This window comes from Agelaius phoeniceus, chromosome Z (assembly GCF_051311805.1).
Source record: "Agelaius phoeniceus isolate bAgePho1 chromosome Z, bAgePho1.hap1, whole genome shotgun sequence".
In the NCBI taxonomy this organism is placed as follows: Eukaryota; Metazoa; Chordata; class Aves; order Passeriformes; family Icteridae; genus Agelaius; species Agelaius phoeniceus.
Genome location: NC_135303.1, coordinates 59,140,000 through 59,645,698, shown reverse-complemented (window position 1 = coordinate 59,645,698; position 505,699 = coordinate 59,140,000). Strand labels below are relative to the sequence as shown.

Below are 505,699 nucleotides of genomic sequence, written 5' to 3'. Positions count from 1 at the left end.
GGCCTGGTCAGGCGGCGGTGCGGGAAGCAGGCGGAACCTCCGCGGGAAGCAGGCGGAACCTCCGCGGGCTGGAGGCCGCCGAGGCGCCGGGGCGGGACCGCGGCCTTGCCACCCACCGGCTCCGGCATCCTGCTTACGGTCGACTGACAGACACACTAGCGGCCGAGGGGGCAGCCCGACGCTTTCCTTCGCGTGTAGCGCAGGTGGCTCTGTGAGCAGAGCCGCGTCTCCCCGCCGCCAGGACAGCAGGCTTTTGAAGGAGGCCCCGGCCGTCCCGGCTCCAACTCAGGTTACTGCTGCCAAAAACATCCACATCTCCCAAACTGCCCGTCTCTTCCAAGAGCACGCCGGCAGCGCTGGCAGAGTGGGTGCAGGCACCCTCTGACATCGGCGGGGACTCCGCTGAGACAGGACGGAAAAGCGTGGCGTTGGTTTGAGAAGGGAGATATGGGTGGGTGCCGACCAGTCGCTTCGAAGAGCTCAACCGATCTCTCTTCTTAAAACAGCAAGCCAAAAAATAAGGTTCTGCTCTGCCGTTTTCTTGGTGTTTTCTGGCCAGGAGCAGGGATCCTTCTGGGGAGCGGAGGATGTCCTCATCTTTCGCTGCACCCTCTTTTCATGAAAGGCAGGTGTGATTATTTTGCATCCTGCCTGATTTCACTTCGCCTTGAAATTAAAAGTGGTGCCAGGAAGTCGTGGCTAACAGCAGGACTGGCTAGCACGTAAAATGGGCAGAAGAAAATGAAAAAAAATATCAAAGATAGGGAGGAAAGAAGATGAGGCACGTGTCCGTGCTGGTATTCTTATCCTAGTGCAAGAGCAGAGCTAATTCCTCCGCTGAAACCGGTGAACTCTGAGCTAAAGGCTTACAGGGAGAGGCTAAGGTGAAGGCTTTTAGCCTGCCCGAAGATATCTCTCTCATCTAGGAGGGAGCATATCTTGACTCCATCAATCTGGCCATTCACCAAGTGCTGCTCGGCTCTGTTTTCCTCAGTGATGCAGCTCTTGATAACGAAGCTTTTTTTTACCCTGTGTCACCAAAGCCCTCTCTAAAGCTATCCTTCACTAAGGCAGACCGCGGCAGAACTAGAAGACAGGTGTATCTAAATGTAGCGTCCGGCAAAGCAAGAGGAAGAAAGGGGACAGTCACCCTGCTCCAGCAAAGCCACGGCCATCTTCCAGGGGTACAGCTTTGCTCGAGGATTGAAAGCGTCTGGGGGATGCAACGAGAAGTAATTTCTCGGGAGCAACAAAACTTTATAGTGACTTTGCGGGCTGAAGAAAAAGAAAAAAAGCCTGAGAAACTATGCTGCCGCGTCGGGAGGGTTGTAGCGACAGCTCGAGTAACCTAGAGTGGCTGCCAGCAGTGCATCGTTAGTAAAACATTACCTCTTGAAATTCTGAACCGGCCTGGGTGATGTCGGGCCGATTACCTGAGGTGTGTTTCTTTGAGTAATTGTCTTAGAGTCTTCAAGGAACAGGTCTCTCTTTCACAAGCATACGGGTGGACCGCAGCCCTGCGGTGATGTATCCCCATAAACGCGCGCACCAATTGGCTACCACTAGCCCGTGCATGCAAGCACTTTTCCGATGGCTTGGGAAGGGCTCCTGTTAAACGCGGGCTTGCTCCAACACCCCCTCGTTTAACAGAAGTCCTACCTCGGAGGCCTACAGGAGCGCAGAGGACAGAGGTGGCAGCACCGCAGCCCCACGTTCCCTGCAGCGGTGCCCGCCGGATGATGGTACCGAGCTCACGGCCGACTCTCTTCCTCCGTTCCCAACCTCCCCCACACCTTCCCGGGGAAACAGCGAATTACCACGGCCCCCGAAAGCAGCCGCATTTGGGAAGGGATGGGAGGAGATTAAACGCAAACAGCTCCTTTCGGGTCTCACCGGTCTCCAGGGATGGATCTATTCTCCCGTGAAAAATAAAATCCGGCTGCAGTGGAGATGAAGAGGGTAAAAGTGAGAAAGGGCCAGGCTAAATTCCCACACATGTCCTACGGGGGGGGGAAAACGCCGGGTTGCTAACTAGTGAGGTGAGGCAAACAATAACAATGACTTTAAGATCCAAGGTTCTAGGGTAGGAGCAGGGCTTTTAAACTTTTAGGACATGATTAAGTGGTAAAACAGGAATAAAATGTTTTGGGGGAAATGTATAGACACGTCAGGAAAGATGTTGAAATGCTGGGTCTTGCCACGCGGGCAATACGGGAATTAGCTTCCCAAGATGCACGATATTAATGTTGCTGCCACCGTACCTCCTAGTTTCTTAGAGGAAGGTGAATGCTTCAGATAATCATCTGAAAGTTTTTTTAAAACCACGTGCTTTCTGGGGAAGCTTGGCTTGGCCAAGAATTGTGGCTACTTTTTCGCTTCTTTACCTCTGATTATGCTTTTCACTTGACTGACCTTAATCAGGTATAAAAACTGTCAAATACAGATTACTTGAGAGTGGGTTTGAAATTAATCTTTTCCTTCGCACCCTGAAAGAGATTATAAGCACACATTTAAAAGCTTTTTATCTTCCCCCACCCCTTCCTTTTCACCACTTCTACCTGCAACAGCTGAGTTGGAGGCAGACAAACAAGCTTGATGTCAAAACCAACTCCCCCGACGGCAGAAGTGGGGCGTGGGGGGCACCGCCGGTCGGGTTCTGCAGCAGCAGCAGCAGCAGACCCCGGGGGGTCTGACCCAACGCAACAGTCTGGAAGGATGGGCTCAAAAAAAGCTCTTCCATACATAGCTTTACATACAGTAAGGCTCTTTCAACCTATTTGTTAATATAGGCCATAGAAGTCGGACTAATAATTTTTACGCTGGCACCTCTTATAGCATCTCGCTAATTGTGCTAAGAGGTGCTGATGCTGGGCAGTGTTTCTTCCAACTCTAGCGGCAGCTTAGCAAGAAATCTTCCCTTTTTCTCGCTCAAATCTACAGCGTACTTGCTATAATAACTCGCAGTCCGATAGAATTGTTGATAGAACTGTCTATCGCAGTAGATAGGAATTGTTGCACTGTTCATTGATTCCTACTAATGAGCCGGTCTAAACCAACATTGGCGCGAAGTAGTCCGTCTGTAAGCGTACAGATGATGCTTTGGCTGGTTCTTTACGTGTTTTTTATGAGCCGCATCGTGGCGAGAAGCAAGAATTGGCAGTAACGATTTGGAGAGGAGAGTGTAGGATTTTTTGCCTCTTGGTTTTATGCTAGTCTTTGCGTAGCTTCTTAAACATAATGACAGGAATGATTAAAAAATATTTCAAAGGGCCTGTGTTTCCCGCTTGCTGCCTCGCGGGGCTAGCTCGAGACCATTCCTCTAGGGAGCTTGACTCGACTTGCCATGGGGACGAGGAAAGACCTCTTCCCGTTTTCCATCTCCCCGCGGTGCGGTCCCCTCGGTCGGCGTTCGCGCCTGCCGCTATGAGCCGGGCTGTGCGGGAGCGAGGGGTCAAGAAGGAGAAGAATGGATAGGGGGCTATGAAAGGGGTGGAGGGAAGCTGGAGTGGGAGAGGTGGGAGGAGGAAGCTTTCCTGCTCGGGCCACTGTTTCCTGCCCTATGGAAAGCGGATCTCGGTCTCATACGGAGTTTCCTCAGCCCCCTGGCTCCACCTCACCCTGATAAGGAGATGTGAGTGAGAGGGGAGTCGGGAGCCGTTTCTCGCTCCTTTTCCATGAGACGCCCAGTCCCCAAGCGGCTGTCATGTGATAGCAAGAGAGCAGGAACTGCGGGGGTCTCGCGACTCGGGCACCATTACAAAACGGCGCCGGAGCGCACCAGCCCCGCCAGCAGCCGCGGCGGTCGCCGCCCCGCTCGCCTCCTCTCCCCGCCGACTCCCGGCGCTCGCCTCTGCCGCAAACTTTTAAGGGGACACCAGACTGAGCGGTGAGAGGGATGTTTTTATTTCCTTCTTTCCTGTCTCTGCAGACGTCCGGGGTAATTTCATGCTCTCGAGCCCTTGGTGCCTGAGGAGCATCAACTCCAGCCGAGTGTGCCAGGCGGCAGGGGGGAAGCCCGGGAGATTCAGCAGCCTCGAGGAGAAAGGCGGGACGCCAGTGGGGCCCGGGACCTCCTTCTGGCACCCGAGCCCCCGAGCCCCCGCGGCCTGGGCGGCAGCTGTCTCTCCCGCAAGCTGAGGGGCAGCTAGGCAAGCGCGTCCCGCGGGGAGAGGCTGCTGAAGGAAGCCGCGCACGGAGCTCGCTGGCCGGCCGCCGGGAGGTCGCTGTCGCGTGTGGCCCGGGCAGGTGGCGCCCAGGATGTAGAGGCGGCAGCGGAGCAGGGCAGTGAAGTCCCCGGATCCCAAGCCCGCCGTGCGCGGTGTTGAGCAGTGCCTAGCCCGGAGCGGCGGGATCGTGCGGCCGCGGGAGTGCTGTGGCGGGGAGGCGATGCCCAGGCCGGGGAAGAGTTCGTACAGCGACCAGAAACCGCCCTACTCTTACATCTCCCTGACGGCCATGGCCATCCAGCACTCGGCCGAGAAGATGCTGCCCCTGAGCGACATCTACAAGTTCATTATGGAGCGGTTCCCTTACTACCGGGAGCACACCCAGCGTTGGCAGAACTCCCTCCGCCACAACCTCTCTTTCAATGACTGCTTCATCAAGATCCCGCGGCGACCCGACCAGCCGGGCAAAGGCAGCTTCTGGGCGTTGCACCCGGACTGCGGGGACATGTTTGAGAACGGCAGCTTCCTCCGCCGCCGCAAGCGCTTCAAGGTGCTGCGCCCCGAGCATCACCTGCCCGGCGGCGGCGGCGGCGGCGGTGCGGGCGGCGGCGGTCCCGGCAAGCCGCCGGCGCCCACCCCGCACATGGTGCACTACTTCCATCCGCACCCGCCACCGCCGCCTCCCCCGGGCAAGGTGCCGGGGCTGGCGGGCTCCGACGCGGCCGTGGCTGCGGCCGCGGCTGCCGCCGCTGTGGGAAGGCTGCCGCAGTTCTCGCCCTACGGGAGCAGCCAGCCCTCGGGCTTCAAGCACCCCTTCGCCATCGAAAACATCATCGGCAGAGAATACAAGGGTGTGCTGCAGGCCGGCGGGCTTCCGCTGGCCTCGGTGATGCACCACCTGGGCTACCCGGTGCCCAGCCAGCTCAGCAGCGTGGTGAGCTCCGTGTGGCCGCACGTGGGGGTGATGGACTCCGTGGCCGGTGTGCCCGTGTCCCCCGACTACGGACCCTTCGGCATGCCCGTGAAGGCGCTCTGCCACCCGCCGGCACAAACCATGCCCGCTGTCCCGGTGCCCATCAAGCCGGCGCCGGCGTTGCCCGCTGCCTCGGCCATCCCTGCTCTCACGGTCGCCGCCTCGCAGATCTGCCCCGCCGCTTCCCCGGCTGCTGCATCGCTACTGGAACAGACCGCGAGCAACAACCCCGAGGGCAAGACATCCCTCCACTCCGTCCTGGTGCACTCCTAAAGCGCAGGGGCTCGGGGGGAGAGAGGCCCCCAAGCTCCCGGGGGAGTGGACGAGGGGATCCAGGGCATGCTTGCAGAAACCCGATCGATCTCATGACTATACCCCTGCTGGTGTCTGTGTTTATATCGTGTACTATCAGATTATTTGAGAGCCAGGTCACAGGTAAGACCTTTTATCGTCGTTAAATGTCATTAGTAGCGGAGAGGAGATGTGAAAAACCACAGCCGGGGCCGAAGGGGCTGGCTCGGAGAAAAGGGCAGAGAACGAAGTTCTCCCCGCCACCCCGCCAGCCTGAGGCACGGGGTGCCATGCATCCTGCGCTCCCCGCCGAGCCCCTGTCCCGGGGCAATCACCCCGGAGGCCCCACGAAACCCGAGCTCCGAGAGGAGAGGTGCTGCAGTCGACCGGCGAATAGGGAGAGCAGAAGGATAAAACCCCTGCGGAAGTTTGCTTCTCCCTCTTCCACGAGAGACAGGAATCCGCTGCTCCACCGTCCTGTAGATCTTGCTGTGAAAGGGGTAGGCAAAGTGGTTACCTCATACCCTGGCGAGCTCCGGGGCCCCACGACATGTAATGCTTGCTGCTTAAAGAGTAAACGTTAAATATTTCGATTAAGTAGTGGGAATTTAAATGACAACGGCCCTGACGGCGAAGGGTTCCTTTAACTAACGATCGCTTGCGCTTCCCCTTCACACTTTTATAACCCATCCTAGAGTACCTTAGAAGGGACTGAAGCGTGATCTGGCCTCTCAGACTCTGTGTGAGTGTCCGAATTCCCTAGTTTCTCATTAAAATAAAAACAGCCCGGCGATTCGTAGACTGTGCTTTTCACATCACCTTTCACTGCTCACAGACAACACTATTTTGTACGTGTTGCTTGGCGTTTCTTCCACGTGAACGTGAACGCAAAAACCTGAGGGGAAAGGGGGGAGGATGGAGAGTGAAAGAGGTGGGGGAAAGTGGGGGAAGACAACAGGAAAATGGTTAAAAAGTTATTCGGGAAAAGCACTTTACTGAAAACAACCTTCCAATAGACGAGAAGTCTGTGCAGAGGGATCAGAAGTCGGAGATCAGAAGTCAGAGATTGACGTGCTGGGCTGATGAATCCTGGCTGGTTTGTGAGTGATTGCTGCCGTACCCTGTCTGCCCAATGCTCGTTAACGCTAATCCATCCATTTGCTTCTGCTGGTGCTGCTATTTAAAATACTCACCTTTCACATTGGTTAAGAAACGTGTGCTTGTAGCGTAAGTTTTCGCTCCCTCTCCCCAAACTGATAAAAGTAGTCAAAAGTTTTTTCGGCGGCAAGACAAGGGGAAGAAAAGGAAAGAAATTTCTTACAGGTAAATTTCCTGCTACAGAGGCACGGCGGTCTCTGCCCGCAGCTCACGGGCGAAGAGCCGGCGTTCGAGCGTGAGAAGAGGGAACCGGCTCGGAAGCCCATCCCACTGCAGACAGTTGTAGTTTTTGCCAGTTTCAACTTGTGCTGGATCGCACCTGCTGCCTTGGCTTTGTCCCCTCATACCGGCGCGCCAACAGTGGCCCGAGACGCCAGGTCGCAGTCCCCGCCCCTGGGGAAGGATATCCTGTGACAGGCTGACCCTTCTTGGTGCCAGAGAAATTTGCTAGGAAAAGAAAACCTGTTTGGCCCTGAGCGCCGTCTGTCCAAAATATTCCCCACACACACTCGTGGGATCTGTTTGACCACTTGAAACTCCCCTGGAGCTATTGAATTTCCAGTTATTCCCTCTGTCCTAGGCATGTTTGCACCTTAGTTTCAAACATTTTAGAATTCCTAGCGCCTAAAAATTACTACTAATAATGTTATGTTAATGAAACACATCGGTATCATGGTTTGTGAATCGGTCTGGAAGGGGAATTGACTCAAAAGTATTGTAATCAGATAAAGAAAAGAAAAGAAAAGAAAAGAAAAGAAAAGAAAAGAAAAGAAAAGAAAAGAAAAGAAAAGAAAAGAAAAGAAAAGAAAAGAAAAGAAGGTGCTTCACATTTTCTTTACTCTGCTGTTTTCCATCTTAGGCAGAGATCCAATTCAATAATCCCACTGCTAAAACCAAGTTGCTTAAAAAAAGCAGTCTGCCAAATAAATCATGAATAGCACTAGCTGTATATTAATTCTATATGTATTTAAATATATTCCACTACTCTTGATGTAACTACTGTGTAGGACTCCAAAGCACACCTTCAAGAACCTTAAGAGTTTTCCCCTGACATCGGTCAAAGGGGTTAGAGGGATGGAGAATTTGGAACAGGAGAAGAGGTAATCCTCCTGGGAATTATTCAAAAGATTCTGGTCAGTTTTAATATTCTGAATGACCTTCTAAATTTCATTGTGGGAAAGCTCTTGTTGGTGTGAGGAGGCCTGTCTGGGTGCCGCGGCGAGGGGCACGCCGGAGGCTCGCTCCGCCCTTCGCACCCGGGCAGTCGGGGCAGGTGCGGGGAAGCCGAGGCAGGCGCCCGGCGCACGGGGCTGTCACGGCGCGGGGGAGATCTCTGATCCGAGGTGAGACGGGCCTGAGGGCAGGGCGCTCTCCCATCGCCCGGAGGAACACGCCGGGATGGAGGGGTACACGGGGATTTGTGAGGTACCCAGCGAATTGCGGGGGGCAGAGCAATCTGCACACACGGGCTCTGCGTTCAGCAGGCTTTGCCCACCACAGGGGCTTTGGGGAGCGGGGAGTTTCGGCCGAGGGTGACTCGCCCAGACGGCGAGTGACTCCCAGTACAGTTGCCTGCCAACACTTCATGTGAACTAAAGATGGGGATATTTTCTGTAGCTTGTACAGTGAAAATTTTAGGGGGTTAGAACCTGCTAATTCCAGATTATCGGGGGGGGGGGGGGGGAGGGAAAATTAACTATTTAACTAATATTTTCTAACTCGTTTATACATCTAGTTTTCCTTATTCTTAAGTACTACATCTCTAAGCATAGCCTTTGCAAAGTTACACAAATTTGTACCAACAACCGATAATCCCAATATATAAATAAACTCAATTCCAATGCTGCTTAAAATCAGATCATAGCAAAAAAAACAGAGAAATGAAACAGCACCCTTTCTTCCAAGCTGAAAAGCAGATGTAAACTGGTGAAGGGTAAGATTTTTCACTAGACAAACAGAGAAACAGCCTTGTTTGGCTAGATTTCGTCTGTCTGCTGTACCAGTACACCTCATGCAGAAACATCTTGTCTTCAGATTGAAGTGCACATGTTCTGCACAGAAAGGCAGTCAAGTCTTTACTGATTGGGTGCAGGTGGGGTGTTTGTAAGCAGGAGAAAGAGATGCAAGGAGGACAAGCAAGCTTAATCTTCATATCATCAGATTGCCAAAGGTAGAAAAGTAAAATTTATTACTAGAAGAATGGAGGCCTAAGAAAAGGCATTCATTGCGCTCCCATATGCTTCTGGTTTACTGTGGCTAGCTAATATAGGATTGTTATTTCTACCCATGGGAAACGATTCCCAACCAAGGTGTTGCTTTGTGTATTTTAAGTTCATAGGGCATGCAAATCAAGAAAGAAAAGCAAATACAGTAAGACTCTTAGAATTAATGTGGCTTATGGTCTAAAAACGATAGCAGTGTTTCAGTGGATATGTTCTGATCTCAGTGATACCTGCTACACTTTGACAACCAGAGTTATAACTGAAATTCTGGACTCCATTGATCCAATTCTGAAGTCTCGCCAGACAAAAATTGATACAGAAAATCTGCCTGGAACTTTGTTGCTGCTGCTTGTGGTAACAAATTTTTCTCTTTATTGTAGGACTTTATTTTAAATCATTATCCTTCAAGTCTGTTTTAAGATAGAGCTTTCCCTGTAAGTGCTGGAAATATGTAATAGTTTCAGTTCTGAAAAGTAAAATTTCACCTCGGCTTCAGGAGTTTTGCTGAATATATGATTAGATTAACCATCTTTAGTTGGACAAACCAGTTTTAATTTCAGACATCTAATGATAAAGAAAAAAAATTACAGCCTACAGGCCTCTATTCTGGACATTATGTACTTATGTAACTCTTTAAATAAAAGAATCAGTGGTCCTACTTCTTTGCTTATACAATGCGGTCCCTGGCATAGCCTGTGAAGAAAAGCCTAATAGTTACAGCACTCTTCTCAGAACCCTGGAAGGAAACAAGCTCAAGACTATTTCAACTCAAAAGGATTCAGATTCACATCTTTGTATCAATAAAAAGGTCAGCTGCAAAACGGCACATAGAGGAAGTTATGTTATACAGCAACAATAAATGTAAGGCTCATGAAGTGTCAGATGAGACACAGAGCCTGGGTGCATCTCTACAAAGGCAGAGTCCAAGTGCCACTGGAGAAAACAGATTAGAGACGGAAAGACAGAAGTAAGGATAGGAATAAAAGGGAAATTTTCAAATCAGGGTGCCAAAGGGAAAGGTGTCAGGTGTCCCAGGAATTCATAATTGTGGTATGCAAAAGGTGAGCTACAGTCAGGAAAGTGAAAAATGTTTGCTAATATTAAGTCATTTAGACTAACAAAAAAGAGTGGTCAAGAAATTGGGAGTTGCTGAAAAACATCCACACTGGGTTACAGGATAACAAAATGGAAAGTGAAATTCATTATTGATATATTCAAACTGCCATGTATGGGGAAAACAATTCTGTTTTATATACATAACAATAGGTCGTAAAGTTTGGATTTTTATGAAGCTATGGTAGATAGCACTAAGAAAATGCTGGTTTATTAGTCATTAGCTGTGAAAACAGAAAAAAATATTGGCAAAAGAACAGAGAACATAACAGAAAATATCATGTTCCTCTTTAAATCTAAATGAAACTGGAATGCACCAGGGACACCTGCGAGTTCCTCACACCTGAGATATACCTGAGGTACCTTAAAACTGTCAGGATATAGAACGAATCAGAGGCAATGATCGAAGGTACCTCTTCTGCACATGTAGCAATCCAATAGACAAAGACTTTTCAGCATGGAAAGCAAGGATATACAGAGATATATGACACAAATTTACAAAATTGTGAGAGACCTGGAGAAGGCTCATTCTTTCTCTTAATACCAGAACTGTGAATCTTCAGGAGGGCTCAAATCAAATGTAAAGATAGGATACTTCACACAGCACATAACTGAATTAATTGTTGCAGGATGTTCAGGGTGTTAAAATTTTACATGCATTGTAAGAATAAGTGAAAAATTCATGTAAAATCACTGACAATTGATCCATAAAAACTCACAATCTCTTGCTCAGATTTGCTATGCTAATAATATATTTCAGAAAGTAGTGTAACATACTTTTTCTGTCCTACTCTTTGTATAGCACCCATTATTTGTTTTTTGTTGGAGACAGGACACTGGGATAGATGAACATCTGGGGTCACCTAGGACAATTGTTCTTCAGTAGAGAGGGGATCAGGATTTGTGACTTTCATTTGTAGATAAGGGTCTGGAATAAAAGCAATTCTTTAATATTATTTCAGTGTACAGTGTATGAAAGATTAACCACATATGTTCTATAAGAAAAATATTTAAAATGGTTCAGGAATGTACAAAGTCCTCATTTCAAGGATAGTGCTGTATTGATTGGAATAATTTGCTTATTTTCTGGTGAAATAAATTTAAACAACTAAAAATGTTCTGCATGAGACACTGAACACTACTATAATAACACTACACTACTATAATTGATATAGTAGGCTGCAAATAGGTACAAATTTAAATGCTCTCTAAGATGGAGAAGCAACTCAGACATCTGTGCCCTGGTACTGTAGTAGTGGTGAGTCTATGGCATGCATGTCTGAAGCATCCATAGTGTTGCAGGCATTGGCAGAAGTGTGGGTGTATTACTTTTGTCTCTATCTCCTTGCTTAGTTACAGGACCAGTGAAAAGAAGCAGCTTTTTGAAGGAGGAAATAGACAAGTTCTGACAATAGAAAAAACCAGCTCTAGTACTGAGTTTCACAGAGTTTAAAAGATAAATTTGACTGCATTTGATATCCAGAATATATCACGGTAACTTGTAGTATTTCTCTAGACTTCACATGGATGCCTAAACTACACTGGGAGAGGTAGCCATTTTTAATGAGATACAAGAATCTGTTTTAAGGCAAAAGATCTGGGAGAAAGCTATACATTGACACTGCATGGCCTGCTTTTATTATGTATTGCTTATTAAAATAATTATTGAACAATAGATATGAGTGGCACAATGATGACCAATGATGCCCCAAATTTTTATGCCAGGGTTATATTAAAGCAGTCATTTGGAAAAGTAAAAACAACTTGATATTCTTTATCAACTAATTATGACCCTTACTGTCAAAAGGGAGGTTTTCGGTAGAATACCAGTGAATAAATTATTAGGCAAAAAGGTCTTCCATAAGTAAGGAATGTTATTTTTTATTATCAGTCTTCAATTTACCAAAAAATAGAATTTTAATTCTACTATACAACAAACTCCCAGCGTGGGTCATTTCCTTTGAGGACGGTCAAAATAATTTAAAGTTAAATCAATTATTAATTATGGATAACGGTGCATAGAGAAAGAAGGAAAAATGTATTTTCATGTATTGCTTGCACCATAGAACTGCTACTGGAAAATGATAATTTGCTGAAAAAATATGCAAGAAAATTTTTAGTGTAATTGTAGTAGCCATTTGTGCTTTATGAAACTGTTGTTTTATGTGGGATGTGTGATTTGGGTTTATCCTCTCCTAAGTCTTGAAATTAGGGTATTTTTAATCCCCATGTGGTCTTTTGACTGTGGCTGGTAAGAATTTGTACCACAACAGATTAGTAAACATGCAAATTACTGTGATACTTCATATGCTTAATAAAATATATGGTTGAAACTGGTAGGTGCTTGCATCTTTTTTAACTACTTATTACTGACTGATTATGAAAAGCTTTCCTGGTACACACAGAAAAAAATGCAACGTGATGTGAGGCATTGCTAGCTGATTATTACTGTACAGAATTTTTAAAGTTGAATGGGACTGTTGGCATAAGATCTAGAAAGAGAATCAACTTATTGCTTCCTCAAATATTTGGGATAGAGATAAAGAAAAAACCATAAAAAGATGAATATTATATATGTCCAAAGTTAAATTACACCAATTACACCAGTAAAACAAATAACAAGTGAATTGAGATCCTTTACTAAGGCTCTGGTATCTTTACATTATAGCTGTTTATAAGCTTTCTTAAAAATGGGAAATTTCCTGATTTATTTGGCAACTTTAAACTTCATTGAAAAGAAACAAACAAACATGTTGAAAACATGGACTTCAATTTGGGATCAAAGTCATATTGCTGCAGATTTTACATTTCAAGATATTTGCTGTTTTGTAACCACCAACATATTTCATCTGCAAATCTCCAGATAAATGAAGAGAAAATATATGGATCAATATCAGTGTATTCGACTGAAGAATTCTAAAGGAAATAATAGCAAATATAAGCCTAAAATGGGGTTAATAAAATCTGCAGGTATTAAATACAAGCCACTATGAAACAACTCAGTGTTTTTCTCTGGTAACCAATTTTTAGTGAAAATATAGGTAATGCAACAATCCAAATATTGAACAGAGCTTCAGTAAAGAGCTTCGTGTGGTGGTGCCTGGCAAGTCATCAGTGTATGTTGAGGAGGACTAGAACTTTGCACAGTCTGACTATACAGTGAAATAGTGTGAACTCATGTAACATGAATTTATGCATTTTAGGTCTTGTAATAAAGGTATCTGAGGAGACTTGCCAGATACAAGCAAATCACAAGATTCCCTTTACTAACGCAACAGCAGAAAACTTATTGAATATGCAGGAATATAAATGAAGGTCAAGAAAAAATTGAAAGTTCTCTTGGATTCATAATACCTTTAGCATGCATACAGTGCTCTTATTGTCCCCTCCATTTCTTCCTTACTTGCACAATACTTTTAAACTTACTGCTCTATTTATTTACTACTCTGAGTTTTCTTAATTTCTTAGTGTAAGCCCAGAATCTGTGTTCTCTGAGTGTGACAGTGAATTTGTTTTAAGTTCTCCTGGAATATGAAATTCCCTATTTATTGTGATATGGTATGATTGTATGCCATTTTTTCACTGAAGCTCTATAATTTTTTCAGGGCAAATTTTTTTTGTAGGGAAGTTAAGTCTGGTCTCAATAGATTCAATTTTCCTAATGTGCCTGAGAAACACCACAAACATACATTTCTCCTAAGAAGGAATCAGAAAATTGTTAAATTCAACCACATCTCTCTGATTTGCTGAAAATTAAAATTGCCTTCCTGTTTAGACGGCCATGAAAAAGAGTTGGACCACACTAGTGGCACTGATTCATTGTCATCAGAGAGGTATCTTGAATGTCCCAGCAGTTTTCTGGAACTCCCAAAAGTAATGAGTGGGCGTTTTTTTTAATTCATGGCAGAAGAAGGCAGAAAGGCATTTGTCACTACTGGCTGTTAAGGGCGTATCTTATGCTAACATTTTTGCAAAGATGGTAGCTGCAAGACTCTACCAAGATTTCACTCTCTTCTTCTGAGGGAAATTACCTCATTGGAACAACAGTCTGAACTTTTTCATTCTGATGTGAACAATCCCTGCCTTGGGATTGTTGTGTGCCTTTTTAATTCAGAGCATTATAGCATCATTTACTGTTGCACAATTAATTTAAGAAAAACAAAATCTCTGGCACTTTTGCATCACTTAAGAAGGAAATGCTCAAGTCAAGAAAGCTGTAGCAGCACAGGCTGAAGTAAATCAATGCTGTCATACAGGTGAGAACATCCTAATTGCCTATATGATAGGTTTTTTTATTTATCAGTGTTACCAAAAATACTACAAGGTCAGCAAAGATAATTTTCTTTAAATGGATCCCCTTGTCCTTTCCGTAGATTTTTTTTTTCCCCCAACAATGCTGTCACAAAAAACCCACCAGACTTGAAATGTAAAAAACTACACTGAGAATCTAAGGCAAGAACATCGGACATTTATGTAGAAAGTTCCAAAGATTGACAATGCTACGTAAAATGCAATACTTCAATCTCAAAATTTTGGAAAGTCATTTAGGAATAATACTTAGAGATGATATGTCAAAGTAATTAGAATTGGACATGAATTGGCTTATTAGTGGAGAAAGATTCACAAAGAGTAGAGACATAAACTCTGCTCTCTCAAAGGATGAAAGGTGTGTTCAATGACTTTTACAAAATTAACAAGGGCACATTGAAGAGGACTTAAAAATTTGATCTTTGTTTTTGCTGCTGAAGACATTTTAACTTTTCAAGTTTCTTTTATTTTAAGATTTCTCATTAAATATTTAATAAGGACACTGACATCCAGGTGATAATTCTCCCAGTAGCCACAGAAGACTAAGAGAAAGGGGTGATTCATGCAGTTTCCATTCACATCTTTGGTGGATATAAAGAAGGATTCAATTACTTTGACCCAGTATGGCCAAGACATTCAGAGACTGCTCTATGGATACCAGAACTTGTTAATACTGTTGTTATGTGTACAGAAACTCTCCTTTTTAGCCCACCAGGCCAAATGATGAAAACACTGCAGTATGTTAGTGAAAAGCACCGCCATAACAAAATAACAAGTAAACAAAAAACCCCCAAAACCAAAACAAACAAAAACCCCAAGCAAATAAACAAGTCAAGCTGTAACATGTAAATTTCTTGGGAACTTGCAAATCAGATGAGAAGTAAAGTACATTTTTTTCAGACTAGACTCTCAGAGCATCAAGGGGTCTAGTCAAGATTGAGTTGGACTTTTTTTCATGCTAGATAGAGTTGTAGACTGTAAAAAGGCACTACTTACAGACAGAGAACATAAAGAAAACCTTAGCTTAGATGGCTGGTCGCAGAGACAGAGATTGTATCTAAACTTCACAAATATAGGGTCAAGCCCCACCTGCAAGATCCTCTTCTCTCTCATGGGAAGAGCCTTTCATTTTGATACTTTTCTCCTAATTCAATTCCAAGAAATTGATAAATGTAAATAACTAAAGGGTTATGAAATACATCATTATGTTCATAAAACTCTGCTATAGTTGCTGGTACCTGTCCTACTTTGAAGAAAGCAATGATAAAATCCACTTACATTCTCATGCAAATAAGCTTTGGGTACCAGCACTGCCTCAGAGACAGTCTGAATTCAGACAGATTTCCTCTTTCCTTTGAGTCTTATCTGAGCCAGATATTTTAATTTTCTTACTGAGCTAAGCTAGCTAATCAGGTCTTCTCATCCCTTTGAGCTCTCTGGTTTCTAATTAGCATTATCCCTTTTCCAAGGGCTATGGAGCTTTGGCTCCTTGGAAGAACTGCCTCATTCTGCCTTGAGGTCCTGAAGCTTGCAGATGGCAGTGCCCAGCCCAAGACATGGATACATGGATAGATGTCAGGTTTGTGTTGCTTTGAACTTAACCCATTTAGGCAGCTGCTTTCAGTTCTAGAATGGACACCACCCAGTTCTTCTTGGTTATGCAGTTATCTATTCTCAATTTTTTTGCTTATCAAGTGTTTCTTGCTGCCATATATAGCAGTGATAAAAACCAGGAAAATGGGGAGGATGAAAGTTTCATGGAAGAAATAAAAGATGTAAAGAGCTTGTTAAACATTCTATCAGCCCCTCATTCTAAGAATTTCCATTAATTGCTTTGTCATCAAAATGCTTAGGGGGACCCTAATGATCTCAAAAGATTCAGCTGGACCACCCAGAGCTGCAAATGGGAAAAGCTGGCACAAGGGCCTCTTGGATTAAACTTACTCCCATTCTAACATCTTGAAAATATTCTATGAGGGGCCTTCCCACCATCATCAAGTAATGAAAACCTTTCTTTGTACTCATCCAATGACTTTAGTGCCACTGTGCTGCCTGAAAGCCAAACCGGAAGAAAATATTCACCTCTAAGACTGACTTGATAGAAGAATTATGTCATAGCAGTAAGACCATTGGAAACACATCTTAAAGGTTTCTGTATCCTGGTGAAATCTAATTAATATGCTACCTGCCTACAGAATTAGTATTTATCTGTGTGTCCTACATCATGAAGAAACATTCCGTGTCTGTCAGGGACTAATTCAATGAAGTTGTTACTGATGGTCTTTACATGAATCTTGCAGTAATAAATCTTCCCATGCAACAGGAATATGCTGTCTTAAAACTTTTGCAAATGAAAAGGGCAGGATGAATTTAGTGACTTAAACCCAGCTGGAGAAAGGAGAAATGACCTCACAAAGTGAAACAAAAAGGCAGGCAGGGAGCAGAGGAATTGGCAGTAGAAATTATGTGTGCCTGCATACAACTATAAATGAAAGAAATTAAACTACATTATAGCCATCAAAATATGTAGCTACATGGATTGTACATATAAAGCCAGAAAAAGATGAAAATTTTGAAAAAGAGAATTCTGTTTTCCATCATAATTCAAATTAAGTGAAATATATTTGTTCCAATATTCCATAATAACATAACCATTTTTCTGGAAACATAAGGGAAATAAAAAGCAGTAACATAATAGATATATTATTTTAAAGTTATGGTCAATAACCCATAAGAAATCATCTCCCACCAGTGGAGTAGAACCAAATATGACAAAACCATTGTGAATTATCTGATGCTTGAATTGAGGCAGCGGCAAATATCAGGCATATGGTCAATTACTTATTTTTCATGTGGTTTGTTGCATCTGATTGTCCATAGTTATGAACTGAAAACCTGCTATGTACCTCTTCTGTTAGTGAATATATGTAAAAAGCTGAAATGCAGGGAAAAGAGATGACCACATTGCAAGGTCATAGACTGTACTTAAGGCAAACATTTTCATTAGTATCTGATGTCCATTAAATTTTACAGCAATCAGCTTGCATTTTAACCTGGACAGTTGCACTTGCTGAGACTGTCCAAGACCATGATAGTTTCTTCACTGTTAGAACAGCAAGTACTTTTAATACATGTTTTGGAGATGCTCACATTAAAACAAAAGTCTTCTTTATGAAGCACTGAAACTGTACTTTTTTATGAGGTGAAAGTTTCCATTGATCTCAATTTTTAGAGACTACAGAGAAGATAATTTCACCACATAAGAGAATATTCAAATGTAAGAAGACTCCCTCACAGAGAGGGACAAGGTTTAATGTATAAAAAGGCCACAGTTTTGCCCTACATCATAAATCCTTCTGTAATCCATAGGCAGAGTATCAGCCGTATCAGAAGCCGAGTCTTCCATGTAGGGACACCAAAAACATATATTCACAGTGTACTCTTAGATGACCTTGTGTTTTAGTACTCCCCTTTTGATTCTTCGTATATCATGAAGATTTCTCTATAAGTACATGAAACAGATTAAATTCTCATTAAAGGCCAATCCAGCCACATGCATAATAGCATTCTTCAATTAAAAGGAAGACTTAACAAACTAATTGACAGGACAAAGCTGTTAAAGCCTACATACAATCTCTTAGCACATTTAGGAAGATTATGGTTTAATGTACAACTCTTTGGCTTTTCTGACATATCTTCAGTGCCTTGCTGAAACCTTCCCCCCCCACCCCTGCACCTGGACTGGAGCTCATTGTGCTTTAAGGAGGGTTATTTTGGCTTGAAGAGAAGAGGACTTTCATGACTTCAAACATGGACATTAGATCAAGTTTTTATCTTCTCACATAATCCTGTCTTTGATGTCACCAGGCTGAGGCCTCTCAGAATAGAAAGAGAAAGCTGTGAAAAGAGGCCCATTTAATTTATACATTTAAGTGATGCTGTTCTAATTCACCAGACTAGCGTTTTCATTGTTTTCTGCTTTGCATCCTAAAGGCAGGCTTACACCAGGCAATTATGAATGGCTCTTCTGAACAAATAATTGAAATTCTCTAGTTGTGTGACATGGTTAAACAATGTCAGGATTGGAGATGAGAGGTCAAATATATTCCCATTGGCACCACTGAAGTTACAGGCTACTCTTTTCACTTGCCTTGAAGGATGAGTATTTGTAATCACTTGTTTTAACACCAGTTAATCAGGTAAGCTGCATGATACAAAGAACAAACATGAAAATAATATTTTGTATTTGCCTTCAATCCAGAACAATTGTCTTGAATTAAAATAACAAATCCTGAGAAGGTGGTATGGAAGAATGCTTTGCAGCATCTCTCTATCTGATGAGAATTAAGCTGGTAAAGATACACGACATTTACAGAAAACTCCTCTTGAAACTGCAGTAAGGAGACAGCTGTAAAAACAGCAATTGATTCTATGTGCAAACACCACTGTTGAATAATTCCACCAAGTTATTGGTGGAGCAATGGCTCTGTCATTGAATATTTTTCCTTTACCTAAAAAAGAAATTGAAACACCTGAGGGATTGATATATAATTTCAGCATTGTTTACCTTGTAAAGCAATAATTTAGTCTTTCACAAAACAACTAGCCCCAAACTATCCACAAAGAAATTACCCACATTATTTTCTAGTGAATTTTGTAATGTAGGAATTTTGTACCAAAGTTCATCAAAACAGTAGAATTTTGTACATATCCTAAGAAAATCAAAACTCTGTGTGTGTGTGTGTGTGTGTGTGTGCATGTGGACTATGGAATTGTACTGCAGAAATACAAGTAATGAGATAAAACACTTTATCACGCTGAAAGTTGAATAGAAAGGTCTTTTTGTTTCAAGAATTCACTAAAGGAATGGACTGACTGGAAGAAAAACAGGATAATCCAGAAGTAAAATATCCCTACCTTCCCAATTCAGAGATATTTATACATAGTGATCATTGCCATGAACCAAAACCAGAGCAATTTGGTTTTCCACTTTCACCAAAATACAATATACAGGATAAAATTTACGTTTTATTTAAAATTTACTTACCTAAGGCATTGTGCCTGTTTCACAAAATACACTTGGTCCAAAGAAAAGTACTGCTAATTCAAGCCATGCAAAACTCAAAACTCTCATGTCTCCCACAAACCCCAAATGTTTTTGTTTGCCTTTTGAAAGTATGAAGTACCAAAGTTTAGTTCTTCTTTATAACAACAAAGCTAAAACTTATTTCTCTTTGAAACACAATCCTATATGGATCATATTTATAATCATATTAATTAGAGAGAACAGAGTTCATAAATGTACCAATTAAAATTATTGGAATTTTATACTACTGCTCCTATTACCACTTCTCACCATTGCAGTCCCAAAACTCTATTTTAATTACATGTTTAAACATCATGTAGACTTAAGCTATTACACATTATTTTCCATTTTACAACGCCTTTTATGGTTATTAAAGTTTATTTCAAGAGATATGTTCTTTTTTTTTTCTGCTTTCTAGTGTGAGGTTAACATGAGTTGTACTCTAATTTATGTTTATTAGTGGGTTATAATTCTGACTGCATCTCCATGAGAAACATTACATACTTCCACAACTACTTTCCTGATGATCATAAAAAAATACTGAACAATGAGGAAAGCCTAAAAAATATCCCCACACTCCTGCAACCAAATAAAAAAAAACCCCAAAAGAAAAAAAAAAACCTCAAACAAACACCCCCCCCCCCCCCACCTCCACTCTAAAATTGAGGAATGGCTGTCTAAATACAACCTAGATTCTATACTGTGTCACTTTCCGTAATTTTTTTGCTGCTGTGGTTTGATATTGGAGTACTATGCCATCTGTGCCAGTCTACGCCAGTGACTTTTGGAACAGAAGGTTAAAAATATTCCCTACAATAGTCAGAATAAATTAAACTCTGGGCAAGGAAATGTCACATCTCTGCTGTTGTTACCATTGACATTAGTCCCAGTGACCTCACCTGGAGCTGGATCAGTCTCTTGTTTTGGTGAAAAACTGTAGACCTGCCAGTTCTACATACAGAGTTGCTTATATATTCTGCATTTCTGGAGCACAGTCACAATTGCCTATGGATTGACCATATTTAAGTAGATTTGCCACTCAGAAAAAGGAGTAGAAATATCCTTTCTCAGTCGATACAGAAAAACATTAGCATCAGCATTATATACTAGTTCATTAGACTGTCCAACATCACATTAAGAAAATAATATAAATATAGTATATAGTGATATGGTTTATTTAATTGTAATTTATGTGATTTCATGAGAGAATTTGATCAAATATAGTAGAATCAGAATTTCTGCAGGTACCATAACACTACAATACCTTGTGCTGCTAGTGACTGGAAACCACTTCAGAGTGGTTCAAAGTCTGCACTCAGTCACACATGGATGGCAGTCCAGGGAATGGTAGAGTGGATGGCTGACAATTTCCAGTCTGCTGAATTTTCCTCTGAGTAGAGCAGCAAAACTGAGAACTGCTAGTGCCTCCACAGACTTCCTCCTTTCCCTCCTAATGGGTGAAACTGCCACTTTTTTCTTGGCCTCAACAAGGTTATTAGTTTCTGTCACATACCCTGGCTACTAGGAGATGTTGCTAACAATACAATCCAGTTTGGATATCTTTTGTCTAGTGGGGAAGAGGTTTTGGGCTACAGTTTCTATGCACAATAAAATAAAAGAGTGCTCAAAGATGGAAAGTGTTAGGACTGAGCACTTTGCTGTGTCCCTTCATCTGGCTGGCTTAGTTCCTGGCCAGCAGAATTTTAGTTACCTAGGGAACATCTCAGTACTATATGTAGCAGGGGACAGCTAATTAATAGCATACTGCATGAAGAGGAGACATTTCACTCACTTTAAACAGGAATGAAGCCATGTCTCATGCAGCCTGAGTGAATACAGCTCCACGCTGTATCATGGAGCCTCTGGAAACCAGGATGCACACCCCTCCAGCCACAGAATAAAGAAATCGAGTTTGACACTCAGTCAACACTGGCTATGTGAGGTATCTTACTGAAGGACTTCGATGTATCCCATTAAAAATCAAGTATTTTCTGTGGGGATTCCAGACAGCTAAATCAGGCGCTCTGGATTCTGCCACCTGACCCAGGCATACACATTTTCCTGTGAAGCTAATCCTACCTATGTATATTTAAATAATACTGAAATACTTATACCTTGTCATACTTCACTCCATGCTCTTTTTCTTTCAGCATACAAAGAATTAAATAAAGAGATGCAGAGATAAGTAATAATACCAGTAAATACTTGAGCAGAAAATCAGTAGCCCAATTTGGGTCAGTATTGAAAAGTTAGGCTGCAGTTTTTCAGTCGTATTTTTCATATTTTTCTCCCTTTGTGCTACTTATTTATGACACAAAAAGTCATCGACATCCAAGTCTAAGTATACCAGTGGAGCACAGAGGAATTATCACTTCCAACAGTTCTGCCAATACAACAACACTCACCTCTGCAGCTATAGCTGCTGGAATTTCCTTTTGGACTCATTTATTTTATTCTATTCTGTTACACAGCAGGTCAGTACTAGGTCAGTAAGGGTAATCTAGACTTTTCACACATTGATTCATGATCTTTTAAAGCTATTTATTTGAAAACAAAATATGGTACACAGTGTCAATTATGAAAATGAACAAAGATCTTTACTTAGACGGCAGCTTATGCCTATCTTACACAGTTGTAAGTAGTTAAAGTAAATGTTGTCAGGGGAGAATTTGATCCCAGGAAAATTATTTCTTTCTGACTTGCTATCATCCTTAGGATTGTATATTTTCTGAACTGCCCATGACTAACATTAGAGTCAGAGTTTTTTAATATAATTTATTACAAAGGAGAGATAGACATCTTACAAACAGAATAAAGGTGTATGCACTAATGATATTTGTTTATCTTTTGAAAATGCTTCTTACTGTAATGTTCATCATATTTCCATAAAAGCAGAATGGTGATGATGTGATTAGATAGTTAAGTTATTTTGTTATTAAAATGATTTTATGAATAGGATGAATAATGTCAACTGGATACCTGCGATAGCCTTGATCTGAAGAGTCTGTTACCTATATACAGAGATCAGAACAGGAATAATATATGTAAAAAAAAGTAAAATTAAAACTGGTTGAAAACTGCCTTAAACCAATTTGCCAAAGGGAGTTTTATAAATGTGGGTAAGGTAGAGTTTTCACAGGCAGGGAGATATACTAGTGACTAGGAATAATTGGGAAGTTGAAATCCAATTAATATCTATGCTTGTGAGCACTGGCAGAGTAGAAACAAATGGGAATACTACTGGGATAAGAGTAAGCAAAGAAAGGTTTGAGATTTGATATAATGGGAAGACAAAGAGGGAAAGAAGGAAAGAAAGAAATTAAAGAAAGAAAAAGAGAGATGGATACTGAAAATACTGTGTGAGAGAATGACAAGAGTTAGACAAGATCTGGAAAGGAGTTTCAAAGCCAGCAAAACACAGAAATCATTGGTCAAACCAAGGTTGTCCCCATGGGATTAACTGCTGGGACAGTCATAACAGTACAATCAAGCCTTCAGTTGACTTAGATCAGTACCCATTTTAAGTAAGACAACATCATAAATTTGATAGAGGGTGCTTTTCAAAAGGGCAGACTCATGAAGCCAGTAGTGAAGACTTCTGAAAGACATAATGTTCATGTGCATCACAAGCTCTTAAACATATGATCCCAAATACCTATGGGAAGTAATAATTAAAATGTCATCTTTCAAATTGTTCACTTATACAGACTACTTTGGCTTCACAGATTTATACATTGATGAGATACCCATGTTTCTAGTTATAGTAGGGCTCAGAAGTGGAACAAGATAGTTTTCAAATGGTCAGGAAAACTGAAATTCTTCCCTTTTAGGAAAAAAAGAGCAGAGAATGATTTAAAGGACTTCAGAAGATTTTAGTCCCAAACACAGTTGAGACAAGTTGAACTGAACTCACAACATTTTGGTGTTGAAGAGCACATCACAAAACCAATAAAGCACAGCACAAATACTTGTGACTAAGAAAGTTTTCCCAATGTAGATAAATTTAGGTAATTTTCAATTGGATAGATCAAATCCCTATTTTCAAATACTGATATGAAAAGGGCATTCCAGTTAAAGAGAATGTACAGTATCAACTCACTATTTGATAACATCTTAAGAATTATTAGAAGTTACATAAAAAAGAAGTTGCAGATCCCAATTCCCCTTAGTGTTAGAGTATGGGTCTTATAAAGGTTCTACAAGACTGTATTTTAATTTTCATATTGCTGTCGGCTTATATAAATACATTGGGGAAGTAGGTGAAATTTTTTTTTTTGTTTTTTGTTTCCAAATCATCCCATATGTTGATTTTTATAGGAATAGCAAAACAACTTGTTTTGAAACTCTGCAAGAGAAAACAAAGTTTTGTGTGAGCAATGGAAGCAGTATAGCTGGGACACTATAGAATTGCTTCCTGCATTCTCTAGAGCCCATGACTCAAATGTGTACTCAAACCATGCAGTTCTTTCAGTTTCATGTTTAATGAAAGCCAAAGAAATTTCATTTTTTTTAGACCTATAATTCTCTGGAAAGGTAGAGGCTTGAAGGGAAGAGGAATTACAGATGGAGAGTCTGACTGCACAATTTTTAAGGTATTTTGTGAAGTAAATTAGAGAATAAAATGATAACATTAATGTAACCAGTACCATACAGCCAAAGACAGCATGGCATCTATTTTAGATTGAACTATTAGGTCATAAGTGGATGAGACTTTATTGATTCCATATATAGTTAAATACTGGAAATTGTGGACCAATTATTATTGACAGGCTCTTAGAAACACAAACTAATTAAAAAATACTCCCCATTCATCAATTCATGGACACACACACACACACAGAAAAAAACCCCACAGAACTGAGAGATTAAACCTTGATTACAGCTGAAGTACAATTTGCACTGATGCTTATGAGTTCTTTGGCTAAATAAAACCAATTTAAATTAGACAATCTAGTGAGTCTTACTTGGAGTAAATCTTTGAGATCAAGAGTAGATTATCTTTCTTTAAATTGATAATAAATAGTAGTTACTGAATTTGAAAAAGAGTAATAGAGCTGTTGAGACATTTAATCTTGAACATAGGATCCTGCTTCTAAGAAGAGCAAGAGATTGTATAACATACCATGAATAAATGCATTTTTAAAAACTATTGAAAGATTGACAGTAGTTCTTATAAAAACTGATAAATATGAATGTGAAAATGAATAAAATATAAGGTCATCAGCAGCTTACCCTATTTTATGAACTTTGATCATGTAATAGAGTTTGCATTTGTTTCTCAGATCTGAATGGAGATGGAATTCAAGATAAGAAATTAATCATAATTAAACTGACTATAACAGGTCTATGCCAGCAAATTCTTAACGACAACAAAGAATGCTTAGCCATAATGAACTGCTTCATTCATTAATTTCCTCATTAAGGAGCCCTCCACTTAATAAGGTCAATAAAAAGTTGATATAATATTGTATTTGTATTCTCTTTTTTATCAATTTCCACTTCGGTGGTATATTATTTGTAAAATGAAATAAATAATTTAAAACATGTAATTGCTTGTATATATTCATATAGTAATTCCCTAAGCAATGCAGTGTTTATAAGTTATCAGTGTGCATAATAATTTGTCATACCCACCAATCTCATGTTCATTTATTTACTACTATTCATTGAGAAACAGATTAAAAAGGACATGCTGCCCCTTCTTCGAAAGTTTTAATAAGGCCACGTAGGCCAAACAGCATATTCCAATTGAATCCTGCTGGTTGCCAGGACTTGAAAATTACTCATTACTCTTCTCCATGATTTAATATGTTTGTATGCATGATTATTTATGAATATATGTTAAGTGACAGATAAAATAACACTTTCTCATTTGGATATTAGAATGTATTAATTGTTCAGTATGTACAGGCTCATAGGAACTTGTTGAATACCATTAATTAACTGAAATGTATGTCATATTGATAAAAATTGGTGATAGCCCTGGGCAGAATAAACAAAGAATGAACTTTTCCTTATTCTTCTCCTTTTCCTTATTCTTCTCCTCTTCCCCCCTTCCTACCACCAAACTAGGCCCTTATAAATACCTATATGACCACTACTCAGAGAATTCAGGAGCTAAGCTTCTGTTTTCCAGAAAAATAGCAGCACACACACTGCAGATAAGCAAGTGAAAAAGCATATTGTTCTCATCTCCACCAAAACCTAGCAGAATCAAAGAATCATTAAGGCAGAGAAGGACTTCTTAAGGTCATCTCTTGGAACCTACTGCTCAACTAGCGCTACCAAACTGTATTTTGAGTATCTTCACAGAAGAAAACTCCACAGCCTCTCAGGGCAAACACTGCTGGTGTTTGGCCATCCTCACAATATAAAAATATTTTTATGTAAGAAAAAATGTAATGGTTTTTAAATTTGTGCCTATAGTCTTTTGTTTTACATCAGGCAGCAGTAAAAGGAGCATATCTCCCTCTTTTTTCATTCTCTCCCATATGCCATTTATACACATGTTTAAGATCTCCCTGAGCCAATCTCTCCAGGGTGGTCGCTTCTAGCTCTCTCACTCTCTCCTCACATGACAGATGCTTCAGTCCCTTTATCACCTTCTAGACCCTGCACCAGGCTTACCCCAGGATGTTTGTATCTCTTCTTTACCCAGAACTCCAGATGTACCTCACCAGTGCTTACCAGAGAGGAAGGATCACTTCACTCAATCTGCTGACAACAGTTGGCATATTGCAGCTCCAGGGGCTGTTTGATCATCTTCAACTCAGTGTCCACTGTCCCTCAGGTCGTTCTCTGCAATGATACTTTGCAGCTGAATAGCCCCCAGAATGTCCTGGTGCATCTTTCTCAAGAGACAAATCTTTCTCTTACCCCCTTTTGCACATCAGGAGATGATTCCCAGCCCAATTCTCCAGCATGGCAAAGTCCCTCTGATGTTTATGCTAATTGTCCCAGTTTTGCTTCCTCTGCAAACTTCCTGAAGGTGCACTCTGTCTCAATGTCCAGGCCATGGATGACATGTGAAACAGTATTGGCCCCAGTGTTTACCACTGTATAAACCACTAGTGATCACAATATTTTGGGCCTGGCCATTCACCCTGTTTCCAATCTGTTTCACTCTCCCTTCGTAGAGGTACTTCCCAAGGTAGTCGCCTCATTGCAGAAGTATTACAGGTTTCACTGGACCTTGAAAGGGTAGCCAAGATGTGAGATAACTCTCTGCTTCTTTTAGCACTAGCAGCAGGAAAAAACTGATAGCAAAAAAATGGTGTCATTGCAATCCTTACATATGTCTTTTGTTTACAATTTCTGTCTAAGACTATAATTATATATTTAAATAATTATATATTTAAATATATAATTATATATTTAAGTAATTATATATTTAAATTTTTAAATTTCATTTTCCAAATAATGTATCACTGAAATGGAAATTGATAAAAAAGAATAAAAAATACTATTAATTGCACTGCGCTTTGGAAGAGCAAAGTGAAGGAGTTTCTACCCAGCACAGACTGATGAATGAACCTTAATGCAGCCAGTTACTTTAATATTTCACAGAATTCAAGAATTGAGTTTCATGATAATTCTGTATGAAAGTCCTTATGTCCTGTACTAAGCAACTCTTTCCTGCACTTCTTTTTAATAATAGGACATTAAACAAATAACAGTAATAATGTTTATAAAGCAAGGTTTTCTATGAAAGGAAAACTGTCTCAAAACACAACTTTTGCAGAAATTATTGGGTTTGTTGCCCTGAAGATAAATTAACAGTCTGAACTGCTTGTGGAAGAACATACTTGACTGGGATTCCAATTCAAATTCTTAATTGCTTTCACATACCTGAAAGAGGAACCTAGCAAATTGATTCTACCATCTTTAACTGACGACTAGATAAAAAGTAACATCGTCCTGCAGTTATAAATAAATAAAAACACACAGATTATAAATATTTTGTGGTTTTTCTCTAAATTGCAGGTCACTGCAAAAAGATATTGAGATAATAAATCTACCGAATAAACATATTCTCCTGGCACACAGCAGGGGCTGGCTTGGGCTCATTTGTCTCCAGTTCATTATCTTGTCTGCATTATTCAGTAGTCTGGTTCATGCTCAATGGGCTTCAAACAACTTTTAACAGCTAAAGTCTTCTTCAGTTTTGACTCACTCTCTCACTTTATAAAACAAATTTGAAAGTTGCTCAAATTGCTACGGTGAATTAATGTCATGAATGCTGTAACTGAGTATTACTTATTCACATGGTATTGTGAATGTTCAACTTGGAATTAGCTAAAATATGTGGCAAATTTCCAAAGTTTACATTTAAGCATTGTTAGATTCAGTTTCATGTATGAATAGCAGTTGCTAATTCAAAAGACTTGTGCTGCATCCTTTATAAATATATATGACTATTATTGTTTTAAAAACATAAAATATATATTACCTTATTTTATAAATAATTATTTTATATACAAAGATCAACAACACATTGAAATAAAACTCTGAACAGCTAAATATTTTTTGCATATATTAACAATTTATTGACATGTAGCAGTACTAAATATCCCCAGCATTATGTATTCCTTAGACATGACTTGGAGATATTTCAATCTTAGGGTGCCAAAGATATTTTTAATACAGTTTATTGGGTTTGCATGGCAAGGTTTTGATATCAGGGTGACTAAAGGCATGAGTGAAGGTGCTAGAATGTTCCTCCATTCTTCCATGTCTGACTGAGCCAATGCCAGCTACAATACCTGTCACAAGCCAAGGTAGAGCCAATCAATGATGGTGCTACTGCCTTTGAAATTACTTATTTAAGAAGGGAGGAAAAAAAACCTGCTGCACAAAAAGCAGCCAAAAGAGAGGAGTGAGGATATGTGAGAGAACAGCTCTGAAGACCACAAAGTCAGTGGAGAAGGAAGGGAAGGAGGAGCTGGGATTCCCCTGAAGCTTATGATGAAAGCCAGGGTGAGGGATACTTGAAGAAGATAGAAAGAGAATGGAGGAAAATCTTGGGGAGCCAGTAGATGTGTGAGGACATCAATTTTTGTACAGTAAATGTAAATGACTGATGCTTTACAACAAAGCTTTGTTGGGATGCGGGCAACTGAAATGTATACAAAATGAAAAGTACATGTTATTAAACAGATGAAAAAATAACACCAGGTTTTAACAAACATATGGGCTGCAGACTTGAGATTTCTTCTTGCAATTGAGAAAAGTACAAAAAATGTGAATGTGCATATAATAGTACTATTTATAAAGTATACCTCTTCACCAAGATTAACTTTGTGCCAAGAAAATTCAGAAGAGTTTTTGGCACTTTACGCTCTGTGAAGACAAAAATCTATTATAGTCTTTTCCAGTAGGGCAGCTAGAGATGATAGATGTGCTTCAATGTCACCAGGATAAATTTAATGGAACATCTGCACCTTAAAACATTTTTAAAATTTATTTTCAAATGTATCATATCCTCACGTGGTAAAACCTGCTTTCTGTGTAGATTTGAATATGAGAAGCTGTGGTGCATTTGCTTATATCATTATTGCCCTACTGGTTAAATAATCCAAAAAGCAATTGTGTTACTACAAAAGTGAATCACCCTCCAGAGGCTTTATATTCCACTGAGTACTAAGAAATTAATTTGAATGGGAATAGGAAAGACTGTGTAGGAGAGTAATAATAGAAATGATCGATAAGGTAAACCAAAAATAGAAGAGGCAGAACAATTAAACATTACTAGACATCAGAATTTATCATACATATAGTTAAAAAATCAATTGAGATGTCCTCATGCTTCACTGATTTGAATTCATTATTTGGTTAGGGTTTTTTTCTTATTAGAAAAAATATGCCTTCAAAATCAAGGTCTAACTTGTTTTAATTTCTGCAATTTTGTAGCTGCTCAGAAGCAAAACAGTGCTAGTGTAGATGTGGTATTTGTTGAGTAATACATGTTCTATTTTAAAGATTTATAGACAGGGAGACTAGAAACCATATCAGCTGTAAAAAGTCTAATGTAATCACACAGAGTTATCAACTTTATGAACTAGGAATCTTGACACTACTTGACACTCATTTTCAATTACCTATCTCTTATTCCACCAGTTGATTGAACAGCACTAGAAAATATCTAAAGTAAATGAATGGATTTTATGAACCCACTATGGCACAAGAAGCACACTTCAAGAAATTGACCCTTTTCACCACCAAGTTGCTCAGAGCCCCACCCAATCTGGCCTTGAACACTGCCAGGGATTTGGCATTCACAGCTTTTCTGCACTACCTATTCCAGTGCCTCCCCACCCCCACAGTAAAGAATTTTTTCCAATGTCTAACATAAACCTCCTTCAGCCCAAAGCCATTTTCTCTTGTCCTACTATTACATGCCCTTGTACAGAAACCCTCTCCTGCTTTCTTGCAGGGCCTCTTCAGGTACTGTAAGGCTGCTATAAATCTCCTTGGAGTCTTCTCTTGGCCAGACTGAACAACCCAAGCTCTCTCAGCTTGTGGTCATGGGAGAGGCGTTCCAGCCCTGTGATCAATTTAATCATCCTCCCCTGGACTTGTTCCAGCAGATCCATGTCTTCCTCAAGTTGGAGACCCCAGAGCTGGATGCAGCACTGCAGGTGGGGTCTCACCAGAGCAGAGCAGAGCAAAGGGGCAGACTCCACTCTCTCATCCTGCTGGCCACACTGCCTTTGATGCAGCCCAGGATACAATTTGCTTCCTGGGCTGTGGGCACACAATGAACTGCTAGTCCACAGACACCCCCAAGTTTTTCTTCTCAGGGCTGCCCCTCAATCCATTTCTCACTCAGACTGTACTTATGCTTGGGATTGCACCAACTCTGCTGCAAGACCTTGCACTTTACTTTGTTGAACTTCATGAGATTTGCATGGGCCCATCTCTGAAGCCTGTCACAGTCCCTCTGGATGGCGTTCCTTCCCTCCAGCATGTCAACCATACCACATAGCTTGGTGCTGTTGACAAACTTGTTGAGAGTGCACTTCATCACCCTATCCATGTTGCCAAGAACAGTGCTGGTCACAATATGTGTTATGAAAGAACATATTCTTAGCCCTGCATATTTATTGGGGATAATGGATTTATTTTAGAATCATTGTTACAGCATTGTTATATTAGGAAGTGAGAGAAGTTTCTCACAGTTTCACCAATCACACAGTGAACAAAAGAATCAAACCAACTAATTCAATTGACAAACCAACTAACTAGCAGAAAAAAAAGTGTAATTACTTCCTGTCTAAATCTGACAACTTGTCTCTAAACCAGAAAGGTCTTGAAGGACCAAATAAAAAGGTTGGGGTACTTCCTCTACTGCATTTAATTTTGGAAATAAATCATACCTACTTTCAGCATGACCTATCTTTTATATCAGGTAGGTGTAACAACCTTTATTCTTTTTCAATCTTATAATATTGATGGGTGATACTGTCATTTAAGACATTTGAATATTTACATTTTTCAAACCACTATTTTTTAAATCTGTTTTTCTACCAGCTGGATGGCATTCAGATCCCTCAACAATTCTTGCTAACATTCCCCTGACCAGTGCAACACAGAATCTTTTTTACAGACATCTATCCAACAAATATGGTAATTTTTTTTTCTTATTCCTATAACTTTACTATGGCCACTTAGTTTACCTTGGAGTTCACAAGTTTTGTCCATTTTCTCCCCCACTACTCTACCCACTCGACAGAGAAAAAATAAAAAAAGGTTTCACAGCTGTTCTATTTAGAAGTGAAATTAATTCCTGAACATACTGATAATGCAATGTGCAAAACTACTACTTTTTTCAGTTGAATTGTTGTATTTTGCTTTTATTTCCTTCCCTCACTGTATGCCTGTTGGACTACCAGCAGACACAGAAAACCAAGTCAAATGTCATGATTTAATAGGAAAAGAATATCAGGCAACATCACTAAGTCTCTGAATAAACATCAATATATCACTATTCACTCATGGCTCACATGTATCTTGAACAGGAAAAGTGGAAAAACAAAATTAAGACATGGGCATAATCAAAGTTATGGGATGGTTTGTCTGAGGAGAAAATAGATGAAGATTCTTCACACTTATGAAGGCCCAGATGAGACAAGATATGCAGCAGGCTTTTCAAACCATAAGTGGCTTCCAGGTCACTTTTGATGATATTTAAACCTTACATCAAAATAGTTACACACAATTCATTAAATTTAAGGACTTTGAAGGATGCTTATATGACAGAACTACTGTTTTAATTACCTGTGAGGTTCATAGTATTTCTCTCCCAACTCCTCTCTGATCCATGGTCATTTATATTAAGTCGGGAGCATTTTTCTCACCTGAACTTTACCAAGATCTATTGAGCTATCTACTCAAACCTAGCCTTAATGTGTGGTCCAGTAGATAATTTCCAGAAAGGATTTAAATTATTCCATTGAGTTGCTCTGGCCAAGTGTGCTATTCTGATTAAACTGTGCGGAGGGTTTGTGTTTCTTCTTACCTTTCTACAAGCTAACATTATATACAGTACTCAAAATCCAGAAAGAAAACATTAAACCTCCTGCACCTCTATCTGCTGGTTCAATCCTATCTACCCTGCCAAATTAGAACAGACTGATGCACTGAGAAGAATTAGACCTCAGTTTTAAGTGTTCCCACCAAGATCCATGGAAGTGCTTCCTTCATTCTGAGCTATCTTGAAATCAACATAAAAGGTTATCTTCCATCACCATGAATACTTTCAACCATTGATACGCCTGCCTATTCAGAAAGGCATCTATCTTGAAAACACGTGCTGCAAAAAGCTCCAGAGATGGCAGTACGAAGAGAAAAGTCACTATACGTGTGGGTTTGTATTTGTGTGTTCAGCAATTATTGCCTAATTTCTTTGGCATGCGCACACTGATAGCCCCTCACAGTATTAGCCTTTTCAAATGGATAAATCTGTTTGAAATGGATTAGCCCTCTTACTTCCCTGTGCAAGACTAATGGTACTGATACAAATGTAAATTAGCTCTTTTCTGTTACACATCACATTCAAAGCAAATGCTTGCATTACAAAGGATATTGATTTGCTCTGAAGGTGTGAAGAGGTTCAGTGGCACAAAATTCTGATCAACACTTGCTGCCATCTTCTGGTTTCCTAAAAATCCACAAAAAGTACTTCTCTTCAAACCCAAAAACTTCTTTGGTACAAAGACAAAATTAAATGCTACTAATCTACTTACCAATTTCCTAAAAACGTTCATATCTCACAGGTACAATTCTACAAAAAACATACATTAAGTTTTGACAACAGCAACAAAAAAGAAATTAGGGAAAAATACTGATAATGCATATTTTGCATAGATGCATAGATGCAACAGATGTTGCATAGATGCAATGTTGCATAGATGTTAAGAAGAATACATTTGGTAAGCTTTGAGTGACAGATATGCTTTACTAATAATGCCACTTATGATACACATGTATAGTCTTTCTAATATATAATATGGACGGGTAATTTAAATTTGTATAAAAACTAGATTCAGCAACAAAACCACCAAAACAAAGTAAAACACATTTTGGGTTTAAGCACTTTTGACATGCAGAGCACAGCATAATTTTGGACACTGAAGGTCAACCTTAATGCAGTACTAGGAGCATTGGAAGAGGAAATCTGGAGAATTCTAAAGCAGCTTCCAAGGGCCAAATTAACTAGAATTGAGCAGAGGCATGAAATGGGAGACAAGGCCCTAAATTCTAAATTGACAAGGCCCTAAATTGAGGTTCAAAACATCAGAAAACATGAAATGGGAGTACAAAACAATGACACAAGGGCTTGCCAGCTAATTATAAATTATAAATTATATATTATATAAATATAATCAGCTAGACCCGCAAATAGACTAGGACCTTTATTTCTAGAAAATAGATTAATTAATGTGCATATACAACCAAGTTAGTGGTCTGGTAATCCAAAATGCATGCATGATAACACACTGCTATTTATAAGCATATAATTTTCTTTAGCATTGTGACCCCTTAAAGCCTACCCTATTCAGTTTGAAAACAATGTTTTCAATAAATCGCCTTTATGATGGGATAGTAGTGTCGTATTGGATGGTTACAGGCAGGACAGAAGAGGCTGGGAGGTGGCATTCTATGTAATGACAATAATAGAACCTATGAAGCTTACAGATGGCAGTGGCACAGATGAGAGACACTAGGTAAGATCAAGGGATTAACAAAGAGTGTGGATGTCATTGTGGGCGTCTGCTACTGACTTCCCAGCCAGGACGATAATGCTGACAAATTATTCTCTGAGGAGCTAAAGGACACTTCGAAGTCAACTGCCCTTGTCCTTATGGTGGACCTCAACTTACCAGAAATCAACTGGGAGCATCACACAGATGGTACAGTCCAGGTACAATCCACAGATGGTACAATAAAAAACCTGTGCGAAAACTTTACGAAAGAGGTTCTGAGCCAGCTGACCCAGAATCAGAGAATCACAGAATCAGAGAATATGCTGGATTGGAAGGCACCCATCAGGATCATCAAGACCAACTCCTGACCAACTATGCACGACACCCCAAGAATCACACCATGTGCCTGAGAGCTTTGTAGAAGCACTTCTTGACACAGAGAGGCTTGGTGCTGTGATCACTACACTGGGGAGCCTGCTCCAGTGCTCAAGCACCCTCTGGGTGGAGAATCTTTTCCTAATATCCAACCTAAACTCCCCCGATTCAGCTTTGTGCCATTTCCTTGAGTCCTGTCATTAGTCACAGAGGGAAGAGATCAATGTCTGCACCTCCTCTTCCCCTCATGGGGCAGTTGCAGGCTACAATGAGCTCTGTCCTCAGTCTCCTCTGGGCTGAACAGACCTCAACCACTCCTCATACTAGCCTCCTCTCAAGGTCCTTCACCATCTTTGGTCCTTCTTTGGATGCTCTCTAACAGTTTAACATCTTATATTGCAGTGTCCAAACCAGCCCCCAGCACTGGAGGTGAGGCTGCCCCAGCTCAGAGCAGAGCAGGACAATCCCCTCCCTTGCCCAGCTGTGATGCTGTGCCTGATGCACCCCAGGACAGGGTTAGCCCTCCTGGCTGCCAGGGCACTGCTGACCCATGTTCAACTTTCTTTGAAATAGGACCCCCAGGTCCCTTACTGCAGGGCTGCTGTCTCATTCCTCACTCTGTCTGTACATCCAGGGTTGCCCCATCCCAGATGCAGAATCTGTCCTTTTCCCTTGCTGAACTTCATATGGCTGGTGATCACCCAGCCCTCTAATTTGTCAAGGTCTCTCTGAAGGGCCATTGGAGTACAAGAGGCCATACAACCATTTTTACAAAAAAGCTCCTACAGAGGAACTACAGGATTGAGATTTGCTATTTGAGCTGAGCAGTCCAAGTATCTTCATTTAGAACCATGGTTCACATTCAGATGTTACTTTGAAGAACGGTTTTGCAAGGGTTTGTCTTCAGGGACTCTCCAGAGACTACAGTATCCATGATTTTTCAAAAGGGGACACAAATATGGCATTAGTCCCTAGGATATCTAGAATTTTTTTTTAGTATCTACATTGTCTTACTTATCCTGTAGACAGAGATAAACATGCAAGAATGTCTTTGCAGTAAGTCCTGTCTTCTCTTTTACATGTGGTACCTAAGATTAAACAACATGGGAAAATCATACAGTCTTTATCTAATTCCATATAGATGACACCCATTCAATGCTAGATGATTACTGGGCTGCCGAGGGTGCTTTCCAAATACCAATTCCACTGCAACAATCCAAGGCCAATTCCAAATGCAACTACCTTTGTATTGTGAGAATTCACATTTTCCATGTGCACCTCATTTAAAAAGGGACATAATTTTAAATTATTAACTGTAACTCTTTTTTGAATATAAACTATCATAAAATCCTTGAGCCTATCAATCCAACACTATGTGTGTTGAAAACAGCACAGAAATCTGTGTACAGCCACCAGATGGTGCCATCTCAACTCCAAGTGTCCTTCACAGAACCACTAAAATGAATAATTTGCTCTGACTCCTGCAATCATTTTGTAAAAAACAAAATGCCAACTTCAAGATCCAGAGTCTCCATTATGGCTAAGACTTCTCACTAGCATTTAAGCTTTGCCACTCTCTTTTCTGCAAAACAGTCCAAGCAATGCACACTTCATAATAAAGAGTAGTATTTCTGGTTTGGTGAGCTGGTTTTGGCTGAGATAATTTTCTTCACAGTAGCTAGTGTAGGGTTATGTTTTAGATTTGTGCTGGAAACATTGTTGCTAACTCAGGGATGTTTACCGCCAAGCAGTGCTTACACAGCGTCAAGACCTTTTCTGCTCCTCACAGCAGCCCAGGAGTATGTGGGCTGGGGAGGCACAAGGAACTGGGAGAGGACACAGCCAGGACAACTGAAACCAACAGAGCAAAGGGATATTCCAGACCATTTGCTGTGGGGAAAGAAGGAAGAAGAGGGGACTTTCAGAGTGGTATCATTTTTCTTCCCATGCCACAGTGTGATGGAGCCCTGCCTCCCTGGAGGTGGCTGAACACCTGCCTGTCCATGGGTAGTGATGAATTAATTCCTTGTATCTCTTTGCTTGTGTGTGTGGTTTGTGCTTTACCTATTAAACTGTCTTTACCTCAGCTCATTGGTTTTCTCACTTGTGATTTTCTCCTTCATCCTGCATCAGGGCAGTGACTGAGCAGGTGGGCAGTGCTTAGTTGCCAGCTGGGATTAAACCTTGATGTTTGGTCAACTGAAAGACGTGAAAAATATTTAGCCATATGCTGGCCTTCAGATCTGACACCACACACTTACCTCCTCTCTTGTCTCTCTTCCTATTTTTCCCCATCAAGAATGCATTTAGCAGACTCAAGAGTCTTACAGATCAAAACTAGCATGCAGACTACTGGTTGACTACTGCTACTACCAACCTTGATCATTACCAGTGTGCCACTGCATTAGCACAATGATATCACCTAACTGAGGTTCAGTAGCACAACTGAAGTGGGAATGCAGTATAGAAGTGCAGGCTTCATTGAAGAGCAGTGCTTAGTGTCTAATTAAAACACAAATAAGATGTTCAGTAATTATATATCATGTATGAACAGAGGCAAAGTTCCACACATTGAGCAGGATATGCAGCATGTTGTGGGTATTAATGCAGCATATTATGGGTATTTGTCTGTGTAGCACAGCAGGAATATGTATTCAACTGGGGTTGAATACACGGAGCTGTATTATAATAAAAAAATAAGAAGATGAGGATGGCCAGTAAGTTCTACGAACTGATTTCTCAATACTAAGGAAATAACATATACCTGCCCTTTGTGTCAAAAAGAGGTCTGTATCATGCAAAATACCAGGTAGTGTGTCCTGAGCAGTTCTGTCAATTGTATCTATATCCTCTGAGTAATTTTATTTACACATTCTCTTGTGCAAATTTGTCATGTCAAATACAGATTACTTGTATTTTTAGTACTCAGAGTTGCCCTATTGGGGTCCTAATGCCATTTCTACTGGAATAAGTGTCAACATATCTGTTTACTTTGCTAATAAGGGGATCACTTGGAATGACACCTAATACCGCTCTTTCAAAAACAGACAATAAAACAAATGCTACTGCAAAACTTTACTGTTTGGGAACTTCAGAGTATGTGAGATGGAGGTGCCACTTTTTAGGTGAATTGCTAAAGCTGCTGCCTTCTTTTCTATGTTTCTTTTTTTCAATTGGAACTCTTTAGAGTTGTTCTTTCCTCATATTTTATCTACACTGGAAAAGTAAGGATCAGGACAGAGCTCTCAAAATCCTGTGAGAAATACAGTAGGAATAGGTTTGATATGGGTCTAACAATTCAAAGGATGAAAGGTCTCAACATTTCAAGTGCTCTAATACTGAAGCAATTGCTGTACTATGTGTGTTCAAACTGAGTAGTTGTTTCACTCATTCCCTTTTCAGTGTCAACTCCAATTATTTTAAGAGTTAGGCTTCAGTGAAACTGCATACTTAAAAAGTATGTAAAAAATGCTTTGATAGGCTTCAGTAATGAACGATCTAGAAAAGTAGTGGAGCAAGAACTAAGGGTGGAGACACAATCTCTCAAAGGGTATAAAACAAAGAAGGGATCCTTTATCTATGAATTTTTTTTAGATAGAATAATGGTTTTCTTTACATATAAATATATAAAGCTGTAGATCCTTTTAAACCCATTTGATGGAAAAAATTAATGCTGTTACTAAAAAAGCATCAAAAGTTTTTGTCTGTCTGAAACCATAATCCATGGATTTGGAATTGTACATCAGCATGGTTTTTTAATTAATTGAAAAAAAACCAACCCAACTATATGTCTGTAGGACATCTCCATATGGTCTCAGTCTCCATTCAGATTTTTTTCTCCCTTTTGCAGGCTCTTAATTTACAACAATTCTACATAATTCCCTCAAACAAAAACATCTCTCCTTCCCTCACTTGCAAACCCTGGATATATGCCTACTCTGAGAAGGACTGATAAACTGCAAAATCTATGAATACTGCTTGTGTGGGAAGATGATGGGGTAAAAAGATAATAGTATGGAAAGCAGAGGGGAAAATACAGTAGCTATTCCCTGGATGGAATGTGGCAAACATACCTGACCTCGCACACACCACAGTTTCAGGGGAACTAAAGGAAGGGTGGAGCAAGACACCATGACCAGGCTCTGTTGACACCCTTGCAGAGGAGGGAGGAACTTGGTGGTAATTTCTAGCTGATAAGCTGCACAGCAGCTGAAAACCAAGTGAGATAAAGAAACATGTCCTGCTGTTGAATCAGCAACTGTGGTGAATTCACTCTCCTTGGACTGACACATGTCCTTGTTCCAAGGTTATATCTTGTACTATACTGAGATATCTGCTGCTGAGGAACAGCCTGTTTTTCTACTGCCATGTTAGACTACAATGTTGATCAAAGCTTGATGATCAGGGTCTTCTCAGTGACAGTATTAACAAGGCTACTGGACTTCTAAAGTTTCTATTTTACCAAATGACTGAATGCACTCCTTTGATGATGACAAGAAGAATATAATTATTATCTAGTTTGTTCCTTGAACTGCAAAAACTGGCTTTAAAATTTAGCTGAAGTATTTTATTGATAAGAAGACCCTGGAGTTTTTATTGCATAGCATGAGCAGGAAAAAAATTCTGATTTTGTCTTTGGGTTTCAATTTAAGCAGTTCATGCTCAGTAAGACTGACTTACTAAGATTACTACATGTTTCAGCAGTAACTATATTGCTGCATGTGTAATTGAAGGATTGTACGACTTACACATTTCACCTTGTCTTGAGGAAAAGTTTGTGTAAGCAGAGTAAACATTCCATCATGATTCAGCTGATTCTGAAGGAGATTCAAAACCAGGTGACTCTGAAAGATTTAGGAAATAAGGCACCCCTGTAGTGTGTGGTTTTGCTGCAGTTATATTCTAAAATTCTCCAAGAAATAGCTCAAAAATTTTGAAAGCCCTGTAAGATTAGGCTTTTGGGTTTTTGGGGACACAATAAGGAGGTTCACAGGTCCTCCTGCTCTATTCACTGCATTTTGTGCTTCTTTGAATTAAAACCATTTTGAAAGCACTATCTGCAACATGGAAGAAACAAGGATAAGAACACTCATATTTATGAACATGAAAATGCATAGAATCATGGTAGTATGCCTAAAGTTATGTAACTTCATCAGATACTAGAAATTAGAAGGTTTTGAGGAGAGTAAGACCAAGGAGAAACATCTTTTACACCGGATTCTATTTGTTGTTGTTGTTGTTGTTGTTGTTGTTGTTGTTGTTGTTTTTCTTTTTTAATGAGCAATTCTACTTTCCTGAATTCTAATACGTGGCTGACAAGGATGCTTGTAATTGTCCTGAAGTGAGGACAACATGTACCCTGAAGATGACCTGCCATCCTGGCAGACCTGTGAGGTTCTGAGTCACCTCAGTAGAAGTCTTAGCAGCCTTCACAGAGAGGACAGCAGAAAGCTGAGATGGAATCCCTCACTGTCTCAGAGAGGTCTGCGGCCTCCAGGCTCAGCTTGCAGAAATTCTATGAGCAGGGAACCCAGAAACTTGGTTGCTAATGTCTAGCCACATGTTAAACAGCTTTGTTACAGGTGTAAAGTGCCATCGAGCACTTTAGAAGCTTCGGTGACAAAAATGGGAAAAGCAAAGTTATTAATTGATTTCAATGGAGACTGTAGGAATGTACAGGATAAGAGTTCAAGTTGTCTCTGTCCAGTTGCCTCTGATTGTCATGTTGGCTCTGATTGTGTCGTGTATGTAGACAGAGTTCCCGAATTTTGTGGAAATGCCAGTGTCAAACCCTGGCTCATGGGACTGGATGGATGCCCCCCAGATGGCCCACTATTTGATGCACTCTGTTCCTTACTTCTCAGATGCTTCTCAGCCTGGGCTTGAAATTACACTACTCCTGCCAGTGCTAGTGAGGTGTGGGACATGAAGAGGAATGAAGGGGAAAAAGATGGAACCCTGTGCCTTGATGAGTCTGCAAATGTTATGGATTTCAAAGTAGGTAAGAGTCAGCAGTAGGAAATACATGCTTATTCGTGATCACCTACTCTAGGCCTAGCAGTTCAGCAGCAGTAAGCAGTTTTTCTCAGGTGGAGAGCTTCAAGCCTTGCTGATTGCTGTGGAAGATTCACCCACACTTTATGGATTCAAAAAATCCATCAAACCACGAAATTTTCTTTGCAATAACAAAATAAAACCTGAATCACTGTGATCAAAAGAAATCGCACTTGACCTAGGACACTCATGCTCCCCTGACTTCAGAAAGCCTTCTCCAGGATATTTGAACAAATATCCTGGAGAAATAGAAGACTAAGAAATTTTACCCATGCCCTAAGGAGCTGTAGACTTACAAAATAAAGTTACTTTGGAAAACTGACTGGTAGAAGATAATCCTGAAGATGCATAGTGCCTAAGTCCAATTTTGGAATAGTAAATGGACAGGAGTAGATTTAACATTCAGCTTTTCTACAACTAAATAGGAAGATATGTGCTTTGAGTCACAAAATAAAGCCTTGTATTCACACTTTTCTCTAGAGATAGCTTATAAGAAATATGTCTGGCTTTGTGTAAGAAATTTATAGAAAGCCAGGTAGAGATTCTATAGAGATTCTCATGTATGTGTATTAGTGCATGGAAACAGTTGCATTTGGCGTGCACAAGCTGCTGATCACATTCTGGTCCAATTAATTATTCCAATTAATCTCTTTCTAATGTAGTTGTGGGTTGTGTTTTTTGTTGTGTGTGTATGTGGGGTTTTTTGTGTTTGGTTTTTTTATTTTTTAGTTTTTTTGGCATTACTGCTGTTTTTCAGTAGAAAAAGATGCTAAACCCAAGAACTGAAAATGCTGGGATTGTAATTTTTCCAAATAATACAAAGTAACTTCAGAGGAACCTAAGCCTCAATAAGACTGTGCATTTTACATCTTCTGTTATCAATCTTCAGTATAACTCTTCCCCCTTTCTTGTGTTAATAAAGAACAATATAATCCCTGATAAAAAAGTATTTCTTTATATCAAGATACTTCTTAACAAATTATTTTATTCTGCATATTGGGTGGATGCAAGGCATTGTTGGTGTGGCAGGTTGTGGTAAGCCGGCTTATAAATCCCATAGTGAAAGGGAACATCAGAAGTGCTAGGCAGTATTCTTTTATTTCTGTAAAAAAGAACGAAAAAGTGTATAATATCTGGCAGCTTTCTCATTTTCTCAACGGTTTAATTTTTTATATTGAATACAAAGGTTCAGCAACACTGACAGAAGGTGTGCAGGAAGTCCAGCAGCTCACTTCAGTGAAGGGCCTTCGGCCTGTCAAGGGCCTTCGGTCCTAGCAGTGAAAGTCTTTGGCATCGGGAGTGCGACTGTCAGGTAGCTAGGGAGCCTTGTGAATGGTCAGACATGGAAGTTTCCTTAAAAAACCTTGTGACTGCAGGGGTCCTCAGCACAGCCACTCAGGGCAAACATGGCCCAGTTATTTCCATGCAATTCAGCTGACACCCAAGCCAGAAAGCCCCCTGGGAGTCAAGCTCTTTGCAGAGATAAATTCAGTTCAGTTTGTTTTAGTCATTATGCCAGTAATAGCTTAGCCATTTTTGAACAGCTCAAGACATGCAGTAATTTCTATATTTGCCTAGCCTGGGGAAGAGAAAAATACTCAAAAGACTGTTATGGATATGCCACATTTAAATCCCTTGGACAAACTGATGGGTTCAGTGGAGAGCAAAAAGATGATTACGGGATTGGAGTACCTCTCTTAGGTTGAGGAAGTCGGGCCTGTTCAGCTTCGAGAAGAACTGAGAGGAGATCTTATCAATGTCTGTGAGTATCTGAAGGAAGGGTGTCAAGAGCACTAGCACAAGAGTCAATAGGCAGAAACGGATGCAAAGGAAGCTCCACCTATACATGAGGAATAGCTCATTTACTGTGCAGTGACCGAGCACTGAGCAGGTTCCCCAGAGAGGTTGTTGAGTCTCCCTAAGTGGCGATATTCAAGAACAACCTGTTTGCAATCCTGTGCCATTTGCTCTGGGGTGACCCTGCTTGAGCAGGGAAATTGGGCCAGATGATCCCCTGCGGTCCCTTCCAACCTGACTCATTCCGTGACAACCCGTACCTTTACGAGAGCGGGCAGCCAGCGTGAGTAAGAAGCGGCTCTAGGAGGGCAAGGCCCGCGGAAGGCGGAGCTGCGCAGCCCCCGCCGGCTGCCGTAGCCTCGGACAAGCCGCGCCCCTTCCTCGCCGCGCCCGCCGCCGGGAGGGGCGGGGGGGGCACGGCTGCACCGCCCCCTCGAGCCGCGGGGCGGGGCGGACCGGCGGGGAGCGGCCGGAGCCGGGGCGGCGGCGCTGCTGCCGGGCGGCGGCGGCCGGGGGTCAGGATGGTGTTTGAGTCCCTGGTCGTGGACGTCCTGAACCGTTTCCTTGGCGACTACGTGGTGAACCTGGACAGCTCCCAGCTGAAGCTGGGCATCTGGGGAGGTACGGGCCTGGCGCGCCGCGGGGGAGCCGCCCGCCTGCCCTCAGGCCGCCGCGTGCCTTCCTGCCCGGCCGGCTCGCCCTGCCGCCCGCTCAAGGGAGGAGGCCGGGGCGGCGTCCCCTGGGCGCTGCTAGGCCGGGCCGGGCCAGGCCACCGGCCCAGCCGACAACTCTGCCGCCTCTCCACCTGCCCGGCCGCTTAAAAATAGCCGCGGGGGCGGTCAGGCGGGCGGGCTGGGAGGTGGTGTCCGCGGAGCAGCCGGCTGCGGCAGCGCGGGGCGGTGGCGGCGGCGGAGCGGGAGGAGCTGCAGAACGGGGGCAAGAGAAACCGAGCGAAGTGCTGGAGGCACACGAACGGCCGCTTCTGTTTTGTTTTTCCATATGGAGCCGCCCGTGCTGTCTCCTAAATGGGGACGGACCTTGGCTGGCCGCGGTGTCTCTGGTGCTTGCAGAAAGTTTGGGAGTTGGCGGGCGGGCAGGTTGGAGGCGGGAGCCTGACCTGGTTCTGGGAATGCGAAACTGAACTGGTTTACGGGCGTTTTCCACGCCCGGAAATAAACCGTGCATAAACGCCAAGGGTTCTGACGGCGTTTAAGTGCTTGTGGGGGTGAGTGGTCTCTCCGCGAACGACAGTGACATCCCTTGCGTTCTTGGCGCTGCCATCTGTAGGTCTCGAATACTTGTTATTTTTAGCTTTAAAGAACCAGGAGTGGATACAGCCTTAGGTGTTAGCAAAGGCGGTGCCTAGCTGTACTAGGCGGGGTAAGCAGTGGTCTGTAGAATTAAATGAACATGCTAGTTCTGAAAGCAGTAAAGTGTTCTGTTTGAATGTGCACTCCTGAGTTACCCTTAGTAAGGTACCTACAAGAAAACAGCACCAAAGGTCTGTCAGACACAGACCATGAAGGGATGCCTGTGATCAGTGCTGGCTCAGTTTTGAATGTGCATCCCAGGTGTCTGCAGCATCAGCAAAAGCAAACACAGAGGTTCAGGGTTTTTTTACAGATGCATTCATACAGTAGGTGTGAAACATCCTCGAGGTAATTGCCTACCTCAATTCCATTCCTAGGTACTCATATACATTAACTAGATTTTGTAAGCTTCTCCTGGAGCTTTTTGCATCATGGACATTTTTGTTTTCATGCTTGTTTTCTGAAATGGCATCCTTATTTAGTTTTATCTTTGCAGTTGTTTTCTTCAGTTAGTCAAGGCGTTCATAGCATCTTTGTGAAGTTCAGTCTCTGTAAGGAGTCTTAACACAGCAACAGCACATGTAACTGCTGGAGACAATGTATTAGTCATTCACTTGTAGCAGTGAGGCTTAATATCGCATATCTCTTACTGGTTAGGTGAGCCTTATTTGCAAGGTTTGACTAATTGCACTTTTCAGCAGAGCTGTGTCAAGCTAATTGCTTGATTTGTGTAATGGAGTTACCAAAGTTTCTTTCTGTTCAATGAAGACAGAATTTTTAATGAAATACATGAAACATTGTAAATGTTTTGGGCAATGTTTGTACATTCCAAAAAAGGTAAAAGCTTCTTTTTCCCAGTTCTCTAAGTTGCTGATGGTTAGTCATGGCAGCTTATGCCTCTGTGAAGCAACTATTAACAGATTAGATTCATATTGTCTCAATTAAAAAAAACCAAAAAACTACCCAAACCAAACAATCCAACCCAAACAAAAACTAAAAAAAACTCCTCAATTTTACTTTGAAGTTTTGATGTTCAGCTGTCATATTTTTCCATGTCTGTGGAACTTAATTTTATTTTTTATTACTTCATCTTCAAGAGGTTCTTGTATTTTAGAGGCTTTAGTATATTTTAATTTAAACTGAATATCTCGTTTCTCAAGTGCCTATTAGAATAAAATTATTTTTTCTCTACATAGCCTGTTGACTTGTTTATAGTGTATACTGATACATGGAGCTACCAATGTCTTGCTATAAAAGGCTCAGAAATGCTGTGTTGTGTTGGTGAGGCATCACCTGTGGAGTTTTTTCCTGGTCTACCACATGATGCTAGTTTTTGACTTAAATTGTGTTTAATGGTCTGTACACCTGCAATATTTCTTTTAATTCAAATATCTCAAAGGACCTAGATGTTGCATTCTGCTATGTAAAAGGCAGCAACTATTAGTAGTAACAGCAGTAGGAAAAGTAGAATACGTTAATATGAAATGCATCATTGATTAGCAGATCCCTAGACTCACAGTATACCTAAAGTCTATGGATAATTTTTTTAGCTTGCTAATTACTAAAATTTTGTAACTTAGGTATTTTTTAAAAAAGTACTATTTTTGCCTTCATATCTTGTGTAAACTTAATAGCTTTTCATGCTTGTCTGTGTGCTCTGGAAGCATTTCCATTACAGCTATGTATTTTCTTACAGTGTTTGCCTTTGTGTCTTGATAAGATTGCTAAATTTTACATAATTCATGTACTATTGAAATTAAATTGTCCTAAATCCATCAAATTAAAACAAAGAAAGGAAAAAAAAAAGGGAAGTTGTTTGGGTTTTTTTCCCCTGTAACAAATCACCACTGCTTTTTGGATGCTAGAGCACTGTGCAAACTATATATATAGAGAGAGAGAGAGAAAGAGAGAGAGAGAATCTTATATTTTAAAAGGCATGTATTTTTTTGCCTCTGAATGATTAAAACCCAGAGTGGTTTATATTAAAAGGCTGTAGGGAGCAAATTGTGGCCTTGTGGTTTTTAATACCTAGCCTGTTTGAATAAAGGCTAGTAATATGTTCATAGGCTGAATCTATGTATAAAACCCAATTTTACATAGTTTCAGCCTCTGTAAATTCAGAGCTTTATTAATGACTTTTAATGATCATGCTTAATATTAACCTTGGTTTTGATAAATGAGGGAATTCATCCTGCACTATTAAATCAGTTCCATGTTCAATCTGTGTCGTAAAGTTGTTTGATGATGCTGCTCCAGAAAATGCATGAACACATTAATAATTACAGTAGTGATTTTATTTTTTTTTCTTGTTAAAAACCCTTCAGATTGAAAGGTAAAAATGTGGACTATCTCAATATTGATAAAAGATGTGCTATCTGAAAACAATAATGGCTGAGAATGTTGCAAGAGCTGAATGACCTGAAATATAAAAGGCAGTGCAGAAAGTTTAAGGTAGCTCAGCCTACACAGGTATAAAGGCTAATTTGAATGTGTAAAGCCAATACTGGAAAAGCCGAGGCTTAGAAAAAAGTGAAAAGGGAAAAAATCATATGCCTAAGGAACTCCACTAATATGAAGCAAGTTAAAGACTACTGTGTTAGGCAGCCATCAGAGACAGCTGTTGGATAGCCGATACTGGGAAGGACACTGTTCTTTAACCTCTTTTTTTGGTGTTCACTAAGAAAGATAGTTTCAATGAACTGTGCTAACAAGCGCACAAGTACTTGGCTTAGATAAACAAAAGGTGAGTTAGATATTTTTGAATGCTCTAGACCTGGTCAAGTTAAAATACTTGAAAAGATGCTTGCAGCAATGTGAGATGTATGCAGTTATCAGTTACCTTTGACAAGAAGTGAAATGCCAGTGACATATCCAGTATTGAGAGACCAAACAATTGTTTTATTACAGTTCATGATGCTATTTTTCAGTGTTTTGGTCAGACCCTCTGTACTGCCCTTTAAAAAACTTAAATTTTGGTTGACTTGGCACACTTGCACGTTAGGTAATGTCTCGAGCATGTCTTCCTGAACACAACTTATTATTTGAGTAGCTGGTGTGTCTTTTTGGGGTAGCTGTGTTAGTAAGATGATATAGGCAGATAATTGGCATGTTTATGAGCACACAAACACTTTTTTTTTTGGCTACAGCTATTATTATAGTGAAGGACAACTACTTTTGTTTATTTTGCCCTGTCTAGGTAGAGCAGGTACAACCTCCTCCCCTCCCCTTACATAACCGTAATTTGAATTCATTTGAGGGATACATAATGTCTAGTAGTTTTTACTGTCTTTCACGATCCATTTTACAATAGATGTCAATAGATGAGGTATTCAGCAGACACTGATCCTCAAAGGCTTGCAGCTTGTCTCTAGAGGGTATGCTTAAGCAGAAATAATTAACAGCACAAACAGAAATGGGAAATGACTAGCAAAAGCAGCTGTTTGTGTTAAATGATCAGAGGTATTCACAAGCTGACAATGTTTTTGGAAACAAGCAGAAATTTTGTTGAAATATTTGAACAGGAGTGTTGGATACTGATCAGATACTAGCTAAGGTATTTGCATTTTCTGATCTTTCCTCTCTCTCTTGTCTGCATTCCTTCCCCTGCCCTTTTATTTAAAGACAGCAGAGAGTGATCTATTAGGTAAAATCTCCAGGATTTTTATGTAGATTAATTTTCTTCCCCTCCTTTATCTTTTGTTTACGACCATAACAAAATTTCTCTTAGGCCTCTTTGGTGAAGTAGTTTACTAGATCTCTTTTTGCAAGCTGAATCCTTGGTAGTAGATGTTAGTCCATGCATTTAAATTAATGAAGTTATTTTGAGTATCTAAAATTGAAATGATAAAGCTATTTTTCTAGAATTTTGACAGCTGCTTTATTTTGTTGAGTTATTCACATTGTCCAGAGATCACTAAATCTAAAAGTTTGCATTATAAAGTAGCCTAAATAAATTCTAGACTTTTCTGTAGATATTTATAACTGTTCTGGATTTTATTATTGTTTTGGCTTGCAGCCTGCATGTTTAACCCTAAGTGTTTATACAACTCCAACTACTTGTACATACAGTTTCTAAGGTTGCTTAGTTGGGTCATTTTTAATCATGCATTGGATGCATTTCTGACATCAAAACATTTAGTTGCTCCCAACAGGGGGACACCAGCCCTGCCAAAAAAAAACCAACCAACCATCACCAAAACTGATAATCAAATCTTGATGTATTTTCTGATTTTTGCAGTTAAAATCTACTGTCAATAATCCAAGGCTAATTCATTAACTGTTTTACATCCTGTAACTAGCATTTATTCCCTGGTTTTCCTGCTTCTCTTTGTGGGGGCTTCTGGTTTTTTTGCCTCCAATCCCCAACAGAATGGTAAAGGTTTATGGTAATGTGCTTAGATCTACATTTCATTGCAAGAGAAATGGCTACATGTGGTAGAGACTAAATTTTGGTAATGAAGGAGAATACTGGCATGGTCAATAACTACATTTCAAATCCTGAGCATCAGAGTTGGTTGCAAGCTTTGCGAGTGTGGTGGCTTTGGAAATATTTCCTATTTACTGCAGGAATATTTAGTCAGTGTCTTGGCCTCTCTCTCAAGTATAGGAAAAAGAAAGATTATATCAATACACAAAATCTAGTGCCTCTTTAGTAGACATTTGTGTGCTTTGATGGTCTATTCGCTGTGATCAGACCATAACAAGGTTCTTGTAAGTAAACTTTTATATTTTAGTGAACATGTTTCAGTAATTTTATATTGAAATTCAGATGCCTGGGGTTCTACTAATTTCTTCTGGTGATTCTGAAGTAAAATATCAAACTTTTTGATTGTAAAATCATGTGATTGTAAAACCAAGTGATTTTTTTAAAATTGTAAAATCATAAGCAAAACCAGTGAAGAATTATGTACCTCACTTCCAAATCCCAGCATTTAATGTAGAAATTTCAAAAGCTTCCTGTTTGAAACATTATTGATTGATCTATTTATTATCTGCCATTATAATGTGCTCAAATAAAATGAGAAATAGTTCTGCCATCATGAAACATTGTTTGTAAATGTTTAAAATAATCCTTACTCACTTTGCAGTATTTTGTTTTTGGAAGCATCTGGGTGGCCAAATTATTGTAGCTTGAGTTATTGTGCCTCTGCGGAACTGTGGCATGTGTTGGACTCTTGATAAATGAGAGGGGAATGTTTACATAGCCATCAGTGAAAATGAAGAAACTCAACCCAGTTAAACTGTTTCATGTAGCCTTACAGTTTCCTTCTGAATGTTTTTAACATGATGCAACAGACCTGCAGAAGTTGCACTTCATGCCTGGTAACTTGGTTACGAACCTGAACCTTTGCTCTGGATACCATTAGAACTACTTGCCATGAATACAACTACAATTAATGATATCTTCTTGAAGAAGCAATCTGGGCTTTTTTTGGTGTTAATATGGTCTCAGCAGAGTAAGCTTTATCAGGGAATAAATTTAGAATGGAGTTGAACCAATGGTATATAAAACTATCACCTTGTTATTGCCTTCGAAGACTATATAGTTCTAGTTCCTAGAGTAGTTAACAGACTACTTTTGGAAATGCTCTCTTTGTTTCTTTGTTTTTTTCCCTTTTCTGTTGTTCTTGGCAATGTGTGTGTATTTTAAGGCTTAACAGGAGTGGCATCAGCTGTCAAAAGCCATCCTTTTGCACGTAGTATTTCTCTGGAGAGGCTGATGTTAGCACATGTCAGATGTATACACTTCTACTGGAAAGTGATTATAAATTGCTGCAATGAATAAATTAAAACATTTAAACCTTCATAGTACTTTGTGAGTGCTATGGGATGGATGGATTAGTTTACCTGATCAGTTCCTCCATATCAGTTCAACAACTCGAGCCAATTCTTCTAGTGTGTACTCTTTTGAGATTTGGGTCCAGTTTCCCAAAATTGGTGGTACTTTGAACAGTTGTTGATTACCATTAGCGCTATATAACTGCAAGAATATTCTTGCAATTGGAGCTCCTATTTCCCCATGCATTTTGCTATTTCTAACATACATCCCGAAGGAAAAGTATTTTTGGTCAATTCAATCTTTGTTTGCAACCTCAAGTTGTATTCCTTTCCAGGCCTGTAATCTGCTTCTGGTTTCTGGAATCTCATTTATGTCCCTGCTCAGCTGTATCAGATGTCTGTTCCATGTGCATGTGTTAATGCTATACAACTAGTTTGAAAGTAACCATCACAGAAGCTCCATTCTTCTTGTAGATTTTGCAGAAGACATTTCATTGGACTATGTGCATGTTTAAGTTATGAGTTTTCTGGTGCAAGTATTCCTTTTGCTATGGCAAGTGTTTAATGTAAAGTATATTGTAAAACTGATCTTGCAATTTAAATTTTCTTTGTTCACAGTATACTGAATTTCTCTCCTTAAAAATTAGATTACTGAAATACTTCCTGTGAATTTTTGTAGGCCTATAAATAAAACTGGCAAGAATAACATCTTTTGAGGGCTAAAATTCCACTCACATTTACTGTTGCTAGATTTCTACAAGGATAGGAAACAGATGGTTGAGGAAAAAGAGGCTAACTTTAGATTTCAAAATGGGTTCTTACAAAATTGAGACAGGATTTTCCAGCATCTTTACTTTGAGTAATTTTAGTTTATTTTCATGGACATGCAAGTGCCATGAGACAATCTTGGATATTATTTTGTGAAATGATTAATCATCTTTCATGGTCTCAATCATCTTTCATGGATATTTGATATGCAGGCTGTGGGTCTCTCCACAGTAGAAGTTTTGGAAGCCATAGGTCATGGACCACTGGGGTGCCCCACTGTGAAGGGGAAGGAGCACCAAAAATTTGTAGATACCTGTGGTCAAAAAGGAACAGCAGAAGTTAGTGTGTCTGTAAAAACTTAAGAAGTCTTGTTAATAAATTGTACACACAGTGTGGAAGTTGGTGTAAATTAGTCCCTTGTAGTATAAACACGTGGTAGTAAGTCTTGGATAAGGGATGGGTGAAAGAGAGGAGAGACACACAGAGATTAAATTGTGGTACAGAGAAAGAAAGGAAGGAGCATTTGCAGTCCTGACTTCAGCATCAGTGCAGCGGATGGAGTGTCCAGGGTCCTGGGGCACATGTGTGTTCAGGTTTGATTCTGGGTACCTTTACACAGTTAAGATTTCTGTGCTGTGGAGCTAATTTGCTTGTTTACTGTGCAAGTGAGTTATCATTTGCAGTTTGTTCTTCTAGACCTTTCTGGAAATGGGTCAGAGATCTTCCCTCCATACTGGATTTAACTTAGGTTGACAGTCTATGCCTACTTCTTGACCTCATTCCTTGATCTATGCTCTATTTCAGGAGCCAGAACATAGACCTTTGTCCCAGAAGAGTTCTGGCTTATGTCTGTATGGCTACCTTTTCCTGCCACATCCCATTCTTTCTCATGACATGTTCTTACCAACTTGGTTGACTCCACTGCTGTCCTTCATTTGTGTTTGAGACGTACATTAGGCCCCTTGTCTTCTAGGCTTCTGTAACCCACTAATTCAGACTTTGGGACTTGCAGTGTGTACTACTTTGCTTATTCCAGTTTTTCTTGTTGGCTTCTTTTCTTTTAGGAGCTGTAGCACTGAAAAATCTGGAAATTAAAGAAAATGCACTGGTAAGCTAGTGAAAATTACAATAATACTTGCAAAAATTATTCCTGAGCTATGTTTTCTGTGTTTAATGGGCTTAATGGGTTTATTGTGCATTTTTTGATTCTTATTTTAGAGCACACTTTCTTTTAAGTGAAGGCTTTCTGACTTGCTTTCTCTGCACTTATATAGATTATTTGATTAATTTGAGATTAAATTTAAAGGACAAAGTGTATACATTTTTTTACCCTCTAAGAGAGCTCTCAGCAATTGCTAAAGGAATGTGCTTAGGTCAAGAGCAATACTGAAAGACCTTTTTTTTTTGCTATAGCTCATGAAGCTAGAACTTTGTTTTTGGGAATGCATTTAGCCTAACATAGCATAACAGTCTAAATTGGTAACCAAATGCTTGCTTATCCATTATACTGACTTTTTTTTTTTGTGGTTGACAGGTAAGTTTGTTAAGGTTATCATGATGCCTTTTCCTGCATTGGAACATATCACAAGTTGCTGAATTGAGCTTAAATTTTCTAAACCTCTTTCTTTCAGAGTCAGTTGGATGTGCCATTTAAAGTTAAAGCAGGACATATTAGTAAGTTTCATTTTATCTTGTACACATGCAGGAGTTTCTATAAGTACTACCTTTCCCTGAAGGTGGCTTTAGGCATCCTAAGCAAGTAATTTCCATATGTTGGTTGATTTATATGTATACTTTGTGCACTCTGAAGTTGTCTCTTCTGAAAAGAAACTTTGAGGAAGCTCCTTTCAATAAAGTATACTGGAGTCTTGTTTAATCATCTCAATATTAATGAGAAAATAGCCCAACACAGCAAAGATGAGCAATTGGGCAGGACTGGATCTTGTTCCTTGTCTTAACAAGACTCCACAACTGAGTTTTACCTTTCACCTGCCTTTTCATCTCCTTCCTTCCTTGTTTCTGCTAAAATAAAAAGTTTTCTTGTTGAAGTGTAAAAGTTTTAAAAGTTTTCTTGTTTTCTTGTAAAAGTGGTTTCTTAAACTAAACTAAGTCTAAAGCCATATGCTTCCTTTAAATGGACCCTGGAATAATGTGTTTTCTGTGACTGATTTAGTATTTTATTAAGCTTTGCACTTGGGAGGAACTTAACCTCATGATCCCTGTGTTCACAAAACCTAGTATTTAGCTGACTGATGATGTGTGAGCTGCCCATGTGCTTTTCTTATTTCTGAAGATGCTGCAGTGGATTTTCAAGGAGGAAGACATTGCTGTTAAGAGGGAGGAATGTATTTCAAGGAAATAAAGAAAGTCTGTAGACTTGATAGTTCTACTCGCAGAAAAACATCTCATTTTTTTTGTGTATTGTGTAAGAAAATACAACTCAACTGAGGCATCTTTTGCCTCAAGAGCACTGGGGTAATTTCTGTCCCGTATAATAATTGTTAAAGAGATTTTGTGTTTAATATCAATTATCTTTGCATTTCTTTTCCAGCCAGCTATTTAATTGTATACTTCAACCTTTTTCTTTTGTGTTTGTAGGTCAACTTAACCTACAGATTCCATGGCAAAACCTTTATACTCAACCTGTTGAGGCAGTCCTTGATGGAGTTTATTTGCTTATTGTGCCCACAGCCAGTAAGTTAATGTATAGGAAGAAGTGACTATGGATTGGTGGGGTTTCAGAATTATCTGGAATGGGTTTATACTGTGTTTGTGAGCTTTATTCTTAGTAGATACTTTTAGCAATTACAGTTAAACAATGGGGTGGAATGAATAATAGGTTTCATAATCTAATTTTTTTGCTATGTAACTGTTATATGTAACTGTTACAAAAACATAAAAATTACAGCTTTTGAAACAGTATCTTTAAAAAATATATATAAGGCTTTTTGGTATTATGCATTTTTACTTTATGTGTTTAGCCATAAAATATGATGCTGAAAAAGAAGCCAAGCAGTTCTTGGAAGCAAGACAAAGGGAATTGCAGAGAATAGAAGAAGCAAAGCAGAAGATAGCTGACCGAGGTAAAGGTGGGAAAAGCTAATGAAAGTGATGCTGCTTCTTTCTTTACTTTAATCCAGAAAGATGCAGATTTTGTCAATGTCTTCTAGATTCTTGTTTTTTCCTTGTTGCTTCAAAACCTATTAGTTATGGTTTTTTAGGTATAATTGCCATCAGTATTGCAGAACCAGCATTCATTCTGAAAATAAAAAGTTTTGAGTGTTGAGGTGATCTGATATAAATTAGGCTTTTGAAATACTGCTTTTTATCACATGTCATCTGACATTTTCTTTCCTCTTTCATAAGAAAGAGTTTGTTTCCAGTGTCAAAGCATTTTTACCAATACAGATTTTTAAAGGTTTGTTACAATTTGTTCTTCTAATCTTTTTAAATTCAACTTCTGGTACTTCCAAGAAGTATGACTTGCTCCCTTAGAGTAGTGGTGGATGCTGGTCATACTTTGAACTACCTGATTCTTCGCTCTGCAGCTAGTAAAGTTAGGAAACCACCTGATCTGAGAATGTAAGTGTTGTAGATTATACAGAGCAAACATGTTTCTATACAACTGGAGTATAATATAATAGAAAACACTTAAGCTAAATGTATTGTGTTATTGTTTTGTCTAATTAAAAAAATATTGGAATGTAAACAAAATATTAAATTGTTTTCCTTTAACATAGATAAAGTAAAAGAAGAGAAACAAGACACTTTTGTAGAAAAGCTTGTTACTCAGGTCATCAAAAATCTTCAGCTGAAAATTTCCAACATCCATATTCGCTATGAAGATGATGTAAGTGCTTTTGTATATCTTACCATAGGTGGTTGTGCACTGTAACATGAAATTGGGAACCTGTCTGATTTCTTCTAGTTGCTTTTTATCTTGAGAGAATACTAGTAAAGTTGTGGACTTTTATTAGTTTGATAAAAAAACCCAAACAAACTGAAAAAAAGCTTGGACAAAATGTAAAGATACTTAAATTCTTAGCCAAATATATGCTTATAGAGTATGAAATAATTATTTTTTTGTCTTTTCCTGTGTTCTATTAGATCACAAATCGTGATAACCCCTTGTCATTTGGGATTTCACTTCAGAATCTAAGTTTGCAGGTAATGTTATTTCTCACTTTTTATCTGAAAAACATGTTAATATATACCAATCGGTGAAGTTGTGCTTTTGTGTGTTGTGCTTTCTGGTAGCATATACAGTGGTATGGTTTCCAATACACTTTACTATATTTGGGCTGTTCATTCTGAATATTTTACTGAAACTGACTTGAGCTCCAAGAAAGGAAGTTACTGCCTGATAACAGGAAGTGGTGGGAAAGGAAAAATTAAAAAAAAAGATGACATATTTTTAGCTCAACTGGAGCTAATTTTTTTTTGATCTGTGAACTGCACACGGTGCTTAGAGTAGTAATCACAATTTTTTTCAGGAAGACCATGTAGTAGGATCAGTATGTTGGTTGCTGAGTTGCTCTGATTCAGTAGTTTTTGCTGTCTAACTGCTAGTTTTAAAGAAAATATGTCCTAAGTGAATATACTTTCTTGAATGAAATGCTGGTTTTGTGAATGCTTATTCCTAGCACATTAAAGGGTCTTCTTTAGGCTCAAACTAAAATTGATTGCTTCCAGAATTATAAATGAATTCTGTCCCTTGTTTATCTCTGTCCAAAGAGCCTGTCGAAAAATATTACTGGTGTAAAGGAAAAAAGTTTCCAATAATGAAATCAGAATCTTAGAGTACCTTTGGTTCTTGTGTGCAGCCTATCAGAGTACATACATGTACATATTTTTGGAGGAAGTAGCCTTTTCAAGCTTTCACTTAAAGTGATGCATTAATCATCTTAAATCAGAAGATCGTATTCCATTATTTTCCATGGCATTTAATTACGATGATGTTACTGTCATTTTTTGTAGTTTGTTTCAGTTGTAACATGTTGGTGAATTATAGATACTGGAGTATTTTTGTTTAATTCTCATTTCAGACCTCAGATAAGAATTGGAATCCGTGTTTACATGATGAAACTGCCAAGTTGTTCCACAAGGTACAGTGTAGACAGTATGCTAAGAAAGACTTGCTAATAAAACAAGCTGCTTTAGAGTTTCAGAAACTAAGATCAAGAAAACATGTAACTGTGTAGACTCTATAGCAAAAGTAACATTCAGAATATTTTTATTCATCCAGACTTTGTGAAATCCAAATTATTAATCTAAAACTTGTGGATACCAATACATATGTTCTGTTGTATTTTCAGCTTGTGCGACTGGATAACCTTTTTGCTTATTGGAATGTGAAATCAGAGATGTTCTACCACGGTGGTTGGGAAGAATCATTGGTAAGATAGTGTGTCTAGTCTTCTAGTTGAAACTGGGAAGCAGAGAACGTGCTTCACATTCAGGCCTACTTCTTTTTATGTCAGTGTCCTGGGTAATTGTTTGTAACTAAAAGCTTTTTTTAGGAAAAAACAGTATATGTTAAGGCTTTTATGTGATGGAAGTATAATGCTCATCTGAGAAAGTTAAAAAAGCCAGTCTTGTGCCAGTAACACAATTTAGACACTTGACAGTCATCTTACCACTGTTCAGTGATTTTTATTAGCTAAATACAGACATATCATTCTGTTAAAAACATAAATGAGTACTTTGAATTTTGCTTTGAGTCAGAGGGATTATCTGAGAACTGTTTAAAAATGCCAATATTTTGTACTTTAAAAACTTTATCTGGAAATAGAAATGCAACTTACTGTTCACTCCATTGCGTGTGTAGGTTAACTTAAAACAGGGAGTTGCCAGCCACAACATGATTCCAGATGGTTATGATTTTGGTAAGTGTTATTTAATTGTAATATTAATTTTTAATTGTAATTTTTACTTCATCTCAGTGGCTGTCACTTTGGCTGTTACTCAAAAATCTTACTAAGGAGTGCAGTTTAAGCCTGGAAGAGTAACTGTGTTTCTGACTGTGAATACTGTATTGTTTAGGTATATAAAAAAAGTCTTGATAAAAGTGAGTCTTGAGTCACGTATCATTCTAATGGAATGTCGTAACATAGATTCCATTGTTAACATCTTTTGATTAATTCCTTTATTTAAGAAGTTTAGCAACAACATACGCACTATGTAAGTCTGGTGAATTCAGATTAGTTTGAGTATGTTTTTGAGGTCACCTGATTTATGCAAACTATCTTTCTTCCATGTGAGGTAGAAATAGTAATCACACAACTTTGAAACATTAATTTCTTTTTTTTTTTTTTAGTGGGAATATTGCAAGTTGTATTGCTTTGAGTATTACTTACTTAAGTCTGAAAATCACATTGCCATCACTCAAAAATGATAATAGTTTGCTTTCCATTGCATGGAATCATGTGTATCTGTGTGACTGTTTAAAAACTGTTCACAAGTCTGAATGGCCTTGAAAGTGGCTTGTTCTCCAGCAGGAAAGTCCTCAGTTCACTATAGCCAGGGTTAAAAAGGGCACTGTCAGTTTTATGCTGCTACCTTCCCCTAAAAGAGTCTCTATGTTAAATGACAGAGAACTATCTAATAATTCCTTCCGGTTCCTTACCCCTCTTTTTTGGTTGCTGGATTTGATTCTTTTTGCAGGAAAACAAGATTAAACATTATAAATTGTTTAAATCTTTATGTGGTAAGTTCAAAATGGGTGTATGTAAAGCTTAGGATTCAAGATGTACTCTCTTAAAATTCAGCAGTGCCATCAGAGATGCTGACCATGGTGGTGTACTGTGGTAAATGCAAATTTGGTCCCATTTGGGACAAGTCTTTAAAAGTCTAAAACTTTGATAGCAAGGTAATAAGCATGAAGTCTAATTTAATCACTTCATGTAAATAAACAAATATTATACTTAAATATACAAACGAGTAAACAAACATTATACTTGTATATAAGAACCATAAAAAAAAGAACTTTAGGAAGCTAAATACAGGGAGAAAATTAATTGAAATGCTACCATATAGAGGTGTAGCTAAAAGTTTCACAGTTTTTTCTTGCAAAAATGCATGTTTCCACTACTATGAACCTTTCAGAGAATTTGGAATATTGGATGTCTAGGTAATGTATCAGTATTTTTGCTGAGATGAAAGAAATCATATTTGAAAAAAATGATTTACACAAACTCAGATAATATAAAAATTCTTACTGTTGGATCAATTGCTGAAACAGATGAAAATATTGAACTAAACAGGGCTTCAAAAGCCTGATATTTCCAAACTGGAACAGATAAAATATTTCTGCCTCACTTTTATTTAGAATGCATATTGATTTTGTTCTATGCCTACTTGGGCTTCAAATTAGAAATATGGAGTGTTTGGTTTTGACCATTGCTGTGAGTATAATTTATCAAAGAGTAAAGCATTTGTAATGGCAACAACAACAAAATCTTAAGAAGTAAGAGTTCCTATAGTGAAATAAATGCTATTGGAACTGTCTTGTACTATAAGTGTATCAGAACCAAAAAAGATCCCATTTGTTATAAATGTAAACTATTTATTGAAACATCTGTATGTAATTCAATGTATAGGAAAGTCTGTGGTAGTGCTCTGCAAAATTTGGTAAATGTTGCCAGAGTGAAACTGAAAATTGAGATTGTATTCTATTTTAAGTTGTGTTGGTGCAGTTCATGTTTTTCAAGTCTAGCATTCTAAAACTAATAGTCTGGCATAATTTAAGATAAGTATATGTATAATTTATTGCAGTCTGAAATAATTTAATTGCACTTTTTATATCAACTTGTATTTTTTAGTATTCCGCCCCATTTCAGCTAAAGCCAAGCTCCTCATGAATCCTCGATCTGATGTTGACTTTTCATCACCGAAAATAGATCTAGATGTAAACTTACAGGATATAACTGTTGAATTCAATAAGCCACAGGTACCAGTTATTTTTCTGAAGTTATATGTAATGTAGTAAAAAAGTTAGTTTGCAAGAATTAAGAAAGGTAGTCTGAAATTTTATAGTGTACTTGTAGAATCTATTAACTTAGTCTTGGTTTTCTTTGAAACTGCTTTTCTCTTCAAAGAGAAGCTTGATAGCTGTTGTTCTCAGAAAGATAATAATGCTCAGTTTGAATTTGTTTGCCTAGTACTTCAGTGTTATGGAGCTTCTTGAGTCTATTGATATGATGACTCGAAATCTGCCATATAGGAAGTACAGACCTGATGTTCCAGTGCACAACAACGCCAAGACATGGTAGGTAACCTTAGACTTTGAAAATAATTCGTTAGTCATTAACCTGAAATAATTACCAAGGAATTGCTTTTTTCTTAAGGAGGTTAGAACTCATTTCATTCTGAAAGGAAGTATTTTGTTAGAATTCTTTTTAAGCTAGTATTGTAGGAAGTTGATGAGGACCTCATCAAACCAAAACTGTGGACACAATATTTGAAAACCTGTGATTGCACTCTTAAAGACCATTATCAGGAACTTAAGTCTGAGAGTATTTTTGTGTCATAAATTTGTTTAGGTGAAAGCCCCCCTGTTGCATGTTAGGTAGCTCTACAAAAACATAGCTATTACCTAAAAACAGGCAAACCTTTGCAACACAGATGGCAGGGATTTGATTTCTTTTCAGAAGATTCCTTAAAAATATATTTTTATTACTCTCACACATGCATGCATAGATTTGACAGCAATCTGTCAACTTTGTATGGGGAAAAGAGAGTAAAATTCTTAGATTTCTCGGCTCAGAAGTATGCTATTAGTCAGGGGATTTCGCTCTTGACAACTTGAATTTATATTAAGTGAGAGTCTGCAAAGCTATAGGAGTCTTTTCAATATATGAAAAGAAAGATAAGCTATACATTTGTTTTTGCTTTTAGGTGGAAATATGTTATTGATGGCATCCTTAAAGTAAATGTTCAACCTAAACTCCAAATGTGGTCATGGGAACATATTTCACATCATAGGAAGCAAGTGAAGAACTATAAAGAGTTGTATAAAACAAAGATAACATCAAAAAAACCTAGTGAAGAAATCTTAAAGTTGTTGGAGGTTAGTAACTTTCTGTTGAAGGCTTAAATATTGTTCATCTTGATACTTGTTCAAACTTAAATGTTAAGATGTTCCTCAGTCGCTTCTAAGTTAAAATAAAATTTTCAGTGGCCATATTTGCAACTTGTCACGACCTTTCTTTGTTAGTAGTATTAACAAATACATGAGGTGAATCTTTAAATTAGAAACTGCAAGAAAAACATCTTAAGCTGGTGTGCTATTCTTTTCCAGGTTTGTTTTAAGTTTTCAGATTGAGTGAATTAACTTTGCACGAATTGAAGTGCTTGCTGTTGTTTCCTGTAAAACTGAGCTGTGGAATGTAACAATTGTTGAATTGTCAAAAATAATGTCTCATCTCTCTTCTAGGAATTTGAAAAGACCTTGGATATTTTTAACATCACTTTAGCAAGGCAACAAGCAGAAGTTGAGGTAAAATTGCATCATTTAAATGAGTCTGTGAATAACTGAAACATAAGGTTGTGGAGATTTTAGGCAGATGCTTTTTAGCTATGGTGATTGAATTGTGTACAATACAGTCTTTCAATTTTCCTTGTTCATGGTTTTTTATTATAAGGTATAGTTAGTTTTTCAGCTTGTAATTAAACAAAAATTAAATAACTCCATATGCTCTTCCTTCAAAATGAACTGATCTTGGATAAATCCCTTTCTGTTTCTGTTGGGAAAGATCTGTGTGGAGAATGTGGCCAAAGGATGATGGAAGTTAAATGGAAACACACCCAAAGCTGTCCCTCCTCACAGCAGCCTAGACTATTAGTTTATTCCTTTTTTTCATGAAACTGTGTTATATTGAGCGATCACCTGTACTATGTTGACTCTTTGAGAAGAGATGCAGTGTTTCTCTTGGCAAGTGTTACTTAGAGTACAGCAAATACAGAATACATTTAAGAAGATTAGTGCAATTAGGCAAGATAATGTGACTTGAGTAGTTACAACTAATTTGTTAGCCTTGGTTTTCCTATGTTAATGTACTGCTTAGTTATACATACAGTGTCTGAGTGTCTTTCTAGGTCACTGAAGTGAAATATTTGTAGTTTTCCTGAAATCTGTGATATTTCTCCATTAAGAATTAAGGCACCTAAAAGTAAGCAGAATAAGAAGTTTACAATCTGAAAGAAGACAGTAATTAATAATTAAACTTTATAAAGCTCAGTTACCGCTTGTGGCAGTGCTTGAAAGCAATTAGATTTTTTTTTTTGTTTTGGTATGTGAAGTATACTAAATATAGTATAAATGCAATTGCTCCAGTCACAGATATTGTGCTTCTAACCCAAAACTGTGAAGAGGAATCTGTAAACTTGATTTTTCCTTCTATTTGTCTGTATGTACACCCCCATTTGAATGCTTGTGTTCCAATTATCCAGACTCTAACAGAACCAGAAGAAACATTCATGACTGTTTGCCTTCAGTTTGTCCAAACTGGAGTGCTTTTCAAGAGGTGGTTTTGGTTTAGTTCTCATTTGATTTTGGAATAGTCTTATCTTGCAGTGTATAGTTTGTCTTGGTTTTATCTTTTTCCTTCAACTTTTTGCAAGTTGATGGAAATTCTGGAATATTTTCTATCTAGTTTTGTTCTTCCTTCCCCCGGTGTGATTTTGCTGCTTACAAAGGTAATGTCATATTGCATTCCTGAGTACCTTCAAATCCTGAGTTTTAAGATACATTTCTGTAACATTTAGAAGTAGGTTGCAAGAAGATGAATTTTCAGTTGTTTGGGCTTTTAGTCTTGCATTTGAAAAATGTTAGAAGTACATCTTGAAAGATGTGCTGGCTGATTATCTGAATATATTTCATAGTATTGAAAATCAGGTCACAGTGATTTTAAGTTGTGTTCTGTCTCCATCTATCTGCCAGGATGCATCTGTTGTGTTGTTACCAGGTTATACCTTTGAAAGATTCAAAGGTCTTAGAAGAGAAAAATCTACTATTACTTCTGTATCCTGACAGTTAGCCTTAGGTCTGCCAGGTATTTAAAGGAGCACCCATTAGATGAGGGCTTAGTAAAGCCAGGCAAATGATCCTGCTGTTTGTGAAGCTTCTCTGTTTCTTAAAAGCATACCTAAGAGTTGACTTTCAAGGGCTTCCTTTTATCTAGACCATGAAATCAAGCTCCTCAGAAATCACGTTCATGATCACAGTGCTGATTTTCGGGCAACTTTGTAACCAGAACTTTATATTCCAAACCTCAGACCACTTTTACTTTTTTATCGCAAGTGTTTGAAGTACCAAATAGTAGCTTCAGCTTCAGTAGCTAAGCATCAAGTCTCTGTATCAGCTTGAGAAATGTTGTCCTTTCAACCTAGGGCAGACTTCTAGGATTTACTTCAGTAAGAACGCAGGATAGAGTCATGGCATCATTTAGGTTGGAAAAGACCTGGAAGACCAAGTTCAACTATTAACAGAAAATTGCTAAGTCTACCAGTAAACTATGTTCCAGAGCACCACATCTACGTGCCTTTTAAATACTTCCAGGGGTAGTGACTCCACCACATCCCTGGGCAGCTTGTTGCTTTGCTTGGCAACCTTTTCAGTGAAGATCCTTTTCCTAACAGCCAATAAAAACCTTCCCTGGCACAACTTGAGGCTATTTCTGCATGTTCAGCTGCTTGTTACTTGAGAGAAGTAACAAGAGGCTGACCTACCTGGCTACACCCATCTTTCAGGTAGTTCTCTCTTTTAGTCAAAATAGTTACCTTGCTGATTAAGCTTTAAGTCTATGACTGCATTGATTACTTAACCAATGTAAATGGAGAAGAGGGAAAGTTTAAGAAGATTCTTCAGCAAATTTTTGTAGCTCCTATACTGCACAGATTTTTTTTTTCTTCATCTTTGCAGAAGTGGTTTCTGTTTGCAGTCTTTCTTTCCCTGGGCTCTGGTGCCTGCTTCTGCCTCAGACATGTGAAAGAGTCATAGCTTTAAACATCTCTTATTCTACATGGCAGTTGTCCTTCAGCACCAACCCCTCAGTATCCCAGAAATCTGTAATCTCACAGATTTAACCATAGTTTTTCTAAGGCCTGTCCATTTTTTATTTGGGTCATTCACTTTGTAACATCTGCTTGCTGATATGGTAACCTTTATAAAGGTTAACCTTTATAACCTTATAACCTTTATAAAGAGGACTTTTGACGACTTTGTTCAAGCTTCTTGTAGCTTTGTGTTGTTAAATTGACATTGTGCATCATCTCTCTGAGATGAGTCAATAGTATAAATCCAGAAGCCTTTACATTTTTGTGGTGAGTTCTGCCTTCCTTTGTCCAATAGGTGTGTAGATGTGACAAGTCCCTACAGAGTACTGATTTATAGTCAGCTGTTTTTTTTCCTAATTGTGTTGCAGAATGCTGACAAGGGATGTGAGAATGTGAATGCTGAGAAGGGATTCCTGTCTCACTTCCACTAGAGTATCTTTAAATGTAGGGCTTATCTGCAACTGATTGTATATTTTTGGATTGTATTAGTCACAAAGAAAGTTAGTTTGTGTGGATCACTATAATTCTGAGAACAAATTTGTCTCTTGGATCACTTGATGTTTGTTTGCCATCCCCATGACAAACTTTCAGTGATCAATTTTGGATGTAGTCTACACTTCCTTTGAGGACCAGTATTGGAATCATCACTGCCATCAGATGGGGCATCCTACACTAGTTGTGGAAATAATGAGTGTGGGAGGAGGGAGGGCTTCCTTACTATTTTAACTATATGTATCACATGCAGGAATAGTTAGAGTAAATACTGTATTATGAGAGTAAATACTTTTTTAATTGCTTTGGGTATCCATCTTGAAATGAAAAATATAGGGCTAATGTAAAATTTGGCCTGTGATGGCTATTTAATTGCTTATATATGTATTTTAAATTATTCTTTAGAAAACCATTGCATATAATTTTGCGAGTATTTTTATGGTGAAAGCTGGAGAGAAAATCTGCTATGTAAGAAATGTTTATTGACCTTTTATATGCTCTGTTCTTTCTTAAAGGTGATTGTTATTATGCAAAATAAAATTGGACCAATAATGCACTGTGTATTTGAAAAAGTGACTAGAAGGGAAACTAAATAAAAGTATTTTGCCTTTTTAATGCTTGTCTAATGATCTTTTGATATGTTAGAGTTGCTCTGGTTCTATATTTTTCTTAGGAAAATGAATAAAAAAGCATGAAGAAAATTACTTACCTGAGTCTTTTTTAAATTTAAGGCAGCTAAGGCTGGATTGAAAATCTACAGACCAGGAGTAAAACAGGATGATGAAAATTCTGGTGGCTGGTTTAGCTGGATATGGAGCTGGTCGGGTAGAAAAAAGGATGAAAAAAACCAAGAAGTAAAGGGTTCAAGTATGATAATTTACTGGTATTCTTTTTGTTACTAGGAATCTATTAGAGTCCTAGGTATCTAGCAGTGGAACTTGTTATCAAATTGTTACTGTATACATTTTCTCTTAGCCTTTTCTTTTGCTGATATAATTGTTAATTGCATGTAACAGAGGTTATACAATTTTATGACTCCTCCATAGTTCCTTCTGAGCTGTGTTCAATACAGTGGAAGTTAATGGAATGTAAACAATTTTACTTGCATTTATTTTAAAATTTGCGTATTTCATGCAATGTATGTTGGATATATGAGGCACCTTGTAAAGATTGTGGAACATAGAAAGTTAATCACAAAGGCTGCTTCTGTTGTTAGCAAGATAGGAAATAGAATAGGTAAGGAAAAAATTATAAGAGCATTTTAAAGCATGCTTTAGATTTGTAAGACTTGGCTTTAAACCCCAGGGTATTTTCTTTTACTAATTCAGGACAGTAATGTTGACAGTATCTACTCTTTTTGTAGAGCTACCAAGCACAGAAAAGTGTACAACAGTATTTGCATTTTTCAGATATCTATACTCAGTTTAACTAACCTCTTGAAATGTGACAGGTCTTGAACAGCTGATGACACAGGAAGAGAAGGCTAAACTTTATGCAGCAATTGGATATAGTGAAACAGCTGTGGATCCAACCCTTCCAAAATCAGTAAGTCATAGCTGGCTATATGGTATAGCTTCATCTACTAACAAAACTCTCCAGAGATGATAGGAAATCACTTTTAAATTACTTGAAGCTTTGTCTCTATATTTGAATATTGTTCTGATACCTTTTAATGAAGTTACTGCATGCCAGTTTTCTGCATCCTTAGATGCAGTTTTAGTATAGCAGTTACAAAGCTTACTTTTGGATATTCTGAAGTAGTAAATAAATTTTTACTTGCTCTAACAAGAATAGGATCATAAATGTAGTGTATTGTAGTTTAAATATTGAAGTGTATTAATATATTATCTTACAATATTCAAAAGCTTTTTAAGAAAATGCGCCAGGGAATCTTAATAAAGGTTCAGGAAGTGCACTGTATCTAAAATATGAGTGATAGTAGATGAGGTAGAATAAGTGATTATATATTATATAAAGAAAGAGATGATTCAAGGATTGTACTGAGAAAGAGCAACATTTTGAACCATTCAGAAGTAGTCTGATAAATCCTCTTATTGTGAGATACCAAGGATGATATGATGAACTGCTTTCTACCTCCGCATCAGAGGGTCTTTTTCACAAAATTTGGTAAAGATATAAAAGACTCATATTTGTAAGATACTCTACTCTTTAGTTTAGCCTGCCTCTTTGTAGACTTTTACACCAGCTATGGTACGAGCTATGCACAAAAGCAGTAGTTTCAAACTTAGTTGTAGCTTTCATCTCTTCATAAATTGTATCAAGATGGATATTAATGTATTTTATACTCCTATGTTGTTGTTTTTTTGGCATGTCTAGTATGAAGCCATGAAGTTCTCTGTGAACTTACTAAGCATGTCGATATCAATAAGAGAAAACAAGCAAACTCCTAAGCTAATAGAATTTGCATTAACTGACTTGAGTACAGTATTTACCCAACGACCAGGTGCACAAGCAATAAGGTGAGCTTTCTCTATCAAACTGGTTTCGCCTCTCATGAAATGATGATGATGACTAGTAGGCATTTTAAGACTGTGTAATGATATTTGTGTCATTCCTTGTGCAGTCTGGAGTGGAGTTGTTCTGTGACTGAGGGATAAATCATGGATACTCTTCCCATGATTGAATTCTCTGCATCTCCAGAGCTTTTTGTTCTAATATGGATATGCTCCTTTTTTTTCTTTTTCAGTTTGCCATTGTTATGTGCAAACAATCCAGTTACAAACTTGTTATTTGTGTTGAAAAGCGACTGTTAAGTTTCCTTTTGAAACTTAACCTGAGCAGGGTGATTTTGTAACCACTTGTTTGTGGGCATTTAACATGATGGAAACGTTCTTGTGTTCCCAGTTCACTTTTGGATTTGTGGAAGAAAGATGTAACTGATGATTTTTCCTTTGTTTTATGCTCTCACAGTAGGTGGTGAAAAGCATCTAGTGAAATATTTCAATTTTATTTCAAATGCACGTAAAAATTCTGGGAGAAGATAACCCTCCTCTTTTAAACCTTGTTCCCTCTACTTTGAGATGTGTATAATATATGTATAATATTAAGATACTATTGATCTTGATTAGTTTTATGTAGAATTTTTTCTAAGGTTTTGTGTCTGTGTTTTCTGCTGGTACTCTTGTGCATCTAAATGGCCCTGACAATCCTGTTGTACTAAGAAAAAGGGAAAAAAATGCATTTTTTACAGTGAAATATTTTTCTTAGAGTGTTTGGAGATAAAAAAAAATTGCAGCTGAGAGCTGTTACAGATGCAGATAGCATTTTGGGGGGAAAAAAAATCCAAGACCTAAAAAGTACCTCTTGGAGTAATTAGATGATTTATCTCTGTTTTTTTTCACTTCTCTGCGCCAGAACCATTTTGTCTCTGCTGTATGTCTGTTTCCCACTATAAATACACCTTCTAGTTCCTGAAGTCACACCAAAGAATTCTCACTTGAATTCTGCAACTTTGCAGAATCTCTTACCTGCCCTGACACCTGTCCTCATGAAAAGTGTATGAAGGAAGTAACTTAGATGCCCTTTTGTATTTAGACAAGGGCAGCTAATAGACACAAAAGATAATGAAATGGAAAACAGATAACACATGGATGTATGTATTAAATCCTTAGAATAAGCTATTTATAGTTAAGGTAGGGTAGAAACATATTGTGCTGGTTTGTGTTTTATTTTTTTTTCCATCTAATTTTTTATACTCTTTCTATGTAATTGTACTTAGCCAGATGGATATTGCATCTGAACAGTCTGCTTACATTTCTGTACAGGTTTGAAACAAAAATTACCTCACTTGAAGTTACAGGCGTGTCTCAAGAAAAGTGTACACCCCGCCTCCTGTCTTCTCGAACAGTCTATTCAGATGACAGTACCTCACTTCTAAGCATAATGTTTGAGACTAATCCTTTGGATGAGAAAGCAGATCAGAGGATTAGAATAGAATCACAACCACTGGAAATAGTATATGATGCAGTAAGTAAGTATTTGAATATGTTATAAATAGTCAAAAATCCTACTTAATAGTAAATTTACCTTTTTTTTTTAACAGATGACAGTAAATAACTTAGTGGATTTCTTTAGACCTCCAAAAGATGTACATTTAGAGCAATTGACATCGGCAACTCTGATGAAGCTTGAAGAATTCCGTGAAAAAACATCAACAGGCAAGTGCTGCATACTCTTCTCACAACACACTCAGACAAATTTTAGATCGTAGGAGTGCTGAGTGTATCTTTCTCTATGGAGATGTGTGCATCCAAGTCATAGCTTTCTAACACCTAAATAAGGTGTTTACCACCTGCTCAGTTAGCACTATTTGCTATCATAATTTCATCTACATGATGCTTCTTTAAGGAGTGTCTATAGTGAGTGGTTCAGAAGAAATATGAAGAGCATATGTACCTTAGCATATGTATTTTTAGCATATGTACCTTCCTAACACACCACCTAAATAAGTTGAATTATTCTATCTTATTGCAGTATGTTTATTCTAGGTATTGAATAATTTAATGTTTATATCTCTTTTAACTTTTGCTACCTGTAGAAATATTTGTCAAATATGCTCCAAAGCCATAGATAGTCTTTCAGTATTTTTTACTTCATGCAGAGTTAAAAGAGTTTGTTCCATCTTCTGTTTTGTTCATCTGATACGTAGAAGGCCTTAGTTATTTAATACTCCTGAAATACTGATTCTGAGATATTAATCCTCTAAGTTAACCTCTGAAACCTTTTCAGATTTCTTTTTTCTCAGGAAATTATGCCTTTGTATAGGTGTTTTTGATTTTCTGACTTCCTTGATGAATATTGATTTTGATTCGGATTGACTCAGTTCAAGTTATATAAACTGTATTTATCTGCTTTCCAACTCATCAGTTCTACAGCCATTACACTAGTTTTCATTTCATCCTGTTTATCTCTAGAGATCTTGTATTTTAAGACATGAATGCAAATGCTGAATACTGTGAAGACTAACACTGAGATCTGTGGACTTAATTTGTTCCAGTAAGGATATCTGAGGCTTTGTAAATCAGAGATGTGTCCAGCACAGTGTCCTGTCTCTGTGGATGGGAGTGGATGCAGAGGGGAGATATTATATATAAATTATTTTTGAAAGGAAAAAACAAACAATGGATGTTTTCTTAAACCTCTTATAATTTCATAACCTATTAATAATTAAATTGTAAATATAAAAAAATCTGAATACTGAAGTGATAAAGATTTTAAGAAAACTCAAGCAAAAAGTTTATTTGATTGCTTCTATCAGGCTAGTACTGGGAGGGAAATCAAGCTTCAATGGTATTTTTATTCATTGGTTCTTCTTTGAGTGAACTGTTTAATTAAGGACTAATATCAGATTAACCAGAATTATGTGGATCAGCTTGCTTGTCTTTTCTTTCAGAAATTTCATGAGCAATATTGACCATATTGATACAACAGTTCATTGTTGATTTCCAAGATGAAATTTTATTTGCTTTATATATAATATGCTTGGTTCTCTGCTCATTAGCACCAAAACTAGTGGTGTTGATCATAATTAATACTTTGTGGAAATATGAAATTGTCCTCTGTGTTTATTACAGTTGAGCATATCCTTACTTTAGAGGTATATCCAATACTGTTTATACCCTCACAAGAATGCCATGTTGTCCAGAGTAACCTAAAACCTTGTTCCAGTCACAAATGAAAAATTTGATGATAATGTCTCAAAATATGCGGTACACTGCTTGTAAAATCTTGTCTGAGTTTCAGAGAATTTCCTGTGAAAAAAGATTTGATCTGCAGAATATTCTGATGCAGGGGAGTATGCTAAGCTCAGAGGTAGAATAAGAAAAATGGAAACATAGAAGTATAATTAATATGTTCAGACCTGCAGTCCTCAAGAGTGAGTTCTTAACACTTCTCTTTGAAGCAATAGAAGGTAGCTGGAAAATATAGGGCAACTGTGAACTGCAAAATCGAAGGAACTTGCTACGCTGGAGTTATGATTTTCAGCATTAAAAAATATTAAAAAAGCTTGGTTTACCAGAGCTCAGTTTATGGATTCTACTACATTTTTTCCCAAATAAAAGAAACAAGAAAATATTTGCTTGACCTTTCTACATCTCTCAAATTCAACTAGCCAGTGGAAACTGATAAAATCCTGCTCTTCTTGTTACTCCAAGTTGTTTTGTCTTGCAAATCCTGAAATGTAGTTGTCATCCAGTACTTTACTGACTAGCCCAGCTCTCCTCTGACGGGGCAACCTTTGATAATGTAGCAGATTTAATTGTTTTCTTACCAGTGGATGTGTTTACTGTCATGTTGTTACCTTCGTAATTCATTGTCTCTACTTCTGTGGTCATCAGCTTGTTGTAAACGGTAGATATTTAATGAGTTGTGGTTGCATCATAAGGCAGTTTCCAGATCTAACTTGGAGCAATACCATTCACTCTTCAGCTGAGCGAAAAAGCAGAATTTGATCTCAAATCTTATGAATGTCTGATTTTCCCAACTTGCATGATTTTTAAACTTAATTTTTGTAAGATCATATATTTGCATATCTTTGGTGTCTCATGACGGAGATGTTTGTCAGCAGTTAGTGTAAACCTGTGTATCTCAGTATCAAAAAACACTAACAGTTTGACTAGTGTAGTTGGATACTCCAAATAAGAAATTCTAGAGCAATTAAATTTCTGAATCTGTGGAACATAGTGGGTTAATTCAGTAATTTCAAAGTTGCAGTTCACATTCCAGTTCTTCTCTAATTTCACCTCTGCTCAGTGGGTAGTATTTTTGAGTTTGCATATGTCACATTGTTGTCTATACTTGTCAATTAGCACTATTTGCTATCATACTTTCATCTACTTAATGCTTTTTTAAGGACTATCTATAATGAATGAAAGAAGAAATATGAGGAGCATATGTACCTTAGTTATTTAGCATATAGAGTTTGTTTAAAATTAGATCTGATTTTCTTTTTGTCACTTTCTTTTAATCCTATAGGTTCTGTATGAATTTCTTTTGTTTGTTTGTATTTAATAATTGTACTATTTTTTCAGGATTGTTGTATATTATTGAAACCCAGAAAGTCCTTGACCTCAAAATAAACCTCATGGCTTCATACATCATTGTTCCACAAAAAGGATTCTATGACCATACGTCAAATTTACTGCTTCTGGACCTTGGTAGCTTTAAAGTATGTATTTACGTAATAAAGTAATTTACCAAAAATAATAATTCAGCTTTTTACCTGATTTACAGTTTCTTAATTTGAGCTTTATGGTCGTGAAGAGTGCCATAGTACTTACACTTACAAGAGTAAGAGTACCTCTTGCAGTTTATTTATTAGGTATTTATTTTAAAGTGCTTTCTAGTCAAGGCAAAAGTTACTGAACGCTTCTCAGCAGATTTGTTCAGTGCAAAAGAATTGCTAGAAAATACTCCTTCCCTAGCATGAAACTACTGTTGATACTTTGGACTGTTATGTGGAAAATGTCTAGTAATTTTTTACATTGCCTTACAATATAAAATAGTAAACTTCTTTGTTACATGATTAAATGGTATTCTTATTTTTCATATTATTATTACTTACCCTTTAATCACTGAATTTACTTTAAAATGAGAAAAGTAAACATGCTGGCAATTTTTAAGATAATTTGGATGAGATTGGGGGTATGTTTGAGATAATGATTTATCTTTTTGACTTTTCCCTTGCATGAGGTAAGTAAAATTATAATTTATCACTATAAAAAAGGAATAGACTTTGAAATAAAATAGAAGGGACTTTGTTATTAGCAGTCTTCTTCTTACTCACTTATGAACTTGTTTACTTCAGGATAAATGATCTTGCATGCATACAGGCAATTTACTTTTTATTTACGTGTATTCTGAGTAAAATTGGTTCTGCCACTTAGTATCTGTTTAGATTGCTGTCTGCTTTTTAGCAAAAATTTGTTTCAAATCCTAAAATCTTGCTAATGAGAATAAGTTTTCTGTGTAATTTCCACATAATTACTTTCTGAATGTGTAATTTCAGCTTGAATTATAGAATGGTTTGGCTTGGAAGAGACCTTTAAAGGTCATTGAGTTTAACCTCACTGCAATGAGCAGAGACATCTTTAACTAGATCAGGTTCCTCAGCCACCTGTCGATCCTGACCTTGAATGTTCCCAGGGATGGGGCGTACGCCTCCTCTCTGGACGACTCGTGCCAGTGTCATACCACTTTCATTTTAAGAAAATTCCTTATATCTAGTCTATATCTACTCTTAGTTTTATGGTGTTACCCCTTGACTTGTCAGAGCAAGTTCTGGTAAAGTCTGTTACCATCTTTCTTTTTGGCCCACTTTAAATACTGGAAGGCTGCTGAAAAGTCTCCCCAGAGCCTTCTCTTCTTCAGGCTGAACAGCACCAACTCTGTCTGCCTTTTTCTTAGAAGAGATGTGTTCTATCCCTCTGATCACTTTTCTGAGTCTTCTGTGGACCTGGTCCCACAGGTTGCAGTACTCCAGGTGAGGAGCAGAGTAGAGGGCAGAATCCTCTCCCTTGCCCTGCTGGCCACACTGCTTTGGATGCAGCCCAGGATATGTTTGGCTTCCTGAGTGCACATTGCCAGGTATCATCCAGCTTTTCATCCACCAGCACTCCCAGGCCCTACTCCATAGAGAAACTCACAATCCCATTGTCAGCAGCCTATATTGATCACAGAACTACTGAATCACTTAGATTGGAAAAGACCTTAGGATCCTTGAGTCTGGCCATTAACTCAGTACTGCCAAGTCCTTCATTAAATGATGTCCCTATGTGCCATGTCTATATGGCTTCTAAATTGCTCTGGATTCAGTGACTCAGCTATGTCCCTGGACAGCCTGTTCCGGTGCACAGTAACCCTTTCAGTGAAGAAATGTTTCTTAATTTCCATTCTAAACCATCCCTGGTACAACTTGGCGCTGTTTCTGGATGTTCAGTTGCTTGTTTCTTGGGGTAAGAGGCTAACTCCTGACCTACATCCTCAGACTCCATTCGGGTAATTTTAAGGTAAGGACTGTGCTCTGCCTCCTTTTCTCCACACTAAAGAACCCCAGCTCCCTTGGCTGCAGGATTGTGCTCCAGATCCCTTCCTAGCTCTTTTGCCCTTCTCAGGACATATTCCAGGACCCCAATATCTTTGTTGCTGTGAGGAACCCCAAATAAAGTATAGTATTCAAGCTGCAGCCTCGCCAGTGCCAAGTACAGGGGAACAATCCCTCCCCTTGTTCTGCTGGCCACACTATTGCTTTTGTCCACCTGGGTACTCACTGGCTCTCATTCAGATGGCTGTCAATCAGCTTGACCCCCTGCTCTCCTCCCTGAGCTATGTCACTGAGCAGAGGGATTCTCTGCTTAGGCACACCTCCCACAGGTGTGCTCACTGCTGCTGTCTGGTGTTGGCATAAGAGTTGGGCACATCCTGGGTGGCAGCATGTTCCCACCAGAGCTCTGATGAGGTGCATCAGTCATGCTGATGATTTGGTAATGGGCTGCTCCAGTCCAGCTGCAGATCTGTGCAATAGGTCATGTTTAAAAAGAATGTGTTGGATTGCTTCAGAAAGTAGAATTAGTGAAGAAGCTTGCTCTGTGGATACTAAAAATTATGTGATCTGGTTGTAAATCCAAGTTATTTCAGTGACAGATAATTTCACCAGCTCTTCTGAGTATTAGTCATTTGTAGGCAGTTTGTAGGGTTGGTACTTTGTAGTTGTTTGTGTGCTTGAGACAGCCTCCTAGATCTAATCATAGATCTAATAGCCGACTTCCTTTTCCACCCCATGCAAGATTACTCTTGGAAGTGTTACACAGAAGAACACGTTTCAAATTCAGACTTCAGTGTGCGTGGCATTTTTTTCCTGAAGTGGATGAGTAATTTTTGTAGTCAATGTGACTCCTAGATTGGTTCCTCTGATTTAATAGAATTTAGAAATACCATAAGAGAAAATTTAGTTGCCTCTCAGGATATGATTAGTAGTTCTGTATTCACTTCGAGTGACATATACTTGAGTGAGAGGTGGGTCGTTTGTTGAATGAGAATGTTTAACACAAAACAAACAATCTTTTCCCTCAGTTGCATACTGGAAAAGATCAAGCCCCAGGAGGAAAAATGGCATGTAAAATTAAATGGCATGTCTTAGTAGATAAATAGGGTTATTAATTTAGTCATTCTGAATTTGCATCTCCAAGTTATTTTTAATGTAGAAGTTACAATGGACTTGGAGTCCAGCTGTACTGAAAAATAAATGCTGTGTCTTAGATGGTAGTTTTTATACCTCTTTTAGTTCCTTTGAATATTGCCTGGGTTTGACAAAACCAAATATGAATCCAAAATTATTAGTTTATAAGGATGAGGACAGACACATTTCATCAGAGATGATCAGGGAGGGTACATACAAATGTGAAATACCAAAGAAGTATGGGTGTCCCAAAGCTGAATCAAAGGACTGTTTACTGAGACTAAAGGAAAGACATTGGTGATGAACAGTCCAAATCATCTTTTCCTCTCTAATGTGTCACAACTGAATTCAACAGAGTTCAGAAATACCTTTCATGTGTCTGAGTTGCTTAATGCAGTAATATTTTATATATAAAAATTCTGAACGATTATTCTACTGATCAAAAAGGGTTTGAGATTTTATACTTTGGAGTGTAAGTCACCTATTGAAGAAAATTATTCTGTACATAGTATATAATATATTTTTATTTGCTTTTTCTTCCTTTCTTTGAGGAAGAAATGGTATTAATACTCTGGTTTTTGTTTTGGTGCAGTCTAGAAATTTTAGATATTTGCGGTGCTGTGATAGTTGTAAGACTCTGTGACCTATAGTGAGGACTGAATCATTTGTTATGGTAGGAACAAGTATGTGTAGAATTAGTGCCTTGAATATTTCTGAAATTGATTTTTACTTTTTTTTTGACATATTTTAAGATGGCAAGCAAAAGTCGTTCTGATTTATCAAAAATCAAAGTAGGACAAACCTCTATTGAAGATATAATGTCCAGAGCTTATGACAGTTTCGATGTCCAGCTCAGTAGTATGCAGTTACTGTACAGCAAACATGGTAAGTATTCATGCAAGTAATCTTTCTTTATGCGACTGAATACAATGTGATGGTGGTTGTGCCTCATATTTGTAGCTGAAGCAGTGGAGAATCTTTTGGAATGTACTTCTCCAAATGTGTGTTCTAAATTCAGTACTATCAACATATGATGTATTTCCAAAACATACCTTTAGGACTTCAGTTCCAATTTTAGCAAATTCATAATAAAATTCCTTTTGTTGAATACATCTCATTTGATTTGTGGCATAGTGAGTGTAAGACTGTCATTACTTTGTTTATGGTATTTTCCTTCAGTGCCTTTGCTTTTCTCCAGATTTAAAGCAGAATCCAGAAGTAGTTGTAGGTTTGATCATTTTTTTGAGAATTGAACTACTTCAATAAGGTATCAAAGGAAACTTTAGTATTTTGGGAACTAGCAACATAGAGTCAATCATAATCAGAGATGTCTTAATAATTTAATTCTTAATCTTTGGGGTTTAATTCAGTTTAATGATTTAACTCTCCAGGGGCGAATACAGAGGCTAAACTCCCAGTACCACACATGTTAAGAATTGGGTCCTTGAAAGTCTACCCCATGGATGCTGTATCTGTGAAGATGAGTATAGGAGAAATTATTAATTAGTCTTGTATGTCTGAAGTTCAGATGTGTAAATACATCTGTTGATAGAACTATAAAGAGATTCTGGCACCTGAATTTCTAGGAATGTGTACTAATATCAGATACTTGAATTCTGTGATGTATACTGAGAAGGAATCTCTTTCAGTATTTAAAGTAGGTTTTCTCTGCTCTTCTAGATGAGAACTGGCGAGAAGCTCGGAAGCTGAAAAACTCATCTCAGTGTATCTTGCAGCCCTTGGATGTAAACCTGGAATTTAGCAGGGCTATGGTTGTTACAGATGCAAGAATGCCCAGGTATGTATTTTCCCAATTTTGAAATTTTATGGTAAATTACTTTTTTGAGGGGAAAAAATAAGGATCTGGTTATACCTGTGCACTTTTGCATTGGCTATATTTAAATATTGAAAGTAAAATACATTTATCTAGAAAAATAGAAAATAAATTAAAATAAGTTTTCAGATACCAAAAAGGTGATAGAATGTTACAGTAGTCTGCTTAAAGTATTTAAAGATTTTTATTAAAGATATTACTGCCTCTTCTAATTCAGTCTTCCTAATAGTTACATTTCAGTTCTCATTGAAAATACCAAGGAGCTAAAAATCTGAATTTAAAATCAGTTCTATAAATACCAAAAATATTTTGAAAAGTAATGTGCTGTCATACTCCCTCTCTTTTGATTTGGCTTATTGTTCTAGTTAGTTTACCTGCTATGGAAACAGCTGTTAATGCCTTGAATTTGCACTTAGGGTTGTGTAGCAAAATCTTGTTAGTTATAGAAATTGTACCAATCAGAAGAAAATAATTAGTACTGTTAATAACGATCAGTGATTGCATGATATAATGCTGCCACCTTCTGGAAACCTGGGAGGCCAGATTTTAATTTTGGTGCTTACAAAACATCTTAATGTTTTCCCTCCTTATTTTTTCTCTGTTAAAGACGGTCAACAGAGTGTTAGAAAGTGAGATTTCATTTCTATGGTCATAATAACAGAATGACATAATTTTAATGTAGGTTTGCAATTCACATCTCTCAAAAATTACACTGGTATAACCTGGATTAAGGGGTGTCTTCTCTTAATGTGTACACGTGTTGCATTATTGCAATACTACCTGTCTTGACTGTCTTGGCTACCTTATGTACTTTGGCAGTTCATGTGTCAAACTGATTCTGGAAAATTCCTGCGTAATTTTTCTCTATATCACATTGGGCACAAATGATGAAGGTTAACTGTAGCTTTTGTGTCAGCAAGAATCCCCTAAACTGTAAATTTTAGTATAGTTGAATAGGGTTAAAAATATAGTTTAGTTCAATATTATGCTCACATCAGTTACATATATATATATTAAAAAAAAATTAATGTACATGTATCTGTTCCTTTATATTTCAGTTTTTATAAGCATACTGTCATGTAAGCCCAATATTATATTTTTTCAAAGATTTTTAAGTAATATTTGGAACTGCCTGCATAGAACAGCATAGTTCTGTTGAGAAAAATGAGTTGAAAGATGTTACTTTTACAGCAAAACCTACCACCAGAATTGTTGTTTAATGTAGTAAATGTTTACAAATTAGTTCTTAGTTTGGACGGCCCCTGCTTTATATTTAGTCATCTGAAAAGCAGATGATTGGGTGTTTCTATTTTTGATTCTTTGATTTTATGTCTTTCAGTGTCCATTGAACTCATTTGAATTCCTTGCAATTTTGTTGTTCAAAACAGTAATGAATTTACTAGGCTTTGTCCTGACTTTGTTTAGAAAGGCACATTTCTATATTGCTACCTTGAGGAGAATACTAATTTAGGTAATTTTGGTAATGACTGCTGTATCAAAGGACTTTCACTGTTCATCTCTGTTATCATCTACTTATACTTCCAAATCATTAAAATAGACTTCCATTCTGGTTGGATATGAATATCTGCATTTCTTTCATTTCTGGTAATAGGATGCTCCTTATGGTTTCTGTTACTTGAAATTTGGAAGCACTAATACGATTCTAGCACTAATTCTGTAGTTTTACAGCCTGTGTAAGGTTTTATATTTTTTTGATATTTGTTTTATCCTGTTGTATGGTTCCTCCATTTTCTGGGAGAGGTGTCTGAGAGTCTGTCATATGGTTTTTGAAGGTGTATGAAGAAAGTATTAGGATAGCAATATTAAGAGCATCCTATGTAATAGCATTCATTATAAACACAATAAAAATTCCAATGTGAAGGAATGTACCGATTTGCAGCTTTGATGGTGGCATTCTTTTAACATTTCTTTCTTTCTAAACGCAACCAGACTGAACTTGAAGGAAGTTTCTGCACAGATATCCTCATCAATTGAAGCACTTAGTTTCTCTGTGCCTCAGTCTCTACAAATGGGGTGTAATTGATTCTCCATATGGAGGTTTCCAAACCTTAAAAGCTTTTGTTTAAAGAGCAGTGTAGAGAGCTCAGACTATTTGCAGTTGTGTGCTTTGTATCTGCTGAGTGCCTTCCTTCTAACTGTATGGGCTGTCTGTTGTACAGACACTTATGAAAAATGTCTTGACAATGTACACAAATTTTTGTTGAGCGGTTTAAGTGCAATGAAAATGAGAATTGCTATTGTATATTTAATTGCTATTGCTCCTCCAACAATGAGGAGCACAGAGGAGGGAGAGGTCCTTCAAGCCTGGTAGTTACACATCTACCTTAACTCTCTCCATAATAATAAAATAAAAAAAAAAGGAAATAAAAAAAAAAAAGGAAGAGTCAAAATCTCTCTCTGATAGAACTGTAATTAAGAATTAGAATAGTAGTTGAGAATTAATCCTGTAAGTTAAGGATGTGAAGAAATTAATAAACTGAAGAAAATGACTGTTTTCTGTCACAGTTTAACATGTACAATTGTGTGCTTCCTTAAGTGTCAGAAACTGTTTCTTCAGATACTCTCATAGTATCAAAGTTAGCTGAGATGGGTTGAAAATATGGAGCTTTTTATTCTCACATATTCTTTGGTCTTTAAATTTTATGACACTTTGAAGACTCAGGTGTGAGTTAAGCACATCAAAAGTGGAAGGAAGTAGCTTGTCTTGTTCCTTACACAGTATGCATCTGGTGCTCCCTGTTACCTGTTGAACAGACCTTTTTATCTGTTCTAACTAGAAGTTGTAATAAAAAACCAATATGTTCTTTGAGCAAATTTTCTGCTTGCTTCTGTTACACTCACTTGTATGAAAAACAAAGTAGTGTTTTAAATCTTTCAAAACTCATTGTGCATGTTTGATGTGATTCTACTTCTTTTTTGGCTAAATTGTATTCTATTGCACTTAAAATATGTTTTACTGTTTTAATTTTTAAAGATGGTTATTTTATTCTTTTATACCCTGCATGTCTATATGTTTATTCTTTTGATTATTATTTATTATCTAGACTACTGCTGTAGTGCGCTTAACTATACATGAGTTCTAGGAAGTATTTTGTATTCCTTTTTTGATCTTTTGAGCCTTAAACATTCACATGCAAAAAACACCTCCGCCTTTTCTTTGTAAAAGACTGTATAAAAGCTCAGTTTTGTGATTTATTGTAAGTAATTAAATTAAATGCGTGAACATGAGGGGACAATTTCTGATTGTAAGGAAACTGTGCCTTACATAACCAAACCAGAAGTGGTTATTAGTACTATTTGTAGTCCTGATCCTCAAGACTTTGTAGCAAATGGAATATAAATTACACTACTAAGTGGATAGTTGCTGATCAAGGAACTTTTCTGTGTGCAACAGAAGAGTTGCATATATATAGATATATATTTGTCTACACACAATACATGCAATGGTTAGATGAAGGATTTTTGGACCCAGAAGATTTTCATGTTTTTCAGAACAAAAATAATGTGAAGTTTGATTGAAATAATTTTAAGATTAATTAACTGTGGAACTTTTGATGTTGGTTCTTTAAAAACAGGTTCAAACTGTCAGGACAGTTGCCTTTACTTTCTATCCAAATATCAGACCAGAAGGTGACAAGTATCTTGGAGCTAATTGATAGCATTCCTAAGCCAGAAAGTGCACCTGCTACCAGTTCTCCTCCAAAAATGACTGAGGTAAGATTTTTAAGAGATTTCATTAAAAACTATCAGAAAAATACCTTCTTGATATTAGCATTCCGGTTTTGAAAGGTTCACAAAAAAGTGATGAACAAGTGTTGACTTCATGCCTCTTGAAAAATTTAGCTTTTTCTCTAAAGCTGTAGAAAATTTTCTTGCTGTTTAATTAGTTTATTGTGAACTTTGGCCCATAATTATGAAATAGTTGTCAAGTGTTTGGATTTAAAATAGAAGCCCTCAGAGTTTTACTACTATGGGAATTAATTAGTAGTTCATAATAATCTTGACTAATAAGCATACTCAGTTTTGTTGAGGATTAGTTTAATTGTACCTTCAAATTTACAGATGTATCATAATGCTGCAGAATTTGGGTTCAGCTGTTTTGTTTAGTGAAGAAAACATTAAAATGCTGGAATTTTTGAAGTTCAAGTATTATGTCATGTTATATGAGAGTTTCAAAAGCCAAACAAAAAATACTCACTGTCTGTTTTATAAACAATGCCTGCCTGGCAAAAGTAGCATTTTTTTTTCAGCTGACCTCAGTGCTTTTCTCATTTCAAGTCCTTTGCACAGTATAGCTCAGGGATGGAAGTTTTCCCTTGCACTTGTATCAATTAGGAGTTTGGAGAGTGGTTCTTGCTCTTTTACCACCCCCTTTCTTTGGTGAAAATGGTTTGGGTCACTGTTCTATAAATTCTTCAGAACAGAAGTTTGTCCCCTTCTTATTTTTCCTGAAAAATATATTTCACCTTTTGAGCTGTTCTTAACAAAACTAGGAAATTAACTCACAGTTACTAATTTTTGACATGACTAGTCTTTGTGATCTGGCTATGTTTAATATATGTGTAAAGCAGTCCTATTATTAGAATGTATGTGAACTCTTTTAAAAGTCAAAGACAAAATTTTGCTCTTCATTTTTCTGTCATTTGTAAATACTTCTAACAATCTGTTATTTAGTAACTCATGAACTTGGTCCTACAGAAATAGTGGTCATCTTTGTATTTGGGGTTTTTTTAGATTATTTGATAATTATCTTTCCATCTTTGTACAAATTATTCTGCACTGTTTTGGAAAGCTGTTACTGCAGTTTGGTATTTTCTGTGGGTTATATTAGCATAATATTTATTAACAGTTAATGCAACAATTCGACATGCATTTCTATTGAAAGTATATATACAGTGAAGAGTATTTTTTTTCATGTGGTTCTTGCCATCTCTTTAGTGGTGCCATTAAAATTTTAGCTAATTCTGACTTAATAGTATACTAATAGTGTACCCAGCCAAAGCCACCTTAGTCTCTGTTGTTTTGTGCAACAAATCACAGACTAACTTTTTTTGAGGGTAGGTTTTGGGACTTTACTTTTACGAGAATAGAATTTGCATGTATAAGATGCACATTGTCCTCTGCTTTACAGCACTGACTATACTTGAATTTAATTATAGAATTTAACTGTTAAGTCTGAAGTATTTTAAATGATCTTGAAGTAATTAGTATTGCCTGTACATTAGTTGTGATATATAGTAGATGAGGTGAGGAAAGACTGTGGACCAAGTATAAATATATTTGTGTTATATGTGAATCCAGATCAAAACTTAGGCTTAAACCTGTCTGCTCAAGCTTCTATTTACTTCAGAACATGACAGACTTTAATTGCTGGTATTAAATTCGGTTAATTTGAGTGGATTTTGTATTTTGATGGTGGCAGGTATACTACCATGTTTTCATCCTTACAGCTGTAATTCTTCTGGGCTTTGTTAACATCCCATAATTTCTGAACTGAAAAGAATGTGAAATCCTTTGTTGTCAGAGTGCTGTTTTCTTTGTTACATTCTGAGTTAGTGGTGGAAGTGTTCATGATCTGTGAAAACAGAAGACATTTTGGAACAGATCCTTCTACATTTTTGCACTCAGCATTTTAGTCCAAGAAGACACTTCAGTGTATAAGTTCATTTTTCATGATTTGTACTATGAAGTCAAATTTCATTTATTTCTCTTTGTTTTCATAGAATGTGGAAGTGTTACAGATGAGACATTTTCACGTATTTCTTAAATACTTAGTCTGTTTATTACTTGTGTATAGCCAGCTGGGGGTTTCTGTACAAGTCACAAACAGGGTGGGACTGCTGTGGAACGTGCCTTGGGCTGTTTTAGTTTTCAGCATCAGTCTCATTACATGGTTATGAGAATGGGAAGATGCCATCAGCTCACATCCCAGGCAGCAGACGAAGAACTTAATGTTACAACTTACTTTATAAGTTTCTTGACCAATCACACAAAGCAAAAGCACATTGACAGTAGTTCTATCCAATCACCATAAGCACACGTACCTTTGGTTAAAACAATGCCTGCTGATTTCAAATACAATACCTGCTTGTAAACCTTAAAACACAATGCACAGAGCTCCATTATTAAGCTTAAAACTTCCTAATATCTTGCCAGATAAACTTTTCTGTAGCTTAGGCAGTTATTCTAGACAAGTGTTAATACACAGACCATTGTTCTATTTGTCCTTGCTTTTCTACTTTTTAAATAATTTTTCTGCTGACCTATCTCATGGCTACTGCTTAGCTCCAGTCACAGTTCTGCTGTCTCTGAGGCCTGCCTTTTGCTTTTTTTTTTGCTTTTCCCAAACCCTCTGATTTTGTGGATTCCCATACTTGTAGACATGAGTATATTCAATAAAGTCAGATTATGTAGGCTGGAGGCAGATGTGGGAATGTTGAGTGTGAGATGAAAAATGTAGCCTTGGAAACAATATTCAAGATGAGTGTTTCTTGGTACCTAATGTATTGATTTGATACTGTGGTGTTGTGAATAATTGTCTGAACCTGAGCTTTGAAAAGTGCAGTAACAAGGGAGAGGAGAAGATGTGGTGGTGCAGGGAAAGAGCTGTTTTAAACTGTGCAGTCCAGAGCCAAAGGCACTCAAGAAGAAAGGGCACAGTGCACAGTTCTCTTACTTTGATACTCTGTGCAAGGCACATCCATAATACATGTGCATGTGGAACTTGCAGGTGAGAATTCTTTACAAACTTAGATTACTGAGATTGCTTTCTGAGACTTGATGATAACTAAATCATTTGGATACCTTTACTAAGAGCATTTAATTCTATCCTGTATGAAACCACGTGGAGTGGAAGATTTCTATTCTAGAGTGCACTCTAGTGGCATTTCACATATTTTCAGTTACTACTCCGAGTTGTGCCTAACTGCATTTCACCGTTGAAGACCCAGAATCATAGATTATCCTGGCCTGGAAAGGACCCACAAGGATCATCGAAGTCCAACTCCTGGCCCTGCACAGGACCATCCCTAGGACTCAACACCATATACTGCAGAGCATTGTCTAAACACTTTTTGAACTCTGTCAGGCTGGTGCTGTGACCACTTCCCTGAGGAGCTGTTCTAGTGCTCAGCCACTTTCTTGGAAAGGGATCTTTTCATAGTGTAAACCTCCCTGACACCCCTTCATGCTGTTCCCTCGAGTCCTGTCACTGGTTCCCAGAGAGAAGGGATCAGTTTCAGCCCCTCTGCTTCCTCTTGTGAGAAAGATGAAGAGTACTGTGAGGCCTCCTCTCAGTACTTTACTAGTTGTTTTTTTTTCCCCTTATGTCTGAGGCAGTGCAATTCAATGAGGCGAAGTGCTAGATTCCACACTTGGGTCACAACAACCCCAAGCACTGCTACAGGCTGGGGACGAAGTTCCTGGAAAGCTGTCTAGCAGATAAGGAACTGGGGGTGCTGGTTAATAGGCAGCTGAACGTGAGCCAGTGGTGTACTCAGGTGGCCCGGAATGCCAAGGACATCCTGGCCTGTACCAGTAATAGTGTGGCCAGCAGGATCAAGGCAGTGATTATCCCCCTGTCCCTTGACACTGGTGGGGCCTCACCTTGAATCCTGTGCTCAGTTTTGGGCTCCTCATGGTGAGAAAGGCTGAGGTGCTGGTCTTTTCTCCAAAGTAAAAAGTGCCAGGATAAGAGTAAATGGCATCAGATTGCCTCAGAGGAGGTTTAGGTAGGATATTAGGAAAATTTTTTCACCAAAATGATTGTCAGTCATTGGAGCAGGCTGCCCAGTGGATGAGTCACCATCTCTGCAGCTATTTAAAAGGCTTGTAGATGTGGCTTGCCACAAAACTATGTCTCTTGCAGTGCTAGGTTTATAGTTGGACTTGGTGATCTGAAGGGTCTTTTCTAACCAAAATGTTTCTATGATTCTACGAAATAGAAAGCAGTCCTGTCTGCTCTAATGTTTTGTGTATCTCTTTTTCTTTTTTCCCCACCCAGCACTTGTGTTATTTTTGTAAAGAGCTGTTGATCTTTATTGTTCTCTGAAGTTGCTCTATTGTAGTCCTTTGACGGACTAGGTTTTGTCTTTTATGATTTTTCATATCATGTGCCATTTCTAACCATCTTTTGGTCTGTGAGGTTGAATCCTCACTGTGTTTTGTAGTGAGTTCTCTCTAGTTAGATGCAAGTGCAAAAGCTGCTGCTTCTACCTATTTTAGGTCTCGTTTCTCCCCATACTTATAATTTTAGTAATGTGTTTAATTTTATTGAATTGCACTTAAGCTAAGTTGTAAATTGCACTTTCCCTAAGTTGTAAAACTTGGATGCAGCATATATGCATGCAGTAACGTGACCAATAAATACAAGAAAAAATTTTATGATATCACCTGTTTCAGGCTACACTGACCCCTGTGCTTCCAGCACCACATTCATCTCAAGGCGTGTATCCTGTTTTGGATCTTCATTCATTTGCTGAGTCAGGTAGTATAATCTATTTTAAAGTCTTGCTTAAGAAGTGGGTCAAGTCAAGAAGTTTTTGAGTTCTTTGAATTTATTATTCTTACTGTAAGCAAGGATATGGGGCTTTGTTTCAAGTTCTTGAGGGCTGAGTAGTGTTATATTCTGTTTAGCTTATAATTGATGCTGTACCAACTACTTGTAGCAATATATTACATATAACAATATATATGTATATATTGTTATATACCGCAGTAAAATTCTGTATTCTTGTTTTTGTCATACCCCCTTCCTGAGGGTATAGCAGGAAAATTTTGTTTGGTATGGTGGGTTTATTTTTGTCGGCATATGTTAATGCAAATCTGCATTCAGGGCATTTGTAGTAATATGAAATTTTTAGCTTTAGCATGTACTTAGTCCTTTGATGATGGTTTTAATTATTTTCTTGTGGTGCAAGATTTCTCTCCTATTTAGGTGGATTTGTTTAAATTACAAGGTAGGGAAATCATTAGAATTTTATAAAACGATTAGAAACTGCTTTGTTTTTATAAACAAACATTTTGATTTGTACTGGATAAAGCAGAAGATTGGCTGTGGGAGAACCAGTTGTGTTCAACACTTCCTTGCTGTTCAAAACAGCTTAGCTAGATCCTAATGTTTCATCTAGTAGTTACATTAGAAAAATAATCAAACATATCAGTATTATTTTAGTATCAGTTATGTTTGTGATGCCAAAACACTCAGCTGGAGAAACAGACTACTACTACTTTCTGAAGTTAATGATTTTTGTGGTTAGCAAACACTAGCAAAATTATTGGTAAAGTTACTATGTCTGTTTCATAGCTTTAAATTCAATGTGTAAAAATATGTATTTGTGCATCTTTATCTGTTTTTATATAAGCTCCTTTAAGTGTCCAAATGTAGAGTCATGTCTTTCAGTTCTTAAAAACTAGGCTGAAGTGAGACTGCATGCTGGCAACAAGTAATTTTAGAAAGTAATAGCTAGATTTAGATTGGAATCGAGTCTGATTTTAAATCTATATACAGTTATACAGTCCTTTTAAGTGATTTATGTTAGTTCTCTATCTTTACTCTCCAAAATCTCAGAGCTGTTTTTAAGCTTTGCAAAATACTTCATGTAATTTGTTGAGTTTTTTTAGAAGGATATTTCTTCCACAGTTACCTTATACTTCAGTGTTTATGTTTTTAGATGAAGAAGACCTTCACAAGACAGTGTAATCTATTTATTCTGGTTATATTTCTGCACTAATGTAAAGTGAATTAAAAGCTTGATAGTTCTTAGGAGTCTCTCTGAAATGGGAGATCTACAGCAGCAAGAAATCCCAAGTAGTGTGGCTGATACTGAGGCCATGGCTCCTGTACTGTCAACAGCAGTCTGATCAGCAGATGAGTTTAGCTGTTAGGTCACATGAAAAGCAAGACAAAGCATCGATTGTGCTGTCTTTTGCAAAGCCAGAAGTAAGAGAATGCTGACAAAGGAATTAGCTAATGAGATCTGAAGTTTATGATGACATGATGGAGGCAGCTATAGGTGTGGTGTAAAGTTATGGAGGCAGGAATTGGGATGGTTATGGAAACAGAATTTAATGTTAGTTGTCAGCTAGATACTTGTATATTTAAGCTTTTATAGATGTAAAAACACTAGGTCACAATACTGTAAAATATTGGCTGTGTAAACTGCATATGTAATGATGTTCTGAATTAATCCTTAGAATCAGAAGAAGAATTTTATGATGCACTAAGCAGTCCTGTGGAAGATGTGCCATTTTTTGAAGTCTCATCTGACCCCCTCAAGCAGACTGTCAGTACAAGGCGAAAAAACCTACACAAACAGGAATCTCTGAAAAATATGACAGATTTCCAACTAAAGTTTGAAGTAGCTGAGGTAAAATTACTTTTAAAAATTTCCCTGAAGCACAGCAGGACTGTATTTTTTTCCATGTTTGTTTTGTTTATAATTCCATGTGCACAGAGATACTCATTCCCCATTTTTCCCTGAAACTATTATGCAGAGTTTTTTCCATAAAAACTCTGGATATGGAATAATTGTGCTTCTGTATCCTTGTTATCACTGAAGTGCTTTGGTTTATCCACTTGATTTCCCAACTCACTTTGTCACTGAATTTTCTTTTACCTATGTCTCAGAAATCACATTACATCTTTGTTTTAGCTAAATAGGTTCATGTGGCATTCTTTCCAGATACTGCTGTGGTCAATGGGAAAACTTCATTAATATTTTATGTTGTAACAAGCACCTTATTTTTCTGTTCTAGTTCTTCCCAGATGCTGTTGTCCACACATGTAAATCTGTAAGACCTTCATTATTAAGACCTTCATATTTAAGACCTTTATTACAGAAAACAGAAGAGTTTTCTGTATTCTTGCTGTTTCAGGCTTAGGGGGGAAAAAAGAGTACTTGATCCAAATGCAAGAACCCCTGCTAACTGTATTAGTTCTAGTAAAAGAGGTGACTTATTAACACTATCGTTAACTTTGTCATTAGATGATCATGACTATGGCACTGTTATTTCTGAAACTCAGTGTATTTTACTTTACATTTATTTTAAAAATAAATCATACCAATTCAGTTAACTTTACAAATTTTGTTTTATGCTAGGGCTTACAGAATGTCTTCAACACCTCACAGCTAGCTTTTAGCATACTATATATTACACCTTTACTACTAATAAAACTGAAATGTAGTGTTTACGTGATGACAAGACCTTATTTAGAACTACGAGTCTAAAATGAGGATGCTATGTTTTACCTTATTTTCTAATGACAACTAACTTACAATCTTTAAGAAAAAATTAATTTGGGAATCTATTAGAAATCACTTCTTTTATCCTCAAAGTTTAAAATCGCTTACTGAGTTTTGTTTTGATTTTCCTTATTTGTAGACAGCATTACATGGAAAGGAAGAATACATATATTTGTTTGGTTGTCAAAATTGGATACAGCAGCCCAGCTACATATTTATTTTACAACAGTATTGTCATGCATTGGTGAAAATGTAGTAAATCCTCTTGCCAGACATTAGCTTGGGAATCTGACTCTTAGTAGGAGAATTCAGAAAAATTCCAGTGAAAGTAGTAAACACTTTGTGCTGACTGAAAATCTAGTTTTGACTGTATTGAACATTGCTGAGTGCTGTACAGATTTTTTTTTTTAAATAATAGTTTGTGTGACTGTTACTTTGGTATTACATACACGCATGTTTGAAGTTTTTGTTATAATAGCAGCAACCAGTACTGCTTGTTGAATTGTTTATTTCTATTCAAGGCATTTACTGTATAGAGTATAATTATCAATCTACAAATAGACATTAACCAATAAGATGTAAGTAAATATATTATATCCTGTATAAAAAACGAAGCAGTTCTTATGCTTCTTATAATCCCTTAATGGTTTTGGGTGTGTGTTTTGGTTTTTTTTTTAGGTCTTAATTAAATTATGCCGTCTTACTGGTGATATTGAGATGCCTGTGCTTCAGCTTGATATTTTGGGCTTAGGCACTGAACTTAAAGTGAGAACATTTGACATGACTGGGAGTGCTTTCCTTCGTGAAGTTGGTCTTCTGTGCCCAGAGTATATTGGTAAGTATTTATAATCTGGTCAAGGAATTTTTCACAAATAACACTGTGAATTTGTCTTCAAAAGCTCTGTAGGGCTTTTGTCAAATAAGGAAGATTTGTTTCCTTACTTAAATGTGGGTCTGAGGGCAAGTAAATCAGGAGCTCATCCACTTATTAGTGCTTTGGTAAATATGTTCTGGTGGTGATGATTGTAGAGATTGTAGATTGTGGACGTTTAATTGTTTGACATCTGCAAAAGAGGGTTTTTGATTAAGCAGCAATGACAGCTATTAGCCTAGCTGGCAGTTTATAGATGAAGAAGGTTTTAATTTTTTTTCTTTTAAGTAATTTTCTGTATTCTTTTTTTTTCTTGTTTTTTTTTAGATGATAACGACAAGCCAGTTTACATAATTACTACATTGGATAATGTAGAAGATGATCTTCTCACTCTGGAATATACAAAGGTTAGGAAAGAGTAGGCTTTGCTTTTCAGTTGTAAGCCTGTCATAAACATCACATTAATATGCACCAGATGTTGAAGGTTATTTCCTTATTTATTGTCGTTTTTAACATCTTGAGTGTAATGTGCAAGGTCTGTCTGCTCCTTCAGCAGAAAAAATTTACATCTTAAGTTGTAGTGGATTTGAAAATAAGTTTTTTTAATGGAATTTACAAACTTCTGATTTGTTTGTTTTATGTGCATTTTTGGTGAAATAGACTGATATTAAGGGACCAGAACTGAAAACTGTCTGTCAGAATGTTCTACAGAAAATAAAGGTATGATAATTTTTTTTTAACATAATTTTCTCAATTTGGGAGGAGAGGCATACTGGATAAACAAAAATTTTTCTTTTAGGTGAACTTTTCTTCTCTAGATGTTCATTTGCATACTGAAGCTCTGCTGAATGCAATGAACTATCTGAGTAATCTTCTGCCCAAACAAGAAACTAAAGTTGTGGAAGAACCAGTCCATGAAAAAACAGAAGAGAAGAAGGATGTTCTAAAAAAATTTAGTAAGTTTCTTTATTATTTTTTCCTCCTTTCATTCCTCTTTTTTCACTTAAGTAAGAAATAAAACAAAGGTACTTTATATTTTTGTAAGCCTGTAAATGATGTTTGATACGAGAAATTTTGCTTCAAATTGTATGTATTTATACGATTGTATGCTTAGCCATTGCAGTTTTCTGACACATAGATCAAGGCTTACATTTGCTATGTACTGGAGGCACTAAGTCAATGTAAATAGAAAAGCCATCTTACTTGCTGTGCAGTTTAAAAACTAAAACAGTACATGTCCTCATTGAAGAATGGTAACTTTTGTTATTTTTTATTTCCCATAGCATCAAAAAAATCCAAATGTGAAGATATTATTGACCTCATTATCTGTGCGGATTTATCATGTTTGCGTATTTTTATCAGAGAGAAAAACCGTAGAATAGCTGAAATTCACATTGAAGGTAGGAACAAAACTTTAATCACAAAAGCACAAAACTTTGTAAGCACTATAGTGTATGGATTTTGTATGTCTTGTTTTTGAGGTCTGGATAGCCAAGTGATCATGAGGAAAGCAGCAACTGATGTGACTGCAAAATTGAAGAACATCAGTATTGTGGATTCTGATGAGAAAGCGTTGTATAAAAAGGTAGGTGTATGCATGTATTGTTGATTTTCTTTTTGAATGGATGCTAAATTAAACTTACTTTTTAGACTCTACTCTCTACTGTGACTTTTTTCAGTCATGTTTTATGTACTTGCTGGGAGTAGTATTCTCTATATGACAGAATAATTTTGCACTTACAACCAATGATTATTAGACTGACACTAATTTGTGTAACTGATATTTAACTGCTCATAGCCTCTTACTGTGTTGGCTTTTGTGAAGAGAATTATTCAAGCTGAGATGTCAACTTACTAGTTTCAGCTATTTCAATGGATTTTAAAATTTTGATTTTTTTTTCATATATTGTTGAGATACTTGGAGTAAAAATGTCTTAGTGGTGTGAGGTACTATGTTTTGTTTTGAAGTTAAGTTTCTCCAATATGTAAGTTTTTACAGTTAAGATAATGTTTTTTTTTCTTCTTAAGGCTCTTTACATCACAGAAAAAGAAGTCTTCAACTTCAGAATGGTATCATATGTGAATGCTACAGATGGCATTGCATATACAAATATGGATGTTGTTGACAATCGTATTTACCTAACTGTTGGGTGTATTCAGGTAGTTTTTGTCAACAAGTTTGTTTCATCTGTTTTGGTAAGTTAAATTTTCCAGATACCGTTTCTTATCATCCAGGTGAAGTTGTCAGAGCAAGAAAGGGATAAGACGTTCCATATGGGGTGGTGTCCATTTGTATAAGAGCTTTTATATACTATTGTAAAAAATGGTTGGACTTGATGGCTTATTTTTCTTCTACATATGTTTGTTACTGTGGAGCACATGAGTAAGCAAAAATGTTTACTATTGTTAATAATAATGTTTGTCTTAGAACATTTGTAACAGCTGTTAAATATACATACCATTCATTATTTAGAACACTGAAATATAAGTAAGAAACCATGAAAATTAATGCCCTTTCCATAAATGCTGCTCATAAATCAATCTTCTGCTGCTCATATGATTAGATAAAATGTAGTTCCTTCAGTCATGTTACAAGGTCATTGCTCTTACCATCTAATTTTCCAAATATTTGGTATAGAAATTTATTTTTATATATGCATAATTTATTATACTTGAGGGAAGATTATCCTATTAAAGAATTTGGACAAAATGTATAGCAAAAATAACATTTTAGGATGGTTTGCTGTTTAAATAACTATGATTTATAGTGTTTTTGAAGTATTGTAATTCTTAATAATTAATTCCTGATGTCTGTATTCCTTTCCTAGGCTTTTATAAATCACTTTCAAGCTGCCAAGGAAGCTTTTACTGAGGCAACTGTTCGAACAGCAGAGAAAGCAGCTACAGGTGTAAAAGGGTTAGCTGAGCGTAGTTCCCGTTTAGCGCTGGATATCAATATCAAGGCACCTGTTGTGATAATTCCACAGTCAGCAATGTCTGCAAATGTCCTGGTGGCTGATCTTGGTCTAATCACTGTGAAGAATCAATTCTTTATTGCTAAAACAAAAACACGATGTGCTCTTCCACCTGTTATTGACTCTATGACGGTGAAATTGAGTGAACTGAAGTTATACAGGTAATGTAATGTCAATATTTTTAGAATTCATTTAATCCTTTTGGGATTCTTCAGGTAGAGAGCGTCAAGGAGTAGTTAAATAAGTCGTTAATGGTTGCTGACTGGCTGACTATTATCTTGGACTATAACAACAAATGAATTTTTTTTTAAAGCAGTGAAAATGTATGGTTTAGGAAAAGGAGCAATCTGCGCATGTTTAAATAGAAGCAAGTCATTGTTCAGGATAAATTGTGTAGTACTATAGAGTTATGCATTATTCATTAATTTGGGACAGGCTATACCTATTTGAATTAGACTGTTTTGATGGGATTTTCAAGCTATGCATAGCAGCAAAGGTCCTCAGTTAGACAGCCTTTAAGAACTGTTTAAAAATGGTCCTTGGTGCAGGGGGTTCATGGAGGGAGCGGGAATGGAAGGGACTTTTCAAACACAGTTGGAGAGTATGGAAGAAAGAAGGAATTGCTCTCCACTGGAGAGCAGGTAAGAGGTCCTGACTTGCAAGAGTTTGTGTGTTGCATGCCTAGTATGTGCCTGATACCTCCTCCCTACAAAGGAAGGAGGTGCACTTGGTGGAGTAAGGCTTCAACTAGAGCTACTTGGAGTAGTATAAAGGTAATTTTATAGTACTATTTAAAAGGATGAGGAAAAGACAGACATGTGTTTTTTAGAAAGTGAAATATGTGAAAGCTGGCAGCATTTTGCTTCTTTTCACAGATCTTACTATGAGCAAGATTCTTTGCAAACTGAAGTACAGTTGCTGCAGCCAGTCAATCTGGAAGTAGCTGTTGAACGAAATTTAGCTGCTGCATGGTATCATGAAGTTCCTGATATTGAGATATCTGGCCGACTCAAGCCTATGAATGTAAGCACTTGTTTCTGAAAGCAACTGTTAAAATATTTCTGGAAAACAGATTCATTTTTCTCTATAAAAGTTCAAGCTCAGTAGTTAAAGTATTGTTTGATTTTAAGACATAGAGATAGAACAGCTTTTGTTGTTTCATAGGTGAAAAGAAATGAATAGATTTTTGGTTCTAATTTAAGGTCTGTATTTCATCTGTGATATTCCAGGCAGACTTTGTACTATGAATTACTGTTGCTAGTTAAAAATGCTTATTCTTTTATCTATCAGTATCTGCCAATGAAGTATTGGAAAAGTTGGGGTTTATTGGTTTGTTCAATAGCAGTGCCAAATTTGTACCTATGACAAACCTGAAGAGTTATTAATGATCTGCTGTGCCACATAGGCACTCACAGATCTATGGGGCCAAATGGGATTCATCCTACCATGATTTAATTTAGCGTAAAAAAAAAGTAAATTGAAATTTAAACAGAATATAATTCAAATTTAACATTAAAAATAGAAAGGTTGTGATGTGTGTGAGGAAAACCAATTTGCCATATTTTGAAATAGAACTCGTAAGTATAACTGTAAAGTACGTATTACTGTAAGGTGCGTTGTGACTAAATGCAGGTAAAAATTTTGGTCAACTGTAAGTCAATCTGTATATGTACGTGTTCTGACATTCCAGTTTCTAAATTGTAACTTGGTAGGGAAAGTTCGTAGATGAAAACAAAATAATGTGTGACTGATTTCTGATTTCTAGAAATTACTGTAAGGAGTTGTGTGAATTTGAGAAAAATGTTCAGCGTCATAAACAGAGATTCAGATGAGATTAATTTGATTTATCTGTTTACTTGTAAGCCCAGATTTTAGTTACCAAAGATTATGTGAACAGAGTTGTTCTGATGTCCATTCCAATCTTTTTTAAAGCTCATTCTCAGTCAGGAAGATATTACCACAATACTGAGGACACTAAATGAAAACGCAGGTGAAAGCTCTGGTGCATCAACAGCTTTGCCTGAATCGAAAACATCAGCTAGTCATTCTAGCGAAATGCATGGTACTTCTCAGCACTCTGCAGGTAATATTTTCTAAAATTACATCATCCGGCATTTTTAGGTATTATTGTCAATATATGGCTTCTGTTGGAATTGCTTTTAAAAATGGATGCCAGATTTATCTGTGTATACCAATAATGTAGAATCACAAAATAATAAAGGCTGCAAAAGACCTCCAAGACCATCAAATGCAACCTTTGACCAAACACCACCATGTCAATGGAACCATAGCACTAAGTGCCACATCCAGGTCTTCTTGAATACTTCCGGGGATGGTTACTACACCACCTTCCTGAGCAGAAACTCTTCCTGATGTCCTGCCTGAACCTCCCCTCTCTCAGCTTGAGGCTGTATCATCTTACCCTGTCACTCATTAGGTGTCTGTGAAAAGAGACCAGCTGCCCATCTTGTTACAACCTCCTTTCAAGTAGTTGTGGGGACCAATAGGGCTCCTCTGAGCTTCCTTTTCTCTAGCCTGAACACCTCAATCTCCTTCAGCCACTCCTCATATAACTTGTGTTGCAGACTGTTCAGCAGTTCCATTGTCCTTGCCTGGACATGTTTCAGGACCTCAATGTCTTTGTTTTTTGAGGGGCCCAGAACTGGAAGCAGGATTCGAAGTGTGGCCTCACTTTCAGTACGGGTTGAGTACAGGCAGGCAATTGCTGTCCTGGTCCTGCTGCCCACACTGTTCCTGATACAGGCCAGGATGACGTTGGCCATCTGGGCACAGCTGGCTCATGTTCAGACACTACTGAGTAGCACTCTCAGGTCCTTTTCCCCTAAGCAGCTTTCCAGACACTCTGTCCTCAGCCTGTAGCACTGCCTGGGGTTGTTGTGATCCAAGAGCAGGACTTGGCACTTCACCTCATACCATTGGCCTCAGCCCATTATCCAGCCTGTCCAGACCCCTCTGCAGAGCCTTCCAACCCTCCAGCATATCAAAACTCCTGCCCAACTTGGTGTCATCTGTGAACTGACTGAGACCCATTTGATCCCCTTATCCAAATCCCTAATATTAAGTTGTTAAACAGAAGTGGTCCCAATATTGAGCTCTGGAGAACACCACTGGTGTTCTGCCAATTGGATATAATTCCATTCACTACCACTCTCTAGGTCCAGCCATCCAGCCAGTTTAACCCAGCAAAGAGTTTACCTGTCCAAGCTCTGGCCTGCCAGCTTCTCCAGGAGTATGCTGTGGGAGAAAGTATTGACTTCACTAATGCACAGGTAGTTAACATCTACAGCCTTTTTCTCTTAAACCAGATGAGTCATCTGGTTGAAAAAGGAGAACAGTTTGGTCAAGTAGGACCTGGCTTTCCTGAACCCATTCTGAAACCATTCTGGACCTGGACCCTGATCCCTTAGTTGTTCAGTTTGTGCTATGTGATCACACTCACGATGATTTGCTCCATAACCCTCCCCAGCACCAAGGCCAGGCTTACAGGCTTGTAGTTCCCCAGATCTTTCTTTTGTAGATAGGCACCACGTTGATCAATCTTCAGTCATCTGGGACCTCTCCAGTTAACCAGGACTGATGATAAATGATGGAGAGTGCCTTGGTGAGCCCCCTGCCAACTCCATCATCACCCTAGGTTGAATCTTGTTTGGTCCTATAGAATTGTGAACACCTGAGTGCCACAGCAGTCACTAATTATTTCCTCATGGATTGGAGCAGGTTTCTTCTACTCTCTGACCCTGTCTACCAGCACAGGTGGCCAGTTGCCCAGAGAATAACCATTTTCACTCTTAAAGACTGAGGTGAAGAAGGCATGAAGTACCTCAGCCTTTTCCTCATCCTTGGTGACAGGGTACTCCTCCACATCCAGTGAAGGGTGGAGATTATTCCTTTGCCTGCTCTTTGTTGTTAACATATTTATAAAAACATTTATATATATACATTTATATATATTTATTTGTATTTATTTTCCTTCACAGCAATGGTCAGATTGAGATCTAGCTGAGTTTTAACCTTGCTAATTTTCTCTGTGCAACGTAACAGCATCCTTGTACTTTTCTTCCAATTGCCTGCTTCTTCTTCCAAAAGTCTCATTTTTTCCCCTGAGTTCCTCCCTATTCAGCCAGGCCAGCCCATAGAGACAGTCTGGTCCTGTGCCTATAAGATTTCATTCTTAAACTACATCTAGACTTCGTGGACCCCTTTTGTTTTAAGGGCTTATTGCCAAGGGACTGTCTGAACCAGTGTCCTAAAAGTCTGCCCTCCAGAAGTCCAAATTTTGTTGACACATTTTGTTTTGTATTGAAAACTGTTGTGTCATGGCTTCTGTGCTCAAGATGGCTCCAACCACAACATCTCCCACCAGCCCTTCTCTGTTTGCAAGCAGCAGATCCAGCAGGGTAGCTCCCCTGGTAGGCTCACTTCTCAGCTGTGTTGAGAAGTTATCTTCACATACTCCAGGAATCTCCTAGACTGCCTCCTCTCTGGTGTTGAATTCCAGCAGACATCTGGCAGGTCACAAGAACAAGGGCTGACAATCATGAAACATCAGCATCACATCATAGAGTAGTTCATCCACCTCCTCATCCTGGTTGGGTGGTCTATAACAGACTCCCACCAGGATATCTGCCTTTTCAGCCTTCCCCTGATTGTCACCCATAGGCACTCAACCTTCTCATTGCTAGCCTTGAGCTCTGTACACTCAAAACACTTCCTACTGTACAGAGTCTCCCCACACCTCTCCTTCCTTTCCTGTCCCTTCTGAAGAGCTTGTAGCCATCCAGTGCAGCACTCTGCTCATCCCACCACATTTCTGTCATTGCTTTCCTGCTGCACAGTGGCCTCCAGCTCCTCCTGTTTGTTACCTATATTGTGTGCATTGGTGTAGTTGCACTTCAGCTGGGCTACTGATTTTACTCCTAACCCTGGCATCCTACCCCCAGGCTCATCTTAAGTGAGCTTGGTCTTTTTCCCACCCCCCTGCAAACCTAGTTTAAAGTCCTCTTAACTCATGCCAACTCATGGGCAAGAATTGTTTTCCCCCTTTGAGACAAATGAACCTCATCTGTCCCCAGCAGTCCTGGTATTACATCAGTTGCCTCATGGTCAAAAAAAGAAAATTCCACTGATCTCACCAGCCTTCAAGCATTGTGTTCATCGGGGGGGTTCTCCTGTTCATTTCAGCATTCTTCCCTGCTACCGATGGGATCAAGGAAAACACCACCTTCTGCTCCTGTGCCTTCAACCAGTCATCCTGAAGTCCTTTCCAATTGCTGTAGGACTTTTTTCCTCAACCTTCTAATTGCCAACCTGTACAAACAGAAGTGGGTAATAATCAGGGGTAATAATCCTCTACTGGGTAATAATCCTCTACTGAATCAGTGTAGAGGATCTCACAGAATGACAGAATGGTTCATGTTGGAAGAGACCACAGCAGGTCATCTGGTCCAACCCCCTTGCTCATGTAGAGTCCCAGAGCACATGGCACTGGATTGTGTCCAGGCAGTTCTTAAATATCTCCAGTGAGGGAGACTCTACAACCTCTTTGGGAAATCTGTGCCAGTGTGTGGTAATCTGCACAGTAAAGAAGTTCTGTTTGGAACTTCCTGTCCATGACTTTCTGCTCTGTCCATCTCACCATCCACTGATCCAGGCAGCACTTGCAAGTTTGCCAGTGAGGATGTTGTGAGAGGCATTATTTAAAGCCTTGTTGGAGTCAAGGTAGACAATAACCACTGCTCTTACCTCATCCATCCAGGTAGTTATAGAAGACATCATGTTGGTCAAGCATGATTCCCCTTAGGTGAATCCATGCAGACTTTTTGTCTTTCATGGGCATAGAAGAGATGGCCTCCAGAATGCAGCACTCCATCACCTTTGCAGGGATTGAAGTGAGGCTGTCTGGCTGGTAGTTCCGTGGGTTCTCCTCCATTGCCCTGTTTGAAGACTGGGATGATGTTTGGTTCCTTCTAGTCCTGAGGCATCATTCCTAATCACCACAGCCTTTCAAAAATGAATGTGTGCAGTCAGCTTTCTCAGCATTCATAAATGTATCCCGTCAGGGCCCTCTATATGCATTCCAAGTAGCTTTACCTCACTTACATCTCCAATGTATTTTCTACTTATGTGTGAGTAGTGGCAGAAGCTCCTCATTCATCTATGGAGGTCTCTTGCCCCTTTGCCTGATTTCTTGCTCACTGGCCTGCATTGGGATGCCAGTTCTTGAGCCTGGAGGAAGTGATTCTTAGGGGAACAGCCCCTGCTGTTCCCCCCTGCTTAGGGGAACAGCCCCTGCTTTTGAGGGCCTGTTCCCACAGATTCTTCCAAGAGAATTCTCTGAAGTGGCTGAAGTTATTTCTTCTGAAGTCCATGGTTGCACTCTTACTTGCTGCCTTGTTCATTCCTCACCCAATTTGGAACTCCACAATCTCATGATCACTATCCAGCCAAGGCTGCCCCCAACCTTCACATCCCCCACAAGGCCTTCCCTGCTGGTTAGTGTGACGTCAAACAGCTACGACATTCCTTGTGGGATCCTCCACTATCCGTGACAGGGAGCTGTGATCAATGCTTTTGAGCAACCTGCTGGGCTGTTCGTGCTTCAGAGTGATGGCTCTGCAGCAGATGTCAGGGTAGTTAGAGTGGAACCAGGGTTTGTGTTTCTGAGGCTGCTTTGTGCTGCATGTCAAAGGCCTCATCCACTTCTTTCTCCTGCTCAGGTGGCCCGTAGCAAACACCCACAACAGTGTCATCCCTATTGGTGTGCCCTTTTATCCTGACCCATAAGCTTTTGACTTGCTCGTCATCCACCACAAGAGAGAGCTTGATACATTCTGGGTGTTTGCTCACATAGAATGTTTTTCCTAAACAGAATATTGCCCTTCATAACAACATTCCAGTCATGTGAGTTATCCCACCACATCTGTGTAATAGCAATTAGGTCTAAGTCCTTTGACTGCACTTCTCGTTCCTCCTGTTTGTTTTCCATACTGTGTGCATTAGTGCACAGGTACATTATAGAAGTATTTGATTATGCAAAGGGATGCCCCCTAGTCTGTCTTGTGGTTATGTCTTCGGATGCTTATATTCACTGAATGTATTCTCTCTTAAGCCTCCTTTTGCTGCTTGAGTGGTCACTGTAGTTCTCCCCTTCCCACACCTTATCTCTGTCAAGCCTGGCCCTCTCCTCATTTCTCTTCAAATCTAGCTTAAAGCTCTCTCAACAAGCCCTGCTAATTCCTGAGCTAAAGCCCTTTTCCCCTCTGAGACAGGAGAACCCTGTTTGGTGCCAGCAGGCTCAGTGTTCTATAGCCTGACCAATGATGAGCAAAACCAAAATTCTGATGGTAACACAGAATTGCATTACCAAGGTATTCATCTGCTTGATTTACTTGACAGAACAGAAGAGAACACAACTTGTGTCCAAGATCCCGCCTCTTGGTAGTACCTCTTACCTGAGTCCCAGGAAGGCAAGCAGACCTGTGGGATGGGTCCAGCTGGCATGCAGGGCCCTCAGTTCCTCTCAGAAGAGAGTTGCAACAATTACTTTTCTTTCTCTCTTTCTTAACCTGAAATTGTGATGTGTTTGGTTGACTGACTTGCTTGGGCAACTCCTCAGGTAGACCTTCACCTTCACTATCATTTACTTCACCTTCAGATTCTGGAGCCTCATACCTATTTCCTAAGGTTACCTGTGAAGGCAAAGGAGATGATTCTCCTGTTGCCCCCAGCAGGCACCTATTTCCATTTACCACTTGTCTTTTAGATCCCCTCCCTCTGTCTGATGACAAGAGGCTCTCACCATGTAGGCCTCACTTAGGAGAGCTCCTGGGCCCTGCCAGGTCTCCCATCTCAGGTTTCCCTGACTCAAGAGCCTGCCAGGCTCTTTGAGGTATTTTGCCGTGCCAGCTGTAGCCGCTGATGCTGCTCTTCTTGTTGCTGTCACTAAATACCTCCTTAGCTGATGAGGTTGGTTGGCTGTTATTGGACCTATTATCTTGACATTGTGGTTTGAGCAATATCTGACAGTAATAATAATGAATAGGGGCAAGTGAGCCACTGAAGTGAGTTTTGGAGCATGACATGTAATGTAAAGGTCTTGTTACCCTGACCATAATGCAAGGCAGCACTTAAGAGTCTCTTAACTGCATTTGTTAACATCCCAACTTTGGAAAGCTACCATTTTACTCTCTTTCCTTTATATGGTGGTTTCCTTGCTGTCCTGATTTAGATCTGTTTGTCTTTTGTAATGATGACACCCCTGAAAGTTGTTCTTATTTGATACATGTCACTGCCCATCGACTCAGCACACAGTAGAAAGAAAAGCAAGTAAAGAAAGCCATCTTTTGTTGAACTCCTTTATTACACATGAAAACCAGCAACAATGGGGCAGATGAACAAATGAGGAGGAAAGTAAATTTGTATTCTTTGTAGCACTCTCGCACACAGTAGTGTTAACTGGAAGTTGTACATTTGAGTTTTAAAGATGGTAAAAATCTCATGTTGAATACATAAGGGGTGAATATAAATTTTATATTCTAAAATGTGTGATTTTGCCAAAAGTAGTTACATAAAGTATGATAAACATATGCTAAGTGTGAGTGGATTTACATGTGGAGAAAAAGCTAAGTTGCTGTCTTTATGGTCTTAAGCGACGATATTTTGTTGTGTTTTTTTCCTTATTTGCAGTCAGGTAATTTTCTAAATATTAACCATTTTTTTGATTCCTAAAAGGTGTAACTGTTGTGACATCAGCTGTGGTGGAATTGCATTCACCTATGAAAATAAAAACAACACTAAAACTGGACTTCAGATTTGACTCTCTGACTTTAGTGTTGTATAGTCCAAATCCAAAACAGGTAAATATAATTTTGGTTACAAAGAGTAATCAGCACCTTTAAGATTGCTTAGAGTCCTCGAAATTCTGAACAAGAATAGCTTAATTTATGACAGAGAAAGTGTATTCTAGCAATAATAACAAATGTGATGGAAATGAGAGAACAGCTATTTTATCTAAATTTCTTGGCAGATACTACAGGAAATAGAATGGTAGTATGTAATAGGTGGCATCTTCTGTCATCTGACTAAAAATCTGATGAAAATTTCTATTAATTTAAAATATAGTTTGGGAAGAAAAATATGCAGAGGAATGAAATATATTAATTAATTACATGTAGAGATGGGTACATGGACACACACAAAATGGTGGAGAATGATTCTTAAATTTGTCAATAGGAATATATTTATATTCATCTTGGTTTAAACTTACAAAACTTGTCACTAGATTTCTGACTAAAAGTTTGTAAGTTATTGTAAACGTAGGTCTCTCACTTATGTTAACTTGCTTTAGAAAGATGATAGAAGGGTAAAGCTTTGCATTTTGAAAATTTCGTCTTGTATGTGGTTGTGGTTGTCAAGCTAAAGATCCCAACATTTTGAATTATTAGTGGGTTTATTTAATTTATTATTTTTGAAAATATCATCAGTTAAAGTAAAAATGTATATCACACCTATTTATTATTTTTGCTACCCATAATGAAATCTACAAATGTTTCATTTAAACAGGTTAACAGTTTGGATCAGAGAGATGACCTTTTGAAGCTTGCAGAGTTTAAATTAGTTCTCATGTCAGCTGCTCTGAAAATGCTATCAGATGGTTCAATGAATGCTTCAGTCAAACTGGCAAACTGTACATTAGATGATAAAAGACAGTCCATCCAGAAGGCTACACCAAGGTCTGTAATTTTACATAATTTACTGTTTATTGGAGTTAGACAGAGTTCATAATGTTTACATTTCATTAGTATTCTGTTAAAACTGCAGTTGTTTTAGTGTAGGAGTTCATAAAGTACTTATTTCTGTGCATGTATGTGTTTCACATGCCTTTTGTTCCACGTCTTTATGAGAGACCAGTGCTAGATACAAAAAATGAAATAAACTGAACTTTAAATATAAATTTAACAAATGTGCATAGAAAACAATTCCACTTTCCACTTTAATGAAGTTTTAAGTAAGACTGAGATGATGTTTCATAAATAGTAACAAACTTCAGTAAAATGTAGTGCTTTTGATATGTAAACCTACATACATACATACATACTTACATGCATACTTGTGATATGTAAAGGAAATATGATGGTTTGTCTTGTTAAATTATTTACCAGTTATTATTTACCTTATTTACCAATTATCTTGTTAATTTAGTTACCAGTATGGGATTCCAGTTAGTTTTAAAGTTACAAAAATTTAGTGCTGCTGTTTTTATCAGTCATGTTCTAAAATTATTTGCATTGCTTTTTAAATTCTGTCTTCTTAATGTATTGCATCTGGAATGAGAATCTTGAGTGTTTTTCAGTATTTGTGGCTGGCTTTTTATTGTTTCCTTAAATGCTTCCTTAATTGTGTTTCAGAATGGTGGAAATGAAACATGGATTTGAAAAGAAAGTTATGGTGGATGTAAACTACAAACAGGGGAGAGATGGCACTGCTCTTGATGTTATTGTTCAAGAGATATACCTTTGTGCAAGCATGGAGTTTCTACTTACTGTAGCAGATATATTTCTAAAGGCTAATGCAGAAAGTGCTGCACAAAGAAATCTCAAACAGCAGTCATTACCTGCAAAGGACCAAGGTATATGCCAGTATACACCTTGAAATAGTTTAAAATCTGCATTTGAATATCAACTCAGTTTTGATATTGTAATACGTAAAAAATACAGTACTCTTTTTATGCTATTTCCTATGTTTATATGTATAGAACGGCTTGTAACCATTGATATTGCTTTCTTTGCATCATGGAAACGATTAATGACCTTTAGTATTTCTTTCCAAATGAAGTCTTGTCTTACTAGAGAAAGAGGATACCTAAGAATGTATGTTTAAAATAAAATGGGATTAATAGAGGAGCATATTATATATATTGTGCTTACATGTGGAATTGGCCTGCCTGATGCTGCTGCCTAGAAATGTCATTTCAGTTGTCCAGTGATGTGCATTTCTTCCTACATCAGAAAACAGATTTTTAGCTTGAGTACCTGACAACAAAAATTGGTCCATTAGAGCATCAGAGCAGAAAATATTCTTTTTATGCTTCCAGGCTCAGATAGTTGTCATCAGAGACCAAAGAGCTCTGGTTCTTTGGTGGTGTTTTCCTGTGCTCTAAATATTGTAGTTGTGTCCCTCTCAGCCAGGTCTTTTGTGATTATTTGCTGATGATCAAAGTCTGAACAGAAAGGAAGTCTCATATGAAAGTGTATTTTTATTGCAAGTGTTTACATTAGGCATCAATAATGCTGCATTATTCTCCTGTGGGAAAATGAGCATTTGCTACTCCAGAGAGCAGAAAATGTGCCCAGCATTTTTGTAAAACTCTTATCAGAGTTGGCAGATGTAGGTATGGAGTGAAGCTATACATTTGTTAATGTCAGAGATAGTAACAGTGGTGATACTTGTCATTTTCATTCAACAGTGGTTATCCTTTTCATTTTGACAGAGAAACTTTGTGGAGTCTTCTGTTGTATCCAAGAGTAATTAGATATTAAGTGGTTTTGTGTCTGCTATGAAGAGGCTAGAAATGTCAGTTGCAGGGATCTACAGATTTGCTAACACTAGTCATGCTAGGTCTTACCCCTGAGTAGTCAGTGCCTCCCTATAAGTTACAAGAATTAAATAATTATTGTAATTATTGTTATTAATTATAAAAAATAATTATATGAATAATTAAATCAACAAGAAAATAATTGAGATTTAATCTTTGAACAATTAAACTAATGTTATTTATTTTTCTGAAGCATCTGTGCAGCCTGTATCTTCAATGGAAATGAACATTGTTGTTAAAAATCCAGAGATTGTGTTTGTGGCTGATTTAACAAGAAGTGATGCTCCTGCATTGGTGGTTACAACACAGTGTGAGGTCTTCATTAAAAATAGCCCTGAAAGGTACAACATGACAGCTGCTGTTAGAGAAATACAGATGAAAGCATGCCCATTTCTTCCAGAAGAAAGGAAAGGGAGCATTACTACGGTGAGTTTGCAACCATGCTGTGTATTTAAAAGGTGCTGTGTAACTTAAAAGGTGCTGTATAACTAAAATTACAGATTACAGATTACAGATAACTTCTGCAATGTTCATTATTAAAATGTATACTACAATATAGTACTAGAGATTTACAGTAGGAGTAAAATTTTGTGGCTAACATTTTGTTGATTTTATTCTCTTTTGTCTGATATGCCTAAAGCATCATCTTGATCTGTGGCATTGGGGTTTGCTTTGTATGACAAGCTACAATGCAGAGCCCCAAGGAGTATAATGTTATCTTTCATATCACATGTAAGCCAAATAAATAGAATTTTGCAAGCATATGCTATGTCAAATGCCATATAATAAATTTGGAGTGCAATCAGTCTAAAACTTTGTGTTAAAGAGAATATGTAAGAGAATAACAGTGTCAGAAAAAAAAAAGGGAAGCGCATATTCAGATATCATTTACTTATTGTATGCTGTTCATAAATTCCTTTATGTTTAGGTCTATAGATCTGTTATAGTAAAGCTGCCTATTTATATTTGGCAACAGAATCAGACTTGTTAGTTACTGACCAGTTGAAAGTCGCACTGACTCCTGGAGCTTCTTACAGCTTTCCTGCCTCTACAACAGACTGTTCCTCAGTTAACTCTGTGATGATATCATTGCATTAAAGAAAAAATTCAAATTGGCTGTATATACAACAGTTATCCGTGTTCTCAGACCACAGATGAATTTTGAAGAGCAAAACTTTTCAGCTCTCTGTAATGCCTGCTTACTTATGGAGTGATGTAGGAAAGACCAAAGCTGTAAGCAGAAAGAAATGGATCTTCCTTTTCATCTGAGTTTCAGGTAGAATCATAGCACCTCAGTTTACTTCCTTGGGTTTACACAGTCTGTATTCCACTAAAATGTTTATCTAGTCATTTCGAAAGTGACGCACTAGCATTGATAGCCACAATGCAAAATTGTTCGACTTCTGATTTTGTGGCAAGCAAATGTGGCATAAATGTTACTTTCTTTGTAGAAAGCTATTGGACATGAAATTTTCCCTCTTACGGGAATATCTTCTGATGGAATCTCTTATCTTAGACTGTAGAAACAGGGAAAAAGACCTGAATCTGACAGGATGCTTGTGTTATAGATAGGGAAAAATACTTCAGAGGACACTAGTTTCAGTGCTTAATACCTTCCTTGAAAGATTCAGAAAGTTCTTCAGAAAAGTCAAAAAAACCACCAAAAAAACCTACATATTACCTGCAGGTAGGAGCATAACTGCTCCTTTTGAAAGTGTGTGTAAGCAAACCTCTGAACCCAGGCTTTTCTGTAAACAATCTAATTTTACTCTGGGAAAGTATACTAGTTTCGAAGCAAACCAGCGGGAGATCCCAAGTCAGAAATACAATTTAATAGGAGAATTAAAACACATTTAATAATACAGAAGCACTGATAGAGTCAGAATACAATCTGACACCCTGTTAGGGTATTGGTAGCAGTCTGATTAATTGGTGGCTGCAATCCTGTTAAGTGTCAGATGTGGTTCTGTTGAAGGCAGTGATTCTGTAGAAGGGTTTGATCTTCCTCTGAAGGTCCAGTGGTGGCTATGGAGCTCTTGTCCTCTGGGAATCCAGTAGCCATTTGGGCACAGCATCTCACAGTGGGACGATGTAATTTTATCAGTCATGCAATGAGGCTTGATGGCCCATTAGCAGAATATATCTGTCCCCCCCGCCCTCCGCCCCAGAGGGATGAGTTGTGGAGGAGATAAAAAACACTGCCCCACCTGGTTTTAACAGCTTATGAAGATGGTGATAGAGTATATACTTTTGGGTACATCTTATATTGTAACCTAAGACAGAAAGTAATTAGGTTGGATGAATTCATCCTTTTGATGACAAAATCCTCAAAACTGAAAGAGACCTTCAGGATCGTTTGGTCAAACTGTCAACCCAGCACTACCATAGTGACCTCTAAACCATATCCCTAAGTGTCATGTCCAAATGCCAAATAGGGAAACTAACCTCTAGATTTAAAATAGCATGAATGATGAGGATTTTTTTGTGTATTTCTCATATGTGTGTTGGTCTAAAGAGAAATCTGTAATTTTTCATTCCTGAATGTAATATAGAGTAAGAAAAAAAGGTAATTTGAGCAATAGGGTAAAAAACAATGTTATGGACAAAACTTCTGTTAGATCAAACTTATTTGGGAAAAGTGTGGTCAGACTAATTCAGGGTATATCTATGCCTCCAGCATCTGATTCAGATATGGACAGAGATGTTGGAAAAGATTGCTGCATCAATATGGTTTGAAATTTTAGTTTTTTGAAAGGCTGACCATCTCAGATGGGGATTTGAGAGCAAATTTTCCTGTCTGCACAGTGTCAGTATAGTCTAATTGCCTCTGAGTCCTCTATTAATAACATTGCACTGGTTTTGTTTATAGCATACCTCTAATTTGGTGAACTTTGGGAAGTGAAAACATTCAGGGACTGATTGCAAAACAAAGTTGGAACTGAGTGATTATGATTCAAACGGCTGTATTGTTATTCAGGAAAACTGTAACTGTGTCATTGCTGCATTGCAACTGACATACGGGTTTTCCTCAAAAGTCAGAGACATGATGGTGCAGGGTATTGAAGGTATCAGAAGACTTTACCCTAAGAATGGAGTTACTGAAGTGTAATGTATTTTATTGTAGTTGACGTTTCAGACTTTAATGATTGAGAATGGCTGAGGTGATGCTTCTGAATACTTGTTTTTTCTTTCATCATGTTACTAATGTTCAGATTTCTCTTAATTTTGAAGAACCAAATATGGGTAAGTTTTCTTTCAGTAAAAAGGAAGAAAACCTTTCATTAACATAAAAAACTTTATTTTTTATGTGTATGATTTCAAAGTAAGTTTCTAAAAATATTTTTCACTCTATATGACATGTGTTTTTACTTTATTGTATAGGTATTGCAGCCTTGTGACTTCTTCTTTGAAATGAAACAGTCAGGTACTAATCCACAAACAGCTGATCTAACCATTAAATCTCTAACAATAGAAGTAAGTAGACTTGTATTATGTTTTTAGTTTTCTACTTCCTACTCAGCAGGCTGTGAAGTTGCTTCAGGAATGACTGAAGTGGGGAATTGTTCCTGTACTTCATTGGGTCACCTACCTGTTGAGCATGTCAAAATGAATAAAATTGAAAATAAACAGCTGTGTCACTATGCTTCAGTTTTGAATCTGTGTTCTATAAAATGCCTGGTGTGCAGAGATAAGTTTTGAAGTGTTTGGCTAAATCATTGAATGAAGTAGTTTAGAAAGCCTCCATCTGGAAATAAGGCAAGGATAGCAAATGTGAAAAGATTGAACTATTGCTTGTGGAAGGGAAGTATGTTCGAATGAGAGTCCTGTAGAAGATGGAAGTGTTTTGTTATTTTAACATACTTACTATATTTTTGTGTCTGAATCTAGCTATTTCTGTACTAGATTCTCATTTCCAGTTATTCCAATTTCTTATTTGTAGGTTTCACCAATAATCATAAACACAGTAATTACTATTACATCGGCCCTTTATCAAACTACAGAACCAACAAAAGAAGAGATTAGTCAAATTCCTCCTGACTTGTGGAATAAGAAAGATATAAAAAATCTGAAAATGTGGTTTCTTGAAGAGACTAATGAGAATGAAGATAAAAATCCTAACACTGAACTGGTTCCCACAGGAGAGTCATTGAAACTTAATATAGAATCTGTTTTTATAACCCTTGAAGCTGGGGTTGGGCACAGAACAGTGCCAATGCTTTTAGCCAAGTCCTCGTTTGTTGGAGAAGTCAAGAACTGGAGTACTCTAATCAACCTACATTCTCGTCTCGAGCTAGAGGTAAGGAATCCTACATAAAGAAATAGAAGTTTTCCTAGGATGCTAAACCTTATTGTCTAAATCTTACATACAAGTTATTTAGACAATAAAAAAAAAAATAACCCATATATTTGGTGACTAAACTCCTGCAAATATGTGTTGTGGGAACATGATGGGAATGAGGGGTTAAGATAGCTAAGTTAGAATGAAAATCTAATGCATTAGATGTAATGTTAATTAAGGGCACAGTAATTGGTGTTATGCAGCCTCACATTTAGACTCTTTGCAAGTTCTTGGAGCCCTGTTGCATCATTGTTAAATGTCGGAATGGCAGCTGGCTAAAAGTCTCTAATAATCTTCAGTTAATGTTACAGTAGAATATGTTGTTTCTATAAAACAGTTTTGTTCATAAAACATCCAAATGGACTCATATTTGGAAATTAGTAACAAAATTCAGTGATTGTTGTAGGTACATTCTTCCTTATTTGTAGTGATTTTGAATTCCAGTGCACCTACCATTTAAGCCAAAATTGTGTTTCAAGTGGCACAATTTTTATCACTTATTTGAAAGGACTTTGCAGTAGAAACTTAGCTGCCTCATTTATTTTTCTAATGCATTTGTTTCATCTTAAGGTAGCAGCTGAAAGTGCAATCTGATTATGAATCTTTTAGATTACCAAAATAATTAATATACTGTAAATGAGCATTTTTAATTTAAGTTTTATGTAAATTCCTAACTGCTTTCTGGATTTTGATAGGTGCATTATTTTAATGAGATGTTTGGTGTGTGGGAACCTTTGCTTGAACCACTAGAAGTTGAGAAGACTGACTTATTCAAGCCATGGACTCTTGAAATCAAGGTATAGTTTACAAAGCTGAGTGCAGATACCGCATTATGATACCTTAAAAAAAACAAATCCTCTCCACCTTTCATTTCTGAGACTCATCTAACAATTTTGTTCCTTGTTGGTTACTGAGAGTTTTTTCCCAAATAGTAAATGAAACCACTTCTTATATGAGGAAAGATCCAGACACTCAGATCTGTTAAATATTGTCTTTCAAGTTGCAAAATTTTATTCTAGTTGCATAAGGTAATCATAACAGCTTTATATCAGTTTGTCCTATTAGGCCATATGCTAATGATGCATTCAGTGATTTTGGAAAGACAAGCCACTGCTCTTGTTCCACAGTAGTATAACAAAACTGTATTGGAAAAACTGATAGTTGTTGATTAGCACATAGAGTACTGTGGGAGTAGTGTTCTTACCACCTAATTTTCATCTTCCATGGAAACAGTCAAGATTCTGGTCTCAACCTAGATAAGGCTTTATCAAACGATGGGAAGTACCTTTTATTTTCCTCCTTCCATCTTAACTGTTTCATTTCATTGTTTCCTGATTTTTTCAAAATTGTTCAAGTATTTTTAACCTGAGAGGTTGCTCAGAACCAAAGATCTACCCTTTTCCTAGGACTATCATTATCAAAAACTTTCTACAGTGATAGCCTCAGAGGGATAAAGACTGTGGACTGAGATACTGCAGTTAAGAAACTGCTATTAGAAATACCCCCAACAATTTTCCAGAAAGGTACAAGACATAGTACAGGAAAGAGGTTGAAGACAGTGAGTCAAACCTCATGTCTTCTCACCTCACCCTGATATGAAATAAAACATTTGGAAATACATAATTTCTGGAAGTGTTGAAGGCTAGAGAAACATATTCCATCAGAGCTTTTTATTTTTTTTTTCAATTAAATGAAAACAAATAGGTATTTGATTTACGGAAATACAAAAAGACTAAATTTGCAGACTGTTTTAACACTAGGAAGGCAATTATGTGTAACATTTTACAAGTGTTGCTCAAGAGGTTAAGATGAATGTTATCAGTATTTACTGCATATGTTAGTAGTTAGTATGTATTTTCTTTACTTTGGAATAATCATAAATTTCATTACTCTTGCTTGAATTTCATTGACTTCCTGAATATATAATCTGTCTCTTTTCTTCTTCTCTCCCTCTTTGATTTTATTTAAGAATAAAAACATAAACAACAAAAAAGGAAAACTGTGGCAGGACATAGAAATGGGAAAGGGAGACATAGAAAGTCTTGAGGTGAAACTTTCTTCTACAGAATGAGTGGTCAGATAAGAATTCTTTAAACATCTCCTTTCAGATGAAGAAGGCTAAAAAAGTGCTGTTTGAATCAGATGATGAAGAAGAAGAGAACTACAAAGTTCCAGAATATAAAACAGTAATAAATGTTTCCTCAAAAGACCAGCTCAACATTACACTGTCCAAGTTAGGACTGCAAATGTTGAGTAACTTGGGCACGGTAAGAAAGATTTCTTAACTAGGTAATGTTAGAACTGCTAGATGAATACTTGCAGAGATCATCTTGGTGAAGTCTTACTCAGTATGTTTATGTTTTGTATTGATTCTTTGCTTTCTAGGCATTTGCTGAAGCAGCCAGTCAAACTTCAGACATCTTCAAAAAAGAACGAGCACCATTTGTAATAATAAATTCTTTAGGAGTTCCCATCACGGTCTCGCCTAGTGATTCCTTTAGTGTCCTTAATGTTGAATTTGGATCAAAAATATTTCATTTAGAAGACAAAGAGAGTTTAAATATGGATTTTGTCAGAAGTAGAAGTGAGAGTGACCAGTTCACAGCAATGACAACACTGAGTAGCAAGAGATTTTACATTCAGATATGTAAGTTCCAAAGTTCATACGTTTTCTATTTTTGTAAATATTTATCATCCTTAATACAGTGTCTTGTACAGGTCAATAAATTTTGGAGGACAACATAACATGAAAGGAGTGTCTCTTTGAATTCTAGATGCATGGCAGCATTTGAAATCCTGCTTTAGCCTTTACAGCTTAAAGTTATATATATAATCATACTTCTTAATTTTTGCAGCATAGGTTTTCTGCTGTGATAAATTATTTATGTAATAATATTTATTGAGTCAGATATTTGTTTGCATTTATATTTTATTGCAGGATACAGCTGCTGAAAATAATTTTTGTTTTAAAATTGAGTTCTGTATATATGTGTGTTTATTCTTAAGTTACTCTTAAGTTGGAAGTTACTCTTAAGATGGATGTTTTTTAAAAAAGATTGTTTTAAATAATTTTAAACAACCATAGATAAAGCTAAAATTAAAATTCAGCTATTTTTAATGTATTTGTTTAAAATTTAAATTGATTTATTGTAGCAATTGGCAATTTTTCAAACTTGACCATATGATGAATTGTTTTTACAATATAATACCTGTACCTTGTTAATAAGCTATTACATCTTGTAAACATTTCCTGTGAGGCACTAATTTTATTTGCAGTAGCAAAACCCACTTAAATATTTGAGTGATGGACTCATTTACTCTTTTCCTAGTGGCAAGAAAAGAATGTTTGCTGTTTCCTTAGTAACACTTCCTTAATACACTGCAAGGGCAGTGTATTAAGATTGTACTTTTTCATGAGGCGGGTGGTTTTTTTATTGTTTAGGTTGAATGACACAGAAAGTTCTATTGAATACACATTTTTGTCTTTCAACTCTTTCTTTATGCTCCTTTTGAGCATTTCATGTCTCTTCTTCTAAATTCTAGGTCCCCTTAATCATTCTGCTGTGGAAAAGATTCCGTTGACTAAAGTGGGTCGATGTATTTACAAAGTGAGACACGAGGAATCAGGTGTTGAAAGGTCCATCGTCAGTCAAATTGACACTGTTGAAGGAAGCAAGATGATAACTATACGTTCCCCTATTCAGGTCATTATATATCCATCCATTTAATTTTTTAATGAATGAAAATAATCCTGTAGTCTTTAAATAAACATTGAAAAAACATACTTTAAAACTTCCCTGAATGGTCCATATAACTTTCTTTATGTTTGATTTTTCAAGAATAAAAACCATTTTCAAAGTGACAGATAGACTGGATGCAGGTAGACATCAATCAGACTTTGGATCAGGATAATTAATTAGTAGTTAACTAATACTGGCTGTAATTTTGGTCTCGAACCATTTGTTTTGTATGAACTAATCAAACTTCTTTTAATCTTACCTTGGTTCCACAAGTTATCCTTCAGTCAGGTTATTTCATTTTCTCCATTCTGTAGTATTGATATGTTATTTTCAGATTTAGTACAGTGTCAGTTGAAAAGTGAGACCTTTAGGTATATATGTCCTTTGATTGCATAGTATTTTTGATAGACATTATATGGTTTATAGCTACAGTGATAAATTAGATATTACAGTTCTATAGAGATAGTGTTCTTGTTACATTTTGCTTGCTTTTTTTTACTCAAAATGGTTCATGACTTGGTTAATAACAAAATTTACTATTCTAATTTTTTTTTCTAGGAACTAATTAATGCCATTAAATTAACCCTAAAATAAATAAAAATAAATAAATTGCAAGAAAGATAACTAAGTGTCCTGGAATGGACATTAAGGATTTAACCTGAAACTTCTGACTTCCCTTACACTTCCACTGTATGGATTTTTGAACCTTGTATCTATTATATTTTTAGGAGAGAACTGTTTGGAAAGTTACCATATAGTTGGAATTTACTTTTCTATGGTTTTTCAGAGTCTTGTGTTTCTCCTTGAAAAGCTTTTTGCAGTTAACATATCTATTTCGTAAATAAAATATAGCATTAAACTACACAACCAGGTCATTTAAAAATATTTGCTGTTTTAGAGACAGTTCTTCTGAAATAATAACCTTGAATGGTGTATGGGTAAGATGAAAAACAAAACTTGCTTTGTTAAGCTCAAAATACTTTGTCTTTACAGTTTTTCCTAATGTGTGTTGCTGGATTTTTATTTTACACAGATAAGGAATCACTTTTCAATCCCTTTAAATGTTTTTGAAGAAGGAAGATGTTTAGGGACTGCTTCACCAGCAAATGAATTCAACATACCCTTTTCCTCTTACAGGTACTTTATTGTATTTTTCTCTTATTGTAGAATATGTCTATACATTTTTGATTATTGTATCTATACAATTATGCTGAAAAAGTTGTTTACACTTGCTACCTAATACTGAAATAATACTGTGGTGTCATTGTTAGGTAGGATCTTTTCAGGGCATGTAGTATAAGTTAAACAGAGCGCTATTTCATTGTTGAATTGGAAGGGTTTTGAAATCAATTTTTATGAATAAGTTAAATTAGCTAAGTTACTTTAAAAATCTGAGCTCATGTACTTTTGGAACTCAGATTGCAATTCACATGGTACACTTCTTAGTGGGTGATGTTTGGTGATTAATGCAGCTTTTTTGTTTTTTCTGAAAAGGCTTCTTTTGATTTTTTTATTTTTTCTGAAGTAAGAGATTTAAAGCTGTACATTTAGACTCTATCAAAGATGTAAAAAAACCTCATCAACCTTAGAAAAACTTGGCATATAGCATAGCTATGTTATTATCACAAGCTAATAACAAAACTGCAATGAGTTTGAATGTAAATTTTAGCTGAACTGTAATGAAGTTTTAGGTAGGTAGGTTTGCTTTGATGGTTTTTTTCATGGTTGCAGAGACTTTTCCCTTCTGTTTTCTCCCAAACATTCTCCTCATTTTTAATAGTGAAAGCTATATATGTCTTTCATTACTTATGTTGTACTGTAGATTCATTAATTCATTGATATATCTAACCATCTGTGTAAAATTTAGTGATGTTCTGATTCCTTGCACAGATGAGTTCCACTAGGCAGTCAGGAAATGTGTTAAAACAAAAAAATCTTTGTTCAGAGCACTTGTATTAAATTAAAGCCATTGCCTTATAAAAGCCATGGGTGTAAATAATCCATGAACTAACGTGGTGCTTTATGTGACTGAAAAGAAGGGCACTTTCTGCGCGTTGGTTTTAGGAGTAAGTTGTTGATCCAGACCTTTAGCTTGGAACAGGAACAGAACAGCATGTGTAAGGAAATTCAGTAGTTTCTTCATAGGAATCTCCAATAACCCTTTCTTTGTAAGGGAAGCATGTGGAGGTATGGAACAAAAAAACTCAGCTGTTAAAATAGTATGAAATTCTGGGATCCAGTCCATCATTTGGTTCCTCCTTTAATCAAGATAGAGGCAGGGAATGAACTACTGCTAAAAATCTTCCTAAATACAAATAATATTAGAATGTCCCTGTTGCATAGTACTTTTTTATAATTGAAATATTCAGTCACATGTTAAGTGTTTAAAACTGTTTTCATTTACAGATCCATACTGAGTTTGCAACCACTAGCCAATGAAAATGGAGTGGGTGGAGAATTTGATATGTGTGAAGGAATTACTTTTGATGAAATTATGAAAAATGTTGACAGTTTATTACAAAGGAAATGCCAATCTGTGAAGTCAACTAACCACTCACTTATCATCAATATTGTTCCTGTAAAAGATGCATTGACCACTTCATTAGGTGCAGAAGACGAATGGGATTTTCCATATGTTGTTCATTTATGGCCTTCTGTTCTTCTCCGCAATCTTCTTCCTTACCAAATAACTTACTCTGTAGAGGTAATTGTATAATGCTTGAATTTTAGTGATGTTTCCCACTTAAAATGTAAAAGCTGGTTGAAATGGAGATTAGAACAAAGGGGATCTGATGGAGTATTTTTAAAGCAAGATCTTATAAAGGCAAGTCTTATATAGTCTAATAAAGTCTGTATTTCCAGAATTGAAATATCACAGAATGTGAAATGTGGTGTTATTAAGCCATACTTTAGATATATATGCAAAAGAAAACTTAACACTGTAAAAGTTGAGCCCTGTGAGAGTCGCTCAAGTGCAACTTCAGCCTAATTAAATAGTGCAGCTTTTTCTGTGAAAAACGTCTCAGGTGGAGCACCCTATGGTAGCATTTTATGTGCAGTCAGTGTTTCAGCAGTAGCATGCTTTTAACAAATCCTCTCAGGCCTGCCTTTTTGCCAGGTTTTGGCTTGAATTGCAGCCTATTGCCGGACTTCAAATTGTTTCCAGATGAAATTAAACAATGGTTTTTAAACAATTAAACAATTAGCACTTAGACTGTTAATAGGCATTTTTCCAGTGCCAGATGAGAGACAGGCTTGAGTAAAATACCTGAAACATGCAGTGTAGACAGATTCCTCAGCACTGTAGGTTTCATTGTATGGATCTGGATTGTGTCCCACTCCTTATTGATGATGCTTAGGATAATGGAAATACAGTTGGGAGACAGATTTTTTTCAGATGTTCTTAATATTTAGTATTTGAACTCAAGTAGTAGAATCTAATAGTAAAACTTCATCACAAATAAATAATTACTAGGACTGGAGACTGTAGTTTATACCAAATGTGTGGAAGTAACAAGCTCTGTATGTCTTTTACAAATTTAAATTTACTGAAGAAAATACTGTGTTGAGGAAATTTGTCATGTAAGAATATTTGTGTGTTTGAATTTGATGACAGGGCTTTTTGATGTTGAATATTGATGACCATGCGTTAAGGTTTCTTTGCAAAATAGTGTTTTAAGGTAGATGTTCAGGAAAGTAGCATAGTTAAATAGTACAAAAGGTATTTTAAAATTGTGCCTAAATAGCTTGCATCCTAATTTTTAGAGCTAACTAAAAACTAAAAGTTGATATAAATTTTGTGTATGATTCATGTAAATGTATCCTGTTTGGTGTCTGATTGTCTTTTTAAGGGCAATGGGAACAAATATGACACTCTACAAGAAGGATGTTCTGCCCAGATTCATAATGCAGTCTTGGACCAAACAAAACTAGATTTGCAGTTGCTTAACTATCTTGATCAAGACTGGAGAAGCGAGTACCATATAAAAAGCAATCTACCTGATATCAGCTTCACAACATTTCAGTGTGTCACAGAGCTGGATAAGACTGAACTGGATATTGCTGTTCACGTGACCTACACAACTGGGCAGATGGTAATAGAAATTCACAGTCCCTACTGGATGGTGAATAAAACTGGTCGAATGTTACAATACAAAGCAGATGGTATTCACCGCAAGCATCCTCCAGATTACAAAAAGCCCCTCCTTTTTTCTTTCCAGCCTAAAAACTTCCTTCAAAATAACAAGGTATTGTATTTTGCAAACCTGACAGCACTGTACTCCCTTATGTTGTTGTATGAAAGCATTTTTACACTTTAAAATGTGTTTACATTATCCTGTGCTCTGTAAAGGGCATGAAACCTATAATATCTCTGTCTAAAAACAGTGTTCTAAATAAGCATGTAGTCAAATATGCTTGAGATAGGAAATTTACATTATCAGAGGTGTTGTTAAGGAAGAGATCCTCACTTCGAAAGAAGTAGTTCACAGAGAAGCTGTTTTCCAAATAAAACAAATTCCTTTTACATTTAAACTGCATCAATAAAAATTCTTATTCCAAGTAAGTCAGAGAAATTGTGTAGGAAATATAAAGCTGCGATACTGGAGCAATGAATGCTACTTGAAAAATTAATACTTGCAGTGGTGGTTGGTAGATTGGTTCTGGGTACATAGAATGCTAAGGTTAAGTTCACCATTTGAGTTTCCCTAGTTTTTTAATTATGAATGTTACTGATGAATGAATGATATGAAAGAGATTACAAGAGTGCATTGATTTTCCTTTGAAATTTTAATTATTTTGGTTTTTAAAGAATCCTTATCTGATTGCTTCCTCTGAATTGTGTTATACTTACAATGCTTCTTTTACATGGGTTATAACTAAGAATGGTTGAAAATACATCTATGAGATGATACTGGCAGTTGTTATGTCTTGATTTTTTTAATAGAAACACCAGTATTTCCATTTATCTTTATGTATACTTTATATATGTAATTTTAAATGTTGTCAGTGACTTGTAAATTGAAAATTAATTCCAGGTGCTTCTTCACAGGCGCAGCTTCGGGTAACTGACAGTGAACTGTCTGATCCATTTTCACTGGACACTGTTGGAAGTCATGGTTCTGTGAAATGCAAGAGTCATAAAAAGGAATATCAAGTGAGTTAAATTTATCTTTCAAATTAATTATTTTCAGGAGATGCAAAGGGGGTTTAAAAAGTGTATTTAAAATAATGTCCTTCTGTTTACAGGTTGGTATCACCATAAACAATAGCAGTTTCAATATTACCAGAATTGTAACCTTCACTCCATTTTTTATGATTTCAAATAGAAGTAATTACACTTTGGAAGTAGCTGAAGAGGGCAAGGAAAAGTGGATTCCCATTGTTTTGCAACAGGTAAACTTAAAACTTAAATTATTCCAAGTTGTGTCACTAAGGGAAAAAAACTGGTTTGAGCATTCTCTGATGGAAAATGTGAACCATATGTAGTGTTCCATGACAATGCTTGACTATACCATGCCTTTTCAATAAATGATCTGTATCTTTTACCATTTCTCAGTATTCAATTAGGACATACTGTAAAGCTGGTTTACATTGTAATTGGAATTTTTTATTCAGTCACCTTGTATCATAAATAGTATGAGAAAAAGACCTCTACTATATTATATTATTACTGTATTATCTCTCTGCAGTGGCACTGGAGCTTCTGTTCAGTTTAGCAGTGGTATGTGGTAGAATATTTTGGTTGACCTGGTATACATGAAGCCACTTAGGTATGAGGAGAAATTCCCTCATGTGATTCAGTTCAGATGATCCAAATGGTTCTTCTGGATCGAGTCTCACTTCTGCTACTAAGTGCTCAATGCATACTTCCTAGAAAGAGATCCCTGACCCTCAGGCCAAGTGGTGTGAAAATGGATTTAGGGCTTTTGTCTGTGCTGCAGAGACTGCAGACTGGGTGTGCATCTTGGCGGTTTGCACTGCAGTATCACACAATTTGTTTTATGTGTTTTTGGGTCTTGGGGCCATCATGCCTTCCTGCAGGACATGTAGGAAAAGCAGTGCTTGTTTGGGGTACTGTTGGAGGTTTCTTAAAGCTGTAAGTGATCTGTAGTGCCTTCTGGGAAGAGTGAATCCTTCCCCTTCCCCAGAGCCTTATCCAAAACAGTTTAGCCTAAAAAATAGTGTGGTTGAAGGCCCAGTTGATTTCCTTTAAAATCCTAGAAATACAAGATTGTTAGGCTTGGAAAAGATTTCTTAAGATAATGTATCAAGTCCACCCAAAAACCTGGCACTAACATAAAAAAATCACCACAAAAATAAATCCCCAAGTGCCACATCCACAATTTTCTTAACACTTCCAGTAATGGAGATTCCACCACTTCCTTGGGCAGTCTATTCTAATGCCATACTTTCTCTTTAGTGAAGAAATTTTTCCTCATAACCACTTTATATGTCCTCTGGTGCCATCTGAGGCTGTTTCCTTTGGTCCTGATGCTTGGGGACCAGCTCCCCCTTTGCCACAACCTCCTTTCAGGCTAGTTGTACAGTGTGATAAGGTGGCCTCTGAGCCTCCTTTTGTCCAGACAGAACAATCCCAGCTCCCTCAGCCACTCCTCCTAGGACTGGTGCTCTAGACCTTTCAACAGCTCCATTGCCATTCTTTGGACACACTCCATCACCTCAATATCAGCATTGTAAATACTCCAAGTGGTTACTAAAAATGCTTGCAAACCAAATTGCAGAAGTTAAAAAAATTATGTTCAATGAGATTCCTAACCAGATCTTTCTATTACTTTTTTGGTACCTTCAATACATGCTCCTTAGCTGTGCATAATATCTTTAATGATACAGTCAATAAAGATATGCCATTTAAATAGCATTATTTCAGTTAATGAAATTGATATGTTGTTCCATTGTGATTTTTGTTAAGTGTGCATAAAGGTTTAGATCTTTAGATGTTGAAGTCGCTTCAGCTTCCCATTATGCTTATCATTTTCAAAATAAGTTTCTTTGCTTTTACTCAACAATAGACTGATTGTCATAAGCCTGCCTGTTTGTTCTATTTCTTAATATTCTTATGTTCCTCTCAACCAACGTTTTTTGCTTGGCCTTACATAGTTTTTGAGTTCTTTACATGTATGATTCCTCCTCTAGTTTATTGATAAAGTTCTGAAATGACTACATCACTATAATAGTGTATGTGTAGTAGTATGGGCAACTTCGTATCTAATTTCTTACTCTTAGGAAATATGGTCAGATGGTATTACTTCTTGTTTTGTGGTTTATATTTGATATATCTTTGCTATTAGAATGAGCTAAACTATTCACAAAAAGTTATAAAATTTGTGCAAAAACTACTCAAAGGTAGTAGTTTTGGTAGTTGAAATAACCTTCTGCATGTATCATCCCTAGGTTTCCATGTTGGCTGTTTTATTTGTATGCCTACAGGATTTTCCAGCTTGTCCCACAAATGTCAGAGTTTCTTAGGTTTCATAATTAGAGTTTCATAATTGTATTGATTAAATCTTAGTCTTCTTTCAGTAATAAAGTATCCAGGGAGGACTAAGATCCTGAGTGATCTTAGGATCACTTCTAAAAACTTGTAAAAAGTTGGATATGGCAGTTTACCAAATAGAGGTGTACAAGTGAACAGAAGAATCTGTATCCCCTTCTAAACCTGTTTTCACATTGTGTCGATATTTTTCCCTTTGATAGGCGGTCTCTAAAAATCCATGTTGTGACAACCTTGGTCTGCCAGGGTTGTTCTTTTGTAATTCAGTCGCCTAATACAATATCCAATTTTCATCTCTTCTGAATGTAGGTAGTATCAAGCCTCTGTTGGTCTGTCTTTGATCTGTCTCTGTTCTTAATCCAGAACAATTTCCAGGAGCAAGTTTACATCCGATGCTGTTGCCAAGATGGGTAGCTCTACTGTTCTGATAGTCTAGATTTTTAAAATTAATGCCTATAAATTTTGGAGTATTTCTCACAATACTCTCTTACATTAGGAAGGAGATCTTCAAAAAATGAAGCAGCTTACTGAAATGTTAATGCATATTTTGGCTTGCTCCTTTCTCCCACTATTCTATTTTTTTTTGTCATTTTAAGTTAAGCGGAGACTTTCCTGCTGATTTTTTTTTAAATTCACTCTTCTTTCTTAGTGACAGATAGCTTGTCTTTTCAGGAAAGAAAGCAATTCTTATGTAGAACTTACCTTCTCTGAGACATCTTCCATGTCCCATCTTTCCCTGTGGAAAGTACTAAATATATCAGAAACCTTAATCACTATTTCTAGAAAAATGCATTGTTCTTCAAAGATTGCAATAGAGTTTATTGGACAGTGATTAGTGTGCAGTGGTTTGCTAAGGACAGTTCTTTGAATTATGCGTAGTGCAAGGCAGTTGATCAACAATTATCCTTATAGAAAGAAGACATTGCTGAAGACTGTTCATAAGACCAGTGCTAAATATAAAGATCCCACTGTGGAAGCAAAAATGTTGTATAAATATAACATCTGGTGAAGCACTTAAAAAGTGTGTGGTAAAAGGCTTGAAAATTACATCATTATGTGACACAATCTCTGGCTAAAGTCTACTACAAAAAATTTTCAGTTCCTTATAGTTGATTCTGTAATGTCTTGTTTAGCCAGTCTTTTTTACTTCTTTGGTTTGGATTTTAAACTTCCATTTACTATTGACTGATTCTTCTTGAATTTCTTCTGGGCTCTGTTAATTCCGTGTTGAGACTTACATGCTGAGTTTTATTATAATTTACAGCACAATTTAAATTTCCTTTGTCTGTGGGATACATGTTGATGTAAATTACACCTTCAATCTTACCGTTTAACTATATTTTTTTCCTTTGTCTTCCTGCTTCCTGTGGTGTGAGAAACAATGGGAAAGGGAACTTAGTGGCATGGTAAGTTGGTGAACTAGCCTTTCACCACTGAAGAATTAATTCTAGGATTCAGATGCAGTTAAATACGGACATCTCATTTCTTAAACTATGTTAGAGAAAAATGGTTCTAAAATTTTGGATGCTGCATGTCAACAGTTTGAAATATGGGAAAGATGGTCTGTCAAAAAAGACTTTGCCTGTTGATAGCTGAGATTTACTATTAGTCATAGCTTGTTCTTGTGGTAGGATTCAGTTAAGAGAGTTTTCATTAGTTACCATTAAAACTTTTGTCTTCTCTGTCTCCTGGTTGTCTCCATTTATCAAGCAAACAATTGAAGAGAGATCGCCTTTGATATTTTTAAATCCACAATGGTTATGATTTCAGCTGTGACTATGAATAGCAGAAAGTGCTCTATGATTTAGCTGCCTAATGCTTCATACTGTGTGTTTTATACCCATATACATATATGTGTATATATGTACTTTTAGATAGATATGAAACGCTTTTAGAAGGACTGCTAGTAGCTGATGTCCTGTGTACTCAAGTTACCCTGGGGTGGCATTTATGCTAATGCCCCATTTTGTTGTCATTCATTATCACTGTAAAATTGATTTTAAAATTTATACTTTTTTTGGAAAAGGTCTGCTAATGGAAGAACAGTTTAATTTTTTTTATTTTACCAAGCTTGGCATTTTCAATGTTGTAGTTATTTTATACTCTAGATTTTATGTACTTTTTCCATTTTAAATATACTTCTTTTTGTGAATATGGAGTCTTACCGTTTCCACTTTAGTTCCTTACTCCTCACTTTCTTCAGTATAGTCAGAATTATTTCTTGACTTCCTTTTAATTTACTGTATTCAGGTAAGTGATAACTTTCAGGGTTTTTAGATAGGGTTTCTGATTCTAATTGATACACTTTTCGATAGACTTTATTAGATGAATTTTGGGCCAATGTGAATGGCATTTAAAGCCTGATTTTGTATTTTGACTTTGAAATTTCCAATTTTTCTAGTGCATTCCTTTTTGGCCTGAAAATGATGCCAACAAACTGCTTGTTAGAGTTGAAAATTCTGATCTCCCTCCAAAGAAGATAAATTTTGATCAGCAAGAAAACTGTCTTTTACTGCATTTGGACAATAAGGTAACATACTGCCTTCCATATTTACATGTTAAGTAAAACAGCATAAATCACTTTTTAATTTTCGTTCTCAAAACTTTGTTTTCCCATGCTATCAACTATTGCAAAACCTTAGCTGAAGAAAATATTATGTTTATGTAAATGCATTCGCATGCTCTCTCTTTTGTGTGTGTACAAACAAATGTAAGTAGGTATTCTGTTTTAAGTGCTTCTCTGGGGAGCAGTTCTACAGAAGCTAAAATAGAGATTGTGTAGCAAATATTCTTTAGAGAAGTATTAATAATAGTTCTAAAGTAACACTGAATAACTTTGACTTCACTAAATTTACTTGTATGTTGCAGATAGTCTCATCTAGCAGTAGTTTTTAAGTAGGTGAGTGGTTTTTGTAGTATAATGTTCTTGAGGCCATGAATGTTTATGCTTGTAATAAGGAACGTTACTCTACTACCAGTCTAAATTTTCACAGTACAGAACTCTTCTGCATAGTTTTAATTACAAATTGTAATACCTGCTACCTAGTATTTAGATCAAGGAGATATTTTGAAGGTATGGTAAAACAGCTTGTTTTACTACATGATAATTTTATCTTATGATGAGAAGAAAAGTTCTTCAAAATATTTAAATTACATTTGCTCTGCATTTACATTGGCTTTGGAAATCCATTCTACTGTTATTTACTTTAAAATTTTTACAACTGATAGCTTGGAGGAATTGCAGTGGATGTTAATCTGACTGAACATTCTACAGTGATTACCTTTTCTAATTACCACGATGGTGCAGCTCCATTTCTGTTGATAAACCATACCAAAGAGGAAATTATTGAGTATGGACAAAGGTATGTATGAAGAGGTTTAGTGTGGATGTTTGCATGGAGACATATGAACTATAGTTTTGTATATTGTAAGCATGCATTCTCTAAAGAAGCCTGTCTTGAGGAAATGGCTGTCAAATTTTGTCAGAGCACCCAAAAATCTCTTGCTTGGTAAATTGAAGGCAGTGAATTGTTAGCAATGTTAAATACTGCTAGGTAGTTTTACAAGTGAGCTGTTTTGTGGTGTCTTTTTATATGAATTTTGTGGCCTTGTGACATTTACATTCCTGGTGGGGAGCAAAGAATGTGCTTTTCTGGAACTGTGCAGGTCCTGACTGTGCAGAATAAGTAGTGAAGAAAATTTAGCTGAAAGAATGGGTTCAAATTATGTGAGATAGGGGATGAGAGGTAGTTACATAAATTTTGCCAAGGCAGGACAAAACTAAGATAATTTTAATGAATATTGGTCTTCTGCAGTGAGTGAATATTTACTTCTGCACCTGTACACAGTTACACTCTTCTCTACCAGTAATGTTTTTGTAACGCTTTGCCACTGTATGCAGACACTGAGCAATGCTGAGAAGTGTATACCTGCATCATTCTTGAATTATTTATTTTTAAAAGCCAAACAGCCTATTATTTTCTCCCTTCAGTCAGTCAGAGCAGTGTTGTTTAAAGATTTTTACTTGGAAGGTGGAAGAGTTAGTCAAATCCTGTTTGCTTCCTGTTTGCCTAAAGAATGATTGTTTGGCTTGTTTTTTCTTTGTAAAGATTAGTAATTTTTATCTTTTTAGATAAATTGTGGGAATCCCTATTGTCAATTTAGTTAGAACAGAGTACAGTGTTTCATATGTGGAAGGGCCTACATTTAGTCCCACCTGCCTGACCACTTTAGGTCTGATAAAAAGTTAAAGCATGTTATTAAGGGTGTTGTGCAAGTCAAGGGCTTGTGGCATCTCGTGCCTCTCATGAAAGCCTGTTCCAGTGTTTTGAGAGAAAATCTTTTTAATGTTTAGTCTAACCCTGGCACAGCATGGATGCAAGGGAATGGTTCAAATAACTGGATCCTAGCAAGCAGAGATGAGCATCTCTCCACTTCCTCTCCTGGGGTAGCCTCCTTTCACAGAGCTGTAGAAGACAATTCTTCAAGTTTTTAAGTATATGTGAGGGGGAATGGACTTAAAATGTTGATCGCAAAGGGGGAAGAAAATGAGTATATAAAATCTACTGTATATACTTTATTTTTAAAGTATATATATGTATATTAAAGTACAAATCCTCATTCATATTGCTGTTGTGAGAATGTTTTTGTGCGTGTTTTTTCATGCATAATGTTATTTTTGTCCTGTTCACATTACTTGAAAATATTATTAGTGTTCTTGTTGAAATGCTAGACTGCAAAGGTCACTGACACAAAATATTCATTGACATTTGAATTTAAAATTACTTTGTTCTAGCTCCCTCAGTGAATTGGAAGACTGCCTTCAGCCAAATAAGGCAGTGTTGTATACTTGGGCAGACCCAACAGGATCTAAGAAATTAAAATGGAGGTGTGGAAATAGAACCGAGGAAATTGCTGCAAAAGAGGTATATTCTTTTTATCAAAATCTTCTTTTAATTGTGTAATTTTATTTTTATATGTCCATTATCAGTGTATGCATGAAACTCGTGTTTAATGAGCATAATCAGCAGTCTCATACATGAGTTCCAAACACAGAACAGTAACAACACTTTGTTTGCCGGAGCTTGCTCAAGTAAGCATTCTTCTGTTGAAAAGTGTCACTGGGTGTGTGTGTGGTGAGAGGTTGTCATAAAACTTTGTAATTACTTCGTTTCCTTTACCTTAAAAAAAAGTCTTCCTCTGTTGTGTTGCTAAGACTGTGGCTTTTTTTTTTTGTGATGTAGAATGATAATAGCATTGTAAAAACTTTTCCTCTCATTTGTAGGACAAAATGGAAGTACTCAGTTTGGATTCTAGAAAAGTGGTCTATTTAATGTCATTTTATGAAGGTTTGCAGCGTATTGTCCTGTTCACTGAAGATGAGAATGTATTTAAATTGACATACGAAAGTGTAAAAGCAGAACTAGCAGAACAAGAAATTGTTCTGTCTTTGCAAGATGTTGGAATTTCATTGGTTAATAATTATACAAAACAAGAGGTGTCCTACATTGGAATTACAAGGTAACTTACTTTGTGTGGAACAGTATAAAATGTTTAACTTCAGATATTTTCACTCTGTGTATTTCATTTTGGCTTGTGCTGAAAGAGCAAATAGAGGTCTGGGTTAATAGTGTTCAAACCTAATGACTACATTTTCCTGCTGCCAAGAGAAATGCTTTCACTGTGTTTTGTTCTAATGCATATGCTAACTGTATTTAGATGTATGTGGTTTTGGAACGTGTATTTGTAATTCTGTGTAGCAGACTTCCCAGTACACTGGACAGAAAATATTTCCTGTCCAGGTAGTTTGAGAAGTGATAAGAGAGTTTTAAGGAGCAAAGTCTGCAAATAGTTTGTGTCAGTGGGTATTGTTATCTTCACTACACAAGCAGCTGAATTCTGCATTGGAAATTTTGATGCAAAAGCTTGTAGGTCCCTTTAGTTTTGGTTGATTAATTATGGTGGTCCATGGCTCTACTGCTTGGGTTTTACTATAATTATACATTTCAGATGGAAGCAGAAAAGAAATTAGGTAATGCTTTGGAAATGTGTGCTATCATATATTTGAACAGAGGCTCTTTGTAATCATTAAGGGACACTTGAATATAATTGCCATAATCCACACACTTCTTTTTATTCAGTTATGAGGTTGACAGAGTGAGAGTTGTTTTTTCTTGATTAATTCTTTGCACTTTACTGAAGAACAAACAAGCGTGAAGTTCTCATACACATAGGCTTCACATAATCATATCCATAATTTTCTAAGAAAATTCCAGTCCTTGCCCTCACCTGAGAAGCTGTGCTCTGATATTTAGGCAGTGGAAATACTTCATTAAAAGTGGCAGCTGATTGCTGAGATTCACAATAGTGTTGAGATTTCACTAAATTTGTTTTTCTTTGAAAGCAGTCATCCATAGTAATTTGTCTAGTGCTTATAGTTAGTTTTATTTTCTTGTCAAACCCTGATGAGATGCCAGATTTCTTGAAAATGGATGGCAGTACTGTTGAAATTGGCTTCATTGTTTTAGGAGCAAGGAAAAAACCCTAAAACCCAAAAACAAAACCAAAAAAGGTGGAAAGAAAAAAAAAGGAGGAAACTCTCAACAATCAAGATAGTACTCTTTTTTGTAGTTGTTGTTTTGAACTTCAGCTCACCTTTGTTTTTTCTGCCATTGATGTGTCTCAGTACAGGCACAGGTATAGGTAAAAGAGGTTAGGTGGCTGTGTCTGGAAAGCTACATATTTTTATAGTCTAGAGAGTAATTTGCGGGAAGAAGTATCTTCTACCTGCCTGATAGTGTTGGTTTGTGCCCTATTTTATGCTTTAAGTTTGACTGTAAGGTGAAGTCAAGCACAGAGCTTTTCACAGAAGCAGTGGGAAGAACATCTAATGCCCTTTAAGGTTGTTTAATTATTTGCATTAATAAAACTGAGAGACAGAGGAAAGGATAGCATTTTTAAAAAAACAAACAAGAAACAAACCCAAAACTCCCACCATGAAATCAGTAGAAGAAACATGTAAAACAAAACCACCTCTTGATTTTAGATGGAAAGACTAAATAAAGAAGCTGTCAAAAATAAGACACAGTGCAGGAGGCATTTTATCTTGACTTGAACTTTTCAATTTGTAGTAAATTTAAAACGCCAAAGTAATTGCAGGACTATAAGCAGAAAACTACATTGAGATTGTAGGACAATGGATGTCAGTGCTACTTCTTTGATGGAGCTTCCTTAGTATCACTACATACCCATCTTCATCAAAGTGGGGAGTTAAACACACTTGTTAACTTTTTTTTTTCCCCATCATAGTGGAGAGACTGGCTTCTCTTTAGTTCCAAGAAGGCAGTGCATGATTTGGGTCGCTTCTGTTTGCTACAGTAGTGCTTTATGTTGTGCTTTCTCATCCCTAGTTACAACATATTAAAAGTCACACTGAAGTAGGTGTGTTCTTTGTGTTCTTGAAGACTTGTTTTCAAAAAGCTAATACTTCTCTTTTGCTTCTTTGTTTTGTTTTCAAAGTTCTGATGTGGTGTGGGAGACAAAACCGAAGAAGAAGTCAAGATGGAGACCAATGAGTGTTAAGCAAATTGATAAATTAGAACAAGAATTCAGAGATTACAGTGAGCTAAGCCCTTCAGAAAATAAGATTATTGAGTTGGAATCGAATGTTTTGGTAATACTGATAGTTCTCTAATTTTGTTGCTTATATGTATGCACAAGAAAAAGATAATATATCAATTTTGCTGTCTTTGATAAAACTTACGGTAAAATTTGAGATGATTGATTTGCCTACTTCATTTGAAAACACTTCTTTATCTCTGTATTAAAAAGTGCAGGAAATATTCCACAAACTTGATATATTACTACAGACTTTTTGTTGTTAGTGCCTGACTTTGAAATTGAGGTGTACCATTTTTGGAGCTTGTAGTACTAAATATGTGTAAAACTACAGTGAGGAAGGTTTGCATTTGGTTCATGTGTTATACCAGTAAATATATTAGTTTGGGGTTGATTTGTTTGTTTTAGCCTGAAATCCTGTATTTTCAAAACAGCTTGTTGTGGAATGATTTAGCTGTCATTCAACCACATAAGATTGAAAAAGAAATTTCAGAAATGATTCTGGGATATAGAAGCACATTATGCTTCAAATGCTCAGTCCTTGTGTATGGATGAGTTCTAGGCACTCATTAGAAATGTGCTGTAGGAAAATAAACACTGGATAGATAAATGATCCAATGTTTATGCCAGTCATAGTCCATTACACTGTTCAGCTTTTCTTCTAGATAGCTATGTGGTAAATGTTAGTAACCCCCAAATAATGCACTACTTTGTAGTTTTATTTCTATTTTTAATTTATGGCAAAATTTGTTTGCTTTAAATAGAGGGAAATTATGACATCTAACTTAAAAGGTTCAGAACTTTTACTGCTAAGGTTTGCAATATTGGTGAACAGTGTAAATTTTCAAGTATATGAAGCAGGATTTTAAAACACTTCACATACTAAATTTTCTCTAATAATAATACAATAGGTATGTTTAACTCCTAATGGAATGAACATGACAATTCAACAGCCAAATGAGATTCCTATCAGAAGAAATTATCTGCCAGCTTTAAAAGTGGAATACAGTTCCTCTGCACATCAGAAGTCTTTCAGAATTCAAATTTACAGGATACAAGTGAGTCATGTCAAAAAGTCGTTGTTACTTATTCTGAAGAACAACTTTATGGAAACTTGGGTTCATTTCTAGAATTTTTTGGATTTCTCATGTTTTCAGTTTAATAGTAAGCATTGGCTTTTACATCAGTGCTTCTCAATCTTTGAAAATACTACTTAAGTGCTTCTTGGAAAAAAAGGAAGACAAATATGACATTTCATAAGAAAAATATTTGGCATTCATCTTACTTGCTTTTTCTTGGAGCATTTCTGTATAACAAGCAAAAAGAGAGGTGAAATTTCTAGTCTTGTTATGCTCAATATTTCAAGAACAAATCCTTTGCAAATCTTTTGTGGACCATTTATTACTATCAATTTGAAGAAGCTTTTCTAAATTATTAGAATTTAATTATTATATTTTGAAAATAGATATATTTTAAGTACAGTAGTGGCTTTTTTCTGCTTTTGGATTGGTGGAAGGCCACAGGTAAAGATCGTATCTCTAGAGTTTGTCCTGGTCTTAAAATATTTCACTATTGAAAAGCTAATGTGATGCACCTTGTCCTGTCCTTACCCCTACTAGATACAAAACCAGATTCCTGGAGCCATATTTCCCTTTGTGTTCTATCCTATTAAACCTCCAAAGTCCATCACCTTGGATTCAGGTTTGTTCTAGTTTAACATAATCCTTCCTTTTAAAACAAAAGATAACTTGCTTGTACTGAAGTTAATAATTTTATCAGATTTTTCACTTTTATCAGATTTTTCACTTTTATCACTTTTATCACTTTTCATTTTTATCAGGTGAAGTCTGCATGAGCTTTCTGACTACAGATAATACAAATAATAAAAGTAGAAGTAAGGAAGCAGTTACCTACAAAGAAGATATACAGAACACTATTTCAACAGTTAGCAATTAACAGAAAAAAAGAAAATGTCTTTGTCATTATGATACCTTTTAAGAGCATCTTTTTGGCACATTACTTAATTGATTGTGGAGAACATATGACATGAAAGTTACTTAATAAATTTAAAAGGAGGTTTTCAGTTCAGACCACCAGTAAAATTTAATGCTGACTAATACATGAGAAGATTGGTCTGTTCATAAGATAAGTTTTGGTAGTTTTGATGGTAGTGAATCTGTTGCACTGTTTCTGTGCTACTTACATTTGGAGTTTTGGGGCAGTGAGGATTCACTTGTCGCCTTTAGTCTTCCACTATTTTCCTACTGCTCTAGTATCATGCAGTGCATATCCTAGTAATCTATCTGAAGTAATCTTAGCTACCAAGAAAAGAAATGTGCCTAAGCTCAGAGTTGTTAAGTGAGGCTTATAAGCTCTCCAGTTGGCAAATTATATTTTGTATGCTTTTAGGTAGCTTTCTCCATTGCTTGGAGCATAGAGCATAGAGCTCAATGTTGCTATACTACGTGATGAGCTGGAGTCTTTCATTAATTTTTTTACACTGAAGTCACTCGGAAAACCTAAGTAATATCAAAAGGGATTCTGGATAGAGACAAAGAATACTGCTTGCAATTTTGTTCAGAAGCTAGTGAGATGTCAGTTGCTCATTCTGAATATGATTGGTTTTAAGCTGCATTGCATGAATCTGCAGAATTCATTTTTGTTTGTTTAGTTTACATTTTCGCATCAGCCATGGGAAAATCTTATTCCATGACTAAAGAAATGACATAAATCTAATATATCAATATTAACTTGCTTTTAAATGAAAATGGTGCATTTTCAGTTAAATAGCATTTTGATGTTCCATTTAATCCTTGTCTTCCTATTACTTTCTGTTCCTGCTCTTTTCCCTGTCTCAGTTGTTTACCAGTCATATCCATTATGTAATCCTGTTGTGCAGGATTGAAAAAACCCTGAATGTATATTACATTTTCATAAAAAAATCTTATGAAATTATGTATGTCATATAACAATCTGTGCTGATCTCTTTTTATTTGACAACTTTACAGCACCTAAACCATTTACTGATGTCAGTATTGTCATGAGAACTGCAGGACACTCACAAATATCACATATTAAGTAAGTATTTTGACATGTTCCATCTCTATTGCTATTGGATACATTATCAAGCTTTAAAATTAAAAATATACAGAGGTAAACATAATGAAAAGTAATTTTAACACAAACTCAGTCTTGGAATCTCAGAGCATTTTAACAGAGGTGAAAGCTCAGTGTCCTTTATTATCCATGTAACTGAAGAATAAATCAAGGATTTTTAGATGTCTTTTTAATGCGTGTTTTTAGTCATCTTTATTTAGAAAGGAAATCTGTGTATAGTTGTGCTATATACAGTGTTAAATGCTGCTATGTGTTTAAAATGGTTTTGGTTATTTGGAAATGTGTTTATATTACACCTAAGTGGGAAGCCTTCTTTTTGCCTGCAATGATGAATCCCTCAAAAACCCCACAAAACAAATAAAAAAAGAAAATCAACAACAAATACACGCACAAAAATACAACACCCCAAAACAAAAACCCACACCAAAATAACCCACCAAAACCAGTACCTGAAGTTGTGTAAGTGGTCTAACCAGTACTAAACTTTAAGTGTTACATGTTTTTGTAGAACACCTTAATAATTATTTTTTGTTTCATGTGCAGGTACTTTAAGGTTCTGATTCAAGAGATGGACCTCAGATTAGATCTTGGCTTCCTGTATGCAGTAGGTGAATTCTTTACACAGACTGATGTGCCAAGTGACCAAGAGGTAGAAACCTTTTGTTGTTTGAAGATAAATAGATTTTAAATCTGTAACAATTCAACTTGTATTTAAAAAAAAATTAAAAATTATTTTTCTGTGTCCATATCAATGGTTGATATAGTAATATGGAGCTGTGAGGTTTTCATTTACTGTTCCCTGTCAGATAGTAGACTCCGTCTTTCATGCTCATCCTGTATGGTATGGAAAGAAGGCTTTAAATGTTGTAGTACAGGGACAATGAGAGGAGTTTGTACATGAGAGTATAAGTAGTATTAGTCAATGTATTGTCATCAGTGAAAAATGACTAGTAGTTTTATATACTCCAAATATTGAAGAAATATCTTTTTCAAATGCATTTACAGCTACAACTTTTTGAAAAGGATGTTGAATCTCTTCAAGAAGAGCTAATGAGTGTGTCATCAATGGATACATCACAAATCAGCTTGTATGAATACTTCCATATATCTCCAATTAAGGTATTCCTTTTTCACGTTATAGACTGAGTTTGCTCTCTGAAAATGTTTTGTCTTGTCCAGGATAGTAGGCAGTGGAAATTAAGATTGAAATGTACTGATTAAAAAAAAAGGCCAAGAAAGTATTTTCATTGTAACCACTAACTTACTATTGCATTCTTATGGCTTACTTTATGAGTAATTTTTTTTCATTTTATTATTTATGAGTTCCTTGCAAAATGCTCATTTGTGTACACACAGGGTATTATGGATTGGAAAATTATATAATTTCTAAAAAACATGTATATGAAGGGTAGGAGATTAGTGTGCAGTTAACATTATTACAACTGTGATAGGACTTTATAGGCTCTATAACAGTTGTTAAGAGTCTCTCATCTATCCATGGGAAGTAGATCAGAGAATGATTTGAGTTGCACCTCTTTGCAGTATCTTGTGAGATGTTAGAAATTATATTTGACAAGAAAAAGTGCAGGGAGGAAATGGGATAGAATAAATGGGCTCAAGTTTTTACTAAGAACTTAGTCTTCAGTAGTTATGGATTGAGTGACAATGATTCTGCAAGGTAAGCTGTGTATCACTGAAATGAGCTACAGTTAAGCTCTGTTATAACATAATGAATGTTGCGTGATATTGTCTTCAGAGAGTCAGAAACAGGCATAACTTCCTTTAATCTGATTTTGAAAATGGCTGGATAGATTTCTACCATTTTGTGCCTGAAAGTCATTTGAGCAATTATCCTGAATGTTGTTCTTTTCTGACTTCTTTGAAACAAATGCTTTGGTTATTTCAGGTGTGCACAAGTAGGATTTTTCCTGTATGCATATTCCAGTAATTATTTGGTACCTGCAAAACTTGTGTTAGTATTTATTTGTTTTCAAGGTTTTATTTTACATTCTTGCTTGGACTCTATGCTGTGTTGTCATTTTCTGTCTGCTTTGATTTTGGGTATAACTTAGACAAACAAAATGTTTTAAAAATGACTTAATAATCTAAATTATATATGAAAGAATCCAGAGACCATCTCTGAAAACAGAAGTAAGCAGATTATTTTCTCAAAGGTAGTTTAAATTCTTCACTTCGTCTTTAAATGTCAGTGGGCTTTTTTTGGCCTACATTATGCATTTGTGTACTCTGTTACAAAGTCAGACTGGTTTCAGCCAGACTAGAAATGTCCTAACTCAAATTTTAAATAATCTAAAAGATTATAAAGATAGAAATATCATACAACTAACAACTAACCATGTTGTTTCCCAATCTCATTTTTATCCTTCAGTTACACCTGAGCTTTTCACTCAGTACGGGTGGAGAAGATAGTAACAAAGAAGAAAGAAAGAATGAACTGATACCATTTCAGTCCTTGAATCTCCTGCTGAAGAGTATAGGGGCCACCCTAACAGATGTACAAGATATTGTCTTTAAGTAGGTTAAAAATATGAATGTAAAAATCACTCACAAAGATTATATCAATATTACATATGTTTAGTTTTATTTTGTACTGTGCAGTAAGGATTTACTTTTTCTCTCTTTTTTTAGGTTGGCATTCTTTGAGCTCAGGTATGACTTCTGTACTACACAGCAGCTTCAATCATCAGTTGTAAGGCATTATTCAAAACAGGTGAGAATAAGAAAATATCAACATTCCAATAAATTTTTATTTTGAAACTGCTACTGTGCACTTTCATTCTATTAAACAAAATAAAATTTACTTTCATCCTTGTATTTATATACAAAGGTTAAATAAATGCATACAAGCCAATTACTCATTAGTAGGATTTTATTGCCTTGCCAGGTGGCATGGATAACAAAACATCTTACTGGAATAGATAGGGGAAGCAAACACGATGGAGCTCTGATCAAACATGATTGGCATTAAAATGCGGATGCAATTTCTTGGACATTAGTACTATTCAAATCATAGTACCTTTTTGGCTTTTGTGTGCTGTTGAAAGCCCTGTCATCCAGTGGAGAGAATCCAACAAAAATACTTTTGCATAAAAGAATTAGTCCTCTCCATCCATCATTAATAATGAGGACCTACTGTAATGCTTTTAAGTAATGTTATTTCTTGGCTGACATAATATGGTTTACTCACTGATTTTCTCATCTTTTTATTACAACTACTTCTACTTCTCTGGACAATTTTGAGGTTTTTATATTTAAGTCATGTTTCTTTCCCTGTTTTAATCTGAGATACTACACTGTTTGCCTTTGTTTTAGTATAATTTAGGAAATATTTTCTCTAATACCTATTCTCATTTCAGGCTATTAAACAGATGTATATTCTTATTCTTGGCCTTGATGTGTTGGGTAATCCATTTGGATTCATAAGAGGCTTGTCTGAAGGAGTAGAAGCTTTTTTCTATGAACCATATCAGGTAAAATTCTCCGCTGCCCTTTTACAAGTAGATAGATAGACATTGTATTGAAAATCTATATTAATACTTTCTTGGTTTTAAATTTAGATTTAGAATTGAAAATTTCAAGTGAAAATGCCTGGAAAACTCAAGTGAGAGTAAAAAGGACAGAGATGTCTACTTAACTATCAAAAGGCCATTTCTTACAGTTCACACCTTAAAATAAGTATTTTGCTTCTCCTTAAAATAAGCAAACTTCGTGGAATTCATTATTATTCTAAAATTGTCCGTCTTTCACAGGAGCTTTTGTGGGTGCTTTCACACTTTATCACTCAGTGTCATCCTGTTTTCCTCTTTGTTACATATAAATCCCAATAAAAATATATAAGGCATACTATTCAAAGCTCATTCTGAGTGTGTCCTTTTTTCTCATAGGGAGCCATCCAGGGTCCTGAGGAATTTATAGAGGGAATGGCACTAGGACTTAAAGCACTGGTAGGGGGTGCTGTTGGTAAGTTTCAGTGCTGTGATGGTAGTTTGCCTAATAGTAAACAATAGAGCCGAGTATTTGTAAATTGCATTAGAGTTTTAATTTGTTTTATATTCCAATAGGTGGATTAGCAGGAGCTGCCTCAAGAATCACAGGTGCTATGGCAAAAGGAGTAGCTGCAATAACTATGGATGAAGATTACCAGCAAAAAAGGAGAGAAGCCATGAACAAACAACCCACTGGTCTGAGAGAGGGTATCACTCGTGGTGGAAAAGGACTGGTTTCTGTAAGGAGGAAAGCAAAAATTTATTAATTTTATGCAGGCAAGAGTACCAGGCACTTGTTGTGTTCCCCAGAGAGTTGTTGGTTTTCAATTTTTTTGAGTTAGTTTTTTTTTAGTTTCTTAATTTTAATTTTAGTTTTGCAGGTGTATAGCTACAATTAAATGACAGTTGTATAGAAGAATGCAATAGGATAGAAAAGAAGGTAGAAACTGTGAGGCAGGTGCCTCTAATTCTGTTGGCTTGTAGTGAATTCTAGAATACTCCCAACACATGTACTTTTAGGCTATGAACCAATGAAGTAGGAAGAAAAATGTTAAAAATGAAAAATATTGTATGGAAGCATATTTGTAATGTCTGTTTTGTTTATCCTGGTAGGGTTTTGTCAGTGGCATAACAGGAATAGTTACAAAACCTATAAGAGGTAAGTTTGGTCTTGATGCATTAACTGTTCACACAATGGTGAATTTTTGATTTTTGATGAGCTGTTGTAAATCAGAGTTATAAAACTCTTTGTCAAGATTTTATATTTCTACTGACTTACAGTTTAAATGCTGTTTACATGAACTTTGTGTGGAGACTACGTAGTTATCAAATAAGATTTGTAATTAAATGGTTAATAAAACTTGTTAAGGTTTTAAGAGAAATTCTGTGGTTTATAATGATTTACTCCTTTTAATGCTTTTAGGAGCTCAGGAAGAAGGAGCAGCCGGTTTTTTCAAAGGTGTTGGAAAAGGCTTAGTTGGAGCAGTAGCTAGGCCCACTGGTGGAATCATAGATATGGCAAGCAGCACATTTCAGGGTATTAAGAAGTAAGTAAAATAAGTGTACAGAATATCATATGGCATGAAAGACACAATAGTAATACTAGTAGTACCTTGTGTCTTCATATCACTTCTATGTTATTTGCATAATAAATAGGTAGCTTTTTAACAAAATACACACTTGATATAATTTAAAAACTACAGACACAAATCTCAGCTATTTGTAGCATTACTGACAAAAGCTAGTTTAAATGTCTCAGCAATCAGACTTCCTTCAGCTGATGATTTTTAACTTTTACCCCAAATAAACAGGAAAAAAGGACTTCTCAGATATGTTCAGTTACTTTATATATTATTACTCCTTTATGAAATTAGTTCCAAGATTACTAGATGATGCCAGTCTCAGAACTATGTTAAGACTACATTTAAATATTGTGACAGTCTCACTTTAATAAATTCATTGATGAAGATTATTCTCCACTGTTATGTGCAATAAAGGAAGAGACAGTTTTGAAGAGGCACTTGGTATCTTTAAATACAATTGTTCAGTGGCCCTGTTCTTAGTGAGTTGGATCACTTCTGTTACCATAAGAATGCCAGTCTCTTGTTTTCCTGTTCAAGTTTTTTGGCAGAGAAATTCAAGAAGAATTATCAGAGAAATATGGTACAGTTCTATTCTATGTGGTACAGTTGTCTTTACTTTTGAAGTTTTGAAGTGCAGTAGTTAGACACTAATTAGATATTTGCAGATATGTTCTGCTCTGTGCCATCTAATTTGATAATTGTTATTCTTGAAAATAGATTTCCATAATGTCTGTTAGTATGCCAAAGTGCATATATAGACAGCAATAGTTGTTATACGAGTACTTGAATTGTATACAAAATAATTTAGTTCCTTAGCTAAATAGTATAGTTGAGTAGAGATATTGATATGTATCTTAAATTTTCTGCTTTGTCAGGGTTGCAGATTCATCAGAAGATGTGATAAGCCTGCGACCACCTCGCTTCTTTGGTGAAGATGGAGTTATTAGACCTTACAGATTAAGAGATGGAACTGGAAGTCAAATGTTACAGGTGAAGAAAATGAAAGATAAATTTTTGACATAAATTTAAACTCATCTTACATAGAAATAAATGCTTTAGAATTTCTCTCTTCCTAAATTCCCATTCACTTCTTTCCTAGTAACTCAGTAGCCAAGAATTTAATTTCTTACACACGTAACCACACTGGGGATTTGGCTGCTGTGGTACAATTTTTGAGGGAGACACCATAAAGTAGATCAGTATATTTATAAAAGTTTATGCACAGAGCATTCTGAACAAAGAAAAAGGTCTGTATGTGCAAATGAAAAGTTTTATGCCTTTAATTTTTTTTTTGTGAAAATGGTTGATAAATACACATAGTTTTTTGAGTAATTTTATAATACGTAGCTTAAACGATGACTTTTAAGTCTCAATTTTGTGTAAAACAGCATTTTAAAGACACTTTTAAGACACTAGAAATAGTTGTATTTATGTCATACTGAAGCCTTTGAAAGAACATTAACAGTTCTGAAATTGAATACTGTTTGCAGGAAGTATATGCTGAACAGCCCTTACTTTTTAATGATTCATCTGCCATTTAAGCAAATTTGACTCAAAAATTACACACAGAAAGGAAAGTAATTTCAGTTGTGACACACACAGCTTACTGAGTTTCTGTTTTTTCTTTTTGTTAGAAATAAAACTTCTTTCTAGAAATGTTCAACCATAACAAATAAAGTAGCAATTAGTGATTGCATAAATTTAAACAGAATTTTAAAAATACGCATGGAAGGATTCACAGTGCTACAAAAATATTGTACCAGAATAACCTTTCTGGAGAAGTAAATGAGAAGGTAGTAGCCTTTGGAGAGCATTTTATGACTAATTTTGACTATTGCTACAGCTGTTTGTTCCATGTTGAGTTCCACTCTTGTTTCGGTTTCTCCTGCATTTCATTAGTTTGTCATTCATTTTCTGGTAAAACAGGATTGATCTGTTGGGGATTCCTTAGCTACGTTCATTGTTCCATTCACTGGTCATGTAGTTCAGCCAACTGTGAAAGTGCTTTGATAATAAATACTATACCCGTGCCTTTCTTGTAAATGAGATGGCTTTAACCTATGCTCTCCAATTTATAACTGGTGTCATTAAGCCTTAACTACCCTCTGCCCTCTGCTAGTTAGAAGCTACTACTGATGGATAACATAAATTTGTTACTAACCTTTATCCTCTTCTTGTTAAGAAAATTTTCAAACATCCCCTTGTCTGTTTTAAAATATATTGCTAAAACAAATGCTAGCAAACAGTCAGCTCTAATGAGCTGGATTTACATTGCTTCTGCTTCTTAAATTGGTACGTTTTTATATTTTGGGTTTTTTTCTGAGAAACCTTTACAAAAATCTGCCAGGTAACTTGTAATTTCAATTTTTCTGTATTGTATGGCCAAGTACAGTAGCTTCCATTATAGAAATTAAAATACATTAAGGCATGGCCTTAATAATGTAATGCCTTTGATATTTCGTGATTTGAGCCACCATTTGAATGTAGGTAAAACTGAAGGATTGGTAGCTTCTTATTAGTTTTGCTATTGATGATTCTAAGGCATAATTGCTCTTGAAGAAATATTTTCAGAGCTCCAAGCAGAGTAGACAGGTCTTCCTATAGGTAGTCAAATAAGAAAATAGAGATTTGCATTTTTTCCCCAGTCATTAAATTCTGCTATAGGATATTTCGTGTCTTAATTTAACCCTTAAGTATACTAATGTTTTTGGTTCTTAGTGTTTGTGGTTCTAGAGCTGTTACTTTGTTTTGCATGAGACTCAGTGTGTTGCATGTCCACTATTTCAAAGAGTTTGAATAGAATAATATTTTCTTATGGATAAAAAGATTTCTCTCCCCTTTTGCAATGCTTCTTTGCATACAGCTGACTGGTCACACAGTGGCCACTGTGTTGTAGCTTTTCAACAGATTGCAGGATTAGGTTGGAATAAAACTTCTTTTGGTGATTTAGAGATTGTATATGCTGATCAAAGGAAATAGGATATTTTGTGTGCTCATACTGTGCCCTACACTTAGGCTGTCACATCTGAATTTCTGTTTTCTGTGGTTTTATTTTGCTTTAATTAACAAACTTGCCAGGCAAACTAGTACTTTTAAACTAATACTTCTGCTTTCTTCTTCCCTTACCATGCTTTCAGAAAAGACAGGCCTACAAAGAGTGGACTATGGCTCACAGTAGTAGTGATGATGATGAGAGTTAGGATAATGTGAATTGTAACAGATATACATGGCCTTTGTCACATTCTTCTGACCTTTAAGTTTTAAATGTTGCTGCTATAATTCCCGCTGAGAAATCGGGGTTTTGTGATACTAAATTCTTACTTTTTAAACTGTGAAAAAAATGTGGGGATAATAAAATGTGTGATGATGAGTGCTAGGCAAACAAGCAAATAATATAATAAAGATAGTCTTACAGATAAACCCAGACATTAGGTAAAATAGTATTGAATAATATGAAGAAATAAGTAATACCATGACTTAGAGTTTGTTTCCAGATGTATTTTATCAGCTGTGTTTAATGTTTTTTGCATTTATATAAGTGTTTAACAGGGTTTATTTACTATTGCTTTAAATGTGTTTAGTAAAACTTTACTGATTTGTACAGTCCTTATTGGTGTTAAAATGCTGTTTGACTGTTTATTCAATTACTCTTTCAAAAGTATTTTGTCTGCTTTTCTTCTTAACAATAAACATGTCTAAAGTATATCTAAAATGGATTCATCTGTTCTGTTCCAACATTATTTCTCATGTTTCCTGGAACTAGGTAGTGTAAGACCACTAAATGGCTTATAAAGGTATTTAATGTATAAAATACATACATTTTTCAAGAAATGTTATCATAAACTTTTAGTTTCTTATTTATCATTTGTTTTACCATAGTTTTTAATACTTAATTTGGGTAGCTTTTGGTATCCTTAAACATGTGAAATAACAGTTTATTTTGGTTTTTATTTTGACTACAAATTATTTGTTTTGTAAGTCAATATTTTTATTTTCATAGCAACAAAAAAAAGTAAAAAATCTGCTCCAGAACTAAACTCTGTGTAAAAACCACAGACAGAGGTAAAAAAAATACCAGAAGTTCTACAAGACATTGTGTAATAAAACATACATAATATGCAAAAGTGTTTAGTTTTTTATTTACCTAGACATTGGGGGATGAGGGGAAAGTGTGAACACTGATCGACTGCAATTTGGTATTATAAATTCTACCAAATACCTTTACAAGTTTCTGGTTTCTTAAAAAGGTATTTATTCTATATTCACGGAAATGCTTGCTCAGTTTTCTTGTTCTTTTTTTTGTGGTTTGTTACTAAATTCAGGTTTTTGTGTTGCACTTTAAAGATACCTTGTAATAGATAATTCTGAACCTGTATTATAATGCAAATTAATTCTTCTGCCACTATCTGGGCAGTTGGCATTGCACTGAAACAGTAAGAGCTTCTGAAATGTTTGCATATTCAATGTGGTAATGTTATGTCTTTCATTGTCTATTGGCTTCCATTTACCAAAACTCTGGGGGAAGTACCCTTAAAATTGTTAAGATTAAGATTCTGGCACTGTGCATTCAAAAACTGCTATTTAAGGTGATCTCTTGGTCAGTTACCCTTTGCCCTTAATGTCACAGAGAAAAAGGGGGACAAACTAATTTTGGGAGATGGTTTTAGCTGAAATTGCTGATGCTTATGAGTGCTACAGGTCATGTGTTCCTATTTGTTTTGTAATGCTGTCTCCTCAAGAGGTTGCCTTGCAGAAACAAATGAAAGGCTCCATTGCAGTGTGTTACTGCCTGAAACATTGTGGAAAGGATTTTGAATATTTCAGGTACAAATCTACTTTGAAGAAAGAAATAATTTTGCTCTTCAGTTCTGAAAAAAGACACATGATGTCAAAAAGTTGAGGAAATTGTTAGGTGTAACATAATGGAAAGGTTACTGTGACATTTAATTAACTTTACTAGGTTTTGAAATATTGGAATAATGTTACTTAACGTTATCTTTTTCCTTTGTGCTGCTTTACTGCAATTTGGTTTTTTATCCTATAAAATTGTTTTTCTTTTGTAATGACCAATCTTGCTAGAAAATGCATTAGAAATGTCATAATTTTTGCCCCAAAAATTGACCTAGGTTTTAAATTTTTTTCACTTAAAATCCTACAAGTTTCTTCAGAACATGGAGGCAAAATTAGTACATGAATGTTAGTATTTCTGGGTCAGATATTAACGAATTCAAGTTACAGTGCAGTATAAATGAATTTGTTCTTTACTTGCTAGATTAAAAGGTTGTAGAATGCTAAATAAAAAAAAAAGCCCAACAAAATGAACAACTCCAGTTGGAGTTTACAAATATGATTATATGCCCTAGAATATTTTGTCTCTTTGGTATAGTTCTATTTTTCTATTTTTGAAGTTTTTGTGTTAATAGAAAATATAGTAATTCTGTGCAAGTATTTTACTAGTTTCTCTCTTGAGTCTAGGCTTCTCTGAACATACATAGAAAAAGAAATAAATTGGATCTGTGGATATGGGGATTTGGGAAAACAAGAAATTTTACTGTCTGGGATACTTACTTTCTCTTTAGGTCTTGGGACAAAAACTATGAAAACTAATAGCAGAAACTGATGTTCTTTCAGGATGGAAGAATGCCCAGAACTAAAACAAAAACACTGAAACATTTAGAGGAGATTTAAAATATCGTAGCAAAAAAGAGAGACCTCATTTTCAATTTTTTTTTCTTTAATTTAATGTATTTTAACAGTTGAACTTTTGGCTACATAATTCCGCCATCCCATTCCTTTTAACTGTTGAACTGAATTTGAAGTCCACACATTTCAGTGTGTCCCTGAAAATTCCAAGTCCAAGTGTCCTCCTTTTGTCTCAGATTGCTAAATTTTGTGCTGTTGACAAATTGATAATGCAGCTTTTCCCAAGAGTTCAGTTTTACTCTTACAGTTACTTGTATAACTTCCTCCTTGCTGAGGTGAATAACTCGCTGTGCTCTTTACCTTTGATGTCATCCAGTATATCCCTTTTGTTCAGGCCTCTCTGGTGGTCTGGTTTTCTCAAGATGCTCTGTAGGCATAGGTCAGTGCCAAGGGATACTTTAGACTGTTTTGGGGATTCATTTAATAGACTGTTTATGCATAAATTGTTATTAGTTATTTCCAGAAGCAACAGATGTGTGAGGTCTTGGCCTGCCAGGAAATAAAGCTGAAAGAATGGGTTTGCTTTTGAAGCTGAGTCATTAGCAGTTGCGCTGTGCAGTCAGTGGTTCTCTGTGTCAATGTCTACCCAACTTCAAAACATGCAAAATATTTTTGTTATTATTATTTTTAATTTTCTTTTATAACTAGTGAGTTTGTGATGATGCTTATACTGTGTTGTATAAGGTTGCTGCACAATTATGTTGCTTCAGAGAAGACAGTCCTTCAAAGCTGTGCTTCATTACCATATCCTCTTGTATTGGAGGTGTTCAGCTTTTGGTTTAGTGATTCTTTTTGGTCTTGAGCTTCGTATCAGGTAGGATGTTGAAATTATTTGAGCAGCCCCTTGTTACTTAGCATTCACACTTTGGTCTGCCAGGAAGAACATCTGACTAGTCAGAAAAGTATGTCATGCTAATTCTTGCTGTCTTTCCCTCACTGTTCTTGGGCTTGATTTCAAATCAAAACATAAATATCCATGTCCTGAAGTACCCTAAAACTGAGGTTTCACTTTGCAAAATTACATTCTTTATGAAGTTCAAAATAACTTCATTTTTAATTGACATTGTCGAGACTCTTACCAGGTATTCATTAATGCTGTCTAGCTTGCTGGTCCCTTTACTCACTCACAGATGTTAAGATCTGTCCTGCTCTGGAAAACCTTGTCTGTCTAGGTTAAAGGAAAAAGCAGGATCCTTACCACTTAAATATGCAACATTTGGGTACTATTGCAGAGCCATTGCCCAGTCCCAAATAGAAGACAGTTATGGGAACCTGTCTGAAACCCGTTGACACTGATTGTTCCAGAGGAATATGGAAGCCTGCATTACTCAATTTCATTTTTACTTGATTGTGACTGAAGCGTAAAGGCAATATTCTTTAATTTCCCTGCTGATGAGTCATGCTTCAAATGGTATGAATCCAAGAGTTGTGGTTGTATTGGCAGGAAACAGAACATCTAGATGTGGTCATCATGATGAAAGTGTAGATCAGTATGGTTTCTCCATCTCAGCTGCTCAAACAAATTCTCCTGTGTATTCAGATCAAAAATTTATTAAGATAATTCTGCCAGTCATCATAGGCAATTTATATTTCTGCTGTGAAATAGAAGTTTTGCATTCTGAAAAAAAGCTGCTGTCCTAATTTTTATTGTCTTGGCTGTAAGATGTTAAATGTTAACTATGACCACAGATTCCCACTGATTTTAATAAAAACCAGGTGGATTTGGGAGTTAATGTTCAGCATGGCTAAACAGAATCTGAATACCGATACTAACACATCATGGACATTGCACATTGCTTTGTGTTTTGTATAATGACATTGCACATTAGGATAATTGAAAGAGGAAGTAGGTAATAAAGGATTATTGGTGGTTATTATTCATAAATGATGAAAGAATTTTGCATGGTGAAAAATTCATGTTTTACATGTTACTTTTTATTTAACAGTTTTTCCCCTTTTTTTCACACTCATTCAAGCTACATCTATGAAGTCACTTAGGAACTGGTTAGAACTTTTAAATGTTTCTGTGAGGAAGACTGGATAGGTAATAATAATACCAGGTTAGCCTGCAGAAATTAGCAATTCCATAGCTTTTGAAAAAGTTACCTTGTAATTTGAGCTGAAAGATGCATTCAGGGTTGGAGTTTCTAGCAACGACAGTGGATTGCCTTCAGAATTCACACATTTGGACAGTAACCAGTTCATAGGGAAATACGCTGGTAGTCCAGATGAAAGTTAATTTGAACATCAAGAGAGAACAGATTTCCAACCACTTTTTAAGCAGTAACAGCCTTTTCAGTATTTTTTTACATACTATTTCATCTGAATGAGTTCAAGAAGGTTGTCAAACATTCTGACTTAAGTATCACACATACTACTGGTATTTTTTAGAACTATTACCAGGGGATTCATAGATTTTAATTTTTGTCTCCACTACTTAATTTTGCTCTGTATCATTTCTAACTTTATCAAAGGTCTCTTGGCTTGCTTCTCATTACATTAAGAAGGTGTGGTGTGATTAGGAATCTCTCCAGGTGCAGAGATACCACTTCTAAGATATTGAGCATATTTGCATATATATGCATAACTGATCACTTTTACAGTTAGATTATTGCAGTGACATTTGAGTAATTGTACTGCAGGTAAGAATTTGCAAAGGAGGGGATCTCTTATTGTGTTACTTCATGCTTTACAGCTTCTGGAGTGTTATTTTTTAATAGATTTGCACATACTTAAGCAGGTGATTAAAATCTTTTTAATTTGAAATACAGACATTGCATTTTAAAGATTTGTATGTGTTTTCTTCCAATGTTGAAACTAACAGTGAACAAAGAATGACTGATTAATGTTACTTTTCATAGTTTTCCATCACCAAACAGTGGTCCAAGTTGCTGTCTTTCTCCAAACAATAGCTACATACCATAAAAGTTTTAAGAACTATTTATGCATCTGTATTGAGTGATCAGTTATATATCGTTTTATGTTTGAGTGGTATAAGGCACTTTGGTAGCAGAGTGCAGTAGTGAGCTTGTTACAAGAATTGTCAGCAGTCTCCCTCTATGATGTATTCCCAATGAATAGGTAAAAGTCTAATGCTAAAAAGGATGAAGATTGGAAATAAAAGGTAGAAAAATACAAAGGCAGAAAATTTAAAAGTAGTTACTGCTTAGCATTAGCAAGTGTTTGTTCCCTTTATAAATAGTCTGTGCAGCATTTCCTTGTGTTTTATTTCCCAATTAACGCCTGTTGTCTACAAAACTATAAACACAGTTAGTTTATGATTTTTGATTCATAGCTAACAATGAGGGCTAGTTATCTCAGTGTGTGCCACATGGCACATGTTTGGAAATCTTATAGAATGAAACACTTTTGTAGAATTTGGTATATGTTTAAATATGTTTGGTATATGTTTAGCTTTTGTTTAAAGTTGTTGCTTGTGCAATAATTAAGTACTGTACTTGCATAATAATTTTCACAATTCCCAATCTCTTACTGTAAGCTGAGAAAATTACAGCAGGGGGACTTGACTAGTTGAAAATTAGCTAGCAATCTAATCAGAAAATATAAAGAGGTAACCCTCCTTTCCTAAGTCCCACTTAAATGGGATTAATATTTGGATTGAGAGCCTTACTTCTATGCTGTGCAAAGCATAATGTTACTTTCTCCAACATGGGAAATCTTCTCCATCCTAATAAGGCTAAATTGCTAAATGCTTTTATGTACACTTTGAATAGAACAGAGATACTGGTTATTCTGTGTGATATTTGTATGTTTGGTCAGTAAGAGTAATTTGTGTCATTGTCAAAGTGTCTTACAGTTAAGTGAAGTGCATTTTATATGTATTCTGAACCACCCTAGCTCTTCCCACACGTTTCTTTAAGTTCTTGTTAGCCCTCTCTTCCATTTCCCTGTCTTTCTTTCTAGGCCACTAATGAAAGGCCATCAGTGTACAGACCTAGACCAGTAGGCTGACCTGTGGATCATGTATCCTATTCATGCTGTTCATCGTCTGTCCATACAGCCTCCTTTGTCTTCTAACCATCCAGCGTGTTATGTACTGGAATGTAGCAGGGGCTACCTTTTAGAGAGGTTTTTTCAGTTATTTATTTATTTATGTCTAAGCAGGGAGATACACATTTCAGAGGCAGAACAACACCTTGATAAAACTTGAATAATATGTTTCCAAAAATTAAAAAAAAAAAAAAAAGCTTATTTTCCAAGCCCTTAGTTCCTCATTTTTTATGCCATTCTTCTTGTGGAATTCTTCCTGCTCCTGACAGTAGCTCTTGCAGCAATAAATGCAAGCAGCGACTTATGTAAGTAGGCGTGTGACCAATAGCTGTGATTTTGTAGCCTGAAAGAGATGGGGGAAGAGGAATAATTGGAAATTTCTAAGAGCTTTTTCAAAAGCTCTCCTTAGGATAACCTGCTACTCAAATATTCATGCTTTTTAGTCGCGAAAGAATCAGTATCTTTGGGGAAGAGATAATTTTTGAAAAGTGTGCAAGTGGAATTATCCACACAGTCAAATTTGAAGTTTTTTACACTAATTAAATGTCTTCATCATTTTACTGTGTTGGGGAACACATATTAAAGGACTTTACTTTCTTAACTGTTTTCTGAACTAATCTAGATATTTTAAAAACTTTTGCATACTTATCTGAAGCTGTATATTTGTAGTTAAAACTTTATTGAATCATACTAGTTTGTTCTAATCTGGTGTTGCTTCCAAGTTGTAACAGCTGGGAAGCATGCAAGCAATTGTGTTGCTATTCCAACCAAGATGCAGCAATATTAATTCGACCACTAGTTTAATCACTTGCTGCTCAGGAAGTCAGAAATCCAATGGTTGCCAAGTCATGTGAGAGGTACAGGGCTTCTGTTTTTAAAAAAATACTTATCTACTGTCATCAATATTTTAAATATATTGCTCATTAGAAGTATTCTGCTACAGTATTCACATTAATTTAGGAAATGGTTTAGTTAATGAGTAAACAAAATAATGTAGAGGAATGCTAAGTACTACCTCAAGTGCATTATTGTTAGTCGCACTGTCTACATGATAATTAATGGTGCTTATATACAGCTAGGTATAGATTTATTCTCAGGGTTAATTAGTCAATGTTTTGGAGGCAATGCAATAAAGTCAGAAAGGAATCTTTATTTTGTTTATTGTCTCAGAAATGTATTAGTTAGCAGAAGTTCTGTGTATATCAAAAGTATACTTTTTAGTCCTGACATTTTTAGAGAAGTTACATTATTCCTTGTCAGTTTTGGTTAGGATTGATTTTTATTTACATAGATGTATTAACTCTAACCAAGTAGTTATGAACATTAGCTATTACAGATGTTAGTTATATTTTGACTTAATGAAAGTAGCCTTTTATTTAAAAGTCTATGCTTTGTGCTTTGTTACAATTTATATTTTTGGAGCATAAATAACGTTTATGCACAAAATTAGTACATTGCTAGCATATTCAAAGCTATAAAACTTCTATCTCTTTTAGAAAATTGAAAATGGAAGATTTGCAAAACTCAGATATATTGCACATGCTATGGTCAACAGTACAGATCTGTTAATGGTAACAAAAAGGTAAACAGTTTTGACTCTGAATAATATGTACTTAAAACAATCATAAAAATGTGCATGCCTTGATGATTGCTGATCAATAACTGCACTGTCACCATATATGTAGACAAAATAATGGGGAAGGCACGCCTAGTGTGCTGGTAATAATCTTCAACAATGTCATTGTTTGTAGTAGGAGAGTATTCAGTGTTATTTCTCTTCTATTTAAGAAGGGAAAGAAGTACTGATTTTAAGATTGCTTTAGCTGGATTTGTTATAAACTGGGTTAGGCTAAAATTACCTGAACTATGGGATTCACTTACAAAGGTGTATTGAAAGAAATAAAGGATAATATAGGAACAGTCAATATCTAGCAGTAGAGTATGGGGCATCCTTCTCAAATACAGCTTGAAATAGTGTTACAGTTTTGCTATGAAACACAGTATTTTAAATGTAAGAGGGAGTTTCAAAATTCACTCTTTTGGAAAGTGTTCTGTGTAGTTAGAGATCATGAGATGAAACCTATTTTGCAATGACAAATTAATTCAGTAGAGAAAGGGTAACATGACAACTTCTAAGTGTTTTTACATTAATTTTTAAAACTACTTTTATTTTCTGGTGCCTAGTGGTGTGTTATTTGTGACAAAGGGGGCATTTGGACAGCTGACATGTGAATGGCAATACACTTATGATGAATTTACCAAAGAACCATTCATCGTTGATGGTCGAAGACTGCGCATTGAAGCCAAGGTACATTACTTGTAGCATGTTTTGTTGTCTTTCTTTGTTACTGTTTATGAAATTGAACTTTGATTTTCTGCTCACTCAGCTGAGTTCTTGATCTCCTTTGTATCTGAGATGTACTCAGAGAAAGGAGTTGAAACTTGTCATGAGTGAACTCCTCAGATAACTAGTCTCTGACTGTTTTAAGCAGCATAGTGACTTGGTGATTGCAGATGAGATTTTTCCTTGAGCTGTAGGAATTTTTTGTTTGTATGCTCCAGTTGATGGTGTATTCATAGTTGGAAAAATGCTGATATAACAAAAGGCTCAGAACATTGCAGAATATTTTTATTATGCTCTCTGGGGCATATAATAAGGTTTTATTGTCTTCAAAACTTACGATAATGACAAATATATTTTCCCTTTCTCTACAAATTGAAGAATGTTGCTCTTAGTTGCAATTCTTCCTTTAAAAAAAATCCTTAAAATTCTTTTCCCTGATAAGCTGGCAAAGGACATAAGGAGAAAGGTGACTACTAATGGCTATTTACAGAGGCACTTTCTTAACAAAAAATCTTAAATTCTTACTGATCTGTTAACTGAACTTAGTTAACTGAACTTCATTCAGTAAGTTTCTCTGCCAGTATTTTGTTTCTGTTTTTAATAAACTGCATATGTGTAATTACACATATTGGTTATCAGGACAGTCTTGATGGTGCAAAACGTCATGCAGTTTTTCACTCAGATTATTTGTTTCTATTGCAGAGAGCATGAAAGGCAGAGCCATATTGGTTTGGAATCCTCCAAACTGGATTTCTGACTGCAAGTGAACTTTTACAGGATGAAATAATTCTTAGCGTTTCTGCCATTTCAGACAATGCTGAATAACATATCCATCTTTACCCCTACACAGCAGTCATTTCAGAATCCATTAACATGTCTGCAGTATGCTCTGTATTGAAATCTATGATTGAAAACTGTATTTTGCAAATAACTCCATACGTTTTTCTTTCTGAAGCTTAAGTCGTTGTTTCCACTACTTGCAAGTCAGTATTGGTGGAATGTCCACTCAAGTAATGACTTGAAGAATTGCAAATTAAAACCTTGGGGAGTAATGGATTTTGTTACCACATATACATTATCTCCCTTCCATTCCTACACACGTTTATAGGCCCTTATCCAGGGACTCCATGGTAAAAAGGGGAGTCTGTTACTGCTGGAGTGTTCACCCTACTGAGCTTTCATGCAGAAAATGGTCTCTCTCAGGGTATGTGCATGTGATGCCAACATACTCAGATGACCTTTCTTGGTTCACATGGCTGTTTGAACCATTATAGCTGCCTTGATAGTAAATAGCATCGTGGTCTTAAAGCCTGAAGTAGCTAACTTCAGGTTTGAATTACTGTTTTGGTTTTGCTTTTTTTTTTAGGAACGAGTTAAGTCTGTCTTCCATGCCAAAGAATTTGGAAAAATTATTAATTTTAGAAGTCCAGAGGATGCTAAGGTAAAGTCAAAATACAATTAAAAATATAGTGGTAAATTTAACTTAAAAAGTGTAACAGAAATAATCTTAACCTGAAACTATGTGTAGTTAAAATTCAGTATTTCCACATACCTGTTACAGACATGGAGATAGCAATAATCTACTCAGTACTGAATTTCAAAAATAGTCAATTCCAACATGAGACTTTTCTATGCATAAATCTTCTGAATTACAGCAGTCTGACAAAAGATTGATTAAACAGTAGTGCTAACAAAAACTAAACAGTCTAGAATATGAATTAGAATAGTATATTTTAATAGACCAAAATTATTTGTACTCCTAGGTGGTGGGCAGGGGTTGGGTGTTACTGCTGTGTTCTTTAAAATACAGGGTCTTTTTAAGAAAATCCTTAATAAAAATACCAGTAGTTTATGTGATGCATGATATTGCAGCTATTTTTATACACATTTTTGGGACATCTTTATTTTGACATCATTCGTTTTGACTGCAACAGACAGTAGGAGCAGTTCAGATCTGCTACCAGAAGGTAGCTACTTGTCAGAGTTCTGCCTTGTTTTTTAACTAGTGTAGCTAGTAATTTTCACCAAAAAAATGCATGAATCTTCAGCGTATTTCAGAGGGGTGTGGTTCCCTGGAATCATGGTTTGAGACAGCTTGCAAAAGTTGCATTCTCTTATTAGTTTAAGTTGCTTTTGCATCTTCTCATCAGTTTAGGTTCTCATCAGATTTTGTCTTTCTGAAGGTAGTTTCTAGTTACAGATAAATGGTAGCAGTTAACTCTTACCTCAGAAAGGTAAGGGCCCTGTGCTGAATTTCACTTGCCTCTAATCTTCGGAAGTGCTGAGGTTTATGTTTTTTTTCTTCTTGGCTGTGTGGAACAGGGGTGGGCAGTGCTGAGATCCATTAGTCTCTCTGGGAGAGGAATCCCATCTATGCCCCTGCTAAATCAGGAACTATTCCAAAAGTGAAATTAGTATACCATATTACATACACCACAAGTCTTGAGTAAGGCAAAGAAATGTAAGAAAAATGAATACACCTTTCACAAAAATATTGGGGTGTTTATTTACCTAGAGAGGTAAATAAAAACACAAAACCAACACAAATGTTCATATGAGGAGATAGAACCTGATACAGTAACAGGTTCTGATTTGTAGTAACCCAATCATCTTTCTTCAAAGCGGTATGCACACCTTTTATGGCAGACCCTCAATATAACTTCATGTCCTACTCTAGATTTCCATCTCACTGCCCCCTCCCCCAAACCTCCTTTTTTTTTTCTTTAATACTCTTGGGAAATTAATTTCCCTTTTATATGAACATTCCTTAAAAGAAACAAGATACAGTTAAAGAAAGCTTTTTTCCTAAGTAACCTGCTGTAAGCTTTTTTTCTAAGTAATCACACTGCTGTGACCTGTTATTGTCTTCTGTCTGTGGTGATCCTTGCTTCTCTGTTGTCATCTGTGATTTGTCTAGAGCTGTAGACAAAAGCAGAGCCAGGATGGGGCTTAAATGTTGTCTTCTTTTATTTTTCAAATCTTACTCCTTGAAATTCAGACCAGGAAACAAGTTTAATGTGACATAGTATCAAATGTTGAATACTGGTGCTTAAATGGCTCCATTCTCATGTTAGAAGGACAGGGGTTTATACTCTACAGAAGAATTTTTAACACTGTGTTAAAACGTGGTTAGGAAAAGAGCAAGTAGTAAAGACAGTGACAAAAACCAGTCCAATTTTCAGCTGCTTTGTCTGTTTTGTACCACAGAAAGATTTTAATTTTTTCTTTTTTCCTTATACAGTGGATCCTTTCCAAACTAGAAGAAGTACGAGAGAATCAGCCAAAATTGTAATGAATGGAGAAGATGAAGAACACTGACAGCTACCTTTTAATTCCTCTTTCACAAACAGAACTGTTTGAATATCATCAACAGAAGCAAAAACAGGAAGGAGGGAAGATTTGTCCAATTATTTATTATGATCAGAACAGTCCATGTCAGAAAAGTAGATGATGTTAGATTAAAAATTATGTAATGATAAAAAATCTGCCAAGTTTTGTCTTGGTTTGCTTGGTTTTTAATGTAAGAATTTCAGATTTCATTTTTTTATATAAGCAGTATAAAGTGAGTTTGTCTTAACCTTTGATACTGAAACTGAAAACTCTGGAATAATTCTTATGGTAGTATTTGGAGCAAGTCTTGCAGTTTCGATTTGATTCTGATAATCAGTAGTTACTTTATGTTTTGGTTTTAATGTGACTTGAGGCTGTGTTGAAATACAAATTTCTCTGTCAAAGGAAATGTTAACTTAATCACTAGTGTTAAAACTCAAAATATAAGAAGGAGGATACTGGTCTGAGAATTGAAATTGAAGTTGCAAGTGGCTGCTTAATTGACAATACTAGGGCTTTTTGTAAATGAAAGGACCAGGTCACAATTAATTTATACAGTACAGTATGGCTTTTGGTGTAAACTTTTTTTATATTCTACTCAAGGAAATGTTGCAGCACCTCTATCAATTATTAAAATGTAACAGTTTACAAAAATGCGTATTGGGGAGAATTAACTGCACTAAAAATATTAATAAAAGCCTACTATTAGATAGTAAGTTAGTAACAGTCTTGCAACTCAAGAAGGAGTTTATGGGGTTATAAGTGCACTGTTGCATATACCAAATATAAATGCCTTGAATTACACAATATTGTGTGCTAAGCAAAAGACTAGTGGAGTCAAATTTATATTAAATAATAAATATAATATGTCACAGTTACTTTTATTAACTTTTCTTACCCAATGAAACTTCTTTGTTTCATACCCAGACAGCAGCATTTTATTAGCTTGAATGTCTGCAATTCTGTTTATTTCTTAGATGTAGTAGTTGTAGTATTGTTGAGTGGCTGTTTACTGCAGTTGATACAAAAAGTACATGAAACAATACAGTGTTACATGAAGGTTTCCATAAATTCCCATGTCAAAGTCTTCAAAATATCTTGTACATATAGAAAGCACCTACTGCCAAAATATTATTTCCAAACAATAGTTTGGAATATTTATAGCTACAGGATAGAATTCTAATATTGCTGGTAATGCTTGAAGTATCCAAATTGTTCCGTTATTGTAAATCTAAAACAACTAGCGTGTAACCTATATTTGCAGATGTTTAATTTACCATAAGTCTTGCCATTGGTGTTGAGTAACCATTTAGCAAGTTACAAAATACAGGTAATCTTGCAATTTTCCCTATAAATTGTAAATGGAATCAAAATATTATAAGGGGATTCAAAGCTATTACAATGATGGTGTTACTCCAATCATTTTGTACACCAAGTATATACCAAGAGTATTAACTCAGGTTATATCTCGCCAAACTTCCATACCTTGCCTTAGATAAGCAGTGGTTTTAGGTGCACTGAATACCATTCTTTATCTGTCTCTTGTTTTTCGTCTGTGGTTTCTGTCTTAGGCATGATAGTTCATTTTATAGCCTCATAATGTTCTTGATAAAGTTTGTAGTCTCCTCTGCATTCCCAGAATTTACAGACTACCTGCTGCAAATTTCACTTGAAATGCATTGTGTGTGTACTTTGTACATTTCCATTTGTGTGTAGCTTTTCCATTTACCTGATTCAAAATATCTTCTCTCCACAGAGCCTCTATTTTAATTATTTCTTACATTTATTTTGCCAACAAACTCTGATTCTCAAATGTCAGCTGGGTCTTTGGTAATGCTAAAGCAATTTAACTCTTAATGTTGAAGGATTTATTTTAAATGTGCATATTTGTGGTTAAACAGCTGATGTTTTGGAAAACAAAACAATTCCCCCCGAATGGCATTTTTCTTATAGACTATAAAATATTTTGATCTTCTTCTAACTAAAAGCCTTAAGACAAGATCTGAACTGTCCACAAGTCAGTGTGGGACTTCTCTTCCATGTCCCTTAGTTTCCACTTGTAATGAAAATATGATTTTCTATAGGTCCCTTTTCTAGTCCGTAACTTTTGTCTTTTGACTTTGTTTTTTTAATAAAGCTTTCTCCATACAGTCATGAAAGAATTTTGCCATTTCTTGGCAAACATCAGTTTTCTCCTTTAACTATGTATCACCCCAGAGTGAAGAGAAAGGTATTTAGACTTGTGCCATTGTGTAATTTTCTGGATTACTGCAGGTTGTATGAGATGTCTACTCTGCTGTGCCTCATTCCTTATTGCAATATGCATATTTTTTTCAACAAGAAGGCTGAATAGGTATGTTAATTTTTATTGAAAGTGTATATGCAACTAGAAAAGGGGATCTCGATAAACATTAAAATGTAGGCATTTGGTTCTGCCCACTGTGGTGTTTAAAAGTGTATCTTGGCCTTTACTGAAATGCTGAAGAACTGCTCCTCTTCTATATGACTGTTATGTAAACTTAAAACATTTGAGAAATGTCATTTGGGTTCTCAGTTTGCTAAGGTTACAATTACCTCTGAGAAATTCGTGAAACATTTGTAAGTCTGATTGTTGTGCTTCCTTTCTGTTCAGCTGCATGGCTTTCATAGCATGGTTCTCTTGGTTTCCACCCCCACCCTACCCTCACCTTCTTAATCTGAATAAAGTGAAACTGAATTTTATTTGACTGAAATGTGATTATTACTTGTTTTCTTTATACACTGCTTTAATTAACAGATAATACCATTCATTACTCAGAATTTCATAGGTCAAGTCAAATCCTGTCTCTGAGAACACATGGTCAAACTTCTTTTGCAGCCATCCTAGGAAAAGAGAATTATGGATTTTAGAATTTACCTTTGGTTTATTATTTTAAGACAAGTTTTTAGTAACTGGATTAACACGTATCAGTTCCTTTTTAAGTTTTTTTGGGTTTTTTTTGAGCTGTGGGGAGTTTTTGGCTCTTGATTTTTGTTGGTTTTTTTCCTCTGTGTTGCTGTATTGAAAAAGACATAATGATGTTGCCAGACAATAGAATCATGGAATTATTTGGGTTGAAAGAGACATTACAGATGACCTAGTTCCAGTCGCCCTGCTCTGGGCAGGGCCACTTTCAGTTAGACCAGGTTGCTCAGAGCCCCATCTAACCGGGCCTTGAACAGCTTCAGGGATGGGGCATGCACAACTTGCTGGGGCAACCTATTGCAGTGATTCACCATCCTCACAGGAAAGAATTTCTTCCTGATATCTTAATCTAAACCTACTTCTTTGTCTGAAGCTTTTCCCTCTTGTCCTGTCACTACATGCTCTTGTCAATAGTTCTTCCTGAGCCTTCTTGTAGGCCCCCTTTAGGTTCATGAGGCTGCTACATCATCTTCCTAGAATCTTCCCCTCTCAGACTTAATCTGCTGAACTCTGCCTTCATAAAAGAGCTGCTCTAGCCCTCAGACCATCTTCCTGGCCTTCCTCTGGACCATCTCCAACAGGTCTGTGTCTTCTACTGAAAGCCACAGAGCTAGCACAGCACTCCAGCTGCACTCTATGAAACTGGAATAGAGGGGCAGAATCCTCTCCCCACCCTGCTGGCCACACTGCTTAGGATGCAGCCCAGAATACATTTGGATTTCTGGCCTGCAAGTGCAGTTGGCTGGGTCTTCTTCCGTCTTCTCATCCAACAGCACCCCCAAGACCTGTTCAAGGTTGGTCTCAATGCATTCTCCACTGAGCCTGTACTTGTGCTTAGAATAACTCAATTCTTGTGAAATCCTCTTTTCAATTTTTTTTTCTCATCATAAAAATCGTGTATGTATGCCATTAGCTATTTGTTATCTTTAGCGTTTTACAAAATTACTCTTGTTGGCAGACTTGGGAATTTTCTGCCCAGTACATGCAAGTACATCTATGCATCAGCTAAGAGATGAAGCTTTATCTAACCTGTGCAACAATGATCTTGGTCACAATTTTTGTTTTTGTGGCTGCAAGAATCTAAAGTTCACTGACCATGCACCCAAGATGTTGTAATTTGGGTTTGATTGTCTTCATGGCAAATCTGGAACAAGAATTCTCAATATTCTTGTTATACCTCAAGGGAAGAGTAGGTTTAAGTCTGCTCCAACAAGAAGTAAAAGAATGTCTTATGTAATTTTTTGTTTTAACTTGTCATGGTACAGCAAAGGCTGAAACATAGTGCTGCCAGCACAGGCATGATGAGGTAATACGCAAAAAGGGGAGAATGGAATTCTTTTTGCCGGATGTCTCCGAATGGATTTTTTATCTTTATGCATGTTCACTTGTTGTTGCATCAAGCAGATTGAGAACTATGTGCAGAGTTTTGTCTTGGTAAGCACCTTCATGTGTGCTTTTGATTGTCAGTTGTGAAGTGTGACAACAAAGCAAACTTGTGCTGATGAGTCCTGCAATGGTAACAGTCTCAACATCTGCAAAACTCCAGCAAAGCCAGGCTCCCACATTCATGGTGCAAACATCCTGCTCACATACACAGCAAATCTTGACTCAGAGAAAACCTCTAAGAGTTTAAACATATTTTCCTGGAAGTCCCAGGGGGCTCAAAACTAGATCAAGCAGTCAAGGCAGTTGGGCATTTTATATGCTTTCTTCTATTAAATCTGCTGCCCTAGAGAAGTATTTCATTGATGTCTTTTCATGTGACTGGAATTTTTAAAGTAAAACTCCATTGTCTATAGATCTTATGACAAGAATTGCTTTTGAATTATTCTCTGAGCAACAATGGTTAATTTATGACAGTAGGTTTAAGTACTTCTTTCAATACTTCTAAAGGAGGGTTCAGATGACATGTTGGATGATATGGATGTGACATGGATGATACACAGATGGGCTGTGGCATAGTGTGCTTTCCATCACCCCCCTTTGGCTGCCTCTCCTTCAGCAAGTAGCTCTGTGTCCTTTGCCTCATCCTCAGGTGCTCTTCACTGTTCCCTCAGCATAGAGAACTGCCATTCACTAGTATGGACACAGTGTTACAGGTCAGTGTCCTTCACTTCCTCAACAACATAAAAGCATTGTTAAGAAGGGGCTTCTGATTTTCTGACACCAAAGAAAAAGTAGATTAGTCAAACATTACAGACTGTTTTCTTCTGGAAACACTCCTTTTTCTGTATTTCAGAGAAAAAAAGGAACTGTGTTGTTTAATATGTGAAACTGCAAACAACTTTTATGAGCAGGGAAAGGTCAGGGTGTGCTTTTCCCAGGACTGAGCTGTGAGAGCTATCACCTGGTGGCATACACAAGAGCACTAACTACTCAAACTGAAATGTCAGTAGAACTTTTTTATTGTTATGTGCAGCACAGAAATTTTATGCCAATAGTAAAAGCTATTGCTATATTACTTTCTCTTAGAAAAATGGCAGTTTGATGTATTTAAGTATAGGAGAAACTTGGCACATCTTTTGAGGTTAATTACTGCTATTATGAGGCTGTTCTACAAACGTGATGTACTCACCAGTGTTGCTGGCGAGCTGATAAGTGCCAGTAACCTCTGCAAGTTTTGCATGGTAAGAACAGCTTTCAAAATTGCCCTCATGTCCTTTATTATTTTGTCTGAGAATTGTTGCCACAGTGAAGGAGAACTGAATGTGCTATTAGAGGTGTTGCCATTTTTACTGGAGGGGTTTGTAGTTGGGCAGAAAATGTGGGAGGTAGGAAAATGGCTGGAAATCTTCTAAAGGATGACCATTACAGCTCTCTAAACCATGGAAAACTACCCATGAAGCTTAATAGCAAGGGGAATGCAACGTGCAAAAAGCAGGTTATGTTAGTGACTTGGAGGAATTCAAGGCCTAGTTAATCACAAGTACCTGTGGATAATCTTTCAGCTCCCATGGCAGTGAATGCTGGGAACATTTGTTAAGTGCCTTGCTCTCCGAGAAGTGTTTTAAAACATTTGAACAAAAATGTAGTGATATGCAAGAGTCACCAGTAATTAATATTTGTAATTACTATTAGAACATCCAAGGACTTGGTCTATCAAGAGTACAGAGAGCTACTTCTGTAAAACATAATAGGCTTACCCTCGTCTTTCAATTACATTGCTCAGAACAAGAATATAAAAATATCTAGCACCCTAAAAAACTCTAACTTGTTATTTTTAAGGCAATACTGTTTCAAATTTTATAAGCTATGATTGTAAATACTAAATTTAAAAAAATCTGAAGAAAATACCAACTGAAGAGCAATGTAGCTATGTACATCCTTCTAAATACACCTGATTATACAGCTGTCAAAAAATAACTCACAGGCAAAAATGAGATGGGAAATATGAACACAATATTTTAAATGTACAACTTGTGAAAACTAATTCTTTAAAACTCTTTTAATCCATATTTCTTCAGTAAATAAAAATCCCTCTTCCATTTCCGTAAATAGTATTTCAAAAGATGCCCTTTTTAAAATGAACACATTTTAAAAAGGGTATTATGAGCAAGCTACACTTTGTGGCTGCAGCTATGCTTTTCTTTAAAACAGAATAAACTCCCTCAGGTTTAGTGGACTTGACAACAGAAAAGACAAAATGAGAATTTTCTGTCTGAGGCACAAGCAGGAAAGATTATCTTCTTGTCTGGATACAGATCCTGATACAGCTCCAAAATTAAGTCTCTGACTTCTTTTGGAGAAGAGAGACAGCTTTGACTTCTTGTTTAAATCATAGTTCAAAGCACAATTTTTGGTTTTGAACAGTTAAAAGTTTTGGGTTAAGGAAGAAAAATGTGGGCAGCATCAAAACAGGCTAATTTTGTATTTAAATACCAAATTACCATAAAGACATAGTCCCCTGTTAGGTTTTTTTCATTCATCTGTTAGTGGAATAAAAGCTGTTTGCAACACTACTTTCTGAAATGTGTGGAGCATGCTTTTTTTCAAAGGTAAAAATTACAGGTCAACAAATTTTTTTCCAAAAGTCTACTGAAATTATGCAGCATATATTAATAGTTCACCACACTGTCATAGTTTGTCAATGACCATGAAAGAAATTAAGATTTCTAAAACACACAGAGTAAATAGGATTCTCTTTGGCTAAGAAGGGAACATGTGTTTTCTCTCTTGCTAATAAATTAATATAACATTTCTAATTTCTGATAGTGGGATTCAGCATAGAATCCAAGGAATCATTTAGGTTAGAAAAGACCTCCAAGATCATCAAATCCAACCATCAAATCGATTGTCAACGACCACATCCAGTTGTTTCTGAGTACACCTCCAGGGATGCTGACTCCACCCACCACATCCTGTTCCTGAAGCTCCCGTGGTGTAAGTTGAAGCTTGATACATGTCTTGCAGAATATAAGCCTGTACTATGTAATAGGATACCTCATCTTTTGGTGATTTAAAGCATCAGTAACATTTGTTAAGGAAATTATTCAGGCTGTTTTTATAATTTGGACTTTTTCTCTCAAATCCATTGAACACATTTTTTCTTTTAATTATTTCTATTATATGGTAGGAAGAACAGAAGCATCTACTGTTATGACCCTTTGCTTCTTTTGCTCCCTGTCCTCCTTCTCTCAGTGTCTCCAGCTTGCTTCCATAACTTTATCTAACTGGAAGTTGTAAACATACTTTTAGGGCTTTAGCATATCTACTAGGGCCCTCTCTTCCAAACAGCTACAGTCAGGAGACAAACTGTTAGCTCTAAATGGAATTAAACTACATTCCAATAGGAGCACTCCGGTTACTACAAACACCTTTTCTCAGCACCACCCCTCTCCCCCATCCAAAACTTAATTAAATAATAGTTCAGCATGCACAGTAATTGGGCTGCTTGAATTGGAAAGCTTTTTTCATGTAATGTAAATCTTCTAAAAACATGTTTTGAAACACTTCACATTACTGTGTTAACTTTGGAAAATAAAAGGAATGGAAACACATACATCCAACACTCATTGAATGCGAAAGCTTAAAGGACCATAAAGGGAAAGCTGCAGCAGTTATTTTCACAATTGCACCCTGAATCATTTGGCAGGTCATCTTACCTAAATACAATATTTTCAAATAAAAAGGACACTCAATAATTCCTGTAGTTGGCACCACTATTCTAAGAATATCTTGACAAGTTGGCACAAATGAGAACATAACAATATGACCAAGGTCACCCAACAAAAACAAGATGAAGGCATTATCATAAATGAACCACACAGACTCAAACACAGAGTAGTAATCAGCAATCACCAAAGTGTTCCCACAGAAGCAGCTAAATAGAATCCATTTGTACATGACCTTAGCACAGTTGTTGCTGACATAAAACAATAAAACCCTTTAACTTTGTTTGAATAATCTTTGCTATTACCCCAAAATAAACATAAGGATTAAGATCTGAAGACAAATATAAATATCAGTCTAGTTATAATGTTTACCAACACCAGTCTCTTCATCTGTGGTGTTTATATAGCACAGTAAAACGAAAGGTTGTAAACAAGAATGCTTCAGACCTAAACATGAGACTTAAAGATGAGGCATTTCATTTCTCATCTGACTGTGCAGTTATTCTAAACCTTACTCTTCCTAGCTCCACAAGTCTTGTAGTTTTAATGGCTGGGTTTAAATTTTAGGATAACATTTCCCGTGCCTTGGTAAAATGTGTGTGTGCATGAGCAGGGCAGGATTTCTCTCTGCAATCTACCTTCCCACCACTAGACGTCAACGTTAGATCATCCAAAACCCTAAGAAGGGTAGAAGTCCTAGGAGGGTTAGAACAAAAGATAGGAGGTGTATTCCAAATCCTACACCACGGTTGTAGCACAAACCTTCCTTTATTTAAGCGCCAATTTCTGTCTCTCTTTTCCTTTCATGGAAAAGCAAGGACTTCTATGTATTCTTCCCTTCCTGCTCCAGCATCCCTCACATTTGGACTTCAGAATAAAAAATACTTACGATGTAACCACTTGCTTAGAGGATGAATTTTTTTATTCTCTTAAGAGTAAGAAAACTCATCCTCTTCAGTGAGGTAGCAAACTAATGTTGAGATTTCATCCGTAAGTAACAGCAAAAGGAAAATTTAATAAAATTGAAAATAAAACTAATTACTGATTGTGACTGATTTCTTAGAAAATGAGGCAATAGTACACTGTTAAATGACATCCCTTTTCTTCAGTGTAAGATTATTTAAGGAAAACGCAGACAAACATATGACAAGAATGGTAATGCTTGACATACAGGAGCAGATTGCCTATGTGTAACTGTTCTGAGTTAAATTTTACCATAAATGCATAATCTAAATATTCCTTGCTGAAATTTAACCCTATTACTTCTCAGCCTTGGCAGAAATAGAAATGTAATTCTTCTGTTATCAGAATAAAGCTCCCCCTGCTCCATACCCTTCCCTCACCAATTAAATTATTTGAAAACTGGGGGAGAAACTTATCTTCATTCTTATTTATATGCAAAACATTTCATATAACTGAACTCTCTGACCTGCCTGCTTGTTGTTAATATATTTTGTACAGCGTTTTTCATTATTTTCCCCAAGGGAAATTCAGTTACATACAAGCTGTGTTGATTTCAGAATTGGGAGGAAGAATGTTTAGAATGCCTAAAATTAGTTAGTTTCATCTCTCCAGCTTAAGATTTGTTGTATACTGCTGAGAGGTACCTCAGCATAGAGACAGGTATAACTAATAAAATCAGAGGGAAACGATCTCTTCTTTATGAGCCAGCATGTGCCCAGGTGGCCAAGGCCAATGGCATTCTGGCTTGTAGCATGGATGACAGGGCCAGGAAAGGGATTGACAGCTGTGCTTGACATTGTGAAAGCCACACCTTGAATCCCGTGCTCAGTTTTGGGCCTCTCACTCACTACAGGGAGGACAGTGAGCGTGTCCAGAGAAAGGGAACAGAGCAGGTGAAGGGTCTGGAGCACAAATCCTGTGAGGGGTGAAGGGTCTGAGCACAAATCCAGCTTTCTACCAGGCTGTCTAGCCTGGAAGAAAGGAGGCTCAGGGGATATCTTCCTTATTGCACTCTACATCCCTTTGAATGGAGGCTATAGTGAGGTGGGGGTTGGCTTCTTCTTCCAAGTAAAAAGTTACAGGACGAGACAAAATTGCCTTAATTTGCACCAAGGGAGATAAATATTGGATATAAGGAAAAAATTATTAACTGAAAGTGTTTTCAGAGCACAGGCTGCCCAGAGCAGTTGTTGAGTCACCATCCCTGCAGGTGTTTGAATGTTGTGCAGAAGTGGCACCTTGAGACATGGTTTAGTGGTGGTCTTGGTAGTGTGAGATTAAAGGTTGGATGTGATGATCTTAAGGGTATTTACAAAATGAAACAATTCTATGATTAACTTCTCTAAGTCTTATTTGTTGCTGTAATTAGGCATGGTCATTACTGCTTACATGAGTCTAAGAGATGCTATTCCCTCTGTCTCCTGTAGAATTCCTGAATTCACAGAATCATAAAAAATGTTTGGGAATTTAAAGATGTGTTAGTTTCAACACCCCTACCATGGGCAGGAACATCTTCCAACCGACCCAGCTGCTCAGACATCCTCCAGCCTGTCCTTGAAGGCCAGGTATGGGAGTTGCACAAACTATTCAGCAATTTCTTTCTTTTATCAAGTCTAAACCCACTTTCTTTAAAGCTGTTTAAAGAAAGTTTAAAGCTGCTTCCCCCATCCTAGTCCAGCTTCCTGAATCTTTCCAGAACTCCTTGATTGCCTCAACTTATCTTTCCAGCAATGTCACTATATTCTTTCATCATCTAGTCAATTAAATTATTGCACAACTATAAGAAAGGATTGCTATTGGCACACAATGCAGCACATTTCCCCCTTTCTTATTATATTCTTTCCATCAATGAGACTAGGCATCACAAAGGAACCTAGGAGAAATCAAGCAGTTTCAATCCTTGAATGCATTTACTTTCAAGTAAATGACTGTTATTGAATGTGGCAGTGTGTTTTTTGATTGTAATGCATTTCTAGCAGTCAGTTTTATAATCTTTCCTATTTCGTACTGTTACAGCATATTTTATTACTGATGGATTGTTCCTTTCCCCCCAGTGTTGTTGGTTTTGCCCTAGCTGTCCACCTCCCCAAAGATCAGCCCCTCTATTCCCTGTTCCTCCATCTATTGAATGTCAATCCCTCCCCAAGCCTGCCCCTTTCTCTAGAAACTTCCCTATCAATTTTGTATCCTCCAAAACCCCATTGGTTTGTTTAAGTTATTCTCCTCCCTTGCAGTCCCCTATTGGTTTAAACATTGTATTCCCCGCCTTGTGTCCCACCCCCAATTTCTCCCAATTGATCAAAGATTGTATCCTCCCCTGGGACCTCCTCCTCCTTATAAGTTGATGTATGGGGGTGAGTTTACCTTTTCTGTCCCTGAATCTCGGGAGGTAAAGTTCTTTGGAAGCCACACAGAGGGCCTCTCCCTGATCCTTGTCCCTACCCTCAGCACAGTGTGCAGTCCACCTGAGCCATAGAGCCGCCGTACCCTGCAGCTGCACCCGGGATCAGGCAGCTTTCCGGGGGCAGCCCACCCGTGCTGTCGGTGCCGGGAGCTGGTCAGGCAGAAGAAATCCGGCACCGCGGCAATTGAATGTTTGAACCTCTCAAATTTCAACAGTAATAGCAAGTGTGAGGCCCTGCACCTGGGTTGGGGCAGTCTCCTACCTCAATATAGACTGAGAGGGTAGCCCTGAGGAGAGGACTACTGGGGGTTCTGGAGGATGACAAACTTAAGTATGAGCCAGAAGCGTGTGCTTGCAGCCCAGAAAGACAACTACATCCGACTGACCAGTGTGGCCAACAGGTTGAGAGAGATCTCTTGAGATCGCGTCCTGGTATACTACATACAGCTCTGGAATCCCCAGTACAAGACCTACCGGAGTGAATCCAGTGAACAGACTTTTTCAGAGGTCTGTAGAGGAAGGACAAGGGCCAATGGCTTTATGGTGAAAGTGGGTAGATTTAGCTTGGACATAAGGGTATTTTATGGATATTTTATGTTGAGGGTGGTGAGACACTGGAACAGGTTGCCCAGAGAATCCGTGGATACCCTGTCGCTGGAAGTGTTTAAGGTCATGCTGGATGAGGCTCTGAGTAACCTGGTCTAGTAGAAAGTGCTGCCATAGTAGGATGTTGAACTAGAGGATGTTGAACTAGAGGATCTTTAAAGGTCCCTTCCAAACCAAACCATTCTGTGATTGGAAGCATTGTCCTCTGTAACTGTTGAACTGGTAAATACTGATGTTTGCCAATACCCCTAGGGGTCAGCAAAAGAATTGTTATAAAATTAATTCATATTTTAATAAATTATTTAGCGAGTGGAATATAAATTGGTTATAGTAAATTCAGCTGGCCTACACTTTTCCCAGTACACTGATAGATATCAAAACCTTTTAACTTAGATCCAATGTAAAAATGAAATAAGCTTTCTTGCCTACCTCTTATTGAGGACACAAATGGTAGTGCTGCATACAGATTTGGTCTGGATCTGGAGCAGTGAATTCCTGGGTCTGTGGAGGACTGGGCATAACCATGTTGTTTCTCAAACATTCTGACTGTTGTAACAGGACAGTTGTGCTTAGAAGAGAGTGTCCTGCAGAACTAGGATGGCCCTGTGCTGAGCCAACTTATTTTTCTGCCTTGAGACTCCTGATCAATCCATCCCCTCTGCCAACAACTTACCACCTAGAGGAGAGTCCCAAAGGGCTGGCTGTGCATGTGTGAACAAAATGGTGGGAAATACCTAATTTACATAAAAGGTGCGCACCATACAACCACTCACTCCCTTCCCCACCAGGGGGACTGGGGAGAAAATTGGAAAGGTAAAAAGAAGACTTACAGGTTGAGAGAAAGACAGATTAATAGGAAAACCAAAAGACCATGCACACAAGAAAAGCAAACCAAGGAATTAATTCTCTGCTCCTGTGGGCAGACAGGGGTTCAGCCATCCCCAGGAGAGCAGGGTCCCACGTTACAGTGACCCGGGAAAATAAATGCCATCACTCCAAACAACTGCCCCTTCCTCCTTCCCCCTCAAATTTAGATACTGACATGGTATTGTATGTTTGGAACATCCCCTTGGTCAGCTGGGGCCACCTGTCCTGGCTGTGTCTTCTCCCAGCCTCCCAACTGCCTTGCCAGTGTGGGGGTATGGAAAGCAGAAAAGGCCCTGGCTCTGTGTTAAACCTGCTCAGCAGTAACAAAAGCATCTCTTATATCAGCACTGATTAGAATGGCTAGAGACCCTGTGTCCTGACCATACACTTTCTCTGTATTTTTGACCTTTCCAGTGGGAAGATGTGCAGAATAATTTTGTTTATGAATTACTGTTCCTTCAATTTACTGAAGGCACAGAACGGACATCATTTTGTAGAGAACATAAAGGGCAATGTCATGAAAAGCCACATTCACAGCGTTTTGACTGGGGTTTATTCTGGCTTCATTGTAATTGCAGCTGCAAAACTAGCTTTGTTATCAGGTTCTTGTGAGAAGAATTATTTCTTAAACATCTACATCTGCAAACCTCAGTCACCTTATGTGGCTGAGTACCACGTAACTTCAGGATTAACCATCAATTTGACAGAATATAACAAAAGGAGTTCGACACAGACAGCTAGTCTCATGCTATAATTCAAAGAAAAGCAAAGTCTTACATTGAAGTGAAACACTACTTAAAGCACAAAGTGATTGTAGTATAAAGCTGGGGGCATATCTTCCTCATTCTCAGTAAACAGGCATGTTGCTAATAAAAAATGCTTGTGGTGTGGATTATAGTGGATAACATGATATGAAAGCAAGGTACAGGAATTTTTATGTTCCTTAAAATGCAGTTCTCAGGATAAATGAGTATGCCTAACACTAGGAGACAGCCTACAATAACCCAGCCAGGATCTGATAGAAGGGGAGATTAACATGAAACACATTCTAAAGTGTTAGAAGCAGCAGAAAGTCCTTCAAACTGGACAGCCGGAGACTCCTGTAGTTTTTTATACTGGGAAGTATCAGCATTTTAACCAAGAGGCAGGTGTCACAGGGCTTTGTTTCAGTGCTTGTGTTTGTGTTCTTGTGTTTGTGATGATTTACCACTAACAAGAAGCATTCATTTTAAGACCAGAGCAATACCAGCTGTTTCAGCCTGACTACTGAATTAATTGAAAGAAATTATTTTTCTAGAAAATTGTGTTAGCAGGCTAGAAAGGATCAGTGTAAAATAGGATTATAATTGGAAATGGATTGTTTGTTTTAGATCTAGTTTTAAATAAAATTGATTATCAGACTTTGATAAAAGTTACAGCTAAGTTACAGATTTTCTGTATTGCATTCATGGTCAAGACAAATAATTGCAACTGAACTGAAAATCTCTAAACCATTGGAAAATTAAGTAAACACCCGAGCTGTATTCACAGCTCCTGCAGTACATAAGAACCAATTCTGCTAACCAGTTCTTTTTTTTACATTGTTGTATCTCTCCCACTGAAGGGTTTTTGAGGATTATTGTGAGTAGGTGGACTTTGAATCAATAGCTCTAGCTATTACTGTAGCTATAGCTCTAGCTCTTTAGGCTAGTCTGATAAAATGCTTAAATGTCCCTCCCTCCCCCCACCTTGTTAAATACTCTAAAGGGTTACTGAATGAGATAAGATATCCCACAAGGCTTGCAGGCTTTTTGCTATTTTGCTGTAGAATCTCAAAACTAAGAAGTCTAGAAAAGGGTTGTTAAATCCTGTCAACACTTTGTAATAACATAAATTTACATTTAACAAATATCTTTTGGCATTTCCAACTGTGTATCATGAAAGGAGTGAAAACATCCTGAAAATTTACATCAAGATTGGAATTTTATAGGAGTCTCACCACTAAGAAGTTAGCCCAAGAGACACAATGGAAATATGCAATTGTAAACACATGAGCAGTAGCTGCTGTACAGAAAGAACAGAAAGGGTTCAAAGTAAATCCATAATCATTAGACAGCAAACCAAGGAACAAAGAGGGAAAATGCAAAACAGCACAAGCACATGTTAATGTTGCTTCTTGGCAGAAATTTTTGTTAATGAAATACAACTCACAAATGAATTCCAGAATTCACTCTTAATTGAAATACATAGAATATAACATGTTCTCTGTAAACAGAGTATAAGCAGGAACAGCAAGAGTTACATGTAACGTGCTATAAAATTTTGATACTCAATATATCCATGCCAAAGTTGCCTTACTTCAGGCTGATGTTTTATTTTTTTCTAGAACTCTACTTTTCCATGACATGGTGCATGGTGCAGAAGACAAAATAAGGGTAAATAGTTTTGAATACACAGAAGTAGGAGAATATATTTGTCCCATTAAAAATAAAAAACACACGAGAAACCAAACTAGACCAAAATTCTCAAAACCTATAGTCCTGGAAAGAAAACTGATCATGTATAATAAAGACAGTGGCAAAATCATTTAACAAAAAAACCTCAAAACCTCTATCTAACTTCAATTGAATACTAAAAACCTATTACTCTCTTTAAAGTGTGTTACATTACTGTCCACTGGGAATCAAATTTAACTCTAATAAAAGGGCACTTGATGATGAATAAGAGGCACCACTGCAAGGTCCTGTTGTTAATCTGTTTTCATCAAAAAGTGATATAAAAAAGAAAGAAAATAATCAGGAGAGGTCTTGAGTATTTCTTTTTCACTTCAATCAGTAATACCACTGGGTAAAAGCAGCCTTCCCCTGTTTTGTGAAAGTGACAAGAAAGAGGGAGAAATGCCAGGTGAATGAGTATATTGAATACAACTCATAGTAAAAACAAATATTTGTCAGACAACAAATGGATAACACTGCAAGTGAAAAATAATTTTTTGAAGATATATGAATAAATTTTATCTCCAACTGTTACATGTAATGCTGTTACTTCAGTAAAGCTTCTCTTTTGAAGGGTTTGAATCTCCATGCTTGGAAACAAATTGTATCTGGTTTGATACCTTGCACCTCTGTCCTATTTCCGAGGAAACAAAATATTAAATAGAACCCCAGGCAGTGCTAAAGGCTGGAGGCAGAGTGGCTGGAAAGCTGTCCAGAAGAAAAGGACCTGGGAGTGCTTGTTGACAGTGGCCAAATATGAGCCATTGTGTTCCCAGCTGGCCAAGAGGTCCGGTGGCATCCTGGCCTGCACCAGCAACATTGTGGCCAGCAGGACCAGGGAAGGGATCATTGCCCTGTACCCGGCACTGACAATGCCTCACCTCAAATCCTGTGCTCAGTTCTGGACCCCTCACTGCAGGACAGAGGGGGTAGAGGGTGTCCAGAGAAGGGCAGCAGAGCTGGGGAAGTGTCTGACACTGGTGTCAGGAACAGCTGAAGGAGTTGGGGTTGTTTATCCTGGAGAGGCTCAGGAGAGCCCTTAGTCTTTACAACTATTGAATGGAGGGTGTAAAAGGGTGGCACAGCATCAGCCGTGTCTCTACATTGTGCCCCATCAGCAGGCTGGGGTGGTCCTGGCAGGGGACACAGCTCGGCCAGCTGACCCAAACTGACCAAAGGGAACTCCATAAAATGTGATGTCTCTCAGATATAAAACTAAGGGAAGAAGGAGAAAGGGAGGCATTTGTTATTTCCAACATTTGCCTTCTGGAGCAACCTCTACTCATGCTGGAGCCCTGCGTCCTGGGAAGGGGCTGAACACTGAACATCACTTCCTGATGGCAAATAACAGAAAATAATTATTTTTTTGCTTTGATTATGTGCATGCAAACTTTGCTTTTGTTTTAATACACTGCTTTATCTTAACTTATGAATTGTTTTTCATCTGATTTTCCCTCCCCTGTTCAGCTGTGGAACAGTAGAGAGGCTTGGTGGTCACCTGGTAACCTGCCAAGATCAACCCTCCACACCTGTCTAGTCAGCACCATGTGCAATAGTACTGAAAAAGCACAAAAAGGATGTTTTCTATCATTGACCAATGCCAAACACTGGCATTCTTACAGGATATTCTGCTTGAATTAGGTTAGTTTTTATTCTGCTGCCACTGTGTTTTTGCAATAGTGGAAATGTGGAGGTATCAAGTGTTACTCTGACTACACATCAATTAATATTGTTTCAACTGCTAAATAGCTCATATTAAAAAAAAAAAGACTCCTTCTTTAGTACAGATCTGCTCCGAAGTAAGGAATTTAGAAGATTATAATAGAAATGGATAAAAGATAGAATCATAGCATATCCTGAGTCAGAAAGGACCCACAAGGATCATTGAAGTCCAGCTCCCAGTTCTGCAAAGGACAGCCTGAAGAGTCACACCATGAGCCTGATGACATTGTCCAAACACTTCCTGAGCTCTGTCAGGCTGATGCTGTGACCATTTCTCCAGGGACCTGTTCCAGTGCCCAGCCACCCTCTGGGGAATTCCTAATAGCCAACCTAAACCTCCCCTTCAGGCCATTGTCACAACTTCAGACCATTCCCTGGTCACCATAGAGGAGAGATCAGTGTCTGCCCCTCCTCTTCCCCCTCACATGCAAGTTGTAACTACAGTAAGAGCTGTCCTCAGTCTGCTCCAGGCTGAATAGACCAAGTGACTTCAGTTGCTCCTCACACAGCTTCCCTCAAGGCCCTTCACCATCCTTGTTGCCCTCCTGTAAATGCTCTCTAACAGTGTAATGTGTTAAATTGTGACACCCAAACCAGCCCCCAGCACTGGAGGTGAGGCTGCCCCAGCTCAGAGCAGAGCAGGACAATCCCCTCCCTTGCCCAGCTGTGATGCTGTGCCTGATGCACCCCAGGACAGGGCTGTCCCTCCTGGCTGCCAGGGCACTGCTGACCCATGTTCAACTTGCCATTGACCAGGACCCCCAGGTTTGTTTCCATGGCACTGCTTTCCAGATTCTCCTTCCACAGTCTGTCCATCCAGGGTTGCCCCATCCCTGGTGCAGAATCTGACAGATGTCATTCATCTAGTAATGCCACATCTTTTCTCAAGAGCATGCAGTTTTCCCAAGGAGAGAAAAAGTGTTTTATTGAAAGGTCACGATATATGACATGTGCCATTTCACATTAATACTATCTATTCCTATAGTAAATAAATATTTGAGGAATTTGTTACATAGTTTTTACCCTCAGAAAGATCTCTGACATTCCCCGATAGTCTGTTCTCTGATTCCAGTTGAGCCCATTCCAGCAATTTCAAGTAGTGATATGTCAAGAAGATGTCAGCTACTTGAGAAGGTTCTATTCAGGAATATTTGTGTCTGTGATGCCAAAGTCTATAATTGAATTTGATCACTTATATTAGACAATGATGATAAAAAGAATCAATTTCATATGTCTATAACCTATTTGTATTAAAGCTTTCTAGGGAGATAACTTTATCTTCCATTCCTTTTGCATTTGCTCTTTATGGATGGCTTCCAGAAAATCAGAAGAAAGACATGTTAAAAAGTTTCACATTCTGATAATCCTTATTTTAATTTTGTTCTAGTTAGAATGGCCCTAGCAAATTTCAGCAGTAGTGCAGACTTCAATCCATGCTCTTTCAAAACCTAGCAAAAAATAACAACATAGGAATAACCATATATAGTAAGCAATGCAGTAACATAATATTGCTGAGTCAACAGACATGAAAAATTAAAGGGATTATTTTTCTATCTTTTTTCTTTTTTCTAGCAGTGCTTAAAAAAATGAATTAAACAGAATTTTCATACTCTTACAACATATTAGTACATATCCATAACAGTAACTCTCTCTTTTCCTGAATAAATTATTCTAATTATCTAACCCTGGAATGTAGACTGATTTCTAGTCACAGAATTTAATCCAACTAATCCTCTGCTTAGCTTCTGGTTTTCTTACAGTATACTATGAGAAAATGCAACCAAATTTAGTAAAGATAGGAATTAATGTCTATAATTTTTTCAGAAGTTAAATCAGAGAAATAGGTCTAGGCATGCAAAAAATATGTCTGTTTTGTTCTTGTCACTTCCTTTTCCTTCACCAATACACTTGCAATAATTTTATCACAAAATCTGCCAGAACTTAATTACTTTTACATCTCTCTCCTCTGTAACTTTGGCTGACATATATCAATGCGTTTAAAACCTACAAGGAGTGAAGGAAGGCAGTCATGCACAGTGTGATCACAGAATATTTCTTGTTTAAGAAACTAGACTTAATACTTATTCCATTTATTCTGGCCTTACATAACAATAGAAAAGCCTAATTTTCATTAGTCACAGTCCATTAAAGAAAAATTGTATGAAGAAAAGAAAACATGTTTCCAAGTAACAATATTCACTAAGTATGTGCTCAAATCAGGGAGTAATTTACTAGTGTGTTTTCTGACTCGGTTTGTACTTGTATTCCACCACTGACTGTAATGGAATTCTTTCAGATTCATCGTGAATTAGGAAAAACATGAATAGGTCTCTGAAGGTACAATATGTGTAGATTCCTGAAAGGAAGGAAACAAATTCAGGGAGAAAAAAAATAGTGATTAGATAACATTCATATCAAATTGAAACAAGCCACAAAAATGCAGCTGGCTAAGAATAGGAAATTCATCCATGCCTTGATTTCCTTCCTTGAAAGTAACAAGGTTCACAGGTCCAAAAGCCTCCATGTACAGCCCTGTGTGTGGAGCAAACTTTTCAAGCAGGAGAACAGGGGCACTTGGGGCACTCCACTACTTGGAAATTTCCTAGGATGAGGAAGAGATTCAATTAGTGAATTCAGAGTCAGGAAAGGAAAATAAAACAAAATCCAAGAATTAAGATGAAAAAGAATGATCTTCTGGCAAGGCAACAAATTAAAATATTATTTAGAAAAAACAAAGAGTTGGACAGAGCTTGCATAAAATTTCATACTTCTGGGTGTAATTTTTACAGTGGAAACTAGCTGGTGTAGGACAAAAGTGACATTAAGAAGCTTTTAAATATGTGATTATTATATAAATAAGAACTACTGAAGTCATAAAGAGGTTCTTTAGCCAGGTGAAGCCTTGCATACACACATACACACACAAAAAATGGAAAAAAAATTAGAAAAGGACAAGAATGTGGATGAGAATGTGGATGTCTAACTTCTACAGTTTAGTGCAAATTCTCTAGATTTCCTCTTTTCTGTCAAAACCACAGACCTTTCCACCTATTAACATATCAAATTTCTGCAGGAGTCAACACTGATACTGCAAGATTAATTTCCTCTCAATTATTTCTGCAGTTCTATCAGCAAATACCTCAATCTCTTGAAAACAGAAAATTCTTCAACTGTAGAGAATGAGAATACATTGTGAAAAGGAGCTTATGCAGTCAATAATTGCAAATAACTATTTCAGATATTTACACCAAAATTTCAGGAGTTCATTCATGCATTCTATCTCATCTTCTTAAATTACTGTATAGAGGTTCTGCATTACAGGCAGTTGGAGACAACATTCAAATGATTCAGACTGTACCATGGAACCAGGAGAAACTCGAAAGATAAACGTCTCTCTTTCCCAGGACTGTGTCATAGAAAGAAAGTCTACATGGGTTTCCCAAGAGCTATTGGTTATCTATTCTCAAACAGCTCTAGACAGAGGAGCAGTTTTGTTTCTGCACTGTTGAAGGACTAAGAGTGTCAATAAAATGAGCCCTCCTTGAAAACTAATTACTGTCCTGGAATGAAATTGTCTCACTTGGTTTCTATACAGAGTTTCCCATCCCTGGTGATTGTTGCTTCTGTCTTCATTACTTCTGACACAAGAAATCCTGATCTGAATAAAGAAAACACGACATCTCTTGCCATCAGCAGCCATATGACATGAAATTACATACTGCCTCATTTTTAAGACACTTACGAACATCAAAATTGAAAATTACAAGAAATACACCATATCCTTGGAGACTCCATGTTAAGAGCATCTGAAGAAAATTAAATTTCTGGCCACCTTAAGTTTTTGCAATATACCACAGGGGAAAAAGAGGCAAACATAATAACGTTCCACTGATTCCTTTCAGGACACAATGGTGCATCTTCATTATCACCCAGTACTTTAAAACAGCATAACATTTACCTAACACTTTCTGCAAAGTTTTTGGCATTCTTTTTAGAATAGAGATGGACATTTCAAAGGTATTTCACAGGTCACACCACCTCTCAAGAATTAACTCTCTTGCAGCCTTGCTAGTGTACTTACAGTATAAAAACTTATTGCAGAGAAGGTTTTGGATTATGGACATTGTTTTTGAGTGTGTGCATTAAGATGTATAACAGCTTCATCAAGTAGAGATCATCCAGAATTTTCCCCTGCTTTCTTCAGCCAGGGATACCTGTGGGCTGACCAGTGAAGACTGAGCCAAAGAAGGGCATCTCAGGGGTATCTCAGCCTTCTCAGCAACTTCTACTGCAAGTGTACATGTTCTGTTCAGTAGAATGCCCAGACAACAGGTATTAAATACTTCTGTTAATTCAGTGTACAAAGATGTGTGAAAATACATCTTCAATAATATTTAGGCCTCAACTGAAAATAATCTGAATAGATGTTAGATGATTCCCCAAAATATATCTTAGTTCATGAGATTAACATTTCACACTTGAGTGTTAAGTTATACTGCACTGCATGTTAGACTGATTCTTCCAAACTTTCCCCATCTTCTTTTCAAAAATAATAAATTTTCCATCACTTTGAATTAACTAATGACTTGAATTTCTAAAATGGTTTGAGCACAGAAAATTCCATATATCTAACAATATCTAACAATCTGCTTTGCTATATTTCCAATTTGTATCTGTAGACACAATTAGTTTAGCTGCCATTGCTATCTAAACTAAAATGAACTCCAGGTTTTTTGATTTTCACCCATTAATAAGGACTGGTTTTAAGGACAATGTCCTTGAAAGTGGGTGCTTTCCCAGTGTGTCAAGCTACTCATCTGTCTAATTTCCTTGCTGAGTGAATTACTTGGATGTTATCTTACGTAGGATTGTAAGGGTATATCGTGTTGTACAGAAAGTGAATGCTGCCAAACATAGCTTGACCCTGCGCTGAGAGACTACATTCTAAACACACTTCAGATACCTCACAGCACAGCTCAAGTAAATATGGCTTTGGATATATACAAGTCAGAAATAATTTCTCCATTTGCCTTCAACCTATGTAGGGTACCAGATATGCTATTTGTTTCAGTACCCAGAAGAAAAGAAAGTGATGATGAATGTAAAACACAAATGTCATTATTATTTTTCTATATTAAAAAATATCTCTGTATTCTCAAACATGGATAAGGAGAATCCTTTGCTAGACTTCTGTTGAAACATCTCTCCTCAAGCTCTGAATATTTTGAATTATCAGCTTCTGTTTAATTCACTAATTTATCAGTTTAAGTACTGAATAGACCCAAAGAATTTTACTTAAGAAGTTAATTTCACATTTTCATGAAAGCAATTTCCTTATTTCCTCTTCATTACTCTGAGATTCTTAAAATCCACAGACATAAAAGCCTTTTCTCTCATGTTGAAACATGGGGAAGCAGACCACTCTGAATTTTGGTTTTAACCACTGAAAGACAAAAGGAAAGAAATTATATAAACTGTCATTGGCTTGCTAAGTAGTGACAACCTCTAAGCAAATCATAGAATCACAGAATCATAGAAACATAGAACCATGCAATAACCTGCATTGGAAGGGAGCTTAAATATGACCTGCTTCCAGCTTCCCTGTGATGGGCAAGAAGGACAGCTTCCACCAGACCAGGTTGCTCAGAGCCCCATCCAACCTTGCCTTGAACACTTCCAGGAATGGGGAAATCACATATTCCTTGGACAACCTGTGCCATGGCATGCCTTACCATGCTCACGGTAAAGAATTTCTTCCTAAAATCTAAATATAAAATATAAACCCACCCTTTTCCAGTATGAAGCAATTCCCCCTTATCCTATCACTATATTACATTACCAGAAGTCTTTGTCCATGTCCTAGGCTGACTATATGATGCTTTTATCCCCAATCGTCTTGTTCTGTTCTCTTTAAGACTTGTTGCAGAGAGTGAAGGGGGGAGAGAAGAAGCACTCAGTTTGTTTTCAGACACTGCACTCACTCCTCCACATTCCTGCTCCTGCACTGTGTTGTCTGTGGATGGACAGACAGCAGGAGAGAGCTCTCCTTTGCTTTTAGTTAGTTTAGCTAGCTGAGGCAAAGAAGTTCCCTGGGCTGTGGGGTTTTTTTTCCATTTTCTTTAGTCCTGTTCAAACCTGCTCTAGACTGAACACCCAGCAGAGCACCGGCAGCTCACACCTGGGGCCGGGCCTGGGCTGCAGCATTTCCAGCGCCCAAGGGACTGACCAGAGACTGAGTGAGCTGAACTGCAACCCAGGGAGGGGACTTTCTCAGTTTGTCATCTCTTTTGGAGCAGCAAGGGGTATTATTGTTTAATATTGTTTAGGTTTTATTGTTTAATAAACAGGCTTTTTCCACTTTTCTCTAAGGAGTTGTTTTCTCCCAGACCAGTTGTGGGGAGGGGGTGATTGAATCTGCTCTCCTAGAGGAGCCCCTTTGGGAGGTCTCTCCAAAATTTGCCCTGAATCAGGACAGCCCAGTCTTCCTGTAGAGACTCTTTAGGTAGTGCTCTAATGTCTCCCTTGAGCCTTCTTTTCTCCAGGCTGAACAACTGCAACTGTCTAAGCCTGTCTTCTGAGGAGAGCTGCTCCAGCTCTTGAATCATCTTCCTGGCCCTCTGGTTAACAGTTGAAGTCTTCCTTATGTAGGGGACCCCAGAGCTGGATGCAGGGTTCCAGGTGGGCTCTCACCAGAGCAGAGCAGAGGGGCAGAATCCCCTCCCTGGCCCTGCTGCCCACGCTGCTCTGGATGCAGCCCAGGACACGTTTGGCTCTCTGGGCTGGGAGTGCCCATGGCTGGGTCATGTCCAGCCTCTCATCCATCAGCACCCCCAAGTCCTTCTTGGCAGGAGTGCTCTCCGTTATTCACCTTCCAGCCTGTGTTTGTGCTTGGGATTGCTCTGACATGACTGATATGCCGAGACAGAAGATGCGTCTCAAATGCCTGCCCAGTTTAGTACTGAATTATGTCAACAAGGAATGTAAGAAAACCCATTTGCCTCTACCCTGTAGATAACTGTTACTTTTAAAATGATAAAAAACAAATGGAAAAACCAACTCCCCAAAATTTTAGCTTGTAAGTTCTGATGTATTCCTGTTGGCATTTTTTTCCAAGCACTCCATATACAATGGGAGAGTAGATGGAGTGAATGAATATTTATTTGTCATGCAAATCAACTTTGTCAAAGGCATTGCAAATACTAGGTGTGGGTTTTCTAATTTTGTTATGACTCAGCTGTGTGAAAGAAATGAGTCTGTGTTCTGGTGCTGTAAGCCTTTCCAGAAAAATGGTTAAAAAACATTTACAAGGAACATACATGACAACTTTTTATGTTTTCTATGCTGAACTTTTTATGTTTTCTATGCTGTTCTCTGAGTTCACATAGTAAACTTTACCTCTTTCATTTTGCATATTAATGTGAATAACATATTGCTTGTGATAGAGGTCATTACTTACAATTTATTGCTTAAAAACCTGTATTTACATAGTACTGTATGATATTTTTTTCTTTTAAAATAACTTACTACATATGTCATCAAAATGAATGACATCCAATTTTAAACCAAAAAGTTGTTTCCACTTATGAGAACAGTACCATATTTGAATAGCAGACTACCATGTTGATCAGTATTTTTAGAGTATATAATTTTATTTTCAATCTATGAATACTCCTGTAAGATTTGATGTCTACAATCCAGACCCTCTTTTTATCCTCTTTGCCTCTACTGCCTTAGATATTAAAAGAAAAAAATGGTAAATGCTGCTAAAAATGAAATGAAATTTTATGAAATGCATTTCATAAAAGTGAAAATGCCATACAAATGCCTTCTAAAGAGTTCTCTGCAGGACAATTGGCTGTGTTTCATGGTTCACTTATTACTTATCAGTGATTCAATTTTGCTTTAATAATGAGAAGACACCATCATAGAACTTTTCAACTGAGAGCTGTGGTAGTAGTAAAATAGAAAAATCCATAGCCTTCTAATAGATACAGTTTACACAACCTGCCTAAGGTAGGACTTTTTTTTGATAGAAAGATGGGAGCAGTGGCCAGAGGGCCATGCTGCCCTTCAGAAGGGCCTTGACAGGGTGGAGAGAGGGGCAGAGAAGAACTGCCTGAAATTCAACAAAGGCAAATGCAGGGTCCTGCACCTGGGGAGGAAGAACCCCAGGCACCAGCACAGGCTGGGGTCTGATCTGCTGGGAAGCAGCTCTGAGGAGAAGGGCCTGGGGTTCCTGGTGGACAGCGAGCTGTCCATGAGCAGCAGTGTGTCCTGGTGGCCAGGAAGGGCAATGGTGTCCTGGGGTGCATTGGGAAGAGCAGTGCCAGCAGGCTGGGGGAGGTGATCCTGCCCCTCTACTCAGCCCTGGTGAGGCACATCTGGAGTGCTGTGTCCAGTTCTGGGCACCTCAGGACAAGAGAGACACAGAGCTGCTGGAGCTGGTCCAGTGGAGGTGACAAAGATGATGGGGGGACAGGAACATCTCTCCTGGGAGGAAAGGCTGAGGGAGCTGGGCCTGCTCAGCCTCGAGCAGAGATGACTGAGAGGGGACCTCATCAGTGTCTGTGAGTGTCTGAAGGGAGAGTGTCAAGAGGATGGAGCCAGGCTCGGCTTGGTGTTGCCAATGGAAATTGGGAAAACGCTATCTTAGCCAGTCTGGCTCTTGATTTTTATCCTTCACCATGAAGAAACTTGGAACTGATCCTGTTTAAAGGGCTGGAGCCATACCTAATGTATGTCTTCATGAGAACTGAAACTTTTAAGGGATCAAAGAGAATAAGCATGACTAACTTAATCACACAAAGTGTAGAACAGAAAGTAACAGATGACTTTTCAAGATTACCAGCAAATATGTAACAATTTCCACACATCAAAAGTGGAACCTTGGCATGGAACAGAACAAAGCAAACTTTCCACCCATTCCTATGCGAATAACCTATCATTGGAGTATTTTACCAGGAGTTGAAATTAATTTACTATTACAGTGACTCATTTTATTTTTAATTGGAGCATAGCTTTTAGAAAAACACACAAGCTGGGATGAAAGGATAATTTCCTGTGTTGTACAGGAAATTAGACCAGAAATTTGCAGCAACATCTCTTTAGTCCTTATGCTAATCTATAATGCATTTTTGTGCCAGGCAATTTTGGGGCTTATTGACATGGTATAACAAAAGAATTGCTGTCAGCTTTTGAGAGACTTCTAAGAAATGTTATGTCTTGAAATTCAGAGTAATGTGTGCTATGTTCCATTTATTTAATTTGATTTGTTGCTAACAGGAACATAGAGCAGAAGCCAGCTGAGCAGGGAAAATTGCATGCATATATCCGGGATCAAAGCGTGGTGGTAAGAATGCCAAGGTTACAGGTTCGACGCCCATACAGGCCATTCATTGCAGAGCTGGACGCAATGATCCTGGTGAGTTCCTTCCAACTCACAGTATTTTGAAATTCTGTGAAAAGGAAAAGGAAATAAACATGACTTTAACAGAGGACAACTAGGAATAAAATACTAACTCATCCAATACTAAGTTTTACTTTAAGAGTTCCTACTCTACTTTCCAGCTCACTATTTGTCTCTGTTCCATTTGAGCTTCCTACGGCTTTATATTTTGGTTTCTGATCCCTTATCCCAAATAGGGTTTTTTGCACAAGAATGCTGTAACATACCCTGTGGTCAAAGGGGTTATAATTGAAAAATCTCTTAGTTCCTCTACTGTGACTTTGGGGGAAAAAAGAAAATAAAGAATGTTGTCACTCTTGTCTTTCTACTAATAATCTTTTTTTTTTTTCTACAGGTAAAGCAGAAAGAAGCTCTTAACTTTCAGTTTTCTTTTTGTTACACCACAGCATCTGTAGCCCTTAATTACCTAGGTTCTGTTCATCAGACAAAAATTGTCCCTTTAAGTAGAAGGAAAAGAAATGCAAGAAAGCAAGGGAAAAGCCTGGTGTTTTGGTAAATCTCTGTCATGTCTCTTTCAGACTAACAAACTCAATGCTAGATATTCCTAGCTTTGCTGTGCTCTTAACTAACACAGGCCTCATGATCTCATGGCTCACAGCTATGAAGAAGGTCAGGACTCCAGCTACCAAAAAGACCTCTCAGATATCTGCTCAAAAACTCACTAAAGCTGTAGATCTCCTATGGGCCTTTTTTCCCCACTGTCTGCCTCCCAGACTACATCTTCCCACACTGCCCCAGGGACTGTGCCCTCTCTGTGGTATGTCTATCACCATCCCTGTAGGGATCACAGAGCTACAGAATGGTTGAGGTTGGAAGAGATCTGTGGAGGTCACCCAGATTAAGGAAGCTCACTTCTATTTTCTTTTATTCCATTAGCCATCAACTGCTTATCCCATAAATGTGTTGGGGGTTTTGTTTTTTGTCTTTTTGTGGTTTTGTCTTTTTTTTAGTTTTTTGTCTTTGTTGTTGTTGTTGTGGTTTTGGTTTTTTGGGTTTTTTTTTTTTGTTTTTTGTTGTTTTGTTTTGTTTTGTTTTGTTGGCTTTTTTGTTTTGTTTTACTGTGGTTTTTTTTGTTTGGTTGGGGTTTTTTTTGTTGTTGTTGTTGTTGTTGTTTTGGTTTGGGTTTTTCTCTTTTCCTTTTTTTTTTTTTTTTCCAGAGCATAGCTTGAACTCATGGTAGTGCAAACGGTTTGAGCACATAAGCGAAGTGCTGAAGTACCTCAGACAGTGGTGGGCCAGTACAAGTGTTTATGTAGAATTCTGAGAGGGTAGCTGCCCTCTAGCACATGTGGCAGAAGGCTTGGAAGATGGTCAGGGTGTTTCCACTGCCACAATGTGAATGAATAAGTAGTGTGAGTGTGAAGTTTCCATCTGTTCTCTTCCACTAATAATGCCATAATGGTTAATATTACTTGAGCTCCTCTCCCAAGAAGGTCTTGACAATGCACACAGTTCTTTCTTTGGACACTTACACTTAGATTTCTGTTTTAAAGAGTGCTTGTCAACATCCAAGAAATTTCACACAAAGTATCTTAGGCAATGTATTCAGAAACTTGCAAATTACAAAAATTCTCTAAGACGTTAAAAATTTCAGATTTGCTTATTTTTTTTTTCAACAACTAAGCAATAGAAGAATTTCAGATTTGCTTATTTTTTTTTTCAACAACTAAGCAAAAGAAGAAAAAGCAGCAGCACAAACTCATAAAAAACAGAGCAGGAGACAAACATACCAGCCATAAAACATACAATTACTCTGTTTTTTTACTGTAATGCCTATCATTAATTCTCAGCTTCAGAAATTTCTGTGTAAAGTAATACTGACTTCCTTCAGAATAATATATTTGCCACTCAGATATACTTATGTTCCAAGACAGACAATAAAACTGAGAGAGGAATTCAGAGGGACAGACCTGTTTATTTAAGAAACAAAATAACCAAGTGGAAAAAAATCCCCAGCAAAATTAGTTTAATTCCCAAATAAAAATGAATTTTCTTCCAAATTTCTAGTATAAAGCTAGACCTTTTGTTTTACCAAACCTGTTCAAAGTAGTACATTACAGAGACAAAATCTCACCTGAAGCCAGTTCCTGAAAGCCAGTGTTATTACATCTTTTCACATCCTCCTTGAAGGCCGGGTTGGATGGGGCCGTGGGCACCTGCTACAGGGGGTGGCAGGGAGGCCACTCCATGACACAGAGGGTGGAACTAGATGCTAGACTTTAGGGCAGCTTGCAACCCAAGCTACTGTGTGATTCTATGGTTTTATGATGTGATCTTTTTCCTCTTTGATGTGAATTGCCTATCTTTAGTTTATTCTGTTTCTTCAGTTAAATCTCTCGTACATGCTAGTCTAGGGGCAAATTAGGCCACTTTTCCCATCTGTTTTTAAATAGCATTATATAAATACTTGAAAACTGTGAGATATACTCTTTAATGTCACAATATACTAATTTTTAATGTTGTGTGTATAACATACTATTTATTTTTACTTCTAAGAAATACAGTTTTTCATGGTACAGCAAGAATTGAAAAAAATAATTCAGGATTTCTTCACTCTATCTGGAAATATCACTGCAAATTATCAGTAAAGGTGTTATGAATCAAGAGACAGAAGGGAAGATCTTTTGTTTAAAGGATACAAAATTTTGTTGAAGCTTCTTTTTCCTGTGATGGGCTGCTGCTCTCAGCTCTGCAGGCCTTTTTCCCAACAGGTCTACCACACATTCTCCTCAAAGCCAATATTCACCAGTGAGTGCTACCAATACAATTTGATGAAGCACAGTGAATAAGGTTTGCACATCAAATTCTATCTTTCCTTAACTTACTCTATTCTTGCTGACCTATAGATGACTTGATAAACACTGCTGTAAATGTCAAAGCCATTGAAATCCATATTTTTTTTGCAAGCAAACAGGGCCTTTGTAGGCTCTACTTGACAGCTACTGACACAACACCTACTCAGAGCCCTTGCAAATAGCACCATGATCACTGCTAGAGTAGAGGGACTTCCTTTCTGTGTTGGCAGTGTGGCCTCTAGGCAGCAAGCAGGCATCTCTTCATGCCTCTCAATTTATCTCCCAGTCAAACAAGATGTGGAAATGGCTTGCCAAAAAATTCCCAAACAAACAAACAACAACAACCAAACAAAACCAACCAAACAAAAATCCACACAAAGATACCCCATCACAAACAGAACCCAAAGCAAACAAAACAAACAAAAAACTCCAAATGAAACAGAAAACCCCCCACAAAATGCAAAGAGAAATCCAGTGTGAGAGTTTCACTTTTTTGCCCTGCAAAATGTTCTGCATCCTTCCAAGAAAGATGCTCAGATTTGCTGAGTCTCCACACGTTGCAAGAATATCTAAATCAAATTAATGAAAAGAATGGTATATATCATGTTTCAATACACATACAGGAGTGGAAAATGGGAATGTTAAAATGCAACCATGGCATTTGATAGGAAATAGACTAACACTAAAAACACTTTCTGAATTTTTTTCTGAACACTGTCTGAATTTGCCAGATTTTTTTTCTTCATTGTAGAAAATTCACTTCAAACAATAATTTTGTTGGCAGATCATAAATCCATAAAATGTGTCACAGGCTCTAGCACTAAGGAAAGAGCAGGCCTAGAGGAGCTTTCCAGCTAGTTCTCTTTCTGAAGTGGCCTATTCATTTTTAACATGACACCAGATGCTGATATAAATGATTTTGGCTGAGTTGCTACTAATTGGTCTTTTCATATGCAATTAATTTCTTTGTTTCTTATTCACTAAGGGATTTAATTGCTGCAAAATAGAAATTTGCCAATTTTCCTTTAGAGAAATGCCCATTAAACTTTCCATTAAAATAAAATCCTCAGATCCTCCATAGCAAGGAGTTGTTCACATATTACTGTAAATGTCTGTAAAATAGTATGTTTCTCTTCTAAGAATAAATATTTTTCAACTGTACATATTCACTCATTTCTATCTTAAAGCCGAAGTATGCAAGCAACACTGTGCAAGAAAACCTAATGACCTGGAAAAAGTTGTCAATGATAGCAGTCACATGGCTTTCACACAGAGAGCATGTGTTTCACACAGCCAATTGTGTGCAGGTATCAAAACTCTCCAGCTGCAACACACATTTATAAGTATCTTCCTCTCAGGACTGATTCAACCTCTGACTCCTCATGCCAAATCTAAAAACACAGACTTTTGTCTTTTGTTGTTTTAAACTTTATTTTCTTAGAGCCTTCAATGAATCATTTTAAAATTATATTTTGAAATTTTTTCTTGCCTTCTGATAAGATTTTTTTTTTCTTATTCTGCTGACAAAGGTCTCTGAGGGATGTACTCTGGTTGTTTTTGTTGTGACTACTACAGATGTGAATTTGCCAGATTGAACCCAAGCAACAGAACCAGGGGCATATGCTTCCATCCAGATTCTGATGCAGAAGCATCAAGTTCTGATAGAGAAGTTGGGGGAAAAAATATATTCAGCCACAGCTGTCTCTGTACAGTGACTTTATTTTAGTCTCTATAGCAAAGTTTTGACACTTTAAATCTCCTCAAGCCACAGCTCAGAGAATAATTGGACTCTGTTCCATCTTCTGCACCCTTAGGAGACTTGTTTTTCAAGCTTCCCTTTGCCAATAAATAATTCTTTTGCTGCAACAAAGGCAGCAACACAATTATTCACTTACTACAAAGGAAGGAACATGGGGAAGAGGGAGGATATTTGGCCTGCAGTACATTGAAGTCTGTTCTGAAAAGCCAGAAAATATTCACCACGTGTACATATCCTTCTAATGTGAACCACTACATCCAATCCTCCACTTCCAAGTACAGCACTAATTCTGGAATCCTCACTTACAAGCTCTACATCATTAATGATTTTTCCCATCACTACTGTCCTCCCTTTTCATTATCAGATCACATCCCTATATGTACTATTTATGCCACTAATAACATGGCAAAGTAAGAGGAGAACAATTTGCAATAAATCCACTGCTGGCTGAAGGGCTTCCTCCCAGTCATTCCTAATGCACTAAACCCAAGCCTTGGGTTACTATCTGCTGTGTGCTTGTGTAACTTTGTGTGTTATGTTAAATGCTACATAGAAATAGCAACTATAAAGTCAGAATATTTTAGATGAAAGGCCATATAAAGTGAAAAATATATATCTATATCCAGGAGATATAGATACGACATTTTGTGGAGAAAGGCTAACAAAGTATCAGCTCTGGGGAGTACCTCAGAGCTGATTTTGGTAGATTTATGGGTGTACCTCTGCTCAAATGTTTGTATCTATGAATACATAGGTAATATTGACCAGGGAAAAAACCCCAATTTTCGCCCATTGCCTCAGTATTCACCAGTATTTACTTTTCTGAAAAACAGCCCAGTCTAAAGTATGGGTGTCCTTCATAGTATTTTCTGAGAAAATATGCTCCTTCTAAAAACCTACCTCAAAGATATGGACATGTAAGAAATTAAAAATCACTACTATCACAAAGGCAACTCAGTTTAGAGACTCAAGTAAGCAGTTCAGCTCAAACTTTCTTCAAAATCCTATATATATATGTACACAGTCCTTCTACCATCTTTTATTTTTCTGTGAGAAACTGTAGAAGTATACACTTTTTAAGATCTACTTTTTCTTCCTTTCTGCTCTTCCCCTTGTGATATTGTTCCAGTTACAGTTTTTTATGTTATTTTTTCCCAGAAGCATCCAAAAGTCAGTTATAATTATAATTGAAATAACTTGAAGGGTTAACTCTGTTTCTAGTAAGCTAAACTGTCTCCTCTAGTGCAAAAGAACCAAAGCAAAATGAAAATGTATGTAACATAATATTTTACTTAAAGAGCAGTATAAAGCCCAAAGAACCAAAAAAACCCCACAAAATAAAGCAAAACAGGCCTATCCCCCGAACAAAATAACATGAAGAGGACACAAAACTTGGAATTAATTAGTAAGTGAGGAGGAGAACTCTGTAACATTTTTGGTAGCTCTGATATTTTATAAGGCAGAGAAATACCTACAGGTTTCTAATAACCAACAGTCACCTGTTTTGAAGAACAAATTAATTCAGCAATTCCACTAGAGAACAAGTAAGTGGGTAGTTGGAACCTAGATGCTAAGAAAACAAGAAAACCCCTGTTACTATTGCTTTTGTACCTGGGTGTGTCTAGAAACTATTTAGGAAGGAGGACTACCAGAAACCCATTACTCTGAATTTACCAAAGAAGAAGTAAAAAGCAACTCTAAACCCAGCCTGTCATATTTATTTAAATTCAGTGGAGTAATGCAAACAATGACGCAAACAACCTCTCCAGTATTGGCAGCAATAAGATGAAATAGATCCCAGTACTCAGTCTTGTCAACAACATGGCATAGTAGGGAAACTTGAAGTCTTTGAAGTTAAAGGAAATGGTCCATGTATTTACAAAACTGTACAGACTCCTACAGGTCTCTTAATAATAATTAGTAACTAGTATTATGTCTCATAAACACACAATTTTACTATGACATGCCAGAAAAGAACTTCATCATTTGAAGCAGTGGCATTTCTGGAAACAGTGTCATTAAGAGTCTGGTAATTTTTAAATACAATAAGGCATCCTGATGAATAGGACCATTAAAAAAAAAAAAAAACAACAAAAAACCTGAACCAAAACAAAATCAACATACAATCAGCAAAAAAAGACTCCCAACACATCCTTAACAAGTCCCACATATTCTAATACCAACAAACATGTCCCAGCTGGGCACGTGCGTATTGCTTTTGTGGCAGGGAAGGTTGCCATTTAAGAAGTGGAAAATATCCTTCCTGACTTCCATGTAGAGTCCTATTAACTCACTTGCATGGCATTTTATACTTGGTCATGTAAAGCAGCAAACAAATTTAAGCCCCCAAAGTGGATACTGAATCACTTTGCTCTGGAAGGAAGACAATGTTCTCTCTCAAAATAAAAGCTTATAAAACAAAAAAAGAACAAGAAAAACTATGCCCTTCCTGGAAGGAAGCAGAAGATCTGATGTCGTGTGCCCAAGTATCTAAGGATATGGTGCTACATGCTACATTTCGTGACTGAATGAACACAGCTCCTTCTTCTGGTGCTTTGAAAAGAGCCTCTCCTCTGCTGACTCTTTGCTTTCATTGCAATTGGGTTGCTCTGAGAAGCTTTCTCCTTTCTCTTATTTATAACCATCCAGCAGCACTAAATTCTCTGAAGTGAAGAATTTCAGGTTTCTACCTTCAACCTCTTTGTGGAGATCAGCTAAAATCACACAAAGGTCCAAAGACAGATACAATTAGACTGTTCACATAAGTCTCATCTCCTTGGAAAATCAAGTTGAGACCTCTGTTTAGGAGTGCCTAGACCCATACTTTGTGCACTAATAACTAAATGTTTATTATGAAGCAGGGTATAATATATTTTGGAATGCTTTGAATTAGAGTCTCTATAAAACAAACTTCTAAAATACATCTAGACTGTCCATAAATTCCATCCCTTTATCACCTGAATTAGTGCCAGCCCAATGAAAATCAGTTTAAAAAGTATTGTGTCTTTTAGCTAAATTTAATTGCAAGTAAAAATGCTTTTAAAAGCACAAAATAAAATTTTTACTATCAGATTACTTTTAAAATAAAGCATCTGCTATAAGAAATGGTTTCTCTCCTAAGGTTTAAAATAATGAAGATGAGAAATGACTGTGTTGTATAATTTTCCAAAACTTCAAATGCCTACATGCAAGGAAATCCACCAATGCCTCTTTGCTATGTTTTCCATTTGTCCACACTATATGGGTTCCCTGTGTACTTCCCAAATTTGATCTTGCTATACTTGTCTTCTTTGCATTCCCCTTTTCTGACATTAGCTGTTTACCTATCCCATAACATTAATTTGGCATTATAGTACTTTCTTAAAAAAAAAAAAATTAGTTCTGCTGACAGTCATGCTGGGGCAACTTTGCAAGACTAAAGGACACTAGATTATTATTTACTGAAAGTCAGAAACATTTTTGAGAAATGCATTTTTCACAGTATTCTGTTTTACTCCCTAGGAAAAAACTTATTGTTCAGACTGCTGAAAAGAATTGTTAATTGCAGACATATGCCCTGTCATTTCACATATGCATTTACAAACCAAACCAACCCACAACAACAGGACTGAATTCCTTTTCTATGATCCCCACCCCAGACAGCTATATAAAAACCTCTTCAGAGCTGGCTTAATGTACACATTTAGAATTTTAGTTTTCTTTTCTTCAATGCAAGTAAATTGAAATTTCTAATGTCACCTAAAGTGGAGAGGGGAAAGAGTGATTTTCCTACAATACAGGCTATATTTTAGTTTGGAAGATGAGGGAAAAGTTTTGTTGAACTAGTATTTTAAAATCTCTGTTGCATCCCTAGTATCTTTATATGAGTAGCAACAGCAAAAACTAATGTAATTCAACAAGCTATGACTGGCTGCCAGAAACAAACACCCAAGAATATATCTGAAAATTATCCTTTTAAGATTGATATATACAAGCAGAATGATATAGTTTCACTTCCTCCATCATCAACTGATTTTTTGTCTACGATGCTTGAAATTTAATTTCCTACAATTTGACTTTGATAAAAAAATCTGGTACAGTGAGAAAGGGCTTTCACTATTTCACTTTTCAATGACTTGCTGTCAAATGATTTTTCATTTCTCTGTGCCTCACTTGTACAGTTCATCTTTCATTTACTTATATTAGTAGTCACAGTTACTCAAGCACTGTTTCTCAAAGAAGCCATTAACTTTCAACTTGCTTTTTAGAAATCTGTATTCTCACAAGAAGTGTTTGTAAAAGTAGTTAATACAAGCTGTCACACAAAAGCACTATCCTCAGATTCTAAATTATGTTGTACTGTAAAGGGCTATTCAACCAACACTCAATTTACCAATTCCTATTCTATGGTACTGAAAAAAAAGTGATATATAGAATATTAATAACAATTCCTCCACCCCACCCCCTCAATGAGTTCACGTCTAGTAGGAAATTTTAGAGTGGTTATAACAAGAAAACAAACAAACAATCAAATGCAAGCAAACAAAAAAAAAAAAGGAGGAAAAAACCCCAACCAAACAGCCCTTCCAGAACTGTAGAGTTTAGAAGGTAGTATAATCATGCCTTATATTATTTATGAACTGTAGGATTCCTAAACATCTGCAGGATTTTCACCTAAAATGTACCCAAAACATGCTATGACACCTTTTAATTTCAAGTTGAGGTCTAGAAAAAATATCCCAAAGAATACACAACCTGAAATTAAGTAAAAATTGCTTTCTCAGTTAAAGGTCAAGCATTACTATGGTACATAACTACTTCATCCAAGAAAAAACTCTCTTACCCTCTCATTTCAGCATCTATTGTGGAAAATAAACAACTACAGCTGAAAACAGCAGTAAGAAACCTCATTCAATACCTTCTGTAAACTGCTTTTATTTCTGAAGGTTAACAAGTCCTTTTGATATTCTACCCATACAGGAGTTACAGATTTTCAGGTATGTTACACTCACAAAGAGACACAGCATAGAACGATCTGTTCTCTGCTACAAAAGCTCTAAAGACAGATATTCAGCAACCAGAGAATTCATGGGCCCTGACTTGGTCAAAGCACAAACCTGAATACAAGAAAAATAAAAATGCAAACAGATAAACAAAATTGATAAAGTGCCATAGGAAAACAAATATTTCAGAGAAAAGAAGGCATGTCATGGAAAAGGCAGGCACGGTGTAAAGTGGGGGTCTATGCATGGTGATTTCTTCCTTGTCACTGGACACACCTTTGCAATACATTATGACAGCAGAATCACAATTGCTGTGTTCATTACTGTTGTTGACAACTGTTTTTCATTACAGGCCTAAGATCCATTAATGTAATGACAATTACAAGACTAACAGTACTTTGCATTATATTCAGTACCTAATGAAAGATCAAAATGCAGTAGTCTTCTGCAAAGTGGCTGGAGTGATGCCTGGTTATTTTCATGTTGTCTCTCAGGGGTTTCTCTGTGTGTAAGCAAAAGGGATTTTGCTTTCTCCATCTCACTGAAGCTGGCCTTGCCAAACTCTTCTTATCACTTAGTGCTTCGTTACCTCTGATAAAGAGCCAGAACACTACATTTTGCTTCTCTCTAACAAGCGTAAAATAGCATTATAATCTTCAGAATCTGAAGACACTGCCAGCACAGCTATCATCAAGAACAACATTTTGGCAGAATAATGTGTTATGGAAATGCATCCAGCTCAGTTCTCAGTGCTCAGAATAAAAAACCTGTGTTGTTTATTAAGTCTTTGTATATTTTTTTAATGGGAAGAAAAAAACCCCAAATCTAAACATGAAATTCAGTGAGAGAGTGCAAAATAGACTCCCTCAAATAGATTCTGATGGTCATAGCTTTTCATCAAAATAAACACATCTGAATCAAGATGAAGTATATTCTCAATCATATTAGCTGCTTCTGTAACTGTTGCCTTCTTGAGGACCCAAAGGTGTTTTACAAATTATTTACTAACCCTCAAAATATTTTCTCATGTGTGAAAGAATAACCCTAGCTCCTCCAGTCTATGAAGTCCAAAATTCATTTTTGTTGAGACCATGTGTTCTTCTGTGACAAAAAATAAAAGAATTTTAATTTACCAGGGTTTTTTTGCTTCTTCTCTATAATCCTAATGAGAAAAAAGAACATAAACAATTTAAATAATGAGAAGTCTTATAATTATTTTTGTATTCATATCAGTCATATGCAATCGTATTTTTTGAATGAAAAGTAAGCTAGTGACTGTATTTCGTTCATATAGTGCTTCAGTGAATAAATTCATAAATTCTAGAGATTTTTTTTTTTCTGTCTTGATTCTCCCTACAGGGTATCCCCTTGAATGGCAATTAATTTCCCAAAGCCAACTTCTTTTTGCTCATAATGGTAATGGGTAAGTGTCTTTATCTTGATCCATGAATTTTTTTCACCATGTTTTCTTCTTGGCCCTGTTAAGAAGATGTGCTGGTTTTGGCTGGGAAGGAGTTAATTTTCTTCAGAGTAGCTACTGTGGGTCTGCACTTTGGATTTCAGCTGGAAACTGTGCTGATAACTCAGGGTGGTTTATTCAGGGCAAGACCTTTTCTGCTCCTCACTCCACCCCACCAGCAAGAAGGCTGGGAATGCACAAGGACTTGGGAGGAGACACAGCCAGAACAGGTCCCTCCAAGTGACAAAAGAGATGTCCCAGTTCGTATGGCATCATGGTCAGCCTACAGAGATGAGGGAAGTAGAAATGATCGTGCTTGTCTTTCAAAGTCACTGTTATGCTTGATTGTGCCCTGCATTCCTGGGCATGTCTGAACACCTGCCTGTCCATGGCAAGTGGTAAATTAATTTCTTGTTTTGCTTTGCTTGTGTGGACAGTTTTTGCTTTACCTATTAAACTAGCCTTAACTCAACTCATGAGTTTTCCAGCTGTTACTCTGCTGGTTCACTTCATCCTGCTGCAGGGGAGTGAGTGAGCAGCTGGGGGAGGCTTGGTCAAACCATGACGGGAGGGGAAATGACAGAGAAACGTGGTGGGCTCAAGAAAGTCAACAAAGGACAACACATATTTACCTTCTGCTGTATTTTCCTCTGATGATTTCTAACCAGGTAATTTCAGTTCTTGGGTGGAAAACACTCCCAAACTTGATCATCCCTTAGGCTCATATTGAAATTTTATCAGTTCTGTTTACCTCTGAGATAAACTTGAAGTACCAAAATGTCAAAAACATGCTGACAAAAATTAGATTTATGAAGTGACATCATTGTCTTATCTGCACTGTAAGCAATTGAAAGAAAGAGGGACAGCACGTGCTATACCTTTATTCTCCATCTGCATTACTTTATACTGATCTACAATTAACTTTACCTGCTATTTTGCTGCTTACTCTCACAATATCCTTCTGAAACTTTCAGTCATCCTTACCAATTTCATTAATACTCAACAGAAAAATTTCTTGTGGCTGCTTAGCCTCTTTCCCACAATACCTGTCAGTTTGTCTATATTTCCTGTTATTCATCATCAGTATGATGTGGCTGAATTAATCCATTCCTGTCCCAGAGAGCTTTAAAGTAAGAGGGACATGGACAGCCTTTTCTTGCTCTTCCCCAACAGGAGGATGGTACAGGAGCAAAATAATACCTGTTATAATTTCTTCGTAAAAGATTGACTGTATTTTTTTTTAAGTTTAACAATTGACTCCATTCTGTCTGAGTTTACTATTTGCTTAATTGCTTTACTAAGCAGTTACTGCTGGTAAAGTAGTATTCCCATTAATAAACCTTCAGTAATTTATACTTTGTACCACTAGGTGTCGAAAATATGCCAACACAAAGAGGGAAGATTTTCTCTGAATGTCATATCTTCAGATGTAGCAAAGCAAGAAAACGCTGTGACTGACCACCTCATCACACTGTATGTCAGTACTGTAGCAGACCATACCATCACATTAATGAACAATCACCCAGCTGCAGGGGTCCTAATATTACCAGTAAGAGCAAGCAAAACCCAGGTAACTTAGGAAAGTGCAGTATGGTATGTATCATTTTATATCACGGCCATTTTTCTAAAATATTTATTACTGTCATCAATTCTTGCTCTATGACTTTTTTTTTTTTTGTATTTGCATCATCCTTTGGGGATTTCCTTTCAAAGCTACCATCAGTCCCTTATTCAAGCCTGTACTGTTCAGCAGCCCCTCTCGAGGACATTGCTGGCACAGCTGTGCTCTCCAGGTAATGTGACCATCAGAAGAAGACTGAAGCAGTTTTTTAGACAAGGAATAAGTAATATTTCCTATTTTTGTATGTAAAAAAGAGAATACAGCCATTCTTTCAACATATTTTTTTGATTTCTCTAATTTTGATGTTCTACTGGTTTACTGGAAAGAAATATGAAAAATGATAAAAAATATGATGGAACATATGCCAAACAAATTTTGGGAGGAATTTATTCTAGTAAAGTGCTGATGTTACAAGGTACACCATGGCCCTCAGGAAGGCAGTTCTGATGCGTCATCTTTCAGAAGTAAACAAAAGCACAATGCAAATACAATTCAGTTTTAAAAACCCATCCAAAAATCCCACCACTAACTTTTTTCACTGCCAGTGGAACCCTTGTATTTCAGAGGAAGACTACCTAACCTGCACTTAATTTCTGGCCAAAATTTTATAAACTCAAAATAAACAGCCCTATCACATAACAGAAGTGCCATCTAGCTCGAATCAAAGAAAAAACATTATGTGACTGTCAGAATTATGTAACAATGCTGTGAAATAAACAGCCCCTCACCCCCCTCCCCCCCCCCCCCATTTCAGTTTTTAAAGGAAGATATTTTTTTCCCAAGTCCCACAAGCACCAAAGGCAGATGGAGCCAAGTTTGAAGAGGTCATAATCTATAATGCAAGCTGGAATTGACAGAATCACAGAATGAACTGGGTCAGAAAAGACCTTTAAGATCATAGGGTTCAACCTATCACCTAGCACCTCTTCATCAACTAAACCACAGCACTGAGTGCCACATCCAGCCTTTTTTAAACATGTCTGGGGGTGGTGACTCCACCATCTTCCTGGGCATACTATTCCACTGCCCAATCATGCTTTCAATGGAGAAATTTTTTTGACATCCAACCTAAACTTCCCTTGGCACAGATTAAGACTGTGACCTCTCATTCTGTCAGTGGTTGCCTGGGAGAAGAGACCAACCCCACCTGACTATAACCACCTTTCAGGAGATTTTAGAGAGTGATAACTCTATCTAAAGATAGATTCACCTCTGAGTCTCCTTTTCTCCAGGCTGAGCCACCCTAGCCCCTTTAGTTGTTCCTCACAGGGCTTGTGTTCCAAGCCCCTCACCAGCCTTGTTGCCTCCTCTGGACACACTCAAGCATCTCAAGGTCCCTCCTAAACTGAGGGGCCAGAACTGGACACAGCACTCGAGGTGTGGCCTCACCAGTGCTGTACAGGGGAAGGGTGACCTCCCTGCTCCTGCTGGCCACACTGTTCCTGACACAGGCCAGGATGCCCTTGGCCTTCTTGGCCCCCAGGGCACACTGCTGGCTCATGTTCAGCCGGCTGTGGACCAGCACCCCTGGGTCCCTTTCTGCCTGGGCACTGTCCAGCCACACCATCCCCAGCCTGTAATGCTGCAGGGGCTTATTGGTTATCCAATATACAGGACTCGGCACTTGGAGTTATTAACCTTCATCTTATTGGACTCTGCCCATCCATCCAACCATTCCAGGTCTCTCTGCAGAGCCCTCCTACCCTCCACAAAAGATTGACACACAGTCCCAGCTTAGTGTCATCTGCAAATTTACTGATGAAAGACTCAATCCCATCATCCATGTCATCAACAAAAATATTGAACAGAACTGGCCCCAGCACAGACCCCTGAGGGACACCCCTGTGACTGGCCCCAGCTGGATGCAGCACCATTCACCAGAACTCTCTGGGCCTGGCCATCCAGCCAGTTCCTAACCCAGCAAGGAGTGCTCCTGTCCAAGCCGTGGGCTGCCAGCTTTCCCAGGAGTGTGCTCTGGGAGACAGTGTCAAAGGCCTTGCTAAGTCCAGGTACACAACACCCACAGCCTTTCCTGCACCCACCAAGGGGGTGCCTAGTCATAAAAAAAGTGTGGTCAAACACAACCTTCCCCTCCTAAACCCCTGCTGGCTGGGTCTGATACCCTGGCCATCCTGTAAGGACTGCATAATGACACTCAGTGTAAACTGCTCCATTAACTTACCAGGTACTGAGGTCAGGCTGACTGGTCTATAATTACCAGGATCCTCCTTCCCACCCTTTCTGTGAATGGACGTCACATTGGCCAGTTTCCAGTCATCTGGAACCTCCCCAGTGAGCCAGGGCTGCTGGTAAATGATGGAGAGTGGCTTCACAAGCTCATCTGCCAGCTCCCTCATCACCCTGGGATGGATCCCCTCTGGTCCCATGGATTTATGAACATCCAAGTGGCTCAGCAGTTCTCTGATTGCCTCCTCCTGGATAACAGGGGGACCATTCTGCTCCCTGACACATCCACCTACCCAGAAGGACAGTTGTCCTGAGGACATGTCTTGCTGTTGAAAACTGAGGCAAAGAAAGTGTTCAGTACCTCTGCATTTTTCTCATCTTTAGGTACTAAGTTCCCTCCTGCATCTAATAGAGAATGAAGGTTGTCCTTACCATTAATGGAGATTTGTTCTTTTGCCATTAATGTATTTATAAAAGTATTTTTTATTGTCCTTCACAGAAGTTGCCAGTTTGAGCTCTAACTGGGCTTTTGCCTCTCTAACTTTTTTCCACATGCCCTAGCAACTGCCTAACATTTCCCTAAACATTTCCTGAGATACCTGACCCTACTTTCAAAGGTGATACACTCCTTTTTTTTCTTAGTTCCTCCAAAAGCTCCTTGCCCATCCAGGCTGGACATTTGCCTCATCGGCTCATCTTTTGGTACATCAGGCCTGTCTGCTCCTGTGCCCTCAAGACTTCTGTTTTGAAGGACGCCCACCTTTCCTGGACTCCTTTGTTCTTAAGGACTACTTCCCAAGGATCCCTCCAAATAAGTCTCTTGAATAGGCTAAAATCTGCCCTCTGGAAGTCCAGTGCATAAGTTCTATTCATGCCCATTCTTTTCTTGCCAAATATTGAAAACTTTTGTTTCATGGTCACTATGACTCAAACAGCCTCCAGCCACCACATCTCCTACCAGCCCATCTCTGTTTGCAAAAGCAGGTCAAGTGTAGTCCCCCCCCGGTGGGCTCACTCACCAGCTGTGACAAAAAGTTGTTCTTCCACACACTGCAAGAACCTTCTAGACTGCCCCTCCTCTGCTATGTTGACTTCTCAACAGATGTCTGGTAGGTTCAAGTCACCTAAAAGAACAAGGGTTGGTGATCTTGAAACATCCTTCATGTGCTTCTAGAATAAGTTATCCACCTCTTCTTCCTGGTTGGGTGGATGATAACAGACTCCCAGTAGGATGCCAGCCTTGTTGGCCTTCCCCTTAATTCTTACCCATAGGCACTCAGCCTCATTGTCATTAGTTTCAATGCCCATGCCATCAAGAGCCTCCCTAATATAAAGGGCCACCTCTCCACCTCTTCTCCTTTCCTGTCTCTTCTGAAGATCTTGCAGCCACCAGTGCAGTGTTCCAGCCATGTGAGTCATCCCATCACGTTTCTGTGATGGTGACTACATCAGAGCTTTGCTGTTTCACCATGGCCTCCAGCTCTTCTTGCTTGTTGCCCATGCTGTGTGCATTAGTGCACATGCCCCTCAGCTGGGCTGCTGATCCCACCCCTACCTCTGGCTTACCACCCTTGGGCCTGCTTCCAGACAGCCCAACTGCCTGCCCTTCCCCCTTCAAACCTAGTTTAAAGCCCTCTCAATGAGCTCTGCTAGTTCATGAGCTAAAATCCTTCTGCCCTTAACAGAGGGATGGAGTCCATATAGTTCCAGCAGGCCAGGTGCCGTGAAAGTTGTCCCACGATCAAAGAATCCAAGATTCTGCCAATGGCACCAGCCTTTAAGCCACTTGATACTTTTGAGTTCTCCTGTTCCTTTCATTCATGCAGTTCTTCACTCAATATAACCAATTTAATTTTAAAGGATTGTTAGGTTAATATTTTATTAATATCCAAGTTATCTACTCTAAGTCAACATATAGCAAAAGAAAATGGGCTATTGATATGATTCACAAAGTGGTATGAAATACATAGGTAAAAAGCAGAGCCATCCTGCTTTACCCCATGGCCTTTTATAACCCTGAATACAAGATGATTCACAAGTTTTGTGCTTCCCATCTGATGTTAAGTAGAGTACACAGTCCTCCTCTTGTATTTTTCCTTCCTTTATGTGCCTTCCTGTGCCTCTTGACATAAACCCTGAATACTGGGTCTTTGCAAATCCCACAATACACAGTGTTTTGTTACTCCATTCCCATAAAACTCTTCAGGGCTCATTAGCTAAAATGAAACTAGGCTTTTGAAGCACATCTTGACAGAGCATCATTTAAAAGCATGCTAAGAAGAGGCTAGGCATTCAAAAAAGAGCTTGAATATGGAGTATTGCAGGCAATATGCATACTTCTGAGATATTAAACAAAAGATAATTGAAATTCAGGATGGAACAGCATATGCAGTCAGATTGGACTGAGTATCTTTCTAATTAAAATAGCTGGAAAATAAATGGACACATAAATTGGAATGTACCTTTTAAAACCTGGTGCATCTTTAGAAAACAAACGATAGTTGTTACATTAGGAATAACAGAAAAGTACTAAAAAGGTAATAAAAAGATGGTAGTACAGAAAGTATAGATAATAGAACAGATAAATAGTGATGCATTATATATCTAGAAATATATAATCATATCTTAAAGCTGTCCATTCTAGCATCATGGGAGAACAGGAGTCTTTGAAACATGGCTATATACCAGCAAGTTCTTGGGATTCTGTTATTACTAGCAAGTTTAAAAACATTATTTGTGCTTAAAAAAATTTAAAACATACCTCCCAAAACATAGGCAAATTGTATTTCACTCTTCAGTGAAATTTCTGATAAGCATTTTCTCAGAATGCATTTAGTGGATGTAATTTCAGGAAATTATCTGCTGAATCATTACTGCCACAATACGGCATTATGTATTCTACCGACCAGGTCACAGACAAAAGGTGACATGCAAATACTTCCGTGAATGCCATACAATTATCCTCCTCCCAGTCACTTCAAGCATTCAATTTTTCCCTCTGCTTCCAAATACTGACTGTCACACGGGTAAGTATAACCTGTTCCTCCAGTTAGCCATGGCCACTGGAAAAGGGTCCTGAAAAGGATCATGTTTAGGCTTTAGGTGACTTACCAGCTCTGCAAAACTCAGTACCCTCAAGCCTCTGCTCTTAAGCCTCTGACAGGCCACATTTCTGACTCTCTACAGAAAAAAAAAGGGCAGAAATATTTAGGAGAATAAAGATAGCAACATTTACTAATTAAATCAGGAGATTCACTGTCGCATGAACAACTAAACCACCTTAACACAGGATCTGCAATGGTTTGTACTGTAGCTGTTAGGCTTGTACCACTGAAAGAAGAAAACATCTTTCTGTAATTGTAGGAATAAGAGTTTGATATGCAGAACTAAATGGAGCTAGTGTGCAAACGTGGATATAACAAAAATGGCTTTCAAATAAATAAATCTGAATTACTGAAAATACATAAGGTTACAACAAAACCATAGGGTTTTAATTACAAGAAACAGAAAAATTTTCAGAATTTTCTCTTGAAAGAAGAGAAAAGCAGCAGAAAGGGATTTTTTCAGAGTTGTCAGGAAGGAAAATCTTTATGATAATTCAGCAGTTTTGGAGGACTACCATGTTAACCACTGTAAACCACTTCTATGGAGGTACTATAATAAATGCTGAAAATAGCTTCACAACCTAATGCACATAGCTACATGAAAACAAATCCATGACCATTTTCACTACTACAAGGCAGTGACAAGAGCTGTGGAAAAACCAAAGGAGATTTAATCTCTATTACTCATAAGAAGTTATTGTTTTCCAGTAGGGACATAATCCAAAAATAAAATGTGTTTTCACTTCTCTTGTTCATTTACCAATAAGCAAGCATTCCTAATATCTGTGCCAGGCAATGTTTTGAAGTCTTATCTGTCACTTTTTACTAATCAACAACAAAAAAGCTATCTTTCCACAGAAGTATAAAGAAACAAATTTGGCCTGGAAGATGAGGTTGGGGAGCAAAAACTGAAAAAAGCATCTCCCTTAAACCCAGCAGCTATTTCAGATGCGCCATTCATATTCTGTAGGATTCAGAACCATCTTCCACACTGGTTACCAGGGAAACAGCTCTCATGCATTCTAAAATCACACATGTTAAAAGAATATTCTTGAGAATTTTTCCCTGCTGATGACAGGGAATATGATTCAGAATATAAGATTCTCCATTCCCAAAGTTAAATTAACAGAGGGAGAAGCTCCAAACATATTTAATAATAACTATCAAAAATTCTGTAGAGAAGAAAAAAAACTTTTAAAAATTATTTATAAGTTCATATGGACTATTGTTATGCATATATCTGAATGTCTGCTTCTGGCATGACACCTACATAACTTGCTACTTCAATGATATTTTTGCTACTAAGTGTAAAGGTGGAAATGACAATATATCTTCAATTAAGCCTTTAAATTATAAGAGTCTTATCAAAAAAATATAATACTTTACTAATACACTAAATAATAATTGTGAGGAAAAAGTGAGGAACAATTTTAAAAAGTTCCATGTCTCACTCAAGTCTTTCACCTTATAGAAGCGCAGGACAAAGTTAGTCATAATTCCATCATTCTAAGTCATTCCAAACATCCTGAAGGAAAGCATGGGAGCAAAATCAGCATTGTCACCAAAAGTTACAACCTCTGATCAAATCCTCTAAGGTTTCCTCATGTAGTATGAGGCTTTGTAAAACATTTCACATGCTTAATGAGCAAAAGCTACTGTCCTCACCCCCCCCAAGAGTCTGCTACTGTTGAAAATATCAATGCTAAAAGTATTTCTTTTATAATTTTATTAAAAAACAGGAAAGGTAGGTCACAGACAATCCAGACACGTGTGTATACATGTGCACTTGGGTGGGCTTTAAATAGAAACAAAACCAAAAACTTTTCAGGAACAACTTCCTTCGATAATTATGTCAGGAAGACTGGAACAAGCATGTGGAGGGTAGGTAGGCCAGAGTACATGCATGTTAAAGCACAGCAATGCTCCTCCACTTTGTGACAGTTTTGTTTATTTCAAAATTATCCTTCATGTTTAAAATTTAGATGTCATACATTGATTTATTTATTTTGGCAAGATCACATCAGTAATTGTTGGTTACAAAAGAAAGAGAGAAATTTGATCTTTACAGAGGCACAGAGGCCATCGTATAGAGGCAAGATTGGAGTTGCAGCAGTGAGGACAGACTGGGGAATGAGTGGCTGGAGTGAAATCCCACAGAAATGAACCTGGGGGTCCTGGTCAATGGCAAGTTGAACATGGGTCAGCAGTGCCCTGGCAGCCAGGAGGGCCAACCCTGTCCTGGGGTGCATCAGGCACAGCATCACAGCTGGGCAAGGGAGGGGATTGTCCTGCTCTGCTCTGAGCTGGGGCAGCCTCACCTCCAGTGCTGGGGGCAGTTTTTGTATGTCACAATACAAGAAATATATTAAGCTGTTAGAAAGTGTCTAAGGGAGAACTATGAAGATGGTGAAGGGCCTTGAGGGAAGCTGTGCAAGGAGCAGATAAGGTCACTTGGTCTGTTCTGTCTGGAGGAGACTGAGGGGAGACCTCACTGCAAGATTGCAACTTTCTCTTTACCCTTACATTACTTACCTTAGTAAGTGGTGGCTAAGAGCTGGCCTGGAGGCCCCACAGCCACAGGTAACCCTGATGACATAACTCCGCCAGCCGAGGCCACTGGGGATGCAGGCAGCTCTTGGCCAGTGAGCCGGGTGGCAGTGAAGTGCAGCCAGTTGGGACCAGCCACGCTGGCTCTCTCACCCTGGATTCCCATTCCATTGGAATGGGCTGTGGCCATGTGAACCTCCAATGTCCAGTCCTCAACTGCAACAGCTCCATAATATATGGGACAAAGACAAACTCCAAGGTACTATCAAGATGCAGATCAGCAGCACTCAGTATTAACATACTTTGAGGTCTATTAAAAGATCATTTCAAGGACTAGTCTGAACACTAATATATCAACACTTGCTCAAAACTGCATAAAAATTTTCATGTGTCACATTATAGACATAGATACATTAATAGAGCAAGCACTCAATTAAAAATTGAAGTTTGCCAGGACAATGTTTTTTCCTTTTTTTTTTTTTTTTTTGCTTTCTTTCATGGAGGCTGGAGCCTATGTGCTCTGGAGGACCTGAGCAATTTACCACCCCAAGTTCTCTCATCTTTGTGAAACTTAGACTCTTAACTGAAATTACAAAACCAAAAGAAAAATCTGCCATGCCTTACTTATGATTTACCTCTGAACCACAAGTAGTCTGAGACTATCCTTCATTAGTTGGATCTTATATTAGCATTTTGTGCTGCTGACCACAGGGAGAATAATTTACCATAGTTCTGTTTACTTCTTCTTACAAATCAATAATATCAGTGTGCCTAAATATCTGATAGTGAGTGCAAAGAAGACAGGGTTAAACTCCTCTACTGTTATCCACTGAAAGGACAGGAGGCAATGGACATACACTGGAATATTAGAGATTAAACATAAAAAAACCCTCATTATTTAACATGAAGGTGACTTAATACACAACTATTCTGTCCAGGAAGGTTTTCTTTATCTTTGGAGGATGTTCAAAACCCAACTGGACTCAGTTCTGAGTAGCCCGCTCCAGGTGACCCTTCTTTGAGCAGGGGCATAGCTGATCAGCTAATCCCCAAGGTTCCTTCCTACATCGATGACTGCTATTCTATGACTGGGTGGATAAAAACACTGCCCAAAATAACACAGCAGTGCAGCAGCAAGAATCTGGAAGCTGACTGAAACCCTCTCTTCAGAGGCAGGGACACCTCATATAAAACTTCCATTGAGCCAAAATATTACTGAACTTGAAAAGGTTAAAAGAGGTCAAAAGAGGATAAGAGAAGAACCCAAACACCACCAGTCATGCACAGCTCTGGGGGATGAACCAAACAGGATCTTATGTAGAGAAAGAGTGGTGAGTACATGAAAACAGTCTCCTAAAAGGCTGAGTGGGATCAAGGCACAACTGCTATGCCTTCATACTGCATACCATCCAATTTTCACGTAGACATTTAGGCTACAGACCACATATTTTTTATTATTCTCCAATAATTTTTTTCCTAGCAGTGTTATTTAGTTCTGATCAAAAAAGGCTAAAGTGCAGACTTTATATCAGAAAAGATAGCAGACAAAGAGTTTGAAGTCTACCAGTAAGATTAGGGATTGCCAGAAAAAAAAAATTAGGGCTATTTAGAAAAAAACCCATAAATACCCCCTAACCCCCCACATAATAATCTTAACTACCTATTATTAAGACTGACCTTATCCTCCTTTCTTCTTTTTCTCCCTGAATCAGCAGCTTCTCAGCTGCTGATTTTCTCTGGTTTTCTCTGATGGATTTGCACTACTACAAACAAAACTTTTTGAAGAAGGAGAAGCTGAATAGAATGCAAGAAGAACCAGTGGACAAACCCAGAGAGTAGTCAAACGGTCTGGCCCTTTAAAGTTATAGCATTACATTGTTTAAAATTTAAACTTGGTACCAAACATTGTAATGGAGAGGTTCACTCTCAAAACAAACCAATTCTCATTTTACATCACAGGTAACAGGGACACAGGATTTCACCCTAACTTCTCCATCAGATCTGAGTCTTAAGGTAGCCAAAATCTTTTCCCCAATAGTTACGTGTGGTTGACCTTTGCTGGATGCCAGGTGCTTACCAAGCTGACCTATCACTTCCCCTTCTCAGCTGGGCAGGGGAGGGAAAATCAGATGGAAAATGACTTGTAGGTTGAAATAAGGCAGTTTGCTAAAACAGAAGTGAAAACTGTCTAATTACAAGCAAAGGGGGAAAAAATTATTCCTTACTTTCCATCAGCGAGTGATGTCTGGCCACCTCCTGGGGAGCAGGGCTCCAGCACATATAGAGGTTTCTCCAGAAGGCAAACATTGTAAATAAAAAGCATCCCCCTTTCTCTTCCTTCCCTTAGTTTTATATCTGAGAGACATCACAAGGTATGGAGTTCCCTTTGGTCAGTTTGGGTCAGCTGGCCGAGCTGTGTCCCCTGCCAGGACCACCCCAGCCTGCTGATGGGGCACAATGTAGAGACACGGCTGATGCTGTGCCAGTGCTGCTCAGCAGTAGCCAAAACACTGCTGTGTTATCAACACCTTTCCAGACACCAATGCAAAGCACTGTGAGGGCTGCTGTGGGAAAATTAACTCCAGCTCAGCCAGAACTAGTATACTACGAAAAATATTTTCATCTAAATATCTCAAGGGTTGGCAAAATCCAGACTCCAAAGCCAAGACTCTCCAGGCTGCTCAATCTGGGGCTCACCACACCATGACTCAGTGTTGTTAACCAAGCTGTACACAGGAAGGCAGCAGTTTCCTAAGGACACCATCCCCAGTTAAAATTTTTATCTCATCTCTTATGAAGCTATACAGTTTCTAGATGAATTAGCTCCTTATGACTTTTAAAGGCATACTTTGCCTACTAGATTCTGTCTTTTCCATTTGCTTTCCTATATCTTTTACTAAAATCACACTGCGATTCTGTTATTTCTTGTTCAAAAAGCTACAAAATTAAGCTTGGCCTGAAACTGCAAGTATTATTTGTATATTCTGCTTCCTGTTCAAACAGCCAACAGTTCAACATAACAATTTCTCCAATTAAGCACATTATACACTGCTGCATATAGCTGGAGAAAGTGGGTTTCACAGTTGTTTCAGTAAGAAAAAATACAAGCAGAATATATATATATTTAAAACTCCTTTAGCTCAGTGGTGCTTTGTAAGTCCTATATTTTTCAAAACCAATGGAACTGTTCTCATGCTCACCTGTTTTCCCGGTGAAAACAGCAAATGAATACAGAAAACTATCTGCAGTGTTTTCGGTTAAAGCAGAGCAACATTGTACAGCAATGGGATATCCTAAAAAGTAAATAGGAGAGAAACAGAAAACAGTAAACACTATAATATTTAAATTGCATAAATGTAGAGCGTTGTACTGAAGAAAAGCAAATTGGAGTGAAAGTTACTTCACAATATTTGAAGACATCAGCAGCACAAACTGAAACTCCTATGGTGTAATGTTTTAACAGACATATATATAAATATTCACAAGACAATCCAGCAGCCATCAATGTAGATGGTTAGAGCAGTCAGACAGATTCCTACATGGTTAACAGGCAAAAGCAATTGCTAAACAGATATATGACACTGAAGGTGGATCACTATTTGGGGTTTTCTTTTTTTTCAAATCGGTTTTGCCTTTAAAAAGTTTTGTAATCCAACACTGAGAGAAGCCTGTTTAAACTTAGTTCCCAATCTGTAGTTTTGTTCAGTCTCCCTGACAACTTTCTGTCAGAAGCCTGATTGGTTATTTGGTGAGGTGCATAATTCATGATGCCAAGCCTTGAGACCCATGGGCGTCGGAGCTGAAGGCAGAGCCTGTAGCAAAGGAGTGTGAGCACTAGCACAGTGTCCTGCCAGCTCACTGTGCTAACAGACTTCTCTGGTGCTGCTTAGAGCAGAGAGACAGCTCCAAACTGGGAGCTTTGACTCCTGAGACCTTTTGCATCAAGCTGTGGGGGCACAAGCAGCTGCCACAGAAAAGCAAAGCTTTCCTGACTGAGGCTGCTTCCCCCTAGTTTAGGATTTTGTATCAGGTAGTTCCAAGTATCTGGTTTTCTTTCAGCCACTGCTGTGGGCTTCGTTTCCACCCATATTCTGTTCCAGAGCAGCAGGAATTCTACTGGATGTGTGTTTGGCATCTGTGTGGAGCTTTACAGCAGTGGCTAGAAAGGCTTAAAGCTGTCAGCTTCATCTGCACTGGAGCCCTCACCGACATCTTGCCGGGATGAGCAGCAGTGAGACAGAGCTGGTGGCAGAAGGCGTGGGGTGGATGCCGGATGCGGGAGGCAGGAGGGAGCAGGCCTACAGACACCGACTGCTGGGCCTCAGCACCACCACCCCTGACACCACGGCTCCTCAGAGTGCCCTGGCACTGCGGGCTGGCCTTTGGTTCCTCTCAGAAAAACCACTCAGGCACCAGGGAAGGGAAGGGGAAGGGGAGGAGGGATGGGAGGGTGCCTGTCGCAGCAGGGCTCTGGGTCCCCAAGCTGTCTGCAAGCTGAAGGGCGGGGCATGTGCCTGCCATTGGTGTCGGCCAGTTTTCATGTTGGAGGGCTCTTTTGGACTTAGCTGTATTTCATTCTTTGCTGATATATTTGAATCTAGCACTGAGCTTACTGTTTTGTGGTTTTTAAGGCATACAGTCTGGGAATTTTGCTCACACCCAGGTCTTGCCTGCAGCAGTAGCAAAGCATCATTCAGGGCAGCTGCAGTGCAGTGACAGGGGCTCTCAGGTGTCCTGCAATTAGCAGCAGCATTACAAAAGGCAGGTTTGATGTTTCTTAATACACAAATCACTGATTTAGAACAATTACTATTATCTCCTTTGAGGACATGGTACTGCAAGCAAGCTGCCTAACTACTGTAGCCACAGAGAGCTGCATGGTGACTTGGGCTTCAATTGGAAATCTTCCTCTGTGCTGAGGGTGGTTGAGGTGGGAACTCCTTCAGGCTAAAGATTTCGTGGCTTCAGTAATTTATTTCAGCCCTTTCTGTTCTCAGGCTAGAATCAATTCCGTAGCTGTTTAAGGACACACTTGCTAATGTAGCAGTATGTCATACTCCATGTTCCAGAGTCTGAGGCTCATTTACAGATTTGCAAACAGTGGAGAATACAGTCTTTATGACCTTCTAAATGTACTGAAGTTCAGTAAAATAAAAACATAATTTTAAAATATCTTTTCAATGTTATTTCAGGTGCAGAAAACCTTTTATTATTTTTTCTTTTTTTTCTTCTTTTTTTTTGTGATGGGGAGAAACATTTATTGCATAGAAGCTATGTACTCAGGTTTGTAATTACATTTTATTTTTATAATTTTATTCTAAAATTAAACAGTTATAGGGTTTTTTCCCCTCAATTTTTCTTTTCTCCATGTATGCATTCAAATTTTCCTTAGAGACTGTTACTTTACTTTGTCTTCCCTCATCATGTTTTTCTCTACTGGTTTATTCTAAAGAAAACAAACCTTCTAATGATACTTGAACTTTTGAACTTCTTGAGTTTTGAGCACTTTTAATAACAAGGAACAAACTTTTGATTTGTGCAACAGGGATAGGTGAAACCATTAGAAAATAGAAATATGAACAAATATTTGAACAAGCATAAGGTGATTTTTTCCCCATGGGCATTTATTTGTGTTTATATCCTGAATATAAAATATTTTTTAAAATCTAAGCTTAGTATTTCTAGGTCGATGGAAAACAACTGTCTCCAACTTTGCAAATATGCAGGAGTAAGTAATTATATAACAATTGCTTCAAAATTTAAAAGTGAAATATTTTTGTAGTTTTTATTCATAGTAAGTTTTTAGAATATTTTCCTGACATAAGGATATGGCAGGTTTTGAAGAATGAGTTTGCTGATCATGGAATTTCATACAAATGTGGCTGTTTTCTGAATGACTTTACTAATTGCTACTGCAAGTAAATATTTGCCTTGTTTAATAGCATTTGATGACCTGTACATACAGTTTGAGATAAGTGTCAGAATTAGGTTTTTTGTTGGAACAACAGAAAGATGTACACAGCAGTACAGTTCCCACTATGCTAATCACTTGGAAAATTTACATCATATCTCTGTTCCCACATTAAGGTTGGCTCTCCGAGGAAAGAAAACAAGATCTAAATTTATTTTTCTGTATATGTCCTATCTTTATCAGCTTTATTCATAGCACCTTTTAACAGGCCAGAGAACTTTCACAGACTCATAGAACTGTAAATGGAAACTGGTGGAAAAGACCTCTAGTGGAAGTGAGTCTAACCATTTGGCTCAGCACTTCCATGCTCACCACTAAAAGAGATCCCCAAATGTCATATCCACACACTTGTTTAACACTTTCAGGCAATATTTCCCAACATATCACACTCTGGTTCATATATTTCTTCATATAACAGCAAGTCAGTACAATGTAGGTAATCCTCTGGGCAATTTATTCTTGGAGCAAATATTTATGTGATATGCTTAAGCTTTCTTCTAATCACTAATTGTCTTTTTTTCCAGCTTACTTACTACTTTCTTCAATAAGCTTGCACTATTTACAGTTTGGTTATTCTGTAGATGAATAATATAATTGTGCAGACTATAAGGCTGTCAATATTTTCTCCTGTGGGGCTTTTCAAGTCAAAATTCTGCCACAACTCTCTTGATGCATGACATGGTTTAACCCCAGCCTGAAGCCAAGCCCCACACAGCCACTCACTCACTCCCCCACCAGTAGGACTGGGAGAGAATTGGGAGGGTAAAAGTCAGAAAATTCACAGGATGAGATGAAGGCAGTTAACAGGGAGAGTGAAAACTGTGCACACAAGCAAAGCAAAACAAGAAATTAATTCACTGCTTCCCATGGGCAGGCAGGTGTTCAACCATCTCCAGGAGAGCAGCGCCCCATCACACATAATGGGGACTTGGGAAAATAAATGCCATCACTCCAAATATCCTTCCATTTCTCCTTCTTCCCCCACTTTATGCACTGAGCAGGATGTCAAGTGGTCTGGAATATCCCTTTGGTCATTTTGGGCCACCTGTCCCTGATATGTCTCCTCCCAGCCTCCCATGCACTTCCAATCTCCTCCCCTGTGTGGCAGCATGAAAAGCAGAAAAGGCTGTGTGTAAGCCCTGCTCAGTAATAACAAAAAACATCTCTATGTAATCAACCTGTGTTCAGCACAAATCTAAAACCATAGCCCCATACCAGCCCCTGTGAAGAGAATTAACCCTATCCCAGACAAAACTAGCGCACTGCAGCTGAAGAGAAATACAGCCACCCAAAATATCCGTCAGCCAGTCGTGTTTCTTAGACCAGATATAAGCATCAAGCTCTTTTCCTTTTAACACCTCTGGCTGATCCACCATTAGTGAGTCATGCCTACTCTCAGACATTCAGGCATATGAACTCACAACAATCTTGATAAGACTGCCAAAAAAAAGGAGTAGGTAAGTGATTGGTGTCAGTACAGTTTTTGTTGAGAGCTAATTACAGTATAAAATTTTATTATACCATCAGGGATGAAAATTCTACTGTCAGCTAAAATGAAAAAAATATGCTTTTATAGGGGTAGATTTGAAATTTTTAAATATCTGATATGATGTAAAAATCTTTATAACTCAAACATCTCACTGTCTCACATGCCTATATTGCTGAAAACTAGCTCAAAAGGTGTGCTCGCATGCAGTTGGGAAAAGTTGTAAATCACCCCTTTTTGTTAAGCTAAGTGAGAGTTAGTTTGGGCTCATGGAGAATGGTCAGAAGTAATTTTCAGTGAATATCTTGTAACAAAATCATAAAACAGCTACAGGTAGTTCCCTCCTTCTTCTGCTTGTGTATTGTTACTCAAGGGCAGAGGCATACACAATAATTTACTGCTCTCTTCTTCTTTTCAATTTTTCATTGTTGTTATGATTCTTGAAGATGAAGATGAATATCTTTAAATCAAGAAGGTACCAAACAAAAAGGCCATGAAGCAGGGCTCTGTAGCAACTACCAGGAAGAGAAGTGATATTTTGAGTAGAGGTAGGAAGCAGAAGGAAATGTTTATATGCTTCACAGGCTTGTATTTCATGATGTGTTTTACATGGAAGTAGCTGGTTGATTAAAAAAGGTAATGAGTATAGGATTGGGGAAGATGATGTTTTAGAAAAAAACATGAGCAAAAATGTGTTAATGTAGGTTCAATGGGGAAGTAAGCAGTTTTTCTATTTTTAAATGTTTGTTTGGGGCTTTTTTGATGGCTCACAGCAGCTTTCTGGGTACTGTTGATATGGAGAAGGGACTTCAAAGCAGAATACTTAATACCAATAATATTTTTGTTTTACTCCTAAATTACAGATACATTTTCCTATTTCTACATTCTATGTATATTTTCATACCTACTATGAGTGAGAGTAGTGGTAGAAGACCATAAAAAATCCTGCTGTCATTCACTCAAGAAGTACTGAAAAATGAGAAATCTCTTATTTTTTCTGAGCCTTCATAGAGCACGGTCATTTTAACCTGTGAAAAATGGATACACATTTTTTTTTGGCAGTGCTTTCTGTCCACTTTTCTTAGGAACAAAGAGTTATGTAGGACACAGACATTCAGACAGAAACAGATCTCAATTGTTATACATTTTCCAAAACTGGGAGATTAAAATAAACTTAATTTTGCTTTAACACCATGTGTGGCTTTCTCTTTAGGGTGGTGGTTTAGTTTCTATGTGTTTTGCTATTCTATTGTTTTGCTATTTTACACTTTGATAAAGTTTTACTTCAGCTGACTTTTTTATTTTCTTTCGTACTTTGTGTACTTTGTGCATGTCATTGCTTAGTAACTCACAGTAGCTGTACTCCTTAAAAGGAACAGATTCAGAGAAACCTTCTTACTGGCCCAAACTAGTTTGACAGGTTCAATGACCCCAAATACTGGTGCAGTGAGAAAATATCCCAGGTTCAACCACCTTCCAAGTGCACACTATTTAACATATTCTTACCCTTCAACAGAAATACTTCGGTTAAAGGATATGAATTAAATTCTAGCACTTAGAATGTGAATAATGAATTGTATAAAAATCACAAGGCAGTCTAATTCTCAAAGGCAAAACTTGTCCTTGCAGTAGGAATACTTTGAAAACAACCAGCAGCAGCTTAAGCTTCTTTCTACCAGAGGTCTGAGACCTATCCTGGCCAGATTTTGCTGATCTAATTCATGGTAGGTTAATCTCATCTGGCAATGTGAAGTTATCCACTATCCTAATGCTGCAAACAAATAAGAAATTATGAGAGCAAAATAAAACTGCTGGTGTACCTTCTCTCCTCTCTTACTCCTGAGAGAAGTAAAAAATACATTATGGATGACCAAATGAGGAAGCATTTTTCATATAATCATTCTTGTGAGAGGATAAGTCCAGGACCTCTCAGAAATCCTAAATGTTTGGTCACATAGGATAATTTTCCCAAGTAAATCCACATGTGCATGCTGATGTTAGTATTTACTAATGTTTTGTTTTGTAAAGATTTATGGTGTTGGGGAATAAAGCAGTTTATTGCACAATAATTATAAGTCTGCAATCCTGAAGTATAAGGAAAGAGTTCCATCATTTTATGATTAAAACCACTAATTAAGATTAATGTTGCATAAATGGTTCTGTATCTGCAGAGAGTTTAAACCCACCATCTCCTGTTAGAGTGATGCTCTAGCAGCAGTCTTCTATGAGATTTAAGTATTTTATAATGCTTGTAAAAATATATTAGTAACGGCAGGTTCAGAGGAGCTTAGAAACATATTGGATTAAATATTGTCTGGAGAATAATACGTGTTTTTTCCGCTGGCAAATATAATGAAGTTTTACGTTTTTATATTTCTTTTCAGTAGTCTAAACTTCACCAAAAATAACTGCATTAGCTCCCACAAAAGTCTGTTTGGCTGGACTGGTTTTACTCTGTGAACTCCACTGACTGTACAAAAAAAGCAGGAGAGCAATTCCACAGGATCGCATCACAAACATGACAGAGCTGGAACAGGAAGCGTGAGTATAATCACTGTTATTCCGTTTATCATAAAGCACTCAGTAAACATTCAAGCAAATATTTTTGAAAATTTATCAGGGTGTTTACTTATGCTCATTGTTGGCAGTGTTTAATTAGTTAAACTACATCTCATTGTAGCACAACAGCACCGTGGTTCCACTCTTCTGGGGTTTCTCTTGGAGTTCCTGATTTATTAAAATTTTACATTAAATGAAAAAAATTTTTTTAAAATTTTTGGCTGCAGGCTATCTGGGCCTGTTTTAATTTTTACTCAATATTTTTCACAATTATCCTTAGTGACAAATGGATTAGAAAGTATTCAATCATACTTACTTGACAGCACCTTGCTATATTCCCTTCAGACATATCCCAGACATAGGCATATGGAATGCCTGCTTCCTAATTTCTTCATATTTATATTTTACCATTTAGGTAAAACCAAGAAGGACCTATAGCATTGCTAATATTATTCTAATGTACTTAAATATCTATTTTTTTGGTGCTACCTTGTCCTTTGGTATTTAAACTTCCCTTTAACTGTTGTACTCCCTACCCTTGGATTCTGATTATTTATGACTAGATTTTTTTTTCTGTGTTGTACTGCCTTTCACTTCCCTTTGCTACTGAGTAAAAATGATACAGCAGTATCTGTCTTATTACTGAATCTTCATTATTAATCTAGTAACTGTCTTAAAAGTTGTGGTTTTTCTTTGCAAAACTCTGTGCTTTTTTATTCTATACATCACTTAAAATTTTCCCAAGCTATTGTAAACTGGCTTCTTCAAAGTATCAGGTACATAAATTACTTCCAGGAACTCTCCTTTCTCTCCAGTAATAAATACCAGGTATTGGGATTTTTCAGTCTGAAGAGGAGGCTCAGGGGAGACCTTGTGGCTCTCTACAACTGCCTGCCAGAAGGCTGTGGTGCAGTAGGGTCAGTCTCCCACGTAATAAGCAACAGGACTAGAGGAAATGCTCTCAAGTTGTGCCATGGGAGATTTAGACTGAGTATTAGGAAAACTTCTTCACTGCAAGGGTTGTCAGGCACTGGAACAGTCTGCCCCATAAAGTGGCTGAGTCACCATCCCTGGAGAAATTTAAAAGCTGAGTAGATCTGGCAGTTAGGGAGACATGGGTTAGTGGTCAACATGGCAGCTGCACTCACTGGTTGGACTTGGTGATCTAAAGGGTTTTCCCAACCTAAATGATCCTGATTCTAAATTGTATGAACTTTCTGAAGAGATACATACATAAATACACACACACAGAAGCATGCATACATACGTACACAGGTACATGGATAGGTGGTTGATACTGTCTACTGTGCAAGTATGAATAAGTGACCCCAGCTTATTGCAAGGACAGGGACAATTCCCATCCAGGGAAATAAAGGACGGATGAGAGGGTGCCAATAGTGAGAGGATGACCGCAGCACCTGCAGCAGCTCTGCCAAGCCCTGCTATCACCTTGTGTCACAGGGCAGTACCTGCAGCCAGACGGACGCCGCGGATGTTTCAGCGGAGACAGCAGCGCATGGATGGTGGCAGCTCCCCAGAGGCGGGAGTCGCTTTGCCGAGCAGCGGGGTGTGTGTGCCTGCGGGGGACACGAGCTGCGTGTGAATTGTTGGTGATGCTGCGGGAGCCCCGGCAGGGAAGCGCGGACACAGCTCGGGGCTGTGGTGGTCCCGCCTGGCCCAGCCGGGGATGGGGGCTGCTGGTGCTGTGCGAGGGGCGAGAGAGAGGCAGGAGCCGTGCGGGCGGCAGCGGAGCAGCGCGGGCTGAGAGGGCGGTCGGGGTGCGGAGCCCGGCTCCGGTGTCAGCGTCCCCGGGACCCCCTCCCACAGCCGCCGGTGTCTCCGGCCAGCCGCGCTCCCCGCGGGCGGCACCGCACGGGCAGCTCTGGCTTTTCTCCTAAAACTGGCACCAGCCCCAGCCAGGAAGCTTCTGGCCCACTTTCTCTTGGCTCCCGTTCCCCTGGGGAGAGGGCAAGGAGGCCAGAGTCAGGAGAGGCCCGTGGCTCTCACAAGGTACTTCTGGTCTCTTGACCACAGCATGCATAATTTCCCCATTATCGTTGTAGTTTGTGAAACCGAGTCCTCTTCAGCCAGCAGCAAAACCATAGCTATATTTTGATGTAAAATATCAAGAAAGTCAGGCTCTTGTAGAAAACACTTTTAAAATAAACTTGTTTAATTTAACACAAAAAAAAATCAAACAAAATACAACTTGTAGTTTTCATTAACAACTATGAAATTACAATGATTTTACAATAACTTCTTGAAAATTCTTTACATAGGTAAGCATTATCTGTAAGACTGTGGCACTCTCAGTCATCACAAAATGCCTGGATATGCTTGCTATGCCAATAGAAATGTGCACATACAAATAGAAAAATGTACTTAAAAGCATTTGTACTTGTCTATGATGAAAGAAGTAAAATTGTGCGGCCTGTCATTGGCTTAGTGTTGCATTCTTTATGTCATTTATATATGCCATTTTCCAAATGTCACAGCTCCCGAATTTACTGCTAGGTAGTATATGCACAGATATATTCTCAACTTGTGTTTTATTTAATGACAGCCTTGAAGTCTTGGCAAATTACCTCAGACTTTACAATTTTTATTTTCAAAGGAACTTTTATTAAGTGGTATGACATATGCCACACTGCTGTTTTCCCAGTGTATTTTTGGTTAAAGTGTAATAGTTTTCTGCCATAAGAAAGTCCCCTCCTGTACCAGTAACTTTGGTCTGTGGAATTCTTCACATTCCAGTGTCTTGCCTGTTCTCACCATAGATCTTAGTAGATGGTTGATGGCCATCTGTCATTACGTATTTACTTCTCCTGCCACTTGAGAAAGGCATCTTCTTACGGAACAGCACCCACATATTTCATACCACATATCAAATCCTGCCTGACATTACAGGCTTGATGTAGTTACAGGCTCAACATCAACAGCCAGTGGTCATATTTGCAAACCTGGGCACTCAGAGGCTCAAACAACATGGCTGAAAACTGTTGTCAGGAATGTGTGTGTGTGATAAGCCTTCCCAGCTCCTTTGGGAGGTTTTGTTTGTTAGGGTTGGTTTTTGTGGTTGGGTGTGGTGGTTTTGCTTTTTTTGTTGTTGCTGTTTGGTTGGTTTTTTATGCATAAAAATGATAGGGAGAAGGAAGAAAATGGGTATCTCTGTTGTAGAGAAATTTTGTTCCACAAAAGCAGCAACATATCTACTCTTCCTGTGAACGCAGGAACATCTGACACCATGACTTTCTGCTATAACTTCCATTCTTTAGGGCCCTGGGTTCACAAGTGACATAGCAGGCCAAGGTGATCGCTGTGCACTGAATAGCAATTTCCATGTACCCATAAGCATTTTAAATAATGCTTGTCAGCCTAAATGAGGGAAATACACACTTTCTTTTAATGCTACACCCTCTATGACTTACAGACCTTCAATTACCAAGTTAATGTTTGGAAATATCAGATAATCAGCTGTAAAAGAAGCCTCTTCTGAGAAGCAGATTTCTTTTCCATATATATATATATGAGTGGAATAGAAGTTTTAATCAAAAGACCACCAGGCAGACAAGGGAAACTATTTCCTCCTAAACTGAGTTGGTCACAGAATTATTAAAAGCAAAGACTAAGTCAGTATGAATAGAGTGCAGAAAATGAATCTGCAGCAGCTAAATTTGTCTGCCCTTTCATTAATTTCCTGTGGTTAGGACCTGTCTTTTTGCCTGCTGTGCAACAGAAGGCTAAATAAAGGTCATACTTGTGGCTCTCCAAGACAGCAAATCAAATATTGAATGACCAAGAGTTCAGGAAAGGTGTTAAGCTGTTTTTGTAACCTAGGGTAAGACAACAATTGTCCCTATTTCCATTAGAAAAACTGAAGAGTTGTTAATTAAGAACTCTTCAGTTAGAATTAAAATGATTGTTCTAGGATACTGAAGCCATAATATTTTCTACTGAGAAGACAAACGAAATAATTAAGTTATGTGTATTTTGCAGATCAACTGGCAAAATAATTTCATCTACATGACTGGGGACATAAGGTTTGCCTTCCATGCCTTGCAGTGTTTCACTACCCCCCTCTGCTGCAATTCGGAAGTATCTGTTTAAACATCCCGAAATGTATGCATTGTGAGAGTGAGTGTGTATTTCTCAACTCCAGAACATCAGAGTAAGGGAGAAAGAGCTTTTAACCTACTTTGCTTTGAACTTCAAAATGTTTAAAGATGTCTCCTAGAGAGATGCTAATAAAGTATCTCAAATGCTTTTCTATTAAGCTTGAACAAGTGAACAGTCAACTAAGCAACTCACAAATTATTTCTCAGTTTACATAAACTTTTCTCTGCTTAGGAAATTTGTTGTGCTCATTTACATTGTATACTATCATCTAGATTAAGCCCTGTATTTACCTTCTAGCTATGTAATGCTTTGCCCTTCTGGTTTTTAATTGAGGATTATGTTTTGCTATCTAGAGTGGAATTGCTTTTGTTTGTCATATTAGCAGAAATAAAATCAGCATGTATAAGTTTGAATATGTATCAAAAGAGAATTATTTAATCCATAACCACAGAATCTTTCACTTGTAGCACCAGTTCTATAACTTCTTACAAGGTATTCCAACAATTTCTAGACCATTAAATAATACTGAAAATCAGTTAAGCTGTTTTTACATGTATGAGTCATAATATTATTTGAACCCTTCCAACATCTTGAAAAGAATCTGAATAATATGATTATGTATATAAGGACAACTGATTTCTTTTTACTACCACCACAGCTTGTTGCAATTCAAGAGGAATAGCTCCATCAGCTAAATTATAGTAATGTAATTTATTTGTACATTAAAAGATTATTATGCAAGGGAAGTATCAAATTTGACTACATTTATATCTAGCTTTTTGCCTCTCAATTACACTCAGGTTGGTTAACTTCAGCAAAGTGAGGTGAAACAGTGAAGTTCTAAAGCACTTGAATAAAAAACTTTGATAATAAATCAGTTAATTTCTTGAGCTAAAATAAATCAGGTCTTATCAGCAATTGTGAGTGTTCTTCTAAAAACATGAGAAAAGTAGTCACCAAGATACTAATAAAAACATTACTTGGCTTTTCCAAATGCATTTGAAATAAACCAAGTATTCTGCAGCATGTGACAACAGATTAATTAACCTCTAGTATACAATAATCACACTTGTGTGCACAAGTAATTGACAATTGTTAAGAGACTCCAGATACTTCATTGTGAGATAAATGGAATTTTATTTTTAGGGAGAGAGTGATTCCTCTTCATAATAAATGTATAAAAGTGCAATATCTTAAATATTTACTGCATGCATGCAAGTATCTTTTTTGTTGTTGTTGTTAGCATCATATAAAGTAATCTTATGCAATAGTCTCTGCAAGAATACATTTGAACTTATTGTCGAATTAATGCATCCCTTCAGTTGAGTGCCAGCCTGATTATTGCATTAACCGCCTCATACAGGACTGCAGGAAAAAAGGCAAATTTTCAGCAACATCTTAGCAAACAGCTCTCTACTGACAATGCAAAATGACATACTAAAATGGCAACATTTGGGCCATGTTTGCCTACTACATTGTTCAAATGATTGTACTCCAACTATGGTGTTACAGTTTTCTGAAATGCATGTCCAAAAGGCTAATTGTATCTTCCTCTGATTACAGGAACCTTCTGAAGCTGTTCTTATTCACAATTTGTCTTTAATGCAGCCAGTATGATCAACTCTGCAATGACTTCCAGAATTGAATCTGGTATGTCAAGAAACCTTCTCTTTGTGGCAAACAGGATAAAGATATCAAAAAATAATCAAGACAAAATGGCAGGAGGAAGAAGATTAAGCAGAAAGTGTGTTCCTCTTCAGCTGTACTACACATCAGCAGTTGAATTTTACCAGACCAATTTACATTTAATTCACAAGGATCAGAAAGTATTCCAGAGTGCACATACATAAAGCAATACTGTATTTTCTTTAGATGGCAATTAATGAGAGTGGAAGAGGAAGCAATTAATGAGTGTGATATTAAATAAATGTGAATGGAGAAAGAAGTGCCTTGGACAAAACACAGTAAACCTTGAATATCATGCCCAGCAACACAGCATTTTAAATAAGATAGAAAACATCTTCTTTTTAGAGCTTACTGGAAAAAAACAAGTTTTGATTTGTTTGGGGTTTTTTTGTTTTGTTTTGCTATGTGTTGAGGTTTTTTTGGTGCTATGAATAAAAGTCCAATTTTTGTATTTTTCTATCCTTAACACTAAGTTTGATTTCTTTCTGATCAGTCATCAGTCCTGACTACAGTTTCATTTAGTCTATGTACACAGAAACTTGTGATTCTTAAAGGGGAACAAGAGTTTTCCTTGTTTTGCAGTTTCCTTTTTTTTTTTTTTTTAGATTAAGTATGCAATCAAGGCCTTTAAAAATGAAAAGTGCAACACTTCCAAGCCAGAATAGCTAATAGTGCATAAAATGAAGGGTTTATAAACTACAGCACTAGGATGAGGTTTTCAGGGAGGAAAGTGTTACTCCCTTTTTTCCTCATTTCTAAGCCTTTGGGCCACACAATTCTACCCCTTCCACTTGGTCAGCTTAGCACTTCTTGGAACCACTGGTCAGCCAAACTGGCTGAAAAGCCCTGAAAATTAGACTAATAAAGCAGCCAAGCAAGAAGAGCAAAAATAAATTGGTTGTTTTTCCACCCAGTTCATTGACAAAGCAGCAGGGCTGACATAAGGGAGAGAAAGCTCTGAGCGGAAGAAAACCAGGATCAGAGGTCTTGGAGGGCAGCTCCTTTTAACAGTAATGAGCTGTGAGAGGGGGTCTGGTGCCTTCGTATCAGATACTGATATCAGATGTGCTCCTGAGGAACTGAGAATTGTGCATTTTGTGGCATTTTTAAAATATTCTGGAACTCCTAGATGTTTGGGACAGTGCCTACAAAGTGCCTGGTAATTGGGTGAGATGATCATAGCATCTGATGTAAGATTTTAATCACAAGTCTGCACAACTTATCACACAGATACAGCTTCTACATCTATTTCACATATCTAAAGGTCACAATGACACTGTAGTTTGTTGGCATTATCTTCACTGAGACACAGACATAAAATTAATCCTTTCCTAGTGACTGATCCTTCTCCCATACATTCTGCAACTGGAAAGAAAAATGAGGAACCATTCACTCTTATCTTTGCTTAGGCAAACGGTTTGCACTCTGTTTGAGGTAAGGATTCTTACCCCAACTGTTTTGTTCACTTAATAGAGAACCAACTAATTTTTGCAACTTGCCTGAAATACTATTTCTTCAGTAATGACGATCTCAGATCCACTGACTGTTGACCAGGTATGAGTCAAACTCCTGAAAAGTAGCACAGAGGCCTCTTTCTGTTACGGCTGTCATGACATAGGTGAACAAAAAGATCTAAGAAACACTAACTACTCTTGCAGTAGTACTGCAATCATCCAAAACGCCTTAAGAAAATTTCCTGTCTGCAAAGTATGAATTTTCTTTTCCTGAGACATAGGTTTTATTTCTTTTCTCCCATGCTTCTGAGTTTCCATTGTACAAAAGCCAAAAAAACTCCAAAACTTTTATAATACTGTCAAATTACCTTCTCTGCTGTAACAAACCCTAAATGTTTTGAACATCTGGCTGTAACAAAGATACTCTGGAAATTGTAATATTTAGACAATGATGATGGAGCATGTATAATTAAAAAGTAATTTTAGAGTAATACATGTCTCCAGCATTTACCAAATAAGAATCATTTTGGGAGAACAATAAGTCCAAATATTCCAGAAAAACTAAATTTCAAGGAATGAAGATGCTATAGTATGAAGATATGGCAAAAAATACTGTATTTTTAACCATCAACATTTTTGAGGGGCAGAAACTGTACAATATTAGTTTTTTAAAAAAAAACTTTTTCCATCCCTCAAGCAACACACAATACATGCACTTATGTGACACTTTAAGAACAGCAAATATCATTTTAAATACTCAAGTTTAAAAATGCCTCTGACATCCCTTCCTTAAAAGAAAAAAAATATTAATAACTGGTCAAATAAGGATTTCCTGCAGCATGGTAAATGAGGAAACCAGTTTAAACTGTATTTTGAGAGCAAAAAAACTTCAAATAATTTACATAAAACTTAATGTATCTTTTCAAACTGTTTTCAAAATCTCTCTTCCTTTCTTACCTGCAGTATGACTACTGTGAAAAAGCTCAAGATAAACCTAGAATAAAATTCTTTTATCATCTAAATTGTGACCCCAATGTATTGACTAGATAGAAAAAATTCTTGTATGACTGACAGAACTCAAAATGCTACAGATAACCAGAAGGCAAAACAGAGGAAATATCAGTAGCTCCACTTCTCAAACTAAAGCTATTGTTTTGCAAGACTTCTACTAAACTAACAAGGCTTTAGTTGTTTAATGTCTATTAAATTCTAGAACTTATGGTTTATGTCAAAAGAGGGACCGCATTTGTAAAAGCGTCAATTTCTAAAATACCATGGTTAATTAAATACCAGGACATTTAAGTTTTCTAAATTACTTATGTCAGTCTCTCCAAAACGTAGCTACTTTACTAATCTCTTAACTAGAGGTAGGTCATGTGTAGGCCTTGTTAATATGCTGTGAACACTTCATTAGTTCACTAATGTAATAGTCTGCAGGATAACTATGCACAGATCTCCAAGAATAGCAGCACATGTAATAAATTAAATGTCTAAATTTTATTTTTTTTCATGTGGATTAACATGTACTTGTTTTCTCCTAATATTTCATTCTTTTGGGAAGAATGTTTAACAAGGAAAGGGTCGTGAGGTTGAGTAATCTGAAAGTCTTCTGCACCTTACAACTCAAGGCTGGGAGTCTAGCAAAATCTATATGCAGCCCTTTTCCCCCATATAGAGTTTTTGCAAATCATGCAGTCAATTCTGACTGTTATCCAGCATTAAAAGTCTCTTCTCCATTTTCAAACTTTAAAAAGTGATTCACAATCATGTGGCATTATGATTAAAAAGTACAGTCCATACACCTTGACAATCAAAAGAGACTGAATTATAAAAAGTAAACTGCCCTTATAGTTGCATTATCCTATATCTGTAAGGACAGCGACAGTTAATTTGTGAAAAAGGCAAGTTCCAGGTTTCTGTAAAACACATATGACAGCTTTCTTGTGCTAGTGAACATTAGAATACACAGGTTCCCAAGACATTTTCCTTCCCTCCTCCCCATTTATAACATTCAAAGAAAACATATCATTTTGGCAAAGTTAAAAGGGTTTCTGTCTTGATGTTTTTGCCTTCAGCTTCATGTTAGAGGCACAAACTTCTGGACTTAAGCACTATAAGGCATAGTAGTAACCACCAATTAAAACAACAGCAACACCACCACCACCACCACAATGGAATATACTACAAGTGGGAACAGCTGTGTTATTTAAAAAGAAAATGTTTTGTAAACTGTCATACTGCAATGCTGTGTTAGGTGATTCATGTAAAGCTTGCCTCAGCATGCCAAATATTTTTTTTTTCCCAGAACATGCTCAAATTATCTAAACATTGCCACAGGTTCAACTTACCTAAAAAATACCAGAAAATAGCCCAGTGGCACACACTCTTGAAAACTTCTGCAATCACAATATAACTATAAAGCATGAGTAAACTTTTGTTTCGTTTTTATACAAAACTTGGAACCACATTTCCTTCTCCCCCACCCAATATCCCGTAAGAAAAAAAAACCAAACAAATTTAAAAACCCCAAACGTTTGTTAGACACCACTGTCTAGGCTTTTTGTTTGGTTGTGTTTGTATTTTTTTTCTTTTGTCTTTTTTTTTCTTTTCCCCTCTTTTTTTTGTTTTTTGCCCCTTCCTTTTTTGGCCACAGTTCCATTTATAGCACTGAATTCAGTGTGGGCAATGTATTCCCAGGTTAAAAAAAGGGATATTATCAACAGTGGAACTGTGAAAACAGAAGCTGCATGTTGCAGCATGTTGCATTTACAGCATGATCAGGACCAATTTTGTTAAGCTGTATGTAACAAAGAATCACTGTTCTGATCCCCTATTCAGAATGTCAGTGTCACTTTTTACAATCTACATCTACCTGCTTTAGTTTCATTAAATAAAACACTTGAACTCCTTAAAATCGTTAACAATAGTGACTTTTTGGTTGTTGTCTTTATACCTAAGGTTTCCACAGTTTCTGAAAGACTGATCTGATGTTTTGCATTTTATGATGGTATTTGTAGGGCAACAGCATATATGCATTAGTACTTATGGTACAATGGTTTGAAATATCTCTGAATTTACTTTTCCAATACAACTATCAGAAAAGTGAAAATAACCTAATGCGAATCAGTCAAATAAAACCCGAAATTTCTAGTTAAAGTTTATGTTCCAATATGAGATATAATAGCATAAGTTCTTGTAATAGGATTGTTTTCTACGGCTGTATAAAGCCCTGACAAGATTTGAGCATTGTTTTGAATGTGAATCATCTCTGTCTTGGTGTCTCCAATTTACTTCTACTCAGGAATGTGCAAATGATTTTATACAGCACGATTCTAGTACCGCTCTGTACTATAGTATTTTGTTTTGCAAATAAAAACAACAACGAATCCCTAGTCAGAAATAAACTGACAAAATTTACATTCTTCTCTCTTAAAAAAGTAAATAAAATAACATTATTTAAAATGTGAATTAGCTATAAGACATACAATACAATTACATAGATACATATCAATACAGCACATTCAATTTGCCAAAAATTAATGATTACAAAGCCAATATGGATGCTGCCATATATATATATATATATATGTATGTACAATGATTATAGCATTCATAATTGCACTATACCTACAACCAGTTTTAAATTACAAGGTGTTTTAAGAGGGAGCAAAAAATACTAACTGTTCTTATTATCGTTCTTTTGAATTTGGGAGGGTTAAGGATGAAAAATATCTCATTAGTATTTATTGTTAACTTTGGTAATCAACTAATAAACCATTCTTTTTTCCACCTCCCATCTGCTGCTATGTGGCAGCCGTTTTTGTATTAAGTGCACTCTAGTGCCAGCTGGCATCATAGATAATCAATCCAATTACATGTCTGAACTCTATACAGACTTTTCTTGCTAGCAATCACGCACCTGGTCAAAAAACCTTCAACCTAAGCTGCGGAATAAAGGCTCATCAATATGTGCTGCACTTTTGTTTGTTAAAAATTGCACATTTAAATTTCAAGAATGATTTTGTCATTGCTTCATTTACATTTATAAATCTCTTCCTAAAGAACATTGAGAAAGGCTATTTTGCATGAAAGCCTATCAAATGCCTATGAATCAATTAACAATCAACCTTATCAGAAAAGATTCCTGAATGTGATCTCTCATCAATAACTTGTAATACAACTGAAGGTGCCTTGACATTATTACAGAAAACAATCTCATGTCATAACTTACAAAATGAGAGATCTAAATTGTCTTTAAATTACTAGACTACGTGCGGGTGCACAGTACACCTTATAGAATATTCACTTACATGTTGGTTTTGGCATTAGAAAATGGTACACTTTCTAGAAAAGGGAACACATGAGCTGAAACTGTGTGTGTTAATCATTTGGCAGTTGATTCAATCAGGTCAGTTCCCAACCCATCCATTTGGCATTTCAATCAGTATCTTATGTTTCAAGCGCATTGGTTTTATAAAAAGCCAGATTTGGCAACATGAATTTTGTACAATAAAAATAATTTTTTTACTGTGGAAAACAAACACTTAAAAAAGCTCTAACATAAGAGAAAACACCCCACACAACTGAGAAAACCAGCCACTGAGGAAAATGTAGTGTCTACGACTTTTCTATTTGGCATTTGTGAATAAAAGAAGAGAGAAAAAAATGGCACATGGCAATTAAAAAGAGGTTCTAACATATTCCATGTACATCCCAGATTGTGTCTTAATTACTTCATAACTGTCTTCTGTGCACCTTTCTTAACTGTAAAACTATGGTTACATTTATTATTCTTAGACAACTGTAATTATGTTTTGCAATTGAAATATTCTAGTCTCAGAAGTGAAGACAGAATGAAGACACCCATGTAAAGAATTTAAAAATCACAGTATCAATACTTTTTGATCCTTCAAAGTACATACTGTAAAATTTAAGTCATACTGATGACTTAAACAGTGATGATTATGTTTTCCTGACCGAATCATTCAACAGAAAATATTTCACCCAGGAATGCAACTGGGGGAAAAAAAAGGCCATTGTACCTTTTAAAAGATAAGGGGAGTAGGAAAGGAGGGGAAGAGAAAGGGTTAGGCAAAGAGGAAACCAGCTTGATTTTGCTTCAATAGCAAAAAATTGCTATCCTTTGTAAATGTACGACTGAGAATTTGAAACACATTGAGTCACATGGTTTTACCTAAAAATGAGGAAATGTGCTGTGAATGTACTTCAGCATCTTTTGTTTTTCCTCCATATACTTTAAATAAAATCATAATATTAACTACAAACTCTGTGGACATTCACAGAGTCCAGGCCGGCAATAAATTAGTATTATGCAAATTGTTTTCACAGATTATAATACAGTCCCTCTTGTATATCTTCAATCATGGAAAGTTGGTTTTGGAGGATCCCCCAGGTACAGTTAGACCAGGTTGTACTCCTTCAGGTTTAACTGTAGGATTGTGTCCTTGACAGCAGCAAAGACGAAGCGGATGTTCTCTGTGTCTGTAGCACATGTGAAGTGAGAGTAGATAATTTTGTCACTGTCTGGATTCAGGTCTACGAACATCTTCAGGATGAACTCTCGTGCTGCCTGTGCATCCCGCTGTGGTCCTGTAAGAGAAATTCAGTTTTCTTAAAGTCAACTTTGTATTTCCACTTCTTTAAAAGAAAATAAGGAAGGCTTAGTCTGTGATCCCCACCTAAAAGAAGATGGGGAACCTTTTACTAATCAATATTATCATATACTGGCTGCATTCCTTGTGGTAGGAACTATTAAAAATAAAGATGGAAAGAAATTTTAGATGTTCACCAAGTCAGAGCTGGTCTTTCACTGCTGACTATCTTTTTTCTTTACCAAGATAAATCACCTGTTTTAGAACAGGTGATTTATAAATGCACAGAATGAAAATTAAAAAAAAATAGCTATATAATTAAATCTTTTAAAAAGTTAGTAGAAATGGTGAATGTCCAGTCTAAACCTACTGTATTTAAATTATACTTCAGTTATTTTGGCACTGCAAGTTTACTAGTTCTATATGGATTTTAGTAGGAAGCATAGAGAAATCATATCCTGAACTGGGTCTGACATTGTCATCAATAGAACTTAATTTATTTTAAGTGATAATAAAATACACAGCTGCTCTCCAGCTGAAACTGTTGCCTGTAAAAGGCTCATGTTCTAACCAATTTAAAGTATCTAGTATTTTAGTTGGTATCTAAATTATGTATGCTAATGATCCTATCATATCTAAATTAAAGTTGTAACTCTCAGAAGGACAGAGTCAATCTAACCAAACTACATTTTCAGCTTAAAAGATCTCAGAAGGTAAAGTAATTACTTCCAGCCTTCAACAGTGAGGATTCATTCATTTTCACAGCCAAAAGAGCAGTGCAGAAGCAAGAACTTAAGCCACATGCTGGTGAATCCTGTTCCATTATTCTAGTGCTGCCACCAAGTCATTGTTCCCTTGCTCTTGTGTTTCTGAAATGTGGGTTTCTACAGAACACAGATTTTCAGTGCTGTTTCCTCCTATTCTCTTCATTAGTTCTGTTGTTACACAGCAATACATATACCAGCATCCAGCTGTTATTTGTAGCTCTGTCCTTCAGTAATCACAAAATCAATAGTTTGGTGCCCAGCACATGTCCACACATGTCACCAACTGGATAACAGACCTTATTTTAATACTTCAAGCTTAAAATTTGTAACACTTCCAATTTGTGCAACTAAAATTTAGGAAGGGAATGTATGAAAGAGAAAGCACATACTTTCTGGTGTGCTGCAAATCTATGTGGAGGAAGAGTAAGCTTTGGCAGTAAACGGTTGTATGCATGTGAACAGATGTACAAATATGCACATACATACATAGATGACACATTTTCTGAGATTTGGGAATATAAACAGATAATAAGTTTTCTGAGGCAGGACAGAGGACACTGGACAATTGGGCCGTGTCCAACACTTCTACAGCTTCTAAAACACAACTGGCTCTAGCCTTTAGCTTGGATACCAGACTCTATTATAGACAAAGAACAGCAATATTAAGTCTCACAATAGCACATATATATGTGAGTATTTATGAAGAAAATTCTTGGGCTTCCAAAGACAATGATTTCATCAAAATAAATCATGTAGTTTTCTAGACAGTTTCTAACAGAATTTTGTTAAACAGTTTCACAGTAGCTACACACACTGTTTTCTCAAGATCTATTGGCCTATTCAGAGATATACCCAAATTTGCGCACCTCTACTCTTACGTTATTTAAACTTTTAGCTGATTTCAAGCACAGAGAGGTATGTGTATGACCTCAGGAACTTAAAAAAATTGAGTGAGTTAATGTCAAATTTAGAAAAGTGGTTCTGGTCTAAGAAACCTAGAAAAGAACTGTCATATGAGTTAGTAGCTTTCTTGCCCACTGCTCTCCCTAATCAGCAGTTTTCAATGACTGGGTCTATATGATACCATGAAGATCTATGTAACAAGTGCTACATCAGTATTTTTCTCTTATTTTCCTACCAACTACATCCTCTTTTTGTGTTTGCCCTCTCTCCCTCTCCCAGCCTGTGAGTCAGTTGTCAAGTACTAGCATACAAAGTGTGTCTTCATATGACACACTGACCTAGGAGCATGGCTTGGCCTCCCTTTCAAAGCTCTTACTAATGCACTGTGCAGCAGAACTCCTTAATTTAATCTGTCCAATTTGCCACCCTGGCCAGCAGTTCTCATTCCTAGGCTACTTTTTCCCTTCTGAAGATGAGAGAAGCAGTCCAGCTAAAAATACCTATTTCTGAAACCTTCCTCAGATCTCCCACTTTCCACATCCCAAATACACTGGGATAGAAGAGGGGACCACCTCTGCAAGCCACAGACTCCATCCTGCCATAAGAAGTAATCACATCAAATTGTAACTTTGTCTCTGGAGTTAGGTCCTGCAAGATCTACAGAATTAGGAAACAAAAGATACTCAAAGACTTGCAGGTCTTCACTCCCACATCCTTGATAGTCCATAAAGGTTTTTTTTCCCCTCATCAATGACAAAGGAGAAGAGAAACAAAGTTTCTACAAACTGTTTGAATTCTTTTTTTTTTTTTTTCCCCTGGAAAAGCATTTTACATGGGCTTTGTCAACATTTGAGAGGAGGTAACGAGCAGACTGTAGGGTCTACTCACCTTTGGGATGTTGTCTAGGGAACCTGTTACACAAAGTAAATTCAAAAGAACAAGGATATTTCTACTCAACTGCCAGATCTCTTCTGTATATTACTATGAAACTAAATTACTATGAAACTACACTGACTCATAAATAATATTATCTGATCCTGCAGGCTTTTTCTGTTCCCTTCCTCTTTAACAGAAAACAAGTAGTACATTTTCCCCATTATTACTTTCCATATTTGAACATGAGAGTTTTAATCTTCTTCTCAGCTTCCCAATCAGCTATTCCTTCCTGGTGGGACAAAATCAATTCTCTCTTTAAAAAAAAAGGAACATTTAGTTCTTTAGACCTCTTATTATATGAGTTTGATTTTTCTCTGTTACCAAGGCCTCCTCCACTCAGTTACCTCAAAATACATAGCTTTTCCCCTCATAAGAACTTCCTGAAAGTACAGCTTTAATAGAAACACTTATACAGCCCACAATTTTTTTTATGGACAAACACATTAACTCCATATAATCAATGTAAAATTAAAGCACAATTTTAAAAGGTACAATAAAAGGGTGGAAGGGGTGGTTGCTTGTTTCTCTGAATGTTACAGAGAGCTTATAACACTTCCCCTTCAGTATTCAATCTTATATAAAAGCAAACCTCAAAACACCAAAAATATAAAAAACTATATGTACAATTAAGGAATATGTTTCTATTTATTTTTAACTCTTGTATTTCAATTTAAACTCTCACCCTAACTTTGGTAAAATGACAAAAAGTGGTTCACTACTAATATGACAATATCATCTAAAAGTCAACAATTTCCCAATAGAGGTTCTGCCATCCTACCCACAAGTCATTACAGTACAAATCAAAATCTTAGCAGCCTAAAAATTCCACAAAATTTCAATCACTTTTTACAATTTTTTAGTATTTTTTAAAGGAATATACCAAAGTATCTATCCGTCTAGTATTTGGTCAAGCTAGCACAATTTGCCAGTACTACAGTGTAAACACAGCATGTCATTATACTTACCGTCATACTCTGGAAAATAATCAACTAGATGGGAGTACATAATTTTCTCCTCTAGTAGATCTTTTTTATTTAAGAACAGAATAACTGAAGAGTTCTGGAACCATGGATATGTGATAATTGTCCTAAAGAGTGCTTTGCTTTCTTCCATTCGATTCTGGAATAAAAAAGAGAGCAGAATTTTGGTGGTCATGAGATTATTTTTTTTTCAAAATAAATTCATGCATTTTCACTCCATTTGGCAAAAGAATCCATTTCTTGTTTTGCCCTTTCCTACAATATATAAGATCCAATTAATTAAATTAAAAGTAATGAGCAAACAGTAAATTAAACCTTCAGGCATCTTCCTTTTGCAAATTCAGCTAGTTAGGCCATAAGTATTCTTTAAAACACTAGTCACGAACTTGAAAGTTGTAACAGGAACATTTGCTAAACCTGATTATGCACAGTTACAATCAGCCACCACACTGGTGGTTATTGAAATACAAGTCATTCATGGTAGAGACATATATAACAACACAAGACAACCAATTCAAGGTTTAAGAACATTATTTATTTTACTTGCCTTTCCCAAATTTTGAATACAGAGTTCAGCAATCCTTAGAGATCAGCTTAAAATAATTGCAAGTAAATTTAAAACCTGAGAATATATTTTGTCAACAACAAAGGTTTATGACATTGAATTTTAAAAAATCGTAAATTATTACCTTTGTTTCTAGCATTGTTGCCAGATGAAGAATTATTTGCACCTGGACTTAATACAATGCTTATTGTTCAGAACCCACTAGCCTGTGGAAGAACACAATGCTTATTCTGTAGGAAGAAAAACTAGAAAACAACCAGCCAGCCCAGTTATGTTAACTTTTACCAGTTCACCAGGCAGTCAGGTATGACTTTGGGGTTGCTGACCAGCAGGTACCACCAAAGAGAATCACAGGACAAAAGAATGCAAGTACAGAGGGAAGGGACCACATGTCAAGGATTTTGGGGAAATTATGATCGTATGTATGTTTATTCTGGGAAAATTAATATGTATGTATGTAAAATACAGTATATAAAGAGAAAATGTCCTGTACTCAGCACATACAGTATTTGGAAGAGCTATCCCCTTGTGCATCTGGCCAAATAAAGAATGCCTGCTTCTTAATGCTGCATTGGGGCTACATTAATTTTAACTGATTTTTGGTAACAATGCCACTGGATTAGCCTTTAACTCTTTAGATGCTCCTGAAACCACTTTGCATTATAGCTGAAATATCAGAAAAGCCTACAGTTATTTCTATTTGTAAAACTTTTGTCATTGTAAAATAATGTTACAATTAGATTAGTTCCTAACTGTTAGGCTGACTTGATGTGGTTAATACAGAGCCAGAGAAAATAAGGTTTTTAAGACAGGAACTAACTTACTCCTTTTAGTATTATTAAAATTTAAAAGCTGCAGCCCCCTGAAAAAGTTGTTTCACCACCAAATGGGCCTCCAGAGGATGACAAAAACATGAATCCTGCAGATTCTGCTGTTGCTGAGCCATACAACAATCTGTCAGATAACTCAGGAAGTTTTGCCGTAACTGTATATTTACTTCCATCAATTTGCATTTTAGAGAGGCCAACATAAACATGAATGGGAACTTGAAAAACCCACTAAACATAAAACAAAAAATGAAAACAAAAAAACAAATACTACACTAATTCAACTTTTCAGTAAAAGCTGATAATTTGGTCTGTTAAACTTTATTGCATGTTGCTGTAGTGCATGAAAATAAATAGTTGAATTTATATATTGAGAAACTAATGCAGACTAATAAAACATTTGCTTTCATGCAGTCAGATCTCATGACTCATATTGATTTCAACACTGCCAGGATTTCACTCTGAAAGGAAAGAACCTCTAATGTAAACACAGCTGAGCATAAAACATAACTCCTTAGACAAACTGTTAATAAGATGCTATTTTCTTCTCAACATTCTATACAGACTTCTTCTCTTAACAAGACCTTAAGAAAAGGCAATGGGAACTACCTAGTATAGTTATATCTGTTATATGGTCCACCTCAAAAAGTTTAGCTTCATGTAACTCCAGAACTACTTGTTGGCAAGTACTTGTGTCTTCTTCACTAGACTAAAAAACCTCAGGTCTTCACAGGACATTGGCTCTGGGCCCTTCATGCTTTTCCCAGCAGATTAGGTGACCATGAAATTATATTTATAATTTGCCTTTGCGAATTATTTCAAAGGGAAATCGAAGCAAACTGGTTAAGGACAGTAAACTGACATTTTGATATGTTGTCATTTATATCTGTTGTCTGCAGATGTTTTGTAGGAATTGAAAAATGGCCTAGAGATTTTCAAGTAAATTTTATCTGCCTGTAAAAAGAAATGCAATTTGCCATTACAGATTAAAATGCAATAATGGTTTCATTAATTTACTATTATTGACTGATTAAGAAAAAATTTGAAGTGATTGATTTTTGACTTCTCAATCTCTGCTTAGCATTCTGCTGTCTTTTGTCTCTCTGTTTATCCAATTACTAAGGGCAATTCAACTTTTATGGTTGTCACAGCAGATAAAAACAATTTTTATGCCAGAGTAAATTCCTCTAACACTGGAAGAATTTATTATCCTCTAAAATTTGTCTTAAACTGGTTTTCTGTTTCTAATGATAGCTCACTCCTTTCAATGCTTACTCTTTTCCTTTATTGATTATATGTGCCATAATATTTTTTATCAGTTTAATTAATCACAAGATCATATGGTTGAATGGGTTTCTGAAAAAACCTTTCTTTAACAGGATGCACTATTTCTTGTGTAAAAGATAGTTTCATGTTACAGTATTTTCCCTCATAGTAGGGATACGATTACAAGGAGTATGGAAAGTGACTAGCACTGGAGATCTGACCTTCTGTCAGATGCAACATGAAGGAAGCTTTGCCAAACCAAGCATTACAGTATGGCTCTTCAAAACCAAACCAAACAAACAAACAAACAAAACCCCTAAAAAAACCAAAACCACAACAAACAAAAACCCAAAACCCAGCAACAATGGGGAGCAGGCAATATTTACTAGTTTGTCCAAGTACTTAATCCCCTTTTATGAGCAGCTCTATCTCACCAAATTGTTTCCAGAAAAATCTTATTTCAGCTCCAACAAAAAATGCTGCAGATAGAAACTTGAATAAGTAATGTACAGAAACATGCAGCTGGATGTGGCTCAAGGCTTTCTCAGTAGCTGACAGCCATTGTCAACAGTGAAGCCAACCTTCAACAGCAATCTCTGTTCAACAGCAGCAACAGCTCATCATGACCTCTCTGGCTTGGCACGTGGAAAATTAGCATCAGGATTACTGTTTTCACCATCCTCAAAGATCTGCTGGCCTGGGTAACTTCCCTGATCAGCTTTTGTCTGCTGTCAATCCCAAATTACATAAAAACATATTGATATCACCAGCTGTTCCTCTATTTTTGTTCTAAGGATATACAGATGCCAATGTAAAATTCTCCATCTTCCATACAACCTGACGAAGCTGTTAGTCCAAGGTAAAAATATCACTATGAAACTGAGTAAGAAATACAGCAGACATACTCCAATAGTGAATTTGTTAACTATAAACAAGTTACATAATCTTGGACAAAGTTATCCTAATATTTAAATAAATATTAAAAAAACCCACTGTACTTACTAATAAACTACATGACTGTCCAATTTTATGACTAGAAATATGTTTCTATGAAAGAAAAATAAAATGGAATGTCCTTCTGTCATGTATTTCTTACATAAAAGATTTTATGCTGGAAAGTTTTTGTACAACCATTAAACATTAATAAAAATACAAGCAGAAGTATAAACCATGTTTCCCCACATTTTTATCCACATGCAAATCTACTCTTCCTTAAATTTTAATGGATTAAAAAGGAGTATACCTCATTCCAATTTTATTTTTATAGGTACACTTTCGATTTTCCTATCAAAATGATGGATTTCTCATTTGGATGTCTCTTTTTTATCTGTTGCTCTGGAAAAATGCAATTACTCCTACAATTAGAGAAATAACAAAATTGAAGTAATTTATAAGTGCTCAACTGTCAGATCCCGAAGAATACCTGCAGGAGTGCTAAAACAGCATCTAAAAGCTGTATCAGCTAGTACCCAGTGAAGGGAAAGCAGCATTTTCCAGCTAACAAGCAGTGCTTTGACAGAAAACACTTAGTAAAATATTAATCTGAAACAACAGAGAAGCACTAGTGGAGTTTCACCCATTACTGCCTTTATGACTATCTAGAGTGGCATCTAGTGGGTGTACTGTAACTCACACACTGAACAAAAAACATAGTAATTACTTTTCTCTTTAAAAAATGTTAGCAATTCAAGCAGTGTCTATTAGAAAAATTAGGATTTCACATATTCTGAGGAACTACATTTTCTTGGAATGCAGTGAGAGACAAGGTGGCAAGGAGGTAAACAAACACACATTTTTCAGTAAACTACTTGTTCTGTGTATGCAACTTCTGTATGCTGGCAAAAATGCTTATATGAATCAGAGGGCATTCAGAGATGATAATGGTAGAAAATGAGATACTGACGCACGAAAGTTTCAGAAAAAGCAGAGGTTAGTATTTCTGAAGGTTACTGTCACTGTCATGGACTCTATTATTTTGGTTGACAAAAACTTTCATTCTGGATGGTTTTTATGTACAACTCTGTATTAACTCGGAATGTCTCTATTACCCAACTAAGACCCCCAGCAATTATTTTCTGTATAGAAGCTGTATAGAAAGACCTACAGCCTATTTCTTGGCTAAATATTTAAGGAAGCTGCTTTGCAAAACCTGGGAAACAGTAGAGGAAATGAGGAAGTGGGAGGTAAGTGCAGAGTCCTTCACTATGTAAAAAAGTAAATACAGTATCAAAATTGGAAGCGCTTTGCATTTTTGCCACCAGTACGAAGTATAATCTTGTAACTCTACTGCTGTAACTAGTCATCTTAGTAAAAACTGCAATGGTTGTATAAATGTTTTGATGAGTAACACAAATGCAGTCAGAGGCCATTTCAAATAGAGCTCAGGAATAATTCCTTTATTTTGTTCACTGTCTTCAATGTTTCTGTAAACTAGACTGAAAAAAACAGCTTCTGGTAGAGGACTGGGAAGAAGTCTCTGTAGATAAGAATTGTATTTTTAAATCACCTGGAAGAAGAACTCTCAACTCTCCAATTGTTGCAAACTGAATTTGCAACACTGCACTTGAAAGTACATGGCAATTTTATGTACCCAGCAGAGACACAGATGAAGCAAGTGACAGTTGAAATCCATTAAATCAACATGTTCAACAACCATCAAAAACCAAACATACTGTCCAAAGCAAAAATGGTCTATAAAGTACTCATAAAACATACTTCAAGTATTGCTGTCAAGTATTTTTTAAAAGCAAAAATGGCTCTTAAATTATTTTTCATGATAAAACATTAATGCCAAAATTGGCTATTTTTATAATACCTACATATATTTGAGAAAAATGAGTAAAAACATTTTAAAATCAAATTGTCCCTGAAAAAAAAGAAAAAAAAAGCAGTCATATCTTTGCCAGTAGCACCATTTACAAGCAACATTTCTGGCAGCCTCTGTATGCCGGTTCATAATCATCCAATCTCCCAACTTCCATTATGAATCACCCACTTCAACAAAAGAGAGAGAGGCTCTGACTTTTCCTAATGAAAATCTTTCCCAGCACTGATAGTTTACATTCAAAAGGTTCTTTATCCACAAGCCAAAAATAAATATGCGTTTGTGTGGACAGGTATGAAGAGATACAATACATCCAGCAATGAGGTAGTTAATGTGCTATTTTCTCCAGTTTCCAAATAAACAATCAATTCTGGAGATTTGATTTCCCATGGGAAAAAAATAATTAAATAAGTAAGTATGAGGATTTTAGTTCTAACTGGGAGTTTCTATTATCCCTCTGCCACACGTTCAATTGTTCTGGATTGTTGGCTGTTGATGAAAAAACCAGCCAAATGAAGCATTACATTTATTTATGATGTAGAAAGACTGAAGTCGTCTGATCTCAGAATTGTTTTCTTTCAGCCGTCACGCTAAGCCATGTATGACTGGCCTGAGAATAAGTAACACAATGCTGGAAGAGAAGTGGAAGCATGCTCAGATTTGAACAGCATGAGAGTTCTGATGAAAAAATGAAATATGTTGTTCAGATAATTGCTTCTTTGCAGAGTAAACATACTCTGAACTGTGCAGCCTCATGCTATTTCTTATTTTTGCACACCTCAGAACAAAGTGTGACTGGAACATGGTAGCAATTTGTCACCTGTTAATGTACTATACAAATTAACGCTACACAAGTTCCCTCTAGGCTCAGCTGTTTTGCAGATGTACTTTTGTTCAGATTTAAAATTTGAGCTCTAAGCCCTATATTTCATGTCAATATTTTAATAAAAATTCAATAAATTTTAATAAATTAGATTTTAACTGCAATATTTTTTAACAAACCAAGCAATATTGATCCTTTCTCTGTGGGGCAATTTACAAACAACAAATTTTTCCATCAAAAGAACAGAGCCTTTATTCAGTTACCTGGAGCATAAAAACATTGCAGAAAACCACTCTACAAAGTTCGTTCCATTTCAATTTGTAGTTGTGGCTGAGATACTGAGGCCCTAATTTTTGTAATATCCTGTTCTGCCTTCATCTGATAAAAATGCAAGACAGTTCTTCAGTGTAAATTAAGTACTGCGAAGGTAACTACATTAATGCAGATATCCACTGTGAAATAAAGTAGGGTTCTTCAGGGGTATTAAAGAAAAACTTATGACATGACTATAAAGATGCTCACCAAGGAAACAAAGAAAAAACTGCTCCTTTCACATGTCATATAAATTTTTTTATAAAATCAAAGAAGAAATTACATTGGAGTGGATGTGTACATGGAAGTCATCAGGTACAACTCCTTGCTCCCAGCAGGAAAAAATTTGTCATCATATAATTTTACTCATGGCTGTGTTCAGACAAGCTTTTAACATCTCTCTTCAGGATGGAGATCCTACCTCTCTAAACAAACAATTCTGCTTTCAGACTTCATGATACAGGAACAACAAATCAGAAACAGTTTTACTGATGGCCACTGTATTTACAGACTATTAATAATAGTCACTTTAATAATCCCCTGTTGGTAATGTTTTCGACAAAACATTTTTAAGAGAAACCTTCTTCCTGGAGTATTTAGCTCCATGAAAGACTCAATCAGATGGTCCCTTCATATTCCAGAGATACAGATGTTCTAATTTGTCTGAGACTGTCTGAGACCCCCTGAACTCCTGAAAGATAACTGCAATGGCTATTGGAAATGTTGCTCAAGCCACCTCCAGACCTACTGGTTCTGTTCACACCTCAAATTACAAAATTTCCAATTTTCACTTAGCCTAATAATTAATTAATTTATCTGAACTGAGGAAATTATATTCTGTCTTTTCTGGTTTTGATCTGAGAACCCTATAAAAATGTACACATAACCACCACAGAGCTATACAAACTATATGAAATCTTATATACCTTAAGACTTTCAGTGCGCTAATAAATATCTACAAGCTTCAATAAACATTGTTCTCTATTTTGCTGTTTCTAAGTACTTAATTAGATGTGCAAAGATAATGAACTCACTTTTTTATAGAATTTCATTTTACAGATATACTGTTATGTCTCTAGTTCTTCCATAACTGCAAGTGGTTACGGTTGTTTTATGAAGCTGGAATTCATTTTTCTAATTATTGCACTGAGACACTGAGATTTGATATGTTGAAAGAAGCTATCTCTAACAAATATTCAAATGCAGCATATCCTGGAAATCTAAAAAAAAGCCCACTTTATTTAAACAAATAAGTTGACTTTAAACTTAAGAAAAAGTTCTAAACTGTGCCATTTTATAAAATGGCCAATTTCTCCAAATTTGCTGGCATAATTCAGAGCTACAATGTGACCCACAAGACATAAAAGATCATAAATCCATTTAACAGAGAGATGATTCCTTAATTTTTTATCTCACCATAAATCCTCTTGGAGTTTTCTGAAAAACTGAAAAGGTCAAACAACTAATAATTTAATTTATAACATGCTGTCCTTTGTCACATCACATCAGACTGATAAAATATTTACTTAATTTACAGTACTATTAATGTAATTAGTATATTATGTCCTCTGGTTCAAATTTTGTCTTAATTTTCAGCTATGAATCTAGACAGACTCTCTATTTTATTTAGGGAAGAATTTGGAACAGTTAGCTATCTCTCCTTTGTGTTTGTTAGAAATATTTCATGACTGTACATCAACTGAAATTTTTGCAGGATGTGTTAAAATATACCATCCTTACCTACTCTTCCTGTTTTGTATTTACGTACCAAAATCAAGTTATCTACAATCTAGAAACACACTTAAAAGAGATGCCATTGGGTCTGAGTATCACCTGTTAGAGAAATCATAGCTAAAATACAGGTGGACAGCCAGGTGTGCTTATCTTCAGGACTGAAGCTCACAACTCTTGAGGTATTTGTCATGGGAGTGCAATGTCATGGGTGTGTCATTTAGAAGTCATCCTGCACCTCTCTGGATAACAGGGAGTCTGAACTCTTGTCTTATTTTCTATATATGTCCACTTACACAAGAGTTACATTCCTCAGAACTTTTAAATCTAAACTCCTTCAAGGGCATGAAAATAGAAACAGTTTCCAGCACTACCTCACATATATCCAGTAAGAGACAATAACAAAGACTCTCAACTAAGTGTAACCTCATCTGATTTATAATCCAAATGTATTTCTCTTGAATAAAGTAAACAAGGAAACAAACAGATTTACAACTGACCATCCATCAGGCATTACATTTTCAAATAAAAATCAAGTCATTATTTCCTAATAAGGAAGGTCATATAACCACCAACACCTCCTTCACCCCCCCCCCCAAATAGAAAATAGTACTTTTAAAGATTTCTATTTACTCATTAAAATTATATTAATGAAAAGCTGTATTAACTAAAAAGGATGACATAAATGATTTAACACTACACTTTTCTCTGTAAAAATGTACTACAGGAAATGAGACTTCAGGCAATATGCAATGGACTAATTAGAAAAAGAAAGTAGGCCACCTTACAAAAATCATAGTTTAATCAGGCCATGAAAGCAATGAAAAGGAAATAGCAGAACACTGTAAATTGTCAAGTCAGATATTTTAATTTCAGTATGAGCCATATAGACCAAAGAATGATTAGATTCCATTCTAGTATTGCACTGATGGCATACATATTAAGAAAGTAGAACATTCACACACACTCCCTCCACTTTGGTGCTAAAATTTCAATACTGCTCCACAATTTAAAGCTAAGCGTAAAAAGTATCTCTTGGCTGGTTACCAAAGTCTTCAAGTTAAACCACTGTCTTCCCTACTGAGCTTGTCACACCTCAGTGAAGAACAAAAATAGCTTTGTGGGTTGAATTTCCTAATTCAAGGTGTCAACAAACATTTAAAGCCATATTTCTGCCACACCCACATTCAGATAAACTATGCTTTGCTTTGTGTGGAGTAAATAAACTCATTCTTCCATTAATTCTGGGACTGCAATGTTTAGAGATACAGAGAAAGGAAAAAGAAGGGAAGAAGGCAGTGTCCTGGCATACCAAGAAAATCTAGACAGACAGGTGATAAGTTTGCTGAAAGCCAAAACTTGAGCTGCCCGGATTGGTGCTCAGCTCTAAGACTGTCTAGATCCTTTCCAGAGTTAAAGTAACACAGGCCCAAGTGTGCTGGAAAGCCTTCTAGGCTACATATGTGTAATTTGAAAACAAAAACTGGTTTGAATTAAAGACATGAATATATTTTAAACTACAAGTCAAAAAGGTTCAGAAGTTTTCCTCTGTTGTTAAAAACATAAATAGTTCAGTAGTGAGGTGTAAAAACCTCATCTGCAAGAAAGTTTTGACTTCCATGAAGCTTATTTTGGATAGTTAGAATAGTGTTTGAAAAGTATCATAACTAATTTTACTTTATGCAATTTCCAATGAATTCTGCTTTGCTTTGTATAATTAAAATGCTTGGTATTTGTGTGTTGACTTTGTGGCTACAAAAGAATAATGCAAACAGAAGAAGATATAACCAGACACTTCCAGTTTGACTTGAAACAAACCAAGTCTGACAGATTTCTCTTTTTTAACTACATGTGTCTAGCTTCCAAATTATAGGAGATGAAGCTGGTGCAGACTACATCAAAATTTCTGGAAATTCAGCTTTGAATGACAGATAATTATACACTTAATGTAAAAACAGTTTTGTTTTATGAAAACACTACCAATGTAAAAATTTCCAGAGCTCCAAGGCATTTAAAACAAATAATCCTAAAGAAAGCTCAATATACAAAATGTATTTGTCCAGGGACACCTGTTTTACTTTATGTCAACCACTGTTTTAAACACTGCAACAACTTGTATCCAGCCATGAAGAAGATATTGTCTCCTTTTTTCATCTAACTTTTTAAAATATGTGCTGAAAGATTTTCATAGAACAGTGCTAATTACTAAAATTCATAAAAGTTCAATGAGTAACTTTAAAAAGCCCTCAGGATAGAAAAAATACCTTCAACATAAAAAATCATCCTTAGTCTTCATTCAAAACTGCATTCAAAATAACGGATAGCGTACTTTGAACCATCAGCACACCCATTTGCTTACTTCTCTTGGTTTTTTGAAACAAAAATACAATATACACCTTAGGCTTTAGGTCAAAGGAACGGAGTTTGCTACCCTGGGGCTGTTCCTTAGGAATTGATAAATTTTGTCTTCATTTACACCACCTATTATTGTGCCTCTGCTCATAATAGTAACTGAACAAACATTTCTCTGTGTTCAACTGTATTCCTCTTCAACACAAAATAGGGACTTCTTTGAATCCTTCATGGAGCAGATCCACTTAGCCCTACTTGAAGATTGAACCCTTCCTCCCCTTTGATACTTGAAGTGCTTCTCCTTTGGGTGCCATTTGTGCATGATTGCTTCTAGATGCATTTAGAAAACACCTGGGACTGGACTAGTAAAACTATTTTTTTTTGAACTCATGGGTTTTGCTGACAGTTGCTTACCTCATTATCTGATTCCACAAGCACTTGATCATATTCACTAAGAGCTACTAGGAACATGATAGATGTGACATTTTCAAAGCAATGTATCCATTTTCTTCTTTCTGATCGTTGGCCTCCTACATCCACCATTCTGCAAAATTAACAACCACATCAACTCCATGAACACCTTAACAGATAAACACCCAACCATAAACACAGCAAAATACAAGAATTTAGTTTAAAACACAGTTTGGTTTGGTCTTCTTAGTGGCTTTTTTTCCAGTGATATTTAATGGAATCTGTTATAAGCATGTTAATCATGTTTGCTTTAAGTCTGATGGGTGTTCTGTATTTGAACTATTGTGAACCTCAAACCCCTCAGAATTATGAGGTATAAAGGTCTCATGAGCAAAGATTTGGCAATGTATGCCCCATGTATTCAGCAACAAACACAAAAGAGATGGTGGACCACCTTTTTCTCCCCCCCATAACAGAATCAAAATCCACAACTGCCCCATTTTAAGCAGACAAATAGAAAACAATACTTATCTACTAAAGGCTTTGACAGCCAAAATCAAAACTCATGTTTGCTTGCAGTGTAATCCCATTTCATCCCATGTCTCAGTGTAAACACAGGTGTCTAACTCGTAATTACAATTCCTTAGTTATTTTTAAACAACTGTACTTGCACTAAAGTAGGGTGGTATCTCTCTAAAAATCAACTAACAAATGGTAACCTTTTATTCCATGATTTACATGAATGACAAGACACACGGTTGGATTTTCAGATTATTACGCATAGTGAAACTTTGATATATATTACTGAAAAGATTAATTGCAGATTTTTTATCAGAAAAAACTACTCTCAAAAATAACAAACCTAATTGGCTTTGATCCCTTTGACATCTTTAACATGAGCTCCTGAATACACGTGGACAATTACATGAAAATAAACTCACTAAGCTCCAATTTTAAAACCAGAATAATTGCTTTCTATGTAGTTTAAATGAATATCCTTACTTGACATTGCTAATGTAAAAGGAAACAAAAGAAGCAAAGCAAGTGGGTGCTAAAACTTTTTTCCTACCTGAAAATGACACTTTGTAAGTCGAATGGATATTCAATGATCCCTGTTGTTGGGACTCGAACTCTGAGCACATCCTGCTGGGTTGGCAGATAGGTGGAATCTGCTATGCGGTCCAAGTCATTAAGATAGCTAGAAACAGGGAGAAACAACAGGAATGCTAGACAGTGACACCATCATCCCACTGAGGAAAAGAGAAAGGAAAACTTGGGAAGGAAGTGGGGTGTGGGGTAGGGAGAAGTGCAACAGGGGAAAAAAAAGCATTATTGGCAGAAAAGAGGGGATAAAATATTAAAAGGTACTTCATCACCACTTACACTTACAAGCTAATTCTAAAGAAAGTTAGCAAAATTATTATGTTTTTTTGTTAATCTCATATAACTTTGCTTGGCTTTCACATGTAAATTCACCAAAGTTGTCAATTACATCATTCTAGGAAATTCAGAGGCATAGTATTGTACAAAGTGTGAAAAACATAAAATTGCTTTGAATCTGTAACATATTTCTTGATATTCGATCTGTATGAATATCAACTCCATAAGACTGAATGAACCTTCCAAAAAACAATGGACTGCTATAGAATAGATAGTGGTCTACAGGAGTCTGGAGTAACTGACTGGTAATAGATCATTACCAGTTATAAAATGACAGGAAGATAAAGAGCACTGTTTTGAGACTAAATTAAAAATTGAAAAGACCAACCACTGACAATTAAAACACTCCCCAGATCTTGTTACCAGAAGGCAGCACAAACTAATTAGTGGGATCTCTGGCACCTGAACTCCTGCATTCACACTGAAACTTCTGATTAGGTTGGTAAGACTGCAGTACTTGAAACACACTCCAGCTGGCTAACAAATAACCCAAAATTGTACAAAATTGCTTGTAAATGTTCAGTAACTATAACACAGACCTATTCCACTTATTGGTTAAAGATGAGTTTCAACCATAAAGCACTAATGTACTGAATGTTTTAATTAGCTGTCAGGAAAAACATCCTCCAAAAAAGGAAGGTACCCATATGTGTGTCCAGGAACTAGACATCTAATGAAGTCAGTGCACCATGAAGCTTATGCCCTCCCCATGGTGGACATGTGGCAGAAGGACTGCTGCAGGAAACCAAGTTCTTTGACATTTGGCTAGTTCACAGCAGAACAGTAACCCTACAGTTAGTCACTAAGAAGATAAACTAATGTAGGGATCCTGTCATTCATTCTAGGGGATGAGAGCAATAGTTTTGTGATTTGTTAAATGATGATGAAGTGTAACCAACTTCTGAACATGTTCTTTTCCTTGTAGTAACTAGTGAAGACACTATTTTTAAACCCACACAAGAAATAATCCAACTTCTTCTAGAGGTTCTGGATTACTTTTTAATAAAATAGTGAGAAGTTATCCTGAACAATGACAGAAACAAACAAGTTTAATTTCTACCTTACAGTAAAAATACAGAAGAATTTGTTAGCTTTGGGAAGAGCCAATTTATTATTGGCTCAATTATAAAATTATCAAATTTCCTTCACTATGTTTCATTAATGGAGTATCAATTCAATAGTCAATACCAATGTGAGAAAGATGTATTGAACACTATCTCAGTTAATCCAGAAGGTACTAGTCTGAAAATATTTTCTGAGAATGCTAATTGGCTTCTGGCAATGAGAAAAGGGCTTGAGAGTCTGAGCACTGGATCTGCCATCAGGGTTTTTTAACACAAAAAGCAGCAGGAACAAGCTCACCACCAATTTGTTGGCAAAAAAGGAAAAAAAAAAGTGAATGAAATCCAAAACTATTTCCATAAGAAAGTGACAGACTCTGAATTAGATTCTTATTCCCTCCCACCCACAGAATAATTAGTTTCATTTTGTGATGAAATATTGAAGGGAGATAAAGAAGCATTGCCAGTCATTACATGCTACAGTGGTATTCATAAGAACAAGATAATTTTAACTGAATAAATTGGCAGGTGGCCCATTTACACAATTGTCTTGTTGTATTCCTTTGGCAAGCAGTCTCCATGGTGAGCCTGGTTACTGCATCTTTGCACAGTGGACAAGTTACTATCTGTAATGCACATCTGGCTCATTTTAGAAAGGTAAATTGTTACATCTCATTTGTGTTTCTAGAAATCAATAAACAAGCAGATGAGGTTTTTTTGGGGATTTTTTGTCCTAAGTTTCACAAACACTAACTTATCCTTAAAAAATACTTACCTTTTCCTTCTCCTCATCCTTTATGCTCAAGTTCTGCTCACTCAGTAACCAAACACAGGGCATTTCCTCTTTCACCTGTAGCCCCCTACAGAGTCTACACAGTCCACAGAAGAGTCCTTATGCATCCTTATAGAGTCTTACTTAATATCTATAGAGTCTTACTTAATATCCTGGATTGCTTCACTTAACAGAATAAAGAATGTTGGGCTCTCTAAGAACTGTCCTGAATTATACATTCAAACCCAGAATCAAGGAATTAGTGTCAAAACCAGTAGGAGTATCTCACAGGAAAAAAAAAAAATCAAAACATAAGGGTGCACCAAAACCCTAAAAGAAGAAAATCTTTTTTACAATCATAATTAGAATATACAGGCTTACAAAAGCCATTTAGAAAACACCCTGCTTTTTTTGTTGTTTTCCAGTTTTTCTGTTTGATTTTTTAGTAGTTGTTGTTTGTTTGTTCTGGTTTTGTTTGAGTTTTGTCTGGTTTTTTTGGAGTTTCTTTACATTTTGTTTTAACAGACTCTTTTAACTTCTGCTGAAAAATTACTTGTGCTGAAATTCGGATTTAAATTAAGTTTTGCACTGTTGTTCTGAAGCAAAGGAACTGGTATTTTCTGTTACTGACAGTTCTGCAGACAATTACACTTCCTGCTACCCCATGGAGATATGTAACTTGGTGTTCTGCTATCAGCTTCAGGGGGATTAAACATGAAAATTTGAAAATCAAACTGAAAGCTCTACCAGCAGCAGCAGCAACACAAAGTTGCCTTCAAGATATTCTAAATTCACTAAAAATGTGGCATGTCTCTTTTAAAATTTACAAAACCTCTAAAATAAACTAAGAATTTTAAAAAAACATCTATTTTCTTTAAGTAAGAACATCTATCATTGGGATTGACATCAGGGTCTTTCCGTTCCATTTTATTCACTGTTTTATAACATTGTCTGAAGACTTTTGATATGACAGAAATAAAATGTCTCTTTTCAGTCAGGTGCAATCTTCCTAGAATATCAATGAGAGCAAATCAACACACATAGCCTCAATACATTATCATAACTTGTGTATTAATTGCAAAACACTACATCTCTACATCCACAGTACTACACAGAGAAAACCTAAGGCACTTTCTCCTTATGAAGCACAAAAATGGATTTTTGCATTTCATTAGATGGGGTGGGGTGACAGTCTGATTATTCTGAACAACTGGTTGTTGAGCTGAGTCACTATTTCAAAATGCTGAGAGGAAATATGTAAGTGAATGAAGCTGACTACATAAAAAGAGGAGACAACTAGAATACAAATAATATTTAAAGACATACCAGCAGCACACACATTTTCCACATACTACTATTCTAACTGTTCCTGTAACATTGAGATTTTATTATTTGGCTTAACATGGTTTATTTATTGTCACAATAAAGACTTTCACTTTTAAATCTTTGTACCAAAAGAATTGGATATTTGACATTTTTTTTTACCTTCATGAAAGCTGGGGCTTAAAGAAATTCCCTGATCACCAGGGAGGGGCAGCATTGCACACATAACCTTTAAACATTCTACAGCTTATCAAACTAATGATTTATTTGTTTTTTAATTACTTTATGAGGCAGCAACTTTAAATTAAAACATCAGAAGTGCTAACTAATGCCAATTGTCTTCTGCTTTCAACTCTGTTGGCTCCAGACCACCCTAGCTGCTCCTCTGCCCATCCCCAGCTGCCACTTCTTTAACTTGTGCAATAGCTTGATAACACATCTCTGTCAATGTTATTTGGAACAGTGAAGAAACACTACTGAAATTGTTCTGATTATAGTTTATTTGATGGATATGTCCTAGGATGTCCAAGTCCATAAACTCCAGCAGGAAAGCAGGGTGGATTTACTTTCTTCATTGACTTATCTGCAACCAGAAGAAAACTTGTGAAACCACAACTATGTGAACTGCATTGAGTTTTTTAATGCAGATGGATGAGGAGTAAATGAAAATTTGATGGGCTTTTGTATGTATCTGCTTACTAATAAACTGATTCACTGTGGTTCTAAAGCACTTAGCTAATGCAGCCCTAAAGTACTGACAACTATACTGCCCTCCTGAGGAAACAAATCTACATACAAACAAGAAATTTAAACAAATAAGAGAAATGCACAGTGTGTTTTAGGGTAGATGCTCAATTCAAAATGGATTAACACATACTGCAATACACAGTCTTACCAATGCACTTAACTCTCCAATGTATACTTCAACTGACTTTACATGCACTCTTGCAAACAAACCACAAGACTTGATATAGATACAATCTTAAAAAAAGGACAGTAGCCAATAATTGCACAGACCAAGTATTTTTTCAGTTTAGTGCCTTCAAACTTTAAAGTCATAATAACAATATGGTTGTTGGAAACATTCTGGAAGCCATCCTGAGGTCTAGTTCAACACTGAGTAACCACCAGCATTACCACAGGAAATTCAGTTGTACAGGTAGTAGCAACTGTGCAAGACATTTAGGTCTCAGCTACATGGTACTCAGAGTTCATTTTCACCAGCTACTGAGAAATCTTGTTTTGATGAGTCACACTGTAGCTATATGGCCTCTCACCCAAACAGCACCTACTCAGCTAGGCATTATAGAAAGGAGATAAAATGAGAAAATACATTGTTCTGAGTAAATTTACAATACAGACCAAGTTTCTAAAGTTAATTATATCCATAATTAGTTTTAATAAACATGAATTTTAGTGGTGATGAGGTAATTGTCCAGGGGGTTGCTATAGTGACAGGCAGAAGGTGCATTACCGAGGTGATGAGTATGTAATGAGCTGCTGGCAGTGAACCTCCCTTGACGGCAGGACAAGCTGCCAGCATCTAGCAACATGTCCGTGATCTGCACGCTGACCAGAAGCAGAGGAAGACTTTTGTTTCCCAGTCAGCACCAAGAGCTAAGTAATTATTTTTAATGCACTCTACATCACCTATGACAAGGTCCAAGCCTGCAGCCAGCTTCAGGGAAGCTGCCAAGCTATGGACGTGCTAACAATGCTGTTGAAAGAAAGCACATGTCAAAGGTACTGTGGGTCCACATTTCCAGATAAACAGCAGGAATAGGATTATGGGAATACACTGACTCTGTACTTTCCTACATGTATTTCCCATATGGAAATCGGGCAAGGAAGTGAGACTCCTAAGCTTAATAAGCAGACCACAATTGTTTTAACCAGTAAAGTTCTTTAATAAATTGAGTACGACTCCCGCCACCATGAACAGGCAGCTCAATACTGAGCCTTACTTTCCTAGGGCTACACCACCTAATGAAGACAGACCATCAAAACTTACTTGAATTTACTTTCAGAAATCAAGATCTTGGAGCACCTTCAACATGGGGCAGACAGACACTTCAAAGAAACACCCTGCTCTAGCTATGAGCTACTACTTACCAGCATCTTTGAGGTCAGATTTTTCCAAGTAATCAGGTGATAAAGAAGCATTTTCTATGGAATTCATAGGATGAATTTCTGTAACATTAAACTTTTTTCTAGTTCTATGCTAGTGTATAGCCTAATTGATCACATGCAGGCAGTAAGGCATGGGCAGACAAAGGTAGAAAGGATACAGCCTTCAATCCATCTCTAACATAACTTCCCTATCTGAAGTTATAAATGAGACTAGTCTGCTCATCAGTACTGTCTAATAACTTTTCCTAAACTCAACAGGCAAAACTGATGTAGCAAGGTGCTGAATTAACACTCACTGGCACACTATCAAACCCTGGGCTTAGGAGTCTGAGAGACACTTTGAGCACAGAAGTCTCTGGAGAGCAGAATGCATCTGAAACACACTGCTGAGGAAAAAGGATCTGACTGGAACCATATCAGAAACATTATGTCATAAACCTCTAAATAAAACCAAACATTGAGATAGAAGTAATTATTGACACTGATAGAAAGGTCAGTATAAAACCAGTAAAGATGATTTGTTATCACCCAACCAGCCAACACATGTCTATGGGGAGAACTCTCATTCTCCCCATAGGGAGGGAGAGTACAGGGAACGGTTTGTTGGTTATTTCAGTATAACCACAGTTACAAGAGCAAGCCTTACCAGCAACATTTCACATGCAAATGTTTTCTCATTGCATTCAATGACAAGAGAGATTTTGGTATGATAGTAACCATAAACATTTACATCTTTTCAACCCTGAAGTTCAGAGGTTTAATGCAAAAAACCATTTTTTTCCTTAAGATTAATATAGTTCATGGGTATGACCCTCTTGAAATGCTCTATTTCATACACAGATAATAGCAGTGCAAGAGAAAATAGAAACCTAACCGAAGTCTATGATAAAGGATAATTTGGCAAGATACTAAATAAGATTTGATATATCTCTGTCCTTTGGAGCCTGCCTGTTCTGGAGTGGGGTGGAGCTATACTCCATACTATTGTTGGGGTTTGGTGTGGTTTTGGGGTGGGGTTGGATTTTTTTAGTTTGTTCTGCAAAACTTTGAGCCAGTTGATGAGGCCACTCTCCTAAAACCCCTAGCACTAATTTGGACCATGTGCTGAAAAACAAAAGCCTTTCTTTTTTTGCTTCTTAGAGAAAACATACAACTGGCTTGACTTTCAACAGCAGATATGCAAAATGCTAAAGCTGCTGTAGCAGGATTTTTCCTGCCTCACAGAGCTGCCAGAATAATTGACACAAGTGTTCTCTATGCTGAGAGGCAGCAGTCCAGTAAATGGAATTGATTTTCAGCATACAAAACTAAATGTAAACAAGTACTGGCTGTGTTCTCAGAACTTCTGTAGAGGTTTGCATTTCTAAGACTCTACACCATTGATGAAAAGTTGAAGTAAATTGCCAGTTTCCAGAACTATCTTAATCTATGGTTTGAAGTGAGGTAGGAAGACATCGGCACAGCATTTTTTTAATCCATATTCCACCTAAGCCCTACCTAGCTGTCTTCCTCAATTTCCTACCTCACTAAAAGCCAACCTTAGCAAAGTCTAAAAAGATAAGTCACCAAATAAACAAATACTCATGCAAATTTTTCTTTTTATGAACTGTGGTGTAAAAATTATACAGTCATTAAGAACATGTTTGGTGCTGCATCAAAAAAATATCCTGAAATAAATACATACTGTATACTGCTTTACATGGTCCCCCTTTCCTTTTTGAATTTCCCAAGTTGTGTTGTATAACCTGCAGTTTTTGTATGGGAAGCAGTACCTTGGTATGCACATCCCATCTTTCTTCAGACATTGCTTTTATTTTTGGGACTATATCTAAAGCATAAGAAAGGATTATCATAGTTCTGCTGCTTGATCTTCGAATTCAAGACTTTCATTTTTATTTGCTGTTTCTACTTTACTCTAAACTGTATGTTAGGCTGTGTAAACTCTAAATACAGAAAAGCAGAATCTACAATTCTGCAACACAAATTGTCCTCAAGTATAGCTTTAGGACTTTCAGGTATATTTTTACAAATGAAAGTAAGCAAGAACTAATAAGCAGTTTATTAAATAATAATGTACTTATGCATCTTTTAAATTACCACTATATGACTATATGGTTTTGTCACTACAGTCTAATGACTGCTACACAAATATCCCAGACAGTTGTTTAGAACTTGCTATCAGTTCAACTTCATAGCAGGTCCCAATTTCAGACATTATTACTACTTCTGAAAGACCCATCATGCTCTAAGACTGCCCTACACCTTTATGAAATGAAAAAATGATTGCTAAAGGCAATGCCAAGAAACGGGCTAAACTGCGTTAGTAAAAACTTAAGATTCATGTGCTGATCTTGCCCCCCTGTGTACCCCCAAGCACGTTGTATTTAACAGAGGCTAATTCCACTGAAATTTACCTGTTTCAGAAAAGTAACACAGAAGGAAGATGATAGTTTTACACGAGAGATATAAATGAATTTTTTAGCCAAAATTTTGAAAATACTTCAAACTCAAATGGAATACTGTCATAGAAAAATTACTAGATAACCAAAGCCTTACACCTCCTGCAACAATTTTTACAGAAGGTGTACTTTACTGAGCAGACATCACTAGGTTTCATATCTTTCTTTCTGGTTAAAATCAGTGATATGTGGTAAATGACCTCAGATTCACACCCTTGAGCTCTTATATTACACAGTAAAGTATGGGAATCTGCATTTCTATACTAACTGTCCAACTACCTGAGCTCACAGTATTTGCAAAGCTGTGCAGCTGCAGGAACCGAGCTGTTAATGGTGACAGCAAATGCAGAAACAAAAGCCTGAAAGATTATACATGCATGAGAATGCAATGGCATGCGTGACTAAAGAAGCAGTACATTATATAATAACAAAATGTGCTATAGATATCCACTGGCATAGCTAACACACTAATGGGAAAATTATACTTAATTATCTGAAGTGTTAGAAAACATACCCATGGAAGGGAAACTAAACAGACATTCTCAGTGCTTGTAGCAACTAGGAAATCATTAGTTGGAGGTACACAGCAGCCAAATACTTCAATTTCATGTGGCTAGAAAAAGATGAAATTGAAAATCTCAGCCAAGCAAGGCTCTGGGACACTTTCTAGGTCTCTTAACTCTTCCTACATTTTGTTAATGAATGGTAAGCCTTTTGTGTCATACTGGAGAAAAATGGTGAAGAATTTTCAAAAATTCCAATTGCAACCCAAATTCTCTAACACAGAAGACTATTGGCTCTCCTTTCCTTAGGCTTTGAGAAGGTATGATACAATCAAACTGTTGAATGGTAACCTTTTTACATTTGGATTAAGGTCTAGGCAGCTGGTACAGTATAATCTGAATTATCTCACCTTATCTCTGACAGCTACTACAAAGGCAATTCTCCATGTTAGTTTACATCTGTCTCACACTGTGAGGCAGCATCTTAAAGGGAAGTAATTTGATGGTAATTAAGTGGCTAAGTCACCTGGTAATGCACATGGAAAGCAAATAACCTCTATATACCTCAGGTGCTCTTCACTTTACTACAGAGAAGTCTAAAAGTTGATTTTAAAACATGAACATCCAAGCTTTGGAGCATCCAATGGTCAGGAAAGAGAACAGAATGAATTTGTTAAGCCTTCAAGAAGTTCAAATCGACTCCCATAATGCAGGAAATTTTCTTTCTTAGACACTACCCCCACCTCTTCTAGGAAACATACGCTGTATGTATTCTTCCAGAGTACAAGCAGTGGGTACAAAAACATCAAAAATGAAGCTAACAATGACAAAGAATGACAAAACAGGTCAAAAGATGGCAGAAAGTGAAAGTAGTATGATATACAGGACATAACAGAAACCTGAAACGTAATTTAGAAAGAGTAAAATAACAGGAAAAAGACTATGTGTAGTAAGGGAATAATTTAGATTGCAAAAGACCTCAAACATCATTAAGTCCAACACTTATCAATCACCACCTTGTCACTTAGACTATAGCACTAAATACAACATCCAATTACTTCTTGAACAACTCTAGGATGGTGACTCCACCACTTCCTGAGCAGTCTGTTTCAATGCTTAACAACTCTTTCCAAGACCAAATTATTCCTGATGCTCAGAAAAATGAACCTCAGCTGGCGCAACTTGAGGCTATGTCCTCTAGTCCTATCTCTTGTTAACCTGGGAAAGTGTCTGACCCCCAGCTGGTTACCTCCTCCTTTCAAGGCAGTTGTAGAGGGTGGTAAGTTCACATCTTAGCCCCCTTTACTCCAGGCTAAAGACCCCCAGCTCCTTCAGCTGCTCCTCACAGGACTTGTGCTCCAGACTCTTCACCAGTTCTCTGGACATGCTCCAGTCCCTCAATGTCTGTCCTGCACTAAGGGGGCCAGAACTGGGCACAGGATTTGAGGTTTGGCCTCAGCAGTGCTGACTGCAGAGGGACAAACCCTTCCACAGTCCTTCTGATCCAAGAAGTAAGATGTGGTCCTGATGACCACATTATTTATGATTCAAGCCAGGATGCCATTGGCCTTCTCAGCCAGAAGATGGCTCATCTTATCTGCTGTCAAGCAGCACCCTGAGGTCATCGTCTGCTGGGCAGCATTCCAGCTACTCTGCCCCTGCCTGTATCACTGCTTTGGCCTGCTGTGACCCAAGGGCAGCACTCAGCACTTAACCTTGTTGAAGACTGATGGCAGAAAAGAGCAATAAAGGCAGCAGACTGAAAATACTATTACTACTACTACTGCTACTACTACTACAAAAAACAGTGGAAAACTACTGAGAAGATGAGAGGCATGTGAAAGGGATGAATGAAGAACACATTTGACATTGACACATACATTTACCAGATATTGGCACATATGCCAACACGAGAGCGGGTGGACAACAAACCATTCTGGTTTATACATCAAGTCAGAAGACAATGAGCACCAAGTGCTTTTTTCTGTCTTACTGCCTTGTGAATCCCAGTAGCTTTAAAGCAATTTGTTTCCTTGCTTTGTGACATTTATAACGCTAATAAATTTGTTTGGGTGTTTTACTGGTAAACACACATACTGTATTTTTGAAAAACCATTTCTTTTGTGTCTGCTGATTTTTTATAGTGGACCCCCTCACCGGAAAAAATTCTACTTGCAAGCATAAATATACATAGAGGCTTTTCTAAATACTCATATACAGTGATTAACAAGTCTAATTTAAAAGATTTTGCAGAAATCCAGAGTATGAACTATAATAAAGTCACCAAATCTGCAAAAACTTATGGTAGACTGCTAAACATGCTGAGCTTAAGAAATAACCAATCAACTAGTACATGTACCTTTTGCAAGACAATGTACTAGGAGCTTTTTTTTTAATAGCTACTTAATGATTATTCCCTACTATTTTTAATGCTACTCAAGAGATCCACTACGACGCCAATTTATTAAAAGTAGATCAAAACTATGGTATTCAGCACAATCTGATCTGAAGTAGCATGAGATCATTATTTCCTACTTAGGAGAGTAATTCTATTTCTAGCCTCTAAGGTAGAGCACACAAAATACATACAGTTATTTCAACTTTAAAACCAGTATCTCATCTGTTGTGGAAACAAAGTTAGGACCTACATATACAAGAAATTCAAAATATGAGATGCTTCACCTTCTAGTTAACCCTGCCACTCATTTCAGTACAGAAACAACCTGAAAATATATTGTTAGTAACGTGTCTCTAAAATTTTCTTATCACTGTTTATGTATCCTGAATTTTTTCTCTTTATGCAATATTGTATTTGTTTCCTTACCACCTAAAACCAAAACACAGTATGGTATGTTTGGGGACAGTGAGAATCTGAACAATACAAGAGAGATGCCATTGTGCTTTGCACCACTCTACACCAAAATGTATGTGCAAAAATGATGGGTTGGGAAGGTAACCAGGACAGAAAACTGCACAGGACAACAGAAACCCTCTGCACAGGGCAAAGGGAAGTCATGGTGTGGTGATAACATTGCAACGGATATGAGGAGACTTATGTCACGCATCCATCGTCTTCAGCTGCCTAAATTCTATCAGCAAGATCCTAGTAAGTTCATCTTGACTAATTCCCTTATTAAGTGCAGTACCAGATAGGGATGCTTAGACTACTGTGCAGATAAATGTCATTCCACACCTGTCATGTCTAATGTCCTGCTACAATGAGCTTAATGGAAGCTCCATTGTGCTTTCCTAAGTGAGAGGCTTCCATTCACATACACATGCCAAATGGAGACTGGAATTATGTCACTGGAATAATTTTTTTTCATAGCTAATAGAGAAATCAATGTATAACCTGTGGCAGTTTTTGCCACGGCTTTAACAACAAACCATGCTGTGTTCTGTAGCACAGGTCAACATCAAAAGGCCATCATCTGTTTCTTTGACAGCAGATGAGACATTTCACCTGAACTGTATGCCACATCACTAAAAAATAACTAAGATTCATGGAGTAAACCTTCTGGCAGACATCAGATTCCAGTGACAAATTTCACATGTTTTTTTAATCAGATCCCAGTCCCAACAAAGGGGTAATATTTCAGATATTTTTTAGTCACATATGCATTTTTATTATTGTTGCTCTAGAACAAACAATTTAACTTGAAGTGCTTTCCTGATTTCTTCCTGGCAGCCATGTTCTTTAAAGTTTAGAATTTGTTTCCATAATAGATAGACAGTTCAGTATAAAACAAATCTCTTTGTTTAGTACTGTTTACCTCACCACTAAGACTGCAAATGCCAGAGAAGAAAACCAGAAAATCTGGAAAATAGAAGTTGTTGGCTATTTCAATTTTTATTAATTGTATGGAGGTCTACTTTGGCTGCACTCCCCAGTATTCACAACTGTCACACTACATGGAATTATTTTTGCATATCTTGCATTTGTGATTATATCATCCCTAGTTTGAATGTTAATTTAAGACTTTGTATGATCACAGACTACCATTTTGTAAAATAAGCACAGATATAATCCTAAAATAGATGTATACCACTCCTTAATTCAATTTATATTCAGCTATGCTTGTGCTGCATATACATATGAACATGTACACAGACATATAGTACAACAAGCTAAAAAGCAAAAATTACTTTGTTAGAAACAGAAAATTATATATAGATGTTCATTGCTACCATGTACTTACTATTTAGTTGAATCTGATAATTGATATTCCCGTCGTCTATCGTAACACTCCTGAATTCCAGGGTCATTCCATAAGCTTCTTATTGCATCTACATATGGGTTCTCAAAACTTGACACCTTCTCTACATCAACTTCTCGAACTAATAGTGCATGAGCCTAATTCAAAACAAACAAAACAGTAAAAATGTACCTCATTTTCTATGTTTGCAGTCAGCTCATATACAATGAACAAGATTTATAATTCTTCACATTGGTTATATCATCAACACGTATGTAAATTTGAAAAATCAAATATGAAGATGATTGTGAAGATGCAAAAAGGAGGTAACTTTTAAGCTAACATCACAGGGAGTGAAGTTGTTCTTGGGAAAATTGCATCTTAGACTTCTTTCTTTTGGGACACCAGCAATTATTACCATAACATTGAAACAAAGGAAAAAAATAAAAATAACAGACAAAACAGAAGGATTCTGTAAGTACCACCAAATTCAAACTGGTCATTAAGATCTGGCTACTGATAGTGCAACTCAGTTGTTTCACAACCAAAATCTAGATGCTGTAGGTGACTGTTCAGTTCAATACACTTTTGACAACAGCAGACATTTTCCATGGCCTTCTGGGAATATAAGAATTTCCCCTTTATTTACCAGAAATCTTGTAAACACTTAATCAATTATTTTTGGAAAACCATGTCTTATACATTTAGGATCTTCTTCATGGGTTTCTACAAGTATTTAAAGCAAGATTCCAGAATACAGAAACTGGAATTTTGTAATCATGACATCTCCACTTGAGAAGATCTCAGTCTTCTACTTAATATCTTTATTATCATCTCTTATTTTTATAGTAATGGGAAAGTAATGGAAAATAATTTCCATTTTCCCAATGCAAAATAATTTCCAAGCTACTAGGAGATACCTGATCCTACAGATTCTACTTCAAAAGAGCTGAGAAAGTTCTAGTAACTCAGCACTATTACTAAGAAAAGTGTTCATATTTTTTCTGTTCTTTGGTTTGTAGGACTACGTTAATGGTGGTTAGACTGGTTAGACCAGTGAGTTGGCATTTCACTACTGTGAAGCACTTTTTTCCTTTGGCTACTTGTGTGCATTTAAATTAAACTGGATTTTACCAAAATGCTGTATATATTTTCCTGAACTACCACAGTGGTTATGACAACAATAGCAGTTAGCTGAATAAACTGAGTAAATAAAAATATTTAATGCCAAAAATGTATTTCACTTTTCCAGCTATAGGAGGAACTAATTCAGTCATCTTTCTTTGGTTTGTCTTTTTTTTTAAATCAGTGTAAGTCTTCAGAATATCCAGTGTAAAACTCCCGGGTTGCAGAGGTTCATGCCATTCCCTCAGGTGCTGTCACTGTCACCACAGAGAAGAGCTCAGAGCCTGCCCCTCCTCTTCCCCTCCCGAGGAAGTTGTAACTGCAGTGAGGTCTCCCCTCAGTCTCCTGTTCTCCAGGCTGAGCAGACCAAGCAACTACAGGCACTCCTCACACGGCTCCCCTCAGGGCCCTTCACCATCCTCATGGCCCTCCTTTGGACACTCCCTAACAGTTTAGTATTTGTGTATTCCGGCACTCAAAACCACACATTAGACTCAAGGGAAGGCCATTCAAAGGATAGTGCAGAGCAGAGCAGAACAGGATAATCACCACACTCTAAAATCCCAGCTACAGAATGACAATGGCACAGCAACTTTGGATGATCCCAACACTTTCTGGTAAATTGAACTTAAATGCAACTATGGATGTCTACTGTAACACTTAGAGACTGAGAATGCTGCAGCTGTCAGACAGTCAGTACGTGCTATGTGGTAATTTACATATAAGGCTGCCAAACCCTCACAAAACCTGTTAGAGCAGCATCTTCCTCACCATGGCCCCATTTGCAACATGAAGATATAAACAACAATGAAGGCACAAAGGGAGAAATAAGGGTATATAACAGCTTCTTTGTTTCCTCATAGTAAAAGGATGACATCTTAGTTGGGTGAACTGAAATCCATCAGAATTTCTAAGTAACATAGACAGAGCCTGTGTAAATCATCCTGTGACATGGATCTATGGTCACCTTAGGAATGCCATTACAGGGCTACTCAAATGTTTAAAATACTAGACAAACAGGCAAATGAAAACAGTGTATACAACTTGCACTCTAAGTATTACACACTTCTCATGACTTCCCATAATTAAATCATATTTTAATGACCCTATGACCAAATTTGTTATTTGCAAAACATCCCCAAGAATTAAGGTATGGAATAAGCAGATGTAAACTGTGCAGGTAAATAGTTCCATGAAGGAAGTAAACTCTTCCATGAAGGCAGGAAATTGTACGCCATTTCCGTGGAACAACTCAGAAGTCTTACATCTGCAAAAATTACTAACATAATTGTAGTATTGTGGGGCATTTTTTCACCTCCATGGAAATCTTAATTACCAAAGTATTTCCAATGTTTTTTCTGTGTCTGGTATATAAGGCAATTTACCAGGGACATAATACCATTTCAGATATATTGGCACTTCAGAGACTTGAGGCTTGATGTAAAATACAGATATAACTCTGGTTTTCAAAAGCAAAATTAAATTGAAACATATTCTAATACTTGAAATTATTTGACTACCTTTAATGAAAAACATTACAGTAATTTCTAGTCATCTTTTTTTGCCTGTGCTGCTGGAATATGAAAAAAAAGACATCTGAAACAAAAAATACCTGTTATTTGAAGAGAGGGGGAACATCTCACTTCCTCTCTCTGCTACACAAGACTTAAAACGCCACAGAGATAATGCACTAATCTCCTCAACTGCAGTGATGACAGAGGCAAAAGAGAAATTTTACCTTCAGATTTTAAATATTAGTTGTCCTTTTATATTTTTCACTGTCTCTAGTTGTTCAACATATAAACTAAAATATGAAGATTTAATAAACAAAAATTACAGGCTCTTTTATCCTCTCTTATAAAAGTTTCATACCTCTAACTCTCCAGACCTCTAGTTCTCCAGATCCCTCAAGACATTTGCCTACTTTCTTTCTTAGAAGGTGAGATCATTAAGCATTACAACTTTTAAATGCTACAACTTTGCTTGTTAATGACTGCATAGGGTGCTACGCTCTTCAAATACTGGCATAGCTACAGAGCTAAGCTGGAAGATGACATCAGTGCAAAACTGAACAGCAGGTTGCAAAAACCTATCACAAAAAAAAATCATAACTAATATTTACATTTGTGTGTGTGGCATTTGCAACGGATTATAAATTAGGCACTTTCATACTTCCTGCTACTAAATGTAGCACCTTACATGAAATTTTCACACACTCGTCCTAAAGTTTTGCAGCTAGTGAATACTTTCCTAATGTGTGCTGTAAAAAATGTGTCATTTTTGCTGTTGAGGATCCTAGAAAAAGAAACAGCTTTATTCTATGGAAAACACTTTTGCTTTGTAGAGCTGGGGAAATTCTACAGCTGACTTTCTGAAATATCTCTATGGATCAACCAACTGCCACATCCTTTCCACTGCTTTAGTAATTCACCCCCAAAGAGCTGGTTTTGTGTTGTTAGGAGACAAGGTATTCTGCCCTGAGATTAGTCAAGTCTGCCTAAACATCCTACTCGTTTACAGTCACTTCTAAAATACTTCAAAAAACCCAAACAAACCCCACACGTGCAATTTTATTCTAATTGTAAACAATAGCTTCAATTACAGGATTAATTTATATATATTTAACTGCTTGATTGGGAGTGTATGACATTAATTCACACATTCAACTTATTCTCCAGGCTTTGCCAAATTCCTTTTTAAAGAAAACAGAGCAATGAGTAAAATACAGTCCATATAAGTAAAGAGAGATCCAAAATAACTGGCAAAAAGTTATTTTTGCTAAGTTAGTACTGGGTTTAAATAGTCTCATCAAGTCATATTTTGAGTTGTTTTCCATTACTTTTACTGACAATTTTTCAAAGGTTTTCAGCAGCTGATGAAATTTTGGGATTAACACTTTGGTTCAGATAAATCCTTAAGATTCCCAAGGATACCATGGAATATACCTGATAATGTTCTGACATTTTTTAAAAATTAATTTTAGCATTTGAATTCTAACACTGATAATCTGAACATAAAACTAAACCAAATCTTTTTCTTTTAGGCATCGTCACTAGCAACAAATTACAATCTCATCAAATCCTCACAATTAATAACTGACAAGGACAAACAAGTAAAATAATCTTCTAGCAATAAAACCTATTTACAAATTTAATTCAAATCTTCAATGACAGAAACTAACAAAAACCGTTTCAGATTTAAACCAGCATAGGCAAGTACTGGCAACAAGCTCTTCTCTCACAACAATTTTTGTAGCTGAAAGGAATTATCTAAATTACTGCTCCATATATAAAAAGATAGTATTATCACCAAGTAATCCTTGAATGTTTACAAAAACACATTCAAGAATGGAGCTCTAAGCAACCTGGTCTAGTGGAAGATCTTGTCCACAGCAGGGGGATTGAAACTAGATGATCTTTTCCAGGCCATTCTATGTATCTACAATAATATTTTCAGAAAGATATCAATGTTATAAGTATTTTTTCTTTTTTTTTCTTTTTTTTTTGGTGTGCTCTTTGTCTTCTTTTTTTCTCCCAAGGACAACTTTTAAGCTGAGATCATCCAACCATTATTGTGCTATAATCCTACAAATAATTATTGTACACACAACATATAACAAAGTATTTCTCCTACTTCATAAACATCTCAGTTTTTAGACCTTTATAATATGCTTCACTGTTTTTAAAGAACAGTGCTCGATAAGTCTTGCAAATAGCACATTTTTCTGCCAAATTTTTGTATAGTGGTTGAGTTGAATTTATGGAAGAAAATGTAGTGGAAACATGGACATGCTGCAGTTTTCACTCCATTTGCAAGCAAAATAACTGGCTATGCTTCACAAGCCTCCAAGAATCTGCTACCTCAGTCAATCACTGCAGTACACAATTAAGTGCATTAAAAAGAAGTAAAATAGAAGGACAATGTTCCAGTACTAGAATTCTCACTTAACAAGCATACCATTGAACAGATCTCCCACTAGACTCACTCCTGTGCCTTGGTCCTGCACTGCAGACTTTTTTTAAGAGCACAAGGAGTAACAGCCTTGCTTGGTCTCATGGATTCAAACACCTAGAACTGAGAAGACAATGCACCTCTTTTCACAGATGTCATGGCCAGTTGATTCAGACAGTTAAGCACCTACTTGCTTACACAAAGAAACTGCAGGAATTGCACTGCCTTTCAGACCTAGAGAAGAACGTATGGTGGGTGATAGGGCACAGGGAAACAAACAGCAGGCTCCTTTTAAGGGAATGTCCAGGTTTTGGCTGGGATAAAGTTAGTTTTCTTCTTAGCAGCTGGTACAGTTTTGGATTTAGTGTGACAATAAAGTTGATGACACACTGATGTTTTAGTTGCTGTTAAGTATGTTTACTCTAAGCCAAATTTCCCATACTCTGTCAGCCAGCAGGTGCACAAGAACCTAAGAGGCAGCACTGCCAGGACAGGTGATTTGAGCTATCAAGGGGATATTCCATACACAATGTCATGGCCAGTATGTGAACCAAGGAAAGGCGGCTGAGAGGCACTGATCACTGCTGAGCAATGGGCTAGGTATCATTCAGCAAGTATGATTCAGCTGAGCAGCTGTTCTGGGCATGTTGTGTTTCTCTTAGGTTTTGTTCCTCTCTTGCTCTCCTTTTCATTCCTATTATTATGATGTTTTATTTTGACTCAATTATTAAACTGCTCTCAGCTCAGCCCATGAGGTTTAATATTTTTTTCTCTGAATCTTCTCCCCACCACGGATGTAGCAATCAAGTGCCTGTGCGGTACATAGCGCTAGACTGGGATTAAACCAGGACAAGGAAATGTGCAATCGTATCTGAATTTCAATTCAGGAGAGAAAGTACTATGTGGAAAAAGAATCCTCTACACAACTCATACTAATTAGAATTGTCAGATGTGATAAGTTAAAAAAAGTACATAAAAGAAAAGCATTTTGCCTCCATATTTTTAAGTCACACTTTTTTATCTTCAAAGAAGCAGAGTGCCCTCTACTGACTAATACATAAGAGCAGAGGCAGTTATTTCAAACTGCTATTTCTAGAAATATCAGAGAACTGGGAGGGTCCCTTTCAAAATAATGAATGATTCCAGCAGGAATTTTCCTCTGTAAAAATTGCAACTAACTTAAATGATCACATTTGTGTGCTGTCCAACCAAGAAGACTGTCCTTCTAAACAATTACCTCACTTCTTGGAAGTAAACTCTGAAAGTGAGCTTCAGACTTACCCTAGGCATGCAAAGATACATGACACCCTATCACCTACTTATTTTGAGTGTGCTCATTAATCTCTAGATGTTTAGAACAATGAGTTGGCAAGACTGAAGTAAGGGGGCAAAATGTAATCTCAGATGAAAAGCTGTTGTTTAGAACAGGGTCATACAAGAATCAATTTAGCCCCAAGATGTTAAAGATAGCAAGCCAACATTATTTTCTCTAGAGAAACCACAGACATATTATACCATAGTGATGAGTAACAATTTGAAAAATGCCTTGAGGGAAAGTTAAAATAAAGTTTTATGCCATGTGTGACCTAAAAAAGTGATAGCTTCCTTATAAATTAGGTACTATCTTCTCTATTCCTAGAAATGGACTGTATTTGTGCTGGCTGGTATCAGATGCCAAGAAGAGCTTATTTAAAGGAGGACGGAAAAACACTGCTGACTCCTCTTTCAAGGCTTCAAGCAAACACCAGTCCTGGAACATGCTGCCAACTCATATATCTTTGGGAAGGAGGAAGAAATAACCAATAAAACACATCTTTGCAATACTGAAAATATGGAAACAAGTTTTCTATTTTTAAGAGCTTGAAAAGCTACTCACTTTGCTGCCTGGTATGTGTAAAATTGATTCATATGTATTTTTCAATGATTAACTTAGCTTATTAACTATTAATATTTGCAGGGAGAGGTCACAGTGGCCTTTTAAACAACCATTTGGGCATGTTATTTACCACCAAAGCACAATTGGATGAGATTCTCAGGAGAAATAAGGCATGTTCTTTATAAAGGTAACATCAGTCATCGCATGAGAGGAAATAGATTTTTGAAGGGTTATGTTTGTGTCCTAATAGTACATTTTTAATAACCTACATGGTTTATTTGAAAGCCTGTGCTTTTAATAAGAATGACATCTATGTGAAGGTAAACAAAATTGAGGGCTTTTTTGAATTAATTTTGATTAAATTTTATCTGGAAGAAGTGGGGGGTGAATAACACAAACACAGTCTATTGAGAAAAACTGTCCTCATTACTAGTATAGCAAGGTTTCTGAATTCAGTCACCTAAGCCTGCTCTTCAATATACTCTGGAGATTCTCCAAGCAACAAGATGAAAATCTAACAGTGAACATGAATGATGAAGTAAACAGTCACATCCAGACAATTACATCGCGTCTCCTGGAGTCAACAGGTTCTACTTAGCCACAAATATCTAAATTTACCCTCTTAATTCTGTCCGTTATTGTTGTTTGTTAGTTTCAGAAATGTCCAAGGCAATTTCCCAGAAAATTTTCAAAACAAATTTATCAAGTTAATTTAGGGAAGCTGTTGATGTAGAAAAGACATGCTGTTTGAGTTATATCCTGCTATCCAGAAAGAACGTTTATTAATAGGCCTTATCTACCCTGTTCACAAGTATTATCAGAGACAGGCAGCTACTTAGGAAATCAGCAGGCAACTACAACACACACACAAACAAATATTTCTAGTTGGAATTGCAGTATTAATTCAAATGCTGATAGTAAGACTGAACTGAATGGTTAACAAAAACAACCTGCAATTAGTCTTTAAACAGAAGAATTAATTCACCGTAAGAAAAAAAGGCAGGATTTTGTTAAAAAAGCTAGCAAAGCCCTCTTGCTTTAAGTTATCACCTGATGCTATCATTAAAATTTGTTTTCTTCAGTGGGCTTTAAACTATCAATATGAAAATAACCCTAATTACTTTTTAGACAGGGTAAATAAGTATTTTGTTTCAGACTTCTGCCATAAAATGAATCACAAATTGGATTAAATATTGATAACATTTAGCTTCAGTGGATAATTATAGTACATTGATTTAATACAATCCCCCACCTGCAGAACACATCTCCAACTAGGAACACTTTTGCATTTTTGCAGGTAGGTCAGGACATTATTAATCAAATAAAAGAGAGCACTGCTAGAGGGGAGGAATCAGAGTAAGCTTTATGCTGGTTTTGCAGCCACCCAACACCTTCTTCAGAAGTGCTGATCACTAAATCTGCAAAGCACCACATCCCCACAATCACTCAAATTTGCATTGATGGTGACTGACTTGACAGCCCACACCACAGCACCCAGCAGTTTGTGCATCTAGGTATGTGACCATGGATGTCCTTCAACAATCTCTGCAATGTTACATACAAAGCAGCAGGAGACTTGCGGAGGACAAAGTACTCTTCCATAATTGTCATCACAAATCCTAACATGGAAATGCTATCATAGGAGGGTAAAAGTTTAAAAGGCTAGAAAGTTGGAGATTACATGATAAGGACATGGCTCTGCCAATTTCTTTGTACACTGGTGAGCTTTCCTTCACACTACTACTTTCACACTATTAATAATATATATTCAAATGACTGATTTAAATTACAGATTTAGTTAAAAAGGTCAACACTGAACAGATAGAGAACACTTAATGATGCATGTTAACCTGGTAACTATTGAATGTAATATGGAATGCTCCTTGTAATAAAGTCTGAATTTTATGATCTAAATGCAGTTATAGATTGGTTCAGGCATCAACATAACAGTGTTAGTGCACCTCCTATTATATAAAAGTACTCTCAGTTGCAATCTGTGAAACCATCAAAACTGGGTTTTAACCAAAATTGACTGGCTGTGGATTATAGTGGATTTACAGTAGCTGAATATTCACTACACTGGCGTCACACTGGTGGCTTTATGTTTAATTGTTTAAAAATCAATTGATGGAAAGCTAGAAAATTCACACTACGGTTCTAAGAAAATACTAAACTTTGTCTTATTTGTGTCATAGGACAAAGGAACCACAGAACTTATGTTTTCCAAAGATTTCAGTGCTGTTTCCCCTGCATCTTCGTTTCAGTGACTTCCTCTGATAGCACATTAGTTGTTGTAGCTGTTAAACTGCTCCACATTGAATTGTTTTAAATTTTAGAATATGGCTTTAAAAACCATCTTAGGTTGCAATGCAAGATGTACCCAGAAGTATGAATTCTATTACCATTTGCTAAAACCAGGTGGAGCAGTGTTCTTTATCTCTTCCACAACCCATCCTCTCTCCCCGGAGATATCTTCTGTTAATGGCCATTGAATCTCACTGCTTGACTGATAAAATGACATCATCCCATTGGGAGATCCTCCACCCAGGGGGAGGAGCCAAGCATTCCTACCTGGATAAAAATCTGATATTTGGAACACCACATTCAGCCTTTTCCCACTGGATTCCCAGAGGAAGATTAGACCCATCTACACCACCACTGGATCTTCAGAGGAAGATGAGACCCTTCTACAGGAACACTGCTTCAACAAAATCACATTTGTCACTCCAAAAGGACTGCAGCCACCATTTAACTGGACTTCTACCAGCACCCTGACTAACAGGATGTCAGGTTCTATTCTGACTATCTCAGTGTTTCTATATTATTGCATTTATTTTAATTTTCCTATTAAATTGTATTTCTGACTTGGGATCCCCCACTAGTTTGCTTTCAAACCAGCACAAAAGACAACAAAATCCACAACAAAAACCCCTTAGAAAACAGGATATCAAATACTGTTGTAAGATTTTTTTCCATACAGTAATCAGTCCTCTTCTTCGATGAAAAATTCAGTCCTATTCTTTTTCAAAATTCAGCTTTTCAGAGGACAGAAAATACTTCCTTATTTAGGGAACCTATTATAGAGAAATTTACCAGTATATACAGAGGTCCCAGTAATTCACCACAAAGAGAAGTATTTATCCAAATGTAAATTTGGATCAGCAATCACATTTACCTTTTCCTAAAACACTAATCACCGAACAGTAAAATCATTCCATACTATTAAGGAAAAAAGTTAGCATTGTGAGGTCAGCAATTCTTTTGCATTTGTTAGGCCACACTCTTTTCAGTTTAAGCAGCAGAAAGCTGGAAGTGTCCACAGTGTTTCCTCCTGAGGGTCAGCATATGACTCAAGTTTAACAGAGGAAAAAAATCTCATAAAGAATAAAACAGTTTGGACAAGAACAAGAAGCTCTGCCTGTGCACCCCTCTGTGGCTGCTGGTCTGCAGAAGCCACCCCAGACTCCTGCACCACAATTATTACAAGTATTGCATAGTGCTGAGAGGTCCCAAATACTGCCTCAGCTCTGACAATCCACTTGGAAAACACCTTAGCAAAGAAAAAAGTTAACTAGGTTTGTTAAAGTACAGACTGTTGACAAGCAAACACAAGTCTAATTAGAATTAAACTGACCCAATAAAGACCAAGGATTTGATAAGCAGTATCATCAAATTGTGTTTATATACATTTGTGGTTGGTGTCTCAGTGCTTTCAGAGATGTATCACTGTTTGTTTTTCTCTCACATAATTTACTGTCTAACAGGAATCCACAAATTCTGTTGTCTCCTTGCAACTCCTTTGCTGTAACTGTAAGCAAAGTCTTTAATCAAGAAAAAATAAATAAATAAACCACTCAATCATTATCAGCCTTCAAATACACACATCCTTCTTCACCTTTACAACTTACAGGATCAATGGCAACATATTTGGTCTGACACTAATACTTCCATGTCAAGAAAAAAAGTAGAACAGGGAGGCAGAAGAAAGAAAATAAACATCAAGATATAATTCTCTAACTTTTCAGCTGTTTTGCAGCCCCATCTTCTGTCCACTGAAATCTAAAGGCAAATAACTCCTGTAATTCTTACTGAATAAGCACTGCAGAAATCACTACTCCTACAAGAACCCAATAAATTAGGCAAACTCTATCAGGGTCTTACAGAGATCTGTAAGTGGTGTATTTATCCCATTCCTTAACTTGTCTTGGATCAGACCATACTGGAAATACATCAGCCATACATAGTACGTGGTTTGAAAGGCTGTGTTACCTAATGACAGGTTTTGTATGTTCAAAATGCCTGGCAATCCTTCTGTGAGCATTACTGTGAATTCTGTGGCCTTAATTTACAGCAAGTCTTACTTCTGTTCATACAAAGTACAGCTCTTGAGTGCATTTTCCTTGCATGTGCCACAAAAAAAGCCCAAAAGAGCAAAATCAGACAACTGATTAAACAAAAAAAGCCAACCCAAAATAATGGCAACAAGGAAGAAGAGACGGGAAAGGAAATGACATTTTTAAAGACAGTATCCTGTGGGCAGTGTCAACTCCTACTCTCAGAAGATCATAGAATTATAATTATAAAAGGAAGACTGTGTACCCTGAAGTTAGGGAAATATTAAAAATACTCCTAGAATATTTAAACTGATGCTGCTATACTGGTCTCCCCACTTTCATACAGAGATTCAGTGGGTGAGGTAAAGAATTTCTTATTTAATAAGAATACCAGAGAAACACAGCTCTAACCATATGGCTATAGATTTTTTACCATTATTTTCATGGTAAAGGCACCACATATTGCCTTGTTTCATGTTCAATCACCTAAAGCATCTTATTACACATAAGGACAGCCCAGTATTAAATGTTCAAGTGATGTACCAGCACTACCCACACCAACAGAAAAACAACTGTTGAACCTTAGACACACACCCCCCAAAAAACCTGAAGACAGATGATGTAAGTAGCCCTTTTCATCAAGAGTCCTTGTCCATAATAATGCTGGTCTTTCCTCCCAACATGAATAAATAAATAAAGATGTTGAGATGTTGGAACAAGTAACAACCAGAACAAGAACTCAGAGGAACAAAATTACTCATCCAAGTGTCATAGTGACAGCCTGCCATGAGCTTGTTATCCATAGGCAAATGGCATCAAATGAAGCAGAAGCAGCTGTTCTTCCTAAACTGTGTAACAATAGAGATGCCTAACAGCTTCTAGAGTGTAGAAGAAGCTGGGCAAGCCCACTGACTCCACACTTTCATAATTAAATTGTGAATTGCGTTTGCAGAATATCAGGGACTGAATTTGACTGTGTACTATATTTGGTAATCCCAAAAGTATGTTGTCTGAGTCAGGCTGCAAAAGAAAAGCTGAAACTGAAGAATCTGGTGAGGGTAATAACCATAAATAAACCAGAAAGGAGCCTGATAGAAGAAAAGACAATTTATGATTGAGAAGAAATCTCCCTTTTTTCATTCCTGCTTCCATTGCCTTTTGATCACATTTCAAAGAAGGCTGATGCCAATCCTAAACCCCAAAACATGTCACCACTACAGTTCCCATCTCAACACCTAAACTTTGACAACAATACTGTGTATCCTAAATCTTTACTTTTCCTACTAACTAAACATGTGTACTTAATTCTAAAAAAAACTTACGAAACTACTTGCCAGAGAGATGACAAATAGTCCATTCAGCTGATCCTTAGACATAAGCATCATCACTTTGGTTACAGTCATATGCAAACACCACACACATTAATATGACTGTGTGAGAAACCAGTAAGTCACTACAACCTAAAAGAAATTGCAGAAACCTTTTACACAAAAGTACTACAGGAACATATTTTACAGAAAGGTAATTCACATCTACAATCCTAACAAGTCACTGTGTTAGATATACCACAGGAAACAAAACTTTCTGTTCAAACTACGATATTGTAGTCTATTCTCCAAATTTAAAACAGACTGATCCTTCTGGGTTTGTATGAACCCTAATTTTTAATTTTCAGAAGTCACACACTATTGAAATCAGTTACTCTGGACAACGTTTACCTGAATGAGCCTATCTGAATCCTAGGGGTTTTTTGGTACAATCTGTATCATCAGCAAAGCCAGTACTGCAACAGTAACTCTGGAAGAGAAAACAAGGTTTCGGGAATTGCTGAACATAGAGGAACAGAACAGACCTAAGGAGAAGTAGAAGAGCAAGACTTGATAGTGTGAATAAATGCCAGACACAGCATATGCGCTTCACTACTTTAAAATGGTGTGGCTGGAAATAGTTCCAAATTCTTAGTGCAAATGAAAACATGGAACCACATTAGAAAACAGTGAATAGAGGAAATAGTGTGAAAGAGGACCTGAGACTGCCATTTCTCAACTCTGCACTGGAGTTTCTCCAAAAGGCAAAGAGAAAGCAGCTCCAGTGCTTTGAATCAAGACCTTACAGTGAACTGTATCTATTGACTTAACTGAAAAATGCATATTTATAAACTAAAGAGGGTGATTAGAAAAAAAAAAAAAAAAAGAAAGAGAAAAAAAGAGTCAAGCAAAACCCTTTGATATAAAAATTGCTTTCACGGCATCATGTGAGATGGGTGAAAGGGCCTTCTCCATCTTCTAATTAAAATCTATGATTTCACTCTTCTGATCAATACAGAGAAAAAAAAAATTGTCTTTAATTAAAACCTGAAATCACTCATTCAGAATAGATTAACATGCCTGTATCATCCTAAAGATTAATGTCTCAGCTATCACTAACATGACTTAGCTGGCAAGAAGAAGACTTTGACATAAACTATCAAGCATATGCAATTGTGTTAATGCAATGGTATGCTGCTGGGGGAAGATAAGACTTCTGCCAGCTTTGCAACCAGAGAGCAACCCTCTGAAATCAGAACTATTAAGCAGACCAACCAGCAAAAGTGAAAGCTGTAGAGCAAAAATTCCAGCAAACAAACTACGAACACACTCATGAACTTGTCACCACCGCATCCTCACCAGTACTGTTTACCTTCTTCACCCAAACCATGTTCCTCTTAATCCTTTCCTCAGATAACCTTCCACTAGCCATTTATTTTTATCCCATACTAAGCTCTTAAAACTTAACAGATATACACAAATAATTGTATATGAACAACTCCGATTGACAGCTCTGTCTGCAATTTTTAACTCTTTTGTCTGATGAAGGCCTTGTAGATGAGTTGATAAACTATCCCCCTTTGAGGAAACACCCAACAACAAATAACACATCACTTGTTACTGCACTGCAAAACTAACACTCTCTCAACTTCTGCTGGAGCACAGCTCAGGAGCCAGACATTTATGCCTTAACTTCCTTTAAAGATGTTAAACTGTTCTGAGTCCTTTCAGAAAGCTTGTAAGTGAACTAGCTTCTACATTCCAGAACATCAGTTTATCACATAAAAAGCAGATCAAACAAACAAAAGAAGAGGTACTGTCTACTGAACCTGAAGGCAAATAACTCCTGTAATTCTGTACTAAATTCTGTACTGTAGATGGGAACAGCCACTTTATTTTCTGGACATAAAAGCTAGATATTTAAATTGAATTCACTCTTTCGTCAGTATGAGAGCTCTTAATGAATCACATTTACTGGATTCCAATGCTGCATACATTTATCATGCAGTTCTTGAGGAAATGAATTTAAAATAATTGCTTTGGGTTTCCTCTTTGATACATTATACAGATATATACATATATATATATATATATAGTTACATTGCAACGGTAGCTCCAGATATGTGCTAGGTTTGTTGCAGCTATACTCACTGATTAATTTTGAAATTAATTTAGGCTATTGCTTATGGAATATATTTTGTCCTTTCTTTAAAAATTTCTTTGCATACTTTTTTGAACAGTGAGAAATACAATACTGGACTCTAATTTTTAATAAATCTATTTTAAGAATAAAATAGGAGGTTCCTTCATTTGCCTTTCCTGCCCATGTAAACATGTAAATCCTTGTAAAAACTAAATGAAGTGCAGACATACTAATTCAGTAATCAGTCCCTCATTCAGATCAGGCTGATTACAGGAACAAAAAAGAGGGAAGAATGGTTTTTATATGGACCTCCTGCTCATCTGTGAGCTCTGTCCTAGTTTGAACCTAGAGTGTGGGACATTTGAGATGTTCACAGATGGCATGTGTTAATGGAGATTGTTAGTTATTATTTTCTCAATTTCTTGGCCCAGGAATGAGAGATTGGAAAAGACTTCTGAGTGATTTTGGTCTTGAGAATAAGGTGAGGTATTGCAATTTTAAAGGTAGATTTATTTCTGTTGAAAACCACATTAAAATAAATGTTCATGAAATTGTAGCAAACTAGATCATTTTGATTTATCACTCACGGGACTGTACAAACTACTGAATTAAGATTTTCTGCAAGAAGAATCCACCAGACAGGAAGAACCATGGAGGCATTTTCCAAATACAGGTGGCAAATGACACAAAGCACCCTTAACTGTTTCACTGTGGAAAATTATGAGAGGAGTGGGTAACAAGGAACATCTGGTGTACTGCAAGCCCCTGCAGTTACCTCCATCACAGCAATCCTTGCCCACCCAAGAGCAACTGAGAAGAAAGATGAAAAATTGATTGTATGGAACATAAATGAGGTAAATACCAAGAAACTTCTGTGGTGTAGATATCCTCAATTTGGATTTACTCATGAGATGGCTACTAGAAATGCTGCCTTTTAAAGGGGAACAGCTAAAACCTAGAGTTTTTTAAGAAATGTAACTGGTCTGCTGACATAAAATATTTTACAATATTTGAATACAGACTGAAATGTATTTGAACAGAAATGTATTCAAAATGCATAATCCTTTGTCAAATTTCTTAAGTGTTCTGATTTCTAACATCTATACTATAACAATATCTGAATAAAGATACTTATCACACATCCTTTCCTGTATGCCTAACATTAAACTTTTTCTAAAGCTGACGGAGGCTGACACTTCCTGTATGTAAATAAATCTATTATTGTCCTTGCAGCTCTTTAAGTGAGACCCAGAGTTATATCAATATTGCTCCTCTTTCACTAAATCAAGAACAGTTACATATTTTTTCCACTTGTATAAAAATTTTTGAAAAACTGAAATCTTTAAATGGTGATTCACTGGTTCATTTTATTAAAAGATTAGAGCTTAAGTTATAGTTCAATAGAATGGGACTAGAAGCAAGACATACTGATTCAAGACAAATTTTCCCTTTTTTTAAAATAATCAGTATGAGAAACTTAAAGCTCTCATTCTTTTTTCTATGTTATTTATTGAAGAAAATTACATACAAGTGTTCATAGTCAGAAACTCTAACAAATTCTGCAGCTGAAGAGGTCCTGCCCATATATATGCCATATACACCTTTTATGACACATTACACAATAAAGAAAGAAGGTGATTAAGTGATTTGTTGCTTTCTGTAACCATTCAGCAGTATTTCGATTTGACCACATATGTGTACCTTACTAAAATACAACTGAAAACATCTACCGCTGGATGACTTGAAGTTTCTCTTCACATTACTTGTTTTTCCAATACTGCTTCTTTCCTTATTAGATAACCCTATTTTGTGAGTTCTGAATATATGAAAATCTTTTCAAGACAGAACATTCTAGCCCTACACCTAAACTGCAAAATAGAGGTTTAACTCTGGAACCATCTTGCTAGAAAGCAAGCCTTTGGTGGCAACAGTGACTTCTTTCGCCAGACTATGAATCACAAGGGGCATTTAAGTCACTCTTAGGCAGTTTGGATGAAATAAATAAACAGTGGTGCTATACTGTTTATATGCATTACAACATCTGTTATGATGAAAACATTAGCATTATATGTATTCTAACAATGAAAACAAAATGCTAAATAGAAAAATACATTTTAAAATGAAAAAGTTTCTTTTCATTGAGAAGTTGCAATTCTATTGAAACTTGGGACAATGAAAGAACAATAGTTATCTGCAATCTTTGAGCATGGATTGCAATTGGTGTGAATCAGTGTAGATTCACTGAAACCACTGTGGCTCTGCCAGGATTTTCTGATCTTCACCAGACTCTTACCCAACACCTTGTATTACATCATCAAACAAGCACCAATTTTTGATGAATATTACTTCAAGCCAGTAAATGGGAGACATGTCATTGGTATGAATCCAGAATCTCTTCTGTCAAATGGATTCTATGTGTTCACAGTCATTCTGGATATATGAAATAACTACCATGTATCTGAAGCTAAAGAGATGTCATTTCATGTAATGTAAATATTTTCAATTAAGGCAATCCATTCTACTATTGAAACCTAATTTCTCCTAGGTATGACATATATGCCAAATAAGAGGCTGGTATTCAACACAGTTAATATTTATGGTATTTATGACTGTCTTCATATTAGGTTAAGAAAAAGTATATAAAGCAATGGATAAAAATGGATCTTGGATAACTTCATAAAGTTATTAAACTGGAATGATGTGTAAAAATGCAGCTACTCTCAAATTTTCAGACTCTTCTTGGGTGGAATGCTAAGTAGAACACTAAGAAATTTCATAAAAGAATAGCATGACTTCAGCAGAATATTGCATCATAAAGAAAAAACATTTTAGAGACATTAAACAAATATTTTTTTCCCTGCAAAAACATGAAATATGTAGAAAGGAGCAAAATACAGGAAACAACTTCCTAGTTGTATTAACCTCTTTAAAGTATGAGAAAAGTGTTAAATATAACTGAAATTGTAAACAGGTAAAAATATATCTGCTTTGTTACAAAATATGATATTTCTTTTTAGAGCTAGAAAGTAAGTGTAGTGTAAGTTTTGCTTCTCACCATTTATCTACAGCAAGAGAAAGTAAAAAATGTTGACAAGAGATCATCACTACTTCTGGATCCATAAATTACGAGGACAACAGCCACAGGCCTCAGAAACAGAAAATCAACAAAAATTCTATGTTCTATGCAAATAAGCAGAAAATTAAATTTGTAGAAAATAATCTGGAAAGAGAACATGCTGTGTCCATATATATTGACTGTAATGTGCTTGATACAGCTGTAACAACTAGCTAATTTGAACTATAAAGCCTGACATTACCTTAAAACAAGTAAATCCATTCAAATTGCACATCAGTCATCTCTTAAAGGCGGCAATATGTAATAATAATTCAAACCCTCTGAAAAAGGCATGGATGGCATCATATTAAGAGAACACTGAATTCAAAGTTTTTCACACACTTCAAGGTCTCCCATACAGAACTCTTTCAGCCATTATTAGTCTGCAAGTTTGTGGGTAAGTGTTATTTTTACAGCCTCATATTTAGTAACATGCATCTTGAAATCATTGGCAGAGGTGTGTCTGTCACACAGTGTCTGAGACAATGATATTTCATCTTCAGTTTTCAGTATCATTAACAGTTGAATTTAAATTAGAATAATTAAGTTATCTAACCTGTTTGCTATGTATTTTGAGTTATTTCACTAAGGGAACAACATGAAATAGCATGCATATAGGGAGTTTTCTTAATTCTGGTCTGTTTTCCAGTTACATTTTTTCTCTCAAAAGGAGGCAGGAAGGCCCTTCACGACTTGAGAAGAAAAAAATTAGGGGTGGATAATGAAAAATTTACAGAACTAAGTTTTCAAACAGACACAGCTTCTCCATAAGCAAGGACAGATATTCTCAGTGGGAAGCTAAAAGTAGTAACGTTAGCTTGGACTTCCTTACAGAACTCTTTGCACACTTTTCAGTTTACTCTTTCAGTAGCTTTATACTCCTGCATAAGTAAAGTAATCCCTTTGAAAAACTCTTAAATAGGAGATACAATTGAAGTGGGAAACATAAACAACCCAAGGCACTTCTGCTAGCCTAGACTACATACATCAGTATGGAGAAGCTCCACTAAAAACTCCCTTTTAAAGAGCAGAACTCCTCCCTACTTTCCTGCAAGCCAGTAAGAAAAGTGCTCCCAATGAAATATTTTCTGGCTCATCAGAAAAAAATAATTTTGAGAGATCAAGTTCTATTTTGTCTTCCAAGTCTGCACATTCCTGCATGCATGTCAAGCCTTGACTTGGAGGATGCAAGTCTGATAGAAGGTTTTCTGCTTAAAAAGAAAAAAATGGGGGCAGCAGGGGGGCGCTACAAAAGAGGTGGCTTGAAAAAAACTTGAGAATTTTCAGCACAAAGAGATGCCAGTTCTGGCTACCATTATACAAAATTAGGTGCATTTGACTTCCTTTTTGACTAATCTGTTGGGTCTGACACTCCCTCTCTCCCATGTCCCTGTCCTCACTCCAATCCTCATGCCCTAAGGTCTTCCCTCCAAACTTATACGCAAATAACATAAAAGAATTTGTTAGCCTGGACAAGGAGCAGAATAAAACAAAAACCACAAAACCCAATCAAAACCAGAAAATATGCAAAATGGAACAAAGCAAAGAACCACACAAAGACAGCAGCTTTTTTTATAATTAAGGCTGAAACAAACTTTCCACTAACTTCACCAACATAAAGTTTCCTTTTAAGCTTTTTACTCACTGTAATCTGACAGATAAGTCTTTGGGAGACAATGAGGGTTTCAGAAGAGATGAACTAATCACATGAACATTTGTTTTCTTGTAAATATTGAATGAATATTTGTAACAATTTAAGAGTTAATGAGTTGTCTTTTGTTCTCCTTTGTCAAAAAACATACTCAGCTAGTTTATGAAACCAGAATACAAAACTCCATGTGAAAAACAGGAAAAGAAATAACTAGAATTTTCTAGGATGCTGATGGGTTGCCTTCTAGCCTCTGATCTGTGAGAAAAAACCATTTCCAATCCTCCAGATCCTCCTGTCTAAAGAGTAAGGAGGATTCAGTAATGCATTCCCCAAGAACTTTCAGGCATAAAACTCAAGTCCATAATGTAAAATTGTGAAGGAAGATTTTTTTTTTTTCCCCTGAAATGCAGTTGCCACATAAATTACGATTCCCAAGGCTGTTGGCAGGATAGGCATCCTATGGCTGACATTATATTGCCTCATCAGTCCCACAGAGGATAATATGAATCCCATCCAGGCCCAGAAAAAAGGGTCTAAAGGACAAATTGTAATCACATGTGAACTGAAAAAAACCAAGAAAGGTAAAACAAAGCAAAGTATAACCATAAAGCATTAGGGACCTTCAAGGGAGGCAGGCAAGCAGGAAGACATCTGAGGCAGAAAGATAAATGGGACTTTCTGGGAATTAGAAGGTAACTACCAAATTGTTCTCATGATCAATGAGGTTTGTTAAAGAAAATTTCTTAATAAATTAGGAGAAAGGAGCTTTGATGTATGAAACCACATGAAGCCTTCTAAAATACCAATTTTTCCAATACCTGCAAATTATCTAAAGGAGGGAGTATCAAGGGTATAAGATATTTTTTTTTCTGAATAACAGAGAACTTGGGAATATGAATCCCTTCTTTTGTATGTTAAAAATATGCTTAAAAGAAGCATTAAAAATATGCTCCAGAAAGAGTTATGATGAAATATGATACAATGGACCTACTCCCCCAAGTAAGAGCAGCAAACACAAAGGTATCTTTATCCAATCAAGATTCTGAAATTAGACAAATTATCTGAGAAAAAAATAAGTTTGCTCATCTGATCCTACAGCAGATCACTCCAAACAAAGAATCTAACCAGGAAAAAGGAGGTTATCTAAATGTTCTCACCAAACAATTTTCAAAACTGCCAAACAGACCCATTTCTCCAGGTCTGTGAAGTTACAGAAGTATTGCTGATCCACTGCAAGTCTTCAAAACCAAAAGTAACTCAAAGTATTAATACTCAGCTATCTGTACAGCACAGCTATAAAAACATGTTCAGCACCATGTAACATTTTGTAAGTATTGCTACAGAATTAGCTCACTTTCAGGAAAAAAAGTGTAAATTTTGAATTTATTAGTGATGTTAATTTTTTCAAATATAAGGAGAATAATGATTCATCATGTAGCATCCTAACCAAAGTTCTGTTTCCTGAGAAAAGAATACCAAAACCAGTAATAACAGAATCAGTTCCCCTATTTATGGCTTTTTCTGTAAGTACTCAAAACTAAATTGAAGCTCAGCAAAAAGCAGTGTGTGTGTGTGTGTATATATATCGAAGTAACATAAATGGGACAGGAATCAATGTTACAAATATTGCTACTTTTGGTTTCCTGCATTATATTTCTTGGCTGAACGTGTTCTGCTGTTGAAACTGCAAGTGTTTGCTGTTTCTTTACTATCAAATTTAGATTCCTTAGAAGAGATAAAATGTGTTTGGTTTTTTTCTGCTCCAAGCAATGACCATTTAAAGCATTGTTTTATTTCTAGTTATCTTCAAAATTTGATTCAAATACTTCCCTATTTTCACATTCATTATAAAAACTGTATGGCTTTGCACTTGGAAATACGTAGCCATTTCAGCAGTTATATTCAAAAACTGAAAATAAGTTAAATCAAAGTGAAAAAACATATTACAAAGGGTATTGCTCCTTTGATGCTTGTTGTATTGTATCACAATTTCAGAAACACGGAAAAACTGCTATGGAACTTAGTGCTTATCACAGTTCCTAAATGTCAATAGTACACATTAGTCTTTCTGAACAGTACAAAATTAGGCAATCCTATGAAGACTTTCTTTTTACAGTTCCTGTTACTTGTTATTCCTGCTGAAAGCAGACACTAAACCTGCACAGTTAAATATAATACCACGAAGTGAAGCATATATTGTATTATATAACATATTAGGTATGATCTAAAATTTCTGAACACTGGAAAACTGCAAGTTTTACAATCCTAAAATAAACTGTGAGATTTAATTTTCTGAAGCATCAGTGGAAGAATAAAACCAGGTATAAATTAATAATTAAAATTAAAACCCTCATATGGAAGGGCAGAAGGGCTAAACTGAATCTAAACTAAGCTAAACTGGTTTGGACGTGGAAAAAAGGGGCTGTAGGTACAGAAGAAAATCTAAAGTAATTGACTGGTTTTGGTAATTCAGCACATGAAATGGGACAGAGGAACCTGTTACAACAACACAGTTTGGAATTATCTAATTCTGGCAGCAGGTGCAGAATTATTTTCTTAACAGAATCCTTCCTTACTGTGGAAGTATATCTTCCGCCATCAAAAGAAAAATGAGAGAAATGTCTTGATTCCAAAACTATGTATAGACTAACCATTCTTGCTTTGAAGTCTCTGGAAACACATTAAGTCTGCTGTCAACAAACGAGAAATATGCAATAGCAACACCTTGTCAGGTTGAAAGCAGAACATTAAAAGTCTCACAGAAGAACTAGGACCCTGGCAAAACCCCCAAAAAATACCCTCCCCTCCCAAACCACCCCCCCCCCCCCCCCCCAATCTAAAAAACAAAAAACACACCAAGAAAAAGGGAACAAAAAAGCAATCAACCAGCCCCCCACCAAAAAGCGACACCAGAATCAAACAAATCAAACAAAGAAATTTTGAACCAAACCTGAGAACTACATTCTGCACCTGGTATTAACTTTTTTACTATCATTTTGAGAAGACCATCAGTGATAAATGGCAGGGTCATATGTTGCTATACAATTAATAACCATATTTTTGCAATCTCTACTCCTCTCCTGTATGACTCCTTCCCTTCCATTCTTTACATATTTTTCATTGCTCCAAGTATTTCCATCAAAGATCTTGTAAGGTGCTGCCCTAAGAGTTTGTCTTAGATCCCATACTACCTATAAACACTCCAGCTTCCAAAAGCATGTCCTGGGGACAGGACATGGGAGACAACTTCTAGTGACATTGGTGTACAAAGTTACAGTACTGCACAGTACAAGCCCAAAAACTTCTATGAGATTTCTAATTACAGCTTTCATTCTCTCTTTCTGTTCTCAAGCAGCATTTCAAACACACTGAACTTATTTTCATAAGACTCTGAACTGAAGGAGTGAGTTCAGTGCACACAGCTTCTGAATTGTGCAGGAGTTAACATTTTTGGAACTTTTCTCCCAAATGTCATGTTTTTATTAACATCAACTAATGGGTTTTTTTCCTCTTATTTCCTGAATATTTACTAATAAGTTCCTAAGCACTACCTCAAATAATAGATGCCTAGAAATACAAAGATTTTGGTAAGAAATTTTCCTGTGTAGCCAACATTGTTTTTTACATCAATCTGGTTCTAACCTTATTTTATTATTGTCTTTTTTATACAGACAATGGTGCTTTCTCTAAGCTTTTAACTGGTCATCATCCAGGATGTTAGATTTTTTTATTTAATAGTGAAATGAGTTAACATAAAGTTATTTTAGCACAGATAATTTAGGGTTGGCATGCTTTATCGAGCCTGTTTGAAAATTACTTTAATCAAAAGAATTAAAGCAGCTCTGAAAAAAAATTCTCACAAAAATATTTATCGGTGAATATATAATCATTGACATAGAGCTTAAAACCAGTCTTTCAAATAGCTTGGAACTTTTTCTGAATGAACTGCAGTATAACATTCTCTTTTAAAAATGCATATGAATGTCAGTATAATAAAGCCAAACATCATAAAACTAAGAGCACTATTAATCAGTTAGCAAAACAAGGTAATTGAAAGACAGAACAGTTCTCCAGACCCACTGAGACAAACCTTACCCTAGCAGGAGATTACATGACAAGCCATCTCATTTGTATAGTAACAAACACAGCTATGCTTCTATAGCCTAACAACTGCCTGGTCACCTGTACGGAACATTTTCTGACCTCTGCCTGTTTGCCATGATTCATGTTGTTGTCAAGCTAAGAGGTAAAAAAAAACAAACTGCAGCAGTGAAGCTGTTCAGTGCTGTGTCACACCTGATGCTCACACAGCTCACTGTGCTCTCCTCTTTAGGGCCTCTCACATCAGCATCACAAATACCAGAGCCTGAATTCAAAACACTGCTTCTGGTTCTATAGGGTTCCCCACTTCTCACTGAAATGAGAAGAACCTGGTGTCCAGAGGTTTATTTGAATCTTAAACACAGCCCATAGAGAGCCTACAGAAAGGCAGATGGAGTTTGTGAACTAAGGAGGTAACTGATAAAGCATCTGCCTACTGTGTTTACAGAGGGGCAAGTATCAAGAAGCAAAGCAGTTTCATTGACACTAGCAACATGTTCGGCAGACATAGCTGCACTGACTTCCTAAGTTCTGCAAGTAATTCAATCAGAGGAACAATGAAATGGCCCCCTGCCTCCAACCCCTGAATGACACTGTATCTCACAATTTATATAACTGGCTTGCTTCATAACAACTATCAGCCACTTTCCTAACTCCCGTGATATGCTGGTTTTGCTTCAGTTTTCAAGCATGTTTCATTAATAACTTAAACTCTTAAGTAAAGTATTACTACTTTTCTTGCCTTCTCCTTTTGTATTTACAGAGATAACAAGCATGACTCACATGCACATTAAAACAGTGCTGTCCTCCTGAGTTACTGACCAGAAAGCTAAATTGCTTGTGCTGCTGTTCATAACTTTAACAAGTTTACGATCAGCCTCCTCATTATTTTTTTCAGCATTAGTGACACAATTAAAATACTATGCCAATTTTGTTCTGCTGCAAGAGCTTAAGGGAACTTACAAAATGCAGAACTGTTGTTCTTCTAGACTCAAGCTCCTAAGGAGGAAGTAAATCTTAAATGCAGCCTGAGACAGTTATCAAGGGAAATATACACACAGAGGCTTTCATAAATAAAGGCTCCTCTTCTTTCTACCTTGAGCAGGAGTTACAATGCCACCACCTTGTAATCAGTTTAATGCAAAAGGGAGCTCCAGAAATTCCAGTCTAGGACCTTTAAGATGTATAAGAATAACTAAGATAATACTACCTTCCCTTCCCCAGAAGATATTCAGTGCGTATTACCAAGACTTTAAAACAAAAAGTATTGCAAATTCTAGATTTGTGTTTGGTTGGTTGATGGCAGGGGTTTGTGTTTTGTTCTTTTTTTGTGTGTTTTTTTTTTAATAATCTTCATTTTACTTAACTCTGGTACATTATGTTTAGTCTCCTTGGTAAGTGGAATAGGAATGAAAAGTCTCCAAAGAAAACAGTCAACTGACAGATGAATGACTACAACATGGCATTTACATAAACTACCAAAAAATTGTGTGACTTTGCCAGGTAACCAGCAAATTCCTCCCTTTTATTCAGTTACTGCCTCAGGAGCAACAACAAAAAAAAAAACCTCAAACACAACAACATACTGAAATGAAAAAATTTACTCATCATTATAGATTTACTTCACTCAAGCTCTACAATAAATATTTATTTCATAATTAGGTGAGGGAAAAGTAATGAACAAAGCAGATTAAAAAGAACACAGTTAGCTGGACAGTGACTCATCAGTAACAACCAACTCTGCATCAAGTAACATCATGTATTCCTAGTTTGCTTGCCATCAAGCATCCAAACCTAAACCCAAGGAGTTGAGTGTTGCTCCTAACTCCAATGTACAATGTATTTCTGGAGAAGGATTGCCATAAAGAGTTGCTGTCTATACAGACTGAAAACACCTTCATCCCATTAGTAAGCACCTCCTTTTTATTTTTTTCTTAGCCCCTTAATTAAAAAGGAAACAGTATTTCAGCAGTTAGATCTTCAGAAGAGGTCTAAAATTAATTAGTTCAGGCAGTATGATTTGAGGTGTAATTTTTTTTCACCACCCCCACAGATAGCAGAGCTAAGCGGAAAGAGTGACTAAGGTAGCACAAGGACAATGCCATAGATTTATATGACTAAGGAAAAACAGTATTAAATTTATCAAGTAAAAAAAACCCACAGAATATTCCACTAACAAAAACAATAGTAACTGAATTTCAGTTACTTACTATTGCAATCTTTCTCTGGATGTTTTCCCCATATTTTTCATTTCAATAAGGTATTCAGTAATACTAACATTTGTTTGTCAGGCTCTTAAGAAAGAAAATCTTCAGAAAAAAGTAAAACTGTGTCTTACAAAAACTCTGCTCATGCTGTTCACCAAAACTTACTAAAGCACAGTCTAAAACTAAATTTTAACTGTGTCCTATACAATAAATACAAAGCACAGAAATAAAACTTCCATTTTCTTGAACGGAGATTTTATTACTGGCAGGAATCTGCATATCACATTTTGTAACTTAGCCTTTACACCAAACACAGAAAAGATGCAGTAGTCCCCTGAGAAGGCATCTGTTAAGTCCCATACCTTGGAGAGGAAAGCAGTCAGCCAGAGTCTTGCCTTTTGACATTGCAAATATACTGACCAAATTATGGTTTGCTCATGCTTATGAAGCCTTCCATTAATAACCTGGTATTAGTCTGAGCAAGTACTTATCAATATGATTAAGAGGACAACCACTGGACTCATGACAATTAACGGCAAGTTTCAAGTACCCTTGTAAAAGATAAAAACTTATGGGCCAGATTGAATGCATTCTTTACTAAAACATGCAAAGATTTCTTTGAATACTTGTTTTTTCCCGAAAGTTTTTGCATGAATACTTCCACTACGCTTGTGAAACTTGTGCTTGGAAGGATACTTGATGTCAAGAGGGAATGCCTTGTAGAATAAATAAGTGGAAAGAACATATTTTTGGTTATAATTTCAATTACACCTTTAATCTTCATTATTTTGCTGAAGAAAGTTTGTAGGGAAGCTTTCTACCATCTCTGTGTAATCTGAAACACAGGTACTGTGGCTCCTGAATAAAAGCCTAAATACTGTTTAACCGCCTAGAATAACTCCTCCTACTGACAATCTGTGTACAATCAGAGGCAAATAGGTTTCCATGGGTAAACTACCCATATTCCTGCTAAATGCATGCAAAACACATGGCACTGGTTCAGCCTGCTGCTCTGCAGTGGTAGTGGGGTGCTGGTCAAATAAATAACAAGAAAGTAACTGTAGATCAAAGTGTAGATCAAACTTGGTGTTTCTTGAGCCAAGTATTTTTTTTTTTTTGGTACTGGAAGGGGCTTCGTTAGCTTGCCTTGTGCACCCCAATGTTAGTAAACCCAAATCAGCTGCCCTATGGACTACAGACAGTGATCGTTCAAGTGCCCTATCTGTATGGCAGTCATATGCCCCACCAACAGTGAACTCACACGGACAAGACAGAGGGGGAGGAGGAAAACACTTCTTCGCTGAGTCAGACTCTGGAGTCTGAGGCTGGCAATGCAATTAAGAAGTATCTTTCAGAAATCTCAATTGTGCTTTCACTGTTCATCTACTAGGCAGGAATCACTTATGTTAACAGCATTTCACTAGAAGAGCTGGAAGAGAGGAAAATAAGGTTTGCCTTCCTAATTGTTATTTCCAACTTCTACTCAGTTGTAAGTACCTATCCTTCAGTTTTCATATAATTGAAACAGTGATAATGGAAAGGTCAAAAAGCAAGCGTGTATTAGATTAAAAAGATCAGAGGTAGTAACGCAAGCAAAAACAGGGTGGTGACAGAAAGCATTAGAAAGCAATATTCACTACAAACTGACTATGCACAATCCTGCAATTTCCAAAATTAGGATTAATTTTGTTACAACTTCTCACAGCAGAGGACAGATTTACTAACGCTAAAAAAAGGTAAGTAAAAGGGAGTCAGTGAAAGCAGAATTAGCAGCTTAGATACCAAAAGCCCCTCCTTATGTTTAGACAATGCTAGTACAATTACTAACATATCAAAAAAATGCTTCAAAATGGTGCCAGACATGTTTTAACAAGGAGTAGATTTTGGTTTTAACTGTTTTAAAAAACTGATGTCAGAAGAGGCAGCATTAGTTTTGTACCATTAAAAGAAATGTACTGGAGCTCATCTTAAACTGTGCTTCTTGAAGCTAGATTGTCTTTTTCCTGCTTGTTACACAGCCAATATTAAAATTAAGAAATTGAAGGTAATGTCTTTATAAATTGCTTTACTTACATGTTAAATGGTAATTAAATCACTATTGTTTCATATCCACAATAGAGAATTTCACTTCTTAAAAGTAACTTTCCCACCATTAAAAAAATGAACACTCAAAAGCAGAACAAAACCCCAGACAATGTGTGAAATTCACATTCAGAAACCAACGAAGGGAGAAAAATTTCTTGACAGGCAACAGTTCACACTTTTAATCTCAAAATAAAGATGAACACATACATTTTTTTACCAGCAAAAATACTTTCCATCTTGATTTTTCTGATAAGTGAATAGTATCGACCTCTATAAGTTAAAATGCAAATAAATCTTCAACAAACAAATCAGGTTGGCAAGAAATGAAACCTGATAGCAAAACTTGAGTTGCTTACTTTAGTTTCATGTAGATCACTTAGTTTAGCTCAGGGTGTTTCTTGTTTTAATCAGTGGAAGATATTACCTGCATCAATTAACTGCATGATCGTATCAACCAGTATAAGCATATATTAAAAATTACCTCCAAAAGGATCTGGTATGGACTTAGTGACATTTTCTAGAATGTTCTATAGTTGCACATGAGGTCTGAGGTCAAACTTAGAAAATCAGCCAAGAAATACTTAATTGAGAGTTTGGGGGAGGTGGGGTGGGGGGGAAGAGATTTGAAAGAAATACTTAAGCATAAGATAGGGATAAATCATCTTTATACCCTCCTGACAGTTGATGCTTTTAGCTTCAGGCACTACTCCAAGTTAAGTTAGAACATCCTCCATGGTGACCTAACCTTCAGCAGCAGCTAGTGGGTCTGGCAGACACTGCTGTGCTTTCTCTACTTTCTCAAATCACATCTCTGTATACGAATACAGAACACTGCAGGGGAGCAGAGGTTACTGTGCAGATCCTGAGGTTGGCCATAAGGAACAAGTATCCAAAACCACTGCAGTCCATTTTCTGAACCAGCTCTCAAGACTGTAGAGCATGTACTTCTGTATGCATGTGCAGCTGCCCAAGGCACTGAGCCACAAACATGATTCCAGCATTCAGTTCCCCAGTGATACAGGTTGTGAAGCAACACCAAACTAGCAGTGACTAATACTTTGGTAAAATGATGTCATAAAGGAAAGAGTTTTGTTTCATTCAGAGAACAGAAAGGGGAAAAAAAAATAGGCAATTACCTTACTCAAACTAGTTTGCTTGAAGTTTCCTATCTTTGAATTAACCAACATTAATGTTAATTTAAATGCTGTGGGATACCATCCAAGATCCATATTTAGACTCTTAGCTATGCTGCTTGCGGTAAGACTGACATTTTCAAGGCCATATAAGCCACTGAAAGTGACACGGACCGAAGACAGGATCCCTACAGCTTACTGCAGGTCACCAGATGTGTGAGAGAATTTCAAAGAGACTGACAGTTCATGGTGATTGAAGGCAGCACATGCTAAGCATGCTTACTGCTGCTCTCCATTTAAGAATCTGTGCTGCAAACTGGATGTGGGTTTGTCCTGGGACTGCTCAGAGCAAGACTGCTACTGCAAGCAGGGTGAAGGGCAGAGAATCTGGGGCACTGGACAGAATCACAGTTAATAATACTGGAAAGGAGGGAGGAAAAGCTCTGCCTTTGAAGAATCTCCCCACAATAGCTCTGAACACTTTTTCCAGCCCTGGTCTTCATTTTAATGTCTAGTTATTAGTACTTCAGGCCTACCCACTGATCTCTATTGAGTACAGGTCTCCATATAACAAGATGATATAAGATGAAAGACAGTAGAGACTGACACTCAGAATGGCAAGATTACCACAGAACAGAAGAAGTATTTTAAGGGATATGAGCCTTTCCCTTATTCTATAATCGGTTGTGCTGAAGAAAAAAAAATTATGTAGTGCAGAGGAGAATACTTAGCTCACTTATTGATTTTATTTATAAATGGTGACAGTGAAGGCACTTGTAACACACTATAAGAGTGGAGATTTATCATTGCTTCTTTCGTAAGACTCATCTGTTGATGTAGTGAAGCATAATTAGGAGATGGGCATGAATACATGTCTGAATTTTGCATGCAGTAGGGTTCTAGTTAAGAGTATTTTTACTCAGCCTTTCAAAACATCTATGAACTCCAATTTCTACTATAAAATTACTTCCTAGTGAAAGCATGCATTACATTTCTGCTCATTTTAAGGATGAGATAGTTACTGTCTCTTCTTTTCTTGTACTGTAAAGAAGGGACGTTATGCATTTCGTGCAATGCTGCCAACTGCAGACCCAAAATTATGGCATTGTTTTTTGTTTTGATTCCTCAGCCACTTGGGAATACTTATTTTTAACAAGAACTGTAGTAAAATTCCCTGGAACTCTGCAGCTGGTATAAATCTGTATCTGCAAAGCAGGTGCTGGAAAATACAACTGTATCAGGAAGCCTGTGTTTCAGAGTCATATCAACCATTTTTCCAACTGTGTTAAATACTGATTCACGTGATTACTTCCCGTGCTGCTAAAGAAAACTAAAACTGTCCTGAGAAGCTCACTGAATTCTAAGAAGTCCGATAGCTCAAAAAGAATATGGGAACCAGGCACAAGGCACAGCAGTGTAAGAGTTCTCATTTAGTACTCTCCCTCACACTCTTCTGCCAAATACAATTGCATAAAATTAGAGAATATGCAAAGTGAAAGAAAAAAAAATCCCACAAACCTTAACACAAGAAGATAGATCTAATTGCCAAATATAAAATAATAAAAACAGTTGTCTAAGGAAATACCTTACTTGATAACTGTTGAGAAATAATTGTGTCATGTTCAAAGATTAATGACCTAATGAGACCATCTGAACACTGGAAAAGCATTACTAAACAAACTCTCTTCAGGGACTAACTCTTTCTTTACAAAGCAGAATCCTGACAACTCAGCCTACATATCAACAATATATTCCTCCCTTTGCCCACATCTCTACCAACCCCTCTCCCCAAGGCGTATTTATTTAAATTTCCTCTCATTGTAGTAACTTCATATGCAAAATCTAATTTTCATCCCTTTCCAAAGAGGAAAGAACTCGTAAAATCTAATTCTTGTGTTTAGACCAGTAAGAAGGACACAATGAAAAATTGCATTAAAATCTAGCAAAGCCAGAATTTGATTGCATTTTATGTTGGCAAGGATTCTATCTGTTTCAGTACATCCAGACATTTACAACACCTGCCTGGGATGCACTCATAAAAGGTTGTTTTCTACTGCATATTCTAGCCAGTAGATGATAAATCAAAAAAGACCTGCTGGATCACAAAAATCCATCCCAGTGTGCCTTAAGAAAGTAACTCTAAATAGTACTGACTTCAAAGTAGAAAAATTAAAAACATTACTGTTGGAGGTTCCTTATTTGTCAGACAGGCAAAACACTACCCACATTGCTGATTCATATGGTATTATCAGACAGCAGTGCACAGGAAGCTCTACAGGAAGACCACAAAAGCTGACGAGTGTCCAAAAAGGGACAGATAGGCAGAAACAAACCAGGAAGAACTTACACACCCCACTGCAATCAGGAAACAACAAAGCTAGTGAGTGAGCAAGCTATAGCTCCTACCAATCATTAATCCTCAAAAAACTACTTCTTGAAAAGGTACACTTTTTTTCTGAAAGAAAAGACATGAGGAAAATTTGAGTAGTTTTCTACAGCAGGGAGCTGCTATTTAAAACATTTTGCAATGCAGTGACAGAGTACACCACTATAGCAACAGCAGCCAGTGCAAGTCATTGTTTATCACACAAGAAGGGCATGAGCTACAGGGCTTTACTGTCATGCTCCTCTCTGTTTAGGATGGTTTTGTTTATAAAAGCTGCCCCAGAAAAAGAACTTTTTTAAAAACAGGGCCTTTCACAATGAGTCTAATAATAATGTCACAAAATTTCTTTTCCCTATCAGAAGTACCAGAATATCCCACAGGTGAAATTAAAAACTTCCATGACTCAACTTGGAAAAATGCTGACTGGTGTTAAGACACTTTTCATAGGACAGGATTTTCAAGAAGTAAGTGAACTATACACAACACAGTATCATTATGAAAATTCTGAAAAGAGCTTCTAAAAATTAACAAGTCTGCAAAAAGACATATCCCCTCAACATCACAAAAGCGTCCTTAGAACCTTCCTGACCTTTAAATACCACCTGCATGGTCTGTGCTCTCCTTCAGGAAAGTTTCAGTTATCTCAGTGTGCAAGCTCCTCTGCAGCATCTGAGGAGATGTGTCCATACATGCATTACTCAATCTTTTCATACACAGTCTTAAACACCTTCCCTTATGAGCAAGTTTGAATCAGATATAGGTAACTCCAACTTTCTTCAATAAAAATCCATTTCATACTGCATATGTAACTGTAGATACACGTCCTAGAGATATTTTCATGTCTTTTACTTTTCATGTCTCAGTTCAAGACCAACAGCTCCTCCATGGCTCATTATCAAAGTGCCACTTAAATTGTTTTACTGCAAGAGTTTTTAAAAGCTCCTTACAAAGTGGCAAGTGGTTGGAAAAAACTCCATCTTTTTCAAAACCAAGACTAAGTTTTAAGGTTAATTTCTCCCCCAAATTCCTACTACGCAGCTAAATTAAAATACCTATAAATTATTTTTGAAAAATGCCACTACATTTCCTTTTTCCTGTGCCTTTCTTATTTGTAGACTGTTTGCTACAGCAGAATTTACAGTATCTGATATGTTTTTGCACTGTTTTAAATGGCTTAATTTTCAATTCTTCATCATAACCCGTTCACCTTTTCAAAGATCAAGGTAGTATTTAAGTGTGACAGAGAAAGTAAAAGAAAGAAAAAGAGGAAAAAATAACTAAAGCAAATCTGTTAAGTTCTAGGGTTATATTTCAGCTTTAAAGAAATCCTTTTTCAATCCAGACTTTGAATAAAAGCAGCTTTAAAAAATGCAAAGGGTCAAAGGAATATTAAAAACATATATTAGGAGTGTTTCAAATATATTCTGTGCAAAATCAGTTTTACTCAATTCCATGGGTTTACGACTGAGGGTAAAACCTATTAGTACACTGTATCTACAAATTGGCTTAGGAGATTAACAACTAAACAGTAAGCCAAATTTTAACACTGACTAGAAGGTCATATTAAGAAAAATGGTAAGTCATCATCAGAAACAACTTTAACTACTACTTTTAATTGTATCAGCTTTTCCACAGTATCATTTGTCTCAGAAACTCATATGTATGTCAGGACTAATGAGGAGAGACATGACAGTTAGAGAAATGTTAGAAAGCAGCTCTTCATAATTCCCATCCCTACAACCCAACATTTAGCTTTTCATGTCATATTTGAAACTGTTCACAGAAGTGATTTGCTCACAATAAATTACTTTCTTACCTAGCTAGTAATTTATGTCCACTATAGCAATCTAAACATTAAACAATCTACAGTCAAGAGCTCTATACTTTCTTGACAAAGATGAAGCACACAACCATAGCCTTGTGATTGTCTGTTTGTTATGTAAATGTTATGAAAAAATTAAAATGTAACGTGACTAATGTCATGCTTTGATGTTCCTCTGCCAACCTACTCTTCCAGAAGCAAAACCCTGGATTCTTGCCTCATTACTCACCTTTATGCAATCACCCAAAGTGAATACAAAATCTAAGAGTAGAGCTACATGGGCCCATAGCCTAAAAACAGGTAGGCATGTGATGGGATTGATGAAGTGTGAATATGTAATCACCTCTTCATGTGCAGACTTTAATCCTAATTTAACCAGGGAGAAAAAAAGAGCAAAATAATCTTCCAGAAAAAGTAGAGGTCAATGTGAATACTTCTACTAGGCAATACATCCAACAATCCAAAACAAATTAAACTTCAGAAACAAAAAAAGGGGGTTGTGGGGAGGAAGGAGGGAAGGGCGGGTTGTGTTTTGATATTTTTTTTGTGGATTTTTTTAACTACTCTTTTGTCAAGCCAAGGCTGAATTTCATTATAAGACAAAACCTGCTTGCACTGTAATTTTTACCATATAGGAAGAGCACACTGAACAAGGGACTGACAAAATCTGGATCAATATATTGTCCATTTAATCTGAAGAACTATTAATTGATTGCAATAAACCTTATTTCAAGCATCTTGTGTGTTACTAGGAATTACAAAGAAGAAACAAGTAACTTTTAGTCATTCTACATAATAAAACCAGAACACAACAGGATCTCAATTCCCCAAAAAAAGGTTATTGTGAGTAAGAAATATTCTTATAAATTACAGAGGAAAATATGACAAAAATACTTCAATCTGAAATTAATTTAGAGAAAAGTATTCGACAAGCTTAGCCTATCTCCTGTAGAAATGAATTAAGTAATTAGGAAACTATGACTTCTAAATATCTCCTTCTTGAAAGTACTTATATATGATTATGTTTATCCATTATTTTTATAAAACTGTATTGTCTAAATACCTATCTTTATATAATGGCAGCTAATCATGAAGAAAGTCAGAACCATTCCAAGAGTACACAATCTCACTACCTTAAAATATATGCCAAACTCCCATTACACATAAAAGTTGCCCTAAGCGAATTTCGTATCTTCGTCATCAGTGAACACACTCATGTGAACATTCCCTGGAGAACAGCAGAGTGTTCATTTATCTATATGTTTATTTTAAAGAAAGTATTTGAAACTCTTCATGGGAGCATTCAACTCTGCTTCTCCAGCTTACTTCTCATATACCATCATCTTCCCTACACATTTGAAAAAACAGCTAGAACTTGGGCTTCTGTTGGGATGAAGTATGGAATACTTAAGCAGAACATAACAAGATGAAACAAGTAATTCAACAATCCATTAGAGCAATACAGATAAATGGAAGTGACCTCTGCTCTAAACAGAGAGCAAGCAAATGAGTGACTAGGAGAACAGAATAAAAATTACTACATATATGGGGAGCTTTTTCCTTGTTAGTTTTAATTTTATTCAAATATAAAGAAGGAAAACAGAAGAAAGTAGGACAAAATGGTATGCCACACGTAAGTACGTAAAGATGCACTGAGGTGAAATGTATGTAAGACTGAGGAGGTGCCAGAAAGAACAGCAAAGAATGAGAAAACCAAATGACTGACAGAAGACTGATAAAAAGATGAGAAAGGCAGTTGAGGAGAGTCTGCTTTCTATTTAAGATCATTGAAATCCTCACAAAGCTTCTTTACTAAGCACTCAGGAAGAAACTGCTTGTGGCTTTATTGGAAGCCCTAAAGTTCATGGATCAATATCCCCATGGGAGGAAATACAGCTATCAGGGACGTGGGCTTTCCCTCATATTACAGCTTCCAGTGAAAAAAAAAGTAAGCTCTCTTCAGTTCCTTTGTCTGAATACATGTAGTTCAATGACCACGATACTTTAAATCCTCTATACACTCTTGCACATTATCTGACTGCAGCTATCTATTTCTTGCTAAAATAATGCCTATAGAGCCTCCTGGTCTTAGAAGCATTTAACTCTTCTGCAAGACTTGCTCTTTATTGGGTAATTTTACTTTTTGGTTTTGAGTGCTTGGAGAAACACCTCAGAGAACCTAAATACTAACCAAGCACTAAACATTGTTAAATACTAAACAAGAACCATACAGGTTTCTCCATCTGCTTGAAGAGCCATTTGATTATATCCATTCTAAAGCATTAAGCATTTTATGTCACTATCCCAAGAACTTAATTCTTGCTTTTTTTGTTAAATAAACCCCCCCTCTAAACTGAAAGACTTTCCTCCCAGTTTGCACACTACTGCTCTAGATTCAGTCCTTCACACTCTGTTTCAGGTGAGGTGTCTGCAGTAAGTCCTTTCCTCCAAGCTATGTTTGTTCAACATCAAATTTCACCATGGGATTTCACCACTTAACATTCCCAACTGTTTACCCAAGACAAAAACTTATGCAATCTCATTCCATTCCTGCTCCTATTGTCCCACTTCTGCCTGTAATTTTATTAGCATTCTCCAGTGGATCTGTCTGACATGGAAAAAACCAAGCTAACAAAACAATTACGGACTTGAAGATAATGCTAGTAAGATTTTGAACTTTGAAACCATTTCTGATATCTGCTCATTTTGACTGCAAGACATTTCCCAAGGGAAACAGGCACAAATACAGACAAAAATTAATCAGAATACACTCTTAGAAACTTAACAGCAAATGTCTACCACAAAACTTGCTTTTATGTTTCCAGCTTCTTGAAAAACTTTCCTGCAGCCTGTTGTTGAAGACTACAGTTACTCATATTCGTTTTAGTGTTATGAATATTTAAGAAGTCTCACAGGAAATTATGGGAATGGGATTCAAGTAAGGTTTCCTGCCTCTTAATCACCATGGAGTGACACCTTCCTGATACTGTCTGCTGGAACAGAGTAACAACTTGTCTTTTGAAAGTTACATTAAAATGGAAAAGTATAGGACAACCATAGTATTTGGTGTTTAGTATAGTAGTAGATTCATTTGTCTAAAAATACAAACTGCAAAAAGCATAAGCCTGTATTTTTTTAATATACATTTGAACACCTGGGGTTGCATGAGTTAGTTTGTACAAACAAAATTTTGCAAAAGATAGGCAATTTTCAGAATCACTTCTGAACATTTCTCTAAAAACTAACACTTTCCCTTATTTCATAAAATACTTCTTACCCTAAAATTCAAAAGCCATACAACAACTTCTAGTTGAAAAATAATTAATGGAAGCACAGTAAAATTTACTCAAAAGGAAACTAGAAAAGTCTATAGGCAACTATTTCCCATGACAGACAAATTCCTAAAAGAGGAGATCACACTCACCCATTATCTTAAACCTCGGAAGAGCTCACATTCAGAAGTTTAAACACATAAAAATGAATGTCTTTCATTATATAATGCTATACCATCAGTACTGAGATATTAGCTTCTAAACACAATTATATTTCTCAATTGGCTTTACTCTGATAATAAATCTTTCAAAACAGTCTAGGTTACTATAATATAGGACAATGCATTTCAATCTCTGCCCCTTTAGTTACATTTGTGACTATGAAGACAAATATAATCTCACAAGAACGGACCTGTGAAATTTAGAACTTACCTATGGCTACGTTGATTATACTAAAATAATCCAATGTAAATGTTGTGATGCTGTACACCACACAAAGAAAACAGCTGCCTACTTAACTGACTGCTAAGGACACTTCAAATTCCAGCAGCATTCAGAGATTCAAAATACTCCAAATTTTATAAATCACAGTTAAAGGTATGAAAATTGGTACAGTAAAAGAAAACCATTTATACTGTAGCCCCGAAGTCTATTGCAGAACATGAAGAACTTGACCCAAAAAAAGGGTAATTTTTTTCTTCAGGCCCAACCACATCAATACCAACTTGACCTGCAATTTTCTAAACTACAGTGTACAACAGCTACTGTGCTAAAAATATTCTGTTACTCAAACTTCAAGATATTCTCTCCAGAGATAGGATTTCCTGATAGGAGATTCAAATTAATAGGAATTTGAATTTCCTGTGTTTTCCCTTCCTGTGTTTTCTAGATTGCTAGACTAATGAGTTTGTTTTCAACAGCCTGTAAAAAAATGAAGGAGCAGATTTATTTGTTGACTGGTGTTCAGTGCTTTGAAGTGAAATGACCTTGTATACAGAGAAAAAGTGTAGTAGACCACAGTCATGTCTATTTAGACACAATGCCGCAGCGCATTTGGTTTTTCCTACATTCCTGAAGGAATTTGTACAGGAATTGCCTTGAGAGCCTGGTAACTGGTGACTTTTATTTTAGTCTGCAAGTAGCCCTATTAGAAACTGATGGGAATGCTTGTGAAGTAGCTGAGCAGAGACCCCTACTTGGAGCAAAGTAATTTTTATGTAGAGAAAGTGAACAGTTCTGGCCATGCATATACAGCTATGGCAAACCTACCTGACTCACTCAGCCATATAAACACACTAGAAAAAGTCAGCACATCCAAAAATAATTATGGAACACATACTCTGTAATATAATACAATGAAAAAAGAATCCTAATCTATCATTAGGATTTCCAGATATTAAGGCTAAGTGACAGTCAACACCAATTTTGAAGAAAAAATGTGCTTTACAGTCAACTAACTTTTCAGGCCAGTATGTTTCATGCTTTGCACACAGCAAAAACATGGAGCCAAAAGACTGGAATGAAAATGAAAACGCAGTTTTAAAACTAATTAGACATTTGATTGTGATTTATAAAGGATGATGGGAAAACAGACAGCACCAGCCGGCAGCTGGACTATGAAATTTAACAGTCAGGAGTCTCACCAAATACAAAATTTTCAATCCTTTTCACATGCATGAAAAACCCCACCCGCCATTAAAGAAGGTTAACAATATTGATTCTGACAGATGGGATCCTCCTGACTTCCTACTGCATCAAGTCACCCTCCTGCAAGATGCTTGTTATTGCAACATTACATCACCAACAAAGTAATGATCATCTGTGATGACTTCAGCAAATGCAAATGAAAAAACAACTCATCATTAGCCTGCTAATAAGCTTTATCTTTCCTACTTATAAGTCAGCTGTTGTAAAACACATATAGCAGTTCAGGTCTAAAAATCAAACTTCATATATTTAGACACAAAAGATTCTATTACTAACCCAAGTTTATCTCATTTTCTCTTTCCTAGTTAATGGATGCTTTTTTTAATTGTAAATGTTGCTGCTCTTTGATATTTTCTATTAATGAAAAAAAAAACCAGAATAAAAGAACTTTTGAGTAATTTATCAAAGAAAATACTACTTTTATTCAGGACTACTATATAATCATTAAATATTCTTTCACAAGATGGAAAAAAAGGTGAGGCATCCACTTTGTCACAGATCTTAAATTCTCCTTTTGACAAAGTTACTGATAATGGATCAACAGTAAAAATGCAAACAAGTTCTCAGGGAACTGTTATCAAACAGTGCCTCCTTGAGCAGGAAGAGATTGGACCAGATTATGCACAGTGGTCCCTTCCAATTTGACCTATTCTGTGACGTCATGATATTGGGAGATACAGACATGTAATTCTGTGGCTTACCATGTATTTTAAGTAAATAGTAAGCATTTCAGTCCTAGTCACAGAATGAGACAAACTATTGTAGTTACCATACTATTAAAATCTGACTATTAAAAAAAATGTTAAAACTGTTAGAACTGTTAAATGTTAAAACTGTTAAAAAATGTTAAAAGGCAGTTAGAGATGAACCTTAGAAACACTTTCAATGTATTTTGTCCTTTTAAACTGCAATAACAGCATCAATCTCAGAAGACTCTGACTGTTTTAAGGTCTTGCGTAGAAAATTTTAATTTAACAATCTATTCACACACAAACCGATATCTTCACCTATTTGTCTAATAATTTGAATTTTTTCCACTTGTAATGTAATAGCAATCCTTAAGCAGTACATCACAAGAATGGTTTAACTGTGCTCTAACCAGAGCACAGCCACATAGCAAAGGACAAGAGTTACTGAAGTCAAATGGCAGCCTGCCATTAAACCTCTGTTCTGTGACAATGCCCCCCAGGCATCTTAAGAGAGGTCTCTTGTTTAAACGCATATTTGTGCTGTAAAAGTAGACAAAAAGGCAAGACAGGAAACGCCCTTTTCTTTGGAGCTTTCAGTATCACTTCTGTGATGTGTCATTTTTTTGAGACCTTCAGTATATTTCCGAAAATAAAAAAGAGGAAAAACTTCAGCTACAGAAATAAACAAAAATCTCACCTTGTTATTTTCACACTTGTATGGGATTTTGAGGGTATCCATGGCCTTGATCATGGCCTGCATTGCTGTAAATATATTCTGGTACACCAGTTTTGTAAAGCCCCTTTTGTCTTCATCAGAGTAACCTGATCCATGAATGATTCTCATCTGCTTGATAAATGTGCTTTTGCCACTCTCTCCTGTGCCTGCAAGACAAATAAGAAGGATATGCTTTACCCAGTGGACACAAACACAACTTTTTTGCACAATGCTGACAGCTTGCTTACTGCAGAGCTCAACAGGGTCCAGTAGTGCTTGGAAGGTAACTACAAGGACCAGTTCAAGGTCAAACAGCAACATCAGTAGCAACTGAAGAACTGAATTAAAATTTGCACTTTGATTTAAAAACTGAACTAATGAGCAAAATGGCACTCCGAAATATACATATTATATATGACTTCGTATTTGAAAATATTTTATTCTTAAAAATGTAATTGTACGAAACTCTAACTTCATGAGACAGTTCATCACAAAAGTTCTGAGAGGAAGAAAATCTTCCTAGGCTAACTCTCAGGACATTACAGTAATCTGGTATTACAAGCAACAGATATATGTGTTTTGGTTTTCTGGCTTTTCTTTCTCCGGGCAACCACAGTCTCAAGCTGCGCCAAGTGAGATACAGGCTAGAATTAAGGAGGAAGTTTTTCACAGAAAGAGTTGATCAAATACTGGAATCATCTACCCCGGGAGGTGGTGGAGTCACCATCCCTCAATGTGTTCAAAAAAAAGACTGGATGTGGCACTTGGTGACATGATGGAGTTGAGGTGTTAGAACATGGGTTGGACTCTATGATCTTAAAGGTCTCTTCCAACCTAGAAATTCTGTGATTCTGTTTGGGTTTTCAGTTTTGTTGTATTTGCTTGTTTGGTTTTTAATTTGTTTGTTTGAGGGGGTATGGTTGGGTTGCAGCTTTTTTTTGTTTTAAGCTAGTATTGGAACAACCAGAGCCCAACAAACTTCAATCTCAGAACCATATGAAATCACTGTTAATTAAAATTTGATTCATATTTATTAATAAGCAGTCATTCCTTCCACTAAATCTTTTTAATGTCTTTTTATACTTTGTACTAAAAGTAATTTATTGATGAAATATGACTATTTGTCAACTTAAAGTTAAGATCTCTGTTGGAAACTTCACAAAGATTACAACACACAACATTTTTCCTTTTCTCCAATTCAACAAGCTCATCTATAACTACAAGAGCTTATCTATATTATCCCTGTGTTTGCTTAAGAGGAGGAGTTGAACCTGCACAACTACATAAGTCCTGTGTTCACCCAGCTGCTCAGCTCTGCAGAAAACAAAATGCATTGCTCAGTGCTGTGGTTTTCAGACTTTCAGCCTGGGCTTTATTTTAATCATTTCTGTAAAGCTTTCATGCCTTGTGCCCTAATACTCATGTCCAGGACAAAGGCAGCTTTATAGGCCTCTTAGATAATGTTTTTGGTGTCTTCTCAAAAAAGTGTATTTCACAGCAGTGAAGTTTATAGGAGTAACCCTTAACTATTTCTGAGATAGCATACACTGCAAAATCTAAGCCTCTAAAATCTTCTGCCCTTACCACAAGCATAATTTTGAAACCATCACTCCCATTTCCTGCACACATATAACAAACTTCTAATGCAGGTTTTCTTTACGCACACATTCCCAGAAAATCAAACATGATGTTACATACTACAGAATCAGAATGGTTTGAGTTAGAAAGGACCTTAGAGACCATCTAATCACAAGACCCCCCTTGCCATAAGCAGGGACATCTTCCATTAGGCCAGTTTGCACAGACCCCATCTAACTTAGCCTTGAATACTGCCAGGGATGGGGCATCAACAGGTTCTCTGGGCAACCTGTGCCAGTGCCCTACCACCTTCACATGTAAAGAATTTCTTCCAGCATGTCATGTAAATCTACCCTCTTTAAGTTTAATGCCATTTCTCCTTGTCCAATCACTACATGCCCTCATAAAAGTCAGTCTCCAGCTTTCTTGCAGGCTCCATTTAGTCAGCAAAAGGCTGCTAGATCATCCCCCTAGACATCAAGACACTGACTGGTATCAACTTGTACTTTCTACAGCCTCAATCATTCATTACAGAACAAGCTAAAAAATACATCATGGCAATACAGTCTAAAAATTTTACCATTTACCATAATAATAATAGCCATTTACCACAATAATAATAATAATAACCATTTACCATAATAAACACAAACGACACTGCATAACAGCATGAACAGGACCCTTGAGTGGGCCTGTTTCACCTGGTGAAAAGAAAACCTGAAATTACATAAGAAAAAAATCTACATTTTCTTCTGAGAGAATATGAATGCCTTATGGGCTCTGTTAGCCACTGCTTCTGCCACCATCATTCTACTTATACCTCCAATGGATACAAGACAAGAGCAAAGATGAAACGGCAGTGCAGTGGATCAGCAGAATGGACCAATGGGGGATAAAACTATACTGAGACCAATTTTCTGCTGGCTACCACAGCACCTTACATTAGTCAAGTCAGTTCCCTGAAGCCAGATATATAGTATCTTCTCATCTGTCACAAGACTGCTGAAGCCACACAATGTACCTAAAACTCAATCATAATCAGAATACCACCGCCACACTCCCTCATCTTTTAAAAAACATTACTTTCAACCTGTCCCTCCCCATCCCCTCCCCAGTCCTAATATAACTCCTTGTCTAGTACTTAGCTGAGAATTGAATATTGTGACAGAATAAAACCCCACATTCTTGACTCAAGCACACAGCTTGGTTCGTCATCTGACTTCTAAATTTCATCTCAGATAAAATCAACGTAATTAATGAAAAAAGATTAACTGTCATCTAAAAATAATAAAGAAATGTCTGTAATAGTGATGAACTCGCCAATCATGGCATAGAGGATTATCAAAATTTTTAAGAGCTTAGCATCTTAAAAACTGAAAGTTTCTGAAAACTTCGGTTTTTTTTCTTGAAATGTTAATAACTACAACAATTACTGTATCATCAAGAATTTTACAAGCAGAGATCTGAAAGTACTTCTAGCAATATTACATCCACAAGCAGAATCAGGAAAGAAGCCAGATTGCTTAAATGCAGAGTAGATCCTTATGCATGCACTTGCACCCAGATATATACATATGACGTACAATTTATTTCTCCTGGTACACATCCTGCAAAAATCAAGCCACAGAATGTTGAAATACAACATTCTTTGCTCTGCAAAACTTATGGAAAACCTTTAAACATAGGTGACAATGCAGCTACTGGCAGAGAGGTTTCACAGCTTGTGGTGACTGACAAAGAAGATACAGGAGACTAATTTAAAAGAAAAACAACTGTAGAAGCCTAGAATGACAAGCCTTTCCTTTGTATGGTTGTCCTGTATTTGCTTTTGCATTTTTCTGCATTGCACCTTTAAAAAAATCTTAGGTATAGTATCTTCAGATCAAATACAAGGCTGTTTTTTAACTAAAACAACATACCATTCTCTAAGTAAAATTCCCACTGGCATCTCTTAAACAGAAAGACTGCTAAACTACGCCTGATAGTGTTTTTCCCCCCAAGTTTGACCTATGAAAAGGCAAATAAACCCTGCTATTTTACTGTTTGAAAATTTATATTAAATTAGAGAGAAGAGGACATTCTTAACATGTAAGGAAGGAGAAAGCCATTGAAATCCACTACCCTGTTAGTCACTGTACACACACACTTATTAGGAACTGTCAAAACAACAGTGTGTACATTTGCAGAAAACTGGCTTTCATCTTGGAGCTTAGAGGCAGAAAGAAAGCCTACAAGTACCTGGAAAGTGAAGATTCATGGGTAAGGGTAGAATCAACATCCTACACAGATGAGCAGAACCATACTGTAACCAGAGTTTCATCAAACATGTACTCAGACAAAGCAGTCGTTGTACATTGCCTCACAGATTTACAGAAAAGGGGAGCAATAAACCTCATCAGATACTAAGTAGCAGCGTAACTCCTAGGAGGAGTAAGAGCTAAAACAGTAATAGAGAGGTAATGGATGAAAAGAAAAATACTTGATTTCACTTACAGTTATACTTCACTTGGAAGAAAGTTTAATGTCCTCTATGCTACCACTAGTTCAGCATTAGAGAAAACAAAAAATATGGTTTGGTCTGTTGCTGCTCTAGCAGTGGAATGCAGTGGGATCACATTTCCACTGAAACCAAGTATGGGTAAATGAAAACATGAAACTGTGCAGAATTCAGGCCTTGGACCAGCTTGGCTTTGTAGGTGACAAATCAGTTAAAATGTAGTATGGAATGCATGAAGATCCTCCTGGGAACTGATGCAGAGAAGCCAGTCTGTCTTACGACTCAGAACAGCAGCTCCCAGGCTCACAGTTGGAGGCTGCTGCTGGGAGGGATATTCAGTTGGTAAGACTGTAGCAAAACTCCCTGAGGTACAAGTGAAATTCCCCACCTCACCCTGCAACATGTATCTGTCCAAGCCCTGGAGCAGAACGAGAGTATCACTTCTCCATCAAAAGAAGGCAGCAAGGCTAGTGAAACAAGGGGTCTCCCACACCCACAGCTCAGTGCACCTGATGTGGTCATGCGCCCTGATGTGCTCTCATCCTGACATCATATGAAGAGATCCTTACCTCTACAACAGCCTTGACCATCACCTCTGTCAACAGTTCCCACAACTGAGTTGACCTGCTTCAAGCTGGTACAGCCATTGATGAGGCAGTCCTTTTTAGTGAAGACTGCTAGTACTCTATGAACTTCTTTCCCTATTGCTTAAAAAGTATTACCTCCATGACATTGTATCACTGTATCATAACTCTTGAAAGATACTCAAGTACCAACCGACTCCAACAACCAATTTATACTACTACAAGTTAATAACTGAAACTGACCATTTTCACCTTGGTCATAGAAACACCAAAGAATTTCAGTGACAACTCATCCAGAGACATAAACAGAATTCCGGTAAGGAATTACCAGTGCTGATAATGGATACAGTAGGCATATTAATATTTTTCACAAAATGAAAAGTAGAACCATTACATCTTCCTTGTATGATTATCCTACTCATTAACTGACATTAAGAGATTAAACCTTACAAGGGTTGTTTGATGTTAGGAAACATTTCAATGGCATTTCATTTAGAGTTACAGAAAAGCCTATGAAACAGGAAAGCATCTCAAATTTCAGTCAAAAAAAGCCAGAAAGAGAACTAAGGTGTCCTGAAGTCTGTTCCTATATCAATAGCACAATGTTTTGCAGTTATGTTAAAAACTGAACAGAATAACGACAAAAAGCCAAAAAATGTGAGAACCCCAGTGATGGCATTTTGAGACTTAACAGTACACAGGTTGAAGTTAAGAACCACTTAGGAAAAATGGGAGAGGGGTACATATTATTCTATTGCCAAGTGTTTGCTCCACTGACAGAATCTCTTTAATTTAAAATCACTACACAATCTTCTTACTTGTTTTGTTTAAAAGGCACATTTGCATATTCCACTTGCTTTTTAAAAAAGAGTAAGCATATAATCATTTCACTATTCACTAAATTATCTCCTCTGTATCATTTTCATAATTAATAAACATTTCATTAAGATTACTGTCAATATTCTACACAATATTATTTCATGAATTACTAATGGAACAACAAAAAAGAGCAAGATGAGAAAATATTTATTCCAAAAAAGGATGGATAGAATTTTGAAGTAGCTCATGAAGTACATAATTACCTCAAATAAGGAATATGAAACATCTACATTCATGTAGAGCAATTTGTTTCAAGAATAATCTTGAATGTCTTAAATATTTATGAAAAACTAAGCAAATGTTATCCATTACAAATATTACTAAAGTTGTTCCATCATTTCCTTACCTACGTGATTGAAATTGTATTGACCATCTTCCTTAAAAAAGGGGAAATACCTGCCATTATGTGGACAGCTAGTCTGAGTGCTTTCTACAGAAGAAAAATCCTCTTACAAATTTCATCTGGTTGTTTTTGAGACTATAATAAAGTTAGTAATTCTAGTGCAGCCACAAACTTAGAGAAACAAAATACCCATCCTCATTGTACAAGTGAGGCACTCAAAATAGTTCAAGTGACTACTACAATAAAGCTTAAGACAGATACTGAATTACTGAAAAACTGGAAGGAAATGGAATATAGAATTGAAACATAAAATTCAGCTGATGTTCTGTAGCTTCTTAACTAATGTTAATTCAAGCTTTTGTGAACCAGAACCTCCAACTCTTTTACAGGAAATGCAGTTAATCAAATACAGCTTTTTGCCAGATAATGAAAACTACACAGCAAAACTACACTACTATTATGCAGCTGAAAGTCAGCATTCACTTCTCCACACCTTCAATTCAGAAAAACCCCAAACCTACCCACGCAACCAAAAAAACCCAAACCAGCAAGACCCCCCCAAAATCAAAACAACTAGATAAATCAACAACAAAAAATATCACCACCACAGCCCCCACCCAATAAAACAGGACTTCCTCCTTATCTTTTATAGCTACAAACAGGTAATTGTCACCATTTTAGAGGTATCTTATTATGGTTTAGGTGTAATTCAGAAGCAAGTATGCAAGAGAAGAGATAAACTGGGTGCCTTCACAGAGGTCAAGTAATTCCTCAAGAATTCGCACAGCTTTGTAAATGGGTTCAAAGCAGGACAGGATCCCACCTTGTGTGACCTTCTCCTCCCTTCTCTTGAAAGGATCCCTCTGATAAACCACAGGCTCCCTAAAGAGAATCAACTCTTTCCAGTCTGTGCTTATTTTCCATTTTATACAGTTTGGAGCAGCTTTGACAAATTCTGCCTAAAGAACTCATCTGTGCAGAAAAAGCATCACAAATCAAATTTCACCCTCAAAAATATTTTCTTGATGCTACTCACAACTCAATTGAACAGCAAACTGTTTAAAGTCAGTCTGTTGGCTGCTGCTCTTCGATGGAAATGTTATAAACAAAACCAGAAGCAAACATCAGCATTCATAAAAGAGGGTATCATACAAACTCTTACCTTCCTAGCACAGAGGAAAGGCAAAATTGGTCTTTGCAAACGTGTGTGATTAATTTCAAATGAATGTTTATATGAAGGTGTTGGAAAGCAGACTCCAGTAGATTCCAAGGCACAAGCAAATCAAGATTGATCATTTATTATCTTCTTTGAGATCAGTATAATACAGAACTATTAATAAATCAACTTGTATGTTTTCTCTAAGCTATTTATTAAAATGGTAATATATGCTGAGCACCACCTGATTTTCTGTGAAAACTAGCTTAACCACTAATTGGATAGAGACAGGGTTTAGGGTTTAAATCTTTTGTTTCCTTCATATTACACCTACAGTTCATCACCTCTACACCTAAGCTGGACTGAAAATTATGGGGGCTGAGAGAGGCCATACAACACTACATGTCCTGCAGGTCTCCAGGAGTATTCTCCAGGAATTTCAGTACGAGATTTAAGTTTTCCTGAATTCCAAGAAAAGGCTTGAGTTAGCTCTAAACTTTTATTAAGGAAGACACATAAAATTTATTTAATTAATAATTAATTCTTTCAAATTTCTTTCACATTCTGTTAGTTGGAGGGATTATGAACACGTAAACACAACTCTGATTCCTACCAACTCTGAGAGACTCTATTTCAGGGACAGTATAAACCACTATGATTAATCAAAAGCAAGGATAAATACTGGTGGCATTCAAAATTGCAATAGTTTTCCCTGATTTTTATTATGGAAGGTAAAAAAATACCTTAACTACTTCAAACCCTATGTCTTCAGAAAAAGTGGTCTTCATGTCTAAGATAATGCAACAGAGTTTGGCCATCTATGTTTCCCCCATGCCAAGGGCTACCATTCTTCTACCATACAGAAAACTGAAAAAGATGAATATTTCTCTATTGATATGTTCTATCTGGAAACATAATTATCATGTACAAGAACATATCAACAAAACGACAGCTGTATTTATCAAACACACAAAGCCTTATAGTTTGCATGTTCTGCTTTCGTAAGGTATAGCTAGAAATTCTGTGATCTATTCTCTAATCTGAGTTTTAAAGAAGTATTGTAGTACTGACAGTATATTAGATGTGCATTTGCATCCATCTGAAATACCCATCTGATATATCTGAAATACCATCTGAAATATCTGATATAAAACAGTATATTATATAATTTGTTTAACAATATGTTATGCTAACAATATGTTAGCATAACAGTATGTTTTTGGACAACTAAGTCCAAAAACATGAAAACACTCTTTCCAAAGGTTTTTTTTAAAATAATTATTCTATTCTATGCCTGTGATCTCTATTTTGAAAGCCTGATATAAGCTTTTGACCTACCCCTCATACAAGAAGGCTCCATCCCAGAGCTGAAAGTACACAGTGCAGTATTTTCTTTCTTAGAAGGTGGAAATGCATACAAGTAAATTGCTTTGCTATAACAAAACTAGTATAAATATGAATTTACTGAAAATAAGTCATATGAATAATAGCATATTTGTTATGATCCAATACATACGTCAAGTAACACTTCTGATGGCAAATCTTATTATCTGAAATGAGAAGCTGAGAACAGCAACTGTTTTGTAGCATTTTGGTATATTTTTTCCTCAAGAATGGTTGGCCACTGCTTCCAAGAATGATAGTCACCCCAGTTCCAAGCTTTGTCTAGAGATCATGAAGCACTCCTTACAGGGGAAAAACACAAATGAATGAACAGAAAACCCCTTTGCTTTTCCACTCTTTTATATGTCCTTCATTCATGCCAAAGAAAGAACATTTTCATATGGATTGAGCTTATTTAAAAGAAAAAAAGAAAAGCTAATCATGCTGGTTCTTCTTACACATGAAGAGAATAATATTTTTCCCACAAAGCTATTTGTCATCTTTCTGTGTTAGGTAATGTACTCCTGAGGAAGACATTTAAGCTGTTCTCTTGGTCTCCTGCTTTTGCTTCTTTGCTGCTCATGCTTCAGAGCTCTCAATGACCTCTGCGTTAGTATGATGACATGACAGCTGATGCTGAGGACCTCATTAGACAAGGGTCAGCTTACTAGTGTCACTATCAAACTTACACTAGAAACATAAAGGAACTATGTATCAAATGTTGGTATGCGCATACCTGTCAGACAGCTTTCCTGGTCCATTCACAGGCAGTACTAGACGAGAGACAGAGGTTTCTTTCAAGCCTCAAAGATACCCCCAGCACTAAAATGATGAAGTCATTTTTGCTTTAGTTAAACTACAAACAAGTACAAACAAAGTGCAGGTTCTTGAAAGTAGAGCCCTGAACTGACTGCAGTAAGGAATCAGCTGGGGTAATTATTAAGTTTTTTTTTAATATTACACCTCACAAGTGTATATTACACACTGTGTATTTTCCTGTTTTCCCAGGGGAACACATCTTGAGAGCATCATAAAGGAAATACTTAATGGTATAAGCGAAAGTTTCACAGCAAGTATCTCTCTCTAGCATTTAACCCCTTTCTCTCATGCTACTGTGAAGGCATTGCTCCTCCTTCCCCAGGGAGACTGAAGAGGTTGTGGTAACTGAAACCCACCCCGGTTTCAGGCCCTCTCACTGAATGAGCACCCATTTCACTCCACATGCCACCAACTCAGTTACTCCATTTGGGATATCATTGTCATTACAGCTGATCCCAGCATTAAACTGGAAGGAGGGTGGGGTGGGGGGAGCTCAGGCCTTTTATAAGGAACAAAGAAACCTCCTAACAGAAAATAGAATGGGCAGGCAGCTTCAGCAGACATTGACTGCTGGGAGACCTAAAAAGGAGGTGACCTGGGGAGCACAAGGGCAAGTCCAGTGCAGAGACTGCTTTCAAATCAGCAGCTGTGAGTAGCCCTGGGAAGAACTTTTGCCATCCCCTACCAGGCAAAGCTCCTCCTGGTTGGCCTTCACCCCATGGACATGGCAAGCCTTCGGAGCCCAGGGCTGTTCCTCTTGCCAGCCTCCTGCCATGTGCAAGTTTCTCAGCGGCTATTTAGCAGCCACTAGAAAGACTTCGTCCCCAAAAGATCTGTCCCTTACTACAGGCAGTGTTCCTTCATCTCTTCATCCCCAAGGCACACACAGAGCCCAGCAGGGCTGACAACCATAATAAGAAGCTCTGGCACAGCAGCTATCCAAGTAAAAACATACGATTTGATTCTTATTTTCATCCTACAAATACTGTGAGAGGCTCATATGTTGGGTTTGCATTCCGCTTATTCCTACATTCACAGTGTTGCTCCCAACTTCTATGTGTTCCTCGGTGCACACCGGCAGGGCTGTGCACATACACTGTGAAATCCAGGCAGGCTCCAAGGCCAAGCCCATTATAAACCCACCCAGAGGAAAGCACAGTTCCAGATATTGTGGCACATTTCCTGCAGCTTATGGCAGACGATCCTTAACTTGAGAGTGTTTTTGAACTGCTACTTCCCCTGGAGAGTCACTAGTTTTTGAGGGTTTTTGCTGTCTTCTCAGATTTTATATCTTCTGAGGTATCCCAAGAAGTCATACACTAATTAAGCAGCTTCTCCAAAATGAAGGTAGACTCCTTGCACACTTTTTCCTCCTACAAGGAGAGGGGACCTGGGCAAGTCAGCTCATTAGCTGGATAGGAGTGACAGAACTGCTATATTATTGCAACTCTTACTTGAAACATTTAAAATCTAGGAAATTTGGAATAATACTGAAAAAGTAAAGAATGAACAAATCACATTTTAATCATGTTCCTTGCATATTTGAATATAAATACCACCTATGCACATATTTTCATGTTCATACATACACACACAAAGTGATGAAGGCTCTAAAGACATAAATATACCACTGGCACTCTGAATTTAAGAAATCAGGTCAAGGGTAATATTAGCAAAGAACAATTTTATAATTAAAAAAATTATAATTAGATTCTCCACCCCCCCACCAAAAAATCCCTGCTTTTTGTTAAGAATAAAAAAAAGGTAAATCGAATAGCTAAGTTCTGAGAGGACATCCTTGCTAGCTTTACACATACACACCACATCATATAGGTATTTCCATGCTTAGTACATGACAAATGCAGTACTCTTTTCAGATGCTGCATTTGCTCAAGCAAATAGATGAAAAATTGAAATAAACTTTATGCTTGCTTTAAGTGACCAATGAAAACTACTACTGGGTCAGTAAGAACATGGACTGTCACAGTCAGTAAGAACAGGGACAAGCAGGCAGATTTTATGGTCAAAGTATCTGGTGCCATCATTTTGCATTTGCATTTTTAACAGCACAGTGTCCCAGCATGCATACCGCTTAAAGCATCACTTTGGTATGGCTGAACTGTGTGACATTTCAATGTTCTGCTTCTCCAGCAGGGAAAGTTAGGTGGCACCACTCTGGAGAATCACAGTGTCACAGAGAGAGCATTCATGGCTTGTGCCCCTTCAGACTGCCCAGAGAGGGCCCAGCTCCCATGCCACTGACCTGCTCAGCTGAGCAACTTCAGCAGCTCAGAGGAAGAGCTTCCAGTCACATCTCTGACATGCCAAAACAGATAGCTACGTGACTCTTGTTCTCCTCAAGAGATCCTCTTTATAATAACCTTGTTGCTGAAGTTACGTATTTATTTAGACCTGATTATATAATCTGATTATATACCACATTATTATATACTCTGAAAGTTTTTAGATTTTTTGTATTTTTATTCACTTTACACATGCACTATAAACAAAGACCACATAGATTAATAAATAACTACTTTTTACTTATAAAGGTAATAAAACCGATAAGATAATAACACTCAGAACTCAATTAAAATTGTGAATAAGCAACACACCTTCCTGAGTCACAGGAAAGCACTGTTTTGCTGGATACTCTTACATTATTAGAAGAAATCTCCAGAAATCTAGATGGCATCTGAATTCAATATAACAACTACTGTTTTATTCAAACATCAGCTACTCTAGCCAATAGCATGTACCACCTGCACATGGATATGTAACTTAGGAAATGTCATCTCCTTTCTCTCCTTGAATTGCCTCATTGCTCTGACCTCTTCTGAAATTACATGTGGTTTTCTGTTTAAATAATTAAAATCCACATGCTGTTCATTTGCATTTAAGTAAGTTACTTGCATTATAAATCCCGGTTCATCTGAGAGAAAGTTCTAAATTCACTTAATATACTCAGTAATTGGGCTTTCTATGGTGACAGGTTCTCGTTTTATGAACATTTATGTAATTCTGGTTTTCACTTGTTGTACTGGCATCTAGTTTCAAAAAAGATTACATTGAATACACTTCTAGCCACTTTCAGTGCTATGGCAAAAGATACTCAAGAGCATGATAACACTATGAATCTGTTCCTGTTCTTATTTAGTACACCAAAGCAGAAATAAATTTAACTGTCAGGGCAAAGAACTGTAACACAACTGCAGTTCATACAGGCACAAGGTGGCAGGGTGAAGAACTAGTTTCTATTCGCCATTATTTTTCTTTCTAGAGCAAACTTTTACTTCCAGGAAGTAAACATTTATTTAACACGTCATTCCTTTCCACAATAGTCAAATAGTCCAAATCTTTATGTTTTAGGCTAATAAAATGCTATCCACCAAGTCCACATTTTTTTTTTTAATTACCAATTCAGTTCAACTAAAAAACCCCACAACAAAACAAGCAAGGGCATATCCAGCTGTCACCACAAACCACAGAGTTTACCATTCAAAGCTAAACAAGAACTTACAACAACCACAATGGCATGATGCTGAAAGGTGATTATATTTGTCACCTCCGTTTTTACTTCTCCTTTTGCATCATTCTTTTTATACCCTTACGGTAACAATAAAAAACAAAACAAAGCATCCCCCCCCAACTTCTTTCGGACTTATACTGTCAATTTTGCAAATTTTTTTAAAAGACTTTTTTTGATAAAATGTACTCTTTGATCCCTTTTGTATAGGGCTGGACTGTCTGAAAATCTATAATGAAAAACTCTGGGAAATCCAACAGAAGATATTAAAAATGTTAAAACTGTTCTTTTTGTTATCAGGCTTGTTCTAGGAGAAAGGAAGGCAGGCAGAACAAAACAACATGCAATAGCTTACATGACTAGAAAATAGCCCACACCTTTTAGATATTCCTAAAAAATCCCCATGTCATAACACTCCTATTACTCTAAAGGCCTTGAATCTTATGAAATAAAGTTGATTTTCTGTAGAGTACAAATGCTGAAAACACTAAAAATTTTCAAAACAAAGAATAGAGACAGACACCATTTTTCTACACTAACATCACAATTTCTAACCAACAGACCCCTCCACACAGCTTTCCCTACTGGTCTGCATAATTTGCAAAATCACCACCAAGCACAAAGGCGCATGTCTTTACCCAATCCCTCCAGCAGCTGTCCAGCCACATCCCGCAGGTTCCTGTGTGTGCCAGGAGAGGAGATCTGTGTGTAGCCAAAACAATTTCTGCCTGGGACATGATGGTGGGATCTGCCAGCCAGCTCTCCCCAGTCAGGCACAGCTTGGCCCTTAGGGAGGGAGTACCAGGGAAGAGCCCTTCCTCCACCCACTGACAAGAAGCTGACAAGGCAGTTCCCTACAGAGGTCATGGTGCAGAATTTATTTCTGAAGAGTTTTAAGCTCCTTCCCCAGCCTTGAAGTACAAGCAACATAGAGCCATTTGGCTGCTGTCACACTGAGGAGCAAGAGGTGTGTAAAAAACGGACAAGGATGACATTTTCAGCACCAGCAGCCAACCCTTAGTCCACACTTTGCAACACTTATTTTCAAGAAAATGGAAAGCAGAAGACAATGTGATAACCAGGGAGTTCTGAACTATCCTTTTTTCCTCTGGTCATTTTTCAGGTTTTGGGATATTTTGCTGACTCCAGCTGTCTCATTTGTCAAAAAAAAAAAAAAAAAGAAAGAACGAAAAAGAGAAAAAGCCCAGCCGCTTCAGTATGTGTCTTACCCTACAGATCCAACCACCACTGAACGCCTTTGAGCATTAGTAAAAGGTTAACCACTGCACCCTCCCAGGCTGCTGAATTACACGTACACATCCAGTAATTACCAATTATCTAAAACACTTAAAACACTTAAAGTGTTTGCCATGAGGAAGTCAATTTTCTCTTTTAACATGATCTCCAAAATCATGTAAGCATTCTGACATTTATTAGACGAGGAAGGATGCTGGTCCTCTAATCTCTGCCACAAGGGAACAAGTATCATAAAAGACAATTAAGTGTTTTGGGGATGGTCTTTATATTGTTGTAGTTCTGGGAAAATGTTATCTACCAAACTCTAGGTTTATCAACTCAAATAAAGCAATTTAGTTGACTAAAATATGCAGTTAAAGACTACCTTTCTCACTATGACTGACAAAGCATAAAGCTATGGAAATGTGTTTTAGAAATAGACCAGTGTATCCCAGTTGCCCTGTGTTATTCCCTGATACAAAATCTAAGATGAATGTTTCTGCTCAGATAAATATGAACCTTTCTTGACTGTCATCAGAGATCACCTGTTTTGTTGATCAAGTTTTCTCATGCCATCTTAACAGCTTTCTTTATTTCTAAAGATGAAGAAATAAAAGCTTCTGCACAAGTTTTCAACAACTAGCACTTCTGTGTAAGTATCATGTAACTTCACTTCAAACTGCCAAATTCTTTCTTTCCCCAACAAAAAAATTGATAAGTCAGAAAATTAGGAGAGGGATTCCTACACTTTAATAAGAAATTTTCAAACTGTGAAAGTAACAAAAAGAGAAATTTGAGTTGTGAGTGCAAAATTGTTCCTGCAATCTAAGTTTGCAGCAGAAAACAAGAGAAAATGCACTATTAGCATAAAAATATGGATTTTTACACTACGCAGCTTACAGTCAATAACTGAGTTTCAATTACCAGAACTACAAAAAAAAAAAAAAAAAGCAGCAAACCTTTTTGCAACTAAGAGGACCAAAGGTATGTTCAGGGTATTTGCAGGGGAAAAACCCCAAGCAACCTACAACCTCTCCCCAGTTTTGCAAGCATTACTTTCTTCTATATACTGACTCCTCTCATGTCAGTAGTAAAGAAAAACCAATCATTTTTCAAAGAAATTAAGTTACTGAAGAGTTTGGAAAAAGAAATTAAAGAAAGTAATAACGACCTCAGGAAAGCTTAATCATACCCCTCCCCCGCTCTTTTTCCTGCGATCCTTATTAAGGATTTTTTCTGCCATCCTTACACTTTAAGTAGTCCCAACAGATTACTGCAAAGTATGGCCTTATTAATATGAATGAGGGTAAAAAACTGAGAGTAGGCATAAAGTATACTGCATATCCATTTTAATAATTTTAGAAGTATTCTTGAAAAACAAGGAATAGGAATAAAGAACATCAAATGCTTTCCAAATTCTCTGCCTATCACTTAACCAAATTACCAAAAATTTTCTTAAGATCAGAGAGAGTCTAAGAAGAGAGTTACCATGGTGTGACCAGTTACCATGTATTAGCTGCTCCACAGTGGTTTTTGCATGGGTAGTGCAGTTACGTGCAAATGTCAAGTTTTATCAAACTGATTTGTTAGTCCTTTTTATTTCAGTAATCTTGCTGCACTACACAGCTAATGAGAAGATTAAATACCTTTAAACACTGTCCTAAAAAGTGATTTCACCTATATTATACCATATTAACAAATGAAGAAAATGTATTTGAAGAACGATGTATATAACTTTATAGAAACTAATTTATTTTTAAACTAAAGTATCAGATGAAAGTAGAAGAAGACTTAAATTTTTACTAATTCTCTGATTCTATTCTATTGCAGCTCTGCTGTTACAAGTTTATTATTAACCTGCTTTTTAACTTCTACTTGAGAAACAATTCTTTGGCAAGCTATTTTGTTATGTCACACAACTAGGCATACAGGTCATGATCCCATTCCTTCTCAACAAAGAGGTGAAACATATATTTACCTGAATGAGAACATTTCAGCACAGTGTGGTTACAGCTACTGTGTGTGATGTACCAGTCCTCTGAACAGTTCCTTATGCATGTGTTTGTTACTGTTGTTAATTCTCATAACAAAAAAAAGCACCTATTCTACTCACTAAACAATCAAACAGACCAGTTATTAATGACCTGTTTCTTAATTACTTTTGAAGACTACTGGTACCTAACCAATAAGCACCAATTTCAGCACTATTTTTCTTGAGGTTTTTTGCCTTCCTATAAATCTAATCTGCATGCCAGATTTTAGTGAGACTTAGAAAAAAAATCCACATACCATTTTTCTACATGAGCTATCCATTTCAAATCAGTTATTAAAATGTTACCTTCGTTGTTGCTTTGCATACTTATGATTTTTAAAACAAAATACAGTACCAAGAATAATCTCAATGCAGAGAAGATGCTCCATTCTGACTACACCTCCACAATGCCGTTTGGATTTATTCAAAACTCTGCTTACAGGCATTCCATGATCACACACATTCCTTTTTGATTCCATACTCTCCACAAGAAGTTGTGTTAGGCTATCTTCAGTAAAAGATAGATACTGTGACAGTAACCTGGGAAGAAGTAAGCGCAGATTACATTATACTGTACATTATACTGTGTATCGACCTCCAATAACCCAAAAACTTTTGCTCTCAAACAACACATGACTGCAGGCAATCTAGTATTTGCTAAACTCTGGAAGGCATGTGAAATTTAAAATGAAAGTTTTACATCTTCAAAGCCCTAAATGCTGTGGCCTAAAGCCAAAATTAAGTACCTTAAATTCTCCTCTTCCCTTGCACAGGTATTTTCTGAATTACCAAGACTGAAATTCTATTTCTGTAGAAGAACAATATACCAACTTTATGTTGGAAGGCACTTATAGCACTGGGTTTCAGACTGCAACTAGTGAAAGCCACTGCATCACCAAGGTAACTTCCTAGGACAAGGAGACAGCTCCTTTAAGTCAACTACTGATGCATGGCTATTGATTCATATGCAATACCGTACATATTATTTAAGACTGTACAATCATGAACCAGGTATTAAACAAAAATAGTGATTTGACTTTTGCAAGAAGGATTGCTAACATAATGCTACACAAATAGATGTATCTCTTCATATATTTTACCAGCAATTTCAGGTAGAATCTAATGCATCATATAATTACACTATGATTTGTTTGCTTGAACTGATCATCTTTGAAATGAAATAAGCTTTCCAAAAAGCAAATTTATACAAATAAATTTCCTGTCTCTTTACTAAATTAAAATTTTCTTTCCCAATTTTACTGGTAGCCAAAAATCTCCTGAGGAATGTGTGAAAGATAACTGTACATCAAGTTAAAGGCATCTAGCTCAGTTTAAAGCACAAAAAAGTTCCATATGGAGTAATTTTGTAGATATAAAACCAACATACAGGAAAGCCAGCATCAAACTTCTCATTCTAATGGCTCTGTTGTGTAGCTACATAAAATCTATAGGTCAGAAGTATTTTAAAGATTGCATGAATATACTTGCACATGCAAAGAGAGACAGAAGGATAGCTATTCTTTTGCTTCCAGAAAAAAAGACCGCCTAGTATTTTTCCCTGCTCAATTCCTTATTTTTAAGATCAAAAACATCTGCTAAATCTATTTTTCTGATGCTTCTGTTGAAGCATATTGGTATGAATTGACAGTAGCTGCTATCATTAGTTGAAACAAGAAGTCAAATCAAACAAAAAGGACTGATAATTTAGATGTTAACAAAGATACTGCCTAACCAAAGAATAAACACTTCTCTGATCAATTAGTTATGCTGCAATTTAAACTTACTGCAGGATCCAACATCGAAAGCAAAGCAAAGGAGGAGTGAAATGTCATTAATGGTTCAGACAATTTAGAACAAAAAAGACCATAAAGAGGACAACTTAATCCAAGTTTTTGCACATAATGGACTAATTACTTCTGGCACTGAAACACAGAAAAAGTAAGTAGCTCGTGTTCTTCATGAAAATCAGACTTGATCAGAAGATGTTTCTCAACATAAATCAATCTACTTCAAAGAATTAATGTTTCATTATCACTCAGCAATTATAGGGAAAAGTGAAATGCGAGTTCCATCACTTTCATGCAAAGTAACAGCCAATTCCTAAGACCAGATTCACGTATATAAAATGCTATTGGGAGATGCTTTGCAAGCACAATTCTCTGTTCAGCTGAAGTGCCCTTAGCAGCTCTGAAAATTACAGAAGTATAGAATCATTTAGGTTGGAAAAGACCTTGAAGATCACCAAGTCCAACCATTAACGTTACACTGCCAGGTCCACCACTAAACCACATTCCTAAGCACCCTCCAAGCTGACTTGATTGCTTCCCTGAGCATCCTGTTCTAGCATTTGACAACTCTTCCCATGTAGAATTTTTACTGACGCCCCATCTAAATCTCCTCCAGCAGAACTCGAAGCCATTTCCTCTTATCTATTACTTGTTACTTGGAAGATTAATCCCCACCTTGCTACAACCACTTTTGGGTAGTTGTAGAGACCCCTGGAGCCTTCTTCTCTCCAGGCTAAACAACTAATCTGTAGACATAGTGAAGCTCCTACCTGAAGCCATCTGCCAGAGTGTCCCTTGTCCCTGTGGGTAGACATACACTAGTGTTTATTTCAAAAGTGCTCTTCTGAACCTAGCTTAAACTTCCTCAACTCCTTCACAGACTGTGCTCTTTCCCACTGCTATCAAAATATCCCCAGGTGAGAACATGGATTTCTTTAGAACGAAGCCAGCAAAAATTGAAGTTAAGGACCACAACTAATGCATTCCAACTACAAACAGGCATTTAGTCCCTAGGATCAGATTAGACCTGGCTAAAGCAAAAAAACCCCAAACCCTTGGACATCGGGTTCTCCACACCTACTGTTTTACCCTAGAGACCCACTCCCATTCACAGTATTTGCTAACTTAGGAACAGCCTTTCTCTGCACTCCCCCACCTATCACCACAGGGATAGCAATTATGAACCCTATGGAGGTGACAGAGTGACTGATTAGCTAGTAGGTGGGCAATATTTTGAAAATCTGCAGTGCTTTGTGGCTATTCCCTCTTATTACAAATACTCTTGTGCAGGTACCATCCAATAAGACAGCAGTGTATAAACAAGAAAACCCCTATCTGGAACACCCTTGGTTACTCTCCAATACAACTTTGATCCACTTGCTGAAGCCACTCTGGTGACAGCAGGTTTATTTCATGGAACTTAATGATATGACATGTCCAGTCGAAGCACATGCATTGATTTTAGCTAGGATGCTGTTCAGTTCAGCAGAAATCTGTCTCTGGAAATACAACTCTGTCCATATAGTATAAGCTTTCCTAGATCTTAAAATGTTATTTATCAGTCAGGATCCAAAAACCCACGAACAACAAAATGACTCCTCAATAGTACTGCTATACACAACAGAAGCAACCAGTACCTACTGCTGTTCTCATGCATCTCCTGCTTATTTATTCTTGCTTAATAAAACCAAAGACAATATAAAGAATCTATAAATAAGTACTTTAAAGATTGCAATTTTGTTAATTACTATCTTTCATGTTTCATTTTGGCACTGTACTTATGTTTCCAGAGTTCCTTACCTCCTAGGTTTTGCAGTATGGCAACAGCCCCAGGGGGGCTCACCTGAGGAGTCCAGGGCAAGCCTCACATAGTGTGAGGACATTTTCTCTGCTGCAAAATACAACTACAGGAGAAAACAACCCTTCCTACTTCAAACAGCTTTCTGCTTAGCTTAGTCATAGACATACAGAAGACTACACAGAACTTTAATTACCTTCTCTTGTTTGGCAAAATCAGTTCAAACTCCCGGTTTCAACTTCCCAAGAAAGATAACCTGCTGTCCAACTACACTACCATGTATCACGAATCCATGTGTTGAAAAGCGGGATGTATTGTCAGATGAAGGAAGGAAAGTGATCACGTTCTCACCCTTGATCAAAAGTTAGTCTCAGCTTCTGATCCTGCCAGTTCTAGCTAATTAGGCACATGCTTACTCATTCACCCAGTTCTCTCGGGGCTTCTAAATCAGGTCAAAGGATTGATAAGTACTTCAGTGCTTGCTAGCAGAGGTCACAGTTCTCTCCAGGAAACCTGCAATCCCTCTGCACAGATTCTTCACCTAGGCAGTACGGCATGATGAAGATGAACATAAACCATCAGGTGGCCCAAGCATGTCAAAAGTTGCAGTTTGAAAAATCAGTGACTAAAGAAGCTAGATGTACTGCAAATAAATTAATGAATTTCTATGCTCTTAAACAAATGTTTAGTGGAGTGACAGGATCTTTCATGTACACATTCAAAAATATTTGTCAAAATTACTTCCAATTACCAGTATGACTACATGGGTTAGACTAAATAAAAGAGAACATCAAAATACATTTCACAGTAAGGTTTTTCAAAAAGTTAGCTACTAGTGCCATCAAAAACATAAGTACCTGATTGTACACGATAGAAAGAACAAAAAGGAACTTCTATAAATAGTCATTTTTTATGGAATTGTAACAAGATGTTCCCAAGATATTAAAATATGAAGTTTAGTTCAGACATTAAGGCAGTATTGGCTAAGACATGAAAAACTTACTACTCCTAGGCAAACATTTCCAGTCCAATGTAAACTAAAATCCACCTCTCTGGTACCTCAGTCTCTTTTCTATCTCAGAGTATAAACTGGGTGATGTGCTAGAGGGGGAAACAGTATCACCTATGAAACTAACAGCTATGGCCTTTCTACTTTCCCTACTTTAAAATTTAGTTTCAGTATGACACTTTTCCCAAAAGAAAACCTATTGTGTGAAGGTAAGATAATGATCCACGAAGCCCTGAATTAAAGCTTTATCATTTAAGAAAGAATCATGCATTATGATCCAAACTGTAGTAATTATTTAAGTGAATAATTTGCAGAAAACCAGCAAAATTTGCAACATGCTGTCATTCCCAGGTAATTTACAGCATCAGAAGCATTACAAAATGAACTAAAAGAAAAAAAGGAAAAAACTCAACCAAACCCAACCCTAGATCAGTCTGAATCATGATTTTGTTTGAGAAATGATGATACGGATTCATTAATTGATCCAGGAATAAAGCTTGGTGTCATTTCCAGTATAATTCTGAAATGTAATTCATAACACTATAATTACAAAGAGATTACTGGGAAGAACAAGCAGCTCAAAATACTTAGTTACAGAGATACCATTCATTTAAGAAAAAGAAGAAATACTCCTAGGTGACTTTCATGTCACAACATAGAATCAGAAAAAACCTTGCTTGCTGATGGACTAAAAAATAATCTACCTTGCTTGCTAAAGGACTGCCTGAAATCAAGAAATAGATTACTGTGAAAGCAATAAACTTCACAATTTGCATTACAAGTTGTTCAGGAAGGTTTTCTGCTTCAAAAGAACTTCATCAGAAAATCATTTTTCCCCTCTCTGTGAAAGCAGATTTATTAAAAAGGCAAGTCCAAAGGAAGAATGGCAGGAAGGCCTATTTTTTATCTACAATTAATTTACAATTGCAAAACTGTGAATTTCATTCACAACTGCAAACTTGATATATTGCAAGGTAGCTCCATAACACAGAAGAGGGCTGGTTTGTTTTGTATTCTGGGATTTGTTTGTTTTTTCTAAGGATGTGGGGGTTTTTTCCTTATTTTTGTTTTGATTTTTTTTTTTATTTTAAACATACCTTATTCTGAGGGGGAGTGGGTAAGACTAAAAGACAAATCTTTGTAGGAGGCAAAGGCTTTTGTACATTTAAAGTAGGCTATTAAGAAAGGACACGGAAAAAGATAATCCAGCATTCAAATGGCTTTTCCCTTCTTTCCATTTATTGGTTTTCACAAAGAGAAGAAAATAGTGTACTCCCAAACAGCTGAATCATTACTGGCATTATCTCAGGAGAGCCTGGAAAACAAGTTGTCATCATTTGATTTTACAGGTTAAGATGCAAAGAAATCCAACAGGTTGAGAGCTCCAAAAACAATCAAACTCCAACATCAAAGAAACAAATTCCCAATACTACATAGCGTTATGACAAGAGGAAAATAAACCCAAGAGTTGATTTCTAAAAGGTAACATCAAAAGTAACATTTTTAGAAAGTAACAGCAAAGAGCCAAGCACAACTACACACTCATTTGCTAAGGTCCAGCCCTCCTCACGAAAAACAGTGCCTAGTTTCCATAAGACCACTGAGCACCAGTCTTTAAACAGAGACCTGTGGTTGGGGCCAAGGCTCCAACTCCAGTGTAACCTGACAAATGTCTCACGTCTCCCTAACTGTACTGAATGAGATGTTTTACCTTAAGATCACGCCAATATCTCCATTCCTCCCTGCAGCACAGCCAAGGCAGACAGCTAAGGTGTGCTTCACAGCCTCCTTCACACTTCACTGTCCCACATATCACAGTCATCAGTGGACACCAAGACAGCAGATATGGAGATGGGACACTGGAGATACAATGTACCACATCACTCAACTGTAGGGTACAGGCTCATCTTCAAACACTAGCTAGGAGGAGCATTCTTAAAGAAAGAAATAAGGATGGAGCAGGACTCACTGTGGAAGCGGGTGCCTCTCTGCTTAAAAGCCTCTATCCTGCCCCACCATTCCCAAAATTCCCCTATGGGAAGCCACCAGGCCCTCTAGCAGTCATGCACATACTAAAGAGCCAAGTCCTGTCAGCTTAGACAGTAAAGCTCTGCCAAGAGCTAAGGCAGGTGCTGGTTGCTCTGCTATTGCAGTACCCAGCCTAAGCATGGCAGGGCTATAGACTGGCAGTACATGCACTTCCTTCCTTAGAGTCTTGTCAACCTTGACTGAACAGGCTGGTTATTTCAAGAAGTTATTTGTACGTATTTTAGAATACACATATTTGGTGCACAGTACCTTTGTAGAGAATCACAAGTCTTATCCATTTATTTCTCTCATGAATGTACATACTGAGAATTAACATTCACCTCTGCAAATAATCTTCTGACTTTGCAGCACACTTCTACCAGTGGTAAGTATTTTGAGGGTAGGAGAAGAGACTATTTTTCTTTCTGCTACTTTATCCAGAAATAATTTTGTCTTCTACAAAAAACATTTGCTGACAACAGACAGACCATCTTTTTGAGTATCACCAAAATAACAGTTTGTGATTGCGTCCATGTGCCACTTACCAGGATGTGCTGGCAGTGACCTGGGCTTACATGCACAGCTAGCATCCTGCACCTAGTTTACAACATGGTCTCAGGAAAGTGTGTTTTTACAAGTTGGAGGGTTTCAATCCTGCTGTGTCTACTTAGTTTATAATAACATGTCAAACACCTAAATCCATAACTACCCTATATAATGATGCATAATGATGTGACATTACCAGGAGCACTGCGACTGGATCAGGCTCAGAGGCTGCCCAGCCTACAATCAACAGCTTGAAGCTACAGCCTGTGTCAGTCCTGTAGCTATTCAAGGATCAGCTGAAAGACAGCCCTCTATCAGCCCACAATTCAGGGTAATGAGCTATCTTGTTGTCTTCTCAGACAGACTTAAGCTACACAGGTGGCTGTTCTGGGAAAAGCATGCTGGCATGCTGCCACTGCAAGAATTCTGAAACACAAAACTAATATTTTCACTGATTTCCCCTCAGGTAACTGGTCACAGTCATCCAGGACTACTTACCAAATGATTCTTTATACACTTATAAGCACTGATAAGCAAGTGTAGCATAATGAAATATAAATCCCATAGGATTTCCCCCACATTGTATGATTAAAGGTCAGGGTCACCTGGTGACTCAGCTGATCCAGTGCTGCAGCACTGTATTTCACAGAAACACTGTATTTCACAGAAACACAAACTGGTTGAAATCAGAAAGGATCTCAAGCAGGGTCACAACACACTGCCCAGGACCATGTTTTTTTAATAGAAGACATACGCCACAACCACCCTGGGCAACCGGTGACAATGCTCAGTCATCCTCACGGTGAAAAAGTATTTCCTGATGTTCAGAATCTCCTGTGTTTCAGCCTCTGTCCATTGCCTCTTGCCCTATCACTGGGCATCACTGAAAAGAGCCTGGCTCAAGAGTTGATTTCTAAAAGGTAACATCAAAAGTAACATTTTTAGAAAGATGCTGTTTTGAAGAAGGAGGTATAACTAAAGAAAGGATTTACCAAGTCGAAGTTTACAGTGGCTGGCTTTATTTTACACTTCAGAATTGTCTGGCAGCTAGAGTTCTTCATATTTTTGATTTAAATTCTAATAGAGAAAAATTGAAACAAAAGCTGATGGCATAGCAGATGACAGTCTCAGGTAATGTGACAGGGCAAGCAAGTGGAGTTCCTCTACTGCTTTCATGAAGATAGAAAAATATAACCTTCTAAGGCCATGTAACTGACACTAAAGGTCTCAAGCAAATTACCTTGGTATTTCTGCAAGTTTAAAAATTGTGATTCCTAAACCAGAAAAGCACCATACAGAAATACCTCTTAAGAAAAGGGGCATGTGTCAGAACCACAGTCAAAAGCAACTGCAGGAGCATATGATTATGACTGTACACCATCTGCTATGTGTAAATGAACAAATTTCAAAACCAGTAGTAAAGGCATGTTATAAGCACATTGTGTTCATGGGAGCTACTTCAGCAAAAACCTGACAGAATTACAAGTGTAAGTTACTGGATTTAGATTTAAAACAGGAACAACTGGGAGTCATTTCAGAACCTTTCATGAAGTAGCCTAGACAGCCACAATTATACAAAGAAAAAAGAAAAACAATAAAACTAGCCTGGATAAGAGAGGAAGTAAAAGAAGAAAATTGAAATAGGTAAGCCAAAACCATGGGAAATCTCAACCATATTTAAGAGAAAAAGTCAAATTATGACCTCTGGGGCTCCACATAAAACCTCACTTTTTCTTAATGACAAGCCATACTGGTTCCTTACAAAACTGTTGCTGTAGAATACTTAATATTTATTAACACAGAAAAACACTCATGTAATTTTCATTTTTTTTTTCTTTTAGGGAAGCACAGACCACATTTGCAATGACGATGAAAGAGTGCCCACTGAAGATGAACAACACGGAGGATTTATTCAAGTCAGAATGCCAGTCAGAGGGTCCAAAGGTTTTAGAAGGACTGGCTAGGAAGGCACACTGACTTGAAACTCTTGAATTATTACCCAAAAAACCCCAAAGGGTGAAAAAACAGGTGAGGGAAAGAGATTGCATACCAACTGATGGAGTTAGAGTATTTGGATGGTTTGCTGTCAAAGTCAGTGCTTTTGAAGAACTAGGCATCTGCTAAGCAACGGATCATACAATAAACCAACACTGCATGCATTCAGTAACAGTTGCTTAAACAGTTAAGTAGTAAACTACACAGGCAAAAGTCCTCAGCAGAGAGCTGTCTTCCAAACAGGATCCCAACAATATTAAAACTAAAAAAAACCTTAAAAATCTTCACCCATGAGATAAAATAAAAACATAGAATCACTGCTGCCAGTACTTGTAGGTGATGCAAAAGCTGTGAACTGGTAAACAATGATGATGATACGATGCTGAAAACTGTATCAGAATAATCTGTAAAACAGAAAGAGGCAAATACTGTGTATCCAAATACTGTTAAATATAAACTTGTTAAACAATTACTAAACCCACCCTAAAAAGCAATTATTTAGAAAAGCATTTAATATACAGCAGTCATCTAAACATGAATAGTTTAATGTCATGGCTCAGTAGGCTGTTACACTCCTTGAACACACCTCAACAATGGTATTCCACCTAGCAGTACTTATATACTTGTAATAAAAAGTATATACACATCACTGTTCAATTCTCATGATCTGTATTTTAGTACTGACCTTTAATTGGAAAGAACTCAAAAACCAGCTACAAAAACAGTTACAGGATCATAAAATCCACTCTACAGTTACAAAGTTAGAACTGAACTATGGAACCATCCAAACTGAACCCCAAGATACTGGAGTATTTTCTTTCTGTCCTCAAAGTGGATAATAAATGAAATGTTCATGGTTATGATGAACTTAAAAAAATGAGTAGTCCAGTTATTTTACTTCTTATGCTTTATCTAATGTCAGAAAACAAATTCCACAATATATTAAGAAAGAGCTTATCAGACAGGCCGCTGGAGTTTTGTGCAACCATGTATTTTGGTTCAAAAACCACATATCACCTTAAAGACACCCACACTCAAAAAAGAAAACCTCATCATGCACACCCACAAAAATAAACCTTCCTAAACCCACAAAAAAGCCTGAGTTATTGAGTACAGTGATATATGCAATTAACTATACCTAAACTACAGTCTAGATCTGTAGGTTGAAATACTGTTTTAAATAAGACTGAACTCAGTCAACAAATAAACATTTCTCTGTCTTATGGCTCTGTTTTGACTACTTCTGCAGAGTTTTTATCCTCTGTACACCTAAAAAATAGCTGCAAAGAAATGGCAAGGTGTAAGAAAATTCCATGTCACTAAGCAGAAGTAGCTTGGTATCATGTAAACAAGACAAAACAAACAGATAACAAGGTGATCACATCTTTCTGCAGCTACAGATTTTTCCAGAAAATACTATCACAACTTGAAAATAACTAAAATATAAAGCAAAAGCATTACAAAGTAATTTCATTATAGTGTCCCCCCTTTTAAGCTATTCTAACAAAAGATTATGTCCTAGCAGCCTGACAGATCATAGTCATATATAGTAATTTTGCATAATTACCAGTTAAAGAAATCCCACCATATTTTGTCATTTTAAACAACAAAAAGACAATCTCCTCCTGCTTTACTGCTTTTATATTATTTAATGAGAAAACTCCATAGATGAAAAATGCAATGTAAGTATTTAAATCTATCCTTCTCACTTTACTACATGAAACTGCAGACCAAAAAAGTCCATAAATCAAAACATTCAGACAAAGTATTTTCTGAGAACAACCAAATAAAAAAATTAAAAAATGCGCTAATAAAATTAAAGTGGTTGTTAGTTTACAAAACAAAACAAACAAAAAAAAGCACAAATATGTCATTACCCAGAGAATGTGTCATAAATTTCTCCGAGAAAACAATTTAAAGGCTTACATACTAGCTTCACTGTTCAGCATCAGGGGTTTGCATTTGGTGTAGGAAATACAGCCACTATTAAGCTATTAGCAAACTCTGCTTATGTTGTTTCTGTAGTTTTGGTTCAAAGGCCAAAATCTTCAGAGATTACCATGAGTCTAGTTCTTAACCCTAATTAAACCTAATAATTAATAGGAGTGTATAATTATGTTGTGGAGCCAAACGCAAAGAAGAAAAGAACAAAATCAAAGCAAATCTGAATTCACTATTATCTTGCCTTGCAGGTAAGAAAACAGGATAAATGCAATTAAGTAAATAAACCCCAAGAGAACAAAAATTGTTCTGGGCAGAGAATGTTTCTGGATTTCTATGAACACCAAAGGCATTAAAATCCAAGTTAACGGATTTTAAGACAAGCCATTTTACTAATGCTGCCTGTGGGGGCAGTGGGGCACTGACAGGTTGCCCAGAGAAGCTGCGAATGCTCCAACCCCGGCAGTGTTCAAGGCCAGGCTGTATGGGGCACTGAGAAACCTAGTCTAGTGCACAGTCCCAGCCCATGGCAGGGGGTTGGAACTTTAAGATCCTTCCCACTCAAACTGTTCTGTGATTCTATGAAACATGCTGTTAGGCAATTTAATGAAATACAGTAAATCCAGTAAATCTTTGTTCCGTTTGCAGAAAATACCCAGTCTTACATTTAGATGAATGCAAATTTACTCCTAAATTGTCTGTTCTACTTTTCTATGAAATAAGCTGCTAAACCAGGAGAGAGAGTCACCTAAATGAAATCCATCTTTGCATCACTTAGAGTAAATGTTTATTATCTCCTTTAATTTATTTACCAATTCAATGCTGAGATAAACAAAGACTAAGAGGATACCGAATGCAGTACAAAAAAAAAAAACCCTCATGTTATTTTTTCTCCATAATCTCTTCTTACCAAGAAAAACAAAAGTATGTTTAGGTGCATTTCATGTTTTCAGAGGGGAAAAAATACATGTATAAAGCATTGTTTCTTACAGCTATCAATTAGGAAGATGTACACAAACTTTAACTTCAGGAAATCATTTATTACCACAGCAATATAATCATAGCATCGCAGAGCAGTCTGGGTTGGAAGGTACCTTCAGAAATCATCTATGCCACCCACTACACCAGGTTGCTCAAATACCATCCCCAGTGTGGCCTTGTACGCTTACACGGATAGAGCATCCACAGCTTCTCTGAGCAGCCTGTTCCAGCGTCTCACCTGCCTCCCTGTAAAGATTTCTTCTGTGAGTCCAATCTCAATCTACTCACTTTCAGCTCAAACCCATTTCTCCTTGTCCTCTTACTGACAGACCCATGTAAAAAGTCTTTCTACAGCTTTCTTACATACACTCCTGGTACACTGAAAGGCTGCTCATCATGGTCTCTCTGGCATCTTTTCTCCTGGCTGAAAAACTCACACCATCTCAGACTCTCTTCACAGGAGAGGTGCTTCATCCCTCTGATCATTTTGTGGTTCTTTTCTGAGCTCTTTTCACTCTAAAAGGTTCCTGTCCTTCTTGTGCTGAGGAGCACAGAGATGGATGGATTCCAGGTCCATCCAAGAATCACCTCCCCTAACCACGAGTGAGACTTCTGATGTAGGCCTGGCTTTCCAGGTTCCAAGTGAAAGTTTTCATTCACCAGTACCCCAAGTCTTCCTGCAGAGGGCTACTCTCAATCTCAATAAACATTCATCTCCAGCACTCTACTGACATTAAGGGTTGTCCCGAACCACAGACAACACACCCAGGACCTTGGACTTGGCCCTGCTGAACCTTGTTGAGGTTCCAATGGGCCCACTCACCTCCTGTATCAACTGTACCTCTCAGACTGCTGTCACCTGGAAATCTGCTGAGGGTGCAACTTCCCACTGCTTATGTCATATGAAGGTATTAAACAGTATGATTCCTTGAAGGACACCACTCATTACTGTTTCCACTTGGATATTAAATCATTGACCATACTCCTTGAATGCAGCCTTCATGAAAATTCGTTATTCATCAAAGAGTCTAGCCATCTGATTTCCCTCACTTCAATTTAACAGTAAGAATGTTGGGAGGGGACACTGTATCAAAGGCCTTACAGAAGGCTAGACAGATGACATCTCTAACTCTTCCTTTGTCAACTGATATAGTTATTCCATCATAGAAGACCAAAAGATTAGTCAGGCAGTTAGTCCTTTGCACGTCTTGTTGGCTGACTCTATAATGAACACCTCCACATCTTCTTTAAATTTCAATAAATGTTTAAAGACTATCTGTTCCATGATCTAAAGCCTAAATTATACCCTGAGTTTTGCCTTGAGTTTTAATGCTGCCAGAGAGGTTTCCCCTACTTGGTGGGATTAAAAAAAAGTTTCTCAAGTGTTTGTCATGGGGTTTCATACAAAATCCTTTTTCGATGACATGCAACACCTGTAACTTCCCAGATCAAACCTTCATCAAAAAATCACTTAAAGGACTTAATGGATTGGAGGAATGGTAATGAGATAAACAGATTTTGATCTCTAAATCTCTCTTTTAATAATGGGCTAAGTCAGTCAGAAAGCTGCTTGGTGGCCTGCACTCTGAGATTAACTACTAATCCCACCACTGTTGAAGATGACCAGGTGCATACATCAGAACTACCCTCAAATAAACAGACAATCACAGGACAGGAGAGATTTGAGTGGCATGAAGATTGTTGCTGTGTATGAAAGCACTTCTAAGCATCAGGTTCTTACACACAAACAAGAAATTAAAAGAAGGAAAACAGAATTTACCAGAGTTATTCAAATATAGGTGTAAGAATACATCCTTTATTCTTTGGCCTTTTCTCCCCAGCACAACTACAGAGTGTCTCTGCTTCCAGGTTACTAATATTTTCTTTTTAAAAACAATCAAACTGAAATACAAGTGAGAAGTATCATAAGAATCATTATTCTCCCTCCTAAAAGATTAACTAAGTTAAAACAAATTTTACAAAGGAGTATTTTTTGTTTGTTTTTCATTTGTTTTTATTTCTCATTTTTGCAAACTACCTTTGAAAGGTTTAAACCATAAACATAAATATTTCATTTAAACACCATCTAGATAGCACACAAGAACATCCAAAAACACAAGAATCAGATCCTTCAAGTATCTGAACAGTTGTGCAAGAATCTCTTCAAGATATGTGAATGATGCCTTTATTTTTCAGCACATTTAATTTCAATTGCTTTTGCTGCTCTGGTCTGTGAGACTAAGAGGCACTCACAGCGCTTTGCGAATCCATTATCAGAGCAAAATATAAGTTCCATACTTGATCACCGATTTCCCAAGCCTGACCAACTCCCAGAAACATAAAGAATGATGGCATCTTTTCCAACCTCTATGTCTTTTGCATCTTTCTGGTGTTCTGAGTTACCAGCTGCTTCAGAAACCTTCTGTTAGACTTTCTGGATGATGCTGTTCACCCAGAATTGTGGGCTGGAATACCTTTCAGGATTCTTTTTCAACATTCTCTAATTTAAGCAAGATAATGAACATTAACATTGAAGACTTAGAGTTAAAAACTCTCCTGTGATGGGTTTATAGAACAAAGAAATCAAAGAAATTTTCCTTAATTCACAGAAATATTCTCATTCAGTATAAGGATTCTTGACAAATATTATCATTAGAGCAATGAATTAGCCAAGGACCAAGAAGCTTATGCAAGTGTCTAGTGAGCATATAGCTCAGGGACAGTGACAGACACACTAACAAAACTAGATAGCAATGTATATTCTGTGCCATAAGAATAAGTACTATTACAAAAAAATTAAAATATTTTTTCCTAATGTATTATTTCAAAGTGCACCTAAAACATGTTTACTACATTATACCTTAGCTTATAAAAGTATGATCAAGAACAGGATCTCTTTAGGTTGGTTTCATGGCTATATTGTAACTAAATGAGTAATTTCTATCTAGATTCTTGTATACTTAAAGCATCTCTAACAGGTTGTCTTTCTTTCACATCCAGAAATACCAAGTTCCTACAGAACAGAAATCTGTGCTCTTACCTTGAATTAACTTAAAGGCGGCTAACATTATCTGGGCAAACACTATTCGGATCCACACTTGGTGATACTTAAGATCTGAGCTGTATTTTTCGCTTAACTTCAAAAGACTTAAGGATCTAACTGCACTCAGCTCTTTAGAGAAGAGAAAATTGGGGGTAAAGGGGAGAAATATAACATATATCAAATTTTAACTCTCCTCTCCACAATTTCCTTTGGGAAAAACAAATCCTCCTTCAACAGACTTTTGACAGCTGGGACAGAGTACCAAAGTACTTCAATAAGGACCACAACGGCATTCTCCTAGATACAAAACAAAAGATACAGATATCAGTGGGAACAGGACCTATGGTAGAAATCTCATCCATGTACTCTAAAGCAAACAGACTCAGACTCTGACACTAGTCAAAACTACCTAGTCTCATTCACTCCTATCAGATGCTTCTTCCACACACAGATGAATCTAAATTACAAATAGCAAAGCTCCCAGATGAAACTGTCAATACACAGCTCAGCTGTGCTGAGGCAGTAGTGATATAGCCTTTATCTTTTCAATTTACTGAATCACTAGTTGCTTCCACTTTCATCAACTTTCTAATGTTCTGTTGCCTATTCAAGCAACACACATATTGCACATCACCTGCTTTCCACAGAAAGATGAGCTGAATCAATACAGTGGGGCACACATAAATCATGCAGTTCATTACAGTAGTTCGTCAGATGACTCTGCCTTAACATATTGACAAAGGAGAAGTTTTGCTTGTTAGGGTTTATTTTTGTTCCTGGAATAGCCACACCACTTTCTCAAGTGCAGAATGAAATGGACAACAGTACTTTTCTGTTGGCAACTGCATCTCCATCAGGGTTCTGGGATAAAAGTCTGCGCTACTGATAAACAGTAAGTAGAGGGTACAAATTAGGCAGTTTCATTATTCCCTGCCATTTGTCCTTTGAAAACTTACAAAAGACAAAAATCTGTAGAAAATCACGCTTCAGTTTAGCCTCGGTATCAGCACTACTTATTGAGGGAACAATGTGCTTTCAGAAGACTTCAGATTTAAACTTCAGTTTAGCCTGAAAAAACATTTGTGCTGTTCCTGGAGCTCTCCAGGAACAGGAGACTTTCAAAACTTTTAAATTCTAAAACATTGGTATCGCTTGGACTTCTCTTATCCAGTTTTAACACATCTAACTTCTTTGCACAGAGTTGTTAATATTTAAAACCTGTGGAATGTTCCTTCTTTTTGGTCAACACCAAGTGTATGGCTTCCTAGTGTTTCCTATATGCTAATTCTTCCTTTGTTTTCTCCTGCTTTCCTGCTCTTTGATCTTGCCAGGTTTGATAATTACAGTAAATAAAAGGTTAATACTGAAAAACTTCCATAATTTCATCAGTAATAGCTGTTCATACACAGTTTTTGTGTTCATACACAGCATTTGTGTACAAGAACAGATTTTCTTCAGTCTTCTACCATTCAGCTTAAGGAAGTTCATAGAAAAAGATATTGTGCTTACAGCATTCTATTCCTGCAACAAAGCTAATCACCATTAATTGGACATCTATCTTACTTTATTTCACATTGCTCTGTGATTCGTTTTTCAGAGATCACAAGGTAGTGCTTTCCCCTATGAAATTGCTGTTACTGTACAACAACAAAATTAATCTGAAGCAACTAAATGAGGAGAATTATTATATCTTCGTTTTGCAGCACACACTCAAATGCCCATTCTCCAATGATTTTTCTGCTCAGCATGTATTTTTTCATCCTACATTTATTCAACATTGTTTGCCAGTGTAACATACAAATTAGGGGCCACTTGGCTCTTTATAAAATATAAATAAAGCTAAATAAAATATAAATATATTTTAATATATAAAAATATAAATAAAGCTAAATTAGTCTAAATTCTTTAACTGTTCAGACACTCCACTAGTTCCTATTAACTTTGGTGGGTGTAGATCGCTTATTGAGTAGTAAAAACAAAAGAGCAACAAACCCTCTCTAACGGCTGCACACAAGGTATCGTTTTGTTCTTAAATATTTTATATATTGTTCTTAAATATTTTATATATTATATCAAAAATGACATCCAGAAGAGTTAAAATACAGATTAAAACTAAATTCAGTGGAAGACTGAATTTGTTCCAAAGTGTGTCAAAAAACTACAGGCAAGTTGTGCTAGCTGAACTACTATGTAATATGCTTCAGTGCATATTTATGGATTCTGGCTTTCCACAATTACAATTGTAAAAAATACTTTGTCCTGTTCTAATACATTAAAAAAATCAAATAATGATGTACAAAAAAGGTATGTAAAATTGGTATTTTAATGTTTAATCAAAGAGTGTTTATTTTTAAACTAAAACCTAAAATTAATCTTAGCACACAGTGAGTTTTACACAAATTACTTCCGACTTCGAGCTCTTTCATTTCATGAAAAGTAAAAAGATATCATGAGCACATTAAGCAGTGGGTGTGTGTTTGTGTCTGTGTGCATGACACAGTAACAAGTTGGAGAAACCTAAATTTCCAAGAAGGCACTGTGTCTTTCACAAGTTGAGGAGGGAGAAAATCCTTTTCCTCTGAAGCATAAAGATTAATTTTTTCTTTATTACCTATGTGCATTTTTATGTGTGTACATCTAATTTTTAAGCAAGTGCAATAATAAAACAATCTAGCACAGACACACTTGTTTGTGCCTTTAGAGGTTGATAATACCTTTCACTTCGCATTTGCAACTAGTCTGAAGAACACGCAAAGCCACTTAACAAGGCTCAGCTTAAACTGCACTAATATTCTCCTAAATAAAAAGCCAAAGGTTATTCCTTAGTCCTGTATTTAAAAACCTTAACACACTTATGTTTTTCAGACCCGTAATACTTGAGAGAGTGGGACTGAGAAACTGGCACTTCCAGGAAAAAAAAAATATAAGGAAGAAAATTTTATGTAAGCATATGTGAACGTGCTTGAGTTAAGCTGTACTAGTGATTTTCTTGCTAATAATGAGGGGGGAAGAGATGAAATGGGACAGTAAACATCTATTCAGTATTTAAAAAAATCAGGTAACTTTAAACATATTCAGATCGTTTTCCTGCTACCAGCCTCACCATTATTAATGAATATATTTTCATTTTAAAACTGTTTTATCTGTCTCATAACCAAGTGAATGACCCATACAAACAACAAACTTAGTAACTGAGCATTTGCTTATGCCGAGAAGCAATGAAAATGACTAAAAAAAACCTGCTCTAAGGTACTTAAGATAAACCTACTAATGAAAGAAGTTTCCCTAAATTTCTTTCAGAAATTGAAACTGGAGTCTACAAAATACCAAGACACCAAGAGTCCTCCACTACACACAGCATTTCACAAGACAAGATCATTAAGTGTTGATCCAAATGTGCACATACTCTTTCTTTCAGTCAAACATATGACAGAGGCTGACAAAACAAAAGACAAAAAATGTGTGCACAGTAACAATTTCTGTACTGGTTTTATTGCCCAGGTATATGGATGTACTGTTAAGTACATGCAGCCAGAAGTTCATCCCTCCAGATCTCTCTATATCATGCCTCTACTTTCACAAGCCTGCTGGAACTATTAGCTGGCACTGATGATTAACACAGAAGTCTTTTATACAGGAACTCCATAGTTTTCCTCAGTTTCCTCTATGGGGTGGCTTCTCCCCCATTCTTCTGCAAATCACCACACATCACCTGATCTAAAGCGATGCCGTAACTGGACTCCAGTCTACCACCATCTACGCCAATACTTCATGTTAGTGGTGGGAAGACCTTGCAAAGCAGCTCAAGTTCTACGTTCCTAACTGCAGAAGTGAATCTCTGAATTTCTTCTCTAGGTAATATATTCAGTAGAATATATTCTAGGTAGTATGTTCAGTCTCATTCAATGGATTTCATACATTTCTCAAAATCTGGGAGAAACCTCTAGCACTACTGTAAGAGGAAGTTCATAGAAAAAGATATTGTGCTTACAGCATTCTATTCCTGCAACAAAGCTAATCACCATTAATTGGACATCTATCTTACTTTATTTCACATTGCTCTGTGATTCGTTTTTCAGAGATCACAAGGTAGTGCTTTCCCAGAGCAGAAAAAATCTGGACCTGAGTAATAGGTCAAATGTATGAACTGCCTATCCTGAAGCAAGTGTCTATCATTAATCATACTTAGACATCCATAATATTAAGCAAGGGCAACCTATTTCATCTTCTTTGTGAATCTTGGAAATCACACCATGTGCTGCCATAAACCAAAATCAGGCCAAAATCCAACAGAACATTATTACTGTGAGTGCTGCATCCATGTCCACTACTTCTCTCCCAGATCAGTTAGAGATCCCAACCTTCTCTGTATCCAGAAGATAACCTTCAGGAAACAGCATATTCATATGGAAGCACTAAAACGTATTAAAACTTTTCCTTTCAACTTGTCTTACCTCATTGAATAGGCAGTTTACTTCCCCAGTATCAACCACTACTTCCATATACACGGCCCAAGAAAAACACCTTCCCCATAAACATCCCACATCCATTTGGAACACACTCACTCATCCACACACCAGACAGTAGTGCTAGAACACATAAAGGCCTATGAGTCCAGGCAGGAACTATTACCAGAGAGCTACGCGACACAGTGCATCACACTGGACACAGGCAGGCATATTTTAATTCAAAAGCCTTATTTTAAGATAAGCCAAATTTCTATTAGATAAATGCCACCTCCACACACTTGCAGGTCTAAAATAGCAACCTCTGTTTTAATTAAGGAGAAACGATACAGCTGATTTTATTTCCACCATCCAGTGGGTGGATGCCAACAGTATTAAAGATCCTGTAATCATCCAGCACACTTCAGGTTGCCCCTCGGCTTGCCATGTGCATCTGGGCCTTTGCGGGTCCCTTTCCTTTATAGAAACCGGTATGCAAGCTGAGCACAAGCCCCTTATCCAACTTTACCTCAAGAAATAAAAATCACAATAAAAAATTCAACCGGTAAGTTAACAACCCTCCCGAAGCCCACGGAACAATGCAGATATCATACCCGCCACCATCGACCTGCACAGCGACTCCCCTTGCGAATCCCTTCCTTAATCCGCTTCGCTACCATCGCTCTCCCACACACATCGACATTTGCCCCTCGTCCCGCAGCCCCCTCTCTCACCCGTCATCCGTTCCCTCTCCATTTTGGAAGGCCTCTTCCCGTTCCACACCGAACCCACCCGCCGACGATGCCCGCGGGCGGGCACACACGCCCCGTTCCCCGTGGCGGGGGTTCGGCCTGCGGCTCCCCGCGGCGGGGACGACGAGCCAGAGGCACCGCAGGCATTGCCGCTGCCGCCCCGTCCCCGCCGCCGGGTACCTGCGCCCGGCACGGACCGCGCCGGCGGCGATGCCCGGGCTGGAGCCCGGCGGCACCTGGGGCGTGCGCGCCAGCGGCGGCCCGAAGCGAGCGGCCCGAGGGAAGCGGCCCGAGGCGGGAGGAAGAAGCCCCACACTCACCCAGCAGCAGCAGCTTCAGCTCGCGGCGGGCGTCCCGCTTGTCCCGACGCAGCTGCCGCTCGATCTCGTCGTTGATCCGCCGGGCTTCCTTGGCTTCCTCGCTTAGGCAGCACGCCATGATGGACTCCAGAGTCATTCTTCCTAACTGGTTCAGACACAGCCCCCACCCCCCCTAAACCCGCACGCACACACGCACCCCGCCGCCGCTCCGGCCCCGGGGGGCACAGGCGCTCTCCGAAAGCCCGGGGGCCGCCGCAGGGCAGGCACGCAGGCAGAGCAGCCTCGATGCCACAGAGGGGCAAGAAGAAAGGGAGGGCCGCTGGTGGCTCGGATCCCCGCTCCCTGCCGCTGACAACTCCTCCTCTCCTCTAAATCATGCACCGAACAACATGGAAACATCCACCGCGGCAGCAGCAGCACCGCTACCCAGCCGAGCCGCCCCTCGTCCCGCTGCTTCCCTTCCCTCGCCGCCGCCCGCAGCCTACGCGGTCCCCGAGTGTCCCTGGCGGCCGCCGACACCCCCGACGCGACCACCCCACCACCGTGGAAGCGCTAATGCCCACTAATCCCTCCCCCGCCCCGCACACACACACATCTCCCCGCTGCTCCCCGCCCCCAGAGCGGGAGCCCGGCTCCTGCGGGGTGGGCGAGACCGCCGCTGCCCGGCAGGAAGAGCTTCCCCGCGGCCGCTCCTCCTTCCCGCCGCCTCGGCCGCTCGCCCTTCCAGGAAGGAGGCGGGGGTGGTGGTGAGGGAAAGCGGAGCTCGCTATCAGAGCTGCCGCTGTTCGGCTCCGTTCGGCTCGGCCCTGCCCGTGTTGCCGACGGAGCAGCGGAAAGGGAAACGAGTGCACTAGCAGGGGTCGAGCTCGACCGGCTTTTAAATGGTTGGGCGCCGCGGGCGTGGTGCGGCAGGAATATGGCGGCCCGTCTCCCGCCGCCGCTCCCGCTCTCTCTCCGCCCCGCTGCGCGGTGGGGGCGAGCGGTCGGGGCAGCTGAGCCCCCGCCCGCGCTGTGCCGCCCCCCAGGGCCGCGCCGCCCGCCCTGCGGCGGCCAAGGAGGAGGGCAGAAGAGGAGGTGCGGGAAGAGACTGAACGGGTTCTCACTCCAAATGGCTGCGAGGAGCTGTGCCTGCTCCGGTTTGTTCTGCCGGGCAGCGCCTTCCCTAACGCCTTGTTTGCTTTCGCTTCCTTTGTTTTTAGTCGTGGGCACACATTTTTATTCTGTTCCCATCCTAGGAGAGATGAGTTAGGTTGGCAGGGACTGGCGGAAAATGTGGCCGGCTGAAAGGAAGCAAGAAGTAAGGAGCCGAAAATACCTTTTCCACCTTTAGCCGGAATAGGAAGGCAGAGCGGGATACACGCACACCGTCAGGCACCCGGAAGGTTTAGCGCCCTGGCTCCTTGCTGGGAAGGCAAAGCCGTGCGTTCGACCCGAACGCCTGGGACACCCCACGGAACGCCACCAGTGTGGCCGATACTCGGCTGCGGTGAGTTCTATTCACCCCACGCCCCAGCCCCTGCCGCAGACTCAGTCCCTGGAAAGCTGTCCCCACGTAGCTTTCGGTAGCCCTCAGGGTGATGGGATACAATCGAGCAGAACGCACTGATGCACCTTCTAGTTTTTGTGAATTCATAAACGCCTTACAGAATTCCCACACCTGCACTTCCTTTGACCACCTCCATTTTAAGCTACTTGTATCTAGGAATGCTGCCAAATCGGCTGGAAATCTGGTACTAGCCTAGGTAATGAGTAGAAAGGCACATCATTCTCTATCTTCTAGCCCCATGTCTGATACCTCACCAGCACCTGCTGACATCTGTTTTGGAAAGCATATGCTCTTTCCTAAAAGCTTCCATATGTACCGACAAAATTATTTAAGTAAGGTCTGCTGTAAAGAGTAAGACGATGATGGAATTAAAAATAAAGACAATAAAACAATCAAGAAAATAACACAATCAATTTTTTAGAGCATGGAAAAAAACATTACTTATTTTAAAAATGCATCATTTTCATGTAGATATATATTGTACTAGTAGATATAGTGTATAAAATGATTGATACAACTTGGAATCTTTATTTTTTTAATTCCAGTCAATGACTTTTAGTCAAAATTGGGTAGTTTCAGCTACTAAGAATAGATTAGATTTCACTCAGCATATTCTCTCTTTTAAAACCTGTATGTATAGAATTGTATCTGTGTATTCACCTGTATTGTGTAGTGGTCCCAGATATATTAATAATACATGAAATTAAGATTTCTAAAGTGCCAACACTGAATTACAGAGATAACAAGTAACAAAAAGAGGGGAGGTTACTTCAAGAAAATAATTATTAGAGTTTTTGAGATAAATACTAGGGTTTTCTTATAAATGCCAGAGTCCAAAAGAGTGATGGTGAGTGTAGTAAAGCTCACAAAAAATAGTTGCTGGATGTTTTGTACATTGTGCCCAAATCCACAGCAATCGTCTCCAGGAATCACATCTTGAAAAAAGGTTAGGAACAGGTCAATGAGTTTCCAATCTTTAGGTAAACTGAATCAGTATCCTCTCCAAAACTGAGGGCATACTGTTCTAATAAAAACTATAATAGTCTGCAGTAGAAGAAGCTGGACTAAACTTTCTTAACTGTTTTATATGCTCAGTATAAAAGGCATGAACACAGTGTATACCTCCAATGCAGAACTGTAATTTAATTTTGCATTTTTAATGAGACAAGACACCCTACAGACCAAAACTGTAATCTGCATGTACCACTTCTATTGACATAACTGAATTTCAAATATTTACAGAATAAATAACTTCAGATTTTTAATGCATGAGCCATCTAGTCCTGAATATGGCATCAGCAGATAGCTATTATACACAGTTTTACTCATTTGCTTCATGACTTAGTGGAAGTCAGAAGAATCCCATTATGGATAATTACATGATAATAAAACCTATGAGGAAATTTCTTTCCAGACCTCAATTCCATAATGGTTGGCTTTTGTTTTGAAATGTGAAACATCCTTTATAAATATTTTATCCTAATAACAACTATCAGTAAATGACAGAAATCTTTATTGTCTATGCACATAATTATTATCCATAGATACCATAGATATCCATACTGTTACCTAATCCTGGACAGATACTTCCTGATAAGCCTCCCTATAGCACTAATCTCATATTCCTCTATCCAACTAGTCTCCAGTGCATGTCATAGCAACCCACTGCCTGTGAGACGTTTTGGTGTTGCTTACTGCCACAGGAAATTAAAAGTGAGACTGACAGAGGGAGAAAACATGGTATAAAACACCTTGCATCTTAGGTATTCTTACTCATAAGACAGTAAAGATTTGGAAACTACCACTATGTTTAACCATGTCCATAACATTCTTTGCACTAATCTATCCCAGTTTTCAATTTCTTCCTTCCTTATGCCTAAAGATATTTATTGTCACTTTCCTCTGTCTTTTCTGTCTAAGAAAGGTTTTCTGTGATGTTTTGACAGGTTCCAAATAGTATCTGAACTTGGTACTCACATGACAATAAAACAGAAGATTGTGAATAGCAACATCATAGGATTTTCATAATGAGTAAGCCTCCCATCTTAACCAATGGGATATCTTATGAGTGCTTTTTGCTTGCCATTGTGCATTAAGAAGACATTTGTACAGTGCTATGCAGAAGTACATCCCAGTCTTGTTTGTGAATGTTTCCAGTAAGTTTAGAGGCTGTCAGTATGTCTGAGTTGAGCAAATTATCCTTCCAGTATGCCTTCCTAATCGGCTTTTTGTTTGCTGGTTTTGTTTAGGTTGGTGTTATAAACAAAAATCTGCCATTTTTTGTGAGAAAAAGGTTACAAAAACTAGTCACACCAGTGTTGCTGCTGAAGTGCTACCTGTTTGTTATGATAATCACAAGCCGTTGAAATTAATAGTTCTTTTTGTGTCAGTAAAGGCCCTGGCTAGGCTAAGTTAATGGCTCTTCTCCCCAGACAGTGAGGGGAGGGGACGAGAGTGGGAGGGGGGACATGAGAAGATGCAAAATAACTTCGGGACCATCATGCCATGAGAAGTGTCAAACTTACTGAAAGAAACCCCAAAAACAACGAGCCAATGCAGAATTAAGAAGTTAGAGTGATGCCTAAACGTGAGGAACAGAGTACTGAGCCTGCAGAGATGCTGAGAACCTTTGTTGCCCCTCGCCCTGAGCACGAAAATCATCTTAAACCGAGGCCGGGAGCTAGAAAGGGGTAGAGAGTAAAGATTTGGGTGACGCCCCAGGGTTCCCCGAGAAGTTGAACCCCAGATCTACCTTTAGTGGACAAAGCTGCGCATATTCTTTTTCAACGAATCCCCCTGGGAGAGACGATGGAGACTTCCCTATCTTGAGCTGATCATTTTTAATAAAGGCATTAAAAAGAGAAAAAGTCTCCTGCCCTGTTTATTTCAGTTGCGGTTCTCCTTTTGGTTTTTTTGTTTGTTTGTTTTTTTATTTTTTTTTCTCTGTTTGGTTGGGTTTCTGGGGGGGTTTTGAATTTTTTGGTTTGTTTTTGTTGGTTGGTTGGTTGGTCTTTGTTTGGTTGTTTTTGTTCGTATAAAGGGGGAAAAAACCCAAATAAAATGTATCAGCTGTTCTCTGCTGTTGAATTAATAACATCCAGTATTTGCAATTTCCTTCAACAGATGCCCTTTTGTGTGCAATTTAGACAAATTATATTCTGAATGTTTCTCAGTGTTACTTATTTCAAAGGAAAAGGTGCCCGCCAACGTGCTAAGGTATAGCCTAATGACTAGGGAAGAGTTAACCCCGTTTTTTCACCTGATTTATGTGGAATTTTAGAAACTTCTTTCCTTCTACCTGTTTGTATGTCGAGGTTCTTATGGATGACCTATCTGAAAAGCTCAAGTATTTTTCGAAATACTTTTGTTCTTCAGACTCATCTTTTAATATGATTTCGCCCCAGCAGGCAGCAGAAGAGGGGTCGCAGAGCAGCGACCCGCAGGCATGGCGCGGTGCAGGGCGCGCAGCCCAGCCGAGCACGCCGCACCAGGAACCAGCATCCTGTCCGCAGCGCTCCTCGCCCGCTCCAGCAGGACAGGCTGCCAGCTGCATGATTTGGCTCCTTAACTGCGTGCGGAACTGATCCTGGTGTATTGTGTTGGGTGGGAATTTTCTTGGTCGTTAGGGTTTGTTGGTTGGTTCCTTGCTTGATTGCTTGACTGGGTATTTTCCCAGGGTTTGCTAGTAGCTTAAGGATTTGCATTGTCTTTCACAAAGTTTCGGTTGACCCTTCAATCCTGCTCATGGGAAACGTCTAGTAGGCACAGTGTGATCCAGACCACCACTTCTGTGGGAATTAGCTGCTGGATCACCTGTATGAGCCAGTTGTTCCTGTATTGTTCTGCACAAGTCTGGTGGAACAGGATCATAAATTTCAACCCTGAGAAAAACCAAAAACCCAAAACAAAGCAAAAAATCTCATCACGCTTGACATAGCCACATGACACAAATTACATTAATAAATTGGTAGAGTATGAGCTGATGCTACTGTAATATGGCCACTCACCGAAAATGAATACTTAAGTCTTCAGTATTGGCATCAGCTGTTTCTCTGATTACTTTTGTCCTATTATATTGTTTTTACCATGAAATGGATGCCAATTATGGATCCAGGCTTATTTGTATTTTTATTATTTGACAGTTATAGAGGTTAAAATCTCCTCCCAAAAGTTTCAGAAGGCCAGTGATGAAGTGTTCAGCCCAGGATATAGTATGGAGGATACTAGTCTTCCAGCTCCGTGACATAAATTATAAATTAATATTTTGGCATCAGAGAAATACTATTGTTTCTGTCAAAATACCTTTCATGTGCATTTATTATGTTCGTCACATTCAAGCACATTTTTCTTTCATGTCATTGAATTTTTAACAAGGCAGCTTTCATTCTTTATGGGTTTTTTTATTTTTGTGCAAGTCCAAAGTTATTCATAAATATAAACACACCTATTTATTAACCTAGAGAGACTTTGTATAATGTCTGGTTCATTTGCCATCAGTAGGGCTTCTCATGCTCTGCTAGATTAATGGTATTGTATGTTTGGATTATTTATCTAAGACCTCAAACATTCTATTCTAGCTTTTACTCTTACCCTACAGTCTATTCTTAGATATATGCTTCCTAATTCTGATTTCATATAAGTTTCATAGCATAGTAACTCCATCCTTTTCAATGGAATTGCACCATTGAAAAACAACGGAATTGTTCTTCATTATCATACACAGTAGTGTCAGACCATGAGCTTCCTTTTAAGATATTTAACATACACATTGCAATAGTGTGACTCCTCCAGTTTGTAAGGAAAAAAACAGAATTTCAGAATAGTCTAACCATTAGAAAGCATAAACTTATATGCCCTCACTCCCATCTTAGTTCTCACTATGTCACAGGACAGGGAGGCAAGAGTTACACATCACCCAGACAGAGGTAGTTCTTTTGGTATTTCATGGAAAAGTATTATTTATAAATCTTTCCATCATCCAAAGAGTGCGTCAGAGGAGGTTATTTTCTTGCAATCCAAAGTACGTCACTAGAAAGACTACGGATAACTATCTCATTGCCCATAATTTTAAAATGGAAGACTAATCCAAAATCAAAGCATTCTTGAATACTTCCCACAATCTTGCACCAAACTTTAGTATGTAAACTGAAAAATTATTTTTCCAGTGAAGATGAACAGAAAATAATGATCCACTTGCATGTAGTAGTAGTTCATAAAATTATCTTTTCAATATGCAACTTATACACAAATTAAATGCAAGAATTTAGAAGCTTTAGGAATAAATTCTGTATTTTGTATATGCTTCATGTCTTATATTAATAGGAGCATCAATATATTTTGCACATTACTACCAAATCTTCTAATGAAAATCATAAGCAAAGGCGTGAGGGATAAGTGACATAAGGATAAAAATTATGACCTAGTCAATTGTGTTTTCAGATGAGCAATTAAATGATTTTTATTCATATATATATAATATTAAAAACATTATAGCAGAAGCCCATCATGAGACTGTTTCAAGTATTTATGGTTTTAAAGTGAATGCAGAGAAGCATCTTAAGACAACCGGTAATCAATGCTTTCTTCTAAGTGGAAGTACAGTAATAAGGGAAGTATCTTTCTTTCTCTATATGAAAATCTATTAGAAAAGCTTGTGGTACTTAGGAAAATTGGTCCTTATTAAGTCTTATATAAAGCCATCACAAATACTTGACAGAAGTAGTATTTCCACAGAAGTATTTAAAGTAATGGAGAAAACTGAGTTGGAAGACAGCAAACAATTGGCTTCCATTTAAGACTTTAGGAAGTATTGAGCAGGAATCAAGGCACTCAGGTACATACTGAAGTAAAAATGTGGGTTGAATTGTATAACTATAATTACAGTTACATAATTTTAGTTATACCTATAACCTCAGATAGCCGAATAGTATGTTTCTTCAATCAGTATGGGATGATTTGTGAACTTGAATTTGGGCAGAAATAGAAATAACTCTCATGCCTGAGATGCAGAGCTAATAGTAGATTGCTGTTATTATTCCCCTGCAGTTAACATGGAATTCAGATAGTGCTCTATACTTTTAAGGAAGATTGGTGAATCAATAATAATATTTAAGGGAAATTCATTAGTAGGGAAAAGGATAACATTTGTTTCATTTGTCCTAAGAGACAGAGAAGAGAGACTTTTCAACACTTAGAAAATTCTGGTTTGGACATATAGAGAATTTGATAGAGTTCTAAGATTGTTTAAATACCAATTTGGATAAAACACATGTATTACCCTGGTGTGGGTATAATTGTGAGGCAGGCTGTCAGGGTACTGTATTCCTATGGGACTGCTTCCTAATCTGGTTGCATTTTGAGTTGTGGGTTTGCATTGCCTTACATAGAATCTAAATAAAAATCCTCTGAAATTTTGGTTTTGTTTTGATTGAAAAAAGGTAATTTTTTTTTACTCCAAAATAAAGAGTGTTTAACAGAACTGAGACTTTGAAGAGACTAGGAAATTTTCAGAAAATCAGTGGTTAAATTTTAGTTTGAATACTGAAAGTAATAGATGTATTTTGAATTATATAGGATATTCAAACCTCTTGTATTTGTGAGGGAAAACTTTTGTCATTAATACCTGCTTCTGCTAAGAAACTAGTCATAAGTCTGAGATTTACAAGAAAAGAAAAAGCTTTGAGCTCCCCCTACTGTTCTTTCCATCCAAAAAGACGGAAAACCTGGATTTTGTTTTGATGGGTAAAATATCAGTCAGATAGAAGAGAAATTTAACAACACAGAAATACTATTTTAAGTTTCTGATAATGTGCTATTAACAGTGGAGAGAATCAGAATGTTTGTTTTCCAAGTTGTTAGAACTCTTAAGGTTTTTGGGATTCATAGCATAATGTGCATGACAATGTATACCTTCACATACAATAGTTTTCCAAGTTTCCTGTGCAAAGATATGATTTAGTGTTTGTATATGCATACACTTAATCTTGTTCCCTTTACATGAAATTGGTGGATCATAGAACTTATTAAATATTGGCATATTCATACAAATTAGTAATTTAATTTACTTTTCCAGATAGCTTTCAAAAAGCTATTATTTATTCAGGTAAGTGATTTGGGAACTCCTACTGCAATTTTTAATAAATTACTACTTGTAAATCTAATTTTTGAGTTCTTTTACATTATTACCATTGCAAGTTACAAAGAGTACTTTAAGAACTAAAATTCTGAATGATGTACTGATTGACATTACAAACACTTTTCACTGAAAGTGTTTAATCTCATAATGGCCAGATTTGTCTATAATGTATAGTTTCTGATTTCATCATCAGTGCTCATAATCAAAGCACTTTTTATCTGTTTATTAGTATTTCTTTGTTAAATAATACTTAATTTTTTCCAGAAAAAACCCTGTCTTTGCACAAAGGCTGAGCTTTATTTGGAGTTATGTGCTTTCATTATTTTAACAACTGAAAAATATTAATATGCTGATTATTTCAAGTCTTGTTATACCCGTTCTCATAAAGAGTCTCTGCTAGTCTCTTTATAGGTGACATTAAGGTGGTAGTATTGTAACAAAAAAAAAAAAGTCAAAATTCTCTCTAGTGTATCATATATGTATTGGTACTTCTCCTTGATTTTCCCTATGGAGTTCAAAATTCTTCTAATAAAATAATCTTTCTTTTTTACCATTATGATTTCCAAAAAGTAGTTAAGCGAACCTCTATTTCTTTGGCCTGGTAACGCCAAATACCATCTGTTCCACATGGAGGTGTGGAATGAGGTGAAAGTGAGCTGGTGCAGGGGTCTTGCTAAATTTTGATGAGAAAGGCCCAACAACAAGTGGCTTAATAAAGTTACTTCAAAAAGACAGGCTGAGAAGAGGGGTACAGATAGCAACATGTTACATCTCCTCAGGTGAAGGCACTCCATGGAGCATTGAACAGTGCCCCAGTGGATTTTCCCATGGCACACTGCACAGAACAGATCCTGTCTGGGGAAAGAAACTCACCCTTTCGGTCATTTGAGGTCATCTATAATTTCCTTACAAGAAAACAGGTCTGTTTAAGGGCAATTCCATGCAGGAAGTATCATGGCAGTGCTGAGCAGGAGCTGCCCACAGGCAGCTGCCTGTACCGTCCCATGTTAGTTGCAGTGTACAGCTGTCTCCCAGTCAGGATCAATGCATTCCATCCCTTGATCCCTATACAGTTTACCTTTCCCAAATATATGTTGTAATTTACAAATCGTATTAATAACATGGCATTCTCAAGTCCAAGTTCCAATAGGAGAAATGTGGCCTTTGCAAGATCACCAGCTCCTCAGGTTTAATGTCTTCCATGAGGATCCCAGTACAGTATCTACCTGCACTCTTTTCAAGGATCACATTGCTCCTTTGTGATAGTTCATGAGAAAATAAACCAGTAAACCAAAGTGATTGATTTTTGATTTTTTCATGGTCTCATTAGAGAGACAGCACTCCAAGATTCATGAAGATATTTGTTTTTACCCACAGATCATTCACAATTTTTCTGTTCCCTACATTGTCTAGAAAAGGGCAATGAAGCTGGTGAAGAGTCTAGAGGTAAGTAATTTGAGGAGCAGCTGAGGGATCTGGGGTTTCTTAGCCTGGAGAAAAGGAGACTCGGGGTGACCTTATCAGCTCCTAAAACTACCTGAAAGGAAGCTGCAGCCAAGTTAGGTTGACCCCAGGCAATTAGGATGAGAGGACAATCTGAAGCATGCACCAGGAGAAGTTCAGGCTGGACATTAGAAAGAACTTCTTCACAGAAAGAGCTGTTAAGCACTGGATCAAGCTGCATGGAGAGGCTATGGAGTCATCCATCCCTGGAGGTGTTTAAGAGAAGACTGGATGGGGCACTTTGTACCATGCTCTACTTGACAGGGTGGTGTCTGGTCAAAGGTTGGATTTGATAATCTCAGATGATTGATTAATCTAACTGATTCTGTGATCAAGGGAAGTTCAATTTAACTGCAGTTTTAATTCTTTTTTCCTGCTGTTAACGTGCTCAATTAATCTTCTTTCACTTTAATGATTACTTTTGCTCTGTCTTTTCCTTTATGAATTGAATAAAACAGCTCCATGGTCTTCACAAAAGATTTATCAAGTCCTACTTGGAGGCTTACATTGGATATAATATTTCAAACAGTTGACCATGCTGAGAAGAGCCAGTTCTAGCAGTGAGCTGAGAGTATTATTTGTTGCTAGAATTCTATGTTATAAAATGTAGATCCTACTGTTTGTTTAATCTGTTACATTCCCATTTTGTCTCCATCATTTTATTTGACTGCTTTGTTCATTTTGCATATTTTTATGCTTTAGTACCAGATCTGTTTTGTCATGCATATGGATAGACCACAAGCATAAACAGTTTAAGAGTATATATCCTTTTTTCTGTAATTCTATTTAGTGTCCAGACCATTGGGATTCCAGTCCTAATGGATAGTAGTTGTAAGAAAAATTCATATGCAAAGCCCTGTGCGCTAATACAGGTATTTCAACCGCATACAGGTATGTTTTCTTCCCTCTGCTATATCAAATCCTTCCATCTATTCACGTAGACCACATAGAAAGGAGTAGAACTCAGTTTGGAGAAAATATCAGCCACACTCCCCATAAGAGTGTAACTCATTCCAAATTTACATGCACCACTATTAGTAAAAGGTCACCATGAGTTATCAGTTCCCTTGTTACTAAACAAATATGACTTGTTTGATTCAGGACATTGTTTCCTTAGTGAATATTTAGGATCTATTTTGCTTCTGTCTCTCCATTTTTTTGGTATCCATTTAGCACCTACTGATGCCTTTTTCTCTGGTCCTGGAAATATGAGCCAGACACAGGGAGATAAAAAGGGGTTATCCTTTATATAAGGATCCTTAGGTACCCAATTCATCAGCTGGAAAATGCTGAAGATGCACACCCTGCATAATGCATGCACAATTTTTATAAACTTTGCAAATAAGCATATCTGGCAAGAATCCCCAATTAGATGCACACCCGGTGAAGTCGTGCCCCTGTGCTCTAGTATCTTCTAAATCGTTCCCCTCAGATGAGGCCTAAGCTCTGTAAAAAATATGTCTTGAAGAGCTGGTCTCAGTCTTGGTTTCTAAGGAGAGCCAAGATAGCATTGGGGTCTTGGAATGTGTTTTGTCCTTCTCCCTAGGAAAATACTCAAGTTAAGTTACAATAGTAGACTACAGAGTGACAAATATTTGTGTAAAGAATACAGAGAATATATAAAAGAAAAAATAGCAAAAATCAATACGGCATTATTTCTGCACTTTTTTAGAAACTAGCAAGAGTCTTTCTTGTCTAGTCTCTACTTTGCATTTAACCACAGCACCAGTTTACACAGCTGGCTATCCCACTAGTTATTGTGATTATCCAGGCCCAGTTTGGTAACCATGAGGTAAGGGTGCCGAAGATATAGTCAAAGTTTAAGATGTTACTTCTGAAAGCTGCTTTATGTAAAATTTGAGTCTGCCTCCAAATGTCAGCCAAATGTCTTCCGCTCTGATCCACATAAGAACAGTGGTATTAATAATAGCACATAATTGTGCAGCCGGTATGAAATTGAGAGCCATTGTGTTCTGCACAAACACGAGACATACCACGGATTTCTTCCTGTAAGACTGAAATTGCGTCTACAGTCTGCCATTAAATATATTCAGTAATGGCTGAGATGTTTATAACTGCCCTCTCCAGCTTGACTATTCTGAAAGAGGGAATGAGAGTTCTGATTATACCATGGAGACATTCAAGGACATTCAATGTAGGGACTAACAGATCTTTTCCTCCTCCCATCTGGATTTTCAATTAGATCAGATATTGTTATATTTGGAGTTACAGCCCCAAAGGCACAAACCTGAGCTTTATCTATGGGCAGGATTTTCCAGGCCTTATTGTCACATATCCAATACTCTGTCCTAAGTGGTAGAACTAGTCTCTGTGATGTCAGTTCCATTTTTCCTCACAGTTCTTGGGCTTATTTTTTCCATGAATCTGGTCTTATGGCAGTATAAAGGGAGAATGGTCTTTCCTGTGGCATTTTTAACTGCACAAGGAACTGTATCATTCCTGTGATCTATTAGACTACTCAGGGGTATAGGAGGCAGAAGAGTCTTATTGACTTGTTACCACCTTTTGGTACAGTTTGATTCCATTAAAACACCAGTCAGTGGCCAGTTACTACTCTTATTGAAAGGTGGCAATTGAGTATAAATCCAGTAATTGTTCTTATTAAGAGCTTTGGATACATTTTGGACTAAAGTCCCATACAAATCGTTGGGCCAACCCTGAGTCACAGTCTCATCAGCAAAGCAATTTCCCATTTGGGGACTTGTTTTCCCTTTTTGATGACCTCTGCAATGCATAATAGCTACCTTTGAAGGCTTTCAAATACTCTTAATTTACACTTAATTTCATTACCTTGAGGAGTTATAGCCCTCTCTCCTTTCAAAGGGCTCCATGGGCATAGACAACACTAAGGACATATTTAGAATCAGTCCATATACTCACCTTCTTTCCCTGAGTTCTAGAACTCTTGTCAGTACAATGAGTTAAATCAGATCTTCAATCACCTTATCCATGGTTGTTACTGTGTAGCCTGTCATTTGCTTACAATTTCCCATGAAGCTATTTCCATTCTGTATACGGTTCCTAGTCTGGATTCTCCAGAGGCACGTCCTTCAGGTCTGGTCTGCTGGAATAGTCCTCTTCTATTATCTGTGAACAGTCATGCTCAGGCATGATGTAAATTAATGTAGATAACAAAAAACATTGCAGGATTTGCAACAGATGTTGTTTTTAGGGTAACATTATCCCATTCCAACAACACAGAGTGATACTTAAGCATTCTGCTAGGAGATAGGCAGTGTCCTCCCTTTTGTTCCAGTACAGTGATCACTGTGTGGGACACATACTTGAATTTGTGCTGCCCAAGGGTGACTTTGTGGGCTTCTTGTATCAGGATGACAGTAGCTGCCACACCTTTCAAACACCCAGGCCCCTCCTGACTAACATTGTCTAGCTGTTTTGAAAAGTAGGCCACAGCCTTTTGTTGATCTCCAAGGTGTTGCACCAGTATCCTCAGAGCAATATTCAGTCACTCATATGTGAACAACTCAAAAAAGCTTACTTAAGTCTGGCAGCCCCAGAGCTGGGGCTGACATCAAGGAACATTTCAGTTGCTTAAATGCAGCCCTTGTGTTCTCTGTCCACATGATGGTTCCCTTTTCAGCTGCCTTAAGGGCTCCATTCAGAGTACATAATTTGGTATCAATAAGCAGCACCAACCTACCATTCCCAGGAAGGCTTGCATCTCTCTCATAGTGTGGGGATCTGGAAGTGTCTTCTTTTTGTTCTCTGCTGAGTTGTTGATGTCCATTGAAGATTTCTAGCCCCAAGTAGACTACTGTTTCCCTGGCAACCTGTGCCTTCTCTTGCAAGACTCTGTACTCACTTAGTTCCAGAAAGTTCAAAAGATTTACACTGAATTGGATGCAGTCACCTTGAGTTCTAGCTGCAATTCAGATATCATCAACATATTAAAGAATAACTCCTCCTGGTTCCTGTCTTCTCCAGTTCTCCAGTTCCTTTGTGAGCTGGTTTCCAAATATTGTTGGGCTGTTTTTGAATCTCTGGGGTAGAACCATCTAAGTGAGCTGGGTTTTCCTCCCTGTCTCAGGATTATCTCACTCAAAACCAAAGAGTTCTTGGCTATTCTTATGCACAGGAACACAGGGAAAGGCATCCTTGAGATCTAAACAATGAACCACCCTTAATCATCTGTCAGCATGGTCAAAAGAATGTAGGTGTTTGCTACAACTGGGTATATATCTTCTGTTATTTTGTTAATTTCTCTTAAATCCCGCACTAATCAATAACTCTTATCATCAGCCTTCTTTACTAGAAGGATGGACGTGTTGTATCTGGATTCATATTCCACTAATAACCCAAATTTCTCAGTGATAGATTCTAATACCCTATGGCCTTCTAACTTCAAAGGGTGCTGTTTCTGCCTTGCCATTGTAGACCCTAATTTGAGTGTAATACAGGCTCAGCTCTTTTGCATGTCCCAGGAAAATCATTGGCCCACACTATTAGAATGACAGCATCTTCAACTTCTTTGAAGATGAAGATGGGAATTTTGGGATTTGGGAATTTTGCCATAATTCTCCTGTAAGAAAATAGCTGCTTTGACAAATTTAGTTTTAGGAATTCTAACTTTCACTCCCACCTTCTTTGGAAAATGTGATTTCTGCTTCTAATTTCTACAGTAAATCCCTACCTATTAATGGCTTTGAGGAGTTTGGAAAAAAATTTCCTAGCTTAAAAAAAAAAAAATTAAGCTAGGAAACCCAGTTTCCTAGCTTAAATTTTAAAGGCCAGAAGAAAGGCCTTGTTTCACTGACCCTGTGGAGGCCCTGTGGCATAAATCACACTTATAGTATCTTGATTCAGTTTCCCTTTTAAAGTATTTAACACAGAATATGTTCCCCCATATTTACCAGAAATTCAACACCCTCTTTCCCCAGCTTAACTATAACCAAAGATTGTGCTGGGCAGGATAGTCCCTTCAGACCCCATCAGTTCCCATTCACAGCTAATTCAGGTACTGGGGGTACCCTTTGTCTAGAGGAGGAGTACTCCTTTTCAATACATTAGATGACTTTCCCTGATCACCCCTTCTATTCTGCTGGCATCTATTCCTGTCTGTTGAATCTCTATTTTGATATATCTTCCAGGCTGTATTCAACAATCTACCTATGCCATGCATCTCACCCATCCTTGACAGCTTATTCTGCAGATTGGCCTATAAACAAATAAGCCAAGTGGGTTTGCTCTGCAGGCGCCTTGAGGTCCAGATTTGTGTATTTTCATGCAGCCTCTTTAAGCCTACTCAAGAAGTCTGTAGGGGTTTTATTTCTGTTGGGGTTTTTTTGTTTTGTTTTTGTTTTGTTTTTGTTGTTGTTGTTGTTGTTGTTTTGGTTTGGTTTTGGTTTTGTTTGGTTGGTTGGTTTTTGTGCCTTCATATAATTTTGACCAAGTCACTGGTTTAGGAATGGCATATTTTAGGCCAAGTACTATCCAATTCTGGTAACATTTTAACTTTGCCATTTGTTCTGCCACATAAGGGTCCCACCCTTGGTCAGTTAAAGGGGAAAATATTGTTAACTGGCCATTGAAGATTTCCAGCTGTAATTAGAGTCTCTGTAGCAGATATAACAGCCTTATCAACAATCTCTTTTTCTGTTTCATCTAATAATGTGTCTAGCATTACATTCAGATCACTCCAATCTGGGTTTTGTGTCTTAATAGCCCTATTAACAAGATTAGCTACCTTCTCTGGATTGTCTCTTTATCGTCCAACTGAGGCTTTCCACTGTTGCAGTTCTACCAGAGAAAACAGTGTTTTTATGAAAATCACCCCTTGATTCCCAACAGCATAGTCTAAACGTGCTTGTATGGCAGACTCTTCCCTTTCTGATTCCTCCTTTTTAGATCTGGTGTGTTTTGCTACTGGGTCGGGTGTTTCCATGGCCTCTCGGGCTGCTTTCCCCCTTTTCCTTCTCACTAGAGTGGCTGCAGCAGCTTTGCTCTCGGTTTCATTTTCTGAGGAGCTAGCTAGCTATCTGTGTGGGAAGCACCGCGCAGGCTGTTCCGCGGGGTGTCACCGGGGCTGAGGGCCGGCCGGGCCCTGCTCCCGCGGCTCTGCTGCTCCCCGGCCGGGCCTTGGCCCGTCTCCGCCCCGTCGGGCCGCTCGGGGGCTGTGGCGGCCCTGCCGCTGTCTCCGCTGCTGTCACCAGAGCCGCGGCGGGCACAGACGGCGGTGGCAGCTCTCCTGCTCACCCCCACCAGTGAGGGGGACAATGGGGGCGGCAAGGGGAGATGCTGCTCCCCCCTCCCCGCGCAGAGCGGAGCCGCCAGATCCACATCAGTCATGTCGAGCTTACCAACACAGACCGGGCTAGCAAGAGGCTCCTCCTTCTTATCCTTTGTCTTTACTCTTGAAGCCATTGCGAAACAGCCTTCTCCAGGTTCGTATGCATCTTCTCTGAGACCGAAGTTTTGATAATTCTGCTATTAATTCACTTTCTAGGCTGACAAAGTGAGGCCACGCCCCTCCTCCTTCTAATTTTTGGATCAGACAGATTTCTGTACAGAGTCGAATTAATTCTTCCGTGATAACAGGCATGCTCCTGCTTGCCAGGAAATGACAATGTTTTAATATAAAATCTAACACGGAGTCACAGGCTATGTGCATGCCTTTGTTGGAAGATACACATCCCATGTTCATAAAAAGAAAAAAAAAACGCTGAGAAAAGAGCTACTAGCTGCAGACTCTGACCCAGGATTTGAACACACACTTTCCACTCCCAAAGCAAATTACTAAGCTTTGTGCAATCCTTTTGGGGATTCAGTATAACCAACTTCTTAAATACATGGAGCTCAAATTTACAGGAAACCATTTTTTGTTCCACTGCTGGAAGTAAAATCTAGTATCTAGCTGCTTGACTGGTCAGGGACTTTTTTGATGCTCCAGCCTAATGTGTCTGCTCATAGGCTCTTTATTCACCATGTAGGGGGCACATGAATTCATCAGACTCTGTGCCCCAGGTCCCTGTCTTCTTTAGAATCCTTTTCAAAGGTATTTTATCACAACTTTTAATTTGTATTTGTTTTCTTGGAACCTAGATAGCTACTTCGATCAATAGAATTAGCTACCCAATATTAGCTACTCAATATTAGCTACCCAATATTAGCCAAATATTGTCTAAAGCCCCAATTCAACATCTTTCTACTGTTCAGGAAAATGTGTGAACACAGTTGAGTGCAGTGACTTTGTTCAGTGCTTGCATTCCTATTTTGGTAGTACAGAAAGGCATTTTCTCTGTACAGTAAATTACAGTAGCATCATCAATATGGATAATAACTTTGATCAATTTGAGTAAAAAAAAGAATATCTCTTATTACCAGACATGAGAAAAAAAATAAAAGTTTAACAGTTATTATTACCTCCCTGGAAAAAATGCATCATCCTCCATATTGAAGCTGTTGATTTTCCACAAAATTGAATGCTAGTCTGTCAATTTGTTTCATTAGTCTAACTTTAAATATAAAGTTAGAAAGAAAACCTACCTGTAAAGAAAGACTGAAATATGATGGAAGATTCTTAAGGAAATATGGTTCCAAACAAGTATGCCTTCTTTTGGAGTTTTTGAAACAAGTCAGAGGAGAACATTTGATCTTGGGTCAGACAGCATCAGCGTAGTCTTCACAATGATGTCATGTTGTGACAGTGGAATGATTTCATGTTGCTATCTACTTACTTGTGACAAGAGCCATTGCATTCAAACCACTTTTCAGGTGCTTTGATTTATTCCTGCCTTACTGCTCTTTCCAATTTTCTCAGGATTGCATACTTGCACATCTCTACATGCATCTTGCCAGCTCTAGCTTTCTCTCACTCTTTTTTTTTTCCTCTTTTTTTTTTTTCAATTAATGAAACCATCACTTGAGAAAATAATATAGATTCTATTTACTACTCACACTCAGTGCAGGATATTCTCTTGTACTCTTTGGGGTAACATGATCTTTTACAACCGTGATGGCAATGGTATGTAACTTATTGTCCAAAAAGATTTTATATAACAAATCAGCCTGCTACTGTGTTAATTTGTATATGTTTCATTCACTCTATTTCTAAGTTTGCTTTGCTCCTCTGACCTGGCTAGTAATAGAGTGGGCAGTATTGACTTTCACTACTAATTGCTCTATACTGTCTCTGGGGATGCTGTTCCAGCAGATATTCATTTGCCTCTGTTATACAGATAATAAGTTATCTTTAAAGATATATGGCAGTTCTGGTTTAGAGGTGGTATTCCCCAGTTTAGTATTCCCACTAAAAAAAAGAAAAACATATGCTTCTCCCCTTTCCTTCCATCCAACTGGAGGCACAAAAGGCGAAGATCATGGGTTAAGAACAATTTACAGCAATGAGATAAGAGAACAAACAGTAACAGCAACAATATTAATAACAGAAGTGTACAAAACAGAGTGATTCACATGCAAAAATGCTCATTGCAGACCCCATCGCAATTAACACAAGGTGGCTTCTGCTACGTTTTCTCAACTGGAAGAAACCCCATCTTGCCAGAAGAGAGTCCCTTTACTCTGCCCTGTCAATGATATCAGGTCATAGAGAATAACCTCTTTGTCCTAGCCATGCTCCTCCTAGCTACCACAAAATTTAATCCAGTCTTGGCCAGAACCAGAACAATGGCCAATTAGAAACTGTATTTTTGAAGTTGTTCTTTGTTTTCAGAAACTTCAAAGACTGAGAATCCTGTACAACTTACATTTTCCCAAATACAGGCACTGGTGTTGCCCCACGCACCTTGGCATGGGAGGAGGAAGGGGACCTGGGGAAGAAGGAGTGAAGTTGAAGCTGGGAAGAAAAGGGGTAGGTAAGTGTCTTTGAGTTTTACCACCAAGAAAATTAATCTTTCTCAAGATGAGTCTCTTTTACCTATGATAAGAATCAGTAAGCTGTCACTCTGTCTTTATCTCAGCCTATGAGCTTTTCTATCTTATTTTATCTTCCCTTGCTGTGTGTAAGAGTAGTGAAAGAGCACCTGGGTTGGGTGGGTGTCCAGCAGTTAGCCAAGGTCAACACAACATGTACAGCATGGGTGCCAAGTGAACTAAAACTTGAGCCTTTGTTAGACTTTTAATATGGTAGCATCAAATGAGCTGGCACTATATCCAACAACTAAATAATTTAAATAATGACTAAAAATTCCAGCATGGCCATGTCATTAAACCTTAAACTGCATCAGAAACAATGTCAGTATAGTTTGTGTCTGCAGTGTTGTACTGGTTCTCCTACCAAGTTGAAGATCTGAATTTGCAACATATTGGTGCTCAATAATGTCAAGAAAATGATCTATTAATAACATTACATAAAATACACTGAAAGGTTTTTCATACAGTGGATTTATATTAAGCAGTTAACACATTGTGGAGAACACACAGAAATGCCATTCCTAGAATTACAGAATCATAAAATGGTTTGGATTGGAAGGGGTGGACATGGCTGCTTGCTCTGGGCTGAAAGTGTGCATTGCTGGGTCATGTCCAGCTCCTCATTCACCAGCACCCCCAAGTCCTTCATGGCAGGGCTAGTCTTGATCCATTCTCTGCGCAGCTTCTATTTGTACTAGGGATTGCACTGGACTGGATTCCTCTTTGATATTTTTCTCTGCCGGTACAAAGATTTATTTATGACTTCTCTAGACAAAACTGGGTGTTCAAGCTGAATAAGCTGAAAGCAGGGGGAAAAGGCCATGAAATGATGTTGAGCAGAACAGGGGAAAAATGAGTGAGAAAAGAACAATCTACTTCCAGATTGTGATATTATTGGCAGTGAAATCCAAGGGAAAAAAATACCCTTACTTGTTTAGGCAATTCTTAAGGACCATCAAATAATTACCAGCTTAGAACAAGGACACTTTACTCTATTTATTCATACTCCTATATTTCTATACTCCTAGTCTTCTATTTCTATACTCTCACTTCTTCATTCTATGTCTCCTCCTACCTCCACATGAACAGAATATGATGCTGGATTTTGTCCTTTAACATTTTTCAAACAACGACCCTAAGATTAGCTGGGTGCCAGAGTACTTTTTTTTCTGAGCTGGACAAATGTTTTGGTAATTTAATATATCACTGCTGTGAAAATGGGTTTGTCCTTGCCTACAATTTTGAAAAAATATTACTTTTCTGGGAAAATTGGATGTTTTTCTTGGTGTTTTCTAAATGCTATCAACCATATATACATTTCAGTTAATTGCTAAATTCCCAGTCTTCCAATTTTCTATATGACTATCATCTTGAGAAAGTTCAAGCAGTAGTGCAGAACCTTTAGTGAATCAAGAGAGTTTTCTTACTGTAATAGACAAAGTCTCCTTATCTAGTTTTTGTTCAGTTTTTTGTTTGGATTCTATAGAATAATGCCAGCTCTTACTTCTGAAAAACTTCACACTTCCAAGGCTTTGAAACAATAAGATTAAAATTTTGCTACAGTTTTTTTACTTCATCCCAACTGCCTCATCTTGCCAAAACAGTGTTATTTCAGGTTCTTTTAATAGTTAAGACATGTTAGATGAATATTGTATGACCTCTAGAACAGCATCCAGCACAGAGGATTAAAATCCTCTGTAAATAAAAAGAAGGTAAATCTTCCCTTGAAGAGAGCTAATAACCAGAAAATTTGTTATTGTATGTATTATGTGAAGAAAAGTGATTCCATATTAAAAAGCATTTTTGTTATCATTTTGTCTTTTTCTTCTTTCTGAAAAATCACTACCACTGAACTCAAACAAATGGCTTTTCATAAAGTATAGGCCAAAGATGAAGACTACCACAGAAGAGGTATTTCTTTCAACAAACTAGGTGTTCATGGGAGCTTATTATTATTGACTGAGGAAGCATAGGAAAATTTGGCACCAAAAATTATTTTACTCAGAATGCAAAATACACTAGGACATGATTAGATGCTTTTATAATGCTTAACTCAAACTTAAAGCTCAAAAGGGAGTTCTAGGAATTGTCATTGATTATCAGCCAGTTGTGCTTTAGCTGCTGAGAATGCCATTGAATGTTGACAATCACCAAAAGGGTGCTGAAGATAGGTCAGAATGCATCCTGTTGGTTCTAAATCTAAAAGAGCATGTGGGCTGCAGGTACAATTTCCATTGCAGTTTTTTCCATTGCCAAAAGTATCTTGTGGACTTAGGGAAAACTCAGAGACTGGGTGACTGAAACAGTCATGTGGTGGAGCAGCTTCTTTGCAAGAAAAAATCAGAAGGACCAGCTCAATTTAATGATCTTTTAGTTTAGTTTTGATGGGAAGTTGTGTCTAGAAGTCTAAAATGGTCAATGGATTATCCTGACAGGAAATCTCAGAAAGTATGAAAAGAATTCTGAGTCAGAGCAAGGTCATTTAATGTTGCACGGGCATGTGCTATTAGCAGAAAATAAGAATTCAATATTGTCCTGGTTCTGGCCCGGACAGGGTTAATTTTTGCAATAGCCAGGAGGAAGCATGGCTAGGACATGAAAATTATTCTGTACCACCTCACATAATTTTCTCAGATGGAAGGGAAGGGGCCCTTCTGGTTCGGGTGGCTTGGTGGTAGTGGGGTATTGTTGTGTGGTGAGCAATCATATTTGAATGGTTTGTCTCTCACACACTATTATTAATATTGTTGCTGTTACTGTTTGTTTTCCTGTTTCATTTGCTGTTTCCAGTAAATGGTACTTATCTCAGCCTGTGATCTTTACCCTCTGAACCTCCAATTCTGTCCAGCCACCAACACAGGGAGGTGGAGGAGAAGGGTAATGAGTGAGCAGTGCATGGTTTTGACTGTTACAGTGGGAACACTAAATAGGGGAATACCATTCCTAAACCATGACAAATATATATTGTGTAAAAATTTCAAAAGTGATTAAACTAGTAATGATGGAATGGTGAACAGGAGAACTAAAAGTATTATTGTAATTATGCACTAAATAGTTAATTAATTAATTCAATTTCCTGACTTGGTCCAATCGTACCCAGCATAGCTCTGGCAACTCCAGGTCTGGCAATGAAAGTCATATGAGTACATTTTCTGCCTGTTCCAATAGTTGCCTCTGGTTGGTCTTCTGGTCAAAGGCCACAGGCATTCAGAGGGGATACCTGGCTGTTCAGCAGCAGTGCCAATTACAGTAGCTCCCTGGGTGTCTTGCTTTCTTAAAGTGCCTGGGAGATGTTTTATCTCAAAAATTTTGTGTTCTTCAGGCTTTAGAATCCCCTTGCAACATAATCTTATTTGTTAATGTAACAAATCTTGAATGAGAACAGACAATATTCCTCCTTTAAAATTCTATATTAAAGTATATATTTTTCTATATACCTATTTTATTCTAAGTGATTGAGTATGTTGTTACATACATTTAATCAGCAGATAAAAAACATATTTCTTTATATAAGCCATTGGTATATCTATCTCTTGATAGAGCTGTTGACCACTACCCTCTGGATGTGACCATCTAACCACTTATCCATTTAACAGTCCAGTCACCAAATACATCTCTCTTCCATTTAGAGAGAAGGATGTTGGCAGGACTGTGTCAAAAGCTTAACAGAAGTCCAGATAAATGGCATCTGTAGCCCTTCCCCTGTCCACTGATGCATCACTGCATCATATACCAATAGCTTGGTCAGGAAGACTTGTCTTTGATGATGAAGTCATGCTGGGTGTCTCAAGTCATCTCCCTGTTCTCCCTGTGCCTTAGTGCAGCTTCCAGGAGGATCTGTTCCAGGATCTTTCCAGGCACAGAGGAGGGGCTGACAGGGTGATAATTACTGGGGTCCTTGTTTCTACCCCTTATAAAGATGGGTACAATGTTTCCCCTTTTCCAGTCCCCTGGGACCTCACATGATGGTCATGACTTTTCAAATAGCATGGAGAATGACTTGGCAACTACATCAGTGAAATTGCTCAGAACTCTGGAATGTATCTCATCAGGTTCCATGGATTTATATACATTCAGGTTCCTCAGATGGTCACAAACCTGATCTTTATTTACAGTGGGAGGGACTTTGCTCCCTCAGTCCTTATCCTGCTGTACATCCACTTGAGAGATGTGAGAAAAGACGTTGCCATTGAGGACTGAAACAAAAATATTGTTGATTACTTCAGTCTTCTCCTCATCCCTTGATACTAGTTTTCCAGCATTGTTTATCAGGGTCTCTGACCTTTGTGTTTTGCTCAATAGATCTGTAGGAGACCTCTTGTTATTCTTTTCATCCTTTGATAGGTTCAGTTCCAGCTTTGCCTTGGCCTTCCTCACTCCATCCCTAAACAACTGAATTTTGTCTCTATATGCTTCCGAGGTCACCTATTCTTGTTTCCACTGTCTGCATTTCCTTTACTTTGACCAGCAGTTTCCTGCTCAACCATGCCAGTCTCCTGTCTTCCTTGCATCATTTTTTACACCTGGGGATTGCTAGTTTTTGTGCTCTATGGATTAGTTCCTTAACAATCTGACAGCTCTATTCCACATCTTTGTCCCTGAGGGCAGCCTTTTAGGGTTGGATGGTCACATCCAAAGGGTAGTGCTCAATGGCTCAGAGTCCTGATGGACATCAGTGACAAGTAGTGTCCCTCACAGGTCCTATTGGGGCAGCGTTATTTAAGATCTTCATTAATGACATAGACAAAGGGATTGAGTGTTTCCTCAGCAAATTTGCTGATGACACCAAGGTCAGTGGTGCTGTTGCTACATCTGAAAGACAAGATGCCATCCAGAAGGGCCTGGACAAGCTTGAGAATTGGACCCATAGCAATTCCATGAGGTTTAACAAGACCAAGTGCAAGGTTCTGCACCTGGATTGGAGCAGTCCCTGGTTCCAGCACAGGTTGTGGGATGAACAGATGGAGAGCAGCCCTGGGGAGAAGGACTTGGGGGTGCTGGTGGCTGAGAGGCTGGACATGACCCAGCCATGGGCACTCACAGCCCAGAGAGCCAAACGTGTCCTGGGCTGCATCCAAAGCAGCGTGGGCAGCAGGGCCAGGGAGGGGATTCTGCCCCTCTGCTCTGCTCTGCTGAGAGCCCACCTGGAACTCTGCATCCAGCTCTGGGGTCCCAGCACAGGAAAGACATGGACCTGTTGGAGAGAGTCCAGGAGAGGCCACTAGGTTGATCAGAGGGATGGAGCACCTCTCCTGTGAGGAAAGGCTGAGAGAATTGTGACTGTTCATCCTGAAGAAGAGAAGGATTTGGGGTGACCTAATCACAGCCTTCCAGTACCTGAAGGGAGCCTACAAGAAAGATGGAGAGAGACTATTTACAAGAGCATGTACTGACAGGACAAGGGGGAATGGATTCAGACTGAAAGAGAGCAGGTTTAGATTGGATATTAATAAAAAATCCTTTACTGAGGGTGCTGAAGCACTGGAACATGAGATGTTGCGAATGCCCCATCCCTGTGGAAGTTTTCAAGGCCAGGCTGGATGGAACTCTGAGCAAGCCAATCTAGTGAAAGATGTCCCTGTCCATGGCAGGGGGGCTGGAAGTAGATGATGTTTAAGGTCCCTTCCAACCTGGACCATGTTTTCTATCCTTTCTCAGCATTGTTTCTGAAAGTTAGTATATATTTCAAAATTAGTGTATAGTAATTACTATGTTACTGTTATTATTACTGTTAGTAGTTACTAAATTACTCTGGCAGTTGAGGCTGTGCAGATCTGTGTAGTGAATCAGAAACAAAAGACAAACTTTGTGCAATGAAACTGCTAAAATTGTTCCCAATATAGGAGAAAAGTTAGGATCAAGGACAGTTAGCTAAAAGTGTGCTCTTTTCCTGCACATAAGACCTTTCAGCTTAACTTCAGAAGGAAAAAAAGATGTTCTTTCACATATGTTATATTACATATTTAATTTATATGCTTATGTACACAATTGTATGTAATTATACATGTTATATATTTTCTTCTCTATACAATGATATATATTGTATGTATGATATTGAATATATGTTATTGCAATGGTACATAATGTTGTTATTTTTGTTCATGCTGCCTTTCTATATCCTCCACACTCAGTATTTACTCATCTCCTAACTTTAGGGAATTAAATTTCTAGGTGAGTTTTTCAGTGTTGCATATTGTTACAGTTATGACTTTCAGAATTCGTCTAGATAATTTGCAACTTTCTAGATAAAGTGCAACTTTGGAGGAGTAATCATGTCTTTTCAAAGACTTTTGTATCTAGATTGTTGATATAGTTAAACAGCAATTTTCAAAAAGAGAAAATAAATTTAAAGTAGGAAAAAGGGAGATAATGAATAACAAGAAGAGAAAAAGGAGAGCAAAGGTTTTCTGTACATATCTGACAGTGAAAGAAACAACAATCTTTTGAGAACACAAACCAAGCCAGTGGTAGATAAATAAAAAAAAAATCAATTTCCACTGAAAAAGTCCTGCTTTGCATTCAGTCATTGTTACATGGATGTGGAGCTTCCAAGGCTACGAAAAGGAGTGCTAATACATGGAATGGAGGGAATCACCAGATTCTGCAGGGAGACAAGAACTGAATCTATGTCTATGCCCCAGATCTTGTCCAACTGAAGATTTCTAAAACAAGGTATATTCAGCACTTTTTCCCTCCTTAGTCCATAAAATATTTTCTACTTCCATCTTGGCCAAGTTTCCTCTTTCCTTTCAGGTTTTTTGAAGCATATTTTCTTACCATTGCTTCAGTTTCCAGTGCCCAGTTCATGTTGCAAGAGGTTTTGAACAATTGAGGATTACCAGAAAAACTTCTGTCTTCAATCCAAGTTTCGTACCTTTTTGGATCTCTTGGTGTGAAAACAATGACTCTTTTCTTTTTAACTTGATGTGCTTTTAGGTTGCCCTGAAGTAGACATTGAGATTCTGCCAGTTTGTCACATTTAGTGTGTGTTGAAGGGTCAAGTCCTCTTACAGTATAATGCAAATAATAAGGAGCACTGGGCACTTATGCAACTATGAACTTCCAATAAAAATATGATAAAGCTATCTAATAATGGCAGAATGAAATAAATATTTCCTCCATGCTTTAAGCAGATTTATGAGCTCTTCCAATACAGCTTTGCTTGATGAACCTTGCCACCTAGAAACAAAGGATTCTCTCAGGCTTCTGGACAAAAGCTATACAGAGCTGCCCTGTCAGCAGCTTTTTAAACCTGTCAAATATTTCTGGAAATTTTGTTTTTTTCCTTTTTTGCACTTAGCATTCAACCCCACTGGCATTCTGCAGCACAGAGGAAAATAATTTTTAGTTATTTTGTTTTGGAATCAGACAGCTATTTAAAGTCAGCTTGGAAGCAGGCTTTAAAAGGCTAGATAGGGGAGTTAAAAAAAAAAAGAGAAAGGACAATGTGAAGTGGTTCCTTTAACACATCCTTACTAGGCAGTAAGTGATAATGTGGAAGAACACCAATCAAGTAGGATACCTTCCAGACATCCTCATAAAGTCAAGAGAAAACACCTGCTGCCCACCCACTAACAGGGTAGAATGCACAGCCCCTTTTTGTCTCCAGATGCCTCTAAGAAAGATAACATTGGTTATAGTCTGAGACTGAGAAATGCTTGTACTGTTGAATCAGATTAAAAAATTAAATTACACATTAACAAAAAAATTTGCAATAGCATATGGCCTAGAAAGATACAGGAAGAAAACAGTGAGAACAAAAAGCGCTTAAACAAATTCAGCAAAATGATGACTGGTGAAGAAGACATCATTTGCCAAAGTGACAGAATTGGGTCTGTTTGGGACTGTTCTCTCCAGAGACATCTGGTATCTCACCAAATTACTTTATGTTTTTGAAGCTCTAAAACAGTAAAGGGAACTGCCTTTGACTACAAAAGAAAGTAGTGATTATAGTTGCAAATGCAATACATAGGATATATCCCAAAATAAATGAGATCTTTACCAAAGAGAAAACATAAAACAACAATAAAAATTATGTGGCACATGGGCTCTTCTCCCTGTTCACTGGGCCCTGCAGAGGCTTTGGGTGATGGCTGGCATTCCAGGACTGTGCCCTTTGTTAGGCAGGAGGTCTAAAAGCTCATTGTGCCTTCAAAGCTCATTGTTTGGGGCTGCAGCTGTTTCTCACCAGCCAGGGTACCACCTGCAGCTGGCACTTCAAGCTACCTGCTCTAGGTGTGTTCTGCAACAAGTCTGTGGGCTTGTTGCAAGGCCCACACATGGGAGACGGGAATGCAGAAGGAGACATCATCACAAGTACCAGAAAAAGCCTGTGTTTAGGGCCTACTCAATTATTGATATACACAGAACACTTTTGATAATCCTCCCTTTTGGAAGGTGTACCAAAAGCTCTGTGTCATGTATACCAAAATTCTGTGTAGCAAAAAGCCCCCAACCCAATCCAAACAAAAACAAACAAACAAACAAACCCAAAAAACAAAAAACCAAACAAAACCACCCCCCCGCCTACAAGCTAACAAAACCAAAACCAACCAACCAACCAAAAAAACCCAATCCCCCCAAAAACCCCACGCAAACCTAAATCAAACAAAAAAAATAGAGTTGCAAATAGAAAGCAAATCTAAAGCACTGAATGAAATGCTGAGGAAATGGACACTTAACATTATTTTTTTAAGAAAACCAAGGTTGGTAGAGAGCAACTTGAAGCAGTTTCTCAGCAAGGTTTTTGAATTTCAATTTTGGAAATATCTGTGTAACTAAGTAGCATGAAAAATAAACCTTTAAAAGTAAAGATTCTTGAAAATATATTAATTTAATTTTGCTTGAGTTTAGTCTGTGACACCAAGAGTTATGGCAAGCACAGGAAATATTTTGTCAGACAGTTACGGAAACATTGGTTTTGCCATTCCATTGATAATGGTCCAAGTGTTTCTTGTCTTTTACATTGAATTCCTCAAATATCACAGTGAAACATTTGTACAGATGGTGATGTCAGACTTACTGAAATAAGTCTTGTTCTGGTACACTTGATAGCTATTAAGGTGCTTCAGTTGCTTCTGATGTCAGTCAGAGACAGCGAGTAACATTGCATCTGCGTAAACACAGTGTCCTCTGAATGTCCTAGCAGCCTGTCTAGTTTCTGTGGAAAGCTCTCTAGAGCTTGCTCACCTTAAGAGTTTAAATCCTGCTGCCTACGAGCAGATTACAAGCATAATTTTCTAAATAACCAAATTGCTCTTAGTCATCAACCTACAGTAATAATTTTTCCTAATTAGCTGGTGTCCCTACCCTAGAACTTGCAGTTCTAGGAGCAGGACCTGGACTCCATTTTGAGTTATTCAGTCCTAAATGTCACACCGTATAATGCACTGTACTGAATGTTAATGAAAACTATGTGTGACCCAGCAACCTAATGGGAAACACAGATGTGAAATACGAGTTTGTTACCCTGTTGGACGGCTCAGGCTACCTGTCTGTGGCTACTACTGGATATCAAAACGTTTCCCTACCTGTGGAGCTCCTACATCACGTGCCTTGGTGACGGAAAGCTGAAGCAGTGCCTGCTTTCTTCTAGCACTGCGTCGTTGGCTTTTGGTTTGTTTTTGTTTTTTTTTTTTGGGGGGGGGGTTGTTTGGGTTTTTGGGGTTTTTTTCCTCCGTCTTTGTTTCTGTTTTTTGTTTGTTTGTTTTTCTTCAGGAAAGGGAAGCGGTACTCTCTTGCGCGGTACTGTTGCTATGTAACACCCCGCCGTCGCGACGGCCGGGCGCGGCCATTTTGAACGCGGGCGGGAGGGCGGCGGGGCGGCGGCCAATCGGGGGCCAGTCTCGCGCGCCACGCGGCGGCCGCTGCAACGGTGCCGGGCCCAGACCCGGGGTGCGGGAATAGCGGTCACTGGCGTGTAACGACGGGTAACGCCGCACAGTGCCGGGTGACGGCGGGTAACGCTGCGCAGTGCCGCGCAGTGCCGGGTGACGGCGGGTAACGGCGCGCAGTGCCGCGCAGTGCCGAGTGACGGCGGGTAACGGCGCGCAGTGCCGGTTAGCGGCGCCTAACAACGGTAACGGCGGGCCCGCGGCGCAGAGGCGGAGCGGGGTGCCCGCGGAGCGAGCCGTAGTCGGTTCCGGGAAGATGGGGCTGTCAGGGCCGGGGGTAGCGGGGCCGTTGTGGGCGTGGGAGCGACCGGCTGATGTCTGTTCCTGGCCGCCTCTGGCGAGAGCCCTCGAGTTGGTGGCAGACAGCCCAGCCCCCTGTTGATGCCCGCTCAGTGGTGTGCGGTCTGAAGTGATTCCCTGAATCGGTGTCGGTGTTGAGTCGGTGTAGCATAAAAGCCCCTCTGTTATTACCCCGGTGCTAACCGGAGCTGTCTGTAGCTGGATGCTGAGTTACATCCTTAAACGCAGTTGTGCACCAGGTCCAGTGAAGGGTGCCTAGCCCCGGCAGGCCCCCAGGCCGCGCTTGGCAAGGCGCGCCCCCGCAGGGTGAGCGCGGCTCGGCCTCCCCGTGTGCCCCGCAGGTCGGCATTGGCCGTGGCTGCTGCTGGCAGTGCTCCTGGGTGCCGTCTGTTTGCCCACCCGATATACATTTAACCAGCTGGTTATTTTAATCCTTACAAACTCACAGGTTCCAGAAAACTCCTAACATGGAGTTGGATTTTTCAGTTTTACTGTGTGCTGTATATTTCTCGTAATTTGTTGCCAGCTAGTGTGATTTCTTGGATCCGTATTGAGTAGATGAGTATCGTCTGTATACATTCTCAGAGCCACTCAAGTCAAAGGTGGTATGGTATCAGGTTGGTTGCACCTTCAGTGCAGAAGACTTCGAATTTATATAGTTTTCCATTTGGAAAGCTTTTGGGTCTGATTAGTTTGGTTTTTTTTGTCGCTTCCTACAAGTGGATTAAACTTCAGTGGTAGGGCCAGGAGCTCCTTTCTTCAGTTAGAGGTGTGGTGTTAAGGTGTTGCAGTGAAAGCCTCCATGAGAAGAATATTGCTTAAGCTCTGGAGAAATATTTTGCACATTTATACATTACCAGAAGCCATTGATGTCTTAAAACTGATGGTCATTTTCTGAACCCAAAGTGTAAGATTGTAATTCAGTAATTTCTGACACTGTGGCCACGGTGTGGTCATGAAATGCTAGTAAATCAGAGCTAAAAAAAAAGTAAAAGGGTGTAGAGGAACTGTATTATTAGAATTACTATATTTCCAGTCATTTAGATGCTAACAATATATTATTTTTCTAAGTTATGCTTTTACAAATGGCTGTCCTCACATGTCCAGTATAACATGTCTTAATTTGACATACAGAATATTTGAGAAGATTGGTTAAAGCTTTCTAGTCTGTGACAAATAAGAAAAAAAGTTTGCAATGTGAACAGTGTTTGATATCCTGTGTGGAATACTTAATGTTGTCCTGAGTATAAATAAATAAATAAATAAATAAATAAATAAATAAATGTATCTTCTAAATATACTGACAAGTGTCCCTATTGAGACAGTAGAATTACTTAACTCTTAATAGCTATGTCATAGCAGTATTTAGAGATTCTGTTTGGAAGTTAGTTGTGTTATTCTCTGTGGGTACTAAAGTATAACAAAACCTTATGCCTGAAAAGTGCTTAGTGAATTTTACTGGGATATGTATATCTGGTATGCAATAGTAAAAATATTTAGGAAATCAAATTTTATTATGTATGATGATAATTTAGACTTTTAACTGAAGTAGCAGAGAAGTTCACAACTGGCTCTGTATGTTTCCCTTGATGGTGGGTCAGGGAGTGCCCAAGGCTTTTGGGCAGACCTTGATGCTACTAAGTTAAATCTTAAGATGAAAACAAGATCTCTACAAAAGTCAGTGCTTAAAGATCTGGGCTTCTGTGTTCTTGTTATACCTGTTAGAGTGAGGAGAATAAAGATGCAGATGAGTTGTTTTTTGGTGTTTGGGGTTTTTTTCCCCAGCCCTTTACTCATGCAACTTTACTTGCACAGGTAGTAAGCATCATAAGACATAAGGTTTTTAGCTACGTATTAAAGATGAGTAAATGCTATAGAATATCCAGGAACATTTTCATGTTTTGGATATGTGTGTTGAATTGGCACTGTAATGCAAGATAGTTATATATTGAAAAAAAGTTTCTGTCTTTTTTCCTCTTTCTTATTTTAGAGAGAAATTTATCACATAAAAGAAATGATTGAGTCAGTCAAATTAAGAAGACAGTGCATGCTGGATTTCTTCTCACATTATGAACATCTTTGTGAACTTCAAGGCTCTCTCCCTCTGAAAGCTGTGAAGGCTAACATGACTCGTGATGCTATTGATCTGATTGTGGATCACATCAAAGCTACTGATTGGGCACCACTTCTGAATGCTCTCAGGCATAATAAGACTTTGGCTTCTATTAGAATAAGAAGTTTACATCAACATGGTCTTGAAGAATCAGGTCTGTATAAAAGATAAGTATGTTGATGTATGCATGTTAAAACTTGTTGCATAAAACTTCTCCGTGATTGAATACATGGGGGGAGGAATTCTTATGCCTAAGGAATTACTATAATTTAAGAAAGTACAAAAAACAAGGAGGGTATGATTATAATTGCTTTTAAGCCAATACAGACTGGATTTTACTGATGTGTAGTTTTTATTTTTCACTAGGTGTTGAAAGATACAAAACTTACTTTAGAAGGAGAATTCCAGCAACTCTGTCAAAAGACTTGACTGGCCAACTATGCAAAGCTGTGAAAGGCTGTCTCAGTATATCAGATGTACTAAAACATTTAGAACTGCAGGGTTTGCTTCTGAGGGAAGGAGACCTAGCACTTTTAACAAAGGTGAGAATATAATAGTATGTACAAATACATAGTACATATAGTACAAAATATACAAATTGCCCAGAACAGAGAATAGTGGCAACTAATCTTTGCATATTTGTTGCAGACAAACATACATGCAACAAATACATGCAAAGATATCTTGTGTAGTCTTTACGTATACATAAAGAATGATTCTGCTGAGACTTTTAGCATAACCTGGTCTTAACTGAATGTCTCAGAAGCACAAGGCTTACTAGAAAGATCTTAGCAACATCTCTGCCGTGTGCTTGAGGCGTACGACATAGGCTTACAACTGAAACCATTGTGCATGTATGTGGTAGAAGGGAAGTTGTGGGACACCAAGGAGATAAAAATTGATCCTCAGATGTGTTACTGGAAAGCTCCAGTTTGCACATGACTGGCTTCTAGGGGGGAGGTTGCTGCTGGTTGCCCACAGGCAAGCTTCCTCTGCAAGCTAAAGAAATGAACCCGCTTAAACTGAAGGTGAAGGTTTGCTGGTTTTGACCTTTGTTTGAATCCCCTAGAGTTTCTTGTAAGGAACAGAGAATGAGTGGTTTGGTCTTTTTTTTTTTTTTTTCTTTTTCTTTTTCTTTTTCTTTTTGCTTTTCAACACATAACAACATTGTTTGTTTTATTCTTTAGGGCTTGGCCACAGCTTCATCTCTGGAGAGTGTCTCTTTAGCCCACTGTCCAATTGGAGATGGAGGGTTGGAAAGTAAGTTCAGAATCAAAACCTGTAAATATACTTTTCTCTTTTAAGTTTCCAAATAGGTACGCAAGTTTTTCAGTATTTCCATTCCCGTTTTAAATTTGTCTATGGAGATTATAAGAACAATCTTTACTTTATTCTGCATAACTCAGTAGCATTTAAAGACTTGAATTTCTTCACTTCAGGCTAGTAAATATATATACTACTTTATAGTGATGTTTATACTTTTATCTAAAACAGCATTTGTATTTCTTTACCCTTTCCTGATTTGTTTAAGCTTCCATAAGTAAACTGAAATGAAATATTTTCTAACTTTTTCAGATATTCTTTGCTGAACATTTGCACTAGAAACGTATGAATTTAGAACACATTAATTGTATTGAAAATACACTCTGTATTTCAGCACTAGTTCTTTGTCAAAGCTTTTGGCTCTTAAAGCTGCCTCTTAATAGGCCACTGAAAAAGCATGTTCTGATAATGTGGAAATGCTGTGTGTAGATAACGTGTACTTTTGTTTTCTCCAGCAATCTGTCAGAGTATAAAGAATACAGCTACTATCAGATTTCTTAACTTCACAGCATGTAGCCTCACGTGGCGAGGGGCAGAACATATAGCAAATTTATTAAAGGTAATTTAATGAACTGTCTTAGAATGGAGTGTTTATAAGAACTTAATAAATTTAATTTTTTACTTCTGCTTTAAAGCCCAAAATCAGTTAAGGCACTTCGTGAGGAGCTTGTGTGAATGCCAAAATTAAGTGTATGTTCTTACGAAAGGTGTGACTTTGTATGACAAAAGTAGTTTAGTTTACTGGTGTAAAATTTAAATTTGCTATTTCTTAGAAAAAAACATAAATAATAAAGCATTTTCTTTAAATAAGGACTAGGTCTGTAAACATGACACCTGTTTTCAGGGTGCTTCTTTCATTGTCAATCATTTTGAAAAATGTCTCAAGTATTCTGAAGCACTGGGTAAGAATAATCAAGTTTACAGTTTAGAAGCTGCTGATTAAATGATCAGGAGATTTCTGCCTAGTACTGTGTTTTAATTAGTGTTAATTGTGATTTCTGTGAAAGCACAAAATTGTGTATGTATTTATTTCCTATTCAATGTGCCTTGAAAGTGTCTGTCAAAAGAAGGTGATAAAATACTTTGTAGCCAAGTTTAATAATTTGCGTTGCAAACTGAGCAGTCACAACAAATATGACTTACCAGTAAGGTTTAAAAATTAGTTATGTTTCTTGAATTCAGGAATGGTGTACTTACACCAGCATATATTTCTTATACCAACATTCAAGCCATTGAACATGGTTTACAGAAAAAGGTAGCTTGTTATAATGTCCTCAGTTATGGCTTTGCCATTTCACTTGTTAACAGCTTCTTTGTTTGCAAAGCACCAGGCAGTAAGAAGACATGGTCAAGCTTGGGCTGACAGCCTACGTTACAGGAGACCTGACCTTGAATATATGACAGGTTTGAGGCGGATTACTTTGAACTGCAACATGCTTGTTGGAGATAGAGGAGCAAGTGCCTTTGCAGACTGTCTAGGAGAGGACCTTTGGCTAAAAGGTATTACTAAGTCTTTTACTAATGAGCAGCAGAGTAATTCAGGAGTTTCCTTACATAGTAACTACAGACACACTAATGTATATGTACTGAGATATTCCATATGTTGTAGAACTTGGCCTATACCAGCAAATTCCTGATATACCTCATATCTGCTTGTTACTAGTTGCTGTAAGGATTTCAGCAGGATCTCCATATCTCTTTATCTCTACTAATATGTTTTCTACTATCTCTATGTCTCACTACTGCATCTCTTAAAATATAGTAGTGGCAGGCAGAAGACTTAAAATTATCGGTTATAACAGTTGCAGCCAGAGGAGTAACTTACTGTGTAGCTTGGGAAGAGTACTGTTTTTTTTCCAAAGAAATCTCTCTTCCTCTTTTGAAGTATCTGAATACTGTTGTTTTATTTAGTATTGTCCTTCAGTATCTTTGAGAATGAATTTGTTCTGCAGTATATGTATTGCTATACCTCGTAATTATACAAAATTACTAATAGTGCTGGTGTAAATCATAGCATTCTGTGTGTGGAATAAAATACCTGTTTTATAGTTTTGTTTTCTAGTTTGAGGCAGGTCTACAGATAACATCCATCCTGATGGAAGAGGATCAGATTAGAGAATACTTACACTGGACAAACAGCCATCCATAGGCCCTAATGGGATGCGTTCACAAGTGCTGAGGGAGCTGGCTGATGTAATTTTGAGGTCACTCTCAGTAGCCTTTGAAAGATCATGGTGATTGGGAGAGTGTGCCTGAGGACTGGAGGAGGATAGCTAATGTCTTGCCTATTTTCAAGAAGTCTGGGAAGAAGGACTCGGGAAACTACAGTCTTTCTTGGATCCCTAGAAAGGCAAGGATGTGCTGCCATCTAGAGGGACCTCAGCTGGCTGGATCAATCAGCTGATGGGAACTTCATGGTGTTTAAGAAAAGGAAGTGCAAAGTCCCGCACTTGGACAGGAATAATATGTGCACTAGAACATGCAGGGGCTGTGTGGCTGAAAAGCAGCTTTGCAGAAAGGGTGCTGCAGATCCTGGTGGACAATGAGCTGTCCATGAAACAGTGAGGTGCCTTTGTGGCAAAGAGGGCCATTAGTGTTTGGGGTGCATTAAGCAAAGACTTTTTGAGCAGGTTGAGGGAGGTGATTCTTCCTCTTTACTCAGCACAAGTGAGGCCATGGAATGTGCAGTACGGGAGGGAACTGGAGCTACTGGAGAGGGTCTAGTGAATTGCCTCTAAGATGAAGGGACTAAACCAGCTCCGATTTCAGAAAAGGCTGAGAAAGCTAGGACTCTGGCTTGGAGAAGAGAAGGCTCATAATGGAATCAAGGTGTACAAATATCTGAAAGGAGGATGTAAAGGAAATGGAGACAGACTCTTTCCAGTGGTACCTGTGGACAAGGCAAGATGGAGTGGGTAGAGATGAAAACACTGGAGGTTTCTCCAACATGATGAAACCCTCTTACTTTGAGCATGACTGAACACTGCCACAGGTTGCCCACAGTGGTTGTAGAGTGGCTCATATTACCTCCTCTGCAGATATTAACAGCTGTTTCTTAATTTTGAAAAGTTCTAGTTGTGTTCTTTGAAAGCAATACTCCTGTTTTTACACTTTTTTGATGACTGTTATCATCATGTCCTCAGTTCTCATGCTTCATTTTCTATGAAATGGAGGTTTTCAGCAGGATTAATTTTTTAGATATTAACTATTAAATTAAATTACTAACTAAATGCTATACTACCTCCACTGATTTTTTTTTTGCCTCCTTAAACATTTTAGCACTTGATTTGCAGCAGTGCGGAATATCCAATGAAGGAGCAAGGTCATTATTAGATGCTCTTCAAACTAACACAACATTAGTGGTACTTGACGTAAGAAAAAATCCATTAATTGGTATGTATCTGTGTCTGTATTTATTCTCTTTGTGTGGTTGTTGGGGTTTTTTTTCTTCTTCAGTAGCTATCTGGGGAAAGGTAAACTGCTTTTAAGAAAAAAAGAACATGCCACGATAATTTGCTAAACATTTTTAACATAGGAAAACAACCAGGATAGGTAATATCTACTTACTAGTCAATGATCTGTTTGTTCACAAAAAGAATTGTCTCTTACAGAAAATTCTTAAAAAGGTGTTTTAATTCATTCTAGGTCATAGTCTGATGAAAAAGATAATTGAAAGAGTTCTCAAGAATGGAAGCAGTGCTGACTCAGAGGTGTGTTTTACACATTTTGGAGTGAGTTTGGGATTTTCTTTTTAGCTTCTATTGCATTTATTTTTTTTAAAGGATGACTTTTTTCAGAATGAATCTAAAACAGCTATTCTGGTTCTAAACAGAAGTTTGACTCAGTACAAATGAAAAAAACCACTATCTAGGGGGAAACCTAAAACCACTATAATGAACATGTTACTGTATTTCTTTCCATGTATGATTTCTTATGGAGTTAAAGCTGTCACATGTAATAAAACCTGGATATCCATTAAATGGAGAGAAAAATGGAAATGTGTGTGTATTTGGGCATTACCATAGAATATTAATTAAATATTAATTTAATATTAAATTAAATAGTCCCTCCAGGACTGCTGGAGGGCTTTCTACTACATATGTCCTTGTCAACATGGTAATAATAACTTCTAACTAAAAAGTAAAGGAAACCACAATTTGGAATTTAGCACTTAATTTATTTTAGAACTTATTTCTTGTCTCTAACTTCTGTAACCCAAATTTTTTAAAGTTGCTCAGGCCTGTCCTTTCAATGCAGACCATCTATGAAAACAGAGTTCAGTTAAAGTACATTACCCCCATTCATCTTGGTCTAACTGTCCACAGAGAGTTCACAGTAATGCACATAAACTGAATATCTAGACTGTTTATGATTAGGTATAGTGTTCAAATATACAGAAATGTGATTCAGTTCTCAAAGGAGTCCCAGCAATCCCAGTTCTTGTGTTGGAATTTAATGCTCTTTTGGTTTTTAAAAAGACTAAATAAAGACAGAGCTGTAGATGTGTAGAGACTGTCTTAATAAACTGAAAATTTGTGTACAGAATTTCTGGAGGATTATTACAGTTCCCTACTTCAATCTCTAGAAGACCTTTTTTGAGAAGTTGAGGTTGGTTGTGAAGAAGTACTCTTTCTGCTTGGCAGATGAGATTAAAACTTAAAAAATATCACAGGAATCACGTGAAAATAACATCTCGCTGGAAATGCTAAAGATAATTGGAAAGCCAGACCATGGAAAGAAACAACTCTGGGAAATCTCCCATATACTAAAAGATTACTTGACTCAAGACATTAGTTTTATATTCAACCAGTTAGTGTGGTATCTTAAGTTTTATTAGCACTGCTAGTAATTCTTCATACTTCATTAACAACATGGATGAAGAAATACTTCCATTGGTTTACTACATAGCTTTGCTTCTTCTGCTAGTCACATCTGTCTTTCCTTCCATCCTGCTTTGTGTAAAAAGTGGTTGTTTGTTTTTCAGTAGCATGTAGTTGATTCTCTTCTGGACCTTTTTTTTGGGTTTGCAAGAGTAATTGTCTACTGCTAATTGATGCCCTTGCTAAAACAAAAGCTATATATTCTAGCAGCACTGTGTAGTGGTATAGTGATATCATAGATACGTAATCATAGATATGACCAAGTGTAATAGGTGATGAAAGTTTGTGTAGTTTCTGAGAGACTATAAATAGCTCAAGGGAAAATCCATTGAAGGTGTCTACAAAACAGGATACTTTCAGAGCACTGGTTTTATATTTTGCTGGTTTTATACTTGGATGCTTAGATGGTTTACAACAAGAGCAGAGATGAGACAGGCTATGTGCTAGCTAGATGAACTTTTGGTTTAACCTAGTAAAGCTGCTCTTTTAGGTGTCTAGCTAAACAAAATTAAAATTACTTTTGCTCTTAGAAGCTTGCAAATTAATTTTACACTTTCTGGGTATGTTTTAGTTTAAAATGATCAATTCGCTTGCGCAGGGACCAGACCCACCTGGAGACACAGCAAAATTTATACAAGGTTTAATTGTATCCAATGTGAAAAGAAAAAGATCTTCTTGGCAATGATAAATTTGAATTAAACTTAGAGCACAGTAATGGAATTTTAATCATTCTGATGGTTTAGGTGGGAATAGCTCTGACATACTGTTCCTACTACTCTGATGTGGGATTTAGGGCCATGTGAGACAGGCTTTGTGTTAGTGTCATCTGTATTTTACTGCTCCAGCACTAGACTCTGTATTAGTGATGCACACTGAAAAGTTAGTAATTTTAGCTGAGTAATTTTAGAATATCTGCCAGGAGTAATTAAACTTCTTATCAGGCAAGGGGAGCCTTTAGGAATAGAACTGTTGCTGTAAAGAAGTGAAGTTTGAAGTACAGCTGTGGCCTTTGATCATCACTGTCTTTTAATTTTATTTTGGGGCTTTTACTGTGTAAGGATGAATTGTCATTACAGGCAAATAAAAATAAATTTTGTGTTTTTTAAAATACTAACTTTATCAGCAATACAAAATTGCATTGGGGAAGCTTTTGTTATTCTGGAGAGCTTTGGTCTGAGCCAGTCATTCCTATCAAGCCAGTTGTCTGAGAATGAAGCGCAGAAGCCAGGGTTGCCTCTTTATAGGGTTGATGCTGGGAGATTTTTGCTATAGAAGGAGAATTGTTTTCCACAGGAGAAGGTTAATATTGGATGGGATATTTTAGTGATGTTTTGGGAACGCATTCTGGTAATGTAGACTATCATCTGCTTAAATTTGGGCCTTGTGAGACTTCTGTTTTTTCTTGATTTTGCATCTTATAAAGTTTCCTGTAAGTACAGTGTTCTTTAGATCTGAAAAACTAATTTTAAATAAGCACCTCTTCAACTGTCAGTTGCTAAACAGATTTCTTTTTCTTTAAAAAATAAACCAAATTCTAGTTTAAGTGGCTGATGTCTCCATCTTCCAAAGACGCTTTGAAAACTAAGCCAAAGAAAAGAACTATTGTCCTAGGAAGTGGTCGGAAAGGAAAAGCTACTATTCGTATTGGTAATTCTTTGTTTTTTCTGCCTATAGTACATTTTGTCTAGAAAATTTTATCTTAATGCTTAAGAGCTTAAATTAAAAAATAAAATATATGATGTGTCTAAATGTTAGTGTTTTACAGAATGTTTGTCTTCAAAAAGAAAAAAAATTGTTTCTTCTTAATGATATAATGCATCTTCTGTTTTCATTGGTATCATTGGTAGGAAACTTACTCTTGTTTCTAGTGCTGCTAGATACATGGCTGGAAAAATGGTAGGATATGCTGACTTTAAAATGTGTGGAAGCATTGCATATATTTATTCTGTGTCTCCACAAGCTTTCAAGCTTGGCAGTAGTAAGTTGTCTAGTTCTCCTGCTGTTGTAACCTTTCTGTAGCAGGCTGTCCTCTGCCAGAACAAGCAAATATGCATTTTTTATCTGATGTACAAAATGTTCTAAGACATTTTTTAACTTCATGTAAACCTATTATAAATAGTAACATAGGTATCTTGAATATTTATAATTAAGTACTGATAGATGTGATACTCAACATTTTTCAGTAAGCTACTAAAAATTTCACTGTAATACATTTCACTGTCTCTTGTCTTCACTCTAGTTATCTGGAAGCAGAGAGGTAAGTGATCTGGGTGGTAACGGGAGGAAAAAATGCCTGGCAAATGTGGTTGTGGAGGGTTTTGTGGTTTTTTGTCTTTTTCTCTGTTTTGGGGTTGTTTGTTGTGTGTGGTGTTTTTATGTGCTTTGGGATTGTTTTTTTAAGAGAAGGACAAAGTCAAGCTGAAAACTATCCTGTTTATTATGTTCAGAATGAATTGAGATTTTGAATCCTATTAACTAAGTGATGCATTTCTATACCATTGCAAAATCAGTTATTGTACTGATCTCAGAAAAACAATAACCTGAGTTCTCACTAGTTTAATTGTAGAAAATATAAGATGATTAGTTTTCGAGACTTACCAGTTTCTGGCTTAGAGAGAATGTGAGGCTCCCCTTGCCCTGATAAAAAGTTTAATTACTCCTGGTAGATATTCTAATGATGATCCATATTGGGTTTCTTTCTGAGTCTACTTTGATGCTGTATGATTTAAACAGCAAAATACCAGACCAGTAAACCCTACTTTTTCTTATTATTGTTCTGAAGGGAAGAGATTGCTGGTGTCCTGTACAAGTGATGTGCATAAGTATCAGCTTTATTTTTAATTATTTTGCCCATAAATAAAATAATGTTGTTCACTCTAAAGCCACTAGAGGGCAATTTGAAACACATAGATGCCTTTACTGTTTGTGTGGATGGTTTAAAACCATCTAAAGCTCTTCTGCTACAAAGCTTTGCCTCCTTTTTTTGAAATCCAGCTTGTCTTGCATCAGCCTAAGAGCAGTTAAGTATACCATCTTATAATCTCAAGGTTTTGGATCAAGATTTTTTTTTAGCCAAATTAGACTGAATGGCAGATTTCCTACAGTCCTTATTTATCACATAGAAAATTTTATGAACAGTAAGCTGTGAATTCTTATGTGAATAATAAGGTATTATGAATTCTCTTTTCTTCTGGTCTTGCTCTTCAATTCAGGATTATCATCTAAGAAATCTGTAAGTCCTGGGAAAAAAAATTCTACTGTTAGAGAGAGTTACTCACCAAAACCACTACCACCAGGCACAAAGGGCTTCCTTCCTTGGCGGACTGCAGAACGTGCAAGGAGATACAGGTGAGGTTTTCATAATACAAGAGAAAATACTAAACCATAAAATTTGCATGATAAATACAGTAGAGAGCAATGTTAGCTTTTTAAAATATGATTTGAAAGTTACACACAGAATGTTGTAACTGTTGTCAGAGTTTTTTCTGTTTATATAAATTTTGAGGATTTTACATAAATTCTTCTCTAGTAAGGATTTAAAATACACAAAAATACATGATAGCCATTCATATGCAGCAAAAAACCCCACCACAACCAAATCTACTTTCTCTGCTTATTCTTTTGTTAATAATGATTTATCAACTGTATCATAGCTGAAGAGGCAAGTTAGCATTCTAAACTTTTAATATAGTTGGTTTGAGATCCAGTTCATGGTGCTTAGGTATTTTCCTGTCTCTTTTTTCTGCTTCACCCCACTCAATACCAGCATAATTATTGTGATCATCTAAGAGCGGTAAATTAAAATAAAACTGAAAAAAACTTACACATGAAAGCCGTCTTTTGAAACAATTCTTGTTTGTTTTTGTTTTTTTAATCCATTCCCAAGATCTTAGCCTCTCAAAGTGGAGACTATATAACTATTTAAACAAAAAAATTACTTAATGCTATATTGCAACTGTGGTAATTAAGTTTGTTTTTCAAAATGCTGAACACCAAATTCTCCTATTGACTTTAGTTCAAAATAATTAACTAAACAAGATGCCTATTGAAGATATTAATGTTAGCATCCAGTAGTGTTGCTCTAAATCATGATTAACTAGGGAGTACTAATCGAAATAAGAGTGTAATGAGGCTTAAAGGGATGTAGTGCAGTGTTTGATGCTGTTTATTTACTCTTACTGCTTCACCTGTAAGAGTTAATTTTGTGTTCCGAGCATTTTGTGCATTTCTTCCAAATTTTGTGTTCGGAGCATTATAAACTTTCCTCAAAAGTATGGTTTTGATTTTTTTTTTCTGAACTTCAGAGGCAGGGCAGCGGATTGTGCTGGGGAATTGCCATTGAAGATTCAGGTACTGTTTCTCTCACACACTGGTTTTATTTTAGTGGGTAGCTGCCTGAAAAAAGAGGAAAATGTTCTCAAGAGATTCTCGTTGTCTGAAAGCTAAGACTGGAACATACTTTTAAAGATTGTCACTCATAGGAGTAAAAAACAAAGCAGTTTACATCAGCCTTTGGTTGAATCTTCTTTGATACTTAGTTTACTTCAATTTCTATCTCTGTATCTTTTGGGTTCTTAGTCTTAGGAGCTGGCTGAGTTGGAGTATAGGCACAATCCCTCCATAGGCAATAGGAATAACCAAGAGCATTTTTCTCTGAACACTTTCTGCACCATCTTTCCTGTCTTGGATTTGGATTATATGATTATTTTTGTACTTCTTTGTGAGCTGCTCTACCAGGAGAAGAAAAACCCCATCTTTCTTCCTTCTCCTTTGTATCTCATTTCCATCACAGAAGGATCTGATGGCTGCAGAAGCCACCAGTTATCCTCTGCTCTGGTGTAGGCTTCCCATGGACTACAGTCCTTTGGGAAAACATGGCTATCATAGGATGCCTGTGGGCAGCAGCTCTTTTGACCCATCCCTCTGCTCTGACACAGGTCTTCCCTGGCTGTAATGAGGGTATTGGCTCCACCATGGAACCCCTTTTCCTGCTCCCAGCCTTATGTTCCCTCTGCTTTTTCTCACTCTTTTTGTTCCCACCTCTTGTGCCTGTCTGGCATTTTATGCCTTGCAAAGGGTCAGCTGAGACTGGCTGTGTCCTGTGTGGGGCAGTCCTGGCTATGCCTTGCAGGGGCTGACTCTGCTGCTAAATCCTCTCCACAAATACTCAACATAGGCACACATAGGATTGTTTTTTTTTTAATACTGTTTTATGCAAATTTATTTCATAGATGTATGGCTGGGCAATGTGTATACATTGTAAAGGACTCTGGGAAACAACTGTCTTTAAATTAAGCTTTTGATATGATTTAATCTTTGATTTTTGCTAAACATTGTAATGCTATGAGTGGGCATGGTTTTCTTTTCTGGTGTAACTAGACAGCTGTACCTGTGAAAGTGACACTAGAACGTGCTTCTACATCTGAAACTGAAGACACAGAAGATTTAGAGAATGTTGTCCAGCAGACTGGTTTGTCAAAATCATTAGATAAGACTGATGTAGCACAATATCAACAGTTACAGGTAAGAAGCATGTTCAGTGCCTTAGATTCCATAAAGGCAAATTATATAAATTAAACCACATTTTATTCAGAAAATTGTAATTAAAAAAATAACCAGTTTTGGAGCAGGATTTCAGAATAACTTAATACAGCTGCAGTATGTGTAATTTCTCTCTTGCATCATAGTGCACTGATCTTTTGATCAGTGTTATTTTCTTTCAAGTATTTCCTTTATAAAAGTAACTTAGTGTTATTTCTAAGAGCTAAAATATACAAATAACTGTTGTTTAAAAATAATTACAGAAATAGCTCAAAATGTTTGAATTCCATTTTATAATTGAGCCTAGTAAACTTTTTTCATCTGCTTTTTATTATTCCTTCTACTTTGATACTTAAAAAACTTAGCGGTAGTGAAATGGATTATTTGTGCAAATATCTTGATTGGGAATCTTATTATAAAAGAAAGGGGTGGAGAAAAGGTATGTATCAGTGGCTCTGTAATGCTGCTGAGGTAATCTAGCAGTATTATAAGGTAACACCCTCAGGCAGAATAAATGAGTTAACTGTTTCTAAAGTGTCAAGATTTTAATTCTGTTCAGAGAAAGCAATAATTCTGTAAATAAGATCTACAGTCAGTCTGGATTTGCAGGTTGTTGTCAGAGCACCACGCTGGGTGAATATGCTGTTTGTATGTGTAAATATTGGACTGTATACCTGTCTTTGTGTATGAGGAGTGAAGTTAAGTTAACCTGCTGTAGGTTTATCAGTAGTGGGAATGTTTCGGCTCAGATAGAGTTGTGGAAAGCAAAAGGACTGTACAGTTACTGCATGAATAAATCCCAGCCTTTTCAGCTGAGGTATACTTTTTCTTTAGACCTTCTTCTCCCTCGAACTCTTGTTCAGGAAGATTTCTAGGTTTTCACATGTTGCTGGAAATTAGTTTTATAGTAACTTTTACTGTTAATGTGCAATGTATTGACATTGTGCTGTGTAGTGGCTTCAACACTTATCAAGAGTACTTTGTCTGAAGTCATAGAATTCTGTGTCATGTGCAAATTGCTCCAAAAACCTGTATGTAGGAACTACTGTGCTTGCAGAAAGCTTTTGATGTATTTATTCTTGCTTTTTGGAGAGGGAAGAATATTTTATTCATAACACACAGCAGAGGCATGCAGTGTTTTGTGCTCTGGGGAAGGGTTGTCATACTGACCACTAGGATGTCATATTGACCATACCACAGCTAACACATTGGTGTTAGCTGTAGTACTACATGTAGGGCAGCTATAAGGAGGAGAAAATTTATGATTAATTTCAACTTCCTTGGAGAGAAACCCACAAATTTTGGCAACCTACTGCAAAGTTTTGATTTTTGTGTGCTTGTAAAGGTCGAGATTTTCATGACTTTCTGAATTTGAAAACCAAAATACTTTTTTAGGCCATGGTTGCTTATCAGATAGCACCAATTAAGCAATCTGCACCTGATTCTGTGCCTCACCCATTGTTTTTGTTACATTCACAAAAAGCAGGTTTCACATTATGGCAGAATCAAGCTATCAAATTGGCCCCACTGAATTGTCTCTTTTCCCTCTGTCACTTAGCCTTTTCTTTTCTGGCTTCAGTCTTTTTCTCTTGTGCCTTTTAACATTTGTCTGATCATAAGACTGTCATTCAACAGGTGTTACTGTGCAGTAGTTGTGAGGGGAGGTGCTTTGAGGAACTGATCCAACTGAAAAGTAGTCCAGTGTATTTGGTGGTAATAGACCTTTCAGTTAATGGGACCACCAGTTGTGTTAGAGCAACGATGGGAATGCAGAGTGGGAATAAACAGTAAGGGGTGGGAGTTCCTTAAACTACTTCCTTGTCAAAAAAAGCTCTCCAGACATCTCTTGATGTGACTGAAGGACCAGACTTTCACTTAAGTACACAAGTTTTGGAGAACTCCTCTACATCCTTCTGCAGAAAAAGGGGCTTTAGGCATACTACTTAATAAAACTAGTAGTAGTACTTAGTTGTGTTTTCATTAAAAAAAAAAAAAGACTAGGCTAGTGAAAGCCTAGTATCTGCTTAAATGAAAAATGAGAACTGATAAATATTCTCTTCTTCCACTAGAGGGAATCAAATGTCACAATTGGTTTTGATGAAGTATGTAGTTGAGGTAACTCCCATACTTTTAAATTTTAACTAGGGATTTAAATGGTGAACTTTACCCTAATTAGTTATCAGGGCAACTCTTTCTACATCTCACTACTTTGTGAATTGCAAAGAAGTAGAGATTGCACTGTAACTGTATTTTTTTAAGTATGATGCAGTCAAATAAAAGAACAGTTACTAAATTTTTTAAAATACAATTTTTTAAAATTCACTTTTATACCTCTGTTTAGTGTTGAACAGACATACTGCTTATGGTAATTCTAAAGGCTACCTATATTTTTGATACCCAGTTTCATCTTAAAGTCTATCAGTGTTATCTTTCTGGGCTGTAATACTTGAAGGCTTAGTCTTTTAGCTTGGATGTACATTTACCTCTCTGATATCAATTTTAGTATTTTTTTTCTGCACAGAGACTAGGGTGTTGTGTAAACTAGTGAATTTCTTAAAAGCAAATCAAAGATTAAAATGTACATATAGTTGTAACATAAAATTAGTTTCTTTAAATGCTGGCTTTGCTATTGCTTATGAGGAGATGCAACTGCAGTGTTCAGTTTTGTTATGAACTCAGTCCATAACCATGAAATACTATGTACATATCGAGTGTGATAAATCAAGTTTAAGCATCACTGCAAAACATCTACATTTCTGTTTGAAAAATTGTAATAATTTGATTACTGTCTAAGCCATTGACCTTCAGCATTACAAACCAGCAATTTGAAGAAAAAGGTCAGCGCTTTCATCTTTAAAATTATCTAAATTCCATTCAGAACAAAAATACTAGAGAGCTATGGTTTCTAAAGTAGAGTTCCTAGCCTACATCCTAGAAACTTCAAAATATGAATAATTATACATATGCACATGCACTATAAATGGAAAGGTAAGAATTCTTCAGTCTGTGATAGCTAATACTGGTCTTCAAAGCTAGGCTGGGGGACTGCCAAGTTGTCAGTGCAGAACATTACGGTTTCTACTTTCTGTGCTGTGCTTCTGTGTATGTAGAAGTTTTGTAGCTCCCATTATTTCCACATCTTCAAAGGTAGATGGCAGTAAGATTATGATATTTGTGGATGGTTCTCCTTAGATATTTGCCCCCCACCCTGTGCCTGCAGGTTAGACATAGTGCTAAATCTGCTTTGATGCTCAAATAGGAGTATGATAAAGATATGACTAGCTTTCTACTTGCAGTGTTTGCTTGGTTGATACTAGTCTAGTGATTTTAGGAGTGGGCTTCACTGGAATAGTGACAGACCCATAATCATCACTTGGAGTGGTTGTAGAACCTGCATCTTGGAACCAATTGCAAAAGTACCTTGCAACTTATAATACCTTTGCATTTGTAGAAGGTTTATTTTTACTATCCATTCTGTTGCGCGCTAGTCTTCTCAGTTGGTTACTTATAGGAAGTGCAGTAGTATGCATTGGAAAAGCTTTTACTAGTAAACAAACTATTTCAGTACCACTTGAATCTTTAATTCTCTTTAGAACTGGTTGATACGGTGCGTACAAAATGCAGTGTCCTTTTACATATGTGTGCTTGTACATGAAGTGAAAGGGAGAAGTTTTGTATACTGTTAATTTGTACAGTCTAATCTCTGAAAAATAGAATAGTGTGATAATTCGAACAGTTTTCACCTTTTGAACCAGAAAATTGTTAAGGTGTACAAGAACAAAAATTCTTGCTTGTTTTTTTGCTAGTTCAGATGCTGTAATTAAAGAGAATAATGCTCAGCTGGGATGCAAGAAAATGTGGTATTGCAAATCTTGGCTACTCTTACTGAAATTGAGATTTTAATTAAAATACAAGTTTAGGCATCTTATTAATAAGACTAGAATATATTTATTAGGTGTTTTGGATTTGTTTTTATTCTTGTTAACTCAACACTAAACTTGGAATTGTGGAAAGTTTTTTATTGAAGAACTAAGTGAAACCAATTAGAAAGAGTACAATTCTTACATTTCAGAATTTTGTATTCTGACTACTTAGAGTACAGTTCTTCAGAATTTTGTATTCTTACAATTATAAGAAGGAATAAAGAAAGGAATAAAATCCTGGCTAAAGAGTACAGTTGGAAAATCTAGATATGGCTGCTAAGAATTTCTTATTAGAGCCCAATTTGAGCTTTATGATATAGATATATTTAGTTAAAAATGATGCTTGAAAAAATTAAGGGGAAGTAGAGAAGAACATATGTTCTTGATGGTTATGTCATAGACCAAAAAGGTTTGGACTGTAATTTCATGTGATCTCTTGCAGTCTTACTAATCTGTTAAGTGAGTCACACTTACTTCTACTTCTCTGTCTTAATATTTTGCATCCTAGATGGTCTACTGGTAGGCCTCTGTCTTGTATTTTTGAAGAAGGTATGTTTGGAATGCCATTTGCTAGCTGTTAAGTTTTTTCTTATTGCATGTTAATCTGACATTTTGAGATAAATTTCATGATAGTTTATCTGTGTTTTGGTAGTTGGAGCTGGAAGAATGCATGGAAAAACTAAAGGAAGAACAGAAAGCTAGAGTAAAGGCTGAGGAACGATTACTAGAGGTAAAGATACTTAACGATATTTACTTTTAAAGGAGGCACTGCTCAGAGAATGCACTTGCTTAGGGGTAATTATCAATGACCGCTGATGTGTTAGCTTCCAGATTTTCAGTTCAAAGTCACGTGGATCGTTTACTGTTCTTAAGGGCAGTGATGAAATCTGTGTTTAGTAATGTTTGTTCTACTGATTCTGTTCCAGAGCCTTGAACTCCAGCTCAAGCTACTCTTTCAATGTGTTTTATTCATTTTCTGAAACACTTATGATCTGGGACATCCTGACACTTGCTTTTCTCAAGAAAGTGATTAAATCTATTTGCAGTATGTACACATAGATAGTTCTTTGTCTCCCAACTCACTAACCATGACTTGTGCTGAAAGCTGTGTTGCAACTGTTGTTCAGTTTGGTTTATTCTGTACCTTTGGTTTTTAAGTCTTATTTCTGCAGGCATTAACCATATTGGATGGTTTTCTGCATGTCACTTGTTGTGAAGTGCAGTTCAGCTTTGACAAAACTGAACAACTTATCACAGTTGAATTGTGAGGTCTGTTTCCCCTCTGCTGTTGCTGACCTAAAAATATTCTTCTGCATGAATAAACAGAATTTCTTGTAATATAGTTGAGTGTAAGGTAGTGTAAGCAAAGGGATTTAGTCCTTACATGTGATTTGGAGGGAAGTGAAAGCAGTGATATCCTTTGAAATATGAGCAACAGGTGATACCACACAGCAGATACCCACAAAGAACTCCCCACTTCTCAAAGACAGATTGTAGCCCTCTTGTGTGACTATCCCCATCTTCCTGTAATGTGATGTGCACCAGTAGGCTCTGCTGCCTGTCTGTTTTTTAGATCCTTAAATGCTTTTTAGGCTGAACACCCCCTACAAGAAATCTTCCTCTGTCAAGGCTAGGCTGGTTGGATTTAGCACCTTGAACCAGGAGATGGAATAAAACAAGTAGCATTAATCTCTAAAAGTGTTTATTTTGTTACTTACTTATCACCTACAGTGCACTACCCAATCTGTAATTTTTTCATCCTCTCATAAAAAATACAAGACAGAAAGCCTGTGGTAGTACTTGATTGCATAGCTGTAATCTTCAATGAGTGAGTTAATGCTTCCCTTGAACACAAAACCTTGTATATCTTGTAGTGATCACGCAGTCATCATCAATTTGATTACTGGTCGTTGTGGAGAAAGATTGAATAATCTTAAACTTTCAGTTTTGGGATGCACAGGGCAGGGGAGAGTTAACAGTAGTATACATAGTGCCTCCAATATAGAGGGGTGAATATAAGGAGGGCGTTGGCCTTCATTAAAGTTTCTAATAGTAAAATAAATTCTTTGGTGTTAACATGTCATATAATAACTACACAGTAAAACAATATGGAAGCTAAATTTTTCCGCTTGTACTTGATCTGTAACATCCTGTACATATTGAAGACAGTGCTAAGCCAGTGGCTTTGAGTGCCTGCAGGAATATCTATGGAAGCACAGAACTGCAGCTGTGGATAAGCAGACCTGCACAGAGCTCATGCAACAGTGCCCTGAAAGTGTGTGGTACAGCAAATTCTGTATCTTGTTACATCAGTTATGATGCTACTGTTTAGGCACACAGGTGAGGTTTGATATTTTGGGGTCTTTTAAACTGAAAATGAAAGAAATTTCTTTTTTTTTTTTCCCTGCATAGCTGGAAATTGAAAATGCAAGATTAAGGAGTCTAAATATCTCCCTATCCGAGGTTCTTCATGCACAGTCAGTAACCAACATGATTTTGGAAGATGAAGGTGTTCTAGGCAGCATTGAGAACTCTTTTCAAAAGTTTCATGCTTTTTTAGACCTCCTTAAAGATGCTGGGTAGGTTGTCACTTTTAGTCTTGCTGTTTTTCCTGAGATCTTTTCAAAATTATCCTCACAATGAAGTATGCTGCCTGCTACCCTGCCAGATTTCTAGGTGTGTACTCTGAGAGAGCAAAGGAAAATAAATTAGCCATTTTTAAAATAAATTACCTATTGTTTAGTCTCTTCCTAGTGGCAAAGGCATGATCTAAATACTGTTCAGCTAAGATGCTATTCATGCATCTGTCTTTGGGAAAGGCTTTCAAGAAGCCTATTCCAAAACAGTAGAAAGCTTCTATTAAGGTGTGTTTCCAAGTCTTTAGTGAATCATCTTTGGCTCTTAACATTCCCACAATATGAAAGGCTCAAAATGCAGTTGAACTGCCTTCAGAGAGTGTCCTGTTACCTTGTGCTGTCCATTCACAAATTGAAGTATAGAAATCTACATAGGATTTGTATCTCCAGCCTTTGTATTTTAAGTCTATTTATTGTTACTAGTAGTAGTAATAGTAGTAGTAGTAGTAGTAGTAGTAGAGAAAATTGATTAAAGTTTGTATTACCACTGTATCTGCAATTTGTCAGAGGATGGTTCATCCTTCCCATTTTTCAAAGAATTTCAGCTTGAACCCAGCTTGTAAAGTTTGTATGACCAAGCATGGCAGTCTCATCCACAAGAATGGAATTATATGAATATGCATTGTAGTCTACTTTGTGGATTCAGAGAAGATCACAGAAGATTTTATTTGCCCTCCCTATCTCCCACTTCCAAATTGTAGTGATATAACTTGGGACCTAAGTGACAATGGCCTCAAGTTACGCCAGGTGAGGTTCAGAAGGGACATTTAGAAGGGACATAGAAAAAATTTCTTCCCTGAGAGTGTGGTCAGACATTGGAACAGGCTGCTCAGGGATGTGGTGAAATGGCCACCCCTTCAAGTGTTCAGAAAACATCTTGATGTGGTGCTTAGGGGACATGGTTTAGTGATGAACCTAGCAGTGTTAGATTAATGGCAGGACTTGATGATATTAAGAGGTCTTTTTCAACCTTAATGATTCAATGATTTTCAACCTTAATGATTCCATGATACAATGATTCTGACTTGCTGTAAACTTTACCCTGATGCTGTGTTTTAATTTTGTGACAATCGGTATGTAGAGTTGCCATTACTACAGGAGTTTCAGATTTCTCAGGAAGGGAAAAATGCATTTTCACTGCATGAAAAAAATTTCTTTATATCAGCCCTATGTCTATTCATAGTAAATAAGGAGCTTCACTGAGCATTACAGGATCCCAGTCATGAAGAATGCTCTTCTCAGTAAGCTTCTTTTTATCATATGCTATGCTATCAGTTAATGATTGCAACTTTCCACTTTTTACTGCGGCTTAAAACCCACATGTGATTGGTTTGGCCAACTTACAAGCTGGCAGATGACCCAACATCATTGTACTTGTGAAGCTTGTCATTGACATGTTAAGAGATTATGCTATTTGGAGATGTGCACCAATTTCTGCTTGAATGGACAGAGTTTTAATCTTTGTTCTGCCTGACATGGAATCTCATTGCCAGTATGCTGCTCTGAGCTAACTAGAGAGCTTCATTCTCAGCCTTGTAACACTTGTTTTGATTCTGCAGGCTAATTATGCAAAGTAAAGAAAATACCTTCAGCTGCTTGTTTTTGTCTTAGTTAAGATACTCTGAGCTTCACTTAAAGTAATAGGAAACTATGTTCAACGCTTTAACAGATTCTACTTCTGATTTTGAACATTTAGTCTTTCAAAAAGTAATAGTTTGTGTGATTTTATATTAAACATTTATCTTACAGCCTTGGACAACTTGCTGTATTAGCTGGGATAGACCAATCAGATTTTGGTATTTTGGGGCATCCACAAATGAATGCTACTCTCAGTAAGCCTGTGAACGTGGTAAAGGAGAAGTCTTTTGAAGAAGAAAGACAGGAACATACTGAGAATAGCAAAGTAAGTCTTTATAAGGAGTGCTAGAGGCGATTCTGCTTTATACTCTTTAATGTACTTTTTAGCTGTTAATCCCCCTCTGATTCATGAAGTTATTACTGGAACCCTTTGCTGTAGCTGCATTTATACAGATCATAATAATTCAGTGATTAATGTAAGCTTTTAAAGTGTTTACCACTAGGAGCACAAACTGCAGTATTTTGTAATGTATTAAGCTTTGGTGGTAATTCTGTTGTTTCCTTGTCTGAAATAGGAAGTTCCAGTAGTGGAATGCATCCATTCAAATTGGAAAATACCATGATAAGGTTTCTTAGAAACATTTAATAATGAAGTATAGTGTTTTTAAGAACCCTGGTCTTACAGGAGAGGCTATACAATGTACCTACTGAAAATCATAAATTATCTTGTAAGTAATAATAGTGTATATGTCCAGTCCTGATAGATTTCTCTGTGGCCATGACATGAGCTTCAGGCAACTACAAATTTGTAATATTTGTAAATATTGCATGAAGTTTGAGGTTCTACTCTGTGAATTGATAGTAAACCTTGAGTATTTTTCAAAGGTGATATTAAAATTCATGTAACAAAGAAAAAAACCCAGGCTTTTTAAAAGGCTGTTAAAAATTTAGATACTGGAGGCCTATAGCTATGTCCAAGTTGAATAAAACTGTTGTACCAAGAATCACTCTGCATTCCAGTGTGTTTCTTATATCCAAAGTCTTCCACTCTAACTCTTTTAATTTCCTCAAGAACACGAGATCCTTAAATGTAATGTTAAAAATTTGGGAGTTGTTTTAACAGTGTGGAGAGAATTTCCAGTTTTGCAGTTTGAAGACTCTTGTTCTTGCCTCCCAATACTGGTGATTAGTTTGGGTTCTTGTAGCAGCTAGGTGTTGTGGTATAGAGTGTTGAGACTACACTTCTGTGAATTGCTAGTAAACATAAGGAATTGCAGGTGTCTTGGGATGGTAGATGTGATTAAGTTTTGGCTGCTTTTGTGTAACTGATGCACCTCTGGTATAAATTTGAAGCTAGATGTGAAACTGTAATGTGCCTACTCTGTGTCATTATCACCCTAGCAATCTTCAGAAATCTGTTTTGAAAGGTGATAAAGATTGTTCAATGGCTATTACTCTGTCTCTTACCTATATTAGGTAAAGACTGTATTTTGCTCTGCAGACTCCAGTATATGTGGCAGTTGCAAAACTGGCTTTTTTTTTTCTTTTTTTTTTTTTTTCCCTCTCCTCTAGTTGCCTGTCTTTTCATTGGAATCTTTTGTTTCAGAACAGAGCTGGGGACATTCAACTTCCTCTTCCTGGCACATTTCAATCCCAGATGGTTGTGAATAATGCCTTTTCATCACTTAAAGAAATGAGAGAACTTCAGGCTGCTGGACAGCAGTACCAGCCAGGTTTGTGGAGGGAAAATGAAGCTCAAACAATTAACCCAAATAAAGAGAATAAGCCTCGAAGTAGTACTCCAGTATTATCTGAGAGCAGAGTCAAACAAAATGACCAAGCAAAAGGACATCACTCAGCAAGGCAGTTGGCTACCGGTCTGCATTCATTTGCTGATTCCAGTGTACAAGTTAGAAGTGATGATAGCACAATATCCAGTGGTATTCCTGGTGAAAAAAGCAAAAATTATTCCTCTAAGAAACACATTCCTCTAGCAAATGAAACAGCAGCTCCAAGTAACAGTGTGAGAGGAGACAAAAGTAGACTGCAGATAGTTAATGTTAGCTCTGGAACTGATACTGTAGGATCTGTTTCTGAAATACAAGAAAGTATACCAAGTGTTAACAGCATTTGAAGTGGTTCTAAAATGTTTGAACTGTTCTTTACACTTGCAAGATTATGTTTTGGATGTCTCAGTATAATTAGTGAATTTTTTGTAAGGTTTTGTAGACTTTGACTTTTTAAAGCATTGCATACTGCTCAGTATTCCTGTTTCATGCTTGTATTCTTTGTCACTAGATGTTGTCACTAGATTTTTAGTTTTGAAAACATGTGATACAGCTAAAATGGTACCCATGAGTTTGTACAACACGAGGGACTCAACATATCGATTCCATTATCAGAGATTTTTGAGCTAATAAAGTTAATTTGAGTACAGTTTTTTCCTAGTGTTTATTTTCAGTGTATTTCAGTGGGAGTGCAGAAATGGTTTTGGGGCAAACATCAATTCCTGCATAACAGTGTGTGGGTATGACATTCTGAAAATTAGTGGAAGTTTCAGAGTCAAAAATGAGCCCAGAAACATTGCTATAGGAAACCTTTAAATACAGCCATCATTAGTGGTATGACTGCAGATCATAGAATAGCACATGCTGGAAGGGGCCTCTGGAGGATGTGTAGTCTAACTCAGATTGCTCTCAGGACCTAGAGGAATGTGAGAATGTAAAACTAAGAGAATTATCACTGTTTTAAAACTCTAGGATTTAGCCCCAGCATCTTGTTCTTGTCCTTGTGCACAGGCAGCTGGTTTGCTGCTTCTGAACTAGAATATACTTATTACATACAGGAACTAGGCAGGATGATTTAGGCTGAATGGAGAGAAAAAGAGGCCGTAACTATTTTTTACTCAGTCATCTGCTATGTGATTTCTGGAACACATAGGATCTGTAGAAATTACTGACTCCAGTTGCTTGACAAATATGAAAAAACTCATGAATCCTCAAATTCAATCCTACAGAGCAAATAGCACAAGATTACTTAGCTATTGCAGTATTGCACAAGTAATTGCACAATGAAAGTATGTTCTTTGTACAGACTTTGTCACTTCAGAATATTAGAAGGTAATATATTAATCAGTTATTTTTCACATATTTTCCCAACTGCTTGTCTAATTTTTCAGTCATTCTTTGTGATTTTGGTCTGACTAAACAATTACTTGCAATCTGTAATATTCAGCAGTAAAAAGCTACCTATTCCCTTTTTTAAATCTAAAATTCTAAAGTTAATCACTGAGAAATGCTGGATAAAATTATAAATTCAGAAGTGTTTTATTTGTGAGGTTAGGAGTTAGGAATCTGTTACTTGTCCCTAAAAATACCATTAAGAACTTAGAATAATTTATATATTACATGCCCAAAAGCAGGTGATATTTAATATCTTTCATGTTAAATACTTGCTTTTCAATATTTGCATTTAGAGTGTGAATTACGTCAAAAATCATCTTTTAAAGCAAAATTGACCAGGCAGTTTACAATTTAGATGGGCATACTTTTTTTCAGTGGATTAATACTTAACCTTTTTTTTCCTGTCAAATCAGAAACACGAAGGATTCTTCATGTTACTGCTGCTATGGTATTGCATTCTCACTGTAAGAATCTGTACTGCATACTTTATATATAGTTGGATCTGAAATTGGCAGAGACAATGGATTGAAGTGCCTGGGGAGAAGTATTCTTTTTGAGGCTGTCATGAATACATCAGAACATCCAAGGTTTTTTCTAACAATTTAAAAACTCATTTACAAAAAGCATTTTACACATATAAACTTATATAAATTTATATATATTTAACAATAAAGTATTCTAATAAAAAGTAAAAATATTTTTATTTTAAATTTTTAGGAAACCATTTTCTACCCTGAGTTGGAATAGAAACAGTTTCATTCTCTTGCTGTTAGTTAATGTTTTACATAATTGTCTGTATTCTTGTTTGACCGAAAAGCTTGAAATCAATAGGTAACTATTTGCTAGAGAACATGTTACTGTTTACTCATAAAGCTCAATAATTTTTTTCACTTAGTCTTCCCAAGACCTACTCTTCACAGTTCAGGACTGCAATCTCTGAAAAACAAAATAGCCCCAAACCGTTGTTTGAACCACCAAAGTGTAAGATTTCACCAGAATTTGCTCATCTCACTAGTTTGCTGGACCAGACATCCCAGCTGCCTCCTGAAATGCTTGCCAGGTTGCTATGTAGTCAGCATTATTTATCTTTTAATAATGACGTCCATTTGTGGTACCAGACAGAGAACTCATGTATGTGTGCTCTCCTTGAGTGAGCTGATTCTTTTCCAGCAGTAGTTGATCAAGGCTTTGCTATCCAGCATAACATGAAGTTACAATGAACCTAATAAAAGTTCACTGAAAACTCTGAAAACTTATTTACACTTTTAATCTGTCTTGTTTTTCCAGTTATGCATCATAGTAAATACTGCTGTCTTTGCTTTTGTGTTAATTGCACAAATCCAGGTTCATCTGCATGGACTGATGGGACTTGAAATTGTGGCACTTGAAATTCTCAGTCAAATGGTAGAAATCAGAAGCATTCCTGGAAATCGTGGTTTTGAAAGCTTATATTGGATGACTATGAATATTGGTATGATTCCATGATGGAATTCATGGGTTTTGATGTAATTAAAACATGAAATCATAACTGCTGCTAGCAAAATACTAAAATAGGAGAAATCTCAATCCAATACAAGCAAAACTGTAATGAGACCTGTACTATTTCTCTTTATTCTTTCCATTTGCAAAAGCATAATGATCCTTGGTCCACAGCAAAAATTTCACATTTATATATTCTTTCCAATTTTATATGCTTCCCATCAATGCACAGTATGAAGAGGGTTTTCTAAAGCTTCCAGGTGACAAGGCTTCCAGTGGAGTTGTCCTCTGATCTCGTGGGAGCTGCTATTTTGACTCTTCTGGTCAGGATAAGACTTCTGTGAACTGAAAACTCCAATACTGGTATTTCCACCAGTGCTCTTAGCTGATAGCAGCAGTAGCTTGCCTTGTTTCTATTTTCATGTTCTAGCTCTTTGTGCCAGCATTTGAAGTACATTTTTAACTCCAAAGTTTTAATTTCCCTTGTGCCACACACAAGGGCTGATCTGGCGGGATGTTGAAGCACTTTCTGTAGTAGTAGGCAGGCTTCCTGACCTGAATCCCCAATCTACACTATTTCTGACTACTTCCACTACTCCTTACTACCTTGGATACCATTTTCCTAGCCAGACTGGAGTTTTAAATTGCTTCTCTGGGCCTACACAGGTGCTTTAGATTTAATACTGAAAAAAGCCCATATGAGATGCCTGTATCTTTTGATCTTGCTTCTACCTAGAGACACTAGTAAAAATAATTAAATTTTTAGTCACATCTATGTTGTTACTAAGCATCTCAGTAGTGGTTTCTATTTACTTATAACTAAGAAGTAACACAGTTGTTCTTGGTATTGTGATGTGAGACATACTTTAAAAATACCTTGGTGTTTTAAGATAATGTATACAGCCTGTGTCGTCTGTGAAGTTTGCTATTATCTCTTAAGAATTCTGGTGTCTGAAAGCAATTTTGATAGATTTTTCTTAAGCTGTAGCTATCATTGAAATGAAAGTTATCTTTGCTCTAATACCAATGTTTCTATTTACAATTTTTTAAACAAAACAACTTCCTTAAGATGAAAATCTTTCAACTAAATACCAGATCAGGATGTGGTCTATAAATTCTTTTTGTGGTTCCAGGTATCACCTGGCTTGACAGGAAAAGGAACAAATTCACATAGTCAGTATTTCTTCAGTGAAATAATTGGTAATGAAAAATGGTATTTTATATACATCTCAGAATTCACAAAATAACAGACATCGATACTTGCAGTTTTCTCTACAGATGATTAATGTTGATGATTAGCTTGGTGAACACCCATGAGACTAAAACAGGGCAAGTGTTACAGGAAAGGACTGGGCAATCTAATGTGTTCAAGAGCTGTGCTTTATGCAACTACATATGAGAATTGTGAATCTTGCCCAAGATACTTGGAAATTATGGGGCTCTGTGATGCCCATCTCTTTTCAGTCATACTTCATGGCTTGCTTTGTCAAAATTGGTTTACTGCTACTGCCTTTAAAATCACTTTGAAAACTGACCTGGGCAGAATGTCTCTGCCTGAAACAATCAGAAAATGGAATGAGTTAAAAGTCTCTTTCTCTCAATTACAACAAGTTCAGTTGTATTACCTCTGTGTTTTCAAATAATTAAGATGCTGCAGATACGTTCCATAGATACCTAAGGGAGAAATGCTTTAGTATTCAGGGCCATTAACCTAGGATTTGTCAAACCTCAAGGCAAGTCCAAGCTATACTATCCATTATGTGAAGGTGATCAAGTTTCACAGCTCTTCTGTTTTTACTCTCTATGGTGAAATTCAAATAGCAATTTGCCTGCAACAGACTTTCTGGGGAAACTGCATAACATGCGGACACTTGTTGGCTTATAGAAGGTGGGGATCCTCCTCCTCTACAAGGCAAGTGGTTCACACAAAATATTAGATCTGGGTACTGTAAACTCATCTCTTTCAAGATGAATCACAGAAATGGTCTGGTTGGATAAAGTGGGTGATCTCCAGCTTCACAGCTTTATCAGGGACGTACAAGAATACATTGCGCAGGATTGTACCTGGGTGGTTCTTAAGTGTCTCCAGCGAGGGAGACTCCACAACCTCTCTGGGCAACGTGTTCTAGTGCATGGTTACTTGCACATTTAAGTTCTTTCTTAAGGTAAATAAGGTGGAACTTCTGTACATCAGGTTCTGTCCGTTGCCTCTTGTCGTTTCATATGAAATGTGAAGGATCTCCTAAAATTCACTGTAACTGTGGGTCGCTGCTTTTTAAATCCTCACGCATTCACCCAGACTGCTGTTGGAACAAGCATCCCAGCGTTGCTACAGCACCCGCGTGGGGGAAAAGCACAGGCAGGAAGTTACAGTAGGACGTGCATTCATCGTGTGTGTGTGTGTGTGTGTGTGTGTGTGTGTGTGTGTGTGTGTGTGTTTGCGTGTCTGTGTCTGTCTGCCCGCACGCCCACCCAGCATGGGTGGCTCGTGCGCGCTGCACCCGCCAGGACTCGCTGTGCTGCCCGTGCGGGGCTCGCCACTGCGGGCACCCCGCCGAGCGCCGCGGGCCTCCCCTCCCCTCACAGCGCCTCCCCTCCCCTCACAGCGCCTTCCCTCACAGCGCCTCCCCTCCCCTCACACCGCCCCCCCGCCCCTCACACCGCCTCCCCTCCCCTCACACCGCCTTACTTCACACCACCTCCCCTCCCCTCCCCTCACGCCGCCTCACTGCGGCAGTGCTGCCAATGGGTGGCCGGGACAGGGGTGGAAAGTGCCTGCCCCGGCGGCCGTGGGTTTATAGCGGAGGGGCTGGCGGGGCGGCCGCGGCAGACGGAGCAGGAGTGGCAGCATGGCAGCGACGGAGAGCGGGCGGCAGGTCGCGAACTTCGGCGCTGGGCCGGCGAAGCTGCCGCGCTCCGTGAGTAGGGGCACGGCGGGGCTGGGTGTCCTCGTTCCCGCGGCTCCCCGCGGGGCTCCGGCTGCAAAGCGAGGGATAGGGAAACTAATAAATCGTAATTAAGGAGTTTACCCGCGCAGTGCCAAAACCTGTCTTCCATTCTACAACGAACTTCCCTGATAAACTCGGATTTTTGCAAACGAGCTCGAGTGTGGTTCTTCGAATACACTCTAGGGTTTTGTTTTTTGGGTTTTTTTAGTGCTGGATGATATGGCACCAGCACCTATATCGTTAGTTTTGGGATGGGAAGTAGGACCTAGGTGCACAAAGATAGAGCTCTGTGGAGTATGAGATTTGTCAGTTGATAAATAGCATGGTAATTCCCTGAGACGCCTTTTTATAAGAAGTTATAATGTATACTCAACCCTCTGGAAAGTTGCATCAGCAGCCATGGATTATACAGTTACATATGGAGAGGGGTGGTTTCTGCCGAACTGTACGTACCTGACTATCAGTTTAAGGGTTGTGTGCTGTGGAATTTTTGTTGTTGTTCTTTTCTTAGTATCCTTCATAGTATTCTTTATTATTTTATGTGTTACTTCTTTAAAAAATTCTTTAGATAAACAGATTTGCTGCAGAGCAACTTTCTTGTTTCTATTTGTTTGTGTTTCTTTCCCCTCCCATCTCTTTTCTCGAGGAAATGCCCTTTCTGGGTAAGGTTGTAAAAAATTTTGTTGCAAAGAAATTTGTTTTTCTGTGTCGAGCTCTAGATTCCATAGGGGCTCTCACAGGCACTGCCTTCATACCCAGCTCTCTGACAGAGATGATTAAAAACTGGATTTAAGTTTGGAGGAGTGCAGGTGGGCACAGCTGAGCTCCCTATTATTAATCTGTTTGCCCTCTTGAAAATGCAGTGCTCTTGTGTGGACTCTGCTGTCACCTCGATCATTTGTTTCTCTTGATTGTGGGCTCTTGCTGCCCATGAAGCATGCAGACTCGGTAAAGCAAAAGATGGAGCAATTAATAGATTATAATGTGTGTCATAGATGTCTGTTGTGAGGCATGTGCAGAATTTCAGATTAAGAATGTTACTGACAGAATTGGATTTTATCAAGCAGTTTAGCAAGCACTACTCTAGCAGTCTGTGTGTTCTCCCTTACTTTTTTTGCCTCCTTCTCAGGCATGGATAAGTTTGCTTGTAAAATGTGGTGGTTAAAACTTCACAATCTTTTAGTTGACCTTTTGGTAGCCAGCTGTTACAGTTGACAGGCCATGCAGATACCCGGTCAGCAAGGTAGATTTCTTATTCCTGAAATTGCCCAGAGTGTGCAGTTTCTTGTCAGGGTGCATGCGTGCAGCATTTGTTTGGTTCTACTGGGGCTCCCTCTTCTCCTGCTTCCTTTAGGAGCAGCCAAGACTGTTCTGGCTCTCAGACAAGAATTTACCGAAATCAGAAGCTGCAAATCCAGTGGTTGGAATCTCATGCTACTTTGTACATACTTAAAAGCTAGAAGAGAAGGCAGAAAAAAAAAAAAAGGATGGCTGAAGCACTGCTTGGCTGGTGACCTAGTTTTTTTGGTTGTCTCAAAATTTTGCTTAATTTCTTTCTTAACTCTTAATAAGATAGAGGCTTGTCTTCAGAAAGTGTGGAACTTCATTTGGTGAAACCAGTCATTATCATGCTGGCTCAGTTTAAGATATCCAATTCCCCAAGCTGATCTTGTTATGTTGTCTTCAATACTTTGTTTGTCCTATTTGCACAAGTCAAGTGAAAGGACACAGGATGGAGTGGTGGGAGTGGGTGTTTAGGATGCATGCTTAGAAAGAGTATGTATGCAAACATTAGATGTAAGAGTTCCAAGAGTTCCATTCAACTGCTAGAAATCATTCACAAATCTGGAAATCTAGCATTTGAAATAATAACTTACAACATGGTCTCCACAACAAGCATATTATTTAAATTTGGTATCTTATGAAAAGCCTTAAGCTGCTATGAGGTACAGCAAAATTGTATTGGTAAGTATACTTCTGTTAATCTCACTTGACAAGTGTCAGGTTATTGCACTATGGGGCAGCTGGCATAGGCATGATGCATCAGAGACTCCAGATAGTGGAAAATTCCCTTAATTTATTTCTGGATTTTTTTCTTTTGATAGGTATTATTAGAAGCACAGAAAGAATTGGTGGACTACAAAGGACTTGGTATAAGTGTTCTTGGTAAGACTTAAAAAAATCTACATTTTTCATTATTTTGTTGTTTAACTGAATTGTTTAATAAGACTTCCTGGTCTTTTGGCTCCATTTCTAACACCTGTGTATCTGTGTACAGATGTGTATAGATACCATATAGATGTATAGATACCATATAGATGTATAGCATCCTTCCCATTAGGAAAGCAGTGCTCTCCTGCTGGCTGGCTTTGCACCCTCAGTTGCAGAAAAGATTTATGCATCAAGATGGTGAGCATATTATTAGTTGCTAAAAGTAGAATGTGCAGCTGTCTTTGCACAATTCAGATTAATGTTTAAATTGTACACTTACATGTGGAAGACAGCCCATGGATTTAGAAGGAATTACTGTGTAATTGTCCTTAATGTTTAATTAGCTTTACTATGTGAAGAAGCCTTGCTAAAGCTAAAAGAACAAAACAAAACCTGTACTTTTCCTGTGCTTTATTATATACTTCTCACAGCATTAGCAGCAGAGAAGGTTCTTAGCATGAGGAAGAATGAAATCTTTCTAGAGACTATTTTTTTACCCACAAATATGGTTGTTCCTAGTGGTAATAAGGTCATATGGGTGCCAAGTGTTGATGAATGGGATTTGCCTGTATCTGGACAAGACTGCAGGGATGAGTCTTCTGTGGGTGTTTAGTAGTATTTATGTACTTAAAGAGAGTAGGAACTGGGAATGACAACCTTCAGATATTTTGAGTCTGTAGTGTAAAAGGTTTAAAGCTTAACACAATTTTAAAATCACATTCATGTATTACCGTCTTCATGTTATTTCTTCTCTCTATTCCACCAAAGAAATGAGCCATCGGTCTTCAGATTTCACAAAAATTCTAAATAAAACTGAAAATCTCATGCGCGAATTGCTGTAAGTGAATTGCTTTCTGCTTATTTTTATGTTATGTGTGTGCTAGTTGCATCAGTAATGTCTAATATGGAGACCTGTTCTTGAAAGCACCTCTTTGGTGGTATTTTTCATGAGTGGCTACTGTGTATTGTAGAGTAATAACTTTGAGGAGGACATCCATCTTCTTATATGTAAATTTGATGCTTATGTTTTTGAATGTGACAATGGATTCTTATTAGGTTAAGATGTTTTTTACATGTCTAGCTGAGTTTGTTTTGAAATTTTGATTTTTGTCACCTTCATAGAATTAATGAAGGACATGAACTAAAAGAAATTAGTGCAAACAATAAAAATCAGTTCTCTGGTGGTATAAATATGATCTGAACGTTGTCCATAAGTCCTATTTCATTAACAAAGCTCTGTGGATCAGTGTTAGAATCACCAAGCAAGAGCCCTTTTTCTACTCATAGCATGACACATATTTAAAAAATTGAAATAAATATATAATGGATTAGAATTACTGTTCTCATAGTAGTTAATAATGTCGGCCATTTAACACAAATGCTTGACCCTCAGTCCAGCCAGAATCATTGACAAAGGGATTTTAATGAATAATTTGGATATGTAATTTTTGTGATTGTATGAGCAACTCTTTATTGCACTTGCTCTGCATGTATACTTTACTGTACTGTTGCACTTTCAAATTGAAGGGTCTCAGAGCTGAGCGCTACTGTAAGCACTTTGGTGACTTCATGACAGAAAAGTCATGAAGCTTCCAACAGATAAATTAAAAGTCAGCATTAATTGTGATGGAATAACTTTCAAGTCTGTGTGTACAGCTACACACAGAGTTTGTTTCATGCAGTGCCAGGGCTGGGGAGAGGAAGCTTTTTTTTCAAAGAATTTTTATCACTAAAATTCATAGCATGTACTCTTAAATATTTAAATATTTAAAATTTATTAAATATTTAGTATTTATTAAATAAGCTGTTTCTCAAGACCAGTGCTGAGGTAAGTTAGTGGGATTGATCTAACATCTAGGCAAAGAGTCTTCTAAAATGGCAGCATTCTTCCTCAGTTACAGTTAAATGCATAATATCAAGTTGTATGCATCCTGTGTCACCTGGAAATAACATAAATGGTTATTTCTTTTATGCAGAAATATACCAGACAACTACAAAGTTATTTTCCTTCAAGGAGGTGGATCTGCTCAGTTCAGTGCAGTCCCGCTTAACCTTATTGGTTTAAAGGAGGCAAGACAGGCAGATTATGTGGTTACTGGAGGCTGGTCAGCAAAAGCAGCTAAAGAAGCAGAGAAGTATGCCAAAGTAAATATCGTTCATCCCAAACTAGGAGCCTATACAAGTAAGTTGATGATTGCATCTGTCCATGTGAATGCTTAGCTTTTTGACTCGCTCTAAAAATGGATCCAATGTTGCTGTTGGGCTGTTGAATGTTAACTAGAGTTGACTGCCCAGCACTCGAAAGAATGTCTGCCATGCCCCTCTTTGTTCAGCACTGGGAGATTTATTTAATGGCTTAACATTTTCCACTAGAAAAAAATGGTAAAATGGGGCTGAGCAGATGCCAGAAAATAAGTGTCAAGACAAAAGTGTCAAAGTAGGGAAATTGTCTGGGTTCACTCAGGTTTTTTTAATATTTAACTGAGTTCTTAAGCTATTCACAGGGATATTGTGAGATATTTCAATTTCATGTACACTCAGTAATAAGAATGCTCTAAAATTCAGAAGCAGGTCTGAGATTTTAACTTGACCCAGGACATGGGATACCTGAATTCTGTTACCCTTTTAAGGTAACAGCCCTTTTAAGGGCTTTTAAGGATTCCTAAATTATTGTCTTTCCCACCAATGTGTCACTGAATATACATAAATAATTCTTGGAGCTGGAATACATGAGATCTAGTTTCTATTCCTGCTACTTTTGCTCACTTTTCTTCCCTCTTGTCCAAATTACAGCACTTGAACTAAAAAGAGTGGCAACAAGACAAAGAATATTCCCATACAAGTTAGTGTATTAACTGGCAATTAGGGCACTAACTTGGAAAGTAAGTTTATATTCTGTGAGGCACAGGAAGGAATTGAACCTACAACTTTCCAGTCTGGGGGAGTGTAATTCATCATTTCATAGCTGTAGATAAGAGGAGGCAATGGTACTGTCTCCCACCCTTCCCTCTACCTCCCATCAGGTCCTGGAGGAGAAAAGAAAAGGAGAGCAACAGGTTTATGCCAAACCTGTTCTGTGCTGTCAGGACATGCCTGTATATTGCCTGTTGACAGAGGAGATCTTAGCTTTGTAAATCAGTTGCAAAGCTTAAAATGGGAGAAAGATGGGTGACCTTGTGTTTGTTCAGCTTGGGCAAGACTTAAATGCTTCTGGGATTGCACAGAAGCAGAATTTTGGAGAGCTTTGTCAGTGGGAATTTGGATGTTTCAGTGGTTCCAAAGGCAGCAGGAAGATTCTTGGACTTAGTGTCTGAATTCCTCTGAAATGCTGTTTTGAATCCTTAGGCCAGTAGTTTGTAGTCTGCAATTACAATGGGAGGAAAATAATTTGAAGAATAAGTGGTGAAAATCAAAAAGTTTTGCAAACTTAATGATCACTCACCAGCGAATTTTGGGAATGCACTGGTGTCTTGGTTTGCAGATGCATTATCTTCCTGGTAACAACAAGATTAATAGTCTATATGGCAAAATTGTTCTTGGTTTACACTTAAGTTTCATGTTCAGGTAAAACTGCATGCCAAGAAAGTTACTTGTGACCTCTGGGTTTCTTTTTTGGCTCTTAGGCATTCCTGACCCAAGCACTTGGAATCTTAATCCGGATGCATCTTATGTGTATTATTGTGCTAATGAAACTGTTCATGGTGTGGAATTTGACTTTGTACCTGATGTCAAAGGAGCAGTCTTGGTTTGTGATATGTCATCAAACTTCCTGTCCAAACCTGTGGATGTTTCCAAGGTAAACAACTGGACATAGTGGCTGTACAAAGCATTTTCAAAATTTCATGCATATAATGAAGCACTTTGAAATGTCTGGATTTGAATGTCTCAGCATCTGAACTAGAGATGCTGAGCGGTGAAATTAAGGAAGTCGTGTTTTGTTAATTGAGTATCTGATGATAGATAGAAGTGTTGACATTTCAGGTTTAAGATTTCAATGTCTGTTTTCCTTTTTCTCATAAAAACATACTGAACTATGTTGACATTGTTCATGTTAATAGCTGCCCAAGATTATTTAGCTGCTGTGTGATCTTCACTGATGAAGAAAATACCTGCTATAAGAAAATAACAGCTAAAATAAATGTCTTCTAAATAACATTTAGTCTGTAGATAGTGTACGGCTACAGCAGGGTACTGTTAATAAGTTTTTGAATCCTGCCTCTATCATGAAAAATCTGTAACCTCTTTTAAGCTCCTAAAGCTTCCTCTGCCTCATGATTATGGTGTCTGTTTCACAGATAGTACAGGAGCAGAACATAAGCAATTACTATGTTTGTAAAGTATACTCTTTGCAGAAGTGTTATTGACTAGTGAAACAGCATGTTTGACCTTTCGTACCTGTGTGTAGCAAAATGGAGTAGTTCAACTTGGCCTTTCCTGATCTGCCTCTTTGTACAGGTGAATTTTATGATTGTTCTGAAACACCAGATGGGTTTAAAATACTGTGAACTGTGTAGGAATTTGTTTTTAGTAAATTTGCTTGGAGTAGTGTGAAATTGCAACAGGTTGCCTTGAGAATTATTTGCAGCTATTAAATAAACATTTAGCAAACTGTTGTGAAATTTGTGATTATCTTCCTCAGCTGAGTAGGTGTAAGTGCACTTTCAAATCAGAACTTCTGCTAACTCTTCTTTTAACCTACAACTTACTAATTTTCAACACATTCTCTGTTCAGCTGACTAGTATGCCTGGGGTATTACTCAGTAATAAGATTTACAAGTGAATGCATGTACCAAGTTCTTTTCTTCTTCCTTTTAAAGTTTGGTGTGATTTTCGCTGGTGCTCAGAAGAATGTTGGCTGTGCTGGAGTTACTGTTGTAATAGTACGTGAGGACTTGCTGGGATTTGCACTGAAGGAATGCCCTGTTGTACTGGATTACAAAACACAGGCAGCAAATAGCTCATTGTATAACACTCCACCGTGCTACAGGTAACTCACCCTGCTGTCTGATATCCTTTATCAGAAAGCTGCCGCACTGCCACCTGCCGCTCTTGTCTAGAAAAGCTTCCAAAGTTCCGTGTTTGCCCTCAAGCCACTGATACCTTGGAGTGTTTCACGTGATTTCTGTGAGAACATGGGAAATGTCCAGCCGTGCGACTAGTAGTCTTTGCATTGCCTGGTGCGACTCAGCCACAGAAGATGTAGCCTTTTTCAAAGTTAATATTGTATGTCATAGCTACATTGTAGAAGTTTCAGGATGCAGTTCTGGTTTACACGAGCGCAGCTCTAGTCAATTCAATGGTGATGCTTCTCTTATTGCAAGGAGGTAATTTGGTACTTAGACTTGCTTCTTGATCCTAAATATAGTTTGATTTAATTTCTTCTTGACACTGTTCTCAGCATTTGAACCTCCAGATTGCCACTGACTTTCTTTACTGGAAAATGGTAAATAATATTGTGATTAAAGTTTTAAATCGTATAATATATTACAAGAATATGTATTCTTTTAATATTTTAAAATATTTCTTGTTCTTTCTACATCTTTCACTACTGTTGGTTTTGAAATGAAACTGTAGAAGAACTTTTAAAAAGCCATTTTAGTAGCTGCTTTGGTTTTACTCTTGTAAAGTTTTGCATAATTCTTTGACTGCCATCTCAGCATTTGGTTTGGCATCCACAGATAAAATTGATCTAGCTTTATAAACATTGCTAGCAATCAAAATCATAAAATTGCCATGTGCTTGATGATTTCACCCTGCAAGAAGCAGATCAGACTACAGCTTGCTTTTTTTAAATTGTAGCTATCTTGTAGCTTCAGATAACTAGTGAAATGGTGCTTTGCTACTAGCATGCTTAGCTGTTGAGCTAGTAGTATCTACCCATTCTTATCCTGAAGAATTTTTATACCAGCATCCTCTGAAATGAGTATTTAAAGAAAATCTTCTATCTAGTTATCATTTTTTTCCCCAGAAGCTTTTAAAATTACTTTGAAAATAAAGATTTTCTTTTCAGGATAGTTTCATAATGAAATTTTATACTGATATTTAGTCTCAGCTCTTATTTTGTTTGCATGTTCCAGAATTGCAAAGTTAGGTTGCCTAATGATCTCCAACACAAGTTAAATGTACTTACTGTACAGGCCCAAAGTTCTGTGATTCCCGTATATAAATCCTATAACTTAATTCCATCATTAAAATTAGTATCACTTCAAATTTTACTCAATTTAGGTATTTCTGAATCTGCTGATTGTCACTGCAGTGTACCATTGCCATGACATAGGAGCAGCTGTCTTCATCAACAGAACGCTAAATCTTGTGAACATTTGTTTATGCCAGATGTTACAGTGCAGAACTTGTTCCCCCAAGTTGTGTGCATACTGTACAGTATGTAGTGCTGTAATTATGCATTCTTACTGGCAGCCAGTCTGCCCTGTTGGCTGGGTACACCCAGTAAGAATTAGCTATTCAATGTTTTCTGATTTTGGTCTGCTCAATGTAGCTTTGTAACATAGGCAGGATGTATGTCTTTTCCAGTGCTTGATGAAACCTCTATTTCATGATCAATTATGTGCCTGACTGCCAAGTCATACATACTGTTTTTGGACACCGTATACTTGAATATGCTAGGTTTTAAATCCAGCCATTCATGTTTTCCAAGTACAAAGCTATTTCCATTTGAAAAACTGAAGTTCTGCTTAATCTCAGTACTTGGATACCGTGTTGTTCCTCTGAATTGAAAAGCAAACCAAATCAAATTCTGCAGCCTTATTTTAGCCATTGCAAAGAACCTCTGAAAAGCAAGTGCTGCTTTAGTTGTCACTCATAGCCTTAACAGAGTAGTGGGTGGTAAAGGGAACTGAAAATAAAGTCGAACTAACAGTTTCTCCTTTCTCATCGCTGTCTTGCTGGATTTCACTTCATGCTACAGACTCACATTGGAGTATGCTCCAGAATCCAGAATGTAACAGACTGAAATGTTGGCAGGATGCACATCTGTTTGGCTTGGCCCTAACTGCCTGTTCCAGTTTAAGGAACTGGCAAAGCTTCTTAGTTCTCTTTTTCTGTGCTCTTTTCCTTGCACTTGTTAATGGTTTGCTGGCAAACAGGCAGGAAATATTAACTGAATTTGCAAAAGCTACTTCAGCAAAATGTTAAATTAAATTAAGGTGATGCTAATGGCTTTAACCTCATGGCACTACATAGTTGGCTCTTTGACCCTAATCTGTTTAGCTAAAATTAACAATGAATTTGCTCTAAAAATCTCATTTGCAAGCTCTGAAATGCATTTTGCGCTTAAAGTTGTTTCAGAAACGTTATTTTGATTGACGTAAAAGAAGGATAAAGAGTTTCAGCTGTCTGGTTTTTTGTGAATGATTCTAAGGCTGACTTCCAGGAGTTCACTTGTCCAAAAAGTTTTGCTCAAGGAAGTGAGGGCAAGATGTGAATGTGGCTCAGTATATTTGCCAAGGGCATAGTCTATACTTCACTTAAATCATTTATACTGGAATAGTTGGTAGTGTCCTGTCATAAATGTGGCAAGATTGTGCTCTCAGAGCAGTAAGGTACTTCTTGTAAAAGGCAGTCTGTAACCTTGGTTATTCTGCAGCCTTTTGGAAGTGTTCAAGGATTTGGTACTGTCATCCCTTTAGAAATAAAAAGCAGCAAAATTTTAAACAGCCTCCTGCTAGGTATGTGTTAGGGAAACTTGTAGGGTAATGTTCTCTGAGCACTCCCTTGGAATCAATAATGAAGGGATTCATAAGAATGAACTTGTTGGATATAGGCCATAAAAACTTGTGAGCAGGTTTTTATGTAAATTGTTGCAGTCGTGGGAAATGTCTGAACTTGAACAAGCTGAGTTTTGTAGCAAAAGCACAAAGGCAAAAGGCATCAAGGATTTTTTTATGTTGCACTTAGTGACTAGCATTGAAATTCTTGGTCTCAAGCCATGTGATGCCAGTAGGCTTCCAGATCTCTACTAAGAACTTGACTGGTAACAGTCAAGTGTGGTACATCATAATTTGTTTCACCAAACTTCACTGTTCATGTGGGCAAAAGGTCTTTGTAGACAGAAATGGGTTCTTAACATTAGAGTTCTTAACATTTTTGAAAATATGGTTACATTTCTGGCATATTAATGTACATGTATTTGAGATTTACTCCTGCATTTTTGCTAGATTAGCTGCACAGGGCAAATGCTGTTAACTTTTTTTGCTAAATCTGGCTCCTGCTAGGCAGTTGTGTAGTCCTTCTGGGCAGGACCTGAGAGGCAGTTGTGTAGGCAATGAATTGGCAGTGCATGCAGCGTGTCTGGGGGTGTCTTTAGGCGCTCTGCTGGGCTGCATAAATTAGCCTGCACGGACATGTCCTTCTGTGGTACAAAGGATTAAAATGGGTCCAACAGATATGTGTGACATTTGAATTTCAGGATATTTTATCCTGTGTCCAGATATCATTATCTGAGTTGTCATAACTTGTAAAATAGTCTAGGTTTTGATTTGTTAATCTTAAGTGCCCTTAAATCAAACATGGCATTGTGTTACTGAAAGATTTTGTGAACTATTAGGCAAGACTTATTTTTTTCCTGTTTGAATAATTTCACTGAAAAATGTTTTTTCATTTTGCAGTATTTATATCATGGGATTGGTACTAGAATGGATAAAGAATAATGGTGGAGCTGCAGCTATGGATAAACACAGTTTAATCAAGTCACGGATGATTTATGATATTATAGACAAATCTAATGGATTTTATGCGTAAGTTCCTATGCTTTTCCCCTTTGCTTCAATATTTGCTACATAACCAAACATTCATAAATTTTGAGAGTTTAATTGTATTTTTGAAGTCACCTTTTTTGAGGACTCCTAGAGATACCATTTGAGCAAACCATTCGCTTGGTAACTGTCTAAGGATAAGTTTCATTCCAGTAGGAAGTTATTTCAACTTATCATGTTGATCAGTAGTGAACCCTACTAAAAACGTATTCTAAACTGCATAAAACAGGAGTGTGGGAGAAGAGTATACAAAGAACAGATATGCAGATTCTGGTTTGTATGCTTACAGAATCTCTTGGTGGCATGTAGGCCAAAACAGAAAAAATTGCCTGTAAGAAATTGTAGAGACCCCTTTGCCTTGTATTTTGCCTACCACCTTCCAGGAGTCAAAGACTCTGCTTTGTCTCTGTCAAGCAGAACATTTTTATTGCTAATTATGCTAAGTTCTGAAACACTTCTTGAAGTAAAATAGAAAGATCAGACCTCAAAATGGAATATATTTTTTTAATGTACTTTATGCACAGTTGATTTTCTTCAGTTATTTTTGCTGGCTTTCCAAAGCAGATTTAACCCTCTTGACTTTTACACAGAATAGCAAGGTACTTTTTGAGCTCATAGGACCTGTGCATAGTTAAAAGCTGGTACTCTAATAATTTTATTATTTGCCAAGTTCAGACTACTAATTGACCATGAAACTGCAAAATATTTTCTTTCACCTTCAGGGCAAAAGCAACAGTATGGGACCTAATTTACTTTCAAGTCCAAGTTAGGATAGAGCAAATTAAATTTGGATTTTAAATTAGAGCTGTCTGCAGTCATAATTGTCAGGGATAAAGTTTCATCATAATATTTAATACATTCTTCTTATTCATTTAGTTAATGAAAACAGCTTTGCCTTTAGTGTCATCATGATCAGGATTGTGATCCTACTCCAGGGAAATCCTGGGGGTTTTTCATAGACGTCAGAAAGCAAATGAAGCCTTGAAAAAAACATTTTGTGACAAACAGAAATCTGTATCAGGCAAGTTGGTCTGTAAGGCAATGTGTGGGAAATGCAATGCAAATTGGATGGTAAATAGTCAGTTGGGAAAGCAGAACAAGCTTCACTAACTGAGCTGTATGCAGCTTTCTAAGCAATACAGTTAAGACTGTGAATTTTTAAATTGTGTCTATAACTTAAAAGAAGACTTAATTTGAAGCTGCCTTGCCAGCTGTAACGTGGCACTTGATCTGTGGCGCGCTTCCCTGAGTAAGCCAGGTGACAAGCCATTTAGCAAATGGAACCTTTCTTCCATGAAGTGCTCTGTGCCATTTGTAGTTTGTTTTTCAATGTCTGTGCACTGAGTTACATCAGATTGCCTAGTAGCAACTGTATATTCTAAAACTAAAGCATGGCTGCAGTAATTCACATATGGGAGTGCTCAGAAGCATAGGCCTTTTTGAACATCATTTTCCTGGTTGAAGGAAAATGATGTTCAAAAAAGGAAGTAGAAGGAAATCTACCTGAAGTAGATTTGCACAGGCATGTGTTATGATGGATTTTTCTTTTCTTTTCATCATGGAGACATCTGGACAAAGGACCAAGAGAGGAACTAAAAAGAATGATACTCATTGTCTCTCATTATGCTATTTCCAATTAGCAGAATAGGTATGAAATCCATCTGCTGTTTATGAACACTCATTTATATTGAATGTCTGCAAGAATCTACATCACAGACTGAGAAAAAAATAAATCTGAAGGCTTCAGATCTCTTTATAAGTAGAAACACTAAAAAAGATATTTAAATCTTCTCTTCCTCCCCTGTAATTTCTTAGCTTCACAAAATAGTTGAAGAGAAATTACACAGATCTGGAGTTTTCCACTTCAGATTAAATTTTTAGGAAATTCAGGAATTGTGATGCATCTCCTGTAATGCTATGGCCATGTATGCACTGCAAGATTTGTTCTAGAGATACCTCATCTTTGCTTCATGATTCTGAGTAATGTTAATTTAGAAGGTGGACTGAAATCACTAACAGAAGTTTCTAATGTCTATGAAAATTTACTTATGCTGTGTTCTTATGTTTCCTTTAGTTCTGTTTAGCTGAGTGTAATTCTGGTAGCACTTTTGGCTAGTTGAGAAGTCAATCTTCGAAGAGGAAGAGAAGAAACTGCTTTAGACTTAGTCAAAATTCCCTGTAATTACCTCACCTAGCCTAATTAACCTTTTTTTTATACTTGGTTAAAAAAGGAAGGTTGCTCTCTTTCACAGAAAGTATTACCAGTTTTGATTGTGAAGGATTGATTTTGGTTTTAAACAGGTGTGATTATTCATTTCTCAAACTGCATATAGCTGAAATACAAATTTAGCACAAAGTGGGTTAAGCATTACATTCTGCAACCTTTCTAGATGTCCAGTGGAGAGAAAGAGCCGAAGCAGAATGAATGTACCTTTCCGCATTGGCAGTGTCAAGGGTGATGAAGCCCTGGAGAAGAAATTCCTTGAGAAGGCTGTGGAACTTAACATGATATCTCTGAAAGGACATCGGTAAGTATTGGTCAAGTGAGTCTCTGTGCTGTGCAGAGTAATCTGTTACTACAGTGGTACAGCATCAGGCATTGTGCATTGACTTACTGGCCTTTCTCACGCGTAAGCTGTTCCTCATACTGGTTTGGCAACCCTTGACAATAGCAGTCTAGAGATTGTAATCAGAGACTGCTGGTGGCTCAGCTACTTGTGTAGGTGAAGTGGGGGGCTTCAGAGAGCTTTATCTTTAATTCTGCTCTCTTCTGCAAATCTATGCAGATGCTAAAGATATCTTTTGAGGTCAGATTGTATCGGTGTATAAAATCTCTCAGATGGCTTGTCTGCCTGGTTGCAAGAGTTCTTTCCAATGTTCAGTATTGTTTGTGGGATTAGTTTTTTGATGTCATTGGGCAACAGCTTTGGAGCTGTAAATAACTAATAAATACTAAGCTTCTCTGGACTGCAAGCCTGCCTTGAAGGAATTAAATATTGCTTCCCCTGCACATAAATGTGAATTTTATAATTTTAGAGTAGGAATAGATTTAAATGTCTGTGACTGCTACTAATGTCTTTTTTTAGAATATACAAAACTTTTCTGGTTCTTTTTTTTTTTTTTTCTCTCCTACTTGCAATTCAGGTCTGTGGGAGGAATCCGTGCCTCTTTATATAATGCGGTGACTGTAGAAGATGTTCAGAAGCTTGCAACATTCATGAGAAGCTTCATGCAGATGCATCAGTCATAAAGGCCCGTGGCTTAGAGCCATGCTGCACATCTGTGAAATAAAAGCTAAAGGGTTTTAACATGACTGTGGTACTCCACAGCTGCAGCGCACAAGTTTTATTTTCTTTTAGTTCCTGTAGCAATATTAATTAACTGAATGGAACAGAGGCCCAGTCTTGCAGTGATGTGGCAACTTTGGCTTTGCTGAGGATCCCCAGACTGATCATGATTGATTGTAAAATTTGAAAATGTGTAGTTAAAACATGAATAACATTTTAAGATGGTATGGATCTGAGTCTTTCTCAATTCTAGTTACAAGTGACTTCAGTAATGCCTCCTTTTTAGTAAAATTTAGGAAGCAAAATTTGTCATAAGCTCTCCATAATGCTTTACAAATACTCTCTGACTGCATAATGAAGGTAAACTGACACGGTCTCTAGGGACATCTAGTTGATTTATTGGGTATATTCCAACAGTGTAACACCAGTAGTATTTAGGAGTTAACACCAGCATGCCTAACTTGAGAATCTGGCCTTTTGACTACTGCTCCAATGCTAGAAGTACTTTCATAACCATTGCAATTAATTGTGGTTAAAGTCTGCCAGACTGGGCCTTTTTTCCTACTAACATTTATTAGTTTAAACCTAAGATTCATGAGTCTGATTAAATAAATTTCTAAGATGTTTTTTATTTCTCTATACATCTTGTATATTAAACTCCTAGGTTGTTATTGTTACATTCTTATTTTTGGGCATGCATATTTGCTGCTGCAAAAAAGTTTCTTTTCATTTGTTAACCTAGTGCCAGACTGGATTGCTGTATTCCACTCAATGAGCCTGTGACTTTCTCTGCACTGACTTTGAGCCCAAAGTGCAGCAGACTTCTTAAGTATTTTCCCTCTCTACTTGTCCAGTGTTTGTTCTACCTTTTCATTCTTTCACTTGTTTAGCCTTTTATATGTGGAACTTTGTCCAGCTGGAGTAAATAATAGTCTTCTCTGCCTTTTCCTGACACTGCAGTGTAATTTTGGTCCCACTTTCTCACTTGGTCCTTCTAGCTTATTGCACACTTTGATACTCTGGGCTAGAGAGGTCACGGTGGTTATGCAAAAATTTTCAGAGGATCTCCTGTTGTAGAACCCTGGAATTACTCTTTTATCTCAGCTTGTGACTTTACTGCCAATGTCCATATATTGACTTGAATCTCCTACTTTAACTTGTGTAGAAGATATCTGCTATTGTCAGAGTGTTTAGTATTGCTACATCTGGTTTCAGACTAAACTCTTTGGCACACAATGGGGATTTCTTTTTTTTTTAATTTTTGTGTAACGTCAGTACAGTGGTAACAATTTATTAATGATAATGATGTACTATCCCTTTGTTCATGGAATCTCAGAGCAAGTCAATGGAATGTGCTAGGATTGAGTTACATTCCTATCTGAAAAGTCATCATTTTAAGACTACTATTTGGAGATTTCTGTCAACTTAGTGTTACTTAAATAAATTATGTGAAAAAAATAAAATCTAATCATGTCATGATGTGAAGTACCATTGTGTTTGAAACTTTTTGATTTTTGTCATTTTCAGGATGAAAATCAAGACTAATATGTGTTAGAATTTTAGATTCTGGTATACTCCTTTTCCCTAAAAAGCAAGCTTCCCTCCTGTATGTTTTATTTCTGTGCAAGAAGAGTCTTTCCTATAGGAGCCATGGAAACAAAAGTATTATTATGAATGCTTAAAGAACCCTATTTGCCCTGCCAATTACAAATATCTAATTTGGATTCCATATTAAGCTTTTTAACTTCATAAATTTCTTTTTCTGAGTTTTGTGTACTTGCTTGCAGCTGTAACTCTGGCTTATCTCTTTCTAAAAAACAGCCAACCTTTGCATTTTATAGTAGCCTTGCATTCCTCTTAGCAAGCATGCTTTTGTGTGTGTTTACAAGAAAAGTTTGTGCTGATTTGTGCAGCTGATTCATGAGTTTGACAAGGAACTTCTTGCTGCTTCTGAATTGTGCTTAGCATCTTGTCAAATTTTTTAACTCAGTAACGCAAAAATCTTGTAGAAATTAAATACAGAGTGAAGACTGCATTAAGCAGACAATGGTAGACTGAATACCAAGTGAGGGGCATACAGGGAATACAGAAGCATGTATCTGAATAAATTATTTACTTGAGGTTTGTTTCAGACCTATCCATGCAGCAATTCTAGCCTTCCAAGCTGTTTGCCTGTATTTGGGGTTTTGAGCCCCCCTTGTGGACAGCTAAATCCTGATTCTCCCATATCAGATTTGTAGGAGGAATTTCAGCAACCTGTTGCTGAGACTCTTGGTCTTTTTTTCTCATCAGCACTTACAAATGGAGTTAGCAATTTCAGTGTTTGGAAGCAGGGCTCTTTTGGTGTGATATGAATACTCTGAAGACATTAAAAGGTGTTCAAAAATAAAGAAAATACTGGTCTCACCTGAGTTGGCTCAAATGGAGGGGGAATCATAAGACAAGTTTTTCAATGAACAATTCTTTGAATTCCTTTTCTAATAAATCATTTCTATCTCCTAGCTCTTGTGTTTGATTTCACAAAAGCATGTTCTAGCATTCTCCTTTGTAGTAAAGAAGTCTCTGGCCACTGTCTTTCCCAGACCTGGCCTAAAAGGAGAAAGCTGCATGCTCCCTCTGTATCTGCAGTGTTCAGTGAGGGATGCTTTAGCCCAGGTGTCAACTGTCCTTCAGGAAGGTATCATATCCCAGAGATTCCTGTCAGCTGTCTACAATAAGAACTTCCTATGGTAGTTAACATCTGTAAGCCAAGCAAGACTTAAATAAGAACTGGAAGTCTGGATTGCCACATCCCTGTTTAACTAGTAATTCTAGTGGAGAGAAATGATTCATACAGGCAGCAGTGTGGAGGAGTCCTGCTCTTCTGTAAGCTGATGCTCTATATTTTCCTGTTCTCCTGTTTCTGTTTAAATTAATCCCATTTTTTTCTTTTCAACTCGTAACTTAATATTTTTCAATACACCCAGGCATGTTTGGATATAAAAAGCTTAAGCCTATTCCTAACATTCAAGCAAGTGTTTGGAATGTAGCAGGAATAAAAGACATATACTGATATATTAGTAGTTGCAGAGGTATGCTGAAAGCGTTACTAGGTCTGGCACTATATTGGTATATGTTTAATTTTCACTGTATTTCATTGTCTGGGTAGAAAATAAAATGAGGATGATCCTTTTTGTACTTAATAATGATATACCTAATTAAAAAGTGAAGTGTTGTAAGTTTTTACATTAAATCAGTCCATTTAATTAGAAAGAAGATTCCCCATTCCAGTCAGCAATTGGACTCTTGATAATTTAAAACCAGGATTCATGACAATCTGTGATAAATAACACCCTTTTAGGCTAAAGAAAGTAAGAAGTTATAATTACTGATGGATTACTGAATGGTTGGAGGAGAGTGATCAAAGAGGTGCAAGGATAGATTTATTTTTCTGTAAGTAGCTGAAGAATAAATGTGTATTTGATGTAAGGAAACCAAAAGCTGTACATTTTCTGAAATCTGAGGAAATTTGAATTATATCTCCTACCTTTACACTATGCATAAAAAGAAAAAATTTTATATTTTGGTAAATGGATCAATTACAAAAGAGATGTAAAGAAATCACGTGAGAAAGTGGAAATTTGCTAAACTATTACAAGAGAAATTGCCATTAACTGCTTAGAATTTTTAATGTAACAAACCAATCTGGATATGATTCTATATTGTAGTTCCATGATGTAATCTGAAGAGATTTGAGAGACGTATTGCTAGAATTAGGGATGGTAGTAACAAACTCTCTACTGTAAATCTTAGTAAATATTCTTCCATAGAGTAAACAGTAGTCTTTGGAATTGAAACAACTATATGGAGGTTTCACACTCTGGTGCTAAGTTTTGAAGCTTGGCAAACCAGACCTAAAGAATTATAAAAGCTGGAAAACCTCTGACCTGCTAGTGCCCTGCCAGTATGGGGTCACACTGGCTTATGGCCTTTCTTTCTTTCCAGGACAGCCCCAATCATGCTGCTTTTGGGCACATTTTTATTGTGAAGACACACCCTTTGGCCTTAGTGTTAGACAAGTTAATATTTGACTCAGTTGTGATTGTGCTTTGCCTGATGTCACAGTACATGTGACAGTAATATGAGTTGTACTGTCAGCTCTAGTCTCCCAGTACTGAAATAGAATATTTTGTCTGTGGAGGTATTTCACTAAGCCACCTAAATGGTACCTCTTCCTGTTTGGTACATCATGGAAGCTTGTCTTCAGTTTCCTAAACCTATCTGGTGATATGAAGTAGTTTGGTGTGAGACAGGACATTGCTATGGTGCTGTGAAGAGTCCTCAGGTGTGGCAAGAGAAAGGGTGACGCTGGCACCAGAGCTATGTGCTCTGTGACTTCTGAAGGAAGCATCGGACGTTAGTGGTGGGGTATAAGCAGGGTATATCTGGGTGACAGCTGGTGAATAGGAGGCTATATTGCAAGGTTTAGAGTTAGTTTGTGTAAATTTAAAGGAGAGGAATAGAAACAGAAGAAAAACAATAAGAATATAGTACAACTTTAAGTTACTATTTTGTCACCTATTGATGTACCACTTTGAAGAGGTGGCCCGCTGCCTTGCTTCCCTACCCTCTTCACCTGGGAGGAATACTGCTTATTTTGTGGCTCTATAACCATAGGGGCTGTAGCAAAAACCTGGCTAGATGGGGAAGCAAGGCAGAACACACTTCTTATGTCAGTTAAATGACAGGATTGAACTACACTCTCACTTCCCCTGTACAAGCACACACACAATGTATCCCCAATGTATTATTTACTTGATCCGTATTGTAGCAATAGCTGCAGATGAACAAAATTCTCTATTCAATTCTTTACATCTCTTTTATGATAAGAGAAGCAGTCCCATTGTGTTCCAGATGCCCACCAGCAGTAGTTTTAATTACAGCATTACTTTGAAATCAAATTGCTTGTTTGACAGCCCTAGTCAGAATCTTTCAGTGGCAATAGAGTGTACATTTCAGTAAGTGAAAAATAATCCACTGTATTAACATCAAACCTTTAGCTTTTTCATGCAAAGTTCACACATTTGTATGTGTAAAGCCAGAATATTATTTCTGTCCCTCCTACATTTGACACAGAGAAGACAACCACATCTGGAATTCTGATGGTAGCTCTCTGCCAAGTTTTGATTGGTTTGACATCTCAGTGCTGGTTGGTAGATGCTCTGAACTGCTCCTGAATGGAAAAAAACCCCAAATTTTGCCCTACTGGCCAAGAAGGCCAATGGTGGCCTGGTGTGTACAAGGAAGAGCAGTGCCAGCAGGTCAAGGGAGATCATCCTGCTCTTCTGCTCAGCCCTGGTTAGACACATTTGGAGTGCTGTGTCCACTTCTGAGCCTCTCAGCACAACAAAGACATGGGGCTTCTGAAGCAAGTTCAGTGGATGGCAGCAAAGGTGACAAGGGGACTGGAGCATGTCTCTTATGAGGAAAGGCTGAGGCAGCTGGGCCTGTTCAGCCCAGAGGGGAGATGACTGAGTGGGGACCTGATCAATGTCAATCAGTATCCGAAGGGAGAATGTCAAGAGGGTGTCAGGTCGGCAGAGGAAGAGCGGCACTCAATATGAGTGATCATGCAAATCCCAAAGTTTATTGATAGCTCACACATATTTATATTGGTGTTAATGAAGCTTATACATATTACAAAACTGAGCTCATTATTGGTTAAACACACATAAATCAACCACACCTACTTCTATGCTCTAATGATTATTTTGTTTCTACATTTACATTCCTGTGGCTATTCTACCAAGGCTATCTTCATTTTTCTGGCAAAAGATTCTCTCCCCCATCTTCATGTTGCAGCAAGGTCACCATGACTCTTGTCAGTGATTGGACACTGACTACTTAATCCCCAGCTTGTCTCCTTGAAACTTGTCCAACTGTATCATATCAAAGTGACCTTTCTCAGCTAGCCAATTATCCACAAAGCTCTCCACAAGAGGGTGGATTTAGGCTCTGATTGGTGGTGCTGAGCAATAGGACAAGAGGCAACAAGCACAAATGGTTGCACAGGACCTTTCCTTTCCTTTGACTATAAAGAAGAACTTGACTGAGCCCTAGAACAGATTGCACACTGAGGTTGTGGGGTCTCCTCCACTGGGAAAGTTCAAGAATTACCTGGACACAAGTCTGTGCCTTGTACTCGAGGATGACCCTGTTTGAGCAGGAAGGTTGAAACAGATGACCTACCCTAATATCTTCCAGTCATATCCATTCAGTGATACACATGCAAGGAAATGCATTCAAAAAATCAGCCACAGATCCTTTATATTTTAAAATATACCATCTAGAGATGAATATTAGATACCCTTGTTTTATGATGTTTTAGTTTGTTTTCTGATTGTGCTGATTCCCATGATTTTATATATATCCTTAAATGTGACTTATTTATCCAATATGGAAATAGTTCCACAGTTATTCCATTGACGCTGAAGAGATCTGGGGAGATCTTACTGTGGTATCTTCCAGTACATAAAGGGAGCTTATGAATACAGAGCAAGACTTTTTATAATGATCTGGACTTAGAGGACCAGGGGATAACTGTTTTAAACTTTAAACTGAAAATGCTAGGGTTAGATAGAACATAAAGAGGAATTTTTTTATAGTGAGGGTGGTGAGGCACTAGAACAGGCTGCCCAGAGAAGCTGTGGATGTCCCATCCCTGGAAGAAGTGTTCAAGTGTTCAGGTTTGGATGGAGCTCTGAACAGCCTGTTCTAGTGGAAGGAGTCCCTACCCACAGCAGGAGAGTTGGAATAGATTATCTTTGAAGGCGCCTTACAACACAAACCACTCTGTGATGAAGCAAACATTTTATTTTGGAGAAATGCTAGTGTAAATCTTAGTTCAAGCTTCATACCACAATCAGTGTGACACCTGGCAAAATGATAGATGTTTGTGTGACAATCGCTGTTCGGAATGGGAAAAATTAATAATAGGGGAAGTTCACAGCATAGAATTGCCAATTCAGTATTGCTCTGCAATACTGAAATAATGCTTTTAAATATTGAGCTAAAATGTTGCTGAGCATTGCTAAATCCTTACTGAAAGAAAACAAACAGCAGTGGAAAACTCTTGTGCTCAGTATATTTGCTTCCAGTTCTCACTTTCCTAAAAACTTTGTTTAGACAATTCACTTAAGATTCTCATTCCTGACTGTAGGAAATACAGAGCTTATTATATTAAGAATAGTCAACGCAGAATGAAAAGCATTGAGGAATTTACTTAAAGGATCAGATGTCTGTGGATGAGATATGAAGCAGCACACATTTTGTGTGTCTCTCACCATGTCTCTGAAAGGAAGGATATTTTGCAAAAAAGCATCTTTTAAAGCAGTTTAGTTCTGGAATAAGACTGAGGCAGAAGTAGACACAAAGTATATGTCTGTAGAATAATAAAACGGTATTCACAGAGGAAGATGCTAGAAGACAGCATAACCAGTCTGGAGTGTTGATACCCATTATCCTCTGTGTTAACCACCAGAGAATGTGAAAGGCGCCTTGTAATGTCTTTTACACACAAAGAATAACCTTGTATATCAATCTGATCTCAGTCAGGTTAAACCAAAGAAACAGGCTAACAATTTAGAAAATTGTGAAAGAAATGTGTGAAAGGCTGGGAAGTTCTCTGTCTCAGGAGATACTCATGGTTAAGATCCACAAGAGCAGAAGGGGGTCACTGTTTTACAGTATCACGCTTCTCCTTGCTCTCTGCTCAAGTGCTTCTGTGTGCCTGTCTATGTAAAAGACATTGGGATGGAGCCCTACTCAGTATAAAGCAAATGATCAGTGCTTACGTATGAGTGAATTTGGAAAATTCCATTCCAGGCAAGGTCAAAAAAGGTCAGAAAATGCACATTTCAAGGCTTAATGCACATTTCAAACTTACACATTTTGGAGCAAATTGTAGTTCAGGTTGGGAAGAAATCTTCTTTTGTGGACAATTAATAGCTTAGCCCAATTCAGCTCTGTGTAGAGCAGAGGTCCAGGAATACAGAAGAGAGCTCATAAGTTGCACAAGAGTGAAGAGCCAGATAAGCAGTGCTTTACTTGAATCAAGGCATCACCAGAGATGGCCACAGCTCTGATGTGACTTGCAAGGCCTGAATCTCTTGCCTCAGTTAACCAGTGTGGCTCACAAATGGAAAAGATTCCAATCACCACAGGCAATTGGTGGACAATTTGCTGTACATCCCTGAGAAACCATGAGCTCCTGGTACTGCAGCATGGACCTGTGAAAGAGCAATTTATTTCATTTAAGTATTCAAATGGCAATGAATTGGTTGTTACATGTCTGACTACGTTTGGATTATCTTTAGACTGTTTTACAGAATATATTAATCTAGCAACCCATCTCAAAAACCTGTGATTCAAGGGAGCTAAAATGTCCCAGACTGCTGAATGTGGGCATTGCTTGGAGTTTATTCTTAGAGTGATGCTTACCTTACAAATTTTTTTTTAAATCTGAAAGGGGTATTATGTTGTCTAAAATGAAGTCTCAAAAATTCCAGTCCCTATATTAAATTACTGCAATACTATTAAAAGCTCAGTTCTAGAAAGTGGTGATTATTCTCTGAAAAAAAATTAATTACTGTGAAACTGTAGGATAAAAGAGAATTTTATGTCTCTCATTCCATTACTTATGCTCATTTAAATTATTTGGATTACATCTGTTTTACATTGCTATTAAAGAGAACTGATACCAGATTGTAAGTTTTAGCAACAAGATGTGAAGTTCTAGTGGAGAAGACAGAGACCTCACTAGCAGTGGGCCTTAGTATGTCCTACTCCAGGCATATTCTGAGTCACGGCACTTCTTGAATCTCTTTCCCCATTAACACCTTCAGTCAGGCAGGTTAGCTGGCTGAAGGTGACGTGCTACTGATTACAGTTTGTTGCAGGATACTTTGCAGTTCATCACAGCCATAACAAGGATCCCAGAAACCTTGCAGCTGCTCTCAACACTGCTGCTGCCACTTTTGGTTCTATTGAGTGGAATACATGAGGATTAATGAAGGGAGAGCAACACAATCTGAACTTGGCTGGACACACACTATGTCCCATGCTAGGGTAAAGGAGAAGGAAAAGCAATTTCTATTTGTTGGGGGACAATAAGCATAAAACACACTATAAATTACAGCTGTGCTACCTATGACAAAATATGGTGCAGTGTTTTATTATCCTATTACAAAAAACATTATTTGATAACAGGTATTTAAGACAGAGGTTGTTACAATTCACACTTGAGAACATTTTGAGCAAGAGAAGATAAGAGACTCAGAAACTGAGCTGGAAATAGTAGCAAAGATGAGAGGAATTCTTAAGCTGTTTTTGAATTCCAGAAAGTAGATCTGCTGCCAGTAAGGAAGAAGAAGAGATGACCGGTGTTACTTAACTGGCATGGTATGGCAGCTTCTCATATTCTGGTGCAGGAGTTTTAAAAGTCCTTACAACGAAATGCTGAAGCTCCTTCCCTAAACTTGGGCATACTATGAATTTTTCAGAAGTCACATTGGTGGCTTAGGTCCCCAGAGAGTCTTCCCTTTGCAGGGAGATAAATCAAAATTGTGCAGGAGATACAAGGCTAGGTGGCTGCAGTGTGGGAACATGGAGACCGATGAAGTGCAAAAGAGAAGGAATGAGTGGAGTGGGTGAGAGGTCATGGCTTGGGTACCAGTGTAAGCAAATGCCATTCCTGCTGCTGATTGTTCAGCCAGGTGCTCTCAAGTTCAGTGCTCTTGGAGATGTGCTGCTTTAAAGGCCAAAAATGTAGGTATATTCCATCATAGTGCTGTATGAAGATGGGGGAATCTGTCATCAGTCAAGAGGTGAGAAACAGACAGGCTCCAGCCACATGATTTGGACCAGTCTCTTCATGGCTCAGGCCTTAGCAGCAGGCAGTGGGATGCTCCTGTAGGAAAAAACTGCTCTCCAGAAGACTGTAGCCCTGCACTTTTAGCAAGAGCTGTGGAGCAAATGACCTGATTATTCTTTTGCTGATACATGCATTTTTTCTTTTGTTTTCTTAATTATTTCCTTATCTGTGACAACTGGGGATAACCTGGCCAAAGAGCAGATTGCTCAGCTTCACAGCTGAGGGCTTTTTATGGCTGTGGCTGCTATTTTGTAGAGAGGGGGATGAATCTCTGTGTCCTGCATTGAAACTGTGATGCCCATCTTGTGCTTTTTTTCCTTGGACAATAATTGAAAATATGCCATGAAATCACCCGAAGTCTCGAGACTGAGCACATGGGCATTGATGTAAGATATTTGTAAATATTTCAGTGAAGCAAGGCTCTAGACAAGACAGTGTATTTTGTTGCAGTCACTGAAAGTTATTTCAGTTCCTTTGTTATGAGAGATAGCAACAGCCTGCTCTGTGGTGTCCCTGTTAGCTGCAGCTGCACCGCTCCTGTCACTAAGGGGAGTGTTTAATGTTCCAGATCTGATTTTCCCAAGGTAATGTTCAGTACTGCTGTAAGTGTAACTGCGTGGATGATAATGGACTTTATTGACATGTTATTAGAGGTGTAGATCTTTCTGATGCACCATGTTTTCCAATATGCTGCATGGCAACAGCTTAGTTTTCTGAAATGCTGTTTAAAAACTTACCTCTAGCGTCAAATGAGCTAATTCAGGGGGATTCTTTAATTGGTCATTAATGAAGTGTTTAGTGATAAAAAGTAAAGGCTGTCTGCCACACAGTTATAGCATGCTTCTGTTAATAGTCCATTAGACCATAATTTATACTATTTTACCACACATATCCTTTTAGTTTGGGAATAAGTGGATGTAAATTGGATCTTTATGACTCTTAGAACTCCAAACCAGTTATCTTCTTATCCAACATATGGTAGCTATAAGGCTGAGAGATCAGATTAATCTGTTTGGACTTCGTTTCACTTAAAAAATAAAGGTCCCATAACAGGTATGCATAAAGTAATTGTAGAGAGCTGGAGTTGTGACACACATTCTGCCTTTCTTACCAACAGAGCTACAGGCTACTGAGTTTACCATAATGCCAATCCGTTGTGTCCCAGACGAGAGGAGGGAGCTCAAGCGCCAGCGTATGTAGAACTAATCTGTTCTAGGGATTATCTCCTCTTAGAGAGACCAACCCCAGGATATCCTTCTCCTATTTTCCCACAACCTCATGTTATCCATCTCCTGTTTTGCAGGTTTGTGCTGTGAGACAATCATCAGATTGCCTGCACTGCAGGTGTGTGGAGTGCTGGGACATTTTTTGTGAGTAGGGCAGACATAAGATGGGGCTGTAAAAGTGTTATGCAGATTGTGGGATCTGAAGAAATCAAGGTGCAGTTTTGTCCTGAGGGGTGCTCTGCAAGGTGCTATCTTTGTATCATGCTTCTTCCCATGTGAGGCTACGATTTCCAAGTCCTCTGGTTGTCTACTTGTCACTCAGAGAAGGCAATCAGGATTTAGTCAGGTTGAAATATAGACTGAGAGTCTTAAAATGGACATGTTGGAGTAGAAATGCTGTAGAAGTGGCCATTCCATTACTGTTGTAAGGCTCTGGTTTGGTTTTAGATATCCTTTTTCTCTCCAATTGCTGGAATTGTTGAAATAAGTACCTGCTGCAGACAACAACCCAGCCCTCAACTTCACTTTCATGGACTACTCAAGGTATGTCTGTTTGATATTTTTTATAGAGACTAATTCCTCTCTCTGCTGTCAAAATGAAATGATGGCACTTGATTGCTGAAAGACACAGAGTGTCAAATTTCATGTCTGATGGCTTTTATTTGAAGGACAGCTCTCTTGAAAGTGGCACTGCTCAGCATGGCTAATTTAGGGTAGCTGTTTCTCACAGATTGGTGTAACTCTTGTAGTATGTTTGTGGTGCAGCTGCTGCTGATGTTGTGGAAGAGCTTTCGATGCCCAGGAAGAAACTGGGGAGTGGGACAGCTTTTCTGGAGAATCTGAACATGTACTATGGTCCATGACTCTGGTGTGGTACCAGACTCAGGAAATCACCTATTGTATATCACAGCTATAACACAAAATAAAAATGTTAAGGGATTGGTCATCAGCTGCAGTCTTTTGCATTATTATTCTTTATCTCCCCTGCACAAAATGAGCTTCTGAGCCAAAGAGAGTACTGACACAGTAAAGAAAGAATATAGTGAGGCTGAAACTAGACTTAAACAAAATTCTGTGCTTCAAAGCACTTTTTGCTTTTTAGAAATAATAAATATATTTTTACCATCTTTACTATAGCTAAAAATAAGCAATATTTGGAAGACTCGCTATTTATGCCCTGGTTACACAGTCCTCTGTCAGTTGCTACTGTTGATTTCTAATTCAATCCTGTAGTATGCTATAGTTACTGATATTGAAATGCTCTATTAATATTAATTAGGCATTCTAATAAATTAGCCTGATTGTTCAAAATATTTACTATCTTTATTGTGCCTGTTGCAACACCTCTTACAGAGACATAGATATACCCTTGAATGAATCCTTAGCCATAAGCAAACTAGAGGTTATCTCTATTCTACATAGATGGGTTTTTTTCCTGTCAGTCTTGAAATCCTTTATAGAAGCTTCATTTTCAATTAAAAATTAAAAGTTATATAGTTATTTTTATTTAGAGTATAAAAATGCCAATATAAGATGTAAAAATCCTGATGCAGTGATAGTAAATATTTTCAGAATTGCAATGCTGATGCTTACACAGCACTTAAATTTAAAAGATCACCAGTCTGAATCATAAAGGACAGCATCATTGAGGTGCTGTGATAGAGCTGGAAGTCTTCAGATGCTTCAGAAGTTTAGGGAGTGGGTGATATAATTAAAAATAATCACTGTTTTCTCCCACAAGTTAAGATTTTTTCCCCCTATCCTGTTTGTTTTGGTTTTTTATTTTTTAATAATGTAAAATTCTGCAGACTTGTTTGATATAAATGCAGTAATGGCTTTTGGAGTTCATGGTGAGACTTGATCACATTTCAAACCTATGTTCTTTGTAGACTTTTGTTATTTCTGTGACAATCTGTGACAATACAACTTATTGATTAGGTTTATGCAGTGTTTGTAATTATGTCCTTGTCCTGGCAGGAAGGTGGCTTTTACATTTCTTGCTACTGTATTTCACTCTTGAGTTAATGTCTGTCTTGGATGTATCTATCTATTTAGAAAATCTGATACCTAGGTATGAGGTGTAATAGCAAAGAAATTCTCTAGTGTGCAATCCCAAATTCTTCCTTTCTGAAATCCCCTTCAAAGAAACACAATTTTTAGCTTTTGCTTTGTATAACACTTCTCATTGCTAAATTGCTAAATTACAGAAAATCTGCCTTAACTTTTCTTTAAGTCTCCTCATTTCACAATATGTTCCAACCACAGTACCAGCTACACCTAGTCAATATGCTTGATTTCTTTGATAGCACTATTAAGCAGGGATTTTAGTTTAACTGCAAATCTCTCTGTGCATTTATGATGTCATAGTAAGAATAATTATCACATATGTAGTATTCTATTAACTCTTTTACCTTAAAGATTTCACAAATATTTTCCTATACCATCGTATTTTTTGTACATGCCTTAATAATAGCACTTAGATATTACGCCAGAAGGAACAGCTTCAGGGCAGAGAAGGAATAATTTCTTTTTTGTATTTGGACACAGGTTTTGCTGCACACTGAAGAATCACTTCTGTTGAGAGGCACTTTGCTGTTGTGAAGTCAATAAATACGCCTTTCACACTGAACTTACCAATTTCCAGCAATGTGAATACTACTAAAAAAAATTTTAAAAGAAGAAAAAGAAGCACGTAAAGTTTTAAAACATCAGAGAACTGTCTTTGTGAACCAGATAATAAGACAGAAAATCACCAAAATGTCAGGAGGGCAATTTGAAATGAGATGGCTGGTTAGGAACTGGATTGTAATTTGGGCAATAAACCCTGTTTATGATAGTCTTCCAGTCATTAACTGTGTCTTTTTCCAGAGGAAACTGGGACTATTAACTTCCTCTGACTGAACCAGAGGCAGAAAGCAATAATTTCTTTTATAAGCAGAAGGAAAGGTTCTGCTCAATAAAAAGCAATTAAACATTTCCTGTAAAAAAGAATGCTCAGGAGACCTCATGCCACTGTCAATATGACTCTCAAAAGCTTTCCTTTGGCTCTTTGAAAGATGTTCCATGCTATTTGTGTATTTATTACATCTCTGCAGTTCAAACTTGACAGAAGACAAATTTTGTTGAGGTGAATGATTCCACTGAATGACTAAGGATCTAATGAATTTCTTTCTCATCCCAAGGAGATAATCTTTGATCTGTTTTCAGAGATGAGAACTAAAGAGATATTCCTGTATGCTTATCTTGCTTTGAACAACTAGAGATGACTTTTTAATTATTCAGATAATTTCTTTCTGCCTCTTTAATTAATTTTGAACTTTTTTCCTCAGTAGGATATTTGTTGCTTTACTATCTTGAATCAGTTACTTGTTCAGGAAATTAGACTGTATCATTATATGCTGTATAAAGAAATATTTTCTTTCAATCTCCTTAGGCTACAAAATTATTTTGGAGCTATTATTTCTGTTAAAAGATTTTAATCCTGTGATCATTGTCTAGATCACAGCATTCTGTGTACCACAAAAAGAAGAGAAAGAGCAGTCCTTTTTGCATGGAGTTCAGAACTGAACAGTAGTGAAAGATGTAAAAATAGCAGACATGGCTTCTAGCTGTAAGAGGAGTAGCCTGGGAAGAGAATGACTTCATTTTCATAATATACTGGTATCATTTAGCTGTATGAGTAATTTGATCACAAGGAAAAGGGTAATAAATTATTGCCAATTACTCCTTCAATTCATCATTATCAACATATAACAGTCATATCACTTTAGCAGTTCGTAAAAATGTGGTATTTCATGGGGTTTTATTAGTATCTGGATTGCTGTACAAAACGGCTTTCAGAAGAGAGAGTCTGAATCATTACACTGCTTCCCATCCATCACCAGCTGGCTATCAAAGGATACAGGAGTAAAGCAAACAATGAAAATTACTGCCCACATGCTGGTCCTCTTTCCACCATGGCGTCTGCAGTAATTGAAAGCTTGGCTTGTCTAACTGCAGCTGAATTTGTGCAACATCTATTGCCAGACAAAGCACTCATACTACTGCTTATTTCAAAGCTAATTTTCAGTAATGTTTCTACTCAAGACTATTATTGAGTGGTGGATTAAGTACCTCAACACTTAAGCAAAATCATCTCTGAAGACCAAAGAAAAGCCTACTTGACTCGACATTTTGTCTAAAACCATTCTATCACATTGCATTAGAAGAGATGTGTGACAGAAGTGCAGGAGCTCTTCCTCACCCCACAGGCAAACCACCCCATCAGTATCTGTGTTCTTGTGACCTACTTAGTGTTCACCCCCTCAGGATGGGTTACAAATCCAATTTACACATTATTGTGGTTGTGTTTTCCTTCTGAATTGTAGAAAATGGAAAAGGGGGAAAGCAAAGATTCAGGGAGACAAAATACATTCAAATGCAGGTATGCTATAGAAGATAAGTGCTGAAAAATCTCTGTGAACAGGATTTACTCTAGCTCTACTACACTGCCTTTCTCTTTAGCTAGGTGAGAAAAGGTTATAGTGAGAAATACTTCAATGTACTCTCTATTCCCCTATTGGAGGGATTTTCAAAGCCATAAAACTAACAGCTATTTCATTTCTCCTTGAAACAGGAATGGTGATAACATACCAGGGTGATGGGTTACAACTTCAGAGAGATGTGTACCATTCTGTAGAAGTCAGTGAAGGTAGAGGTTTATAGAAAATCAGATCACAGATTGCTGAAAAAGAGAGAATTCCAGTGACTGAAAAAATAGAAGGATTTGAAAACTGCTAATATTTTCTGTTAGAGCAACTGAGAGTTAGACACAGGGGGAAAATTTTGACTTCTCCTTTGGGTCAAAAATGTAAGCATGAGGTAGCATTTTAGAGTACAATCCCCAAAAGGTTTGCAATGATTTAATGTTTGCTAAGTAAATCACAATAATAACAAGACTGTGCAAATTTTAGATAATTATTGGCTAAGTTATACCAAATTATTTACAGCCTGTAGTGGTTAAAATAAAAGATTCTTTGCCTAAAGACCTTTTTGTTCAGTTCCTTCTTATTTTACCAAACCAAACCAAGAATTATCTAGAAGTTTTTTGTGATCTCATGGGCAGTCAAGAAGTGGGAACAGAAATGATAGCAAATATATCCAAGCTCTACAAAAGGGCTACAAAAGTAATGTTCATTTTCAAAGGTGTCATGTTGTGTGTTTATCCCACACTTCCATTAGATTGAAATTATGGCTTTTCTTAAACATCTTTTTACACCAAATATATGGACAGTAGCTGTCCATGTGTATCATCCTTTTTTTTTTTTTTTTAATATTTGGAGCATTCTTCTACAAATTTCTAAAGGTTTGTATGAAACGGTGTTTATTATTTGGAAACTCTTTTCCTACTGCCCTGGAGGTTCAAATATTCAAATATCAGATGCAGTGCCTTCCAAATAATGTGATTTGATTTGGAAACTTGTTCTCTTACAGCAAAAGAGAAAGACTCTGCTGTACAGATTCTCATAGAAAGGGGAAAACACATTCAGCACTAGAAAATATAAAAATACAGCAACAAACTGCATACATCCTAGTTCATACATACCAATTTCACAAAGACAGTTGTCCTGGCTGTTGCAAATATGAGAAAAAGGAAAATAAAGAGGAAATAAAAGGTAGATTTATTTAAATGGGTAGGTATTATATGACATGTTTAAGGGTCTTTCCCATGTACCAGTATATTTCTTTTAAAGCAGTCTCACACTACTTAATGAGTGAAGCATAGATGTGTGTGTGCATCAAAAATGTATGATATATCCACCTTAGCTCCATATAATCCCTTTGGAAATAAAAACAAGCAACTTTACTAAGATATTGCAGAATTTAATAATTGATTAGTTTAAGATTTAATGATATGTTTCATCTGTGCGTTAATCATTTCTCCCCCTTCTGATGTTAATGCTTTTGAAAGTCATTGCTTGATGACACCATGCAAATTCAGCAGTCTGACAGTTAAAAGAAAGGTTTAGAAGTCTTGGATAAGTTTTTGAAAATTAGTACATTGCAAGTACCAAGAAATTTTAGATGCAGTATCTTAGCAGGGGGGAAAATAATTAATCATAAATTGCAAAGGGATCACATTTATTTTGTTAAGTTGTTTGCAATTTTTTCTGACCTGTTTTTATCAGATATGAATTTGCCTTTATCTGTGAAGTATTTACTTCATCTGAGAAATATTAATGTTGCTTTACATATAACTTGAGTTAAAAAAGAATGATTTTAAAGCAGTGACTGTAAATATTTGAAAGAGATTTTTGTTTATATCAAAGTCATGTTAATAACAGTCTGAACACAGGAGGGAGACAAAGACTTGGTTAAGATAGATGCAGAAATGTGTTTAAAAACTAAACTTTGGGGAAAAAAAGGGTAGAGTGATACAGCTGGTGATTTACAAGTAGTGTGTTTGATTTAAAATAATATTTTTATCATATATCATATTGCTTTCTAAATTGCCCCCTAACATTATTTGTTGAGAAATAGTTCACCCTACATATTTTTCCTTTATTAATTGCTTCAAATGTGATAATTTCTTAGCCTGTTTCTGGAACTGATATAATGGATAGACTTCCCTTGTCTCTGCCTACAGCTGATATTGAGTTATTTTTGCCAATAGAAAAATGACATTGAATCACATAAAAGTTATATTGCCTCTGCAGATTGTGCCACTAATATTTGAAGAAAGATGCACTTTTTTTTTTTTTTTAATTGAGCACCATTTGCCATGAGCATGTAGTGTTTGCAGTGCTTTCTTTTGTTTGAGAACTCTTAGCAAAGAGCTGATATGATAGAGAAAGATTTTAAAAACTATTTTCTTTCAAAACCTCTTGGGATAAAAAAAAAAATTAGCAAACCATGACTGCACAACTTTTAGAGTCTTCTGTAGTTTGCAGTGGGAGCAGAGCTGAGGAATGTTGGATGTTTGGTACCTGGGAAAGCTAAGCCCTCTTTCTCTGCAGCAGAAGTACAATAACATGCCAGGCTTTGCCAATGTGAACTAGCCATATCTCTGAAGAAGCCCATCCTGAATTCATTTTCCTTCATCCCTCCTTCATTTTCCTCGTTTCGTACACACGAGGTCTGTCTGCTGAGATTGAAGGTCAGCTCATTTTTCTGATTGCTGATATGGTTTCCTACTTGCTGAGAGTTGAACTGAGACTTCTTACACTGGGCAGCAAAGAGTCACAGGATGGACTTTTCATTGCAGTAATATAGTAAAGAAAACAAAACTGACTGACAGTGAATCCTATCAATTGACTTAGAGATGGTGGAAAAGAGCTGGATATGATAAGGCAACAAAGTGATAATGTGGACAAACTTCTGAATGGTAGGAGTAGTTTTCTGTGTGGGCTTTACCAAGTTGGTTACTCTCCTTGCCCTTGTAATACTGCTTTTGTGCTTTATATCTGCTTATGACATTTTAAAATGATAATACAAATTAATCTTTACATTTTGGTATCATAAAATTGTGTAAAAATAATTCCAAGGACTTCAAGGTAAAATTAAATTCAGGGGGTGATGATTTGGGTAGATTCGTCAGTACTACTCTGTACTCTAGATACCAGTTCAATTCTGGATGATTTTATATCCTTCTCTCAGATCCATAATCACCCAGCCTGTTTTGTCTTGTTATGAATTGTAACCAGGAAATCAACATTTCCAAACTGCATCAAAGAGCTGTCTTACTTCTACACATGAAAGCAATTCATAGTGAAAAGAAATATAGAGAAATAAAGTAAAGGACTACTCTACTGGACAATTAAAACCTCTTGAAACATGGCTAACTTCTATGCTATTGAAAAGAAAATGCAAGCCAGATGTTTAGTGTAAGTGTGTATCTTAGTTTGGACTACATAAATGCAGCATCTTTGTGACTTTTAGATCAACAAAACAAACTAAGTTTTTTGTTTTTTTTTTTTTTAGTGTAGAGAAATTCACTATACTCTAGCAGAATCGTAGAGTAATAAAATCACAAAATCATTGAATGGTTTGGCCTGGAAGGGACATAAAGATCATTTTGTCCCAACCCTATTGTCATGAGTAAGGCTGGTCAGAGGCCCATTCAAGACCCTGAACACTTCCAGGGTTGGGGAATCCACAGCTGGGTAAGAGAGGCAGCATTGGAAATTGTTCCTTAAACAAGAACAGTATTGATTGTAAATTGATGGTGGATCTGTCGAGCTATTTATTATTATTATTTATTTATTTACTGTTGCTGAAACAGTGCATAACCAGAGCCCATACCTTTAACATATACAGCAAAATGAGCTCTCAGGCAGTCTGGGAATAGCTACTTGGGATAAGTGGCAGAGCCAGTACTATTCTCTCTACAGTCCATTTTCTAAAATGAAGCAACTGCTATGTCAGTTCTGCATTAGATCTTTGCTCGCAATAGTGATTAGCATAGCACAATCTGCTGGAATTTTAGACAGCTGAGTTCTGTTCATCTAAAAAACTTAGCCATAAATAGGCAGGCAGAACTACAAGAAAACCATTGCATCAGTGGGAAATTTTAAGAAAAGGTAATTGTAGACAATTCCTGCCTGCCTTCCTGCCTACATGAGATGATGATGCTGCGCCCTAGCTGAGACAATACTTGGGAAATGCTAAAAAACTCACTTTGGGTAACATAGGCACTTCAGTTTCTCCCTTTCATTATGTTAGGTTTCCTTTTCTTGTCTGTAACAGTATCTTTGGTGCCTGGTGGAGGCATGCTTACTGTGCGGCTGGGGCACCCTGCCTGCCTGCTGTTCATGGGGATGACTCAAGTGAGTAATGGAGGTACCTGCCTAGTCTGGGATTTTGCCTCATAGAAAGGAATAGTCTGTGAATGGATATCACACTGAGGATGAGTGTTACTGATTGTCAAGATCGCTGTCACTATCCAGAATGAATTATGATTTTATTTTAGGGCAGCATAACTAATCATGTTAAGTGAAGAGGGCATTAGGAATACTACTTTCTGCATTGTAGCAAAGATACTTCATAATAATAAACAGAGAGACATTAAGGCTGTCACATCAATACCAGTGATTCCACCATGTAAATTCTGTCAGCAATATTGCATCACTTAGAAATACATAATTCTCCACCAAGAGACTGCACATTAAATATGCTTGAGAAAATAAATAAAACTAATGCACAGAGAGATAAACAAGATGAGCAGATCACGTTAGCATTGATTCAGTAGTTTTTAGGTTTCAGCTCCCCGGGAAACGAAAAAAATTTACTGGTGTTAAACATCAGACATGTAGATACTTGAAGAGAAAAGACTTGTGAAGACCACATCTTTCAAGAAGGAATGAGAATGGGGACTGTTCTGTAAAAAGGACAAAAAAGGATAATGCTCACTTACAGTCTCTAGCTGGCAAAACTATGTCACTACACATCTGCTTGTTTGAGCCTGATCTAACTCACAGTTATGATAAAGGTTGAAGTTCTGTGTACTCAAGGAAGCTGTTCACAGGTCTTGATTCTAGAATATTTGGTGGGCAAAATAACACAAATGATGACACAAAGGTTATGTCTCTCTGAAGGCCAGGAATATCCATGTGCAGGTGGGTATTCCTGTGGTTCAAGTGGTGATGTATGTAATGTCATCAATTTACCCTAATTTGTTAATGCTTTGCTCGTGGTTTTTTTTTGTATCTGCATATGTTTTCCTGTTCAGCATCAATAGAAGAGGGAAGGCAAAGATTAAATGATGACAAGAAAGCTATGCAACTAAATTTTAAAAGTAACTTTATGTGCTTGTACACAGAAAAAGAAGCAACTTTACAAGTACTGAATGTTACCTGATATTCCTTGGAAGTACTTGTTTTCCTGTACACGTGGCAGAGTTGCACTCCGAGTCCATTTTAACAGACTCATGCATCTTTAACACATCAGAGTGGAAACTTCCTAAAAACTTGAAGTTATTGACTACTGATGTATTAGAATAATCTGTACAAGTTTTATTATGTTTCTAACAGATACAGCTTTGTAATGAAAATATTTTGAAATATTAATTAATTTTATGTATGAATTACAAGTATTATTTCATGCACTTCCTGGCCATTTTCTTTTTATTTCAATTCTCTGTAGCATATATTTCCTTTGGACTAAAAATGATTGAACTAAAGCAATATCATGCAAGAGAAGATGGACTCTGTAGGACTGGCCTGAATGAGATAAAAAAGGTAAAAGGAGTTTTGCAATTACAATTGACAAGTTGGTTTAATATCCAGTGAAAGAAGAATGCAATTCAAGAGCTGCTGGATTAATTAAGTAATATGGCAAAACAAACTATGGATTATTATCATTTTCAGTATGCCCCTGGACTTAGGGAGGCCTGAGGGCTCAGAGTTCAACTTCTCTCCACACAGGAAGTGCTGATATCTATAATGAACATGGGTGTCAAGACATAAAAATGTATTATATATGAGATACATAATAGAAGTGTATATCTGACAGATTTTATACAAAATACAAAGAAGCTATCTTTTATCTCAATCTTATTCTGTGAATATCTTATATCTCCTTGTATATACAGTCTATATAGATAATAGATTACAGTGATTATGGAACATAGACTAAAAAAAATGGGCGGGGGGGGAAATCTCAATGTCTAATTGTCATGGTTTAACACTGGCACAATGCCAGTGCCCCCATGAAGATACCTTCTCCCTGGTTTCTGCTGTGAGATGTGACCAGGAATAAGCAAAGCAGGCTCCTACTTAGGGAAAAAAGAACCAGAACTTTATTGACTACTCTACAACTACAGATAAAAAGGAACACATACACAGGGAAAATGAAAACCTTACAAATGCATTTCCTCCTCCCCCCACCAAATTTCCAACACAATACATTTGTTTCTCAAATCACCAACTCTCGGTCCAGCACCACCCTTCAAACAATCAATCCTCAGTTCATCAAGAGGAGAGGAGTCCTTCTTGTGCCATGGGCTTCCCCTGGAAACACAGCTGAAGCCTCGTGTGTTCCTGTGTCACTCGTGGCACCGCCCGGAGAACATCTGCTGTCGTGACCTCTTCCTTTCATGTCCAGTGCTCTCACCACTGAACATGGACTAGAGCTGCTTCTAGGGTTGTCTTTTTAAGGATGCTCTGTCCAGATCCAAAAAAAGGCACAGTCTCTCCCTTGGGACACCTGTCCCCACAATCTCTCCTTTGGGACACCTGTCCCCCCCATATTTTTTCACCCCCTGGGGCCGAGGGGCATCAACACTGAACCCTCTTGGTTCTGTGGCCATTGCCTCCCCCTAGAATGCAGTCTCTGTATCACAAGGAACATGGGTCTGTCCGTGGCTGTACAAAAAGAGTCCAGCAAAAGCCACTCCATCATCTCTTCCCACTAGGATTCTTCTCTACTCTTCTACTATCTCTCGCTTGCCCAGACCTCTCTCACACTGGCCCATTTTCTTCCTCATCTTCCACTCTATCTTCTAGGAAAGGTCAATGTTCTATAAAGTTCTCATTTTCCAAAAAGGGGTTAAAAGCTCCTACAAGCGGCCGGCTGAACCCCCCCCTTCTTCTCCATCCCAGCCGTGCTGCCAGCACAGGCCCATGTTTATCAAGCTTCAAGGTTACAGTCTCAGGCAGCGGCTCTTTCTCTCTCTCTCTCTGTGTCTCTCAGGGGGGCTGCCCGATGGCTCCCGGTGTCTCTCTCTCTCTTTCTCTCTCTCTCTCTCTTCCACCCTTCCACCCCCGGGCTCAGGCCTACCTCTCTCGGCCACATGGCTTTTCCCCTCCCCCTGCCCAGCCAGCAGCTGGGCCAGGGGAGAGACTCGAACTCTTTCCCGCCGGAAACCCAAGAGGCCCTCCCAGGGGAGAGCTCTGCTTTTAACCCTGTGTTCTCAGAGGCGTGGCCATGTCCCAATGGCCAGGTTAAATGCCAATATTAAAGCCTGAATATCCATTGGCCAAAAACACAGCATCCCAAAAACACATTTCCTGTCAAACCACCACACTAATATTATCAGAAATAAAGCAATCTGAGGAAAGCAATGAGTAAGTGGTCTGGTGGAAGGGAGTGAAATAAATGATGTGAGCCAGTTTGTGTTTACTGGAAATCTGCTGCTGCCTGGGACATTATAAAATCAATCAGACAGGTGAAAATAGAAACTGATGACCAATGGATGGTTTAAGAAATTTGTAAAAGTTTCACAGAAAACATGGAAACTCTGAAAAGAATTCTGTGTAAATTCACATGCAAACTACTAAAACATTCACGGATCACATCCTAGAAAATTACACTTTTAGCAGACTGACAGACTGTTTTGTAAGTCCCCTGTAGCCCAGGATGTGCAGGGTAAGAGTTCTCACTGTAGTGCAGTGTGAGGAGTGGTACAAAAGGGATGGTGCCATGATACTCTGCAGAAGATGGAAAAAAACTCCCTTGTCATGGTGAAATTAGGCATGACAAAGTTTTGTTAATTAAAGGGCCAAATTTCTTGCCTGATTAGAAGCTGGTCTTGCTTGATCTATTGGGGTGGATCTGAATGACTGATGAAGGATCATCAGTTTGTGGAAGACCAGTGGATTTGCATTAATTTCTGTTGACTGATGGCAGTGAAAAGCAGAATGATCAGAGGCAACCTGACACAAGTTTGAGAAGGATGCATCTGTTGATGTGATGGGAATTCTGCTGGTGAGTGTCCAGGAAGCACTCACACTGAGGAAGTCTTGAGGCAAACCTGCCAGCAATATTTTCCTGTGTGTATGGGCCATGAGCACAAGTGATAATTTTGTTCTTCCTGTCCAGACAGGCAACTACCCAATATTGTATTTCTCTGTACAGTAAACTGGGGATCTGCTTGATCTTTGGATGCATTTGGAAGCAGGTGGGCCATAAGTACTCAGGTGGAGGTCGACTCCCAAAGGAGAGTGAATGGAGAATCGTGGCCTGTCCGTACAGCTTTGGAAATACAAGCCTTGACAGAATGGGTAAAGGTGAGGACAAAGACGAGCTGTGGCAAGAGAAATTCAAGGAACTGGTAAGTAACAGTGAGAAAATCCTTTATCAAAGTGTAGGCAGAAGTCACCAGAGACCAGGATTTCAACAACTGGCTTTTTGTAAAACCAAGTGAAAAGCAGACCTGAAAAGAAAATACAGTATCTGAGCAACAGTAAGTAAGGTCTAATGGTGTCCGCAGACAAATAACATGAACAGAACCGTGCAAAAGCATGTATTTCCTTTCAGAACAATAAAACCCAAATATACCAGAGATTACTAATAGAGATAGCAATCTGTATGAAATGTTGACATGTATAAAATATCCTCCAATAGAAAATGAGTGCAGCTTGAAAACTATCATGTTCCAGACCTGAAAACATATGAAATAAGTAAAGACACAGAGACAGTTCTTACATTTTGAGGAGAAAAGTTGTACTGAATGGAGAAGAAGGTAATCAGTCAAAGCAATTAAGGAAAGCATCATAGGAGGAAATTATCAGATTATGCTTTGGAGCCAGTGAGTAAAAAACAGCTAATATCAGAAATAAGCTTAGCATGGATGACCAATATAGTAATTCTGCTGATGTAGATGACTTAAATTGTGATATATTTGTGACTGTTTCTCACTGTACAGTAGTGAAAGCTGTTGTTTACTGCTTTAATAGGCTAAACCAATGTAATTTCATATCAAATTACTACACTAGGTACAGTCCTATTGTCATGAAATTGGTGGCAAAGCTGTGAGAGAAGGTTTGAATTTCTGAAAGTTAGCACTAAATTTCAGAGAAACATCCCAGTCTGGGCTATGTCCCAGGTAATAAAGTAGCAAAAAATTGTATCTGAAGGAGGGGCAAATATAAACAACAGTCCAGTCATTACACTGTAATAGGCTTTGGATGGTTGGATAAATTACAAAACAAAGAGTTTATTTGCATGTATGTATGCATAGTCAACATACATTCAAAAATCAACTTTATGGTCAACTTGCATTCAAAAAGTAATCTACACATTCAGTCCTAGCTTGATATATATTACCACTAAGCATATATGAAAAAGCACTTGCAGATTCAAGATGAAGAACATGTTGCAAATTCTGTTTTTAAATTTAGAAATTCAGCATAGGACTATCTGCTCTTGCACATTTTAAGCTCCCAGTTAATCTCAAAATAAATGTACCTACATATATAGTGTAAAACACATATGAAGATGGCAGTACAGTTTTTTTTTGATTCCAAATAGTAAAAAAGCCAAATGTTTAAATATGTTGGCAGAATACCTTATTGTAGTGGTGCTTATCAATTATGGTGCTTAGAAATCAATTTAAAATAACATTTCAGGACAGGCTTTCTTGAACAAGAGTGAGATAGCTGTTCCACAAATCAACAATTTCAGTGCTGCTCTCTCCACTGTTGTCTCACTTAAGGAAGTGTTGCTGAACACACACTTTTCCCTAAGAGAGACTGTGAAGATAGTGCTGCCACGCTCCTTTCTAAAGCAGCTTGAGAGCACTGTATGTTTGCAACTCTGCCAGAAACAAATAAACAGCAAGGTGATTACATGAGTGAGCATGAATGGCTACTGCAACCTATTTAATATCTCATTACATTTTATTAAATTGAGAGCCACCAATAAAAGCAGTAACAGTAACCATGTGCGTGCACTTTCTTACTTAAAACACTTATGCTGTGATCTCTAGTTTCTGTATGATGCCATTATGCAAGAAAAATTTTTCTGCATCATGAAGTATTTTATCTCTTGATATGCTCAATCTCTGCTAATAGAATTCAATATATAGGTATGTCTTTGTACAGTTCACCTGCTACACAGGATCACACAGGAAATTATCTCCACATATGTTTGTCAAAATATAACCAGTGGCCAGAAAAGGCGAATATCTTATTATAAGTTTGCAGTTAGACTGTAAGTAGTACCATAGGCCAAGACTACCTTAGATAAATTTTGGAACAGTTGTAAGTGCTCTATACATACGCCTTATTCAGGCATTTTTATAGACGTATTTAATTACAATGCCATATCTATCTTGTCATAACGCAGAACAAGCACTCAGATTGGTCAGATACCTCTATTTAGCTTCTTCTGAAAAATACAACTGAAAACTTAGTATGCATTGGCATGGAGGAATTTCAAAAATAACTTTATTTACTGTTAATGCCATGCTGCTTCACAGTCAGCACAATTTCAGAACTGGAACTAAAAAGTAGTTAAATGTCTCAAAGCATACAATATGGGACAAACAGTGGGTTTGATTATCTGCATCTGTCCCATCCTCTCCAGTGAAGGATTCAGAAATTTATGCAATTTATAGACATAGAATTTGTGCACAATAATTTATACACATATTGTTGATTTGACACAATACTTCTAGCCTTATAGAAAAGCTAAGATGTTAATTGTGTATCACTTGATTTCAAAGTAAAATACCCCAATAAAGACTTGCAAACCCAAATCAGAAGCCATCCAACATCTCAATAATGAAGAAACGAACATGAAGCTTGAATGTAATTTTTGGTGCTGAGAAGTTTATAAAGAGCTTCATAATCCAGATCTCTGGGAGCACTTTGTAAACAAGAGAAATGATACCTGCATCTATATGATCACTGGGAGCAAACAGATCAACCAATCTGGGCAGCTGAAGTAATGTCTGAAATACCATGATTGTCAAAAATTAAAATGAAAGTAATAAGATTTGGTGGTGTTATGTTCTACCTGGCTTCTACTTTTCCTACCTTGACGGTTGTTGGACTGGTAGGAAAAGTTGTCCTCCGCATAAAAAGTGGAGATAGAGATGAAGTATATTGGCCCAAATTCCCAGTACTCCTGAGATAAAAAGAACAGAAAAAACAAAATGAATGGAAGTAATTAGAAAGTCACATCATTAATTTAGTACTGGTTCATGATCTGCTGTTTTAAGGTCTTAGATCTCCAGCTGCTTGTCAGAGATGCAGTCACAGAAATAAGAGAAGCAACTTGCATTTTCTATCATTCTCTCTTCTTTTAAATGTGGAAATCTGGCAGCTGTGACCATTTATAATTTTTATCCTAGTGCTTACTTTTTCCCCCCAAAGTGGATTCCTAAGGAAGACCTGGTATTTTGGGATTCTGAGATTTGTTCTCTTCCTCCTTTGATATAGGGTTCTAGCTTTGCTCACCTGTAGGTGACAGTTAAGCCCCTAAGGTCTCAGGCTTTCAGTAGTGAAAGAGGTAGTGACTATTTTTTGTGTGGGGTTAGAGATCAATTTTAACTGTTCAACCAATATGTTCAGGTAGCAGTTTGGATTGTAAAACCTTGGGCAGAAGTTTTGATCATGGCAGCTGGGCAGAAAAAGATCTGTATTACTAATTGCATGCAGCACATATTGGGCTTATTTGAGTAGCAGTATGCAAACTGATGTATGCTCACTAACCTTTTCCACTACTTCAATAACATTTTTATCTTCACATTAGTCCCAGAAAAAAGTCACTGCTTTCCAAAAATTAAAGTTGATAACAGTAAAGATTGATATTCTTTGCTTTTATTAAATTAGTTAACACATAATGGGAATTAAAAGCCCAGCTTCTTATCTAAGGTTGCCATGAAGATGTGGCTGGGGGTGTGTATTCCATTGCCATCTCTTAGAACCAGGTGGGGCAGTTATCTTCTGTGAGTAGGTCAGCTGTTAAAGCCAGGTGGGGCAGTTTTCTTTATCTCTTCCATGACCCATCCTCTCCCCCAGGAGATATCTTCTGTTAATGGGCCATTGAGTCTCACTGCATGACTGATAAAATTACATCATCCCATTGTGAGATGCTCCACCAGTGGGGGGAGCCAAGCATTCCTACCTGGATATAATCTGCGATTTGGAACAACATAGGCAGCCTTTTCCCACTGGATTACCAGAGGTACAGCCTTTTTCACTGGATTCCCAGAGGAAGACCAGGCTCATCTACACTGTGACTGAACCTTCAGAGGAAAACTATACCCTTCTACAGGATCAGTGCTTCAACAGAACCACATCTGTCACTCCAAAAAGACTGCAGCCACCATTTAATTGGATTGTTACCAACACCTTGACCAACAGGGTGTCAGTTTGTATTCTAACTCTGTCAGTGTTGTTTTCTATTACTGCATTTTTATTTTTATTTTCCTAATAAAGAACTGTTATTCCTGCTCCCAGATCTTTGCCTAAGAGCCCCTTAATTTCAAAACTATAATAATTCCAAGGGAGGGAGTTTACATTTCCATTTCAAGAGAGGCTCCCACCTTCCTTAGTAGACACTCGTCTTTTCAAACCAAGACACTTCTCCATGAGAAAATACCTATATTAAAGATTTTGTCTTAAGGATTTAATGAAGTTGTTTTAGTAGGTATTCTTTCAGAGAGGAGGGGAGAGCTTACCATGGGTGAAAGATCTTTGTAGTAAGAAAATTCCATCATATACTTTATTAATAATGAAGGCTTTCAGAAATTCCAGCAGATTACATAAGATTAGTCTCTATAGGAAAGAGGTTCCTTTCTAACACAGTGAGTCATGTGTGCACACTTACCCACTAACTCAGTATTTTTTGATCCATGTTTCATCACAGCCCAAATTTTGAACAAGGATTTTTAAAGCCACTCTTAAAGTAAGCTGCATTAAATTATTTAGACTATTTTCCAAACCCCTTTAAGAAATTCATAGGATGTCCCAAAACTTCTGGTCACCACCCCCACCCACCTCATTAGGCAGAGAAGAAATTTTGTGGGGGAAAATGTGTTAAAAAGTGCCAGAAAAATCTGCATGCAAAGACTGGTGTCCAATAATTAGCAAGTAATAAGAAAGAAATCATCACATATGTACAAATGGCAAACTGAGTCATGCCTCAGCAATATGCTTTTTCGCTATGATTGAGCATGCCAGTTCATTTTCAAAGCAGTAATTTGAATGGTGTAAAGGGACACCCATTTATTTGCTTCCTTCCCCCCTCCACCCTCCTCCAGCAAAAGACAGAGCATTAGTTAAAAAAACAAATGAAGGAAAATTCCCCAAAGAACCTTAGCAAGGAACAAGAAAAACATCCATTGTAAACAGCGGGTGGGTCTTCTGACAGGCTTTGTTTGCAAATGATAACAATTACAGGTAATTTTTCATTTCAATTGGAAGAACAGGTATTAAAAAAAGGAGAGCAAGAGAAACAGAGAGCAAGTGAGATTTCCCAAGTGCCTTATTCCCTCCCAGGTCTACAACCTAACAGGAGTGTAGAGAGCTCGGTAGTTTCTTCTTATTCCATTAAGTGAGATCTAATTGTGTCTCTTCTGTCTGTTGGCAGATGCGGTTTCTACATAACAACAGCCCAGAGACAGAGCTGCCTGATTAATGCCTCCAGCTGTCATATGCCCCATTATCTGTGCATTTGCATAACTTAATGGTTTAGGACAGGGGAGAGAGGATGCTTAATTTAATGTTTAGCAGGCCCTTGATAGCTGAATAATTTAAGAACTGTCAAGGGAGGTCAGTCCTACAGCGATTCAGCAAGACAGCCGTGATTTCTGAATATCATTAAAATCCTTACTTAGGATAATTTGACGGAAAAAAAAAAAAAAAAAAAGAAGGGGAGCATGGAAAAACAACAATGCCTGAAAGGAGGCCTTGCTTTTCTGTTAACTATTCCTGCCCTGAAGATTAGCAGAAAGACTTGTGGGAAAAAACCACATCAATAAATAGCGTGGACAAGAAAGAAAGGGGTTAACCCTGTGCAAGCTCTCTCTCCCCCTCTCTCCCCCCACCTCTCCTCCCTCCCCTTCTTGCCCCATCCCCCAGTCTTCTCATAACGGAAGGGTGGAAATACAGAATTTTCTTAAACTCATCTAAAAGCCCAACATGCTTTGAACATGAAATGCTCTTGGTTTCGCTAGATGCTAATGAATATTATTAAGCTAATCTTCCATTTGTTTTCTAATTATGTGTCAGAAAGCACTTGCAGTGGCAGCTGAGGCAGCTGCCAGGGTGCATTTATTTATTTTCCAATCCTGTGTCTACTGACCGCCTATAGCACAGAGTGATTAGGATCAAATAAAAAGGGATAAAAAAATTGGATTTTTTTGCAGCTTGATTACTGTTCTTTTCCAAGTTCATTAAGTTCTGCATGACATTTGACTCTATTTTAAGAACTGATAAAATGGAGTTATTTAGGCTTCCCTGTGAGGCATTCTGTCATAATGTAAAAATGAATGAAAGAAGTAATCTGCGGCTGGACTGATGCACTGTATTGGCTCTGGCTGAGACTAAGCTAATTTTCCCCACAGCAGCCCTTGTAGTGCCATGCTTTGCACTGGTGGTTAGAAAGGTGTTGATAGCACACCAGTGTTTTAGCTCCTGCTGAGCAGTGCTGTCACAGCATCAGTGCAGGCTTTGCAACATTTCTCCACTCACCAGTGAGGATGGGCAAGGTGTTGGGAGAATGCAGCCAAAGCAGCTGACCCAAACTGACCAAAAGGATATTCCATACCATATGGCATCTGCTTGGCAATATAAACTAAGAGAAAGAGGGAAGAGGGGAGCAGGCATTTGTTATTAATACATTTGTCTTTTAGTGCCACCACTATGCATCTGGAAGCCCTACTTCCTGGAAAGCAGCTGGGCATTGTCTGCTGATGGGAAATAAAGAACAAAACTTTGCTTTTCCTTTGCTTCTGTGCATAACCATTCTTTTTGCTTTATTAAGTTGCCTTTATTTTTACCCACAATATTTTTCTCTGTGTTATTTTTCTCCCCTGTGTTCTACGGAAGACAGAAGTGATGGAGAGCCTTGGTGGACAACTGACATCCATCCATCCATCCATCCATCCATCCATCCATCCATCCATCCATCCATCCCCTATCTATTTGGTAGCCAAATCAAGGACTTGCTCAATGAGTCATGGAATCATAGAACCTTAGAAAAGTAGAATGGCTTGGGTTAGAAGGGACCTTAAAGACCATCTAGTTCCATTGCCCCTGACATGAGCAGAGACTCCTCCCAATAGACCATGTGGCTTAGTGCTCAGTCTGGCCTTGAACACTCACAGGGATGGGGCATCCACAACTTCTTAGGGAAACCTGCTCTGGTGCCTCACTACCCTCACAGTGAAAAAGTTATTCCTAATATCTGATCTGAACCTACCGACTTTCAGTTTGAAGCCATCCATCCCTCCTTATCCTGTCATTACATGCTCTTGTAAAGAGTATCTCTTCATGTTTCCTGCATCTCCCTTCAGGTACTGGAAAGCTGAAATTATGTCACCCCAAAGTCTTCTCTTCTCCAGGATGATCAGTCACAATTCTCTCAGCATTTCTTCACAGGAAAAGTATTCAGTTCCTCTAATTCTTTTTGTGACCCTCCTCTGCACTCTCTCCATCAGTTCCATGTCCTTCCTGTGCTGGGACCCCAGAGCTGGATGCAGAGTTCCAGGTGGGCTCTCAGCAGAGCAGAGCAGAGGGGCAGAATCCCCTCCCTGGCCCTGCTGCCCACGCTGCTTTGGATGCAGCCCAAGACACGTTTGGCTCTCTGGTTGTGAGTGCCCATGGCTGGGTCATGTCCAGCCTCTCAGCCACCAGCACCCCCAAGTCCTTCTTGGCAGGAGTGCTCTCCATCTGTTCATCCCCCAGCCTATGTTAGAACCAGGGGTTGGTCCAACCCAGGTGCAGCACCTCGCACTTGGTCTTGTTAAACCTCATGAGGTTGTCATGGATCTACTTCTTGATCCTGTCTAGGTCCGTCTGGATGGCATTTGTATTTCAAGCAAGCACTTGGCTTGGTGTCACCAGCAAATTTCCTGAGGGTGTACTCGATACCTTCATCTACATCATTAATGAAGACTTCAAATAACACTGGTACTGGTGCTGTTTTGGTTTGCCCTTTTTCCTTATATATGTATTGTTTTCTGTATTCTTCACACATATGTTTGTAGCTCTGTAGCCTATTGTACTAGTGGGTAGTTTTCTCAGTAATTTTCCATGGCTTTTTCCTAGGCAGAAAGACAAAACAAATTCCAGAGCTCCAAGACCCGGGAGATACAAAACCCCTACCCTATCTCTCCTATCTTCCTGGGATCAAGGCTGAGAACAACACTTCAAAATACATCTTCATTAACAAAGTAGAGCTAGCACCAAGATGGGGGGGCTCCAGAGAAGGAGCTTGACCTGGGGGGAAATTCCATCATCATTTTTCTCCCTAACTTGTGCTTTTTTTGTCAATTATGCTAATTTGCTAAACATATAAAAACTGTATTCACCCTATGTGGGCAGGTTTCTGTGGACACCTTTCCATAACTGCCCCTGAAGGCCTTCAATAAAGATCCACTTTTATATTACCTCCTATATTAAAATTATCTTGAGTTTCATTTCTTGGTTGGAAAAGGGAACAGCATCAGCATGGACCCATGGGGGACATCACTTGTGTGGAGACAGAGATGAAGAGTATAACTGATCTTTATTTACCGTGGGAGGGACTTCACTCCAGGAGAAGGATGCTCTGCTGTTTCTGTTGAATATATTGCATTTGTCCAGCCCTGCCATCCCCTCTCACCAAAGAGAGCTCTGTCCTTCCTGAGATCTGGCACTTGGAAGTTGATAGATTAAGGATTTAAACAACTTCAAAACACAAGGATTAATGATTCTGTTAAGAGCACTATTTGATAGATTCAGTGTAACTTAATGGAATGACATGATTTACATTTACTGGATGAGATGAGTCTGCTTTTCTGCCTGTGGTAAGCAAGCTGACTTTCTAGCCAGCACTTTGGCCCTAAGCACTTCTTTTTGCATATGTTTCTGGACAACCACATATTTTCTGGCTTGTCTGTTCTGCTTTGCCAAGTTCACTTCATCTGGCCCTAACAGCAACCCCCATGGGTTTTTCTTGGGTTCATTGTGTGGATCCTTCTTGCAACTGGCTTTTTGGCAGAATGTGCCTTGCTTTAGGTAGTCAATTCTATAAAATATAGGAACAGCTTATTTGATTTCTGATTTAATTCCCATGGTGTATAGGCAATTGCAAATATGCTAATGATAAAGAAAGAATCTGTAAAACTACCAGAACCTCATGTCAGTGTGTTTGCCCATACCGTCCATATGCATCTCTACGCACAAAGCCATGTACATATAACTGGGTGAGTTATCTTAATTTCCCCCCTCCATGTTCTTAAATCAACAGCTCAGAGCACCATCTGACATTGGAGCACCTGGTGTTTCTTTGAGATTTAGAAAAAATGTGTAGGGAAAATTGAGTTGGAGGGTTGCATTGAGTTGAAGGAGAGCAATTGCTATGGCTGGCTGGCTGGCAGCTGCCCAGGATTTTATAAGGGATTGAATACCTCCTATCTTTGTGCTGTTGAAATTTCCTTCTATGCCATTTTTGTCTTGACATTTTATAAATATGGAAAAGCAACAATTGTCAGCTGAATTAATTATTCAGCTGGTTCAGTCTGTAGATTACAACCAGCATCTTCACCAAGCAGTTACACTTGACAATGACATTTGGTGGGGTGGGGTAGTTAGAGCTGTAACAGCATGGAAAGGAGAAAGAAATCTGCTCCTCTGTTTAGTGGGCTGTTTTGTCTTTTTTATGATCTTTCATCAAAGTATGCAATACTCAGCAGAACAGGATGAATGGCAAGTTTGTTGGGTGTTGTGTGATGACTTTTATACACAGAACCAATCCATGGTAGAAAAGTTATGGATAGCTCTGGTTTGTACTATGGATAAAATGAGAGATGATGCTGGCTTTTTTATTACTTTGTTTAGATACATTACTGTTTCTTTCTCCCAGAAAGCAAGATTTTTTTTTTTTTACTCACTGATACTTTTAATGTTTGATTATCTTTCCAGTTGCTTTGTTTTAGAAGGGGAAATTGAGAAACAAACCTGTATTGTGGGGCTCAGATTCTGAGAGGTAAATTTCCATAAGGTTCATTTTTGGCCACTGCCTTTTTGTAGCTTCCTAGCAGGGAATTGATTAGAAGCAGTGTGAAACTGAAGTAGAAACTGGGATCTTTTATTTGGTGGAAAATTGTAGTTCCAGGTTAGAGAACTCGCTTTTAAACATGAAGTCCTGCTCTGTTTGCCTTACAGTTTTTTTGCTCATTTTTTTCAGAGAAAAATTTAGTATTATTGCTGAAAATCTCCAATGACAAGGTTGTCCATTTGTAGGCTTCTGCTAACAAAACAAGAATAAGAAAAAAAATGGGAAGGCAAAAAAATCCTTATGCTCACTAACATAAATCATCACAGTAGTTCAAATCAGCACATATGGTATGGTAACATTGCCCATTGCTTTGAGACCCTCTAATGGAAGACCATATGGGCTTCTGCTGCATCAAAACACAATAGGCCTGTGTTTAGGACTCCACAGTGACCTGGATTCAGAACTTCCTTGCTTTTATTGGTTTGTGTGTCTGCATGAACATTTTTTCTTCCAACACAGTGGGTTTTTTCTTTTTCTTTTTTTTTGGGTTCCTTTGTTCAGTGACAGATTCCAATGGGTTGAGCAAGACAATGCTATGCCTGTGGTTTTTGCATTTCACGTGATTGTCTTTGTGCATTTTGTGATATTTACAGATTTCAGAAATAGTAACAGAATATTACAACTGGATGACTTCATCAGAATAAGTTGATGGAGAGAAAAAGTATTTTATTTTTTTCTGGTGCATCTCTTTTGAATGACAGAATTTTTTTTCAATCATGGAAATTAAGGTGTCATCCTGACAATTTCCAATAGTTCATGGTCACTGTCCTGCAAATGTCACTCTGTCCTGTGGGTATGCTGAAAAAGCTGAAACACAAAATATTGTTAAAACTGTGGTATCAGGGTCTTATAAATTTATTTATCTAAAGACTTACACACCATTACTGAAATAAGCATAAAAAATACCCATGAATCTAAACACTTCCAGCACACTGATACTTGTTGGCTATAGGTAGAACATAGGCCCTTGCTTTTTCCCTAAAAAAAAATCAATCACAACCCCTCCCTCCTCCCACCACCTCCCCTGGGAAAATATGAAATCTTCTATGAATCCCACACTGTTTTCATTCAAAATATTATCTTTCTTTTCAGTCATGTATTTTGGCTAGTCATTTTGCTGCCCCACCTTGGCAGCCTTCAGGATCCCTAAAATCCATTTGCCTTACATCCTGTCAACTGGCTATGGGTCTTTTGTTCAGTCCTCAGGTGGAATGGGATGGATGAGATCCTGTTTTCAGCTCCCTTCTCAGAACAGGAGCAGACAGCTGGTGGCCTTTCTGGGACCATACTATGGTGTGCAGGTGACAAGGGTCTTTGTATAACAATATTCTTCCTTCTCTTTCTCTTAAATTATCTGTTATGCATGGATCAAGGCTTAGTCTAATCAGTTTTTTGGAAGTATGACAAAAATATAGTCACCAAGGGCTATGCATTCACCAAGGACCGTCCAAGCCCAGTGTAAGATAGAGGACAGCAGATGGACATGGAGGACAGATGGGGACATGGTTATTAACACAATGATAAAGAGTGGTTGGCTGGAGAATGGTTTCCTTTTCTGTTCCCAAAGTGGACAGGTTTTCTCTGGCAGCTGGGGCTAGCTGGTGGGAATGAGAACAGTCAGAGGAGTGCAGATGTCTTCACATTGGTGAGCAGGGAAATAGGGCATAAAACTCCCTTCAAGTAATAGCTCTTCTGCATCCAGGATGGGTTAAAATTGATTTTGCAGACAGGGGTTTTGAGAACCACAAGCTTTAAATGGCAGCGGATGTATATGGAAGCAAAAGGGGCTGAAATTAATTGTGAAAGGGCTCAAACCAGGGTAGAGGGTGCATGGGTGGACTGAGCAAGAAAAGTCTGGTATAACTTGCTGATTATATAAGCATATTTCTGTCAGTTTCCTATAAGAAATATTGCTGAGCAAGAACACAAGTTTAGCAATCTCGCAAAGTTAGATTAGATGAAATTACCATAATTTCAGCATCAGGTAACTGTTTATTTTGTAACTGCTTCTTCTGGAAGTGTTATTGCTTTGATGGTCATGCTGCGTGAGTTCAAATTGAATTGTATCACTTGACATTACTTTACAGTGTAATAAGTAGCAAGTTGTATTCCACTGTGGGGAACCGCAAGAAGTTCTTTTAAAAATGGATGGTCAGGAACGAAATTAAGCCAAACGAGGCAAACATTGTGTCTGAGAACCGTTTATTGGTAACAAACAAACAAACAAACGAAAACAAACAACCCGCCAAAAACCCCAAAAATCCAAAACCAAAAACCCAAACAAAACAAAACAAAAAAAAACAAAACAAAAAAAAAAAAAAAAAGGAGTTACCCTCCTTAAGAGGGCTAGAGAAGACAGAGCAAGAGGAAGAAAACTGGGAAAGAAACGGGGCTGTAGAGAGAGAGAGGGAGAGAGGAGCAGAGGGAAAAGAGGGCGTTAGCCCCGGCGGCCGAGGGGCGCCGGCGATGTCCCGATGAGGCGGCGCTGTGCCCGCTGCCGGCCGGGGCACGGCCCCTGCGGGGCGGGACACGAGGGGAGGGGATCGGGCAGGAGCCCGGGCAGGGCGGCGGGACACGAGGGGAGGGGATCGGGCAGGAGCCCGGGCAGGACGGCGGGACACGAGGGGAGGGGATCGGGCAGGGCGGCGGGACACGAGGGGAGGGGGTCGGGCAGGGGATCGGGCAGGAGCCCGGGCAGGGCGGCGGGACACGAGGGGAGGGGGATCGGGCAGGAGCCCGGGCAGGACGGCGGGACACGAGGGGAGGGGATCGGGAAGGGTCGCGGCCAGGAGCGGCCTGGTCAGGCTCGGAGGCGGCAGGGCCGGACGCAGGGACAGGGCGCTGGGACGAAGCGGGCCGGGCCTGGCCAGGGACTCAGGGAGGCAGCACACGACTCGAGGGCCAGCGAGGCAGGACTCCAAAAGCAAGTTCGAAAAGCCCTCCCAAGAGAGTCCAAAGGCAAGGGACAGAACAGCCCCCGGAGCTTGGGGTGCAGTTACTTTTCATGCGCCCGGCTCCTCCCCAGGTCCGCCTGCGGACAGGAGAGCACGGCCCAGGCCGATGTGCCAGCGCAGCCCGCGGGCAGAGACCTTCTGCCGTCTGGCGGGAGAGCGTCCCTGGGGTGCAGAGCCTTCGGGGTTCCCTTGCTGACTGCCTGTCCCCTGTGGGACATGAAAAGGTGCCAGGCAAAGGCACCCCCAGAGACAAGGCTTTCCTCCTTCTTCCGGCTGTCTCCGGGACGTGGCGCATTGCAACCCGTCCCCCGCAGACAGCCAGGGTTGAGACAAATGAATTGGCTCCTCACACAAATTAAGTAGCCAGCATAGCCCTGAGCTCTTGGTTATATTTAGGTAAAGAAAAGGTAGAGATAAGTATTTTTGGTAAATAATTGCTTCATTTATTTCCTCAATTTCACTTTCTAAAGCTTTTAATTTTTAAATTATTTATTTATTTATTTATTTTAAACTCCTTTTAGGACTTTATTCAGTGCTGTACCACACCTGTCAAGGTCCTCTACTCCTGTCTGGTTTTAGGTTTTGGACTAATTCAAGTAAGTTTCATAGCTATGTGTAGTTCTTGATTTTGAAACATGGGGCTGAGAGTTCTGGGAAAGCTGTCAGAATGAGTAGTAATTGCTGATATAGATCTGTTCAGGAGCAGAAAGGAACAGGGAGTCTGCTTGTTTCTCTTCTATCCTTCTGAACCAGAAGGTTTTCCTTCAAATCTCAAAATTAGATTTGTTTTTAGGGAAAAGCTCCAGTCAGCATTTGCTTTTCTAAATTAATTTCAAAACATAAGTCCTGTGATAAATGGTCTCCTGTGTATAGATTCAAAACCAGTTTTTGGTTCTGTCTTTTTCTGTCACACAGAAAACATGAGAAACCTCACATTCATTTTCTTCTACTCACACATGTAGTGGAAGACAATGCAAACATTCTTCAGCTGCGCTAGATATTACCTAGATTAAAATTTAAAAATAAAATACCCTTTCCCCTCTGTTTTCAGAGGTGGTTATGATGACAAATCAATCATCTGAGCCCTGCATTCTTCAACTTATCATAGCATATCTCTTCTGATGTAGCTGTCGATTCCATTCAAAGCAGGCTTTTTAAAAGGACTCTACTTATGTTGCAGATTTAGTTGTCTGAAAAATCCCTTAGCCTTTTTCTTAACTAGCCACATATGAATTGAAAGTGAGAAAGACTGCAGGTGTCCCAGAGAGGTGCCCATTAGCTGGAACAACCTCAGTGCCCTGAACTGAAATCTGAGGAGACTCAGAGAGAGCTCTTGGCAGAGTGTCATGGATTCCCTGTGACCTGGAGAAATCACTTACACTCCCTCTGCTCAAGGCTCCTTATTTGCAAAAGAAGAATTTCTCTTTGCTGTAAGGATCCTGTACCACTAATGACAGTGAGTGCTCAGCTTCTGAGCTGATGAAAGTCAGTCAGATATATCCTGGTAGACTTTAGCCTGTCTTGTGCCATATTTGAAAACTACCCATGAGCTCAGAAGAGAAGCTAGTTGCAATCTCCTGCTGCCTCAACTGTGTCCTGGGCTGCCCTGCAGTCTGGTATTTTGTATGTATTCAACTGCTGTTTTTCTTTTGTTAGCACCTTCTGTAGCTGGCATAGAATGAAAGAGCATCTGTTTAGAAAAGGTTGTTTCCCTTCTGAGGTTTTCATGATAAATGCACAGATTATGGCAAATTTTCTTCTCTCACCAAGATGAAATTTTACTTTTAAATGGACTCTAAATGTTAATAAAAACTTCATAAACACTGGCAGTGTAACAATAGTGATTTATTGCTCAGCCATCAAAATGAAGAACATATGTCCAAAATAATTTTTCTAAGGAGCTCTAACAGAAATCTCTTAAAAATGTTACACAAAACTGAAGCTGTGAAGACTGGGCTAAAATAAAAGCTGGCCAGCTCAGCCTGAGGTGGAAGTACCACTGGTCAAATCACTGTTTCTCTGTCTTTAGTTTTATGGATTAAAGCCCATCAGGAATACAATTCTGTCCTAAATCTTCTGGTCTGTGTCATGAGTAATAGATTTTCAGTTCCCAAGGGATCAGAATAATTAAACATATTCAAATTTAACTCAACATTTAATACCTAATTTTATTACTGAATTCAGATTTTCTTTTGAGTAGCATATGTGGAAATCTAAGAGAATGGAAATGGAAATCAAGAAAATCCATCTAAAAGTCCAGCCTGTGAAGTGACTCCATTTCTCCTTTCTGGTCAACAGCCTATGAGAAGATGCCTTAAAAGAAAAAAAGTTCTTAGCTTTCATCTTTACACAAATCCATATTGTAATGAAACTCTATGAGCTGTAAGGGGTTCAAGTACTTGTTTTTACTGACCACGTACAAAGTTAGTTACATATGTGCATTCCTGTGCTGGCAGCTTCTGTTAACTTTTAATAAAGGTGCAAATGATTTCTTCAGCACTGCCTACTTGAAAAATATTTCATTTGATATCCATGTGAAATGAGCGAGGAAACATGAGGCAGTTCTGTTCCCCACAATAACAGGGGTGACAGAAAAGAGAATAATTTGCCACATGATCATGGGATCAGAAGAACATGCAACATGTGAATAAGCATGGATACTGAATATTAAAGTGTCCCTAAAGCTGCTCTTACTGTGCCAAGCGGATAAGGAGAAGTTGGTGGGCAGCTTGAGAAAGGCTGTGGTTTTGTTTAGTTTTGTTTCTTGCCTGAGCAGAGGTTTAAAAAACCCGTGATACATTCTTTATATCACATACTAGACACTGAAGAAAAACTGCTGAATGTCATCTGTAATATTTCAGTTGTATCTGGAGAAGAATGTGGTAGGTGCTAATTGTGCTGGAAACCTGGTGATCTATTTTCACTGTGAGTACTAGCTTATAATATCTGCCCATACTCATTTTTTGAAACATGGTTCAATAAAAATTAAATTGTTGCCCTGTCACCTCTTTCAACACAATGCTCCGTCCACTATTGAAGTTTGGCCTCACTTTGCAGACATTAAAAAGCATTAGTGCAGGCAGAGCTATTTTGTTCAGTTAAAGAAATTATCCCTCCATTTACCTTGCCCTCAAATTCAGGTCTGTGAATGCACTTCTGACAGAAATAGAAGAATTCTTGGCTTATGCTAACAAGTCTGAGTGAAAAGTTCTGTGTTTAAGAAATCAAGTCCAGAAATTAAGGTCTTGCAAGCAATTGTATAGTATCAAGTCAAGTCTGAGAATGAAGCCAAATTCTTACATTGCAGACATGATTTACAGTTTCTCCTGATATGTAGCTTTCCAAAGCACATTCAATAAAAAACATTGCAATTTTGCTTTATCTGCAGAGTAAGAGGGTCTTGAGAGATTTACATGTAGGTCTAACTGCAAGAAAAGGGTCAGAACTGAGAATGCTCCTGGCACAATGTAATATTCTGCCTTTTGGTCTCTGAAACTGTGCTGCTTATTTCCAATTGTATTAAAAAAATTGTTTCACATGGAGGCATGTAGTGACCAAAAAATATGTGGTAGAATGAGACATAGGGATATACTGGTCCTTTTCTTACTTCTCCCTGGCTGCATGCTTGTAGTCACCACAAGGAAGAGGACACTGGTTTAAACTAGTGCTCACTTCTCTGCTACCTGCATGTGTATCTATTGCAAGGATGAAAAAAGTGGGAATAGTAAATATAGTATAGTGTATATATGCCAACTACTAATTAACACTGATAAGTGTTAACTTCCCTCTGTCTCCTTCTAACAGGGCACTGTGCATTTGCCAGCTTTGCTTTTTGTTTGTAAATAACTTGTCTAAACTAAAGCAATTTAAAAACTCCTCCTCACTTTTGTCAATAGAAAAGACACGTGATGTTATTCACTTTATCAGCCAGTCAAGCAATGCTGTTTCAGAGCCTGATCCAGAATCCATAGAAAGACTCCTACTGGGTTAAACATATTTGAGATCAATCTCTTAGCAATGGCAGCACTTTAATAAATCACAGTCTTGCAGCCTCTTTGATGGGCTTCATACCTTTGTGTTTCTCTATGGCCTGCTAGCTTTAGGGTTTTCTTTGTTTTTTAAGGATTTTATTCTACCCAAGCAACCCTGACTTATGTTTTGTACAGCCTCACTGAACCTAAATAGAGTTTTGCAGATTGTAAGTCAGAACTGACTCTTATTCTCTGATGTTGTCTTTTTCTGATCCAAAGTTCACTGTCATGCTAGCTTGTCTCTTCCCCTTATCTGCTTTCAAAATTTCATTTCTCTTTTATTTCTGTGTTTCCAGAGCTCTGACCCCATCACTCAGCTGCTAATTCTCTGTCTCTGTCTATTGGGCTGCCTTCTTCCTCTCAGCTGCCAGATCTTTGCTGGCTTCCAGCAATCTTCTTTCCATCCTCAAGCGCTATAATGTATTTGCTATTTAGTGAGTTAACAAAGATGAGTAAGCCCACACTCTTATTCTGTCTCCCAGCATACCTAGATGGAGAATGTAAGTCAAGCCAAACCAGTGTTTTCTTCAAAGGAATCTTAAACTCTTAATAGGCATGCCTTTCAAACTAGATAGGCCCATATCCTCTGAGAGTAACTTGACAATACTCCATTGACTTTATCATCTTTATTTTGACTATGACTGAAATTTATACCTTAGTATAAATGGAGCTTGTGTTTCACATAAATCACTAGAAACTAGATGTATGGCAAATTAAATATCTGATGTCAGATTGCTGCAAGTTCCCAAATTAGTGCTGATTAATATAAAATCTTAAATTTGTGTTTGAAGTGAAATTAAAATTACCATTAGCTAATGGTAATAACTCTGTGCTATATCTTCAGTGACAGTCATGAGTTTAATAATCTAACAAACCACTGGATGTCTCTACTGTGCCATATCAGTCCAGTTGAAAATATATATATCAGACACAAAAGCCTACTTACAAAAGAAGGCAGTTTGAACATGGAAATATTTGAAATGATGGGACAGAGATTAGAGATCTCTCACTGGATATGCTATAAAATGCAGACATTATGTATATAGTACAGTAAAATTCAACTGATTTTTACAAATAAGGAATTTCTTTTTCCTTTTTTAATTTAGGTGGTACCTGTTCTTCAGAGGTATATAGGTGAATCAGAGGTGATTTTTGATTGCTTTTCTTTCTTTAAATCAGGTGAATTTTATTCAGATTTAAACTTTAGTCTTCCTTCTTCAAACACCCTTCTAATGTCTTATTCCTTTACTGTCCCTCTCCATGGACCAGAGATGATGGAGATAGTGTTCTGGAAACTCTAAATGTTACTTAAGTAACAAAAGGCTACATGGGAACCAAAGCAATTTAAAATAGGAAGGATAAAATCATGAAGACAGGAATACCTAATGGTGTCAAATGTATTACATGGGCTATGTACTTATACATGTAAGGGAAAGGGGATGAACCCTTCGATAGATACCAGCTGGATTTAGTCACCATGGCTACACAAGATTTGTTCTGGCTGTCCCTTCAAGCTGTTTTTCCAGTGAGAAGGATTACAGGGCTGTGAGGTTTCTGTGGGGCAGGCACCACATTGCTTCTGAGACAGGCTGGCAGCAGTACATCCAGACACCTGATGAGAAGGCTACAGGCATTTCTTCATTCAGACACTTCACCAGGTCGCGGAAAGGCTGTGCTTGAAAGTGAGGCTGGTTCTGTTTGCTTGGCATCCTATGCCACTCTCTTGGGGACTGCTTTTATTCTGTATCAACTTGTGTTAGTTTGCTAAAGGATTCCAAAAGCACTTAGTGAGTAGCATTGTGCACAGTGGGTGTTCTGTACACCAGATTAAATAGTGACTATATGACCCTAATTGTTCCTTCCAGTCTTGTTTTGATTTGAAGTTAAAAAAATGAAGCATCAAAATTAGTAATAAACACCACCACCATGCAATTTTCAATTTATCAGAAAACTACCCATCTATCACAGTAGTTATAAGTCATTACCAGTGTGAATGCTTTTGCTTATTTGCAGTTCCTCACACAGTTACTTTTTCTTCTGAAGATGAATCAGGATGTGAAAAATGTGTGCCTGGTTTGAGAACTGGGAGTTATGACAGTAAAATGCTTCTTTGCCATGACGGTAATGATGACTCACTGGCATCTCTAGTATAGCTGCTGAGTATTCATGCAGAAGAGATGCCATGTGTGATGCTAGAAGGCAGTGGTGGTAAATTATTGTGTTGTGCTACCAAAGTAGGAATTTACAGAGTGTTTTCAGATACTCATGAATAATTTGTACCAGGAAAAAGGTAATAAATGGGGGCTAGATACTCGTAGCTCAGTCTTAATAATGATTACTGTAGTTGGTACTTCCATTTGAGTGGGTTTTTTTTTGTTTGCTTGTATTTTTTATTTTTTAAATCCATAAAGATGTTTAAACACAAAAAGCAATTATCTGTAGTGGCAGTGGATTCACTTCTACTTCATCCCTACCTAAACTTTGGTCAGAGCAGAGCAGTTGAGTTTTAAAAAAGCTGCTCTGGCCTCCTCTATCTGTAATAAATTCCTGCATAGCAAAGTTTAAATATGCAGCTTCAGGGAACAAAGGAAGCCACTAAAATGCAGATAAATCAACAGCTTTTGTTCAAAGGAACCTTTTCACCTCCTCAATGGCATGGAACTTGCAAGAAAAAAAACAGTATTTTGAATTTTATCCTGCCTTTCATCCAAAGCACTTTGCAAAAGAAAAAAAAGAAAGAAAAAAAAAGGAATAAATTAGTTCCCCTCATGATACAGTGTTTGCAAATGTTGATATTTCACTTTGAAGGGGGACTAGGTCAAGACAAAATGAGGAACAATGTTTTCTTGAAAGTCTGAGATAGGCAACCTGTATTAAGAGCCAGGAATAGGACCTGAATTATCATAAGATAAAAGTAGTTTAGTGGTTTTTGGAAATGAAATCATGCAGAGGACAAATCTCTAAAGAATCTAGTCTTAGTCTACTGGTCATGGCAGAGGATGCAAACTCACCAGTAGACTACCAGTGTTTCTGCATTGATAGTAGAATAAAAGTAGCCATATGTGAACTCTGTTGGCAAACACACTCATGGCTTGAGCTAGGTCAGGTCTGTAACTGTGTGGCAATGCCTGATCTCACTGGGGGTTTAGTTCTTAGACTGTGTCAATTTGAGACCCATTGAATGCTAAAAAATGTGTCCTCTTACCTTGCAGAACCCTTGCAAGGATAACTGGGTGGATATTATTGGATTTCAGGTGCTTGGCTGAATCTGCCAAAATAAATGTTGCATATGTTTTGCCAAATATCTTGCTTTGTCCAGATCCCAATGTACCTTGACTCATATTGGGCATATCAGACACAAAAATTTACTCATTTTTCCCACCTGTGGCATTTCTCTAATATATATTTCTTAATCTTAAATTTATACATATTTTACCTTTCCAGAATAATCAGGTTTGCAATTTTCCTTGGGGAGAATATTTGCTACTTCAGTAAATTTTTAGACACACATTCTGAACATCTTCTTGACTCTGTATCCATTTTACTTTGTACATTCTCTAAATAGCTCCATTCATTACTTATGTTTTTCTAGCTTTAGAATATTTGATATCTCCTATTATGTCTCCCCACTATGCACTGAGGTGTCACTTAGCCATGCAGAATTAGCTCCTATAATTCTGCCTCATTATTCACTTGTGGAACCTTAGTTTTTGGGAAGCTCTAGTGTAAACTCCCAACCTATTTGTCAACATATTTTGGTCTGTGGAATGTATGCAGTGTGCCACATGTGAATATATGAGATTGTACAAGGCAAGGACAAGCCCATTTCAGTTTCCTCATGTGACACCCAAATCTAACCACTTTCTCCTTTTCACTGCTTTGTATCATAATGAGCTCTACATTGCCACCTCCTACTTCTTCTCCATTCTGCACAACCAACTGAGAGTATATCTGCCTGGAGAGTATATCTACCACCACCCTAGTGAATGTCTCTTCATTAGCTTTCATTAAACTCACTGAACTGTTCACAGTGAGTTACTAAAGACACCTTCTTTCCCACCACTCTCTGGTTCCTGAGCTGTTGTCCATCCTGGACAGCTTTAAAGAGCTGCTTCCAACCATCCATCCATTTTTTTGTGTGCTTGTGTTGTCCTCAGGTCGTGATGATTCATTTTGTTATTCTACCTATGGAAGTAACATCTCTAGATGCCTCAATCCATTAGGATTGGCCTGTCTGTCTAGGAGAACGCAGGGCGCTCTCTCCAGCTGTGCTGAGATTTGCTTCTGCTGTCATCAGATCTCTGCTATGAACCCACAGCATGACTAAGGTGAAAGTATGAACTGCAGTCTGCACCTCTTCCCTCAATGCCAAGCATGCTCTCTATTGAAGTGTGGTAGTTCCCTGTGCCTCCTGCATTGCCAGGCTTTTGGCATAACCCCCAAGGGCTGGGCTACTCCCCTGAACAGGAAGGCAGGATGCTTCTGCTTAGATTTCTCAGAGACACTGATGATCATGAAAGTCTGATTGCAATTAAAGTGAACTAATGATATTGCCAGAGGATATTGAAGAAGGAGGGGAAGAGGGAGCAGAGCTGCCTTTGAGACAGGAGGCTTCAGGAAGACTATGAATTTTACAACTCTTTTAAAAGGCTTTTAATGGTTTGCTTCATGTCCTCATTAAGAGAACAGTGTTAGAGCTTCAAAAAGAGCCCTCTGCAATTCTTGTGCTGGGTGAGTGATGCATGTCCCAACATATACCTATAGCAAAGCAAAGGAGTGCATGCTGTATGGTTGGACCCCAAATAAGAGAGCTAGAACATTTCTTCTTTCACCCTCTACTCTGAATCCTTGCAATAATTAGCTGAAGTAAAATGAATATTAGCTTATGCTTAACTGCCTTTCCAGCATGTTACTCTGCATTGACCCAGTAGTGCTAAACCAATTATTTTTTGAACTTTATGGCTTTAAATAATCCACTGCTTTAAAACTCCCTCTACCCCTCAGCTACTTAACCACAGGCCCGACTGCCCTAAATCCTTTTCTTATACTTTGTAGCTTTTTAAGCAAGCCCCCTCTTTAAGTAGACATAATCCCTTCTCTGTAGAAAACATGAAAGACCTTGAACAAATCAAGATTTCTCCATGGAGAATTCAGCTAATCCTCTGCTTAGCTCCTAACAAGGAAATCCATCTCGCCACCAAGCACCCCATTACTAGAACTAATGCCTGACTTGAATAACAAGCACATTATTGTGCTTTAATTGTAGAACTGCTCTGTCACATGGAGAAGTTGGAGAGAAACGTGACTCTGCTCCTCCAGGAAAGACAGGTCACGCCTTTTTGTTGTTCACCTTACTGTGATTTAAAAGCAGATTAAATTAACTATTAATATGAACTGCACATGCTTCAGATTAGATGAAACAGCTGTACTGTAGCTCTCTAGTACACTCTATTATAAGAGAAGTGCTGTTACACTGGATTACTATTCTCCTTTACGTTGTCTTTTGACTGTTGTGAAATTCATATGCCTGGGATTGAAGGGGTATAATCATGCCTTTGGGGACAGGGAGGCATCAGGCATTTGGTCACAGAAAATTATGTTAGTGTTAAATCAGAGTGAAAGCAAACTAATCCAGAGCATGGATGCATGGTCAGCGCTTTTTCCCAGAAAGGCTCTCAGCAGTATCAACTGGCAACTGCTGCAACAGTAGAAAGGAGACAAAATATTTTGTGGGAAAATAACTGTATGTATCAATAAGAAATAGAAGGTGCCACTCCTGCTCTGGAGTAGCGGGGCTAGCCCTGGTGTAGCTGCTCACTGGGTACCATCACAAAATGGAAACAGGAAGAGGATACCTGGTACAGATCCTGACATGATCTTGGGTCTGACTTGATGGGCTACTAGCGTGCGGATAGTCATTGGAATTACTCCTTAGATCCTTGTGGTCCAACAGCCACAGCTAAATCAGAAATGAGCATTACTGTATGGAGCAGGCTGTGTGCATCCCACCACGTGCATTTCATGAGCTTGGGGGGCACATGGCTTCCTCCTCAGCTTGCCCAGATTTGGGGAGAGGTGTACACTGCATTCCATCAACAGCTATAGAGGGAGATACACAGCCAGGAAGCAGTGTGTGAGGCATGAGCCCTGAACAGGAAATGCACTCATGTAAAGTCACACTACCTCTGATTTAATCTCTTAATCAACTCCATGCCATGGAATTAGTGTGCTGCTTCTGCCAGTGGGAAGCTCCTCTAGATGCCCTGAAGCAGTATGGGACTATAGATGAGTCCCCATTTTTCCTGGATTAGGAAGGACAAATTCATTTGGAAGATGTCTGGGGGAACTCTTGAATTAAATAAGGAAATATCTTTGATGCTGTTTTTTTCAGAGCTGAGAGAATTAACTGTGAGAACGGCAACTCATTTCTATGCCTGATAAAAGCATGCGTGTATTGCTACACAAGAGTGATTGCAACAAGAGAAGAGGAAATGCTGTCTATTCAAATGTGATGAGAAATTAGGATGAAATACCTTTTTCATTCAGGCACTGTTTATTATCTGGTGTGGAGAGAGCATAGGCTGCATGTTTATTCTCTTGGTTTATAATATGCTTTTAAAACTAGGATTTTTTCCTTTCTGTACAACAAACTTATCTGTGGTTACTGCTGTACTTACATCTCTAGATATAGAAGCATAACACTGGGAGATGGGTGGGGTGGGGGAGCAGCAGCATTATGTGGATTTAATGTGACATTAGGCAAATACTGAGCAAGATTTTAATTACAGCAGTTATGGCAAATTTTCCTGCTGTTGGAGATGTCAAAAATCCTCCTATATTTAGTAACCTGAATACAAGAACCTTATTGCCTGCTCTTCCCATCTCAGGCTGCATGTAAAGTGCAGAGTAGAAGAGTTAAAGAGTTGTAGTTTAAGGGGAGTTCCACTAGATGATAGTATAAATCTTCATAATGAGAAAGATCAAAGTGGTCAGTTTAAACAGTAGTTCAGGAAAAGCAAAATTCCAACAACTAGAGGCAGCAACACCCCCGAGTCTTCCCCCTACTGCATTATAGTGAGGCTGCAACAATTGCATCTGTCATAAGCACCATCAATGTCCAGCAGCACCCCAGAGGGCTGTGGCACCATGCAGGCAAACTGAATGGAGGGGTAGATTTACTTGATTTAAATCAAGTAATAATTTGCTTAATTTATTTTGCAAATTAGACTAGGCTAACATCAATTCATTTTTAAATGATTACTATAAATGAGAGTAATTGTGTAATTATCAGCAAAGTAATTACAGAGCAGAAGAACCATTTACATGAATCTGAAATAAAAAAATCAAAGCTGGGTCATAAATTCCCTCAGCTGACAGATGTCAGGATGCTATTGGGGCACAAGTCTTAGTCTGTTTGCCTCAGGAGGAGAAAATATACAGCTCTTTGTACATCTAGGTAGCATTTTCTGTACTTCACTTGGATTGGCAATGGAGGCCTCAATGGGGAGTTCCATGAAGATCTTGTCAGGCAGGAGGAATCAATTAGGCATATGGGAAGGAACATATCAAGAAAATCTGCTGGGCAGAACAACCTTTGAAATATATTAGCAATGGAGAAATGCTTGATGCTTGCCTTAGTCTTTTGGGAGGGTACTAAAAAACATGCCACTTCTGGATGCCAGAATACTATCTGGATTCTCCACTTTTATCTGGGGGCCAGTGCAGCTCTCCTAGAGTATGACTGCTCCTTGCAGCTTGAGGAATGAAAAATCCCAATTCCATTTTCATTTCCATTTCTCATCACACTGCTTCTGGCTGAGATGGAGTTCATTTTCTTCAGAGCAGCCCAGAAAGTGCTGCTTTTCTGATTTGTGCTGAAAACAACCCTGATAACACAATCCTGAGAGCTTCAGCCGCTGGTGAACGGTGCTTGTGCAGTGCCGAGGCTTTCTCTGTTTCTCATCCTCCCTGTGCCTTCCAAATGAGCAGGGTCCGGGTGGGCGAGTGCCTGAGAGGGGACACAGAGGGCACAGCTGACCCCAGTGGACAAGGAGATGGCCCATGGTGCTCAGCAAGCACCGTGGCAGGAGGGAGGCAGGAGGCTCATGGTGTCTGTGCTCCCAAGCCAGTGTTAGGTGTGCTGAGGCCCGGCTTCTTGGGGAGCCCGCTGGGACATCCACTTGCCCAGGGGAATGAATGCCCTGTTCTGCTCTGCCTGCATGTGCAGCTTTTGCTTCACAGCTTAAACTGTCTGTGCCTTCCTTCATGAGTCTTCTCCCTCTCCCTGCATTTCATTCCTACCTGGCAGAAGAGGGGAGTGAGGGAGTGGCTGGGGTGAATTTGGCTGATGGCTGGAGCCCACCCACATTGTTCATATAGTGCGTTTATTACCCTATAGTTAATTAACTACTATTTACACAATTCCTTTAATTTACAGTGTGAATGTAACCCACAACCAAAACCACAGAGTGGACATAGAGTAAGTTAGTGGCAAAAGAAGAAACAGAACTCACGAATACTGAGTTCTGGTATAACCAGTGTGCAGATGATACTTTGTGTTCCTGTAATAGTTCTGCCCTTTAAATCAGTGTATTTCAGGAAGAAGTAAGAAATCCAGAATCTTGAATTCTAGAACTATCTGCCATACAAATATCTACTTGTATATAAGCTCTTACCTGTTCAAAGGTACAACAAAGAATTACATGCTCCTCAGATTGTTTCTGAAAACATGACAGTATAATAAATAGTTTAATGATCTTAAGGCAAAGTATTGAAAATCAAAGCTGATTTTATGTAGACAACTTTTGCACACACTTTTTTTCAGAGGAGCTGGGAAAAAAAAAAAGACCATGGCTAGGAGAGGTTTGATTCTGTGCCACACACCATCTGCTTAGCCTTTCATTGCAGCTCTGGGTACTTTTGAAAATGGTGACCTTGATGATTCTTTTTACTTGCATAGCTTTATAAAACTGTCTTGTTACATCCTGCCAGGATGTAACTTCTAAGAATTGAGAGCCAGACAGAATCAGCTGTTATTGTACGTGGAGGTGCTTGTTGTACCGGGCTGATTGGTTATAAATTGGACATTGAGTGCACAGGCCTCCATAAGGCATCTAGGTAATTATGGAGCAATTTGCATCCTTTCACAGATCTGCTCAGGAAAGCTGTGAATCTCTAAGCCCAGCTCAATATGCAAAGGTATGTGTGCAAAAGCTGAACAAGTGCGTAAGCAAAATGAAGTGCTATATTTGGGCTCCTCCTCTCTGGCAGCAGTGATTTGAAACCTCCAAGATGTCATGGCAGTCCCATTCTTTGTGCATATGAAAATGATCAGCTGAAGTAGAGGACTGTGGTTTCTGCGTGGAACTGGGTTGAATCATAGTAGTTGCTGTACTGATGCTGTGTTGGATGTTGGCTACCCAGCAGGAGCAACTTGGTTGCTTAAGGAAACCACGGGAAGAAGTCACAATTTGGACCTTTCCCCTCTTCCTTCTTTTCCTGACCCTTCAATGTAGCCAAAATTCATCTTTGAGAGGGTCACCATGAGCCTGGAGTCCCAGACAAATGCTCTGGCTGCTTGCCTTGGAAATCATCTGTCTCACAGCTGCTTTGTCCTCATTAGTGCAAAACTGGATTTCTTTCACACACTGACCTGCTGATAGCTCCTTACTGTCCTTTATTGAACTTAGCAGTAGTGCACTCTATTTTTGTGCTTTATATAATTACGCCCCAAACCAGCAAGGGAAGTGGCAGCTGCCCCATGTTTAGAGTCAGAACTGTGTGCTGCCAGACCCTGCCAGACTGAGCAGCAGCACATACGATGTGAGGGCACGTGCCAGTGCTTCTGTCAATGTCAGAGCATGTGGGATGAAGCTGGCTGTTGGCATATAGACGATGGTGTATCTGCTGTAAAGCCTGCATGCCCAGTAAAAACCCATCAGAAAACTGTGGCCAAATGTCAAGCAGTGGCATGAGTTCTTACTGGTTGGCTACCTTATAACATGTGGCTGCAGTATTTCTGATGTGATGCTAGCCAGACCTTCTCTATTGTCAAACCATGACCTGTGCAGAGGGAGTATTGTTAGCTTGACCTCAATAACAAAAGCAAAACTAAAAGCTTTTTACACATCTTTTGCCAGCTAATGGGTCTTTATTTTCCCACCCCCCCAATAATAATTATCCTTCTAATATTTCCACAGAGTAATTTCTGAGGCTTTCTTTTCCCCATTTACTGTAAGATTACAAAATTAGTGCCAGGAGTTCACTGTGTATGGACCTTTAATGGTTAGTAGTTCACAGATTTTTACAAACACAGGCAGCAGTCTAAAGTAAAGAGAGAGGAAATTTCATTACTTGACATCTGAAGTATCCCCTGACTTCAAAGAAGTTTCAGCTGGCCAAGCAGCCTCATTTCAATAACTCAGAAGAAAGGTGTTAGGAAACCTGAGAGTGGAGGAGTTCCCACCAGGGATAGAGCAATAGAGAGCATGAAAGAAAAGAAATCCATCCTGGTGGAACTGGAGTTGAAGTGTCAAGGAGCTGGAGTCCTAAAGGGGCCAGTGAGGACTTCAGATTGAAATATATACAGGATGTTTTTGGCCTTGGCTAACTCTGAAATAATAAAACAAGAGTCAGGCTTGGGAGATAAGAAAATAACCTTGGAAGCTGTTGAGAATGTTGCTGATGTATTTTTCCCTATGTATGTATTTATTTATTTATTTTGAGGGTGGAAGTAGAGTCATTCATCAATTGCAAGTCATCCAAGAGAAGAAGGTTTCATTGTGTCTGATTCATGAGAAGACAGCAGCTGCCTTCTGGGCAGAAACAAAGTATGTCTGAATGTTTGGCCCCAGGGAATCTGCCAACTTGGCACCAGCCATGCATCACCTATGTTTTGGCAGAAATGTTAGTGGCAGCATGACTTATCCTTGTCCTCCTGGGGATGACTGCCTTCCAGAGCACACATACTGGCAAGGCAAAGAGTGATGCAGAAGAGTGGCAAATGAAAGCTGTCCTCCCTGTCAGAATGCAACAGAAGCGTGTTTCTGCGTAGCAGAGAGAGGTGTAGCTGAAGTCTCTTTCAAACTCTCTTGCTCAATTAAAATATTTAATGCATTGCAGATGTGCACTCTGCAGTCGGTCAGTGTTGCTGCTTTCTCTATCATGCTAGAGATGTTATTTCAGTTTCTCTGTGGACCCTTCTAAAAAATGATTCCATTTTCTGTTTATGCTATACAACAGGTTCACTGTAAAGCATTAAAAATTTTCCCTCAGAAGGCACTCCAAAGAAAACCTTACCATGGGACCCTTCCATAAAAAAATCAAAGTGTCTGAAACATGTGGTTATAGAAGGCTCCTGGTGGTGGCTCTGATACTGGTAGTCATGATAAGGGAGAAAAAGCTGGTGAAACCACCCTCCAGGTATGTGAAAAACTGAAGACTGTCAAGAAAATTGGAAGTAAACAGGGACATCCACAGCTTCACTATTTTATGGTGCAACAGAAATGCCAGTAACCTGTGAGTGCCTGAGAGCAGTAGATTACCTCGCTGTTGCAATTTACTCTCAGGTTTGGGGTTCCTGTACATGTGCCTTTCCCTGGTGCTAGTGCAATTAACCCCTGTATACCAGCCTGATTAGAGCTACAGCTGCCTTTCCATCTACCTTGTCAGTAGCTCGAGGTCATCTAGGAATTATTGGGTCCAGATTTATAGAGATCTTTAGCAAAGCAGGACATTGTTACAGTAGGGTGTTAAGAAATCAAAACTCAAGAGGGATTGAGGCCTTTCAAATGACATGTACCCTTTAGATCTGCATGAATTTCTCTCCAGTAAAAACCGGGTGATTTGTCTGCATATTTTGTATAGCTACAGAGTTCTTTATTCCTTTGCATAAATGTACATTTCTTTTTTTTTCTGCTTTTAAGCTGCAAGTATTGTAGGAGATTCAAAATTTCTGGGTAGATGTACTTGCTATAAATGCGTATTGTAGAGTGGGAATAATAAGGACTAAATTTTTATAGACTTCTCTCATTAAAAGTCACCTTCAGAAAACACTGCTGCACCTTACTTATAATCAAATGACACCTCATAACCACCTAACCATTTTTAATATCCCCTAGAATCTATTGTATTATACCAAGGCTCAGACACTGTCTAGGTAGTCAAGGAAAGAAGTATACCATCATATTTAAAAGCAGTTATTGGGACAGCTTTTACAGGCAGTGGGCTAAGACAATTCAGAAACAATTGCTTATGTGATAGTTTGAGGATTTGTCCCTGTCAAACAGTTAATATTGCTTTAATACATGAAGTAGGCTGTATAAGACAGCAATAATGAAAAATGTCAGGAAAGACAATATCAATTGTTATTCAACATCCACATCAAAGATTACTTTTTTGTCAGTAGCTTTCAGAAAATGTATTTTCCATCAGATCTGATTGCATTCCTCTTTGAAGTGCTCCATCCTCCTGGTAGATTTAATGTGACATCTAGGCACTTTTTAGTCCCTGGGCCTCTGAGGCGATTCAAAGAGGCACAACAAGCCATCACAGGTTTATCCTCAAAGGCCGACACTGTCTGTCTGATTTATTGTAACTTTAAGAATCATCTCCAGCAAAGCATGAGCCTTTCTACCCATCCGCAGCCTCAGACTTTTATCAATTCATTTGTATGCAGCCTGTACATTCTGGAACTGAGAGCCCTATAGCCACTCATGGAAAATGCATTACCTGCTACTAATCCTTTTTATCTTTAAAGTCTGTATTTTTTATGTATAAGTCATTTTGGGTTATCATAAAATATACATAATTCTAGCCCCAAAAAAGACAAAATGAAAAGAGAATATATAATAAGTTATGAGCTTGCCGTGTCCTTATCACCAAGGATTCTAAATAAACAGCTCTCCCTATGTAAATACTGCAGGATATAAAACTGTGATTACTTTCAATAGGGAATAGGAATGCTTCCATTTTTGTTCCTTGTTTCAAAGCGAAACAGTGAGATGAATAATTTTAAACATGTTTTGGAGCACTTTTATTTTCTGCTTCATTGCTTTGGGGGCCTGACACTTGTTGTAGGGGTTGCCTGTCAAACTTCTGTCATATATACCACAGACATCCAGAAGCACCTTATGGTTTCAACATTTTGGTTCAAATTCACAGTCAACCATAAGTTAATGACAGCTGTTTTATTTTTTCCTTTTCCTTTCCTTTTTTAGGGAGGTCAAGGGGGTGATGATAATGCAGAATGTATTTAAAGCACCTGCAGTATCTCATGGCATACTATGTAAAGGTGTGAATTGGCTGGAAGGATGGTAGATGTCTGGGAGCAGGGCTTATGTCTACAGGTTTTGAGTAAGTTCACTGCAAATTCAGTGCGCTATTTTCTTAAAATATGGTACTCTGTGGATAGTCCTGCCAATAACTTCACTAGATAGAGGAACCATGCAAAATTCTATCATTTTGGATGCAATATTAATCACAGAGGTAACTTTTTAGAAATTAAACCTTACTGTCTTCTATCCATGTCAGTCCTGTGTCTCAAGCACATGGAATACCATAGGTGAAGATTGTGAAAATAAGAGGTAGGCACATCAAGCCGTATTTCGACACTTCTGCATATGTATATATTTATGCACACACACAGAGACAGATAGATGGATATACACACACACAGAAGTCTTTGGGTGTAGGCAAGCATATATTGCAGTAGCATATACTCCAGCAGCATATACTGCTACTGGAACAGGTTTTACAGACACTGGGGTAAGACAGCTTAGCTGACCATAGTGAAAGTTTTCTTTGTGTTCTTGCATCTGATGTGGCACCAAAACACAGAAGTGTTTAAGTGATCAACTTTAACTGAAGACACTGAGATTCAGTGACCTAGCAGGAACTAGAAATTGGTATGTTTTTGCACGTGTTGTCCTATATGTTTCTGGGGCTTACTGTTTCAGTGGGTCTGGTCTCTTGTTCAAACTCATTCTGTACCTCTGAGGAAAATTTAATGTTTAACACTACACGCATACTAAGAGACATTCCATTAACTAATTAAATTAGCTGAGTTACACCAAGATAAAATATAAGGGAGAATACAGCTAGATCTATTTGTTAGATGCTGTGCAAGAAACTAAGACAAAGGGAATGTAAATTCAGATCTGTTTTTCAGATTTGGATATAATACTAGCAGACACTTTAAATGAATATTTTCTCAATCTGGTGCACAACATACTTAATTATTAAAGCAGTGTATAAGGACAGTTGTACAACACTGATAAAACATTGCTGCAAGCAAAGGGACTGTGTATATAACCAGAAAGGACTTTTGGTGACAGACTGCATGTTTTCCTTATGAAGTTATGTAAGACTCCAGTCATATGATGAAAAGTAAATAATACTATCTAAGGCACTTGTGTGTTGGTCCCACTGACTTAATGGGGCTATTCACAGCCTACATGAGGACATGAGGAAGTTTTTCCCTATGCATTTTTAGGATTGAATTCTCCTTGAAAGTTCTTGGAGCTGTGGGACCGAATTCAGCAAAAACAAAAAAAACCAAAAAAACCCCCAGCCATTCAGTAACTTGTTGATTTACCAGCAAGTTCATGATGGGGAAATATTGGATCAAGTCCTGCTTTTCTTTCTCAAGGAGTCTCTGTATAATTCCTGATTAGACAGTTACTCTTTGCCAGCTGTTCCCTCCATCAGGACTTGATTTCTAAATTTTTATCACAATATGGTATCTGGTGAGAACGGAGATATACTTGAGGGCTCCTTTTTTGTCTTCAACTCTGCACAGGAGAAATATATACTAGGAAAAAGATATTACTGATTTTTTGTTTTCCTAGAATATATGTTTCTTTTTAAAGGTGATAAATACTACATACTGGCATAATCCATTTATTTCTCAAGTCTGGTATGTCCTCTGTGTGTGTTTGTGCCCCTTAAAATGTTAATCACTAATTTTTTCTTGCACAGACTGAGAAGTGCAACTCTAGTGCAAATTAAGCATTCTCTCTTTTTACCAAAATGATGTATTATAAATAGTTATTCAGCTAAAGTAAGCACATTTATGACTAAAAGCTTAGCTTCCAGAATGTATTACCAGTCTTTTAATGGGATTGTTTGCTGGCCTATTGTTTCTTATCTGTAGTACTTTTTTAATTACATGCTTATCTCTGAGTTGTGTCCAGACCCTAAAGGCGCACAGTGTCACCAAGCAAAGAAAACTACTTTGCTCTGCAGAGTTTTACCATGGGGAAACACAAATTGTGGCAATTTACTGTAGCAGCATTTCTAGGGCACACAGAAGTATGAGGTACTCCTATTACTCACTAGCCCCAAGTGTTTTCTTTTCCATAGAAAGATAATTAAAATTCAGTTCTGCCTACCACTGAAATGGAAAGACTGTTACCTTCGCTGGAAACAAGATCACTCCATAAGATGGCAAATATGTGTTCAGCTAGGAAGTGCATACCTAATAGAAAGATGTTTCCTTTTTTAAAACCTAATAGAAAGATGTATCCTTTTATAAACACCTTCCAGATGTGGAAGCACCGGTGTGTTTATGCTCACGACATTAAATAACCTTACAGAAGCACACTAGGTGGGAGCAGCAGATTGATAACTGCAAATTCATTGGATCATAGAATCATGATTATGGTTGGAAGGGACCTTAAAGATCATCAAGCTCCACAGTCAGGGACATCTTCCACTAGACCAGGCTGCTCAGAACCCCATTCAGCCTGGTCTTGAACACCTCCAGGGATGGGGAACCCATGACCTCTCTGGGAATTAGCACAGCCAAAGTCAAACACAGCTCCCTGCGCAAATTAATTGTGGGCAAAATAACTTGTCATGACAAGTTTCTTCTACTGTCTCCTTAATGAACCTTGACATTGCCTTAGAGGAATCTTGCACAAGGGTGAGAGAATAGTACAGGTTTTATATAAGTTTTTGGCTTGGATTTCAATTCTTTCTTGAAATCTGTGCTTTCACTCTTCTCTATTCACAGAACTGCAAACAGATCTAAATTATTGCTAGTAATAAGTTAATTTCATGAAGGTACAATTTGCTTAAGAAGTGCTATCACAAATCTTGTAATAGGACATACATGATTTTCCTCACGCTAGGTGCTGGCTATCAGTTTGTCTGAAAGAGGATACATACCGATACCTCTGCTTTTTACCAGACATAGTAATAATCCTAAAACTGGGAATTAGAATGGAGTTGTGGAACTCCAAAATCAAGGCTCTGCTCAGAGGAGGATGTCCTAGGTCCATTAGCAAATAATCTGGTAAATTCAGGTAGCCTGGAATGGACATGCAACCTAATGACTACCTAGGCAATGCTGATCTGGCATGTGGGGCACAGCAGGGCAAAAATATGCCGTGGGAACATCCAAATCCCCTGGCACATTTGGTGTGACATTTTTGTGCTAACTACTGAAAAACAAGATACAGGAAGTCAGCTATCAGAGCCAGCAAAGTGTGGTGCACAACAGGTGCACACCAAAATGGCTCTATCTGCCCCTTCCTCCACTCGGCAGGGGAGAGAAAATACAACAAAAGGCTCATGGATCAGGGTAAGAATAGGGAGAGATCACTCAGCAATTACTGTCATGGGCAAAACAAATGTGGGAAAAAAAAAGAATTTATTATCAATCAAGTGAGAGTAGGGTAACGAGAAATAAAACACCTTTTCCCCATGCCTCCCTTTTTCTTCGGCTCAACTTCACTCCTGAATCCTTCACCTCCTTCCTTCTGGCAGCACAGGGGTACAGAGAACAGTGGTTATGGTCAGTTCATCACGCATTGTCTCTGCTGCTCCCTCACCTGCTCCTGTGTGGCATTCTTCAGGAGTTGCAAGTGGATCTGCGTACCCCATGGACCTCCACAGACTGCTCCATAGCTGCAGGGGAGTCTCAGCTCCAGCACCTAGAGTACCTCCAGCCTCTCCTGCTGCACTGAGCTGAGTGTCTACACAGTTGTTCCTTTAACGTATTTTCACTCTTTTGACTATTGCTGCACAGCAAGTTTTTCCCCCCTCTCTCAAATATGTTCTTGCAGAGGTACTACCTCTGTCACTGATGGGCTTGGCCTCAGCCTTGGCCAGCTGCAGGTCCATCCTGGAGCCATCTGGCTTTGGCTCTGACCAAAGTGGGAGAAGCTTCTGGCAGCTTCTCACAGAAGAACCCTATAGCCTCTCCCACTATTAAAATAGGACGCAAGCACAGAAAAAATGGTGGTGTTCCCAAAAGTCTACAGTCATCATCTACTGTGGGTTTTTTTTATGATATGGACATTATATATCCCTTCTCCTCCACTCCTAACTGGAATGAGCTCAGAAAATATCATTCTTTATAACAACAAACAAACAAAAAGTCAGTTATTGCCTGTCTTGGAATCCAGTAGGAGATGGAAGTGTTTTTCAACTTTTTTCTATTTTATTTTTGTTGTTTTGTCTAAAAGTCTGAAAATACTGAGATAAAATCAAAACAATGAAAAAAAGTACCACAAAATTTGTAGATTTCTGTACATATTCTCCTAGCCACCTGTATTATTTAGTTTTTGTGATAAGTATTTCTGTAACCTCTGTCAAATAAGTGAATCAAAAGAAAAGTATACCAGCAGGTCTCACAATTATGAATTATGAAAGCATGATGTTTTCATGGGATTTTATGACATTTTCAGATTCTAGCACATACCATTTTTGTGATCTGAACTGGTTTTCAGTAATCTACATTCAGTTATCAGTTCTGTCTGCTAAGTTGCCATTAAGCAGACACCACAATGTTCTCTAGAATTTGAAGTCTTCTCTGGGAGACAGATTACAGCAGGGTTCATGGTACTATCAAGAACCAATATTCACCTGCAAGTAGCCTCTTGTGCTTACAATAAACAGCCTGTATCACTTGAAAATTTATTTTACCTGCTAGTTCTGGGAGCCAGCAAAACCTGTTCCAGTTAGGAAAACAAGATGTCACTTCTGAAGATAGTCTGATTTTGTCAGACCTAGGGAAGGAAACACATGAAAAGAACGGAAAAATCTCTTTATAGCAAAAAAGACAAGTAATTTCATAGCCCTTTATATACCAACCAGCTTTAAGGTACAGATTTAAAGGAAATTCTTGCCTAACCTTAGGAAAAAACTATATCAGTTTCAAAGATATCCAACTGGTTTTTGCCAGTCCAAAGTGACATCTTTTCATGTTGGCCAAGTCCAGAGTTACACAGGAAAAAACCCAGGCTGCCTGTGCTGACAGGACCATGCGTGGAAAACTGAGTTCTTGTTTTTGGCTCCAAAGAGATCAGAAGATAGGAGTACAGAAGAATGAAATTCTGAAATCTTTACACAAAAATAATCCGTGGAGCTTTCATAAATCTTCTCCAAGTATGTTATAATAGTTGTTTTCCTCCAGCAAGTGGCAGGGTGATTAAGGGAGGGCTCTAGGGAGTGCGGCGAACAGGAGTGGGCAAATGGGCGTGGCACGGCAGTTTTGTGGGATTTAGCGCAGCAGGGTAAGCAGACAAGGTTGCAGGTTTCCCCCTGCTAATGGGCTTTTTAGTTTGTTGCTTGTTCTGTTTTTGTTGGTTGGTTGGTTGGTTTTGGTTTTTTTTTGTTAGTAACGGTTTTTACATGGTCAAAAACTGCAGTTAGTAAAAAGTATACGTAGCCAAGTAGAACCCTCCAAAAAGGATGCATCTGTCCAGACCCCTTCCTGTGCAGAGTTTGTGAGCTTATCAGTGGTACCAGGGGACATTGCAGAAGGTGAATGATCTCCTTTTGCCCTTTTGCTGGTGCCTGAGCTTAGGTAGGAGGTTGAAAGACTAAGGAGTCTTAGGGAAAGTGAAAGGGAAATACATTGGTGGAGTTCTGCCCTTCCATGGGTCCCTGCTCAGGGAGCTAATAAAAGTTCTTCCTGACCTGCATCACCTACCCAGGTGCCACTTCAGAACAGGTATGAGGCCCTGGATCTAGAGGGTCAGACAGAGGACGTAGGAAGAAGATGATCTGCCCAATGAGCCTCCCAATTACACTTTGTCTGTAAGATAGATCACCACCTCTAACATTAAAAAGAAAAGAAGGGTAGTCATAGTGGGTGACTAACTCACTTCTGAGGGGAACAGAGTCCCCATATGTCGGACCCATACCACAGGGAGGTCTGCTGCCTCCGTGGGGTCTGGCTATGGGATATTACTGAGAGACTCCCTCGGCTGATTCAACCCTCTGATTATTACCCACTACTGGTATTCCAGGCTGGCAGTGAAGAAATTGAAAAGAAGAGCACCAGGGAAATTAAAAGGGACTTTAGGGCACTGGGTCAAGTGGTCGATAGAGCAGGAGCGCAGGTGGTGTTCTGCTCAGTCCCTTTGGTGGCAGAGAAAAATTATGAAAGGAATAGGAGAGCCCACATTATTGACAAGTGGCTCAAGGGGTAGTGCCATCAGCAAGATTTTGGGTTATTTGGTCATGGGGCAACTTTCACGGCACCTGGCCTGCTGGAACTGTATGGACTCCATCCCTCTGTTAAGGGCAGAAGGATTTTAGCTCATGAACTAGCAGAGCTCATTGAGAGGGCTTTAAACTAGGTTTGAAGGGGGAAGGGCAGGCAGTTGGGCTGTCTGGAAGCAGGCCCAAGGGTGGTAAGCCAGAGGTAGGGGTGGGATCAGCAGCCCAGCTGAGGGGCATGTGCACTAATGCACACAGCATGGGCAACAAGCAAGAAGAGCTGGAGGCCATGGTGCAACAGCAAAGCTCTGATGTAGTCACCATCACAGAAACGTGATGGGATGACTCACATGGCTGGAACACTGCACTGGTGGCTGCAAGATCTTCAGAAGAGACAGGAAAGGAGAAGAGGTGGAGAGGTGGCCCTTTATATTAGGGAGGCTCTCGATGGCATGGGCATTGAAACTAATGACAATGAGGCTGAGTGCCTACGGGTAAGAATTAAGGGGAAGGCCAACAAGGCTGGCATCCTACTGGGAGTCTGTTATCGTCCACCCAACCAGGAAGAAGAGGTGGATAACTTATTCTAGAAGCACATGAAGGATTTTTCAAGATCACCAGCGCTTGTTCTTGTAGGTGATTACAAGGTGACTACCAGACACCTGCTGGGAACTTAAGACAGCAGAAAAGAGGCAGTCCAGCAAGTTCTTAGAGTGTGAAGGACAACTTTTTGTCACAGCTGGTGAGTGAGCCCACCAGGGGAGGGGCTATGTTAGACCTGTTACTTGCAAATAGAGATAGGCTGGTGAGAAATGTGGTGGTTGGAGGCTGCTTGGGGCATAGTGATCATGAAATTATAGAGCTCTCAATGTTTGGTGAAATCAGGAGGAACATCAATAAGACCTTAACATTGGACTTTTGAAGGGCAGACTTTGGCCTATTTAGAAGACTTGCTCAGAGAGTTCCTTGGGAAGCAGCCCTTAAAATCAAAGGAGTCCAGGAAAGGTGGGTGTGCTTCAAAACAGAAATGTTGAGGGCACAGGAGCAGACAGTCCCTGTGTGCTGAATGATGAGGCAAGTGTCAAGCCTGGATGGCAAGTTTTCAAAGGAACTAAGGAATAAAAAGAGGATGTATCATCTTTGGAAGAAAGATCAGGTCTCTCAGGAAGCATTTAAGGGGGTTGCTAGGTAGGAAAAAAATAGAGAGGCCAAAGCTAGAACTTAATTTGGCAACTTTTGTAAAGGATGATAAAAAACATTTTTACAAATGTATTAATGGCAAAAGGAAGCTAAAACCAAACTTTGTTCTCTGTTGGATGAGGGAGGGAACTGAGTAATTGCAGATGAGGAGAAGACAGGAGCGCTTAACGCCTTCTTTGCCTCAGTCTTCAGTGAGAAGACAGGTTGTCCTCAGGACGACTGTCCTTCTGGGCTGGTAGAAGGTGTCAGGGAGCAGAATGGTCCCCCTGTTATCCAGGAGGAGGCAGTCAGAGAACTGCTGAGCCACTTGGATGTTCATAAATCCATGTGACCAGATGGGATCCATCCCAGGGTGATGAGGGAGCTGGTAGATGAACTTGTGAAGCCATTCTCCATCATTTACCAACAATCCTGGCTCACTGGGGAGGTTCCAGATGACTGGAAACTGTCCAGTGTGACGCCCATTTGTTTTAGGTTTTAGAGTTTAGGAGGGGAAGGTTGTGTTTGACCACACTTTTTTTATGACTAGGTACCCCCTTGGTGGGTGCAGGAAAGGCTGTGGATGTTGTGTACCTGGACTTAGCAAGGCCTTTGACACTGTCTCCCAGAGCACACTCCTGGGAAAGCTGGCAGCCCACGGCTTGGACAGGAGCACTCCTTGCTGGGCTAGGAAATGGCTGGATGGCCAGGCCCAGAGAGTTCTGGTGAATGGTGCTGCATCCAGCTGGGGCCAGTCACAGGGGTGTCCCTCAGGGGTCTGTGCTGGGGCCAGTTCTGTTCAATATTTTTATTGATGACATGGATGATGGGATTGAGTCTTTCATCAGTAAATTTGCAGATGACACTAAGCTGGGACTGTGTGTCAATCTGTTGGAAGGTAGGAGGGCTCTGCAGAGAGACCTGGAATGGTTGGATGGATGGGCTAAGTCCAATAAGATGAAGGTTAATAACTCCAAGTGCCAAGTCCTGCATTTTGGCCACAATAACACCCAGCAGCATTACAGGCTGGGGATGGTGTGGCTGGACAGTGCCCAGGCAGAAAGGGACCCAGGGGTGCTGGTCCACAGTCAGCTGAACATGAGCCAGCAGTGTGCCCTGGGGGCCAAGAAGGCCAAGGGCATCCTGGCCTGTGTCAGGAACAGTGTGGCCAGCAGGAGCAGGGAGGTCATTCTCCCCCTGTACTGGGCACTGGTGAGGCCACACCTCGAGTGCTGTGTCCAGTTCTGGGCCCTCAGTTTGGGAAGGACATTGAGATGCTTGAGCGTGTCCAGAGGAGGCAACAAGGCTGGTGAGGGGCTTGGAACACAAACCCTGTGAGGAACAACTGAGGGAGCTGGGGTGGCTCAGCCTGGAGAAAAGGAGACTCAGAGGTGCCCATATCACTCTCTACAACTCCCTGAAAGGTCGTTGTAGTCAGGTGGGGGTTGGTCTTTTTCTCCAGGCAGAAACTAACAGAACAAGCAGTCACAGTCTAAAGCTGTGCCAAGGGAAATATAAGTTGGATATTAGGAAAAAAGTTTTTTATGGAAAGAGTGATGGAATGGTCTGCCCAGGGAGGTGGTGGAGTCACCATCCCTGGATGTATTTAAAAAAGGTTGAATGTGGCACCTGGGGCCATGGGTTAGTTGAGGTGTTAGGGCATGGATTGGACTTGATGATCTTCAAGGTCTCTTCCAACCTAGTGATTCTATAATTTACAGCTGTTTGTACACTTGGATCTATACTGCATTTCTGGAAAGAGTTCTGAGTGAGGGACAGTGTGAAAATTGCACAAGTGTCTTACCCTTTCTGAGGCACAGGTGCTGGCTTTTGACGTGTATCCAGGGTTTGTCATGTGCATGGGGCTTCCAGGTCTAACTCTATCCTCAGAGACTGACAATTTTTAGCTCTAGCATTCCATATACCATGTGGGTTTTGTGAACCCTTAGAAGGACAAAACCCTCAGGGAGCTGATAAACTTGTGTTTCTAGTGATCTTGCATTATTGGAAAGGCACAACTCTGACTCTAACATGTCATGCCCAGCAGTGACAGCCCTAGATTGTGAAATGAGTTTATTTAATGCATGTGGCAGGCAGGTAATAATGTATTATTATGCACATTTTGTACTCTGTACAAAACTATTTGGTATTTGGTAGTTGGTGAAGAAGCTCTGTAATATGAGTTTAGACCACGAAAATGCAGGGGATAGAGGAGAGGGCTAGAATATCAGAGTCCAAGGATGTTTGAGAAGAGGATGGTGCTGCTGGCTTGAGGGAAATTTTGTGAGTTAAAGATTTGTCTGGAAGAACAGTGAGAATATAAGGAGAGAAGCTATGTTGTTTAATGTATCCTGCACCAAAAAATTAGGATTGTCCAGTTGTAAATGAGCTGCATTCTATGAAATGGCTGACCACTCCTCTTAAGATAGAATCAAGCCTACAAGGCTTTTCTGAGGATTTACTTCCTGAACAAAATGAGTTGAAAAGAACATATTAATAGTGATGGAAAAATTCTCTCTGATGGTAGCCAACAGCAGGTAAGGAAAACAGAAGCTTTGTATGTACTGTGAATGGAAAACTCTTGTACCTGAGAAGAAATACTGTAGTCAGTCTTTGTATTTAATACCCTTTGCAGATATTCCTAGCCTGAACTGGAAGCTGATTATTTCCTGCATGTTCTCCTGCATGTTCTCCATGTTCTCCCTACTCTGTCTTTGCCATTTACACTTCTGTTTAATGGATTTTTTTTTTTTTTTAAGGAGAGAGCAATTTTGAGCTAGAGGTAAAAAACCTTCCCCCCTTGGAGACACTTGGAGACACTTACAGCTTAGGTAAACAAAGTATATTTTTTCCTTCCAAATGAAAACTGTTTGTGAATTTCTTTTCCCCAAGATAAAGTGTGAATTTCTTCCTTGAGCATCTTGGTTTTTATGAACTAGGGTTGAATATTTTGAATTTCTTCTTACACTTTTAGCATCAACTGATTATTTTTTAGCAAACATGCTGATATTTTTTTAAATATTTTTTTCTGACAAGTGAAGCTTTAATATACTGCTATTTTTCAAAATATCCCAAGTCCCATTTATCATAGGATGATCTAATAAAGACAAATATTCAACCCATAATGAAAAGATAAGTAATGTTTAAACTCTATTGTATGCAGGGAAGTACATTAAGGCAGATCTAAGAGACAGTTTAATGGATTTAGCTTTAACAATCAGACCTGGACTTAGTATAAATCAAATACCACTGCATTTCAGCAGAATGTACACCCACTCATTCATTAATACTGTTCAGTGCAGATTATAAATATTAGTGAAGACACCTTCAGCATTTGAAGAATCTTTCCTCAGACACAGCAATAATTGAACAATAATGATGACAGTCTTATTTTTATGAATCGCTATAACTTATTGATTTGCACCTGGGACTTGAAAGAGCTCTCAGCCAGGATGCAACAAGGTATGGTTATAAGCTATTAAAAAGCTAAGGAAAAAAGGAGAGCAGAGAAGAAGAGAGAAAAAGAGAATAAAAGTACTGGAAAGATGGTGGAAGCAACTTTTGGTATCAGATAATTGCAAACATAATCAAGATGTAATAAGAGGTCCCCTAATTTACCAACAAGGTCATAAAAGATAAACTAATTACCCTACCTCACACATGTGTCTCTGCATACACATGCTGTTGACAAAATTTATGGTTTATCTTTATTTGCTTTCCAAAACAAAAAAGAGGCAACATTCGTAAATATTTTATGAATTGCACATGTGTAATGGTGTAAGTGCAGAAGGAATGGGAACTTTGCTGCTGACTGTGATATACAGCTGCAAAACAACTTAAGCAGTGTAAGGTTTTGGAAATATGATTACTGTGAAAAAGAGTAGAACTCTCCTGTCTTCTTTTTGTAAAAGGTATTATGTTAGAGACCTTTTTCCTGTCTTGGATCTCAAAATTGGTAGTAAATTGAATACTCTGTACATATATAACACTGGCATATATCTCTGTTTTGAAGTAGGAGGTGATTGTGTATGTGTGTGCATTATTATTAGCTTTTCTTCTCTTTTTAGAAGACAGAAAAGATCTCATTTCACACACATAAAAGACAACTGGAATTGTTTAACCATTGTGCTGGTCTCAGCCAGAGTAGAGTTAATTTCTTCTCAGCAGCTGCTGAAATGCTGTGTTTTGATTTCAGAATGAGGATGATGTTGATAACACACTGATATTTTGGGTTTTGCTAAGATGTGTTTATCCTGAGTCAAGGACTTATTTTTCCTTGTCTCATGCTCTGCTACTGAGGATATACACAAAAGAAACTGGGAGGGAGCACAGCTGGGACAGGTGGTTCAAAGTCCCCAAAGGGATATTCCACACCATAGGATATCAGGCCCAGTGTGTAAACTGGGGGAGTTACCTGGACAGGCAGGCTGATCTGGGTTTGGGAAGTAGGGTCTGGCATTAGTCAGTAGGCGGTGAACAATTGCATTATACATCACTTTCTTGTTTCTTTTTTATTATAATCATTATCAGAATTTACTAATAAAATTGTATTTTACTTTATTTTCAGTTAATAAACTCTTCCTGTCTCAACATTCAACTTAAACTTTGATTCTTCTCCCCATTCCACTGGAGAAGACTAGAGGTCTGCACAAGTGGCTGTGTGGTGCTTAATCTCTATCTGGGCTTAAACCACGACAGCCATTTATTTTATTATGCTAAGTTTGCATTGTATTATACTTATTGAGCCTCAAATAGCTTAGATGCCACCAAATATTAAATTCACATGGAAATTGTGGTATTTTTCTGTAACAGTTTGGAATAACAGCAGACTTACATATTTCATGCTAGGAATTCTTTATGCCAGCATTTAACAGTTGCTGTAACAATTGTTAAATTGTTAGCAGCAATCACAAAAAAATGGAACAATTACTTTCTTTTTCAATACCCTTCCTTTTAAAATGATTTGAAATCCTAAAGCCTAATATACTGAAATGAGTCTCCTCAAGGCCAGATTCTGAATAAGGCTCAGCTGTGCAAAAGTAATTTTGATATTCAGAAGTTCACCATAAAGCTCCACAGTGATTGAAGTAGAGAATTTCATTAATAGGGATAATAAATTATGGCTTCCTTTTAGATTCAAGTGTCCTGCTGGGAACTCTGAAGTATATATATAAGCTTGTAACACAATCCAATGAAACACAGATGTTTAGGAGTCTTTAGTATGAGTAAAAATGTCAAGAGTATTATTTTTATATGTTTCTTAATTGTTTTATAGTCTATATTCATAAAACCCTGTGTTGGTAAGTACAATTATGAAAAGATCTTGAATATGAAGTACATCCATATTGATTAGCTTAGTTCAAATTACAACACAGTGGTCATATATTACTACACAAATATTCGTACTGTAAATATGCTGAAAAAGAATTATTGCCAAGATACTGCAGCTGTGGACACCTTGGCAGTGGTTTTCAGGTTATGCCTCACTGAGATAACAGAGAGAATTAACCTTTGGTGAGATTGCCCTTCCATGAAAGAAAAAAAATCTTGTGAAGTTCTTTTAATAGGGCACCTGGGAAGCACCCTTTTGGGTCAGAAGATTTGAAGGAAGTTAACAGTGTAGCATAGTCCAGAGGTTTGCTATATGGGAAGATGCAAACAACCAAGTAGGTACACCAGCCGTTAATCTTATTTGCCCTTTCAGCAGCTCTAGGACTTTTTCTAGCTAAATCATGAGGCAGCAGTCCAGAATGGGAAGAAGAGGAACTTTAGTCTGTATCAGGTACTGCTCTGTCCTCTCTGTCGCCGAGGGATCTCCATGGTGAGCAGCTGAGGCACAGCAGCCCACTCTCGCCCTGCAGTAACTGCTCATGGAGAGGTAGCCCCACCTGCACAGGTTCAAGGTAACACCTCAAACCCCAGTTAAAGCATCCGCATTCTACATACGCTCCTAGCGGTGTAATTGTGGTTGTGTAACTGTGTATCATTACCTGCAGGAGGTGAATATCACAGGATTAAAAATGGCAATTTAATGTCAAATTTATTTGCAAAATGAACATGGTTGTATATGGAAGCTGTGTTACAAAGTATGTTTGCAGAATCAAAGCAAAGTCTGAGAGTTCTGTGGACATAGAAGCAGAACAGCAGTACTTCATGTAAGTTCCACATCTGGAATGCCTTCCCTCCTGCTGGAAACTGGAATAAATAAAATAATTAACTGTGGTCCCTTCTTCACATTTCCTATGAACTCATCCAGGACACAGATAGAAAGATACAATGCAATAAACTTTCCATTTTCTGTTTCTGGTGTCGAGAACATAATTTGCCTTATTGGTGACTTTTCTGGAAGAAATTCATACTAAGATATTTGATTAAAAAATAAGTATTAAGAAAAAGGTGCTCAGTTAGACAGTCTGTGAGAAATGTTTATGACTGTGAGCAACTGTGAGCTGTTCAGAGTTCCACTACATAAATATGGGTATTAAAAGGGATGCAAAATAATATATTGGAGCCATAATGATCATCTTTGTTTTGTTCTGAGTGATTTCTATAGTTATTAGGAATTTCTGCTGAATAGAAACAGTACATATGTACATTTGTGGGGCTCCAGCCATCAGCCAGATTCACCCCAGCCACTCCCTCACTCCCCTCTTCTGCCAGGTAGGAATGAAACACAGGGAAAGGGAGAAGACTCATGAAGGAAGGCACAGACAGTTTAAGCTGTGAAGCAAAAGCTGCACATGCAGGCAGAGCAGAACAGGGCATTCATTCCCCTGGGCAAGTGGATGTCCCAGCGGGCTCCCCAAGAAGCCGGGCCTCAGCACACCTAACACTGGCTTGGGAGCACAGACACCATGAGCCTCCTGCCTCCCTCCTGCCACGGTGCTTGCTGAGCACCATGGGCCATCTCCTTGTCCACTGGGGTCAGCTGTGCCCTCTGTGTCCCCTCTCAGGCACTCGCCCACCCGGACCCTGCTCATTTGGAAGGCACAGGGAGGATGAGAAACAGAGAAAGCCTCGGCACTGCACAAGCACCGTTCACCAGCAGCTGAAGCTCTCAGGATTGTGTTATCAGGGTTGTTTTCAGCACAAATCAGAAAAGCAGCACTTTCTGGGCTGCTCTGAAGAAAATGAACTCCATCTCAGCCAGAAGCAGTGTGATGAGAAATGGAAATGAAAATGGAATTGGGATTTTTCATTCCTCAAGCTGCAAGGAGCAGTCATACTCTAGGAGAGCTGCACTAGCCCCCAGATAAAAGTGGAGAATCCAGATAGTATTATTCCACCCACTGGCATCCAGAAGTGGCATAGCTTTTCAGATTTTTTTTTTTTTTTAATGATTGACTTATTTTTCTGTGTATTTGTGCACCAGCTACTTTGGAGTTAGGAATAAGAAGCTGATATTTACAAATGCTCTAAACTGTCATTATCATGTGCTAACAATGTCCTGCTAGAAGGCTTACATATCTAATGCTTCAGTTCACAGACAGTGTGTTGCATGGTACTATTACTATAGCAATTCTTAATTGCTTCTGTGAACAGCCTCCAAAGTTGCAAACACAAAAACCCAAGATATATTCGATCTGCAAACCATGGTAGCTGGGAGAAACTTGCTGATTGGAGTTCTGTTATAGTTTCATTATTAGACATGAAGGCAGTAGAGCATTTTATTACACATATTTATTTATTATTATTTATTTGACTTACTTTATTGATAGTCGACAATTAAAGATAATGATAACTTGAAAATTAGTTACTGGTGGCAGGGACACCATTCCCTTTGTGGGAAAAAAAATCTCTATTTGAACTTGAAGTGTTCAATCCCCAAGAGAGCAATCCCCAACTAATCACTAGGAGAGATGAAAAAGATATATATCTCTGAGAACAACTCTCCTGTGTGCAACATGATGTGCTAAGCCTCTCCTACAGACAAGACACTCTGTACTACTTCCGTATTTATAAAGATCAGGAGTATCATGATTATTTCAAATTGATAAACTGACAGGAAAAGTTGGTGAGTTAGTTTTGGTTACACTGTTCTCAGCCATATGTGCTTGTGTTCTGCTTTAAAGGATTTTCATTACATGATCCTGAGGAACATAACCTTGATTATTTTTTTCTCTCAAAATAAAAAGGAATATTATAGCCTAGAAGAAGTCTGAAGATTGTCAAAATCAAAGAGGTCAATGGAAAATTGTGCTTTTTCTGCTGGGTATGCATGATGAATGAGAAGTGACTCAAAAATATGAATGACAATTCATTAGCCTATGGAAGAAAATACCTAGAAGAAGTAAAAAAGGATCTTCTACCTCTGGAACCTTTGACTCGCCACTCATCAGACTTTTCTCTGAAAATCACAGGCTTCCTGTGAATGAATAGAATGAATAGACATAAGAAAGTAGTTTAATTCTCATTTTCTTTTCTTTCATTTTATGTTAAGGCTAGTCATTAGCCTGAGGTTGCTGCTTGCTAGGGAACAGGGGATTGTTCCCTTAAGGTCTTTCTGAGAGATCCCACATATAGAGCTCCAATAGAAAAAAAACTCTTCAGGTTTTTGGGACATTTGTGTCTGAATTTTGGTTCAAACTTGTTGTTTTTAGATGTTTCTGTACTATATCATCTTCAGTATTATCCTGAAAATATTTAATTCCAGGTGTTTCTGTGCAAATATACACTTATGTTAGTTTGCTTCCTTACATACTAAGCTTTTAAAAAAACAATAACTGGCTAAGAAAAATTCCATTCATTTCACAAAAGTACAAGGTTGCCAAATATGTTTTTTGAAATAAGCAGAAAATGGCTCATTACTTGCTCAATGACATTTTTACATTTTATGTAAGGTAAAACTTTGAAAGTTTTCCTATTTTGGAGGTTTGCAGAAAAGACTATGGCACAGACAAAAGCAAAATAAACCTGTGCCATCCCACTATCATTACTTCCAGGTGGGAGCTGTAGTCAGGATCCTATTAATACTAGAATGTAGCCCAACTGAGTTGATCTTCCTATGAGTTTTTGGGAATATAACCAGCAACTGTTTTCATACATAAGGCTGTTAAAAAAAAAGAAAAGATAACATTTGATCACTGCTGGTCTGGGACAAAAGGTGTAGAAATCCTCTATTTCAACAACTATCTCTAAGTGACACACTTCCCTGATACTTACAAGGTGATTGCATCAAAGGTTGCTTTTTTAACATATTAGTGTCCATTTAAACTTCTTTTTTATTACTGATGGGATGAACACATAATGTTTCATTTACTCTGGATGGTAGTAACACCCTTCCCATGGGTAGGTTCTGTTTGCAGAGCTCATGAAAAGAAAAAGTTTTTTGTAAAATAACATGCTACCAGTGGTAAGCCTCTGTTTTCTCTTTGCTAGCAAAGTCTGTGGCCAAAGCAGCATATTCCAGTTGTTTTGTGCTATGCTGGTAATGTAAAGCAGTAGAAGCTTCTGTTTACTTAGGTGCTTAGACTGTAGGGAGGCTTCTTTGTGTGATGGCAGAAATATGAAGCAGAGAGACCATATCTGCACTAAGTATGACTTCCAAAGTGTACATTATGTCTAGTAACTGCTTTCCATATATACTGATCAAATATGCTGGGTAAGCTGAGTGTTTTCATCTGAATAATAAAAACCCTTGTTTCTCTCAGACACCTAGTATTTTTGTGGCAAATAATACCGGGGGTTAACACATTTCCTTGGTATTTTAGGGTGAAGAACAAGTTGAATGGAAATTTTCTGTGGTTCAAGTAAAAGGAAGATACCAATCAGTGGGTTTTTTAGCCCTACCACTCTTTCGTTATCTTGGGGTACAGCTCACTGAGATGCAGAGCAGGGAGTACTCGGCTCTTTGAAAATACTGTCAGCACAATTGCCTGTGGGCTTCATGTTTAGGATAAAGGCTCATGAAGAAAGGTGAAGAAAAAAAGTTTAATATTAAGCAATTTTTCAGCTAGGTTTACCAGGCTGTGCCAGGTGTGCCATAAGCAGAGGTATCATCTGCAGCAGAAGCTAACTGCTAAAGTGAACAGGGTATTTTTCTTTGCAAACTCACTTTCTCTGCTCCCTAACTTAATTTTTGGGCACATCCAGAACTCCAGGACCTCAAAGTGGGAGGACATGCTTTTATTTTTCTTCTCTTTTGATGTCATTTTGCAGTGAGAATTGGAAGCTTTTTCCTTTCCGCCTTTTATTATGAGACTGCTGACAGCAAGCTGTGCCCCCACCAGCATTCCTGGCTGTGACCCATCAGCTGAACCTGTCTGCCTTTGCTTTTTTCTTTATGTGTGTGCATGAATGCGTGTTCCAGCGTGTGTGTGTTCCTTCCATCCTACACCCAGCTTCCCTGTCAGAGGATACTGTCCTTGAACTTGATCAGAACCCTCACAAGCTGTGCCATGAGTTGAGTCGCTTACCTCTGCCTCTGGAGGAGTTTATCTCCCTTGACAAGGTTTTGTCTGGTTTTAGTGGCACGGCTGGTGACAGGCCATGCACGCAACAGCATGTGACCCTGGCTGCTTGCATCCGTGCGGGCAGTCGTCAGAGCTGTCACACAGTCAGAACGAGTTAATTCAGCCTGCAGAGAGAGAGGTGCGCTCTGTAATAATATCAGGCCTCTGGAGAGGGTGCTGTCAGGCAGCATGCACTGGCTGCTGCCCCAGCTGCTATCTCCTGCCTACGAGGATGCAAGCTGACAGGCAGCAGGTTTATCCGCCCGGGGCAGGCTGGAGAGCACGCATGTTAATTTTCTGTCTGTGCAACAGAGCTGGTAATATTGCTTGCTGTGCTGCTTGAGAAACCACTTCGTGCCTCTCACCTTGGACTATCGTGTGAGGCAACAAGATGCACTTGCTGGGGTGTTCAGAAGACTGTAGCAGGTCGGGGCTCCCTTCTGCTGCAGCTCTTGGGCTGCTCCTCCTCTGAGCTTTCTTACTGTGCTCTTCTTGACTTGCACGGATTACTCTGCACCTGTGTATTTCTTTCCCCCTTTGACAGGGGGTTGTTGCTTATGGTAATTAGATGCCTTTTGAAGCTACAGGGCTATTGATTCAGTTCACCTGTGATTGTGCGTACACTGCATATGTATTCACACACTATACAAGTGTACGTAGACACATGGAGTTTCTTGAAGGATTTACAGTTCTGGATGAGGCAAAGTAAGGCAGAATCTCTCCCTATAAAATGTATGTAATACTGTAATTAAAATTATACCAGTACTACTAATAATCGGTGTCAGTCAAATGAAATTTTTTTTCATTACAGACATGAGAGACTTTAGATCTGGCTGGTCAAGAACTCTGTGTCTATAAACATCCAGGTGTGATGAAACAGCAAGACTTGGTGGCACTTAATTTAGCAACCAGAATCAGCATGTGAAAATGGTGGGATAAACATAAAGGAGGAAGAAAAATCCCCATGTTTTTGTTTACTCCTATGCTCTTGACTAAAATACACTTAATCCAGGAATTCAGCAAGGAAAGTACGACTGCTGCGAAGAAAGTAGTAAAAATGCCACCAGGCTACCAGGCTTTTGCCTGGTAGGAGTGGGAAGTCTGCAGGAGATACTGTACATATAGATGCATAGAAGTGGGCAGACCTATGGCTGTCAGCTGAGATGTGAGTTGGGGAAAATTCTGATCCTTGCCTGCAGCTGTACTGGCCTTGCTTCTTCTGCCTTGCATAATCTAAAGCAGAAAAGCTCTCTAATGAGATAAATAGTATCTTGTCTACACAGACAAATAGTGTATCTTTTGTCATAAACTGTTCTGTAGTTGATTGACTGAACTCAGGAAAAATGTCACTTTCACTTCACTCTTTATTTTTGGCCTGGGTAAGGCTGTGGGAAGGGAAAAGTGGTAACAAAACCCAAGGGGGAAATCACTCTAAAGTCCATTGGTCTTTCTTTCTGAGTGGTAAAATCAGAGAGAGGACAAAGAATTTCCTTTTATTCTCATGACTGTAGTAATTGAATATGGATGAATTCGATTTGAGATCCACGTGTCTGAAGCTGATTCTAGAATTATATATTTAGAAAAGAAGACAAAATTTAGTGTTTTAGGAAATGCAGGTTAAGAGTTGACTCATTACAGCTGAATTCTACTGTGGGCTCAGAACAAAGGGAAGGAAATGTCTTTTCATACCATGTTAATTAAAACTGTGAACTCCTTGCTGTAAAGATGACGTTGAAACTAAAGTTAATATGCATGAGAAAAAAGGGTAGGGCATTGATAGCTAACAAGAATATTCAGAATTGCAACAACTAATGATAGTGCATCCTTCAGAAGAATTATTAACCTGAAAATTTCCCAGTTCAAGTATTAGACAACTAAAGAATAGGACATACATTACTTTTAAAAGCAATGCTAAGAGTCAGGAGCAGGATAACACATTACTTGGACAGTGTGTTCTGACCCAGCTGTTCTAACACATGCCTCAGATGGGTCAGGGCTCTACCCCCGGTTGGCTGTTCTGTAAATGGCTGTGAGGTCTGGCTTATTTCCTGAAAGCAAACTCTTAAATTCTTGTCTTTCAGTTGGACACCACGAACCTACCGCTCACCTGATTTCCAGATCTTTTGATTCTTAGCCTTTAACTCACATTTTAAGGAAACTGTCCAGACTGAATCCAAGGCCTTTCTTTTCCAATTGATCTTGGAGTTTTCATCGCCTCATCGCACTAAAGCTCTTTTTTTTTTCCCAGTAGCTAGGGACAAAGTATAATTCCAGATTTTTACAGGAGGAGAACCTGGGGCAAGAAAGCTGGGTCTTGGTGCCAGGAGGGAGTCAAAGAGAAACCTCAGACAGGCACTTGCCTCTGGAATAGCTTGCAGAAGATTGCAAAGAACGACTTTGCAATCAGCATTAATTTAAATACGACTCTACGCTACTAAAAATATTTCTTGGTTGTTAGGTTAAATTAGAGTTTTATGATTTCTTACCATTGTCATGAGACAAAAAAATGTGGATTAACACAGGAAATGTCAATCTCATAGCATGACAGCTAGAATGGACCCTAGCTCTGATTTTTTATTAATATTTACAATGAGGAACAGTTAAAAGGAGTTTAACTTTTTTATGTGTGAGACTTTTTGAGATTTCAGAATAATCTTGTGGTAGGTTATGCAGCACTGTGTGTTCTCATTTTGTGTATCTTTAAGAAACAGAATATTGAAATAGACAACATGTTTATACTATTAAAAATAACACTTTGACAGTGCCTGTTTATTAAGGAATTTGAAATCTCTTGAAATATCCTAGCCTTGTGTGCAGTGGCTTTTGTGTTGAGGCATTACAAAATCATGTCATCTGCAACACACATGTAAGATGTACTGGACTACTATATGTACTGGGGCATCTTATGCTGATGCTTAAATGATGCACATTGTAAGATCCTTTGATATGTGGTTGGTCCCTTGAGTAAAGGCTAGAAAGTAAAAACGAGCTCATCGTGTGCTGCTTTTCTCTTGAGTAAGGTGAGCTTGGAAGAATAGGAATATAATAAAGTACTGATTTGCTCTGGTAGTGCTTTCTTTTTTTGGGTAAATTATAACAATTGTATTAAGTCAGTTTTCCTTAAATTGGCAATCCTTTCAGCAAGGACTGGAGCAAAGATTGCTTGCATTTATGGTAGGAACTTCTTCCTTACAGGTTTTTGCTCACTGGCTGTAAAGTACTTCTCAGTTTTGTACCCGTCTCTGTACTGTGTCTTATCTCTTAAAATGTGGTTCAGATTTGCTTGTAGTAAAGTCAGTACATTTATTTCTCACCTCTCCCACTCTTTGAGGGCATATTCACCTGCATCAGGGATGAGCTGATCAGCTGTGGACAGATGGCGGGTTTGCCTCAGCCTCCTGAGCAGCTGCCTCTGCTGACAAAGATGCCCTGTGTCTCCTCAGCTGAAAGAACAGGAGAGGGCTTGAGAATCATTGAATATTTAATCTGACATGAAGGGAAGAAGTGATTTTACAACTTACTTCTGGTGATTAAATCAAATAAATTCCCTTCAGATGTATTTTATTCCTTGCTTGACTATTTCTTGTTTTGGAGAGGAGTGGCAGAATAGGCTGTATTCTCTCCCTCTTTTGCTCTGTCACACAAGCACCATCCCCTTCACCCAACTCCTGAGATGTGTATAGAACTTTAGGTTCAGGTCTTTCTTTCTGAGAGGGGGGAGGTTGTATAATTTTGACTAATCTAATTGTATATTCTGGCTGTTAGAGGTTTAACCAAAGCTGGGTGAAAAGTCAGAGTAGTGTGTTTTATTATATGGGGTTTTTTTCTCCCTTGTAGTCCCCAGAGATGCAGGAAGCATTGCAAAGGTGTGGTTGAGATCTGAATAAAAATGCTCTGACACTTGCTCACTACTGTCTTGTCAGTGTAGATAAAGTTTCAGCTCATCAAAACATCCCTGCAGGCAAGAACAAGACAGCTTTTCTCTCCAGTCTGCTGCTGAAAAGGTTTTAACAGAGTGGAAGCCAGTAAATTAACACTGGCTATTACCAGGTTGAGGAGCTTTGTTTCATACTTAATTTTGTAGTCTTTGGATAGGAGGATGGTGGTAAAATCTTCCACAACTTGTTTACTGGGCTATCCAAAACTATATGCAGGATGAATCTACAGAGAAATAGAGAGTTTGGTTTAGCTGCACTGCTCACTGCCATCGTTCTTGGTGCTGATTTTATGGATGCCAAAGTTTACATTTTATTAGACCAGTCAGGTGTTAGATATGACCCTAGAGCAATCACTCAGCTGGTGACAATTGCCTAATACTCTCCTCTTTAGCCCCATGCTGGGGACAGTTAAGGCTGCTTAGGATAAGAAATATGGCAGTGTCCTTTACAGAAATGTTTCCCCTTTGATTCAAGACCCCTTGAATATTTTGGTGTCTGTCATCTGGGCAAGAGGGATAAATGTTACATCAGGTTACACTGAGTAAAAGAGCCATGTATGGGGACAGTCAGAGGATGCGTGTTGATTTAGGTTACCACCTCTCTTCATACACTGGCTGCAGAAGGAATGGCTCTATTAGGGAGAGAAAAGAATAAATGAAAATTTGGATTGCTGTTTCTTTCCCTTAGATGTAATATACAACCGTCTCCCACTTCCTTGGTGTAAGATCATCATATTGTATGAGATGTGTGGATTGTTCTGGTGGCTTGGTGAGGAATTAGGTACAATGAGGAGAAAATTAAAAATTTCCATAGAAGGCAAAGTTATGTAAAGTCCTGAAGAGGAGGTTTACGACTCTCAAGTGCCAAAGTGTGAGCCCCTCCAGCAACTATATATGCTGGAGTGATAGGAGTAAGGAAAAACAGAAGAGAAAGTAATGGCTGTCTGGAGAGAGTAACAGGAGAAAGGCCTTGAGCCAAGATTTTAGTCTTCCCCTTCAATATCATTCCCACTCATTCCCATGAAAATGGGAGAGAAGAATTTTTCTTATCCTATAATCTTTAGTGATATGATGATTTACATTGGAGTGCTGTTGCTTCCTGGACAGGTAAAAGGTTAGTCTTTGGAAAAAGCACTAATGGGAGAAACTCAGGTAGAGACAGGTACTTTTGTTACACATATTGTTATGCTTATTTGAAAAGAACATGAAAGTTCTGTTTCCCTCAGTAGAGTAAGAGCTGCACAGCAAGAGCTCACAGCTCTTTGCTTTACCACTTTCTCACCTTCCAGTTCAGTCCCAAAGTCTGATCTCTGACAGTTTTTCATGGGTCACATTGCTGTTCCTACCGTGGCTGAGTCTAGGTTTTTGGCCTTCTTGCTCCCTTTGCTCTCTGTTTCTCTGGTCTTTTGGCATCCTTTTTTTACAGACACACAAAACCTTTGAACATAATATCCAGTGAACCACCTTCACCCATGGCATGAGCTGGAAGGAGAAAAGTTCATTGAGTACAGAGATTCATCAAAACCACTTCCATTCTGTTCAAAAAAGCATAAGATTTTTGTGGTCCAGATTAATTTCTCAGTTCTCTTTCAGGTGTTAGTGCAACCCTAGTCAGAATACTCGTTCTGGCTGTTCTGGTTTACCCACTTCTGAATGCCAGGAAGGGCTGAGGTAGCAGAAGTTCATGAAGTCCATAGAGAGCTTTGGGAAGTCAGGCTGGAAATTGCTGCAGAATGAGAAAGCTGCTACATAGATGAGATGAGGTTCTGGTAGTGTGAACGCAAGGACCACAAGAAAAACAGAGGCCCCTTCCGTGCCAAACAAATTACCTCAGAAGAGCGCAGTGAGCATGACCTTAAAATGAGCATATGACTCCATGAAAATTGTGCTGTAAAGAGTAATCATATACTAGCCAGTTTATTGTAAGAAATAACACCAGAAGGGCTGTAGAAGAATTTCTAAAATGGTGTTCTGATGAGCCTTGTCTCTTATAAAGGATGCAAGTTTGAGGGAGTTTTTACAGTGGGTAAATTAAAGAAGATTTTCCAATATTGAACAAATATGTCATGTGCCCTTTTCTCCTAGAAGTTTGGCTGATGAATCAGGTTTATGCTGGTATTTTCTTTTCCCCTTATAAATGCATCAGTCTGATTTCCTGTGTATGTATATAATCAATTTCTCTCTCTCACTCTCTTTTTTTTTTTCCTTTGTAGATTAAAGGAAGAAAATATATTGGTCTGATTGTTTCTATGAAAAGTACAATAAAGCTGATTATATGTTTTTTCATTTGTCTGTATTTTTTATCTTTGAATTGTACTACTTTGCAAAAGAATAAATGAAGAAAATAGAGGTGGAGAATTTGGTCTGAAATCCTCTTGGTGGTTTTGGTATTTGTCAGAGGTAGTCCTTGCAATTTGTGCAGGCTGTGTTTGTTACACTAGAGAACTGGATGAAAATGTCCACTTTTATTCTTTTCCTGTTTAATCCTAGACAAGATTAGGGGTGGCACTTTTAACAATTTACAAAGGTCTGTCTGTCTGTGTGTATTTATAGATTTATTGGGTAGTCAGCAAATGGATCACTGTAGCATGAGCAGAGATTTGATCATGTTCCTTTATCTCTGCTTGCATATCTTACCTGTGATGCTGAAGGTAGAAAAACAAGGAGGAAGTGTTTCTCCAGCTCTGGAAAGCCATAAAACTTCCTTTATATGGCAGGAATTTCCAGAATCATACTGTCTGATATTGTACTAAATTTATGTTAAATACTGTATTTTAAAGCTGGGCCTGAGAGTTGCTGGTGCCTAGCATTTCTGGAAAACGATAAAAATGTTATATTGGTGCAAAATTACATGTGTCAAGATGTTGTGGTATCCATAAATCAAATCTTCCTTGACCAAAATTATGATATTATGTAATTTTCATGTACTCTACTCCTGTAATACATTTGGAAATTTTGTTAAACTTTTCTGACATCTTTGAAAATGAGATAGAAGTAATGTAAGCTTCTTGAAATGTACAAACACACAGAGCTCGATTTTGCTCTGGTCAAGGAGGTAAATTGATATGAAGGGAAAATTTTGCATGAAACTTTTTCTATCACTGAATTCTGCTTGAATTCTCCACCTGACCACTTCAAGGCAATTTTAACTGACACTTCCCCTTATTTCTGTATTATCATATGGACGTAATTGCTTGCTCCTATTAACACATGGTCAGGATTATGAACTCTCCTCATTTTCTAAGAGAAGCAATATAATGATGTGCCTTTCAGTCCTTCAACCTTCAAGTCATCAAGTATTTAGCTCATTAGTGGTGTGATTCCCATCTGAATATAAGGAATGGTTACTGATGAATTAAAGTGGTAGGGGTTAACTTTTCATCACAGAAGCCTGTGGAAATGAAATGACTTTCACTCACATTTTTTGTAAGCTTTGTTGCTCCTATTAGAAAGACATAAAAAAAAATCTTTGACATGTACATTTGGTATACATTAGCTTGGAGCTGGAAGTTTAAGAAGGCATATGAGAAAATTACGGGGGACGGGGGTGGGGTGTGGTTTGTAAGCATTCCAGACCGGGGATACACAGATGAAAGGTTTAGGTCACTTCAGCATTTATCTTCAAGATTATTTTCTTAAAAATATAGTCACTGATTTAAAATATGCAGAAAATGGTGCCAAAGCTGAACACAATATTGCTGGTACCAAATTAGCAGTGCCAAAGAAAATGTACAATAATTTTCCTCCATCTTCTGGCCAAAGTCAAAATGTAGTCTCTGTGACGTTTGTCTTATTTTGTGGTGAGAGCATTTTTTGGCTCGTATTCGGCCTAATCTCCACTGCAATTCCCTGATACTCTCCAAGAGATCAAATTTCAATGATATTTAGGTATTGTAAGTGTATTTTGGACTACTGTTGTTACTAGAATAAAGTTTGTAAAACCCCACTAGACTTAGATGAGGGAGGATGCTTTTCTTTTTTGGCTATCCCTTTGCCAGAAATTTTCTTGTTGTAGGTATTTGCTTTATTGTATTTGAGTTAATTCACCATCTGTACTGTAGAAATACTAAGCATGATAAGTAAAGTCTATATTTATAATCCCTTACAGAAATGATGCCTCAGTAGTGTTTTAAAAAATGAACATCACTGTAATGGAAGGCAGCAATGACATTAAGAAATTTCCCTAAGTGATAGACAATACACATTTGAGTTTATGGCTGGGCTACACATGCTGACCACTTGCTGCTTAAGTCTTCCAGTTAATAAATGGATTGTTCCATTTATATTCATGTGCATTTCAGCATCTGTGCTGAGATTTTTCATGAGGAGGACTAGCCCTCATATTGTTTTGGTTTTGTTTTTTGTGAAAGTTTTTAAAAAAAATTATTTGGGAACTCTTTTATAGGATCTGAACTTTCAGCTTTTGCTGGTTGCTCATAGCCATCCTAGCCTACTTATTCTCTTGTAGAGGCACAAATAACTTATCTTTCGACTTGAGTCCTTTGATTAGTCCCAATAGTTTAAAGGGAATTACTAAACTGATAAGATTTCTCCCTGGACAACTCTTCTACTTTACAGAGCTTTCCCGCTTCTGCAGAATTTCATACTATATATCAAGTGCTTGAAAATAGAGAAGTGATGATGTAACACCCTACCTGGTCCCAGTCCCCATAATACCTTGACTGGCCAGTAAATTTAAACAAGGCCTAAACGAGCTTTGGGAAAAACCTGAAGATACTGATAGTTCCCCCGGGATAAATCTTTAATACTACATAAAGGGGTCATGGAAAGGATAGAGAATTCCTCCCCCCCCCCCATTCATTTTTAATCCAGGGATCTCTTGTCTTGAGCAGCTAAAAAAAAACAACTTGAAAACTATATTAATAATTAAGACCCAGATCCTGAAAAAGACCCTTGGTGAATCAAACTCCTCTTTCTCTCAATAGTCATGATTTGAAATATGTTTCTGGCTGAAAACAACAACAGCACAAAAACCTCACTAAGAATAGGAAGTTGCTGCAGGAATGAAACTCCCTTTCTGGCTTACAGGGCTATGTTTTCCTATGCAAATGCAGCAAAGCCCAGAAATTAGCAATGACTGCTAAATTAACACACTTGAAGAGCTTGGCTGGTCCTAATAGGCAGTCAAATGGTCTTGTTACATTGTAATGGTGCCAAGCTAATTGAAGTGATTACTGTTGCTCACGAGCAACCCTTTTGAAGTAGAAGTCTTTTAAATTATCCATAGACGTTAAATGTCAGACACTATTGTGTAATTATACTTTGTAAACGCTGAATGTCATAAGGCATCACAGGTAATTGAGGTTTACAGAGAAGAGCTTTATCTAAACCTAATTGGGCATCAACTCTTTGTCACTATTTCTAAACCTAATTGGGCATCAAATTTTTGTGCCAGGGACACTCCAACACCTCACTGCAGGCCTCTCTCCATCATTACCAGTAGGGAAATACATATCACAGCAAATCTGACCTTCCAAACCCAGGACCTCTGACAGTCCAACCTGTACAGCCTGTCAATCCAAGAAATGGAAATTTTTATAGGGAACCAGACCTCTACATTTCACAGGTGTGGGGCATCAGTAGCTGACAGTGATTTCCCAGTTCATCTGTATGCTGGTTTCAGTTGTCACACTACAAAGCCACTACAGTAGTCAATGGAAGCTTTGAAATGAAGAGCAGAACTTGGCTTAGTAATATGTGTATTTTTTTCCCATTTACATGTTTTTTATAGAATTATTTCCTATTATTTGTATTCCTAGGAGAAGTTATGATTTATAGTATAGAAATCTGTTTTACAGAAGAACCTCTGCCTTTTACTCCTATCATTTAACCTGGACACAGCTATTAACTCTCCTGAGGATTTCTTCCAGATAGATAGATAGCTGCCTACAGAAGATTTCTGCTAGGATCATTCATGTACTGTGATTGATTGCATAAGTATGTCTGAATTTTATACCTGGCACCTGATATCCTTTCTAATTCCTCCCTCCATCCTTCCCACCCCCCCTCCCAAATCCACGAATGACAGTTATGCAATCTTTACTCTCAGTCGTTCATTCATATCTCTGAAAGAATTCTATTTTACAGACTTTAGACCTCTAACTTTATTCACACAGAGTATTATTCAAAGTTTACTGAGATCATTGATTGCTTTGCCCCTGAATTCAATGCTTTTGGTTTTCAAACCCATTAAAACAATCAGTATAGTCAGTGATTCACTTGTCAGAAGATGTGGAAGTCCAAAAACTGCTTACTACTGCCACTTCTGCATAATTTTTTTTCACAGTCTGCTTTGCATGTTTTCGTCAGATGCTAGTGGGTAGAGAGTGTTGAAAGTGCTTATTACAGATAATGATCTTACATCTGCTTTTTATTAGTTAGTTTTAATAGTGTGTTGTGACTGGGGAGGAAATTCAGGCACTTGTGGGATGAAACTCACTTTGTTAATGTGTATTTCAGTGTAAAGGTGCAGAGGGGTTTTCTAAGACATAAAAATTTGATCTCAGAATCTCAATCTGCTTGCAAAGAAAGTTTTCACTGGTTACTCTAAATATTTTCACTTTGTTTTATCATATTATTTTATATTCAGAAAACTCTGACTTTTTATCAGACAAAGGATAATATAGGAAATGTTCACTCACTTGGAAAAAAGGTATAAACGTATCCTGTAACTTCTTTTTTTGATAGATCAGATCCTTTTTTACTCTCTTTTTTTTTGGTGGTGGTGGTGGTTTTCTTGCGGTGATGTAATTATATAATTATTTTCCTTAACTTGTCTGTATAATTGTATTTTAGAAACATAAAAGATTATGAATTTCACTTCTGGTCAAATGCACTGAATTAAATTGTCCCACAAAATGTAGCAAAACTGGAAAATAATAAAAGGAAACACTGTGAAATGCATCAAGTGCATATCCAGTTATATTTGAGATCTATCACTTTGGTGTTTGATTTAGTCCTATCGTCTATGTGTTTGATAGCCTCTGACTTCCTCTTTCTCATATAAAATCATATACACATCCTTTCCTGGGGTGTGCTGAAGACTGTTGTCAAAAAGGCGTTTCATTCTCACTTGTCTGCAGCAGTCCTGACATGACTGCTAAAATATCAGAAAATGAAATTAAACCTGATGGCTGTGCTGTCCCCAAAGGGCAGGGAACTTGATTTCACTCAAGGCAGAACACACTAATCCACAGCATTAGCAGCTTGCCAAGGCTGTCTAAGTCAGTGCTTGTCTTTGTAAGGAGTGGGAATAGGGAGAGATATACATGGAGGTGGTGGGTAGGACAAGTTTGATCAAATGAAATTGGTGCTAACCAAAGAGATTATCTATAAACCACATTTTGCAAAGACCAAAAATAAATCATAGAACTGAAGGAATAAGAAAAAAAGTAACTAAAAACACTGATTTATTTTTTCCGATGTGAGAATTTAGCTTCCTTTTAAGATTTTTAATTTAAACAAAGTCAATAGTCGTACAATTATGTACTTCTGGGATTGATAAATGCTGAAAATAGTGGCAATTTCATTGCTCATTTTTAAACAAATTAACATTGTTTATTGTGAGAAAACAAATACACACAGAAAAGATATTCTAGTAAAAAAACTTACTAGGGACACACAAGTATTTCCCAAAATAAAGCTGATATCTCGAAATATTAATTTTGAACAAATAACCCTCCACCCCCAAGGGTTGCAATAACAACAGGATTGTCATTTGATATGTATCCATTATACCCAACACCTTCTGCTGTTACTGTGGAAAGGTCTGGCCCTTTCCAGCAATGGTGCATTTCACTGGATATATGTGGAACATTGTGTTTTTTGCAAAGGACACCATAGTTTTTATTACACATGGTAATCTGTCAACAGAATTGAGACAGATGACGCACACCATGACCTTGACGAAGTTTCTTTTCTTTCTAATGTTTTGACAATATCTTTTATTTTCTTGGCTCCATATTTTGGTTTTAGCAATTTTTAAAGGAGTGCAGCCTGCATCACACTTCTGTTTCTGTCATCTGACTTATTCAGTCTCTTTATTTGCAATAGAACTGGCAATATCTGTATTAAATATTCAATACTAGATATTGTATGAGTGACTTGCTCATCCTTTAATGTCAGCTCAAGCAATTCTCTCCTAATTTCCATTGAGGAGGCTAGTGTATGTTCCTATTGCTTATAAAAATATTTGCAGACAACAGAGTTAATGGAAGTATTATAGAAATATGAAAAGTCCATTTATTCTTGAAATAAAGCATTTTACCTTTTGGTCCCTATCTAATGTTCCTGCTGCATCTCTTGCCCTGTTTCCCTGTGCCTCACTCACTGTTTCTCAGGAATTCTCAGAGCAGGCCTCATACTCACTCTTATTCTCTTCACTAAATTTAAGATGAAATTGAAAGAAGGTTCTGAAGAAAGACTTCCAGAAAGGGATTAGACGTAGTTAGAGAAAGGGAAGTGGGTTAGAAGAAGGGAAATTACAATGCAGCTAGCTCTTCTGTATCAAAATATGACCATGAAAGTGAAAAGCCATATTGGAGCAGACTGAGACAAGCTGATAGAAGCACTGTGCAAGCAAAATGTTTGTGTCTACCGTACTGAGCAAAATAGCCTCAGGACTTGCTGATTTCTTCCAGAAGTTCTTGTAGCTAACACTGATTCCTGTAAGAGCTATATGTACTGCTTGCTCACTGTTTGGTAGGGCGGTGGCCAAGAATTGTTAGTGCTTGTAAATTGCTGTGCTTTTTGTGCTGGTGGGTATAATGCTGTAGGTGTGGCAATGTGTGTATAATTTCCCCTCACTGATGAGTAATTTTGCAGAGACAGCCTGGAACTTGTGGGTTTTTTGTTTTGTTGGGGTTTTTTTTGCCTTTTTTCCCCCTTTATAATTTTCTCTTTTATTTGCATTCAATTATTTGTTTTTATTTTATTTACAATTTTATAATGGAATTTATTTTTGGCAGATGAATATTTCATAAATGAATTATGTTTAAATGTTTAAAAATGTTTGGTTTGTTCTTTCGGTAAACAATTTTATCAGCACAATAACACCATCCAGAGATTGTGTCTGGTGGACAGTACACACACCTAAGCTCTGTTATTATAAAGGATCCCAGCTATTTTCACAGGACACACTACAGTTTCCTGTGTCAAGCTGACCTCTTCTGTAAGAGTTATCTAGGCTTCATGTGGTGCAGTCAGACACTGACCTTGCACTGTTCCTTTGGAAACAGCTTCACTTTTCTGCCTGAAACTGACTACTAGAAATCCCTCTTTTGTTTTTTAACCTTTTTATCAGTGATACCTCACTTATCCTCACTTTTGCAAAGCACCCTTGACATGTGTGAAGTGAAAAAATACTGGCTCATCTTTTGGACTGCAGATGGTTTTACAGATTTGGATGCTTTTGTCACAAGATACTTGGACCATTTCTGAGACTCTTGGAGGCAAAGGATGGTGTCATACCCCAGCAGCATGTCTGGCTTAGCTTAGGCTTTGCAGTCAGCCATGTGAAAGATGCTCTTTGATCTCACTGGAGATATGCTAAAGCCCAGTGTGAAAGAGTTGACCGATCTCCTGGAGAATTATGCTTGTTATGTATCTTACCAGCATATCCTTCCTGAAGTAACATACAGGTGGTTTTAGTTCAGTAATAAATCGTGACATGTTTCTAGGAATCACTGTCCTTTGAATGAGGTGATGGTGAAAATTCAGGTGAAAATGGCTGAGCTTAAAACATCTTCCAAGTGGGAGAGAAGCTGACTTTTAGATCCTGGACATCTGACTCTCCTGTTGGTTGATGTTTCCAAAAGCTGATTCCTAATTTCTTTGAAAGTTTTATAATTGATACATAAAATATACTACATTCTGCCAAACTCTGCTCTGTAGGAATAGATTGTTTAGATTTCACTGGTAAATATAAAGCTAAAGCTACACAAAAATTAGCAGCAGCTTTTCCTGAGCATAGGTAAAATCACAACATGCTCAAGCACCCTTAACAAGTAAACATTTTGTTATTTGTATATTGTTAATTGATCCCTGCAGTTATCACTTCATTGCTAATTTAAAAGAAAACAATGTGGGAATTACAGAAATTGATAGGAACCTGGGTATTTAGCTTGACTTAATACCATAAACAAAGACAGGAAGAGAACAGATGGTTTGTATCCATGGTTGATATCCAGCCCAGCTGGGATCACTTTCTTGTTGAGATGAAAAGAAAATAAGTTGAGGTACAAGCAGGGTAAACCATTGCCATCTGGGTCAATTCTTGTGGTAACTATAAAGCAACCACTCCATACATCCTTGGTTTATCCTTCCTGTTTCCTCACTTATCAAATATTTATTGTCAACAACGGGCAGTTCTGTTTGCACACATTGCAATTGGATAATGAGATAGGTTTACTTCTGTTATTGATGGTGAGGGTTGACGGTATGAATAATTTCCTGTTTTTTTAAATGGGAATTGAATTATTGATGCTTCATTTAGGCAGTGATATAAGTATTAGTATGTTTTGCCATGGCTGTAGACTGGTAGTAGTAGCAGCCAAGAAGATACTTGCAGGTAATGGGCCAACTTTATTGTGTATCTGGAGTACAAACTGGAAATCTGTTCCCATGAACATAGTGATTATGGATTTACTGCTTTACAAATACTGCAGAATTTGTCCTGATAACTCTGCAGTTGACATCACTGCTAGTAGAAAAAAGACTACAGTTCAACAGCCTGAACTAGCAACATTTTAATTATGAACTCAGTTGCTCATCACAAAAAAAATAGTTTTTAAATAAGAAGAGAGAAAACAACAGTTAATATAGAAAGAAGTCTGTTTTGTATTGAAAGGGCCTTGAATAACTTCAGAGAGTTTATCTGAACTTTACAGATTGACGAATTTTAAACTTCTAAATTCTTGACTATCACTCTAATAACAGGGTGATTTGAGTTTCTGCAATTCAGGTTCTAGGATTTATCTTTTTTTATTTTTCCTTTTTTTAAAAATTTTTTTCCCTCCCCATCCAAAACCACTTTACATTTTAAAAATGTAAGCTACACAGAAAGAGTGGCATTTGCATGACATCTTTTGAAAGAAGACATGCTTGGGAGAGAAGTAGTGGCTGAGATTCCCTTCTAGTACTCTAACGTATGATATTAATGTCCCTTGCCAAATGTAAAAGGTTGAAATGAAACCTTCTCTACCCCATTTGCATTTCTTCACTTGCTACTTGATGTACTCTTCTCTGTCCTATTTCTCAGTTCTTCAGTAGACTCAAATTCCCTCCTGCTTTCCCTAATCCCAGTCATCCCATCAGTGCATGAAGCATAGCAGTGCCTCCCTGGTCCGCAAACCTCCCCTGGCTGCAGTGTGAACCAGGTTCTTAGAGAAATGGCAAGATAGTGGGCTAGGAAATTTTAAAAAATACACATTTTCCTCCTCAGATCATGTTAATAAATTTCAGAAGTGTCATGCATCTCTTAAGTCTTCCTGCCAGCCTTCATTTTTTGAACTGTGGGATGATGGGTAGGAGCCATTACTAAAAGTTTTGCGCAGTGTTTCTCATGATCAAATACAGAATCATGTAAAAAGTAAAAAAAATAGAATAAAGAAGATCTCAGGCCAATTATTTTTCTACAAAATACTTTATGTGACAACAGCAGCAGCCCCCAAAGGGCAGCATGTAACAACAGAGCCTAATTAGAATGATTTCAGTATAATCATTAACTAGCATCTAACACCTATGAGAGTATTTCTGTTTAAACTAAAACATGACCTGCATGGTGGAGAGGCCTTGTAAACTGTCGATGAAATGAAAAATGTGACAGTAAAGGTCAGAGCTGCACTTATTTGAATTTCAAGCAGGAAGCAGGCTCCTCAGCCAGCATATATAGGAAGAGTGGTGGCTCTTTCCATAGGCTCTCTTTGCCAACAGTAGCTGTTGGAGAAATCCTCCAGGACTAATTACTGGGGCTGCAAAACAAGTATTGTTCTTTTGTCTCTTTTTCTGACCTGGTGAAATGCAAGGGTCCTAATTATTTTGTGTCAAAGATGTGGTTTTGTTTTTCACTGTCATGCAAGCAAAGGTCACAAGCTAAGAAAACCAAGTGGCACCTTACATCTCTCTCTATCCACCTGCTGACATCTTCCTTGATACCCCTGCTAATCACATCACCTTACTGGAGAAACAGGGGAGGGAGAGTTTGCTAATAAACTCACCTTCCGGAGAGAACAACACTAACACATTGTGTTCCATTGGACCATGTAAATGCAGCTATCAAATCAGTGAGATCTGATTTGATTTGCAAGTCTCTGGTGAAATTTAAGAAGACAAAATTGTAAAACATTCTGTAAAAAGAACCCCAAAAACATTAAAAAAAATTTAAGGAAAGGAATTAAAAAAGCAGGAGTAAAACATTACAATAAAAAAATGGCAGAAAGAGTGATATTCATTTTGGACCATTGCAAAAAGCTCTGTTAGCAGAATTTATCTTCTAGAAAAATGCAGGAAAGCTAGTGCATTTAATTATTTTCCTATTTCCTTTTGTGATTTTAAGGTGCTGTATGTACAAACACAGCTTTTAACAGCTTTGAGGAATTGATGAAGCTATACATTTAGTATATAAGCCTTGCTATGCTGAACCTCACTTGTTTTTCTTCCCATCCTCTGAACTTCCTAAGTTTAATTTTGACTAGCCTTTTATTTCCCCTTTTCCTCTTCACAGTAGTTTGGGGGGGTTTTTTGTGTCCCTTCTTTACTTTATAAAAATTTCCTTATATACTCCTCCTTTATTTTTTGTTTCTCATTGCTCATGTCTTTTTTTGTTTTCTCTTGAACTTTAGAATAAAAGTAATGCTTGTGAAGTGATGTGACAGCTGCTACAGATATCCTTGATGACTTCACAGAAAAAACCAAATCAGTAGCAGATTATGTACAACAAATTTCTTTCCTTTCCTTCATTATCCCAGTTCTTTGCTGTCAGAGTAGCTCTGGCTTCTCTTCAAATGGCAGATGACAAATTGTACATATATTAATTATTCATTTATTTGTGTCTCAGCTAGTTAGAGTAAAATAGACTCTATGCAAAATGGCACAAAATATATATATGCTATTATGTTGTAACCAGGAAGCGTTTCTGGCATCAGACATCACCCAGCACTGTATAGCTGTTTGGTGATTTCAGGTGCACTAAGAACAAAACATGAACAGAAGGCAGGCCCTCACTGTAAGCTGTTAAGTTTAATCACCTGTTCTTTTCCTTTCTGGAGAACTTTGTCCATTGAACATTGCTGCAGAATGCTTAGCTCTACATCCACAAGAGGGGGAGATAGTATAATCTTTCTTGAAGTTGGTGTAAGTCTGCTGATTTTTGGTGTTGAGGGTCATGTATTTCTAGCAGACAAAGTAAAGAAAAATCAAAACTAAGTTACCGGCACTAACAATTCAAGACTCTTCCTATTCTCTGCTGCTCCATTGTGGCTGGCTGTGAAACCCTCAATGGCAAGTTATAGACTTGGGTGTAATATCTGTTTGTGACAGATCACTGAGGAACATGAAAATTTGTGAGGAAAAATTATATTGTACTTTAAAAAAACATTATTTTCTGTGCATTTAACCTTCAGCTTTGTTACAAATGCTCAGCTTCTGCATGTCTTACTGCCTAGAGAAACCGTTAGGCTAGTGACATTTTGGTAATTTTACTCAAAGTATATTGTTTTCACAAATAATCCATATTCCAAACAACCAACAGCTTCCTGTTTGTGTCTTAACTTTTCTCCTTCCACTTGTGCTGGATTACTTGGCCATGAAGACGTGTGACTGTGGGGAATTCGGAAGTACTGGCTGTAACTTCATATTAGCCTAATGTTGTGGTTGGACACTGGCTAAGCATCAGCTACTCACAAAAAACTATTAATTCCTTTTCCTCTACTAGAGGAAGGTTGAAATGAACCTTCAGAGAAGGGGAAAAAATCTCTGAAGAGTCCATGTTGAGATAAGGATTAGGAGAAAACACTAAGGGCAAAATAGGCTCAAACTTAGAAAGTAAAAGAAAAACTTATTATTAACAGAATTAAAAGAGGGTAATGAGAAATAAAATAAAATTTCAGAACACCTTTTTCTTCCAGCTCCCTCCCTCTTTCTCATCAATAGTGCAGGAAGACAAAACATGGGGTTTGTGTCAGTTTGTCACTTTTAATTTTCTTCTCTTTGTTCATTCTGTTTGTTTCTTTTCTTGTACTGTGGGGTCTTCTTCTCTGTGAACTTCTCCAATTTGGTTCTCTTCTCATGAGCAGCAACCCCACCCAATCTGGTGCAAACCTGAGTGCTTCTCACAGGCAAAACAGGCTCCCAAAACTGTTGCCCGTGTGTCTCTTGTCTGTGTGAGTGCATATGCCTCCTTTTGGCATCCACTCATTCTGTTGTGAGAGTGGACCTCTGCATCTCTCATGGATCCAGTGAGATGCAAGGGGACAGCTTTCTTAACTATGGTCTTCTACCACAGTTTGCAGAAATAAATTGTGTCTCTGGCACTGGGAGCACTTCTTCTCCCTCTTTCTTTATTGACCTCAGTGCCGCCATTTTGGTTCTCCTCAATTGTCTTCACCTTTTCCTTTTCTCTGACTTGGAAGTAAATTTTTGTCAGTAAGTTTCTTTGTTCTCAAGTTCTATCAGCTGAAAAGGGTTTTGCAGTGCTGAAAGGCTGATCTCATCTGGGCTCCATGCCAAAGAGTCACTCGCTATGTTTCTGCTACTGGCCACGTGGCCCGCCAGCACTGTGTGGGCAGTTCTGGCCACCACGGTGCTGGCACCATTCAGCTCCACTCTTGCTGTGGGATGCCAGCAAGGAGACGCCATTCACACTCTCCCTGCCCTTCTGCCTGCAGCACAGCTGGCTAAAAGTGGCCAGGCAGGCACAGTTCACCGCTGGCCATGCTGAGGTGGCAGCGACCAGGTGGCCCTAGGCACAGCGCCTCCTCATCCCTCAGAAAAGAAGAACTTTTGATTTCCTTCTTAAATATGGCATCACAGAGGAGTAACTGACTTCTCTCATTGGCCTAGCAGCATGTCTATTCTTAGAGCCAGCTGGAGATTGGCTTTGCCAGGCATGGAGGAAGCTTCTCACAGAAAATCACTTCTGTGGCTAGCTTCTTTGCTCCCCACCAAAGCCCAAGCCATGCAAACCAATGCACCTATTAAATGGCATCAAATTTTGGTACTGCCATGTGATTAGGATCTGACCTACTCTAACCTGTCGTTGCTGTGATCTGTTTTTTTGGGAGATGGTGAATTTTGTGCTGTTGCATGTGGCTGAAGTCCAAATAATCTCTTTGTAGTATTAAGCCTTCAGTCTTCTCCTTAAATGTCTATTTCACTGAAAACTTTCTGCAAGATATATCTCCTATTTCTCATTAGGAAATAAGTATCTTTTATAAAACGTGAAGTTCTTTTATGTGCTAACATGATGTTATTGTAAGCAGTATTCCTGAAAAAATTAACTTAGCTCATATAAATGCTGTCTTTGCTTTCTAGTTGTTTTAACAACTAGACAAGATATTTACATGTTGCTTTTGATATCCTGATGATTACCATTTGCAATTTATGGATTTATATTAATAATTTTAAGTTTACAGAACTTTTTAAAATCCAAAGGATAATAATTAGAAACATATGCCTAGCAAGAATGTCAACTTTACATATCTAATATTCAGTATGGCTGGAGTTTTATAGCTGGTTTTGAATTTTTGCAAAGATATGGGAGTGTGTGGTAAAAATAAAAAGAACCTTGCAGAGTATTGTACTTCTGTAAAGCCTTTTCTACAGTTCTGCTACTAGTGGAAAGAGGGACTGCAATTCTTCTTTATTTGCTCAGCTCAAGGACAGATACATATCCTTCTGACAGACTTGTTGTTTGACCACTACAAGGAAGATTTTCATTGTCTCACACAATTTTTGATGGTTTTGTTTTGCCTTATGCTTCCTTATAGGAAGCAGAAATAGGGAATTTAATAAGGCGACATACAATATCTGTAAAATCTATTATTTAATATAAAATCATGTCTTAAAAAATTCTCTTGCAGAGTTTTGCACAAAGGTCATCAGATCTTAGGTACTGTTAGTAGCATTTAATTGTCTCTCTGCTTAGACCCACAATGCTGTGGAAATAACATTTTGTTCTGTTTCAATGTTGCTTGGAAGGCCAGTTTTATGTGCCTCAGATATCCTTTGTGAAGTGTCGGTATAGGTGGTGTGTGGGCCTAGGACTTTTTACATCCCCTATCATTAATAAGACTAGATTTTTCCTTCAATCTTGTCTAAATGCATTAAAAAAAAATTATGATTCAGAGCAGGAAAGAGTTATGGAATACTGATTATTGGAGAAAATGGGATTAGATAAGTATGAAAATTATGAAAAATCAGAAGGAAACAGAATTTAGGGAAATAGATAGTGAATAATGTCTAGTTCTCTGTTTTCCTAGATGTACCTTTTGGGAGGAAGAGGTCTGGCATCTTCTGCTTATGGTGTCTGCTGAGTCATCAGGATGAACACAGCCTGGTTATCCCTGGTGCAAGATACCCCCTGAACCCACCAGTGTCAAAGGATGAAGACAGTGTCCACATGCAACCGTGCAGGAATGCCAGGGGATGTTGAAGAGGTGAATCTTGGTGTTGGATGGCAGACCTTTGACTTGCAGAACACACTGCAAGCAGCAGTGCTGGTGAGCTCTGGCCTCTGTTTTCTCTAATGCCTGAAAAAGAGCAAGAAAGTTGTCAAAACTCAGTGTGCTTTAGTGTGAAGATCAGTATTGTGACTTTAGGAAGGAGAATCCAGCACCCCCAGTGCTGAGACAGAAATCACATTAAAAAGCTTTTGGTAGCTTATGGCAATAGTTTTGGCCTATATTGCCATAAGGAAATTGAGCTTTACGATATTGTACTGGGGATAATTTTCAGAATTACAGAAGAGTATCAGTCCAATTAAGTGGGCTAAATTTCTGAAAGAAATGTACCACCTGTAGTTTGTTAATAAAAAGACAGCTTGCAAAACATTGTAACCACACTTCTTTTAATAGTATTTTATAAATTTTAAGCATGTTTCTTTTTTTAAGAATAATTTCTTTGCTTTAAAAGTAGTACAGAAATAATGACAGCAGTGTCTGTAATTAAACAAATGAAAATATAGATGGGACAAAGGATCTGTCCTTTCTTTTCCTCATTGTCTTATGTTCCTCACTCCCATGATATTAACAGATTCTTGCTGTAAAAGAAATTGATTCTTCACTCCCAGGCAGGTCATTATAAAACAGGTTTTAAATCATTTGGTCTTCCCATTTCTGAAATATAGACTTCACTTTAATATTCTCTCCATTACCAGCAATAAAAAGCCCATAATTTATGAAAAATGAGCTTTCTCTTCAATATGTTCTCTGATAAGTAGCATTTCTACTCCTCATTCACTTGTCCCACACCTGTTAACCTGCCAAACTGGTACTCAGTACATTGTGAAGATGCTGTATTTATTTCTGTTGCATAACCACGTGAAGATTAAAAACCATGTTAAAGGCTGGCCTCTTGTTTATTAATAAATTCCATTTTTTGATTAAGTTGACACTGACATTTGATCATTCATGGAGGGGATGGATGCACTGTCATGTTGGTATTCCAGACTGCCCACACCTTTGTCTTTACACATCACACTTAAAGGCAGGCAGGTAAGGTGCATGTAAAGAAATGCATTCTCTCCTGCTGGCAGAGGTGGTAATTTGCCTGGTCTATTCCTGCAAAGACAACAGATGCAGGGCAGTTTGGGATAGAACACATTTTCTGCAGAAGAGCGAGCTCACTCACAAGAGAGAGCCTGATGGCAGTTTACAAATTAAACTTCTGTGAATTTAAGACAATATGGCAACATTGGCAGTTAGTGCAGAAGAACATTGTGAATCCCTTTCACATGTAATATTCCATTCCATTCCATTCCATTCCATTCCATTCCATTCCATTCTCCCTAAGGAAAAAAGTTACCTGTAAATACATCTATGGTTATATGAACATGTCTGTGTGACTGCCAGCTTGCTGTAGTATTCTGGACTCCCATGTTAGGACCATGGCCAGATCCTTCTCTCTTAATTTAGTTCTGGTGGGGTTGTCATGTACTACTTCAAACTCATGCTCTCCATATTTATGTTTTTAATCATCTTCTCAAAGTTTCTTGCAAAGTTGGACAAAATGCCTTTTTTCTGAGTTAATTATCCAATCTGAAAAATGATTAAATCTATTCAACCTGCACTAATTTTGAAATTTTAACCTGCTCAAATTGAAATGAGATCAAAACAAGGTGGAATGAATTCCACAAAGAACAGATAATCAAAAAATGTTAGAAAAAAGCAGAATAGGTATTAAATTATGTTCTTTAATCAGATGGAGGCATAGAATTATCTTATATGTAAACAATGTTAGGAAAATGTTGATTCTTTAAGGTTATCAGTAAAGTGGATTTCATTTGATAAAGGAAAGTGACATACATTCATATTGCTAGAGAATAGTTGTCCACTGATAATTTTAGTATAATTCACGTATATTTGAAAGCAGTCATTTTCATATGCTTGCAAAATGTGTATTTGCATAATGGGAATAAATAGTACGTGTGCAAGAGTGAAGCTGGAAGCTGAAGGTGGCATTCATGACTAGGATACTGAAGATGATCCGCATCAAGAGCCACACAGTATAAAACTGCTCTCTAGGTTTCTCTGTTCCTTGTGCAAAGTTCAATAGAATGTAGTCAGGAGGGTGTGATCATCAAAGAACTGATCTGTCTGGTTAAAGTTATGAGATCACTGGGCTTGCCCTTTACCTGTGCTCCAACAATAGTATCTATACTATTTATACCATTTTCCTCTTTCCTCTTAATAGAATTTTTTATGCTATGGGAAACATAGTTGGAGGAGTCAAAACAAATCTCTCTTTCTATCTCAAAATTAATCTCAAGATAATATTTTAAAGATGCATTTCTGTACTATTAGAAGTACATAGATAATATTTTTATTTTTTTCTACAATATTATGACTTAGATCTAGGCTTTTAAGATCATAGAGTCATAGAATATTTTGTGTTGGAAGGAATCTGTAAAGGTCATCTAATTCAAACCCCCTGCATTGAGCAAGGTATTTCTTGATAATTTCCAGACCTCATATGTTCAGGACTTTTATATCTTAGTTGCTCTAAAGTACATTTCTTTACAATTTGGTTTAGGTTTGATTGTAATACTTTTGTCTCTCTGCTCTGCTTTGATGCTCTTTGTCTATGTTGGTGTATTTTAAAGTTTGCGTGTAAACAACTCTTCACCTATTTTTAAAGATGTGCTGGATTTAACTTTGTCGTGGGCAACATGGAAATCTGTTGTAAAGATTCTTTCTGTGTCTATGTAAAACCATTTTTTGGCATACTTGCCAATGAAAATATTTCCAGTCATTTGTGTTTTCATTCAGGAATGTCCTTCCATAGAAAATCTGCACTGTCTGTAACTCTTCCACTCTCCTATTACTAAGAAAGAAAAGAAAGAAAAGGCTGAATGCCCAAATAGAGTCTTATTTCAATTTTGCCAATCCAAAATCTGTGCTTCCCTCTGAATTTCTATGGTCGTTGGGTACCTGTTCTAGGTACTTAAAATTTGCAAAAAATATTCTGAAATATTTTTCCAGTGATAAACTGAGTCTGTTTATAGGCAGGAAAACTTTGGAAAACACATTGAAAGTACATAGCAGCAATATTTATACAAATATAAATCTGACATTAAGAAGACTACAAGATGTCTGGAGTTCCCTAGACATGTATTTCTCTTTCTGTCTCATAATTCTATCTTGGGAGACTATGAGGAAGGTCTGTATTTTTTCTGAGATTCCTAATATTTATAAGGAATATCTAGGTAGCTATATGTTGGAAAAGTCTAGACATGTTCTCTTTGCATATATTCACTGTGAACCAAAGTAAGGGCTTACTGTTCATGTAGGTGCAGTTTCCCATGGATTGCATTTATGATGGAAGCTTTAAATAGTAAATATGTATGTACTTCTGTCTGAAAAATCTAGGGCAAAACCAGGTAACCCATAAATACTTCCCATGATAGTGAGTAGGCTGCTTTTACCCCAAAGACCTTCCCTACATTTTTAGTTCACTATCTTTTCATTGTACAAACTGATTTTTTTTTAAATTAAGAAGCAGGTGGTTTTATCTGCATTTAAGAGTTTCTGGCATGACCTTGGCATGCATTTAGAGGTATTTGAGGGAAAATCAGACAATTTCCTATTTCACTCTAATATTCTGATTCCATGTCTTTTGCTGATCAGATCTCCTTTTGATCTTTCCATCTCCCTCATCACTATAACTTCCCTTCAATGCCTCACATTTTTCTTCCTGCTTTTCTACTTCAGGAAGAAAAAGACACTTTTCAGACTCTTCATTTCTTGATTTGCCTGATCACTCCTCCATTTCTCCTTTTTTGCCTTAGGACTGCATCTGTAAGACCTATTGTTTCTAAGTGCTCTATGACTTAGTTCTTGTCAGCACCTAATGTTATCTTACCCTGTGCTTGCTTTCAACCTTTGCCTTTATCTCTTTGCTCCAACAAAGACTAGCAGTAAGTCTTCCTATCACCTCTTTTCTCACCAGTCATTTCTCTTACATGAGCTATTGCCTGCTGAATAAGATAGATAACTGAAATCAGGGAATGTTTTCATCTTGTGATCTTGCAGAGCGTCATGTACACTTTAGTAACACAACTTAATAGACACTGTGACTGTCAATACTGCCTATCCATTAAATGGAAAATAGCAAAGCTACTGACAACTTTCTGCTCTGAACTGCATTGGAAGGCTCTCCCAGGCTTTAGATTTTGGTGAACTTTCCTGTTGCATCTTCCTCTGGTAGTGAGCATGTAGATTGTTCTCTGAACTTCTCCCAACAACTTATATACTGCTGGAAATATTATTAGTTAGCACTTGCTAGAAAGGAGATCCTGTATTAGATGATTATTGAAAAGATGAAACAAAGAATCAGAAGAAAACCAGCATCCTTTAAAGTGCACATAATGACCTAACTTTTGTAAGAAACAACTATTTCCATATGGGAGATTGCTTGTTTGACAGTTGATCCATATTATCTATAGAAGTTCCTTGGATCTGGTGAAGAAATATTCCTGCCTTTTTCAGGAGAAATAGGAGGAAGAATGGAACTTTCTAGTAGGAGGTGGCCCTGGCTGTGGCAGGGGAAGTTGGGAGTAGTGACCTTTAAGGTCCATTCCAATCCCTTAACATTCTATGAGTCTTTGAATGTCACAAGCCACGTCAAAATTTGCAAATAATGTATAAAATAATTTTTGTTATAGATACATGCATTGCTTTCTGCATTCTTTTTAACTCACTGGCAGCTAGAGCCATTAATATGTGGATACAATATGGTCTCTGTTTTAAAACTGACTTAACTGGTGCGTTAGCCTTCCTAGAATTCTCTCCCAGATCCAAAATTCAACCTTATTTCTTGGATTTTTGCATAAAAAAAATTTTGAACTTTCCCTATGACAATTAGTATTATATTTTTGGTTTAAACCTTTACCCAGTATACATATGAAACAACAACAATACCACAGTGAAAAAAATCGCTTAGTATGTCTTAGAGCTATTTATTTTACATGCTTTCCCTTACCGTTTTCAGTAACAACATTTGTATGACTAAATATAATAATATTTTTTTTGATTGTAAGGCTGGAAAAATCAATGTTTGTTTTAAGGACACTTCAACTAATAATTTATAATCTGAATATTATATTTATCCCAATATATTGTTTACTGTTGTTTGTAGGAACTCCACTGTCACTATTGCTTGGTTTGCAGAAGAGGGATGGCTTGGAGAATCCAGCTTTTCAGAGGTTCTTACCAGAAAGGAAGACTGTGATTTTGATCTTTTGAGCTACTATTTGTTTTGCATCATCCACATTGTTAAAGAGGGCTTCTGCATTGCTTGGAATTCCTGCAAATTTCTATTAAGAGAGATGGCAATGTTGAAATGCTTGACGTACACCTTGAAAATACTGTGTATTTGGCAGAAATAGAGTTCAAACAGTTTTTAACAAATATATTGGCAGCAGCTTCAGCAGAAAGTGGTATCAAGGTTTAAAAAAAAATAAAATTTCACATCCTGTCTCAAAACTGAAATTAGATTTCCAAACTGAAGCAGGACTATGCATCCTTCTATACTTATAAATAAAATATTTTACTGATTGAGAGTGCTGGTCTTTTACTTTAAATATTCCTTTCTTCTTCCACATACTTTTTCCTCCTTGCTGATAAGCTGCTGCAATAAACTTCAAGGGACAAGATGGCTTGTTTGCTTTTTGATTTAAGTATCTCAAAGAAAGACCTTTAAAGAAATAGCTACATTGATTAATTTACCCAACATACCTCTGTGTTTGTAGAACACTTTTTTTGCTCTATCTGAATTTAAAAACCTTCTTTCCTCTTTTGAAGGAATACTAGAAAAGCAAAAGTGTTTTCTTTTGCTACTTTTTACTTTCTAGTTGCATTGTTTCTTTGTACTGCCTGTCAAAGATGAAATATTAGTACATTAAACATAATTTCTTCTTTTCTTTTACAGGTGACCTGCTATTTTTGTTTTCTTTCTTTTTTCCTTCCTCAATTATACTAATTGATAACTGTGCGCTAAATTTTGCAGTCTGGGAGGGAATAGGAACACATAAAAGATGTGAACTCAATCCTTCTTGATCATTCTTGAGGCTCTACATGGATACATGTTTTGGGGCTATTCTGTGTGTTATGGATGCAGTAGAGATTAGGTGGCACAGGGAGTCTTGGGATAAGGTGGCCTTGGGAGTCAGTTTGTGTTTATTTTGGTAATATAGAGGCTTTTGATTAAGACTAGGCACAATTCTCTCTCATTTTCTGAGCTCATTTCTTTGAAGGCCTCTTATTAATTTGGCTTTAACAAGAAGCATGCTGTGCCAACATTTTTTTTTCTCAACACTGTTGAGCCATTTCTTTCTTTTCTAGTCGTAGAAGTAGTTGATAATGCAGATATTACCTTTCTGATGATTTAAGATTATTCTCAGCGTCACATCCATGAACTTCATGTAGTCTTTTTTTGAGTGCTAGGCCAGAACTAACCAGATTTCAGAGACAGGAAATTATTCCTGGCATTAATTTTGTTTTTTCTTGAGTCAGTTCTCTTTTTTCCTTTGCCACCTTAAACTGTTATTTTCTCTCATTTATTCATCGCCTTGTTCAAACAAAAATGATGAAAATTAATATAAAATAACATATGTTTTTGTTTTTCTGAGTTAGCCTTATAGCAAAGAGAGCCTACTGTTCTCATGATCTTTGGCTGCTCAGTTGTTTTGTGTCTGTATTACAGGGTTTTTCCCTCTCACACCAGTATAAATCACAAGGTGCTGTTGTTAATAATGCCACAGTCAGGATAAATCTAACACTTTTAGCATTCTTTCTGAATTCTTGACTGGGCTTTTAGCTAATGATATGTCAGCATAAACTGTGCAGAAATCAATAGTTGCCTAGATCACCATGGACTGGGCCCAAGGTATTATGTGATTTAAAGCATGTTATTTTTTCTGCAAAAATGATTTTTTGTGCTATTGATTTTAGAGTTATACTGCTGTTTGGGTCCCTCTTCTCTTTTTTACTCCTTTTCTAGAGCAGTCTTCAAGGACATCATGAACACCCCGAATCTGGAGGGCAAGCCATAGCTTGTGATGTACTTATGCCAGTAGCAACATCTGCTGTTTGCTATTTTCTTTGGACTCAGATTTGAGATGGCAGAAATTTGCACATGGTGACCTCTTTGGATATTGGCTTCTGAAAAATGTGTCCCTTGGGTTTTGAACATGCGGTTATGCTCTGCCATGTGATGGTTTTCTTTAGAAATGTGGGACTCCTGCATGTGATCAATGTTTAATCTGATATGAACCCTCTTAACTTCTCTCTGCATTTGAGTTTCACAACAACCAAGCTCCAATGACTTCAGTAACAGCATTAATATCTTGAATAGTAAAATAGGACATGCAAGTGACTTATTTCCTTTTTCCTTTCCTCCCTTCCTGCCTGCCTGCCTCCCTCCCTCCCTCCTTTTTCAGCAAGCAAACATTGCATCTCTCTGGTTGCATAGACTTGTGCAGAGGAAGTGGAATAAGTGAACCAATCCTGATTTACAACAGTCTTAAATGTACTCCAGACCTGAGGATAAGACATAAAATTCTGTGTTGCAGAGATTTGGAACCCACAAAGCATCTTATCTTAACTGTGTAATGTAGACTGTATTCAACCAGGTTATCACAGTGCTGAGGGCAGCAACTTCTGTTAGTTCAAAGGTAATTATTCTCAGTTTAAGGACACATGAACTTCTCTGACTCCTTCAAGAAACAGAATACAAAATGAAGCAAATGAAATAAAGTAAAAAGAAAGATAAGAGAAAACAGAAGCTGTGTTTGGAATATTAAGAACAAAGAACAGATCCTGTTATGGTTTACACATTCACACTGATTTTCAGAAGCATAAGGTGGTTATGCAGGGATGTAGGTTATGGAAAATTGCTTTGAGCTGTTCAAAAGAAGCAGCAAAAATTAATGTGCATCTCTGCATGCTAAACATAAACTTGCCAGTCTCATTGCTCTATCTTCTGCAGGGGTCACTAGAATAAATGGTTTAAATTCTCTGCATACCTCACTTTATTAATTAGACATGTTTTAGACGTCAGGGTGCCTGTTTTCTTTGCCTTCATTTCCTTCTTGTTTTCATTCTTCCTCATTCTGGATTAAATTATAGCCTGAGAACTGACTTATATAAAATCATACTGTAATAGTCAGTAAAAATATTGTCTACTGCTTGGGTACACCTGGGTGCATTTTACAAAAGCTACTGAGAAATAGGGAAAAATGGTTTGAGAATGAAAAAAATAAGGCAAGACGTACATACAAGTGGAGCATACTCCTGCAGGCAGCTCCTCAGCCAGGGAAGTTTGAGTGAAAAAATAGTAAGGGCTTCCTGTTTCTGATTCATACCTCATGAGAGGCTTCTTTAATGATTGCTCTTTTGTGGAGCCAAAGCAATGTTCATTTGCCATTTATTTATGGTTTAATACCAATGCATCAGGATGAAAATTGAACAAGGAATAAGGTTAAATGAGAGGCATGCTCTGACATAGAAACTTCAGTGTTGATGAGTGTCTCAGAAAGCTGAATGGAAGGAAATAGTTTTTCAATAGTTCTTGCAAATAACAACAGAAATGAACTGATCACATTTTGGTTTAATGGTACATTTAACTAATTCTGAATTACAGGGAACTCTTTTGGAAGTGTTTCTCATAGCAGCATTAATACAAAATGAATTAATTGAGATCAGTGTTATTGCAGTGAATAATTGCAAATAAATTAATATAATTACAGGGAAATAAAAGTGTTAGCAATTTAATTTTTACATTTAATTCTTCATTGCCAAGATGCCATCTATTCTCTCTTGCAATAAGGTCTCTCTGCTTGCTCCTCCTTATCTCACTGCTTACATAGGGTTTGTAATTCTGGTGGTTCACATGTAAGGTGTATTGTAATTCCCAGGGGATTTTGCTCATTCATACCTGTCTGTGCATCTCTCTAGACTTCTAATGTGGTATCAGAGATGTCCTCATAAATCTTAGGGGACTGAATGACTATCAGTGATTTTGCTGAGTTTTACAGAGGAGAAGGAAACTGTAAAACTTGCCCATGGTTGTATTTGAGTATGTGAATAATGGTTTCAGCCCCACAGTCTTTTTTCTTATCTCCACTCATTTTTTGCTGACAAGTCTAAAATAACATGTTCAAGGTCAGTGGAATTACATCAATATAGAATAAGGGTAAATAAGAGAAGAACCAGGTTTCCATGTGCATTTCTCCTAGGAGAGCTCTTAGGATTTGATGGTTGAGTCGGCAAGCTGAAGAATAATTTTCCTTTTTTTGTAAATGCAATTAAAAAAACAAGCTAAATTTGTTTTGACTTTTCCACTCATACTTCCTCCAATCTAATGTTAATGAATCCGATAAGGAAGATTCCTCTGCCTATGTGATTATACAACTCATATTTGCAGATTTGAAGGAAGAATAGAGAAGAAGGATTTTGGAGTCTGATGGAGAATCCTTATTGGATAAAGCAAGGAGAGGACTTTGACCTATGTTACTTGAAAAGCCCTTATTAAAGGTAACAGGATTATTTAAGCTTTAGCTTCCTAAGTATGGGTATTTAAACCTAGTGGAGAAGCTAGTCAGAAATTTTATTCTTTTTTTTTGGTGTTTGAGGAGGTTGCTGATTTTAGAAAGAAATTTTGAGATTTCTCTGTGAATGTCATGGGAAACGTCGAGGGAACTTGCTTTTTCAGTCTCTCCAATTAGATATCAATTCAGAAACAGGCTTTCTTAGTGTTAGTGCTTGGGTGAAACCACTTTAATGAAAGGTGGGTAGGGCAATTCCTGAATTTAGGAACCAGTATATTCCAGCATGCAGTATAAAACAAATGGAATAATTTTTTTTTTTTTTTTGATGATACCTGATGAGCCTGACCTGTGATGGCTGAGTGTGGGCTACCATGTATCAGAAGAGACATCTGCAGTCCTTCCCATGCAGCTTTGCAGGAATGGTCTGCAGCACATGCCACCACAGCAGATAGCACAAAGACTACGCTTTTTATTACCTTACTGATAGATTTTATATCTGCACATTGCAGGAAGGCTCTCCTGGATCTCAGATTTCCATGAATGGTGAGGAATGTTCTTTAAACTTCCATTCTACTATAATCCTTAATAATGTACAATACTTTCTAACTATTAAGCCCTATTGCAAGAGTCTCTTTTGGCTTCAGAGTATGGTTTGTGAGTTTGCAGGTGTTTAGCTCCACTGAAATCACTTATCTGTTTCTGCATTTGTCACTTGTCTTGCTTTATCAGAAAGAAAAACTAGTCATAAGAGAGAGCTGAGAGGCTTTTTATTGAAAAAAAACCAAAGTGCTGAACATACCCCATGACTTCGATATAGAATCCTTTATGAATTCTAGTCCCCATTTTTTAGCTATACAGGTAATTGGTGCCTGGCAGTTCATTCCTGTTGTATTTCTTTGGCTTAGCTTTGTGTTAATTACCTAAATTTACTCATTTAGAAGTAACGCTGCATGTGGTTTGGCAGGCACATGTTTTCCTAAAGAGACTTTCATGTATGCTTTTCTGCCTGCACTGGAAGCTGCATTTAGTGCACTGTACTTCAAAATGTTATTGTTTGCTTTTAGTCAGATAAACAAATATTATGATAATGAAAAGTCCATGAACAAATGGTGACAACAGCAGAGCACTAAACATAAGAATTAATTAGCAAGAACAGTCAGCTACCCCAGATGTCTGATGTAATTTTGAAGAGACAACTTGAAATATTTAAGGCATTGAAAACACTACTTTAGGAGGGTGAAAAACACCCATACACTTTAACATCTAAATTATAAATGTGATCTCTCTCTTAGCTACTGGCTTATAAATGAATGATACCAAGACTTACATGCCTACAGGTCATCAGTTGAAATAAAAAGACTATTCTTTTGCCAGTTTTCTGACCGTATGTTTCTTCCCAGTTCTGAATTTTTTTGTCAGGATGGGCCAGGAGTCAATGGGAGCAAGGATTCCTCTCATTGTCAGGAGCTCAGACCTGCACACGTTGCACCAATTTCTAATATTTTGTTTTGGAAAGTGGACCCAGAACTCATAAAGTGTTATGGTGAAGCACAAGCATTTCCATTATGTCTGTCTTTTCCTCCATTTCTTTTACCACAGTCTTGTCTGTGCAATAACTGCTGAACATATCTGTTCTTACTTTGCTGAGGTTTCAAGGGCACATTTATAAGCCAGTTAAAGAGTGAGGTCTGCTATGTCTGTTGGGGTCCAGGTATCTAAAGCAGTGATTGACTTCTGATATGTCCTGTGCCATAATTTTGTTTGGTTTAAGTAGCAAGGAAAGTTGCTTGGAGGCTTCAGTTATCCTTGGTCAACCTGAATCTGTGTGCATCAGTGTTTTAGCTAGTGGACCTCTGCTGGTACAAAAAATACTCTGTAAATATAATCTCAGCTGCCAACCTTGGCAGGAGGAGTCCCTGGAGCTTCCAGTGTTCCTGGTAGATATTGCTAGACTGTGGCTTAGCTATCTACTCAGGAAAGGGGGTAAACTGGATTCCCTATTGCAAACTTTGCCATAGCCACATGCAGCTGAATTACAGCCAACAAAGGTATCCTCACGTGCATTGGGGTACAGGGAAGAGCTGCTGCAATTTTTCTTCTTTCATTGCTATTAGGCCAAGGCTAGCTACAACTTTTTCCTAAAGAAAAACTGTTCAGATGTGTTCTGCCCACCTCAAGTATGACCCTAGGAGTTTGTTTACAAATCTTTCCTCTCTTAGTTAAGCAGATCACATCATGCCAGGAGTTCGGTTCTGAATCCAGATAAAGATTAATGTGGGATTTAGTTTCACTGGAAATGAGAATTGTCCCTGTGTGCTGAATGATATTTGTAAAATGAGAAAATACTCACTAAAGCAGAGCATTGGCATATTTTCAAATTAAGATCACAGTGAAAATGAATTCAGTGCACTCTGGTTAATTAACTAACTAGAAAGGTATGAGAAATTCTACCTCCAATGACTAACACAGTCTGCCTTTTGATCTCAGTGCAATAAGAAGGAAGGCAGAGCTATTGAATGTCTTAACAATGTTGATTTTGTATACTCAGTGAAAGTTTCCCAGAGTTGCAAATATTTAGAGTGAGAATATGTTCTTGCGTAGTTATTTTTCCATGACGACATCATCTCCATTTAGGAGGACTGTCTTTCTCTGATTTTGCTCCATCTCCAAAATAACCATTTGAGTGTCATTTCTTTTGCATAATAGCAATCACCTGTTTTAAAAAGTAAAAGGCAGTGTAGCAGTGGCAGGCTCTTCTTGATACACTTTCTCCAAAGAAAACTTCAAGTCCATTTCAAATGGACTCAGTTCTTTGCAATTTTTATTTCACATATTAAAGGTTTCTCTTTTCTTCTATCCAGGGAAGCCTAGCTATGTGCAGTAAGGGAGGGAAATCCTTAATAAACATCTGTCACCTTCATGGGACTGAGTGCAACTTCTGTAGGAGAGACTTCTTGTGTCTTAGCAAAAGGCTTCATTTACAGGCTTCTGCTTCTGCTATGCCTATGACATCAAAAGGTGGCTGGTCCCTGCCCTGTAACAGTGTTTAAGGATAAAATTCCATCTGGAAAGATAGTAGTTATGTGAGGGAGAAGCATGAAAAGGGCCACACAGTTGCATAGGAAAGTGAGGAGGCAGCTGGCCTGTGTGAGGAACAATCAGCTAGAATGGCTTAGGTGCATCCATTGAGTGGTCACGTCGCTTCCTTCACCCCATTTCTTGTCCCAAGCCTAGTGATTCCCTTGTCAATAACCTGAGGCAAGGGAAGAAAAGGCAGGGTCATTGGGAAGAATGAAATGGGGTCAAAAAGCAAAGTAGGTCCTAGGAGAGAGAATATTGCCATGAATGTGATAAGGGATACATGAGAGGAATTTTTTTTAAAGAAAGAAAAGGGCAGGTAAAAGAAAGAGTAATGAAGAGAAAACTGAAAGGAATTCTAGACAGTTGTGAAGTAAAAATTATGGTGATTAGTAGAAGTGATATGATGAGGAATACAGAAAATGAAAGTGAATACAAGAACAGAAAAAATTGTAGCCTTTTAGGACAGTTTATTTTCTTCTGTTTTTTGGCAGTCATCCTTGAAAGGCTTTAGGAAGGTGATCAGGTCAAATGCCTAATTTCTGATGACTATTTCTCTGCTGTAGAGATTGCCTTAAAACAGCTGGCACTGTTTGCTCTTTTGAGTTAGTATCTTAATGGCATAAACCCTTATATTCTGCTCTGGTTGTCAGTGTTGGTCTTTCTTCCCCTGACAGTCATAACAAGACTCCAAAATGACATTACAAAAGTGGTGTAGCATGGAATTACTTTAAGATAAAAAACTTAAAACCTTATGAAGTGTAAGGTTATAGGTGCTAGTAGGAGCAACTTCAGGGGGTAGATTCTGAATACAATGTTTATTAGAATCTATAATAAAAATTAAAAATCTGTTAAAAGGCATTGGAGTTGTTAGTTCACAGATCTGTACCACAAGTCCCATAACTGAATAAAAAGGCCTAAAGATACGAAATAAGTGAAGGTTCTACTGTGAAGCTAGCAGCCTAGAAAGAAAATACATTTCACAGTTAGACACAGAGAAATAATTATTTTTATATACATTTTTATATTTTTAGGACACTTGATTTTGAACAATTGTGTTGGCAATATGGAATAGTAGCAGAGTAAAAATAGCTAACCACTCTATAGACAGCCTGTGGCAAAGGGGAAATTTAATGTGAGCATTGCCTGAGTCATTCATCTGTGCCTAAACAAATTCTGATGATCTACCAGACTTGGGGCTGATTGCAGTGTCTGCCTTGTTTATGCATCCAGACTTCTTTTTTTTTTCGCTGGGGGTGGCGGCTGGGACAGGTAGCAAAAAGCAGATTCAGGAATTTGGATTGGAGTTAGTAGTTAATTACCTGTCATACATTTTTGGGTTGTGTTAGAAGTTCAGAAGTGCTCTGAGCCTGTCCTCTACTCATCTTCCCTTGATCCCTCTGTGGAGGTCTATGTTTTCTGCGTTTCTCCTGGTTGACGAAGATCCCTGTCTAAAGTGCTATAATCCACCTTGCAGGTAAGGAGAGGCTGCTGCTCATGTTATAAATGTAGATGAGCCTTGAGAAAGTGTGCCTCAGGCCATTGAAGCTTTTTGTACTGCAGTTAATGCAGAGGAGAGATGAGAGGAAACCATCTCAGTGAGATGTAAGTCTTGCTCCTACACCTCTCCATTTCTGGGCTGATAGAGGACTGCAAAAAATGTTGACAGGGAATATTTTTCCTCACACAACCAATTACTTGTAGCAGCACCCATGAATTTCTCCAGTCCAGCAGACAGCCAATGAAAGGATGTAGAACCAGTGCTTGATTTCTAAATAGTTCAAACACCTTTAATCCCCCGAGATTACAGCAAACACTTGTTTCATTCCATTTCACTTTGCTACATCTTATTTGAAGGAATAGCCTTCACTTTGTTCCTCATCATTTCTCTGCCCCACAGGACATGGTGCCAAAAGAATTGCTAAACTCCAGTGTTACAATCACCCTCATCTAGCTACAGTAGCATTCAAAAGAGACTAGTTTTGCAACTGCTTTATGTATTTACACTTTTTGTCTCCCATTCCTTTAAATGTTGTGAGACAGGAAGCATTGCTGTTTGTTCCCCCACCCCTTGTCTCCCTTTCCTGAAAAGGAGAAAATATGGCTGTAATTAACAAGTTCTGACTCTCCTTCTGAAATCTCTTTTCCACTGAGGGGGCTCAGCTGTTCATTACTGAATGTTCTTCATTTTGGGTATGTGTTTGACTTACATAAGTCAAGTCTCATTCTCTCTCACCTCTGTTTATATGGAGGAAAATAATATAAAAGTGGTTGGAGGAGAAAACAAAATATATTTTTAACCAATCATTTACCAAAATTAAAATCTGTTAAAATTCATATTTGTTAGTAGGTAATTCATCAGCTAGCTCTCTCTTTCAGTGATGGCTGTGGTGTTTGTTTTACTCAGAGAAAGTGGTGTGTGGGAAGCAGCCAGAAACAGCCATAAGCCAAATGTGAGACTGAAAGAGGATCAAAGTGGTACAAATGGCTCAGAACGGGTCCTCTGTAACTGCTGAAGCTCTTGCTTGGAAGAAAAATTATCCCTGTTTGCCCTGATACAAACACACACATGAGGAAAAAAAAGGCTTTGGCAGATGTCCTATAGAATTTTTGATAGTTTGTTTAATTTTTCTGTGTGTCTGTTACATTATATCAGAAAGTCGGATAACCATTCTTCTCTACCCACTGAGGATGCCGTTATGAAATCACTGCTGTTTGTAAAACATGGGGAGATCCTTAACTGGAAGGATCAAACATTTCCTCAATTGGAAAAATCAAACATCTTGAATAAGTAATTTTGTACTGGGCAAAATGGTCTTAATGGCCTGGATTTATAGCAAGCTTTAATCTGCTCCCAGGTGGCCACTAATCCTGGAGAAACATTCAATTTTTTCAACAATTGGTCGCTTTAGTAATGAATATTTCTAATGAGAGTATAGAAACTGATCACAATCTATATATAGCACAAAACACCTAGTGGTCCACTTCAGGTGGTGATATTGCTAGAATTCATAGTTTATAAATGTTTTCTGCTTGCAGTCTATTTATTAACTTCTCTAACATCACAAAGAGAAACACATTGGATGAGAGCAAAGGAGAACTCTTGAAAGTTAACTGAATGCATGTTAAATCTGAGCAGGGGTAACAGACTTTGGGATGGTCCTGATCAAATAAAAGAGACAACTTTACCCCAAACTTACCTGGAGTTTGTGCTAACAGATTTGATCCCTGTTTGCTTTATTCATAGAGCCCCAAATTAATGAAGATTCTGAAGTGTTTCTGTTGTTCATAACATGCCTGACTTACCTTTGAATAGGAAATTTGTCACAGAATGAGAGAGCATATTGCTGGTTTTTGACATTTTAGGGAGAAGATAAGGTGTAAATGATGTTGTCAGAAATGTGGTACAGTAATTGCCTACAATGAGTTCAGGCTTATTATTCACAACAAGTCAGTCCTTTTAGAGACAGCTGCCATCAATACTCATTAAAAACGTCAGACCTTTATAGTGCTTCTAGAGCAAGGATTAAAAATATTAAATGAGATAAATTTAATAATACCCAAACCTGCCACGTATTTAAATGCATCTACTTGCATAAACACTCTGAACATTCACTGAAAGCCTTCCACTTCTGATTTTTCTGATGATATACTGTTGTGCTGAGGTTTCCAAAATGAATTAAGTGCTACATTTATAAATACTTTTATTGGAAAACACATCACTTTTATGAATGACTTCTGCAGAGTGTGAAAAATTCCATAAGTATATTTAGTTTTCAGGTTAATCATAATGAGATTGCATAGGTTCAAATTATGTAATTTTTCAACTTCCTTGAAAGTCAAGAATGCAACTGCTTGAATCAACACAGATTATAAAGACTATTCATATAACTTTATATCTTGAAAGTCTCTTTTGGTGCTCTGTTATTAAAATATTATGAAAAATGAAAGAACTCTGATTAAATACGCCTGCATGGATAAATTTACATTAATGAGAGATGATTAATTATGAGTAAATACCCTGTTCAGAAAAAGCGTTTTAGGTGGCATAATGAACAGGGTGTGATGATAATCTGGCAACAGTCCTCTGTTGAGAAAATCAAAAGCCAGACTCAAAGTGCTATTATGCATTTTGGAGCTATGATAATAATCACGATTCTGAACTCCCACACAGCTGTGCTTTCCTTGCTCCACAAGATGTCACTATGTAATCCAGGATGATTTCTGGCTTTTAAAATTTTTTAACAGATTTTTAAAGCTAATCTCAGAAACAGGTTTATTTCTTTTTCTGTGTTCTCAGGATAAAAAGAATCTTGTAGGATAGCCTATATTGAATACTCATCATGTGTTTTAAATAAATTAAAGGGTATAGGACTGCCAGAATTTTGAGAACAATCTCCTTCATTTAAAAGACTGTGTAAAAATCCTGCCAGCAGTCCTTGTGAAACTGCTGATGATCCATAAGAAATCCAGGAGCATGTTTATGGCAATTGTTTTTAAGTGCCATTTTCAAGGGTGTTATTCTGCTGTTCACTCTTCCTGCTCATGTCTCCACCAGGCAGTGTGGCTTTGTCTCCTCCTACTATCACAAATAC

General features: G+C 37.8%; 5 protein-coding genes and 4 long non-coding RNA genes across 28 annotated transcripts; 4 read left to right on the top strand and 5 right to left on the bottom strand.

The window, feature by feature from the left end:
• Positions 1 to 4,297: 4,297 nt before the first annotated feature.
• On the top strand, positions 4,298 to 5,412 carry FOXB2 (forkhead box B2). The gene is given in 3 exon segments (XM_054652709.2): positions 4,298 to 4,732; positions 4,735 to 4,844; positions 4,936 to 5,412. Coding segments are annotated over 3 exon segments (933 nt in total). The 5' UTR covers positions 4,298 to 4,386.
• A 35,503-nt stretch (positions 5,413 to 40,915) lies between these two features.
• On the bottom strand, positions 40,916 to 42,099 carry LOC129132970 (uncharacterized). 2 transcript variants are annotated; one of them, XR_008535889.2, is made up of 2 exons: positions 41,153 to 42,099; positions 40,916 to 41,052 (listed from the first exon to the last, which is right to left on the bottom strand). It is a non-coding gene; the product is annotated as an uncharacterized LOC129132970 (long non-coding RNA). The 2 variants fall into 2 exon arrangements; XR_008535888.2 differs by having other exon boundaries at positions 41,643 to 42,099.
• An 89-nt stretch (positions 42,100 to 42,188) lies between these two features.
• VPS13A (vacuolar protein sorting 13 homolog A) lies at positions 42,189 to 150,429 on the top strand. 11 transcript variants are annotated; one of them, XM_077171810.1, is made up of 73 exons: positions 42,192 to 42,368; positions 50,668 to 50,711; positions 51,235 to 51,277; positions 52,202 to 52,297; positions 52,585 to 52,686; positions 53,344 to 53,453; positions 53,711 to 53,770; positions 54,649 to 54,708; positions 54,919 to 54,999; positions 55,431 to 55,488; positions 57,424 to 57,551; positions 57,763 to 57,869; positions 58,499 to 58,670; positions 59,037 to 59,099; positions 62,881 to 63,016; positions 63,600 to 63,694; positions 64,487 to 64,629; positions 65,935 to 66,136; positions 66,213 to 66,327; positions 69,202 to 69,338; positions 73,100 to 73,232; positions 74,028 to 74,145; positions 77,778 to 77,916; positions 82,603 to 82,687; positions 84,397 to 84,569; positions 86,124 to 86,280; positions 86,644 to 86,723; positions 86,977 to 87,036; positions 87,116 to 87,272; positions 87,600 to 87,716; positions 87,798 to 87,901; positions 88,345 to 88,512; positions 89,145 to 89,452; positions 90,167 to 90,314; positions 91,224 to 91,374; positions 98,043 to 98,167; positions 98,874 to 99,043; positions 99,719 to 99,939; positions 101,099 to 101,331; positions 104,287 to 104,379; positions 104,846 to 105,202; positions 105,940 to 106,041; positions 107,353 to 107,511; positions 107,630 to 107,891; positions 108,788 to 108,948; positions 110,018 to 110,121; positions 111,391 to 111,688; positions 112,836 to 113,231; positions 114,035 to 114,139; positions 114,232 to 114,378; positions 117,865 to 117,903; positions 118,899 to 119,027; positions 119,726 to 119,859; positions 121,293 to 121,422; positions 121,782 to 122,017; positions 124,016 to 124,169; positions 125,026 to 125,172; positions 125,734 to 125,815; positions 127,123 to 127,192; positions 127,775 to 127,880; positions 128,237 to 128,350; positions 129,621 to 129,766; positions 129,881 to 129,962; positions 130,609 to 130,722; positions 131,137 to 131,212; positions 131,314 to 131,477; positions 131,851 to 131,896; positions 132,161 to 132,284; positions 133,196 to 133,310; positions 143,531 to 143,616; positions 144,219 to 144,342; positions 145,745 to 145,819; positions 147,620 to 150,429. In XM_077171810.1, the coding sequence occupies exons 1-73, from the start codon at positions 42,269 to 42,271 to the stop codon at positions 147,668 to 147,670; spliced, it is 9,627 nt and encodes a 3,208-aa protein (XP_077027925.1). In that variant the 5' UTR covers positions 42,192 to 42,268; the 3' UTR covers positions 147,671 to 150,429. The 11 variants fall into 11 exon arrangements, with proteins under 11 accessions (XP_077027929.1, XP_077027927.1, XP_054507730.2 ...); XM_077171811.1 differs by having other exon boundaries at positions 52,585 to 52,692; positions 117,874 to 117,903; XM_077171809.1 differs by having other exon boundaries at positions 52,585 to 52,692.
• A 12,494-nt stretch (positions 150,430 to 162,923) lies between these two features.
• Positions 162,924 to 170,979, bottom strand: LOC143692122 (uncharacterized). The gene is made up of 2 exons (XR_013179989.1): positions 168,380 to 170,979; positions 162,924 to 167,401 (listed from the first exon to the last, which is right to left on the bottom strand). It is a non-coding gene; the product is annotated as an uncharacterized LOC143692122 (long non-coding RNA).
• A 1,259-nt stretch (positions 170,980 to 172,238) lies between these two features.
• LOC129133097 (uncharacterized) lies at positions 172,239 to 206,626 on the bottom strand. Of its 2 annotated transcripts, XR_013179988.1 has the most exons (6): positions 206,205 to 206,626; positions 203,081 to 203,204; positions 197,920 to 198,012; positions 192,180 to 192,248; positions 190,088 to 190,192; positions 172,239 to 174,254 (listed from the first exon to the last, which is right to left on the bottom strand). It is a non-coding gene; the product is annotated as an uncharacterized LOC129133097 (long non-coding RNA). The 2 variants fall into 2 exon arrangements; XR_008535918.2 differs by lacking the exon at positions 203,081 to 203,204 and having other exon boundaries at positions 206,205 to 206,620.
• A 261-nt stretch (positions 206,627 to 206,887) lies between these two features.
• On the bottom strand, positions 206,888 to 322,617 carry LOC129132509 (guanine nucleotide-binding protein G(q) subunit alpha). Its single transcript, XM_054651700.2, has 7 exons — positions 322,482 to 322,617; positions 285,786 to 285,970; positions 246,188 to 246,342; positions 233,370 to 233,498; positions 232,304 to 232,433; positions 221,175 to 221,328; positions 206,888 to 217,601 (listed from the first exon to the last, which is right to left on the bottom strand). The coding sequence occupies exons 1-7, from the start codon at positions 322,615 to 322,617 to the stop codon at positions 217,411 to 217,413; spliced, it is 1,080 nt and encodes a 359-aa protein (XP_054507675.1). The 3' UTR covers positions 206,888 to 217,410.
• A 24,904-nt stretch (positions 322,618 to 347,521) lies between these two features.
• LOC143692238 (uncharacterized) lies at positions 347,522 to 351,208 on the bottom strand. Its single transcript, XR_013180142.1, has 2 exons — positions 351,106 to 351,208; positions 347,522 to 348,754 (listed from the first exon to the last, which is right to left on the bottom strand). It is a non-coding gene; the product is annotated as an uncharacterized LOC143692238 (long non-coding RNA).
• Positions 351,042 to 376,198, top strand: CEP78 (centrosomal protein 78). 8 transcript variants are annotated; one of them, XM_077172079.1, is made up of 17 exons: positions 351,042 to 351,190; positions 353,759 to 354,035; positions 354,248 to 354,423; positions 355,069 to 355,141; positions 355,660 to 355,763; positions 356,530 to 356,704; positions 358,484 to 358,597; positions 358,850 to 358,914; positions 361,623 to 361,731; positions 362,324 to 362,341; positions 363,297 to 363,432; positions 364,389 to 364,434; positions 365,464 to 365,607; positions 370,201 to 370,278; positions 371,961 to 372,127; positions 373,934 to 374,087; positions 375,369 to 376,198. In XM_077172079.1, exons 2-17 carry the CDS (start codon positions 353,783 to 353,785, stop codon positions 375,894 to 375,896), a joined length of 2,340 nt encoding a protein of 779 aa, XP_077028194.1. In that variant the 5' UTR covers positions 351,042 to 351,190; positions 353,759 to 353,782; the 3' UTR covers positions 375,897 to 376,198. The 8 variants fall into 8 exon arrangements, with proteins under 8 accessions (XP_077028194.1, XP_077028196.1, XP_077028197.1 ...); XM_077172081.1 differs by lacking the exon at positions 351,042 to 351,190 and adding an exon at positions 351,387 to 351,653 and having other exon boundaries at positions 375,335 to 375,573; XM_077172078.1 differs by lacking the exon at positions 351,042 to 351,190 and adding an exon at positions 351,390 to 351,580.
• Positions 376,199 to 381,119: 4,921 nt separating this feature from the next.
• PSAT1 (phosphoserine aminotransferase 1) lies at positions 381,120 to 397,128 on the top strand. The gene is made up of 9 exons (XM_054651920.2): positions 381,120 to 381,341; positions 383,477 to 383,537; positions 384,351 to 384,420; positions 385,559 to 385,764; positions 387,206 to 387,378; positions 388,400 to 388,569; positions 392,207 to 392,335; positions 394,744 to 394,881; positions 395,498 to 397,128. Exons 1-9 carry the CDS (start codon positions 381,273 to 381,275, stop codon positions 395,601 to 395,603), a joined length of 1,122 nt encoding a protein of 373 aa, XP_054507895.2. The 5' UTR covers positions 381,120 to 381,272; the 3' UTR covers positions 395,604 to 397,128.
• Positions 397,129 to 505,699: the final 108,571 nt, after the last annotated feature.

Excerpts from the sequence above, each read along its gene's own strand:
- CEP78 (XM_077172079.1), top strand. The coding sequence starts at position 353,783 with ATGATTGAGTCAGTCAAATTAAGAAGACAGTGCATGCTGGATTTCTTC. Across the intron at positions 358,598-358,849 it reads AAGAAAAAATCCATTAATTG|GTCATAGTCTGATGAAAAAG; the intron begins GTATGTATCTGT and ends AATTCATTCTAG. Across the intron at positions 372,128-373,933 it reads GACCTCCTTAAAGATGCTGG|CCTTGGACAACTTGCTGTAT; the intron begins GTAGGTTGTCAC and ends TTTATCTTACAG.
- PSAT1 (XM_054651920.2), top strand. The coding sequence starts at position 381,273 with ATGGCAGCGACGGAGAGCGGGCGGCAGGTCGCGAACTTCGGCGCTGGG. Across the intron at positions 384,421-385,558 it reads AATCTCATGCGCGAATTGCT|AAATATACCAGACAACTACA; the intron begins GTAAGTGAATTG and ends TCTTTTATGCAG. Across the intron at positions 394,882-395,497 it reads ATATCTCTGAAAGGACATCG|GTCTGTGGGAGGAATCCGTG; the intron begins GTAAGTATTGGT and ends CTTGCAATTCAG.
- LOC129132509 (XM_054651700.2), bottom strand. The coding sequence starts at position 322,617 with ATGACTCTGGAGTCCATCATGGCGTGCTGCCTAAGCGAGGAAGCCAAG. Across the intron at positions 232,434-233,369 it reads TTACAAAGTGTCATTTTCAG|AATGGTGGATGTAGGAGGCC; the intron begins GTAGGAAAAAAG and ends TTAATTTTGCAG. Across the intron at positions 221,329-232,303 it reads TTGTGGAATCAGATAATGAG|AATCGAATGGAAGAAAGCAA; the intron begins GTAAGCAACTGT and ends TTTTTATTCCAG.
- VPS13A (XM_077171809.1), top strand. The coding sequence starts at position 42,269 with ATGGTGTTTGAGTCCCTGGTCGTGGACGTCCTGAACCGTTTCCTTGGC. Across the intron at positions 55,000-55,430 it reads GTGGTTGGGAAGAATCATTG|GTTAACTTAAAACAGGGAGT; the intron begins GTAAGATAGTGT and ends TTGCGTGTGTAG. Across the intron at positions 98,168-98,873 it reads ATAGTCCAAATCCAAAACAG|GTTAACAGTTTGGATCAGAG; the intron begins GTAAATATAATT and ends TCATTTAAACAG.